Raw genomic sequence first — 576,716 nt, forward strand, 5'->3', positions numbered from 1 at the left:
CATTATTAATGGGTCCTCTGCAATTTATAAATGAATTAAGTATACTGGCACTTAACCATCTTCTTTTGTAAATACTGATTGAAACAACATAAAATCATTTTAGAATACATAGATACTTTTTAAGAGGTATTCATCAATTGAATAAAGAGTACTGATTTATAAATTTCATGCCTAAATATCATTTTTCTAGAAGAAAAGTACTCATTTCTGAGTTAGTATTCACATATATTTTTAAATCTGTGATTTTTTATTTTACCTCAAGCTAGATCCATCTCCCAAGAATCTCTTTATAGATGTTGTGTGACAGCTTTAAAGGTGTTATGGTGGCAATTAACTAACTCAGAAGTTAAAATAATACCAACCCTTTCCTAAATCCTTGTATTTGAATGTTAATTAAGCAATTAGATGCACAAGGGACAATTGCCAGATGATGCCTCCTGGTAGAGTTAAGTCAGCAGACAAAAATGATGAATTCTATTAATACTGTGTCCAAATTAAAAAAAAATCTCAAGCAGCCTAAAATAAAAACCAAAGCAACAACACAAAAGCAATCTGAGAAATAAGAGATTTTTAGTTTGTGGGAAGGGGTCTTTTTTGATTGTTATGGGAGTGTTGGTGAATGCTTGTAATGAAACATAAACAAGAGCTAGTCATGCAAGCTTTTCACTTGTGAATCAATTCAATTAACTGCTGATTTGAGCAAATCCTCCAAAATGGAGCATCAAATTAAAGCCAAAATCATGAATTACAGATGAAAAGTCTGTTTGGATTGTATGGATGAATAACTTATTCTGACATATTCCACCAATTAATGAGTTTCCCCACCTTTGTGTAATCCAGACTAGATTTTCCAGCCAAAATCTTCTTTAACTGCAATCGATCACCTTCTCCTTTGTCTACCCATCCCCTCAACATTGACCCATCAAGCCTAACCTCGGGAAGGGCTCTGGTGTAATAATTTTATCATGCAGGTCTCCAAATGTCCTACTTTCTAGGTTTATGGATAAAATCTTTGGTTGGAAGGGTGAGGTAGTAATACAGCTACACATAGAATACTTGTATTCAAATTTGTGAAAAGTACCATCTTTCATGATGTGGAGTTGCTATACTATGGACAAATGACTTGGAGAGTGGAACCCAAACTTGCCACTCTGGGAATAACCCACAAGACCGTATGTAGTGGCCCGAAGTGAAGAGATGAAAAATAAATATTGGACTGAAGCATTTTCTCTCTTCCCTGTTCTTTTGAAAAGGAGTGAGATGCCATAAATGCATCATTTACTTGGGAAGGGTCTTTTTGCCTACTTGCTCATGCCTGAGGTATACATCCCCTCCCTCAGTAATTCCAACTCTCTAACATGGGGTAGATGGGGTTGTGGGAAGAAGTGACGCTGACTACTTAACTTCGATTTTACCAACAGTTTAATTAACACTCAAGTTCATGATTTTAGAAAACTAATGACTCCCACCCACCCCACTTCCAAGATAATTTTGACACCATCTCCCAGGGACTGAGAATTTCTTAAACAGAGATGGTTGAGTTTCCACCAATAATTCATTTATCTCACCAGCGTTGAACATAAGATTTATGGTAGTACTCTTGTCATCAGAAGAACATGCCTCTGGTTTGGATTTTCTGTCTGTTCTACCTCTCAGGAATCCAAAGGCATTGGTAGACAAACAGAGCCAACAGAGTCAGAATGATGGAAACTGATACCAGGAAAACCTGGAAGGGTTCTTCTAGAATTACATGTTGGTCAAAGACAGTCATATTAAATAACTATAATTTGCTAGGCACTAGTCTAAGCCATGCAGGTAATACAGAGATGTTTATGACAGGACTGTGATATCAAGTAGTTTGCAATGCAGGCACTGCAAAAGGTACACAAATGAAAAAAGTTGCAAAGACTGGATAAAATAAAAATATCGGAACAACAATGGAATTAATCAAATACCCTCAAAATACCACGGAAAATGATACTGTTAAGGAATACCTTTAAAGTTCCCTCTCCATATACAATGTGCTTCATTTTACAGAGTTTGCCATAAGCTTTGGGGTAAGAATAGAGGCTAGATAGTAGCATTGATGGAGAAAATGATAAATGAGCAAACCAGAGCAATGAATCACAGCATTAAGTGAAATCTGAGAGGTTTTTGGGTAAGAAAACTATCAAAATCTGGGTCAGGGAAAGGCAGAGAGTGCATGACTACCATTTGTCTATCTTCATTAGACAGGTTGCAATAGACAATCACACTTAAAGTACAGCAGTTGGCACCAAAGTAAAAAAAAAAAAAAAAGAAAAGAAAAAAGAAATGTTAAAACAAAGAAGACCAAGTATATGTAATATCGATCCTCTAAAATCTAATTTTCAAAACTAATAAAAGAGATGCCAGCCGGGTGCACTGGCTCACGCCTGTAATCCCAGCACTTTGGGAGGCCGAGGCAGGCAGATCACCTGAGGTCAGGAGTTCGAGACCAGCCTGGCCAACATGGTGAAACCCCCGTCTCTACTGAAAATACAAAAATGAGCCGGGCATGGTGATCGGCACCTATAGTCCCGGCTACTTGGAAGGCTGAGGCAGGAGAATCACACTCCAGCCTGGGCAATAGAGTGAGACTCCATCTCAAAAAAAAAAAAAAAAAAAAAAAAGCAACTGCCTATTTTGAGGGAGCTTTCACTTGATGTATCCAGCCAGATAATTTTTGGAGGATACAAAGCCAATTAACTTCCCCTTCTTTACCTTCAAGTTCAGAAAGAAGTATAAGACATGTGGAGAATATTGCTTAGATATGTGGCTAATTGAGTTGCTGATATTTCACTGATGCATTAGTAAATAGATTACCCCACCCACTGTGACTCAACTGGATACCTGTATCTCATCTCCTTACTTGCTAAAGACAGACCCTGTCTAGTAACCTTACTGGATATTAGAAAGCAGACTAGAATGCCATCTATCTGCACAGACAGATTACAGAATGAGCAGAGAAAGAACTGAGCATGCTTGGTTTCATTATCCCTTCTAGCAATCAGATAAAGCACATCTTATTCTGGGAGGATTGGGTGATGGGCAGGAAACGGTCCATGAATGTTATTTTAGCTCAAGTTCTTCAGGACCACCTGATAGGTTAACTAAGCCTCACCTTACTGACTAATCAATTATAGGACTCATTGAATCGTATGAGAAAGTATATGGGGTTCTTGATGCATCTAAAGTGAGGATAAGAGAGTATTTTACTGACAATAAAGGAAAATAAAAGACCACACTCACAGAATACTTACTCTGTGCCCAACATTGTTCTATAAAATGTAAGTACATTGAATCAAAGTTCTCAAAAATCTCATGCATTTGAATTGCCCCCACTATATAGATAAGAAAAATGAGATTTAGAGAGGTGAAATAATATCCCCAAGGTCACATAACTAGTAACTGGCAGAGCCGAGATGAAGCCCAGCAAACCTGGATCCTCTTTTTCATCAAGATATCTCACCTCTCACCACGAGGGCCAGAGGAGAGAAAAAGGAGAAACAGTTTTCCAGTGTTCCTGCTCCTCTTCCACCTTCTCAAAGCTGAGCTGAGGCAGAAGTCCGTCCACTTTTATTTAGAGCAGTGAAACAGTGAATTTAGTTTTCTGATCACCAACATTCTCGATCCCCACAGGGCCTTACTATCAGCTCCATCTCATGAACAATAGTAAGGAAGAGTTGGAAGAAAGTCCTGAAAGCTTCCCTTATTCTCTGACATCCCCCGGGAAGATGCTAATAAACCTCATTTCTCACAGCTACTTTTTGTTGCCCATTGGCTCATTTTTCATCTGATTTCTGCATTCTTAGCATGTCACTGTTTTTGATGGTAATCTATGTGAAAGCTTTCAAAGGAAAAAAAAATCAGCCACTATCCATTTTGTGTGTTGTTTTCCTTCCCTGGAAACTTACTTTTGAGACCCAAATGTTTGGGGAAAAAAAGGTGATCAGAGAATAAAAAATCATAAACATTCTGAATATATAAACCAAGATAATAAAGTATGGGTTTGGGAGGACTGAGTGTTATGGCTTTGCAATGTTTCATTTTAATGGGTCCTGGGCTTCTACATCTAAGGGCTGATTGATCACGTCTTCTTTTTTTCTCTTTTTCCTTAACAGGTTTCCCTAAATATTTGACCTATAAATCAAATTGCTATAACATTAATTTTTTTTGACCTTTGGTGTTAATTGTCAAAAATATCTCCTGCTAAAAATTACTGCAACACTAACCCTTTCTGGTTGGTACTGGTACATGAGTAGGTGAATGGCAGTTTCTTACCTTCTATGGTTTTATGAAGGTTAGAAAGCCAACATCACAACCTGCACACACCTAAGCTAAAAAATATGGCTTCAAGCTGGAAGACCCAGTTTCCTCTGTCTCTACCAACACTGTTCTGGGTCTGCTGATGCCTCCTCTATCCTCCATTATTCAGGAGCAATCTTTCAATTTCTGAGCCAGTACTGGGGATGTTAGAGGAGAATGAAGGAAGGTAACTACTATGATTAACTTTGAGCATTAACAGTGTGTCAGGTAGTTTGTTAGGCATTATTCATAAGATAAACAGTATCAGCTCACTTTTTACAGATGATAAAAAAAAAACACAGGAAACAGTTAAACAGTGTCAGAGACTAATGAGACTAAGAATTATGCCATCACTAGGACAACCACAGAGCCTGGTTTTCCAAAGACAGTTCCAGGTTACATTTGACATTAATTATTATGTTAATTATTAATAACCTATCCTTTTACTCTCTAATGTGAGTTATAAGTTCACCTAATTATCCTTACTTGAACTGGAGTACGGTGGCACTAGCAATGCTTCTGGGTCCTCACGTCCTTGAACCTCTTTTTACCTCCTACCTAGAGTCTTATTTGCTTCCAGCCAGCCGGTAGGTCTCACACAAAACAGGATGGCACCTAGATGTTCTTGTAGACACTAAATTATGGTTTTTACTCATCCTGGATTGAGCTAACTTTTAAACCTGAGCATTGGCTAGTTTGTACCACAACAGTTTCTGTTAGTTATCCTGTCTGGTAGTCAAACCTTCTGTAAAACTAGGAACCTGTTTTACCCTGTTGGAGTTCAAGTAATCTTACTAAAGATCTGGACCAAAACCTTGACAAGGGACTAAAATTAATTCCCTATTGCCCTGGAAAAATTTGGGCAGCATTTTTCATATGCACAAGACCCTCCTGCTTTTAGTTGCAGTCTGACCCTTCTGCTTTTAGTTGCAGGTGTAAAGGTGAAGATCCTATACTACCACTGGAAGAAAAGTCTCTCTATATGTCAGCAGGGTGATACAAGGGGTTGTAAACACCAAAATGCTAATGAGATCTTGGGCTACTATGCGATCATTATATCTAAATACAGGATGTGACAGGCTCATTCTAATGCTACTGATCAAAAATATCCTAGGAAATTCTCTTTTAAGGAGAAGGGCCCCTTAGGATATTAGGATGATCAAACAACATATAAGGAATTCTTTCATTCATTCAACAACTATTGAGTGTCTATTATGTACTAGGCACTGTGCCAGTGCTGGAGATACAGAGTTCTCTGTTCTGTAGAGAAGAGTCTAGTAGGGGACTGTCATGGGCTGAATGTTTTGTGTACCTTCCTAAATTCATACTTGGAAGCCCTAACCTCCAATGTGATGGTATTAGGAGGTGGGCTTTTTGATAATTAATTAGGTTTAATTGAGCTCATGAAGATGGAGCTCCCATAAAGCGGCCTTATTATGAGCTTCCATGAGTGCCCTTATTATAAGAAGAAAAAAAATACACCAGATATTTCTCTCTTTGCCATGTGAGGACACAATGAGATGGTGGCTTTCTGCAAGCTAGGAAGTGGACTCTTACCAAATAGTGAATTTTCCTGACTTTGATCTTGGCCTTCCAACCTCCAGAACTGTGACAAATAAATATCTGTTGTTCTAGCTACCCAGTTATGATCTTCTGTTATAGCAGCTCAATTTGACAAACACATGGACACAAGCATTCATCTAGCAGTCACACAGATATAGAAGTACAGACCACAGGAATAATAAAAAATGTACACTGTGCTTTTAATAGAGTATATTGGGGGCCCCTTGGGCAGTACATGAGACTGCTTCTCTGAGGATATGACAAACTGAGCCCTGAGGGACTGGTAACAGTTAACCAAGTAAAGGATGAGGTAGCCTTTCAGGACGGGGAAAGTGAATGCACTGAGGTCTTAAACCAAGAGGGAGAAACCCATCAGCTGACTGAAAGAAAAGCTAAGCCAAGGAATTTGAATATGTAGTCTAGAGAAGAGCGGGGTATGGTGGTGGGATGGAGTGGGGTGAAGTTGACCAAGGTGAGAGTTCCAGATAACTTGTCCTATGGAAGAGGGACTAGACTGAGACAGTTCCATTGTGTGAAAGCTATAGAATGATATTTTAATTTAAAATAAGGAAAAGGTCCTGCTTCTTGAGTCAGTGTTTTGAAGGCAGTAAGCGTCTGTCTCTAGATCCATTTGCATGTAGGCTGTATCACAACTTGGTTAGAATTTTGTAGAGATGATTCAGAGTGTTGGAAATGCTGAATATTTAAGTCCATCTCATTTAGGAGATTTTGTGAATCACTTACTTTCAGTTAAAAAGAAAAAGCTAGTCCTCAGGGGTAAATATCTGATGAAGGTACATACTATTAAAAATTTCCCAAAGACATGAGAATCTTGGAAATTCTTTTCCAATAAGACAATTGCAAGCTTTTAAGAAACATCAGTCCTGCTATACTTATAGAGTCCTGAAAATACAGCATTTACATTTTTAAAAAGCCACCAGCACATTTAATTGTATTGTGCTTCACTTTACTGTGATTTGCAGATATTGCTTTTTTAAAAAAATTGAAGGTTTGAGGCCATCTTGCTTTGAGCAAGTCTATCTGCACCATTTTTCCAATAGCATGTGCTCACTGTGTGTCTCTGTGTCACATTTTGGTAATTCTTACAATATTTCAAATTTTCTCATTATATCTATTATGATGATCTCTGACCAGTGATTTTTGGTGTTACTGTTGTACTTGTTTGGGGACACCGCAAACCATGCCCATGTAAGACACAATGAGATGTTGGGGAACTTAATCCCTAAGTGTTGTGTGTGTTCTGACTGCTCCATGGGCTGGCTGTTCCCCCATCTCTCTCCCTTTCCTTGGGTGTCCTTATTTCCTGAGATACAACAATATTAAAACTAGCCCAATTAATAAACCTATAATGACCTCTAAATGTTCAAGTGAGATGAAGAGTTGCACATCTCTCACTTTAAACCAAAAGCTAGAAATTATTAAGCTTAATAAGAAAAGTATGTTGAAATCTGAGATAAGTGGAAAGCTAGGCCTGCAATAAATAATTAGTCAAGTTGTAAATGAAAAGGAAAAGTTGATGAAGAAATTAAAAAGGCTATTCCAGAGAACACAGAAATTGTAAGAAAGTGAAACAGCCATATTGCTGATATGGAGAAAGTTTTAGTGATCTGGATAGAAGATCAAACCAGCTACAATATTCCCTTAAACCAAAGCCTAATCTAGATCAAGGCCCTTGCTGTCTTTAATTCTATGAAAGTTGAGAGAGGTGAGGAAATTGTAGAAGACAAGTCTGAAGCTATCAGAGGTTGGTTCATGAGATTTAAAGAAAAAAGACATCTCCATAACACAAAAGTGCAAGATGAGGCAGCAAATGCTGATGGAGAAGTTGCAGCAAATTATCCAGAAGATGTAGTTAAGATCATTTACAAATGTGGCTACACTAAACCACAGATTTTTAATGCAGATGAAGCAGCTTTCTATTGAAAGGAAATGTCACCTAAGACTTGCATAGCTAGAGAGAAGAAATCAATGCCTGGCTTCAAAGCAGCCATCAACATAGAAGTGAAACTCTTCACCAGCACAAAGATGACTCAGTGACAGCTCAGATAATTGTTAGCACTTTTTAGCAGTAAAGTAATTTTTAATGAAAATATGTGCGTTGTCTTTTTAGACATAACGCTATTGTACACTTAATATACTATAGTATAACTTAAACATAACTTTCATACATACTGGGAAACCAAAAAATTCGTGACTCACTTTATTTCAATATTTGCCTTGTTGTGATATTCATTTTATTGCAGTAATCTGGAACCAAACCCATGATATCTCTGAGGTATATCTATCTCTTTTTCATTGCTGTTTCCCTCTAAAAGAGATGTCAAAACATGGAAAATCTTGCTGATTGTCTGTGATTGGTGTCAACAACATGGATGTATCTCAAGTGTGATGAGGAAACAAGAGTATGAGCGGATAGCATCAATCTGTCCCTACAAAATTGTAAGCGTTTATTCAACTGTTGAATACCCATGTTATCAAACTTAAAATTATGGATTGCCATAAGGACTTTGCAAGGTAGATCTGTTTTGATAAGCCTATTCTTTCTTTCTAATTCACATGCTTTTTGTTTGGTATTTTAAAATGATCTGGGATTTCTAGAATTTTCTTTGATCGTGAATGATAAGTGTACAGAGCCAGACTTGCTGGACTGCCCATTCAGTTATTGCCATATCAGGGAGCTCTTTCTCTTGGAAAAAAAAAAGCAAGGAAAACAAAAAAGTAATATTTTTATTATAAAGCACAACACTGCCTTATAATAAAATAGAATTGATATAAAATACATCTTAACCAGTTGTTACAGCCAATTTTAAAGAACTTCTCTTTTTATGCAAATGTGTTTCCGCTAACTCCATGCAAAAGCCCTATGTGCCTTTTATAGATTCCCATAAACATTTCTGCAAGCCAGACTTTGGTTTTTACAGAAACATGACACATTTTAAATGCCTCCTAGCCACACACGTGTGAAATACACACACACAAACACACACACACGGACTAGTCTGAGGCCATACCTAGTTTATATCATCCTTATTCATTGAGGGCCCAATCACCTGAAAATGGCTGAGATATTTTTTTCCCTGGCTCTTACATCATAGGAGACACAGGTTTAGATTCAGTTGAAAGAGAGGAAAAATCAAGTATTTTCCATGCAAATGTTTTGCTTCTATACATTTTGTTTTCCCTGTATCTCTTTTACTGGGAGAGCTTCTTTAAAAGTCTCTGATACCTTGAAATTCTCTAGAAGTTCTCAGTAAGTAAGCTAATGAATCAAAGCACCTTAAGATGACCTTCATTGCCTTTCTTATAACGTTTCCTGTAAGCCTATATCCACATCAAGCTCCATATAAAATGTAAAGTTTTATTTAATCAGAAAATCTCTTAAAATATTGTCTTAAATTTCTAGCTCAGAGGTAGTACTGAGGATGCAAAGATAAGTGTAATTTTGCTGTTTTGGGGCAGCTTCCTGTAAGGAAAGAATGGCAAACACACAATAGTTAAATGACACACAGTGGCAAATACTAATGGAAGTACAGTATGAATAATATGCATGCCAGAGATTCTTAATCCTTTTTGGGTCATGGACCCTTTTGAGAAAATGATGGTCTAAATTGTTTAGCTGTTGCTATGTAACAAATATTTGCCTGATTGCTTAGCAGCTCAAAACAATGAATATTTATTATCTCATAGAATTACTGGAGGTCAAGAATTTGAAAGTGGCTTAGCTGGATGTTCTGGCTCAGGGTCTCTCATGAGGTTGTAGTAAAGAGGTCAATTGGGGCTACTATGAGCTGAAAGCTTGACTGGGGCTGGAGAACATGTTTTCAAGATGGCTCACTTCACATGGCTATTGGAAGGAGGCCTCAGGGGGTTCTCTACAGGCTATCTCAGAAAAATTAATTTTTTAAACACATGGCTTCTTCATAGGACTGATCATGATAGGACAGTTGGCTCTCCTCAGAGCAAGTGATCCGTGAAGTAGACAAAGAAGAAAGCCAAAATGCTTTTTATGACCTAGCATTAGAAGTGACATACTACCCTTTATGCAGTATTCCATGTGACCCTACAAAATGTGGAAGACTACAAAAGAATATAAATACCAGGAGGCAGATATTATCAGAGAACATCTTTAGGGTTGACTACCACATTCTCCTGGACCTCTTCCCAGAAGAATGCCTCACAGACCCTGGGTTAAGAAACCCTGTAAGAAAAGAGGTCAAAATAAATGACAGTGCATGGAGTAGCTAGAAAGCTTTTGCAAGAGATTAATCAGTGGGTAGAGCAGGCAGGTGGACACTCTAAGAAGGTGAAACAGGAAAAGCACAAACACATGAAAAAAGTCACCCTGTATTTGGGAAACAACAAGCAGCCCAAATGATTAAAGTATAGGGAGAAGAAAAGATATGAGTGTGGATCAGATCACAGAAGATTTTAAAAGCCACACGGAGGACTGTGACTTTTATTGTTCATTGTGGAAACCCTGTGAAGTTATGCAAGGACCTGATTTACAAAACCCAATTTATATTTTATAAAGATCATTCTGGTCATATGTGGAGATAGAAAGCACAGAGATCAGTTGGGAAGCTATAACGCCAGTACAGAGACAGAAGATCATAATGATGTGATCTGGGGCATAAACAGTGGGAATGAAAAGAAGAGGTTGTTTCCAAGAAGTTGTTTGGAGGTAAAATGTATAAAAATCGGCAATTAATTTGATGTGGGAAATGAAAGAAAATAATACATGAGTGAAGCTTATGAGCTGTTGCTTTGGACAACTAAGGAAGTGAGTTAGGAGAGGCTTTAATTGCGAGATGAGAAAGTACAAATATGAGTTTAAGGTGTCTTTGGAATATGCAGGTAGCATACTTGGTAAGTATTTTCCAAAGCATATTCACTGAAAACTAGACATGTAAAAACTTCAAAAAAATAAGTTTCCATGATTAAAAAGGCTTAGGAAATAGTGTGAACATTATGCCCTAGAAAAAATTTACAATGCACACCAATCTATTAAAGATCAAAGGGGTTTTGATTGTTTTGTTTTCTCTAGTAGAAAGAACCATATATTTTTAAGGTAATGTTTCACAAATGTATTTGACAATGGAATCTTCCTTTTTGGCAACCTCTGTTAACATACTGTAAATCTAGCTTTCTGCATAGTAATTTAGTTTGTAACAATTTAGTTTGCCCAACTCATCACTAAATGTCCAGCAAAATTGCCAATAATGACACTCTAAAAATGCAGTTAACCTATTTTTTAGCTTCACATAAATCATAATGAAGTTTTTCAGAAACAATTTTAATTTGAAGTGACAAAGAAAACCAAACTGATTTTTATTCTTTTAGGTTTTTCAGTATTTTCAATTCCATCATTATAACTAATACACAGTCAGAGTTTTTAAACTATGTAACAATGTTGTAACTTCAGCTACAAAATATATAGTAGCTATAAAATTTACCAAGATTTAGTCTAATACAACAATTATCTATTGCTGTATAACAAAGGTTCGTCCCCAAAGCACTGTCTCATGTTGAGGTTTTGAAATGGAAAAGACATCACGGCCTTGATGATAAGTGACATTTCAGCCACCGTTTTTCAAGTGAGTGCTGTTTGCCAGAGTCTGACAACAGGTTGACATCGAGGGTCTTTTTGGGATTCCGAGACTCCGTGTGTAAGCCGAGGAGAATTTTTAGAAAGGCCAACTGCAAAGCTGGAAATCCAAGATGGTTCCTGAAGCAAAAGAGAAGGTGTTTCTTCACTCGTAAATAAATGCAGACACCAAAATTTACCCCAGGGAAAATAATTTGCTCCCAGCATATAGTGTTTTTTAGGCTTCAGGTTTCACATTATTACCTCAAGTAACTCAGTACATTATGTGGAAAAGCAACAGTGTTGTGGTTGAGAGCACAGCTCTGGAGGAAAGTATGATCTGGATGAATCCTAATCGTGCTCTTAATTGATATGGAACTCAGCAAGTAATGAAAACTTGTGCTTATTTTCTCATCTGTAAGATGGAGGTAATAATGCCCAGTACAGAGGATTTGTGAGAATTAAAAGGATAACTCTTGTATGCCTCAAATTAATATAAGCTATTTGTATCATAAGCAAAAACGCTAGTTCTCCCATAAAATGTAGATCAATCCAATACAAAAATATGTACATTTCAATGTGGTAGTGAAATAAGGACAATAGCTTAGACTCGAATAGTGTTTTCAAGTAATTAAGCACTTCCACATTTCTTAGCCCGTTGATAATGAAACACACTTCTCTATAGAGAATCATGTTAGTGAATCTGTGTCCAGCGGCTGGTGGGAAAAGGGTAAGCACAGCAACCCAGGAAAGCTTGGGACCGACAGCCATTAGTGAAAAATAGCAGATGGTGTCTCATTTTTTGCTATAGGCAAAGAGCCAAATGACATGACTAAATAGAAAGACAGCCTCAGAGGACTGCATTTGGGCTCCTACTAAGCATGGAGCCTGAAAGGCAGGGACATTTTTAATAACCTTTCTTTGACAAGCTTAAAGCCATTTAATGCCTAAACCTGTCATACACATCCAGCCAGGAGAACAGGCCTCCAGAGAAAACTCCACAGCACACGGTCTTACCTCCCTGTGAAAAAATAAAAATTGCACACACACATAAAAATAAAACATTATACATCAAGGTCACCAAATACGAAGTTTCCATTTAAATAAAAACAGCCATTCCCTCTCTCAATGGTAACCTTCTAGACCTGCTCCCCATTCTGCATTAGATTAAATGCCAGGTTTCCGATCATTCATTATTCAAATAAAACAATAGGGGGCTCATGCCTGCTTTAGCTGAAATTTCAGTTCAGTCTAATTAGAAGGAAATGCAGCATAAATTATTATGTGCTGAAAATCTACACCAAAAAAAGAAAGAAAATGAACTCATAATTCTTTATATATTGGGTTTCACTTTTTCATCAAGCCAAGTGAAACAGCAAGCAACTGTGTTTTTTTAACACAGCTTTTAAAGTAAATGGAAAAAAATCAGTAATCATTTTGATTAAAAATCTTTATTATTCCACTATTGTAATATTCAGCAGCAGTGAATGAGTGATTCTGCAAAAAACATTCACTACAGCAAAATTATCTAATAAATTGTATTTGTTTTCCAACAAGCCAGCTAGTAAGAGCATTAGTGTGGACATGAATTTAATTTTCCCATGAGTCCGTGGCTTCATCTTGTCCCAGCTGTTTCATTTTCTTCTCATCACCAAATCATTTTATTATAATAACTCTCCGTGCCTTACTTTTCTATAGCCCTGTATAAATGCAAGTACTTTGGAGACACTTTCATGCTGAGTAGTGGTTTGGAAGTTTACATTTAAATCTCACCTTAAATGTACATTTGTCAGAGGAAAGAAGATAGAAAAAAAATTTGAAAAATATCATTTTACTTTACTTAACTATATTATGTGACAAGTAATTTACAAGGGTTGCAATGGGGGAAAAATCATCTTTATAAAAGCAGTCATAATATCTGTTTAGTTCTACAGACTAATTGAATTAAATACATTAAATAGCTGCATTCATCACCATTTCTAGAAAGACCAAAAAAATGCATATTTTTTCTTTTGAAACTCTAATGCCAAAAAAATCACAAACTGAAAATATATGCTTACTTGTAAATTCAATAAGACTGTAAATACCATGAAGGAAGAGCTTTTTCTTGTTTACCACTGTAATTCCCATGATACGTATGCATGGAAGATGTTCAATGACTTTTTGCACATGTTACGACATTAGCAGCCAGAGTTGTAAAGAACTATATAAGCACGGTAAAACAATTGGAGCAAGTTGAAAGACACTTTATTCTGCCCATATCAGAATAAGTTTGCAGCTGAAAAATGTGAGTCCCGACGGTGGAAAGGAAAAATACTGAAGCTCATTCTCTGATAAGTAAAATTTTTTGAAACCCTACCATTCACCTTTTTCCTCCTATTTTTCCCTTTTCAATGATACCCAGGTTGTCTCTTCCACACTCCTACACTACCCAGGACACCCATGATTACACTTGTACCCCACCTCATGATGCCACTCTTACTGCTTTTATGAACTAGATACCCACTCTGTTGATACCACTTCTCTCTTCTGTAACCTCTCCAGATTGTTGTGTGAACATTGCTGATTCTGGTGCAAGCTATATAGTAAGTCTTCAGAAAATGAGTGTTCAATAAATGCATGGACTGCTTTTGTAGTCAGAAATACAAATTTTTTTTTAAATCATTCATTCACATTGTGAATCTTTTTTTTTTTTTTTTTGTGAGACAGAGTCTCTCTCTGTCACCCAGGCTGGAGTGCAGTGGCATGATCTCACCTCACTGCAAGCTGCGCCTCCCGGGTTCATGCCATTCTCCTGCCTCAGCCTCCCGGGTAGCTGGGACTACAGGCACCTGCCACCACACCCGGCTAATTTTTTTTTTTTTTTTGTATTTTTAGTAGAGACGGAGTTTCACCATGTTAGCTAGGATGGTCTCGATCTCTTGACCTCGTGATCCACCCGCCTCGGCCTCCTAAAGTACTGGGATTACAGGCATGAGCCACTGCGCCCAGCCCACATTGTGAATCTTGAAGAAAAAATTTTAAGGTTTTTAGGAGCTTGCAACCAAACTGGGTATATATGCCCAACTGATTTTTCTGTACACAAAATAAATATTCTAACATTAATTTCAAACATGCTATTCCAGTAAGATGCAATAACACATCCCATCCAAGGGGTGTCAAGACATGCCTGGCCTCTTAACGCTAAGAGCCTGGAAGGTAGCCCTCTCCATGTCTACTTTCTGTGTAAACTGCTCAGCATCAAGATTACTATATTAAAAATAACATAAGACAAAAAGTAAGTACAAAAATACATGTTCCTTTCTTGTCTCTTTTCTGACATTCAAAATCCTAGTTACCTTCTAGGCATCTCTCAATATTTTTATATCAAAATGTGCTTTCTCTTTTGGGCCCCATAGTATTTAAATGTATTGCTTATCTTAGTTCAATCTGATTTACAGTAATGTTTTCTCTCTTACTAGAGTTAAAGTGCCTGAAGCGCAGGCCAGACCTACGTGTATTTATCTTTGTGTCTCTTGGTTTAATACAATGCCCAGTCACAGTGCCTAAAAAAGTTGGGTTTATTGAGAGTCAAACAAGAACCAGAGTCCACTGCCTTTTCTAGGTTATAGAAGAACTCAAGGATTAGAACATGTTCAGCACACAGCTCTAGTATCTGCTTAAAATATATCAGGTTTATAGATAATTTTTTCATATTTACTCTTTACATACTGAATATAACAGCATCGCTCTGACAGGTGAAACATAACTGGTTTTATTCATGAAATATATATTTATCTTTGGACTCTATCCTAATGTTCCTCTGGGAAAGAGCCCAAATCCTTTTTATAGGCTTGCATTAAATCTGAAGGAATACCCAAATATACTAATGCAAATTATTAATTATAATAAAACCTTATGGATGTGTGTTGTTTTACCGTTACAAAGCTAGTCCCCATCAATTTTTCACCAGAACACTTTACAATAAGTTATTTAATTAGTAAACATTTATTGAAGCCTCACTCTGTGCCAGGTACTGTGCTAAGGGCTGAGGATATATGAATGAATCAGAAAGAGACATGTTCTGCCCTCACAGAGGTTATGATCCAATGAGACAGATGAGGTGGTTGTGGATTAATTAAATATTCATAAAAAAGCAAATTAAGTGCTACAATGTTAGAATTACAGAAAAATAAAGGATGTAATTTTGGGACTTTAATTTTTTTAAATACTTATATTCACTTTTTTAACGAAGAACTCTTTATGGAAAATGGTAATTTTCTGTTACCATTTGGGATAAGCATAGTTTTAAATAGTTCTGGAATTATAGAGGCACCTCCCCGTATGTCCCTTGGGGTATTATGTTAGAAAGTGGAGCATCCAAGCTTCTAATGATGATTAAATAAAATAATGTGTACATAGCACTTGGTACAGTGTCTTGAACACAGTGAATTTTGTTCTTCTTGGCCTTCCATGTGCCAAGCAGTCTCCTCGGTGCATTAACTTTGGCATTTTTCTTTAATCTTTATACCAAATGAGATGGATATTAATTGTCATAATCATCCCCATTTTATTTTTTATAATTTTTTATTTCGATTTTTATTTTAGGTTCGGGGGTACATGCGCAGGTTAGTTACATGAGTATATTGTGTGACACTGAGGTTTGGGGTACAAATGATCCCATCACCCAGATCATGAGTATAGTACCCAACAGGTAGTTTTTCAACCCTCACCTTCCGTCTCTCTTCACCCCTGATAGTTGCCAGTGTCTATTGCTCCCATCTTTATGTTCACATGTACCCAGTGTTTAGCTTCCCCTTATAAATGAGAAAATGTGGTATTTGGTTTTCTGCATTAATTTGCTTAAGATAATGGATTTTAGCTGCATCCATGTTGCTTCAAAGGACATAATTTCATTCCTTTTATGGCTGCATATTATTCCATGGTGTCTATGTACAACATTTTCTTTCTTTTTCTTTTTGACATTTATTTTAGGTTCAAGGATACATGTGCAGGTTGGTTATATAGGTAACTTGCATGTCATGGGGATTTGTTGTACAGATTATTTCATCACCCAGGCAATAAGCATAATATCTATAGGTAGTTTTCTGATCATCTCCTTCCTCCCACTCTCCAACTTCAACTAGACCCTGGTGTCTGTTGTTGTCTTCTTTGTGTCCATGTGTTCTCAATATTTAGCTCCCACTTGCAGGTGAGAACATGAAGTATTTGGTTTTCTGTTCTCATATTAATTCACTTAGGATAAAGGCCTCCAGCTGCATCCACATTTCTGCAAAGAACATAATCTTGTTCTTTTTTAGGGCTGCATGGTATTTCATCATGGAAATGTACCATATTTTCTTTATCCAGTCTACAGTTGATGGGCATTTATGTTGATTCCATGTCTTTGCTATTGTGAATAATGCTGCTATAAGCATACACGTGCATGTGTCTTTATGGAAGAATGATTTATATTTCTTTGAATGTATTTCCAATAATGAGATTGCTGGATCAAATGTTAATTCTGTTTTCAATTCTTTAGGAAATAGCCACATTGCTTTCCACAATGACTGAACAAATTTACATTCCCATCAGCAGTGCATAAGCATTCTCTTTTCTCTGAAACCTCGCCAGCACCTATTATTTTTTGACTTTTAGTAATAGCCATTCAGATTGGTGTGAGATGGTATTTCACTGTGGTTTTGATTTGTGTTTCTCTAATGATTAGTGATATTAAGCATTTTTTTCATATACTTGTTGGCCACATGTATGTCTTTTTTTGAGAAGTGTCTATTCATGTTCTTTGACCACATTTTAATGGGATTGTTTGGTTTTTGCTTGTAAGTTTCCCTAAGTTCCTTATAGATTCTGGATGTTAGACCTTTGTTGGATGTGTACTTGGCAAACATTTTCTCCCAATTTGTAAGTTTTCTGTTTACTCTGATTATAGTTTATTTTGCAGTACAGAAGCTCTTTAGTTGAATTAGGTCCTACTTGCCAACTTTTGTTTCTTTGGCAATTGCTTTTGACATTTTCATCATGAAGTCTTTGTCCATTCGTATGTCCAGAAAGGTATTTCTGTGATTATCTTCCAGAGTTTTTATAATTATGGGTCTTACACTTAAGTCTTTAATCCATTCTGAGTTGGTTTTTGTATATGGTGTAAGGAAGGGGTCCAGCTTCAATCTTCTGCGTATGGCTAGCCAATTATCCCAGCACCATTTGTTGCATAGGGAGTCCTTTCCCCGATGCCTTTTTGTTGTTGTTGACTTTGTCAAATATCAGATGGTTGTACGTGTGTGGCTTTATTTCTGGGCTCTCTATTCTATTTCATCGGTTTCTGTGTGTGCTTTTGCACCAGTACCATGCTGTTTTGGTTACTGTAGGCTTGTAGTATAGTTTCAAGTCAGATAACGTGATGCCTCCAGCTTTGTTCATTTGCTTAGGATTGCCTTGACCATTCACGCTCTTTTTTGGTTCCATATAATTTTTAAGATTTTTTTCTAATTCTGTGAAGAATGTCATTCTTAGTTTGCTAGGAATAGCATTGAGTCTGTAAATTGTTTGGCCAGTATGGCCATTTTAACAATATTAATTCATCCTATCCATGAGGATGGAATATTTCTTCATTTGTTTGTGTCATCTCTGATTTCTTGAGCAGGGTTTTGTAATTTTCATTGTAGAGATCTTTCACTTCTCTGGTTAGCTGTATTCCTAAATATTTTATTTATTTTGTGGCTATTTTGAATTGCATTGAGTTTTTGGTTTTGCTTTGGGCTTGGGTGTCATTGGTGTATAGGAATGCTACTGATTTTTGTACATCAACTTTCTATCCTGAAACTTTGCTGGAGTTGTTTACCAGATCAAGGAGCTTTCAGCCAGAGACTTTGGATTTTTCTGGGTATAGCATAATATAATCTGCAAACAAGGATATTTTGACTTCCTCTCTTCCTGTTTGGTTGCCTTTTTTTTTTTTTTTCTTTCTCTTGCCTGATTACTCTGGGTGGGACTTCCAGTATTATGTTGAATGGGAGTGGTAAGTGTGGACATCCTCGTCTTGTTCTTATTCTCCAGGGGAATGCTTCCCACTTTTGCCCATTCAGTGTGATGTTGGCTGTGGGTTTGACATATATGGCTTTTACTATTTTGAAATATATTCTTTCAATGACTAGTTTGTTGAGGATTTTTAACATGAAGCAATATTGAATTTTATTAAAAGGCTTGTCTGTATCTATTGGATGATCCTGTGGGTTTTGTTTTTAGTTCTGTTTATGTAACGGATCACATTTATTAATTAGTGTATGTTGAGCCAGATTTGCATGCCAGGGATGAACCCTACTTAATTGTGTTTGATTAGCTTTTTGATGTGCTGCTGGATTTAGTTTACTAGTATTTTGTTGAGAATGTTTGCATCTATATTCATCAATGATATTGGCCTCAAGTTTCCTTTTTATTTTGTCTCTGCCAGGTTTTGGTATCAGGAGGATGCTGTCCTAGAATGAGTTATTGAAAGATTCTCATCAGTTTTTTTTGGAATAGTTTCACTAGGAACCAGCTCTTCTTTATACATCTGGTAGAATTCGGCTGTGAATCATTTTGGTCCTGAGCTTTCTTTGGTTAGTAACATTTTATTACCGATTTGCTTTTGAACTCATTATTGGACTGTTTTGGGATTCAATTCCCTCTTAGCTCAATCTTGATAGGTTGAATGTTTCTAGGTATTTATCTATTTTTCTAGGGTTTCTAGCTTGTGTGCATAGAGGTTTTCATAGTAGTCTCTGAGGGTTGTTGTTGTTTTTCCCCTTGGGGTCAGTAGTAATGTCCCCTTTGTCATTTCTGATTGTGTTTATTAGGATCTTTTCTCTTTATTTATTACTTTAGCTAGCACTTTATCTATTTTTTTATTCATTCAAAAAATTAACTTCTGAATTCACTGATCTTTTGTACGGTTTTTCACGTCTCAATTTCCTTCAGTTCAACTCTGATTTTGATTATTTCTTGTGTTCTGCTAGCTTTGGGATGGGTTTGCTATTGTTTCTCTAATTCCTCTAAGTGTAATGTAGGTTGTTAATTTGAAATCTTTCGAATTTTCGATGTGGGCATTTAACACTATAAAGTTCCCTTTTAACATTACTTTACTTGTGTCCCAGAGGTTCTGATATGTTGGATTTTTTTTCTCATTAGTTTCAAAGAACTCCTTGATTTCTGTCTTAATTTCATTAATTACTCAATAGTCATTTAGGAGCACGTTAATTTCCATGTGAATGTATGCTTAGCACTGATTTCTAATTTTATTGTGCTGTTGTCTAAGAGTGTGGTTGGTATAATTTTGTTTTCTTTTTAATTTGCTGAGAATTTTTTATGGCCAATTGTGTGGTCCGTTTTACAGTATGTACCATATGCAGATGAGAAGAATGTATGTTCTGTTGGTTTGGGGTGGAGAGTTCTATAGATGTCTTTTAGGTTAATTTGGTCAAGCGTTGAGGCTTTATATTCCCTCCACAGTTGGGAGGCAGCAGGGGAAGGGACTTTGGCAGTGGTTGTGGCAAAGGGCTGTTACCTTGTCTCTTGGGGCTCCACCCCAAAGAGATGTGAAGCAGCTAACCATCAGTGTGATTGGCGTGGGGTGTGGGGGGAGGTTGCCTGGTGACAAGGAAAGGTGGCAGGGGCCTCACAAGGGTGATCAACTGGTTTCTGCTTCTTAGGGCAGTTACAGCTTGCTGGAGGTGTGATTAAAGAACTCAGGGTCTTTGCTCCTTTTCCAGTCTAAGGGCAGCAAGGGCAGTACCCTACAGTAGTGGTGGAGGGGCTTTCAGTTGCTTCTCGAAGTTCCACCTCAGAGAAACACAGAATGGCTGCTACTGGGAATGTTCAGATAGGAGTTGAGGAGGCTGCACTGCTGGCCCTGCTTGGTGAAGAGGGGTGGGGTCGAGGGTTCACAAGAATGAGAGACTGGGCTAATCTTATGGTAACCGAGTCATGCATGGGAAGAAAAGTCTTCAGGCTCTTTGTTTCTTCCCCCGACTGAGGGCAGCAGGGGTGGAACTGTTGCCATGGCAGTGGCAGAAGGGTTGTCCATTACTTCTGGGAAACCCTCCCTAAGAAATCACAGAGCCACTGACAGTGGCTATGCTCAACCAGGGGTGGGACAGCTGTTCTGTGGTACCTAGCCAGGGCACTGCCTAGTGAAGAGTGGGTGGTGGGGGTTCACAGAGAAGAGAGATGGGGCTCCTCTCTGTATGTCAGCTACAGTATTCTGCAGGTGCCAGCATAGCGTCCAGGTCCTTTGTTCTTTCCACAGCTGAGGGTAGTAAGGTTGGTAACACTGCAGCTGCAATGGCAGAGGGTTTGTGGGTTATCTTGGGAATTTCCTTCTCAGAGAAATGCAGAGCCACCACTGACTGAAGTGTTCAGGCAGGGGCAGGGTGGTTGTGCTGGGTGCCCAGGTTGACAGGCACTGCCCAGTGAAGAGTAGTGGGGGTGGGGACCCCGTGAGAAACAGTCTGGCAGCTTCTCCATAAGGCAGTTGTGCAGTGCTGAGGGTCCATGTCAGTTCCCAACCACTACACTTTCGGCTGAGGCTGAGGGCAACAGGAATGATGGCTGTAGAACAGTCAAAATGGCAGCCTGCTACCTCTGGGAGCTCCGTCCCAGGAAGTCCAGAGCTGTCATCAGCCCAAGAGCCCAGGTGGGGGATGGCTAGAGTCCCAGGTTGGGTGGCCCTGCCCAGTGAGAAGTAGTGGGAATGGGGCTTGCTTGCAAAGTAGTCTGGCCATTTTTCTGTAAGGTGGCTGCTCTGTGCTGGGGGATCCACGTTAGTTCCTAATCACTGTGCACCCTCCCAAGCCTGAGGGCAATAGGAGTGATGGCTGCAGAACAGCAAAAATGGCAGCTTGCCTCTCCTCCCGGAAGCTCTGTCCCAGGGTAATGCAGAGCTGCTCCTAGCCCAAGACCTCAGGAGGGGCTGGGTGGCCTTGCTAGGGTCCCTGGCTAGTAGACCTTACCCTGTGAAGTTCAGTGGAAATAAGGCCTACAATGCATAGCTGCTCAGCCCTGTGGATTGATCCCCTTTCCTGGGGCAAGCAAGGGAGCCTGGTCTCCCTCAAGGCTGGAGCTGCAGCTACTGGTGCTAGGCTGCTGGGAGATCCAAGGACCCCAGGACTCTGCATGTGCCTGAGCAGCAGCTTTGCCCAGACTCCACATAGCTCCCTGTGTCAGTCTGGAGGCCCCAGTTTGGGGACTCATGGGGGATCTCCTGAGCCCAGGGTTGCAAATGTCCATGGCAGAAGTGTGAGTACCCAAGGGCTCTCACTCACTCACCATTTTCCCATAGTGGGGGGGCCTCCCCTGGCTCTGTGCCACTCCCAGATGGGCAGTTGTCCTATCTCACTCTTCTCTGTTCTCCATGGGTCACATTGCTTCCTTGATGAATCCTATTGTGTCCACCTGGATATTCCAGTTGAAGAGCTAATGTTTACTCAACACTTTTCTTCTCTCTCAGTGACAGCGGCATACCCTAGCTGCTTCTATTTAGCCATCTGGCTGGCACAAACAACATTTTCCTTATACAATCTACCATTGACGGTCATCTAGGTTGATTCCATGATAGTGGAATCATGAATAGTGTTGTGATTAACATACGAGTGCATGTGTCTTTTTGATGGAGTGATTTTTTTTTTCTTTTGGATATATACCCAGTAATGGGATTTCTAGATAAAATGCTAGTTCTAAGTTATTTGGGGAATCTGTAAACTGCTTTCCACAGTGCCTGAACTCATTTGCATTCCAACCAATGGTGTATAAGCATTCCCTTTTCTCTGCAACCTCACCAACATCTTTCATTTTTTGACTTTTTAATAATAACAATTCTGACTGGTATTAGATGGTATCGAACTGAGGTTTTGATTTGCATTTCTCTAATGATTAGTGATGTTGAGCATGTTTTATATGTTTGTTGGGCACTTGTATGTCTTCTTTTGAGAACTGTCTATTCATGTCCTTAGCCCATTTTCTAATGGAGTTACTTGTTTTTAGTTTGTTGAATTCTTCAAGTCCCTTAAGCAATTGTCAGGTTCATAGTTTTGAGTATTTTCTCCCATTCCGCAGGTTGTCAGTTTACTCTGCTGATAGTTGCTTTTGCTGTGTAGAAGTTCTTTAGTTTAATTAGGTTCCACTTGTTAACTTTTGTTTTTGTTGCAATTGTTTTTGAGGACTTGAAATAAAACCACAAATGTACAACCATCTGACCTTTGACAAAGTCGCCCAAAAAAAGAACAATGGGGAAAAGACTCCCTATTCAATAAATGGTGCTGGCATAACTGGTTAGCCATATGCAAAGGAATGAAAATGGACTCTTAGCTTTGACCATATACAAAAGTAACTCAAGATGTTTTATTTGTTCACCCTCATGATTATTCTTCTGTTCCTTAGGGTCATGAGTTCTTAAGCATGGGCTAAACAAAACTCTGTGGATATTTATTAGTCTCACTTTTTAATTCTTTGCTTTATCATATTAATAATCTATTTAGGATAGATTATACAGAAGTTTTTAACATGCTTTCTGAACAGCTGGGATACTGAAGGCTGAAGGTGCCTGGAAAGTTCAAATAAGATGCCCTAGGAGTTCTTTACTAAATTTCACCAAGTTGATCATAAAATATCAGTATGATTCAGAGGAAAAACATAAGAGACAAATCATCACAGTTTTGTGTGAAATTGTGAGAGTTGTTTAACCTCTTTCATCTTCAATTCCTCATGAGTAAAAATATTATCAATAATACCTACCATGCAAGTTTGTCATGAGGACAAAACCTAGAGTTAGTCTCAGGTACACCAAGATGGTAGCAAAAAGGCCTTTTCTCATGACACAAGGTAGCGGACATTTTCCCCTTAATTTCTCATCCACATGCAACTGTTCTACCTTTTATTCTTTTTAGAGTGACCACATGTCTTTTAGAAAATATCAAGAATATAGTTTCAGTTTTAAGGTTGGGGATGCCAGGTAAGACAACTGCAGTAGTCCTAATTTGAGGTCAGCACAAATCACTAAATGTTATTTACAGGTTATACAAACGTTATTATGGATTATCACATATCTCAAAGGATTCCAAAAGTTGTGTAATATATAATATATCCCTCAGCTAAATGATCTAATTTGTTAAAATCAGCATTGCTTTTTCATTAACAGCATGAGGTTTGGAATTTGACCTCATAGTTTAAATTTCAAACCTTGTCTATGTACAATCTTCATGCTAAGTTACTTAATCTCTCTGAGCCTCAACTAACTTTCTTTCTCTCTCTCTCTCTTCCTCTGTGTGTGTGTGTGAGTGTGTGTGAAATAGAGATAATAGTTCCTACTTCACAGGATTTTTAAGGTAATTAAATATAATAACACATACCGATACTCAGTACATTTCCTGGCACAAAGAAAAACTCAGTAAATGCTAACCATTGATGCTCAAAGGCATACATTGCTGCTGAGGACACAGGGCTCTTTGTATCCCATTAACAGTTTACCTGGCTCGCTTTTTCATAAGTAAACAGCCCACATTTCCCCTTTTCCCTTTTCGTTAGATGGGTAACTCCCAAGCAGATCCCTGAGCATCATGGGATTTTGAAGTATATTTATGGTACAATTTAGAAAACGATATTGATTCTACTTGTAGCCCATATTGAAAGGTATCTCAAACAAAACAAATCTGTCTCTCACTCCATCTGACTATTCTTCTGGAAGAAGCTAAAACTATATTGTTAATTAGACATAATTCAAGTTTCTTCTCTATTGTAAATATGTTCCCTTCACATGCCTTAAAATGATATATTTCTTCACCTTTGGCGACATCGTGCTTTGGAAGTTTGTTCCAGATGGTCTCTGGAATTGATTTATTACAGTTTACATGTTAGGAAATATATTTCAAAGCATTTCTCTCCAAAGCTCCTATGTCAAATGAGTGGGGACTGGGCTGAGTCCCTGGGTGTCTTCTTAAGAATCAGCCACCATTACTGAGCAAGACTTCATCAGAAATACCCTGGCATGTTCAATCAATGCAACACAAAGCCTCCATGGGTAAGTTAGAAGTGTTCTTTGTGGAATGCTATTTATAATATTAGTCAGTTCTCGCTCATGCAAAACTGTAACTAGACTGTGTCCTCAAATCCATAGCAAATAAACAATCAGTTATGGTTATCATGAGCGTATATTTCATTATATAATTAGCATTGCTTATCTTCAATGTCATAAGCAGAACTTTGTTAAATTAATGAAGAAGTTGAGATAATAGGACACAAAAGTTTTCATGCTTTTCATTCTATAATTTATGACTAGGACTTATATGTGGGATCAGGAGAGAGAAACAGGATAGGTTAGGGCTAAACACTCAAGGACTCACCCCAGTCCCCACTCATTTAACATAGGCGCTTTGGATGGAACTGCTTTGAAATAATATTTTCTAATCTATGAACTGTAAAATACATATACATCTTAAAGCTTCTATTTCCCAAAACCAAGTACTTTTTCCTGAAAGTAACATTGTTCATACTAATAGCTTCTTACATATCTTTCCAAAAAATGCATATTTTAGCATATACATAGATGCCTTTAGTTGGAAAGAATCATATAGAATGTTAAGTCATGCTTTTTTTTACTAGTAAGTTATTAGAGAGATCACCTATATCAGCACAAACAGGTTGACCTCATTCTTTGTTAAGGTTTTGTATTCCCTACTCTGTTTTATTCTATTTTAGGGCTATATCAAGATATATTTAACACGTTCCATGTAGGAACCATGTGGTTTTATTATTTTAAGTTAAAAACAATGTGTTCCCAATAATTTCTTTTTTTCTTTTTTTTTTTTTTTTTTCCTGAGACGGAGTCTTGCTCTGTTGCACAGGCTGGAGTGCAGTGGCGAGATCTCGGCTCACTGCAAGCTCCACCTCCCAGGTTCACTCCATTCTCCTGCCTCAGCCTCCCGCATAGCTGGGACTACAGGCGCCCACCACCATGCCTGGCTAATTTTTTTTTGTATTTTTAGTAGAGATAGGGCTTCACCATGTTAGCTGGGATGGTCTCGATCTCCTGACCTCGTGATCTGCCCGCCTTGGCCTCCCAAAGTGCTGGGATTACAGGCGTGAGCTACCGCACCCGGCCGTGTTCCCAATAATTTCTTAACACTTAACTAACTCTTGGTGTATTTCCTTATTCTTCTGAAGTACATCTTTCAGTAGCATCCTAAGAAGGACAAAAAATTGTCTTCTCACTCGTTTGGAATATCTTCATCACACCATTAAATTTTGTTGATAATGTGGCTGGATACATTGGCAATATTAACAAGTACCCAAAATTTACTGGCTTAAAACAAAACCATTTATTACATGATTCTGTTATTCAGCAATTTGGGCTGGTATCAGCTGGGTGGTCCCTTTGGTCTAGGCAGGTCTAGGCTCTTTTACCGTAGTCAGCTAGAGGTCAGATGGTGGATAGAAGATTGAAATGGCCTTATTTATATGACCCAGACCTTGGTTGGGACAGCTGGCACAAGTGGACCTTCTTTCCATATTGTTCTCTAACCATGTGCAGTGAGTTACTTATGTAGTGGTGGTCACAGAGTTCCCAAATTCCACTCTTCTTACATTATAGTGGCTAATTTACTATCAGCTGAAGCAAGTCACATGGCTAAGCCCAGAGTCAGAGAGAGGACCCTCAAAGTTACATGGCAGGGGGGCATAAATTCAAGGAGGAAAAGAATGTATGGTTGTTTTCCCAGTCTATCACATGATACAGTCTGGCCACAAACATTCTATATTCTTTTATTGTATATAAAATATGTCAATCCCATTCAAGAATCCCCAAAATGCCATCCTACTGTGGCATCAGCCTTGACGTTCAAAGTCTCCTAACCTATACAATGTGTGGTGTAACTCCTTAGGAGTGGATCCTCTTGATGAACATGAACTAAAAATTACAATTTGTCTGATCCGCACAAACCTAAGTTACAATGGTAGAAAATGGAAATCAGTATTCCTATTCCAGTGGGAGGCACATAGTATTACTGCTTCATTATCATTCTGAAGTCTTGTAGAGCATAAGTTGACAGGTTGCCCTACAGGCAGGCCTGGAAATATTCTTTGACTAGGAGTCGCTTGGTTCCTACTGAGTGTCTCCTCAGTACATTGCCTCTTACCACTTCCTCTGAATGTTTCTCTAGTCCATTCTTCTCCACATCTCTTGACTCTGAACTGTGGGCTTTTTGTCCTCTGAGAAGTCCTTTCTTCTCCATAAAAAATAGATACCATTTGCATCTGTGTTACTTTCTTATTCTGTTTCCCTACAATTAAAATTTGAAGGTCTGAAGGCCTTTTGCAATTTAAGCAATCTCAGTTACTTTTAATTCAATATGGTGCTGATACACCTCTCTTTAAAACGTTGTGAACTTCCTATGTTTTCTACATCTGCTCTATGTCCCAAAGCCACATCTGTCCTTCTTTCTGTGACATGCTCTTTGTGCTTTTGGCATTTCAGGAGGCTGCAAGACAATACCCTTCATATTCTTAGAAGTCTTCTCATCTGGCTAAGAAGGTCTTTTGAACATAATCTTAAATATCTCAACGATAATAATAAATGACTTTATAGCCACATCTTATTTGATCTTTGTTGCCAGGCCTCATTTCATTTAGAGAATCTTTTTGTAACTAAGTGATTGGTGAAGATAAACATTTTTTTCCAATCCAGCAAGTCCTGTTCTCTATTTCCTGTAATAAATTCTGACTACAAACTAAGCAGTTTCTTCTTTAGTTCAGCTCCCTATTCTTGTACTTGATCATAAGCAATGAAAAGAAGCAATGACACTTTTAAATTTTTGCCTTTGCAAAGTCCAAACTTTTATTAAGTACATTTTCTACCTTTCAAATCAACGTTCTTTCAGTTTGTTATAAAAGACAACAGTAACGATTTCCTCACACATGTACAGCCTCTGGGATAGTCTGATCACTATTTTTCCATACTTTGCTGTGTCACTACACTGCATTTCCAGTCTCTACCCATCCACCCAATCAAAAAGTCAATGCAGTAGGTTTTAACTTTTCTTATGGCAACACTTCATTTCTAGTTTCCATTTCTGTGTGATTTATCTCTATTATGCAGAAAGCTACTTTAAACTATGGCATTAAACAACAACCATTGGGCCGGGCATGATAGCTCAATACTGGGATACCTGTAATCCTAGTACTTTGGGAGGCCAAGGCAGGTGGATCACTTGAGGCCAGGAGTTCGAGACCAGTCTGACTAACATGGTGAAACCCTGTCTCTACTGAAAATACAAAAATTAGCCAGGTGTGTTCGTGCATGCCTGTACTCTCAGCTACTTGGGTGACTGAGACAGGACAATCACTTAAACCCAGGAGGCAGAGTTTGCAGTGAGCCAAGATCTGCACCCCAGCCTGGGAAACAGAGGGAGACTCTGCCTCAAACAAAATCAAAAACACAACACAACAAAAAACAATCATAGTATAGCTCAAAATTCTTTGAGTCTGCTGCACAACTTAGTCTAGGGTATCCTAGTGGGTTTTCACATGCATTGCAGATTATGAGCTTCATGAAGAGGGAAATTATATCATTGAACATCCAGTTTACAATATGCTGTACTGAACATATCACATGCTCATTGAATGTTTTCTGAATGAAGAAATAAAAGACAATTTATTTTTCATAGTAGATAAGAGGGTAATTTTGAGTAGAAAGGTGTTTGTTCTTTTAAATAGCATATACCAGGGGATCAAAACTCAAAACTCAAATGCCTGAAGGAAACTGGTAGGTAATAAAAATGAGTGACTCAAAATAGGTCTAAGACAAACAAAACAAATCTGTAGGGAGAGATGGTTCACAGGTCACTAGTTTGAACTAACAGATAAACCTTAAGCTGCTAATGTTAGTCCATGGTTCAAATATTTAGCACCAATTCAAAGATCTTCTAGTACATCATAAAGATTTTCATTTTTGCATTTTCACAAAAGAGGATAATTTAGGAACAACTTTCTCTGGATACAAAGAATTATAAAACCAACAGCAACATCTAATATTAGAAATAATTTGCTTTGTTTCAGTTACCATGCTAATAGTCCCTCATTTAATCTTATGAAGTAGGTAATATAGTTTTTGGCACTTTCACATGAGGAAACTGAGTTAAATAACTTGGCCAAAATGTGGTTATCAGTACTGCAATTTAAAGCCAGATTTAGCCAAGTACAGAATTGAAGCTGTAAAAATAAGTAAATAAATAAATAAATAAATAAATAAATAAATAAATAATGATCCCAAATCTCAACTCCTAGTAGATATCTTTCCTACTTTCTAATCCAAACCTGCACAGGCAATATGTAATTTTTAGATAGAGGACTCAGACATGTCATGATTCTTATAGTCTCACAATATAAGGAGAATGATGGCCTGTTTTATAAGTAGATTTTTAAGGATGTTTTTGAATTATATAAAATGTTTTAATAATGTGAGTGATTTTGAGTGAATAAACACTAAGAATAGTTTTTTTTATTTATAAGTGAATCCAGATCTTTGAAATAATTCAGTAACATATAAAATGTCAATTGTTTTGAATACATAGTTACAGAATTTTTATTGATCGGATTTTTCTCCTGCTTTCTGTTTTTCTAAGAAATTAGCTGAACAACCTATCAGTTGCTCTTTTTCTAAGGTATAATAAAAAATTACTTTCATGGAAGTCTACAAAACATTTCCTTCTGCACCTATGGTACTTTAAATGGAAGTCAATGTTCAAATTGATGACTCTCGGCAATACAAAATTGCTATCATCAAAGATTCAATGACACCACCACACTTACCAAATCAACCTCCAATCAGAAAAAAAAAATCTAATAAAATACCTCATAACCTGAAAAATGCAAATACATTATTGGGCACTTAATAAAAGGATTACAAAAATAAGGGCAAACCCTGGAGATGGATAGAGAGCAAAGTCATGGATCTGGAACCCAAACTCAACAATGGAAAGTCAACACTGGGTATGGTGGAATGTTCATTGCCTTGGCCAGAAATATTGGCAGGAAAAATAATGACTGTTATGAGAAAAGTATAACCCTGGGAGAGAATTTTCCAAGGGCTTATGCCAAGGTCTATAATGTTGCTATTATTTTCTGTATAAATATATGTTCTGTAAAATGGACCTAGGGTGATTTGATATGAAGACCCGATTCATTAGCAATATCCAATAAATAACAGCTGTGACATGAACTCTCGCAGAGCATCTAATCATGAATCACATTTTACTTGTAACATTGGCTCTAACTAGAAGTGTCAAGTTATTAGTTTTAAGATTTTATAGACTAGTTTAAGTAGATTCAATAAGCTGAAGGATATACGGTGGTATTGAAACACCCTGATGGAATTTTCCATTGAGGCCTAACTGGAGATAATCCCAGGAACTACATATTATAATTCATGTACTGGGGCATATGTATACGTTTTGAGAGAGAAAGAGAGAGCATCTGGCTAAGGATTTATTTATTCATTCAGTTAAGGAATATTTATTGAATTACTAGTTTTAAGCCCTGGAGAGACAAATGGAGAACAAGAAAGACAAGCTGTCTCTGTTCTTGGGGAGATAACATCCTAGTGGAAGGAGTTAGGAGACATTCAACTAAAGCAATAAATGAATACTTGCTTATGTGTTAAGTGAAAAACAAAACAAAACAGAATAATGTGATAGAAAGGAACTGCTCAAGGGCTACGGGTATCTGATTTCCAGAAACGCCAGTTAAGGTGAAGACAGGGCTGAGACCAAATGTCAAGAAAGAGCCAGACAATGGGTACAAAAATGTAGTTACATAGAATTAATAACATCTAGTATTGGAAAGCACAACAGTGTGACTATAGTCAACATTAATTTATTGTGCACTTTAAAATAACTAAAACTATAATTGAATTGTTTGTAACATAAAGGATAAATGCTTGAGTTGATAGATATTCCATTTACCCTGATATGATAATTACACATTGTATGCCTGTAACATAATATCTTATGAACCCCATAAACATATACACCTACTATATACCCACAAATATTAAAAGTTACAAGTTATTAAAAAATATTTTGAAAGAAGAAAAGAAAGAGCTGGCCATGCCAAAAGCTGGCTGCATAAAGTATGCTTACTTCCTTTTGATCCACCCATGGTTTTGTGTTCGCCTTTTACATAGTTTTTTTCCATGTAACCAGTCTGATTCTCTAGGTCTGAATCTTGAAACCTCATACACAGTCCATGGGTAACTACCTGACTGTGTGAGTTGATAATATTTAAGTTACATTATTTTGGAAGTAAGATGCCTTGCCTTAGCATTGTATTAAGCGTATAATGAATATAAAGTTATAGAAAATATGGAATAGGTTCTCTAAGAGGTTGAGGAATGACAGATTGATTTGTATAGCTATAAGAGCACTTTAATTTTTCAAACAGAAAATTAATGTCATTTTATCCAAGGGGAACCAAATGAGTTGTAAATCCATTGTTTTACTTCCTTAAATAGCTTGTGTATGGTACAAAAAATTTTTAATCAAAAAAAAATCTTAATGGGAAAAATGAGAATATTAATACTTTTATTAATGCATTTGATTTTGTTATTCAGAGCTACATTATATATTACTGAATTGTAAAGTAAGGTTTTGATCAGCCTAATATTGTATCTTCTTAGTTGACAAAACAGATGCATGGTTCAGATTTGTGTTTCAAAATATTACTCTGAATTATCCAACCTTGCCAGTCATTAGTAAAATTGGAATTCCTGCCCAAATAGTTATTACAGAAATAATTAAATCAAGAAAAATTAGGATGTTCTAAAATTCCCAGAACTTATCATGGAAAGTATAATGAATAGAAGATACTTTTTTTAATTATTCATAAGTTTTTCCATAATGACTAAGGAAGCAGTATACTTAGAAATTGAAATATTTTCTATTCTTGGTTTCTATGACTTTGTCACCGACTTTTTCTGCAGCTTTCATTTTTGTACTGAAAGTTCTCCTCCTACTTATTTGCCAGGTATATGAAATTGAGCTTAATAATTTGACATCCTAACTTCCTTTATAATAAATAAGAAAATAAGAAACGTGAAATTTTGTAATCATTAAGCCATTCTTGGTTTTGTAGCAGGGTTCTTTGAAACTAGAGTGGAGTGTGTCCTATTCTCTATATTCACTCATTCCACATCTTTTTCAGCTTTCTTTTATAGTGCTTTCAGTAGACAGAGTTTGCAAAGGTAAAAATGAAATTTCTCAGACTTCCTTACAGCCAGAGTTCTAGATGTAATATTAGTTCTGCCAGTCAAGTGAACCCTGAAAGATAGTAAAGATCTGAGGCATTCATTTTACTGTTAAGACCCAGCCAGTGGATTACGGATCTGAAACCAACATTTCTTGCAGGTTCTTCTTGATTTCCATAATATTGATAAGCAGTAAATTTCCTGGAGACAATGATGTGGTACTCGTAACAGCTTTCCGATTGGATTATGAATAAGATAATATAATACTAGAGCCAGTAATTAGTATGTCATGTTCTGGTTCCTCAGCTTCCTGATTGTAGAAGACAGCCACCACTTCATAAGCTAGTTTTCCAGTTTATTCTTGGAGTCTTTCCTAGAGCACCAAGGCTGAAGTTTGGCTCCTCCAGCCTTTCTAGTGATTTTACAAGTACCCAACAGGCTGTATCAAATCTCTTTCTGTTCAAAGACCAGCTAGAGTTAAGTTTCTAATTTGGGCTAAGATGAAAGATGGAAGTGCTAATTTAACTTGTTACTTCCAACAAAATTCAATATTCCTGAACTTTTTATGGATGAAAGCAGAGATTAAATGCCCAAACTGGTAGATGTTTATTATTTTAAGTGTAGAAAAAATATTTTCATTAAATTATTTTTTCCTTTTCTGCTATTAAATTGTGAGAAAGATCACTTTATAAGTCTCTCAGTTAAATTCCTATTCAATATCTTCAACTCAGTCCTAAATTTTCATGGAGTTGTTCAAATTTCAGACTGACATGTCAAAAATTCTACTTGAAAAAATGTGTTGTAGACTTTGTGTAAGGAAGGCGCTCTCAGCTCTCCTCTCATAACAGAAAAAATTTGTCTTTCCAAAGGGAAATATATACACACAGATATTTGAATATCTAGACTACAGACACAAGTTGGGCCTTATTTACTACTTACTGGCACCCATGTGCATGCTATACTACTGTATGGATAAACTAAGTCTTCTTTCTTTAGAGCAGACCCAACCATCTCATTCTTTGCTTCTCATTTCTTCCCTGCATGCTATGGTACTGTCATTTTCTCCAGCTCAGAGAACAACTAAGGGTAAGTGTTCAATGTGAGCTAAAATGAAAGATGGGGACTTTATATAGATCTCAAATCTAAGCTGAGTTCCCAACAGAGCTTTATCAGAATACCACAATTATACCAGGCACTGGACAAGCTAATTAAAACAATACCTATGTTGCTATTGTTTGAATGTGCAGTTTTCTGTGGAACTTCTTAGAACATAGACAAGGAAATATTTAGTTGTTCTTGAGTTCTTGAGGATCATATCACCAAACACTTAACCTTGGGTCCTAGACTGAGGAGTGGGGAATAGAGGTTTTTTTCATTGCTCCATTAGTAATCTGGAAGTTATATGGATATCTGGCAGCTCAAAACTTGGACTACAAAATGGAAAGTAATGGTCTTGCTGTGCCAAGATATATATATTCCTGCTTAACATGATAATATTTGCATGAATCCTTGACCTAGTTTGTTAAAGATAGTTTTAGAAGTGTCAGGTATTCTATTTAAATCACAAGGGAGTTAGCAAAGCAAGTACAGAAATAACCAAGACTCCATCACTTCTTAAAAAAAAAAAAGAAATGTTCTATTGAATTCCTATTATTTTTAATACTATTTTCCATTTGAAATGGATATTGAGTTTTCATTTTAAGCTGGTATATCAAGGTGAAAACAAGCTTCCCCACTGCTTAATAAACTGTGGTGCATACCTGGTCAGCCAAGTACATTTTTATCAATTATAAACAAAATAAAACAGAATGCTCTTCTGTCTCACATTGTAAACAAATGCTAAAATGCTAAATTCTTCTGAAAAACATGAGTAATTTTGGTCTACAGTCCAAGGTCAGATGCTGTTTTAAAATATGTTATAAATATACATATATATATACACACATGCACAACAAGATTCAACTTTTCTAGATAGGAGACCTCTTCATCGACTATGTGACTGATTGCATACTTTACAATAGTTTGTACAATGACAATTGAGAATTTTGACCTATTTCATTTGGTTGACTCATTTGGATTCTAACTTAGCTATAAACACTTTAAAAGTGGGTATCAATTTTATTCCTCATACTTAATTCAAAGTTTGCCCAGAGTAAATTTCAGTAAAATTTTGTGGAATGAACTGTCAATTTAATTTCTATCTAGGTCAATGGCTTAATTGACCTAGTGCCTCTCAAACGAATGTAAATATGATTGCCTGAGGAGTTTGTTAAAATTCAGATTCTAATTCAGGAGATCTAGAGTGAAGTCCAAAATTCTGCAATTCTAATCAATTCCCAGAAGATTTAAATGCTACTAACACTGGGACCATATTTTCAGAAACAAAAGTCTCACTTGCTCCTAAGAGTCTTATTTCTGTGAGCCAATGCCACATAGTGGTTAAGACAATGAATTGGATGAATTAGGGTCAGAGAAACATTAGCTCAAATTCTATCTCCTATATTTGTTAGTTGATTAAACGCAGGAAAAAATAATCTTTCTGTGCTTTAATTTCTTTACATATAAAATGCTGACAATAGTAGCATATTTCATATAGGTGTCATGATATTTAAATGAAGTATTATAGAAAAATACTGGCAGAGTGCCTTGTATATGGCAAGCACTCAGTAAATGGTAGCTATGTATTCTCCTGTTTTTTCTTCTTCTAATGCCTGAGATTATACTTTCAAATAACTCTTTGTAGGCTAAGTGAGTTTAAACCTCAAGTCGAATCTTGCCATGTTGAATTCTCTCAGGCCCCTTCAGAAATTGACGGCAAATGCAGGAAGCCAAGAGTTGTAAGGTAGGACTGAGAAAGCAAAACTAATGAAAAACAAAGGGAGACACCAGATAGGAATGTGGGGGTTATTATTGAAAAAGGCAATTTTTACAGTAAGATAAAGAACTTAAAAAGGGCTAAAGAAAAGCACATAAAGAGCCAATGTATTTGATGGGGAAACTTGAAAACCTGCGGAAAATATAAAATGATATTCAAAATGCTTTTGTTTGCCATGTCTTAGGTCACCTTGCCTAGAAGACAGGCCTTGAGACAGAGATGCATAGTGGTTTAATAAGGAAGCGGTTTAATAATAAGTGGTTTAATAAGGAACTGCTCTTGAGGAAATCAGCAAGAGCATGTGAGCAGCTGAGTAGAGAAAGGGAGAAATCCCAGCCAGGGTGAGCTTTCAAGCAAAGTATCACAGAGGGAAACTTTAACAGAACATTCAGGGAATCCCTGGAGTGTAAGTTTTCCTTCAATTTGTCCTGATTTGAGGAAAGGGAGCTGAAGTTTTCTTCACTGGTTACAAGCACCCCAGAGAATTGGGGAAGACATAAATTGAAAACCCTACACACTTCTAGTTCTTCACAGGTGCTGGCAAAGCAGTTCTCAGTACCTGAAAACAATCTCGCAAAAAGAGTCACAGGTCTTCAAGGTTTAAACCAAACCCTACAGAAAGAAAGGAGACTTAACGACGTAAAAATGAAAGATGCTAGATTACTAAATATCACATTACAAGAGAAAATTTATTGTTTACATTTCCCAGGACAACTGTTAACAAAGAAAGTAATTATTTGTCTGTGACTCTTTCCATGCCTACAGCTTCTTATTGTGAGATACTGCATGGAAATGTCGATGTTTCTGGCAAGTCAGGCTTATTTTTCAACATGAGTTCTTTATTTGATTTTATTTCTGATTCTTTTTTTTTTTTTTTTAACTTACTCTTCAGCAGCAGAGCCAGGGAAAGCCAGCAAGATGACGGAAGTGTTAGTAAGCACTACCAGCATAAATAGAAATTGGAATGAAGGCCAGCTATAACCAAGTTGCTTAAAACTTAGTGTCATAGATGAGAGAGAAGAACGTCCAAAAACCATATGCCACAATAAACAAAGTATTATACTAAAAATATGGTTAACCCATATGACTTTAAAAAATTGTTTGCCCTTTTGTTTGCATTCCCACTTTCTGAAATGAATAAGCCATCATGAAAGATGTAGAACTAAATCAATACTATAATTAATGATGTCCAAAATAGCTATGCAAATTTGTGTTTCATAACTTGACTGCCAGAAATTTAGAGGCTGAACATGGGAAGAAGTGTCTTAGGGTAAAAATAAACTAAAATGCTCTGTTAATTCAAGAACTCAAATCTAGTTCCATATTTCACATTGCATACAAATTGAATCTAAAGAGAAAAACTAAAAATACTTGAATATATTTTCTGTGCTTGTTACTAAAAATACTGAAATTGGAAGAAAGGGGGGATTGCCTTTTCCAGGAATGAGAAATATAGAACATTTTCTTCTGAAATGTTAGAAGTTTAGTTATATGAGGCAAGATTTAAATTAACCCTTAAATAGCTGAAGCTTAATAAACCAGCACCAAAATATATGTGTATAATTAGTTTTCTCAAATAAAATACTTTATATACAGTAGGGCAAAATAATTAATTATAAATAATGACTGGCAGAAGTAACTGACTCTTTTTTAGGGCTCTTTAAGTACTTTAGAAACAAAAGGTACTTCAAAATAGCACCAAAATCTTAAAATAGCTGGGAAAAAATTTAACAAGAAATGTTCAGAAACTATAAGGAATAAATAACATAACATAAAGGACAAAATAAATGCACAACACAAAGAAGATAAAAATCTCTGAATAAAAGGAGAGAGAGAAAATTTTCCTAGATGGGAAGACTTACAAATTTTAAAAATGCCACAAACTCAGATAAAAATTCAACAACATCCAATGAGAAAGCCATTACAATTTTAGATGGAATTTCATATGCAAATTCTAAAGTCCACCTGGAGTCGAAAAATAGATAGAGTAACTAAAAAGTGTCTGGTAAAAAATAGTGCAAGGAATATTTTCTTACTAGATATCAAGTCACATTATAAGCATTCAAAAATGAAAACAGAATGGTTTTAGTGAAGAAATAGTCAAACAGAAGGAAGAGTCTAGAAACATTTGGATGTGAATTTTAGTATTTAAAAAGTTAGTCCTTAGCAAACAACCCAGGAACAGAAAACCAAATACCGTATGTTCTCACTTATAAGTGGAAACCAAATAATGTGAACCCATGGAGAGAAAGAGGGGAACAACAAAAACTGGGGCCTACTTGAGGGAGGAGGCAATGAGGAAGGAGAGAATCAAAAAAAAGAACCAAATAGTTAGGTAATATGCTTAGTACCTGGGTGACAAAATAATCTGTACACCAAATCCCTGAGTCACAAATTTACCTATATGACAAACTTGTACATGTACCCCTCAACCTAAAATAAAAGTTAAAATGTTAAAAAAAGAAGTTAGCTTTGCAATCCAGTGGAAAACTATTTAATATCTCCATTTGTACCCACTACAGCCAAAAATAAATCCCAGGTGGATTAAAGATAAGCTTAAATAAATTAAATATAAATTAAATATAAGATGAGTGGATAAAGAAAATGTGGTATGTATTCACCAAGGAATACTATTCAGCTTTTAAAATCAGGGCAATTTCATTATTTGCTATGACATGGATGAACTTGGAGGACATTGTGTTAAGTGAAATAACCCAGGAACAGAAAGACAAACACTGCATGACCTCCCTTATATATGGTACGTGAAAAAGTTGAAATAGTAGAAACAGATAGTAAAATGGTAGTTACCAGAGGCTGGGGCATGGGGGATTAAGGAAGTGTTGGTCAACAAACACAAAATTTCAGTTAGGACAAATCAGTTCAAGATATCTATTGTACATTATGCTAACTGTAGTAAAAAAAGATACATTGTATATTTGACAATTGCTAAGCAAGTAGATTGTTAAGTGTTCCCACCACAAAACAATGATAAGTATGTGAAGTAATGCATATATTAAGTAGCTTGATTTAGCCATTCCACAATGTATACCTGTGTCAAAACATCCCGTTGTACAGTGATATAGTTAGAATGTTTTGATCCACGCCCCCGCCCCGACCCCGCCAAATCTCTTGTAGAAATGTGACCTTGTGGTGGAGGTGGGGCCTAGAGGGAGGTGTTCGGGTCACGGGGGCAGATCCCTTATGAATGGCTTGGTGCAGTCCTTGCAGTAATGAGTGAGTTCTTGCTCTGAGTTCACACGAGATCTGGTTGTTTAAAAGAGCCTGGCAACTCCTGCCTCTTTCTCTTGCTCCCTCTCTCACCACGTGACCTGCTGGCTTCCCTTCGCCGTCCATCACGATTGTAAGCTTCCTTAGGCCCTCACCAGAAGCAGATGCCAACACTATGCTTTGTGTATAACACACAAAACTCTGAGCAAAATAAACCTCTTTTCTTTATAAATTACAAACCCTCGGGTATTCCTTTATAGCAATACAAATGGATGAACACGTATACTATCAATATATATGATTTTTAGTTGTCAAATAAAAATAATAAAATGATGTCTGAAAAAGAATGCATATAGCAGCATTTTAATATAAATAAACAGAAACCTAAATGCTCTTAAAATGAGCATGATCTATATATATTCTAAATATATATATTATGATTTGTGTAATAACATATATAGTATATATGATGATCTATCCACATAACAGAATAATATACAGCTATTAGAAAGACAAAGTTAGATATAGATTATCAAAGATTGAAATATTTTCAAGATATGTAATTAGATGAGTAAATAAATTACTGAACAATATGTATAATATAACTGAGAGTTTTTAACAATCTTTTCTTCTTAAAAGGATACATACCTAATTGTTATAAGTAATTACCTCTGAAAAATGAAAAGAAGCTGGTTATAGGTGATAGCGGCAGTATGAAGAGGAACTCCACTATTTTTGCTCTCTATATGGGTTTAAATTATTTTTGAAATTAAAAAAAAAGATATTAAGAACACCGCCTGAGTTGTGAAAGGCAGAGAGACATACATGAAGTCACGATGAAAGGTGCCAGCCTCTGAAATTCCTCGCACGGCCACACTCTAAGATCCCGAGTTGGAGACTACAAAATTCAGCAAGAGTGAGAAAGTGAGTCTACAGAGATGACAGTCAGCCAAGGCCAGCACAAGCAAAAATGTAAACTATCTTTGCTGGCACATATGGCATTCCCATTATAAGTGCTTTTTCAGCCAAAAGTAATAAATTTCATTTTAAACTAAAAAGCAAAGAAGAAAGGATAACCATAATCTTTGCAAAATGTACATGATAAAATGTGATCACTCTGGCATAATATATAGAGCGCATTTTATATAAAAAGGAAAATATGGAACTAATATAAATAAATCATGTTTTATAAGTTATTTTCAATTGACTGCTTCATATGGATCTACCATATGAGCCTATACTTATACCTTATAAACATGAAAAATAACCAAATCAGCAGGAGGGATTTCTTTCTTCAATAAAAGAACCATATGCCAGCTAAAAATTAAAATAATCACATCCACCTATGTTATTCTGAAACCCTGTCCCTGCCCAGTAACAGAACTGTAGCAGAACCATACCATCAACTAACATAATGGTGTAGAATAGTCTTTACTTATGATGTAAATCATAAAGACAGCTAAGTAGAGACATTTTCTATTACTGGTTTGACCAACTGACAATCTACACAGAGAAATAAATATTCCTAATGAAAAGTTAGAGGCAGCCTGTGGTAAATATATGCTGTACATGTCCCTAATCTTTCATCCCAGTGGAGCTGGCAGAAACTAATCAGCAATCGCTGAGTTCCAACATGGTCTCAGAATCTTTCTCAATTCAACAAGTCAGGTAGTCACTATCAATCAAATAGAATTCTTGCCAATCTAGGGGAAAGTAAAGAAATTCCATTTACCATTTGAATCTTTATCTCTATTACAACACTTTTTGTAGATCAAGAAATTTGGAATTGCTATTGATCTTGATAATTTTATAGTTTTAACAATCTTGATAGTTTAATTTTGATAGTGTATGAGAGTAATAAGAGAATTCAATTCAATAGAAGAGTATTTTCATTTTAATTCTCACATGATTATGGCATTATACTTACTGTACTATGAGTTAAACAGAATGTTAAGAATTCAATGTGTAACCCAGTATTGTTTTAGATGTCTATACTGGAAAAATAAACTTTTTAAAATTTTCTTTTAAAAAATAGTTTTGATTTATACTTTCAAAGATAGAATTATTAGTCTTTTTCTCACTGTATAATAACTAAGAATAACTGAATATTTGGCATGTAAGATTTTGTACTTTCCAAGGTTCTTGACAGATAAACATCATTTTCAAATACCTCAGGAAAAAAAGCAGTTTAATATGAGGTTTTTATCTCTTCTGGCTTTTATCATTTTAGTGGCAGCCTTTAAATTATTATCACAGCATTTGTACTTGCTTTCCCTTTATTTTAATACCTATAGATAGAAAAAGAGAACTTGATAAAGAATTTAGTATATTGTTTATGCAATAACAAGTTAATAAGCAGAATTTTGTGAAATGTAATAAATCAAATAAGTAAAATGTTACTTGATATAAAAATAAGCACTTAGAAAATGTATAACTTAAGGTGCTGGTTACATTTCCATTGTCAAAACTGATTATTTATTAAATTCTGCTAATCCACTTAGTTTTACGCCTCATAGTTATGATGGACAAAATTGCTTTTTATAGCTTTACAAAACAAACAACTAAAATTTTATAATTTTGTATTCCATTGTTGGAACCTGGAATAATTTGTTAACAGTTTTTGCAAGAGAACAAATCCTATAATAAAAGTGTTTATCTTACGCATTTGTTAATTTCTTATTGTAATCAGAGTCTTACACTGTAGAAGTTACAGTAAGTCACCAATTGAGTGAAGAATTAAATGCATGAATGACAAAATGATTAAGAAAAACGTAATTCATTTGATGAATATATCATATGTATTGAGGTAGACATTTGCAGTCTTTAATTGAAAGGATGAGTAAGTATAACACATTATACATTGATATATAAAATTTATTGTATTTATTATGCACATTTATAATGGTGTCATGCCTCTTTTTTCATTCTCTATTGCCCACATAGTCTCCCAGCAGTTTAGAGAATCTTGTTTTATTAGTGAAGTAAGACTAATAAAGTTAATTATAAACAAATTCTAGAAAATGCTAACTATATTTCCTCGATTTAAATTTACATATTTGCCATGTTTAATGTGGTAGTGAACCTTTAAATAAGTGGTTTCATGTAGTCCTGAAAGAGAGTAGGGTAGAACTTGTCTCTGATTTACAGTAGTTTAAATAGTCCTCTTTAGCTAGGTCTTTATTCTAGGAACATAAAGATGTAGCTAGAACTGTATGTAGACAACACTCACTCACACTCAACACTGAATCACAATGGTGAATCGTCTTCATGGCTTCACCAAAAACTACTTCACCAATTAAAATATGAAGAGATTTGACAAGTAACATACATAATTGGAAATTTGGGATCAAAAAGTTTACTTGCATTCTGCACTCTGTATTAGTCACACATACTCAGTAGAAGTATATTATTTCTCACATAATCATTTTGGTTTCCTGGAATAATATACATAATGATAAGATAATGACTCAAAAGCAAAATATATGTACCATAGGAAAATTAACTATACTTTTTTAAAATTAGAACACTATTGCTTGAAGATTTATGATATAGAAAAATAAATTAGGACACAAAGTCCAAATAATTTATTTTATTAGATATATTTTAATAGGCATTCATATTTCACTTTAAATGTTATTATTTATATTGCTGAACTGGCTTGGTAATTTCTTCCAGACTGACAGACACATTAGGAGTACAATTAAGCCAATGCAGTGAAAATTCACTGCCATTAATTTAACTAAAAAGCTTTACAAAAGTCTAAATTTGAAAAATACCCCAATCTACAAAAATGTGTTTTATATGTAAACTAGGCTATTTATGATATTAAAATAAGCTGAAACATAACAACTTCATTTTAATTAATAAATGTATATATTCACTAAAAAACTAGAGAGTCAGTAATTTCAACTCTTGCAAATGGCCCCAGGAAAATATGATTTAATATAATTCAGTTATCATTTATTATTGAATTAACATATTCTAACAAAATTACACAAATGCATTATATTTATTGCTGGAGGTCATCATAAATTTAGTAACATGCCATTGTATGATGACTAGAAACCAAAAAGTAAAAATACTTTTCATTTCGAAGTTCTTAGGTTTATTGTTACAATTATTTAATGGGAACCGTAGAATATGAGAGTAATCAGAACACAGAAATTACTGCCTCAAGCAAAAGGAAACATTTAAGAAGGTGTTACTTATTAGTTGCAAAAGCAAATATATCACATAAAGACAAATGACAAGGTTAGGAAATTCATAATCAAAATTTTCCCAAATCTGGCCCTAATAATACCAGTGCCCTGAGATGCTGTGAAAAAAATAGTGATGTAGCCTTATTGGTGAGAAATATCTTATCTTCTCTCTATGTGTCTTTTACTTCTACACATGTTTGTCTACTTTTACATATAGTTTGTGTGTTTATTTCATATCTGTCTTCCCCATTAGTCTATAAATCCATGATACTTAGGTCCCTATTTATTTTATTCATCCCAAAAAACAATAAGCCCTCAATAGTATCTTTTAAAATACCATTAAAATATTTCCCAAATAGAAATAAGTGGCGTATACTAACACATTAAAAGTTCTAACTAGTTCGTCAGTAAAAAAAAAAAAAAAGCTATTTAATTTTTAAATGCCCATTTTGCAAGTTGTCGAACATCCTTTGAAATTAGTGTTCGCATGATTCATTTGGGGAAATTAAAATGTTAAACTAGTTGCAGGCTTTCAAGTCTGGCAATTAATGTAGTCAGTATTAAATGTAAAGGTAAGAGAAGAAAAAATGGCTATGAGGACAATTATCCAAATCAAAATATGTGTTTAAGGCAGAATTTATTCTGTAATCTACTTTGGCATTAAGCAAGCTGTCTGAATATGGTTATTATATTCTATGGATACAACTTAATTTTTAGTTCTTTGAATCTCATACACATATTGCTAGCTATATATAAGCAAAATACTGCCTTTATACTATCTTAACTTGTATCTTTTCCCATGCATATGTTAATCTAAAGTATATCTAAATTCTACCACATAAGTCACGTTAAGTACTATATTTTCTCATGATATTAGTAGTTCCTACATGATAACTGATATATACATATGGTAATACTTTTCTTGCTTGAAGATAACACATCCATACAATTGACTAAAATGTACAATTTTATTTTTATGGAGATGCATCCCTGGGTTCAATCTTGTAGACTTTGAGATAAATCCACTAGATATTGTGTGTGTGTGTGTGTGTGTGTGTGTGTGTGTGTATTTGCATACCATTTTCCCATATGTGCACGTGCCTTTTATATCTTTTTCTGTTGTTATTGTAGCTAAACTTACCAACAGTAATAGATATACTTATTTGTAATTTAGGTTATAAACTCCAGTAGCAAAATACTTAGTAATAAAGCAAAATATTGTTTCAACACTTCATCAAAATTTATTCAGTGGATATGTCAGTCAAATCAGTAAATAGGAATTCAGTGGATATGTCAGTCAAATCGAAAAATAGGAATAAATCATTTCCTAAAAAACCATTAAGTGTAAATGAAGTAAAATTTAATTTAAGGTAATTATATCTTTAAGAAATAATCTCATAGTGTCCCCCACTTGTGTAAAAAATATTACATATGCAGAAAACATGTTTCCTATATCTTAATAAATATAATCTACTTCCCTCTGCATTGTGAAGTCTCTCATAAGAAATTACATCTTTTATTCTTTTCTTTTTGTATAATTCTTAGAAAAGGTAAGTTAATGGACAACCACTTCTTATGTAGTTTTTATACACAGAGCTCTTAATGGATACTAATTTTTATATTCCTACATTTTATAAACTTAGCATGATAATTCATTTAATATCTACATTGTCAGAAACATATCTTTCTGTCCACCTCCTAGAATTTCATCAGAACATCTCAATTTGAATTAATCACTTTCCTCTGCATTTTCACATGTGTTCTTTACTACTCTACCTAAAATTACTTATGATATCTTCCTCATTTGATTGGACCTTTCTGGCAGCAAGAAAATCTCAAAGGTAGCACTTGCATTGCTACCTATATGGACCAAGATAGAAATATCTGAATAATTTTTCTTTCCTATTCCCCACTGTCCCCAGTTCCCTAAAATTTTACACTGGAACTATTTCTTAAACATTGACATGTACTGCACACTTAAAAAAAATGTTACTTGATTTTTATAACAGTTTTGATAATAGTTTATTTGTAAATTAAGCTATAAACTCGAGGAGCAAAATTCTTAGTGATAAAGCAAAATATGTTCCAATGTTTCATCAAAATTTATTCAGTGGATATGTCACTCAAATCAGTAAATCGTCCAAAAATAGAAATGAGCCATTTCCTAAAAAAAATTAGGTGTAAATTAAGTAAAATGTAATTTAAGGTAATTCTTTTTATCTTTAAAAATAATCTCATATTCTTTCCCACTTGTGTGGAAAAATATTAATTTGGAATTTAGACATTGTGTTAGTCAGGGTTCTCTAAAGGGACAGGACTAATAGGATATAGGTATATATGAAAAGGAGTTTATTAGGAGTATTAACTCATACGATCACACGTGAAGTCTCACAATAGGCCAGCTGCAAACTGAAGAGCAGGAAGCCAGTCTGAGTCCCCAAACCTCAAAAGTAGGAAAGCTGACAATGCAGCCTTCAGTCTTTGGCTAAAGGCCCAAGAGCCCCTGGCACATCGCTGGTGTAATTCCAGGAGTCCAAAAGCTAAAGAACTTGGAGTCTGATGTTCTAGGGCAGGAAGCATCCAACACGGGAGAAAGATGAAGGTCGGAAGACGCAACAAGTCTCTTCATTCCCCTTTCTTCTGCCTGCTTTATGCTAGCCACACTGGCAGCTGATTAGATGGTGACCACCCAGATGCGGGTGGGTCTGCCTCTCCCAGTCCACTGACTCAAATATTTGTCTCTTTTGGCAATACCCTCAGAGACACACCCAGGAACAATACTTTGCATCCTTCAATCCAATCAAGTTGACACTCAATATTAACCACCACAAACACACTTTATTTTCTTTTAAAATTAAGCTGAAAATATATGAGAACACTAGCATATGTAATAAAAATTAGCATACTTTTTACAAACAAATTGAAACCATAATAAAATTCTAGCTATTTTATCAGTTCTTAGATTATTATCTATGCTTTCCATTTGAGCTATTCTTGGATATTGCATATACAATTTTCGAATACCACTAGATTAATAAGATATATGTGGTGCAGAGCTGTGCTATTCAATAGAGTAGCCTAGCCTCTGGGCACATGTGACAGTGCAGATTATATGTGTCAAATTATCTTTGTCATAAAACATTTCATCATCACCCAAGTTCTGTTGGTCAGTTATGGTGTAGAGAGTTGAGGTAAAACTAGCTGCAGGAACTAGAAGTTATTTTTTTTTTCTGAAGTCACAGTGTTGCATATAAATAATTCAAAGTTTTCCTTTTAGTCTTCGCAATATTTCAATGACAGAGGCAGCCATTAGGTACTAAATATTGTTTTGTGCATCTTTCTGACAGATGTGACAGGGATGTGACTGACCTATTTTCTGTGTTTCTTTGAGGCATGTTGTGCTTTGAATCCACTGTGGTACTATGCCATTAATTCCCAAGATTTTATCACACTTTGAGTCTCAAATATTTTACTCTGGTTGAAAATCCAATATTTCAACTTGCATTGTATAAACTAAATTACTTATCATTATGACTTGCTGCCAGAGAACAAGAACCTGGATTAGGCAAAACTTACTGATATTGAGTGGTTTTATCATGAGAAAAAATATTAGAATACTCAGTGCTCTCTCTCTTAAATTTAATATGAGGTTTTCTTGCCAATGTCTAAAAAACGCTTAGCTTTATGAGTTCTCTTTTTTCAGATGACCCTTCATGGTGGTTATTTTGTACCCTCTTTTTCTTTAAGATCCCACTTACTCCCTTTTATTCTCACTTAGAATGGATGATTGTGTAATATTTGTCTTTACTGAGATCAAGATTATCTACCTGTGCTTTCACATAGAAATCTTTTATAATACCATTTGCTTCCACATATTCTTGTTTATAATTCTGTTCTCTCCCCTCCCTGCTGTTGTAATCCTAGATGAATTGAAGGAAAGCCTACCTTCTGCTCTAGAAAGACTGCTCCACTCCTTGTTGTTTTAATTCTATTCACTCTTATTCTACACCCAGGTAGAATTATATGGTTGCAAACAACAGAGATTATCCCTGGTCAATCTATATAAAAGAATACTTATTAAAGGGATATGTATTCTTCACAGACTTATAAGAATAGCTGGAAAAAGTTAAAATAAAAATAGAAAAGGGCCGAAGATACAGGAAACATCTAAGGATCCAGACAATCAGCTCAAGCCTGTCAGAACACCAAGATCAGGGTGAACAGGGAGAACAGAGCACCTTAAGCAGAGCTCCAACTGTATACAGATAAAAAATACACTTTTCCTGAAGTAAAAATAGGGTTTTGTTACCTGGAGAGGAACTGCATGCTGGAAGACATAAGCTAAAAATTTCCACTATACTTCCCTTTCAAACATGCACAAAACCATTTTAAACACGCACATGCACACACACACACCCCAGAAAATATATCACTTGCTCTCTTCCTTCCTCCTCCTCCTCCTTCTTCTTCTTCTTCCTCTTCTTTTCTCATTATTATTAGCAGTAGTAGTAGTATCACGGTTCCATAACAATATGTAATATATATTATTCATTGAACATTTATCATATGCAAATACTGTCCTAAATATTTTACATATACTGTTTATCTTCACAGGGACTCTGAGTAGGTTGGTAGTATTATGATTCTCATTTTTTGTCAAATGAAAATTAATCTATTGCTCAACAGGTTTTCAGTTTGCTTTTGTCTGATTCTAAATACTGTGTTGGGCACAGTAGTTAACAGTAAAGTTGTTTGCTATGGTCTGAGTGTTTGTGTTCTCCTAAAATTCATATGTGGAAATCCTAACCCATAAGGTGATGGTATTAGGAGGTCATGAGGGCGCAGCCTTCACTAATGGAATTAGTTCCCATGTGCCTGGCCTCTTACCGTGTGAGGCCCCGTCTATGAGTAGTGACAGACTTTATTCAAGACTGCAATAGTGGTATTGCAATAGCCATAACCATAGTAAGAATCTCAGTGGGTGGAAAATTACTAACAGGAGACATCAAGGATAGGAATTCTTGCTAAACTGCCTAACAGGAATCTTGCTAAAGGCAGGTCAAGACATCAAAGGTGAATGATAATGAACTTCATCTGATATCATGAGTAGGGGTTGACTTAGCAGGACTATTTGCTCAGACTGGGCTGAGTAGGCCAAAAACAGATGGAGGTGGGAGTTGTCCAAGCCGAAAGAAGGCTCAGAGAAGCCTTACTAAAATTTGGTCAAAAGGTGAATCTTTGGACTTTGTCCAAGTCACACATTTTAAGTTGTCCTTTTCTTTCTGACATGGTATGTATTCAGAATTTGAAAAAAACAAGCCCAAAAGAAAAAAAAAAATCACTGGCTGTAAACCCAATGAATGACAGTATTGTCAGTGATTTCTAAAAAAAATCTTCCCCTTAGCAATTTCTGGACTCAGTTAAAACTTAGCAACATCTCTCCTTTGAAATAGTCTGAAGACAAGATTATGAAGACAAACTCTCAAATATTATCCTAGCTTCGAAACATTATAAATTCCCATTTATTGGAAGTTATTAGGACTGGGCAAGGTGGCTCTCGCCTGTAATTCCAGCACTTTGGGAGGCCAAGGCTGGTGGATCACCTGAGGTCAGGAGTTCGAGACCAGCCTGGCCAATATGGTGAAAGTTTGTCTCTACCAAAAATACAAAAATTAGACAGGTGTGGGGGCAGGCGCCTGTAATTCCAGCTACACGGGAAGCTGAGGCAGGAGAATCTCTTGAACCCAGGAGGTGGAGGCTGCAGTGAGCCAAGATCAAGCCATTGCACTCCAGCCTGGGCAGCAAGAGTGAGATTCCACCTAAAAAAAAAAAAAAAAATTCTATAATTGTGTTAATTATTTATTATATGTAATTATATCTCTGAGAAGCCATTGTAAAACAGTTATTTTCACTCACACCAGAGTTTCTGCATAGAATATTTAAAGCAGAGCAAACAGAGGTATATTTACCCAGTTTAGCATAAAATAGGATACTTGAATAATGATTATACTCTTATTTCTTTCTTTTAAACACAGCACTGTTGCATTTTTATGTATTTTTCCATAACTAGGACATCAAAAAGGTAGAGATTTATTTGATAACAATAGGCAATGTTAACTGACATGTTATATTTTAAGACATGACAGTAGTTCTTAATTTCTTGTTGCAGAAAGGTCACGATTATTTCTACCTTTCTATCAATCTTTCCTGACTCAAAAGAATGTTTAAAAGGAATCTGGTTTGGTATTTGTATGTCAGAGTTACAGACAACTTATTTTCAATTCGCACATCTAATTAGACAAAGTATGTTATTTTCCTAAATTTTTAAAAAGGAAAACAACTTCCGGCTACATAAATAAATTACATGTTCAAAAAGTTTGATTGTTAATTATATATAATTATATATAGTAACATACACACATGCACAAATAGTTTGTTATGTTTTAGCTAATTGCCTTTTTTCTCTAGCTTCTCTCATCTTTCTGTCTCCTCTTGTTATGATGTATAATAGTGGTCCATAGAGAAAAATTATCTGGTAACTGCACAATTGCTCTCATACAAGGCATAAATCAGTTTCATAACATCTGCAGGCTTACATTTAAAAATCACCAAATCAATGCCCTGCTAGTAAGTATGAAATTAATGTGTCTGGTCACCTTGGCAATGGTTATTAAATTAATTTGATGGTGGCTGAAATTGATATATTTTCTTAATTGCATTCAAAAAGATTATTTTTAAGACAAATGTATGGTATTTTATTATTTATAGAAAATTATATATGTTTACTTCTTTAATACAACAAAAGTTCAAAAAAGAAAGTGAAAACAAGATCATATCCTACTATCTAAAAATAATGATCATTAAGTTAAGCTAAGCTAGCAGATACTTTTCTATGCATAGTTATATGTATATCTATAGATGTGGCTATAGATCTTGATATCTCTAAGATACACAGATCTATAGCCACATCTATATAGATGTGTAGATAGGGAGTTAGATAATAAGTAAGTAGATAGTTAAAGATAGCATTATAAAAATTGAATTTAAGAAAAATACCAAAATACAACTTTAAAAATTGATAACACCTATCTGTTTGCTATAAGAGATATTAATGACTTAAAGTTCTCCTTACGGATAATATATAACTGTCAAGGTATAGTCAAGAAAACAAAATCTATTCCAAGTGGCCCATTAGATGGTTAAATAAGGGAAATTTAATGTGAGGAGTTAGTTATAATAATCGCAAAAAGTGGCACAATTTAATTATTACAAAGGTCAAGAAGCCACCACCATTCAGGGACAAAGAAGGAAGTGGTTTTTCAAAGCACGGGAGCCAGGGCTGCTTGGATGGAGGAAGCAGGTACTATGGAGGCAGTTCTTTGGGAGCTGGGATCAGATAAATACAGTTACTGCCAGAGATGTCACCCAAAGCAGAGAAAGAAAGGAATATCTTGGCTTTTCCCCGCCCATCAATCTGCCACCACTGATTCCCACTGGCCAAACTTAACCGAAAGTCCTGGGTAAAGAAGCCTAAGAAATATAGCTTATAGAAATTAGCTCCGACATACGGAGCAGACCAATGGCAGGGGTGAAAAATAGACCTGGAAGCCAACAACCAAATTACTAGATAAATAAATTTAAAAGATTATGACAATAAGAAGTGTTGGTGACTTTTGTTAATTCCATATTTCAACTTTGGACAGTATTGACTTTTTGTCACAAAAGATGAACAAATTATCACTTCCATTTTCTCCCTCTTCGTTTCCCTCTATCTCATGTTTTGTTTATTTTTATCAGTTATATGTTGACTACTGGGCCATAATTTATAATACACATTATGCCTTACACACACACACACACACACACACACACACACACACACACACACACGTTTTAATAGGTTCAATACTTAACACTAGGCTTCCTATGTATTTGTGCTCTTTAATGTGGTAATTCTCATAGTTGGATGAATTTTAAGTATTTCTTTAGAAATTATACTTACAGATGGCTGGGCGTGGTGGCTCACGCCTGTAGTCCTAGCACTTTGGGCAGCCAAGGAAGGTGGATCACGAGGTCAGGAGATTGAGACCATCCAGACTAACACGGTGGAACCCCGTCTCTACTAAAAAGTACAAAAAAAATTAGGCAGGCGTGGTGGAGGGTGCCTGTAGTCCCAGCTACTCGGGAGGCTAAGGCAGGAGAATGGCATGAACCCGGGAGGCAGAGGTTGCAGTGAGCCGAGATTGCGCCACTGCACTCCAGCCTGGGCGACAGAGCGAGACTCCATCTCAAAAAAAAAAAAAAGGAATTTTACTTACAGATAAGGTTTTTTGAGGTCCTGCTTGAGATCTTGCCTCCTTGAAAATGACTGTTGCCACAATACTTGAAAGGAAGTACGGCTGGGTATAAAATTCATGGCTCAAATTTATTTCCCCAGAATAGTGCCCATTGCTCAGTAAGAGGACAAAGCCTCCTCCATTTATCTTTTAGTTGGCTTTTTGGCTAGATTGCTTATATAAGTAGGTCATTTTAAATTTATTTCTAAATTTTCTAAGTTCTCTCATGATTAATATGTGCCCCTTATCTTGTTCTTGAAAAAGTAATCAAGGATAATACAATATTCCTGCAACACACACCCCACCAGCACCTACCATCAAATAATATTTATTTTACTTATTTTCTTGTGGCATTCAATCTTGCTGAGGGTAAATTTTAGGCCAAGTTGATCTTTTTCTTCGTATGTGACTCACTTTTTTCCACCTGGTTCTCCAAAACTTTTTCTTTGATCATTGAAGTGCAATGATTTAATCAGCATACGTTACTTGATATTTTTAAACATTTTGTTTCCAAGAATGTGGTATGCCTTTTCATTCCTTAGTTTCAGTTTTCTTCTTCTTTTCATTTTTTTCTACCATATCTTTGAATAGTTTTATTTGTTCCATTTTGGCAGGGGTTGGTTGTCTTCTTCAAGGACATCAAATACCCTTGTTTTTAACTATCTTTATCCATCACATTTTAATCTCCCTAATTTCATTAATACTTTAATCTCACATCTACCATTTAAAAATTACTGTGATTATCTCAAACCTTTCTCTAAGTCAGCACATTAAAATCTATTTATCATATATTCAGAAATGATTCACCATTTGTTTTAGTTTTGCAACCTCTCTTCACTGTTATGTTGTCATTGAGTTCATTTTTCAATGAATTCATTAACTTATGTTTTTTATAGTATGAAGAATCACTGAGGAATTTTATCCTTTTCCTTAAGTTATGTTTTCTTTAAGAATAGTTTCCTTTTTGTTTATGACACACTAAACTAACTTTCTTTCTTTTTTCCTTTCTCTTTCTTTCTTCCTTTCTTTTTCTCTTTTTTTCTTTATTTCTTTTCTTTTTTTTTTTGTGGTGGTGGTGTGCTTGCATGTTTTCCTTATCACTTCTTTTCTGTCCAAACATTCTACTTACTCTTATTGAGTAGCCTTATTGTTGGTATCTGTGAAATCAGAATATACATAAGCGGCCAGGCGCAGTGGCTCACACCTGTAATCCCAGCACTTTGGGAGGCTGAGGTGGGCAGATCATGAGGTCAGGAGATCAAGACCATCCTGTCTAACACGGTGAAACCCCGTATCTACAAAAAATATTTAAAACATTAGCCAGGTGTGGTGGCATGTGCCTGTAGTCCCAGCTACTCAGGAGGCTGAGGCAGGAGAATTGCTTGAACCCAGGAGGCAGAGGTTGCAGTGAGCCAAGATTGCACCACTGCACTCCAGCCTGGGTGACAGAGCGAGACCCTGTCAAAAAAATAAATATATAAGTAAAAGAATGCACATAAGCAAATGTGAATTCAAAAACTTTCAAAATGTTTTCCCATGAACCCTGTATCAATGGCCTGCATGTAGCAAATGATTCAAGTAGAGGAAAGGACAAAAGTTTGGAAATAATAGAGTTATAATCCTCTCTCCTTCACTTACTAACTGAATGACCTTGGACAAGTCATTTAACCTTTATAAACTTCTGTTTCTCCTTTACAACATGGAGACAATGCGATTTATGTTACCATGTTATTGTGGTGAGTTAATAAAATAATAAAGGAAAAAACCTAACAAAGCAAACAGTAGATGCTCAATAAATATTAAACTCTCTCCCTTTGGGCCCCAGGACTACCTGTGACCCCGATGTTTTGTTCATTTTAATAGAAACTAGTTGGTTCCAGTAGAAGTATCATCAATATGTTAAGAGAAAAGTGACTAGTGATTATATGAGGCCGAAGAAGTTGTATTATCATATTTAATCTTAGCTCCAAGAATAACCGTGGTTTCTTCTCTTTCCCTTTCCTAGTATTTAAAAAAAGTATAAATTTGCCCAAAATTAAAGCAAAAAAATTAAAGATGAAGGTTAAAAAAAGTATAAATTTACCTAAAATTAAAGGTAAATTTATACTAGTTTTTCCGTTGTTCCTGAAAGATACACGCCAAAATCTTTTTATTTGTTGACTTTTTGGATCTATTTCTATTCTACTATGACATTAAAATATTTTGACAGCCAACATTCCTGTAATATAATTTCTTACATTTTCCACTAAGTAAGAACAACTTATTTCTTTGGGGAAAGAGAACATATCACTTAGAACAAGGATATAAAATAGTATCCTAAACACATTTTCTAAACATCTATTGTGGTTGTTTGTCTGTTTTTGGATTTGCAAAACTCGGCTCTGCATGTTAAGAGTGCAAGTCTGGAGGACTGAGAACATAAAATTATACAATAAATCACATAACTAAGAAAGGTTCTATAACAATTTTAGACCAGTCTTTCCTTAGAAAACAGATTTAAATCATTTTCTGGAATGGAAATAGGAATTGGGAGAAGATTTGAAAGAGAGGGCGAGACAACTTAAATATGGATAAGGAAGTCTGTTTCTAGTTTTACTTTTCCTTAGAGTCAAAATCGTAAAAAGATTATAGGACATGCTCAATAGGTTAGACCATCCAAAAGCAGAAGGAACTTGAGAACTTTTATGTCACTTTCCATGTGGAACTTCGAGACGAGATAGTTACGAACAATAGTTCATGCTATTACGTAGGCAAGGCAAGTCTGAGATTAAGTGCTTCAGATTTTTTCATCTCTCTCCCTTTTGAGTTTTACTTCACTTCCACAGAGCATTGTCAAAATGTGACATGTGTTTTGCATACTTGAGAATTGAAGGCCTATATGCCTAATGAAGTGTGGAGGAAAGAGGGTGTATGTGAGGAACCACTAGCATCAGCCGGACGTTACACAGCCTAAAGTGCAGTCTGGATAAAGGACGTGGCTACTTATGGTATCAGTACCGCCACTGGCGCTAAGGTGTGGGCATATTCTTTAAGGAGTGACCGTCAAGATCTCCACACACTGCCTGATATGGTTTGGCTCTGTGTCCCCACCCAAATGTCATCTTGAATTGTACTCCCATAATTCCCACGTATTGTGGGAGGGACTCTATGGGAGATAATTAGAATCATGGGGGTGGTTTCCCCCATACTGTTCTCATGGTAGTGAACAAGTCTCACAAGATCTGATGGTTTTATCAGGGGTTTTCACTTTTGTATCTTCCACATTTTCTATTGCCGCCACCACGTAAGAAGTGTCTTTCACCTCCCGCCATGATTCTGAGGTCTCCCCAGCCATACGGAACTATAAGTCCGATTAAACCTCTTTTTCTCCCCAGTTTCAGGTATGTCTTTATCAGCAGCATGAAAACGGACTAATACACTGCCCATGCCAAAAACACAGATAGGTGACACCAATAGAAGAGTGCCACGGGGCTCTTGAGCTGAGACTTCCTATGGAATATGGAGATAGAATGAGGAGTCTTCACTCAAAAAGACTGTGATTAAACCACCAGGAATTTTCTTACCTTAATTTGGCAACATAATGTTTTCTGCAATAAATAGCAGTCAGAGTTTGAGACCTAAGATCAGTAGGAAAATAAAATTAGAACTCTACACATGTGATAATATAATCTGAAATTTTAAAATGGCTATGAAAATAAGGCATTTACTCAAAAAGGAAAAGATTTATAATTCCCAAATAAGCTCTTACTTGAAAAATGGAAAAATAATTGTAGCCCATCTCAGAGAGTTGTTATAATAATTCAGTATATTAGTATATGCAACAGAGATGACTAAATAAATATTAGCTATTTTGTTATAATTACTGATTATAACTAACATCATGTTGATTTCGATATATAATCTTGCTTTATACATCCAGGTACTGCATAGGGTAGCATGAATCAACACGACTTTTTGTATAGTTTGCCCATTTGAAAATCTGATGAAAGCTGAGGACTGCCCCCTATAAAAGAGAACACATGGACACCAAATTTTGCAGGTAAATTAAGGAGTTCAACAGTAACACAGGTTCTTTTTTGAGCCTCTAAAAATAATTGGGTCCCAGGTGGAAAGCCCGTGGTTTCAACATTGCAAATAACATCTACTGGGGCATTTAACCTTCAAGGAGCTATATTTTTTTTTATTTTTGATAGAATAAATAAACTTGTGTCATCAAAACATTTTCTTGGACAATGAGAAAAGACAACCAACAGCCACTAACACCAAAATGACAAAGATGTTGCAATTATCTGACAAGGACTTTAAGGCAATAATTATAAAAATGATTCAATAAGCAATTAAAAAACACTCTTGAAACAAATGAAAAAGAGTCTTAGCAAAAAAAAAAAGTATAAAGAAGAATCAAATGAAAATTTTAGAACTGAGGTAAGTACAAAAACTAAAAAACTCAACGGAGGAGCTTAACAACAAAATGAAGAGGACAGAAGAAACAGTGAACTTGAAGCTAGAACAGTAAAAATTACCCAACTTGAACAAAAGAGAAAAAATAGACTGGGAGAAGGGGTGGAATTCATGAATAGAAACTAAAGGACCTGTAGAACTAAAACGAAAGATTTAACCTCATGTCATTGGAAACTAGAAAGGAGAAAAGAAAGAGAGTGGAGCTAAAAAATATGCTAAGAAATAATTGCTGATATTTTCCAAAATTTGGCAAAAGATATATGCCTACAGATTCAAAACGATAAGCCAACTCTAAACAGAAAAAAAATGGATAGAAATCCAAACCAAAATACATAAAAATTACACTTCTGACACTGTGAAGAAAAACTCTTAAAGTAGCGAGAGAAAAACGACATTTTACCAATAGGGCAAAAATAATTTAAATGACAAATTTGTCAACAGAAATCATGGATGCCAGAAGGAAATGGTACAACATTTTCAAATGCTGAAAGAAAAGAAATGTCAGCCTCCAGTTCTATATATGGTTAAATTATCCTTCAAAAATCAAGACATTTCGCCGGGCGCAGTGGCTCACGCCTGTAATCCCAGCACCTTGGGAGGCCGAAGCGGGCGGATCATCTGAGGTCAGGAGTTTGAGAACAGCCTGACCAACATGGCGAAACCCCGTCTCTATTAAAAATACAAAAAAAAAAAAAAAAAAAAAAAAGCTGGGCGTGGTGGCAGGCGCCTGTAATCCCAGCTGCTCCGGAGGCTGAGCCAGGAGAATCCCTTGAACCCGGGAGGTGGAGGTTGCAGCGAGCCGAGATCGCACCATTGCACTCCAGCTTGGGCAACAAGAGTGAAACTCCATCTCAAATAAATAAATAAATTTAAAAAAAGACATTCTCAGATGAAAGAAAGCTAAGACAACGTGTCACCAACAGACCTACTCTAAAAAAAAAAAAAAAGACTCAAAGAATTTTTAAACAAAATATTCATGTTTTATTGAGAGAAGATATAGTTATTATTCTTATCTAAATAGTATAAATGAGAACACGAAAACTTAATGAAGAGTTTATCCAAGATTTTCAGAGATAATGTCACATTATAAAAATGTCATCAAAAAGCCCATTTAACAAGGTTTTACATTTATTCCCCCTTTTGTCTCCTTAGTTACTCTTTAGTTCCCACACCATAAAAAATATTGTTTTTTAAATTTTATTTTACTCTTAAATCAAATTATCAATGTCTTTTAATTATAATTTTGTAACAGTAAGTATAATATTCCATTTATAGAATTAGACTATAAATGTGATTATAATACCTTTAACAAATTGCAGAAACTATATTCTGCCAATATCCTGCCCTGGATAATACCTGTAATGACAAGCAGTGAAATTCTTTCTAATCTACAGGGGCCAATTTGCTGGTGCACTGCACAAGGTCCAGTGCTTTCCAGCTATAATTAGAAAATGGTGCCTGCTCTTGATTAGTTTTGGTTACTGTAGCAATTCCATATACAACCTATGTCTGCTGACTTTTGAACTGTATCACGTATCTTCTGTAAATTGCTTATTAGTCACTTGTAATTTGTTTTATGTTTTCAACAACAATTTCAAACTGGCAGTGTCAGAAACACGTGTTTTTACAATTATTGGAAAAACAGATGAGAGAATGTGCACCTTCAATCTCACCCCCACTCTTGGATGTTAAGGTTTATGTGAACTACTGGATATTTTTGTAAATCATCAAAAAATATAAACATAGTTTTATGTTTCTCTATTAAAAAATACAAAATAGAAAAAATACCCTTTCTACCAAGAGTATTTATTATAAAATTAATAAATCCCTTTATCTCTAGAGCAGATTATGAAATGATTTATAATCTGCATTGATTTTACTATTCTGATTTTGATAGCCAATTTGTTCATGAAAGATTGTTTGAAATTCAATTGTGCACTTAAATTCAGTTAACATTTTGAAGGTGCCTAATGTGCCTGAGATTAGCAAATAACTTCTATCCATTCTTTTCCATTGGTGCATGTATATACAATGAAAGCTAATGGCATGCTATTTTCTTATTCCATCTTGGCCTATTGTCAGTGCTTATAAATATATGCATAACCTCACACAGAATATCTTACAAAAAGAGTACTGATATTATGTCAGATGCTTGGTATAATAATGGATATTTTAACAGCTATTCTAAAGCTTTGAAAAATTGTGGAGGGTAAAAATCCAATATTGATCTGTACATATATGTGTCCTTTACATACCGCTTCCCAGATAGATTTTCATTTAAAAAAATGAGAAATTTGGTTAAGAAAATTAAAATATATAAACTATAGAAATTGGTGTGTAATCATTTTAATGCATTAAACCACACCCTGATATATAGTTGGTTACCAAATTCTTATTGAATAAATGAATGAGTAAAAACTTGTGACATTAATATAAAATTTAAAGATTATGTATAAAGTGAGAAAGCTTTGTTTGTAGTGATAAACAAATAAATTTGCCTTTAGAATAAATTAAACATTGAAGTATAAATCTGAATTTTAAATAAATGCCCAACATTCTGGGATTATCATATACCTCATTTAGAGATTGATACTATTTATATTACATATAAATATAAAATATAATTTGATTATTCACATTATATCCCTGCACTTATACTTTGAAATCATTGCATATAAAAAATTTTTAAGATTTAAGTCCTGATCATTCATGAGTTAAAAGAATAAAACCACAATGGTGCTTTAGAACACTGTAAGCTATTCTGAACTCAAATCTTAACCCCAATATTAAGAGTAATGAAGCTCCAAGAGACAGTTGTATACACGTTAATTATTGTAATGATTCAAGCTACTTTTCCCTAGGGACACCATATTTCTAAGCCAAAAGGGCATTCTTGGCCCACTATGACAATTAGCGTCTGATAAATGATGCTACTGCCACACTTCTAATATAGTGATTGATCATTTCCAATTTATTCCTGAGAGAAATCAATGGTTCCTTCCTGGAGCATTTACATTAATTAATTTATTTTAATAATGAATACCCTATATTCACAATTTCCTAGGGAAGATGGGCCATTCTATTTATAATTGGTTTCTACTTCAGAGCTTTGGTATATTGTTTCAGAGCTTTAAATATGTATAAAAGAGCTACAAAGATCAAGGAAAAAATGGAAATTTAACCACAGCAACTAAATCATGACATCGATAAATCCTGTTGATCCAACTCAAATGCAACAAAGAAGCTCTGGAAGATTTTTCAGATTGTTGGGTGGTAGCATGAATACGTTACCCTATATTGGGACCCCCACTCTTCTTGTGTGAGTTTACACTCTTTGTAGCCACTACCAAAATGACTTACGTTTCTTAGCGATATGACACAGAGGATGATGCTGTCATCAAATTTCTGCTTCATTACTATACATAAGCTACTTAATGTATGTCAGTCATAGTATAAGGGTCTTAGATGTTCAATAGTTAGCAAAAGAGAGGCATTCTTGCCCTCCCTCAGCTTATAGCCCAGTGAAAAAGGCAGATACAAATGAACAGGAAAACTGTAATTAATAGAAAATGGGCTGCCTGAAGAAAAATATCAGGATGAAATATATTTAGACAGAGATGTTATGGTGAGAAGATAAAATTAAGCTGAGAGGTGAATGACCTGAATGAGAACATTATTGACTGAAGGAATAATGTAAGCACAAGTGCTAGAACAGAAAAAAAACCTGTTTATTTCAAAAACTGAAAGAATTTCCATGTTTTTGGAGTATATGGAAAGGAGAATGACAAGAGATGAGCAAATAAACATGTATGGAGAAGCAGAGTATACTTTTAATCTTGTAAGGCAAGGAAAGAAAGGAAAATTGCCTTTATTTAAAGTGGAATGAGAAGCCACTAAAGGGTTTTTTTTTTTTTTTTTTGAGACGGAGTCTCGCTCTGTCGCCCAGGCTGGAGTGCAGTGGCGCGATCTCGGCTCACTGCAAGCTCCGCCTTCCGGGTTCACACCATTCTCCTGCCTCAGCCTCCTGAGTAGCTGGGACTACAGGCACACGCCGCCATGCCCGGCTAATTTTTAGTAGAGACGGGGTTTCACCGTGTTAGCCAGGATGGTCTCTATCTCCTGACCTCGTGATCTGCCCGCTTCGGCCTCCCAAAGTGCTGGGATTACAGGCGCCCGCCGCCACGCCCGGCTAATTTTTTGTATTTTTAGTAGAGGCGGGGTTTCACCCTGTTAGCCAGGATGGTCTCGATCTCCTGACCTCGTGATCCGCCCGCCTCGGCCTCCCAAAGTGCTGGGATTACAGGCATGAGCCACCGCGCCCGGCCCACTAAAGGGTTTTGAGTAAGTGACTGAAATCATAAAAATGACTCTATAAAAACTACTTCATTCTTTCATATATCTATTTAACAAACACTTTCTGAGCTTTCACTTTGTGCTAAAAACTGTTCTCTACTCTTTGGATATATGACCAAACAAAACAGACTAAGTACCCTCTTTTTGAGGAGTTTATATTCTATAGAGAGAAGGCAGTAAAAAAATAAATAAATAAACAAGGAAATAGTAAATTAGTACGAAATGATGAACATTTCTATGGAAACAAGAAAGAATGGAACAGTACAAGGAGGATCATTAATGGGGATGGGGCAAAAGTAGGCAGGGTCTCTGGTAGTGGGGAAAGTTGCTGTATTAAACAGAGTAGTCAGAATAAGACTCAACGAGGTGAAAGTTGAGCAAAGATTTGAAGTAGGCAAGAAAGTTAGCTAAACAGGTAATGGTAAAAAGTTTCACAGGCAGAGAGAACAGCAATAAGGCAGGGCCATGCCTGGCGTTTTCTAAGAGCAGCAAGGAGGGCAGTGTAGCTAGGGCAGAGGGAGTTGGGGGAAGAGTAAGAGAAAAGGCAGAGGGGTAAGAGAGAAAATGCTGATTATATAAAGCCTTGTAGGCCATTAGAAGGACTTGATAAAAGGAGATGTCAATGCAGTATTTTAAGAAGAGGAATAACATGATCTGTCTTATATTTTAAACTACTCTAACTGCATTGTTCAGAATGGATGGTAGACAGACCCCAATGCAGTCAGGAAGACCTGATTAAAAAGCTACTACCTACCACAAAATAAAACCATGAGATACCATTATATACCTATTAGAATGGCTGAAGTTCAGAACACTGACAACACCAAATGCTGGAAAGGATGTGAAGCAACAGAAACTCGCATTCATTGCTGGTAGGAATGCAAAATGGTACAGCCACTTTGGAAGACAGTTTAGCAGTGTCTTACAAAACTAAACATACTCTTACAGCACAATCCAGCACTCACTTTCCTTGGTATTTACCGAAAGGAGTTGAAAACATGTATTCACACAAACACTTACACATAGAGGTTTATGAAAACTTTATTTATGACTGACAAAACTTAGAAGCAACCAAGATGTCCCTCAGCAGGTGCATGGATAAACTATGGCACATCCAGACAATGGAATATTATTTAGCACTAAAAAGAAATGAGCTATCAAGCCATGAAAAGACATGGAGGACCCTTACATATATATTACTAAGTCAACGAGGCCAATTTGAAAAGGATACATACTGTAGGATTCCAACTATATGACAATCTGGAAAAGGGAAAACTACAGAGACAGTAAAAAGATCAGTGGTTTCAATGATAAATAGGGAGAGAGGAATGAATGGGCAGACAGTGGTTTCAATGGTAAATGGGGAGGAAGGAATGAATAGGCAGAACACAAATAATTTTTAGCACAGTGAAACTACTCTCTATGCTACTACAATGGTGGATATATAATATTATATATTAGTTAGTCTAAACCCATAGAATGTGTAACACCAAGAGTGAACCCCAATGTAAACTATGGTCTTTCAGTGACATGTCACTATAGGTTCATTAATTTTAATAAACATACAATTTGGGTGGGAATGTTGGTAATGGAGGAGTCTATGCATGTATGGGGAGAAGGGTTGAGGGAATCTCTACACCATATGCTCAGTTTTGCTGTGAATCTAAAACTTCTTAAAAAATAAAGCCTATTAAAAAAAGAGAAAAGCTATTGCAGGAATCCAGGTAAAAGATGATGGTGGCTCAGACAAGGGGTTTAGCAACAGAGATGATGCAGACACATTCTGAATATATTTGAACTAATAATTCTGGCAGTTTGGACATAGAGAGGATGATAAAGAGAGGAAACAAGAGCAACTCCAAGGTTTTTGTCCTGAGAAAACTGGAAAGATGGAACTGCCAATAACAAGGATGGGGAAGGCTGCAGATCAAGTAGGTTTGGCACATATTTAGTTTGAGGTATCCAACAGGAGGTATTTAGCATGAAGTTGAATATAGAAATCTGGAATTTGAGGAAGAAGTCTGGGCTGGAGAAAAATCTGAGTCACTGACACACGGATGATATTAAAGCCATGGAAATGACAAGATTATCGTATACAGAGAAGAGGATGAAGGAGTCAACTTTGGGGCACTCCAATATTAACAGTTTATAGAAAGGAGAAAGACTATCGAAAAGGAGTTATAATAAAGGTAGAGGAATATCAAGGGACTATATTATTCTGGAAGCCAAATGGAGAAATTGTAATAAGAACAGAAGCATCGATGATGTAAACTTTTCCTGATCAACTAAACAAGATGAAGTCTGAGAAGTTACCAATGGATTTAGCAAGGTAGAGGAAACTAGGTGTTCTTGAAAGGGCATGTTTGATGGAATGGCAAGGTCAGTGGGAGAATCCAGATTGGAAAAGTCTTAAGAGAAAATAGGGCTTTCAAGAAACCTGCTGCAATGGAGAGCAAATAAATGAAGCAGGTATTTGGTATGTAAAGTGGGAACAGATGTTTTGTGTGCTTCCACTCCTATTCAACATAGTGTTGGAAGTTCTGGCCAGGGCAATCAGGCAGGAGAAGGAAATAAAGGGCATTCAATTAGGAAAAGAGGAAGTCAAATTGTCCCTGTTTTCAGATGACATGATTGTATATCTAGAAAACCCCACTATCTCAGCCCAAAATCTCCTTAAGCTGATAAGCAACTTCAGCAAAGTCTCAGGATACAAAATAAATGTGCAAAAATCACAAGCATTCTTATATACCAATAACAGACAAACAGGGAGCCAAATCATGAGTGAACTCCCATTCACAATAGCTTCAAAGAGAATAAAATACCTAGGAATCCAACTTACAAGGGATGTGAAGGACCTCTTCAAGGAGAACTACAAACCACTGCTCAATGAAACAAAAGAGGACAAAAACGAATGGAAGAACATTCCATGCTCATGGATAGGAAACTCAGTATCATGAAAATGGCCATACTGCCCAAGGTAATTTATAGATTTAATGCCATCCTCATCAAGCTACCAATGACTTTCTTCACAGAATTGGAAAAAACTACTTTAAAGTTCATATGGAACTAAAAAAGAGCCTGCATTGCCAAGTCAATCCTAAGCCAAAAGAACAAAGCTGGAGGCATCATGCTACCTGACTTCAAACTATATTACAAGGCTACAGTAACCAAAACAGCATGGTACTGGCACCAAAACAGAGATATAGACCAAGGGAACAGAACAGAGCCCTCAGAAATAACGCCGCACATCTACAGCTATCTGATCTTTGACAAACCTGACAAAAACAAGCAATGCGGAAAGGATTCCCTATTTAATAAATGGTGCTGGGAAAACTGGCTAGGCATATGTAGAAAGCTGAAGCTGGATTCCTTCCTTACACTTTTTACAAAAACTATTTCAAGATGGATTAAAGACTTAAATGTTAGACCTAAAACCATAAAAACCCTAGAAGAAAACCTAGGCATTACCATTCAGGACATAGGCATGGGAAAGGACTTCATGTCTAAAACACCAAAAGCAATGGCAACAAAAGCCAAAATTGACAAATGGGATCTAATTAAACTAAAGAGCTTCTGCACAGCAAAAGAAACCACCATCAGAGTGAACAAGCAAACTACAGAATGGGAGAAAATTTTTACAACCTACTCATCTGACAAAGGGCTAATATCCAGAATCTACAATGAACTCAAACAAATTTACAAGAAAAAAACAAACAGTCCCATCAACAAGTGGGCGAAGGATATGAACAGACACTTCTCAAAAGAAGACATTTATGCAGCCAAAAGACCATGAAAAAATGTTCATCATCACTGGCCATTGGAGAAATGCAAATCAAAACCACAATGAGATACCATCTCACACCAGTTAGAATGGCAATCATTAAAAAGTCAGGAAACAACAGGTGCTGGAGAGGATGTGGAGAAATAGGAACACTTTTACACTGTTGGTGGGAATGTAAACTAGTTCAACCATTGTGGAAGTCAGTGTGGCGATTCCTCAGGGATCTAGAACTAGAAATAGCATTTGACTCAGCCATCCCATTACTGGGTATATACCCAAAGGTTTATAAATCATGCTGCTGTAAAGACACATGCGCACGTATGTTTATTGCAGTGCTATTCACAATAGCAAAGACTTGGAACCAACCTAAATGTCCAAAAATGATAGACTGGATTAAGAAAATGTGGCACATATACACCATGGAATACTATGCAGCCATAAAAAATGATGAGTTCATGTCCTTTGTAGGGACATGGATGAAGCTGGAAACCATCATTCTCAGCAAACTATCACAAGGACAAAAAAACCAAACACTGCATGTTCTCACTCGTAGGTGGGAATTGAACAATGAGAACACATGGACACAGGAAGGGGAACATCACACACTTGGGACTGTTGTGGGGTAGGGGGAGAGGGGAGGGATAGCATTAGGAGATATACCTAATGCTAAATGATGAATTAATGGGTGCAGCACACCAACATGGCACATGTATACATATGTAACAAACCTGCACGTTGTGCACATGTACCCTAAAACTTAAAGTAAAATAATAATAATAATAATAACAATAATAATAATAAAATAGTGGCATGTATGTAGGCTGGAGAGGTAAGAAAGAAAGAATTTCTGGATCCCTGATCTTGAGTGCGTGAAGAGGTATGAAATCTAGTGTGGAAGTAGAAAAAATTGGCTTAATATAGAATAACTTGTCACTGAAAACAAGCAGAAGATAAAGCATATGGGCATAGATGTTACTATAAATAGATATTATGGTGAAAGACTAAGTTCTCTTCCAGTTGCTACAGATTTCTCAATGAATGTCACTAAAAGATCACTACGTGGGCAGTAATGTGGATTATGGATTGTATTGGTGTAATTAAAAAAAAGCAGGAAAACAGCCAAGACACAGTTGCAATAATCTGGCAGAGATATGATGACTGGGACCAAAGTGATCATATAAATTATCAGTGAAACCATGACACCTTAGAGAATAAAAGGGACACTTGTAATAATTATGCTGGGACAATAGACATAACCCAAATCTTTCCCGAGCAAACAAAAATGCGTGGTTAATGTATCCAATATTAAGGTGATGAGTAGAAACAAAGAAAAGGTGAAATATATTGATGTAATGGATATGGTGCTTTGGAGAAAGAAATAATTTAAGGATAATTCCCAAGTTTCTGCATATTTACTGAGAAATACAAGAGGATAAGCAGGCTTTTATGGATATATGTAGAGTTGTTTTGTTTTTTTTTTTTGTTTTCTGTTTTTAATTTTTGTGGGTGCATTGTAGATATATATATTTATGGGGTACCATGAAATGTTTTTCTATAGGCATGCAATGTGAAATAAGCACATCACGGAGAATGGATTAACATTTATCATTTGAGTTATAAACAATTAAATTACAATCTTTAAGTTATTTTAAAATATACAATTAAATTATTATTGACTATAGTCACCCTATTATGCTATCAAATTGTAGGTCTCATTCATTCTTTCTAGATTTCTTTTTTTTTTTTTTTACCAATTAACCATCCACACTTTCCGCTCCCAACCTCCCACTTCCCTTCCCAGCCTCTGGTAACTATCCTTATGCTCTCTGTATACATGAGTTCAATTGATTTGATTTTTAGAGTCCACAAATAAGTGAGAACATGTGATGTTTGTCTTTTGGTGCCTAGCTTATTTCACTTAACATGATGATTTCCAGTTTCATCCACATTGTTGCAAATAACTGTATCTAACCCTTTTTATGGCTGAATATTGCTCCATTGTGTACATATACCACTTTTTTAATCCATTCACCTGCTAATTGACACTTAGGTTGCTTCCAAATTTTATAGTTACTGTAAACAATGCTGCAACAAATATATGAGGTCCCAGCCTACAAAACCCTTTTTTCCTCCTAGGCATCTGGGCCTGTGATGGGAGGGGCTGCCACAAAGGTCTGTTACATGCCCTGGAGATATTTTCTTTATTGTCTTGACAATTAACACTTGGCTTCTCATTACTTGTGCAAATTTCTGCAGCCTGCTTGAATTTCTCCTCAGAAAATGGGTTTTTCTTTTCTATTGCATCATCAGGCTACAAATTTTTCAGATTTCTATGCTGTTTCCCTTTTAAAACAGAATGCTTTTAACACCACCCAAATCACTTTTTGTATGCTTCGTTGCTTAGAAATTTCTTCTGCCAGATACCCTAAATCATTTCTCTTAAGTTCAAAGTTCCACATATCACTAGGGCAGGGGCAAAATGCCACCAGTTTCTTTCCTAAAACATAGCAAGAATCACCTTTACTCCAGTTCCCAACAAGTTCCTCATTTCCATCTGAGACCACCTCAGCCTGGATTTCATTGTCCATATCATTATCAGCATTTTGGTCAAAGCCATTCAATAAGTCTCTAGGAAGTCCCAAACTTTCTCACATTTTCCTGTCTTCTTCTGAGTGCTCCAAAGTGTTCCAACCTCTGCCTGTTATCCAGTTCCAAAGTCACTTCCACATTTTCAGGTATCTTTACAGCAGCGCTTCACTCTACCAGTACCAATTTACTGTATTAGCCTATTTTCACACTGCTGATAAAGACACACCCAAGACCAGGTATTTTATAAAGAAAAAGATGTTTAATGGACTCAGATCCACATGGCTGGGGAGGCCTCACAATCATGGTGGAAGGTAAAAGGTAATTCTTACATGGTGGTGGCAAGAGAGAATCAGATAAATCCAAGAGATTTATCTTGGATAAATCAGAGAATCCAAATAAAAGGAGTTTACCCTTATAAAACCATCAGAATTGGTGAGACTTATTCACTTCCATGAGAAGAGTATGGGGGAAACTGCCCCCCAAGATTCAATTATCTCCCACCAGATCCCTCCCACAACACATGGGAATTATTCAAAATGAGATTTGCATGGGGACACAGCCAAACCATATCAGTACTCAGCAGTTGAATTGCTGGGTTATATAGTAGCTCAATTTTTGTTTTTTTTTTTGAGGAATCTTCAAACCTCCGTAGTGGATATACTAATTTACATTCCCACCAACAGTGTACAAGGGTTCCCTTTTCTCTACATCCTCACTAACACCTGTTATTGCCTGTCTTTTCGATATAAGCGTTTTAACTAGGTTCAGATAATATCTCATTGTAATTTTGATGTGCATTTCTCTGATGAGCAATAATGTTGAGAACCTTTTCATATGCTTGTTTGTCATCTGTATTTTAAGAAATGTCTATTCAAATATTTTGCCCATTTTTGACTGGATTATTAGTTTTTTTTCTATAGAGCAGTTTGTCATCTGTATTTTAAGAAATGTCTATTCAAATATTTTGCCCATTTTTGACTGGATTATTAGTTTTTTTTCTATAGAGCAGTGAATAGAAGATAATTTTTCTATGGATGGGGTGGGTGGTGGGGGTATGGTTTCTTGGTCAACAGGCATTAGATTCTCATAAGGAGAGTACAACATAGATCCCTAACATCTACAGTTCACAATAGGATTTGTGCTCCTATGAGAATCTAATGCTGCCGCTAATCTGACAAGAGGCAGAGCTCAGGCAGTAATGCTTGCTCACCCATGGCTCAACTCCTGCTGTGCGGTTTGATTCCTAACAGGCCATGGACCAGGGGTGGGGGAAGGGCTGGTGGGTTTGGGACCCCTGCTATAGAGTTATTTGAGCTCCTTATATATTCTCATTGTTAATCCCTTGTCAGAGTGGTAATTTGCAAATATTTTTTCCCATTCTGTGGGTTGTCTCTTCACTTTATTGATTGTATCCTTTATTGTGCAGAAGCTTTTTTACTTGATGTGACCCCATTTGCCAATATTTGCATTGGTTGCCTATGCTTATGAGGTATTGCTCAAGAAGTCTTTTCCAAGGCCAATGTACTGGAGGTGTTCCCCAATTTTTTTGTAGTAGTTTATTAGTTTAAGATATTAGATTTAGGCCTTTAATTCATTTTGATTTGCTTTTTATATATCGTGAGAGATAGGGGTCTAGTTTCCTTCTTTTACATATAGGTATCCAGTTTTCCCAGCACCATTTATTTATTGAAGACACTGTCTTTTATCCAGTATATGTTCTTGGCATGCTTGTCAAAAATAAGTCCGCTGTAGGTGTGTGTATTTTTTTATGGGTTCTCTGTTCTGTTCCATTTGTCTCTATGTCTGTTTTTATACCAGTACCATGCTGTTTGTTTTGGTTACTATAGCTCTGTAATATAATTTGAAGTCAGGTAATGGGATTAATCAAGTTTTTTTCTTTTAACTTAAGATAGTTTTTGATATTCTGGGTCTTTTGTGGTTCCATATAAATTTTAGGATTTTTTTTCTATTTCTGTGAAGAATGTCATTGGCATATTGATAGGAATTTCATTGAATCTGTAGATTGCTATGGGTAATAGAGACATTTTAAAAATATTGATTCTTCCACTCCATGAACATGAAATACTTTTTCATTTTTTGGTGTCCTTTTCAATTTCTTTTATCAGTGTTCTATATTTTTCATTACAGAGATCTTTCATTTATTTGGTTAATTCCTAGATATTTAATTTTATTTGTGGCTATTGTAAAGGGAATACTTTTTTTATTTCTGTTTTATATTGTTTACTGTTGGAATATAAAAATGCTACTAATTTTTGCATGTTGATTTTTGTATGCTGCAACTTTACTGAATTAGTTTTAATAGTTTTTTCATGAAGTCTTTAGGCTTTTTTAAATATAAGATCATATCATCAGCAAACAAGGATAATTTGATTTTTTCCTTTACAACTTGGATACACTTTATATCATTCTCTTATCTGATTGCTCTAGCTAGGACTTTCAGTATTATGTTAAATAACAGTGTTGATGGTGGGCATCTTTGTCATGTTCCAGGTCTTAGAGGAAAGGCTTTCAGTTTTCCCCCATTCAGTATTATACTAGATGTGGGTCTGTCATATATGACTTTTACTATGTTGAGGTATGTTCCTTCTGTATCCCGTTTTTTGAGGGTTTTTATCATGAAGGGATATTGAATTTTATCAAATGCTTTTTCAGCATCAATTGAAATGATCCTGTGGTTTTTATCATTCTCTTGATATGATGCATCACATTGATCGATTTGTATATATTGAACCATCCTTGCATCACAGGAATAAATCCTACTTGGTCATGAGGAATGTTTTTTCTAATGTATTGTTTAATTTGTTTTGCTAGCATTTTGTTGAGGATTAATATTCATCAGAGATATTGGCCTGTAGTTTCTTTTTTCTTTTTCTTTTTCTTTTTTTTTCTTTTTTATTTTTTGATATGCCTGTCTGGTTTTGGTACCCGGGTAATACTGGTCTTGTAGAATGAGTTTGGAAGTATTCTCTCTTCCTCTATTTTTCAGGATATTTGAGTAGGATTGTTAGTTCTTCTTTAAATGTTTGTTAGAATTCAGCAATGAATTCATTGGGTCCCAGGCTTTTCTTTACTGGGAGAGTTTTTACTGCAGTTTCAATCTCATTACCTTTTATTGGTCTATTCAGGTTTTGGATTTCTTCCTGATTCAATCTTGGCAGCGTGTATGTATCTAGGAATTTTCCCATTTTTTCTAGATCTTCCAATTTATTGGAAAATAGTTGCTCATAGTAGACACTAATGATTCTTTGAATTTCTGCAGTATCAGTTTTAATGTCTCCTTTTACATTTCTGGTTTTATTTATTTGGATCTCTTTTTCTCTTAGTCTGGCTAAAGGTTTGTTAATTTTATTTAACTTTTCAAAAAAACAACTTTTTGTTTCATTGATATATATATTTTTAATTTCTATTTCATTTATTTTTGTTCTGATCTTTATTATTTCTTTACTTCTACTAATTTTGGGTTTGAGTTGCTCTTGCTTTTCTAGTTCTTTAAGATGTATTGCAATATTGTTTATTTGAAATTTTTCTTCTGATGTAGGCATTTATAAACATCCCACTGGGTACTGCTTTTGCTGTGTCCCATAGGTTTTTGTATGTCGTATTTCCATTATTTTTTTTTGAATTTTTTTTCAATTTCCTTCTCTGTTTCTTCATTGACCCACTGGTCATTCAGGAGCATATTATTAATTTTCATGTATTTGTATAGTTTCCAAAATTCGTTTCATTATTAATTTCTAGTTTTATTCCATTGTGGTCAGAGAAGATGCTTGATGTTACTTCAGTTTTTTTTTTTTTTTTAATATTTTAAGACTTGTTTTGTGATTAACATATAGTCCATCCTTGAGAATGATTCATGTGCTAAGGAAAAGAATTTACAGAAATCTAAAGAATCTATAAAGGTCTGTTAGATTCATTTGGTCTATAGTGCAGAATAAGTTTGATGTATCTTTACTGACGTTTTGTCTAGAAGATCTGTCCAATGCTGAAAGTGGGGCATTAAAATCTCCAGCTATTGTACTGTGGCCTATGTCTCTCATTGGCTCTAATATTTCCTTTTTGTATCTGAATGCTCCAGGGTTGGGTGCATATATATTTAAAACTGTTATATACTCTTGCTGAATTGACCCCTTTATCATTTTAGAATGACCTTCTTTGTCTCTCCTTACAGTTTTTGTCTTGGAATCTATTTTGTCTGATAAAAGGATTGCAACCGCTGCTCTGTTTTAGTTTCTGTTGGCACTCTTATTTTCAGTCTATGTGTATTTTTATAGGTGAAGCGTGTTTCTTGTAGGGGACAAATCAATGGGTCTTGTTTTTTCATCAATTCAGCCAGTCTATGTCTTTTGATTGGAGAGTTTTGCTCATTTACATTCAAGGTTATTATTGATAAGTGAGGATTTACACCTGACATTCTGCTTGCTTTGTAATCTCTTCCTTCTTTGTTTTCTTCCTGCCTTCAACTAGTGAAGGTGATTTTCTCTGGTTATATGATTTAGTTTCTTGCTTTTTATTTTTTGTGTATCCATTGTATTTTTGTTTGTTTGTTTGTTTGAGGTTACCATGAGGCTTGCATATACTATCATATAAGTCATTATTTTAACCTGATAATAACTTAACACTATTTGCATAAACAAACAAGCAAAAAGAAAACTAATCAAAGTCCTATGTTTCAACTTTATCCCCCCCTTTTTTAACTTTTTATTGTTTCTATTTATATCTTATTTTATTGATTATGTCCTGAAAAGTTGTTGTAGTTATTATTTTTGATTAGTTCATCAGTTAGTCTTTCTACTTAGGACAATAGTAATTTACACACCACAGTTACTGTGTTATAATATTCTGTGTTTTTCTGTGTACTTACTCGTACCAGTGAGTTTTTACCTTCAGGAGATTATTTACAGCTTATTAGTATCATTTTCTTTCTGATTGAAGTACTTTGGCATTTCTCGTAGGACAGGTCTGGTATTGATGAAATCCCTCATTTTTGTCTGTCTGGGAAAGTCTTATCTTCGTATTTGAAAGCTATATTCACCAGATTTACTATTCCAGGGTAAAAGCCTTTTTTTTTTTTTCTTCAGCACTTTAAATATTTCATGGCACTCTCTTTTGGCCTGTAAAGTTTCTAATGAAAAGTCTTCTGCCAGACATATTGGAGCTCCGTTGTATATTATTTGTTTTTATTTTGCTGCTTTTAGAACGCTTTATCTTTGACCTTTGAGAGTTTTATCATTAAATGCCTTGAGTCTTCTTTCGGTTAAATCTACTTGGTGTTCTATAACCTTCTTATAGCTGGATATTGATATCTTTCTCTAGGTTTGGGAAGTTTTTTGTTCTTATTCCTTTGAATAAACTTTCTCCTCCCATCTCCTTTCTCTACCTCCTTTTTAAGGCCAATAACTCTTAGATTTGCCCCTTGAGGCTATTTTCTAGATTCTGTAAGCATGCTTCATTACTTTTTATTCTTTTTTCTTTTGTCTCCTCTGACTGTGTATTTTCAATTAACCTGTCTTCAAGCTCACCAATTCTTTCCTGTGCTTGAATCATTCTGCTATTAAAGGACTCTGACACATTCTTTAGTACACTAATTGCATTTTTCAGCACTAGAATTTCTGCCTGATTCTTTTTAATTATTTCAATCTCTTTGTTAAATTTATCTGCTGGAATTCCGAATTCCTTCTCTGTGTTATCTTGAATTTCTTTGAGTTTCCTCAACACAGCTATTTTGAGTTCTCTGTCTGAAAGGTCACATATCTCTATTTCTCCAGAATTGATCCTTGGTGCCTTATTTAGTTCATTTAGTAAGATCATGTTTTCCTACATGCTGTTGAGGCTAGCCGATGTTCTTTGGTGTCCGGGCATTGATGAGTTAGGTATTTATTGTAGTCTTCACTGTCTGGGCTTATTTTTAGCTATCCTTCTTGGGAAGGCTATTCAGATATTTAAAAGGACTTGGGTTTGTGATCTAAACTATATCTGCGTTAGCGGGCACCTCAATCCCAGCAATGTTGTGATTCTTGTAGACTCATACAGGTGCTGCCTTGCTGGTTTTGGATGAGATCCAGGAGAGTTATCTGGATTACCAGGCAAAGGCTCTTGTTTCCTTCCCTTGCTTTCTCCTAAATATACAGGGTCTCTCTTTCTCTCTCTTTTCTGAGCCACCTAAACCTGGGGATAGAGTGACACAAACACCTCTGTGTCCACCACCACTATGACTGCAGAAGGTTAGACCTGAAGCCAGCACAGCACTAGGTCTCACCCAAGGCCTGCTAAAACCACTCCCTGTCTACTGCCTGTGTTTGCTCAATGCCCTGGGGTACTACATTCAGCAGATGGTAAAGCCAGCCAGGCCTGTGTCTGTCCCTTCAGTGCAGCAAGGTGTCCCAAGCGCTGGGTGGGTCCAGAAGTGCCATTTGGGAGTCAGGGACGAAAATCAAAAACTTTAGGAGCCTATTTAGTGTTCTAAAGTATTGCAGCTGAGCTGGCATTCAAGCCACACAAGGCAGTCCTTACCACTCTCCCCTCCCCTTTCTAAGGGCAGAGAAGCCTCATCTCACAGCCACTGCCACCCCAGGCCATGAGGAGTACTGGCAGACTACTCTCAATATTCCCTTAAGGCCCAAAGTCTCTTAAGTGTGTTGTGAATACTGCCTGGCCTGGGACTCATCCTTCAGAGCAGTGAGCTTCCCTCTGGCCCAGGGCAGGTCCAAAAATTCATCCAAGAGTCAAGTCCTAGAATCAAAGACCTCAGGATCACACTTAGTCCCTTCCTCCCCTTGCTGGTACCCAACATGTGGGAAAAAAAGTCCCCTTTACTTTTCCCTCAGCTTTTCTTAAGTAGAAGATTTTTGCCCCCTAGCCACCATTGCTGGTTATGTACAGAGTCTCACCTGAAGCCAGCAAATCTCAGAGGCTCACCAAGGCCCTTGATATAGTGCCTGGGTATCACTGCTGGTTATTCAGGGCCCAAGGGCTCTTCAGTTAGCAGGTGATAAATGCTGCCAGTAGTGGGTCCTTTCCTTCAAGGCAGCAGGTTCCATTCCCTTCTGGCCCAGGGTGTATCTAGAAATGTCACCTGGGAGGTAGTGTCTGGAACAGGGGCCTCACTACTCTGACCAGTCCCTTATTCTGTTGTGGCTGGGCTGGGATCCTACAGGCAAAACAAAGTCCTCCCCACTCTTCCCTCTCTTCTCCTCAAGTGAAAGGGAAGGGTCTCTTTTGGAGTCATGAGCTGTGCCACCTGAGGTTAGGGGAGGAGTGATGCCAGAACTCCCTTGGCTGCCCCAGCTGGTTTATCTGTATGCCGTGTGCCCTTCCAGTCCATTGTCTATGGGCCTAACTCAACACAAGGACTTGCCTAAGAGTTTATGGCCTAGATTGCCTTTCAAGTTTACTTGGAGACACAGAGTGCTGTAGCCTCTAGCCCATGGTGGTGAGAGTTGCAGGAATTCAGGTTCCCACTAGGGCTGGTTTAAATTCTCCCTCTGTGGGAAGGATGAGTGTGGTCCAGTTTTCCTTTCTGCTGTAACAGGACAGCACTGAGTTCACTGCTTTACAATTGCTGTGTTCTCCCTCCCCCAGTGCTCAGAGGCTGCTGCTGCCTGGGGTGAGGAAGGGGTGGCATTTGTGATTCAGGACTGTTTTTTAATCACTTTAGTACCTCTTTTGGCAATACGTAGTTAATACCAGATACTATGAGTTCTCACCTGATTTTTGGTTGCTATGAAGATGTTTTTTCTGTGTACATAGGTTAACTCAGTGTCCTTGCTGGGGAGGCAAGGGAATGATTGGTTTCTGTTCGGCCATCTTGCTCCACCCTCTTCCTGATATTTAGAGTTGGTTTGGATGTTTGGTTTGAGAGGCTTATGAGACATTCAAGTGGGGATATTGGTCCTGAAGCTATGATGAGACCTCCAGACTAAAGATATAAATTGTGCGATTCATAGCATATAGGTAGTATTTAACGCCACAGAAATGGATGAGATCACACAGGGTGAGAGCACTACACAAAAGAGGCAGCAGAGTTATTAAACACTGAGAAATCGTGAATATTTAAAGGATGATTAGGAGAAGAGGAGCCAGAAAAATAGACTCTGAAAATATTGCTGGAGAGGTAAGAGGAAACTAGAATAGAGTGGTGTCATATAAGTTATAAGAATAGAATTTCAAGCCCAGTTTCAAAAAAGAGGGGATAGGCCATGGTATTTAATGCTGCTGAGAGTCAAGTAACTGAATACCAGAAAAGTGTCTGATATGGTTTGGCTCTGTGTCCCCACCCAAATCTCATCTTGAATTGTAATCCCCACGTGTTGAGGGAGGGACCTGGTGGGAGGTGATCAGATTGTGGGGACAGTTTTCCCCATGCTGTTCTTGTGGTAGGGAGTTCTCATGATAGTGAGTTCTCGTGAGATCTGATGAGTTAAAAGTGTGGCACTTCCTCCTTCTCTCTCTCTCTCTCTCTGTCTCCTACAGCCTTGTAAGGAAGGTACTTGCTTCTTCTTCACCTTCCGCCATGATTGTAAATTTCCTGAGGCCTCCCAGGCCACGTGGAACTGTGAGTCAATTAAACCTCTTTCCTTTATAAATTACCCTGTCTTGGGAAGTTCTTTATAGCAGTGTAAAAATGGACTAATACAGTGTCCTTTGAATTTAGCATCATGCAGGTGATTGGTGAGCTTGACAAGACTTATTTCAGAGAAGTGTTGATGGCAGAAGTTAGGTTGGTATGGGTTAAAGGGAAAGAGGACTTCCACTTTTAGCAAATCAATAACTAGATATTCCACAGGGCCCAGCTGCTACAGAACAAATAGATTCTCAATATAACATTCTTTGAATGTTTTGTTGGGATTTCAGCAAATAAAGGAAATTTCCAAGCCACCCCTTCATATCTGTTTCTCCAAAACAGGGAGATCTGAGTAGTAAGCAAGTAAGATTCGGAAAATATGCTTTGAGCAAGCCACAAGGTAGAAAAACTCAAGCCAAAACTCTTACAATAAACCAAAGTAGTCCTAGGTTAGGGGGGTTCTCTATTTCTCCAGCAGAAGCATTTAAAAATGCCCTCATTGGGCAAAGAATACCCTATTTAGACTCCTAGGTTTACACAGACTATAACCAAACACATGTGAACACACAATAGGAAATTACAAAAGATGTAAAGAAATAAGCCGTCATGAGTGAGAATCAACAGAATAGGTTTAGATCCCCAATACTTCAGGTTGTGAAATAATTAATAGACGATAAAATAACAATGATAAAAAATGAAAACAGAATCACAAAAAGCATGCCATATGAGATTATTAAAAGGTAAACAGGCATATTAGGAGAAAAAAAGCCAAATAAGACTTTTTAAAAAATCACTGAAATTTAAAACCAATTGATAGCTTAAACCTCAGATCAGACAGAATTATAAGACTATACCAATACTACTTAGGGTTATAGGCAGTGTTGATGACATAAGACATCCCGAGCAGTGTTCATAAGAGAAAGGTGTATTCCTCTCCTATATTAACAGGACAAGCTAGGTAGGTGGGCTCTGTTTTGCCATTCTGTACATGTGACTTCATCTTTGGGTCTACAGCAATTGTCCCAGTCATCTTCAGCCATATGATTCAACGTAGCAGCAAACTAGCAGCAAATTAACTTTGTAGCCCATTAAAAGGGAGAAGCAGAGCATTAAGGGCAAATAACTTCAGATTTCTAGGGAATGAATATTAAGTTGTACATATCACTTCTGCTTATATAAAAGTAACCAAAACCTACCATTATGGCCACATGTAACTGTAGGAGAAATTGGGAAACTTACTCTCTATCTGGGTGGCCATTTTCAGCTAAAACCTGGTGGTAGGCTAAAATGAAGATGGGGAATATTGATCTTGGGATATAACAGCAATTTCCAAAGCAAAATAGAATGATATGGAGATAGAAACTGGGACAGAGAGGTTACATGATATGAGTAGTGTGAGAAGATCTAAGATCTAATATAGGCCGATCAAAGTGACAGGAATGATTTTTAAAAAGTGGAAGAAAGGAAATATTGGGGAAAAATGGCTGGAAATTTTTCAGAATGAAGAAAAACACATATCCACACATAAATGAAACACAACATAAAACAAGCAAGAAAAACAGAAATTTACAATTAGATATTCTGAAGTGACTATAGATACTGAAATCGGGACCACCTTAAAATAAACAGAAAGAAGAAATCACTCTACAAAAGAACCACAAGTAGACGAATAGCTTTCTTATCAACAATGGAAACCAGAAAAGAGTTAATATCTTTAACATGTTAACCTGAAATCAGGAACACAGCAAAACTACCTTCCAACAACATCAACAAGGAACGATCTTAGTAAATAAAAGCTGAGTTTACCACCAAGAGACCTTCTCCAAGGGAATTTGAGGTACAATCATGGGAAACAAAATTGTTAAACCAAAACACTGGATAATAACTTGAGAGTTTATAGATTAGAGATCAGGGTTAAAGTTTCCTAAGGTCCACAGTATCATTAAGAAGGAGGGTTAAGATACTAATATTAGATATTTTTAAGTTAAATATTGTAAGTTTTGAGAGTAAAAGCATGGGTATAGAATTAACATCCTAACTGGTAGAGGGGAAAATATCATGAAATAAGAAGACAAACAAATATTTAGTCAATTAAAGAACTGAGAAGTGAAACATACAGAAATCAAAGGAAGTGGAGAGTACAAAATAGGATAGCAGGAAAAAGTCCAATCATACAGTGTTAATATATGACAATGATAATAGAAAAAAATAGACTTTAAAGCAGAAAAGCAGTCACTACAAACAAAAGGTTCAATTCATTAAGATGATATAACGATTCTATATTTGTTTGCATGTCATAAAATTGCTCAAAATACGTAAGATGATAATTGATAAAATTTCCTGAAACAATGTTACAATGGGAGATTTCAATAGTGCTCCCTCATTTGATAGGACATAGGGAAAAAACACAAAATAAATATCTCCAGATTTTATAAAGAAGTTATCAAATATTCTATTTTTATAGTCTTCCTCTCACTTTTTTCTCTCTCAGTGTATGCGTAGATTTCTAATCTTTTCAAGTCCTTAAGAGAAAGTATATAAAGCTCTAATGCTGGTTTCATTTATTCAAACACTACAAGTATCTACCATATGCTGGACACTGTGCTAGGCTTCTGGAAATAAAATAAATAACAGATACGGCTTCCACTTTCATGTTGCTTTTGTTTATACCCTTGGGCATTTTACTTAATCTTTTAGCGTATATTCATAAGAATACAGTTTTGGTGTGAAGATTAAATAAGATTATGTATGTAATGAACATATGGAGACTAAAATAACAGAATAATAATTGGTAAGTATCAAATAGATTTTAAAATGTTATTTCTTAAGTCTATTGTCAATCTTTACAACTTTATTGTAAATCATAGTGTGAGATACAGCTGCAAATATAGGGAAGTAAGTTCACAAACTGTTATTTTCTAAAGCTAAAGCTAACATTAGGCCTTGCTATGGTAGAACTCTTCACTGGGTTGTTTCTTAAAAAAAAATTCATGCAACTGACAGGAGGAATTGTCTTTATTCTTGCATTAATGATAAATGTAATCTACAAGATGGCCTTCATGGATTAGAAAAAGGAATCAGACCACAAGGAAAAAGAAATTGCTGGTTTTCACTCAAGATTTATCTAGAAAAGTGTACTGACTACTGGAATAATAGTTTACCCCTGGGTTGTACCACAGAATGAGAAACTCTACAAGATTATACAACTCTTTTTCTACAAGATTACACTACTCATATTGTTTTTATTCCATTCCGGAATTAGAAATTAACTTTCTAAATATCATTTTTTTCCTCCAAAAAAATCCTCTTACCAGCTAACCTGGATATGGACAAAAATATCTTGATTGCTGTAAAGGTCTATCTCCCTAGTAAAAATGAATAAATTGCCCTTGAGTTTGGTTATTGGAAATCACTATCAGCTGTGGAACACCCAGGTAAACTAACACAACTAGGTTCCTACACACAAAACAAATATTCTAAACTGTTTCCACAGGGCAGCCACCAAGGGAAAAATAAGGAAATTTAACTATTTTATTCTAAACACTTCATTTACATATAAGGCAACTGTGGCCCCAAGGTTGTGATTTATTAAAGTAGTTAACGGCAGAAGCTGCACTAAAACCTGGATCTTCTACTTAAAATGTTGTTTTGGCCAGGCACGGTGGCTCACGCCTGTAATCCCAGCACTTTGGGAGGCCAAGGCGGACGGATCACAAGGTCAGGTGTTTGAGACCAGCCTGGCCAGCATGGTGAAACCCCGTCTCTACTAAAAATACAAAAAATTAGCCGGGCATGGTGGCCTGCGCCTGTAATCCCAGCTACTTGGGAGGCTGAGTCAGAATTGCTTGAACCTGGGAGGCAGAGGTTGCATTGAGCAGTGATCACACCACTGCACTCCAGTCTGGGTGACAGAGCGAGACTCCATCTCAAAAAAAAAAAAAAGTTTGATTCTTTTATCATCAAGCATTAATTTAATATCCAAAGGCATATATTTGTATTTACTGTGCTTTAAACATTTGTCTGTGCGTCAATGCTTTAAAGGGACATACTATGTGGTGATTCATTTTCAAAGTAAGAATTTGCAGAAAATGAGAAACAAACTTTCTGAACAATACAATTTTAATGCATACTAAGGCTGGTTAACTGGTTAGAATACTAGGTTAACAACGCCAAACTCCAGATAGGCCAATAGCTTTTCAAACCAATATTCCTGACGCTGCCAGGAATAAAGAAAACTCTTCACTACTGAGGGAGGGAAAGAAAACCTAGAAAAATAAACCATACTAAAAGAAAAAGGGTATTTTGTTTGTCACTTTAAAGCTGCTTTTTCTTTAAACGGTACACATATTTTCAACATTCTTACAAATGGGCCTTCTATTAAAAAGCAAACTATTGCTAATTCCATGGCTTTAAATGGAGTACTTCCAATCACTTCCTCTATCCAGAAAATCCGTGACACTACATGCCAGCTACTTTGCATATTTATAACTGTTTAATAAACTATTCAAAATTAGCATCTAAAATAATTATACTTTGGACACACGAAGGCATATATTTGGTGAGAACATTGTAATTTTCATTTTGTAAACTATATATTCTATATTCAAGTAATAACACAGCATTGCCTATACAGAACTGAGGCCTGCGCTGAGACCCAAAACTTGTCTTTTCCTAAATGCACCACTACGAAGAGCTAATAAGAGGTCTGTCCAGATGCTAAGACCAGGTACTTCAAAATCTCCATCCTGCGCTTTACAGGTCTCCAGGGCAGTTAGAACTTTATCTTTCAGAGGTGGAGGGGCCTGACAGAGGCTTTGGAACCTATTGTGCAACTCCTCCCAGGGCACATCTTGGGACTCAGTTCCAACCCAAATGCCTTTCTGAAGGTCATAGTGCAAACGTTGACCCCAGTCTGTTAGCAGACCCAGATAGAGAGGAGACAGCGCTGGGTGGCGGCTAGTCACTAAAGTCAAAAGCCCGGCTGGGAGGGCGCGACAAAAGGCAGCAAAGACTTCCGAATTCCCCAGAAGCCAGTGGACTAACACTTGGCTCCCCTCTCCAGGTGATTTGTGGATGCTGGTTTCCAACTCTTCTTGGGGCCGAGGAGACAAAGGCGGCTGCAACAGCGCCACCGCTATCACCTTCAGGAAGTTGTTCTGAGGCAAGCGCTCCCACAGGCTGCTGAGAAACCTGGCGGGACGCTCCGCTTCGGCCTTCCCCACCTCCTGCAGACGCTCCAGCAGCAGCTCCGCCTGGGTCTTCATCAGAGAGTCCTCCTGGAGATTTGGGTTCTCTCTATAGCCATTGAAGCGCAGCATGTGCACCGCGGACCGCCGGCGGGCAAGGCGGGCCAGGCTCTCTTGGAGTGTCTCCTCATCGGCGTCCCGGACGCCCGGGCCCGGAAAGAGTTGCTGCACCAGGTGGTAACGAGCTGCATCCCCGAGGGCCCGGTTCTCCAGCAGGCGCAGAGAGAGCAGGACGTCACAGTGACCGAGGGCCTGGAAGTTCGCTAATCCCGGAACTGGACCCCGCCCAAAGCCGCCCTCTTGCCTCCACTGGTTGTGCAGCCGCCGCTCCAGAGCCGTGCGAATGGGGCCATGCCGACCAAAGCGCCGATGGACGTGGCGCAGGTAGCGCGCCCACTGCAAGGCCCGGCGCACGGTGGCGGGGTCCCAGGCGCTGACGTGGGTTGTGCTTGAGACCGCCAGAAGCTCGGAAAAGCGATCCAGGTGCTGCAGAAGGGATTCCATGAGGTGCGCGAAGGCCCTATTTCCGCTTTCACCTTGGAGACGGCGACTCTCTGCGTACTGATTGGGACATCCGTGAAATGATACGCCTCTCTGCAATGCTATTGGTCGAAATGCATGTCAATCTCCCAGCGTCTTTCTCCGTGTTCCTTGACTCTGGGCAACTTAAAAGCCCCAATACTTTTACTTTCGCCACACAAAGAGGTTCTTCTTACTGGAGGGAGAGCAGATGTAGGGCATCCTACCGAGAATTTCCGGAACCACATGCGAGATGATGCCAGTCATGAACGTCTCCGCGCCTCCTTTCGCTTTGGAAATATCCTTAAGTAGAAATTTTCTGAGCTTTGCCTAAAACTAGAATCTGTGTTGAGGTTTTTCAAAATTAAGTAACGCCAGAGACATACTGTGACGTGAGGAAACGCTCTTAAATGAAATTTTAAGATCTATTTGAGAAACATGTACTAAAAATGTACTGACCTCCTATTAATGCCAGGCACTATGCTGAATTCTGGGCCTTCACATTGTCCTTCCATCATTAGAACTGAAGCCCAGATTATTTTAAACAAAAAATAAACTTCAATAATTTATTACAATTTGCAAAGGAACAAAATTTTACTTCACAATTGTACATTTCGTTTTCGTAATTTTTAGGACAAAATAGCTTAATTGACTCTTCTGTCATACAAATAATCAGCTGAAGGAAATGGCATTTAAGAGCATCGAACAATAATAAATATTTGATTAAATAAAAACCGTGAGAAGAGAGTAGGGAGAAGGTCCTATGTCGCTCATTGATGCACTTAACAAACATTTGTCAACTCCTAGGAGTTGCATTCTGTACAAAATGCACAACAATTCTTACTAAAGTTCATAATATAGTAATTCATTTGAGCTGAATTACCTTCCAGTCCTAAAGACACAGCCAAAACTATTCGAAAAGTGGGGGGAAGGTGTTTTGTTTTGTACTTTAACAAAAAGGGGAAGAGAAACAAATTTAAAAGAGGGGAAGAGTCATTGTTCATTTATTAAAATAAGCATTCCTACACCTTTTAGAAAGTAAAGCAGTCATGTGCATGCTGTTAATTCAGATTTATGCATTTATTTATTTATTTTGAAACGGAGTCTCATTCTGTCGCCCAGGTGCGGCCAATTTTTGTATTTTTAGTAGAGATGGGATTTCACCTTATTGGCCAGGCTGGTCTCGAACTTGTGACCTCAAGTGATCCTCCTGCCTCGGCCTCCCAAAGTGCTGGGATTAGAGGCGTGTGCCACCGCGCCCGGCTATTATTTGATTTTTATTAGTTATCTCAAACTCTTATTTGGTCCTGAAATCGTTATTTTATTTTAAGGATGCTATGAATCTTAAAATTCTTTTTCTTGGCTACTAGAAACTTAGAACCAAGTGTGCAGCCTGCCTTTAGCAAATGTACAGGCATCACTAATTCATTTATTTATTCTTATATTTAACACCTATTATGATACATATTATGAGGTGCTACAGATTTAGTAGTAAAATAAATGCAGTCCTAGCATGAGTGGAGAAGTTCATCTTGTACCATTTAAGAGAGACATTAAATGAATAACCTCAAATGTGATAGTAGGATGAAATTGAGTGGGGTCACCAAGTCTTAGGTGATAGGAAGGTCTCTTTAATTACTGACTTTTCAGGCCGGAGGCAGTGGCTTGTGCCTGTAATCCCAGCACTTTGTGGGGCTGAGGCCAGGCGGATGGAACACCTGGGGTCAGGAGTTCCAGACCAGCCTGGCCAATATGGCAGAACTCTGTCTCTACTAAACAACAACAACAAAAAATTAGCTGGGCATGGCGGGGCACACCTGTGATCCTAGCTAATCGGGAGGTTAAGGCAGGAGAATAGCTTGAACCCGGGAGGTGAAGGTTACGGTGAGCTGAGATCGGGCCACTGCACTCCTGCCTGGGTGACACAGCAAGACTCCATCTCAAAAAAAAAAAAAAAAAAAAAGGAAAATGGAAAAAAAAAAGGAAAAGAAACCAACTTTTCAGTTGAAAGTTCAAAGCTGAGTGTTCAGAGGAGCCTTCAAGGCTACAGGAATCCTTAATTTTTTTGCAGGTATCTGAGTTGAAAGAACCAGGCCTATTTAAGGAGGTGGAAAAAATCCAAAAAAGCTTTGATTCAGAATGGGGATGACAGTGTATGGCAAGAATTATGCAGATTAACTTTAGCTTCATACCTTTCTACTTACCTGTTTAAATCTTGATTTTAAATTCTTCCTTGAGCATAGTAATGTATAAACTCCTACATATTTCAGATTAGTCTATTTTCATTAAATAAAATGTCTATGAAGTTTCCCCCTCTAAAGAAAGAAAAGCCTAGCATTTCAACCTATATTCTTGAGGCAGGATGGGGAGGGATACAAAAACTTAATTATAATACAAAGCAGATTTTATATATTTTGAAAATTTTAAGAATTTTTCTATGAGAGACTAGATATAAACTGACAGGAGAGTTCTGGGAAGACTACAGAGGACTGATACTTGATTTAGGCCTCAAAGTGTTTGAACAATCATGGGACAGAAGAAAATCCAAGTGAGAGAAATAATATAAGGTAAAATATATGCGAACACAAATGTGTGTACTGTGTGCCATGAATACCAGGAACAATCTCCCTCCTCTTGGTTTTGATCCCCAAATTCCTGGGATACAGTAAATTGGGAAAGAAAAAGGCCAAATTTCAGCAGATTTTATTTTTATTTATTTATTTTGATTTTTTTCTCTTCTTTGGTGAAGTTTTCAAATATTGTAGCTCATAAAACTTTCTTGTCGTCTTTTCATTGCTTTAACAGAATTCTTTTTTTTTTTTTTTTTAATTTCAATAGCTTTAAGGGTACAAGTGGATTTTGGTTACTTGGATGAATTTCAGTGTGGTGAAGCCTGAGATTTTAGTTCACCCTTTAACTGAGTAGTGTACGTTGTACCCAACATGTAGATTTTTATCCCTCACCCCATCCCACCTCCCCTGCTTCCAAGTTTCCAGTGTCCATTGTACCACTCTGTCTGCCTTTGCATACCCATAGCTTAGCTCCCACTTCCAAGTGAGAACATGCAGTGTTAGGTTTTCCATTCCTGAGTTACTTCACTTAGAATAATGGCCTCCAGTTCCACCCAAGTGGCTGCAAAATATATTATTTCATTCTTTTTATGGCTGAGTAGTATTCCATGGTGTGTGTGTGTGTGTATGTATGTATGCGTGTGTATATGTATGTATGTATATATATATGTATGTGTATGTGTGTGTATATATATATATATATATAACTTTTTTATCCACTTTTCAATTGATGGGCCCTTATGTTGGTTCCGTATCTTTGCAATTGTGAATTGTGCTGTGATAAACATATACGTGCAAGTGTCTTTCTGATATAATGACTTCTTTTCTTTGGGGTAGATACTCAGTAGTGGGATTGCTGGATCAAATGTAGCTCTACATTTAGTTCTTTGAGACGTCTCCATACTGTTTTCCATAGAGGTTATACTGGTTTGCATTCCCACCAACAGCGTATAAGCATTGCCTTTTCACCACATCCATGCCAGCATCTATTGTTTTTTGACTTTTTAATAATGACCATTCTGGCCGGGGTAAGGTAGTATCCTTTTCCATAGAGGTTGTACTGGTTTGGATTCCCACCAACAGTTTATAAGCATTCCCTTTTCACTACATCCATGCCAGCATCTATTGTTCTTCGACTTTTTAATAATGACCATTCTGGCTGGGGTAAGGTGGTATCCCATTGTGGTTTTAATTTGCATTTCCCTGATAATTAGTGATGTTGAGTATTTTTTCATACATTTGTTGGCCATTTCTGTATCTTCTCTTGAGAAATGTGTGTTCATGTCATTTGCTCACTTCTTAATGGGATTATTGGTTTTTTTTTCTTGCTGGTTTCTGTGAGTTCCTTATAGATTCTAGATATTTGTCCTTTATCTGATGTATATTTTGCAAATATTTTCTCCCATTCTGTGAGTTGTCTGTTTGCTCTGATGAATGTTTCATTTGCTCTGCAGAAGCTTTTCAGTTTAATTAAATCTCACTTATTTATTTTTGTTTTTGTTGCATTTGCTTTTGGGGTCTTAGTCATGAATCTTTGCCTCGGTCAATGTCCAGAAGAGTTTTTCCTAAGTTTTCGTCTAGAATTTTTATGGTTTCAGGTCTTAAATTTATGTCTTTAATACATCTTGAGTTGATTTTTCTTAAATGATGAGAGATAGGGATCCAGTTTCATTCTTCTACATAGGGCTATCCAGTTTTCCTCATACGATTTTTTTTTTATTATACTGTAAGCTCTAGGGTACATGTGCACAACGTGCAGGTTTGTTACCTATGTATACATGTGCCATGTTGGTGTGCTGCACCCATTAACTCATCATTTACATTAGGTATATCTCCTAATGCTTTCCCTTGACCCTTCCCCCACCCCACAGGCCCTGGTGTGTGATGTTCCCCTTCCTGTGTCCAAGTGTTCTCATTGTTCAGTTCCCACCTATGAGTGAGAACATGCGATATTTGGTTTTTTTGTTCTTGCGCTAGTTTGCTGAGAATGATGGTTTCCAGCTTCATCCATGTCCCTACAAATACCATTCGGGACATAGGCATGGGCAAGAACTTCATGTCTAAAACACCAAAAACAATGGCAACAAAAGCCAAAATTGACAAATGGGATCTACTTAAACTAAGGAGCTTCTGCACAGCAAAAGAAACTACCATCCAGAGTGAACAGGCAACCTGTAGAAGGGGAGAAAATTTTTGCAGTCTACTTATCTGACAAAGGGCTAATATCCAGAATCTACAAAGAACTCCCCACACCATTAAATAAGGTGTCCTTTTCCCAATTTATGTTTGTGTAGGCTTTGTCAAAGATCAGTTGATTATAAGTATTTGGCTTTATTTCTGAATTCTCTATTCTCTTCCATTGGTCTGTATATCTACTTTTATACCAGTGTCATGCTGCTTTGCTTACTATAACCTTGTAGAATTTGATGTTGAGTAATGTGATGCCTCTAGATTTGTTCTTTTTGCTTAGGATTGCTTTGGCTGTTTTTTGGTTCCATATGAATTTTATGATTGCTTGTTCTAATTCTGTGAAAGATAATGTTAGTATTTTAATAGGAATTGCATTGAATCTGTGTATTGCTTTGGGCAGTATGGTCATTATCATAATATTGATTCTTCCAGGCCATGAGCATGAGGTGTATTTCCATTTGTTTGTGTCATCTATGATATCTTTCAGCAGTGTTTTGTAGTTCTCCTTGTAGAGATCTTTCCTCTTCTTTGTTAAGTAAATTCCTAGGTGATTTATTTTTCTGCAGCTACTGTAAAAGGGATTGAGTTCTTGATTTTATTCTCAGCTTGGACACTATTGGTGTAAAGCAGTGTACATTGTGTTTGTAACCTGAGACTTTACTAAATTCATTTATCAAATCTAGGAGTCTTTTGGAGAAGTCTTTGGGGTTTCCTAGGTATATTATCACATCATCAGCAAACAGAGATAGTTTGACTCCTTTTTTTCCAATTTGGGTACCTTTATTTATTTATTATTTCTCTTGCTTGAGTGCTCTGGCTAGGACTTCCGATGCTGTGTTGAATAGAAGTGATGAAAGTGGACATCTTTGTCTCGTTCCAATTCTTAGGGGGAATGCTTCAACATGAATGTTGGCTGTGGGTTTGTTATATATGGCTTTTATTATTTTGAGGTATGTTTCCTCTGTGCTTAGTTTGTTGAGGTTTATGTCATAAAGGGATGCTGGATTTTATTGATTGATTTATCTGCATCTATTGAGATAATCATATGGCTATTGCTTTAATTCTGTTTGTGTGATGAACCACATTTTTTGACTTGCATATGTTGAGCCATTGATTCATCCCTGGGATGAATACCACTTGATCATGATGAATTATCTTTTTGATGTGCTGTTGGATTCAGTTTGCTAGTATTTTGCTGAATATTTTTTTATCTATGTTCATCAGAGATATTGGTCTGTAATTTTCCTTTTTATTATGTCTTTTCCTGGCTTTGGTTTCAGGGTGATACTGTCTTCATATGATATAGGGAGGATTCCCTCTTTCTCAGTCTTTTGCAATAGTTCCAGTAGGATTGTTACCAGTTCTTTGAATGTCTTGTAAAATTTGGCTGTGAATCCATCTGGCCCTGGACTTTTTTTTTTTTTTTTTTGACAAATTTTGTATTACTGATTCAATCTCACTGCTTATGATTGGCTTATTCAGGATTTTTATGTCTTCATGATTCAATCTAGGAGGGTTGTGTGTTTCCAGAAATGTATTCATTTCTCTAGATTTTCTAGTTTGTTTGCAAAGAGGTGTTCTTGGTAGTCTTGAAGGATATTTTTTATTTCTTTGGGGTTGGTTGTAACATCTCCATTTTCATTTCTAATTTAGCTTATTTGGATCTTCTCTCTTCTTTTCTTGGTTAAACTAGCTAATAGTCAGACAGTGACATATTCCCTTAGCATTTGCTTGTCTGAGAAACAGTTTATTTTTCCTTCATTTATGAAACTTAGCTTTACTGGATACAAAATTGTTGGCTGATAGTTATTCTGTTTAAGGAGGCTAAAATAGGACCATAGCCCTTTCTGGCTTATAAGGCTTCTGCTGAGAAGTCTGCTGTTAGTCTAAAAGGTTTTACCTTGTAGGTTACCTGATGCTTTTTTCACACTGCTCTTGGAATTCTTTTCTTCACATTGATTTTAGATAGCCTGATGACTTTAGCTCTTGGTGTTGGCCTTTTTGCAATGCATTTCCCAGGAGTTGTTTGAGGTTTTTGTATTTGAATATCTAAATTGCTGGCAAAGCCAGGGAAGTTTTCCTTAATTATTCCCTCAAATAAATAAGTTTTCAAAACTTTTTGCTTTTTCTTCCCACTCAGGAGCATCAATAATTCTTAAGTTGGCCCTTTTACATAATCCCATGTTTCTTAGAGATTTTATTCATTTCTTTTCATTTTTTTTTGTTTTTGTGTGATTGGGTTAATTCAAAAACCTTATTTTCAAGTTCTGGAATTCTTTATTCTACATGGTCTAGTCTAATGTTAAAACTTTTCCCTGCATTTCGTAATTCCCTAAATGTGTCTCTTGTTTCCAGAGTTCTGATTTTTTTTTTCTTTAAAATATCAATCTGTTTAGGAAATCTTTCATTCATAACCTGATTTTCTTTTAAATTTTATTGTGTTGTTTTCACCTTTTTCTTGTATTTCCTTGAGGAACTTAATAATCAACCTCTTGAACTCTTTATCTGGTATTTTAAAGATTTCATCTTAATTTGGATCCATCGCTGGAGAGTCAGTGGAATCTTTGTGGTGTTATAGAATCATGTTTTTACATATTGCTAGAGTTATTTTTCTGATTTCTTCTCATTTGGGTAGACCATTTCTTCTAATTACTTCTTGAATTTATTTTTTATTCAAATGTGGTTTTTCAATTTCTGTTTTTCCCTCTTGAGGATATGACTGTAATGTTTATAGTTTATTTTAGCCTATTTCAGCTCTTGGTGTTTTCAGTGATGAAGAATCTGTATGAAAAATCTGTATGAACTCCTTGGTGTGATGGCCTTCTCAGATGCTGGTTATAGTAGCAATGTGCTCAGTGTGTGAGCAGGTTTACTGTCTCCTATGGGGCCAGAATGACAAAGATGTCACGAAGCTTATTTTGTTCCCCAGTGGTGTACATTAATTCATTAATTTATTTATTTTCCCAGTATTTTATTCACTGGGTTGAACAGTTCAGGCTTCAGGCCAGTAGGAGGTGTTCATGGGTAAAAACAGGCTGCAGCTAAAGCAGGTGTGTAATGCAATATCCAGTGATGGGCAGAGGTCCTAACCTTGACAGAGGCAGCTGGAGAAGCTTTCAGTGAAATGCACTAAGGTCTTTTCAGGGTGAAGGGAGGAGCCACTGTAGTTCCCCAACCAGGCCAGCAGGAAAGTGATCCAACTCCCAGTCACACTCCTGACCCAGTGTTTTAGCTATTCAGATGAGACAGGCATCCCTTTTCTTCTGTAGGAATGGTGATGTTACATGTAGAAAAGGACTATGACTCTATCCCTCATGTAAGTCTGCACCTGGAGGGCACTCCTCCTGTGGGGATGGAGTCACCCGAAAGTGTTCCAGGAAGCCTCTCTACATGTGTACCCATGCCAAGCTCTTGTGGGAGAAGCCACAGCTATGTTTGCAGTGATGGGCAAGAGGAAGTGTATTAGCCTGTTTTCAAACTGCTGAGGAAGACATACCCAAGACTGGGGAATTTATAAAGAAAAGAGGTTTAGTTGATTCACAGTTCCACGTGGCTGGGGAGGCCTCACATTCATGGCGGAAGATGAAGGAAGAGCAAAGGGATGTCTTACACAGTGGCCAGCAAAGAGAGAATGAGAGCCAAGTGAAAGGGGTTTCCCCTTATAAAACCATCAGATCTTGTGATACTTAGTCACTACCATGAGAACAGGATGGGGGAAACTGCTCCCATGATTCAGTTGTCTCCCACTGGGTTCCTCCCACAACATGTGGGAATTATGGGAGCTACAATTCAAGATAAGATTTGGGTGGGGACACAACCAAAACATATCAGGAAGAAAAAGTCTTCTTCCCCAGGATCCTTCATGAGCACCAGGGCTACCTGACAGTTGGAGTAGAGGTACAAACTTTCTCCACTGAGCCCCACACTGCACCTGTGCCTTTGCTGAAATAAACTCCCCACAAATAGACAGTTTTGGGACTCAAGGCCTGCAGTCTGGATTCTTTGGTCTCACAGGGTGCTCCCTTGATGTGGTATATTCCCACTTCCACTAGGAGGAGGGATCCCTGAGGGCCAAACTACTGTGAATCCTGCTGCTGCTCTTCTGATTCTAGCCACCCAGTGGGGCTGCCATTCTCCAGGATGGTGCTGGGGAATGTCTGGAAGGGATCTAGTGATAGGACCTGTTCTCTAATCTCCCAGTAGTGGGTAACAGCAGAAGTTCTGATGGGGGTGGCAAGGGAGTGATGTAGACTCTGTGAGATTTTCTTGGTTGTGAGATTTTCTTGGTTATAAATAGGCTTAATGTGTTGCTATTCTTAAATGCCAGCTGTAGTAGTAATATGCTGGTCATGTGAATAGACTCAAGACCTCCTGGTTAGCCAGAGTGATGCCCACAATGGTGCTAACTGAGGTCATCCAAAAGTTTTCTCCTTCAGGGCAGCTGTGTTTTTGTGCCAACAGATGCTGTAATGGACTGTGTCAGTTGGCCTCCAGCCAGGAGGCGGTGCTTGCAAAAGAGTGTCAGCTGCAGTGATAGTGATGGGATTTGTGCTCCTCTTACGTAACCCAGGGTAGGTACTCTGGTGTCTCAGGCAATGGGCAGGGTCATAGGACTCCCCAAAGTCCCTGCCCTTTGTGTTAAGATACTAGGGTAGATGGAGGTGCAAAGCCAGGTGGTGGCTGGATCAATCAAGTCCCACACTATGGCCTCCCACATGCCAGCATAAGCAGCAGCTCTAGTGGAGATCAAAGGGCAGTTCTGTGGCTTCTGAGGGAACATTCCAGGGAGGAGCACAGCTGCCTTTGTTGTGCAGAAGAATCCATATGGTGAGCAGGGGGTAGTACATAGCAGTAGGCCTCACCTGGCCCCTACACACTTGTTAAGGCACATCTCACACCTGCAGTGTTCCACTTGTAGCAGCTAAGTGGGTTCCAAATAGCCTGTGCTCAGCACTCAAAACTGCCCCAGGTCATAAGCCTTCCCTACCAAGACAGGAACGGTGGCTTTCAGGCCACACCCCTCCCTGTCGGCCTGCAGACCTGGAGTGCCCAGGTCCTGCACCTGTGGCTTATAGTACTTCCCACTTGTCTCAGTTCTCACCAAAGTGGTTCATCCCTGTTCAAGATTATATTGTGAATCTCCACTGGGAGCTTCTTTCAACCTGTGACTGCTGCCTAAGTTAACTGGCTGACTTCTGTGAGGTCCCCTGTGAGGTAGGATTTGGAATGGCTTTCCTCTGTCCCCGGTGGAGTCTGGGAGTGCATGCAAAGCATGTGCTGATGCTGCTCCTTCTCATATACTCTTTACCACTCACTAAATCAGCTCCAGTGCTAGATAGGGTTAATACCTTCCTCCATGGCCTGGGGCAGGTTCCCCAATGGGTGTATATATCATGGAGGCAGTCTCTCACCACTCACACTCTGGGGACTCACAGTTTTCTGCCTGGCTTATGGATATACCATGGAGGCAATCTCTCCCCACTCACACTCTGGGGACTCAGTTTTCCACCTGGCTTAGGGTGTAGGTTGCTGCCCACTGCTTCTTTCAAAGGGTGCTATGTTTTTGTTTGTTTGTTTTTTGTTTTTTTCAGTTTTCCTGTTAAATTCCTGTGTTGCTTCTTGGAGAAAAGTTCACAGCATGAATCTCTACACAGTATTTTGTCTTTCTAAGTGGGAGAGACATGCTAACAATGCCTCCAATCCACCATTCTGCAAAAACAGGAGGTTGTATTAAATTAAGATGTCATTCAAACCATGGGAGTTAGGCGACACAAACAACTAAGGACCAGGAAAAGACGCTTTCACAAACAACCTACCTCACGGGCCCTGGTAAGGATTAAATGGGGTAACAAATATAAAATGCCACAAATATAAAATTGTGGCTGTCTTTTAATATGAATTCTACCACTTTCCCTCCCACATTGCATAACAGCCATGCAATTTGGGATACTGATCACAGCTCAGCTCAACTGATGGATTTGATCATTTTGAGCCAATCATGTTAATTCAATTCCCTTCTAATTCAGTAATTAATTTAGGAACCCAGCCTTAAGCTTATCAATGTATAACATTCTCTAATGACAGAAATTTGTTCAGAAATATCTATATGAATTAATTTTAATCAATTAGGCCTAGAGGATCTAGTGAAAACTTTTATTACTTTCTTACTTCAGTGTCAATAGATGAACATTAATTAATTTTAAGTTAGCCATAAGAGAACGTTAGAGTGTACAGGCTTAATATCAAACATACTACTTTCTCTGTTCCTTTTTATATAAAGATATAGGTATATATATGTCTAGTAAGTATATACAAATATATAACATTATTTTAAATAAAAATTTATATTACCTATTTATATTATTTAAATATAATATAAAATATTTATATTAATAATATAAATAATAATAAATTGTTACTATTAATGATATTTATATCGATAATACATTTAACTATAATATAAATATTTATATTATTATGTATTATATATTCTGGTTATCTATTATAATTGATATAATATTATATTACATTATATTAATATAATAAGTAATATATTACATTAATATAATAAGTAATATTATATTACATTATATTAATATAATATTACTTATATTAATATTATCTTACTTATATTAATATAGTAATATAATATTACTTATATTAATATTATATTACTTATTATATTACTTATGTTAATATTATATTAATATATTACTTATTATGTTAATATTATATTAATATAATATTATTTATGTTAATATATTAATATAATATTATTTATGTTAATATATTAATATAATATTATTTATGTTAATATATTAATATAATATTATTTATGTTAATATATTAATATAATATTATTTATGTTAATATATTAATATAATATTATTTATGTTAATATATTAATATAATATTACTGATGTTAATATTATATTAATATAATATTACTTATTATATGACTTATATTAATATTATATTAATATTATATTTCTTATATTAATATTATATTACTTATGTTAATATATTAATATTATATTACTTATGTTAATATTATATTAATATATTACTTAATATATTACTTATTATGTTAATATTATATTAATATAATATTACTTATTATGTTAATATTATACTAATATAGTATTAATTATATTAATAGTATACTAATATGCTATTAATTATATTAATATTATACTTAATATACTATTAATGTTATTAATATTATACTTAATATAATATTAATTTTATTAATAGTATACTTATTATAATATTAATTTTATTAATATTTAATATAAATATTTATATTATATCAATAGTATTAATATAATATAAATATATAATCATGTATTTATAGTAATAATAATTATATTATTTATATTTAAATGTAAATTAATTTATATTTATTTATATATTATATATGTAAACTATATCTTTATGTATAAATTGTATATATTTTATATATATTTGAAGCCCAAAGCTGCCACAGATATCTCCTTCCCCAAACCAAGAAAATCTCAGAATCACAAAGAAAAATTGGATTAAGACAGACCTTAAACAAAACCTGTTTAGAATTATGTAACCTTACATATATTCCCAAACACTTTTTCTTTTTCCAGTTTCAGTTTTACTTTCTGTTGCTTTCATCTAAATGCACCCAACTAATATAAGCCCTTTGGAATACTGTGTGGTGCAAATACTCAGTGAACATTGGCTATTTTTATTAATATTATATAAGCCTCCAAAGTATACATCTTCCCATGTCTTCTCCCTATTCCACCACTTCCAAATATAAAAGGGCAACCACTAACATCTTTACGGGCTGTGGTGGAGGAAATGTTATAAAAGACACAACTTGCTGCTGCAACATGTACTCTTGGTCCTGAGAGGTTCCTAATAAAATCTTGTCCAATGGAATATTAAGACTTGAAAACTTAAGTTGATTTCATTCTCTACATTGGATCTAAGTTTTGTTGTTATTATTACAGTTTTTTTTTTTTTTTTTTTTTTTTGAGACAGACTCTCACTGTGTTGCCCAGGCTGGAGTGCAGTGGCGTGATCTCGGCTCACTGCAGACTTTGTCTCCCAGGTTCAAGCGATTCTCCTGCCTCAGCCTCCGAAGTAGCTAGGATTACAGGCACTTGGCACCACACCCAGCTAATTTTTGTATTTTTAGTGGAGACAGGGTTTTACCATGTTGGCCAGGTTGATCTGGAACTCTTGACCTCAAATGATCCTCCTGCCTCAGCCTCTCAAAGTGCTGGGATTACAGGCATGAGCCACCGCACCCGGCTTGCTACTATTTTAAGATATGCAAGAAATTATAGGACACTATGCAACTGATGGACCAATGAAAACAAGTTATTCTGATGTTTTATTTTTACTCTGAACAATATTATATTCAAGGACATGCACACCAATTACAGCTCTCTGTTTGATGAAATAATATTTCTTTATATGAACAAGTAGAATTGGACTCCACATATTCAGACAAGGCAGTCATAGAGGGTTTTTTTCCTCATCCAGAAATCTACTTATTGGGAAATTTTTTGATCTATTGGCAATCACTCTGAGGGCAAATATTATGGGTAGTGATTATACTGATCCCAACTCCACTCCACTACCTCAGTCAAGTCAGGGATAAGGGTAGGTCTTTTTATATACTTTAGTGGCAACTATAAAGAGCAAGCTGGAACAATTGTTTTATAGAGATGTCTAGTAGAAACTTTGCAAACATGTTTGTCATGTTTGTGGTATTGCAAACTATCTTTCTGGAAAAAAGCGTTCCATATTGCTATAGTTTGAATGTCTTCTCCAAAACTCATGTGAAATTTAATTGCCAATATAATAGTATTGGAAGGGAAGGCTGTTAACAGGTGATTAAGTCACACAGGCTTTGTCCTCATATGATATTGAGTAAATGGTTAGTTAGCCCAGGAGTAGGTTTCAGATAAAAATAAGCATAGATTGATTTCCTCTCTCTCTTGCCGTCTTTCACCACGTGTTGCCTTCTGCCATGTTTTGAAGCAGCAAGAAGGTCCTCACCTTGGACTCCCCAGCCTCCATGAGCCAAATAAATATCCTTTCTTTCTAAATTACCAGTCTGTGGTATTCTGTTATAGCAGCAGAAAATGGACTGAAACATAGATCTTAGTGGTATTTACTTGTAAAATCACGATTTCTTCATTTCATTGGTTTCCCTTACAAAAGGGGAAAATCGTCAAATGAATTGTAATGGATAGAAGACTTTATGCGTGTAAAATCTGATGATTAGGTTTTCAGTCTTGCATCCTATGATATTATAACTGTTCCCTGATCAAACTATAAATGCCATACTAAATCTTAAAAAATATTAAATTTATATTTTAATGGGGAAAACACACTAGGTTTACCTTTCCTACCATTAGAATTATTTTCAGTAGGCCATAATAGACTGTAACTAGATAAAATTTTTTCTGGGTCCTGAGCATTCTACTTAGTGTACAGCAGAAAGGGTTACAAGTGTATGCCTGAGATATCGATCTCCTTTGCCTTTGGGGCATATGAATGAGGTCTGGGAAGTGACTGTCATTACTGAGATGGAAAGAGGTCTGATAATCCATCCTGTGGTCTTCTTTAGATATTCATTACCACCTGGACATCTATACACTAGCTAGAATGGGCATACATTGTAATCCATCATAGACAAAGGGCCCATGAAGTTAGTGGAAGAATTTCAGATGTCCAAGAAGGACATAACAGAACCTAATGAATTCAGAGGAAGGTAGTGGAGGAGGAATTAAAAGATAGAGTTTCCTTGTGGGCACAGATCTAAATGTTGCCCACAAATCTGTTTTCACAAATTTGAGATATGTCTTTTTAGTTGCAGTGGGTGTGGCTTTAAGTGGCCTTAAAGCCAGCAGCAGGAAGACCGTAACATGTAATAATAGATGTAACAATGTATGTATATTCTACAAATTAGAGCTTCATCAACACTTTGAAATTTGTGATATGGAAAATGTTGTTTGAATTTAAAATTTATTTGCATCATCATAGTAATGTTTAACATTTTATTGCCTTAAGGATAGAAAAGAGCTTTTATTTAAATATAATTTCATTTCTTATAAACTTTGAATGGCTTTATTGACATTCACAAAATAACTTTACCTATTTTATCAACATTTCTCCATGAGAGTCAATGGAGATTCTCAAGAATATAAAGAGAACTTGTTTAAAAGTCTTGATCAGGAATTGCAACTGACCATTTCAAACATAAAAGCCAATGTGAAAAAATTACATTCATGAAGCAAGCTTAATTTCTCTCTTAAAGAATGAGAATTTTAAATGTTAGGAATTTTTATATAAATTGAATGTTTAATCACTTGTATTCATATTATCATACAAAGCAACTGCAAAAGAAATTTTTTCACCATGTATGTATATATATACCTTTTAAATGCTCTTTGGTTGACTGCCTATGCTTTTGGTCTGAAAAAGTTTGTGAATTACTGCTCTAACACAGGCATTCTAACACTATTAGCTAAGAAAAGGGGGTAAAAGAAAGGGCATTGTGATTCAAATTAGTGTGTCCTAAATTTGTGTAAATAGGACTGGGAGAAAGTAAGTTAGTTAGTTAATCTCCATTTGTTTTTCCCTCTTAACTTCATCTGTTTCTTCCATTTTTCCCCCTCCTCTGCACAGAGGAGTGAACTGAGCTTTACTGACTGTTTGAGGCCTTGTTCCCTTGCACTCCGGCTTTTTTTTGAATTGACCAAGGGGAGGCATTAGCAAGCAGTGGGAAGGACTGGAGGAGGGAGGTTAAGGATTTTTATTCCCCTGGTCTCTGCTAAGGTTCCAGGATTCTGGTTCTTTATATATATATTTATATATATATATCTTTATATATATTTATATATATATCTTTATATATCTTTATATATATATCTTTATATATATATCTTTATATATCTTTATATATATATCTTTATATATCTTTATATATATATCTTTATATATATTTATATATATATCTTTATATATATTTATATATATATCTTTATATATATCTTTATATATCTTTATATATATCTTTATATATCTTTATATATATTTATATATCTTTATATATATATTTATATATCTTTATATATCTTTATATATATTTATATATTTATATATCTTTATATATCTTTATGTATGTATATATATTTTATTATACTTTAAGTTCTAGGGTACATGTGCACAATGTGCATGTTTGTTACATACATATACATGTGCCATGTTGGTGTGCTGCACCCATTAACTTGTCATTTACATTAGGTACATCTCCTAATGCTATCCCTCCCCCCCCCACACCCCACGACAGGCCCTTCTAGAAGTCCTGTAAGATGTCCCCCAGATTGAGGTAACACATATTATTCCTTGCAACTGTAGGGGCCTCCTGACGTTGCTAATTCCTAGCTGCTGTAACACACCTTTTTGATTCCCTTAACCCTACCCATACTTCTGTAAATATTAGGCTATTAAATTGTCTTCCAAATCCCTGCTGAATGTGCTTTTGATTCCTGCTAGGAGTTTGACTGGCACAGTTGCCTGAAGTATCAGCCATTCTTATAATTAATATAAGTTAGTGAGTCATAATATTATCAATCAGTGTGTTTTCAGAAAATGATGAGCAGTCTAATACAGTGATCCCCAAATACCTGTCATTGCCATATACTGTTGCAGATCTATGACAAAGTCATCATTGTTACAGTAATAAATGAAAAATATATGACAGAACAATGTGAAGTGTTTTCATAAAAGTAATACATTGAAAGGGAAAAGCATTTCTTACGGTGTGGGAAATGGTGGAAATATTTGTAGATGGACTAAGATTGTGAAGACATTAGAATACCTTGCTAAGGAAGAGAGTGTGTGTTCAATTGAGATTCCAATTTTATTGAGAATTTTGAAGCACAAGAATGATAAGAGTATATCTGTTATAAAGCAATGTAGAGAATTGATTACCACTAGCTGGAACAACTGAATACAGATAGAGGATCACTGGAAAAATATTGCAGTAGTCCTCATGAGCAAAATGATGGCTCTCTACAGCAGTGGCAGAGGAAATATTAGGAAGTCTTGACAGGATGGTGTTCAGATTTGAAAATTTTGATGAAGAATCAACAAATTTTAATGGAGATAAGAATGAGAAAGACTATTCTGCATTTTCTCATTTACGTGATTGGGTGAAGCCTCTTTACCTCTGGAATTGAATTAGTATTAATTTAGACTGATGCCAGTAATTAGGAAAAAGAAAACAAAATTCATAGCAGAACATTGACTCAGTAGAAATTCTTATAAACTTTTTTTTAGTCACAGACTACTGTCATTCCTCACACTCTTTAAGAGCCCCTGGAAAAGAAAATTATAGAATGCAATAGATAATTAGTGGATAATAAGGTATGCACAAACTGTCCAGAAGACATCTGGATTATTTTAAATCAGCAATCGATACCAGCTGAAAGCTTATTTTATTTTGTCAGTATCTTGTAATTATGTTAAAAATGACGTATCTGAGAATTTACACGGAATGTAAAGAACAAGATAGTTCTATCCACTAAAAAAAATGATTTTATGTTCTGGCTAAATTATCAGTATGTTTTATAGGTATACGATAATGTGGAACCTTATCTATAAATTATTCTAGACCCATTGCCTGCTCTGTAGTTGGGTTCAAACTCAGGAAGGAAAAGGATGTTAAAACAGCGGCAAGACCAACATCTGCATAGCATTTTGTTCTCTGACTCTTGAGTTTGAGAGACTTTCACGACTTCTTATTGCTCAGTGCATAGAGTTCTAAGGTCCTATGTATGTTTCTATTTTTATATTTTGGCTCCACTTTATCTCTTTGGTTTTGCTTTCTAACTTTTTTTTTCTAAATAACTTTATATAATAAAGTTCAAATAAATGAATAATGGGAAAAGTATAAAAAGCCTCCAGCTTTGGGTTGGCTGGTTTTATTAATTCATGAGCTTTAAAGGCAGATAGACTTGGTTCAAAGTCTACCAGACAACATCTTGAATTCATGAGAGATGAGTTATTTAAAACATGGATTAAAATATAAAAAAGGAAGAATTTAAACAAGAAATTATCCTCTTCCTTAAATAATCATCAGTTCAATGCCCAGAATCTGAGCATTTAATTTGAAACCTCTTGGATTGCTAATATTCAGAAACTACTTAAATACTTGAGTTAGTCCCACTGGAAGGGGCTTCTATGACTTTTACCGTTTTTACATGTTTGCCACTGCTTGGACATCTGTTTTGAAAAAAAAAACGATATAGAAGGGACAACAATGGCAATCATATTAACAGAAATTATTTTGAAACTACCTATTAATACACAGATCACCCACATATCTTCTGTAGTATGTGTGTATTTGTGTAGTAATAAATGGGAAGAACTTACTAAGCAGATATTTGAACTAAATAAACTAAATTTATTTTTAAGACTTCATTTTTCTTTACAATTGATGATTTTTTTCTAATGTTCAAACCACAAAGAAAAAAAAAATATGGACCGGGTTCTGTTTTTACCTTTGAATAAGAAGTTGTATTTCATATAGAAGAGCTCTGTAATAATGTCTGGATGCCTTTATTTTTATCCAACAGTTATCAGTATATTGCTATATAAATACCTGCCAGGAAGGACATTTTTTTTTCCTGCTTCAATAACTGTTTAAGTGTCTGTTGTTCCCATTTTCAAATCTCCAAAACTTTTATGTGAATTCTTTTAGCATATTTTTTTCATTATTTCTCAACCTCCTTTTTTTCTGGATGGCTGAAGTTTCCAGACATACAACCCAAAATGTCTTAAGAGAATTAATATAAAAAAGCTAAGAAAATGGAAAGCAAAGAAAAATATGCATGTACATTACCTGCATGTAGATATGTAAACTCATTTTTAATTTCCTTTAAAGGATAATAGATGAATCTAATTTTTATTACTCTTTCACTAAGTAGCAATTATGATGTAAAAGGTATCAGGAAATTTCTTTTTTTAAAAATTACTTCCAGACGTAATCTGAGTTCTTAGATTGGGTTAGTCTGTTAATATCATTAATGTCAAGGAGCATTTTCCCCAGAGCTCCCTAGCATTCAAAATAAACTGGCTGAAATAAGCCAAATAAGTGATTTTTTTTTCATTGCAATATCACAGAGGCATTTTGTTAGAATGTAAAAATTCTTTCCAGTATTGTTTTTATCAGTTAATTACCAAGTATAAAGGGAGGCTTTACAGAGAATATTCTATCAGATTTGAGGGAACCACTCTAAGGGAACAGAGAGATATTTGAAGTCAAAACGACTATAGCTTACATTTCTGTTCCCTTTATTCTTTTAAATAGACTAATGCTATAATTTCTGAATTTGCATATATTATTTAAACAGATACGTTGAGTGAAAGCTCCTTCCTACTCGTTGATTTTGTTTGTTTTTCATTTTTGAGACAGAGTCTCGCTCTGTCACCCAGGCTGCAGTGCAGTGGCATGATCTCAGCTAACTGCAACCCTCCACCTCCCGGGTTCAAATGATTCTCATGCTTCATCCTCCCAAGTAGCTGGGACTATAGGCATGCACCACCACACCTGGATAAATTTTTGTATTTTCAGTAGAGATAGGGTTTTGCCACGTTGGCCAGGCTATTCTTGAACCCCTGGGTTCAAAGTGATCTGCCTGCCTAAGCCTCCCAAAGTGCTGGGATTACAGGCATGAGCCACCACTACCGGCTGCCTATTTCTTGTTATCTTAGAATGAAATGTGTCTTCACCTTCCCTCTTGTTGACATAATTAGAATTTTCTATCTTACTGATGCTGTACATAGAGGAGGAGAAGTACACAACGGAGCAATATCATTGTTACCAGGATGATGGTTGTACCTGGATCCATTCAAAGACGTTTTGTATTCCATAGCCAATTCTACATATCATAAAATGCCAAGAGTTTAGAACAAGTCTAAATTACTGAGAGAATTGTAGGGTAGAAGACGGAAAGCAGTGATAATAATAAAGGCAAGATTAAAAATATCTATATATGGCCGGGTGGGGTGGCTCACTCCTGTAATCCCAGCACTTTGGGAGGCCGAGATGGGCAGATCACGAGGTAAGGAGATTAAGACCATCCTGGTCAACATGGTGAAACCCTGTCTCTACTAAAAATACAAAAATTAACCAGGCGTGGTAGCATGCCCCTGTAGTCCCAGCTACTCAGGAGGCTGAGGCACTAGAATCGCTTGAACCCGGGAGGCAGAGGCTGCAGTGAGCTGAAATCATGCCACTGCACTCCAGCCCGGGTGACAGAGTGACTGTCTTAAAAAAAAAAATGTATACATATATATACACACATACATATAAAATATATTTATATCAGGCTAAATTTGTTTCTTTAGTGGGAAATATTGAGAAAATTTTCAGAGAGCTGTTGTTCTAAATAATATTCTTATTAAAATATTACAAAATTAGGGATCACAGTCAATGATATAATTCCAAATAAATAATGTCAAATTTTATAGTGAAAATTTTTGTTAGTCAAAATTGTAAATTTTGAATTGTGCCATTATACATTTTTTCTAATTCAGATAAAGTTTTCTGACTTGGTGTTCTTCGTTGCAAAAAGCAGTATTTGTTTTCTTTTCTTTTTCTTTTCTTTTTTTTTATTGAGATGGAGTTTTGCTCTTGTTGCCCAGGCTGGAGTGCAATGGCATGATCTCGGCTCACTACAACCTCCGCCTCCCGAGTTCAAGCCATTCTCCTGCCTCAGCCTCCCGAGTAGCTGGGATTACAGGTGTGCATCACCATGCCCGGCTAATTTTGTATTTTTAGTAGACACGGGGTTTCTCCATGTTGGTCAGGCTGGTCTCGAACTCCTGACCTCAGGTAATCCAACTGTCTCGGCCTCCTGAAGTGCTGAGATTACAGGCGTCTTTATTTACTGAGAAAAAACAATTTGGTTTTCCTGTCTTCTGCTCAACCAGGAGAATATCATGTAATATCTGTAATTCTGTATTATGAGAAATTATTAAGGGAAACGCTAAGTTCTTCTCTAGCTCTCTGATGTGATAATTTCAATTAGTTTGTTTATAGATTATAGTTAAAAATGAGGTTAATTTAATTTTAGCAAAATGACTTGATGTCTTTACAGTGTGCTTTAGGATCAATTTACCTTTTATTGCCTATACTGGCTGCCAAATTTTCCCTTTTTATGCTCTACAATTTAGAGTACACCAAATCTAGCACTTGAGTTCTAGCATTCCAAATATTTTCAACTTTAAATCTATCTATGTGTTTTTGAATTTTGTAATCTCATTTGGTATATAATCAAGGAACATAAACTATGATACCCAGATGACAGGGAGTTGTAAGAACTTCTGACAGCATTAAAGGAAATATGCAACTGAAACTTTTAAAACAAAAATCTATTTTGAGAAAGGCACGGTATTTTAGAAACAGAGAGCCATATGACATTTGCCTCTGTTAAATTGTATTTTTATGGCATTTCTTTTAAAACTTAATCCAGAAAGCAAAAACCTACTTCATACACCATCCACGGTAAATGGCTTAGTTAAGTGGTATTGACACACAGTTTGCTTTGCCATTCTTATAAACTTCTCTCCCTCCCTCCCTCCGTCTTCCTTCCTTCTTTCTTTTCTTCTCATTTGCACTTGCTTGCTTTCTTTCTCTTTCTTTCTTTTTCTTTCTTTCCTTCTTTCTTTCCTTTTTTTTCTTTTTTTTAAAATTTATTATTATTATACTTTTAGGGTACATGTGCACAATGTGCAGGTCAGTTACATATGTATACATGTGCCATGCTGGTGCGCTGCACCCACTAACTCGTCATCTAGCATTCTAGCTGGTGTGAGATAGTATCTCATTGTGGTTTTGATTTGCATTTTTCTGATGGCCAGTGATGGTGAGCATTTTTTCATGTGTTTTTTGGCTGCATAAATGTCTTCTTTTGAGAAGTGTCTGTTCATGTCCTTTGCCCACTTTTTGATGGGGTTGTTTGTTTTTTTCTTGTAAATTTGTTTGAGTTCATTGTAGATTCTGGATATTAGCCTTTTGTCAGATGAGTAGGTTGCAAAAATTTTCTCCCATTTTGTAGGTTGCCTGTTCACTCTGATGGTAGTTTCTTTTGCTGTGCAGAAGCTCTTTAGTTTAATTAGATCCCATTTGTCAATTTTGGCTTGGGTGCCATTGCTTTTGGTGTTTTAGACATGAAGTCCTTGCCCATGCCTATATCCTGAATGGTAATGCCTAGGTTTTCTTCTAGGGTTTTTATGGTTTTAGGTCTAACGTTTAAGTCTTTAATCCATCTTGAATTGATTTTTGTATAAGGTGTAAGGAAGGGATCCAGTTTCAGCTTTCTGCATATGGCTAGCCAGTTTTCCCAGCACCATTTATTGAATAGGGAATCCTTTCCCCATTGCTTGTTTTTCTCAGGTTTGTCAAAGATCAGATAGTTGTAGATATGCGGCGTTCTTTCTGAGGGCTCTGTTCTGTTCCATTGATCTATATCTCTGTTTTGGTACCAGTACCATGCTGTTTTGGTTACTGTAGCCTTGTAGTATAGTTTGAAGTCAGGTAGCGTGATGCCTCCAGCTTTGTTCTTTTGGCTTAGGATTGACTTGGCGATGCGGGCTCTTTTTTGGTTCCATAGGAACTTTAAAGTAGTTTTTTCCAATTCTATGAAGAAAGGCATTGGTAGCTTGATGGGGATGACATTGAATCTGTAAATTACCTTGGACAGTATGGCCATTTTCACAATATTGATTCTTCCTACCCATGAGCGTGGAATGTTCTTCCATTTGTTTGTATCCTCTTTTATGTCATTGAGCAGTGGTTTGTAGTTCTCCTTGAAGAGGTCCTTCACATCCCTTGTAAGTTGGATTTCTAGGTATTTTATTCTCTTTGAAGCAATTGTGAATGGGAGTTCACTCATGATTTGGCTCTCTGTTTGTCTGTTATTGGTGTATAAGAATGCTTGTGATTTTTGTACATTGATTTTGTATCCTGAGACTTTGCTGAAGTTGCTTATCAGCTTAAGGAGATTTTGGGCTGAGACAATGGGGTTTTCTAGATATACAATCATGTCATCTGCAAACAGGGACAATTTGACTTCCTCTTTTCCTAATTGAGTACCCTTTATTTCCTTCTCCTGCCTAATTGCCCTGGCCAGAACTTCCAACCCTATGTTGAATAGGAGTGGTGAGAGAGGGCATCCCTATCTTGTGCCAGTTTTCAAAGGGAATGCTTCCAGTTTTTGCCCATTCAGTATGATATTGGCTGTGGGTTTGTCATAGATAGCTCTTATTATTTTGAAATACGTCCCATCAATACCTAATTTATTGAGAGTTTTTAGCATGAAGGTTGTTGAATTTTGTCAAAGGCCTTTTCTGCATCTATTGAGATAATCATGTGGTTTTTGTCCTTGGCTCTGTTTATATGCTGGATTACATTTATTGATTTGCATATATTGAACCAGCCTTGCATCCCAGGGATGAAACCCACTTGATCATGGTGGATAAGCTTTTTGATGTGCTGCTGGATTCGGTTTGCCAGTATTTTATTCAGGATTTTTGCATCAATGTTCATCAAGGATATTGGTCTAAAATTCTCTTTTTTGGTTGTGTCTCTGCCCGGCTTTAGTATCAGTATGATGCTGGCCTCATAAAATGAGTTAGGGAGGATTCCCTCATTTTCTATTGATTGGAATAGTTTCAGAAGGAGTGGTACCAGTTCCTCCTTGTACCTCTGGTAGAATTCGGCTGTGACTCCATCTGGTCCTGACTCTTTTTGGTTGGTAAGCTATTGATTATTGCCACAATTTCAGCTCCTATTATTGGTCTATTCAGAGATTCAACTTCTTCCTGGTTTAGTCTTGGGAGAGTGTATGTGTTGAGGAATTTATCCATTTCTTCTAGATTTTCTAGTTTATTTGCATAGAGGTGTTTGTAGTATTCTCTGATGGTAGTTTGTATTTCTGTGGGATCGGTGGTGATATCCCCTTCATCATTTTTTATTGCGTCTATTTGATTCTTCTCTCTTTTTTTCTTTATTGGTCTTGCTAGTGGTCTATCAATTTTGTTGATCCTTTCAAAAAACCAGCTCCTGGATTCATTAATTTTTTGAAGGGCTTTTTGTGTCTCTATTTCCTTCAGTTCTGCTCTGATTTTAGTTATTTCTTGTCTTCTGCTAGCTTTTGAATGTGTTTGCTCTTGCTTTTCTAGTTCTTTTAATTGTAATGTTAGGGTGTCAATTTTGGATCTTTCCTGCTTTCTCTTGTGGGCATTTAGTGCTATAAATTTCCCTCTACACACTGCTTTGAATGTGTCCCAGAGATTCTGGTATGTTGTGTCTTTGTTCTCGTTGGTTTCAAAGAACATCTTTATTTCTGCCTTCATTTCGTTATGTACCCAGTAGTCATTCAGGAGCAGGTTGTTCAGTTTCCATGTAGTTGAGCGGTTTTGAGTGAGATTCTTAATCCTGAGTTCTAGTTTGATTGCACTGTGGTCTGAGAGATAGTTTGTTATAATTTCTGTTCTTTTACATTTGCTGAGGAGAGCTTTACTTCCAAGTATGTGGTCAATTTTGGAATAGGTGTGGTGTGGTGCTGAAAAAAATGTATATTCTGTTGATTTGGGGTGGAGAGTTCTGTAGATGTCTATGAGGTCCGCTTGGTGCAGAGCTGAGTTCAATTCCTGTGTATCCTTGTTGACTTTCTGCCTCGTTGATCTGTCTGATGTTGACAGTGGGGTGTTAACGTCTCCCATTATTAATGTGTGGGAGTCTAAGTCTCTTTGTAGGTCGCTCAGGACTTGCTTTATGAATCTGGGTGCTCCTGTATTGGGTGCATGTATATTTAGGATAGTTAGCTCTTCTTGTTGAATTGATCCCTTTACCATTATGTAATGGCCTTCTTTGTCTCTTTTGATCTTTGTTGGTTTAAAGTCTGTTTTATCAGAGACTAGGATTGCAACCCCTACCTTTTTTTGTTTTCCATTTGCTTGGTAGATCTTCCTCCATCCTTTTATTTTGAGCCTATGTGTGTCTCTGCCCATGAGTTGGGTTTCCTGAATACAGCACCCTGATGGGTCTTGACTCTTTATCCAATTTGCCAGTCTGTGTCTTTTAATTGGAGCATTTAGTCCATTTACATTTAAAGTTAATATTGTGATGTGTGAATTTGATCCTGTCATTATGATGTTAGCTGGTTATTTTTCTCGTTAGTTGATGCAGTTTCTTCCTAGTCTCGATGGTCTTTACATTTTGGCATGATTTTGCAGCAGCTGGTACTGGTTGTTCCTTTCCATGTTTAGCGCTTCCTTCAGGAGCTCTTTTAGTGCAGGCCTGGTGGTGACAAAATCTCTCAGCATTTGCTTGTCTCTAAAGTATTTTATTTCTCCTTCACTTATGAAGCTTAGTTTGGCTGGATATGAAATTCTGGGTTGAAAATTCTTTTCTTTAAGAATGTTGAATATTGGCCCCCACTCTCTTCCGGCTTGTAGAGTTTCAGCCAAGAGATCCGCTGTTAGTCTGATGGGCTTCCCTTTGTGGGTAACCCGAACTTTCTCTCTGGCTGCCCTTAACATTTTTTCCTTCATTTCAACTTTGGTGAATCTGACAATTATGTGTCTTGGAGTTGCTCTTCTCGAGGAGTATCTTTGTGGCGTTCTCTGTATTTCCTGAATCTGAATGTTGGCCTGCCTTGCTAGATTGGGGAAGTTCTCCTGGATAATATCCTGCAGAGTGTTTTCCAACTTGGTTCCATTCTCCCCATCACTTTCAGGTACACCAATGAGACGTAGATTTGGTCTTTTCACATAGTCCCATATTTCTTGGAGGCTTTGCTCGTGTCTTTTTATTCTTTTTTCTCTAAACTTCCCTTCTCGCTTCATTTCATTCACTTCATCTTCCATCGCTGATACCCTTTCTTCCAGTTGATCGCATCGGCTCCTGAGGCTACTGCATTCTTCACGTAGTTCTCGAGCCTTGGTTTTCAGCTCCATCAGCTCCTTTAAGCACTTTTCTGTATTGGTTTTTCTAGTTATACATTCTTCTACATTTTTTTCAAAGTTTTCAACTTCTTTGCCTTTGGTTTGAATTTCCTCCTGTAGCTCGGAGTAATTTGATCGTCTGAAGCCTTCTTTTCTCAGCTCATCAAAGTCATTCTCCGTCCAGCTTTGTTCTGTTGCTGGTGAGGAACTGCGATCCTTTGGAGGAGGAGAGGCACTCTGCTTTTTAGAGTTTCCAGTTTTTCTGCTCTGTTTTTTCCCCATCTTTGTGGTTGTATCTACTTTTGGTCTTTGATGGTGGTGATGTACAGATGGGTTTTTGGTGTGGATGTCCTTTCTGTTTGTTAGTTTTCCTTCTAAGAGACAGGACCCTCAGATAGACAGGTCTGTTGGAGTACCCGGCCATGTGAGGTGTCAGTCTGCCCCTGCTGGGGGGTGCCTCCCAGTTAGGCTGCTCGGGGGTCAGGGCGTCAGGGACCCACTTGAGGAGGCAGTCTGCCCGTTCTCAGATCTCCAGCTGCGTGCTGGGAGAACCACTGCTCTCTTCAAACCTGTCAGACGGGGACATTTAAGTCTGCAGAGGTTACTGCTGTCTTTTTGTTTGTCTGTGCCCTGCCCCCAGAGGTGGAGCCTACAGAGGCAGGCAGGCCTCCTTGAGCTGTGGTGGGCTCCAACCAGCTCGAGCTTCCCAGCTACTTTGTTTACCTAAGCAAGCCTGGGCAATGGCGGGTGCCCCTCCCCCAGCCTCGCTGCCACCTTGCAGTGTGATTTCAGACTGCTGTACTAGCAATCAGCGAGACTCCGTGGGCGTAGGACCCTCCCAGCCAGGTGTGGGGTATAATCTCCTGGTGCGCTGTTTTTTAAGCCCGTTGGAAAAGCGCAGTATTCGGGTGGGAGTGACCCAATTTTCCAGGTGCTGTCTGTCACCCCTTTCTTTGACTAGGAAAGGGAACTCCCTGACCCCTTGCGCTTCCTGAGTGAGGCAATGCCTCGCCCTGCTTCAGCTCGCGCACGGTGCTTGCACCCACTGACCTGCGCCCACTGTCTGGCAGTCCCTAGTGAGATGAACCCGGTACCTCAGATGGAAATGCAGAAATCACCCGTCTTCTGCGTCACTCACGCTGGGAGCTGTAGACTGGAGCTGTTCCTATTTGGCCATCTTGGCTCCTCCACAACCTCTTTCTTTCTTTCTCTTTCTTTCTTTCTTTCTTTCTTTCTTTCTTTCTTTCTTTCTTTCTTTCTTTCTTTCTTTTCTTTCTTTCTTTTTTGCTTTCTCTCTCTCTCCTTCCTTCCTTCCTTCTTTCCTCCCTTCCTTCCTCCCTCCTTTCTTTCCTCCTCTCCTCTCCTCTCCTCTCTTCCTGCTTTTTCTTCCCCTTATGTACACTCATTTGCTTCTATATATAGTCGGAATAAGACTCATCAACATTGCAGAATACAAATATTCTCACATATAAGTACTCAGAAAAAAAGAGAGCTGTTATCATTTAGTGTATAGGAAGAATTTAAACAAGAACTGTGCCTCAGGCAAGTTACTTAACTTTTTATTAGATAATTACATTTCATTGTGAGGACTCAATGAAATGTTTGCCAGGCACCTAGCGCAGTGACTGGTGCATTTTCTATGTACAGTTAACATTAGCAAGTAGCAAAATAGCGAAAATAGCAAATATGTTGAAAAAGGTATCAAGAAACTTTCTTGTTTTTAATCACTTCCAGATCTATATGAAGACTGGAAGATGAAAAAATAATGTGAGCAGGATCCATTTGGGAAATAATCCATTTATTCTTTCAATCAATACTTTTAAACCTGTACTATATGCTATACTGTGCTCTAGTGATATAATAATGAATAAAATAGAGTCTGCATTAGCAAGACCTAGTCTAAGAGAAAAGAAACTTCAAATGGTGAACAGTCACAGTTAGGATTGAGACAATAGGTGTGGCAGTTTTAAACATGGCTTCAGAATTATTTGACACTCCTTGTCTGGAGAGAATGGACTTGTGACTGATTTGATCAATAGAGCATAATAAAAGACATGTATTGTGGCTTCTGAGGCAAAAATCCCAAAAGGCCATGAAGCTTCCACCCTATTCTACTCACTCTTAGGGCCCTCCTTTAACGATGCTTTCTCTGGGAACCCAGCCTCTATAATGTAAGAAAATCAAGTCACATGGAGAAGGCTCAGTCATCCCACACCAGGCACCAGATATGTGAATGACAAAGCCCCCAAATTATTTTGATTCTTGAATGTTCAGGTTTTCCCACCTGATGCCCCAGGCACTGTGGACTAGATATAAGCAAAACCCACAATACAGTGCTTTGTCTGATTCATCTGATAGAATCCACGAGCAAAATAACTTTGTTGTTGTTTTACATCATTAATTCTGGGATGGTTTATTTTACAACAATAGTAACTGGAGCATTAGGTGATGCTTGAATAGGAGTGCTTAATTCAAAACTAGGCTAAAGACTGTGAGGTCATTATCACTTAATGGTCCAGGGATATTTTTAAACCCCTCTAGTTGAAATTATTTAAATAATTTTTTCCTTCCTTCCTTGCCTCCCTCCCTCCTTCCCTCCCTCCCTCCCTCGCTTCCTTCTTTCCTTCTTTTTTCTTTTTTTTTTTTTTTGTTTTGCTCCGTCACCTAGGCTGGACTGCAGTGGTGCAATCATGGCTCACTGCAGCCTTGACCTCCTTGGCTCAAGCAATCCTCCCACCTTAGCCTCCTGAGAGGTTGGGACTACAGGCATGTGCAACAATGACTGGCTAACTTTTTAAAGTTTTAGAGACACAGGGTCTTGCTATTTTGCCTGGGCTGATCTTGAACTCCCAGGCTAAAGTAATCCTCCCACTTTGGCCTCCCAAAGTGATAGAATTACAAATGTAAGCCATCATGCTTGAACTGTTTTAAGTAAGAATGAAATGACGTGCAAGAACTCATAGGTCCAAATGAGAATGAATAATGAATAATATAAAAGTTACTTATTATTTATCTGATAAAGGATATATTCCTTGCCCAGGTAGTATCTCCCTGAAATTTTATTATAAAACTAAAAGAGCATAAAGAGTTATGGTTAACTTGGAACTATATACTAGTCTTCATGATTAGAAAATGAAAATTTTCATCAAAGAAAAAAATATGTAGTGTGTGATGCTTAAACCTGAATTAATAACCAAATCTGTCAGAAAATTGAATGGCAACCTTAGTTTCCACCCTAAGTCCAAACGTCTTAAAATGGTGTTCAAAACCACCTTAAATCTGATCAGAGCCTCCTCTCTCTCTCCCTAGTGCCCTTCATCTTCTGAACTCCTAAGCTCTTCAGACTATTTGTCCTTTTCTGAAGACTGTACATTTTCAGGCCTCTGGGCTAGGGCTGAATCACTTACCTTATCCTGACAGGGCCACTGAACCTTGCCGCCTACGCTGATTCCCAGAGGCATACCTAACTTGCCTGTCTTTGCTCTCCCATGGAATGTCATCTCTATTTATATGTAGCAATTATTTGATTCTGCATTAGGTTAGTTCTTCAGATGTTTGTTTCCTTCACCAATAGAAAATTCTTCAAGGACAGTATTCTGTCTAACTCATCTTGTATTCCCACAATGCCCATTTTAGGTACTCAATAAAGAGTTCATAAATGTTTAAAAACAGTATAAAAAAAAGGAAGCATTCCAAAAACATTATCAGAATCTCCATCTACTCTTCACTGATTCAAAAATTTGATCCAAGTATTTGAAAAACAAGAACAAAAACAAAAATCACTGCACTTTGTTGAAGTCATAAACTTCATATTGTGGAAATTACCAATTTTCTTTGGAAAAAATTAGCATCTGTATTCATGAAGACATCTGTATAGTTCCTACACATAATTTGGTTTCACTTATAAAATCTGCCTCAATGAAAAAAATTAATGTATGATTTGGCAGGACTCACTAATATCTTGTCTCCTCATTCAGCAAACAAACCAAACCATAAGATGTAAATAATATTCTTCCTTCATACAGAGCCTACCTTTATTTCTTTACTTTCTATGTGTCTAGATGGGCCTGAAAATTAGCACAATATTTAAGGATTAGTACATGAGATTTTATCAATTATTAAATAGTTCTGAGGAAGAATGTTAAGCAAACATTTTGTCTATAGTATGTTTTTATACTTCCTGTTCCTAGTGGGTCATGCATTCTTCCACTGTTCCATAGAAATATTCTCATTTACTAAAAAATAAAAATATCTTTATAGGTGGTGTCATGTTGTCTGAGTAAAACTGTGGACCAAATTTATTCATGAACAAAGGACTAAAATGTTTTGAAACAAATTGAATTTTTAAATTTCAGTCATATCTATAATTTCCACAAATCTTAAAACCACAGCATATACTAGTTGCTGATGTCTCTTTTAATTCTTGGCTTATATTTTGGGGGTTTAAACTTGGCTATGTTTTCTGAAACCTGAAACTTTTCATCATCTCCTTCTGAGTTGCAGCAACATATGTCATTAATGAAGGGAGTTGGGTAACTTCCTTTGCTATTGTTCTTAAATCAACACATGACAGACACCAACACCAATTAGAGAGATCTGCCTAAGGCACAGAATGTTGAAAAAGATATCTGTTGAATGAAAGAGGGTTGACGTAAGAAAAGAAAAAATAGTACAAAATTGTGTGAAGGATAAACTGAATGACTATAAAAAGAATGTTCATATATTGAGGAAAACAAAGTACAATGCATAATCCAAGTAAACTATAAAGAATTACTGGAGCTTAAGAAAAACTTAAAAGCATCTAGAAGTAAACAGTATGCTTTCAGGAGTCCACAATCAAAAGGTAAAGCAGCATTAACACATAAAAATCATCCCCATACTTTATTAATAAACTATAAGATGTATGAGCTGGAGAAGACTGCTAAGAGTGGAAATAGTCAAAGGCAGGTCATATTACAGTGCACATCACACAGAGATATTGCTTATTACTTTCTCAGTGATAGTGTTTGTCATGATGTGTGTGTGTGTGTGTGTTTCGAGGAGGCGTACTTATAGCACTTACGTGCTTTCATACTCTATGCTGAATATTTTCATTTTTACTCTATTAAACTTCATATATTTTACACGTCATTTCTTTAGCTTTAACTTTTATGATGTATTTTGAGATAACATACAGAAATTTCTGATCCCAGTGAGTATGATCACTATATTTCCATAGAGAGAAGACAGTGGGAGTGAAAGAGCATTGTAAAAAGAGAAAGACAGTGAAGTAGAGTCTAGTAATCAAATAAGAGGAGGAATTCTGGAAGTGTGAATAAGATGAAGAAAGCTAAGTGGTCAGTCTAAAAACAGACTTCTTCATCTCTTACTGATTTGTAAAACTTAAAGATTCTGTTGATGGTGGGGTACAACACATTGACACCTGATAGTTAAAAGGTAGGACTCTTTGTTACCTCTCCAAATGAGAGGGCTGTCAGAGCCACACAGGGGTTGGGCCCTGGGACAGGGTAACAGCAAGCTGGAGCTGTAGAGAGCAGCTATGTATGGCAAACAAGGTGGGGTTAGCTGGTTTTCCCCTCCCTGTGGATTTGCTAATTTGAATAATTCTGAAGACTCTAGAGCAGAGGGTCTCTCCCTAGTTGTTTAATGTTTGGCCCCAGAGGAGATTAAGGTGAGTGCATAGTGGCTCAGAGAGTGAGAACTTACTAAGGGAAGTGGTTGGAGTGTGGGCTTCATTGGTTGTTCCTGCGTGTGTGTGTGTGCACCATTCCCTCACACACACTCATGTGCACACACACATACAGGAAGTAAAAAAGAGCTGAATAAACTCTAAATACAAACAAGGCAAGGAAAACAGAGAAAGTAATAGGGAAGAAAAAAATAATATGTTTGCTCCTGAACAGAAGATTGTTTACAAGATTATTTTCTTCTTTTAACCTGCAGGGTCATGACTACTGTACTTCCTCACACTCCTCTCCAGGTCTTTTGTTGTCAAAAGGGGCAGCTCACTTATGTGAGCATCAAATCTTGGCCCACAATCATATATTGCTTTTAATGCATTTTATTAGAATTTAAATTTACTTCACAATTTAGTAATGAACTGAGTCTCCCACACAGTTATGCAACAACTGGTAAACAATTAGAACTATTTATAATTTCTACTTTTGTTTAGGAATTCACCAATATTTGGTGTTAGAAATTTAAAACAATCCAGATGTATTGGTGGAATGTAGGCAACTGAACACAATTTGCTTTTTTTTGTTTTTTTCTTTTTTGAGATGGAGCTCACTCTGTCACCCAGCCTGGAGTGCAGTGACACGATCTCAGCTCACTGCAACCTCCACCTCCCAGGTTCAAGTGATTCTCCTGCCTCAGCCTCTCAAGTAGCTGGGATTACAGGTGCCCACCACCATGCTCAGCTAATTTTTAAAATATTTTTAGTAGAGATGGTGTTTCACCATGTTGGCCAGGCTGGTCTCGAATTCCTGACCTCAGATGATCTGCCCGCCTCGGCTTCCCAAAGTGTTGGGATTACAGGTGTGAGCCACTGTGCCTGGCCTTTGCTTTTAAAAGACTCAATTAACTTTGATTTACCCTCTTCCTGTGCCCACTGACCACACAATAGATCCCTCTAGATATGAGATAGGCATCTCAAAATTAACTTGTCTAGAACTAAAACCCTGATTTTCATTCCACTGAACATGAGACAAAACAAAACAAAGCAAAACAACTTCTTCCCATCTTTCCCACTTCATTAAATGGCAGCATAATTTTTGTAACTGCTTATCCAAAAAAAATCTAGGGGTTTTCCTTGTCTGTTTCTCACACCACATATCCATCTATCAGCAAGTCATAATAAAATCTAAATCATAATTTTAAATAATGAACATGGATGATGTAGTTTTGTAGAGTAGGATTGAGTGCTCACATAATTTACCTGCTTTTTTAGAACATGGGCATACTGAGAAGAAAGAGTGTGAAGAAAAGAGAAAAGAATAACCACTCAAAAGATCTCCCTGACTTTTTTCTCCTCTCCCCTCATTTATTGATTCTGCCATAGGAGTTTGGATCATAATCCTGAAAGATGCAATTCTAAATGCCATAAATCTGAATGTTGAAATTACGAAAGCCCAATTGTGGGGATGAGATTAGTGTGTTTTTGGTTGTATGCAGCATAGTTGCATCATGTTAGTAGTATCATGTTAGGTATAACTATGATTTTGTTATTGCCTCTTTTTGGAAATTGAGTGTAGTTTTAAGGAGATGCATATGGTTGCTAAATTGACAAGGAGTAGATGTGTGAACTTAATTTTACATGTGTCAATGTGACTGGATTAAGGAATACTTAGAAACCTGTTGAAGTTTTATTTTGGGTATGCCCATGATGGTGTTTCCAGAGGCGATTAATGTGTGAGACTAGGTGGTATAGGTAGGGAAGGTCTTTTGCTATTAGCTCTGATGATCTAATCCAACTCTGAATCTTGATTGGTATGTTCTTATTCTGCGTTTTATTTTGAAGTCAAATTTGTTTGACTCAATTCCTAGTCAGCTTATTATTAAAAATAAAAATGCAACCCCTCCCCTTTAAGAGGCACTTTCAGTCTCCTGGCTATTCAGCCTGCTTAGGCTTGGGAGCTAGTTAAAAAGACATCTTCCCTGACCCCCATCTATCTTCGACTGATACCAGATCCAAAAGAAAAGAGATTATTTCTGTGTAGGATTTGAAACCTTCTCTTGACTTTTCCTGGTTAAAAGTTTTTCCTCAAAAGCCTTCTTCGGTATTCTTTTCATGAGTTCCTCCTCATACTTCTGTGAGGTATTTGACTTAATTCTCTTTGATGTAGAATCTTCACCAAATGGGGCAGCTCATCTGGCTTGGAATTAGGATACCTGACAGAAACTTATTTCTTTTCAAAAATGATTTTTTTTCTCAAATAATTTTATTATCACATTTTAACTTTTAAATATAAAATCTTTCTAGTTTTTATCTAAGACATTTTTAAAATTGATATATAGACTCCTGACACCTCCTTATAAAGAAAGAATAAAGCAAGGATAGAAGGAAGAAAGGAAGGAAAAGAGAGAAGAGAGAAAGGAAGAAATGGAGGGAGGAAGGAAGGAAGGGAAGGAGGGAGGGAAGAAGGAGGGAAGGGAAGGAAAGGAAAGCTCTGTTGCTTCAAATAAGTTGCTTGAAGTTGCTTCCCATTTGTGTTGGGAAATGAGCATATTTTCAAATCAGTCAGACTCAGGCATGAGTTTAAATCTTACCTATGCTGCTTAATAGATGTGTGTCATTAGGTAAGCTTTTTAAAAACCATTTTTTGCTATTGGAATGAGCTCCCGGAACGCAGGGAATGTGACTTCATTTTGATACAAGTGCCTAACACAGAAGAGGTTGGAGAATAAATGAATGAGTGACCCAACAAACCATGAAGCCACTGGATGTCTAAAGAGAGTAAAATGGAATGTTAGGAAGCGAGGAGGGGAAGACTCAGAGAAAGGATGTATAAGATTCTCTGAACGTTTGTATTTTTAATGCTGCTAATATCTTTATCTTAGGGAATTGTTGTAATGAGTCAATAAGAATATTTGGGTGCTCACTTAACAATAACATACCTAACATTCATTTAAAACTTGCTATATGCCAAACAGTAAACTATTTTACATGTATTAACTTATATAACTCTCAAGACATGCCTATGAGAGAGTGGTATTTGTTAATCCCACTTTACAGATGTGAAAACTGATAGTTAAAAGGTAAAATAATTTGCCTATAACTTTTAGCAAACAAGCAAAGAAGCTGGAAGTGGACCCTGCCTGATTTCGTCTGTGACCAAATCTGGACTCCAGATTACTCTGCTAAATGTAGTGACTACGATATTACAATTTACTATGCCTATTCCTTGACAGCCTCTGTGGGGATGATGGCTGGCAAAACTTCTTTGCAAATGACTCTAGAGACAGTGACTACTGTGATCATAGCAGAATGGCAATATTCCTTTATGCTAAGAAAAGCCCCACTGACACTGACCCCATTCCCAGGCAGTTCTCTCACTTTGGGCTACTGCCCTTTTATAGGATGCTTCCTGATCCATTATTTAGAACTACAAAAATGCTTTAATGAGATCATTTTAAGTGTCATATCTTTAAGTGCTTTGTATAAATCAACAGTTGGAAAATATTCCGTATTTGTGAACTGTGTTATAGTTACAATAATGGAAGTTTCAGCAAACCTCTCATTCTTCAACAAAGTAATCCTAAATTTGAAATTATTAGTGTACTTAAAAATCAATGAATAACTGGAGCAATATCTAACTGCAAGAGAATCCCAAGAAATGTGATACTAAAATCTCACTTATAAGTAAATTGTGCTAGTAATAAAGATGCAAAATTAATAACTGGTATTGTCTCTACAGAGGGATCTCCATTTAATTTTCCTTTGATGAGCACAGTTCTTGCTGAATGCCGTCTATCACCCAATGGCACCCACTTTTTCCTCCCTTGGATATGCAGTGGTTTTATGATTTATTTATTTACTTATTTATTTATTTATTTACTCAATTATTTGGCAACCTTAGGCTTGGTATTGTGATAAAGATTTGAAATATAAGGATGAATAGTCTAGTCCCTACTCTCTAGGACTCACAATTTGGTAAGTGAGATAGATGCATAAACAAATAACTGTGATACTACATTATAAGTGAGGAATAAAAGAAATAGCAAAGTGCTCAGAGCACTGGACATAGAGTCACAAAAAATATCTCTACCAGAGAGATCAAGAGAACCACAAAGAAGGTGACAATTAAGCTTCCCCTAGAAGAGTGAATCAGATTTCTTCAGAGGGAGGCAGTGAAGGTAAAAGATCATTTTGGTTAGCATGAGGAAAGGCATGGAGGTGTGATGGTATAAGATGTTTGGGATGTTGTGACATTATATTGCATCAAGTCTACCAATAACAATATATAAACATATCTGTTTCATACTTTGTAATGAAACCATCTGTTAATTGAGACCTTACCTCCTTTTTATTGATTTTCCCCTTAGTTTAGTTTCTTTACAGTCAGATTTTTTTAAAACTGTAGGTCATAAAACAAATTTAGCAGTTCTCTAATAGCATTTCTTTAAAATTGAATAGCATAGAAGAGACTATAATAATGCCAAGTAGAAAAATATCAGAGTGCAATATAATATAGTAAAGTACGTAATGTTTTTGTGAAACATACTTAGTTTATTTGTGTCTAAGTGTGTTTCTGTGCGTCTGTTCCATAATGTATTTCATATTGTGGGTCACAATAAAAAAAATTTGAAAGCCACTGCAGTAGTAATATTTTCTATTGCTTTTCATTGCACTCTTGTTATATTGGTTATGATTAAAACTTGAGTCCAAATGAACCTAGGTTTTTAATGAAGTGACAAGTGACACAGACTGACCTCATTTATAAGCCTGGCACACAGGCAAGCATCTGTTTTAGTGAACTCTAGTTACATTTTACCAGATGAAATGCTGCTAGCTTGGGAGTGAAACTATCATTTGTAATGTTATTTTAACATTGCTTTTCTATTCTGGGTTCTAAACTATTAAATTAGAGACAATATATAAAGATATAACCAATTAGTTGTATATTTTCTAAGACACCAGCTTCTAAAATAATCATTCATTTCTTTCAACAATTATTGAGTGTCTACTATATGTCTAATGATATTCTACATGCCAGAGATATAGTGGTGGAAAAGACAAGAAAGGTTGTTGAAATAAACATATTTTACATTGAACATTTATATTATACTTGAGGTACTTGTGATTAAAGTGACATGACGTAGACTTTTTTAAGATTTAGAAGCAAACTACAAGATAAATAAATAAAGAAAACTTAAAAAAACACCTTCAACTTAGACAACAGACGTCACACCACAGAATGTACTGCATAGGATATTTAAAACTAGATGAGGCAGGGTGTGGTGGCTCATGCCTCTAACCCAGAAACTTTGGAGGGTTGGGGTAGGAGCATCATGTGAGGCCAGGAGTTTGAGACTAGCCTGGGCAACATAGTGGGACTGTGTCCCTGGGCAACATAGTAGTGGGACCGTGTCTCTGCAAAAAAAAAAAAAAAAAAAAAGATAAAAAATTAGCCAGAGTTGGTGGCTGTGTTAGTCTGTTTTCACTGTGCTATAAAGAACTACCTGAGACTGGGTCATTTATAAAGAAAAGAGGTTTAATCGACTCACAGTTCTGCATGGCTGGGGAGGCCTCAGGAAACTTACAATCATGGGGAAAGGCAAAGGGGCAGCACGGCATGTCTTACATGGCAGCAGGAGAGAGAGAAAGAGAGAGGGGAAGTGCCACCCTTTTAAAACCATTAGGTGTTGTGAGAACTCCCTCACTATCATGAGAACAGCATGCGGGAAACGGACCCCATGATCCAGTCACCTCCCACCAGGTCCCTCTCTCAACATTTGGGGATTACAATTCTAGATGAAATTTGAATGGGGACATAGAGCCAAACCATATCAGTGGTGCTCACTTGTGGTCCCAGCTACCGTGACACTGAGATGGGAGGATAGCTAGAGCCTGAAGGTCAAGGCTGCAGCAAGTCATGGCAACGCCACTGCACTAGCCCTTCTCAAAAAAATAAAAAATAAAAAATAAAAAATAAATGAATAGAAGTAGATAAGACAAATGGCATATTTCACAAAATGATTTTTAATCTATTGTGTAAAAATTAGAAAACATATGCTTATACATAACACAATTTGCCAGAAAAAATGAGTCTTGCACAGGAGGGAATTAATATTTATGCTACTGTTGTGTTGTACTTAAAAAGTTTAAAGTTCTCCACTGAGAGTAAAGTAATAGATTTTTTAAATTGCATATTAGATGGAGAGTAAACCTTGAACTTTACATATGAAATTTCTTTGATTTATCCTTGTAGTTTTATATATGAATGGTGGTGAAAAGTAATAGCATTTATCGTTTAAAATTTCAGAAACAGTCTGTTTTTATTTGTAACACTATTTGTAATGACTATGCTAGGATTTATAAAATTTATTCTCTTTGCCTTATGACATTAAAAAACTATAATTCAAAATATGTCAATTGAAGGCCTTATATTATAGACTAAGATGCTAGGTTGGGAAAAATAAACATATTTGACCTCACTGAGGAAGTGTTTCAACAAAATGTAAGTAAATGTTTTAAGTTATTATTAAATATATTTCTTCATGTATTTTTTAATACCATTGCATGTCTTCATACTGCTTTCTGTATCATTATTCTCACTTGCTTCCCAAGCTGTCTTTTGTCATTTTTAACTGCTCCTTTGAAGCTGTTTAGGAATATAAGTCTTTCTTGGTCACTTCTGGAAATTTATTTTACCAAATTTAACCCAGTAGCTATTTCTGTGTTATTTAATTTTTTCTCAAAGTGTCCTCTAACCTCAATCATTTATTGAAGGTTTGCTTCACTTTTCAGAGTGAGTACTACATATATTATTTTCATTTGGGGGAAGGGCTAAGAGAGAAAAGGAGAGTTATCTACATAGGAGGGAAAAAATAACGTATTTTATTGATCATTTTTAAACTCAAAAAAGTATTTCTTAGAGAAATGAGAAAATTCATGTTTGAGACAATGTTGAAAGTTTAGAATGTGGGACACACATAGTAACGCAGAAACTTCCCGTGTTAAAGTCCTCTAACTGTCATCACTTGAAAATAAAAACTAAACTGTTTAAATCTGGCTTGACTTCTTTTTAATGGTGTTAAGTTTCAAGGATGTATTTAAACATTTTTCATCTTATTGAAGTATTTGCTTCCTTTGCCTTCACATTAGAGAAGCTATAGTTGCTTCAGTTGGACTACATTTTCCTAAGGTGAACAGTTTGGGTTGAGTCCACACTAAACTAAGAAAATACTTAGACAAAAGATTATCTTTGGCAAATATATCAGTGAGTGATCAGAATATATAAATAGAAATATTGATTTTGAAAAACAAGATAAAAATCAAATGGGAATTTTTACATATGCTAAAAAAATTAAAATAAAAACACTGTATCCGTCTCTTCAGAAATCTTTTGTATTACTTCTCTTTTGTCACCAAAAAAAATATTCAGTACAACTCTTAGATGTTAATGAAAGAAAAAACACATTATTTATTTCTTCTCGTATTTTTCTTTTCGCTCTTTCTGAGAGACAGAGGATCTGACATAATGCAAAATTTAAGACAAAAAAAAATACCTGGAAGAAATGAGCATGGAGAGGGAGTAATTTTGAATGATTATGCTTTCCCAATTCCTCTGTAAGCCTCCTTTTTTTTCCCCAAACTGTATTTAGCATTGTTCCTGAATCAATAAAAACATTGCCTTACTCTTAGCTTTTTATAACACCAATAATGAACAATGTGACAAGAATATTCATATCTGGGGAGAAATAGGATGTAAGATTTTGAAAGTTCAAGGTGCTAAATTTTTTGAACTCATTACATATTTGAATAATTCTTAAATTAGCATTTATTGGCTGATGATGTTTTGATCAGGAAAAATTATCAAGAACATTTGATTTTTTACTAAATTGTATGTGTTCAGACACTCAAAATTCTTTGCTGGGGCTCTGGGAATACTCAGATCTGATCACATTTTAAGAAATTTTATCATTCAGATTCGTTTACTAAAACTCATCAGTAATGAGTTCTGTATGTTTTGTTGTTATTTATGTTTATCCAAGCTGTTATGTAGACCTTTTAAAAATGCTGTTTCTCCTTAAAATTAAGAATAACTATTTTTCCCTTCTTTTAGAAAGCTAAGGAGGAAATGTGGATCTGATAGCTGCAAAAGCAAATTGAACTAAAATAAAAAGTTCGGAGTTCAAGGACTCCAAACTTTTCAGTCGGTTTTCTCTTCTTCTTTATTAAATGTATTGCCACTAGAAGCAAATAACTGATGCAGTTTCTGCCAGATAATAGCAATAATAAAGGTGAAATGTGAATATTTTTTAAATTATATCTAAAATCATCCACATCATTTAACTTGTGGATGTACAGGTAGTTTCTATTTGGGAGTGGGGCTAGGTAACTCATCATAATAAAAATGGCATCCAAGCAAGGATCACAATACCTGTGCCACTGCCATTGTAAACATTGGATGGCAATATACATGAAACTGATGAACATGAGAACAAAACAAAATAAAAAGTGTAATACATTTTATTTATGCTCCATGGGAGGTGGTAACCTGTGGGGATCAGCACACTCAGCAAGCGGTCCCCGCGCATTAGAGGTGAATCAGACACTTGAACATCTGTCCACTTCATGGAAGACGTTTCATCTCAGAATACACGTACTAATAAACAACAGTTGGAGACAATTGTCTCTGACATTCAACATAATGCTGAGCTGAGGCTGAAAGAAGGAAGGGTGGAATTGTATTTCATTTGGTAAAGCAAAAACAGCCGTGAGTACAGCCTCTTCTAAAAATCTGATATTTAAAGAGAATTGTAAGACATCAAAATGTTCAATTTGGAATGAAGAGTGGCCGAAGTTACTGGAAAGCTCGTGCCTCCGTCTGCAAAATCACTGGCCAGGAAAGCAAAAACTTTTCCAACACCCAATTTTAATATTGTGCTAAAGCTATTGACTCTGTTAAACCTCTAGAGTTAAATATGATCCCCTCCCCAGCCCCCACCTTTTCTCTCTTAGGTTAGTGTCTGGGGGACAAGGAGGGGGCTGGAGCTTGGCCCCAACCTCGGAATTGCTGCCAAGGGCTTGTAATACAATCTCTCCCCGTTTGAAGGGTAAATCAGTGTCAACTGCATTTGCTGTCCACCAGAAAAAGTAAGCATTTTACTTCCGCTCGGTCTATGAGGACTGATGAAATGTAGGAAATCTGTTTCTGGCAGGGAGAAAAAATCGTTTTCCCAAACAGCACTAAAAGGAGCCATCAGAGAAGTATGAAGAGGGGTAGTGCGGCTGTAGCTGCTGCCGCTGCCGCCAGGCTGGTGGGGTGCGGGGAGCGACTGCTACAGGACCTGTGCCTGGAGGGGGCCGGCCCCGAGAAGCTGCAGAAGCCCAGCCCGGAGCCCAAGCGCCTCTGAGAGCCGCCAGCAGCCCAGCTCGGGAAGCGGGGGTGAGCACGACTGGCTGGCCCAGTTCTGCGCCAACGCCGCCGCAGCGTGCGCGCACTGCAGCTGGGGCTCACGGGAGCCCCTGCCTGTCTACTGCACCCGGGGCGGCGGGGGAGGGTAGAGGTCATTAAAAAATAACCTCAGGAACGAGGCGGGGAAGAGTGAAGAGCCGCGGACAGTTGGACAGGCTCTTTCTCTAAGAGTGGGTATTCACTGCAGGGGGTGACTTTCTGATTCTCTGGAAACAACCATGTGTTCCTTATCCCTATTGTGGAACACCCCAGACGACCGCAGCACGTAAGCCCGCTGGGGTGGCTCTGCCAACCAGGGACAGAGTGAGGATTTTTAATGAACACATCGATTATAAATGCACACATATGCATTCGTGCACAAGAGTATCTGTAATGCATGCTCAGCATTGTCTGTTATGGTGGGGTGGGATAGAGCCAGAATGGTCTTAAAGGGCTGATCCTGAATGTTTTACTTGAGTCGTTGAGGCCAGGATGGGAGGAAAGAGCGCCACATGTGTGATCTGGGGTGATACTGTGTCTGATGAGTTTGATGAAATTGAGTTTTATGTGAATAAACAAACGCTAGCCGATATATATCAACATACTTTGGGGAGATTTTGCATGGTTTCGTTCTTTTTGTTCAGTCCAAAGTTGAGACTGGAATCTGAAATTGTTTGGGGAACAAAGGAGGCAATTTTGCTTTGGAGACGTTATTTATACTGGCAAAATTAAATTCTGTCAACTCAGTATGGTAAATTACCATTAACTTAGCCCAGGTATCCGAAGTTTCCATTGTCTTGAATGAAGAGGGAACAAAAGCGAGGGTTAACAGATTCTGTTTCTACATTCTAAAAACAATTGAGGTTGGGGGAGGGTTGTTAATTCTTTTCCCAGTTAACCTTTTTGAAATCACAGTCTTTACCCTCTCCACCTTCTTCATCTTCATCCTCTCACTTCCGTGATCTTCTTACAGTGAAGAGTTTGCAAAACTTTATTCTTATAAATTTATCTCCTCCAACCCTCTCCAACAAAGTTAGATCAATTGTGTATGAGAGATCTTATGCCAAGGAAATAAGATCTGCTTATGCACAGGAACACCCATTTGACATCCTAGTATTAAAATAAAGGCTTAGACAGTTTGGATGTACCAGCCTGGCAGAGGAAGTCCACTTTTCCTCCCCACGTATCCCCTGAGATTCACAGAGGCAAGGCAGAGAACAAGACCTGTGCTTCTTTACTCCAAACTCTTAGCAGTGTGGACACTGATTAACTGCAGCTGGGGTCTGATTTGCCCAGCCTGTCTTTGATATTGATCAATGAACTCCTTCTCAAGAAATGCTTTCCTCTAACTGCGGTGAAGGTGGTGGCTCTGGTGGTCCTCTCCAACATGGGTGTCTGGGTTTTGACTGCCTAAGAGAAGGTAAGGGACAGATGGATGAGGCATGGGACGGTGTGCCTTTGCAAAGCACGTTGGAGACTTTGCACAGGGCTGCCTGAATGGTCCCTTACATAGAAAAGGTAGCTTGGATTTCAGCCTGAATGCTACTGAAGTTTGGGTTTATTTCATTACTTTATTGCTAAACACTATGCTGTGGTGTTATGGACTGTGCTTTACTGGGAAATAAGTTCACATGGCAAAAAAATATTTCACCAGGTGCAAAAGGTCATGGGATTGCCCTGGAATCTTTTAGCATCTTGGTTAGAAACTTCAGTTAAATCTCAAACTTTCTAGTATGGTGAAATACCTGGTCTTATATTAACCCTAAGTATGTTGTGTGTTACTTAGAAATCTTACTTCAAGACTGGAAGTCTGCATTGAAGACTCAGGGAAACTTTGGAAAACTAAGTTACCTTCGTTGAAAAGGCATGATGAGGCTGTAACTGTTTACAGAGAGACTTTTGCTTAAAACTGCAGGGCATGTTGTAAGGTTGGTTTGGTATCTTTGTGGTTTTGATATTAAGGTCCAAACAGGATCCAACTGCTTCTTTAAACCTGAGCAACTAGGAAGGTTTCCATTCAATGTTTTTTGACTAGAGAAATGAACTGGAGTAACAGTAGAAAATAATCTGTTGTCAAAATTAAGTAAGAGGCTTATGTAATTTTCTGTATTAAATGTTTTCAGCATCAATACAATTAAAACTTTGCTAATTTTACTCCCTTATGTGAGACCATGTCACATATGTGTATATATTTCCACAGAATGTAGAACCCTGCTGGTTCTTAACTACATTATAGTTAACTAAAACAGAAATCTTTATATTAAAACAACAGAAAAGAATTTTCTCAACTTAGATAAAATTTTGATGTAAATCCTTAAATATTCTAGTTGTTAATATTGTTAACAATAGTCATTAGACTGTCATTAGACTGTCAGATGGTTTTCTATTTTAATTATGTTCCAAGCTAATCTGGTAGGGGTTAAAAAAACCTATGCTAAATTGTTTGGAAGGATGTTTTAGTATGATTTTTTTAAAACTTTAAAATATCCCTAACAACATGAAAATATAGAAAATCAATTCCCATTCAGGTTTTTTTAAATCATGATTTGAGAAGAAATTGTTATTTGTAACTACACCATCATTTCACCCAAGACAAATCAAGATGGGACTGTGGGATAAGAAAGAGATCTCTAAAAGAGAGTCAGCACTACACTAAATTAAGGATCACAAGAGCTGAGTAGGATACTTTTAATAATTATGACTAAACAGTCTTGTTACTGTGGGCAAAATATCCTCTTAGGCTACCAACCCCTTATTAATAACGAGGAGTTTGAATATATCGTTATTGTAACGTTCCTTTCAATTTAAAGATTTTTATTATGGAATTAGATAAACTACCATTAAGTGTCATTTTGCTTTATGTTTGGTGCTTTTCAATTTGTGGATAAGTTGCTCTACTGAACCCAAGGTGGAGGTCCCATTACAAGGTCTGAAATTGCCTTTCTGTTGAAATTGTGGACTTTATTTTCTGATTAGACCTTTAGAGTAAGATTTTGTATCCATGACATTGGTTGAAAATGTATATTTTGTGGGATACTATTAATTAGCCAAAATGAATCACAAAAGAGTAAAGAACTCACAATGATGAAAGAGACATCTAGAACTTTCCTGGGTGGTTTATTCTTTGAGTTCAACTAGAAAAATGGCATTTTCTCTTTCCAGATTTTGGAAGGGTATTCGATTTGGAGCACTGTTTATTTTTAATTTTAAAAGGTAACGTGATTGACCAATAAACTATTTCCTCAGTGTTTGACACCTGTAACACATGAAACTGAATAGATGTGGGGAACAGTGCTGCAGATGAGAGCAAAGATTACCTTTAGGGAGGAGACCTTTGACTGTGGGTTGATTAGGATTCATTGTTTTCAATGTTCACAGTTGAGTCTGTGTGTGTAGATGGGGTGGTGGTAGTGATGTCCTCTCACACTTACTTTGAGAGGTATATAGCATTTCCCTATTAACTGATTAATCATCATCTTAGGGGCAGCATTCTTCTCCATATGAAGAAAACTTGGAATAATCCATTATCTACTGTATCATTAATACATTTATTTGTTCTCCCCCTTGTCCTTTGTCTTTTCTTAATGATTTAGAGTTCTATAAAATATTCCTATTTTGTCACAGAATTGCTTTCCTTTTTGGGATAGGTCAATAGAAGTTTTATTTTGGCACATTTCTGATGATGATCATTTCTATTTTGCTAATAAAAAATATATCGAATATTAAATATATGCCAAGCATTGGCACAAATATTTAATCCTCACAATTATCTTTAAGTTTTCGGCCTCCATTGTATATAGTAGAAAACACAGGTACAAAGAGGAAAATTCATATGACTAGAATAGAATAGCTACTAAATGGTTAGGTAGTGGACCTATTATTTGACCCTGGACTTCTGATTCCAGTTCCAATATTCTATCCATTATTCAGGCTTCTAAGTGAAATCTCATAGCCGACAGAAGTGTATATCATTTCTTTTTTTTTTTGTCTTTACAGTTGCTTTTCTATGTAATGTCGCAATGCATTTTCTCTAACATGTCAGCAAAGCCTAGAGATAAGCCAGAAATCATCTTGGTCATAGTCAAAGAACACCTCTAGGTGGCATGGAAGAATACTTTTTCTTCAGAGTCAAAACTATGATGTCTTCAGCTGGGATTCTGGGACCACAAACTAGACAGAGTCTTTAAACATGTGATATTTTACTTACAAAGTCATTATTTTTTTCTTTTTCTCCTGGGCTATTTCAAGTCTCATCATATTCATAATTGTTATTCCAGAATCACTTCTACTATGGAAAGAAAGAAAAAATATATACACACACAGTCTTTGAAGGATTTAGTATTAAGTTTCTGCATGTTTTTCTCTTTAAGTTTTATTTTTCTGGATTCCTAGACCTAAGGGTTGGTTATCCATTTTAGGTAGACCGAGAAAACTTGGAGGAGCCATAGAAGTACTTGAGTACTTACTCCCCTTTTAAAAGTGATTGGCTTTGTTTGATAGTTACTAAAGTTACTTATCAAGCTTTTACAATACTTGGACTATATACACTTTATTGGAAACATCATTCAGTGTTCAGGCACATTATACAAAAAAGTTTTTCTTTCTCCCTAACCTACTGCTTTCTTTAAGTCTAGTGGATCATCAGTCACTTTATTTCCCACCTTTTTAAAAAGTTACCCCTTGGCATCTCTTGTGGTTTTGAACACTTTTGAATGAATTCAAGAGAACTGAAATGATCTTTTTGTGTAGCTTGTTCTTTACGATGTAATTCATCTGATCCATATTGACTAAACATTTCTTTAAAAAGTTACAAGGAGGGTAAAATTCCATAGTGATCTTTTTATGGGAATAATATAAATTAATTTGACCTTTCTTCACCACAATATAATCATTTTAGTTGGAAACTACTTCACCATGGGGTAAATTCTCCATACTCCAAATTTTGATCATGCTAGCTGAATCCATTTTTCATGTTTCGTATTCATGGATTAGCCAAATCTAAATCCAAGACCTGCAGGTATTGACTTTCAGCCAAACCGTTGAGTCATTTAAGTTTGGCAGTGATTTGAAATGTGAAAAAAGGATCATGAGAAATTGGATTGAGAATCTGAATTCTTTTAAGAAGGGACTTAAACAGAAGAGTCCTTATCTATGACAGTGACTTTAGGTTTCTACATATTTGACATATGTCTAATTGTGTAACTTCTATTGCATGTCAATTACTCACTAAGCCTTCTTTCTCTCACCTCTGTCTCCTGGGAAAATGTAACTGTGTTTTTGCTTTTTTCTCACCACTAAAATTTTGACTGTATACAAAGTAACAAATAAAAATTGCTTAATTATTCTTATTGTTTTTACTTAATGTTCATCTCTAATTATTAGAAGGTAGTTTGAGTTACTTTTCTGGCAAAACACAGGACAGAGTACATGAGAAATAAATGTGCCACTGTCAAAGAAAATAAAAACTTCACTGTTTAGAGGTTTTGAGGGAAAGGATTGTGTCCTTCTGGCTCATTGAAATTGTTACATGCCATTAGGCTTACTGTAAACTATCCCTTGATAAATTATTTGCTGGACAATGAGCTTAAGAATCTGAGGTGTCTTCTTGCTTTTATAGAGCAAAATAGGACTCTGATGCTTAAATGGAAGTCGCAGAGCACATAATAGGGTGTAGCTAAAGTTACTGAACAGCCACGTCTCACTTTCAGGAAAGTAGTGGAAGAGATTGTGTCTTGAGAAGACAGGCATTTTAGAGGTAACCCTTTTAAGATTTCAATTAGTTATTTAAGTATATGAATCATGTGCTTATATGTATTACTTAAATGTTTCTGAGGCCAGCAGGCATACAGGAATCTTAACCAGCTACAGGGAGAAGTTTTGTTTTTCTAGGACTAGACATATTTTTTTTTTTAACTGGGGCAGAAAGTGCTTTGGGTTTTTCATGTTTAATCACAGAATTTGGAGAAAACTTTAGGACTTTATATGGATAACATCATTATTAACTATGAAATAATAAAAAGTGGTGTTCTGATTCCCATAATGACAATCTAATAACGTATGACAAGGTGTATTGAAAGCAGTTCACATTTGCAATGGTTGACTTTAGATAGATATATATAAGATGTTTTCAGAGAAAATTTATGGTATTTTTTTCAAAAATTACTCGACAGTAATTTAATTAGAAATGAAATTGTGCTTTTAAATACTGTATTTATGATACCTTTTAGGTACTTACTCGTACTCCCAACAGTCTTTTCTATTACTACAGCAAAATATTTGAGAGATGCTCCCACTTTCCATTTTTCTAAACACCAGTGTCTTATTTGTTCTTCAAAAGCAATATTTAAAATAAATTAACTTATGTTAAGTGAATTAGAGTTTGAGGTTAACTGAAAAGGAATACTGTGTAGAGTTTCAAATAATAAAACCAAAAGGAGAATATATTACTTATTGGTAACTTTAAAATGCCATAAATACTGGAATATCACTGAAAACCTCATGATATCATATAAACATTACCTCTTGCCTATTGCAAGTATTTTCATTTTCATTGTCATACAGTCATAATGCATCTGGTTATTTCAGCATATTTATATACAGAGTAGAATCCTGCATGTTATTAAACATGACTATTACATTAACTGCTTCGTTAGTTCTTCCGTAGTCTTACATCCTATAAATAATGCATACAAAAGTGCTATATTCTGTCTGGGCATGGTGGCTCAACGCCTGTAATCCCAGCATTTTGGGAGGCTGAGGCAGGTGGATCACTTGAGGTCAGGAGTTAAAGACCAGCCTGGCCAACATGGTGAAACCCCATCTCTACTAAAAAATACAAAACAAACAAACAAAAATGCTATATTCAAGGCCAAATATATATTCAAATACGTTTTCTACAACCCAAGTAGGGGATTGCACTACTCACAATATGATCAGGTTAATGAAAGCATCCTTGTTTTTATAGATGTAAGATATTTAAGTACTTCTACTCTAAAGATAATTTCAAACAAAACCCAGCATGTAAAACAAATAAAGTGGAAAGATAAAAAGCAAGAAAGAGAAAGAGATTGTTGTAGCGATAGCAGAGGACAAACAAACACCTCTGGCAGCATTTGTTAGAACTATGATGCAGTTCTTGGGTTATCATCAATATGGGTTCTTGGCTATTCCATTTTGTAAAAATGTGTCATTACATAAAGAGTAGTGGTCTTGGGAATATGAAGACTCAGGTTCAAGCCTAGTTCTGTCATGACCTAGCTGTATGATCTTGGTGAAGTCACTTATCCTCTATTTTTTAATTTTTTTTTATTTTTCTTTTTTTGGTTTCTTTGACTGCAAGAGAGAAGTGTGGTAGAGAGTCTTTGGGTGTACCTCTTCCCCTGCTTCTCACCCAGTTCTCTAAATTGTGAGTCCATGATTGCTTGGCCGTCTCCAAAAAAGAAGTACTTTGCTTAACCTTTTAGGCTATATTTTTAAGGGTAATGATCATGTGTTTACAGTGAGTTGTAAAAATGCTGTCATTGCTAGTGTTCAGTCATAAAATTTGGTGAAAATCTATTGTTTTAAATAGCCCAAACAATGGGAGTTAACAAACTGGGCACTAACATTTTAACTTTTTCTCGTGTTTCAATATGTGGAATTTCTTGCTTAGAAGCTGGCTCTTTCCAAGTATATTGTTTCATACAAACTTGGAGTTTCTTGTTTGATTTTCTATTTGACCTTTGATTGCTGCTGTTTTCCTACTAAGTGGTTGGCCAAAAGTGAGAGGGCCAGTACAGATAAAGCAAATGGTGTTTCATGGGGTTAATAATTAATAAACTGAACTGTCATCAGAAAACCCGCGGATCCAGTTCATTATGATGTCATGAGGACAACATTTTGTGAGAGAAGTCTGTATAAAAAGCAATTGCTCTTTTGTTTCCAAAACAGGTATTACAAGTGGATAAATAATGTGCACTGCTCTGAGCCCAAAGGTACGCAGTGGACCTGGCCTCTCTGATATGCATCAGTATAGCCAATGGCTAGCCAGCAGACATGAAGCTAATTTGCTACCAATGAAAGAAGATCTGGCCTTGTGGTTAACCAATCTATTAGGTAAGGTTATAAGATCTCATTTTGTGAGCAAAGACAACAGTTTTTGTTTTATTTTTCCTCCTGTAGTGTCCTTCACCTAAGCATGTGATAGCACCTTGGAAAGAAAGACTTTTATTATTTGACATTTGCATCTGGGAAACCTGAAGCAGGTGGAAAATTTAAGTGAATTTCCCAATGTCTGTCATATTAACTGTGCTTAGTAATTCCAATATGATGCACTCAAATGTGGAAATATGCAGTCAGATTGCTTATTTTGTCTATATGCTGGTCTGATTTATTTTTGGCTTTTCTTTCATGCAGCTGACCAATTTGACCTACTCTTTTGACATCGTACACAGGCCACAGTGTCTGTAAAATCTGGCTTCTAAATCTGGATTTCTTTGCCCTACTTTTACAGCACACCTTCTAAAACTGCTGAATACCCAAACTCAGGAACAAAATCATGTATTCTTTTTCCAAATGAGCTGACTAGAGTCATCCAACCCTGAACTAAAATTTTTCTTTTCCATTTGCTTTTGTTTTTAAGGTCTAGTCTAACAGTACTTTTGCTGACCTCATGCTACCTCCTGGTAAAGATTCCTCTCCTTTTGTTGCTGTTGTGCTTTCATATTCCCAGGATAAAATTTCAACTATGTGAAAAATAGAATCACATGTTTAAAGGATCATCATATATAGCAACACTATTTCCACTAAGTTTTTTATAGAGAATAAATTTAATTTAAATGTGAGAAAAAAGATCCCTGTAGACTTTATAAGATATAAGATTTGAGCATATCATTTGCAGGGGAGATTTCATCAACACTATTTTATTATTTAAATCATCTGTCAAGGTAAAAGTTGTTATCCTCATTTTCTAGCTAATGAAACTAAGAGCTTAGTAAGGTGCACCCTGTCCATCTGAAATTTTAGCAAGGTTTGGCAGAAGTTTAGCACATTTTATCAGGGTTTTGCTTGCTCTCCATGGCTCTGGATTTTTGCATGGCTTTTGTATTTATTTATTTTTTAGTCCTTATCCTAGGATTTCTTTATCCTATATTTCTTTTTTCTTCATGGTGTGCACACAATTTTGGCAACTCTGTAGTCTAACCAAGGCTACTGAATATGGGTATGTAAATTGTACCCTTCACCAACAGATAGATCAGAAAAAGAAGAAGACACTCCCTAGAAAGACCCTTCACAGTGCTATGGAAGTGTCTCCCCTAGAAGGAAGGGGCTACACCTTTCAGTAATTGATTCATTCAGAGGGCCTTTTATCTCCATCAAGGAGAGGGAGTTATTTAAGCCTAAACAGATGGATTTTTCTCTCTCTTCTGTCTTTTTCGGGTTCACTAATGATTGTCATATTAGTAGTTAATTATTAAATTTGAGCTATCAGTTTTCAGATATAGGCAATCACAAGTATGGTAGTATAGAATAAAAGTTAAGAGCACAGGCGCTGGAAATAGACTGTCTGTGTTTGAACCCCACCTCTGCCACTTGCTAGCAGTGTGATCTTGGGCAAATTACTTACCTCTCTTGTGCCTCATTTTCCTCATCTGTACAGTGGTAATAACAGTAGTAACTACTTTTTAGGGCTGCTGTGGCAGTGAATGATTAAAATATGTATAGTACTTTGAACAGTATCTGGCCCTAGTAAACACTATATTGTTGTTATTATTATTCTACTTACATAGTTCAGTGAAACTTAATTTGATTTTGTGCATAAATTTATTCTTTTTTTCAACAAACATTTGAGTGTGCAGCAGCATAAGCATTGGTAAAAAAAAAAAGTGGACTCTGGAATAAGAATGCTTTCAATTCAAATCTTGGTTTTACCACTTATTATGTGATACTGGGCAAATGTCTTATTGCACTGTGTCTTGGTTATATCATCTGTAAAATAAATACCATAATAAAACCAACCTTATGGAATTGTTGGGGGTTTGAATGAGATAATTGCCTTTAGAAGAAGGTATGGCACATAATCAAGCAGTAAATAATAACTATTGTCATTATTGTGTTCCAGACAGTCATCTAGGTACTGGAGGATAGTGATTAAGAATAAACATAGTACCTATTCTTGCAAAGCTTAGATTAGCAAAAAAAACACAGTAAATAAGTAATTGAATATATAATCTATTACTTGTTATAAACACTAAAAGATACAAGTTGCAATTAAAATGTAAATTGAGGTGGGAATAGGGCAAAGAATCAGAGGGCTTGGGAAATCTTCTTTATGGGAACATATATTTAAACTGAGAACTGAAGATTAATAGCTAGGCAGACCAAACATGGGGTAAGAGACTTTGCGAGGAGGGAAGGGCATGTGTTGAGGTAGGAAGGAGCTTGGTACATTGCAAGAAATGGAGCAAGTCTAGTTTCAACAGAAAAGAAAGAGGAAGAGAGTTTCATGAGACATGTTCGGGCTAGATCATGTATTATTTTGAAAATCATATTAAGGAGCTTATAATTTACAGTATGATCTATGAGAGGCCATTGAAATGTTCTAAACAGAGGAAGAGTGTGATTAATTAGAGTATAGTCTGCTTATACAGGTATGCTATAATGTCCTATGACTTGTCATCAAGGGCATTTTATTTAGTGAGTGTGGTCATTTACAAGGCAGCTTGATCAGTGTGAGCAGCCCAAGACAGCCTCAAAGAATAGAGAGTCAGTGTGTGTAATGGAAAGATCCTTGGATTAAAAATCAGGAGACCTGGCTCCTAACTGGGCGTCAGGAGACCTGGCCTCTGGTTCTGGCTCTGCTACTTGGTAGGAAACTTGCCCAAAGTCACTCAGCTATCTTTTCTGGGCTCAGTGTCCTCAACCATAAAATGAAGGGGTTGAAGTAGATGATCTCTAATGTCTTTTCCAGATCCAAAAGTCTGAGTTTTAGGAAATCCATCTCTTGAGACCCAGTTTGGGGTAGTTGAGACAGTCATTAATATATATAAATAAGGAGAAGATTTACATAAATGAATGACTTTTTTTTTCAAATTAAGACTTTTTTAATGGTCGTAGTTATAACACAAATGCAATTGATGGTTTATGAAATTTTCTCAGAAAAGGAATCCTAAAAGAATCTCAAGATACAGTAAAGTTTGACCTTTGAATTGACTTCAGTTCATACAAAGTAGATAGATAATAGACTTTAAGTCATTACTCTCATGGCAACTTGAGATTATTAAAAAGTGGTAAAACATTTGGAGGTAGAAAAATGCACTGTGTGCTAGAATGGTGATAAGGAGGGTAAGAATAAATTTATAGTTATGTTAGAAGATATTTTTCTTACACTTAGATACATTTAGTATTCACATACTTTGGAAATAGAGAAATTAAAGTGAATTTTAAAATAATTTATTATTGGCTGTTTTGTCACTTCAGAAATATTTGTAGATTTTTATTATGCAGCTCTTTTTCAAGTCTTGCTTTTTATCTACTTGAAAGAGATAAAAAGTAAAAAACATAAAAAGATAATAAGTCTTGAAAGTAGCTTCGGAATTGATATATCTCCTCTGAATTCCTAGGTGAGGTAGAAATTACATATTAAATTAAAGCTTTTAATTAGGTTTTGCTGTTGTGCAAATTTGCTGCTTATTTCTAGTATACTTGTCTAAAATGTAATTTTTTTCCTTTTATGTTTTTCAAAAGGAGTATTAATGATATTCTAAATTCAGATATTTCTGATCCTACATATAAACTGTCTATTAAAAATATGGTTCCTTAAATAATACTCCATTTATATTCTGATATTTTGATGGATAAAAATGATTCGATAGAGAAGAAAGTGATTTTGTTAGTTCATAAACCAATGTTCATATTCATATAACATATGCATGTATTATACTGTCATTTCCAGGAAATATACTTAATCATTAATAATAATAAATATCATTTTAAATTCCTAGGCATAGGATTAAAGCATCAACTGCAAAATTTTATGCTAGCTGAAATTTATATATTAGAATATAAAATACCAGCTATCTTGTGATGTTAACTAGTTAAAGTGAATAAGTGGTTAATAGTAGCTGGGATTTCTCTAGGGGGTAGCACACACTGATTAATGAGAACATTATCATGTAATATTCACTGACTATTTACATATCCTTGGATATATCTACTGATCTTATAGAAAATACTCTTTGCAGTCCTAGTAGGTTTTTGAATAATGGCTGGCACCATGGAGCAGTTTTGTGACCAACATTCAAAAAAGACAGCAAAACAGTCATGAAGATCTTATCGTCTTTCTTTACAAAAAGTTTCTTTAGCCATTGTTGCCTATTGTACATTAAATATACACATTTCATTTTTATTTTAGATCTTTTGTTATTTTTGCTCATGAACCAAATATTGCCAATTTGTTATTTAACTATGCCCTTAGGGTATATTAGAACATGAAATGCATATATAAATAAATCTTGGGGAAATTTTTAATTGTCATTATGAGCAAACAGCATGTTATTACATTAACAGTCCTGGATCATGGCAGCCACCCATTATTCAAATACATTAGGCATATTCTACTACTTTTATAATTATTGATGGACTTTTTTTTTTTTTTTTTTTTTTTTTTTTGAGACGGAGTCTCGCTCTGTCGCCCAGGCTGGAGTGCAGTGGCGCGATCTCGGCTCACTGCAAGCTCCGCCTCCTGGGTTCACGCCATTCTCCTGCCTCAGCCTCCCGAGTAGCTGGGACTACAGGCGCCCGCCACCACGCCCGGCTAATTTTTAATATTTTTAGTAGAGACGGGGTTTCACCGTGTTAGCCAGGATGGTCTCGATCTCCTGACCTCGTGATCCACCCGCCTCGGCCTCCCAAAGTGCTGGGATTACAGGCGTGAGCCACCGCGCCTGGCCTTGATGGACTTTTTAAGAATATTATTGGCTTGGCTTTGATTATATACTAAAATAAGTGTTCTCAAATTGTCTATTTCACATGTATTTTTAATTTAAAATGATGGCTTACCTTTATTTTCAATTAATATTTGTCTAATGCTATATAAATTACATGAGAGCATATTTTAAAGAAAGGATTATAGTTGTTAAACATGAAATAAAATTGTTCTTAAAGCTTATAGATCTTTAGGATATAGGCATATGTGTTTGGATAATGCAGGGACTTTGAATAAATCATCAGATATATTAAAAATCAAGTTGCGCTGAATTGATTTTACTTATATTTAGAAAATGCATTGACAGTTGATGTCATGGTGATTTTCCCTTTCTTTGAGCTTTGTACATGCATATAAAAGAAAATGCAGTTGTTTTCCACTTAATATGAGCAATATGTAACATTTCATTTTTTTCAGTTATTCTTAAAAAATAACATTTTCAGCATTAAAAATTTAAGCACCTATTTATTAGGGTTGCTGCTGTCAAATACAGCTACTATCTAATGAGTTTGGAACAGCTTGCTTTTCTTTTTTCTTGTGGCCCTTTTACCAGATACTTATTCTGCAGGGTTCTCACATTCTTGGTATGGCCAGTAAAAATTCCTTAGGACAGATGGTATCTTCTGTTAGTTCAAAAGTTTACAGAATCACCTTCATGTTCACAAGTTGACACCTTTCAGAGCAGTTATCCTAATTTTGTATGTGACTTGTGCAGCGGAACCAGCTTGATCTTTTTTGATATAAATGCAGGGTAGACACTTGAAAATCAGTGTGAAGCAGGTGCTGGTCTAGGGATTGTGCATATAATGAACTGTTTCCTATCTCACAAACTTGAAACTTTAGTCTCAAAATACTGAATAATTTTGGTTAAAGAGAGCATATGAACCACTTTGAATTCTCCAGTTAGAAAAATATATTTGTACTGAGAGGTACAGTGGGGATGAAAATAGAATTTGATAGTATCTGGATCATCTTTAGGGATTAAAAATATACCAACTTTCTTCTTCAGTGAATCATGCCAAATACCAGAACTTGCCTGAATGATATTGTTAGCCATTCTCCAGTCTACAAGGTGGATTGCTATTCATTTTTTAGCACCACAATCTTCAATCCCAAGCTTTTTTTTTCCACCAAAGAGGTTTCTGTGGTGTTTCTACATAGAAAAAGACAGCGGCATGAGGGAGAATGCACTGTCATGAAAATAGTCATTTGTGTATTCAGCAAACATTTAAGTAGTCAAGCATAGTGGCTAAAAGCATGGACTCTGAACCTAAATTGCCAAAGAGCCGAGTTCCTCTACCCTCGAATTAGGTGACCTGAGGCAAGTTACTTAATCTACACATCTGTTTCATTATCTGTAAAATGGATATAATAATAGCACCCACTTCACAGTTTTCTTGAGAAGACTCAATACATGAATACATGTAAAATGCTTAGAACAGTACTTGACATATAATAAGAACTCAACTGTTAAATATGATTATTAGAATTCTTTAGAAATTTGATACTGCTAATTTATCGGGAAGAGAACATTCTTTCTCAGCAACTTGGAAGATTAAAAGGATTATTTTTTCCAGGTGGCCCCAGTCTAAAACACTTATAGGCTGATATGTAAATCTTTATAAAAGTTATGGCAAACATATTTCTGGGAGGAATACACTGATGTGTATGTGTATGCATGTTGATTATAGTTGCCTGGCAAAAGATTTCAGGCAGATGTTTATATCCCACCATTGAGCTATAATGTTTTAACATAAAGCAACTAGTCACAATATTTAATCAAATTTCCTGATTTTGATCTACTGGCAAGTTGTCATTCTTGACTAAATTAATCATGCGAAGATCAAATATCGCAATTATAAATTTAGGAAGTGAAACTATTACTTCTAAACTAGGACACTCTAGATTAATGTTCAAACCAACGTCTTTACGGACCAGCACCGGTCAGGACTTTAACATGATTTAATTGTATTCATTTATTGTTCTTTCTTTCCCTACAAACACCAACCACAATGAAATGCTGAGGTTGGGGAAGAAATGATTCTCTGGTGCTAAAATCACACTTCTTCCAGTACATGTAGTCTGATGTGTTAAACCAGGTGCACAATTTAAACTAAAGAAGATCTGATTCTGTGTAACAGAGATATTTACCTTTGTATGACTTTTACTTGAGAAAGTGTAATTATTTCTACACAGCCTGTTCTTAAGAATTTGCCATGGATAAATTCAGCTACTTTTATATTGTATTTTTTTTGAAAAAAATACTGTTGATAATATTAATATTAATGTAATAATGAGATAATATATCATCCCCATATAAAGATTATAACTGATTTCTTACAATCATACATTGATTGTAATCATAAAGTACGTATTTAATAATTTTTAATCATTGGAAGGAAAATATGTTACACATGAAGTTATTTTAAAAAGTCTCAGACTTGTGTTTTTTCTTCATTTGAGGTAGTACATTTCAACTATAAAGTATGTAATAGTCTGTTTTTGCCAAAAAAACCTCACCTTTCAGAGCTATAAAATATACAGAATTGAAAGCTGACACCTAATATATTTTTCATTAGATACAGATGTTCAATGTAAAATTCTTTTTACAAGTATTCATGAAAAACAGGATAACTAAAAAGATATAATGTATAAAAAGTAAAAATCATACTTTTTGGTAAATTGTTAATGGCTTTTTAATGAAAGCCATTTTTTTCTTTTTATGATTTATGTGTTGTTTTAAGTATATTGTAACTATCTTATAACTTAAAATTATGAATGGAATCTTCAAATTGCCATAGAACTTAATGAAATAAGAATACATAAAGATCTATTACAAATGTAGAAAATCTTGCAAGTAATTTGTAAAGAAATAATTCAACAATTTAAAGTTTATCTTCTTTATCTTAAAATTTAAACTTATTTGAATAACATTATAATTAAGAGAATTATTTCTAATATTTACTTTCTGTAATTTTGTGAAATAATTTTCTTGTTAGAAAATGTGGCCTGGTGTGGTGGCTTATGCCTGTAATCCCAGCACTTCGGGAGGCTGAGGCGGGCAGATCACTAGGTCAAGAGATCGAGACCATCCAGGCCAACATGGTGAAACCCTGTCTCTACTAAAAATACCAAAATTAGCTGGGCATGGTAGTGCATGCCTGTAGTCCCAGCTACTTGGGAGGCAGAGGTTGCAGTGAGCTGAGATCGTGCCACTGCACTCCAGCCTGACGAGATCGCACCACTGCACTCCAGCCTGTGGTTAGTCACTTTCTGCTAAAAAAAAAAAAAAAAAAAAAGAAAAGAAAAAAAAAAGAGAAAGTGCAGGCCAATATGATGAATACACAATACAAATTCTGTTACACTGGCTTTTTTGTATTATGGGCATGCTACTTTCATTTCTGAACTGAGCTGCACACAATTTTGAAATAAAAGTTCTGTACAGGCTACCTGTGTGGTGAGTATTTAAAGCTACTGATGTTTTTCCACCTGCAGAAGTCATTATTTTAATTGGGGGCTAAAATATGAACTACTTAAAAAGTAATTTTTTTTCCCTAAGACTGCTCCCAAAAATGGAAAAAAAAAAAGTCATTTTAAGCAGATGTTTCTTGAAATCCAAATATATTAGATATTCTGAGTTTAACTTAAATGGTTCATCTGTTGTTCCAGTCGGATTTTATTTATTTATTTATTTATGAGACAGAGTGTCACTCTATCGCCCAGGCTGCAGTGCAGTGGTGTGATATCTGCTCACTGCAACCTCCGCCTCCCAGGTTCAAGCCACTCTCCTGCCTTATCCTCCCAAGTAGCTGGGATTACAGGCGTGTGCCACCATACCTGGCTAATTTTTGTATTTTTAGTAGAGGCAGGTTTCACCAAGTTAGCCAAGTTGGTCTTGAACTCCTGATCTCAGGTGATCTGCCTGTCTTGGCCTCCCAAAGTGCTGGGATTACAGTGAGCCACCGCACCCGGCCGGATTATATTTATTTTAAGGTTCATGGAATTGAGCTTCATGCCTGTTTCTTAAGATAAAAGATAAGCCTTGAGCATCTTGGTATAAAACTTTAAAATAATTTCTTCTTTTTTTTTTTTTGCTTTTGACTTAACTGTGTTTCACAAAAATAATATTAATGTTTTCTCAAAGTTTTCTAGCAGCTTATTTCTTCATTTGTTCATTCACATGCTCACTGAGCACATTTACTAGGTGCCTAGTATGTGAATAACATTATGCTTACCTCTGTAGGAGATACAAAAAAATAATAATAAAAAAAGATATACCTCAAGGTTTATAACATACTAAAGAAGACAAACACTGCATATAAAACATACTACTAACAATAGAATATGTTTGATCAGTGCCAGAGTAAGTGATATTCATGAGTATGACATACGGAAAACAGATCAATGTGCACTGGATGAATCTCCTTCTGGAACTCCGATTAAAGATAGAACTTGTCCAAGGAGGTAAAAGGTAGGACATTGAAGTTGGGGGCCATACCAGGAACAAAAGCATAGCAGCAGAAATAGAAAGGTCTGCAAGGGGAATCTGTGAAGGCAGCCTATAGATAGATCACGGAGCAGGGTATAGGGATGTTAGATGGGAAAGATGGGTTAGAGGAATACAGGGAGACCTTTGGATATTGGGTTAAAGTGCTTAGTTTTCATATTCCAGGTAAAGGAGAAAATTAGGGATTGTGCAATAAAGGTGTCTGGAGAATGCCTCAGTGAGGACGGTGTTTAGCCATCTTAATTTTAGCAGTGAGCATGGTATGTATTGGAGAGAGAAGTTGAGGACACAAAGAATAGCCATTGTTCTTGTTGCTAGAGGTTTAAGTATCACCTTATGAAGATTTTTATTAAGGTTATGGCCTGAGAAATAGAAGGAAGCTTGAATCTGTAGGACTTCTGACTAATAATTTACAGAAAAAATAAGGCAGGAAAATGGAATATTCTGAAACTTGGATTAACAGGAAACAAAAAAAGGAAGGGGCTTTGAGAAAGATACGTTTAGAAAGAGTATATAAGAAAGCAGTGCAGTGGCACGATCTCAGCTCACTGCAGCATCTGCCTCCCAGGCCCAAGCCATCCTCTCACCTCAGCCTCCCGTGTAGCTGGGACTGCATGCAGGCATGCACCACCATGCCTGGCTAATTTTTGTGTTTTTGTAGAAATGGGGTTTCACCATGTTGCCCCATGGCTGGTCTCTAACTCACGAGCTCAAGCAATCCACCTACCTCCGGCTTCCAAAATTCTGGGATTACAGGCCTGAGCTACTGTGCCCAGCCTTCCTGTATTATTTTAATCAGGAAAACCATTTCAATAGAATCTGGAGATATGGTTTTATACATTGGCCATGTTATTAAAGTTCCCAATGGTGGTTTTTAAAAAATACATACATGGTTCCATTTTAAATTAAAGAAAATCGATCTGGCTGGGTGCACCCTAGATTACATGACTGTAATCCCAGTACTTTTGGAGGCTGAGGCTGGAGGATTGCTTGAGCCCTGGGAGCTCAAAACTGCAGTGAGCTATGATCCTGCCACTGCACTCCAGATTGCGTGACAGAGTACAATCCTGTAGAGAGGGAGAGAGAGCGAGAGACCTACGGCGTTCTTGTAGTCAGACATACACCTAACAAAAAATACTTGTCCTGCATTGTGTCCTGCCTTGTGGGTCAAAGTAATTGAATGGGCCACTGGGGATGAGAATGGAATGATTAATGGAGGCCAAATTATGAAATCACTGGTAAAGCTGGTTCTTTGAGTTTTGTTGGCTAGTTTTCATTCCCCTTGATTACTAAATGATGGAACTCTTTCACCCAGGATATCATTTTGCCACCTTTTATTTGAAATAAAACTGTTATGCAGTTAGCACTATGTTATGAAAATATTAAATGTTGAGATTCTTGCAACCAAAGGAAGATAGAAAATTCCAAAGAAATGACTATTTCTGGTAAGCTCCTATCCCAGCTATGTAACTTAGCTAGAATAGCAATTTTAGTGATAAAACTGTGTCAAATATTTTATTTAGTGTGAATCTGACATTTGATTTTCCTTTTATAATGCTTCTTTTTGTTATTTCAGGGAAGGAGATTACAGCAGAAACTTTTATGGAGAAGTTGGACAATGGTGCCTTGCTCTGTCAACTTGCAGAAACTATGCAGGAGAAATTCAAGGAGAGCATGGATGCTAACAAGCCCACAAAGGTAAAAGATCCCAATGCAAAAATCACTCTTAGGTGGTAGATTACATTTATAATTGCTTATAAATTGGGTGTAATTAAAAAATTTATTGTGAACGGATGCATCAAGGTCTATACTAACAACAAAGTACAGAGTGTTCTTTTTAATTAGGTAACGTGTTATTTGCACTCTAATTACATAAATTGCATAATCCTTTTGGTGAATCTAATTAAATAAAAGCTTATGAAAAATGATGGTATTAAAAGAGTATTGTGTATAAACTCAATGAATCTGAAATATTGATTAAAAACTTAGCAGAGAAATAATTGTGTCATTAGGCAATGCACAAATCTAGCCAAGAAAGATTTACTGAATAGATCTTTGTTTTCAAAAATATTATGACAGAATACTAGAACAAAACTTCTGGACTGTAATTTTTGGTTTATTCTAAATAAGTAGTACCATTGAACTAAGTAAATTTGGACAAATTATTTTATTTCTAACTGCTCAGATTTCTTTTCTCCACATTAATTCTAATATTCTTTTCTAGTGATTATAAACAGTTGATGAAAGTATAGTGTTTGACTTTTTTTGAAGAAAACAAGAGAGATTGTACTTAATTTTTAATAGAGAATGAAAAGAGATATAAAAAATATTAAAATAATGTTGGCCAGGCATGGTGGCTCATGCCTGTAATCCCAGTACTTTGGGAGGCTGAGGCGGGCAGATCACTTGAGGTCAGGAGTTTGAGACTAGTCTGGCCAACATGGCCAAAACCCGTCTCTACTAAAAAAAAAAAAAAAAAAAAAAAATAGCCCGGCATCATGACGCATGTCTATAATCCCAGCTACTCAGGAGGCTGACGCGGGAGAATCGCTTGAACCCAGGAAGTAAAGGTTGCGGTGAGCAGAGATCACGCCATCGCACTCCAGCCTGGGTGACAGAGTAAGACTCTATCTAAAAAAATAATAAAATAAAAATGTTGAAGACAATTTAAGACAAAAAGCAACTGTTAAGCCTTTTCTGCAACTCTGACAGAAAAAATAAAAGGGGTGTATGTGTGTATTGCCACTGAATTTATTTTTTAAATATTTTATATTACTCCGTGAAGTATTGTATAATATACAAAACCTCCCTCTATTTTTTTATTTCTTAAAAGCAGCTCTGTGAAGGTATTAATTAGTTCAGTGGCTCCCAAACTTTGCTGCACATTGGAATTACCTGAGCATCTTTAAAAAAAATGCTGAGAGCTGGGCTGGATGTGGTGGCTCGTGACTGTAATCTCAGCACTTTGCGGGGGTCAAGGCAGGCAGATTGCTTGAGCTCGGGAGTCTAGATCAACCTGGGCAACATGACAAAGTACCATCTGTAAGAAAAACACAAAAAAGTTAGCAGGGAATGGTGGTGTGTTCCTGTAGCCCCAGGTATTTGGGAAACTGAGGCGGCAGGTTCAATTGAGCCCAGGAGGTTGAGGTTGCAGTGAACCAAGATCACAACACTGCACTCCAGCCTAGAAGACGGAATGAGACCATTTCTCAAAAGTAATAATAAAATAAAATAATACTGAGACCTCGATCCCATGCCTGAACATTCTGATTTAATCCCATAGGGTGAAACCTGGGTACTAGAATTTTTAAAAAGCTCCCCAGGTGATTCTAATGTGCAGCAAAGTTTGGTAACCATTAATTTCTTTTAATTTTCTCCTTAATTGGATGGTTGAAGACTCTAAGTAATTTGTACAAGATTGGCTAGTAAGTGACCAAGCAAGAATCTGACACAGACAACTTTGCAAGTTTAATGCTCTCTCATTTTTGTTCATTATGTCATTATGGGTAGCCCAGGTGTGAGGAGACTGTTTATGAAAATGCTTTGTGTCAAGCTTAATGTTAGGGCACGAATTTTTCTTCTGCTCTCATTTCTGTCGTGATGTAACTGGCCTCTACATCAGCTACTGATGAAAAAATATAATGCCAATAAGAGGACAATTTGTATAGAAGGTTTACTGTAAAGCAATGAACAGAGGGAAATAAGCTGTGGTGCCCAGACTCTTGAAAGCATTACCTTCACATTACGAAGTCCCTGAAACTTGTATTGCTTATTGCTGAGGATGGAGAGCCGAATGCCTCAGTGTAAAGAATCCTTGAATCCTCCAGAGTAGTAAAGATTAACCAACTCTATTAAGGCTGTTGTGCAGTTCTGGTTTTGCTTTGTTTATAAGCCTTTGCTTTTTTAAAACAGAAGCAAAGATTCCCAAATAGATTTGTAATTGTAAGACTCAATGTAAGATAACCCTAAAGCATTAGCCTATAGGTCAAAGGCTTTGACATTAAGTGCATTTTGCTTGGGTTCTAGTTTTATTTATTAATTGGACGTGTCTGAGCCGTACTTTCCTTATCTGTGAAATAGGATTAATAATTACATATGTATAGCTTCCATAGAGCATTGCACAAAATAGAGCTCTTGATAAAATCTCTTTTTGATAAAATCTCTTTTCCTTACGTGAAAGATAAGAGACCCTTGTAAGTATTTTCGATTAACTATAAGAAAATAAATACTTTATAGTCTACGGCCATACCACCCTGAACATGCCCAGTCTCGTCTGATCTTGGAAGCTAAGCAGGGTTGGGCCTGGTTAGGACTTGGAAGGGAGAAAATAAATGCCTTATAAATGTTTGTATTTAGCATGAGAGCTGCTATGTGCAAATATGTATACATTTGCCCCAATCTCCATGATAATACGGAATATTGAGAATATTTATTGATCAAAAGTTATGTAAGTACTTTCCTTTTAAACAGCCATTTCAATATTATAATTTTTATAATAAAACTATAAAACAAAAAGAAAAGAATTTTTTTCAGTTAGTAGAACTGCAGCAAGTTATTAAACTTGAAATAGTTCCGTGAACCTGAGCAAATTTTTAACTGAATATAAAGCTAAATTTTTTTCTGATTGTGATAAAGGTTTTAGTATAAAACCTTAAATGTGTTACTTGAACAAGTGGAGGTTTAAAAATACTTATTATTGTCTCACCAAAAAGTCACATGCACCTATATGTTCATAGCAGCACTATTCACTATAGCAAAGACATGAAATCAACCTATATACTCATCAACGGTGGACTGGCTAAAGAAAATATGGTCCCTATATACCATGGAATACCTTGCAGCCATAAGAAACCAAAATCATGTCCTTTGCAGAAACATGGGGGCAGCTGAAGGCCATTATCTTAAGCAAGTTAATGCAGGAACAGAACCAAATGGTCTCACATATAAGTGGGAGCTAAACACTGAGTACACATGGACACAAACAGGAGAACAAAAGACACTGGGGCCTACTTGAGCAGGAAGGGCGGGAAGAGGGTGAAGGTCAAAAAACTACCTATTGGGTTCTATGCTCACTATCTGGGTGATGAAATCATTTATATACGCAACCTCAAGAAGGTGCAATTTACCCATGTAACAATCCTGCACATGTCCCCTCCGAACCTAAAATAAAAGTTAAAAAAAAAATACCGATTATGACCTCACTTTCACTGCTCAATACATCAAATTTGATCTGAGGTAAAAGTTGACACAGTTGCTCTTGACCGAATTGCCTTCTCTGTTCGTGGCAGCATTTATATATTCACAACTGACTGCCAGTAATATGCAGCTTAAATCAATAATAACTTGTGCCTTACTGTATGAAAAGTGCAAAGATGACTACATTTTATTTTCTGCCTTTTATAGTAAAATTTTAAAAGATGAAAGGCCAGAAGGTTAGTATGTATATCTTCATGGCTACTATTGTTCATAAATATACTTCTGTTAAACTCAAGATTTTTCAGTCCATCTTTGGTCTAGAAACAAAAAAAACTTCTGAGATTGTAAGCGTGTTGATGTTGTTAAATCTAAATACAAATTTAAACAATAATGGATTCACTACAACCCAGGTAATTAGGATTACAGTGAGTATTTCCCATGGGAAAAAATGAGGCTTTCAAATTGAGTATAAATAGTCTGGAGGTTACAATATTAAGTCTGCTTTTACACGTGTGTACACTCATGTGTTCATGTATGTGTTTGTATAGAATTATTTCTCATTTTGGCATTTTGGAGTTCAGAAAAAATGGTGGCGAAAATAGATTAATTAGTCAATACATTCTTTGAATTAATGAAACTGTGCATAGGGAGATGTTGAAACAGAATTACTTTTAAAAAATTGAGAAACTTGATCCCATCCAAAGCCATGCCACAGGAAGCTCTCTGTATTTTTTTTCTAGCAGCTTTAATCTTATCTCCTCATTTTCATAGCAATATTTTTTACTATTCTTGGTTGATGGTTAATTTGGAGACTTTACAGCTGTGTAAACAAATTTGAATGAGTAAGTTATGCCTGGTATGTGTGAAGTATGTCTGTATTAAGGATGATTTAAATGCTCTTAAATCTTTAATAAATGTTAGTTCACATATTTAATATTTTAGATATTTAGATATTTCTAAATTTAATATTTTAGATATAAATCCATGACTCTTTTATATCCAGCTTTGGTTTGATAAAATACTCTGAATGGAAATAATTCTGTCCTATGATTCTTTCTTCCCAGACATCAATAGGTCAATTTAAAAATAGCTTCTTTACGTATGTGAGCTCTAAGTAGTTAATCTTAGCCTTTGTGTAGTGGCCCATTTTCTAACTCTGCATGGGAGCAATGCAGAGACTTCACAGACTAGGGCAGTAGATGGGTGGAAGCATTTGAGACCAGTGTGCAGCCATTTAATGTGTAATTTTATTTAATTCATTTATACATACTATAATATTATGAATTCACTGTAATTACAAATCTTAATATTTCTGGAGTTGAGGATGTTTAAAGGCAAAAATAAAAATCAAATGAATCTTTCAATATCGTTTTAGGATGAGAAAACCAAACGAAATGACAGGTTTAAGGTTAGGTTTTATGCCTTTTGACTCTCAGCTACCCGATCGAAATTGGCATCTCTAATCAAGATAGGGGAATTGTTACATTTATGCGTGAACTTTCTTTTCCCGGTCCAAATAGTGTTCCACAGTACAAACCCCTTCCTACTGTATATTTGCTCTCTTTCCCCCACCCCCACCAATCACAAGTTTGCTGATTTGTGCAAAAGACTCTCTCAACCACGGGGCATCAGCGTGGGGCAAGACATTCAAAAGGTTTAACCTCTCTTTTTCTACTAACTTTCCTTTGCATTTGTCTCATTTATTTTGAGTCTCTTCTTCAGACATCAGAGTTTCTCTGGGTTTAGAGCTTCCTCTGACTTCAAAGAGCGCTGGGTGGTTAGATCAAGTTTGAAGCAGATGAAGGAGGGGGGAAAAAAGAAGTTCTGTTACCTAGTAGAATGCTACATTATGCTCCAAGGAAGGAACTGAACATTAACCGTCTAAATGTAGAATCCAGTCCTTGTTCAGGAGAAAGAACATCCTGCAGATAGAATGCCTACAATACATTTGCCCATCAGGAGTACTTGGTTCCTTGAGCTGCAAGATAACAATACCTCAGGATGTTGTTTTGTGCCATGTGGGAATTAAATAAGACATAAAGATTAGAAATTTTCTTCTCAGAAAAATCAATAGCACTTTTTGTTTAGAGAACATCTTATCAAGATTTAATTCTGAGAAATCCAGATATTTGTGTTTATTGCTGATCTCTCTGCCAGAACAAGAAAGTATGGTAGGTGCAATAAAAGGTTTTGTATGAAAAAGAAAATAAAATCTCAGCTGTGATTAATCTGGAGTCATTCATTGCTGGCTATACAGCTAAATGATTTTATATCCCTTAAAATTTATTGTTCTAAATTGCAAACATAATGCTAGAATTAAACACAGAATGTATTATGATGAGATGGGAAGAATATAAGTGGCATGATGTAGAAAGAAATAATTTTTTTACAGGTATGTTGCTGCCTGAGACTAAAGGAAAAAGAAAAGTTAGTGGTAAAGTCCAGTTCCTCAGGATTTGTAAAATATAGGTAAAATATGTTTAAGCTTTAAATACACTAATTTTTTTAATTTACTTTGTAATTGCTTCCTGAGGTTGAATTATTTCTCAGTATAAAATTAAATCCCCCTGTCACTATTTTTTAAGTCTCTGACCAAATAGCCAAATTATTCACCTCCAAATCAGAGACAATGAAATGTCTTGCTTAATGTTTTTTGTTTTTTTTCCACTGAGAGTTTCTGTTCTATACCATCTTCCAGAGATATGCCTAAATGGGGCTTCAATGCCATAGCAATACATGTTGGTAAATCATATAGAATAAAAAGAATGGTATGTAAAGGAGCTTGACTTTTATTTTTCAAATAAAACTCATCACAGGAGACTTGATATGGGCTACATTTGCAGATGGGGGTGGGGGAGTGGAAAGCAGCAATGTGAAAAATTGGGCAAGATAGGGAGTGAGTGATGTGCCTATGGAACTTATCTAGATCTTCATGTCTAATTGAGCCCATCCCATATTGGCACTTGTACTTGTAAACCCAGAAAATCGGAGACAAGTCTCAGTTAATTTAGAAAGTTTATTTTGCCAAGACTGAGGATGTGCGCCCATGATACAGCCTCAGGCAGTCCTGATGACATGTGCCCAAGGTGGTAGGGGCACAGCTTAGTTTTATACATTTTATGGAGACATGAGACATCCATCAATATATGTAAGAAGTACATTGGTTTGGTCTGGAAAGGCAGGACAACTTGAGGCAAAGGCAGGAAGACACGAAGTAGGGAGGATGCTTCCAGGTCACTGACAGATGAGAGAAGAACAGTCGCATTCTTTTGAGTTTCTGATTAGCCTTTCCAAAGAAAGCAGTCAGAAATGCATTTATCTCAGCCATCAGAGGTATAACTTTGAATAGAGTGGGAGGCACATTTGTCCTAAGCACTTTCCAGCTTGAGTTTTCCTTTTAGCCTAGTGATTTTTGGGGGCCCAAGATATTTTCCTTTCACATACTCAATGGTAAAGTAGTGCTGGGCACAATAAAAAATATGGCCCAGTGGATCATATGGCACTAAGTTCATGATAAACATTTAATGTTTCATGATTACTGGTTCCCATGGTAGAAATTCAGTCTCCATCAGACAACAAGAACAAGTGAGGAACATTTGTGTCATGTCCTTTCCTAAAAGGGCAATGTTCCTACCTGGCCCCTACTACTAGACGTTGAAACTTTGTTTAGTTGGCAGAACCCCCTTTCTGCATTTTCATGAGATGTATTCTCTACCCTCCAGAATGTGTGTATTTTATGAAACCGTCTGGTTTCCTACTATTCCTGCTTTGCAGTATCAAATCTCCAATATCAAATATTGTAAAATAGAAGAGGAGCTTGATGACCTGTGATGCTGAAATATCCATGGTCCCTGTAGGTTATGTCACAGGGCTGGAGATGGTGTATAGGATAGTAAGAACTCTGTTGTTACTGTCAAACATATGCAAACTGATTCTGGAATTTTCTACTTATTAGAATAAAGAAAATTGCATTCTCCAAACCAAGAGATGAATGTTAAGTACCAGGATATTGAATGATAACACTTCATTGAAAAGACCACATCTGTAACAGCGATCTGATTAAATATGTTACTTCATTGTAATCTTCCCACTGTTTCCAAGTCATGTCAATCTTTTTTTACTGATTTTCATTGAGATGTGGTAGAAGTCACTTTTATTTTTTGCAATGTTCAGGTCATTAATAACAGCGTGAATCTCTGACTTTTTAAATAGGTGTGCTTTTTTTTATTTGGTACTTTTACCACAAAAGAACTTATTCCATGTGTCAAGGATAAAAATTATGACAGTTTTTGAGAATATCCATGCAAATTACACATTCAGGAAAAACTATAAAAATAACATCTAATGTTTGCAAAAGTGTACTAGTTATAGTGTAAAGTAGGTTTAGGTAAAAAATCTAACTGTCACCTGATTCCCCACAAAGCATTTCCCTTTTCTGAATGCATAGTAAACAGATCAGGTCCCTTTGGAGATTGGAAGGAAGCTTTATATAAAGACTTGAGATCATTACTGCCTTCATTCAGTGAGCTCTGGGTCTATAATTTGGCTCTAGTCTGGGAATTGGGCAATCAGAAAATTTGTTGCTCTTTTTGTTATACAAAGAAAACCAAATGCTGCATGTTCTCACTTATAAGTGGTATCTAAATGATGAGAACCCATGGACACATACAGGGGAACAACACACACTGGGGTCTTTCAGAGGGTAGCGGGAAGGAGGAGGGAGAGGATCAGGAAAAATAACTAATGGGTGCTAGGCTTAATACCTGGGTGATTAAATAATCTGTACAACAAACCCTCTGACACAAGTTTACCTATATAACAAACCTGCACTTGTACCCCTGAACTTAAAATAAAAGTTAAAAAAGTAAGAATTTAGGGAATTGACTTTCAATTTACTTCCCAGGGCCCCATGATTAATAAACCATAATCAGATTTCCTGTGCTTTAGGTCATTCTAGGAGATCTGATTGGCCTCTCAAGATTGTATTCTCTCCGCCATATCCACTTTGCCTCTGGAAATTAAGTGCCAACGTGTGTTCCTGCCACCCGGAGAATTTCCATTCACACTAAAATGAGGAAGCTCATTTCAATAACAGCTCCTGAGACTTTCTGAAGAATAATGTCACCTTAAAAATTTTTGGAGCTTTCTTCATCAACTTATTCTTCACCCGTTAGTGAAAAATAGAGCCACTTGGGTCCCACTGAGTGACATAGTGAAAAGTATGCTTATGTGAGGAATCAATTACAGGTCGAATAGAACATGGAATTTTTTCTTGAAGTTCTAATTCCTTTATCTATATCATACCAAGTGATTCCTGGCTTTTTGTGCCATTTAGTGTGAGCTATTGTTGAATATATCTTTGTATTAGCAAATCTAGCAAACTTTAATAGGGTCATTTTATGCTAGCCCATTGAATTTGGGACATCTTCTTAGTCCAGTACAAGTAAATTAATTTTGCTGAATCTAAAATTACATCCTACTCTCCTCAGACTAATACCCTCAAAATCTATTGCAAAGACAACAACAAACAAACAAACAAAAAACTTCTGCCATAATATATTTAGTGGCACTCAACATTGTAAATGTATATTGAGGCTTTGTAACTAGTTAGCCAGGAATTCCTGAGCCTTACTATGGGATGTATCTAAATTCATCCTCAGCCAGGCTGCAGTATTTTGATGCCTGATAGAGGTTGTCAGCAATGGCTTAAAAAAGTATGGGTTCGGCTGGGTGCGGTGGCTCACCCCTGTATTCCCAATACTTTGGGAGGCTGAGGCGGGTGGATCACTTGAGGTCAGGAGTTTGAGACCAGCCTGGCCAACATGGTAAAACGCTGTCTCTACCAAAAATAAAAAAAATTAGCTGGGTGTGGTGGCATGCACCTGTAATCCCAGCACTTCGGAGGCTGAGGCAGGAGAATCACTTGAACCTGGGAGGCGGAGGTTGCAGTTAGCCAAGATCACGCCACTGCACTCCAGCCTGGGTGACAGAGTGAGACTCCTTCTCAAAAAGAAAAAAAAAAGATTCTTTATTCTGTGGCTAGCTGAGATTTAAGGACAGAGCCATTGTTTCAGAACTGTCCAAATTAATTCATATACTTTTCTTAACCTGGTCCAGGAGCATACCGGGCGTAGAGGAATCCACCATGTACCCTCCCTGTTTCCTGGGAGGGTATGCTTGCTATTTTCTTTCCCAACCTGCTCATTCTTTTCATGGCTCTGCCTCTCTTCCCAAGATAAGAATGTTAATCCCTTCTCATCTGAGACCAGGATCTGGCAAGGGGAGAGGATTTTAGCAAAGGACAGGAGCCAATAGCAAATGCAAGTCATATTATTCTGTAAATTCCATATATCACAGCTATTCAGTGGAAAATTCTTCCATATTCAACAGCTCACAAATGAAAGAAACTTGCTAGATTTCTCTAAATTTGACAACAGAATATTTGTCAAACAAATTTGAAATAAAGAAAAAATTTCAAAATTTGTGATATTCACCAATAATGAGCTGTGAGGTTGAAAGTGATTTTCCTGAATTATTAGAAATTTTGTCCTGATTAATCATGCTAAAAGAAAGATTCCAATACGTTTCTATTCTTCCTATGCAAATATTTCTAAAACGTTGTTTTTTTAAATTTTATTATTATTATACTTTAAGTTTTAGGGTACATGTGCACAATGTGCAGGTTAGTTACATATGTATACATGTGCAATGCTGGTGTGCTGCACCCATTAACTCGTCATTTAGCATTAGGTATATCTCCTAATGCTATCCCTCCCACCTCCCCCAACTCCACAACAGTCCCCAGAGTGTGATGTTCCCCTTCCTGTGCCCGTGTGTTCTCATTGTTCAGTTCCCACCTATGAGTGAGAATATGCGGTGTTTGGTTTTTTGTCCTTGTGATAGTTTACTGAGAGTGATGATTTCCAATTTCATCCATGTCCCTACAAAGGACATGAACTCATCATTTTTATGGCTGCATAGTATTCCATGGTGTATTTGTGCCACATTTTCTTAATCCGGTATATCATTGTTGGACATTTGGATTGGTTCCAAGTCTTTGCTATTGTGAATAGTGCTGCAACAAACATACGTGTGCATGTGTCTTTATAGCAGCATGATTTATAGTCCTTTGGGTATATACCCAGTAATGAGATGGCTGGGTCAAATGGTATTTCTAGTTCTAGATCCCTGAGGAATCGCCACACTGACTTCCACAATGGTTGAACTAGTTTACAGTCCCACCAACAGTGTAAAAGTGTTCCTATTTCTCCACATCCTCTCCAGCACCTGTTGTTTCCTGACTTTTTAATGATTGCCATTCTAACTGGTGTGAGATGGTATCTCATTGTGGTTTTGATTTGCATTTCTCTGATGGCCACTGATGGTGAGCATTTTTTCATGTGTTTTTTGGCTGCATAAATGTCTTCTTTTGAGAAGTGTCTGTTCATGTCCTTCGCCCACTTTTTGATGTGGTTGTTTGTTTTTTTCTTGTAAATTTGTTTGAGTTCATTGTAGATTCTGGATATTAGCCCTTTGTCAGATGAGTAGGTTGCGAAAATTTTCTCCCATTTTGTAGGTTGCCTGTTCACTCTGATGGTAGTTTCTTTTGCTGTGCAGAAGCTCTTTAGTTTAATTAGATCCCATTTGTCAATTTTGGCTTTTGTTGCCATTGCTTTTGGTGTTTTAGACATGAAGTCCTTGCCCATACCTATGTCCTGAATGGTAATGCCTAGGTTTTCTTCTAGGGTTTTTATGGTTTTAGGTCTAAGGTTTAAGTCTTTAATCCATCTTGAAATAATTTTTGTATAAGGTGTAAGGAAGGAATCCAATTTCAGCTTTCTACATATGGCTAGCCAGTTTTCCCAGCACCATTTATTGAATAGGGAATCCTTTCCCCATTGCTTGTTTTTGTCAGGTTTGTCAAAGATCAGATAGTTGTAGATAAGTGGCATTATTTCTGAGGGCTCTGTTCTGTTCCATTGGTCTATATCTCTGTTTTGGTACCAGTACCATGCTGTTTTGGTTACTGTAGCCTTGTAGTATAATTTGAAGTCAGGTAGCATGATTCCTCCAGCTTTGTTCTTTTGGCTTAGGATTGACTTGGCGATGCGGGCTCTTTTTTGGTTGCATATGAACTTTAAAGTAGTTTTTTCCAATTCTGTGAAGAAAGTCATTGGTAGCTTGATGGGGTTGGCATTGAATCTATAAATTACCTTGGGCAGTATGACCATTTTCACGATACTGATTGTTCCTACCCATGAGCATGGAATGTTCTTCCATTTGTTTGTATCCTCTTTTATTTCATTGAGCAGTGGTTTGTAGTTCTCCTTGAAGAGGTCCTTCACATCCCTTGTAATTTGGATTCCTAGCTATTTTATTCTCTTTGAAGCAATTGTGAATGGGAATTCACTCATGATTTGGCTCTCTGTTTGTCTGTTGTTTGTGTATAAGAATGCTTGTGATTTTTGTACATTGATTTTGTATCCTGAGACTTTGCTGAAGTTGTTTATCAGCTTAAGGAGATTTTGGGCTGAGACAATGGGGTTTTCTAGATATACAATCATGTCATCTGCAAACAGGGACAATTTGACTTCCTCTTTTCCTAATTGAATACCCTTTATTTCCTTCTGCTGCCTAATTGCCCTGGCCAGAACTTCCAACACTGTGTTGAATAGGAGTGGTGAGAGAGGGCATCCCTGTCTTGTGCCAGTTTTCAAAGGCAATGCTTCTAGTTTTTACCCATTCACTATGATATTGGCTATGGAGCTGGGTTTTTGAAAGGATCAACAAAATTGATAGACCGCTAGCAAGACTAATAAAGAAGAAAAGAGAGAAGAATCAAATAGATGCAATAAAAAATGATAAAGGGGATATCACCACCCATCCCACAGAAATACAAACTACCATCAGAGAATACTACAAACACTTCTACGCAAATAAACTAGAAAATCTAGAAGAAATGGATAAATTCCTTGACACATACACTCTCCCAAGACTAAACCAGGAAGAAGTTGAATCTCTGAATAGACCAATAACAGGAGCTGAAATTGTGGCAATAATCAATAGCTTACCAACCAAAAAGAGTCCAGGACCAGATGGATTCACAGCAGAATTCTACCAGAGGTACAAGGAGGAACTGGTACCTTTCCTTCTGAAACTATTCCAATCAATAGAAAAAGAGGGAATCCTCCCTAACTCATTTTATGAGGCCAGCATCATCCTGACACCAAAACCGGGCAGAGACACAACCAAAAAAGAGAATTTTAGACCAATATCCTTGATGAACATTGATTCAAAAATCCTCAGTAAAATACTGGCAAACCGAATCCAGCAGCACATCCAAAAGCTTATCCACCATGATCAAGTGGGCTTCATCCCTGGGATGCAAGGCTGGTTCAATATACGCAAATCAATAAATGTAATCCAGCATATAAACAGAACCAAAGATAAAACATTGTTTTAAGAAGAGGTGACCAAACAGTATAAAACAAAAATATTTAAGAAAATGTGAAGTAGCATTCATTCATGCAGTTAATTAATAAGAAATATTATGTTGTTTTTCTGTGCTTTGTGATGGTTCTAGTGTTTACCATCTTTTAAAAGTTATTAATTTCTTGTGCTTTATTTTATTAGGCTAAAATATTTAATTTCATATCTTATTTTGTGTTTATAATTCTGTTCTTTTCTATAAGGAAGCACCCAAATAAAATAAGCTCAAGCCCCCACAAAATCTGTTTCTTTTCTAGCCCCTGTGTAAATAGCATAGGCTGCTAGTTTTCTATTCCACAGTTGTGTTCCATTATCGGTCTCAACAGCAATTCCAAATATAACATATTTTTCTGAGTCCTGACAACTTAACTCCATACTCTGGCACCAAAGAAATTTTTGAAAAAGATGAATTTATTGAGATAAATGTACAGAATGAAGGGAGAGTTCTAAATGAGGGGAGTAATGATCTCAAGTCTTTATTGTACTGCTTCCTTCAAATCTACAAAGGGACCCAAACTCTTTACTGTGCATTCAGGGAAGAGAAATGCCTTGTGGGGAATCAGGTGACAGGTAGATTTTTTAAATCTGAAATTATTGGAAAAGATGAATTTACTGCCAAAAGAATGTATTGGAAAGATATGGGGGTACTGCTTAGAGAAAAAAGACATGTGAAGGAAAGTGAAACTGGATTTGGAGGGCTTAAGAATTAGACTATTTGCAAGGATTATGCAGCATAGATACACAGTCATTTCACAGTACCACTGTTAGGGTGAATAATTTCAGACATTTTTAGAGAGGGCAGCTGAACAGAAATGGTTAATAGTGTAAACTCAGTAGTCATACTACCTGGGTTGAAATCATAACTCCTCCTCTGTGCCTTAGTTTTCTCATTTGTAAAATGTAGTAATAATTGTAGCTACCTCATTTGGTTATTATGGGGACTAAGTAAGTTAGTATACACAAGCACTGAGTGGTACCTAGTACATATGGGTGCTCATTAACATTTAGCTGTTAACTTTATTGTATCATTCCTCTCAAGATTAACATTTCAGCAAGAAAGAGTCTGATTGACAGCCAACTTTCTGACTAGATCATGGCTTCATACCTTGATTGCTCAGTCTGAATAAAATGAAAGAACGATAGTGTCCGTATGGAAAATTAATATGCTCTTACCTAAGAAGGGAAAAGGATACTGGAAGTGTAGAGATGCCCTTGCAGTCTCTACACTCTGTATCTGTAGATCTGGACTCTTTCTTATGGTTTGTCCATCTGCATGTTAACCCCTCTTTCTTGTACCATACTGTTGTACTTAGTTGTTTCCTAGTCTTTATCCCTTTGCTAGACTCTAAGATCCTTGAGTACGTAGTTTATGTTCTATTCATCTGTGAATCTAACATAATACCTAGCATATAGATGCTCAGTAGACATGGTGTTGGATGAATGAATAAATAAATGCCCCAAGATGGATATTTACCTTTAGATCCAGAATACTGTTATCCATGGGTTTTAGCCATCTTTGATTTTTAATCCTGAAGACTTTATTCTCATTAAGTTTGAAAGTCCCCCCTCTGCCTGTTTGCTTAGCTCAAAAGCCTTTGATGTGACAAAGCATGAGGAGCAAATCTGACTTTTCCAGTCGTAAAGACGGAAGATTTGAGAATTTTAGAATGGTCTAGGGAAACAATAAGGATCTGAGGATGTTAAAAGCACTGACAAGAGATTGGCTGAAGTAACAGACCATGGGGATTTAAACTAGTTAAGAAAAAGTGAATCTTGGAGGAGGATAATCATTTAGTTAATTGTAAATGTTATTATATAGTCACATGATGTATTATATGAGTTCAGAGCATTATATAAAGGCAAAAATTATGATAAAAATGAGCATATTTATATCCAATGGTTCATTCAGTTTGAGGATTTCTTTTCAAGGCCTGATTATACTGCTTGCAGTATAAAATAAGCATCAGATGAGCAATAGCTAATGGTTTCATGAATTTGCTCACCATTGAAAATTAGGAAGAAAAATTAAATTGTAGGGCTTTTAGGTAACAGGTTCTCAAAAGATGTTTTTGACCTGAAATGAAGTGCTGTGTCTTTCAATTACTAAAGGAGACATAAAGATGAAATCATTTTTTTTCTTTTGCATCTTTTTCCCAATAACTGCCTCTTTTGCTCAATAAAATAGTTGGTGAGGGAAATGAGAATATTAGAACCTTTATTTTCTATCAGAGCACCTAATTGCTGTCTGCCAAAGCACAAACCAATGTAAAAATACAATTTCTATAGAACTGCAGGAGAGAATCAGAATTCTAGTACTTAGGAAAACTGCACAGTAAATACTGCTATCGACTTTCTGAAAATGTGTTATTAAACAATAGGTAACTCAAAAGGAGTTACATATGATCATGGAGTATAGCAAGTTCCTTTTATCAATCTTTTATAATATTGAATATTACCAACAACAAATATTTTATAATAATTGAGTCCTACTTATATATGTTACTTTAAAATTGGATAGTTTGAGTATATGTTAGCAACAAGAGATGATGTTATTGGCTGTGGGTGTTAATGTGCATTTGTCTTCATGGTGAGAAAGATAGTTGTGATTTAAAGGGTGTGATTTAAATGAAGATAGAATACTCTCAAGGAGTTTACTCTCTATTAGGAAGAAGTGTGTTGTATGTGGTAATGTATAGCTTGTGAGATCAAGCTTAAAAAAAAAATAGTTCGGAAAGGGCTGGGCGCGGTGGCTCACGCCTGTAATCCCAGCACTTTGGGAGGCCAAGGCAGGTGGACCACCTGAGTTCAGGAGTTCAAGACCACCCTGGCCAATATAGTGAAACCCCGTCTCTACTAAAAATACAAAAAGTAGCCAGGTGTGGTGGCAGGTGCCTGTAGTCCCAGCTACTCTGGATGCTGAGGGAGGAAAATCAGTTGAACCTGGAAGGTGGAGGTTGCAGTGAGCCGAGATCACACCACTGCACTCCAGCCTGGACAATGGAGTGAGACTCTGTCTCAAACAAACAAACAAATAAAAGTTGGGGAAAAAAATTAGTTGCAAGAAGTCACAGGTCTTAAGTAAGAAAAAGGCATTATTTTATTATGGGGCTGAAATTAAAATAGAAGTTAAAAGATATAACAGTATATACTGAAATGTTTTCACACTTTTAAGATTATTTTAAATGTGTCCTGTCTTCTTAAATCAAAAATGATACTAATTAATAATAAAAATACCTGCCATATAATATAAATACAGGCGCTACACATGCATTGCAATGTCTAAAGTGCTTATGTATGGACCTATTACAATGCTTTTTAAGTGGGTGTAAACTGATTAGTTTGACCATTCTGACTACCCATACATTATCATTTTCTTTGCTCTTTTTATTATCACAAGGTCAAAATCCAAATTATTCTCATTTCCTTGTTTCAGTGAGTCATAGAAGGAATTGTCTCTCACACTTTTGATATATAACTCTTGAGGTGGGTGGCAGAAGAAGCCAGTGTCTAAGATATTGTGTTGAGATTCTTTAGGAATAATACTTAACAGAGGATGAAGTTTGTTGAACTGTCTGTAGATGGAATTGCAAATTGAACAAAATTACTTTATGGCCTTATGTATTTAAAAATCTTTGGACAAGAGTATAGGCCCTAGCAAAATGGAAAATGACCATATGCAAAGCATGGAAAACCTTTGTAAAAAGCACTCATGTTTGAGATAGCTTACTTTTTATGCCCTAATAAGCAAATGGCAAAAGTAAAAATTATTTTAGAATTCCCCTTAAATTATAAGAGGGTAAAATAAAATCTATCATTTTCATGTTTGTCTCCTTTCTTATTTGTTGTAGGCCAGTAGCTGCTAGCCTTCTCATATGAGCAAAAAGCCATTTCCCCAATCTTAATGTTCTCTACATATTGGGGTATGCTCCTAATAAGGACTTTGTGCTGAGATGTGGGGAAGAGTATGTCTAGCCCTATTCTGTACTCTGCTGAGAATCTACATAGTTCAGAGCAAGGAGAAGAGATGGGGAAAGACCAGGTGGCAGATTCTAACCTAGAAATTTGTCTAGATTCCAGAGGCTACTACATTTATTTGAATCTGCTTATAAAGAGCCCCTTCAAAATTGTTCTTTTTGTCTATGAGCTCAAACCATAATATATTGTTTGGTAGTGTAAATAACAGTTGCATTAAAGGCATATGAAACATGAGACTGAAAATAAAATATGTTAAATTGAAACTCCAAAAAGTATAAAAAGAAGGAGAGCAAATTCTGGATAGAAAAAGGGAGGTTCACACACACATGCACACATACACATTTTTCATCTATGTGATTTCCTAGCACCAGCGCAGTGTTGTCCCTTGAGCATGAAAGTAAACCTGACTGAATTTTTCCATGATGACATCACCCCTTCTACTTACAGTCTCACATCCTGCATTTAACAACATGCAGGCACATCAGCAAGACAAGATTGTAAAAGGAGTCTAACTGGGGAACTGTTTTCATGATATTTGATAGCACTAATTGCGGTCACTGCTTTCAAAGCACTGTGGATGTAGAATATTATGTCAGAAAAAGTCACTCTCACCCTATGGAAAATGGAGAATTAATTAGTTTAAAATGAGCTGTTACTAAATGTGTTGGAGAAACTCAAGTCGTTGGAACAAATCAATAATGAATATGTATGCTATTTCTTAAAGGGGAACATTCATAGATTTTATATTAAGAACCTTTTCCAAAAGGCTGAAATTTGGGGGAAAGAGTTGCTTTTTCATTTAAAAATGTCTGAGAATTGCTAGGTAATTTAAAATGTAAGCACTCACCATATTTATGTGTGTGTGGTCCAAGGTATGTGGTACTGGTACATTACAGAGTAATGGAATAATGCTTTTTAGATGAGGTAACTGAGTTTACAATATATAGAGCTCTTCAACTGTATCTTAAGCTCTTAGGGGCTGACGACATGAATGGCTTCTATTGTTTGACTTAGCAGTTTGAAAACACATTACATATCATGCATGAAGCCTTCTAGTATGTGTTTTGTGTTTATATTACTGTGCTAGTCATGTCTAATTTCACACCAGTGTAGGCTGCTTGTCTAACAGATGCCTCGCTAGCATTGCTGTTTCATATAAGAAATAAAAAATGTGGTAATTTGCATATCTTGAAGCCAAAAGAAGCAAACAAAAATCCCAGCTCAATCAAAAATTGTTAAAAAAGAATTAAATCTTTGAAGTGACAAGGAAGAAAAGAACCCTACAATGAAGGTGAAACAACTCAATAAATTCAGAAAGTCTTTTGAGACTCTGTTTTGTAGGTGTTATGGAGGATGTGAAGCAAATAAGTCATAGATTCTTTCTTCTAGATCAGGATCACTTAAGTGCTTTTGTGCCATGTTCTTTTAGGCACTTGGGTGAAGCCTGTGGATCATTTCTCCTCATGCTATTTTTAAATAAATGAAATAAATACAAAATAAAGAGAACCAATTTTATTAAAATACAGTTATTTCAATATTAAAAATCAACATTGAAACACAAATTTAAAATAATGTGCTTGTATTTTAAAAAGGTTAATCTGGCATTGCTTCTAATAAATCCTATAGTTATAAAGTAGAGAAGAGAGTAAACCCAGTGTTTCCAGATACCAGGAACAATTGTAATATGAAATAAAAGCTTCTACAATTTTTACCAATGAGAAAGCTACTGTGGTATTTTTGTCTACATTTATAATTGAAGGGATATTAAACTTCAATTAGAAGCCAGTGAAAATAAACATATATATATATATATATATATATTTTTTTTTTTTTTGCTCATCTCAAATTCATGATTCTCCCAGAAAAGAACCCTTTCTTGTAGTAAGGAATATTGTAGTAAGGAATATTCTAATAAACAAACAAAACTCAGAATAAATGGATTTTTACAGAATAAACAAAATGCAGTGGGCAGATTAACACAGGAGAGATTAATCTTTACTTATCTAATGAATGTGTATGCAAATATATATGTGTGGAACTAAACCATATGTTGTTCTATGTTGTTATATTTGCTACATTTAAAATTGTTCAAAGATTGAAAAGTAGATACACGATCCTCTATTTCCACAGACTTAATTAATGCCATGTGATATGATAATAAAGCAAACATTTACTAAGTATTTACTTCGTGTCATTCAGAGTAAGCTTTTTACATGTATTAAATCATCAAATAATTTAAAACTCAAGGTAGATTATGCCACTTCTTAGCTCAAATTTTTTCAAATGGCACCTCAACTTTCTTGGAGAAAAAGCCAAAATCTATATGACAGCCTACAAGGCTCTATATGCACTGTTCCTTTGTGACCTTTCTGATTTCATTTGTTGTAACTTTTCCCTTACCTGACTTTGTTGCAGCCACACTGGACTCCTTGCAATTCTTTGAACCTGACGAGTAGGTCCCATCCACCACAGGGCCTTCACAATTGTTCTCCTAGCTTCTTAGAGTATTATTTTCCCAGGGGTGTGTATGACTTGCTTCTCACTCTCTTCATGTCCCTGCTCAAATGTCATGTTTTATCTGAGGCCTTCCCTGACCAACCTATATAAAGTGCCTTTCAAGAATGCTTTTCCAGACTTTTCAACTGCTAAATATTTATTGAATGCTAACTGTGTACAAGATCTGATAAATAAAAGAAGACTAAAGCATTATTGGGTCCTCCCCAAGAACTTGCAGTCTAGTTAGGTACATAAAATATGAACATATAATAATATAGATATCAATGGCAAGTGCTAAATAAGTGATACCCACCAGTGGTTCTCAACTTTCATTTAACCATAACATACATTACAATGAAAACATTCAATTGATTATTCAACACATGTATACTGAACACCTAAAATATACAGGGCAAAATATTGGATGCTCACATGCTTCATGCCTTTGTGGATTAGCAAGGGATAATAACATTAAGCTGGTAATTAAAAAGTACGCAAACAGTGACTTTCAACCGCTGTGTATAAATACAAGGAAGTGTACATACATGACCTCCTTTAAGAGGAGGACCTAAATTAGTCATGTACAAAGGATATTTTAGATTATTCTGAAGCAGAATGGGAATAAGCAAGGCAGAGAGGGAATATGGAGTGTGCCAAATACAGTAAATTGCACACGTGAAAGCCCTCAGATGTAAAGGTGCATGATGACTTTGAGGAAGTAAAGGAAAGCAAGTATGTCTGGAGACTAGCACATAACTCAAGAGAATCAAGAGATGAGACCAAAGCTAAGTCTTGTTGGATGCTGGCATTTATCTTAAGTATAACAATATGCCATTGAACTATTAACATTTTAAACAGAAGCATGATAGACTCCTTTAAAATGACAACATTAGCAGTGTAGAGAATGGATTGGAAAGGAGAAGTGAAGGTGGAAATAACCACCCAAGTCAGGAGGCTATTGCCTAGCTCAGGTGACAGATAATGACCACTTATCCTAGGGTAGTGGCAGTGGAATGGGAAAGAAGTACATGTTGTTTTTTTTTTTTTCTTTTATTATTATACTTTAAGTTTTAGGGTACATGTGCACATTGTGCAGGTTAGTTACATATGTATACATGTGCCACGCTGGTGCACTGCACCCACTACCTCGTCATCTAGCATTAGGTATATCTCCCAATGCTATCCCTCCCTCCTCCCCCCACCCCACAACAGTCCCCAGAGTGTGATGTTCCCCTTCCTGTGTCCATGTGATCGCATTGTTCAATTCCCACCTATGAGTGAGAATATGCGGTGTTTGATTTTTTGTTCTTGCGATAGTTTACTGAGAATGATGATTTCCAATTTCATCCATGTCCCTACAGAGGACACGAACTCATCATTTTTTATGGCTGCATAGTATTCCATGGTGTATATGTGCCACATTTTCTTAATCCAGTCTATCATTGTTGGACATTTGGGTTGGTTCCAAGTCTTTGCTATTGTGAATAGTGCCACAATAAACATACGTGTGCATGTGTCTTTAGAGCAGCATGATTTATAGTCCTTTGGGTATATACCCAGTAATGGGATGGCTGGGTCAAATGGTATTTCTAGTTCTAGATCCCTGAGGAATCGCCACACTGACTTCCACAATAGTTGAACTAGTTTACAGTCCCACCAACAGTGTAAAAGTGTTCCTATGTCTCCACATCCTCTCCAGCACCTGTTGTTTCCTGACTTTTTAATGATTGCCATTCTAACTGGTGTGAGATGATATCTCATTGTGGTTTTGATTTGCATTTCTCTGATGGTTTTGAGATATATTGAGACCAGGTGGACTTGGCAGAGCTTGGTGATAAATTGTATAGAATGGGTAAGGCAGATTGGTCTGGAGTTTCCTACTTGAGGACATAGATGGATAGTAGTGCTTTGTTTTGCAAGTGGAAAGGCCACGGAAGAGTAGGATTGGGGAAACATTATTGTTTCTTACACACATGTGCATTCTACCTTCACGAGTACCTGAGGGTTATGAGCCTTTTTGTCTCCCTGTCATGCCGCACCTTTCATTTCTGCTCAAGGAAACATAAACAAATGAGTAAGGAGGTGCTTTAGAGGTAACCTTGAATTTTCTTTGACCTAGTCCTTAAAAAATATTTCAGTTTTAAGCTGTTAAGATCCATACTTTTAAAAGTCACAAATGTTTATAGACTTGACTCTCAGCTGATCTAGAAATACCATTGTTTAGACAGACCTCTGCTGATATACATAGTAGGTTCTTGTAAGGGTTCAGGAAACAGTTTGTCTAAGTGCTCGGGGAAGTTTGCATGTCAGCAGTGGAATTGAAATTGTCCAAACATGGTGCAAAAAAATGTACAGAGAAATTTGTGACAAATGCAATATAAATATGTAGTGAGTGAACCAAATATTAAAGCTGGAAAAATGCAAGCATGTACCAGGAATAGTGAATAGAAAGACATGGTTGATGTGGATCATATATGGAGAGAACGTTTGGCACATGGACTGGTGAAGCTCACATCTCATAACTACAAGACTTAAGTATTTGAACTTTGTTTTGTAAGCATTGAGCTGGAGAATGAGAACATTAAATTTAGGAAGATTAATCTGAGGTTGATGTGTATGCATATTAAGTTGGAGAAATTTGAGACAGGAAACAGGAGGATCGTTGGATAAAGTTTCTACATTTGTTTAGATCTGAGATGTTAAAGGGTCTGAGGTGAGTGTGTCAATATTTTATTAAAAGGTGCAGGGTAATTGAAGAGATATTCATTGGAAAACAACAATGAGCTAGATTGATGATTTACTGGGCACAAAAAGAAGGGATGAAGAAAGAATCAAAGCTACCATAATTTTTACAATTTGAGACAATATGATGATTAGGGGACAGAACAAAAGAAGGAAATTCTGTTTTTGTGGGAGACATATAATGACTTGATAGATGTACTGAATAGCAAGATATGTAGGTGGATATTATGGATATTTTTGAGATTGTGTTTATGTTTTTTAGTGATTATTAAAATCCCCAAATTTTCATTGGCACCCTGGACTAAATTTTATTTAAATTAGTTTAAATGTCCTTTTCTTCAGTTTTCTAACAAACATGCACTTAAATTTTACCATATGCCAGTCATTATTTCAAGAACTTCTGTTTAAACTTATATAACCCTCATAGCAACGTCATGATGTAGATGCTATTATTATGCCATTTCACAGATGAAGTTAATATGCCTCATGTCAACACAACTAGTAATTAAAAATCCAGTATTCAAACTCAGGCAGTCTGGTTCCAAATGTACTTATGACCACTCCATTCTGCTGCCCGTGACTATATATGGAATATATGCCTCAGCTACAATCATATTTGTATTTATTCAATAAGTGTTTCATAAGTAATATTTGATAGGTATTACACTAGGTGCTAGGAATAAGGTGGTGAACAAAACCAGTCACTGTTCCATTCCTCATAAAGCCTACAGCCTAAAAGGAGAGATAGTTATTAATCAGTTAATCATATGAAGGAACCTGATAGCAGGAGCACTTAAACAATGTGGATTTTACCCAGGTAAACTGATGTGTAAGGGGTGGGACTTGCAATTATTTGGGCAAAGAAATATGGGAAGAGCAGAGAGGACACTTAAAGTGCAAGAAACGTGTGGTGGGAGGCAGGATGGAGAACATGCAGGCATTGGAACAAATGCTAGCATGGCTACAGGAGACAGAGGGCCCATGGTACTAGAGTAGACGGTGTGCGGGCTAATACAAACCATGGAAGCCACATCATAGGGAGCTTTCTTTATCCTAAAAGCACTGGGAAGTCATTGAAGATTTTTAAGCAGGGAAAAACCCAATCAAATTTTCCATTTGAAAACCCTAATTTGATTAGACTGTAGAACTCAGAGGTGAATGCACAGCATGGTAATGAAAAAAAAAAAAACACTGAAGACATTGTAATTAAATCACCATAGAAAGTAAAGCATTTGTCTTAAATGTTTATTTTTTCCTGTGTATATGTTGGCTTACTACAGTAATTACAGATGTGGTGATACAACTAATAGTCAACTCTCCTCAGGGCATTCTTTGTAAATGTAATTGAAAGTAGACATGTATTTGAAAAAAAATTAAATTAATTGAAGATAAGCTATTATCTAGGATTGGTATTAGGTGCTTTCTAGGACATCTTATTTAATTCTCAAAACATGTTACAAATGTTAGGCCTTCAGTTCGAAAGGTTAATTAGATTAAATTACTGTTCTTGGTCATTATTAGTGCAGTGAAGTTAGCAGCAAAGTTCAACCATTGTGGGAGTCAGTGTGGCGATTCCTCAGGGATCTAGAATTAGAAATACCATTTGACCCAGCCATCCCATTACTGGGTATATACCCAAAGGACTATAAATCATGCTGCTCTAAAGACACATGCACACGTATGTTTATTGTGGCACTATTCACAATAGCAAAGACTTGGAACCAATCCAAATGTCCAACAACGATAGACTGGATTAAGAAAATGTGGCACATATACACCATGGAATACTATGCAGCCATAAAAAATGATGAGTTCGTGTCCTCTGTAGGGACATGGATGAAATTGGAAATCATCATTCTCAGTAAACTATCGCAAGGACAAAAAAACCAAACACTGCATGTTCTCACTCATACGTGGGAATTGAACAATGAGAACACACAGACACAGGAAGGGGAACATCACACTCTGGGGACTGTTGTGGGGTAGGGGGAGGAGGGAGGGATAGCATTAGGAGATATACCTAATGCTAAATGATGAGTTAATGGGTGCAGCACACCAGCATGGCACATGTATACATATGTAACTAACCTGCACATTGTGCACATGTACCCTAAAACTTAAAGTATAATAATAATTTAAAAAAGGAAAAAAACAAACAAACAAACAAAAACAACTTTTTTTCCCCTAAAATTGTTTGGTAATCTGTGAGCCACTAAAATAAATTCCTTTCTTGGAATCCATCTATTAAAAAATCTTTGAACTTTTGAAAATACTTATCTCATGCATAATTTACAGATGAGTACCCAAAAATAGTTTTGACTAAAATATTAAAGCCAGAGACTCTGAATTCACAATTTGCTGCCAATAATGATAAATTATGATGTCATGGAACATGCAGAATATTTGTTGGAAATGAAAAATTCAAGATATATATATATGTGTGTAGATATATGTGTGTGTGTGTGTGTCTGTGTGTATATATATATATATGTTTCTTACTCCCAAGGAAGTTCCTCAACTGTGGAAGAGACAGAAAAACTGATGCACATTGTTGAAAATATAACTATCATCAATTTGATTATCTATAATTAATAATAATTTCTATTAATTTTTTGGAGAATCTGAGGGTTGTCACACCTGCTATCTCAAGCTCCTTCCTCTTTCTGAGAAGTCTTTCATATTCCATTTTGTATGTCACTTTTTCTGTCTTATCACTCAGCTGTGACTTAAGGGTTTCCAAGATGGAAGTGTCAGGAGAAAAAGAAATCACTGTTTTTCCTTCTGCAGAAGTATCATTAATTTTTTTTCCTTTAGTCCATCCTTGACAGCAATGTCATAGGTATTTTTCCCAAAGTCTATGTTCATTCTTAGTTTAAAATGTTAAAATCTACAATTCAAGTAGGAAAAGTGGCAGATAAGAGACAGGACTAACAAGCAGCTCCCACTTAGATGGACAGAACAGTGTCTGGAGACTCACATTGTGAACTTTTGCTCCAAGAACATCACAGGAACAAATCAGGAAAACAGAAATAATTCACAGACCCTTTGAAACAAGCAACTTGCTTCTGCAAATGCCATTAGACAGCTGAAAAAACTATGAGTTCCCAAAGTGTGAGGGGGGAAAAGTCACCCTCTAAACACATATCCCCACTGTGAATGGAAAAATCCTGATCATGGGAGAAGGATTTAACTTTACTTAGAGCCAAAACAGATTTAGGAAGCCAAATGAAAGATAAAAGTTGAAGCAGCAGCCAGAAGAGCCCCATAGGCACTTCCAGTCTTCAGCTGAAGTCCAGGGAAGCCATTTCTGGCCTTATCTCACAGAGGTCCTTGGGGAAAGGAAAGCAGCCGGTGGAATTTGGGAGGTGCACAGGGTGAGGTAAGCTCCTAGCTGAACTTTGTAATAATTTCGTCTGAGCACAAACTTTCCTGAGCAGAATCAGGGGGAGACGGGGAAAACAGGTAGTGCAGATACAAGTGCAGAAGCCACAGATGGTGTGGGTAGGCAGGCCGAGGCCTGAGAGCCCTGCTTGCTTTCTCAATTGGGATGCTTATAGCCTGGGGCAAGATCTCAGCCATGCTCACAAGCTGCCTGGATATAAACTCAGTGCAGTTCTGGAGGCATGGTGGGAGTGAGATTGGCCTTGCTGGCTATGTGGCATCTGGGTGAGCCCTGTCACTGCCAGCTTTCCCCCACTTCCCTGGTGACCTGTAGAATGCAGCAGAGGCAGCCATAATCTCCCTGGAAACATAACTTCATTGGCCTGAAAGCCACCCCAAAAGCCCCCACAGTGGCTGCAGCAAGCCCTGCCCAAGGAGAGTCTCAGCTCAAACCCACCTAACCCTGCCCCTACCTGATGGTTTTTCTTTGCCCACCTTGGTAACCAAAGACAAAAGACATAATCTCTTGGGAGCTGTGTGACCCTGCCCATCACCTGAGAAACCTAAGCACTCATCTGGCCAATGTAGGGCAAAATTATATCCCTCTTCTACTGCTATCCTCCTTTCACTCTCTTTAAAGCACCACCTCCTGGCTGGAGGCCAACCAACTCAAGTCATTACAGCAACTCATAACAGAACAACCCTGCTTCGAAGAAGGAAAAAACAACAGCTAATTCTACCACCTGACACACCCTGGCTAGCCAGAGGTCCTGAATCTGTCCACATGACAGCTTCACTGCTAGCATAACCAACATTCAAGAAAACCAGTGCACTAAACAAAACTACAACCAAGGACTCCCACAGAGTCCACTTTACTCCCCTGCCATCTCCGCCAGAGCAGGTTCCGGCATCCACAGCTGGGAGACCTGAAGATAGATTGCAACACAGGACACTTTGCAGACATTCCTCAGCACCAGCCTAGAGCCCAGTTGCCCCACTGAGTGGCTAGATCCAGAAGGGTAATAACAGTCACAGGAGTCTGGCTCTCAGGAAGCTCTATTCCTAGAAGAAAGGGGAGAGCACCACATCAAGGGATTACCCTGTGGGACAAAACAATCTGAACAGCAGCCCTTGAGTTCCAGATATTTCCAATGAAACATTCTACCTAAATGAGAAGAAACTAGAAAAGTAATTCTGGTAATATGACAAAACAACATTCTATGACACCCACAAAAGATCATACTAGCTGTCCAGCAATGGTCTAAACCAAGAAATTTCTGAAATGCCAGAAAAAGAATTCAGAAAGTTGATTATTAAGCTTCTCAAGGTGGCACCAGAGAAGGATGAAAACCAACTTAAATAAATTAAAGGCCGGGGGCAGTGGCTCATGCCTGTAATTCCAGCACTTTGGGAGGCCAAGGCAGGTGGATCACTTGAAGTCAGGAGTTCAAGACCAGACTGGCCAACATGATGAAAACCCATATCTACTAAAAATACAAAAAAGTAGCCAGGCGTGGTGGCTCAAACCTGTGGTCCCAGCTACTTGGGAGGCTGAGGCATAAGAATTGCTTGTACCCCGGAGACAGAGCCGAGATTGTGCCACTGCATGCCAGCCTGGGCAGCAGGCTGAGACTGTGTCAAAAAAAAAAAAAAAAAAAAGAAAAGAAAAGAAAGGAAAAAAGAAATACAAAAAACATATAGGATACAGATGAAAAAGTCTCCAGGGAAATAGATATCATAAAGAAAGGACAATCACAACTTCTGGAAATGAATGTCACACTTAGAGAAATGCAAAATACACTGGAAAGTTTCAACAATAGAATCAAACAAGTAGAAGAAAAAATTCAGAGCTCAAGGAAGGCTTTTGAATTAACCCTATATGATGAAGACAAATAAAAATAATTTAAAAAATGAGCAAAGAATCCAAGAAATTTGGGATTATGTTAAATGACCAAACATAAGAATAATTGGTGTTCCCAAGGATGAAGAGAAATCTAAAAGTTTGGAAAATTCATTTGAGGGAAATCAATGAAAACTTCCCTGGTCTTGCTAGAGATCTAGATATCCAAATACAAGAAGCTCTAAAGAATACCTGGTAAATTAATCACGAACACATCATCACCTAGGAACTTACATAGTCATCAAGTTATCTAAAGTCAAGATGAAGGAAAGAATCTTAAGAGATGAGAGGCAAAAGCATCAGGTAGCCTGTAAAATAAAACCTATCAGATTAACAGGAGATTTCTCAGCAGAAACCCTGTAAACCAGAAGGGATTGGGGTCCTATCTATAGCCTCCTTAAAATAATTATCAGCAAAGAATCTTGTACACAGCAAACTAAGCTTCATACATGAGAGATAAAGTCTTTTTCAGACAAATAAATGCTAAGATAATTATTCACCACTACCAAGCCAGCATTTAAGAAATGCTAAAAGGAGTCCTAAATCTTGAAACAAAACCTTGAAATACACGAAAATAGAATGTCCTTGCAGCATAAATCTCTCAGGACCAATAACACAATGAGAAAACAATGAGAAACAATAACACAATGAGAAAAAAAAAACAGGGTATTCAGGTAACAACTAGCATGATGAATAGAACACTACTATGTCACATCTGAATACTAACATTGAATGTAAATGGCTCCACTTAAAAGGTACAGAATCTCAGAATGGATCAAAATCCAAAAACCAAGTGTTTGCCATCTTCAAGAGACTCATCTAACAAATAAGTACTCACCTAAACTTAAGGTAAAAGAGTAGAAAAAGATATTCCATGCAAATGGAAACCAAAAGTGAGCAGGGGTAGCTATTCTTATATCAGACAAAACAGACTTTAAAGGAAAAACAGTTAAAAAAGATAAAGAGGGACATTATATAATGTTAGAAGGATTAGTCCAACAGGAAAATATAACAATTCTAAATACATATGCACCTAACATGGGAGCTCCCAAATTTATAAAACAATTACCGCTACACATAGGAAATGAGATAGATGACAGCATAGTAATAGTGAGGAAACCCAATACTCCACTGACAGCACGAGATAGATCATCAAGACAGAAAGTCAACAAAGAAACAGTGGACTTAAACTATGCCCTAGAACAAATGGACTTCACAGATATTTACAGAACATTCTATCCAACAACTGCAGAATAAAGATTCTTTTCTTCAACACCTGGAACATTCTGTAAGATAGGCTACAAAACAAGTCTCAATAAATTTAAGAAAATTGAAATTATATCAAGTACTCTCTCAGCCCACAGTGGAATAAAATTGGAAATTAACTCCAAATAGAACCCTTAAAGCTATACAAATACATGGAAATTAAATAATCTGCTTCTGAATGATACTTGGGTCCACAATGAAATCAAGATGAAAATTAAATTCTTTGAACTGAATGATAATAATGATGCAACCAATTAAAACCTCTAGGATTCAGCAAAAGCAGTGCTAAGAGGAAAGTTCATAGCATTAAATGCCTACATCAAAAAGTCTGAAAGAACACAAATAGACAATCTATGCTCACACCTCAAGGAACTAGAGAAACAAGAATAAACCAAACTCAAACCCAGGAGAACAAAAGGAATGACAAAGATCAGAGCAGAACTAAATGAAATTGAAACAATGACAAAAAATACAAAATATAAATGAAACAAAAAGCTTGTTCTTTGAAAAGATAAACAAAATTGATAGACTATTAATGAGATTAACCAAGAAAAGAAGAGAGACGTTCCAAATAAGCTTAATTAGAAACAGGCCAGGTGCCACAGGTGTGGTGGCTTACACCTGTAATCCCAGCACTTTGGGGGGCCAAGGCAGGCGGATCACCAGGTGAGGAGTTCAAGACCACCATGAACAACATTTTGAAACCCTGTCTCTACTAAAAAATACAAAAATTAGCCAAGTGTGGTGGCACGTGCCTGTAGTCCCAGCTACTCAGAAGGCTGAGGCAGGAGAATCACTTGAACCCGGGAGGCGGAGGTTGCACTGAGCTGAGATCACGCCATTGCACTCCAGCCTGCGTGACAGAGCAAGACTCTGTCTCAAAAAAGAAAAGAAAAGAAAAGAAAAGAAACAAAACAAGAAATATTACAATCGATAACACAGAAATACAAAAGACCATTTAAGGCTACTATGAACAAGTTTATGCACACAAACTAGAAAACCTACAGGAGATGGATAAATTCCTGGAGATATACAACCCTTGTAGATTAAACCAGGAAGAAATAGAAACTCTGAAGAGACCAATAACAAGTAGCAAGATTGAAACGTAATTTTTAAAAATGCCAACAAAAAAAGTTCAGGACCTGGAAGATTTATAGCTGAATTTTATCAGACATTCAAAGAAGAATTGGTACCAATCCTGCTGAAACTATTCCAAAAGATAAAGGGCTAATCTTCCCTAAATCATTCTATTAATCAAGTATTACCCTAATACCAAAACCAGGAAAGGACATAACAAAAAAAAGAAAACTACAAACCAATATCCCTGATGAACATAGATGAAAAAATCCTTAACAAAGTACTAGCTAACTGAATTTGACAGCATATCCAAAAGATAATCCACCATGATCAAGTGGATTTCATACCAGGGATGCAGGGGTTGTTTAACAAATCAATAAATGTGACACACCACATAAACAGAAGTAAAAACAAAAAACATATGATCATCTCAGTAGATGCAGAAAAAGCATTTGGCAATAATCCAGCATCCCTTTATGATTAAACCAGTCAGCAAAATTGACATAGAAGGGACATACCTTAAGTTAATAAAAGCCATCTATGACAAACATACTGATCAGGGAAAAATTTAAAACATTTACCCTGAGAACTGGAACAAGACAAGGATGCCCACTTTCATCTCTTATATTCAACATAGTACTGGAAGTCCTAGCCAAAGCAATCAGACAAGAGAAAGAAAGAAAGGGTATTCAGGCCGGGCACAGTGGCTCACGACCATAATCCCACCACTTTGGAAGGCTGAGGCAGGCAGATCATTTGAGGCCAGGAGTTTGAGACCTGCCTGGCCAACATGGTGAAACATTGTCTCAACTAAAAATTCAAAATTTAGTCAGGCACGATGACACACACCTATAATCCCACCTACAAGGGAGGCTGATGCACGAGACTAGCTTGAACCCAGGAGGTGGAGGTTGCAGTGAGCCAAGCTCACGCCACTGCACTCCAGCCTGGGTAACACACACAGCAAGTCTCTGTCTCAAAAGAGAAAAAGAAATAAAGGACATTCAAATTATTAAAGAGGAAGTCAAACAGTTGCTGTTTACTGATGATATGATCATATACCTAGAGAACCCTAAAGACTCCTTAAAAAACTCCTAGATCTGATTAATGAATTCAGTAAAGTTTTAGCATACAAAATCAAGGTACACAAATCAGTAGCACTGCCATATACCAACAACGACCAAGCTGAGAATCAAATCAAGAACTCAACCCCTTTTACAGTAGCTGCAAAAAATAATAAAATACTTAGCAATATACCTATCCAAAGAAGTGAAAGACTTCTACAAGGAAAACTGCAAAACACTACGGAAAGAAATCATAGACAACGCAAGCAAATGGAAACACATCCCATGCTCATGGATGGGTAGAATTAACATTGTGAAGATGACCATACTTCCAAAAGCAATCTACAAATTCAATGCAATTCCCATCAAAATACAATCATCATTCTTCACATAACTAGGAAAAAAAATCCTAAAATTCATATGGGACTAAAAAAGAGCCTACATAGCCAAAGCAAGACTAAGCAAAAAGAACAAATCTGATGGCATCACATTACCCGATTTCAAACTATTCTGTAAGGATATAGTTACCAAAACAGTATGGTATGATATAAAAATAGGCACATAGACCAATGGAACAAAATATATAACCCAGAAATAAAGCCAAATACTTACAGCCAGCTGATCTTCCACAAAGCATACAAAAACATAAATTGGAGAATGGACACCCTATTTCATAAATAGTGCTGGGAAGACTGGCAAACCACATGTAGAAGAATGAAACTGGATCTCTGTCTCTCACCTTACATAAAAATCAACTCTAAGACGACCTGAAACTGTAAAAATTCTGGAAGATAACATCAGGAAAAACTCTTCTAGACATTATCCTAGACAAAGAGTTGATGACCAAGAACCCAAGAGCAAATGCAACAAAACAAAGATAAATAGATGGGACTTAACTAAAAAGCTCCTTCACAGCAAAATAAGCAATCACCAGAGTAAACAGACAACCCACAGTATGAGAGAAATATTCACAAACTATGCATTTGACAAAGGGCTAATATCCATAATCTACAAGGAACTCAAACAAATCAGCAAGAAAAAAAAGAATATCCCATCAAAAAAGTGGGCAAAGGACATGAATAGACAGTTCTCAAAAGAAAATATACAAATGGCCAACAAACATCTGAAAAATGCTCAACATCACTAATTATCAGGGAAATGCAAATCAAAACCACAATGTGATACCACCTTCTGCAAGAATGGCCATAATTTAAAAATCAAAAAATAATAGATGTTGGCATGGATATGGTAAAAAAAGGAACACTTTTATACTGCTGGTGGGAAATTAGACTAATACAACCACCATGGAAAACAGTATGGAGATTCCTTAAAGAACTAAAAGTACAAATACTATTTGATCCAGCATTCCCACTACTGAGTATCTACCCACAAGAAAATAAGTCATTATATGAAAGACACTTACACACGCATGTTTATAGCAGCACAATTTGCAATTGCGAAAATATGGAACCAGCCTAAATGTCCATCAACTAATAAGTAGATAAAGAAAATGTGTCATATATATATATATATATATATATATATATATATATATATATATGGTGTGTGTGTGTATGTGTATGTTTGTGTGTATATATGTATCATGGAATACTACTCAGTCATAAAATGGAATGAAATACTGGCATTCACAGCAACCTGAATAGAGTTCGAGACCATTATTCTAAGTGAAGTAACTCAGGAATGGAAAACCAAACATTGTGTGTTCTCAGTTATAAGTGGGAGCTAAGCTATGAAGATGAAAAGGCATAAGAATAATATAATGGACTATGGGGACTTTGGGGGAAGGGTGGGAGGGGGTTCAGGGATAAAAGACTGCACAATGGGTACATTGTACACTGCTCAAGTGATGGGTGCACCAAAATCTCAGAAATTATACCCAAAGAACTTAGCCATGTAATGAAACACCACCTGTTTCCCCAAAACTATTGAAATAATAATAATAATAAATGTTAAAATGTTTCTATTACTCCTCATTATGAACACTGAGATTTCTATTTAAATTTTTTAGATAGGCTCACCAATTGACTTAATTTTAAAATGTAGAACTAGATTTTTGGAGGTTTTAAGAAATTAATCTCAGTATGTTCATATGCAAACGATTAGTTGGGAGAACAGAAGCTTTTCGTAGTTGATGATGATTCCCATGTGGATGTATATATAAATTAGGCACACAGTATATAAAAATGGAAGGAATGCATTTGTTGTCAAACTTCCTATACTTTCTCCTTTGCGAAGCATTGGATACTTCTCAAACTATCAGTGACATAGTAATCTTTTTGTAGACACTATTTTAAAGTTTTGTTAAGGTATAATTAACATGTAACAAAAATTACATATATTTATGGTGTATTTGTGATGTTTTCATATATGCATACATCATGAAATGATTAAATCAAGGTAATTAAAATATTCATCACTCCACTTATTTTTTTCTGATGAGAACGTTTAAAATCTTCTCTCTTAGCAATTATTATGTGATACATTGTTATTAATAATAGTCACCAGGTTGTACAATAGATCTCCAGCACTTACTCATACTGGCTAACTGAAACTGTACCCTTGACTAACATCTCCCAAGCCCTCAACCCCTTTCTCCTACCCCTGGCAATCACCGTTCTAGTCCTTGAATTTATGAGTTCAACATTTTTAGATTTCACCTATTAGAGAAGCTTTCAGTTCACAGCAAAATTGAGTGGAAAGTACACCAGAGTGGTATATTTGTTAACAGTCATTGAACCTACATTAACACATTGTCACCCAAAGTCCATAGTTTTTAGGGTTCACTCTTAGTGTTAAACAGTCTGGGTTTTTACAGATGACGTGTATCCACCAATATAATTACATACAGAATAGTTTCACTGACCTAACAATTCTGTGTGCTCTACCTTTTCATCCGTCCCTCCCTGCTAACCCCTGATCTTTTTACTGTCTTCATGGTTTGACTTTTCCAGATTGTCATGTAGTTGGAATCATACAGTCTGTAGTATTTTTTTAGGTTGGCTTCTTTCACTTAGTAATATGCATTTAAACTTCCACCTTGTGTTTTCATGACTTGATAGCTCTTTATTTTTAGCACCGAATAATCCATTGTCTGACTTTACCATCATTTCTTTATTATTCATCTACTAAAGGACATCTTGGTTGTTTCCAACGAATAGAACTGCTATAAGCATCCATGGGCAGATTTTTAGTAGATATGTTTTCAACTTATTTACATAGTAACTTTTATTGTCCATCTTGTAAGCCTGAGGTTTGAGGACTAGGTTTGACCTTCATTTCAAACATTAGTTTATATTACGCCAGAGATGATTTCAGATAATTCAAAATGCTGTACTTATTTGCCAACTTTGTTAGTTAAGTGATTAATTTCATGATTTTAGAGGAAGAAAGGTGTACTAAAACTCTGCTCTGAGAAACTTGTTTTATATTTCCTTTTTGTGTATGTGAATATTCCTATGGCATTACGGCATGAATATTGCACTAAAATTTTGATCTAAGATCTGTTCTATATAAAGTGGAATTTATCTTGGAGAGGGAGAAAGGAGAAAGGGTCAATTTTGGATTCAAGCTTAGTGTGTTCAACTGTCCTAAATCATAGCTCACTGCTTGAGGCACAGGGTCTTACTGCAGAGTCCCCAGGAGAGGGTTAAGATACCACAAAGTTTTTTTTCCCTTTTTAAACATTTCTATAATTTTTATCTTAAAGACTATATTTTCATCATTTTTTCAAGCCACTTGGTTGTTATAGTTAGATACCTTGATACTATGAATGTTCAAGGAAATAATTTTATTGAAAGAGATTATTTTTTCTATTAAATATACAGTGAAACTAAAAGTAGCAAGGGGATACAGGCGGAAACATTAATTCCATCATGGAAAGAGCGAGTTTATTGCCTGCCTATTTGAACCGTACACTCTATATACCCTTTGGAGAAGAAAAAATATTAGTTCTTGGCAAGCCTCATGTCTTCATTTATGTATCTCTTCTGTTTTATATCTCAGATGTCTACTTGATGTAATCAAGGGGAGTAGTATGACTCAAACTTTTGTGAAGAATGAATTAAACTACCAGTATTAAATTTTCAGTTCGCACAGTGCAAGGGAACTAAAGATACCATTCTCTCAGTCTTTTTTTCTCTTCACTTAAATAGGTGAAAGAGAATATTTGATTATTTGTTTTAATGCTGCCTGGACAAACATTTGGGAAATAAATTAAATGTGAAATATATTACCTTCAAGGCATTGGTGGGCTATCATGGAACAGTTGAAAGTGTAGGAGCACAAGAGGCCAAATGATTTGGTTTGAACTGTGCATAAGCTCAGTTTCTTCTCTGGAAAATGAGGCTTCTCTTACCTACCCAATTCATTTGGTGGTGTTTTTTTGAGAATTAAATAAGACAATCCATATGAAAGTGAACGTTGTGTACCTAGAGCACTGAAGGCACTTACAACATGAGTACCCTCCTCCCCAACCCCACCATAACTTTCAGAAAACAGTAAGTCAGTACCTCCTGTGTGTAAAGCACCACATTTGGCACTGTGGCAGTATAATGCTAAATAAGATCCGGTTCTCCAGATGCAGATTATTACAACACTATAAATAGAATTAGTTATGAATGCGCTTCTTGACACCATAACTAGGACATACTGCAGCATATATGTACAATATTTGAAAATGACTTGCATGTTTGTATGTCTTAGTAACTACACACAGGGTAACTACTGGATTTGATGGGAGTTGAGAGACATGGAGATGATTTAGGAGGGAAGCTAGTCATGTAGTCAAACACCACACTTTATAAAACTCCAAATTATAGCTTCACTTCTCCCACTATGAATGTACTATCTAATATGATAGCCACTATCCACATGTGGCTATTTAAATTTAAGTTGATAAATGAAATAAATGCTTAAAAGTTCAACTATTCAATAGCCACATGTGGCTAATGGCTAGCTACCATATTGGTTAGCACAGATATAGGACATTTTTATCAATGTAGAAAGTTATATTAGAAAACTATTCAGAAGCTAGGGTTCAAATTTAGGGTAAAGATAGGAAGAAGTAAATTGTTTGGCAGTCTATTTCTGAATTCTTGTACCCATAACGGAAATAATGCAATGTTGGCAAGAAAATATGAGAGAAGGAAATCATAGATATTCAGTATGTTTTTACTTGCATTGATGACCTTTTTTGAATGCTTACTAATACACTTTAATTAATTTGCACCCCCATACACATAGTCAATGGGATGTACATCTTGTTTTATGAACATCGTATAGCAGAGGACACTGAAATACAGATTTTAAGTACATTTCCTAATCATAGCATGAAGGGAAATATAGCTGAATTTGAACTCAAGTAATTGGACTCCAGAGCCCTACCTAGAAACTAATCTGAAAGGCAGTGGGTTGAATTAGTAATAACAGCCTTTAGAAGAAAATTTAATTTTTTTCTGTTTATTGCCACCAATCTTGGTTGTTTCCTGATGGGAATTGGAAGGGCACTTTTGGAATGCATAACTGTTCTCTTATAGGGTCAATCAACCGATGTATAAGTATTTTAGAAGCTATAAGTATGTATGTTGGATTAATCTTGCTGAGAGATAAAATCAGTAGTCTTGATATTATAAATTTTACTATTTATCCTATTGACTGCTTGCACACAATCCCAATAGCTTATTGGTAGTAACTTCTCATTTTGCTAACACAAAATATTGAATCCTACACTATGGACACTGTTGTACAATATAGCATGACTCTTGCTAGTGAGTGAGTGAGCCTAAATTTCTATCCAATTTAGGTTCAGCTTGACTGTTTTCTATTCATTATTCATATTCAGTAACTTTCAGAAAAGTTTTGAAGGTATTAAATTTTTCAGTTTTGCTTTCCTGAATTTATTGAAGGCATTTTATGCATAGTTATGCCATTAACTTAGTGAATTTTGAAGGCCCTGGGAACATGTCCCTTGGGGATGTAAAAATTCTAATACAGAGTATTTGGTCCTGTTCTCAAGCCGATTATGATCTAGTTTGAGGAGGCAGTCTAACAATTCATTCATTCATTCATCTATTAGTTTTTGAGGACATAATATTGTCTAAAAAAGCTTTCATGAGTAAACAAAGATAATATACAATTTAAATGCTGTAATTCTTTGGAGAATTGAGCAGTTAATGGAAAACTACTATGGAAACATATCAGGTGAGCTATTGAAGGTTCTCTTTTAAATTCTTGATGAGCAGAGATCCTTATTTCTAGTTACATGTGATAGACTTGATAGGACTAATGAGTGTGACTTAAAAAAATCCTCAAATAAAATATTTTATCTGGATGAAAATTGGAAGCTTCTATTCACACTGTTCGCTATTTCCCAGTCTTCAGCTGGCATGGGAACACTCAATTTAACAGAAGCAAATAGCCCATAAATTACCTAAATGCCAAGTAGTTAGATCAGTGTTACTGCTAAATTCTTCTACACTGGGGATTCCCAAGTTTTGGAGTATCAATAGCCAGCTTTCATTTTATTTGTCTTAAAATGACTTACCTGTCTTCCAATATGATTGCACTGAATTTTAAGTAAATTCTGAGATTCTGGCATATGATAGGTACATGACTTTGTAAAGGGAAAATAAATGCTATTTTCATTTATACGCTCAGTGGTTGTCCTTGTAATTTCTTCAAGAGTGGGCTGAATGATATTTGAGGGCTTGTCACTTGTGCATATTCTTTCAAAATGTATCCCTTAGTGGATTAAGTGTCAAATCAATCTCTTGCTTCTTCAGTGCAAAATGGATATTTTGTTCCTTTTTGCCACGTAGATCATGTACCTCATGTCATTTAGCAAGGCTGTAGCAATGTGAATTATTTGATAGTTCCTAGATTAAGTTTTTACATGCAAACTCGTATATTGATTTGAAGTGGTAGTTTTTTCTGCCCGCCAGGGATATAGGTGGTAGATCTTAAAGTGGCTCATTGTTTGGATTTAATTTTGTTCTTTTCCTAAACATAGTTTTTACCTTATTCATGTCATAAAAAAGCTTTACCATCATCTCTTGGATATTTTATTCAGCAGATTATTTTTATAATATGTTTTGGCTGACATAACTTGCCTACTACTTTGATTTTTTTTTTAAGTTTGGTAGTATTGATAAAATATAAAAGTCACTAAAAATCCTATTACTTGTTTTGGAATTATATAAAATAAGTAAACGTTCCTTGATACATCAATCAATTCCCTTCTTCAAGGGCAATTACTATCAATTTATGCATGTCCTTGTTGAATTATTTCTAAATTTACATTCTATAATCATGTAAATATTTATATATGTATCACAACATATTTACATGCAATTTAACTTTATGGCCATCTATGTTGCATGTGTATACACACACTAATGTGTACACATGTACATACATCATAAAATGATACATCATAGGAAAAATATCTCTTTGCAAATTTGTTTCTGCTTAAGAGTATATTCTGAACATACTTCTGGTTCAATACATGGACATGTGTTTTTTATGATTGTATAGAGTTTCATTGTATTTATGTATTATATGTCATTCTACCAGCTCTCTTGATGTATTTTTGTTTTTTGCTATTCAATCAGTGTTGCAACAAATATACTTGTACATATATTTTAATCATGAGTGCTATTTTGTGTGTAGAATATATTCTTAGAAGTGAATTGCTAGATTTAAGGAATTTATATTTTAATTTTAATACATACTAATTAATGTTTATGAATACTTTACAAGGGAAACATTATACTACACTATTTCTGATTGTTTTTATAAGTCATCTAGGAAAGCATTCTTTTGAAAACCATTACTTGATATCTGGACAAAATCATTAAAGGAAATATTTCTGTATAGGGTAACCCTATATATGGTTTATATAGCTATAGTGCCTGAAGTATATATCTGTGTATTTATGCAGAAACTTTGATTATATCTATCATAAATCAAATTCGAGTTGCAACAAAGAGATTGATCTTTGAGATTAGACAGACACCCATTTTGAGTGATGTGGTAACTGAATGTTTTAAGTTATTATGTATAACCACAAAATCCCTGGAACTCTAGTAAGAACTCTAGTAAGAGTTGCATGTTGGCAGGACTTCACCAATCCACCTAAGCCACTATTTTATTTTTTTTTTATAACCATCCTTGTAAATGAGTTCAGCAATCAACAATATTTTGGTTGTATTTAAGGGTTCACTGTGAATATAAGAAAGATTTTATAAATTTAAATCACAAAGTGCTTCTCCCTTGATTTTTTTGCTTGTTGAGGCAAAGTCCTATGTAGCCCAGTTCACCCGAAGGCATGCTCATTCTTTCACATCACGAAGAATTACATTCTTTAGCTTCACGGAATGTCATGGAAATAATTTATTTCTATTAAAGAAAAAAGATAACACTTGGTATGGTTCCAAGGGAGATTTCCTGCTTAAAATTTTACGAGATGGTTAACAGAAAAGTCTATCCAGGTTCACCCCCACCCTTATCTTAAGCACATTCTTATCCCAGAATAGAAATGATGCAGAATGTAAACCATGCATTTCAAGGTCAGATAGCAGAGTTCAGACCAGAATTATGTTTGTATTATATTCTATTGCTATATCCTGTGGTTTAAAAGAAAATAGTCTGGAAAAAAGTCTGTAGAATGTTATATTTTTGATAGAATATCTCACTCTGTCACCTGAGTTGAAGTGCGGTGGCATGATCAAGGTTCACTGCAGCCTCAACTTCCTGGGCTCAGGCAATCCTCTTGCCTCAGCTCCCCAAGTAGCTGGGACCATAGGTGCACACAATACCTGGCTAATTTTTATTTTTATTTGTAGAGATAGGATATCATTATGTTGCCCAGGTTAGTCATGAACTCCTGGACTCCAATCCTCCTGCCTCGGCCTCCCAGAGTGCTGGGATTACAGGCATGAGCCACCACACACAGCAAATGTTATCATTACATTATTTTTTAACATTTCCCTTTCTTGGTATTGATGACTGAGACTTGTGATGTCAAATAATTCTGCTGCTCTCTTTTGACTTTATAATTCTTGTGTAATTTTTACAGTATGTGTTTATACCTCTAAGAATGCAGGTGTATATATGTTATTTGTATATCATATTCATATATTTGTATTTCTCCCATTCCTCTTTCACCAATGAGAAATACATTTATAAGTACTTTGTGAAAAATACTGATAGAATGCTTAGATGAAAGGGAAGGCCATAAAAATTATAGAAGAGAAAGAGAAGCAGCAGCCTGAGCCAAGAAAAGTACTTAACTATCTTAACTCCTAGGTACTAAAAAGAAAAGGATATGTGCTTGCAGGAACAGATTTTCAGTCCCTTACTGCCAGGTTAATTGCATAGCATTATATTTCCTTTCTAGGGTTCTTTGCAAACCTACTTATTGGCATGAGGTCATTCCAAAGCATTTTGTTGAAAACATGTTTTTAAAACATCATTGTGCTAACTTTGACAGATTTCTCCTAGAACGAATTTCTTTATTTTTCAGAATCTACCGTTGAAGAAGATCCCATGCAAAACCAGTGCACCCTCGGGCTCCTTTTTTGCCAGAGACAATACAGCAAATTTCTTATCCTGGTGCCGAGATTTAGGGGTGGATGAAACATGTCTATTTGAATCGGAAGGTTTGGGTATGTATTAACTTCAGAATTTTAGTTGATAAGATACTCAAATTATCTTTTGTCTTTGTCAGTATAGCCATCAAAAAGTTTTTTGTATGATGTCATTTTGCAGATTATTAGCTTAAAAAGTCTGAGTTTGTTGAAATCTTGCAGGTTTGCTGCTAACTTGATACTTTGAAAATAGAAAAATGAATATGCCCTCTTACTATTGGTTACCTCATGGATACAAGAATAGAAACAGAAGTAGCAGAATTTTTTCCAAGCTAAATATAAGGGCCATTAGTGCAAAATTGGTGCAAAATTGTGGATATTTGGAAAACAGAGGACCAAATTTTACCCCCAGGCTTTGATTGGATTAAAGGGTAGCTGTGCACGTTCTAGCCATAGAGAGCACTCTTGTCTTTTCACCTCTACAACAGTATGGAAACACTATTGCCCATAAGCTCTACCTTTATTGAACATACAGATTATTCATTCATTTATTTATTTTTTAGTGAGTTCAAAATCAGGCAAGATAACAAGAGATTAATATCATCAAAGATGTTGAATTAAAAGACAGATACCTTAGTGCCTACACCTACTGAGATAACTGCGTAGATTTCTGTAGTTGTTTCTGACTGAATTTAGGCAAAGTCACTTCCAAATCATAGAATGAGCTTATTTCTTTGGAAGAAGACATACATTGGAGCATTCAGTGTTTCAATACCACTCCATACCCTAGGATAACATGTTCAAACTTTCCATGTAGGCTCCACCACAGTACAACTCAAATATGTAAAATATTAGAACTAAAGGCTCATTTTTGCAAAATGCAACCAAATTGAGAAAGGAGACATCTAGAGAAAAAAACTTTGCTTTCTTCTTGCCTGAAGCCTTAAAAATCAATTTAATAGGTCATATAATAACAAATATTAATATCAAAGTAAGGTGAGCATCCTTCAGAGAGAACAAGTATACAAATTACCTTCCAAACAGCCAAAATGCCTATTGCCCCTAGGCCCCATTCCCATGCGTAACCTAGGAAATTTACAGAAACAGCTGAAATCTTACTCGTTTTATGTGCTTAAGGAAATCTGTATTTGTTCTCAGAGGAGTTGGTGTGTTATAGCAAAGAAATACCATCAAATTTCTGAAAATTCTCTTAGCAAAGATGGGAACAGCATAAATTTAGCCTGGGGGAATATGCTAGACCTGAATAAAAAAAAGGAAACAGAATAATCTCACAGTAGTCTGCTGTACACAATAGTGTGCTCATGAAATGCTCAGTAAATAAATCAGCTTTTGATTATTATTACAATTTCCTCATATCAAAGTAAAAAAATTTGGTGGAAGATGTGTGCGTACATGGATAATACCTGTTTTTCAGTCCTGTGGTTAATTTACAGATCAATTTTAACTTTCAGGTTTGTAGGAAACCATGTGAGTGGAGGATTATAGGAAGGGGGTGTAAAAGAATTATTTGCACAAACAATTAAATAAAATTGCTTACAAGATCTGGTAAATGTTAAGATCATGTAAAAATATATAGCCATAAAATCAAATCTTAGTAACAAGGAGTACACTCTGCATGTGTGGACAATTAACATCACGATTTAAAATTCTACAGTGCCTCTGAATTGCCAAAGAACAATCACATGGGGAAACTATCGTTAATTTGCTAGTTTGTTCATTGTACAATTTTTCATTAAAGAAGCATTTTCTCAGTGATTACTATAGGCTAAATTGGTTAATAAAAGCTATGAATGTAAATATGGTCTTGTCTCATTTTCTCATTGTCCACGACTTCTTTTGTTGTTTGAACTAATGAAATTTTCCTGTGGACACCAAGAAGAGTCCATCTAATATTAAATCCTCTCTGCTAGAAATAGCACTATAGGTGAAGGTTCTAATGTGTATTTACTTTGATGGCTTTTAAAAACCCCATCCAAATAATACTACATTTTACCCTAAAATTATAAAGTTTAAAGCAACTTATATAATGACCCTGGTATATAAATGCATACTCTATAACAAATAAAATTATGTCAGGAAGAACTTTTAGATGGCCTACTTCTTCAGCCTGTTTGAAAAAGTATATTCTGACATTATAAAAAGCCCATAAGTTATATATATATTATATATAAGTGTACAAAAATTTTTGTACAAATTTTAAAGGCTATAAAAATTTAAAAATCTTTTGTAAACTTCTCAGTACCAAGTTAAATTAATTAGTTAGGTTTTCCAGTTGCTGCTCAATGAAAAGATAAATTTGCAATTTCTCCTGCTCAGAATAGAACCCAAAGTGATATGTAATAGGCTCTAGGGATGTAATAGAAGGGGGTCAATATTATGGCATTGACTTTAGGATTAGTCAGAGAAAGGAAACAGCTGTGCTCATAAATGTTCATGATAATCAGGAGGAAGGACAATAAGAAGTTCCATTTCCACAAGTGGAACCCTTTCTCCCTGTTTTTTTTTTTTTTTTAATTATTCATTGTGGGTGAGGAAGAGATTGAGCCGCTGCTGATGGCTTTGGACTCTACTTGCAGAATTGACTTTCTTGCAACAATAACACTGTGTCCTCTGCTTGATGTCTTTTCACACTTCACTTTTGAAAGGAAATTTGGGGCAAGGCTATTTTTTTTTTAACCTCAAGATTTCATTTCAGTGGCACAGAAGATGAAGCACATCCTTTGTGTCCTAGTGTTTTGAACAGCAAATAAAATGAAAAGATGCTCTGATGAACGGGAAAAATGTGTTTGAATGATAAAGTAGATCACTGTACTGAGTGTGTATGAAGAGGCTTCTGTGTTTAGCTGTTCAAAGGTCTTTGCCTGCATAAAGCATCCTTATCTTTGTGGCAACTGATATGCTACCCTCTGTTGCAGTGCTTTTTTGTACAATTATTTGTCAGAGGATCTTGATTCACAACTCACTGTTCTCTTTTCACAACAGCTAATGGCAAGAAACCTCAGTGGGTGAGGGAAGGTGTGCAAGCGACGAACTGGGGAGAAGGGAGAGCAACTAATTCCATATGTTTATGTCATGCTTCTTGTCTTTTTTATGCTTGGCAGATAACTTCCTATGCCACATACAGGGTTTAACCTATTATTTATACTCTGTGACATTCTTTAGAGATAACTTTTCCGCTGTAAAATGTCAGTTCTTAGATCATGTGTTCGCTACATCCTGAAATGTTTCAGAAATAAACCCATAGAAAAGTGGAGATGAAGAACCTATTTGCAAAAGACTTATAAAAATCCAATTAAGATGTTAAAATGTTGGACACTTTAGTAATAAGGTAGATGTGAATAAAATCTACCTTATTACTAAAGGTAGATTTTAGCTATGAAAAAATAGCTAAATTAAGAAAATTATATAGTTAGTATTGATAAGTATATATTATATCAGAATCTTCCATACATTGCTGAAGAAAATTGGAAATTGGCATGCTTTCTTTGGAAGGCAATTTTATATCAAAGACCTCAGAAGTATTTATACACTTTGATTAAGTTGTTCTGCTTCCAAAAATGTATTAAAAGGCAATTAGTAGAGATAGGAACCAGAATGTCTACTGAAACATTAAAAAAAAATAGCTGGAACCTATGATATTTGGTAGCAGCTTAAACAAATTGTAGTCATCCATAGATGCCATCCAAAGACAATATTCTTGAAACTATTTAAGGATATGGGAAAATATCATATATGATTAACATGAGGTCACACGTTTGTATCTATATTTAACAATAAAATTTCACGTTCAGAATTTGAAGGAAAAATAAATAGTAATTAGGTTGTAAATTATATCATTTTCTTCAATTATCTATTAACAAACTTAAGATAGTGAAGAATTATGGCATGTAATCTGAAACATGAACAATTGATTTATATTATGATGCAATTGGACCAATTAGCCTAGAGATTTATTGACATAAAATTTTATACATCAGTATATTAAAAGGATTTTTCCCATTGTTGAAGTTAAACTGATACTTTAAGTGATTACAGAATTCTATGTTGTATCATAACAAAGGTTTCTGTGTGGTCTGCAGAGCATGTTGTAACCATAAAGGTCTACATATAATACTCACTCTGACCCCTGCTGTTCAAACCATGTTGACATATAAGTGACAAGAGAAACATTTATTTTCAATTCTTTGATATATTAAGATGAATAACAGTTTCATTAGATTCCTTTAAAATATTTAGGATTGTGCTTTAAGTTAAAAAGATGAACATAAGTATTTTCTTGAATTCAAAAGTATGTAGTTGATCAGTCTATAAACAAAATAGACCCCAATAATTATTTTATAAGAAATTAACTTTTAGTTGTAGAGTTAAAAATATATATAGCTATAGAAGGCTCTAGGTGTGAAAGTATTTATATTTTCAGTTTCACCAAAATGTAAAAGTTATTGGACTGTATTAATCAATAATCTTCCTAACAGTAAATTCAGTAATTTTTCAAATGTTCATTTAAATAAATAATTTAACCACGTTTTCTAAAATGATGTTGAGTGTTTTTATGGGGCTAAGTTTTACAATTTAAATTAAGATCAGAAATCTATACTTTGTTTTCAAGCTTAAAAAGAGTTTTCAATTATGAATCATGAAATTGATGCTTTTATGTCATTTTTTACTAAGATATTTTAAGTAACTAACCATTTTCTTAAATTACTGCTAGTCTTGCTGTACAGATAATTATTTGTAATTTGCATTGGCCTATCAATTTATAAATTGTCAAGTTAACTTTTTTTCCTAGAAATTTGTTTATTTTGTTTTATTTATACACATTCTGGTAAGCTGGGAGATGGCGAAAAAAGGGACGGGGAAGTATTTTAAAAATACACACTTTTTTTGCTTGCTATAATTGTGTCAATATCATTATGTTATTGGATAATTATAGGATTTGGAGGCCAGTGACTATGCTTCATCTATTTCTCTGAGAAAGAATCTACTCAACAAGAAAAGGGTTTGCTATCTGCGGTGTAGCATGCAAATGTGTGTGATTTGTTTGAGTATAACTTTTAAAAAAATTTATTTTCTGTGTTTGTGTTTGCTGTGTGGTACTGTCTTCTTTTGATGCATCATCCTGATGAGGAATTCTACAAATTTTTTTTTTGTTTTGTTGAACATTGGTGAGCATTTTGCTTCAGGGGCAAACATTGTCTACCTGAAGTAAAAAGGTTTGTGTGTGGATTTTTAAATATTAGCATTTTCCATTTCATTTCTTAAAGTCACGTGTTGCATCAGAAAAAGAATCTATGCCTGCCTTTAAGTGTTTGATAAATCATTCCTTATTCTTGTTTTTGTCTATATTGAAGACTATAAGAGTATTTTTGTGGGAAAAAAGCTATATTACTTTTATGAGTATTAATTTATGATAATAATTTCAGGATACTCATTCAGCCCTGGATTATTTATATTAATTTCTTTCCCAGGATCATTTTCTTTTAGACTTTTTGTTTTTTAACACATTTTTGTTTTATGAAGTACATACTTCATTAGCATTTCAATTCACTTTTACTCTGGAACTCAGAAAACCCTTTTCAAATCTGGCCCTCTCCCCTATGTCAGGGAAGATGCAGGAGGGAGCAATTAAATCCCTTACGCAATGTTACACAACTTTTAAATGGCCCAGCTACAGTTTGAATTCAGCTCCATTCACCTTCAAAAATCATGCCCCATCTGTTATAGAAACATATACTTTGTCTGCATTCATTTTAGATGTTATTAGAATTATTTCAAGCAAAAGGAAAAAATATATACCAACTTAGAAAAGACTCACCTCTGATTGCTATTCTGAGTGATAGTGGCTTAATCCATTATTTTAACCTGGGTGCTGGGTGCTAGAGGAAAAAAGAGCGCTCTTTTTTCTCAACTCTGGGGCAAAGGCAATGAAATTCATTCTATTCTGTAGGGCTTCCATTACTGATGAGATTATGAATGGACACTCCTTGTTCAAATGATTTATATGGATGCCATATTCTATTTTAAATCATTCTTACTGGTGATTCTGAGAAATGTGGATACTCACACACATCATTATTGAGCTTGTGAGATTCTTCTTTGTTTGCTTTTTCCTTCTTCTCAGCAGCCTCAGATCAGTTTTATAGCCCCTAAATTGCTATCCCTATTTATCACCTACATTTAACCTCACAGATTTTTGTGTGGGTCTTACTCAGAGTGACATGACACAGAGAGTAGTTTGTGACTGTCTTCACTTTCTTGGGAAGCATGAAAGTTTTTATGTATCTTATAGATTCCGGCAGGAGACAAATGCCTATAATATTTATTAAGGGCTAATCCAACATTCTCGTTATTTCCCCTCCATTTATCATCATCATCATCATCATCATCATCATCATCACCACCACCATTGCTATCCTTTACATTTGTAGAGCATGTTACATATATCAAAGCACACTTAAATATTTTCAGCAAAACATATGTAGGAATTATAACTACTATTTATTATTATAACATTGATTAATACAGTACTTATCAAACTTTAGTGTATATACACATCACCTGGAAAATTTGTTTAAATGTAGTTTCTGATTATTAGAGCTGGATAGGTCCCCAAATTTGCATTTTTAATAAGCTCCCATGCCATGCCAATACTGCTGGTCTGTGGGTCACATTTTAGTGCAAGAGAGTAACATTTATTGTTTACCAGGTACCATGTGTTCTTAACCATATGGTTACCTTATAAAGAAGAGCAAGTAGAAGACATGGCACTTGTTTTAGAGTTGAAGAAATTAGCCTTAAGTAGAACCCAATTCTTCTGACTTCTAGTTTACTATTTCTTCTACTATACCACTCTCCTTGGCATATTAGAACCGATTCTCTACTCTGGGAAAGTAGGCAGCCATTAATTTATAATATTTTTATAAGTGAACAACATTTATCCTAAAGTATATTTTTTCAAGTTTCCTTACTAAATAAAAGGCTAAAAAGCGATTTTCTTCGACATTACCATTAATGTTGTAACCTCTAGTTATATAGAAACCAAATGGACAACATAATTTTTCATGCTTTCATTTCTTTGCCCATCTGTTAAAACTTAATATATTTAACTAAACTATACATTCATGGTCTAATGCATTTTATCCTTGCAGATTCTGTGACATTGAAATTCTACCCTCTTGCTTTAGTGGAAGGCCTCATTTTCTATTCCTGGAGTTAACAGCATTCCATTTGACATTTGATGCCCATGAGATTTTTTTTAATAGAATCTAGGTTATGAGATTGAGTCTCTTGCCACATATTTTTGAATGGAAATCTGTGTTACTTTTCCCAGAGGTGTTTTACATTATGCTTTTCTTGAAATGGTTTTGATTATTTAAAAAGAAGCCGCCAATGATAAAACCATTTGTGTAATAATCACCATTGACTAGAGAGCTCTTTATTTGTTTTGAAGAGAATTTGTTCAGAAGAAAGCTACAGCAATCCTCTCTTCTACCCCAACTCAAAGCAAAAGACCTTGTTAATGTTACAATGATCAAGTGGGGAAAATGTCTCCTACTATAAATTTTAATGTAACTAGATGTTCTTTTGAAAAAGATAAATGATGACATGTGCTTAAAATGAGTAGTACATATGACTGCATGCAAGGGCTTTAGTACAAACACAGTACAATGAAAGTTGCCTGTCTAATTATCTTGACAAAGGTATACATTCAGTTATTTTATCTTCTAAAATAGATGATACATGATTACATAAATAATTATTAAGAGTGAACTCTACTAAATTATTTTAATCATAAAAGAAAATTAAAGGCAAGGTATTTGGTGTTTCAAAAACTGACATATGTCCTAATGCAATTGTTACTTGAACTTTGTACTTAGCATCAACTTGTAATTGCTGAAGGATGTCTGCTTTATATCTTTACATGTTGGCCAAATTGACTCATTTAACCTGAAGTTTGATTAAATTTAGAATTAACTATATCTGATATAATATAAAAGATAAACATTTAAAATATACTCATTATAATAGAACCAATCTAAATTATATCTCCTAACAGTAATCTTCTCTTCATTCCAGAGTTTCTCTCACTGTCTAGTAACTGACACATTATGATGCACAAAAAGTGCTTACAGGGAAAAAAGTGAATTAATATTAATCGACTAAACCAAATAAAATTATAATGAAAAGAAAAAAATATAAAACTAACATTGAGTTGTTATTTTCTATGTACCAAGTACTGTGCTAAGCATAACAGTAAATATTATTTTGTTGAATCATCACAAAAATATTATCAGGTGGGCACTATTGTTTTCCTGCAGAAAAATGTGATTTTGTAGAATAACCTCCCAAAATAATATGACCAGCAAGTATTAGTGCTCATACTCACACCCAGATCTTTGTGGCTTGAATTACGCAACCATTATATTCTTTTCATCTATTAACTTTAGTTTAGAACTTGCTCTAGTGCCACTACCAAAGTCACCTTTTTAGTATAATATAGATACTACATACAGACATTTGAATTTACATTTTATAGCAATAAGGTAAGAGTGCTTGCTTTTGCAATTAAACATTTGCATGATTTAAATTCTTGCCTTTTCTAAAGATGCTAGGTAAAACTTTAGCCTTCATTCAGTTTGCTCATCATCACAACCCCTATCACCACCACCACATAACCACATAACCATCATTTTCCTTGTCTTATAAGGCATAGTAGTCACTAAGGCCTTTCTCTGTTCTAAGTATTGCATTAAGTTATGCAACTCTACAGATTTATCTTAGTCATTGCTTACTGGTCACCAATCATTCTTTTTTTTTTTTTTTGGTCCATTAGTGGCCAGGCTTGGTATATTCGTTATTTGAAAAACTATTAACATATGAGGTAATATTACAGATGTGCTTTAAAGCAATTTTATTGCTTTATAAAAAGGCAATATTTACACAAAGCAGTGAAAGTAAAACGCCATTTTTCTGTTAGCATTTTCCTAAGAAATGATGCTGGGGAAGAGGTTTATCGGTCTTAAATTTTAACGGGCTGATTCTGTTAATGAAATAAAATGGAGAATCATGCAGTTTCTTCTCAGTTTGCCAAATTGCTTTTCTAATGAGTCTATGATAGAGTTGATATTGAGTTTTGGCATGCAAAAGCTGTTTTAAATTGGCAAATGAAGAAGCAAAGAAATACATAATATTGATGCATCCTACATGTGAAATTGTCTTTCTTATAGCACTCACATTATTATTTTTCTTCAGAATGAATTTCATTTTCCAAATTAGTACTCAGAATATGTACAGTAAGTTGGTTAAAGAACCATTATTATCAGGTATTATCTTTTATAGTTGGTTATTAGCTGCACATTGACACAATTTAGTCAGTTAACTAATAGCTTTTATATTTTGACACTCTTGTCATCAAGAAATGCATGACATTGTATCCAAAGCTCTTGATGCTATAGCCACTGCTTCACACAGCTTTTGCTTAGGATGAGGGCATTAGCTTTAAAAGTCCTCCTCTCCTCAGTTTTTACATACTTCTTTCTCCCACTCAAAACTCCTTTTTGTTATTTTGTACCATGGGTATGTTAAAAAGTCTGAATCAGAAAAAAATTGATGATCTATACAGGAAGATCCATTTTCACTTGTTTATTTCTGTTTCGTAATATGTGTTATTGTTCTCTATGAAATTGATGCCTGTGTGGTATTACAGCCCTTATGTTACTTTGTGCTGGAATTTATTTAATATACTAAACCTTATGAAGTTGATATCATTCTAGCCACAGTCAACTTGTAGTACATTTGAAACTGGAGGTAGTAAATATCTTCATTTTAAGCCCTTTTAATTAAAAGCAATTAAAAATTCCCTAACTAGGACTTTGTGACAATTTACTGATGGTCATCTGAATCTAAAATTTGTGTTATCAGTAATAGAAATATCCTGCAATTCAGATTTTCTATAGTTGGCTATGGGATTTAAAATTTAATGGTGGGATTAGAATTCTGGTAGGATTCAAATTTATTTTAAAAGCTTTAAAATGCCATTTTATAACCAAATAATAATACATTTGGATGTCTCCTTAAAACCAAATGAAATCACACACTTTTACAATCAGGTAAAAGTGTTTATTCTATTTACTACACACACCCAGCAAATTCCACTGTGCTGTCAGTGGATCAAATATTGCCACTATCATAATCTGTAGAAAGAAGAAACTAGAATATTTAAGTGAATAGAATAATACTGGAAAGTTAAATTATTATGGAATTCTGTGTTTAAGAATAAAAGCAATATTGCTCTTCTTCTTAAAGTCTATCAATAAACAATCAATAAGCTAATATTTTCCTTTTTTAGAATACTATGTGTCAGTGTAAGACTGTTCTCAGTGCAAATTTTTTCCAATCTCTCTTATCTTTATTCAGTGCTGAATAAAAGAACATTGTAAAAATCCCCACATTTTGCTTAAAAAAGAGAATAGTATGCTCTTTTACATGCTCTTCTTGTAGGCTTGACAAAAGCAAGTATGATTTGTCACATTACTGAATGTCTATCAGTAAAGCAAATGCACTAATTAATCACATTATATTATAATAGAAATATCAATTCAAAGTATAGCCTTCTAATTTGCTTCTGTGATGGGCAAAACTGGCTAATGGTGCATTGGTACATATTTCCAAAATTCAGTCAGTTGAAATTGTTTCTTTCTAAAATATTATTTAATCAGATTTGATTAGAAGGGCACATGAAGTGACAGGGTCTCACTTTGACATTCATCTTTGGAGGATAACAAAGGAATGTAGTATAAAATGTTTATCCTGATTTCATTTTTTTTCCTGCTAAAATCACTGTTGGAGGTAGGCCCATGATATTAAAATGGCTAGCCCTTGCTCCATAGTTGTGATTTGTGTTTTTAAATATCAATTATTGACAGGTATCATAATTACAGCTACATAGGCATCCAATATTGGTGTACCAGTATTAATTAATTGAATAAAACATTTTTAGGGTGAGATTTCCTGAGGGTTTCCTGAGATTTCCAGGGTGAGAGTTCCTGAGACGAATAGCTTTCAAGAGGAAGCATGGGCAGAGTTTTGAGAACTAATTTAAGCCTTTAGTAGAGCTAGATGTATTGAGGTATGGGAGGGTTCTATGACTGTCAGAATGAAGACTAGATCCTTTCCTGGGAGCACGAGGGATGAGGGTCATTGGCAAGCCTGTGCTGTTGAGCTGCTTATTCCTTCTATTGTAAAGGTGTTCACCTCTGTCTTGTCTTTCAGTCCTCCACAAGCAACCCAGAGAAGTGTGTCTCTGTCTGCTAGAGCTTGGCCGGATTGCAGCCAGGTAGGTCAAACCACTGCAACTATGTCAAGACATAGACGATTTCAGCATCCAAGCAACACAGAAGCTTGCTGGCTTTTCATTGCTAATGTTTAACCTGGATGTTGAGAAGCTACTCATTCACGATGATAATATGAACTTCTTGAGGGCAGCAGTTGACCAAATTAAAAGTGTGCCACCAATATTCCTAACCTCAAGATCTTGTTGTCAAAGCCACTATGTCTAAGCATTTGCTAATAAAATACATTTTCCCTCCAAAACTTTCCTGGGGAGGGGAGGACATTGTACATGCAGTTTTATATGACAGTTCTCCTTAGTGGAAAGTCTATTCCCATATTCTATCTTCCTCCTCCTTCACCTCCTTGCTTCCTTTTTACTTTTTAATAATTTTCAGCCTCCCTTTTTATTCCTTTTCTTCATTTCCCTCATTCAACACTTTGCTCTTTTAGTTTCCACTTCTGACTGGGATGATAGTTTTAAAATTATCTACATTTTTATTAGGAAAAGACATAGAATGTTATCCTTATGTAGAAGCATCTTTGAAACCTGTTTTTTTTCTGTAGGAAGGAAAAACAAGAATTAATTTCAGAAATCATAGCTAAATAAGCAGAGGAAGGAACTCTGTTAGCTAAAGCAACTTGCTTTGGTTACCTGTTTTCCCATTTATTATCTTGCATACCATCAGACAGGGCTTCTGGCCAGCCCATGAAGCCCAAAGAACAAGAAATGAAGATACAAATGTTTGAAGAAGTCTTGATGCAAATTAAAAATTCAAGATTAATTAGAAAATGGTTTCTTATCCACATCTGGGTATACTTTTAGGGTTGAGATCAGATGAATAAGTAAGATAAAGTGAGAACTAACACTGAATGAACATTCTCAAAGAATTTATTAATAAAATCAAGAAAAAAAAATAGGTGAACACACCAGCAATTTACAACATGGCTAGAAAACTTGCTGCCAATTAATAGACCTTTCTTTGATCCAATAGAAAATTAACCTGTAATCAGAATATGTAACCTCAAGTTCTTTAAATCATCATATCAATATAATCTTCATGAATTGTGCATTGGGTATAAATTTCATTTTTCCACAATAAGTGGGTGTGCAAAAGATTGCTTTAATGTTTTTCAATTCAAATTAAATATTTTTGAGCCTTACCTCAACATGGAGTAAAAAAACAATTTGAGACATGTGAAGATTTTTGTATTTACCCCACACTCTTCCCAGTTAATTGTGGGAAGGCCTCTGGGGGAGAACTCTCTAGTCTTGGTCCTTTCAGATGTCTACTGCTCAGGCATAGTTCAAACTTGTGGCATCTGGCTGTTTCTTAGGACTTCGTTCTCTATCATTGGTGCCACATACTTGGGTTCTGTGAAGGAGCAGGATAAAGATATACCTCTTGCTTCTAGCACCCGGCCACACCTACTCCCCCACCAACCTTGGGGCTTCTGGCCTGGAAGACAAATGGCCTTAAGTCAAGTGAAAACCAAGGACTCAGCATCTATTGCTTAAGAAAGCGGAAGTTGGCCGGGCACTGTGGCTCATGACTAATCCCAGCACTTTGGGAGACCGAGGCGGGTGGATCACGAGGTCAGGAGATCGAGACCATCCTGACTAACAGAATGAAACCCTGTCTATACTAAAAATACAAAAAATTAGCCGGGTGTGGTGGTGGGCGCCTGTTGTCCCAGCTATTCGGGAGGCTGAGGCAGGAAAATGGCGTGAACCTGGGAGGCGGAGCTCACAGTGAGCCTAGATTGCACCACTGCACCCCAGCCTGGGCGACAGAGCAAGATTCGCTCTCAAAAAAAAAAAAAAAGAAGAAAAGAAAAAAGAAAAAAAGAAAGGGGAAGTTAAAAATACAAGGAGTAGGAAATCAAACTAAATGAAATTTCAATAAATGAACTGCTGCCAAGGAAATGTTCAAGTAAAAGAAATATGGATTGTCTAGAGTTCCTACTTAAAGAGAGAATAGACAAAAAACTTTTTTTAGTTGACTATCACATTAGAATACTGTAAAATGCCAGATATAATTTTGTTACTTAAATATTCTAAATATTTCATCAGATAAGCCTCTTGCTTCTGAAAGTTGTGATACAGAAGTAAACAGACGGGATTATACTATCTCTAGAATTAGGTGGGATTTATAAATTTTCCTCCCATTTAAGTTTATAGCATTTGCCTTATTTCTGGATTTTATTTTATGTATTGCTATTATATATTAAATGAGCACGGTGATTAGGGAGCCCGCTGAATAAACATTTTAATTATAGCCAAGTCATCAAAGAAGACAAGCTGCCCAATTATAAAATGCCTTTAAGAATCACCTTTCCTCCAGCTCCGAGTCTGGCATAAATTGCCCCTTGTTACAGGATGTAAAACAAATTAAAATCTTGGTTAATGAAAGTGAATTATAATGGCCTTGTCATTTTCAAGGTAATACATTATGTGAAGAGTTCTTCCCACCCAAATATTTTAAAATTGTGATTTGGGTTTGTTCCATTTCTGACCATGCTTCATTTCCACGCAACCTGATAAAAGCAGTGATTATTCACATTACCAAAAAATAAATTATGGATTTTACAAAAGAAGTTCCATAAGGATTAAGATAACCCTTACATTAAAATATTTAATTTGTAAATTTGGCCTTTTATCTTCTTTACTCAACTTGGATGGTGTGAACTATGGTGTACCTTCAGCAATAAAAAAAAAATCCTAATAAATTATTCATGGTGCTACTATTATTCTAGTGTGTGACATGATGGTAAATAGTTGAATACCAGTAGGATAGATTGAATATTTAAGTAAGAATGTCTAAGTTTCTCTCTGGATACATTTAAAGTTTTTTTGATTTTGTTGCAAATTCAAACGTGTTTTACAAACGGCAACCCAATAAACTCAGATCTTACTCTTTTACCCCTGTGTTGAAGCATAATTAGTTGAAAGAAAAAAGGGAAATTTCTCTTAATCTAATTTTACTCCTAAATTTTGCCTTACATACATTAAACATATATCTAACTGCTTAAATTTGTGCTTCTCACAGACCCATAGAGGATTATACAAATTAATGACTTAAAACAGTTTTAAGCAGAAGTAGAAGTGGTTTTGGGAGAGCTCTCAATAATCACAACAGTAATTTGCACACAGAGCAGATGAGTTTAGACCTTAATGAAGTCTCCAGTACAATCTTGTGAGTTTTGTGTTTTTCATCATTGATAGATGATGTATTCTTATATTTGATTCTAAACACTTTTCCAGATTACATAAACATAATTTTAAAACCATAAGCATCACTTTGGAAGTGATTCCCAGAGAGTTTCTGATTCTCTGCCATGTTTTCCTCTCGGGACACTTAGGAAGCTCCTTTGCGATCTGTGGGCCTCTCTGAGTTCTGAGATGGCTGAATGAGACCACTTATTTTTGTTCTCATGGGTAAAACTTCCTTTTATTTTCAACTAAATAGAGCTATCATCACTGAAGAGTGAAATCCCTCTGCTAATATTTCAGAAAAATATCAGTTTCTGAATATAAAATATGTGTTTGACTTGTGAAAAGTAAAACTCTGTGTAAAAGCAAGTTAATAAAACCTCAAAGATATTTTTACTGACAGTGTTTTGATATTCATTGCTGAAAACAAAGTTAGTATAAATTCAGCATTTTTTGACTGTAGAATTAAGATGATCCTTATAATAGAAGTAAAAAAAAAACTTTTGATATTTTCGTTTAGGGTCATAATCAATAATCGGTATAGCGGAGTTTTTTATGAATTTTATTTTTTAGTATTTCCTTGATTTGGAGCAAAATTTATGATCATTTAAAAGAAATATACTTTCAGAACATTATCTTTAATCTGTGATTTTAATTCATTACCTTTTAAAAGGAAATGTTACTTAAAAGAAAAAAATATTCTTATACAAAGATGATTAACTGACCCATCCTATTTAAAGCACTTGAACTAACTGCTGAGAACATCATATACTTTCACATGGTTGAAATTTCCTTCCAAATCTAAATCAATCTTTAAATTGCTTTAAAACAGAAGATAAATGAGGAAAAAATTATCTTGCAGGAATCTATAAACTGTGTGTTATATGCCTTAAAAAGGACAGTTTCTCACACTAGGCTGTAAAATTTGTCCCTCTAACCCTAGTAAAATAGGATCCAGATGTCTTTTGTTTGAAAACTCTAGGCTACTAAATACTTTGAGTAAATTTTCTAGTTCAGGCCTCAGTTTGGGGTCTTAGTTATTTTACCTAGAGCTCAAAAACTGTGTCAAGTGCCAGAAAAATGAGAAATCCATTCCTAAAACCTCATCATAAAGTCATTAACCATAAGACCTGTTCCCTATCACTTTAAAAAAAATGAAACAAAAATATGTTGCCCTTTGAGTATTCACCCTACTTTCATTATCACTGGGGTATAAAGGTATGAGGATATGATTTTAGTGGATTCTACCTTCTTGGTCTCTTTAGTGTGACCCTTAATTAGTTTGAGAACAACAGCTACCCCATTCTAAAACTCTGAAATCTTGTAGTTGGAAGGGAGTGGAAAATACTATAAATGTGTGAAAACCTCATTGACAAAATAAAAATGTGGAGTGGTATAGAGTTCATGGAAACCAGAATGAAGCAGCCTTTTGGAGAACAGAAAAAAGATCTATTTGATGACTAAGTTGGCTTGCAGGTGCAAGCCCCCAACCCAAAGGGAATTTTGTGATTTACAATCTGTTGACATCTCCAGACAGACAGGAAGCCAGTGAATCGTATTTAAGTATGCATTTCAGGACTGGCTGACTGTACCTTAGGCAGTTTGAAGTATTCAAAAGCCAATATAAGCAGAGATTTGGGACTTAGTGTTGATTTTTTATGTTCAGTGGCATAACTAATTTTCAGCATTCCCAGATAAAGAAAAATCTCCAGAGAAAGGTTTTCCATGTGTGACTGTTACCAATTTTATTCAAACCTAGTCTACTTTGTTTATATTGGACATAGAGCCAAGTCTGTTGTTACTCGAACATATGTATTATTATTTCACTTTGTAAAAAAATTTAAAAATTATGCAATCTATTCCTGAAAGGTGGCATGAATCCACCTACAATTGCAAATGAAATCATATTTTCCAATTCACCTAATTTAAGTTTCAAATATGATATTTTTCACTTATGGATGACTTTTAATTGGCTGTGACTTCTCACATCTTAAGTTACTCTAGCCTCACTACCAAGTTTATGCTATTCTTTTAAGAACATTAAACATAACCAAATTTTATAGCTTCCTGGAACTAAGATGGCAGAAAAGTTTACAGAGTTTAAAAGGGATTGCTTGATGAATTTTACCCAGTGAGTTAGTAGCAAAGCTGAATTTATAACTTGATCTGCTAAACTCCAGTACAGAGATAGTTCTGACATTTCACTATTCTAGGGAAATTTATTTAAAGAATGACTACGGTAATTTTTTTGGTAAAGAATATAATAATATTACTTTGTATTTTAACACCTTAATTTTGAAGTTAACGTGATGTCATTCAGTGGTATAATATATTCTAAAAACCAAGAATTTTAGCAACAGAACCTTAGTGCTGCAGTTTCCAGATTGTACAACACTTAATTTGTCAATTAACTTATCAACAATCTCAGATGTTGTGCCATGTGTCAGAGACTATACTGGGCACATGAAGTACACTATTTAATTCCTTCTAATAATATTAAAACATAGAAATTAGAATTTCCATTTTATATTTAAATAAAACTGAGATTCAGAAATAATATATGTCAAGATATCCAACAATGTCAGATGCATTGAAGATGCTCAGTAGCAGTTGCTTTTCTAAGATTCTTCCTCTTGCCTCCCTCCATCCACTGCTACAACAGACCTTGAGAACAGGCCATTTTCATTTCTACTTTTCTGATAGAAAATAGACTCATCGAGGTTAAGTGATTTGTGAAATTTTAGAAGTAGGTTATAAAGGAAATAGAAGAATAAGAACAAACTAACCCAAAGCTAGCAGAAGAAAAGAAATAACTAAAATCAGAGCATAACTGAAGAAAATTGAGACCCCAAAATCCATACAAGGAATCAATGAAACCCAAAGTTGGTTCTTTGAAAGGATACTAAGATTGATGCACCACTAGTTAGACTAACAAAGAAAAAGAGAAGATCCAAAGAAGCTCAGTCAGGAATGACAAGGATGACACTGTGATTGATCCCAAAGAAATACAAAAGATCCTCAGAGACTATTATGAACACCCTATGTACACAAACTAGAAACTCTAGAGGAGTGGATAAAATCCTGGAAACATACAACCTCAAAAGATTGGATCAGGAAAAAGTTGAAACCCTGAACAGACCAATATTGAATTCTGAAATTGAATCAGTAATAAAAAGCCTACCAACAACAACAACAACAACAAAGCCCTGGGCCAGATGAGTTCACAGCTAAATTCTACCAGACATACAAAGAAGAGCTGGTACCTATTCTACTGAAACTATTCCAAAATTTAAGGAATAGGGACACCTCCCAAGTTCATTCTGTAAAACCAGCATCACCCTGATTCCAAAATCTGGCAAAGACACAATGAAAAAAGAAAACTACAGGCCAATATTTCTGTTGAACATAGGTGCAAAAATTCTTAACAAAATACTAGCAAACTGAATTTAACAGTACATCGAAAAGTTAATTCCCCATGATCCAGTAGGTTTTATTCCTAGAATACAAGATTGGTTCAACATATGCAAATCAATAAATGTAATTTACCACATAAACAGAATTAAAAACAAAAGCCATATGATCATCTGATAGATATGGAAAAAACTTTTGATAAAATGCAACATCCCTTCATGATAAAAAAAAAACCCTCAACTAACTAGACATTAAAGGAACCTGCCTGAAAAGAACAAGAACCATCTACAACAAAACCACAGCCAACATCATATTGAAGCAAAAGCTGGGCAAAAACTGGAAGCATTTGCCTTAAGAAGGGGAATGAGACAAGGATGCCTACTCTCTTCACTCCTATTCAACATATTAACATATTCTCTTCATTCCTATTCAACGTGGTACTGGAAATTCTAGCCAGAGCAATCAGGCAAAAGAAAGACATAAAATGCATCCAAATAGGAAAAGAAGAAGTCAAATTATCTCCCTACAAAAAAATAAAATAAAACACCTAGGAATACATCTAACTAGAGAAGTGAAAGATCTCTACAAGAAGAACCACAAAACACTGCTGAAAGAAATAATAGATGACACAAACAAATGGAAGAACCAATATCATTAAAATGGCCATACTGCCCAAAGCAATCTATAAATTCCACCATTTCTATCAAACTGCAGCTGTCATTTGTTATGGAAGTAGAAAAAAGTATTCTAAAATTCATTTGGAACCAAAAAAAAAAAAAAAAAAAAAGCCCAAATAGCAAAAGCAATTCTAAGCAAAAAGAACAAGCCAGAAACATCGCATTACCTGACTTCAAGCTATACCCTAAGGCTACAGTAACCAAGACAGCATGGTACTGGTACAAAAACAGACAGAACAATGAAACAGAATATAGAATCCAGAACCAAAGCTGCCTACCTACAGCCATCTGATCTTTGACAACATTACCAAAAATAAGCAATGGAGAAAGGACTCTCTTATTCAATAAATGGTGCTGGGATAATGAGTATCCATAAGCAGAAGAATGAAACTGGATCCATACCAATCACTATATAGAAAAATTAGCTCAAGATACATTAAAGATTTAAATGTAAGACTTCAAACTATAAGAATTCTAGAAAAAATCCTAGGAAATACTAGGATTTCTAAATACTAGAGTAAATCTGCAAAAGCAATTGCAACGAAAACAAAAATTGACAAGTGGGACCTAATTAAGCTAAAGAGCTTCTGCACAACAAAATAAATTCAATGGAGTAAGAAGCAACCTACAGAATGGGAGAAAATATTCACAAACTACACACCTGACAAAGGTCTAATACCCAGAATCCATAAGAAACTTAAACAATTCAATAAGCAAAACCAAATAACATCATTAAAATTTGGGCAAAAGACATGAACAGACACTTAAAAAAACATACAAGTGGCCCCAAAACATACAAAAATGTTCTCAGTATCACTAATCATCAGAGAAATGTGAATCAAAACCAAATGAAGCCAGGCACAATGGCTGACACCTGTAATGCCAGCACTTTGGGAGGCCAAGGCAGACAGATCACTGGACCCCAGTTTGAGACGAGCTCCACCTCTATAAAAAATTACAAAAACTCCACCTTTACAAAAAAATACACACAAAAAATTTAGCCAGGCATGGCGGCATCTGCCTGTAGTCCCAGCTACTCAGGGGGCTGAGGTTGGAGGATCACTGGAGCCCAGGTCAAGGCTGCAGTGAGCCATGATCACACCATTGCACATCAGCCTGGATGACAGAGCAAGATCATGTCTCAAAAACAAACAAACAAACAAACAAAAAAACCATCAGTTACTGGTGAAGCTGCTGAGACAAGGGAAGACTTATACACTGTTAGTGGGAATGTGAATTAGTTCAGCCACTGAGGAAAGCAGTGTGGAGATTTTTTGAAGAGCTGAGAACCACTATTCAACCCATCAATCGCGTTACTAGGTATATACCCAAAGGAAAATAAATCATTCTACCAAAAAGACACATGCACTCATGTGTTCATAGCAGCACTGTTCACAATAGCAAAGACGTGGAATCAATCTACTTGCCCATCAATGGTGGATTGGATAAAGAAAATGTAAGACATAGAATACTATGCAGTCATAGAAAATAATGAAATCATGTCATTTGCAGCACCATAGAGGCAGCTGAAGGCCATTATCTTAAGCAAATTAACACAGAAACAGAAAACCCAATACTGCATGTTCTCACTTATACATGAGAGCTAAACACTGGGTACTCATGGACATAAAGATGGGAACAAAAGACACTGGGAACTCTAGAGTGGAGAGCAAGGGAGGGAGGAAAGGCCAAACAAAAACTACTTATTTGGTACTATGATCACTACTTGGGTAATGGGATCATTTGTAACCCAAACCTCAACATTATGCAATATACCCATGTAACAATTCTGCACATGTACCCCTGAATCTAAAATACAATTTGAAATTGTTTAAAAAATAAAAAAATTAAGTAGGTCAATGGAACAGTTAGTTCAAAATAACTCAGAGAAGAATGAGAAACAAATCTTAATGTGAGTATTGTTGGTACTTGTCAAGAGCAAAGTAACCAGATGCTGTCTAGAATTCAGCATAATCAATGATTACTAGAAAACTAAAAAAAAATGTGTTCTGGTTTTGGACAAGGTTGAAGTCTTCTAGATTAACTTGTTTTGGTCAAGCATTTTTGTACATTTAATACTTAACATGTTTTATTAAAGCCTTATATGCAGTTAGGGATTCAAAACCATAAGACTGAATTTATATTAAGAACCTTATTTTTATATGAGAATAGAGAATTTTTTTACATTCAAATGGTAGCTGTTAGGTAATTGCCCTGTGCCAAGATCTTATGTGAGATGCTTGTGATTCTTGGAATGAGACAGACAATGATCTCTACCACTATTTGCAGTCTAGCAGTTTCCACCATTGTCCTGTCCCATAAACTGGTACCTATGTACAAAAGATTAGAAATATGTTCAATGGTGCCTACAGTCTTTTAGCAAGTGATATCTATGTAAGTAAACATTAATCTGTGAACTAGAGGCTGTTCTAAAAGCAGTAATTGTTCAGTAGAATTGGGCTCACTAGACTGTTTTGTTTAAATTTTCCATCTCTCAAAGGGCTCCTAACACATAGCACCCCTCTTTACTATTTGAATTCTGAAAAAAATAGAAAATAAAAGACTTGCATGTCACCTTTACAGCTAAAAATATCCAAGCCAATAGACATGCTTGGTGTCTTTAACAGAGCTCCAGAATTAGGCCAACTAACTATCTAGTCACAAGCAAAGTGGGGGGTCCATGTGGAGGGCTCCCGGTGGACAGCTTCTTCCCCAGAAGTAGGGTAAACTAAGTAAAGCATGCTCAGTTTATTCATAAATTTACTAATTTTATAAATCCCTTTATCTTGTAGTGGATGGGTAATGAAGCAGAAAAGCCAGGAATAAAACTACTTGAGCATCCACTGCAAAAACAAAACATCAAGAATAGGGAAATCGCTTTCCCCTCGGAGTATGTACTGAACATACGTGTAATGATATCAGTTAAAATAATAAGCAGTTAGAATAGGACAATTACTTAAGGTTAAATCTAACGATGTTTTCATATACTGTTCAATAAGAAGTATTAAAACATTGTCAACATATTCTCTACCTATAGATTATTTACTTTGTATATTTTTTAAATAGATAAAAAAGTAGATAATAGTAGATTTAAAAAAACATGTTTTTAAATCTCCAAGTGACTTTTCCCCTCCTTTTTAACACCCAATCACCTGATTAAAGTCAGAGAAACTGCATTTAAGTCTTTATCCTGCTCCTTGCTAGTTATATATTTTCTCTAGATCTCTATTATCTGTAAAAGTGAGAGGGTGTAAATTGATGATCCCCAAGACCCTTCACAACTCTCAAATTCTAGAATTATTGTTGGCCTCCCCCACCTAGGTACAGTTGATATGTACCTAAGAAACCAAATCTAATTTTTATATTTAGCTAAAGAAATATATGATTACAGGAGATAGTAACTATGTCTCTCCCTTTGAACTTTTCTGGCATTTATAATTTGCAAAACACATTTTTTATACATTGTTACTCTAAATTATGTCTCTGTTTCCTCTATGCTCAGTTGTTTCCCAAAACAATATATATGCTTTCATTATGCTATTCCTAGGAGCATAACCTATGACATTGTATAACCCATAGTACAATGTTCTGGACCCATAGGAAATATATTCAAAGTTAATTCTTTTCTGCTAAATCATTTAAAGATGTTTATTTCTGGGGATTGCTGTTTGCAAACTTGAGTCTGACCCTCTGTTTGTATTTCCATTTTTAACAAACTTAGGTTCAAAATAGTTTCATTACAGCACTAATATCAGTAAAGCTGGTAAATGTGAATGCTGAAGACCAAATTTACATGGTTATTCATGTTGCTGTTTCATTAATATATTGCATTGAGTGTTTTTATTTATTTTTAGTATACTATATGTGTCCATATATGTACACGTATGCATACACAGCAGGTATACATGTTTTCCCTCTGCTTAGAAGGATGCTAATTCAAGAGCTTACCATTTCAATGCCAGAAAAAAAAGTGAATGTTATATTTAAGTCAGCGATTTACTCCCATGGTGCTCATCATCACATGTAATATATGGTAATTTTATCATTATAAGTTATGCATATGTAATGATCCAGGGTCTTTTTAAAGGTATGGTGTGGAGCCTCCTGGTTTGATAAAGCTGGAAAAAGAGATTGAACAAGAAGAAACACTTTCTGCCCCTTCTCCTTCACCTTCTCCTTCATCAAAGTCTTCTGGAAAAAAGAGTACAGGAAACTTACTGGATGATGCAGTAAGTAAAATCAGTCAGACTTGTTACCAACGGTTAGTCTTTCTTGCACTACAAAACATATTCTGTGCAATCTCGTATCAGTCTAATCTTTATCTATATCAATTTTCTTGAAATTTATTTTAAGCCCATATGAAAAACTTTGCAGTCCTACAATTCATTTTGAGATTCAAAACTGAACTAGTTGTTCAAAATAAAGTATCATTTAATGCTGCAGACCAATATCTAAAACTTTAGAATAATAAGTCAACTCCCTGAAAATTGTATTTGAAAACATGAAAGTCTCTTTGTCACTGGATCACCATTCCCCCTTTCACAGATAAGAAGTCTGAAAACAAGATCTTGAGGATTGTTAAAGAAGGGAAAGTAAATATATGATAGAGAAGTTAAGTGCCTTTTATGGACTACCATTGTTTTTCAAGTGCTGTCATATATGAAAGGCAGGTTCCCTCTTGAGGAATGGAAACATAGAAATTGAGTAACCTGCTGAGGGGAGGAGAGGAGCTTAGATTCCAACAAAGTTTTGTCTAACTCTTCAAGGTCACTCTACTTAGCAGAGCCCTTGAGTCACAATTTTTGGTAGTTAGGAAATGTTTTAACAGAATCACAGTAAACCGTTTTTAGGTATAACAGCAAACATGGTGAATTAAAACTCTCAAGTGACCTTGGTTGTCTGTTAAGTAGTTTATTGGTTATGAAAAGTAGTGTGCTTGAGTATGTGTGTGCATATGCCCTCCACATATATTTTAAGTGCAAATGTAAAAAAAAATTAATAAAGGAGATAAATCATGAGTGACTGGGATGTTGTTTATGCAAAGTTTGTATTGTGGGAGTTGTAGTTGCTTATTAATTTTATAGAAAATGGCAATGCCAGAGGCATTAGAGTGACGTATGTCTCACATACATGGGGAGAGTCCTTAGAAACTAGCACCAACCACAATGCTAGCTGTAAAAATAGGCAGAACTGAAAAGGACTGGTGGTCCGTAGCTGTGAGTTTCTTCCTCCAGGATATGAGCAGAAAAGAGCTGGGAAAATGGTTGGACACTACAGGATGCAGAAAAAGAGATTTCTCTGACTTTTGCTTTTCTCCATGTGACACGATCAACTATATTGCAGATTTAGATGAGCCGAAATATAACAGTTTGTCTGATAGATTAAGAACCCTCATTTCTGTTAAGGGCAGCAAGCATGTTAGCTCTTAAAGGTATCTTAGCTAGTTTAATTTGGTTTCTTTTGGGTAACTGTTCAATCACTCAGGAACTAAAGAAGAACAGGCAAGACATTTTGATTTAATGCTACTGAAAAGGATTTTAAAATCACATAACTTTTTCGAAGAATTGGTCATATACCTTGCTTTTCATAGGATTTCACTTTTTATTTTGTAAGGAAATTGAGTAACATTATATTAATAGTAGATAATGATCTATTGTTTATATATTGATGAGAACATTTTTTCTTCTGTGTCAATTATACTTATTTTATTAGACTTACCTTAGGGTAAGATGTACCTCTAGTCTTTATGTTATAAATATATTTCCCTGGGGCAAATATACTTGCTTATAGTCCATTTCCTTTCAGCTATCACCTTCATTCATTTTTTTTAAATGCCTTATAGTCAGGGTTCCAGACCACTAAAGAGTATCTGGCTAATGTCCCTCTTATCCTCCTATTGAATGAATTACTGGATCTAATGAATTTTTTTAGTCCTGAAATTATGAGATTGCTTCCTGGTATTTGACACTGTTGACCACTCCATTCTTGAAATGCATCTCTACAACATTTCTGCTACCAGAAGGATAAAACTAAATGCACTTTGGATTTGATTAAAATTATATAGGGTGCTCTATAACATTTGGGTGAAATCCAAGCTCGTTCATATGTCATATAGTCCATAGCCCTCCATGTTCTGGCCTACTGTGTGTTTTCTGGCTATTTTGTCTGCTGCATTCGTCCCTGAATTTTGATGAAGCCACTGTTGCTTTCTCACTATACTTCTGCCTACTCACCTGTTACACTACTTTTAAACACCTTTCCATCTTTTAAAATTCAGGTTGCGCTACCCCCTATATAAAGATTTTTCTGGTATCTCTCATTCCAGGTATAACTGGCAAATCATTCCTTGGTGCTGCCAAGTATTTGTATCTGTTTAATGAAGCATTTACCTTTTTGGGTATAAATGTCCTTTCATCTCAAGGTGCAGACTTTGTACTCAAAGACAAAGACCATATTTTATCGATCTACATCCAGTACTGTGTTTTTTGGATAAATTATCAATGTAGCTAATTAAGGTTTAACCTTCTCCCTTATTCTGTTTATCCGTGTTGGCCACATGCTCTGGAAATGCATGCACCTTTCATTTCTACTGTAGATTTTTAGAAGGTGGAGATGCTGCCACTTGAAGCTATTTCTGTGAACCTAGAAGTAGCTAGGATGATTTTCTTTCTTCACTAGCTTGTCCCCTATCTGGCAATCCTTGAGATGGGGAGAAAAAGAAGAGAGGGCAAGAAGGTGATAGGAAAACTATGAAAAGGACTTCAGAAAAAGAGAGTGAAATAAAGATTTTCCATACAATAGTAAGCCAGTCAGTCAATACATGGTGGTTCTCCCCTACTCCCAAATTGTATGCTCTCAGTTGAGAACAATGGAATGGATTTCTCAGGAGCTTTAAACCTTCTTTAAAGTTTACCAGAATTTAGAACATAAACATCTGCTCAAAGTTTTAATCAAATGTAGGAAATATACAATGTGGATATTTCTGTAATTTTGTCAGCTAGAATATTATGTTTCACAAGTCTTTAAAATGGCATTTTTCAATCAATGTTTGATCAAACACACCACGGTTAAATTAGTTTGAGAAATACAACTTACTATATATAGATTAGGACTGTAGTCCTCATCCAGAGTCTGGTGATAAACTTTGGCATATCAAAGGCTCTAGTGAGTTCCATAATAAGATCTTGTTTAACCTGGAATCTTCTAAACTTATTTGACCACAGAAGTCTCTTATTCCTTCATTTTACACTGGGGAAAACTGCACTGAACTATTTGCATTCTGTTTGATAGGTTTTTTTTACTGAAGTGTTTTATTTCAGGAACAGTGGAGCAGAGAGAAAAGTAATTTCAGCTTCACTAATGTTTTAAATCAGAAATTAATACATCTAATATAAAAGGAAATTATTCCTATAGTAACTGCTTCACTGAATGTGAGGCACATATAGCAGTTTGGGGTTGAAAATGATGTACTCCAACATGGGTTTTAGAATAGAAATATAAAATAGAGATTGCTTGCAGAGTTTCTGTGTTTAGTTAATAATATTGGCTAATTTTACTCTGGGAAAGCTATTATCTGCCACCCCAAAAAAGAAAAGGAGGAGGAAAAAGAGAAAGAGGAGGAGTAAAAGAAGGGGAAAAAAACAAGAAGAAATGAAGAAAAAAGAGAGAAAGCAAAAGAAGCAGATCTGTGTTAAGATATTATATTCCAGTGAACAGTTTCAGCAATAACTGCCAGTTTTGAAACCTTCAATGTTTCTTCACATTTCTTTGTTTGATACTTAGGGGAATAGTGGGAAAAAATAGGTGACCCTTTATGTGGAAAATACATCACCTTCTTTAATCAAGATATCATGAAAGAAACACAGTGGTTTCCATTCAGATTAATTTATTCTCCAGATGTCCTGATAGAGTGATTCAGCTGTGATAAAACGGTGGAGTCAGGTTTAGCTCTCCTCTTCGCGAGCTAGTTCTCACACAATGAGTTGAATACAGTTCTCAGAAATCATTCTTACTTTCTTCCTCTTCTCCATCAACTTCCTCAGTCTGGGGATGAGAGATAGTATAATTCTGAGTAATCAGGCTCCTCTTGAAATCCCATTTCAGCAGAAAACTGGCTGGGTTCCTAGCCAAAAAAGAACTCCTGCCAGACTGACTTTTCCCTAGGTAATGTAAGAAGCACAGATGTCATCAGTCACTGTTTACTTAACAATATATTTCCAGTGGCCACAGTCTGGCCTTGTTTCTTCCATTTCTGCTTCCACCTCTCATACAACTACAAAAACAGCCCTTGACTTTTAAAATCAACTCCATTTTCAAAGCTAGAAAGGCATTTGAGAAGGGCAGGCCACTTGAGAAAATGTTTCTTGTATTTTATTTCATTTGATACCAAGAGTTTCTGTCTTTTGTCTAAGAAGACTGCAAAATGGAATTACTTTCCATACAGACTTGTGATTGTCATTTTTTAGTGGAGGAACCAGTTGAACATCAATTTACTCTTTGGTTAATTACCACATGGCAGCAAAATTGTGCCAAGCATGATCCTCCTAAAGTTCAGGCCTCAGGCCATGTGCTTTCTTGATGCTGTCAGTCTGATTTTCTTCTGGATGATCGACCCCTTCTCCCAATGCCCCTCCCTTTCTTCATCCTTGCTTTCCTCATGGAAGCCCTTATTTGTGGTGATAAGGAAAACGGTACCACTTCTAGCAATGGCATAAACATATTTTACATGTATATACACACATTTATATTTAAACATATTTTATAAACACATATAGAAAGAGATACACATAGAGAAATACTGAAAACAGGAACTATAGACAACATTCATTGGTCCTGTGACCCTACCCTCAGTCCTAGAATGTGGTTCTGCATTATTGGAAGGAAATGATGTGATCTTTATTCAACTTTTATATATCTTGTTTTATTATCATCGTCCCATTCAGAAATAACCTTTCAAAAAATCTCTTAGAACAGGTATCTATTAGTGTTGGGGTGAATGTATCTATAGACCAAGTATAATATGACAGAACAAACTCGGAACACAAAGTAATTGCCCTAATCACTAACTTAATGTTAAGTAGTTTTCTCATTTTTTGATGAAAGCTATTTCTAAGGTTCTTTGAATCCATGATTATTTTGTTCCTCTAATTTCCCCCTGTGGCCTGTATAGATTCATGTTCTTATATATCTATTTAGTCAATGTGTATTTAATGAATATTTATTTGCCATTAAGATGTGCTTTATATCAATGATTTTAAAATATAATGAAATACCATCTTAACTCCAAAGGAACTCAGTCTAGCAAGAAGACATTAAGGTTAACCACTAAATGAGATACAATATGCTGTGATAAAAATAAGTGCCAAAAGCCATAGGTTTATATGTCAGCAAAATTAAGGACGGCAAAAAGGACTAATGGCAATGTATATACTAAAGTTGGTTCTTTTGTTCTTTTCTCCCCAATATAGTGTTGGTTCTCTTTGTATACATCCTCATTGAGTCATAATTGTACATGCGATAAATTTATGAGATAAATTTAATTTCAGGGTTTTTTTCCCTTTTTTTGGTTATTCTTCTATTGTCTTATGCTTTCAAACTTTCTGGAACATTTCTTATTCTAGGAAAAACAAGTTGTTTAATTCCTTTACATTAACATTCAATTGAGTTCATGTTTAATCTCTGCACAGTTTTTGCTTAGAAGGCTGATTAAAGTCAAAAATTGAATTATTTGAAGGAATGATTGCATTTCTTTCATGACATAAATGTAGACCCCATGACATCTTTGTGGAGGAATTCGGGTGAGGAAAATCCAGGCCAATTTCTAAATTTGTTCTATCTAGCTTCTAAGTTCAAACTGCACATCATTTACGGCTTTCTGTTTCTTCCATGGAAACTTTTCCTCAAAACACAGGAGATTATTGTTTTGGGTTGTTTGGTTGGTTGGTTAGTTGAAGAGCAGACAGAGTGGGTGGTTCCCCATCAGGGAAAACATAAACATAAAATTGTTCCTAAAATCATGGACTATTATATTATCGTCTAGTAATCACAACTATTCGTAAGCTTTATGCACATATCATTTAGATTATGTATTTTTAAAAGACTGGGAGAATAGATATAACAGGGATAAAAATCTGATATTCAAGCATCAATTACATAGAACACACATAAGCTATAAAACATGGTCAAAGAAGTAGGGTTTGATAGGTAGGAATTACTGAGATGGAGTGAGTTGCAGGGTAAATCTGAGTATATGAGAGATTAATTCTTAGAGAAAATCTTAGAGTTCAAAATAAGATGAAACAATAGTCTCCTTAAAAAAACAACTTGTTAAATTCACTCTCATTTATTTTGAAACTGGGTAAAATTAATATAATTAAAATTATACTGAAGTAACATAAACTCTATGTTAACATACTTTCTATTCTGGTTTTCAATAGGTCGACCTTGACAACCCAAATGTGCATGGTCTTTTTAGTCTTCCAAAAGTAGGAACCCAGCTGATTATGTATAGTCTATAATTTCAGTTGGTTTCCTGCTCATTATCCTCCAGCATCATCACTGTCATTAGCTAGCTTATGCCTTAGTGCAGTCATTTGCCTTCAGATGTCTTTGGGGCCTGAACTTTACATGGTTATGATTTAATGTGATATTCCTATGCTCACATGATGTCCACAGATAAAGAACAAGTTTAAAGTCATTAAGGGTTCAGGGGCCGTGGAGTCCTTGGAGCAAATTAGCATAAATGCAACCTAATTAAGACAAATGAATGTGCCTGCTCTTCTATTTCAGGTGAAACGAATTTCTGAAGATCCTCCTTGCAAATGCCCAAACAAGTTCTGTGTGGAGCGGCTCTCCCAAGGAAGATACCGAGTGGGAGAAAAGATCCTCTTCATTAGGGTAAAGTTTTACTTTTCACTTATCTTGTTTTTATGGGAAGATTCAGAATTTGAGTTAGGGGAAATATGACAGATAAGAGCAGGAACTTCCATATGGTGCTTACGTTTAAAGATACATGGTATGAATTTTTTTAAAGTAACATACATTATAATGTACTACTGAAGGCTAAATACAACTGTTTTCTCTTGGTACATATACCAAAACGCATATACACCAAAGACACCATGGAGATCAAATAGATGAAGAAGGCTTTCCACTTGTGTTATGTTTTGCTAAGAATCAAGATAATTTAATCTCTCAAAGTAAGTTTGTGGCTTTTACTAAGACCAATAATTCTTTTTTTAAAAAAAAAAAAGTAAAGAAAAGAAAATGAAAAATAGAGATACATTCCTAGAAATCTGCAGTTGTAAATAAAAGTAATTTTCTGCTTTATGGTTTAGTCATTTCTAAAGGAACAGAGGTTGTGATGTTTTTTTAAAAAGCTGTATTCTTTCCTCAGTTGAAAAAGTTAAAAAATATCCTGCTGTTTTGTAGAATAGAATGATTTGAATATGTACATCTAGTACCAGCAATGTGTATTCTCACAATACTCAAATCTGCAATGACTCTGTTGAAATTTTGCCCTTGTAAAGTTTTCTTAATTTCTACTTTTGACCAAAACTTATTGGTATAACAGGTCTTTTTAAAGGCTCTGCAACATGTAGTTGAAAAAAGAAAGTTTAATCATAATTTTAGCCTTAAAATATAATGTTAATGATTTTGAATTTTAATCTAATTTTAGATTAGCATTTACTAATATATTTCTTAAATTTCCAGGAAATAATTGCTATTCTGCTTTGGAATAGCAGCAAAAGGCTATAACAATGTGTTATTATTGGAGTATGAGACAGATCTGCATAGATGGCCTCACTAGGAAAGGCAGTTGTCTGAGTTGCTTATTGTTCTTTTGTTCTTTATTGCAAGGATAGCATACGTATTTTGTTAAGTCAAACTGCCTGCTGTCACGTTAGTACATTAAGTAATAGTGATCTAGAATCTCCACAGATGTGTTTAAATGTTACCGGGTTGACCTTTCTCAATTGATAATCAGTCTCCTTTAGAATATTAGGCTCCAGAGCTTAGAATCAGAACAGAGAGAGTCATTTGTTTAAACAGTTATTCCTTTTTGTAATAAAAGTGTTAATAAAGCACATGATTAATAAATTATATACTTCTTCCTGCAATGTAACCTAATATCTTCAGTCAAAAATATATATTACATATGTTTATTTGCATCTGTGATTTCAGATGCAAATTTAGTCATTTATCAAGGATTTTAGTGTCCACATTTGTGAATAACATGTTTTTATAGTCCTTACTATATAAGGCAGGTTTTTTGATATTCCGGTTTTCTTTTCAAGAAATAGTTATCTTTTGATTAAATCTATTCATGCATTATTTATAGAGAAATTGAGATTTGCTGTACTGAAAAAATCGTATCAAATTTCTTAGGGATATTAATTTAATATCAACTAATACATAAGAACATATTGTGCACACTCAATTTCTTACTTCTAATGTTTCAGGTGAACCTGCAGTAAGAGAGTTAACTGTGATGTGGTTATTCACTGATTAGTCCAGCAAGAAATGGCATCATGCTACTATGACATGTTTTAGAATAGTGTCTTAATGAACGTTAATCATTTATTCTCTTCATTTTTATACTATCCACATACAATTTTACTATTTTTATAACATTTCCCTTTAAAATGAAACATTTTTTAAAAACTTAATTTTTAGCAAAGATAAATTTCTATCACTGCCTAAATTACAAACCAAAACTATTTGTCAAAAAAGGAAAACATTCTTGAACATATATTGATTGAAATACTTATCCTTTGGCTTGTCATGAGTTCATTTCCACCCTGAAGGAGTAACATGATTCTAAAAAAGGCTCCTGTCTATGTGTCTGGTTATCCGTGGAGGCTTAAAAATTAAAATTTCATAGGCAGGTCACATGTGCCTTGAATTGTATATTTTTCCCTATTTCCTCCTCTGTATTAACTAGAAAAACTAAACGTGTCTCCTTGATGTGCATATGCTTATGCTAGTACTTTCAATTTGTGGTAGGGACTATATTTAATTGATTGCCATTCTGCTCCTTACTCATGTAAGGAACTGGCAGTTACTACTCAAAAAATCTCATAGGTATTGAATTGGTTTTCAAATGATCATATGGTTGTCACTGCTAATGTTTTAACTGTATTTCCTTGAACACTTGGATTAAGTAGTAAGTGCCTATAGTCAAATTCTCACACATACTAGGTGAACAACTGCCTCATAGTGTCTTCATTGCAGTTCTTGCATTTCTTAAATTTGCATCTTTCACATGGGCGTATTTTAAACTTTGTCACATCTTTTTTGAGGCTGCCTAATATGGTCATATTTACTGACAGTATTTATGTATATTATTCTATAAAGTATACATACAAAGACACATACATTGTGTCTTAACATTTGTCCCCTAGTTAGTTGTTCACCCTGAGAGCAGCAGTGTATTCATATAGTCATAATGAACCTGTCCAATGCAAAGAACAATTCAGGGTCACTTAAGGCTAATGAGACTGTTTACCTTTACTTAAAGATAAAACAATTACCAGAACACTAACTCAGTAAGAATTGTTCCTTAGGAAGTCATAGATACGCCAGGCACAGTGGCTTACGCCTGTAATCCCAGCACTTTGGGAGGCCGAGGCGGGCAGATCACCTGAGGTTGGGAGTTCGAGACCAGCCTGACCAACATGGAGAAACCCCACCTCTATTAAAAATACAGAATTAGCTGGGCTTGGTGGCGCATGCCTGTATTTCCAGCTACTTGCAAGGCTGAGGCAGGAGAATTGCTTGAACCCGGGAGGCGGAGGTTGTGGTGAGCCAAGATCATGCCATTGCACCCAGCCTGGACAACAAGAGCAAAACTCTGTCTCAAAAAATAAAAATAAAAAAGAGAAAGTCATAGATACAAGATTCTTTTGATAAGCCTGTGCCTAACACCGTTAACTCTTGACTGATGCTTAACTAAGCCAGAGTTAACAATTCCATTGCTAACCACCTTACAAGGTTTGTTGACCACACCTAATCACTTTATGTGTCGACTTATGATTATGTGTATGTATATGAACATATCTTCCCTATACATTCAAACAGATACAGTAACAACAACTATGAATGAAAAAATAAGAATGCCTGCAAATTTCAAAGGAAGACCGGCAAGATATTTTCTGCAGAGAATATCTTTACTAAGCTTATGTCTTCTCTGTGGGTTTCTGGAAACCAATGTATGAATAGATACTTCCCATACATGGCTATCTAATGTGTACTTATGTATTAATAGAGGCATCTATGTACTTTTGTAGACAGGCTTGTTTATGTTCATATTTCTCCATTTACAGGTGAGGATTAATCCATGCCTAAATGTTAAGAATCCTTTAGTACAGAGAAAAACCTCTGAGGATTTAGGAAAACATCCTAATAATCCATTGCCAAATGGGAATTTTTTTTTGTTTCTAGCTTATGAAAAATAATTTGTCAAAGCCAAATTTTTGCCTGGTACTTTCCAAAGAGCAACATTGTTTTTTTGAACTATCAAATGCAGCTAATTTTTATCTATATTGTGCAGATGCAAATGTACTCTCCTCCAAGATATAAATATTTCAGTTATTTTTCAGTGACTTTGAATTTGGAGAGCGATGATAAAACCTGCTGATTTCTGCAGTAACAGAGATTTGGATTATTCCCATTCAACCATAATACGTATCTTTGAAATGTAAATAGGTGGATCTCAGGACTAATGTCTTGATTTCAGGGAGGAGAGAATTTTCTCTTGTTCATTTGTTTATTCAGCCAGTTGGTATCTACATAGGCTTCAAGTATCAAGAAGTCACTTGGCAATTGAAATCCGAATGAGCCTGTAAAAAGGGACTTCAGAAATATGTCTTAGATGCAATAATAATGTCTGTGGTATTTGACTTATCAATTCCAATTTGATGGCTATGTTCTACCTAAGTACTCCAAGTTGGAGTGCAGTGCTGCGGCTCACTGCATCCTCCATCTCCCAGGTTCAAGCGATTCTCGTGACTCAGCCTCCCAAGTAACTGGGATTACAGTGTGTGCCATCACACCCAACTAATTTTTAATTTTTAATTTTTTTTTTTTTTTTGTATTTTAAGTAGAGACAGGAATTCACCATGTTGGCCAGGCTGGCTTCAAACTCTTGGCCTCAGGTGATCCGCCTGCCTTGGCCTCCCAAAGTGCTGGGATTACAGGCATGAGCCACCGCACACAGTCTCTTCCAACAGTAATTTTTAAAATGGCCAAAGATTAGCAGCATCAGCATCATTTGGAAACTTGTTAGAAATGCAAATTCTTGGGGCTCCCCCAAGACTTACTAAATCAGAAACTCTGAGGGTAGGGCCCAGCCTCCTGTGTTTTAATAAGTCCTCCAGGTGTTTCATACGTGTCTTGAAGTTTGAAAATCACTTTAGAACAATATATAGGAAGGGATTCAGTGTACCAACAACACAATTCAAAATCATTTGCATGTCTGATCATGAAAGCATATTAGCAGTCAGGTGCTAAAAATGATCATTTTGAAGACTTCTATGTATTGTTGGAAGGAAATGCTTAAGACGTCATTGTAAGTGAAAAAAAGAGGCTTTTAAATTATATTTACATATAAAATAGCTCTGTGTAGAAATGATTAGGATAAAGACAAAGAAAATGGGAATAATAGAAAATAGTTTTTATTTGTCAAGGACACAGAATTATAAGTGTGTGTTTTTTTCTGTTCTGCAAATTTCTGATGATCATTTTAAAAATATGAACTCTTTAAGATAAACCAGCAAACAGATACAGTTAAAAATTTGAGAATAAATTAAAAGCCCCCTGAAAGTTGTCAGGTTAATTAGCAGACTGCTCATTTGAATCGTCCTTTTGCTGAGCTTCCTATCTTCCGGAAAATGGTGGGGAGGTTTTTTGGAGTCATGGTATTATTTAGACTACAGAGAATTTTTGCATATTGTTGTGAATTTATAGCATATTTTTCGTTAGATGAAGCTGTCTTCCTTTACTATTTTCTCTCTCCATTTTGGAAATTGATATTGTTTAGGATTAGCACCTGGAAATATGCAAATGTTTATCTACTGTCTGGATAATATGCCTTGTCTTTCCTTATCTTTGCAGACCCTATCAGTGATCTACGTACTCAGTTTTTTCTCTACTAATCATTACAGTTTTAACCATTTGGTGTTCCATTCCTTTAGGGCTCAGTTTTTAGTGACAGGAAAATAACCTAATATGATAAACTTATCTGTGCTAATTTATGAAATTGATGCAGACAGCCCCAGTGAATAGAACATCTATGTGATAAGGTCTTTACACTTAACTAAGCTGCTCTAATGTTCTGATAATAAAAATTTCTGACAAAGTAGCAGCCAGTGGGGTCACATGTTGTGAGGTAGATAACATTTTGTGCTACTTGGTTTGCTCACTAATGTAATGAATACTTTTTTACTTAATTGCAATTTATCACTACCCTAATATTGTACCTTAGGGTTGTTCAAAGTGTGTTCCCAAGAATAATAGTTCCAGAAGATGTTCAAAGATATTATTTGTAAAGAAAAGTTAACATGGTTAAGAGTTGAAACAGGTTTCTTTAATTGCTCTTATTTACTGATAATTGCCTTTGTTAGCCTGTATCAGAACACTTGATATATCTCATTATAACCTCCCAAACTCGTGTGGAAAATTTTGTTGCCATTTCCATTTTACAGATGGGGAAACTGAGACACTGAGGTTGAGTAACTTCTCAAAGTTCTAAGGTAATAAGCATTGGAAGTGGGCACTAAATCCTGGCAGCTTAACTCCTAAATTTACACTTTTTACCACTAAGCAGTATTGATCACTTTACCTGGAATTTCTTGGATGATTCAATATACTAATGTGATCTGTAAGCTCCTAGAGGGAAATATATTGTTCAGCATTTTCCAAATGTATTTAACCATAGAAATAGTCTCCCTCCCACCTTTTTATCCCCCAGAGCATCTTCCTGTGCTAGGAGGTCATAGAAACATAGTTTGAGAAAGACATTGTCAATTTTTCAATTGAAGCAAATGGAATAATTTGTAACGTAGAATTTATATTGAAAGTTGTCCACATCTTGCCACAATTAAAACTCATATATTTTTAAGGTATTAAGGAATATTTAATTTGTTCTCATTTTTACCTTCAAATTCCATTTGGAAATGATTTTCAAGGACATGACTGGAAAACCTTTAAAGAAAAGACAGCTACAATTTAATAAGGATCGTTAGTTCCAGGCATTTTACCAGCTGCTTTATGTTTATATTTATATCACAGGATTCTTTCTAAACCATACAAGTTGGAAATTGTTTTTATCTTTTTATTACAGGTGAAAAAATAAAGTCTTAGACAAGTTCTTAAGTAAGTAGTAAAATAAATAAAAGTCAAAGCCGTGACTTGCCAAACCTATAACACATTCCACTCCAAGCTGCCACCTGTGGCATGTCCATTAAATGCAAATATCTTATTCAAAAGGCTATTCCTCTATAATCCGTACCTTTTATAATATATTTCATGCTCAACCACAGTAAAGTATTTTTACACAATTTTTACTTTAAAAGTATTCAGAATACAAAGGGCATTCAATTGCATAATCAATAGTGCCTAATATAAAGATATATAATATATTTGCCTGACTATATTATGACAGGATAAAAAGTATGATAATATTTTTGTTACTGTATGATGGACACTGTATAAAATTCTTTATGTGGTCTATCTCCTTAATAGGCAAAATTAACTAGAATTCTATAATAAGACATATTGCTATCTGTCCTGATATCTTTTCAGTAGAAATCAGAAGATAATTCTCCCATATTGCCAGTATAGTCTTGTTGAGTCTTCTCTTGCTAATTGTAGTTATTTTTTAAGTAGACTGGTATTACGTCAAGACATTTTCATAGCAGAACTTCACAGTTGGATAAAATAATATGAAATTCCATACTGATGCTCCAGTGGCTTAAGGGTATTTTTCTAGTTTAAGAAATATGAGTACTTGAGGGGCCTAAAGAAAAGACAATGAATAATTTAATTGGAAGTCAGCAAAGGGATTTGAAATGTTATGGCGTTACCTCTTTTGTACTACTTTTAAATTAAATCATCACAGATCAATAGAAAGGTCACACACATTGTTATTGACTCTGTGTAATTTCTTCCTTAGCATAAAAATTCTTCAGGATTATGCCTGTGTGGTAAAAATCAACTCTCTGAAACAAACCAAGCAACAGAGGCACCAAAGCTCTGTTGCTATAGCAACTGAACTTGGCAATGTCTTCTGGGACTTGCTCTAAGGAAAGGTCCATGATAGTGGGTGATATTACGTTCTTTTTTGCTCTTATGACACATACTGATTTACTGTGAGTAAAAAGTAGCATGGTTGAAATTTCATATTTTTCCTAGTGATGAAAAATGGGCTGTTTTGTGAAAATGTAAAGGAGTTTTAAACAACTAGCAAAGAGGTTAAAACCTCCATTTATCCTTAGTGGAAATGCTGCAGAAGCAGCCATTACTCAGCAGCTGAAAGTCAACAATTCATTAAAAAATACACACACACACACACGTCATCTAATTTAGCAATGTATGAGAATAGTGAATGCCATTTTAAAATTATATTAATGCCTAGATTTGTTTCTAGAGGGAAAATATGGCCGTGTTTGCTTCTGATGTATATAAAATCTCAGACATTTATAGTGCTCTAAGCCATAGTAAGAGAAATATGAGTGCTATTAATACATGAATATTTCCAAACTCAGTTCTCCCAACTGCCTCAAAACTAAACACTAATTCAGGAAATGCAAGCAATAATGTTTAAAATGTGTTCAAATGCTTTTAGCTTTTAATTCTTTTATGTTTTTGCTTCACTAAAGACACTCTTATTTGTTTTGTCATCCATTGATGTAATTTACACTTTGGTAAAACGTATCTCAAAGGACTTTGCAGATATTGATAAATACTCTTAACCTACAGTCTCTAAGATAGGCATATGTTTTAGATAAATGCAATATAAGTAATAACTAACCATTGATGTAAATAATTCAGCTAATGTGTTTTTTTCTGAGAGTTATCCTTTCAGGTTGAAAACCCTTAAAAAAATCTTAAAAATTCAAAACAAACTGCCAAGAATTGCACCCTGAAACTACATCCATTTGACACCACTTTTTTTAAAAAAGCAAGAAAGATGGCCCGGCACAGTGGCTCATGCCTGTAATCCCAGCACTTTGGGAGGCCGAGGCGGGAGGATCACGAGGTCAGGAGATCGAGACCATCCTGGCTAACATGGTGAAACCCCGTCTCTACTAAAAATACAAAAATTTAGCCGGGCGTGGTGGCAGGCGCCTGTAGTCCCCGCTACTCGGGAGGCTGAGTCAGGAGAATGGCGTGAGGCTGGGAGGCGGAGCTTGCAGTGAGTGGAGATCGCGCCACTGCACTCCAGCCTGGATGACAGAGCAAGACTCCGTCTCAAAAAAAAAAAAAAAAAAACACACACACAAGAAAGACAATGAAATTTGGTATTTATTACAATAGTTAAAAGTAAAGACAAAATCCGCAAATACTTTTGCACCAACAGAATAATACATCTGGGCAGTTTTCTATTTTCTAATTTAAGTTAGAGAGCTCATTTCTTCTTCCACTGACATATTAAATGTGAAAAACAATAAATAAATAGAAGCTCAAAACCAAAAGTTATTCTTCATTAAAAACTTACCACTATTGGCCATTTAGCAATGAGTAGATTTTTCAATAGTGTCTGCCTTCACTTGACCTGATAAGCATTCTTACTCATCTCCAACTCAGTTAGCAAGGTTTACCATGGCTTTAAATTGTGCCATACACATGCCACCTTACTTCAGTTTGAATAATTTTCTTTTGCCATTATGCTGTATCTAGAATCAATGTACAATTGCTTTTTCATTGGCCACAAATCATATTAAGGAAGCATTGAAAAGTCAAATGACGCCATTGAAAAACTGCACAGCTTCTATAATCTGCATTCCCGATTTCTGCATTGCTATGACCTTCCTGCCATTAAGATAAATTTGTCCCATATATGTGTATTTTATATCTAGTGATGTTGTGTGTGTATATATGTATGTATATATAGTGTATGTGTATATTATACAGATAGACACACACCTCCATACACACACAAAAAATATATACAGAAATATATGTGTATATAGTGAAAAGCAACAATATAGTAGAGAGTTGAACCGGTCCACTGATTTGACATTTTAACTGATTTTAACAGGGACCTCATGTTGATTTTTCTACAACTGAAATTGAAATCCCAAGTCAAAAATTTTGTGGAAAAATACACCTTTTTATCCTATATTTCTATATACATATACTGCATTAGGCTGTTACTGCATTGCTATAAAGAAATACCTGAGATTGGCCGGGGGGCAGTGGCTCATGCCTGTAATCCCAGCACTTTGGGAGGCCAAGGCGGGCGGCTCATGAGATCAGGAGATTGAGACCATCCTGGCTAACACTGTGAAACCCTGTCTCTACTAAAATTACAAAAAATTAGCCTGGCGTGGTGGCAGGCACCTGTAGTCCCAGCTACTTGGGAGGCTGAGACAGGAGAATGGCATGAACCCAGGAGGCAGAGCTTGCAGTGAGCCGAGATCGCGCCACTGCACTCCAGCCTGGGCGACAGAGTGAGACTCTGTCAAAAAAAAAAAAAAAAAAAAAGAAAAGACAGACCTGAGATTGAGTAATTATAAAGAATATAGGTTTAATTGGCTCCTGGTTCTGCAGGCTGTACAGAAAGCAGCATCTGCTTCTCAGGAGGCCTCAGGAAGTTTCTACACATGGTGGAAGAAAAAGAGGGAGCAGGTACTTCACACGGTGAAAGTAGGAACAAGAGAGAGTGGGAGGGGAGGTGCCACACACTTTAAAATGACCAAATCTGTGAACTCAGTGCGAGAGCTCACTTATCACCAAAGGGATGGCCCAAGCCATTCATGAGGTATCTGCCCTCATCATCCAAACACCTCCCACCATGCCCCACCTTCAACATTGTGGATTACATTTCAATATGAGACATGGGTAGGAGACAAATATCTAAACTGTATCATATACTATTTAATACTCACCAAATGCTTTCTGTGTATCTGGTGTCTAAGTGCTTTCCTCGGATTCTTTTTTTTTTTTTCAACCCTCACAACTCTTTGAGGTAGGCACTGTTGTTATCCTCATAGTAACAATAAGGAAATTAAGTGTTAGAGAGCAAATTGCTTGTCAGAGATTACACAGTAAGTGTCAAAGCCTTTATTTGAATTTAATGTATCTGATTTCAGAGCCCACAGTTTTAATTATATGCTATTCATTCCATTTCAGACCATATAGACATTTGGCATGTCATTTTGTAAGTATTACTGTTCAACTTTTAAAATCCATTAGTAATTTACCTATACTCGATGCATAGCTCCTAGTTTGCTTATTCCTTTGCCTATGTGCTTTGGCAAAACAAGGAATTTAACAGCCAATTCCTATTCTAGAGTCAAAAAACAAAAAAGCACCCAGGAAACAGAATCTTACAAAACAGCCTCAATAACAACAACAACATAAACTAGAAAACCCAACAAAAATAGTTCAGTATAGTTATTGATTTTCTTTTCTTTGCTTGAAAAGTCTTCCAGAAACAAAAATTTATTCTAGGAATGAAGAAACTAAGGAACATTTACAATTTACTACAATTATAAACTTATATTTATGGCCTTTGGTCAGTTAAGATTAAATCCTCTTAATTTCAATAGGTATGGAAGGATTTTCTGAGCGTGCTATGGTATGGCAGAGAGATGAATTTGCATTTTGTATCATTTTTTACTTTTATTAAAGGGTCTAAACTAAACATATGACCAAGTGCAAACTGAAAACGTTGGCATAGCAACTAATGCTTTGAAAGCAAGTTTCCTAAAATTGTCAAGTAATTTTTACATAACATTTTTTCTTAACTGTTTTTGTCTTGTTTCTTGATAGCAGTACAGATATCTTTCTTTTATATTGTTTGTAAAGTACTTTCATTTTATACATTATCTCATTTTAGCTTAATTATTACTGTATGACAAAAATGAGTGTGATTGTTAATTTATAAAACTTACCGATGAAGAAACTGCAGCTAATAGAAATTTAGTAATTTTCCTAAAGTAATCCTGTTAGTGATTGATCCAGGTTAAATTATATTATGAAAATTTATATCTAAATTTTATATGATTTAAACTTCACACAGTAAAATTCCCTTTTGAAATTTTTTTAAAAAAACTTTATATAAATGAAAATAGTTCTTCACTGTGTTTTTGATTTTGGCATTGTTTTCCTTAAATTACAAAGCAAACAATACATAGTAATGTCTACTCGCAATGTTTGTAAGAATTTTCTTTTAACTTTCTGTAGACATCCTGACAAGGATATTTCTTTGTTTATATGTTCTATACTGATATGTGAATGATTTTTTTTGCAAAGGGGAAAGAAATGAAATAATTATGCATAATGTGTTGTGTTCTTGAATAACTGATGAGTCTTCTAGCTGCCAAAGAAAAAAAACTGTGAAATAACTGTCATATAAATTGTCTATAGTTCTCCCATGGGTTCAAGTTGCATAAATAGGATGTAGCTGGATTCAGTAAGAAATATGCTTTGCAAGTGTGGCCATTTTGAGTTTGTATTGAACATAGTCAAGCATGGTGGAAATGCTGCTGTTACAAGATTCACTATGATAAATTAGGACTTATTTATTTAGTGCTATCTTTTTCATAAACTTAGTGAGTTAAGTTTCTACATGACTGGTCATTTTAGAGCTTGTCTTGCATTTCCCTTTAATACTTGACATTTTGAATTTCACCACCTCAGTAAAAACACATAATCTTGGTCCTGGACCCAGCAGGCACCTCCTTCATCTAAACGGCCAGTCCTTCCATTGCAAGAGGTTTACTGATTCACATCAACTTTGAGTTCACTGAAATGGTGTATTAACATTTTCATTTGAAGGCTGGGTGTACAGTGTTTCATGATATAGTCTGCCATCTTGTTAGAAGCAGAATAAGATCTTAAGGAGCTCTTTATGTAGGTTTTGGGAGGAACGGTGTGTGAAAATTTGGGTTTACATGTTGTCCTAAGAATATATCATTCAATTTTCTTTATAAAGAAATTCCAGATGTTACTAAAACAACAACAACAAAGCAAAATGACAACAAAAGCCCTGGCAAGGTATTTAATGGCATTTTGTCTATTTCTTTAAACAAACACCAGCAATAAGAAATCACTACATCAAGGTGTTATTCATCTCCCAATTGTAGCTTTCTTTTACATCACTATCTCTTTTACACACCAGCTTTTCATGCCAACTTCTAACCTCCCAGCACTACACTCACAGCTTGCCCTTCAAACACTCTTGCCAATTATGGAAAACTGCCTTCTCTCTAGGCCAGAGTACTTGATGATCTAGTTTATGTTATAGGCAAGTTTTATGGGACCACAAACTCCGTGGGAACAAATTATTTGAGACATCACCTTGTAATGGGCTTTCTGACCTTTTGTTGTTGTTGCTAAACCAAACTATACAAAGTTTTATTATTTCCTTTTCTCAGAAACTGATAGCTTGGTTCACAGTCTCTAACTTTCACTCACAACATAGTTCATTTGTCATATTTTTCCTAAAGTCTGGCTTCATAGACTATGGGGGAATGCAGAGAAAATGAATAGTCTTTCTAAGATCTCATTTAAAGGCAGATAAAAGGCAGGCCTGATTTCAAATTTGTCTTCTAGCTTTTGCATTAGGCATAAGGTCTCTAAGAATTTCATTCCAGAACCGTAACATGCAGACAAAGTAACACATTAATTTGTTATCATCTACCAATGATAACATTCATGCTAATGTTACTCAGTCCTGGACTCTATTTTGATAATCATGCTAAGATCTTAAGGAACTCTTTATGTTCCTAATGAGGTCCAGGGTTAATAGAAAAAGTATGGAAACTCATATGGCAGACAGTTTTATTCACATCACATTGCCTGTCCACCTGGTAGGACTTAACCTAAGGTGGGCTTTAGCGTTGCCCAAGGAGGCACTTTGAACCACAGGATATGTGTCACAAAACTCCCCTCCCAGGGTGATGTTTACAAAACACCTTATACCTCCTACTATTTCTCTAACAACCTATAGCCAACATGACAGGCAGGTAGGGGCATGCATTCCAAGGAGCAGAGCAAGGAATAACATGTCCAACCTTGAAGATCTTATTTATCTCCTGTATTTCCCCAACATCTTGTAACAAAAATAAATCCACCAATAAGTACTGAAAGAATTCCAGGTGAACCTGAATGTTAATTGACATCTTGGCACCAGTGACATGAACAGGCTCTTCCCTCATGTACAGCACTCATAGATCTGATAGATAACATGTATACATATATCAACTAGAGGAAAAGTGAAGATGAAATATTCTAAAGATAAAAGAGAAAGTAGCCTTAAATAAATTTTAAAAATTACAGCTATAATAGTATCTAATCATGGGAGGGGAAACAGTTTTCCCAAAGATGACTTGACTTTGTCATCCTGATGCTTAGTCAGAGAATCTGAAACATATCCTTTGATTCCTATTGAAAGCCTTTCAACAAATTACCTTTCAGATAAACTGTCTCCTTGTGAGTTTGGAATCTCTAATTTTGAGTTAATCTCTCTAATTGTGAGCTTAAGATGCTACATAAATTACATTTTTAATTACAACTGAAGAAAGTGGTAGAGTAGAAAAGAGTGTCTCCTGTGTCATGTAACTTTCTGAGGGTAAATATTAGGTTGGTGCAAAAGTAATTGCGGTTTTTGCCATTGAAATGAATGGTAGGCATGGAATATTATGCAGCCAGAAAAAAGGAATGTGGTCATATCCTTTGCAGGGACATGGATGAAACTGGAAGCCATCATCCTCAGCAAACTAACACAGGAACAGAACACCAAACACCGCATGTTCTCACTCATAAGTAGGAGTTGAACAATGAAAACATATGGACAAGGGCAGGGGAACAACACACACTGGGGCCTGTGGGAGTAGGGGAGGTGAGGTGAGGAAGAGCATCAGAACAAATAGCTAATGCATGCAGGGCTTAAAACCTAGGTGACAGCTTGATAGGTGCAGCAAAATACCATGGCACACGTATACCTATGTAACAAACCTGCACTTTCTGCACAGCTACCCTGGAACTTACATAAAGTTTAAATAAACAAATAAATAAATAGCAATGGTAGGGCCATTACTTTCATAATACAGTGGTAGGGCCTAGACAGGAAGCAAGGGGCCAACACACGTGAGGTGAGAGGGAACTCAGAACAATATAGTAGGATATTCCCCCAAAGTAGAAAGTTTTACACTGAAATTAAACGTTTCATTTACTTAACAATTTTCTCTAGGACTTTATTACACATTCTCTGGAGTCTGATATGTTTCTCTTGTAGAATTGAGACACAGACTTGATATCTGTCATCTTCAGCAAAAAATATTTCCTTACAGGTATTTTTTATTCTGGAACAGGAGACTAAAACCCCAGAAGAGAGATAATTCTAACATACATATTTTAAACTGCCAACAGCCAACGTAGCCTGTGATTCTCAAAGTATATATGTCTCAAATATCATTTAATATGGATTACTATGCAATGAAACTTCACTATATGAAAATATGGAAATAGTTATTCTCATTGTCGTTCAAAAAGCTTTTCTTTAGTCTTGTCACAAAAGATCACAGTTTGCATTTTTAGGTGGCGTTCATGTACCTTTCTTCATTGAAGACGGAGAGCATTTTATGAACTTCATATCTTCTTGTTTCAGTAGGGTCTTCATGGTTGTGACTATATCTCCACAGCCAAAGCAAAGCAGACATTTAAGGTAATTACTTAGATAATTAGTGGGCAAATCTCCACTTTGCTTTCACTGTGGTGCCTTGGCCTTCAATCAGTTGAGGGAAGTTGGGCACTCAGAAGTTAATATTTTACTTTTTTTTTTTCATGAGGTACTAAAACACTGTTTCTTCTTTTGTTTTTCCCATGATACTTTTGAAAAATGGCAATCTCAGATCTATTGTGGGTGGCTAGAAGACAGTAACCTAGTAATATAATATTTGTTATTTTGGTAGTATAATTCTTGTGCTCCAGGAATGTTGAGCTTATTGTTAAAAATTGCTTGTATGAACCTGGGTTTTAGCTTCTGTATGCAATATCATCTTGGCCTTTGCTTTCAAATATTTGGAACAATACATTTATAGAATAAAAAATGAAACACCATATAATTTCAGAATGTCTCAATTCTACTCCCATTTGTAGTTTAATGCAAAAGGAACCTCATGGACCTCCACTACATTTTTTGCTCCTGACACCATACCAAACTTCCAGATGTATCAGTCATGTTTTAACACTTCAGTATGATGAAAGTTAGAGAGGATGGAAATGGAATGGGATTTGATTTTGAGGTACTGAGGTTGCATTGCACATAGGAAAACTGGCTCATTTTTAGTTTTAAAATATTAATAATTATATCTAGAAAGCACAGCTTACTTGAGAAAGTCTTGTCTGTTATACATAAATACAAAATAATTATAAGAGAAACCCCATATTATAAATTCTACTTAAAACTAGATGAACATATCTTGAAAGTACATTATGAGAATTTTTAGATTTCTAAAAGAGCACAGTTAAATGTATTTCCTTAACCGTCATTTATTCTATCATTCATTCACTACATAGAAGAGGGTGTGCTATTTGAAAGAACTGTTAGAAAGCTTGAGGATTTAATTTCTTTGTAGGTTCTGTTTCCTTGTAAAGATAATGCTTAATAATGTAAATATTGGTCATATACTATTAATTATTCTGACAGTTCAATATAATTTAATTTATTATCCCTATTAATAATTGACAGAGACAGGATGTGAGTTTCTGAAAATCTACTTCTAAAATTCCTTCAACAGACGTGCAAATATGTCATACAAGATACAAGTATAACTCAGTTGTGTGGCAGAAACACCAGACATAACTTTTCTTGGAGCTGTTGAAAGGCATTGTATAGACTTATGAAGCAAGTTACTTGTAAATGAACATGAAACCTAAGTCTGTGGAGCTAATCTGACTATGACAGCCCTGACCCCCATTCATCACCAAAGTCGATTGAACCCCTCTTCCTGGCTGGTGTTAAGTTTCCCCTTTCACTATCCAGGTGTCACTTGGTTCAAGAGGAAGATGTTGGCGGACAGGTTTTCTTCAAATAATATGAGTACCTCTGTTATTTTCACTACTTAAATTGCCACAATTCTCCTTGCGTCTTATAAAAGTATTGTTTTTTGGTTTTTGTTTTTTGTTTTACTTTTCATCAGTATCTTTTAAAGGGGTGTGTGTATTGGACTAGAGAGATGGGGTGGCATTTTCTAAAAACCCTAGGAATAATTCTTATTTTAGAATAAATTTTTTTTTTAAATCGCTGAAGTTAGTATGATTTCCATAGGCATCATGGATTTTATGTTGGAGGCTTGTAATGGAGTTTGTGTGATAGTTTTTTGAAGGCAGTTCAGGTCTCCATTTGGAGGGGCTAAAAATCATGCAGAGTTCTCTTCTTTCCTTCTCTCTGCCTTCCGTCTTTTCCCAGAGATGAGTAGAGAGAGAGGATAATTTGCTAAGTTTTGGCAGTGGTATCCCCATTTTGATTTGTTTTTCTTTCTAAATGCATATAGAGAATGACAGCATTGGCATTATCCTACTTAAAGTTTAAATGCAGTAAAATCAAGAGCAAAGCATGCTTCCTGCATTTCTCACACTCTGCAATGCCCAAAGAAATAATCTGGAGCTGAGCTACGCCAGTGGGCTCTTTTTCAGTCCTAGAATAAAGAGAGGGGCCTTTAGTGGGTATAGCCCTTTCTAGGGTCATCTCTCCTTCCACTCTTGAACTCAGGAAGTTCCAGTAGAGTGCTAAGAGGTTCAGGCTTTATCATACCTTGGCACCTAGGGCTGAAACACCTGGAGACCAGCAGAGGCTACATAGTGCCAACCTCATAATTCTTTCTCCTCCTAGAGGCTGCAGTCTTCTGTCTGTGGTCGCGGTTCATGTTCCCAGTATTCCCCAGAGTAACTTCAGTCCTCTGGCTCTTCTGACTTTTGGTAAGGAGGCTTGCCAAGCTATCTTCATTCCTGAATCTCATTACCTACATCTGGGCCCGGTTTTCCCTGCCTAATTTCAAGCACTTTTCCAAGGATGGGACTTATGCTCCAGTCATCTTTGCTCTTTATGTCCAATGTCACACCTCAATCTTTTTTTTTTTTTTTTTTTGAGACAGAGTCTCGCTGTGTTGCCCAGTCTGGAGTGCAGTGGTGTGATCTCGGCTCACTGCAAGCTCCGCCTCCCGGGTTCACGCCATTCTTTTGCCTCAGCCTCCCGAGTAGGTGGGACTGCAGGCGCCCGCCACCATGCCTGGCTAATATTTTGTATTTTTAGTAGAGACAGGGTTTCACCGTGTCACACCTCAGTCTTAATCTCTCCTCTTTAGAACACCGTCACGTCTTCCAAGATCTTTGCAGGGCTGGAATTGGCACTCTCCTTGAGGCTTATTTGTTATGAAATGTTTTCTCTCTGAAGCAAGATGGCCATTTCTACTTGTTTTTGTTTGCATTTCTCAGATCAGTTTCTTTCACTTGATCATCATTTCAACATGATCTCCTTCCTGACCTCGCTTCCACAGCAGGTTATAAAAAAGTTGGCAAACACCATTTTAAGCATTTAGATTCCAGCAATTTTCACATAGCCAGAGGCTAGTGAGGGAGGCATCGATATATGTAATGTGCTTCCCACCTGGCATGCACTTCCTAGACATTCCCAGTTAAATACATCAGAGCTCTGTTTTAATTTTATGTGCAATTTTATTTTATTTTGAAACAGAGTTTCGCTCTTGTTGCCCAGGCTGGAGTATAATGGCACAATGTCGGCTCACTGCAACCTCCGCCTCCCGGGTTCAAGCAATTCCTCTGTCTCAGCCTCCCAAGTAGCTGAGATTACAGGAGCATGCCACCACACCCGGCTAATTTTTGTATTTTTAGTGGAGATGGGGTTTCATCATGTTGGTCAGGCTGGTCTCGAACTCCTGACCTCAGGTGATCGGCCCGCCTCAGCCTCCCAAAGTCCTGGGATTACAGGCATGAGCCACTGCGCCCGGCCTTTTGTGCAATTTTATGTTCAATGATCTCCAAATTTATTTATTCTGTTGCAAGTATTTCTCTAAAATAACCCAGAGCTCTCTCAAATTACTAGGTGTTAGAGCTACTACAAATGACTTATCTTCAAACATGATCTCTTTCTGATTTTCTTAAAGTGAAGGGCTTTCCAAACAAGACCTATGTTTCATGAAAATGTGGTTAGTATGACATTTTAAACAAGGCATTTTCTTAAAGTAACAACTCCTAGATTTTTTTGGTAGCAAAGTGCTTGAAGATTGGGAGACCAAAACTGAATTGCCTGGGCAAGTACTAAAGGCAGTATTTGGTATGTTGACTTTAAGAACTGAGATTATGTTTGAGGAGATATCAACTTAACAGCAGAGTTAAGGTAGATATTTTCCTTTCATGAATCTTTCATGCAGTACATTTCTTCTGGTTAGATTTGGGGTTGAAGTTGCCAGTAGAGTTTACCTATGGTGATTTTTTTTTTCTGTTAATCTGGATTTCAAGAGTCAAGAAAGGGTATCTGCAGAAAGTCATGTCTGAGATGAGACTCAAAGAATAAGCACATGTTGGCTAAACAAAGCAGAAGTGAAAGTGTTTCAACCAGAATCAGAAAGAAAGGAAACAGCATACAAAAAGGCCCAGAAGTAACAGAGGAGGAGATGAGGGGAAGAGAGAGAAAGAGAGAGACCTCATCAGAACTGCAGAAGTGCAGCCTTGAGAGTTGAGGACAAAAGGAGGAGTGGGCAATGAGAGGCTGGTGTAGCAAGGGAGACATGATGCCAGGCAGACACACAGAGCCAGCTCATGGAGAGCTACCTTTATGATGAGAGCTTTGGCTTTCTCCTGAAGGCAATAAGAAGATTCTAAATAATTTTTAGACGAGGAGAAACATGAGAAGATTGCATTTTAAATCATTCAGGCTGTAGTGCAGATAATGAATTGAAAAGGTATAAAGTTGGAGGACTAGCATTCCACCGTTTTGGCTTGGAGAGTGTGGAGGTCAAGAGAGCGGCAGCTCATTCTGGGGACCTACCTCTTGAAATTCCAGGTATATATATTATTATCTACTGTGTGAGGCTTTCTATCTAGTGTTTTGGTTATTTAAAATTGAAACACCATTAAGTTCATCTTTGTCCTGCAAACGATAACAGAAAAGCAACATGTTGATTTTGGCTTATTCTGATACATCTGCCTGGCATGGAGGAATTGGTAGGGTTTCAAAATGTCAGAATTTCTGCTTGTTAATGAGTGGTTTCTTTGGTGAGAATTTTATGTAGAATAAAATTGTGGGCTACTCACAGAAACTAAAAGAGAATGATGGGAAATAGTCTTTTAACATTTTACCACTGTAATGAGTTTTTGTTTGTTTGTTTGTTATTTAAAAAAAAAACCTCCAGGTAATATCAATTGACAAGAGTCAAATAAATTAATAAAAAGCACAGACTAGTGCTCCTATCAACAAGTTTTTAGAAATTTGTTACCCTAAGCTCTTATTCTCCAGATGTTATTCAGATTCTCAGTTCCAAGTCTGCCTAGTAATTTAGTACATGGCTTGTTTAGCATAGAAGAACTGTAAAAAATATAGGGCTCTGCCCACAATAAGCCTTTCATAGAGACCAAGACATTATATTAAAACTGTTCCTTGGGCCAAGATCCTTCCAGAGCATTCTTTGGCCATTTACAAATTTCTTTACATGAGTTCATTACAAATATAACCAGAAAGCATTGATTCCAGATGTACGGCTGAGTTAAGAGTTTTGGGTACAAGTTAACACAATTTATTTACCTCATATTGTGCCTGTTGATTTTCAGTAGCAGGGAGTAAGTACCTACTATGTGCCTGGAACTGGTGTCATGAATTGAGCAGTGAACAAAATAGTCTCGTTTTTATGTTCTGGGAGTGGGAAGACAGGAATAAATACATAGACCAAGGGTGCCAGATATAACTGTTTTAGGCTTTGTGGGGTGTATGGTTTCTGTTACAACTACTCACTTCTATTGTTTTAGCAATGAATTTGCGCGGCTGTGTTCCAATAACACTGTACTTACAAAAATAGGTATGGGCCAGATTTGTTCTATAAACCATATAGTTTGCTGACCCCTGATATTGATCACTAAATAAGGAAGTTCATCTTATCTACTAATAAGAAAGAAAATAGAACAGGATAATATGGAAGGCAGTAGTTGTGGCAGCTTTGGCCAGAGTGATTGGGCAAGAGTTTTTTGTGATTGGGTTAAATCAGTGTCTGAGTGATTAAAGAGCAAGTTGTCAATATCATCTATTTATCATCTATTTACCTTTGTCTTAAAATTTTATATAAAGCTAAGAAAATTAAGTTACATATTATACATTTATAGGAGGTAGGAACCATATAGAACATGCTGACATGTACCTGGACTCAACAATTGTTGCCCTGTAGTTGAAGAGAGTTTCAGAAAATATCTTTCTCAAAAGTTCCAGCCTTCTTTAATTCATACTTTCCTCTGAATTTCTATGGCATTTATTAAATGATGAGATTCACTTAGCCTTGAGAAAATGTAACATTGGTTAGTGTATGTTTTGTGTATGCTGACCTGAAGTGTGTGGACAGTGTTATATGTTAGTTTCTAAACTGGCCTCTCAGCTTGGCATTCTTCTGTAGCTGGCATGTCATAACTATTGAATTACCATTTTGTGAGGATCAGGAAAGTTAAAAGAGAGTGCAGCTAGGAGTCCAACAAGAGGTGGCTCAGATTGATAATTTGCTTTCACAATGCATAAAAACTTCCTATATGGAAAACATTAGCTGAAGGAAAAGGAGAGGCATACTTGTGAATCTCAAGTGATCTCTCTAAGATTTGTAGGGTGAGTTGTTTTATGTGTACTGTAGTTGTTGTTAAATCCTAAGCCATACAACAAATTAAAGAGTACAAGTTTATCAACAATACTCTGTGCCATTTGGCTCCCTTGGTTGATGCATGTGGAATAATCTGTCAGACAATAGGCATTACCTCTTGTATATAAGGAACTGGATAGAAGCCATGGCTTCAGACCTCAACGATCAGTTTAAGAAAGACTCAAGAGTTAATTACACAAATAAAATAAGACAAAATGAAAAGTTCCATGAAGCAGCATTATTTAGAGTACATATTCATTCAACAAAATTTTGCTGAGTACTTATAATGAGCTGGCTATTTTTCTAGACACTGATGAACTGTGACACGTAGGATCAATATGATATAGATTTATCTGGAAAGCTTTCAAAGAGAAGGTAGAAATTCACCAGTGTCCTGAGAAGTATATGGGATTTTAATTTGAGAGCACCATTTTAAAGGGTAAGCATGGCAGAGGAATAGGAAGAACTCAAGGGCTCTTCAAACAATGAGTACAGTTAGTTTGATTGGAGATTATGTAGAGAATTCCAGCAGGAATAATGTAAGAAAGGTAGGTTGGGGGCAATTGTTGGAGGGTCTTGATAAAGCCAAAAACTTTGGCATTTTAACCTGAAGGCATTACACGGCAATTGGAGATACTGAGCAATAGCATGGTACATTGAAGTTTAAGCCAATTAATCTGGCAGAGGTTTGTATATACAATTGTAGGTGGAGCAGAAAGAAACCAAAGGCAATTCTGCCAATTAGGAGGCTATTTCAGTTGTTCATATGCTATGTGCATTCACAAAAATGGTAGAGAGAATGGGAAAATGATGGACAATGTTAGTGGTATTTTGAGGGTAGACTTGATTGGCTATTAATGGAATAGAGGGAAGAGGCGAAGAAGAAACTAGAATTTTGAAAATAGTGATTTCTTAAAACAAATTACTCCTCCCCTAGAAAAAAATTTAGTTGAAAAGTAATCTTTCCAGCTTAAAAGAGTTTTCTGAGGTCAAATGATTCTGCTGTCCACTTGCTATATAACCTTGATCAAGTTATTTAAAATCTCTGTGACTCATCTATAATGTGAATTATAATGCTACTCATTTTTAGAGGGCTGATTATTCATTCAGCCGATATTCCATAAATTATTGTCTAGCTCCTGGGAATAGAGTGGTGAATGAGACAAGGTCCCTGCTGTTAAGGAGTATATTTTCTGATGGAGACAGATTCTTTCTCAGTAAGCAAATATACAGGTAATTTTGAGTTCTAATAAATGTTAGAAGGAAACATTTGATTCAATGTAGAATAATAGGGTTCAGGAGGGGTTACTTTGGGTAAAGCTTGAAGAGATGGCCTCTCCAAGGAAGTGATATTTGAAGCGACATGTAAATGATGAGAAGGAGCCAGGCTTGCGAAGAGCAGGAAAAACAGTTCAGAGGTAACAGGAAGAGCAAGTGCAAAAGTTGGTTTATTTGAGGAGCAGTATAGCAGATTTTTTAGGTAATGCACACCTACAAATGTAATACTTAATTGTCAGTCTGTAGGTAGAAATAATAGCAGATTTAAAAGGGTCACATGCCCTCTAGTGTCCTCTATGCCTTATTTAATCCTGTTAATAGGCTTTTCCAAGTGCCATGAAGAATGTTGAAACTGTGTATGTGTGCATTTGTTCTGTGAAATGCATTACTATTTCTTTATGTAGGAAGCAGAATTCTGAGAAGGCAGCTTCTGTTGAAGAGGGATATATTTATTTATTTTTGTAAATGAGAAGGAATGGAAACAGAGGGGAACAAGAAGTGTTCTGTTGAAAGGGATGACTTGCATATTTTAGTTTGGTCTGTTCATTCTTATATAAACTAGGGCAAAACAATGATCCCATTAAGTTTTTTGTTTTTTTTTTTCACTTCAGTGTTTTTATTTTTTGGGTTTAAAATAAAGGAAAAAAATAGAATCAGGGAATACTTTGATTCTGTTGTGTGGGTTGAAATTCTATCTCTCCACCCACGAAAAAATTCTGAAAAATGGGTCTTGGAATTTTTTTCTTCATGAGTCCTAGTCATCGCCCTCATTTTGTGCCCATCTCCCTAGTTTTGGAGATGATGGAGAGACAATAGAGAATAGAGTGAAAATGTGGGGATGGTGCCCACCTCCACACCTATGTCTGAGTTCTTGTTTGTTCTGTAGCCATATTGGTCTTCCCTTCTTTCAACACAGTGTGTTGTTTCTTGTTCAAGGGCCTTTTGAAATACAATGCCTCAGCTGGGTGTGGTGGCTCACGCCTGTAATCCCAGCACTTTGGGAGGCCAAGGCAGGCACATCTCTTGAGGTCAGGAGATCCAGACCAGTCTGGCCAACATGGTGAAACCCCATCTCTACTAAAAATATAAAAATTGGTCAGGTGTGGTGGCATGCACCTGTAATCCCAGCTACTTGGAAGGCTGAGACAGGAAAATTGCTTGAACCTGGGAGGTGGAGGTTGCTGTAAGCCAAGATCGTGCCACTGCACTCCAGCCTGGTCAACAAAGAGTGAAACTCCGTGTCAAAAAACAAAAAAAGAAAAACAAAACAAACAAACAAACAAAAAGAAAGTATTACAGTAACTCTTTCTGGAATGTACCTCCTTTCTCTATCCATTTTCTAACATCTCATTTTAATTTTTTTTAGTGGTTACTCCCAATGTCCTGTCCTACAACCAACCAACCTTCCTCCCCAAATTAGGCCACTGTTAGATTAGGTCTCCCTTTTAAGGGATACTGATCCCAAGCACCCTGTAATTTTCTTTCATGACATTCATGATGTCATAATCTTTGCTGTGTTTTCTTCCATTCTTTACTGCTTTTGACCTTAAGAGTTGACTCGGAGTTGATTGTTGCTCTCTTCCCAGTGCGGTGTACTCTCTAGTACATTGCGTAGTATATACGAGTTGCTTAATATTTATTTATCAAATGAATTGAGCTAAAACAAACAGGTACTGTTTAGACATAATACAGGATTTGGGGAAGTTGGGGAACTCTGAAAAGTAGAAAAGTAATTTCACTAGCTAGGGTTGAGATTAGCTATGAGGGCCGGATGTGGCTCATGCCTGTAATCCCAGCACTTTGGAAGGCTGAGGCAGGTGGATCACGAGGTCAGGAGATCGAGACCATCCTGGCCAACATGGAGAAACCCCGTCTCTACTAAAAATACAAAAATCAGCCAGACGTGGCGGCATGCACTTGTAGTCCCAGCTACTCGGAAGCCTGAGGCAGGAGAATTGCTTGAACCTGGGAGGCAGAGGCTGCAGTGAGCCGAAATCATGCCACTGCACTCCAGCCTGGGCAACAGAGCAGAACCACCTTGGACCATATGTGTCTGAGACCTACCACTGTCTCTCTGTCTGGGCAACAGAGCAAGACTCTGTCTCAAAAAAAAAAAAAGATTGTAAGATTTTCTATTAGTAGCAGAAACCAATCAAGCAGTAGTTACTTAAAGAAGGTAAAAGATTGCTTCTTCATCATAAAATTCCAGGGTGGTTTGATGACTCTGCTCCTCGAAGTCCCCACAGACTCAGTTACTCCAGCTCAATACTTTGCTATCACTGGTGGTAGGTCTCAGACACATATGGTCCAAGGTGGTTCTGTGTCTCAGGCAAAAAGATGGAGAAAAAGATGGCTTTTATAAGGAATAGAATGTTTTTCTGATGAAATATATTGACTTGGAAACAGCTTAATTCTAGATTCAGGATTAAATTCAATCAGCCTTCTATGTCTGTAAATTTCAAAAAGTATGACAAAGTAAATGTGGTTCAGAAATTTTAAAAAGATAATCACAGCATCTTGACCATTTACAAAGCAAAGCATTCTGAATTAGGGCATTTGACCTCATAACATCCCCCCAGACTAGATAGATTAAGAGGTGAGAACCTGAGAAAAAAAGCAGATCAGAGTAGAGGCAGACAACTTGCTTAATTACTGCAGCAAAACCGGAAGTTGCAGAGTGGCAGAGTCTGCTGTCCTTTGGCAAACAAGGGACAGCCCACACACACTACAGACATCCTGTGGTCCACACTCTGTGGTCACTTAGCAACCAAGAGGAGATTGCTTTGTTTTCTGAGCTATTCACTGAGGTGGGGGTGGGGGGTCTCCTAGAAGGCCCTTCAGAACTAGGCCACGTGGAGAGTTAGATTAAATGAAACTCAAGGGTATTATGGCTTTTCTCACAGAATATCTATTTCCTGACATGTTCCCGCCTCTGCTACTGAAGCAGGTCATGTATGAGTGCAGCTGCCACTCAGCCTGATTCAGACTTTTCATTCACAGGTTTAATTAAAATTTCTAGCAAGCACCGTCTATCATTTCTCTTTTGTAATTTTTCTCTCTGAGAGAAACAAGTTCAGTGCTCATGATCTCTTGCATGGTTATGGTGCCTTTCTTTCTATAGGAAGAGATTAGTAACCCCTTTAACAACTTATAGATTTTCACTGGGAACCTTGATTGAAAGAAAATCATAATTGTTAGTCTGTGTTTGGAGCTAAAGATAATGTGGGTAAACTCCCTGAGGTTTATTATGGAACTCGGTATAACACATTATAAGGTCCAAAAAATATTATATTTTTTGGAATTGTTTTTTATGATACTGTAATGTAACAAAGCAGTTCCCCTCTAGGACTGTCTAGATCCCTGGGTCTTGTGCTTATAAAAATTGGGATTCATAGGCTAATTTCAATGTTTTAGAAAGGACAATGGAACTTGAACCTTTACCAATGGCTAGGTTGCATGGACTCACCAGATACCATGCTTTCGGCCAAATTAATATAAAAATTGTTTCTTTATACTAATCAGTTGATGGTCTGCATTTCATGTATATGTTTTTTATTAATTAAAATGGGGACCAAGTTATTTACTAATGAATAACATTTGCTGATAAAGTCTTTCAGCATGGTGTGTGTGAAAAATAATGCAAATATTGGAAGGAATTGTAAGATGGAACCCTGGTACTGACTGTTTTGTCACTTTGAGTAAGTTATGCAACTATTGTGGGAATGAATTCCCTCATCTATATAAAGGGGATTAATAATATTAATAGACAGATTTGTTGTGAGAGCTAGAGAGGACACCCAGCTCATAACTGGCACATAGTAGCCTAGCCTCTTAATGATGGAGAGTTATCATCAGCAACAGAAGCAGTAGTAGCATCATTATCATTATTTTTCTTTCAAAACCGGAAGTTTAAAAGAAAAATAAAGTTAAGGGGTTCCTTAGTTGTGAACCAATTGGAAAGCACTGTGTTTTGTCTTTCTTTTTCAACTTTTATTTTAGAATCAGAGAGTATATGTGTAGGTTTGTTACAAAGCTATATTGCCCAGTGCTGAGGTTGGGGTATGACTTGAACCCATGATCCAGGTAGTAAGCATAGTATCCAACAGGGAGTTTTTCAGCTCTTGCCCCCACATCCTTTTCCCCTCTAGTAGTCCCCATTGTCTATTGTTCTCATCTTTATGTCCACATGTACCCAGAATTTAGCTCTCCCTTATAAGTGAGAAAATATAGTACGTTGTTTTCTATTCCTGTGTTAGTTAGGTTAGGGTAATGGCCTCCAGCTGCATCCATGTTGCTGCAAAAGAAAATAATAATAATAATGTGATTTTGTTCTTTTTTTTTTTTTTGGCCGTATAGTGTATACGTACCATGGTATATATGTACCATATTTTCTTTATCCAATCTACAACTGATGGCCACCTAGGTTGATTCCACGTCTTTGCTCTTGTGAATAGTGCTGCAATGAACATACACATGCATGTGTTCCTTTGGTAGAATGATTTATTTCCCTTTAGGTACATACCCAGTCTTGGGATTGCTGGGTCAAATAGTGGTTCAATTCTTAGTTCATTGAGAAATCTCCAAACTGGTCTTTACAGAGGCTGGACTAATTTACATACCTCACCAACAGTGTGTAAATGTCCCCTTTTCTCTGCAGCCTTGCCAACATCCTTTTCTTTTTGACCTAACAAAGCCATTCTGACTGGTACAAGATAGCATCTCATTGTGGCTTTGATTTGCATTTCTCTGATGATTAGTGATGATGAGCATTTTTTCATGTTTCTTAGCCACTTGTTTGTCTTCTTTTGAGAGGTGTCTATTCATGTCTTTTGTTCACTTTTTAATGGGGCTATTTGTTTTTTGCCTGTTGAATTCTTTAAGTTCTTTATAGATTCTGGATATCACACTTTTATCGGAGGCATAACTTGTGAATGTTTTCTCCCATTCTGTAGCATGTCTGTTTACTTCCTTGATAGTTTCTCTTCTTTCGTAGAAGCTCTTTAGTTTAATTTGGTCCCACTTATCAATTTTCGCTTTTATTGCAAGGCTCTTGAGGACTTAGCCATAATTTCTTTGCAAAGGTTCCTTATGACTTGCCATATGCTTTTCGTTCCTGTTACCCCACTCCCCAGGCCAAGTTTTCCAGTGACTTTTGAAGTAGTTTGTACAACTGCATAGGGCCTCACTCTGGCCCTTTAAGGATCCCACTTACTTACTTTTTTTGAGTTAGCACCCCTTTGGGAGGAGGGGAAATTCTTCCTTTGCCATTTGTGAGTTTTTACTCCAATCCCCATGTCAAGAAGGATATTTCCTAGGTTTTCTTGTAGGATTTTTACAGTTTGAGACATATTTAAGTCTTTAATCCACCTTGGGTTATTTTTTGTATATGTGTAAGGAAGGAGTCCAGTTTTGTTCTTCTGCGTATGCTTAGCCAGCCATCCCAGCAGCGTTTATTGAATTAGCGTCTTTTCCCCATTGCTTACTTTTGGCAAGTTTGTCAAAGATCAGTTGATTGTGGGTGTGTGGCTTTATTTCTGGGTTCTCTCTTCTGTTCCATTGGTCTATAGTTCTGTTTCTGTACCAGGACCATGCTGTTTTGGTTACTGTAGCCTTGTAGTATAGCTTGAAGTTGGGTAATATGGTTCCTCTGGCATTGTTCTTTTTGCTTAGGATTGCTTTGGCTATTTGGACTCATTTTGGTTTCATATGAATTTCAGCTTTTTCTATGTCTGTGAAAAATGATTGGTAGTTTGATAGGAATGTTGAATCTGTAAATGGGAAGCAGTGCTGAATGAAGTCAAGATTCAACTGATTCTGTGTTTTTATTTTCTGTTATAAACTATCTTGGGAAAGTGATGATATCATTTAAGTGTTCTGTGTCTTCAACTATGAGAAGGAAAGCTTTGGATTGATGATAGTAAGTTACTAGTAAAGTTAACTAAAGTTCAAGGTACTTTCTAGGTCAGATAGTTCATATTCCTTACCATATACCAAACTCCCCAGGTCTGCTACACATAGTATTGTTTGGCAAGGCATGAATCTTCTGTGACTCTAAATTTCATTATCTGTAGAATGGATATAGAAATAACTGCCTTCCAGGTGATTATACGTTAAGAGCCTGGCATATAATAGTCATTGCTCACAATGTAAATGGTAGCTGCTCACTCAGCCTTTCCCCACAAGCAAGGTTTCATAGGTTTTTTACCATCCTATGCACATTTATTATATATGCTCCAAGATGACTATGTCGTTCCTCCAATATGAGCCTCAGAATCAAACCCAGTCCTACAAATATGTTCTCATAAGTAGCCTAAATCCTCTGTGTATCTTCCTCTTCTATTCCTATGTAGAGGCATTCACTTTCATTTCTGAGACATTTCTCCTGTCTCTTTTTCTACCTGGTTTCCCCAACTCATTGTTGCTTTTAACTATAAGATCTGAGGTCATGGTTTAGATTCATTTGAAGACCACTTTGCATCTTCTGGCATGGCTACAGAAGGTTCCAGTAAACCTGACACAGGCAATCCTGTGGTTAAATTGCAAGGACACCTTCAGTCTTAGAGGACAAAAAGAGGAAAAAGGATAGCAAAAATTCCAGTGTTCCTCCATCACACTCGACATATTCCAAATGTAGAGATTCTGAATGCCAAGAACAGCTTGTTTGGTCTGTGTGAGTCGTGGATGTTTTGTCATCTAAGCCCGATGTACTCTCCCACACTTTGCATCATTACTGAGGGATAAAAAACAAAAACAAAAATCCCCCCATAGCACTCAGAAAGTGCATCTTTATAGTCCGCATGGAAAAAGAAGGTCAGTGGCACAAAGCATTTGATGCCCTACCACCTCCTCTTTTTTCCATTCATCCTGGGTGAAGGAAGAGTGTATCTTTTCTCCCACCCCTACCTAGCCTGTCTGATTCACTCTGTTGCATTGTCCTCATTGGAAACTGCTTTCCTGGACTCTTGACACATTCTTACTGTATCAGAGCTGTGCTTAACCAGGAAGTGCCAGATGGTACTGAATCACTGGCTGCTTAATATTCAAGAACAATATTACATACAGAACAGAATAATGTATGTGTTGATTAAAGGACTTTGCTGATGTCTTGGGAATCAGGAAATGCCCTTGTCACCTCCACAGCTGTGCCTTGACAATTTATGCAGATTACAAGTTTTGTGGGGGACTCTTTGCTAAGCGTGTTTCTACCTTTTTTTTAAACTATATCTTCAGCACTTGGTTTTTTGCCCTAAGCTGCTTGCCATTCAAAGTCCTAGATATATGCTACTTTCGTTGAAAAGATTGTTTTCTAGTGTCCTCTTTCTTGTCTCTCTCTTCAGGATTATAAGTCTATAAGGGAGTGTAGGACAAAAACTGTAAACATAGATAGCTGTACTTTTTTCGGGGAGCTGGCATTATAATTCTGGAAGATGTCAACATATTAGCACATTCAGGAATTACCTTCATGATGCTATGGACTGTGAGTAATATGTAGTTATCTGAAACAGTTTCTGAACATGAAAGGATATAATAAATGCAAGGCATACTTCTTGGATAAATCCTTCTAAAGGACTTAGTTTTCTAAGGGGAGTTTTGGTTAAAATCCAAAGCAAACCAAGCAGAGAACTACCCTTTTATTGTTCTATCTGTCCACAAACAGATTCTGCTTCTGTGGTATCCACCTCAGAATAGCTTAAAATGTTCTTAATTATGTCCCTTAGTTCTGTTAAAACAATCACAAAGCTTACCAGGCTTTTATTTTTGAAAATAGATTTACATTTACATGAGTTGGATTTAAAAAATTGTGAAAATGAACTTCATCCGAGCTGTCACCATCAATCTTTATTATTTTTGAAAACAATTGGCCAGATAGAAATACTGGTAAAAATTACTGAGAATGTCTTGAAGTGGGTTTTTGAAGATTAACCAATAAGATCAGCTTCATATCTCATTATCTAACAAGTCGTCCTATGTCCATTCATCTACTTATGTATGGATAGATAAGCGTTTATCCACTTATTCCTGCAGAAAGAACTTATCACTGTCCACTATGCAAGGACTGGTTTTCAGTAATAGTAATATAGGATAGTATTAATAATAAGTCATATCTCAAGATGTGTCTTGAACAATTTGCTGAATTTCTAGAAGATAATCGGCAATGTAGTACAGAAATGATTGTAATTGTATCTACCGTTTACTTCTGTGAATGTTGGCCTTGTGTGGAAATAGACAAAAATAGATACCTGTCTCTGACAATGAAGTTACAAAATTGACCACAAAAGTAGATGCAAATGGGTAGGACATTGTCAGTGTTGGTGAGTGCAAACTTGTATCTCTTTCAGTGCTAAATATCACACTGTTAGGTATTTTCAGTTTTATTTTTGAGGACTTTTCAGAAAGAAGTGAGAAAGGCTTCTACTACTACTTAAAATCTCATTCTCATAGTCACTACCCTACAGATTCTGAACAATGCATATTAGAATCACATGGATAACTTTTAGAAAACTACCTCCATAAGAAATTCTGATTTCATTTGTCTGAAGTGAGGCCTGATAATCCACATCTTAACATGCATCCCAATAATCACTTTCATTTCCCCACATGAATTCTTTTTCTTCACCACCATGAAAATACACAATTATTCTTAAAACTGATATAATACATTTTTGAGCATTTGTCTATATTTGGTGAGAGAGAATAGATACTAATGAAACAAGATTCCTCCTCTCAAAAAGCTCCCAGACTTGGAGTTTTCTGAAATGTATGACGTAAATCCAGGCTCTGTAGCTATTTATGCTGTGTGACCCTGGACAGGTTGCTCAATCTCTCTGATCCTTGGCAATTAAACTGCAAAGGGAGAAAGCAAATATTTTTCTTCGTAAGGTTATTAGAAGCATTAAATGAGATAAAGTGCTCAGTAGAAAGTAATGTTGTTCCTATTATTCAGTATTTATTATCAATTTAATGTGTATAACATACAATTATATGTGATATATGCAGTGCATGTACATATACATAGTTATGTATACATAATTGTTGTGTGTATATATGTATACATACACACATACACATTAAATATTTGTTACTTTCACACAGAGAAACATATGTGCTGGAGTGACAAGTAGATTTATTCCGAAAAAAAAAAGAAAAAAGATCAGCTAAATAGTTTTTAGCCCAGTAAAATACATCGGAGTCACTGGTGAGAAGCGTTGGGGGAAAAACACGTTTGCTTCTTTAGTTCTGATAGAATTTAAACAATGCAGCACTGCATTTTTATTCGGGGACAAACCCACGCACTTAATGTGCTGCTGCCACCTAGTGCTTAGATTCAATAACTACTATTTTGCTAGGAGTTTTCTTTCAATGTCAGGTATTCAGGGTTGGAAAACAGCATGGTATCTTGTTAGTTCTTTTTAAGAGATCTTAAATATGGTTGAGATATGTTTGTGTTAGTTTATTGGTTCGCCTTTCTTTTTAAAGTATGTAATTTTGAATAGCTGCTGGCTTAAGTTGAATGGTTTATTGGCTTCTTGCTTGTCATGTAGCTCATCTTTTTGAAAGGTGTCGGAGTGCCTCTGCAACATGAAATGGTGTGCGTTTCCTTAAGTTTGTCTTTAAGCAAGATATGCTACTCTGCAAGTAAAAGGAATGTAGCACTACGTCTGCTCTATTTGCACTGTTATTATGTTATAGTAAAATGTTATATTGTGAGTCTTGCATGTTAATTAAGCTCATGGTAGTAAAAGTGACACCAAAAGAGAGCCCAAGAGACATGAGAAACAAGAAATTATCACTGAGATTTAGAATATGATGAAAATATGTTTTTATTCCTTTGACAGGAAAAGTTTCCATATGATTTGACTTCTTCATATGAACAATCATATGATATAGAATAGGATTTTTCAAACTCAGGCTCTTGATATTTTGAATGAGATGATTCCTTGTTTGGGGCCTGGGGCTATCCTGTGTATTGTAGGAGATTTCATTGGATTGCTGGCCTTTACCCATTAGATGCCAGTGTAAGCACTTGTATCCCTGCCCCTACTTGTGAGAACCAAAAAAGTCTGCAGAAATTGTCAAATGTCTCATGGGTTGAGAACCACTGATAGAAAAAGCACACTATGGTAATTACAGATCAAAAGTGATTTTTATATTTTTAATTAGTCTAGGGTTTGTACTAATTGGGGACAGAGCTTATGTGATGCCTCATGAATTGCCAGCAAATTCAAGCTATTTAATTACTTATTCCCTCATTTATATATTTGAGAGAGACAACATCGTATAATAGTAAGTAGTATAAGTTTGAACCTCAGTTCTGCCACTTACTAAATTTTGTGATTAAATAATTTACTATCTCTATTAATACTAAAATCTAAAATTCCATTTTCTTCAACCATAAACTGGAGATAATTATTGTATTTCCTTCACAAAATAAGTGTAAAAATTAAATGAGATATTGCATTTAAAGTCCATATCACAGTGTCTACCAATTAGGTAATTACTCAGTAATTATTAATTATCATTTAATAGATATTTTAAATCCCTCTATGTGCCAGGAATTGTGGCAGTCACTAGGGAAATACTGATGATTTACCCATAATTTCCCAAAGTAGATCAGTGTAGTGGGAAAAGAATTCAAATATAGTTATATATATAATTATCTTGATCATTACTGTAATAGAGAAGAGGTACAAGATCCTATGCCATGTCATTGTTATCAGGATTGACACTAATTTGATGGAGATACTTTTGGGAATCAATTGCTAGTCAGTAGTTAATCGGCTGAAGTAGAAAAAGTTCAATTTCCTGGGGCAGTATGCCTAGATTTCATATATATATACACACACACACACACACACACACACACACACAAACACACACACATACACAGGCATACATACATATATACACATATACATATATGTGTGTGTGTGTATGTGTGTGTATCTCATATGAGATATAGATATATATATAGATATATAGATATATAGATTCTTTTTTTTTTTTTTTTTTTGAGACAGAGTCTCGCTCTGTCGCCCAGGTTGAAATGCAGTGGCGTGATCTCGGCTCACTGCAAGCTCCGCCTACCGGGTTCATGCCATTCTCCTGCCTCAGCCTCCCGAGTAGCTGGGACTACAGGCGCCCGCCACCATACCCAGCTAATTTTTTTGTACTTTTTTTAGTAAAGACGGGGTTTCACCGCGTTAACCAGAATGGTCGCGATCTCCTGACCTCATGATCCGCCCGCCTTGGCCTCCCAAAGTCCCGGGATTAGAGGCGTGAGCCACCGTGCCCGGCCATGATATGTATTTTTAATTTAGTCTTTGAAACTAGCAGAAAAGAAATATATATCTCTCTATATAGAGAGATATACGGATATATATTTTACTTCAGAATGCTGACCGAGTTATAAAACAAGTAAATGTTTCCTTATAACACATTAACTATGAGAAAGTATGTTTATTTTTCTAACATGGTATGATACATAAACATGGCTCTCCGGGTCTGTTCTGGAAGTCATTAGAAAGAGACAACATATTTGGTAAGCACATTTTCCTTCTGTCTCCCTTTTCTCCTCTGTTAAATGGGTTATGTGTACCCCTACCTACTCTACCTACCTAACACATGTTACAGCCAATGGCATGATCTCCATCTGTGAATCAGCGGTGCATCCCGGAAAAAAGAGAGCCAAAATCTGGTGGGAAATTGGATGAGAGTGAGGTAATTGGAACACTGAGAGAAGGATTCTAACATCCACACCACCCCTGGTGCAGTCAACCCTCTTTAGCCTGGACCACTGCAATAGCGTTCAGACGGGCCTCTCCTATCTCTCTTGCAGTTGTGTATAACAAACCTGCACGTTGTGCACATGTACCCTAAAACTTAAAGTATAATAAAAAAAAATAGTGAACTACTCAGTGCTGTGTACAGAGCCATGCTGCTTTACATTTCTGTCCCTCTGCACCTGATTTCCCTCAGATGAAAAGCATTTTTATACTTTTTCATCCAACAATGTCCTACTTTTCTTTGATGCTCATATCATTTCCTCCAATGAGGACACTTTCACAAAACCTATTGCCCTCAAAGACTCGGCTGAAAGTATCCTCAATGTTTTCTTCTTCTCTTTTTTTTTTTTTTTTTTTTTTTTTTTTGACAGAGTCTCGCTCAGTCACCAGGTTATTTTTGGTAGAGACAGGGTTTCACCATGTTGGCCAGGCTGGTCTCGAAGTCCTGCCCTCAAGTGATCCGCCCATCTTGGCCTCCCAAAGTGCTGGGATTACAGGTGTGAGCCACCACACCCAGCTTTCAGTATGTTTTCTTAGCATCCTTTATTAGAATAAGCTTAACAAAGATATATTATTAAATATAGATAGATAATATAGATTATAAAAATTGCACTATAATAAGAAATTTGAAATGTAGTATATGCAGAGAAGACCTGTTTTTTGCTTCAGAGTGTCAAAGATAATTGGCAAATAGCTATATAAATGGACATCAGAGGAGAAATAAAAATAACACTGAGAGCATAGATAACAAAACCACAAAGGTGAAGAAATTCTAGCAAAAATAGCTGCTATCAGAGATCAAATAAACTCAAAATGAAAAAGAATAGATTAGGCAAGATTAAATCCCCTTCCTGAAGACCTGTTTGGGTAATGGATAGACAGAGAAGAAAAAAATGGTAAATTTGAGATTTGAGAATGAATTTATGGTGAAGATACTGAGAGACTGGATAATGGAATTTCTTGTGAAACTGAGTTAAAGATCTAGAAAAGGTGTAGAGGGGATGGGGGTGTCTCTAAATGGAGAAATAGGCAAAAATAAAATATAAAGGGAGAGGCAAGCCTTTTAGGTGCTGGCATCAGACATCAGAGATTACCACCAGGTCCATGGTATAGATGGATAGCACATCTCAGTTTGCAGGTCTCAGTGCTGAGGTCTTCAAGACCTGACAGACATGCTTTTCGCAAATACTTTTAGAAGCTAATGGGCCAAAGATGGAATATCCATTTCCATTAAAGTGTATGTGTTAATCATAATATACAGGAAAAGAAAGAGGAAGGATCTTAAAATCTGGAGGCCACTAATGTGACTTTAATATTAATTAATTTTCTTTTTCTGATCTCACTATAACAAGCTGGCTAGATACTAGGGAGAATGAATCACAAAATGGCAGAAAAGAGATATGGGTGAACTTAAAAGATGTTGGCACCAAGAAAAGAGGGCTTTTAAGACAAATGAAGGAATGAACAGAATCAGAATGAGTTACACTATTGCCAGCTTTGCCTCCCTACACATATACTATAGATAAGGCGATGACTTCATGAAACCAAAGTGTTGGCAACTTAGGAATGGTTCTGTATATGAGGCCCTTATACAAACAAGCACATCACTGGAGGCTGAGCTGAATTGAAAACAATTAGGAAATATAAGTTAGACTTATCAATGAGGAGTGAATATTGGTGTTCCTTCAACATCATTTTTTAGCTTAAAATACAAAAGGCACAGGAAGGTGTTTATCAGAAAACTCAGTTTCTCACTGACATGAAGTGATATGGATATGCAGGGAAGATTCTGAAATACAAAAGATATTTGTGCAAGCAGGAACATATCATTGCACACAGTGGGTTACTGGAGAAAGAAAAGGAAGTGGCTGAGGGATCCACATAGCTGAAGATTTGTGCCATAGTTTGTCATAAGAAAACACATATCATTTGAGAGAGGTGGACTAAACAAATAGAAAGTAGTTCTAGTATGCCAGCTGGGCCCTAATTAGATAAACAACATCCGTCTAACAACAGTTGAAGGAAAAAAGACATGGGAATGGGATGGATATATATTTTTTATATCAGATGGGAATAGTTTATACACATTTTTCTCTACTACCTGTGGGCATATAACAGACCTGTGCACACACATATGAAAGACTTTAGGAAATCATGAGAAAAATTATAGAAATGAGAGAATAGAAATATAAAATTGTGGAAATATAAAAATAGAAGATGAACTGGTGACAATTTTTAGTGTAAACTTTGAAAGGAATAAAGTTACTAGAATTTCTAGAGGCAAAAGTAAATTTAAGAGCAAAGAGTCAACATGGGAGCTTTGGGAGTTTATGTCTAAAAACTGGCTGAATTTTAGCAGGCAGTTTGTAATGATAAGTTCCTAGGGCATTCGTTATGTGTGGCTTTTATAAACAGCGTTTGTGTCATCCTCCCTACGGAGACCTCTGGGTGGCCCCATGGAACAATAGGCTTATTTATAAGTCAGCATGTGACCAGCTCTGAAGCAAGGGTGGATAGACATAGTCAGTGATGAATTGTTTAATTCTTCTGGACTTCATCTTTAAGAAGACTGAAAAATTTGGAAGTGAGCTCCAAGCTTCACCTACTCATATTGGAAAATGAGTGATGGGATCAGAATATACGGTAAAGGAAGACTTTGGAATTCAGAATAGGTCAAACAATTTAAAAGACATAACAAAGATCATATGTATGGAAGACAAAAACAGGGATTACAAAGAGGCCATGGCTGAGCGTGGTGGCTCAGCCTGTAATCCCAGCACTTTGAGAGGCCAAGGTGGGGGGATCACCTGAAGTCAGGAGTTCAACACCAGCCTGACCAACATGGTGAAACCCCATCTCTACTAAAAATATAAAAGTTAGTCAGGTGTGGTGCCACACACCAGTAATCCCAGCTACTAGAGAGCCTGAGGCAGGAGAATTGCTTGAACCCAGGAGGCAGAGATTGCAGTGAACTGAGATCGTGCCACTGCACTCCAGCCTGGATGACAAGAGTGAAACTCCATCTCCAAAAAAATAAATAAAATAAAAATTAAAAAAATTTTAAAAAGAACATAATTACAAAAGTGAGTTTTACATATAGATAGTGAAATTGGTTTATAATTTTCTTCTATGTTCATTAACTGTTCAGATAGTAGGAAAACTTTATGAACATTAAAGCTTTGAAAGAAGTCAACTAGTATAGTCTGGGCAAAAAATGATTGAGAAACACAGAGTTAGAGAAAGAAGAACACTTTGTGCCCCAGAGAAAATGTTTGGAGCCTATTAGATTTATAGAGAACACAATGATGAAGCTATGGAAAGTGTGAAGAGAAATAGGAAGAACAGGGAATGATGATCTTGGGGAGAAAGTTTCTGAGAGAGAAATATGAAGGCTTATAATTATTCAGAAGTATGTTATAGAAAGGGGAAGATAAAACAAAGGAAAAGCAATACAAATAGCAAAGCTTTGAGTCCTAATTCAGTCATGGCCTTGTCTGAGGATATTATGATGGTTGTGTTTTGTGATCAGAGGAGTTCAAATAATGTGTAATATGAAAATAGTTTAAAAAGTAACATTAAAGGATAAAGTGAAATGGTACAAGAGAGGATTTTGTAACCATAAAGTACAATTAAAATGTTAGGAAATGGATTTGAAATTCGGTGGCTAGATTGTGCCTAAGGTCAGAAGACTGTTCCATTATCTGCTACTCCTGAAGTATGGTGGGGGAGGGGAATAAGATCATTATTCATCCTTACTTTTGTAACGATTTCAGGTAAAATTACATCTTTATATAGTGAATTGTATGACAGCATGCCAGCTAGTCTACAAAACAAGAATAAGATCTTCATAGTAATAAAACAATTTTTTTTTTTTTAGTGAAGAAAACATTTTCTTATGTAGATATTTTGGAAATATTCCTGTCTTCTTGCTTTTTTTTAAGCAGCTGAGCTGGGCATTTTAAACCTAATTTTATTTTTATGAAGAAATACATATACATTGTTAATAAAATGGTGCTATAAGACTTACGCCCTCAAAACAGCAAACCTGCTCCTCCTTTCTTACCCCTTTCCACTCTTATTTTCCCTCACTAGTTCTCCCCAGAGGCAGCTGTTATGACTGTTTCTTCTTGTATTTATCTCCAAGCTTCTAAATTATTTAATTATGCTGCTTTATCTTAGTTTTAAGTTTTAGATATTTTCTATGGCATATTCATGAATTCAGTGTAGCAGGAGTAGGAAGATGACGATCTAGCCATCTTTTCTCTCCCCTTCCCTCACTCACCACACATACTACACTTCCTTTCTTTCTATTTGCTCAACATCATTAGCCATGCCATAACACTGGTCAAATCATTATTCAGCATTTATTTTATAATGATCATGTAAATATTATAGTGCACCATGATTACTTTTCCTTTTTGCAATAATTTCAATTTTTCTGGAAGTCAGTAATGCTTCATTGTGTTGTCCTAAGTATGATGAAAAGGCCCTTATCAGATCCCCTTAGAGAAGGGTAAAACCCTCACAGTAATGTCACAGGCAAACATGCCAGTGAATGTATCTGTTTGATTTCTGGCCCCCTACATTTCCCTAGCCAGGTCTGTCTCACAGTGTCACCCTGAAACTTCTCTACCTTGATCTGTTGGATCCACTATTTACTGGATCAGAGTCTTGTGTAGATTACTCCCTCAATTTCCAGAGCTCACCCTGAGAAAATCAGTAATTCATTCATCCAACATATATTTATTCAACATGTATTATGAAACAAAAAGGGTTCTAGGAAATAAGGATATATCAGGGAACAAAACAGGAGATCCATGACTCTCTAAAGGACTTCATATTTATGTGTGTAGTGTGTAGCCTAGCCATATACAATACAGAGCGCTCTATTCCATTTGAACTTCAGACAATGAATACTTTTCAGTAGGAATATTTTCTAAATATTGTAAAGGATATACTTATACTAAGAAAATGTTCATTGTTTATCTGGATTGCAATTTGACTGGGTGTCCTGGTATTTTTATAGGCTAAATATGACAACCCTAGCTGGGAGGGATTAGACTGTACCAGAAAACCTAGGTAAATAAATAGCATGGTAGAGAGTGGTAAATGCCATGCTGCGATGGGGAAAGAGAAGCAGAACAGGGTAAGGCAGATTGGGAGTACCAGGAGGAGGGATAGCAATTTTTACAGGGTGATTAGGATAAGCCTCATTGAGAAGATGAGATATTAGCAAGGGCATGAAGGAGGTGAGGTGTTTACTCTGAGGTTATCTGGGAGGAAAGATTCTAGACAGAAAGAACACCAAGTGAAGAATATCTAGAGTGGATCTGAGTGTTTGGGAAATAGGGACACCAGTGTGGCTGTCACAGAGCATTTGAAGGATGCAGTGGTAGGAGATGAAGTTAGAGAAGTAACAGGAGTCCAGATCCTCTAGGAAACTTAGGCTATTGGGATAACTCTGTAGTTTACTCCCAGGGAAATGGGGAGCCATGCAGGGTTTTGAAGAGTTATGGCATGAGGTGACTTCTCTTTTAACAAGATCTCCCTAGTTGCTCCATTGAGAAAACACTGGGTGGCAAAAGTGAAAGCTCAAAGACCAATTTGAAAACTGTTAAAATAATCTGGGTGAGATCAAAAAATTTTGGACTAAGGAGCTAGCAGTGAAGATGGTGAGAACAGATTGCATTTTAGATGTATTTTTCCTCTAATATTTTACTGTGAAAATTTTCATACACATAGAGATGGTAATACCTATGTAACTGCCAAATAGATTCTGCAATGAAATTTTCGCTTTATTTGCTTTATCATATATTTTTCCTTCTCTCCATCCTCTGGCTGAGTCATCTGCCAGTCAGACATTTCTGTTTCTGCAGAGACAAACCTTCAGTCTCCTGCTGTGATGACACAGTCACTGGCATTGGAAATCTGGGGTGGGGACATAGTAATTCTGGGTGCTAACCAATCCTTATACCAATTTTCAACCCATTCTCCTTTATTAAACTGCATTTTTCTCCTCACCTGATGGAGGTACCTGGTGATTCTAAAGCCCACATTTTCTATAGTTTCCAGGCATTGTTTGGCTTGCTTCTTTTTGACAGCTGCCATTTCAGGCTTTAGTTCCACCTCTGTCACTCTTAGTTACAACTCATTTGTTTTCCAACTTCTAAAAATGTATTGCTCTTTCTTCTCTATCATTTTATCCTCTCAACTTCCCTTATCCTTTGACTTTGTAACATTATTCTTTCCCTTTCATTTGAGTAGGGTTTTAAAAGGAAGGAGGCCCATATTTTCAAATATTTTACCAATAGACAGAACTGAATGTATTTAGTAATACTTATTTTTCCATTTTAATATCAATATACTAAAGATACATTAAAACCAGTAGCAAAGTAATAGTTTTTCAGAGTATCTAGGTTACTATTTTGTTGCCTTTTAAGACTCAAGGGGACATCAGTTTGGAAACCATTGTTGTGTATCATCATCATGGAGTGTTAAACTTTGGCTCTCCCAGTGCTTACTTATTCTAGCCTGTTTGTTGGATTTTGGTATTAGTGTTTAGACGAGATAATGGAATTCAGATTGAATCAGGCAAATGTGGCCCTGTCTGCTTAGTAGAGGGAATGGTTTTTCTTTGCTCCATGGAGCCCAGCTTCCCTTCCTAAATAGGTTATTATATCTGTGGAGTGGATAAATTCTAATTTCACTCCGGTATAGACCAGCTACAAATCCTTCCTCTAACACCAACATTTTCTATCTCATTGCTTTCACTATGCTGACTGTTCTATAAAATATTTATTATGACTTTGTCTTCTCTGTCTGAAATGGTGCCATACACTGGTAATTAGATGGAGACTAAGCCTTCTTAATTTCATTTGGTGCAGGGCTGGGAAAATGGAGCCCTTACATAACAAGGAGATGAGGACTGACCGGCAGTTGGCGTTAAGTGCTCCTACACATATTTCCAAGCAGATGCAAATGGAACTTTTCACCAGTCCATCATCATATGTCACTTGCTTGCTGCTTTTCCCATGCTTGCTTCCAGAAAGAGGCTACTTGACAGTCATTTGTCTCTACAATGAGCCTACTTTATGAAGCTGAATTCCCTCCCCCACCAGAGGGAAACAATTACAGCAGGCCAGGAACTTTTTTCTATTCAGTTCCAATAGTCAGAATATTTCTGACCCAAGGCCCTGTCCATGTTGGGAGATTGGTTCTCAACATCTAGGGCACTATAGTAGTTCACCCTTCAAATAAAGGTTTGAGGATTACATTCACCCTAATGTATGATTTATCACTGGAGACAATGTCTCACAACTGAGCATCAGAAGACTAGTGCACTGTGTGTCCTTGAGCTACCCACTTAACCACTATTTCTCTATCCAGATAATGGTAACATTAATACTTGCCTACTGAGCCACTGGGTAATTATGATAACAAAATTAAATAGGAGGAAGTACTATCAGGATTTTAATAAGATTTCATTTTTGAATGTGAGCTCAAGGGCTAAGCACGCTGGCTGCAGCTAACTTTCAGCATTTTTGTATGGCTAAAACAATGAGGCTCAGATTCATAAATTGTTCCAAGCATGTAAAGCACCTTCTTTATTGTGGTTTTGGGGTTCATTCCCAGTTGGGCAATATGATCATCAGCAAGGACTTCATAAAATGGCAATATGTATCCCTAAAGAAAAGAGGTGTTGCCCGTGGAAAGACCTTTAAAAACTCAGGTGACTGTAACCCTTGGCAAAGTCACTTTAGGATGTATAGTTGAGTGGTAATGAGTATTATCTGAATCCTAAGAGATTTTCAAATCTGAACTTCGTTGCTTCTTAGCTAGGTGACCTTGGGCAATTCACTTAACCTTGTCGAGCCACTGTTTTCTCATTTTTAAATATGAACATAATGCAAACCACTTAGAGTTGCTCCAAGGATTAAATGAAATAAAACCTGTAAGAACCTTATCATTATCAGTGGCAGCAGCAGCAGCACAACATTATTATTTAAAAATAACAATAGCAGGCTATTTATTATTGAGTGGACACCATGTTCCAGGCACTGTTTCTACATGCTTACACACATCAATATCTGTGTTTGAACAACTATGGGAGGAAGGAATTACTATAGTCATTATTTTGCAGATGAGAAACTGAGACACAGATTAAATAAATTTATTCTGGTCATACAGCAAGTTGGCAGCCTGATAAAGGGAAAACAAATAGGAGCTTCTGCTCTGTTTACTGTTATTTATCTCTCTGAAGTTTTATCTAAGAAAAGGATATAATAAGCTAAAGGACTATTGGGAAGTTAAAATGAGATAGTAAATAAGATAATAAATAAGAAAAAAATGCTTGTAAACAGTAAAACGGTAATTCCAGAAGCTTGTTATTTGGGCTGTGATTAACTATTTGTAATCGCACGTAACTAGAGAAGTTGAAATGAATTCCCCACCTTTGGCAAGGACGTCTTTAAGTGTCATTTGTTATTAGTGGTGCCTCAGTTTGCCCTGCTAACAGGTGATCTTATCAGTTATCTTGAAAGTGCTAGAATCAAGCTTTCAACATGGCAAACTATCCATGGAACACCTGCTGTCTCACTCCTCCATGTGTCAAGGTACCTCAGGGAGATAGCTGAATTCCCAATCACCCAATTTTGAGCATATGCCATTTCAGAATATTAGACAATGACAGAGTCTGTTGTCCTATAAATTAATTTGACACTCTTCCTCTGGAGAGCAGATGACTGCATTCTAAAAACAATATTTTCTCTCGAGTTATGATGGCTTGTAAAAACACACAGTGAATGGAGTTGACAAGAAGGTGTTGGGAAGCATATGATATCCCAGGGGGCTGAACACATCTAAATTTAGGTGGGTTGTCTCTACTAGGCAGTTGGTGTCAGATACCATAGTCTCTTAAAAGGATGACTTCAGTGAAGAGCAGTTAACAGATTGTGCGGAAACATGAGCCTCTGTGGTCCATTAAGTGGGGAATCATTTAATGAGACCCAGAGTTGCACTGAGGGAACCATGGCACTTAAGCATTAAAAGACAGAAAAGGAAGGGGTGAAAATTTTATGAAGCAATTTATTACTGCTGTAAACCATGTATTTTAAAAAATGCATTCCAGGTATAATAAGAACTTGTGAATGAAGATCATGAAGAGAATAATGTACTTAATTCACTATGGATTCTGTCATGATATTTGTTTCTTCTCGTTTTGCTTCCCTTTTCCCCATTTCTTCTTCTTCTATTTCTCTCTTGATTCTCAATACAATCTCCCACTTTCTTATGCAATTCCTGTTATAGCTTCAATTTTTGACCCAAATCTATCTTTCTCTCAAAGAAATTCTCTAAGCAAAAATTGGTCTGAGTTATCATTCACACACAGATTTTTTTCAGACTCCTCTTTCTAAATAAGGGCATAAACTATTTTACCTTTCTCTTTCTCCTATCTTTTCCTAAATAAGCAATGCAGATATAATTTATAAAGGTAGTGTTGCTTGGAATGGGGCATTAGTAAGTATTAGTTTTGTTCATCCAGTCGTTTAACTTGCATTTATTCATTTAATATTCATCTAATAAGCATTGTGTGCCTGGCACTGTGCTAGGCCCCCAGGGTATGAAATTTAGCAAGGAATAACCTTGCCTGCCACTCAACAAATATTTGTTGAATGATCAAAGGAAGGGATTCACTTTAATTCACCTAGTGAATGGGGAACAATTCTCTGCATGTATAAAGGCAGGAAACTTTCTTGGGATTTTAAGGAGTTCACAATATCTATGGAGTGAGTAATTTGTTGAGTGGGCCTGGGCTCAGAAGGTAGGACTACATGCAGTATAACACAGTTGTGCAGTGCACATCCTGAACAGTCATGCAGGATAACTCTGGCATAGTAAGAAAGAATGTGGGAAAAGAAAATACTAGCTGGGCTATAAAGTGCTTTGTGAGCCAGGTTACTTATTCTTATGGACGGATGAGGGTAGAAGTAAAAGAGAAGGTATCAGAATTGCTGTCAGATTTTCCACATTATGTATGCTTCTGACCACTATGGGGATGCTGATATCCTCCCCTTACCCCCACTGCTTTCCCAGGATCTTCGCCACATTGCTAATTTACTGTAAGTCATATTTCTCAGGTGAGCTGTAGCTAAGAATGTCTGAGAAACACTAGACAATGGAGAGCCCTCACAGGTTTTTAAGAAGGTGGTAGCATGTTCAGATTTTCCTTTGAGGAAGATTACTGTGGCTCTGGAGTAGATGGTGGATTAGTGAAGAGTGAGAGATGAGGGGACATCCTGCTGAAAAGCGTTCATGTCCTCAAGGTCTAATGACATCTGTGTTCAGAGCACTTGACAGATACTCCTGCTGCCCTCAGTTTTCAGGGCCACCAGCACAATATTAGAGACAGAATGAAACAGATTTGTCACTGTCATCCTGAGAGGGCGATGACACCTGACACATTTCATACGAATTACGATTTCAAACAGACAGGGACATTCAAGCAGATCTATGCTGGGGAATTAAATAAAGCTATAAAATATAAACATGAACCTTTTAATTTAAAATTCTCATCGAAAAGACATTTCCTGTTGGGTAGTTTTTATTTTTGTTAGTGGTTTTGCTTGTTTGTTGTTTATGTAATATAGCTAGGATATATACAGCTTGGTTATCTTAAAAAACAAGTACATTACCAATAAATGCATATTTTTTCTGGCTCTCCTATGTGGCCATTACTTTTTCATTTAGTAAAACATATGATTTTCTGTGATCTACATGAATGTAGGCTTTACCTTTTCAATGAAAAGCGAGTTGATATATTTCTGTTTCTAAACACAAATGTTCCCAAGAAAAAGGAAAAGACATTCTTCTTTTTTTATTGCTTTAAGTTCTTACCTCCATATAATGTGATTCCAGCCCGTCTTGCTAAACTACATAATTAAGAGACAGGGGAAAAAACTCCTTTCTGAAATCCTGTTATCATATATCATAGAAGCCAGAGCACTAGACCCCTTGATACTGCAGTGACCTCCCCAAGACCCACAGGAAGCTGCTGACTGATCATTTCTACAACTTACGAAATTTTCATTATGTTCTAAGTTAACATGGGAAAGTTAACTTATTTCATTTCAACTTATTTTTCCCCTTTGGATTAAGTATCTGGATGAGCTAAGAAACTTGATTGGGGTGGGGGCATGGGATAGTTTTTTTTTATTATTTAATGTTAGGAAAATAAAATTAAAAGGTCTCAAAAATGTGTATTCAATTCAGTAAAACATAGATAGTGACTTACCTGACATGATGTAATAAATCACTGCCGTATCAATATATTAAATGATACACCCACCATTAAATATTGCATTCATTATTAGGAAAATAATTTTTGAAATAACACAGCTCCTTAATTCTAAGGTCATATGCTAGATGGGGAATAAAGATGTGGTTTCTAGCCTGGCTCTGGTGAACCACCTATGTGACCTTCTCTCAGACTGCATCTGTGCAACATTGCCAGTGACCTCGATGTTTCTTTTTAATCCTCTTAATTTCAACAGGGCATATTCGTAGATTACTTGGCACATAGTAAGCACTCTACTATTGTATGACTCTATGTCATTCAAGGAAACGCTTTCCCTCTTACTGTCACATATGAAGAGGTTTTCTAATTAAAACACATAATTAAGCATCACAGTAAGACAAAGTCATGAAACAAAATGCTCTTGATTAAGAATGGGAGTGTTTCTTCTCATTACTGAGAGAAAATATAAAAAAAAAGCAAAAAGACAACTTTGAGGCATATTGATTCTTTCCTCTTGACAAGGAATGTGTATCATTAATAGAAACAAAGAAATGATTTACAGTGTTTGCAACAGCCTGATTATGCTTATAGAGCTTCATTAGGGACACTGGGATAAAAGCTGAGATAATTTCCAACCATCATTCTGAGCAAACTATCACAAGGACAGAAAACCAAACACTGCATGTTCTCACTCACAGGTGGGAATTGAACAATGAGAACACTTGGACACAGGGTGGGGAACATCACACATGGGGGCCTGTTGTGGGGTGGAGGGAGGAGGGAGGGATAGCATTAGGAGAGATACCTAATGTAAATGAGGAGTTAATGGGTGCAGCACACCAACATGGCACATGTATACATATGTAACAAACCTGCAGGTTGTGCACATGTACCCTAGAACTTAAAGTATTAAAAAAAAAAACCAAGCTGAGCTAAGATTTTGCTCACGGTCTTTTTTTCCCCGCTTCAGAATTGAGAAATGTTGCTTAAGTCAGTAATGGATTGCCTTGACTTTGCTATGATCAGAGGCACAGTAAGGAATGAAACCAATTGTTAAAAATGATGACAGCCATAATAAAACCTAACATGCAAAAACTACTGCTTTGCAACATATAGTGTTGGAGGCTATTTGTAGCAACTCTTTTATTTCTTATCAACAACAAAAATAAAGAAAAATAACAAACACCAACATAGGACTAAATACTCGATATTCAATATAGTCATGTACTCTATAACAATGTTTCAGTCAATAAGAATGGTTCTGTAAGATTTTAATACAGATTTTTACTGTACTTTTTCTATGTTTGGATATCTTCAGATACACAAATACTTACCATGTGTTATAATTGCCCATGTATTCAGTACAGTAATTTGCTGTACGGGTTTGTAGCCTGGAAGCAACAGGCTATCCTATGTAGCTTAGGTGTGTAGTAGGCTGTGCCATCTGGTTTTGTGTAAGTACACTCTATGATGTTCACACAGTGGTGAAATTGCCTAACACACATTTCTCAGAATGTGTTCTCATTGTTATGTGTTGCACAACCATTCCTCAATTGACATATGCATTGATGCTACTGGTCAAGAGCCGCTACCTTTTAGAATGAAGAACACAAAGTTCAACTCTGTGAAGCATTAAAATAAAAAACCAGTGAGATATACACTGACAGAAATCAAAGCCCCTTCTTACTTATGCCAACAGATAACTAGTGTATTCCGTCGTGTTACCTCACTAGACACGTTTTCTTCTGAAATAATTAGGGCTACTTGAGGATAATCTTCTGAAATTAAATTTAATATTTATTTAAGATTTATTAGGACATAAGCCTATGAATCATTTTAAATGAGCACAGTTAATCTGCTTACACTACTTACTACTTCTGATATTAGTGATATCTTGCCTGTGCTGAATTATCACAGATAAGTAACCAAGCATGGGTGAAAACCAAGATCTAGCACTTTGCAGAATATGTGGGTATGGTTTAATGGAATAAAGGATTCTTGTCCCAGTTCTGCTACTGATTTGTTGTGTGATCCTGCCTAAGTTGCTTAACTTCTCAGAGCATCAGTATTCCTATCTATAAAAGGAGTAATACTGATAATGACATTGTAGATTAGATAAAGTGGGTACAACCTGTGGAAGTATCAAATGAAAAGAAGTATTATATGATAACAGTATTGACCCTGTTCTGAGTTTGCATATATGAGATTCCAAAAATGAAGACTACATCATCCCTGTCTTCAGATAGCTCACATATTCTGAAAAGGGACATACAGGTAAATCAGCAATTGCAATATTGTGGGATGCATGTAACTGTGAAATCATGTATAAACTAAACAGTACACAGCAAGGAAGGGTTCACTTATCTGGGGAAGGAGATGAACATGGAAGATTTTCCATATTCTGAAAAGGGACATACAGGTAAATCAGCAATTGCAATATTGTGAGATGCATGTACCAGTGAAATCACCTGGAAACTAAACAGTACACAGAAAGGAAGGATTCACTTATCTGGGGAAGGAGATGACCATGGAAGATTTTCCAGCTGGGGGTGATGTTTTGAACATCAGGGAAGAAGCAAGGGCTAGAGTTATAATTTGGGAAACAAAAGTAGGTGGTAGTGAAAACCATGAGGTTACAAATAGAGAATGGTTAGAGTCAGAAAAGCAGTAGACAAAGGACAGAATATGTTAGAATGGCAAAACTTAACAATGTAGAAGAAATGTAACCTATCAAGGAGGCAGAGAAAGAACAATGAGATAGGTAGCAGACAATTCAGGAGACAGACTTGTCACAGGTAGTCAAGAAGTGGGGAGTTTCAAGGAAGGAGTGGTCAATATCATTAGATACCTTGCTTGACAAAGTTATCATGAAAAATAAAGTTTAAGGACCATATATTGTATTTGATACATTAGAAGCCATCTGGCTCCCTTTCTCTGTGCAGTCAGTTAAGAGGTAGAGGGCAGAAGCAAAGTGTACTGTAGCTTGTACCGTGATGAGCAAGTGAAGACACCAAGTGTGAATGTAACTATCAAGAAGGTCAGATGTAAGGAGAAAGTATGAAAGTAAGAGTGGAAATTAATGAGAGTTAGAACATAGTGGGAGGAATTGAACTTGGACAGCAGAACTTCTGAGATAAGAAAGGTGGAGTAAATGATAAATACAGATTCAGGTATATTGGCCGGTAGAGGTGTCAAGAGAGGATGCATGCTTGATAAAGGTGAAGTCATTGGTAGGCTGATGGAGGGTGGGGACAAGTAGTGTGTTTGAGAATAATAGATAAAAATGGGAAATGGAGCTGACCAAAACTAAAAGGATCAATTAATTGCAATTGGCCTAATGTCACTAATTTGTGAGATGGAAGAGTTCTTGGATGAAGTATATAATCTTCCTTCTAAACCAGCTCAGCATCTGTGCTGGAAAAGCTCATGGTAGTGCAAGCATTCTAGGGAAAGGTAGGGAAGAGTTTAAATAATAATAGCAGGCTGATTTGCTTTTAGGTTAAACTGTGGGAGTTTGGTTTATGGAGATGGAGGTGACTGTTCAATTTTTGTTTTTAGATCGGTCACATACCAGAAAAGCATGGAATTTTAATCTCTATAATCAGAGCTATAAATCTCTATGACAGTAATATCTTTTTTAAAAAAGAATTTATATATGGGTCCTCTTCTATTTACATATGTATTTATTTAAATTGACAGATAAAATTATATGTATTCATCATGTATAACATAAAGTTTTAAAGTACATATGCATTGTGGAATCACTAAATAGAGCTGATTAACAAATGTATTACCTACATAGTTATCATTTTTGTGGCAAGAACTCTTAACATCCACTCTTTTTGCATTTTTTTAATTAAGGAAGAATACAATATATCATTCTTAACTATAGTCACCATGCAGTACAACAAATCTTTTGAACTTATTCCTCCTATCTTACTGTAATTATATATCTTTTGACTAACACCTTCCTATCACCCTCACCCACCAACCACTTCTGCTTCTAGTAACCACCATTCTTTTCTCTACTTCTATGAGATCAACATCTTTAGATTCCACATATGAGTGAAATTGTTGCAGAAAAGGGGTCTGGATCCAGACACCAAGAGTGGATTCTTGGATAAGTCCACAGAGTAAAGTGAAAGCAAGTATGTTAAGAAAGTAAAGAAATAAAAGAATGGCTACTCCATAAACAAAACATCCCTGAGTGCTGTTGGTTGCCCATATTCTGATTATTTCTTGATGGAATGCTAAACAAGCGGTAGACTACTCATGCCTCCCCCTTTTGGACCATATACGGTAACTTCCTGATGTTGCCATGGCATCTGTAAACTGTCCTGGCACTGGTGGGAGTGTCCAGTGAGGATGACCAGAGGTCACTCTTATCGCCAGCTTGGTTTTGATGGGTTTTGGCTGGCTTCTTTACTGCAACCTGTTGTATCAGCAAGGTTTTTATGAGCTGTGTCTTGTGCTGACCTTACCCTATATCTGATCCTATGACTTATCCTGTGAAATATCTCATTCTATGACTTAGAATGCCTTAACCATCTGGGAATGCAGCCCAGTAGGTCTCAGCCTCATTTTACCAAGCCCCTATTCAAGATGGAGTTGCTCTCGTTCACATGCCTCCAACAAAATCATATGGTATTTTTATCTTTCTGTGCCTGGCTTCTTTCATGTACCACAATGTCCTCTGGGTTCATTCTCGTTGTTGCAAACAACAGGATTTTCTTCTGTATTATGGCTGAGTAGTATTCCATTATGTATATATACCACATTTTCTCTGCCCATTCATCCATTAACGGGCATGTAGGTTGACGCCGTATCTTGGCTATTGTGAATAGTGCTGCAGTAAACCTGGGAGTGTAGATATCTCTTTGATATACTGATTTCATTTCGCTTGTATATATACCTAGTGGTGGAATTGCTGGATCACATGGTACCTTTATTTTTAATATTTTGAGGAATCTTTATGCTGGCTGTTTTCCATAATGGCTATACTAACTTGCATTTCCACCAATAGTGTGTAAAGGTTCCCTTTTCTCCACATTCTTGCCAACACTTGTTATCTTTTGTATGACCCTAATATCTTAATCCCAAGCTTGAAACCTTCAAACAGCTTAGCCACTGGCTTTCTTAGCAAATTATAGGTTACTAATTAGCAAGGTCTAACTGAGATGTCAGCAAGAATAAGTCAGAATTGAAAATCTGTTTACTAGAGTATATCCCCAGACAGGGCCACCTATTTCATGGAGAGAGGTTGTAAGGTTTGCTGTGGAAACCTCATAATATTGACCTAAAACCCTTCCATCTCCCAAGAGTAGCCAAAATGAGGCATGAGGAAAGGTAATGGATTCCACAATTACTCCTCTTCAATATGAAATCAATATTCTTCTTCAAAGATGTAGAAAGTCCTTTCTGTTTTAAGTATTATGGGTAAGTACATGAATCATGGATGCTTACACCCTTGTCAAATACAGCATCAAGGAAGCATTCAGTGAAAGGCAATAGTGTATTTATGTATGTTTTCATTTTTTTCAGTGTAGCTTAGAAACAGAAAAGCAAAGAAAAAAGAAAAAATGACTCCTTCAAAGCAGGAGAGAAGCACTTTACAGTTCTGATAAATTTATAAGGACCCAAGCTGCAGAGCACTGACTAGGTCCATAGAGAAGATCAGGAAAAATATAAAACTGTCTTTGCAATAATTGGAAAATCCAAACAAACTACTAAGGCTGATACCTAGGAGAAATCTTCCAAGAGAAAGAAACCTCTGATATCTGATTTTACTATTAGTAATGTCCCATTCTTAAGGTGTCCATATAAGGCAGTGTCTCATGTAAGATGTTTTAAAGGAATTTGCATCTGTTTCTAAAAGGAAAACAATTCTCTAATTTTGTGGAACACGTTTTTAAAATGTAGGTATAAATTGTCTGTTCATTATTTCCTTGAAAAGCCTGGGAGTGGAAGGAGGTCAGCTCACGCCTTTGGAGAAAAACACCTCTCCAGTTACTGCCTACAGAACCACAGTCAAAGGGAAATTGTTACCAGTACACCAGCGGTTTGGTCTTTGTCCTGTTGCTCTCTGCGTGGAAAGTCAATCACTAGGCAATGAGTGTTGCCAGGAAAGAAGGCTTTTTCAGGTGCTGCAGCCTGTAATAGGAGATCAGTCCCAAATCCATCTCAACTCAACTGACTAAAATTAGGGGTTTATATAGCAGAGAAGAAATATAACTATGTGTAGGAAAACAGGAATTAGGGATGGGCAAGGAGGAGAAGTTGGTTACAAGAAGCAGGTGGTCCCTTAGGCAATCATGATGGGTGAGGGGTCTGGCTCCCATGGTCCAGATGTGATGATCTGGTAAGTTTCAGTTGCTTGACACTGTCTGGGAGGCCTGATGATTGATTTTCTGAGAAAAGAACTCAGATAAGACAGTTTTAACTTTCTCAAATTTTAAGACTGGGAGGGTCAATGTCTATGTTTATTCAAAAGAAATCATAAACATCAGTTCTATGGGACACTTGGGCAAGTTTCAAAAGGATGAGATAATCTCATGAAAAACCTAGGTTCGGGTTTCAAAATAAGAAAACAGCAAATAGATCCCTCCGCCTCACAATCACACAAAATCAATCAACAAAGCTGTATGCCTCCTCCCACTATAGTTCTTATTAAAGGAACATTCACAGGATGAAGCTAGACTTTGGAGATGGATGTTATTCACAAAAATACAATTATGTCCATTAGACTCCTCTTACAAAGGCAGGAAAGTAAACCTAGATACATTGTAAAAGTATTTCCTGCTAATCCTCCCCTATTGACTGTGGTAAGAATATTGGACTGAAACCAACATCTGCAGTAGAAAGGATGTGGAAGAGGAAGTGAGCAGAAATTTAATTCCTGTATTATTCATATTCGGTATGGGACTCTGTTTCATGCTGTATCCACTTTGCAAAGTGCTATGGATTCATTAAGAAATTAGCAAACTGAATATGTGCCTAAATGGCCAGCATACTCCAGGCTGAAAAGTGTTTCTGTCACTGCTTCCTAGAATTGTTTAAAAACTGTTGTGACTGGTGGTTCTTTCTGGTTGAAATGGCCTGCTCACAAACACTGAATTAGACTTGGGCATTTTGCCAGGGGCATTGATACCAAGAATGTTTGGAGGCAAGTCTTAAATGTAATTTGCAGAGCCAGGAGGTGCCAGAACTTCAAAATAGGCAAAGTTGCTCTCTCGAACAGTGGTAGAAAGAATCAAAGTGTTATTCTGACACTGGCCTTGGCAGTTTTTGTCCCAGTGACTTCAAATTTTGGAAGCTGGCAGTAAGACACATGCAGAAACTCATGGGAATATGAATATGTGGATGAAATTATAAAAGCCCTAGTTGATTTTATTTCTTTAGTAAAAGCTGTCATGAGTAAAGGACTAGACTGGAGTCAGGTGCTAAGCATCTGGCTCCAGTCCAACCTGACTCCAGTCAGGTTCTTGTTTTACAGATACGTACACTGAGAACCAGATCTTTGATTTGATTTGCTTGGGTCCTAAAATCTTGTTCTCAGTGTCTACATATGTAAAACAACATGGTACTGTGACCAAAACAACATGGTACTGTGACCGAAACACCATGGGTTAGATCCTCTTGCTTGCTACATAGAAAGCTAATCACTAAGACAATGAGTATTGCCAGGGAAGGAGGCTTTATTTGGGTGCTGCAACCAAGAAGAACAAATCAGTCTCAAATTCATTTCACCAATCAATTAAAATTCAGGGTTTCTATAATGGGGAAGGAATGTAGCTACATGTAGGAAAACAGGAATTTTAGGGAGGGGCAAGGAGTCTGGCATTTAATTGTCTGGTGTCATCTGTTCCTTGCCTAAAGGTCAGTTTGCTGAGGAAGAAACTCAGATAAGACCAATTTAAGTTTCAAGTTTAAGACAAGGGAGGGTCAATTTCTATATTTATTTATTATTATTATTATTATTATTTGAGATGGAGTCTCAGTCTGTCACCCAGGCTGGAGTGCAGTGGCACGATCTCAGCTCACTGCAACCTCTGCCTCCCAGGTTCAAGCAATTCTCCGGTCTCAGCCTCCTGAGTAGCTGAGACTACAGGTGCCTGCAACCACGGCCAGCTAATTTTTTTTTTTTTTTTTTCAGTAGAGATGGGGTTTCACCATATTGGTCAGGATGGTCTCAAACTCCTGGCCTCAGGTGATCCACCCGCCTCAGCCTCCCAAAGTGTTGAGATTACAGGCATGAGCCACCACGCCCGATCATATTTATTTTTAAAAGTAAATATTAGTTCTATGCGACACTTGAGCCAATTTCAGTACCACTGGGAGGGCCAGGAAAGGCAAAGTAGTTACAAGCTAAACCCTCTTTTTATCTGCTTTATATTTCAGGGGTTCTCATTGAGATTTTGTTTAATGAGTATGTTCTGATGCTAAAATAAGTTTGAAGACTTCCAGCTGGAAGATGTGTTCTAAGGTCCTTTTGTTACTGAAATGTCAGAGGTTCTGTCTAGGTCTTGCTGCTCACTGCATAGAACGCCAGTCACTGAAACAATGAGTATTTCCAGGGGAAAAAGCTTTATTCGGGTGCTGCAGCCAAGGAGCTAGGTGATCAGTCTCAAATCCATCTACCTAATAGACTAAAATTAAGGGTTTATATAGCAGGGAAGAAATGTAGCCATGAAAACAGGAATTAGCGAAGGGTAAGGAAGAGGAATTGGTCAACAGGAAGCACATGGTCTATTAGGCAATCACAACAGATGAGGGGTCTGATGTCTCATTGTCCAGATGCGGTGTTCTGGTAAGTTTCAGCTGCTTGATACTATCTGGGAGGCCTGATGGTTGGTTTCCTGAGAAGGGAACTCAAATAAGACAATTGCAATTTTCTCAAATTTTAAGACTGGGAGGGTCAATTTTTATATTTATTCAAAAGAAACCCCAAACATCATTTCTATGGGACAGTAGTGCTGGTTTCACTTTCTGTTCTAAATTTCTAATACTCTAAATGAGAATAACCAGTAGAAATACATTTAATTCTTATAAATCAAATAGCTTTAAGTACTATTTTTCATTAAATTTTTATTAGTTGGTACAATATTTGATTTTGAAAACTGCTTCATGTCAACCACATAAATGAAGTTCTGTGAAACCCCCAAATACACATGCAGAAATTTTAGATACAGGCATATAGAAAGCAGGTCCAAAATCTTTATCAAAACCTACATGAAAGTGGTAAGAACAAGTGGTAAGAATACAAGTCATCTCCCACTGGCTAGGAGTCAAAAAAAAAGTCTAGATCTCAAGCTGACGCCAAGTAAGAAGAATTGAAACAGATTTTATAGGCTCTATGATGTGACTTCCCAGACTTTCTCTCACAATCACATCCTCTTCCCAACATTACAGTGCCCATATGTATCCATAACATTTTGGGCAGGAGAGGGAGTCAGCAGGGTCTTTGATGATCATGCAACATTACCACTTAATATTAAATTTTCTGATATTTGCAAGAAGCTGATGACAAATTATTTGGTTTTCCATGTCAAACCTCCATGATATATTTTTACTAGATACAAAGAATCATGCATTCTTCACATTTAAATCAATAACCTTGTTAAGTTGGAGCTCTAGATGGCTCCTGGGCCTAGGGGTAAGTTGTTTGTTTTAAAAGACATATTCTACGATAATTAGGAAGAAAAAGAATAAAGAAAAACATAAATGTTTGCCTATTCAAAAACACCTTGCCTTCAAGGGCTCAGACAATGACAATTATTGGGAAAACTCCAATAATTTTTTTAGTGCACTTTCAATGTTATTTTGTATTGAGTATTTGTCTGACTCTTAGCATTGTAATTCAATAGCAGACATTTCCATGGTCCTTAAAATCCTGATTCAGAGGGGAATAACCCACTGGGAAAAATGGAGCACTAAGCTGAGTCAGTAGGCAGGAACCAGAGGCAGTAATAAGAACTGTAATAGAAGATCAGATGTCAGAGAGAAGCCTCCAGACACATTAAACCAAAGAATTATACGTAGGTGCTGGTTCCCATAGCACAGCAAAGCTGGGTTCTGGAGATGTTTATTCTTACCACTTCCACGGAAAAAAACAGGACTTCTTTCATAGACTATATGCTAACTCAGACATTTTGCACCAAGTAGAAAAACAATGGGTCATGAAATACAAACCAAAACACTAATTTCACTAGAACCAGGGGTTGATTCAAGGTACTGTAAAAATTCTCGAAATTTAACACTTTTGATATTTTTTCATTTCAGATGCTGCACAACAAACATGTCATGGTCCGTGTGGGAGGAGGCTGGGAAACTTTTGCAGGGTATTTGTTGAAACACGACCCCTGCCGAATGCTGCAGATCTCCCGTGTGGATGGCAAAACATCCCCTATCCAAAGCAAATCTCCAACTCTAAAGGACATGAATCCAGATAACTACTTGGTGGTCTCTGCCAGTTATAAGGCTAAGAAGGAAATTAAGTGAAACAAATTGGTCATGACAAGGGGACCCTCATAATGGCCTGTATCCACTTCTCCAGTATAGTCAGTTTAGTTCATATGTTCTGAAAACTGTTTTGGAGAAAGATAGACAGAAAAATGTCATCATATTGAAAAATGTTCAAAGAGTAGCACTATTTATTTTTAATGCTTCTGTAGAATATGACCTATTAAAAGAAAATCTAAACTCAAATTTAAATTAGCCAAATTTTAGGCAAATTATTATTTCTCAATGTGCGAACACAGTATTTAGAACACAATATTAGAAACACAATTCTAACTAAAGATAAATAAGGAGAAAACATTTAGGATTTGCAGATAAGTCAACAGAAAGTGCCTGCTTTACACTCATGAGTAAAAGCACTCCAGACATTTTTATAATTGCAAGATTTTTATGCTTTTTTTTTTTTTTTTTACAAAATGATGATTAGTGTGATAATGTGCTGCAAAAAATATCCAACAGCACTACAAATAAGTACAGAGTATTCACAATAGTAATATGTTACTGGAAAGGCCACTTCCGAAAAGTTTACATTCACTTGGAAGGATGCCTTAAAGTATATCTCTTATCTATGACCAAATATCTGGGGTACTTTTAGAAGTTTTCAGTACACTCCCTTAGAGAATAGCTTATGAGTTATTTCACACATTCCTTAGCACATGGCTGTGTTTAGAATGATCTAGTGTAATTCATACATGAGCTGACATACGTTGATATTTTGACGAGTAAATCGTACAGTCAAATGTTCACTGATTTCATGTTATTTCAAAGCATTTTCTTATTAAAAATATATCTTTAGTTAATCCTATTTTGCTATGCTTTCTAGTAAAGTAAATTCACTGTAGCTAATGATGTTACAGACTTACGTATACCCTTGTATACCTGGGACAGGGCTGTTTTATACCAATAAACAGCAAAATATTGTCCTTACTCTTTCAAGAATTAAAAGGATAAGTTTTAAAAATGTTATCTGTCTCTAAATCAATGCCTCATTCTGAAATCAAGTTAATTTTCAAATGGCAACTTTCTCCAACAGTTGTAAGAAGAATCAAATTAGGGCTCCCTGGCACTTCTTCACTTTGGGAGATGAGTGATGGTGGTGTTAGTTTTCCTTAGCAGAGAGTTCAGGTTTTATTATTGGTAGTAATGTTAAGTGCTGCTCTCAGTATAAAAAGGATAGAAAATTAATTTTTCATGTATTCATTTTTCAACATCAACAAAAGAATCCACCTTTCTTGCTCCAAAAAGTCAGGAAGGAAGAATGTTTGTCACATGACAAATTTAGTCAAAATATACATAATGTGTTAATTGAGAAGTTCTTAAATAACATGCATGGCATAATTTTGTAGTGCTGGAAGGGATGATAATCATTTGGGGGAGAGAAAGTCAGTGAAACCTAAAAAAAAAAAAATTGATTAAAAAAAAAAAACCCTGAGGTGTTGTAGGAGATAGTCACCTTGGTGCAGTGAATAATTCTAATATATTTTAAAATATAATGTCGAGTGATAAAGATTAAGATCTTTAAATTACCTAATACTGACACTGAATTTCTTTGTGTAGTTAATGACAATATTTCCATCAACATTTTCTCCTGTGCCTAAATTTGTTCCATAAGCGTATTTATATCCTTAATAATATAATTCCACTGCCTGTCTCTCAAACAAAAATTAAAAATAATAGTCAACTTCATTAAAGAAGTGTAGCTTAACAAAAGTAATATTAACCTCTTTATCTTTTGCATTAGTAGTTATCTATTGCTGCACTAAATTGCCACAAACTTGGTAGCTGAATAAGCATGTTTATTATCTCACATTTCTGCAGTCATTCAACGTGGTTTCAATAGGCTAAAATCAGAGTGTCACCAAGGCTGTTTTCCTTCCTGAAGAGTCTAGGGGAGCATCCATCTCCTTTCCTTTTCCATCTTCTAGAGGCCACCTGCATTCCTAAGCTCCATGATTTCCTTCCTCCATCTTCAAAATCAGCAATGTAGCATCTCTATGACCCGTCTTCTTTCTTCACATCTCTTTCTCTCATAGGTTGGAAAGGTTTTCTGCTTTTAACAATCACAAGATTAGCTTGGATCTACCTGGATAATCTATTTTAAGGTCACTAACTTGAGCACATCTAAAGAATCCACTTTGCCATGTAACAACATATTCACAGCTTCCAGGGATTAGGACATGAACATATTTGGTGGGGAGGGAAGGATTATGATACCCATACCACATCTAAGATGGTCTTTTAAGTGTCACTGAAAACATGGTCACAACTGGCACTGGAGTCTAGCTGCTAGTCAGTCGGCACCAACCAGGGATGTGAAAAAAACTGAGACTATATTCAGCCTCTTACTCCTCAACTCCTTATTGAAGACTGGCCAGGACATAGACCAAGTAGGTTAATGTCACCTTATTCTCAGCTAGATGTAAGATCCAAAGAAGGACATGGAGAGGTGGGTCCAATAGCCAATGAATAAAGGATTAAAAAGTCTAAATAGTCTAGAAATCTGATTGCAAACAGAGTGGAAACATCTCAAACCAGAAGTTCAAGTAAATAGTAAAAAGGCCACAGTGAGAAATAATATCAACACACTGAGCAGACTAGGCTGATTCTGAAATTAGGTGACTCAATGCTATCATATTCAGTGTCTCCTGATGTGGGTGGGGACAGAATAGTACCTACAGGATACCTGGTAAAAGTGCTTGAATCAGAGACATATAAGGAATGATTTCAGGAATGCTGGGAGGTGTTCATTTTTTACTGTTAAGAAATTACTTGGAGGAACTGTTAGCTGTCTTGTCTGCAGATTGTTTTGTACTAGCAAAAATAATAGAAGCAGGGAGAATGAGTAGAAAACTCTGGATCACCAAATGTAGCTCAAAGGAAAGAGGAACTTTGTTACAAAAATGATCCAAGACACAATGCCCACTTTATAAGGTACTTGACACTTTGTCACTGAAAAGACAATATCGACTAGAGTTGACTTCCTCAAAGATGTTACCAAAGGAACATTTAAGAACACTGGGTGAGTACACTAAATTTAAACTTGTTTGTGATTAAATTTTTTCTCAGATTCCTCTCTCTGGGTCATGTTGGGGCTATCTTTGTCCTTAGGGTTTCTGAAGACCATTGACTATCTCTCAGAAAAGTGCATGAAATGAGTTTTTCTAGACATATGAAGAAGGAAACCAACCAACTACATCTCTAAGGTGTAAAATATCTTCAGATTAACCATGAAGTTATGAAATCTTATAATCCTCTCATTTTGCATTTTAAGGGCCATAAGGCATCAGAAAGTTTAAATAATTTGCTAAGGTAAAACAGGTAATGGCTCTAATTCCAATGCTTTTCTTTTCTTAAAATTCTATTTCATGAATCTTAATCAGATTGGGGTAAAACGGGTCAAATCTCAATCCCAATTCATAGAAACTCAAAAGTGGAAAGATTAAAAATTATCTCAAGTCCTCTGATTTTAAAGTTGAGGAAATTTTCTAGCTAAATTTCCCCAAAGTTAAACATGCGTCTGAAACTCATGCCTTTAGATGCACAATTAAATGTTATTTCTATGATCTCTAGTGTCAAAATCTTTGTGCATAAAAGGATCTTAGTGGCTGAGTTGGAAGGAGTCTTGAAGTATTGAAGACTAATGGCCTGATAACTGCTGTTCACATTGCTATATCATGTGTTTATCTCCTATAAAAGTAATTCATATTATTTTGGGGGCCCTGTGGGAAATTTATTTTTACCATTTTGAGAAATATACAACTGTTTTCCAAAATGGGTGTACCAATTCCTCTTTACACCAGCAACGTATGATAGTTTGTTTTTCCATATCCTTGCCAACAATTGGTATTTCCACTTTTACGAATCATAGCCATTGGAGGAAAAAAGGGAGGGCATGTTTTTTACTTTAATTTCCTTTTTCCTAATGACTAATGAAGTTGAACATCTACATGGTAATGCTTGTTTTACAGTTTCTTTGGTGAAATGCTATTCAAATCTTTTGCACGTTTTTAATTGGATTATTTTATTGAGATGTAAGAGTTCTATGAATTCTGGATATAAGCTACTTATTTACAGTCTACAGTTTGCCCTTTTTCTTTTCTTCTGTTCTTCTCCTCTCTCTCTCCCCTCCTCCTCCCCGCCCACCTCCCCCCTCCCCCATCTCCCTGCCCCCACTTTTCTCTCCTCTCTCTCCCCTCTCTTCTTTTGAGATGGAATATCATCCAGACTGGAGTGCAGTACCACGAATCTCGGCTCACTGCAACCTCCACCTCCTAGGTTCAAACAATTCTCGTGCCTCAGCCTGCCGAGTAGCTGGGACTACAGGCACGCACCACCATGCCTGGCTAATTTTTGTATTTTTAGTAGAGACAGGGTTTCACAATGTTGGCCAGGCTGGTCTCAAACTCATGAATTCCAGTGATCCACCCGCCTTGGCCTCCCAAAGTGCTGGGATTGCAGGCGTGAGCCACTGCGCCCAGCTGCCTTTGAAATTTAATAGTGCTTTTGAAATTAACATTTTATGAAGTTCAATTTATTTTTTAAATTAATAATGCTTTTGGTGTCATATCCAAGAAATCTTTGCCTAACTCAAGGTCGTAAGGATTTTTTCGCATGTTTTCATCTAGAAGTTCCATGGTTTTAGTTACTGCGTTCAGCTCTATGATACATTTTAATTTTTGTGTGTGGTGTGAAGTAAAGGCTTGAGTTAATTTTATTGGCATATGGATTCAGTTTTCCCAGCACCATTTGTTGAAAATGTTATTTCCCCATTTCTCCACTGAAGTGCCCTGTAAACTTTCTATTCTGTTTCACTGATCTAGCAGCTATCCTTAGGCCAATACCACACTATCTTGACTATTGTGGCTTTATAGTACATTTTGATATCAGGCAGTATAAATTTTCCTACTTTTCTCAGAAACTGCAATTTTAAAAGACAATTTCAACTTTTACATTCAGTGGGTACGCATGAAGGTTACATGGATACATTGCATAATGCTGAGCTTTGGGGTGAAATTGATCTCATCACCCAGGTGACTATAGTACCCAATAGTTAGTTTTTCAAACATTGCCCTCCTCCCTCTCTCCCCACTCTAGAGTAGTGCCCAGTATCTATTGCTGCCATCTTTACATCCATGAGCATCTAATGCTTAGTTCTCACTTGTAAGTGAGAACATGTGGTCTTTGGTTTGGTTTCTGCATAAATTCATTTAGAATAATGGCCTTCAGCTGCATCCATATTGCTGCAAAGGACATAATTATGTTGTTGTTACGGCTGTGTAATATTCCATGGCATATATGTATCATATTTTCTTTATCCAGTTTACCATTGATGGGCACCTAGGTTGATTCCATGTCTTTGCTATTGTGAATAGTGCTGCAATGAACATACATGAATGCATGGCTTTTTTGGTAGAATGATTTATTTTCTTTCGGATATATACCCTGTAATGGGATTGCCAGGTCCAATACCAGTTCTAAGTTCTTTGAGAAGTCTCCAAACTGCTTTCCACAGTGGCTGAACTGAATGACTTACATTCCCACCAATAGTGTATTAGCATTCCCTTTTCACCACGGCCTCAGCAGCATCTGTTGTTTTCTTAAGTTTTTAATACTAGCCATTCTGACTGGCGTGAAATATATCTGACTGTAGTTTTGATTTGCTTATCTGATTAGTGATGATGAGCATGTTTTCACATTTGTTGGCCACTTGTATGTCTTCTTTTGAGACGTCTGTTCATGTATTTTACTCATTTTCAATGGGGTTATTTTTTACTTGTTGAACTAAGTTCCTTATAGATTCTGCGTATTAGACTTTTGTCAGGTGCATAGTTTGTGATTATTTTCTCCCATTCTGTGGACTGTCTGTTTACTCTGTTGATAGTTTGTTTTGCTTGCAGAAACTGTTTGTCTCACTTGTCAATTTTTGTTTTTGTTGCAATTGCTTTTGAGGACTTAGGCATAAATGTTTTCCCAAGGCTGATATCCAGAATAGTGTATTCTAGGTTTTCTTCTAGGATCCTTATAGTCTGAGATCTTACAATTAAATCTTTCTTTAATCCATCTTGAGTTTCATTCTTCTGCTTATGGCTAGCCAGCTATTCCAATACCACTTATTGACTAGTGACTGCTTTCTCCATTGCCAATTTTCATCAACTTTGTCAAAGACCCGATGGCTCTAGTTGTGCAGCTTTATTTCTGAATTCTCTATTCTGTTCCATTCTGTGAAAAAATGACATTGGTAGCTTGATAGGAACAGCAGTGAATTTATAGATTGCTTTGGGCAGTATGTCCATTTTAATGATACTGATTCTTCCAATCCATAAGCATGGAACATTTTTCCATTGGTTTCTTTCAGTGTGTATTGTAATTCACCTTTTAGAGATATTTCACCTCTTTGGTTACATGCATTCCTAGGTAGTTACTGTGTGTGTGGCTATTGTAAATTGGATTGCATTCTTGATTTGGCTCTCAACTTGAATATTATTGATGTATAGAAATGCTACTGATTTTTGCACATTTACTTTGTATCCTGAAACTTTACTGAAGTTGTTTATCCATTTTAAAGCCTTTTGGCAGAGTCATTAGGGTTGTCTAGGTATAGTATCATGTTGTCAGCGAAGAGAGACAGTTTGACAACTTTTTTCTATATGGATGCTTTGTATTTTTTTCTCTTGCCTGATTGCTCTGGCTAGTACTTCCCTACTTTGTTTTTTCAAAACTGTTTTGGCTTTTCCAAGTCTTGCATTTCCATATAAATTCAAGGATCATCTTATTAAGTTCTCTAGAAAAGTTTGCTGGGATTTTGCACTGAATTTACTGGCCCATTTGAGAATTACCATCTTCCAATCCAAAAACATACAATGTTTCTTCATTTAGATCTTAATTTATTGGCAATGTTTTGTCATTTTTAATGTCTACAGTTTTATTTTTCCTATTTTATTTGTTGATATTGTAATTAAAATTTTCCCACTTTCAATTATAGATTTTTCATTGCTTGCATATAAACATAGAATTGACTTTCATATACTTTTCATTCTGCAAGATTACTAAAGTCATTTATTAGTTCCAGAAGTTTTTGTGGAACCTATGAGAATTTTCTACCTGAGACACTTGGTATTAACCTACTTTAAATATATCTGTTATATTTATAATGTAACTATGTCTAAGAAATATAGACAGAGAAAAGGGCATTTTAGGAGTTAGACAGGAAAAGGAATTTAGCATAACTCCTTGACATCTGACTTAAGTAACAAGATAAATTTCAGGGAAATAGCCTAGAGAGCACCAATCTGTGTGAAAAACTAATTAGTTCCACTTGAGATAAGTTAGAGGTACTTGCAAAGAATGGATCAAACCTGTTTTGATAACTAGAAGACATTAACTCAAAACCCAACACAAATTTGGTACTATAAAAATAGCCAATGCAGGCGGGCGCGGTGGCTCATGCCTGTAATCCCAGCACTTTGGGAGGCCAAGGTGGGGGGATCACCTGAGGTCAGGAGTTCGAGACCAACCTGACCAACATGGAGAAACCCCATCTCTACTAAAAACACAAAATTAGCCAGGCGTGGTGGCACATGCCTGCAATCCCAGCTACTAGGGAGGCTGAGGCAGGAGAATCACTTGAACCTGGGAGGCAGAGGTTGCGGTGAGCTGAGATCGCGCCATTGCACTCCAGCCTGGGCAACAAGAGTGAAACTCCATCTCAAAAAACAAAACAAAACAAAACAAAAGCCGATGCAATTCAGGATATAATAACAAAAAAGTATGATATCCACAGGAATAATGTATGAATACTTAATTTGTAGGCAATAGTTATCACATTCAAAGTCAATATTTGCAAGGTGAAGCATAACTAGAAGAGGGAGACTAGGACAATAAAAAGCCATATCAAATGGGAAACTTAGTATTTTGAGTTACTGGAACCAAAACTTCATCAAAGTCTGTTATATATACAAATGCCTTGTGTCTGTAGCTTTTGAGAAAATTGAAGAAAAAAGCCACAATACTATATTTGAATTAGCTTAGAGCATGCTTAGTAGTTAAGAGAATTTGAAATGCTTGCTGGGAGATGTTAAAGAAATATACCTTATGTCTCAACACATATAGGCAGTCATGGCTACTTACCTCTTACTGGTCTATTCATGCAGAAATTATTCAAAACCGGCAAGAGTTGCTTTTGTCTTCTAAGAACATAGCATAATGCTCATCAGTGAAAATAAGAAGTCAAACATTTGGAGAAAGGGAAAATTCAAAGTTCATGTCCATTTTCCTGGGGTACAAAGGATAGACAGAATTTTTATGATAGTATTATTTCTTTAGGAAAAAACAGGATACTAATTACATCATTTTTCCTTTATAGAAAATCCACCTATAAATCCAGGGATTGTATGAACACACCAAACAACCTTTGGTTCTGTTGCTCTTCTGAATCCCAATGTGATAAAAATGTTCCTGAGGTTTCCCTAACCACCAATTCAGGTTCTAAGTATTTAGGATGCAGTAAAGATAAAATTTTGTTAAAGAGACAGCTAAAGCTAATTTTTACATAGAAAAAAATGTATATTTATATCCCTAAAAGGCAATACAGAATTTATAACCAAACCATGTGTGGGAACTGTTAAATTACATTCCAAATACTAGCAGTGGAACAAACAGAAACACAGAGATGTTTTAAAAAACATGCAGCACGTTACAAAGAGGCCGTGTAATAATTCACAACTTTTGTTAGCAGCCGTAAGTTTGATTAGTATTACGCAGCAATGGTTTAAGCAATTTTAAATCATGATATGATAGTTACATATATGCATTTTACTGTTCCAGTTATAGTTTAGTAATAGGTCAGGGGTTTGAGCAACATTTTAAGCATTATAATTTTCTCCTAAATTACTTACTATGGGAAATTGGCTTCCACTTAAGGTTTTCATAGGAACTGATGGTTATTTTATGAGGGAGATGTCCGGACGTATGTGTGTATGGGCGTGTGTGTGTGTGTGTGTATATACACACACATATATAAATTAGAATTTGCAGATATTATGTGTATGTATACACACATATATAATATATATTATATATATATATAATTTTTTAGTCATGTTTTTAGTCATTTGCTTTTTTTTTTAGTCATTTACCGGTTTCTCATAAGACATTCAGTCACTTCTTTTCCCTTGCCCTTTCCTAACACTGTTCCTAACATTTGGGTACCACTCCTTAGCTCCTGCGACCCATGTGGTTTTGGAGAAAGCTGATCACACTCATGGTGACAGGCCATGGTTGGAAGTAACATGTTCCACTTTTCCCGAAAAGTAATAGATCTGAATATCATTCATGGTTAACAATAGATAGCGTGACATTTGGGTATGACCTGCTGGTAGAAATAGGGCATGATTCCCTGGAAGTAAGTCACTTACACCAACCGAAGTTCTAATTCTTTAAGATGTAGTAAAGACAAAATTGTTCTTGCTATATTAAAATGGAAGAAAGGATTTGCAGAGTTCAAGGATGATATGCTCTACCTCTATATGCACTCCGCTATCAATCATTCCTTTTACTTTCTGCCTTGAAAAAATCATTTTAATAAAATCAAAAATTTTCATTCTAAAATATAGTTCAGTGACTTCACTACCCTTTATGAACAAAAACAGCACGAATCCTCTAAAGAAAATTGAGCCAAATTGTTATGTTTTGCCTAGATATTCACACAATATTTCACACCATAATAGAAAAAATAATTTTTCCATGAGAAGTCAAGAGACCTGTATTATATAATAGTTCAAACTTTTTAAAATTAACATGTACAATATACTGCAGTATAACATAATTTTTGTGGGAGGGGTAGATGAAGATAGTGGCTCAGTTTCCTTTGTGTAAAGCAAGTGAACTTGGTCGATTTAACTTAAAATTTCTATTAGCACTTAATATCTGCAAATTTTAATTTAGGGCTCAACATGTGGCCTTGCCATTTAAAAGAGCTATCAGCCTTAATAGCTAACACAAATTCTTTTATTTCAGTGTATTATATAGGAGAAACAAAAAATGCTATAAAATTCATGTTTCTAATGAACAAAAATGTTAAGGTTTATGACTATGCATTGTATAGAATTACCTAATATTTTTACATCTGAAGTAGACCTTTTGTAAGTACAGTACCTACATGTTTTTTTCATAAATTCATACTTGCCTTTGTTCGCAGTTTCACATCTGTATAAATCTTATGATCATTCTCTAATAAGTACACAAGATTAACACTACTTATGAAATATGGACAAATATATTACTACTCATTATAACCCATCCAGATTATTAGTTTAACTCATTCAATTACTACAAAGATCCTTACAGAGCTGAATTTAATATACAATAGAACATCACTGCCCTCTGATGGTATCACTAATATATAATTTTAAATTCAGCAAACAAAAAATCCTTTATCATAAAGTAAAACAGGGTATGTTAATTTTATAAGCTACATAAATAAAAATAAATTGGAAAAAATTTTACATCTGCCTAAGAATATCCATTACTAAGTTATAAAAATTTACAGTGCTCCTTCACATCAGCCCTTCAAATGATTTTTTCAAGATTCTCCCTGATGATCAGTTTAAAGGCACTAAGTCCATAAGTTTAATCAAACATCTTCATACATAGTGAAATAAAAACAGATGTAACGCGATGCAGCACAAATATAAGTAGTTAGATCATTTTATAAAGGATGAAAAGACAACTGCGAATTTTAATCTTAGAGGTATATGCAGAATGTTTACATGCAGTGTATGTATATTCACTACTTAGTTCCATTTTTTAACTACTAAGAAAAATAGCAAATCACCCACTAACTGCAGAAGAGCAAATGTAGGAAAATCAGTATTTAATGAAAAGTCTAGCCATTCTCTAAGCTTGAAAATCAACGTTTTTTTAGCATTGCACTTAAGGGCAATAATATTACAAAGTCTGAATCTTCATTTACTCAAAGAGAAGAAATTAAATTGATGAAGTCCACTTGATTGCAGATAATAAACAGTTATTGGCAGTAGATTCTTCTACTCATGTTATGCTTTATGAAACTGTCCACTAGAAAAGATAAAAAAGAGACAGAAAAGTAAATTTTACTTGAAGTTATATAACAGTATTTTAGTGAACAAACAGGCAAAAAGAGGAATATGGGACAAAGAAATACAAAATGATTTTTCTGAATAGCAGCTATTCATAAAATTTTACATTATAGTCCAAAGCCTGAAATAAGATGATAGTTTAAAAGCATAAAGAAGACAAAATATCTGGTCAGATTGGTGGGTAGTTGAAGGATAGCTCTGTCTCACTGTCTTGCCTGTAGTTTTCAAGAGTAACTGTAGAATGTGCTGGGAATGTAACATCCTGGGATAGCAAATGAACGGCCAAGGACAGCTCAAGTTCTGTTCCAGTCCCTCCCTAAAGACAGGATGTCCTTCAATGCTTTAGCCCAAGAAGTCATGTAGTACCTCCCCTTCTAACGCCCAGGTCATAAAACCCAGGGCACTCATCTGAGGTTCAAGTGGGGCACACACAGATGTCATCAACCCCGGGCAGTTTTCCTTGGGAGACAAGCTTATAATGAATCCTAGGCTTCTGTTGTCCCTTGTTGCCAATCTGTAAGTAATAAACTCACTCCACGTTAAATGTTTTTGGTTTTGTTTTGGGGTTTTCTTGAGACAGGGTCTCACTCTATCGCCCAGGCTGGGGTGAGGTGGGAATGGCTCACTGCAGCCTCAACCTCGCAGGCTCAAGTCATTCTCCCACCGCAGCCTCCCGAAAAGCTAGGACCACAGGCACATGCCACCACACCTAATTTATTTTTTATTTTTGTAGAGACAGGGTCTCGCTATGTTGCCCAGGCTGGTCTCTTAACTCCTGACCTCAAGTGATCATCCCATCTTCTCAGCCTCCCAAAGCTTTCCTCTCACAGCTGAGATTACACGTGTGAGTGACTGTGCTCAGCCTCTTCATGCAAATGTTACATGCATGAGTATTCTGTCCACTGGACTCTGAAGTTGGTAACCACTGCACAGTGAACCTGCTATTCAGTAGCAAGAGCCTAAATATCCAATAATCAGTAAAGGAACACAAAATAAAACACAACAAAACAAAAATTTAAAAATTCTTGTTTGAGCCAGGGAGTCAAGAAATGGCAGAAACCATTAAAAAATGGTTTGGCAAGGTCTTTTCCTTCTTAAGTTGAGAAAATATTTCATTTGCCCCTTTGTTTAATGAAGTCTATTAAATCTGTGATAGGTCCTGAAGAGCCATTAGGATAGAACCAGAGATATTTAGCAATCTCTTGATAGTGTTTTCCAAGTACATCCAAGGAATATTATTGGGTGTTTTTATACATATACATATATATAAAATCTATGTTTAAATACATTTTCAAAATTAAAGATTAATCCAAGTAAACTTGCTTTTCTTCATTGTACAATTTCTTAGAGGCCATAATTCTGTGCCTTTTTTAGTCTCTAAGAAGGGGATATAGTCTACAATATACAGTTTACCATTTTTAAATATTTATTCCCATGGGACTCTATCTTCCAAAACATCTCTCTTAGGACAAGTGTTATAAACGCTAGGATAGTGATTCTCAATCTGGGTTCACATTAGATTACCTTGGGAAGCTTAAAACAGTCCTGATGGCTAAACCCTACTCTCAGAGACTCTGACTGGTGTGAGGTGGAGCCCAATGAACAATCCTTTTTGAAAGCTGACTATGAAACTCCAACATGCAGCTAAGGTGGAAAGCCATTGTACTAGAGGTCTACCCTTACTCCCATGCTGCTATATCCTGTACTGATAGTACTTTGCATCCTGATGCCATCATCACATTGACTTCTTCAGGTAAGAAGTCAGAAGACAGTGGGCATTACCCATGCTAATTACCCTGGAAAGACGCAGCACTGGTCAGGAGATGAATAGGTGAAAGGCATGAATACAGGGAATGCAAACTAGACTCATATTCTAGGTAGAGTCAGGTCAGAAAGACTCTACCTAGGGAAGAGTCTTCCTAACCTTCCTACCTTAGGAAGACTCTACCGATACTTCAGGCCAGCCCATGAAACAAGCCAGACAGCAGCCATTAAAGGACCATAGGCCAAGCGTTTTGAGGGTTAAGTACTTCTGCCTTGTATTTTTCCCTTCTGTTATCCCTGAGCCTTCCAGAATTTTTTCACTTCATGCTCTTGACATGCTGTGCATGTGTCAAGCAGAATGGAGCATGCCACTTGAAGCTAGTGTGTTAGTGGTAGGTGATGAGGAATATTCCAAGGAAAAATTACTCACAGTGGACAACAGCAGTGGCTAATGACAGTGAGCCACTGGAGAAAATCCTCCTGCCACTATATAGTATCAAGGTCCTGAAGGTCATTTTTACTAAGTGAGTTTGAGAGATTTCTTACAAGAACAGTACACAAAGAAAAACAGAAACTAAATTTAACATTGGGTATGTTTTACATTTTGAGCACTTTTGAAGGGATTGTAAGTAATATAAGGCCTAATTTTTTTTTTAATCTATAGACTTCAGAGTGGGGAAGCTTCAAGTTTAAGAAAGCCTCTTTCTTTATTATACTTTAAAAGCTGATGTTAATTTCATTAGGTTAGAACTTGTGAAGTGTCTTCTTAATTATGATTAAGTGTTGATTAAATTATCCTTTTCCTATAACATTACGTATGACTTTAACTTAATACCTTCACCACTTCTACTGTGAAATAGTGGATCTCATTATTTCCAGTCCTACAATTTAATTTTTGTAATTTTGTGTTTGTTTTTGACAACCCTATATGAAGTAAACCTAGTGAAACAGCACTGTATCTCAACAGAATATTGAGATATGATAAAGAATTGACGTTGTTATCACCCAACTGTTTTACTTTACACTAGACCTATTCTGTTCTATTATGGAATTATAAAAAACATAAGCAAAATGGTCAGACTTATTTACCTTATATTGAAACTAATTATATATTGCTAAAAGTTCACCATAAAAAAACTTTATAAATAAATTTTCATTCATTAAATGATATTAGATGAAGTAACGTACAATAGTAAAATACACAGACACACATTCTTATTTCTGTGATATTCTTGAGCCAGAATCAACTGCTCAGGGTGTTCATAAGCTGCCTGCCCCACAAGTTAGGAGAGTATCTACATGTAGGCAAGTGTATGTGTATATGTACATGTATATGTATGTGCGTGTGTGCGTGTGTGTGTGTGTAGTTTTGAGAGAAAAACAATAAATCTGTTGAAAAGTACTCATAAATCATTGACAAGTTAAATATAAATGACTGAAATTAAAGACATTGTCCTTTTCGCAAATATACTAACTTCCATTTACTTTAAAAATGGACCAAGAATAAATTCTTAATATCTGAGCCATTATTTTCCTGAGCTTTAAGGGATTTTAAAAATAAATCCTTTAAAGTCCTGCTAGACTGTAAAGACTCCAGCATTCAGAGACTCTGCTTAACTTGTCCACCATTATATTCCCAGTGTCTAGCTCTGGGATCCATATCTAGGGAGGTATGTGTATGATACCCACACCTGTATACATTCTGTAATCCAAATTAACATTTACATAACTATAATAAAGAGGGGCAATGGAAAGATCAAAGATTCCAAATCAACGAGTAAAAGAGCTCAGGCCATAAAACAGAACTTATAGTGTAATCCAATTTAATAAGATATGTAAATGAAGGTTAGAAATTATGTCTGTCAAAATGATACTTAGTTTGGATGACTTTTACACTTCTTTATACTTTTCCATATTGCTTGAATTTTTGAATTATTTAAGATTAGTAGTAAGCATAAGAGTATTAAAATATATATAGTGTTAAAATAATAAATCTATTATTTCATTTTGGGGAAAAAAGCTAATTGATTCCAATAAATGTTAAAATAAATTGGTATTACTTCCAATATTTACTACTCATGCTTTTAAACTATTTCAAAATTTTCTGATAATACATTTCAGGAGAAAATTATGAATGGATTGCTACTTAAGTTTTTTTAAAATGCCAGTTAAGTTAATCACTAAGAAAATTTTAATACTTACCCTAAGTCCACCTTCTGGTGGGGGCCCAGATGTAGCAATTTGTTTTTCTATTTTTTCCTTTTTCTTTCTCTTTTCTTGCACAGATTGAACATCTAAAATTCCCCGAGATGCAGCCTTGAAGAAATTTGATAAGAAAAACAGAAAGACAACAAAAATCTGTCCAGTGTGCAAAACATTTTTTTGTCTATCTTTGCTTTCTAGGTTTTTCTTTGGGGGTAGGGAGTTGGTTTATTTTTGGTAACATAGAAGGAGTGTTTCTACAACAGCCTTACATAAAACATCATTTCTTCACTGGGTATTTTGTAACTATACAAATTTTCCCCTAAACTTGCTTCACATCTGTAAGTATTTTACAATGCACAGTCATTTTAAAAGGAAGGATGTTACTAAAAGAGTATCTGAATTTAGAGAAGATATGATAGTTTTCATATATTAATATAAATATATTAATGCAATTCATATAAATAAGGAAATCATTTTGAAAATAATTACTTTAAATGTAAATTTTTGGGATATCAAAGGCCATTTGCGTTACAAAATCTAGCTATGGACATCTATGAAGAATAAAGTCCAAACTCAATTATCTAAGTAGGCAAAACTTGATCTTTAATCTTACCTCTTTTCGTCTTCTCTCTGCAGCCTCTGCAAGCTTTGCTCTTTTCTCTTCCTAAATAAATGTGTAAAAATATGTATTAAAATAACAAACATTATTATTAATAAATTATTCACATTTATTTCATAGGCACTATAACAATTTACAAAAATATTCGGTACTGGCCCTAAATGTCCCACAAAGAATGCCACTACTCAACTTTCTGAATTTCATTCTCCTAATCAATATACCTTCAAATCAGCACATGCTAAAACAGATACAAGGTTTACCTATATAATCATTTATTTACTCTCTTTTTTAATAAAAAGGCCTACAAGCTAGTCAGGGCAATAATAAAACAAATAATGTTTACAAATACAAGAAGGAAAATACATGGTTTGATACTGCCAGTTAAAATGGAGTCTGAAGTAACCTGGTGTTTTTAGGAAAGGTTAATAAATGAAGTGGGCTAATCTCAGTGTGTAGGAGGGAAGGATTGGAGTAATTTCATGAGAGGTATTGTTCCATATCAGAAAACAGTGAATGCTATTTTTCTAGACCATGTACTACTTATTATAAAACCCTTTTTTAGGTGCTGGGATACAACAGTGTAAAAACATAGATAAATGTCTCCTCCCAAATGAAACAAATTCCAATTGCGGGCGCACAGACAAATATAATGAAGCAAGTAAACGTCTGTCAGATGGCATGGCAGATAAGTAATGGGAGAATGGGTGGGTGGTATTGTGGGGAATATATTTTGTTTAACGTGGTCAGGAAAAGCTTCACTGATAAAGTGACATCCAAGCAGTGAGCCGTGTGGTTATCAAGGGAAGAGGGTATAGTATGAGGATGGGGGGAGGGCTTAACAAATCTGACATGTTATATTTTATCGACAGCCAGAACAACAAAATCAACTTAATTTAAAACAACAGCAGCAACAAAGACAAGCTGAACTTTCCCACATCAAATTTATAAGTACTAAATTTTTAGTATCTATAATAGCTGAAGAGTTAATGTACTTCCCAAAAATACTTCATTTTCTTCAACTAATTTTTAGCTAGAGAAGAGAAACAGGTTTATGTCAACTCCCTGTAAGGAGTACTAATGTAAAGATACTGTTAACAGAAAGCTACAAAAAGTGTACATGTATTGTACCACACACCCACTAGCTACATTTGAATTTCAGATAAGCAATGAGTAATGTTTTTGTAGAACTAGATCCCTAATATTGCATGGCACAAAACGATATTATAAACGTATTCCTTGTATATCTGAAATTCGAATGTAACTGGGTGTCCAGTATTTTTATTAAATACGACAACATTATAAATTGGACACTCTGTACTACATATTCTTTTAAAGGGAGAACGTAAAAGAATGAGATAAATACTAAAAAGAAATCATTAAAAAAACATATCCGATAAAGCTCAGGCGTATAAGCGACTTTCCGAGCACCTTCTTTTAAAAGATGGTAGACACAGTTGAAAACGCACATCTCCTAGACGACTAAAGAGCTCCCGGGGAAAGCAATGTCTTTTCGCGCCGAATTCCACCTACCACATCCCCCGGAATGTCCCACGCGCAACGCCCTCTGCGTGCGCCGGCGCCCTATGAAGATCCGGTGCAGCTAAAGTCAGTGGAAGGTAGAAAGACGCCACAGCCGCCTTTCGACAACTTTTTGTTACAAAAGTGGAGATCTACACGGAGGCGACGGCCTAGGTCGCTCTGAGAGGACCCAACGACCCTCCTGACGTGTCCACCCGTCCTGCTAGCAGGGTCCCCCAGCGGGCTCTCGACCTGCGCCACCAGGTACAATGGCTCGGCCCGCCCCGCAACCCGAGGACAGGTGCTCAAGGCGCGGCCCGGCGGACGCAGGGACCTGCTCTACTCACCAGGTCCGGCGTGGGAGGCGCGGACTCCCCGGGACAAGGAAAACACAGCCCCATAGGGACGACAGCTTGGGAACCCTGACCGGGTTCGCCCCAGGCCAGGCGGCGCTAACTGCGCGGTCCGGAGCCGGTCCCTGGTCCTCCGCGCTTGCCCCGCCCCCACCGCCCTCCACTGGCTCGGCTCCGCCCCAGCGGCAACGCCCCGCCCCCACCCCGCGGCTCTGCCCCGCCTCGCCTCTCTGCGGCAACGCCCCCCTCTTCTCGCGACACCAACCAGTCCCACAGTTCAGCTGCGCCCCCTTAAGGCATTGCCCCTTCCTCACCCACAGCTCCGCCTACCCCCGCCCCGCGACCGCTGGGCTTGTGGCCAAAGCCTAGGTTCCAGGAAACACCTGCTGTGGGTAGCAATGCAGGGAAGGGATGGAAAAGCTTCGCTACGGTTCCAAAGCTCTTCCTGCTAACCTTGCCTTACCATTTATAAATGAGTGAGTGGTACAACTCTGGGTAGTTCATGCTACCTTTTTTTATGAGATGGGACTCTGGTGTCCTAGAAATTAAAGCCAAAATTCCAAGTAAACATCAGCACCCTTTTCTCCCTTCTTAGTGACAGTGCTATTCCAGAACAGAGGGCAGAATATAAAATCCATTATTATGACGATGAATCTAGCGTCATAAATGTGGCATTAGTTGAGATTTCCACTAGTTTCTGGTATTTAGAAGTCATTTATCCTTCTGAGAGAAATAATAAAGTTTCATCTACTGAGAAATATTTTAATGACATTCTCCTCAAATTTTAATAAGTATGAGAATCAGCTGGGCAACTAGTTAAAATTTACATGCTGATTTAGTAAGTATAAGGTGGGACCTGAGAGTCATTTCCGGTAAACCCACAGGTGATACTAAAGTTACTGATCTGGTCTCCACACAAATGCTTTTATTTTATTTTATTTTATTTTATTTTTGCATTCTATTAGTTATTTCTGCTTATTTAAAAATTTTCAAACATTACAAAAAGGTAGGATGTATAGTGACAGCGTCTCAGAAACCATTGTCGGCTTTTTGATATACTTGCTGGTTAATTTTTTATAGATGTATAATTTACATATAATATTATGCACTTATTTTGACTGTAGAGTTCACTGAGTTTTAAGAAACATGTGATCACCACATTCAAGATATGTAAGTTTTCCATCACCCAAAAACCTTCTATTGTACCCAATCCCATTCAATACTTTATCCTATACCTAGATCCAGGAAACTATTAATTTGTTTAATATCACTTTAGTCTTTAAGTTTTGCATAAATGTTAATATCACTATAGTCTTTAAGTTTTACATAAATGAAATATACAATATGTTTTGCAAAAGCCGTAATATTTTTTAAATTCTTGCATGGTATTGAATGAAACAGTAGTTTATTCCTTAAATAATAGGGGATGATGCTTTTTTAATACTATTATTCGATTGCATGGGCCCTTTCTAAGGGTAAATAAAAATATGTAAAGAAAAAGTGAAGGTTCTCTGTTGCAAAAAGAGAAAGATAACTACCCACCTCCTCTTTAGCACTGTGTTTAGAAAACGTGAAATTGTAAGCGCTATCTCTGTCTCACTGAAATGTATGGAAAAAAAAAAAAAAAAAAAAAGGCCAGGCGTGGTGGCTTACTCCTGTACTTTCGGAGGCCAAGGTGGGTGGATCACCTGAGGTCAGGAGTTCAAGACCAGCCTGACCAACGTGGGGAAACCCTTTCTCTATTAAAAATACAAAACTTCGCCAGGCATGGTGGTGGGCGCCTGTAATCCCAGCTACTCCGGAGGCTGAGCAGGGAGAATCGCTTGAACCCGGCGGAGGCTGCAGTGAGCCGAGCTCGCGCTACTGCACTCCAGCCTGCACAACAGAGCGAGATTCCGTCGAAAGAAAAGAAAGAGAGGAGGGGAGGGGAGGGGAGGGCAGGGGAGGCTAAATAAGCCTCTTGCCAGTTTTGCATCAGAAAGAAAGAACCTAAATAACTTTTGCATCCTCAGAATATCTTTGGAGGCCTATTGGCTTTCTCTTAGAAATGAAAACATCCCAGAGTGGCACCTGTCTCCCCGTCTTCATGGTAGTTTACTGTCTAGGCACTTGGCTTCAAGATGGAGCTTTCTGCTTGTCAAGAGATACAAGTGTTATTCTTTCCTTTAGATTTCCTTTAGATAAAAACAATTAACATGTGTGTAGTGGATTGTATCTGCCAGGCTATATAAAAATGGTGAAGAATTTTTTCATTGCAAACTCTTTAGTAGATTGCTTCTGATAGAAATCACAGTCGATTTAATGCTTATTCAATGATAAAACTGTTTCTTTTCTGCGTTTGTGGAGAAGTTTCCTGCATTGGCAGATTTTGTTTTTAATTATTATCAAAACACTTTCCATGACATAATTATTTCCCCAATACTTTCCATGGTTTATTGATTTTTATTTTTAATAAACATTATTGAGATATAAAATACAATTAACACATCTACTTTAGGTGTACAGTAGTGCCTTCCATTCCTGGTTTTGATAAAGTTTCAGTTTATTCAACATTAATATCACTATAATCTGTAAGTTTTACATAAATGAAATATACAATATATGTTTTGCACATGTATTGTCAACTGCATGGTCAACTGAGGTCCAAAAATATTAAATGGAAAATTCCAGAAATAATTTATAAATTATAAATTGCTTGCCTTCTAAGTATCTGATCAAATCTTAGGCTGTCCTAATCCATCACACACAGGATGTGAATGATGTGAATCATCCCTTTGTACAGCGTATCCACAGTGTCTAAGCCACCCGCCCATTAGTCACTTAGTAGCTATCTCAGTTGTCACATTAACTGTTGGTATTACAGTGCTGGTGTTCAAATAACCCTTATTTTACATATTAATGACCCAAAGTGCAAAATTAGTGATAATGGCATATTTTTATAATTGTTTTATTATTAGTTGTTGTTAATCTGTTACTGAACCTAATTTATAAATTAAACTTTATCATAGGTATTACGTATAGAAAAAAACAGTGCAGATACAGTCACTGACCAAGATGGCCTAATGTTTCCTGCTACCTGACTAACCTTTAGACAGGGTTCTTCCTGATTGTTGGCCTCTGACCTCCCTATTTTTAGACCATTCACTTTAAAAAAACTTGCAAAGTGTACATTTTCTCTGCTCCTTTAAGATGTAAATCTTCTGGCCTCTTATCAGTTCTACAATGCAGAACCATCTTTCTCAAAAACCTGGGTGTCATCTCTTTGAAATTCAATAATTAAGAAAGGTAGAACCTTTTCTTATCTCCTAATCTCTGTGGGAGAGTAGGAGCCTGACTTCCCTAAGCACCAATCAGCAAACACAGATGGTCTAACCCTATTGACCAACATACAGTACTTTTCCACTTAGGGACTTCTGTGCTTAAAATCTCTCCTGCTTTTTTTTTCAGTGGCATTGAGCCCTCTTTCTGTGCCTTATTACAGTGGTCTTAAATAAAGTCTTTTGTTGCTGTTTAACTCTGTCAGGTGCAAATTGTCTTGGATATTAGTTGAGTTTTTGACAATTATATGTGCTCTTGTAAACACCATAAGAAGGTATACAACATTTCCATTACTCTAAAAGTTTTCCTTGTGCCACTTTCCAAACAATCCCCCATTGACCTCTAGCCCACGACAAATATTGATTTGCTTTCTGTCTCTATTAATTAACTACACACTTTCTAAAATTTCATAGAAATGGAAATATATCATAAGTGCTTCTTTTGTCTGGCTCTGCTCCTTCTACATAAAGTTGCTGAAATTCATCAGTGTTATTGTGTTTGCTTCTTAATATTACATTGTTATAAGTATGCTACATTTAAAAAGTTAATTTACCAGGGGGCACAGTGGCTCTTGCCTGTAGTATCAGCTACTCAGGAGGCTGAAGAGGTAGGATCACTCAAGCCCAGGAGGTTGAGACCAGCCTGGGCAACATGGGGAGACCCCATCTCTACAAAACATAACAAAAAATAGCTGAGCACGGAGCACGGTGGTGTGTGCCTGTAGTCTCAGTGACTGGGGAGGCTGAGGTCAGAGAAACACATGAGCCCAAGGAAGTCGAATGGAGAGACCTCATCTCTACAAAAAATACAAAAAATAGCTGAGCATGGTGGTGTGTGCCTGTAGTCCCAGTGACTGGGGAGGCTGAGGGGGGAGAAACACATGAGCCCAAGGAAGTCGAGGCTGGAGTGAACCATGATTGCACCACTGCACTTCAGCCTGGGCAATGGAGTGAGACCCCATCTCAAAACAAACAAACAAACAATAACAACAACCCCCCAAAACCCCCAAAAAGTCAATTTACCTATTCATGGATGTATGGGCTCCTTTGAGTCTTTTCAGGCCATTATGAACAAAGCTCCGTGAATATTTGTGTGCAGTTATTTGTGTGAAGTTTTTTTTGTCTTGACTACCTAAAAATGGAATAACTTATTTATATTTTACATATATGGAAATGAGGACTGAACTCTTAATTTTTTTATCTTGCCCAAATCCCTATCTAAGGGGTCTGGGGAGTCATGCCCTACAAATCATAAATTCTCATCAGATGGATTTTATTTAACCCTGTATATCATGATTTACTTTCCAACGTAACTCTGGCATAACATTACAAGACAAAGAAGAAAATTAAAATATGTTAACCAAAAACATGTTTCTTTGCCATATCTTGAAGTGACCCTCCAAAGCGTTTCTTTGTGGGGGAAAATGTGCAGCTGTAAAGAATCTCTATTAACATACCTAGATTTTTTTCTTCCAGACCCTCCCAATCCTAAAGAGATTAACTAAGAGCTGAATAGGAAACATTGGTCACCTGTTGCCTCTAAGGGCAGCCACTATAAGACTTCAAAAGAACTTTGGTCTCCACAATCTTTATCTTAACCTGAACATTCCCTTTCTATCTATCCCAGGTCTTCAGACAAACTCAACCAATTGTCAACCAGAAAATGTTTAAATTTACCTATAGCCTGGAAGCTCCTGCTTTGAGTTGTTCTGCCTTTCTGGACCAAACCAATGTACTTCTTAAATGCATTTGATTGATGTCTCATGCTCTCTAAAATGTATAAAACCAAGCTGCGCCGAAGCACCTCGGGTTCTCAGGACTTCCTGAGGGCTGTGTCACGGGCCATGGTCACTCATATTTGGCTCAGAATAAATCTCTTCAAATATTTTACAGAGTTCCACTCTTTTTGTCGACAATAATATGGCGCCCAAACACGTGGGGCCTCAGAGAAGACTCTGGATCCGGAAGGAGTATACCAAAACCAGAGCTAAGGTACCAGCTGGAGCCCACTGAAGCCTCACCGAGTTTGGACTTCTCCTCCTGTGGAACTGGTAAGTCCTCCTGAGCCTCGGACCTCCTGTTTTGGTTGATAGTCCTTGATGTATTCTGAGCTGTTTTATTCTCCTAGGAATTTGTTGCTTTAGGATCCCAATTCGAGTTCAAAGATGCATTTCTAAAGGGTCTCCTCAATTGCTTTTCTCTCAGAATTAATCTCAATTTGGCTTGTTTGTGCATATTTGAGTGAGGAACTGAACTGACATTTTCATCCACGGCTCATCAGTTCCTCCTTTAAAAAAAAAAAAAAAAAAAAAAAGTAGGGGCCGGGCGCGGTGGCTCACGCCTGTAATCCCAGCTCTTTGGGAGGCCGAGGCTTGTGGATCACGAGGTCAGGAGATCGAGACCATCCTGGCTAACACGGTGAAACCCCGTCTCTACTAAAAATACAAAAAATTAGCCGGGCGTCATGGCGGGTGCCTGTAGTCCCAGCTAGCTGCGAGGCTGAGGCGGGAGAATGGCGTGAACCCAGGAGGCGGAGCTTGCAGTGAGCCGAGATCCTGCCACTGTGCTCCAGCCTGGGAGACAGAGCAAGACTCCGTCTCAAAAAAAAAAAGTAGGAAAGAAATTAACTAAGAATATGGAAAAAAAAAAAAAACAAGGAGAATGACCCCCTTTTGAGCACACCGTAGGTTTTGTGGCACCTCTACTTTCCAGAGTTTATGGAAAATGGAAGTAATATAGTCTTTGTGTACGTTTTACTTTAAGGAAAAAGGTCCCTAAGGTCGACCTGCAAACTATAGAGTTCCTAAATTCTCTTTCTCTATTTTCTGCCTGCTTTAAATCTGGTGTTACTTTCATACTGAGATAAAAAACCACTGTTTGGATCTAACCGTTTTTTTGCAAACCGGCGAATTTATATTCATCTCATAGCCAAAGTACTAAAGTAAATCTATAGGATCTTTGTGTGTGTACGTATATGTATGTATATATGTGTGTATGTATTTGAAGGCCTTTATAAATTCTATAATTTTATGTTTAATTGGCAGTTAAATTCATTTTAATTTTCCTTTAGCATACCAAACTTTTTCTTTTTGTACCTTATTACGTAAATTTTGCTATCTGATTGTCACCTGGGTTGTTTCCTTTAATATGCAAATTTATGTCTATTTAGCTGAAAACTGCTTAGGGTGGTGCAACATGTTATCGAAAATTTGAAAGTCTAAAATTGAAAAAAAAAAAGGAAAAGGAAGTCTTTATTAATCTATAAAATGTACCTCTATCGGCATGCCTAGATATGTCCATGTATTTATGTTATGCATTCAGTGTTTTTCTGCTAAAATATATATATGTAAAGAGTTCCAATTAATTGGCTAAAAAATAGGTAAAAGTGCTTAAATCAGAGACTTAAAAAAGAAAAGACTAGTCAAACATTTTTTCAAGTTCACATGACTTAAGGAAAATCTTTAATAAATAAGATGGCTTTAAAACTATTGGTAAAATAATATCAACAATGTTAGCATTTTGTTTGCATTTATTGATCAAGTAGTTTCATGTTTATTCCTGCCTAGTGGGCCAGATAATGCCATTGTAAGTTCTCTTTGCCCTGAGAAGGGGACTGCCCCACTGTTCCTATAAAATACCAAGTGAAGTACACCAGATGAAGCAGTTAATATGTTTCATATGCAAGCCATGTTGGACTAGCTTTATGATAACTGGGATATCCTCCTGCCGAATATGCCTATTACCTAGGTCATGGTAAATTTTGGGGTGAAGGGGACCCCCTTTACATGGGTGCTCCTCTGACAGAATGACAGGATTATTTAAGAAGACTTATCAAATCTGCGGTCCCTCATAGGTCTTATAGATGTAACTCCCTGCTGGGAAACCAAATCCTTTTCACCAGAAAAGGTAAAATGGTCTGGGGGTAAAAAAGGGTTCCTGAGACCTGAACATAAAAACATACAGTTTAATAGAATTATAAAATTTAAGATGTTTAAACAAGCTTTATGTAAGGTAGTTGTAACCCCCTTTTACCAAAAAGTCTTATGAAAATGGGTACTATATCTAACTGGGGGTTGTTTTTCTCTTTTCTAGTACTATAAAAACTGAAGACATATAAATCGGCTCTTTAGGAAATGTTATTTAAACATTTATTAAATTTATTTATTTAAAAATGTTATTTAAACACACTAAATAGGAACTAGTAAAAGCCCACAAAATATAGGGTAAAGCTTTCCTTTGCTGCATAGCCCTTTATGTGGAGCTTTTATTGGGGCTGATGGAAAAAACTGTGAGTACCTTTCAATGACAATGACCGAACTACAGAATTTCTACTTGATAGGGCATTTACTGCCTTGCTATGAGATATTAACTGAAGCTACCCCTATGCTAATGGAAATGATGTTTCCCAAAAGAGTTCTATGATAAAATAAAAATGGCTTACACAAAATCTTGCTACTTAATAAGCAGAGAGCCTCTTTTCTAGGACTAATTGTGAGGAGCTGCTAAATTCTACAGTGCCTGATAGTTCTCATGAGCTGTTTGGTTTGTAAATGGCATTTCCCAGGTAAACAAACACTTGTTTTAAAAGCTGCGGCTCTGGTTAAAGAAGGGTCAAAAAAAAATCTTTTAAGTTATTTGGATAAAGTACATTTTTGTAAGCAAACTTACCTTTCTGAGTCCTCCAAAATTCAGATTGAATTTTATGACAATATAGTTGTCTGCATAAGTTCAATTATAGTTTTTTTTTCTTCAAACAATTGGAGACACTGGTTATTTTACCAAGACTGAAACTAAAATATTCTATTTTTAGGTAAACTTTCAGCAAAACCAACTCGAAAGGAGTCTATATGGCCAATAAATTCTTGCTGCATTTTATGCAGCTATTCAGGCAAGCATAATAAGCCTAAAACTTACCTTGCACGCAAATTGGCCTTGCTATAACTTTTTGTTTAATAAAAAGGGCAGCTAAAAAAAATGTTTCAAGGGTAAAGCGTAACACTTAATACTAGATTTCAGCCCTAACTTTTTGAGTAAGATTAAATCGTTATTTCTTGGCTACAAGAATCCTCTAGAAAGCACCAAGTTATAATTTTTCTTCATATTTTTAGTTGGTACCCTAATGTAATAGGTTCCTTTTTCTATTCTGATATATGAATTACTCCTATAATTGTCAAACTATAAATGTTAATTATCTCTCCTTGTTTTACATCCAAGGAAACCAAAATCATGGTATTTTGAAAACCAGAGGTATGAATCTCCCTCGTTTGGCATCCCACTGGGCCTGGACCTGTTTCACTGCTAATGTTCTGCTGCCAAAACTATACAAGCTGCCTGGACTATTGCAGAAGAGGTGGGTGCATAAGATTGTAAGGACTGGCTTTCAGGGAAAAAATTAGCTTAAGGTCAAACCCTGCAAATCAAGAAAGGGGGTACAAAAATGCCTAAACAGCAGGTAAAACAAGTTTAGTTGCCTTCTAAGCTATTATGTGTCACTTTTGCATCCACCCCAACCATAAAACTTTTCTGCTTACTATAGAATTAAAGGAAATTCTTTACTAACAGGATAAAAATATTTTGTAACAAAGCCTCCTGGGTATAATACTACCAATCATGAGTTGTGAAGATCGATCGATCTATCTATCTATCTATCTATCTATCTATCTATCTATCTATCTATGTACCTATATTTTTCAGAACAATGCTTATGTTTGGTATATAAGGCTAACTGTTATAAGTCTGTAACAAAAACCAAGCTCACAGTAGCTCAACACATAGAAGTTAAAAATAAGTCCGTCTTTTAACTTTTGTTTTGTTTTGTTTTGTTGTTGGCTTTTTTACTTAAAATAATAATTTTACGAAGTAACAAGTGCCTGTCCACATCCATTCCTATATGGCTTAGAACAATTAATTAGCTATATGTCTTTTGTCTCTTAAGGCCTTTGGCCATAGGGAGTCCTGCCAAGGGACAAAAACAACAACAACAACAACAACAACAACAAAACAAAAAACCACTGTAGAATTATATGACTTCTCCTGTGACAAAACTTCCTCTTCTCTCCCAAATACCAGTATATGGTGCAATACAAAAATGGTAGGAAAAATAGATTTGTCTACTGTTAACAAGTTTATAACAATTTAGACACTGAGGACCAGGCATTCCTTGCATTTGGTTTATACCCTTCTCAGGATGTTATACCTATGGAGATAAATTGGCCAGAAGAGAGACTATTTATTAAAATCTTCAAATAAGATTTATCATAAGGTTCAAATGACCCTGGATAAGGAGGGTGAACACATTGTGAGTCTGATCAAAGCATATGAAGGTGCATGTAGTGACGTTTTTGGCTGCTTAGGTTGTTTACTGTCCTCTGACTCTACCTATAACATTTTTGGATGCCTACTTTCACTATCTTTATGATATTTTATGTTATGAAGGCAGCTCCTTTCCTTAAACCTCATGAATCATCCTCTACTACCTTTTAACTTTTCTTTTGCAGCTACCTCACCTCTCTTAGCTTTCTTAGAATTCATGAGTTAGGACCTTGCTCTGGATAGGCTTTGGTGTAAAGGAATATTGTTGCTTGTTTGATCTTCTATCCAGACCACTAAAACCTTTTCTGTATCAGCAATAAGACTGGTTCATTTTCTTATCATTTGTGTCTTCACCGAAGTAGCACTTTTAATTTCCTTTAAAACCTTTGCATTCACAACTTGGCTTATTCTTTGGTGCAAGAGGCATAGCTTTTGACCTTTGTAATCTTTCACAATGCCTTCCTCACTAAGATTAATAATTTTTTTATTTTTGATTTAAAGTGAGTCATTAGCTTTTTATTTCATGTGAATACTTAGAAACCATTGTAGGGATATTAATTGGTCTAATTTCAATATTGTTTTCTCTCAGTTAATAGGAAGGTTGTGAAAAGAGGGAGTGAGATTGAGGAATGGCTGGTCAGTAGGGCAGTCAACACATACATTTATTGATTAAATTCATCATCTTAAGTGGGTGTGGTTCATGGCACCTGAAAACATTTATAACAGTATTATGAAAGATCATTAATTGCAGGTCACCATAACTAATATAATGAAGAAGTTTGAAATATTGTGAGAATTATCAGAATGTGACACAGAGACAAGAGGTGAGCACATGCTCTTGGGAAAATGCTGTTGATAGACTTACTTGATGCAAGGTTCCCACAGACCTTCAATTTGTAACAAAAACAATATCTGCTAGGCACAATAAAGTGAAGCACAATAAATGAGGTATGCCTATATGAACAATTGTAGGTTAAAAATAAAAGGATTGAATAATAGTGTGCAAACATGAATCTTAAAAAAATGTGAAATGGGTATATTAATAGAACATATAATAGTCCAGAATAAATCATATTATCAGGTATACAGATGAACACTTATAATAAAAAGGTCAGTTTATCACAAAGGCATAATAATCATAAATATATACACCCAACAACAAAGCAAAATATATCCAGCAAAATCTTCCAGAACTCAAAGAGCAAATAGACAAATTTACATTATAGTTGGAAAATAAACATTCCTCTCTCGTAAGCTGACGCAACAAAAAGTAAAAGTAAAAATACAGAAGACTTAACATTATTATACAATTTGACCTAATTGACATTTATAAAATATTTCACTCAATGTCAACAGAACACATACTGTCTCAAGTGCACCTTGCAACACAAAAACAGACCATCTACTGAGCCATAAAGTAAGTTTTAGTAAATTTCACAGGATTAAAGTTATACAGAATACGTTCTTTGGCCAAAATGAAATTAATGAAAAAATCAATCGCACAGATATATCTGGAAAGTTGCTAACATTTGGAAATTAAACAAGGATGTGAGTAATGCATGGGTCAAAGAAGAACTCACAATGGAAATTAGAAAATACTTTGTAATAAATAAAAATTCAGTACAAAATGCACTTTATATTTGTGAATACAGCTAAAATGTGCTTAAAAGAACAGGTATAGCTCTTCTCAATGAGAAAAAAAGATATAAAATTGAACTTGTGTTGTATATTATGAAAATAGGAAAAGAAGAGTAAATTAAGCCAAATTAAGTAGAAGGAAGGAACTATGAAAATGTGACTAGAAATAATGAACTAGAAACAACAGAAGAAATAAATGAAACTCTAAATTATATACATATATATATATATATTTTTTTTTTTTTTGATGGAGTTTCACTCCATTGCCAGGCTAGAGTGCAGTGGCACAATCTCAGCTCGCTGCAACCTCTGACTCCCTGGTTCAAGTCATTTTCCTGCCTCAGCCTCCAGAGTAGCTGGGATTACAGGCACGTGCCACCATGCCCAGCTAATTTTTGTATTTTTAGTAGAGATGAGGTTTCACCATGTTGGCCAGGATGGTCTCGATCTCCTGACCTCGTGATGTGCCTGCCTCGGCCTCCCAAAGTGCTGGGATTACAGGCATGAGCCACCGTGCCCAGCTTTAAATTATATTTTTAAAGATCAATACAATTAATAAACTCTAGATGGAGTGATCAAAAAGAAAAGACACAGATAACCATTAGCAGAAATGTTGGAAGTGATCAAAATTGAAAATCTGAACAAATATATATTTGAAATATATATAATTGAAATATATATATTTGAAATATATATAATTGAAATATATATTTACATATATAATTTGAAATATATATATTATTTATATATGTATAAATGAATTTGTAATTAAAAATCTTTCTATAAGCAATTCTCCAGTCCCAGATGGGTACACTGGTGTTTTCTACCAAACATTTAAGAAATTACACCCCTCTCATACAAATATTTTCAGAAAACAGAGGCAGAAGGAATATGCCCCAATTCATCTTATGAAGCAGTTTTAAGATATACCTGGGATTTTGTTTAATCAGGTATGGTAAGACATACAGACATGAAAATGTTGGTCATGAAGGAAGATGCTTTTATGATAGTCACATCACAGTCGTGAAGAACTAATAGGCATGTCGTGCTGTTAAGGGCCACTCAGGGAAGCACAGAAACAGAATGAGCAGACAGAGAGAGGACTGGAGGGTGACTATTGTGGTTTTCCTGGGAAAAAAATGGGAGAAGAAAAGTAAGCAAGTTAAACAAGTTGAATATTAAATAGTTTGAATAACTTGTATAATTCAGTGAGGTCTCAGCTATAGGTTGGTCCCTCGTTGTTAGTCCCTGATCCTGGGGTGACTAAACCGGAGGGACAGTGTCACAGATTGCTCACAAGCAAATTGTTTACTGTCTCTAAGAAGTAACCCTGTAAAAAGCAGTCCCTCCCTGGCTCTACAAAGTCCTAGGTGCCACAGAATCAAGAATATAGAAAATACATATTTTGCACATGTATCAAAATACCACTCTGTATTCTATAAATATGTACAATTATGTGTCAGCTAGAAATAAAAGGAAAAAACAAAAAAATACTGGCCCTACCCATACTTCAGCTTCCTCACCTCCAATAAGACTCAAGTAGTTGCAGCTGCTGGTATGGTAACTCATGTTCTGTCCACCTGTAAGGCTGAGATCTATGAGACAGTAATGGACAGAGCTACATCAGTGTCTGCAGGGCACATCATGGAGTCCAGTCAACTTCCATGGACAAGCTCCCCAATCTGGAAGGACACTTCCTCTGAGGATGTCAGTGCAAAAGATATCAGCCATGATTCATGGGCAGCCAGAGAGGGATTCATATCTTACCACTTTGTTTCTTAGCATTTAAGGTGGCCCCTCCCCTGCTGCTTTCTTTTCTCTTTTCAATGTTTTTGAGAAATTTTATGACAAGGTAATTTGAGCAGGTTTATTCTTTGTTTTGCTTAGTGTTCTTTACAGCATTTTGGATCTGTGGGTTTCATTTTCATCAAATTTGGAAATGTTTTAGAAATGTGATATGTTTTGTCTGTGACTCCACCCAAATATCATCTTGAATTGTAGCTCTTATAATTCCCACGTGTCGTGGATGGAAGCTGGTGGGAGGTAATTGAGTCATGGGGGCGGGTCTTTCCCATGCTATTCTCGTGGTAGTGAATAAGTCTCAGGAGATCTGATGGTTTTACAAATGGGAGTTCCCCTGCACAAGCTATCTTTTGCCTGCCACCATGTAAGAAGTCCCTTTGTTGGGCCAGGCATGGTGGCTTACACTTGTAACCACCATGGGAGGTGGCTTACACTTGTAACCACTTGGGAGGCCAAGGTGGGTGGATTACTTGAGGTCAGGTGTTCGAGACCAGCCTGGCCAACATGGTGAAACCCCATCTCTACTAAAAAAAAAAAAAAATACAAAAATTAGACAGGCATGGTGGCACATGCCCATAGTCCCAGCTACTTGGAAGGCTGAGGCACGAGAATTACTTGAACCCAGAAGGCAGATTGCAGTTAGCTGAGATGGTGCTGTTGTACTCCAGCCTGGGCAATGCAGTGAGATTCCATCTCAAAAAAGAAAAAAAGAAGTACCTTTTCTCTTCCTTCGTCTCTGCCATGATTGTGAGGCCTTTCCGGCCATGTGAAACTGTGAATCCATTAAACCTCTTTTCTCTATAAATTACCCAGTCTCAGGTATGTCTTTATTAGCAATGTGAGAACAGACTAATACAGTAAATTGGTACTGGTTGAGTGGAGTACTACTGTATAGGTACCTGAAAATGTAAAAGCGACTTTGGAACTGGATAACAGGCAGAAGTTGGAACAGTTTGGAGGGCTCAGAAGAAGACAGGAAGATGTGGAAAGTTTGGAACTTCCTAGAGACTTGTGGAATGGCTTTGACCAAAATGCTGATGTTGATATGGACAATAAGGTCTAGGCTGAGGTGGTCTCAGATGGAAATGAGGAACTTGTTGAGAACTAGAGTAAAGCTCACTCTTGCTATGCAAAGAGACTTGTGACATTGTGCCCCTGTCCTAGAGATCTGTGGAAATTTGAATTTGAGAGAGATGATTTAGAGTATTGAGTAGAAGAAATTTCTTAGTGGCAAAGTGTTCAAGAAGAAGCAGAGCATAAGAGTTTGGAAAATTTGCAGCCTGACAATGAGATAGAAAAGAAAATACCATTTTCTGAGAGGAAATTCAAGCCACCTGGAGAAATTTACATAAGTAATGAGGAGCCAAATGTTAATTGCCAAGACAATGGGAAACATGTCTCCAGGATATGTTAGAGGTCTTCACAGCAGCCCTATCTATCACAAGCCAGGAGACCTAGGAGGAAAAAATGGTTTTGTGGGCCAGGTCCAGGGCCTTGCTGCTTCATGCAGTCTCAAGATTTGGTGCTCTGTGTTCCAGATGTGGCTTAAAGGGGCCAACATAGAGCTCAGGTCATTGCTTCAGAGAGTGCAAGCCCCAAGCCTTGGTGGGTTACATGTGGTATTGGGCCTGAGGGTGCACAGAAGTCAAGAATTCAGGTTTGGGAACCTCTGCCTAGATTTCAGAAAATGTATGGAAATACCTGGAGGTCCAGACAGAGGGGTGCTGCAGGGATGGAGCCCTCATGGAGAACCTCTGCTAGGGCAGTGAGGAAGGGAAATGTGGAGTACAAGCACCCACAGAGTCCCCACTGGGGTACTACCTAGTGGAGCTGTTAGAAGAGGGCTACCATCCTGCAGGCCCCAGAATGGTAGATCCATCGACAGCTTTCACCATGCAGCTGAAAAAGCTGCAGACAATGCCCCCTCGTGAAAGCAGCCAGGAGGGGGCTGTACCCTGCAAAGCCACAGGGGAGGAGCTGCCTAAGACCATTGGAACCCACCTCTTACATCAGCGTGACCTGGATGTGAGACATGGAGTCAATGAAGATCATTTTGGAGCTTTAAGATTTGACTTCCGCTCTGGATTTCAGACTTGCATTGTACGTTTAGCCCCTTTGTTTTGTCCAATTTCTTCTATTTGGAATGGGTGTACTTTCCCAATGCCTATACCCTCATTGTATCTAGAAAGTAACTAACTAAATTACTTTTGATTTTACAGGCTCCTAGGCAGAAGGGATTTGCCTTGTCTAAGATGGAACTTTGGACTGTGGACTTTTGGGTTAATAGTGAAATGAGTTAAGACTTTTGGGGACTGTTAGGAAGGTGTAATTGGTTTTGAAATGTGAGGACATAAGATTTGGGAGGGACCAGAGGCAGAATGATATAGTTTGTGACCCCACCCCAATCTCATCTTGAATCGTAGCTGCCGTAATTCCCACATATTATGGGAGGGCCCCAGTGGGAGATAATTGAACCATAGAGGGGAGTCTTTCCTGTGCTGTTCTCAGTGTGGTGAATAAGTCTTATGAGACCTGATGGTTTTATAAATGGGAGTTCCTCTGCACAAGCTCTCCCTTACCCGCCACCACATAAGAAGTCCCTTTATTCTTTCCTCATCTTCTGCCATGACTGTGAGGCCTCCCCAGCCATGTGGAACTGTGAGTCCATTAAAGCTCTTTTCTTTATAAATTACCCAGACTCAGCTATATCTTTATTGGCAGTGAACAGACTAATACAAAATGTTTTTAAAATTCTTATCCCAACTCATTCTGACATACCCAGTTATTCATATGTTAGACCAGTTGATACAGTCTCACAAGTCAGTGAAGCACTAATCATTTTCCCACTCTTTTATCTTTGCTTCAGCTTGGATTTTTCCAGCTATATTTATTATATCTTCAATTTTAGTGACTTCTTTATTTGTATTTAATATACTGTTAATTTAATTTAGTGAATTTTTGAATTTTTGGTATTTTTAAAAGTTCCATTTACTTCTTTTTAATATCTTTCATTCCTCTCTTTGTGTTCATGTTTTTTTTTCAATTAACTGAGCATAGTTAACATATTCGTAATATATGTTTAAGTTAATTTTTCCTAATTGTATTTTTTTTTCATTTCTGTGTCTGTTTCTATTGATTTTATCTTCTCCCAATCATGTATTTTGTTTTCCTGCTTTTTGGCGTGCCTAGAAATTTATTATTGGATACTAGACATCGTGTATGTTAAATACCTGGATTTTGTAGTCTTTGTTCTGGTGGGCAGTTACTTGCAGATAAGTCTGATTTTTTCAAACTAGCTTTTAAGCATCCTTAGGCTAGGCCTAGAGTCATCTTTATGCTACAGGTAATTTACCACTACTACTAAGACGTGACTCTTATGGTCTCTCTACTAAATGCCCTGTTTGAACAACAAGGACTCTCCATGCCTCTGGCCAAAATTCAAGCATCTACCTCTGGAAGTGTGAATGCTGAGGATTGTTTAGTTTATCGCTAACCAGTTCTTTACTACCTAGCATTGTGGAGAAAAGAAAGAATAAAAAGATGTGACCTTTTTCAGTTTCATTCTGTGCACACGCAGCTTATCAATGAGCAAAGACTCAACATGAGCAATATGCACGCCTACAAAGTTCTTTGCATAGTTCTTACTGTGGAACCCTTCCCTACAACTTCCAGCTTCCCCAGACTCCCTGAATTTTTATTTCTGTTCATCAACTCACCTTCAACTCAGGATAACTGCTGTGCTCTACTTATAATCCTTTTCCCTGGATGATGATTTGGAATGCTCCTCCAGGCAGTAAATGGATAATTATAGGATTCCTCTCATTTATTTATCTTGTCTCAGAAGTCACAGTCCTTCTCACTTTTGTTCCATTTCTGGGAAACCATGTTTTCAATATTTTGTCCTATCTTCTAATTGTTTATTGTGGAAGCATAATTATAGTGCTTCCATCATTTCCAATAGTAGAATTCCCTGTACCTCACTTTAAATTGCATATTAGAGATTGCAAATCGGTTACCAAATATAATGTTCATGTGAATCCAATAGTTTGTAATCTTTTAATTTATAAAATAATTGTGATAATTCAATCTATATATTAGAAATTACTTAAGTATTATAGTTAAGAAAGATTTTAGAGAGTCAGCAATAATTATAATTTATTTCATACCTAAAAGTAAAATTTTAATTCAGTATTCAAATTTTACCTTAAATGGAAATTTTAATTAAACTATGGCTTATCTGCAATAGCAACACAAAATACAGGAGTTAGTTATAATAACAGTCTCCTAGGACTGTTTAAAGTATTTAAACATTTTGTTTAAATGGAAGTCATTATAAATATACAGCAGAGGAAATCTGGTGTTCTATTATTAAAACGTACTTCTAAACATCTAAATATGTCATAAAACATTTGCAAAAATTTAAACGAGAATAATATTTTTCAAAAGCCTACCTATACATATTCATTATTATTTGTTGAAAAGCAGCAAATTTCAAGTTTACCACAGGAAAGAAAAATATGGTAATGAGAGATGGCATTTAATAAAATTCTAGAGCCTGTAGCTTGGATATTAAATACTTGCACTGTGTTTATTTTCCCGAAATGGTGGAGTATTGCATTTATTTTGTGGATGATCAATTCATGATATGTCACTTGATGTTCACAATCCACATATTTTGGTCTGGAGCATGGTTTCCTTCAAATAGACTCCTGCTTTATCAAGATGACCACTAGACAAGATTAAAATACACAAATAATAAGAAATTTAATTAAAATTTATATAAGGAAGGATTATATATACTATAAATTATTTGGAAATGGTCTCATGGAAAACCTATTTCATACAAGAAGTATTGTAAAAAATAATCATTAATAGCTAGGAATGCTATTTTAAACTAAAGTAAGGTCACATTCAGATAGAAGCCAGATACAAAAAAAATTATCATCAAATAAATCATATCTGAAGATGGATATGATATAAAACAATTCTCTATAAGTCATACAACAAATACTGCAAGCAGAAAGAATTTGTAGAAACCCTGGATATCAGTTTTGAGAAAGGTCAAAGTCATTTCTATACATAATAGATGTGATAGAGATGTTAAATAAGGCTTTTATTTTCCAAGTCTTATGCTCTGTGAGTGACTAACACAGCATATTTTAGGCATCTGTTGAGTGTGTTTATGTCTGAAAATGACCCAGAATAAAGTGAGCAACAAGGACAAATAAAAGACAAGAAAAATGAAAAAATTGTCTACATCAGTATTGGCAGAAATTTAACCTTAAAATAATATTTAAGGATAATTTTAACATTCATAAATACATATACTTAACAATATAATTTTTAAAAGGTTTTATTATATAAAAGTTGGCCAGGCATGGTGGCTTACGCCTGTAATTCCCACATTTTGGGAGGCCGAGACAGAAGGATTACCTGAGGCCAGGATTTTGAGATCAGCCTGGCCAACATGGTGAAACCCCATCTCTACTAAAAATACAAAAATTAGCCAGGCGTGGTGGCACATGCCTGTAATCCCAGCTACTTGGAAGGCTGAGGCAGGAGAATTGCTTGAGCCTGGGAGGCAGAGGTTGCAGTGAGCGGAGATTGTGCCACTGCACCCCAGCCTGGCCGACAGAGGGAGACTGTGTCTCAAAAGAAAAAAAAAAAGTTTACAGACAAAAATAAAAACAAAAATATTTTTTCAAACTTTTAACAACTGTGTTCTAACTTCATCGCACGTCCTCTGTTGTACTGGGCACAACTTATTTGTCAAATAAAGTACTTATTTGTAGGAATTCAGGCTTTTATTTTGTCCCAAAACATTTAAATTTTACAAAAACTGTTACTGCATTTTTTTCTTAAAGATTGATTTAAGCAGAAAAAAATGAGAAGAGGGCATTAGTAGGGATACTGCTTATAACAAAGCAAATTGCAAAATGTATAAGAGATGAAGAGGTAAAATGAGAAGAATCAACAAAGATTAAAGCAGTGTTACTCTGTGGTATGGTTTCTGGTGTGTCATATTCATTATCACTTTGAGACAAGATTAATAGAGAAATTGAGAGTAAACGTTTATATTCATTTGTAACAATTTGATACTGTGATGACATTATGAGCAATTGTCTATGTTAAAAATTATCAATCCACAATGATTTGAAAATTAAAATGAAATGAAACAAAACAAAATTAAAGTAACTGTTTTTGACCATATTTGGGAAGGACTGAATGCCTGAGCTTAAATGGGAGATACTATACATCTTGGTCAATATATAGAATAAAAACTAGAATACGGTTGTCACAGTAACTCTTTGTTATTGCTATTCTTTGAAAAGTGAAGAGAAATCTTTTAGTATAGTTTTTTGGAACTTTGAGCTCCTCAATGTGCTTTCTTGGAAGAAAGGTATACTTTCTCTTTTATGAGTTATCAGAGCCTTTATAATTGCCTAATACCATTAGTAAAAAGTATCTAGATGTTCTGAAGACAATTCCAGAATTTTTGTATTAATGCAAAAGAAAACATAAGTACCAGAATGAACTTAGGATTTTCATATTTAATATATCTTATTTTGCATATTCTTACTTATTTGTGAAACATTTCAGTTGTCTCTGCAACCTCAAACCAGTTGGTGGGATGAATGGTATAGAACAGTTTGTAGACATTTCTTTAAAAAACATCTGGGACTTCAAGAAAAAAAGGGGGAGCTTTTTTCAGTTTGTAGCAACTTATTTTATTTCAATTGTTTTTGGGGGAACAGGTGGTTTTGGTTATATTCATAAGTTTTTTAGTGGTGATTTCTGAGATTTTGCTGCACCCATTAACAGACCAATATACACTATACCCAACGTATAGTCTTTTAGCCCTCACTTTCCTCCCTTCCTTCCCCATGTGTCTCGAAAGTCCATTATATCATTTTTATGCCTTTGCGACCTCATGGCTTAGCTCCCACTTGTAGGTGAGAAGGAGGCAGCTACGTTGTCTGGGGTAGATATCCAGAGTTAGTTGTCCTGTACCAAGAAAATTTAGGACACAGACACACATGAGGAATTTAGGAGTGGAGGTTTAATAGGAGGAAGAAAGAGACTGGAAAACAGCTCTCTCTCTAGTGAGAGAGAGGAGATTCCTGAGAGGAAAGACGGGCCGGTGGTGGAGGCGACAGATTTTATAGTCAGGCTTGAGGAGGCGTCTGATTTACATAGGGCTCACAGATTGGTTCACTCAGGTATGATGTTTACATAGCATGCAGGGAAGGCTGGCCACTTCACTCTAATCTTCTTATGCAGATGAACTTACCCCTTGGCCATTGCCATCTTCTCTGCTTCTTACTATACACGTGGCTGGCAGAGAAGGGAAGATGGAGCTGTCCTTTTGAACATGATTGGCACAATGGCCAGCATCTATGTCTGCAGCTCGATTTTATAGGCTGCCCTTTGTTAGAAGGAAAATGATTTGGAGCTGCTTTTCATTAAAGGGAAAACCTTAACAAGGACTTCCATACCCTCACTATCTGCCTAAGTAATTTCTTCTTAACTCCTGTATCAAGAACACATGATATTTTATTTTCCATTTCTGAGTTTCTTCACTTAGAATAATGGTCTCCAACTTCATCCAGGTTGCTGCGAATGCCATTATTTTGTTCCATTTTATGGCTGTTCCATTTTATCCATATACCAGATTTTCTTTATCCACTGGTTGTTTGATGTGCATTTAGCCTCATTCAACATTTTTGCAATTGCAAACTTCACTTCTATAAACATGCATGTGTAAGTGTCTTTTTAATATAACAACTTATTTTCCTCTGGGTGGATACCCAGTAGTGGGATTGCTGGATCAAATGGTAGTTCTAATTTTAGTTAAAAAGGGGAGCTTTTGAAATTAAAAACCTTAGATGGTTTGTTAAGGGCCAAGTCATGGAAGAAAACAAGATTGATGGTACTAGATATTGAAATGACAAAGGGGTAGAAAGAGTAACCAAAATAACTGTGTGTAAATGAATCAAGAGGTACAGGGTTCAGAAATGGTGGCAATTGTCTTGCACTATAGAAAGGTAGACTCAGGAATAATTCTCTTTTCTTTCCTATATCTCAAATTATGATACTTTATACTAAGAGATAACTTGGAAGGGGAAAATATATGTTGCATAGGCTATATATATATATATATATATATATTTTTTTTTTTTTTTTTTTTCTGAGATGGAGTCTTGCTCTGTCACCCAGGCTGGAGTGCAGTGGTGCTATCTTGGCTCACTGCAAGCTCCACCTCCCGGGTTCACGCCATTCTCCTGTGCATAGGCATATTTTAATGCTTAAAAGAGAGACAAAGATTATGGGGTTGGGGTTATAAACACTGGTATATCAGCAAGGGAGGAGCTTTGTTGATAATTAAGGCAAAACAATAACTGTGTATAGTTGATGGTCCTGGGTTTCTGTATGGCAATGTGTAAGTTCCCTTCATTATGCAAAAACAAATGGTAAACAAAGCCAATGGGTTGAACTTTTACTCATAATATAAATTTACTCCAAAATCTCAGAAAGGAGGAAGTTACAGAAAGATAATCCTCACAGTGTGAAAAAGGAAGGAAAGTACTTTCTTCCATGCTAATGGTACCTCTATTCTCTTCAGGGCAGCAAGGAAGTCAGTTTAATTTTTCACATCTCTAAATTTATTTGCAGCTAGGGGTGGCCAGTGAAACAATTTTGATCAAAGAAATTTAAGTGGAGCTTTCCAGTCTGACATATAAAGAGCTTGCAAATTGTTCCTTCCATCCTTACAATAAGAAAAAAGCAGAACAAACTGAAAAGCAATTAATCTTGTTACATTCATCAGAGAAGTGAGGGCACAGGGCAAGCTGCTGCCCTGAAAACCAGAGAGACAGACAAGTGGATGTGGAGAATCAGAGCTTGCCAGGAACAAAAGCCTTCTGCTAAGGCCAGTACCAGTGGGAACATGTCAGCTTTATCTGATGAATGGCTGGAGGCTCAGTATGCATGAGCTTTAATTAAAAACTCTGGGTGTAGAGAGGACAGTCTTAGGGAAGCTTCCATAGTTTCCTAAATTTTACCTCTAGGAGCCTCACTAGATCTCACTGTAAAGATCAGAGAACAATCTTTTTTTTGCTTCTAGTAGTGAAAGGGGAGAAGTAATCATTTAAAAATATGTCAGAGCTCTCCGTTCTCTTTACCAGAGCATGCTCTCAAGAGAAACTATTTTAGCAGAGCCTAAATAAATTGGGTTTTACCAAATTCTAAGTGACTTAGGGGAAAGGAAATACACAACTCCTGTTCCCTGTAGCTTTCCTATCTCACCTAACAGGGATGATAGCAAAGAAGAAGTTGTGAAATTTACATCCCAGGGATAGGAAACTGCTCTTGCAGTGAAAAATTATGACAGTAAAGACTTCTGTTCTAACCAACTCCATCTTGCCTTTCACCTCCCAACTGCCCTTGGTTATTCCAGGGCATGGACAAAGCTAACTATAGGAGAAATTTAGTTTATAGTTTAATAATAGCCCTTCCCCAAAATTAAACCACCTTTGTAAAACTAATGAAAGGCCACAAGGTTAGGAGGATGAGAGTGGCCTGAATTCTGCTAAGATGCAGGCATAGTCAAGTGATTACCAGCCATTATTCTGGAGGTCACAAGATTTGCAACTTCCCCTATTCACTATTGTAGAAACTAGGATTGACCTTTTCACATATCTTTTCAGGCTTTTGCATTTCTGATGACCAGGCAGCCCCACATGGACCCAAGACTCTTAGCTCAACTAGTCCTGTGGTCCCCACCCAGAAGTGGACTCACCTCATGAGGAGGCATTTTCCATACCCCTGTGATTTCATTCCCAACCAACCAGCAGCCTGTTCCCGTAGGCCCCTGCCCACAAAACTATCCTTGAAAAAGCTTAGCCTCCAAATTTTCAGAGAGGCTGATTTGAGTAATAATAAAGCTCCAGTGTCCTGTTTAGCTGGCTCTATGTGTATTAAACTCTTTCTCTATTGCAGTTCCCCTGTCTTGATAAATTGGCTCTATCTGGGTAGTGTGCAAAATGAACCCACTGGGCAGTTATAGATACAGACTCACTTAAAGACTGAATCCTAACCATAGGCTATGGAACCCTTCTTCCCCTACAACTTACCAACACATCAATTAGTCTCCTGTATATATCAGAGGATTCCAGCTTTAAAAAATTGCAAGCTTCAGATATTATTTAAGAAAGAGTCCCTAGCAAGACCAAAAATAAGGAGGAAGACAAAACTGAATCAGGGGAAATTTTACCCTCTGATATCACAGCTACAAATAAACAGAAAATGCAGCCTAAATCTTAGTCAGATAAGCATAAAACCTACACTAAAAGCTTATCTTCCTTAGTTTCTGTTACCCAATACATCATATCCAGCTTTCAATAAAGAACGACAAGACACACTAAAAGGCAGAAACAATCTGAAGTGAAAAAGTAAGCACCAATCAGATCCAGACTCAGATAATAGCAGATATTTTAGAATTATCAGACTTCGAACTTACAATAATTATGACAAATATGCTAAGTTCTAATAGAAGAAGTGGACATGATGCAAGACAAGATGGGTAATATAAGGCAAAATGGAAAATCTAAGAAGAAATCAAACTAACACTAAAAGTCTAAAATATTTTAATGGAAATGAAGCATGACATTGATGGGCTCATTAATAGACTGAACTCAGAGGAAAAAAACTAATTAGCGTAAAGATATGTAAATAGAAACTTTCCAAACTAACGGTAAAGAGAAAAAAGTATAAAAATATGGAATACATTATTCAAGAACTGAGCAACAATTACAAAAAGTATAAATATGTATAATTGGAAAAAAAAAGAAGGAAGAAGGAGAGGAAGAGGAAGAGGACGAAGAGGAAGAGGAAGAAGAAGAAAGAAGAAGGAAGAAGAAAGAAAGGAAGGAAGAGAAGGAGGAGAAACAGAATAAATATTGACATAATAATAGATGAGAACCTTCTAAAGTTAATGATAGACAACAAACCGCAGATTCAGAAAATTCATAAGACACAAAGCAGGATAAACACCAGATAAATGTCTACATCTAGACTTATGAAATTTAAACTGCAAAAAAATCAGACAAAAATGAAATCTTGAAAGAAGCTGGGGGAGAGTGGTAGGATAGCTTACTTAAATAGGAACATGAATAACAACAATTACATAGGATTTCTTTACAGAAATCATGCAAGCAATAAGAGAATGGAGTAAAATATTTAAAGTGTTCAAAGAAAAAGAGCAGAAACCTAGGATTCTGTATCATGTGCAAGTATCCTTCCAAAGTGAAAGAGAACAAAAGACTTCTTCAGACAAACAAAAGCAGAAGGAATATTTGTTACTAGTAGGCTTGCCCACACAGCAATAGTTAAGAAGTTTTCAGAGAAAAGGAAAATGTTGTAAGTCAGAAACTTGGACGTACATAAAGGAAGAGCATTAGAAATGAAAAAAAAGAAGGTAAAATAAAATATTTTATCTGTCTTATTCTTAACTGATCTAAGAAATAATAATTTGTTCAAAATAATAATTGCAACAATGTATGTGTTGTTTATATTTTATGGAGAAGTGAATGACAATAATGTTATGAAGAATAAGAAAAGGGGAATGGGAATACTATGTCAAAAGGTAACTGCATTACCCATAAAGTAGTATAGTGTTATTTGAAAGTGAACTTGAACAAATTATAAATGTATAGTTCAAATGCAAAGGAAATCACTGAAAAAGTTAAAAAATAAAATAAAGCAAGTATAATTGACATGCTAAGACAGGAGAGAATATTGAATAATATGAATTGCTCAAAACTAGAGAATGCAGAAGAAGAATGGAAAAGTAAATGGCATAAATGCAAGTAAAAACAAGTCCACAACTAAAAGACAGTAACAGATAAGGCACATACGAATTCGACTATATCAATGATCACTTCAGATGCCAATGATCTTAAACTGTCAGAGTTAATACAAATACAGTACACAACTGTATGTTGTTTACAAGAAACTCACTTTATAAGGGCAGATAGTGTCAAAGGGATAGAGAAAGATATACATTGCTAACAGTAATCAACAGAAAGCTGAAGTTGCATTATTAATTTCAGACAAGCAAGACTTTAGAACAAGAAAAATTATCAATGATAAAGAGGGACATTACATAATAATAATGGGGTAAAATTACATAGTAATCCTTAATGTGTTTGTTCCTAACAACAGAACGTCAAAATATGTGAGGCAAAAACTGATAAAAGTGCAAGAAGAAATAGACAAATCTGCTATCATAGCTGGAAATGTCAATTCTTTCTAACAGTAATTGACAGATCTAGCAAGCAGAAAATCTGTAAGAATGTATTTGAACTGAACAGCACCATCAATCAGTTGGATTTAATTGACATTAATAGTTACTTTAATAACAGCAGAATACACATTTTTCTCAAGACACATGGAACATTCACCAAGACAGATCACATTCAATGTCATTAAAATATACTTTAACAAATTTAAGAGGATAGAAATCATGCAAAGTGTGTTCTCAGACCACAGTGGAGTTAAACTAGAAACCAATAACAAGAAAGATAACTGGAAATTCCTCAAATATTTGGAAATTAAGAACATACTTACAACTAACACATAGATCGATGAAGAGGTTTCAAAAGAAATTTAGAATATTCTGAACAAAATGAAAACAAAATATGATTTATTAAAATTTATGGGATATAGTGAAAGTGATGCTTAGAGAAATTTTATAGCATTAACTTAATATATTAGAAAAGAAGTAGCTCTGTACTCGATAGTCTAAGATTTCACCTTAGGAAACCAGAAAAAGAAGAGCAAATTAAACCCAAAGTAAGCAGTAGAAAAGACATAAAAACTAGAGCAGAAATCTGTGAAATTGAAAACAGAATGCAATAGAGAAAATTAATGAAACCAAAATATAATTCTTTGAAAATATTAGTAAAATTGATAAACTTTTGCCAGACTAACCAAAAAAGACACAAATTACTAACATCATAAATAAGAGACCATAACTGCCAATCCCATGAACATTAAAAGAATAATAAAAGAACATAACCAACAGCTCTATGCTCATAAACTTGAAAACTTAGATAAAACTGACTAAATCTAAAAAGGATTCAGTCTACTAAAATTCACACAAGACATAGATAATCTAAATAGGGTTATTATCTATTTAAAAAATTAATTAATAATTACCAATCTTCCAAAATAGAAAATACTAGACCCAGATGGTTTCACTGATTAATTCTACCAAACATTTAAAAAAGAAACTTTACTAATTCTTTACAATATCTTGCAGAAAATAGAAGCAGAGGGAATACTTCTTGACTCATTCTGTAAAGTGAGCATTACCCTAATACCAAAACCAGAAAAAGATATTAAAAGAAAGGAAAATGACAGACCAATATCTCTCATGAACATAGATGTAAAAATTCTCAACAAAATATTAGCAAATTGATCCAAACATGTGTAAAAATAATTATACACAATCTGAGACTTATCCCAAGAATGTAAGGCTGTTTCAACATCTTAAAATTATTTAATGAAATTCATCACGTCAAAAGGCTAAAGGAGAAAAATCATATGATCATATCAACAATGCATAATAAGAATTTGACAAAATCCAATACCCATTTATGATAAAAGTTCTCAGTACTAGGTGTAGAGAGGGATGTCTTTCACTTCATAAGGAACATCTCTAAAATACCTAAACCTCACATTATAGTCACTGGCAAGAAACCAGATTTTTTTCAATTAATATTAGGAAAAAGGCAAAAATGTACCTTCTCACTTCTGTTCAACATCATAAAGGAAGACATAGCTAATGCAGTAAGACAAGAAAAGAAAATAAATGTTACACAGTTTGAGAAGAAAGAAATAAATTGTTCTGTGTCTTCGTTCACAGACGACCTGACTAAGTAGAAAATCTCAAAGAATCAACAATAACAATAAAAAACAAACAAAAAACTCTTGGAAGTAATAAACAATTATAGTAAGATTAGAGGATGTAAGTTTAATACAGAAAATTCAATTGATTTCCTTTATGCCAGCAATGAACAATTTGAATGCAAAGTGAAAAACAGCCTCCCATTTATATTAGCAACAAAAAATAAAATACTTAGGCATAAATCCAAGAAAATATGTATAAAATCTGGATGAGGAAAATTATAAAACTCAGGTAAAAATGATGATCTAAATAAATAGGAGAAATTCTATGTTAATTTATAGGAAGACTCAATATTGTTAAGATATCAGTTATTTCCAAACTGATCCTTTGGATCCAGCACAATCCCAATAAAAATTCTAGCAAGTTACTTTGTAGATTTCAACAAACTGATTCTAAATTTTATATTGAAAGGGAAAAGTTCCAGAAAAGCCAACACAACATTGAGGGAGAAGAACAGAAGAGGACTGACACTACCTGATTTCTAGACTTATTGTAAATCTATAGTTTTCGAGACAGTGTGGTATTGGTGAAAAACAGGATTCAACGAGACAGAATAGGGAGCTCAGAAATAAACCCACACAAATATATAGTCAATAAATCTTTGATAAGGAAGCAAAGGCAATACAATAGAGAAAAGATAGTCTTTTCAGCAAATGGTACTAGAACTTGACATCTACATGAAAATGATAATAATCTGGACACTGACACCTTTCAGTAACATTAACTGGCTATGGATCATAGACCTAAATGTAACATACACAACTGCAAAACTTCTAGGAGATAATACATAAGAGAACTAATGTGACCTTAAATTTGGCAATCAATTTTCAGATATATAGCCAAAAGATTTAAGTGATTAACCTTATGTAGTCATCTAACATATGGCAAAACAAGAAGTGGAGTCCAGAACAACCTGGTTTCAAAGATAATCCTCTTTTCATTAAACCATATCACCTCCAGGAGAGGACAGCAGAGGATATTTAAATAATAGATGAGATACGACTTTTAAGACTGAAATTACAAATTTCTCAAAGAGAAAGGGAAAAAAAATTTATAGTGAATATTACATGAATTAAAATGACGATATCAGTTGCATTTAATGATCTGTTAATTTCAGTGAAACCTCTATACTTACTAGGAGTCCTGGTTCTGGAATAGGAGAAGGCCTTGCAAACCTTTTATTCAATCTCCTCTTCTCTTTCTTTAGGTTTTGCATATTCTGAATACGTTTATTTGCAAGCTTTAGAAAAATTAAAATGAAAGAAAAATCATACTTTTTTGTAACATATAAAGGTAACATTCTGATTATATTTTTGGTTTGTGTCAATAAAAAAGGTAAACACCACCACTGCAAGCGGTTCACATAACTACATAGAAATAGGGGGAAAAATCTCTTTCATTCAAATGTATGGTTCATAGGTGAAGAAAACCACACTGGAGCATCAGTAGGGTTTTCAAATAAGACTATTCTTGATTCTCATCTTACCACTGCATACATTTAAGTAGATCCAGACTCATGGATTAGTGTGCTTACTTTTGCTTTAAAAATAATGTTCATTAAAGACACCTAGGGAATTTTCTCTATAGAAATATGAAAACAATTATTCACTCCTTTGAAATGTTGCATGACACACATAGCTTTTTATGCCACCATTGTGTGGCGTCTACAAGTAGCAGAGACCTAGGAGATCAAACTAGAATGCTTTGAAGATAATGAAATACAGTAATAGAATAGAAAGGATATGAATAACAATAACTTTTTTTTATCCACTTCCAGTGAAGTATCAATTGGTACAATTGCTTTGAAAACCAACTTTTTAAAAAATCCACTGATAACAGAATATAAACTTGAACAATTGCTTTGAAAAGAATGTGGCACTACTTTCTAACAATAAAAAATTTGCTTTTCCTATGATTCAACCATTGCACTCCTGCCTAAATAATCAAATGGCATTCTTGTGCATGGGGCAAGAAGATGTGTACTAGAATGTTTGCAATAGTACTATTCATTTTAGGAAAATGTAAAAATAACACAATGTCCATAAACAAGAGAAAGGATTAATGAACTGTGATATGTTCCATGACAAAATATTGAACAGCAGTGAAAATAAAGAAACTATATACAGCAATGTAGATAAATCTTAGGAAATAATATTGAGAAAAAAGAGTAAATCATACACTAAATTTTGTGTGATCCTATGTTTATAAAGTTCAAAACCAAGCAAAAGCAAATAATGCACTTATAGAGACACCTATGTAACAAACTATTAAAGAAGAGGAAGAGATTGATGTAGCTAAAATCAAGATGGAGGTTACCTCTGGGAGAGACCTTAGGAGGTAGAATAGAGAAGCATTCCCTAGCTGGATTCAGAAATACCTAATATTTTAATCCTTAAATGGGAGGCATATTGTAATTTATAAATTATATCTGTCACATCTATTTTTGTATATGTGTCAAATGTTACATTAAAAAATAACATAAGCCATTTAGTTTACCCTAGTTAAGACCCATTCCAATAGTAGTCATTAGATCTCAGAGTCCCAAGAAATATACTGAAGTGTCTACTTAATACAAGTTCTGTTATGTTAGGGACCACTACATAAAGGAACAAGTTACAAGCACAATGTTTAAACGACCAGAACCTAGTTCTTTATTTAAACATTACCTGCCGCTCAGTGACCTCTGAAGGATGATGTTGTCTTGGTCCTTCCTATGTAATATACAAAATTAAAACACATTCACACAAAAAAAGTCATTAAAAACAGTAAATTAATTATTATAATAGGAAGCCTATGCTACTTTTAAATTTATATATTATATGAATCATTTCAACTATAAGAGGCAGGTTAAAAAAACAAAAAGAAAAAAGTCAAGTTCAGAATAAAAACATCTAAGATAAAAATTGTGGTGGAAGATGGAGACGGTATTATGATAAAAAAGAACCAGCTGTGAACCACCTTACAGATAAAAGGCAGAGTATAGAGATATATTCGGGAGGGAAAGAATGTACGAGAAATCGAAAAATGCATGTTTCTGCTTCTACAGGACTTCAGTGGTGCTATTGAGCAATCTAGTCTTCAATCTGGTTTCAAAGCCTAGGAGTAATTGGTGATGTGATTGAGGTCGTATGGTTTTCTGAAGCACAGGGAGCTTGGCTGTTAGTTTTTGAGATTCTCACCACTTCCTCTATTTGTTGATTGTACCTTAAATAACTCCTCCTTCACTCGTTTTGATCCAATCTTTTAACCAGAAGACCCAAGAGCAATCTGTTCCACATCTGGCAATTGAGAACTTTATCCTGCTCCCTACTTCTGTAATTTCCACTCCACCTCCTAGGGCAGACCAATGGGGCAGTCAACATACAGGTGATGTACCTGACCCCTAAGCACACAGTGGGTGGAGCTTTTTCTTGTTTCAGAGGGGTCCAGCAGTCAGGATGTAGTCTGTCTACATCATCTGGAATTTCCCAACCCCCAGCACCAAACCACATTTACAAGAGTTAGAAGCACCATGGCCAAGGCCACAGTGGCCTGGAGCTCAAGGCACAGGACAGAGTGGCAGAGTTGAGGTTGTAGGACCCAGCAGACTCACAGGGTTGACTTGGGAAGGCTCGATGTCCCAGCAGTACAGGCATATGCCGTGGAGCCTTAGGGCGCCCCCTGACGCCTACTGCCTGTCCTGGACCAAACGATTATGGGGCCCCACACTCACAGCCTTCAAGCCCTGCCCCACCCAGTTCCATCACTATTCTCTTTATTCTTCTCCCTGCTATGGGCCCCACCCTTTCCCCAGTTGTATTCCAGTCCAGTGCAGGGAAGGCAAGGCCTCAAGTTGTCTGCAGTGTCTTTGAGTTATGGAAGTCAGTTTACCATAATTCCTTATATCCTATCCTTCTTCCTCAGAAAATTGCAGAATACCAATTTCCCACCTTTTCTACCCTTCATCTCTCTACTCTCTCTCTTTATAAAGCCCCTTTCATTTGTTAACATATCTAGCTTAGTCTCCATGTTCTCTTACTTCAGACTGTCTATCTGTTGTTAGGGTTCTCAATTCCACCACCTCATTGTTGTTCCTTCACAGCTTCTAGTTGGGTTGACCCAACTGTCTGCCTTCTTCCCATCTATCTATACCCGGTGAAGCGAGGAGAAGCTTGAAGATGGCTGGAATACATATTTGTGACCCCAGATCTATTTATTTATTTATTTTCTTTTTTCTTTTGGCCAAGTCTCTCTCTGTCCCCCAGGCTGGAGTGCAGTGCTACAATCTTAGCTCACTGCTACCTCCACCTCGAGGGTTCAAGCAATTCTCCCATCTCAACCTCCTGAGTAGCTGGGACTGCAGGCGCATGCCACAATGCCTGGCTAATGATTTTGTATTTTTAGTAGATACAGGGTTTTACCATATTGGAGGCTGTTCTCAAACTCCTGACCTCAGGTGATGTGCCCGTCTTGCCCTCCCAAAGTGCTGAAATTACAGGCGTGAGCCACCAGGCCCGGCCATGACCCCCAATTTAAACTGGGTCCTCAAAGCTGCTTAAGACTTTTATGTTGCACCAGCTTTTTTTGTGCTCTGCAGTATTCCCTTCAAATTGTCTTCTATTAAAATCTCTGAATCCACCAACACTCAGGCACTTCCAGTAGAAGTGGGACAATCCGTGCTTCACACTCTGATGCTGGTGAATACGTATAGAGCTTACTATGCTCAGCACTGTTACATGAATTTATATGTGTTAACTGATCAATTCTTTAGACCACTCAAGGTGGGTAAGTGCATGATTATAATCACTGGGAAACAAGGCGCTAGCATGTTAAATTGCTTTCTCGAAGTTACGCTATTAGTAAGAGGGTGAGCTGGAATTTAAATCCAGGGTTGGCCCTTAGATCATGTGCTCCTAATTATGTGCTATGCTACCATTGCTTTTGAAGCCCTCACTGGGGCTACCTCAATACCACCTAAAAGTCTATAACCTTGTCAATATCCACATTATCCTTTTCCCTGTAACCCTGTCGAAATGGGGAAAAAAAAATGGTATCCCTTCTGTTGTCTCAAATAAATCTATCCATTTGCATTTCCATGCCATTTCCCTCCTAAGAGCCTCCTCAGATCTAGCTCTACAGATTGTTCCTCTCCTTGTTAACTTTTCTATATTGCCTCTTTCCTTTAAACATTTCATTACTGTAAGTTCAAATCTCCCCCTCTCCAAACTAATAAAGGAAACTCCTTAGAACAACAACCAATTGTATCTATTGCCCATCCCCTCTATATAAAGTAAATATTCATGAGAGTGGTCTGTACCTCTGCCTCTTCTTTATGTTCAGTGTAAGATTTGGCTTACTGAAACCTGTTTCAACTCCCACTGTTCCACTGGTGCTTTTCTCAGAATGGTTAATCAAATGATCTTTCTCCTGAATTCAATGGACAGTTTCTATCATATGATTTTTGTATCACGTTAGAAACTGCTGAAAAGTCTTTCTGATGAGTTAGGCTTAGAAAAAGTAAACAATTTTGCCCAACTGTAATGTTCAAAATCATTATCCATGCTCTTCTTGAAACTCCCCTCTGGGAGCAATAAGTTGTAGAAAAATCATATAAACTTCCCCATTATCACAAACCAGGAATTGACTTGACACACTATAGAAAATGTTTTGAATGCTACTGTCACATATCATGCCAAGTCCCATGCATACAAAATGAATAAATTATTGCCCTCAAAGGCAGTCAGATAGATTAGCAAAAACAAAAAGGTAGAAAATATATAGTGAGCTTCAATAATAACACATGTTGTGTTGTACAGACATTTGGGGGCCCCTAATGCTCTCTGAAGATAGGCCCAAATAGCCTTCTCAGTGGAGTGGAGTAGCCAGAGTTTACCAGGTAGCAAAAGAGAGTGCATTTATGACAGAGGTGCAGCATGTCCAAATGGCAGTGCATACAGATAAGTAACATGGGTTTGATGAATGTGTAACTGTTGTCATCAAGTTTTACTCATCACATCTCTTTGCTTTTCCTCCTACCATATTTTGTGTGGAAAAAAGTCAAAAGGGTTAGCAGGAATCAGGCACCATAAGACTGCATAAAAGAATATTTCAGAGTCACATGTCTGAGACTTATTAGGAAGTTGGTAGTGCAACCCATAAGAGCCCAAATCCTATTGTAACTACTTGAAAACTCTTGTGACCCTGGCCAATTAATTATCATGCGTGATCCTCAATTACTTTCTCTGTATCTATAAAATGAGAATGATAACATCCAACAATATAGGGTTGTTATAATCATTATAAATAATATAAATAAGGAATTGGATCCAGTATCTGTTAGGTAGTGGTTATCGATCATGGTAGTTATGATTATATTTTACTATGGATTACATTGTAAGATCCTCCAAATGAAAAGAACCTTAGATATCATTCAGCGCAGTCTCCCACTGAATTGCCACTAAATGATGATATTGCCAAGGGGGTTGCCACTAAATGAAGACACTGCCTTCCCTTGGCAATATCTTCATTTAATGGCAATTCAGCTTGTTTTGATTAAATCAATGATGGAAAATTCAATCCAACCCATTCAATTTTTTGACACCTCTAATTATTGAAACCTTCTCACCTACATTGATTTGAAATATGTTACTCTATTATCCTAGTTATATTCTCAAAATCCTCACTCAATAAATTCATTCTTTTCTACCTGATGACAGGGCTGGGGAAGAGGCTGGGATAGTCAGAGTTTGAAAGTTTGGAGGAGCAGCCCCATAAACTAGGAACCAGACCTCTGAGGAGGGGAACACTGCCCATCTGAGCTAGTGGATGGAGGGTAGTGGTGGAGGGAGGTGGCAGAGGGTAGTGGTGGAGGGAGGTGGGGGGTGGTCCTTCAGAGCTGGGGAATAGAGATTTCTTAGAAGGAGGCAGTATCTGGCAGGTGTTGGTATGATAAGGAAGAATGATAAAACCAATTCTGGGAATGTGGAAAGATCTTGGAAACTGGGAAGAACTGCTGCTAGAAACATTTGCTACTGCAAAGTCAAGTGTTATTGCTAGGATGGCAGCATAATAAACAAACAAACAAATAAACAAACAAACAAACATGATCCTAACCCCTCCACTTGCCTTCCAGTCTCCTTCCAGTGCCACTTATTGGATACACCTTCCAGGACTCCAGTTGGCTAAATTTTCAGCTCTTTATTTCTAAAGAGCAATAAAATATGAACAGTTCCAACCCTGCCTTCACAAAGTAGAATATGAAAGAATGGATTTACATTTGAAAGACAACAGCTTAGTAAGTGGCACCAACCATCAGGTCCTAAACCACAAGCATTCCTTCAATGATACCTGTGTGATATAGTTTGAATATTTGTCTTCTCCAAATCTAGTGTTGAAATGTGACCCTCAGTGTTGGAGGTGGGGCCTAGTGAGGCGTTTTTGAGCCATGGGAGTGAATTCCTCAGGAATGGTTTGGTGCCCTCCTTGTGGTAATGAGTGAATTCTCATTCTATTAGTTACGGCAAGATCTCATGGTTGAAAAGAGCCCTGCACATCCTCCTCCTCTTGCTTCCTCTTCCATGTGACACAGCTGCTCCTCTGTCCCTCCCCCCCCCCCTTTTTTTTTTTTTGAGACGGAGTCTCACTCTGTTGCCAAGGCTGGAGTGCAGTGGTGCAATCTTGGCTCACTGCAAACTCCACCTCCTGGATTCAAGTGATTCTCCTGCCTCAGCCTCCCGAGTAGCTGGGACACAGGTGCCCACCACCACACCAGACTAATTCTTTGTATTTTTAGTAGAGACAGGGTTTCACCGTGTTGGCCGGGATGTTCTCAGTCTCTTGACCTCGTGATCCACCTGCCTTGGCCTCCCAAAATGCTGGGATTACAGGCGTGAGCCACTGCGCCTGGCCCCCCTTTTGTTTTATGCCATGATTGTAACCTGAGGCCCTTGCCAGAAGCTGGCACATTGCTTCTTGAATATCCTGTAGAACTGTAACCTAAATAAACCTTTTTTCTTTATATATTACTCAGCCTCAGGTATTCCTCTATAGTATTGCAAAATGGATTAAGACATTCTTAGAATGGTTTCTATTCTCCCCACCTTCCGTTGATAACCTTTATTATACTATAGTCAGCCAGTGTCCCACACAGGACAGAAATCTCAAAATTTTGATCAGGCCAAGTGTGATAGTTAACTTTATGAGTCAACTTGCCTGGGCCACAGAGTGCCCAGATAGTTGGTCAAACATTATTTGGAGTGTGGCTGTGAGGATGCTTTAAAATGTGATTGATATTTGAATCTGTAGGTTAAAGCAGATTGTCCTCCATATTATGGGGCAGTTTTATCCAATCAGCTGAAGTCCTGAATAGAAAGAAAGGATGGCCCTCTTCCAATTAAGAGATAATTCTCCTGCTTGATGACTTTTGAACTGGAACACAAGCTCTTTCTGATTGTAAAGCAGCCTGCCTGCTTTCAGATTCAAACTGAAGCATAGGCTCTTTTGGACTTACCTCTGTCTCTGATTAGAGACATAAACAAATCCCTTAGGTAATAAATCCCTTTATATATAAAACAGGATACATATATATCTTTTAGTAGAATATATCCTATTGGTTCTATTTCTGTAGACAACTCTGACTAATACACAAAGTAAAAACTGTAAGGGTAAAGAGTATTAACTCCCTGATTCCATACAGTTTATTTGCATAAACATTACATTTTCAAAAAATGAGTACAGTTAAACTGTAAAATGAATTGTGAAAAGTTGTGACTATTAAATGTAAGCATAGGCAGAATTCTTGTTTGTGCATGTTTGATATAGAGTTGTGATTCAAAGTAAACTCCAGAAAAACCACCGTCTCAAAATGCTTATAATTTTATGTAAAAATAAACAGGTAAACAAGCCACCTAGTTCCCTATGTTAATTAGGTATCGAGTTTAAATAAGTTTGGGAAATTCTAGGTCAAACAAAGTTAAACAAATATTTTTGTGTAGAACTTTTCAGAACTTATAGTATGTTAAAGTGGTTATGAATTTTCAGAAGGGTATATATTATACAGTGTTTCCTCAGTTTACTTGCTTGTGTGACTCCCTGGCAGTATGCCTTATATAATCTCTAACTTATATGTGGAGGATTCTATATTAAAGATGGCAGTTATTATAGTGACAGGAGGCAGCCAAATGCCTAGGCAGATAGTGGTGGGTACCTGGTGAAGCACCTCCAAGCCAAAGACAGTTTAAAGCCCAAAAGCCAAGCTACAAGTTAAGTTCTTGGACCAGATTGAGAACTTGTCTTTAAGTTTGGAGTGCTTTCCTCGACTGATCCCTACCCTTCACCTATTTTACATATACCTACCCTTTCCTAATTGGTTTTCTTCACTGTCATGCTCACCTTTGAGTGGTGTCTTTGCTTTAACATTTTGCATACTCACAAACCAATCAGCAGGCACTCCCCATCCTGTGCCTATAAAGACTCCAGACTCAGTCAAGAGAAGGACACAGCCTGACTTCAGGGAAGAGATGGTCTGACTTTGGGGAAAAGAGACAGCATGACTTTGGGGAAGATGACCTACCCTTCCTATTCCCTCTCCAGCTCCCCTCACTGCTGAGAGCTTTCTTCATCTGTCAATAAAATTCTCCACCTTCACCATCCTTCAATCATCCATGTGACCTCATTCTTCCTGGATACTGGGCGAGAGCTTGGGACCCACTGAGTGTGGGAAACCAGAAAGGCCATCACACTGGCCCTTTGCCCTCACTAGCAGAGGGCAGCCATCCCATGCAAAAAGGCAAGGGGCCAACTGAGTTGCTAACACACAACCATCCGCGGACAGCAGAACTAAAGGAGTGCTCTACCACCCTCTCTGGAATTTCAGGGTCACAAGCACCCTCACCTGGGCACCACTGCATTCCCCTCATGGCAACATTCTTGATCTGGCCATGGGCCTCGCACGGAGCTTGCTCCTGTGTTGGTGCCTTGAGCCAGTCAGATCCCACTCACTTGCTCATGAGCTCCCTCCTGCAGGGAGTTGAGCATGGCAGGCCGAGTAGACAGGGTGCCCCTTCTGCGAGTCTGGCAAAGGGACCAAGAAAAATCCTGCATCAGTTATGTCTGAAAATTACATGGAATTTTATATTACTTTAAATATTGCCTTTTATGTCATTAACTACACCAATAATTTGGAATAGTAATATTTAAATCCGATTTTCTCACATCTGATTATTTTTCTCATTTTCTGTCTAAGCAATATTTGCTAATTTTTATTTTATATCTTAAGTGCTATTTCATAATTCAAGTAAGATTAGTTTATTAAGATGTTGCTGTACTTCAGCTGCTGTTTTTATTATTTTTCTCTGGGTGCTTGATACATATATACTGATGAAATTAGTTAAAGTAGCATTGCACTAGTAAATGCTATATCTATATCCTGTAAAACAAGAATTAGCCGAGTCTCCACACAATTTTTATTAGTTTAAATATTAACTTAATATTAATTTTTTTTATTTTTTTGTAGATGAAATAATTTGAAGTGTGTGTCTCTTCATTTTTCTTTTCTTTCACTCCCAATATTTTAAAACTTGGTTATTTGGCAACCAAATTTATAGAAACATCAAATATCTTATTTACATTTTAAGATAAAAAAGTTTGTCATGTTTGTTTGATGCTTCCATAATTAGATTGTACATTTGTAACTTTATACAAATACAGTGTAAGTTCTTAAAAAGTAATTTGTAAGGCTTTTCACATAAATGAAGCCACTTGAGCAGAAATACAAATGGAATATCAACACTGATCTATCTTGTACCATTCACTGATTTTCTGTTTTATTAGTTTGTTTTCTGGGTTTCCAGTGGGCCATGGAATCCATTTAGGAATATTAATAGAATTTCACTTATTTAGTTTGATTTCAATATAACTGTTTATCCTACAATCTGCAGCTGTTTTTCAAAGTAAATGAGAGAATTGTGGGTAATTCGGATCTGTAGTATTGTCCTGTGACTTTCTTCTTGAAAACAAAGTTTGAGGGGGGTTAATTTTTTTATGGTCCTATGATTCTCTAAACACTGGAAATTTTTCTTATAATTAAAGTCTATTATCTTTCCCTACAAAATGTTATTTGTCCTCTTAGTAGGATGTTGAGAGATACATGACTCTTTCTTTTTGGCCATCCTTTCATTCTGTAATATCTACTGAGTGTCCTATTATTCCAAGCTCTGTATTTTGTGCTAGAGTTTTAGTACTGAACAAGGCAGATATGGTTGCTTATGATTGCTATATGAATGGGTCTCCTGTAAAATAATACCAGTACAGGGCTGGCTTCATGGTATATGGCCTGTGCAGTCACACAAGGGTTTGTACAAAGAAGAGTTAATATGATTTTCCTGCAGTCTTTTGATAAAATTCTTAATTTTTGAACAAGTGGTTCTGCATTTTTATTTGGTGCTAGAACCTGCAAATTATGTAGGTGGTCTTAAATCTACACCACAAAGTTTGTGAGAAATCTATCATCTATCTGTCTGTCTGTCTGTCTATCTACCTATCTATCTGTCTATCTTCTATCTACCTGTCTATCTCCATCATCTCTTTATCACCTGGCACATTGTAACATTTAATGTTCTTTTTTACTATTGTTGCTATGTAAGGAATATATGGTGAATTTTTCCTTTTCCATACCTGTACAGTTAACTTGTGAAATCTTGGTTATAGGATTTTTAATTTGTCTATATTAAGTTGCATCGTTTTAGATATAACTTATCACTCTGTGTTGTCGAGAGTCATTTTTATTCATCTCTGCAACAAAATGCCTCCATATCAGTGAACTAGTTCAGCATGTCGTCATCCAGATTTGTGATGCAAACCTTGCATAGAACAGCAGTGAGAAGCATGCTCTGTAGCACAGCACAGAAAGCTTCCTTTCATGTTGATCATTATTGATTTGCCAATACCTTTTGATAGAATTGTTTACTTAGTTCCCATTCACCCAAATTTGCAATTAACTAGTTCTTACTATATCAATTTCATTTGAATCTGTATCATAAAATACTTTTTCAAATGTATTGCTAAAATATAGACACACTTTGGCTACTAGTCCCTGTTGAAGATTGTTCAGTAATTTCTCCCTAACTCTGAAAACAATTTAGGTGAAATTCTACAGACTTAATATTGAACAAAGAAATCAATGAAGGAGGCCAGGTGTGATGGCTCGTGCCTGTAATCCCAGCACTTTGGGAGGCTGAGGCGGGCAGATCACTTGAGGTCAGGAGTTCAAGACCAGCCTGGCTAACATGATGGAACCCTGTTTTTCAAAAAAAAAAAAAAAAATTAGCCAGGCATGGTGACATGCACCTTAAGTCCCAGCTACCTGGGAGGCTGAGGCAGGAGAATCGCTTGAACCCAGGAGGTGGAGGTTGCAGTGAGCGGATCATGCCACTGCACCCTAGCCTGGGTGACAGAGCGAGACTCTGTCTCAAAAGAGGAAATCAATGAAAACAAATGAAGGAGTCACACCAGGGTAGAGGGACAGCATTTTTGTCGGACTTCCCTAAATTTATGTTATGGGTTAGTGTATTCGTTTCCTATTGCCACTGTAACAAGTCACCACACTTGGTTACTAAAAACAACAGAAATGTATCATCTCACAGTTCTGGAGGTTGAAAGTCTGAGATTAATATACCAGCATGGCTTTGCTCCCTACAGACTCTAGGGATTTTTTGACTCGTCCAGTTTCTGGTGGCTGTCTTGGCTTGAGGCCATGTCACTCCAGTTGCTGTTTCTATCTTCACATGTCCCCTTCCTCTGTGTGTATCTAATCTCCCTCTTTGCTTCCTTCTTATAGAGACAGTTATGATAGCGTTTAGGGCCCACCCAGATAATCCCGGATAGTCTCCTCATCTCAAAACCCTTAATCACATCTGCAAATACCTATTTTCCAAATTAGGTAACTTTCATAGGTTCCAGGGATTAGAGATAGGAGATGGACACACATTTGGGAGCCATTATCAGCATATCAGATTTAGCATTGCATTTTAGTTTTGAATTCAATGCAGAAAGCATAGCACATTTTCCATCTTTAGGGCTATGATTTGTCTTAACCTGTTCCAGGATAGGGGCTAATTTCACCTGCTTCCCTTTTGTCCCAAAAAGACCTACTTATTCTTTCTACTGCCTGGAGCTATACCTTCTTACAGCTTTGGCACAAAGTTAAGGCCATGCTTAATGTGTCACTAGGTCATTGGGCTATTGCAAGGAAAACAGTTAACCAGGAGCTGCAGTTTGAATGTTAAAAATAACAATTGTTGTCGAGGCTGATCTCGAACTCCTGGACTCAAGTGATCTAGGAGTTCGAGATTGGCCTGGGCAACAAAGTAAGACCCTCTCATCTCAGCAAAAAGTTAACCAGGCATTGTGGTGTGGGCCGGTAGTCCACTACTTGGGAGATAGAACTGGGAGGATCACTGGACCCCCAGGAAAGTTGAGGTTGCAGTGAGCTGTGATCATGCCACTGAACTCCAGCCTGGGTAACAGAGAGATCTTCTGTCTCAAAAAAAAAAAAAAAAAAAGCAACAGATGGCCTCTTTTGCTGTTAAATGCCATATGGGAATTTGGGAATTTGTCTTTGACAATTTTTTAATGCACTTTTAATCACATATCCTTTTTGGTATGACTGTTATATGTCAACGTTTCTGGTCTCTGAATTCCTTTTAGACTAATGGATATGTAGAGGCTGGGTATAGGCACAAGCTGGCAGAGGTGAGCTGCTGGCGGATCATGGTGCCTCATAAATTATGGGTCTTGGTAGATGAACAGAAACTAAGGCCAAAAGTCCTAAGTTGGCTGCCAGAAAGGATAAGACAGAACAAGTATGTTCAGTAGAGACAGAAAGGGGCCTGGACTAGAGAGATTCCACAAAGTCCAGGAAATTAGAAGTGGGCATTTCCCTTTTCTTAAATTAGCATTATATTAATGTATGAGTTATGAATGTATGAGAGGAGGGGTAAAAGGGAAATCAGAGAGAGTTCACAAGAAATGGTTTTATAGGCCAGGAGGGACCATTTATGGGCCATCTTTGCATTAGCCTTCAGTCATGAGAGACTGATGGGTGAAATCTAGCAGTTGAAGAAGAAAAGGTTAAATGATTAAAAACGGAGCTAAGAGTTGAGATTAGAAAAGGGAAATAAATAGCTGAGAGATCCCAAACCTGTGGTGATTGCTGTTTTTCTCACTGCCTCTCTCCTTTCCTTCCTCTACCCATCTCTCCAACTTCGTGAGTTTAAGGAACTATTATGCCCACCCATTTAAATTTTCTCCTGTTATTTTGAACTTGATCTACATTTTGAGCTTCCTTACCTTTGCTGACTCCATGTCTGACCCAAGATAAGGTCGAGTTATTACTCTAAGTTATTTCACAGAAGAGAGTTGCTTCATGTCAGGTCCCTTATGAAGTCTCTATTTCAGGGCTCTTCCTCACTTATTTTATTTTGGAAAATAAAGTTTTTTTTTGTTTTTTTTTTTTTTTTTGTTTAGGAAAACACATTAGTTGGAAATGGAAGTAATGAATGCTAGCTTTTAGTATTTATTAGTGTCACCTAGCTGAATCAATAAAAACACAAGTCAAGAAAAAGTTACTAATTATCTCTTGGGATAAAACTTTACCTTTTAGAGTTCTGAAAGTAATTATAAGCAAGTCTTTTAAAGATCACTTTCAAAGCTAATAGAATAAATAAATGGCTACGCTTTGGAGATCCTAAATACACACCTAAAGGACAGATAAAAATGAACAACTATTCTAATGTAATGTGAAAGAATGTCGAGGCTTTGGATAAATTCCCTGTAACATGTAACAGCATCAAACTAGAACTTAAAAAGTGCTGTATTTGAAGACTCTGAGATGGGAGTGAAAGGATAAGGCTTTTAAAATCACTATATATGCAAAAACTTGTTGCAGTGATTATTATTATTATTATTGTTTAAGACAGAGTTTCACTCTGTGGCCCAGGCTGTAGTGTGTGGCAACATCTCGACTCACTGCCACCTCTGCCTCCTGGGTTCAAGGGATTCTTGTAATTGGGATTACAGGTGTGTGCCACCAGGCCTGGCTAATTTTTGTATTTTTAGTACAGATGGAGTTTCGCCATTTTGGCCAGGCTGGTCTTGAACTCCTGGCCTCAAGTGGTCTGCCTGCCTCAGCCTCCCAAAGTGCTGGGATTACAGGTGTGAGCCACTGTGCCCAGCCTCCAGCGACAATTATGACAGTAATGTTAAACACACATATGAAGAAGTTGAAAACAACTGTTTAAAGAAATGTGGGCATGAAAATAAGTAATGTTTCTAAACTTATGTAGGACATTTATAAATATTATTTATAAAACGTGGGTTTAAACATAGATGTGTAATAAATTAATAAATTATTACAAGTAGAAACTTAGCTATTTTAGCTACATCTCTGAAAGTTTAAAGAGTCAAACTGACAACAAACTTTTGTGATATTTGCACCCCAAATAGTTTATTTTTCTCATAGTTGGAATGTTTTAACTTTCTGTCATCCTGTATCAAAGTAAATAAAAATTTTTGGGAAAGACTGAAAACACAATTTCTTTCTAGAAAGGACCCAAGTGTACTATCACTCATCAAACAAGTACAAGAATCCAAAGGCTAATATAAAACATTTTCTCATGCTTTCCAATCTCTGCCCTAACTCACCTTCTCCTGCATGCAATCAGCCTAGAGAAACATATTGGAGCCTGCTCTTCCTGGTTTCTCATTTGTGTTCTGATTTATGGAAGTCAAGGTTACAGAATCCTTTGGTCCTGCTTCATACTGAAAGGCAGATCATCACACATAAAAGTATCAATAGAAAAATACTTTTTTTTTTTTTTTTTTTTTTTGCTAATGGTGATTAACTTTCACAGCAAAACAAATGATTCTCTCCCCATGAAGGGTGATCTTCAGAGCGATAGACAGATTTCTTCTTGCCTAATTTTGATCTGAAGAAATCTTTCAAAAGTGATGATAATGTCATATTTGCTCCTGGAAATGATATAAATCTAAAGAGGAAATACTGGTGATTATTTAGCTGGAGTGACAATTAACTCCCTACTGAGAAGAATAATCCTCAATTTTAGTACCTAATACTAATTTTTGGACAACCATCAGAGCAAAGGTGAAATGAATGATTAATAGTCGCACTTTATAATTGTTGAGTACTTAACTTTTAATCTAGATAAGGTGTGGCTAAAAGGATCATTATTGGATGCATCTTTATTAGATAGCATGCATTTTTAGGAATTGTATATTGAAAGTACCTTGATGTTAGGATCAGTAGTACTCAAGACTTAGAGTCTATATGGCAAGTCATAGCTTCCTGTTACTCTCCATTTTCCTCTAGGTTTATACTGTATGTGTATGAGTTTACAGGAGAATAAAGGGACTCATTTGAAGCCACTTTTTATTTTGCGGTCTTCAGTTTATTTAGCTAATTAGCTTATACTTATTAGAAAAAAACCACAATGCAATATATTTTTAGAACAAAAATTAATTTTCAGCTAAGTTTTAGTAATGAAGAGAGCTCCTCTTGCAGTACTTATAATTCTTAAAATCTCAAATCAAGGGAAAGCTGGGATGATAACAGGGTGAGTGTACTAAAACTGTCGTTGTGTATAATAGCAAATAATTGTATTCAAGTTCACAGAGATAACAAATCTCTTCCTTTATGTATTCTCTAGTTTTGATTGTCATATAATTTTCTACAGTAAGTTGCTATTTTGAGGACAAAAGTGAAAATAGATGATATAGAATGGAAGATTGGAAATTTATCCAAAGAACATACATAAATATTTATTAAGAAAAAAAGTAACCTTATTAAGATATGCTTATTTTTACTGAAGACATTTTTAAAGACATTTGATTTTGTCTTATCCTAGGTATTTAATTAAATCATCTTTGAAAACTGCATTACATATTTAATATCACAGAAGTAAATACAAATTGCTCTTCTGATACTTATACAATCACAGGAACACTAACAATTGGATTAGCATCCTAAATAAGATATTTTTCAGATAGCAAGAACTGAAAAACTTGTGTGAGAAATTATTTCCTCTTATATTGACAGAATGACTTCCTTTTTTTTACAAAAAGAAAAAATGTAAATGGAGTATTATTTCATACAAAGGATTTTCTTTCAAGCACCTATTATATGACAAATATGGATGTTAGCAATCATTATACTGATACTTCAACTTAACTTGCTTTGTCATAACAGTGAGTTACAGTTCTGTATGAAATTATAAAATCCTCGGAAAACTCTCCCTACCTGGTTTTGCGTGTTAGAACGGACACATGGAAACAGATTACTCTGGCAAACACGTTTACCTTTATTGAACATATAACATATTTAAGGAACACTTTCTGGGTGCATGGATTCATTTGTTGAACAATATGGCAGGTTAAATGTCATGATCTTTGATATTTGTATAGCACATTTATAAACCATATTAAATTTGAGAAAAGGTAAAGTGTGTATGATTACCTTAACTTTTATAATTGAGTAAAGAAATAAAGCTCAGAGAACTTAGGAGAATAAGGTCATTCCATTCAACATATATTAATTCAATAAATATTTTTGGAGTACTGTATTAGTCAGTAAGTACTATAGGTATTAGTACTATATTAATCAGTAAGTAATTTTGGAGAGCTATGTTAGCACTCCCTTAGTTGCAAGAGCAGAAACACTTATGAAAGCAACAAACTGGAAAGACTATTATTTTGTTTTGATAATGGGTTAAAAACAGAAGGAAATTTTGTTCAAATAATAACTATTCATCTTAGTATTAGCTTTATTCCCTCTGTATGCTGGCCTTATTTTGTCCTACTACTAATAGTTTTCTCTGCAGATGAGGGAGGCTTCTCATATCTACCTTCATTCTGCTAGGCTGCCATCCTTCTTCACAACTTAACCTAAAAGAGAGTCCTCCTTGCCAGCTGCAATGGAGCATCCTGACTGGCATTTATTAGTAGCTAAAATGTTATTGAAAATGCATTTAAAAGGCTCATATTAAGTTCTAGTATTCAATAGTACTGTAAATAAATTACACTTAACAATTATTTATTGTATAATTCAAAATAGTTAGAAGAGAAGAATTGTGATGTTGCCAACACAAAGACAAATGTTTGAGGTGATAGATATCCCAGTTACCCTGACTTGATAATTACACATCGTATAGCTATATCAAAATATCACAGATACCTCCAAATTATGCACAGCTATAATATAACAATGAAAACACAAAAAGGAAATCCTTTAAAAAGTTTAGATCAAATAAGATTAGTATTAGTGAATTAATGAAACATCTATTTTTAAGTTGATGGAAATTTTAGCATTTCTAATGTTTATGTAGAATCTAATCAAGATCTTAGAATAATTAACAAGTTATTATTCCTTCTTTTGTACCTTTCTGTCCAAATGTCAATAAGGGTGATTTGAATATTGAATATCATGATTGGTTTTAGAGATAGCTAGGCAGAAAAAAACCCCAGGCAACAAACAGAAAGTGTGGCATGAAGCCTGTGGAAAACTAATAAAGGAAATAAATTGATCTTGGCTAAGAGTAGTTGTTTACTTCTGACAAAGACCTACTATTAACAGAGATTAGCAAATCTTTTCAGACGCTTAAAAAATCATATTTAATTACAATCCACATTTTCTCAACCCCCCTTAATTAGCAATGAAAACAGGTAGAGCAGAAAAACCAAAAAATTCAGTGTAAAAATACCTTAATTCAAATTTTACTGTATTTTATTTTGGTATAAGATACTTTAGATGCAGCTAAACTGAATAAATCTCAATTTTCTAGTGAGTAAATGGGGGACTAATACTATCTACTTCTTACAATTATACAATTTAAGGAATAATCTATTTCAGTGTGCTCAAATATTAATTTTCCTCTTAAACTATTTCGGGATAGTTTCTTTTGTGGCTAAGGTTTGCATTGGGACAGCAAAAGAGGAAATAGAAAGTGAGTTGCTAAAGGGATATATAACTTTTTTCATAAGAATAAACATAATTCATAATAATTCTTTAGCATAATCTAGCTATTTTTCAAGTATTATATATATATTTTTTCCAGAGAAATTAGAAGTCATATTTCTGCAGTATAGCCATCTAATTTCCCATCTCTAGGGTATGTTTGTTTTTAGAAAAACATTCCAGCAGGTGGCGCCAACATCATAATATTTAACCTTCATGAAACTATGCCAGGAGTGGGTAAGGAAACAAAAGTTATTGTTTAGCCAGAAGGTGGAGCTAGGTGACCAGTCTTTAAAATCAGTGTCTGCATTTGAAATAGACAACTTCAATTTTACTGAATCACAGGATTTATAATCTGAGTATTGTGAAGAGCATTGTCTGAATCCTCTACCTTCCATACCTTCAAATTTCAACTTTAAGTGTATTATTTTTACAATTAAAGAATTCTGGTCCAGCTCATGAAAGCAAGAAATACTTTTACATTCTAATTTTTTATTATTCATAGTCTTTGCAAAAAAGAGAGCATATTTAAATATTGTTATTGTACTGTTTCTCTATATGTTTGAAGATTATACATTTTTATAAAGTATGTACTTATCATATACCATAAATCCTCTGCTCTTTTCTATTTCTCCACTGTGATTTTCTTAGGAAGATGAAACACTGAATTAGGAGATCTGGGAAACTGCAGACACACTTTCTGACATGTTCAAATCAGGAAAAAAAGGGTTTGAAATCTTTCTTCTATAATACTTCATGAATTTGTCTAAAATACTGTTTAATTTTAATGTATTTGTTTATTCTGTTGCCAATGTTTAAGTCTTTAATCACTTTAAACAATAGGAAGTAAAAATTAAACAGCTTCATAACTTTGTTTAAGCTTTCATATTAGCAGAAACTCTATTTTCTAAAAATTGTTGCCAGATCATTGAATTCTAAATACTTGCCTATTAAATGTCTGTGAAATGAATCAATTTCTCACATACCACATTACTTCCTTCTATCTCCTACCTTCAGCTAGTGGGGCAATCCAATAGCCTACTAGGAGTTGACTTACCTTCCTCTTGCCCCCTCTAATCTGTTTTCTTTCATGAGATCAAGAGCAATGTTTTATAAATGCAAATTTGATCATTTCATTCCTATTTTTATAAAAACCTTCAATAACTTTTTACTTCTCTAAGCAGTCAAACCTCAACGTGCCCAAAAGGCACCTCTTCAGGTCTGTCTCATACCATTCTTTCCAATCATTTTCTGTAGCGTTTTCTTTCTATACAAACTTTATCACACTACGCTCCCTCCATCTAAATCTGGCCCTACCTACCCCTAGTGTAAGTTCATGAGGACAGAAGCATGTTCATCACCTTTCCCACTGCTGTATTTGCAGTGAGTGAGTGTACCGTATCATATCATGACAGAATGAATGAACAAATAAAAAATCAGAGGTCTCTGGAAAGTAAAATTAAATTGAAGGATTCAGAATATTTTTCAATGGCAAGCTATTCCCCCTTAAGAGAATGTTGAGGATGCAGATGATAACTTTGGTATCTGCAAGGCTGCTCTAAGAGCAAAAGCTTACAGGAAGAATTTAAAAAAAAAACTAAAAACAAACCAAAAAACCTGAGTATCTAAAAATAGAACAAATTTCTATGGTAGGTAGTGTTGCCTGTAACTAGAGATATTCAAACATAAGTTACTGTTTCATTTGTATAAACTAGTAGTCTGGTAGAACAATTAGATGAACTTCAAACTCCCTTTGAGCTTTGAGATTCTATGGAGGTATGCTTTGTTAAGAAGATTGTCTCTGTATTTGCCATGCTGAATGCATTATGAAGCCAATGCTGAGTGCATGGAGGTTCCTCCTTAGAGTTCTTGGAATTAAGTTTTATTGAGTTTAGGACTTTAAAGGAAATGTGATTTCCTAACACCATCTATAACACTAATTTCAGCTTTAGCTCACATTGCCAGCCTCTTCTTGGGATACACTTGAAATAAAATAGATTCTTTTTTTCAGATGAGTTATTTTCTCGGTTAACTGAAATTATCTACTTTATTTTTTTTTTTGCTGGTGTAACTTTTACTGAATCACTGATAACACTGATATATTTTTGATAATACATTTGTATTTTAGAACAATAAAACATGTTTAATTTGCTTTTGGTGGTGGACTAAATTCTCTATTTCAAATATATAAATCTTCTCAAGTGTATCCATATACCACAGTGGCTAATAACCTCTTTGTTTCATGAATCTATTTTTGGTCTGCTGCAGGAGAAAGGGTGAAGAAGTTTACACTCAATATACTAATAGCTCCTGACTTTTACACCTCAACCCAGATTTTATAACTATAATAAAAACATAAATTCATTCTCAGGCTTCATACTGTATAAACTACATAGTTCTTTTTTGAGACATGGTCTCACTGTTGCACAGGCTGAAGTGTAGTGGTATAATTGTGTGGCTTACTGCACCCTCCAACTCCTGGGCTCAAGCAGTCCTGCCTTGGCCTACCAAATTGCTAGGATTACAGGTGTGAACCACTGTACCTGGCCAGTTCTTAACATTGTTTGCTAGGTGGCAGATGAAACCTGCACTTGAAGAGTTTTTTCAAATCAAATTAATTCACATGTAAGCAAAGCTATAGATTGCCTCACTGTTTTTAAGAGCCCAAATCAGGAAATGATTGCTAAGTTGATCAACAGAATACATGTTAAATAAGCTACATACATAAAGTGGGCCACAGTGCAGCCGTTAAAAAAAAGATAGATTCAACTGTATATTGACATGGAAATATTTTCATGATATATTGCTGAGAGAAAGTATTGAGTAGTAAACAGTATGTACAGTGTGTTTCCATTTTAAAAAGAAAGTAAGGTGATGCAAATGCATCAAAAAATGTCAGAAAGTCTTTATCCAAACTGGTGTCACTGGTTATCTCTGAGCAATAGAATTCTTTACTTGATGTCTACAGGGATGAGGATTGGAAACTCCCTTCTGACACATTTGATAGAGTCTAATATGAGTCAATTCCCATATGCATTTCCTTAAAAAAAACTAATAAAGACACAAAATAATACAATCTAATGTCAACTTTCTTCTATAGGAGTAAAGAAGAGGAAATTAATCACAGCCAAGCAAAGAGGTAGATGAGTTTAAAGTCCAATGGACACTATCAAAATTCAGAGTTCTTGTGGGCAAAAAATGATAATGAAAGCATACATAAAGATTAGATGATATAAATGTACAATTTTAAATCATTCTTGCTCTTGCTCTTACCATCCCAAAGAGAAATTCTAGACTTCTGCAAAACTTCTTTCTACCCCTGATTTTTCATGGGTTTAGAAGATTCTTCATATCTCCACTTCACTGTCTTTTTGTCCTGCCATATTGGACCCAACAGTTTTCCTGCGCAAACTGCTGTTGCTTTTTTGAGCACAGTGCACATGGTGGGGACAGTCGGAATTCTCTGCTACTGCACTATGTGCTGTGGTTTCTCCCAGTTAATCTGAGTAGACAGGAGGGAGACATAGACAATATAAATGCATACATTATGACCAGTTTAATTTAAATAAGGAATTTGTGTTGGAGAGGAATAAAATGACTTTTTAAGTATGTTTTATTACACGAGATATATATATATATGTACAATCACAATATAATAAAATATAGGCAAATCAGTAATGTTGAATGCAGAAAACAGAAATTGGTGCAAGTATTTTAAGTAGAAAGGAATTTAATACAAGATATTAGTTCCTTACAACTTAGCAACTATTATTGCTTATTGTTGGAAGGGCTGAAAGAACAGGTTCTGTTCCAGACTTTCTGGACTGATGTCCAAAAGAATACCAAGCTGATCCACAGAGGAGCTACTACTATCCCTGAAGCAGCTGCTAGTACTGCTGCCACAGCTGCCTCTCACAGTGACTGATTTTAGGAAGCCAGAGTAGGATGTCATTCTGCAGTTTCATACCCGGAAAAATGGTGCACAGACCTGGAATGCAGCTACAGGAAAGTCTCACATTTCTAAAATGCCAGCAGCAAGAGCCAAGAGTTGCAGGAACATGCTATCATCTTTTCTTCATTCTGCCTTGCAGACTTTCTCAATTTTCTCAATTTCTCTCAAGTACTGGAAATAGATAATTTGCATCCAGAATGTTAGCTTCAAGAATATTAGGGGGAGTTTAGATTGTAGCTTTCCAAACTCTCCAAATCAAAGAGTGGAAAAGAGACTGAGAGTCAGAGTATATCTCATAAACAGAGAAGCTCCAGGTAGGAAAAAATAATCACTCATAACATGACCATCCAGATAAAATAGCTGTTAACATGGTCACACATCTATTATATTTTTCTTTCCATGTCTGTCTACCTATCATCCATCTATCTATCTATCTATCTATCTATCTATCTATCTATCTATCTATCTAATCTATTCAATTTGAAGTAATTGTTTTTCTAGTTTAGTAGCCCTTCCTACCATTCTTTGGATAAAAACAGGATCCCTTTTTCATTTGGAAACTACCTCAATCCATATCTATGTTTTCCTGACCAACAAAACTTATCCCCTTCAATCCCATTATCCTCAAATCCTAATTATACATTATATGAGCCAAAAATTTCCTTTTTTTGGCCCTAATCATGTTTGACTATAGTTTCTGACAGTGTCATCTGAGAAATCCTAACGTATATATGTGTATATTAAAGGTGACTTATAGACTAGGAAATACTTTGCAGCCTGCTTTTTTCATGGATAAATATATCAAAATTTTTTCAGGTAATAAGTTAAATATCTGCCGTAATTATTAATGGCTACAAAACATTACAATGTTTGGATTTACCATAATTTGTTCAATTCATAATTTGTGTCTAAACTTTTTTACTTTCATCACATTGAAGTTGAAATGGGTGTGTAAATTTGGACTACTTTTGGTTGCAAGTGACAGAAGCCAAACTTGAAATGCTTGAACAAAAAGGGGTTTTGGAAAGATATTAGGATTTCTCACAAAATATGAAGAAAAAATACAGAATTTAGACCCCCATCAAGAACTACCAGGATTAGAACATGAAACTTGATGTCATTTGAATTTTCTTTATTGTCCACATGGAGAAGCTGGAGTGACCAACTTGTCCTGATCTTCCTGGGACTATCCAAGTTTTAAGACTGAAAGTCCCAGATCCTGGGAACTCCCCTTATCCCAAGAAAACTGGAACTTTGGTCATCCCAGCTCTGGAGTCTTATTTTGTCAGGCAATAGAAAGAAACATTCTTCTGGCAGTTCTAGTTGAAAGCTCCAATGAAGAAGTCATATTCATTCACAGATCAACTGCTTTTGTCAAAAGGAAGGGGATTTTTGCTAGAAGAAAGGAAGTTTAGGCTGGGTGTGGTGGCTCACGCCTGTAATCCCAGCACTTTGGGAGGTTGAGGTGGATGGATCACAAGGTCAGGAGTTCGAGACCAGCCTGTCTGATATGGTGAAACCCTGTCTCTACTAAAAATACGACAATTACCTGGGTGTGGTGCCAGGTGCCTGTAATCCCAGCTACTCAGGAGGCTGAGGCAGGAGAATCACTTGAACGTGGGAGGTGGAGGTTGCAGTGAGCCGAGATCATGCCTCTGCACTCTAGCCTGGGCAACAGAGTGAGACTCTGTCTCAAAAAAAAAAAAAAAAGAAAGAAGTTTAGACTAAGAAAACAACCTCTACTCCTAGCAAATAAAGGAACCACATTATAGTGGGCCTTGGTGGTCCTTGAGAAGCCAGACAGAAATATTCAGTTTTGACTAATTTAAATTAAAAATGTGGAAGATGGCAGAAGAGAATGAAAAAATGAAATAAGTATAAAGGGACAATTGATTTGTTGGAAATTATGCAGGGTCAACTGAAGACTAGGATTCAGAAGATACACTGGGAACACGTTAGCAGTAATTCAGGTATGAGTTTAGCGGTACAAGAACACATGATTTTGGAGCAGAAGAAATAAATGGAAGAGGAATTTAAATGCCAAAATCTCATAGCTCATTGGTAGGACAAATTAGTTTGCCTGTCATGTTGATATTTCAGCATCCCAAGAGTGCATAGCATTAGTACAGTTCTGGTCTGAAACCATAATCCTTGAGAATTCCATCTGTAAGTTTTGGGAGAACAAAGAATGAAGACTTCTAGGCCCAAGGAAACCCGGATAGGACAACAGTCCCTTAGATTTTGCCACACTGAAATGTAAATCAGTCACACAAGGTTAGGGATCATCTCTATCCTGTTCTTGACTGTTCACCCTCAGTCCTGAAACAGTGCCCCACATGTAGAAGACTCTGACAGTATCGAGAGTGTTGTGGAGTAGTTAGAAGGGGAAGAGAATGGGAATTTAAAGAGCATATTATCACAGAAAGATAAAAAAGAAAAGGTTTTCCTGATTAGTAATGCAAAAAGTTTCCTTTGAAATATTTAGATTCTTGAGGAAATCCTTATTTGGTTTGAATCTATTGAAAATAGCTTCAATTGTTTCTTTTATTTGTATGTATACACAGTCATGCATATGATAAAATAAACATTTTTCTAAATCTTGGAAGAAATAAAATCATCTACACAAATACTGTGGAAGTAACTTTAAAATGTCCATACTTGGACAACATCTTTAAAATCCTCTGTCTGAAGACTCCTTCCTTTTCTCTAGGGTGCATACATACAAACATGCAATTTTGTTTTGACTTCTAAGTCTTTGGAATTCCTTAGTATATATAAGTATATATAGACACGTAGCTATTACCTATACAGAAAGGCAAAAGAGTGATAAGGAGCCTACATTCAGAATATAGTTTCCTCATGAGTGTGGGAGAAGTGGGGAGATGAGATGAGAGGGAGGAAAAGAGCAATAGGAAGTTCATGGGTGTTGATAATAGTCTACATGCTAATTTATTTGGTAAGCCCACAAGTGTTCATTTCATCATTATACTTCCTAATCTATGTGTAAATTAAATTACGTGTTATATATATATATATATAACTTAGCATATAGCAAACATTCATAGTAAAATGTAAAAAAGTATATAAAATTAACATATATACATATGATCAAACCATTTATTCATATTAGTGTTATTGAGAGAACTCTTTAATGATGTATATTTTTGTTTAGAATGGTCACAGTCATGTATCTAAAGAAATTAAATCTAATTTAATCTCTTATTCATGTTAGCAATATTTTCTTGGTCTTAGTCTTAAATTGATGCTCAAATTCTAAATATAGAAGAGGTTTTTGGTCAGGCACGGTGGCTAACATCTGTAATCCCAGCACTTTGGGAGGCCGAGGTGAGCAGATCACCTGAGGTCAGGAGTTGGAGACCAGCTTGGTCAATATAATGAAACCCCATCTCTACTAAAAATGCAAAAAATAAATAAATAAATAAATTAGTCAGGTGTTGTGGTGCATGCCTGTAGTCTCAGCTGCTCAGGAGGCTGAGGCACAAGAATTGCTTGAACCCAGGAGGCAGAGGTTACAGTAAGCTGAGATTGCCACTGCACTCTAGCCTGGGCAAGAGTGAGACTCCATCTTAAAAAAAAAAAAAAAAAAAAAAAAAGGTTTTTTTTTTTGAAGTCTGGCAAGAAATCGTATAAAAAGGAAAACATCCCTATTTAGGAAAATGTATGCTTTATTTTTACACTCTTGTAATTTTTTTGTGTGTGTGATGGAGTCTTGTTCTGTTGCCCAGGCTGAAGTGCAGTGGCACGATCTCAGCTCACTGCAACCTCAGTCTCGTGGGTTCAAGCGATTCTCCTGCCTCAGCCTCCTGAGTAGCTGGGACTACAGGCATGAGCTACCATGCCTGGCTAATTTTTGTATTTTTAGTAGACACGGGGTTTCACCATGTTGGCCAGGTTGGTCTCAAACTCCTGACCTCAAGTGATCCACCTGACTTGGCCTCCCAAAGTGCTGGAATTACAACACTCTTGTAATTTATTTCTATTATTACTAACACTTTATCTTCACCTTTTTCTTGAAAAAAAAACTCTTTTTTTTAACATTAATAACAGATGAGAAAATTTAAAAAGCCCGTTAGACTTAAAAATAGGAGATGTGAATTTTATCTTCAATTCTGCCAGCATTTACTCTTAGTTCACTTAAGTTCTCTGAAATTCAGTTTTCATAAAGTAAGAAGACTGGACTGGATATAGAGAGCTATTGCTAAATTTCTTGATATTACATGTTGAAATATTTCCAAGTACAATTTTACATTCTCTCTCTATTTCTGTCTCCCCAACCTTTTCATTCTGACATGGTGTTTTATAGAGTAGTTATAAAAATTTGGAGCTTATTTTCTATAAAAATTGAAAGAATATAGAAAAAATGTTATCACTGGCCATCTTCTGAGGACACAGTGTTACATAAACATATCTCTTATTGATAAGAATGTCTTTCTAAAGTGTGTTAGCCAGACAAATGTTATACACAGCAAATGATGAAAAAAATGTCAAACATCTGGCTCATATTTGTGTTTACTCTCTTTACTTTGTTAAGCAAATATTTTCAAAGAATAATATTTCCTAAGAGTCTTGTAGTTATTTTTCCAAAAAAAGAATGTACTTAAAATCTGGTTTGCCTTTTGGATTCCTAGACATGTCTGCTTAGTGAGGGCAAGAAACCACTAGAGGAATGCCTGAGTAACTTTGCAATATTTAATTTCAGAACACATAATTTCATGTTATATTTCATCAGAAGTCGTGTCTGTATATAATGGGGGTGTTAAAGAGAAGTTGGCTAGATGCGATATTATTTTCATATTGTGTAAACAATTTGTGTGTCAAAGAAAAGAAATAAATAGATGCAAAATACAAGAAGAATTCTTTTCTAGCTTTAAGGTATCATGCTCTTCCCTTGTGTAAGTAAATAACAAAAGTAGGCCTTTGTTATTTTTGTTTACTTTGAATGTTTACTATCGATCCTGTGGACACTTTTACATACATGATCACATTTAATTGTGGAACAACTCTGGAGACTTCTGCTTTGGAGAAGAGGGAATAGATATAGTTTTTCCTATTCCTCCAGCTAAGTACAACTTAAAAACCTGGAAATTATATATGAAACACTTATAAGAAGACTCTGAAAGATGAAGAGAAGAAGGCAGACGTGCTAGGAACCCTTTAGACCCAAATAATGACACAGTGGTAACTTCTCTGTTCTCTTTTGTTTTTTGTTTCCCTCATATATCCCAAACTTGTAGCTGAAGAAGTCCACAACCTGGAAACACCAAGACAACCAGACAAAAAAAGCCCTGAAACAAAAGTTTGCTGTTTCTAGCCAAAGAATCAAGAAAGGAGCAGCCTAGCATGAAATAAACTTGTAAGCAATGGAAAAGAAAATTACCAAAAACAGAGAAGGATATTACATGATTAATAAAAGTGTCAATCCAACAAAGAGAGAACATTCCTAAACGTGCATGCGCCAAACAATGATGCTGCAAAAAAATGAGAATCAAAAACTGACAGAAGTGAAAGAAGAAGTCAACAAATCAGCAATTATAGTTTGATACTTCAACAACCTTCTCACAACAATGGATAGAAAAGCTAGATAAAAAATCAACAAGCATACAGAATTCCACAATGCTATTAACCAACAAGAAACAAGATCTGAAAACTTTTTTAGAGTACTACACCCCAGAACAGCAGAATACATATCATTTCAGGTACTAACAGACCATATACCAAGATAGAGTACAACTTGGGTCATAAAGCTAATTAACCTCAACAAATGTAAAATAATTAAAAACATACAAAGTGTGTTCTTTGATCACAATAAAATCAAACTAGAAACTTTTAACAGAAAGTGACTTTAACCATTCTGCCTGCTATAACAAAATACTATAAACAGAGTAATCTGTAAACAACAGATATTTATTTATCACGGTTTGAGCTGGAAAGTCCAAGGTCAAGGCTTCAGTAGATTTGGTGTCTGGAGAAGATCGATTTCTTGGCCCGTAGATAGTGCTTTCTTGTTGTGTCTCCACATAGTGGAAGCGTAAGAGGTCTTTCCAAGGCTTCTCTTATAAGAGTACTAATCAGATTCATAATGGCTCTACCTTCATGACCTAATTGCCTTCCAAAACCCCCCCACCTAATTCCATCACCTTGGAAGTTAGGATTTCAACATATGAATGGTGGGGAGGGGGTTATGATAATTCAGTCCATTGCAAAAATATAAAAGAAAAATCTCTAGACACTTGAAAACTAGGCAACACATGTGTGTAAATAACCTATAGATCAAAGAGAAAGTCTCAGGGAAAAAGATAATGCATTGCACTGAATGAAAGTGAAAATACAACACATTAACATTTATGAAAAATAGCTAAAGCGATGCTGAGAAGAAAATTTATAGCACCAAATGCATACATTAGAAAAGAAGAAAAGTCTCAAATTCATCATCTAAACTCTCACCTAAAGAAATTAAAAAAAAAAAATCAGGACAACATAAGCCCAAAGCAAGCAGATAAAAATAAAATAAAAAAGAGCAAAGATCAGTTAAATTGAAAATATAAAACGTAGAGGAAATCAGTAAAACAAAGTGTAGTTTACTCAAAAAGATAAAATTGATAAACTTTTAACAACACTGGCAAAAAATAAAGACACAGATTACAAATATAATACATGAAATAGGGCATATTACTATAGATCCTTCAGACAAAGGATGATGGGGAATAAGATGAACAACTTATATAAAAATTGACAATTAGGATAGAGTGGACTGCTAGTTACTTGAGAAACATAAGCTACCAAAACTTATCCAATATGAAATAGATAAATTGAATAGTTCTACAACTGTGAATAAAATTGAATTCATAAACTAAAATAGTTCTACAACTGTGAATAAAATTGAATTCATAAACTTCAGACAATTAAAGGATGCTGGGGAATAAGATGAACAACTTATATAAAAATTGACAAGATAGAGTGGACTGCTAGTTACTTGAGAAACATAAACTAGCAAAACTCATCCAATATGAAATAGATAAATTGAATAATTCTACAACTGTGAATAAAATTGAATTCATAAACTAAAAATTACCAAAAAAATCTCCAGGACCCTATAATTTTGCTGGAAAATCTAGCAAATGTTTAAGGAAGGATTGGCACTAAAACTGCACAATCTCTCCTAGAGAATAGAAAAGGAAGGAATGCTTCCTAATTTATTTTATAAAGTTAGTATTACCCTTATATTAAAACCAGACACAGACAGCACATAAAAGAAAACTAGACCAATGTACCTCAAGAATACATATTAAAAAATGGTTAACATTATATTAGCATACAATGCAGCAATATGTATAACTATACACTATGACAATGTGTGTAATGACAAAGTATGATTCATCATGGGAGGCAAACCTAGTTCAATATTCAAAAATCAATGTACTTTATTAAGAGGCTATGGATGAAAATTACATGATCATACCAATCAATGCAAAAAAGTTGGACAAAGTCAATACTCTAAGAAATATAGAAATAGAGGTGAACTTTCTTAACACAAAATAGTTACAGCTACCATTATAGTTAATGGGAAAAGTGTAAATACTTTTCCTTTCAGAATAGAAACAAGGCAAGGATGTGTACTCTCATCACTGGTATTCAACATAATGCTAGGAGTTCTAGCCAGTGCAATAAAACAAGCAAAGGAAATTCAAAAAATACATATGGAAAAGGAGTAAATAAAACTGACCTGTAAGGCATCTAAAAAACAAAAACTTCTAGAAATAATAAGTGAATTCAGCAAGTTTATAGGATACAGATAAACATACAAAAATCAGTTCTATTTTTATATTCTGGCAATGAACACCTGCAATTAAAAATATAATACTATCTACAAAAATAAAATTATAGTTGTAAATCTAACAAAATATGTACAGGATTTGTTTTCTGAAAGCCTCAAAATACTGATGAAAGAAATTAAATAATATCTATATAGTGATTTATACTATGTTGATGGATGTCTGTAATTCTTAAATTGATACACATATTTAGTACAATTACTATAACATCCCAGCAAGATTTTTGTAGATAAAGATATTCTAAAATTCATATGGGAATGCAAAGGCACCAGGATAGCCAAACCCATTTTGAAAAGAAAGAATAATGTGGGAGGAATCATTTTATCCAATTTCAAGACTTATGATATACAAAACTACTTGGTATTGGGAGAATAAACACATAGATCAATGGAACAAAACAAACTGAAAACAGACCTGCATAAACGTGTCATATTGATTTTTGATAAAGGTACAAAAACCATTTAATGGAGAAAAGATCGTGTTGGCAACATGGTCCTGGAGCATGGATATCCATACACCATAAAATCAACCTCTACTTAAATTTTATACCATATACAAAAATTAACTCAAAATGGACCATGGACTTTAAATGTAAAGTGCAAAACTATAAATCTTTTTCAACAAAATATCTGAGAAAGTTTTAGGGGTCTAATGGTAGACAAAGAGTTCTTAGATTTGATGCAAAAACCATTAACCATTAAAGTAAAAATGGATAAACTGAACTTAATCAAAATTAAAAACTTTTGCTTTGTGAAAGACCTGGTTAAGAGGATAAAATACCAATTACAGACTGGGTCACCTTTCTTAACATCACACAGCAGGCAACATAGCAGAACCGACTTCATATTGAATCCGCTGGGAAAGAGCCTGTTTATATTTTTGTTTAGTACGTATGTGTAATTCAGGTAAAAAATGTTTTCTGCAAATACATAATGACTAGAAGTATTTTTACTGAATATTATGGCAGTTTCCCCCTTTATTCTTTATGCATGTGCACTGCATTCCAGCATTACTCTTCAGAAAAGTTTTGTAAATATTTTTATTTGGCTAGGAAATTATCTGTGAATGGACATATTTGTTCTGCTGCAAACAGCAATGTTGAGTACAAATTCTTTTTTGATATATATATAGCTCCTCTTTATCATTGACCATAGAAACAATAAAGACTAAACAAAGGAGTAATAAATTTAATAGTTCCTAGCCTGACATTAGAGCTAACAGTATAAAGGAAGCTATAATCATTTTTTTTCATTTATACATTGTCTCCTCTCTCTAAATATGAGACTTTATTACATGTATTTCTTTATATAGCCATTCTGTTTTCCCTGCTCCACTCATTAAACTGTAAGACATTTCAGAACAGGGACTAAATAATTTTGTCTTCGTAAGCTCAGGCTTAGCAAATTGCCTGGCATAGGTTACATAGTAATAAATATTTAAGTGAATAATTCTTTGTGATAACTGCACTGAAAAAAAAACTAGACTATTCCATGGAATGATGAGAATTGCTTTATGATTGTTGCCAGTGTGAAGATTCAGCATAAAAAAAATAGGTGCTGTTTAAATTCTCTTACTTTTTCTGCTACTTAGAACAACATTTCTCAACTGTTAGTTGCCTTGTTATAAAGACAACTTTTTATCAGTCTTTTAGTCAGTCCTTTGTGTGCTCCTAATAGTACAAGATGGAATTCATGTCTTTTTTTCTGTTCATTTATTTATTTATTTTCAATAGGGTTTTTGGGGAACAGGTAGTGTTTGGTTACATGAATAAGTTTGTTATTGGCGATTTCTGAGATTCTGGTGCATCCATCACCTGAGTGGTGTACACTGTACCCAATGGAATTCATCTCTTTCTATAGTCCTTTTTTTCTTCTCTTATACCTGATGTTAGGCATTCTCAGATGACCGGAAGTATAATTGGTTTTACGGGCTACACTAGTATATAGCAAACAGCATATACAAGGTATCAAACACAAAGTCTTTAGAGTTAGATAAACCTGCATTTGAAGACCAACTCTATCTCTGACCAGTCCTGAGAAATTACTTTGAGCCACAGTTTAGTTATTCATAAGATAGAATTTTCATAACTGTTAGAGATATTTAATAGAAAGCAAGGTGTTTGGCATAGAGGAGATTAACATTCAAAGGACAAATAGTAAAAATTATCAGTCATTTTACTCAATCAGATGAATAACACATTAATGACTGTTTTTCCTGAATATTATTACTACCTCCATCATTGTCTATCTTTAAAAATCAATTGCTATTAATAGTGCTGTGGTCATTCTTTACATAGGGATTTATCAAATGTACTTATTTGAGATGAAATAAGCCTAATGACTCAGGTTAAAGATTATTTTCTGGAAGAAGTAATGCCAAGAAATGAAAAGTTCCTGAAGAAGTTTCTATCCTGTGGGGATTATTTCAGTTCAACCTATTCCATTTGCAAAGGCAATTGCAGAATGTGTTATATAGGCATGACTATTGATTGAAGACTTTCTGCACTGTGAAAAATTTGGTTTTAAATGTCTATCTTAAAACCTTCTGTTTTAGCAGATATGCCAGCAAGTCAGCAGCATTTTCTGTGGTGCAGTCAGAGTAGTTTTCAGTTGAATCTCTCTTTTTTCTTCTTTAGCATTTATCATCAGGGGCTACATCTCCATAAGGCATCTCAGGGTTACACCACCCATACAAAAAACGGTTTACATCTGCCTTTGGCTCATTTTTCTCCACATGCATGATTTACCCCATAATGTGCTGTGCTGTGCTCTGGGATCCTGCAGAAGAAAGCAGTGATGTGACTCAGCTCCATCATGTGGATGTCCTAGCTCTGCTGCTGCTGCTGCCACTCCCACCTTATTGCAGCACAAATATGATGAAGAGAAACAGGAACAGAGTTGTTGATGGTAGTGTCTAAGATGAGTTCTCATGGAACAGCTACCAAAGGGGTCCTTCTGCAAACAGGAGGTTCCAATTTTAGGCTGCATACTAGTATTAAATAGGCAGTATTAATAACAATAAATATGCCCTTTTGAATAAAATTTAGATTGTTTCCAAGCTTCTGACTTTGGAGGCTTGGTTATTTTTTGAGAAAAAGGTAGACAGAACAAGGATAGCACATACACTGCCATGTTTTTCTTTATTCCTGCTCAGTAGAGATTGGTGGGCATTTCTGGTTGCACATCCAAAACCATCTCTTCTTTTCTGGATAACAGAATTCCAAACTGTTTGGGAGATATGGTGCACAACCTCAGGTTATTTACTAGTGATCATTCTGAGACTGAGGGGAAATTAGATATATGGAGAGTCTGATGGGAGTATCTGGAAAAGGTTTCCCTTCCTTGTCAGAGAGCCATGTAAGAAGAAACCCATTTTGCCCAGGCCCTTTCTTTATGCCTTGTGTGGCAGCCATCTTGCAGCCATGCTGGGATTCATTGCCAGCAATCTGAGGATGGCTGAGAGAAAAGATGGGAGAAGTCTGGATCTTTGATAAAAATGCTTAACGGCTGCACCAACACCAGCACTTCTTACCTCTAGACTCCTGATTAGGTGAGATAGTAAGTGCTAGTGTTGCTTAAACTGGTTTTAGTTAGAGATTTCGTTCTTCCAGTGGCAGGCCTTCTCACTGATAGATGTGGTATTTGGTACCATCTTTGGTTTTTGGAGAAGACTGAGGTTTCATTTCAGTAGACTTATGTTGGATTGCAGCAAGATAGAACTGAGTCAGGAGGGTGTGGATATTCTGAAGCATTCAGATGGGGAAAAAGTCTGCAGGTGAGTGTAAGATAATCTCCAGGAAGCTCAGAGATTCAAAGTCAAAGGAAACCATACCATCCAAGTATACCTAAGGCTGAGTCTGAATGGTAAAACGCAAAGATCAGAAGTCCCCAGATGGGAGAGCAGAGCAAGTGTATGAGTCAAGTGTGATAATGAAGTGTATTTTCTTGAAAAGGATAGGGTGCCCAAGGCTGGTAGTTATTGGATGCTTTCCTACCCCCTAATGAATGTTTGATCTTGGCTTAATAGCACAACTTCAGAGAGATAAATGAGTCCATTTTTTTCCTAACATTTCAGTATCTTTTAAATTCTTAATTCCCTGAGCTCTGCACTACAGAAGGCCTCTCGTGTTAAGAAGTGGATTTGGACTGGGTGCGGTGGCTTATGCCTGTAATCCCAACACTTTGGGAGGCCGAGGCAGGTGGATCACAAGGTCAGGAGTTCGAGACTATCGTGGCCAACATAGTGAAACCCCGTCTCTACTAATAATACAAAAATTAGCTGGGCATGGTGGCACACGCCTGTAATCCCAGCTACTTGGGAGGCTGAGGCAGGAGAATCACTTGAACCCAGGAGGCAGAGGTTGTGGTGAGCCAAGATTGCACCACTGCACTCCAGCCTGGGCAACAGGGTGAGACTCTGCCTCAATTAAAAAAAAAAAAAAGAAGAAGAAGAAGAAGAAGAAGAAGTGGGTTTGTAGGTATGTGAATGAAAAGTTCTGCTATGTGATTTTCTACAGAGTAGCTCCTATTCTGAAATCACCAGCCAAAGCAACTTTCTGTTTAGAAAATGGAAAAATATGTTTAGGAAATGTTTATATGTTGTGCTGCAAGTAGCCAAGTTAAGAAGCCTTCCCTGAGACCCTTTTATGAGCCTGGTACTGGTCCAGTTACCATTGTTCAGAAATAACAGTGTCATATTGTATAGGGACCTTATAAAATTTACACAGAAAATCACAAAGGCACACTGTCTTTCTATCAAGCTAGCTTTTCTCTCTAGAAGCAATTTTTATTTATCAGATTTGGCACCTGTTCCTCTAATATATCATGAACTATCTATCCAGTTTCTCTTACAATGGGTAGACATCAAAAAGGGGCTGGCCAGACTTTCTAAAGACAAAGACAAGAAGATTGACTTAGAAAAAAAATTAAAAATATCTATCCAAATCATTTTCCAAAACCTCCTGAAAGATCTGATTTTATGCATTAGCTACTGTATCAGGCAGGGTTTTTAAGTGCATGCAACAGTAATCATTTTAGCTAATTTGAGCAGAGAATTTATTGAAAGATTGAGTAGCTCTTAGAATCTCTGAGAAGGGTATAAGTGTTAAAAACTAGGTAGCCCATAATAATACCCCAAATCACACTGAAGAACTGGTCTAGTCTAGACACCACTGTACTCGCTTGGTCATCGTCACCACAGTATACTCTGCAGATATCATCAGCACTGGTCCATAACACTACTTTTGAAATTGTGAGGTAGCTTATCACTTGTGTAGTCTTACTATAAATGACACTCTTTACAGAACAGACTCATTCCTTCTCTAGTTTTTGCGTTACTAACATATGACTCAAAATCCCAAATGGATGTGTGCAATTGGAGGAGAACGAATAATGTCCCTGAGCCTCAATTGCAAGAAAGGCCAGAAAAGTGAGAATCTGGAATTTTTCTTTCTTTAGTAGGAAATAAGATATCTCATTATATCGAGATTTCTCAAACTGGTGGCTTAGGGAAGCATTTGGCATTGGCTGTAGACATGTCTTTTTTTTTAAATTGCTATGCCTTGGCAGGCAATGGGGGATCAGGGGGCTTGCTACTGACATCTAGTAGGTAGAGGCCAAGGATGCTGCTCAACATCCTATAATATACATGACAACAAAGGATTATCTGGTCTGAAATATCAGTAGTGCCTCTGCTGGGAAACTCTGCTCTTAAAAGGATAGATAGAGCCCCAGATACATGTGGCCAATCACAAATATTGAAACAGTGGCCAAATTTTTCTTCTTTATTTGGTTTGTCTTTTCAGTTTCCATCCTTTGTTGTGATTCTATTTCTCTATCTTTTGTGAGAAAAGACATACAAAAAGAAGATGTAATAGATCCACTTTTGCATTTCTATAAAGGAAAACCTGAGGCTGGGTAATTTATAAAGAAAAGAAGTTTATTATGGATCATGGTTCTGCAGGTTGTACATGCATGACAGCAGCATTTGCTCAGCTTCTGGTGAGGCTTCAGGAAGCTTCCAATCATGGTGGAAGGCAAAAGGGGGCAGGTGCATCACATCGTGAGAGAGAGGTAGCAAGAGGGAGTGGTAGGGGAGGTCCTGGACTCTTTTTAACAACCTTATCTCATGTAAATTCAATGTGAGAACTCACTCATTACCACCAGGAGGACATCAGGCAATTCATGAGGAATCTGCCCCCATCACCCAAACACCTTCCCCCAGGCCCAACCTCTAACATTGGGAGCCACATTTCAACATGAGATTTGGAGGAAGCATGTATCCAAACCATATCAACTATCAACAAGGAAATTTGTTCACAGAAGTCAATAGTTTGCTTAAGAAACAAAAATAATAAATAACAGAATCATTACTAAAAACCCACAACCTACCTCAAGACTCATACTGTTTCCACTCTGCCATGTTGTTCTGTAGCTCTCTGGAACCACAGAAAATATGTTTACAACATTGTTGTTAGGATCTTTTTAGAAAGTCTAGATGTAGCACACAAGAAATGAGGAATGAGTCCACAATTATATTTTCATCGATCATCCTGAAACCAGCTGAATAGATAGTATAGTCAACCTGCATCTCACTCCTCCAGATGAATTAGGAATCTCTTAACCCCCTTCCAGGAGAACTGAAGCCAGTGTCTTACATGGAACCAAGAGTGAAATATGTTGAATTCACTGAATAGCATCTTACTGTCTCTTCAGTCCTGGTATGTAAAAGAGGAGGATGCTAAGGCTGCAGTAGCATTCCTTAATGGTGCTGTAGGGCTACTATTTCCTCTATTCTCCTTTCACTCACTATTATGCTGTATCCACTATCTACTGGGCCCCAAGGCAGCACTGTTTTCTGCTGGACACATCACTGGGGGTAGAGAGGTAAAGAATGTTCTTCCTCCTGCCTGAAAGATTCTCTGTGACTTAGAGAAAGCTCCTATATGTCAACAGTTGCAAGGTCCAGAACAGGGAATTCATTTATAATGACACATTTTAGACATGCCCACAGCAGCAAGCCTAGGATCATTTTGAAATGTGTCAGTGTCATGGTGTCATTCAGCCTTTGGCTTTGACACTAGCCATGGTGTATACATAGTATAGGGTATTGGTCTGTAGCAACCAAGTTTGGGTGGCAGAAGCAATTTTAAAATCTCCCAGCCTCCAGGGGGTATATCTGAGCACTGATTCAGAGACAAGGAGAGAGAAAAAATACATTTTAGACAAGAGTAAGACTTCATATATGGGGAAGGCTGCAGTGGATTAGAAACACTGGATCCTCTGATAAGCTGAGAATGTATGAATGCAAAGGTTGTGTTTCAGGAAATGTATTGCAGACTATTATTTATATCCTAAGTTATATAGTAGGTTATTTCAGTTCTCATATGTTGATGCATTTAATTATCTAAAAATCTGATGAGAAGATACTGCACTACTTCCATCTCCATTGTCCAGAAGACAAGGCTAAGGACTGGAGATGTTAAGTAATTATTACAAACTAAGTAGTAAATTTATACTCAGAACCATGTAAATTCAAGTCCTGGGCTCTTAAACATAACATTTTATGTTACTAATCAGCCCGTGTTTTTCTTATTCTGGTTGAGAGTATCATCAAGTTGCTCATTGTCTTTCCACCCTTAGTCATTCCACGTATGCATTTCAGAAGGGATTCATGGCACTAGCTTCACAATTTCTCCCTTGGACAACCACAAGAGGCATCCTTAAAACTCTGAGAGAAAACTTAATACAATTCATACAAAGAAAGAAAACCCAGCCTCCTCACCCCTCGACCTTCCTCACCCCTCAACAAAACCAATGTTTTGTTGTTTCTGGGCGGTTTTTTTGTAAGCTTAAAAGAAAAATAATTTATTGTTTCTTATTATCCTGTGGGTCCAATGGGCTCAGCTGGACCCTTTTGCTGCATACCATGAAGGCCAATTCATGCATAGGGCTGCACTCACTTGACTGTTCCATCAAAAATGTCCCCTCATGTTCCGGGGTCTTAGTATTTTAAAGTGGTAATCATGACCTTTAAATGGATCTTGAAATCAATTTAATGGGCCAATTGTATTAGTCTGTTCTCAGGTTGCTAATAAAGACATACCCGAGACTGGGTAATTTATAAAGGAAAGAGGTTTAATTGAGTCACAGTTCCACATGCCTGGGGAGGCTTCACAATCAAGGTAGAAGGAGAATGAGGAGCAAAGTCACATCTTACATGGCAGCAGACAAGAGAGCTTGTGCAGGGGAACTCCCATTTATATAACCATCGGATCTTGTGAGACTTATTCACTACCATGAGAACAGCATGGAGGAAACTGCCCCCATGATTCAATTATCTCCACCTGGCCCTGCTCTTGACATGTGGGGAATTATTACAATTCAAGGTGAGATTTGGGTGGGAACACAGCCAAACTATTTCAATCACGACCTGCCTTAACTACAATTTAAAAAGGATTGACTAAAACATAGATGTGAGAGCATGTCACATCCAGTAATGGTAGTATGATGTGAAAGTTTTTCCATTTCAGTGCTGTATAATGTGGATGCATCTAAATGTAAAATAGCCACTGGTAAAGTACTGTGAGACCCACTGTAGAACACCACAATTCACCATAATCTTGCCTGAGCTGAGGAGGGCAAGGAATAGAAGAATGGTCATCTTAGAAAAATAGGGTACAGAGGCTGGGTGCGGTGGCTCACGCCTGTAATCCCAGCACTTTGGGAGGCCGAGGCGGGCAGATCATGAGGTCAGGAGATCGAGACCATCCTGGCTAACATGGTGAAACCCCATCTCTACTAAAAAATAAAAAAAAATTAGCTGGGCGTGGTGGCGGGCGCTGGCAGTCCCAGCTGCGCAGGATGAGGCAGGCGAATGGCATGAATCCGGGAGGCGGAGCTTGCAGTGAGCCGAGATTGCACCGCTGCACTCCAGCCTGGGCGACAGAGTGAGACTCGATCTCAAAAAAAAAAAAAAGAAAAATAGGGTACAGAGAAGGAACTTTGTCATGAAGTCTAATACTGCAAAAATACATTAGTTTAGAAAAATAAAAGACCACACACACACACACACATTCATTCTTTGGTTCAGAGCCATCAGTAGCTTATTGGTGATCTCTGACTCGAGGCAAATATTCCCTCACATTCATTCTAATTCTGCACATTTCATATAACCTGCTGAGAAAAGATCTGCCTTTCTGGGTAACTTTCTACTCAGAAGAAGCACCTTGGTTCACAGACTCAGACCTTCTTATCATTAAGAATACTTCCCATAACAAATGGAAAAGTGTGGAATCCAGGTTTATCTTTGTCTCTCATTTGAGCTTTGTTTGTGAAAATTGGCTATCAGAAGAAAATGTTATTTCTTCTGATATTATAGCCTCTAAGTGAAGGAGGGGCTCTTTCAGCACTGTTTTCGCAGTGATCAGCAGAGATTTTGCTCCAGAAGCGGGCTTCACCTTCTTCCTCAGCCTCATTAGCTAGCTGCACCGGGTTGTAAGGCTCCTGAACTAAACGCTGCAAGACAGGGTACGTGACACAAGTTTAGTAGCATTTCCTAGGAAGAAGCTAACAGAGCAGGAGAAAAAATGCTTCCATAAAAATGTGCATTTCTCTATGAAATACAGAATAATAAATGTGAGGTGTAGCAATAGCACAACAAGCAATTTGTAGTACTTGGATATCTAGCAGCCCCAAGTCAGGGCAGAGTAAACCCACCAGATCCTGACATATACACTGTCAGATCAATACCTGCAGATGATGTTCAACAATGAAGTTGCCAAAATTAAACACTGCTTCCTGTATACATTTCTGTAAGTGACTATAGAACATTCTGAAAAGTTACATTATAAACAGTAAAATACTGATGATTCTGACACTATTTGGGTAAGTAACTGGAAAATATTACTTGACCTCTTTAACTCTAATTTACTTCATGTCTTTAACTCTTATTTTCTCTATCTAAAAAAGCAATAGCAGGAGAGAAGGGAAAAGTGAAGAAATACTACAAAATGCAGAAAATATTGGAAGAATTTAATGAGGTGGTACACGCAAAGTATTTAGACATTATGTCTTTATTAGTAACTTATTAATGAAGGATACATGCAATTATTTTGATTATGATTATGTATACCTTGTAAACAATGCAATGAAAACATAACCACAGCCATAAACTCCACACCCTCTCAACTCATTCATTCAATAATTTTATTAGACACATACCTTGTGAAAATTCTGGATTCTAAAAGTGCAGAGATGAATACAACATGCTTTCTGTATTTGAAGAGCTTGCATTTCATCAGAGGAGAAAGGCATGTAAATTAATAACTGTAATTAGTATGACGGAAACTATAATAGAGCAATTACAGAATTTTACTTTTTAGCAGGTGTACAGTAAAGCTTCAGAAAGAAGAGCAACTTTTTCTATTTCTACTTTCACCCTGGGTTGCGTAATATTTAGGACATGAGTCAAGAGAGGCACAGAGCAAGAGAGGCAAGCTCATTTCCCCTACAAAACACACACAGGCACATGTGAGTGCATGAATGCACACACACACCTTTTTATCTGGTCTTCCTGTTCTTTGTCAGCTGCTTCCCAAAACTTGGAGGAAGGGCTGTAGAACTTGAAGAGCCTCACAGTTATTTAGCATCTATCGTGTGCCAGTTGCTTTACATACATTACTCAACACAGTTATTATAAGCCAATGGGGAATGGAATTACCTCACTTTTCAGATAACAGCTTGAGTTTCTGTGGCAACTATGGTTTTGTTACTTGGTGATATTCTCATTATCGTCATTCTTCTGATGACAGCCCTCATCTGTCTGGAAACAGGAGATGGTCCAGCTGGGGCAATTGGAGTCACTACTTTGGATTTTGTGCTGGAGCTGGCAGTGAAAACTTCTTTATTTTTGACCACCAATGCTATGTATGTAATCCCACAGTTGAGGGCAGTCTTGTTGATGCTGCAGGAGCAGGTGAGAGAATGCAAGGAAATAATGTAAGGAGGAGATAAAAAGAAAGTTCTATTGGTACTGAGTCCTCTGCTCTAATTCTTGAGGTCCCTTGGGTTGACCCTTAGGTTTTCTGAAGCATCCAGTATCTTTTCAATCAATCCTGTAATCTCTATGTCAGTATAAAGTTCAGTTTTTGTCAATTCCCACCTTAAAATCCTAATATAGAATATGCAGCTACTGTGGACAGACCTTGAATTTGAACTAGGTCTGTGTGACTTAACAGTTTAGGACTTTTCACTGAACTAATTCATAGTATGTTAATGGACGTAGGCCCTGGAATTATTTTTAGCCACCATTGTTTGTTCATGTGTAGCTATCTTTTCAGTCCATATCCTGTTTTAGATAATGTGGAAGTGAATGATGTAATTGTTCCCTTCAAAATATTAGGGAAAAAGTGGCATTTGAAATCTATAGTTTTGTTTTTTTTTTAAATATTCCAAAAGTCAGTAGAGAAGAGAGGCTAAATATATGGGCTCAGGCACTAGTATTCCTGGGTTCAAATCCTGGCCCTTCATCTTATTAGCTGGGTAAACTACATCAAATTACCCAGCTTCTGTGTGCCTCATTTCATTCTTCTACAAAGTGTACATAATTATACCTACCACAGGATTTGCTGTGAAAATTAAATTAATGCACAGGAAGCACTTAGAAAATATAATGAATATTCAAAGAATGTTGGTTATTTTTATTTTTTAAGTTGTGGTTGTGATATATATATCACATATATATATTTCACTACATATATATATATATATATAGTGAAAACCTTCTTTAAATAAAATCTTACCTGAAAACTCAAAATGGAAACTAGATAATGGCAAAGCTGCTTTGGAAGATAGAATGGGGTTCCGGGATCTCACTCATTTAGTGTCAATTCCCCTTTTAAGGCATCCCTAATAGATAATAGGAAAATTTATTGAACTTTTACACTGTACTACTTCTACTGTGCTCAGTTTACCTGTATTTTAAAAAATGTTATCAGTGCAATGATCTTGCGGGGTAGGTATTATTATATTCATATACGGGTTTCTTTATTTTACAGATCAAGACACTGAGGCTTTTTTAGGGTCAGTAACTTGGCTAGAATCACACAGCCAGTAACCGGCAAAGTTAAGCCTGGAGCTCAGTTCTGTCCAAACGGCCCTAACCCAAAGCCTAACCATCTTACTACATTGCCTGCCCTCAGGTATCTTAAGTACCTCATTTATCTATTACCATTTTAGATGAATGGGGTCATTCTTGTATCTTGAAATGATGACAAACTGGCTTTGCCTCTGGACTTTTCCCAGGAATCAATTTGTAGAACACATGTTTTATGTGAGTTTGGGAATCCCTACGGTATCAAATTGTGTAAAATGTGAATCCAAAGAAGCTGGGTGCATTGGAATGAGTATAAATGTATAAATAGTAGGCTATAGAAAACAAGCAAACACAATGCATGGATATAAGACATTTAATTAACAAAGAAGCAACAAAATGCTTAGATTACTTTAAAAGAGTAAAATTTTACTGAATGCTTATTTTCTTTGGGTCAATGTTTAGCATCGTAATAAGCACATGAAGCTGTTGGAAACTCCTCTGTGGAAAGATTTCTACCTTCCCAAAAGCCAGACCATCCATGATATTTGATACTCGGCAACCAGTAGAATAGACAGTTTGCTTTCAGTCTTCTTGATAATCATTTATTCTCTTCTATAATGAATCCTTCAGCAGGAAGAAACTCTTCTGTTCTGCTGATCTCTGGTAGTCTTTTTCACACTGATATTTGGAAATGTCTCAGAATGTAGGCACTGTCTTCTTTTTTTCTTCCTTTTCACTGCTACTTAGTCTGAAAGAAACTTACAGACTTTGAGTGCATCTTAAAGATCACAACCTCTATGACTGTCTCCCATCTCCCTGAACCAGGTCTAGAAGCTTAATTGGAGGAAATTTTACAGGACCATGGGCAGAATCAACTAAGATGCTAATCTTGATAAGAGAAACGATCTCTGATCAAGAGACCAAATTACTTAAAATGAGGCATCTAATGGATTAAATACCATTATTTTACTCTCCTGCTTCTTTTGAGCAACTGCTGGGGCTGCTTATTGGGTAAATCTAAATGGAAGCCAGAGAGTGTTAAAGCTGGTTGATGTAGTCTGTACAAGTCAGCCTCTGAAAGCAGAGAGTAAGATGGAGATAGGTGGATAGTAGAGTGGATGAAGAAATGAAGGCTGCCTAGTGTAGATGGTGTGTGTGTGTTCACATATACTTAACTAAAGTATATGTACACAGATACACACATATACTTAATTAAAATCCACTCCTTGCTAGTCATTAGAGCAAACTTCACTCCTTGCCTGCAATAAAGGAATTTTCTATTATCAGTGGAGCTGGCCTGAGTGGAAGGGTTTCTTTTGTATTATTAATACTTTAGATTCATTATAGCAATTAGTTATAGCTGTAAATCAGCCAAGTAGAAAAACAGAAAACTAAGCTAATTTACTCCTAGAAGCTGGTAAGTAATTGCATCAGATGAGATCACAGAACAAAAATCCCAGTGGCTTTCCAGGATACAATTTCTGTAATGACACGATTAGCGCTGGCAGTCATAGGGGTTGAGGTACTGGGGAAAATAATCAGAAATACAAAATTCCTCTAGTCCTTCAGTCATGGATGATTTGCAGAGAAACCTGCACCTTTTTCATAGACTGGATCCATTTCTCTTCCACCTATTAACTTCAGGGATCTTTAGTGGGCCTCACTATATACTGAGCAACTGAATACTAATCATGAGAATTAGTCCAGCTAATTTATACTGCATATGCTTCCAAGGGAATTTGTAATTCCCAAGTCTAGGAGAGATGTGTCCCTTTCTGGATATCATATAGATATAGCTGCAGGTTTGCATTAGAGAAGGTATTTCAATGTTTTTCCTTAAGGAGACTAAGTTTCAAAATCGCATAGACTGAATTTGACTTCACTGTGACTGGAACTTTTAACATTTTAGAGCTTTGAAAATTGTCATGAACAGATATGCAAATAACTTGCCAAATGAATTATGTAAGAAATGAAATAGCTGACATTCCTCCTCTGTTTGAGGGTGTCAGAGACAACTTGGAAGCTTGTTTTTTTGAAGTAGTTGTAATACATAGGGTATCAGTATCCCTGAAAACATGCCCCAGGCTGCTCTTGGAGGGAGACCACCAAAGGGAAAATAACTCTTCAGCTCTGCCTCCCAGCCCAGACCCCCAGCTCCCAAGTAATATGGGAATCTCTCCTGACCTCAGTCGTTTCGGGACATAAGCCTGCTTACTGAAATCAATAGGACTATACCTGGTCAGAGGCAGGGAAAAAAATCCTTTGACCTCAAAGGGACTGATAAATAAGAGAAGTGCAGACAAGAGGCAGCAAAGGCTTTTGGAGAGAAGCTGCTGTTTGAACTCTCTCCTGGCTGTTGTGAACAAATGGCCAGATTCCATGCTCTTAAAAGTAATGTTCTCCTTACTAAATTTATTCAGTGACTTCCTATGTCACTGCTTTGGATTCTGCATCTCTGTGATTATCCTTCTATGAGACCCTGCTGTGAATCTAATCTCTACTTTGTGACTTGGTGATGACCTGGGCACCTCTGAATTGCACCGTAGTGACTCAGGGGGAGAATCTTAGATGGCATAATTTAATGCCTCTTAGACTTTCCCCTCTACAGTTCTCAATATGCTTGTATGGTTTTATTATATTGGGATTCCAGTAGTACTATTATTTAATTAATATTTTTTCTTTAAATTTACTGTTTTTGTTTCAAATATGCTTAGATATTCATAATTTAATGGTTTTGATTTGCTAGCTGTGATTCTATTCATACATATTAAAATTAACACATCATTATTAAAATAAAAATGTATTTTCATGTACCACTAGTTATATACATTCCATACTTTAGGAAACACTGGTTACTCATAGCCACCTAGTAACAACTTTTAGGAAAGACTCACTAAAAATAAGAGGACCCATTTTTCTACCTTCCAGATGATTTAAAGACATGGAACTTAATTTTTTAAATTATTTGATGTTCTTCATTTCTGTAAGAAGCCCATATGCCCCATTGAACAAATAATTCCTAACAATCAGTAAATTTATTATTTGAGCACTGGCATTTCTTGCTGAGAATATTGAAAACAAATGCAAATAAAGAAAATATTTTCTGGAAGTGGTATGAAAGCAAATAAAAATGGATTCTTGGTTATAAATTGTGATGGGAGGCAATTTCTTCATAATTTCTTGGCAGATAAAGAAAGCAGAAAAAAGAGAAGAAATAGAAGAAATAGCTGAGAACATAGTGGAATTGCTAATAAACTTTTATGAAAATAAATGTATAATAATTAATTTTAAAGAGTGTAGATTTCTGCATGGAAACCTTACAGCTTCTTTCCCAACCTATTAGTAAATTCTATGCAATAAAATGCCTGATGTGAGTGGTGTGTGTGTATGTATGTATGTATGTGTTTATGCACACATATGCCAATCAAGACAAAGGTTGGGATTTATATCTGGATTATGGTGGCCCACACAATAGATTTGTTACTCCCAAATTATTCACAATGCCTTTTCATGTTACCTTCACACATTATACAGGCACAGGGACAAGGCCTGCATGCTAAGGCTGACAGTATAAATGTAGGAAGAACATAAGGCCTCTAGGGAATCATGGAGGTGCCACACCAACCCTGAACTTCTGATTTTTGGACTTCTTACGAATTGGGATAAACAAACACAGATTATGTGAAACCATTATTTGTTGAGGTTTTACTTGCTAACAGCTAAATAAATTATTAACTGGGATAGAGAGTAAGATCATTCATCAGTGAACTGTTAAAATATGAGCCAGCCTTAACTCCGAGAATGTGGATTTTCAGAATTGGCATAAATTTTTTGGAGGTCACTGCATTTTATTTATTTGTAAGTTGACAAATAAAAATTGTATATATTTATGGTGTACCACATAAAGTTTTGATATATGTATATACTGTGGAATGGCTAAATCAAGCTAATTAACAAATGCATTACTTCAAATACTTAATTTTCATGGTGAGAACACAAAATCTACCTTCTTAGTAATTTGCAAGTATAAAATGTGTTGTTATTAACCATAGTCATCATGCTGTGACATGCATTACTTGAATTTATTCCTTCATCTAATTAAAATTTCGTATCCTTTGACCAACATTTTCTCACCTTCCCCCTACCTGCACAGCCCCTAGTAACCACCATTCCATTCTCAGTTTCTATGAGTTCAACATTTTTAGATTCCACATATAAGTCAGAGCAAGCAGTGTTCATCTTTCTATGTCTGGCTTATTTCATTTAACATGATGTCCTCCAAGTTCATCTATGTTGTCACAAATGGCAGGATTTTCTTTTTTTTTTAAGGCTGAATAAGATCCCATTGTGTATATATACCACATTTTCTTTACCCATTAATTCACTGATGGACACTTAGGTTGATTTCATATCTTGACTGTTGTGAATACTGCTACCAGGAACATGAGAGTGCAGAGATCTCTTAGATACACTGACTTCATATCCTTTGAATATATAGCCAGTGGTGGGATTGCTGTGGCTTCTGGTATTTATATTTTTAATTTTTTGAGAAACCTCTGTACTGTTTTCCATTCTGGCTGTACTAATTTATATTCCCACCAAAGTGTACAAGGGTTCCCTTTTCTTCGCATCCTCACAAATCCTTGTTATCTTTCATCTTTTTTATCATGGCCACTCTAATAGTTGTGAGGTGATATCTCATTATGATTTTAATTTGCATTTCTCTGATGATTAGTGATGTTAAACTTTTTTTCACATATATGTTGGTCATTTGTTTGCATTTCTTTGAAAGACTGTTTACTCAGAACCTTGGCCTAGCAGGTTACTGTATATTTTTAAGTCAAAAATGGGGCTAAAGTTAAAATCTGAAGTGTACCTTAAGATGCAGAGTAATACCAGCTACCATCTGCATTGCACAATTTTTCTGTTTATTTCAGTTTTTGGGGACCAAATAAAAAACAATTATTTACTTCACTGGAATAGTGTAGAGGAATAGCAGGAAAAGAGAACTAATATTTTTAGCACTATGTGCCTTAAGTTTTAAGAGATGTTTTATACGTCATGTTTCATTTACTCTTCTCAACAACTAACTCTGTATTGGAAGCATAATTATCTTGTTTCTCAGAGATAAGAACTGATAGGATAGAAAACTAGTACAAGATGATGTAATTTATAAGTAGTGGGTCTAACTGAATTCACCCTACTATAATTGTGGTTTTTGCAATTATTTTTAATTAAAAATTACTTTTCATTAAAAGTGATTACAAAAACCGCAATTACTTTTGCACCCACCTAATACATCTTTTATTCCCAACAAGCCACTGAAACTGTTGTCATCAAAGTCACCAGTGGTCAGCATATCACTAAGCCTAGTGCTCAGTTCTCAAGACTCTTTTTGGCCTGGCAGTGATATTTCTCACAGCTGATCACTCCACCTACCTTGACTTTCCATTGCACTTAATTGATTTTTCTCTTTTCTCATTTGTTGCATTTTTTAGTCTCTTTTTTTGATTTCTTGTTATTTTTATAACTTCAGAATAGTGAAATTGACCCAAAGCTTGGTCCTTGGACCTTTTCTTTATTTTACTCTCCCACTCCTGGGGATGTCCTCCTTCCATCTTCTGGTTTTAAAGGCCATGTATAAGTTGATTATTCACCAATTTATATCTCTATTCTAAACTCTCCCTGAAACTTAAGCTGAAATAGGCAACTGGCTATTTGACAAATACAGCTGGTGTCTAATAAGCATCTCTTTCTCCTGCCCCTCCCATATTTTTCTCCATCTCAATGAATGGTGATCCCTTCTTGCTAGTTCCTGAACTAATAAGAGGCATCGTTGACTCTTTTTTTGTTGTTGTGTATCTAATTTTCACTCCATTTATAAGACATAATAGTTCTTCTCTGAATGTACTTGTGTGAACTTAGGATTCAATCCACCACTTCTCCATCAGCAGTCTAGTCACCACCTCTTGAGTGGACAATTACCATTGCCTCCTAGCTTATCTCACTGTTTTTGCCTTGACTCTCTATAGTTTATTCATCCCGCTGCCTCCATGGTAATTACTTCAAAACGTACCACCACTTACATACCTCTGTAGCCTTATTGGCAACATCAACACAAGGCTGTTTACTGTTTACCCTTGAACATGCCAGTTACTCTCAAAGACTTTGCCTCAACTGTTTAACATTTCCACAATTCTCTTGCCACAGAGATACAGCTGGCTTAATTTCTATTTTCTTTTAGGTTTTTGCCCACCTTGGCAAAGTCTTCCCTGACTTTTAGTTAGTTTAAAAAAATGCATTTTCTTTCATGCCCAACACTGGCACTGCTTATTCTTCTCTTTCCATGTTTTTCTTCCTATAATTCATCATCATCTGACATACTATAAATGTTAGCTACTTATCTACTTAACCAATATCTCCATGCACTGCGATGTAGGCCCCATGTTTGTAGAGATTTTGTGTTTTGTTCAGTGTTTATTTCCAGAAGCATTTCTAACAGTGCCTGATGCATGGCAGGTGCTCATTTGTATTTGATGAGTTAATTTACAAACTGTCATGGCATTCTAATCGGCCTGACCTCAACACTAATGCTCTACAAAGTAGAAAGTGTGATTCATTATCAACCTGTGTTAGAATCACCTGGGGTGTGTGTAAAATAAAGATTGATGGCCCATACTCAAGACCTATGTAATTTTGAATTTCTTGAAATGTGGTACAGGAATCTGCATATTAAACTACAATTTTTAGTGATTCATATGCCTGCTGGGATGACAATCAGAATAACGTATTCAGAAATGGTTATAGGCAGGATTTTGGCAGCCGTGATCTTCACCCCATTGTGTTACACCTGTGGACATGTTACATTAGATGGTTAAGGGGGATTAAGGTGGCAGATAGAATTAAATTTGCTAATCAGCAGATTTTAACATAGTGAGTTTATCCTGGAGTATTTGGGTGGACCCATCATAAACGTGGTCCTTAAAATAGGAAGTAGAACACAGAATAGGTAGAGAGAGATGAGATAGAAGAATGAGAAGTGTTTCAAATCACAAGAAGAATTTGGCCCATTGTTGCTGGCCAAATGGGAAGGTGGGGTCATAAGCCAAAGGATGTGGGCTGCCTGTAGCAACTGGGAACAGCCATCACCTGGTTCTAGGAAATGGGATCTCAGTCCTACAACTGCACAGAATCAAATTCTAAGTAAGCAGGAAATGAAATGATTTTCTTTTAAAGGCTTCAGAAAGGAACAGTCTTGCTGAATCTTGATTTTAGACAAGTGAGATCTACTAATATTCTGACCTATAGAACTGAAAGGTAATAAATTTATATAATTTAAACTACTAAATTTGTGATGATTTGTTATAGCAGTGATTCAAAACTCATACATAAATTATGGAAAACATATTTCATAGTATTTTGTTGATCATTATGGCCTTAATCAGTTGTAGCCTCAGTTTTTAGGGGGATTCTTCTCTTTTTTGTTTCTCTGCTGAAAATCTAGTGTAGGATCCTCAGAAAGATTAAATAACATCTAACATGATCTAATAAGGTGATTGATCTAGTTTTCTTTAGCATTTACTGATTGGGTGGAGCAGGATGAGGTCAATCTGGAAATCAGCATCTTACCTTTGGTTTGTTTCATTAACAATGAAGAAATTTTAAATAGAAGAGTGAAATGATCAGATATTGACAACTGTGTGAATATTGGCTTACAGGAACCGAAACTGGGATTATTAATACAAATGTATTTAATATGTTATTCTTTTAATCTGTTGAAACTTTAAAAGCATATCCTCTAATGTGTATATTTATTAAGCTTCCATGGAGGACAAAAGACAAGAAATAGAGACCACACTTCAAAAAGTTGTATAGTTTGCATGGCTTGCAACTCTAGGGCATGTCATCACGCTGACTTCTTTTTAAATAAAGTTGTCTGTAGCCGTACAATACACTATGTGGCTGAACATGACAGCTCTGGAAGCACCATGTATGACTGTGGTGCTTCTATCTTTATTTATGACAGAAAGAAAAGGAGATAGCTTGTTGCTGTGGTTTGAATGTCTCCTTCAAAGCTCATGTTGAAATTTAATTGCCAACTTAACAGTATTAAGAGAAGGGCCCTGTAAGAAATGATTAGGTAATGAAAGCTACCCTCTCGTGAGTAAAATAATGCCATTATTGCATGCTCCCTTGTCCTTCTTCCATGGGATACTGCAGCAAGAAGGCCTTCACCAGATGCTGGTGCCATGCTCTCAGGCTTCCTAGCCTCCAGACCTGTGGAATAAATTTCTTTTCTTTGTCAGTTACCCAGTCTGTAGTATTCTTTTATAGCAGCAGAAAGCACACTAGACACTTGACAAGAAGAATGACCACTGGCCGGACGTGGTGGCTCAAGCCTGTAATCCCAGCACTTTGGGAGGCCGAGGCGGGCAGATAACGAGGTCAGGAGATCGAGACCATCTTGGCTAACATGGTGAAACCACGTCTCTACTAAAAATACAAAAAAAAAATTAGCCAGACGTGGTGGCGGGCACCTGTAGTCCTAGCTACTCGGGAGGCTGAGGCAGGAGAATGGCGTGAACCCAGGAGGCGGAACTTGCAGTGAGCCGAGATCGCGCCACTGCACTCCAGTCTGGGCAACAGAGGAAGACTCCGTCTCAAAAAAAAAAAAAAAAAAAAAAAAAAGAAGAAAGACCACTAAGGTGGGCCATTTGAGTGCTTTTTCAACACTAACTACATTTCTTATTGACTTTGGATAAATCACTTGGTTAGTCACAATCTTAGCCTTTATAAAGCGTATTATTGGGTTATATCATCACTAATATTCCTTCTAACTATAAAATTTAATGATAAATGAATGTATATTTTGAGACTTTCTAGTATTTCTTTTCACTGATAACCAATTCTTCATTCTTCCCACTCTGCACGTGTTTGTAGATTTCAATAAGTGTATGACTCTTAAATTCTGTTTAAAAAATTTTTCTTTGTGGATATACATATGACTAATAAAAAGTATATTGTGGAATAAGCAATTTTTAGTCACTTTAAATACCATGAAAAATTTATAAAAACTTGATGGCAAAGTCATTTTCTATTTTTAAAGTAATTACAGAACTTATAAAGATGTCATTGTCCCCAATTTTGTACATGAAATTATATACATGATGAATGTATGAATATTTATAAAATTTCAAGTGCAGTCATGTCTGGCTAGAATAACAAATTATTTTATTTTTCTTATTGTATTCTCTAATAAATTCATAATTATTTTACAGTCAGAAAAAAACACATAAGATTTTAATAAAAATATCCTTAAAAAGCATCATTATGTCATTATTAACTACCACTCAAAGAAAAATTGCATTTGCAATATTTCACATGGCAACATCTCACTAAGATGCTCAAAACAGTAGTAGAATGAAAACTTGCAAGTCTAATTATATACTGCAAACCAAGATATAAAAGGTAAATTTTACCAACAATTCAAAAAGGATGAATGCAGAATTGATAACAAACCTAACTTGCTCTAAGAAAGGTAAAGAAAAAACAGGTAGAAAATATAATAGTAATTAATATATTAGAAAGATTTATTTTGTGAAATATTATGACAATAGTTGTAGCAAACCTAAAGATGCTGTACAGCAGTAAAGATTGCTAACTATTGTCTCTAAATTGTTTTGTACTTAATTCATCAGAAAGTTATATAAATAAAAAACTATAAAATTAGTGGAATATAATTGTAAGAGCATTGTTAAAATATAATGTAGTCAAATTCAGAAGTTTTAAGTGTACAATTAATTCAATGAGTTTTGACAAATATTAATAGTTGTACAACCACTACCACAATCAAGATATATAACATTTCCATCACTTGAAATCACCCCTTTGCAACCTATCCCCTTCCACATTCCTCAGTCTAGTAGCCACCAATCTTCTTTCTGCCTCTATAATTTTACCATAATTAATCCATTATCTCTCATACCAACAGTTCGTTCCTTGTTTAAATCATTTTATGACGTTAAATTGGGTGAATAAAGAACACTTTCTATTTTCATTCAGCAGATTTTACTAAATAAATCTCATATGAACATTTGAGAACAATTCTTTACGTGGATGTGTTTTGCATGACCAAATGTCTAGGCACCCCATGATTCAGTCAAGTCGATACATAAAATTAATCATTACACCTATGTTAAGTATCAATTTACCATATATATGTTTGTATATTTCTAGACCCTATATTCTGTTCTATTGGATATGTCTATTCTTATACAAATACTACACTTGACCATTTTAGTTTTATAATTAATTTAAAAATCAGATAATGCAAGTCTTTTGACTTTGTTCTTTTTCAAAATTATTTTGGCTGACCTTGATCCTTGCATTTTCATATAAATTTTACATCAGCTTTTTAATTTCCACCAGAAGAAGGCCTTGTGAATGGGAATCCACTAAATTCACAGACAGACTTTGAAAATATTAACTGCTTAATTATATGGAGTCTTCCTTCCTATAGATGAAATGGTTTATCTCTCCATTTATTTTGTTCTTTCGTTCTACGGTGATTTATTGTTTCAAAGTACAGGTCTTAAACATATTTAGTTAAACTTATTTTAAGCACTTTACATTTTTGATGCTAATATGAAGTGTAGGTTTCTTAAAATGTCAATTTCCAATTGTTCGTTGCTACCATATAATATACATTTTAAACAGTTATTATTGTACCTAGGGGCATTGTGTCTTGCTAAACTCATTTATTAGTTTTAGTAGCTTTTATTTTAGTTTATTTTGGATAGTCTACAAATATGATTCCAAACATAGTTTATAAGTAAGAAATGACGTGAGAAATATTTAAAAATGGAGAGACAATTCTCTGAAAATGCTTTTCTGAAGTACCAAAAAAGAAGTTATTTTCTTCAAATTGGGTGGATATCCTATTGTGTGAGAGAAACCTTAGAATGACATTTATTGAGGCAAGACAGAAAAAGTGAAGTTCATCTTAGTGTTGTAGAAAGCAATGAATTTAATTTATGGTGTGTAAGAATTGAAGGTATAGACATTTTACAATAAATATCTTAGGGGTGGAAAATTCTAATTTTCCAAATGTTATTTTTTTCAAACAAAGTATTATTTGTAGATACCTATTTACCAAAATGTATACGTTCTTTCTTCTACAGATAGTTTGTATTTACCATAGCTTGATAAATATGTTTAAAGTTAGGTATTTCTAGTCAAAATCAAAATAATAACAGAGACTATTTTCATAACAGTTTCAGTAGAGGACCAAAGAAAATTTTATTTTCACAAATACTTTTTGCAATATTTATAGGTACATTGCCTATAGTCTCACTGTGCCTCCCTCCATTTTCTTAAATTCTTTGACAATCTGATATTTTTATTGATACTTATTGTTTTATTTTATTTATTCATCTATGTATTACTCAAACATTTATACTAGAATGAAAAACTTCAAAAATATGTTAAACAAATTGGCTAATTAAAATTTTAAAAGTTATATGAGGACAATTGTGCATCCAAAATGCTTATTTCTACTAATGGCAAGAAATATGTCATTGATAAATATAAATATAATTGACAATTTTTATTAAATTTTTTTTGGTGTTAAGGTCTATCTGAACTTCCCCCAACTGATAAAAGATGACTATAGTAAAATCTTTGTACAGGAATATTTTGACAATTCTGTTGATATATTCCACTGATGAATTAATAAGATGGTAATAAATATAACTGTGAGATTTACCCAGAGTAAAAAAATATCCAAGGAGTTCACAGGATCCTTAATGAGGGGGTAGAGCCATAATCCCTAGGGACTATAGAGATTGAGAGAGTAAATCTAAAAACAAAAATTAATATTAATAATGGATTTGAGGGTTGCCTCTTTGGGTACCCATGTATCATATTTCATTGCAGCTGGTCATTGTGATGTATGATAAGTTGAATTTTGACTCAATGTCTTTTACCAGGTTTTAGAGAGATATCAATTATCTTAAAACCACTGGAAAGATTGCTTTTTACATATAGACTCATGCTGAGTTCTACAATCCCAGAGAAGAGTAGAGTACACAGAGGTCTAAACATAGTTACAAGGGCAGTGCTAGTAGATAAGTTTTAATCTCTCCAAAACTTTGTGATTAAAGTGTTTGGGATTCTTTACCCTTGCCCTTGTCAACCTGAATAACAATGGAGAAAATTGCTTTATTAAAAAATGGAGTTTGTTTGGGAATGAATCACGGATTGTAATCAGAGAATATGTGTGCCATGGCAGCCCATGGAGGGGTATGAGTATACCCAGAAAAGTAAAGTTAGGGTTTTTAAAGGCAAAATAAAGAAAGCTATACAAAATAAGGGTTGTTTTGAAATAATTATTCATAGCTGCAAGGATAAATAACAAGGGTGGCATTGGTCCAAGGTTGAATAGGAAGTTGTTGGGCAGAAGTCCTCCTAGAAGTGTTCTTTGTTTAAAGTTCAGGTGGTCCTTCTGCAAGGTTGTGGTTTACAGTGAGTCTTTGTAATTGCATTTATCAAAGGTGCATGACAGTCCCTCTTTTCTGGTCCTGATTACTTTTGCTAGGATTTTGCATAAGTGACTCAATTTTTATTCTGACAACTTTCACACTACCGTGTGACAATTGTTAGGTTTAGTTTTACTGATCTCCTCTCTCATTTAGCACTCCCCTCATTATGATGTGTTTTTATTTTGTGTGTGTGTATGTGTGTGTGTGCACATGTGATTTTCCTGTTGGGGCAAGCAATACTCATGTGTCTCAGTTAGCTATTGCTAAAATGGTGTTGCTAACAAACCACCACAAGACACATTGGTTTAAAACAAAATTGATTTATCTTTATAAGCATGCAGGTCAGTTGGGGCAGCTCTGTTCAGCTCAGAGGAGCTCACTCAGGGTTTCTGCAGGTCAGCTGGTGCAGGGGTGGGATGGTGGGGTGAAGTGAATGGCTTTCTGATCTAGGTTAGTTTCAGCTGGGAGGCTTTGGTTCAAGCATCTGACCCGAAGGTGGTCCTCTTATGTCTCTAATACTCTTTTGCACCAGTGGCCAGTGGGGAAGGTTATTATCATGGTAATTGCGGAAGTATAAGACTGCAGGTGGAAGCATTCAAGGGTTTTCAACGCCTACATTCAGAACTAGCACCTTGTTATATGTGCCTCTTTGCACTGACCAACCCAAGGCACTGGCCAAGTCCAAAGCTACTAATCATGCAAGTACTCTTTGCCTTTGGTTAGACCTTGGCAAGGGTTTTACTCCGTAACTTCCTTCTCAAATCCACCCTGCTAGATCTCAGTTTTTGCCAGCTATAAAGTGGGAGAATTAAGCTGGGTGGACTGAAGAGTCATTTGATTGTTATGATTTTAATTAATCAGATATAAAAGAGCATAATTTAGTTATGCTATTTTACTGACCTGCACTAATATCAAAAGCACTATTTACCAAAGAGTAAATTAGGAAGAAAATAAATTATTAAAATATTTTGATCATCAGTTTATTTCAATCTACTGCTGCAATCTTTCTTTATATTTTTGTTTAATAATTAACAAGACATGACATACCTGTGCTGCACCTGCCACGGATGTCTCCATTGTGTGCAGCTGGAACATACTGTTCATTCAGCTGCTCTATGCAACTGCCAAGAATAAAAGGACATATAGGGACAGAAATGATTCTCTTTGACTCTAAGTATGGTTTATGCCTTTCATTTTGCCTTCTATCTCCAAACACGAGTATGTTGCACAGTTGGAATATGGTTTTTCTACAGAAAGAATATGTTGAAACCTCTATCCTATGGCTCCTGCCATCTGTACTTTATCCTTCTCTACCAAAGCGTTCATGTGAGGCTGCCTTTTTGGTTTTGTCCAGTTAGAAACTCTGGTGTGACATTCTGGTATTCATAAGTTTTCTTTTATTGTATTTTAAAAAATGGTTTTAGTTGTTGATATCTGCGAGTGTTATGAATCAGGAGAACAAAAACCAAAAATATATAGAGAGAGTGAGATAAAAGTGAAACAATTAGGAGGGAGAGAGCCAGTTTTATTCCCTTAGGAGCAAGTGAACCTGGAAAATGTAAGAAACTGATCGTCAATTTCCTTTTCCAAATAAAATAAAATAAAATAAAGAATATAATACCTACCTCAGAGAGTGGTTGTTCAGGAAAATTGATATGAAAGATGGAAAGGTCACAATGGATGCTCGATAATTATTCATTTCCTTTCTTTTGTGAGGGGTCATCACTAACACAACTGGACAATACTTGGCCCCATTTAGCTTTAGCTTCTGACCTAATGGGTCTCTAGACCAGTGACCTAAAGTAACCCAAGCTCAGACGTCTCACCAGGTAGTATAGAATCACATGCTAGACTAGGGCTGCTTCTATTTTAGACCTAAAATGGCTCTTAAAGCTTTATGATTTCTTGATTTGCCTAACAAGTACAAGCTCTGGGAATACAAATTACTAAAGCATAATAACTAGAGTCATAAAGATAAACTATTTTATCAGCTACAGGACTAATAGAGAGAGAGAGAGAAAAAAACATAATAACTGAGTGTAACTGGACATTTAGACAATGGACATTCAGACAGAATACTGGGTTCTCAGAGTCTTTATTCATGAATGTATGCATATATTTAATTGCAGTCTTCTGTTCTGGATTTTAGTCTTTTTATTTCACAAAGTTTGACTAATCTTTGTATATCGGTTATCACTTTCACATGTATATGACACTCTTCACAAAGCTCTGGGAATGAATTTTCTTCATTCTTTCTCTTAATTTATAGTATGTTGAGATAGAGCTCGAATAAAAGTAGCTAAAATTGTGTTTTATCCGTTCATTCATTTAGGCTACTTAGTGTTTCATGGCTTTATTTTGCTGTCAGATGTGCTATCGCATATATATTATCATGGGCAAATATTTCTTTAAGTCAATTTTGTATATAATAAATTGCACTATTTAAATCTATTTACTTTTTTACTAAAAATTTCTGTCTTGTCTGTGGGTCTCCTAAGACACTCTTTGTTAAAGATTTATTTAAAGGTAAACTGCTATAGTGATCATAATTATCTTAGTAGAGAATAACCTCCTGTGTGCAGGTTTATAAATTATTCACCTATATATATTCTAAATGGAAGCACTTTTCTTTTATGATTGAGGAAAGAAATATAGCAAATTGAAGACTACTGTAAAACAGAGAGAAACCCTTTCATAACTTTGCTATCCTGATGACATTAATTTTCACTCACAGATGAAAGTTGATTTCTAATCCACATGCCTATGCATTTGATAGTTGTAGTCATTATTTCCACACCATTTCTGATTTTGAAATCATATTTCTAATTTTGAAGCCATATTATAAGCAGCTCTACTATATCTTGAAAGAGTACATAATTATTCATGCTTATGTTGTATTTTTTGATATAGTTTAGCAAATGTTTTTTACTGAGCATATATATGACTTTCTAATTTTCTTTGTTTTTTAATATGGAGTCTTGCTCTGTCACTAGGCTGGAGTGCAGTGGCGCGATCTCGGCTCACTGCAACCTCTGTCTCCCTGGTTCAAGTAATTCTCCTGCCTCAGCCTCCTGAGTAGCTTGGACTACAGGCGCCCGCCACCATGCCTGGCTAATTTTGTATTTTTAGTAGAGACGGGGTTTCACCGTGTTGGCCAGGATGGTCTCGATCTCTTGACATCATGATCTGCCCACCTTGGCCTCCCAAAGTGCTGGGATTACAGGTGTGAGCCACCATGCCTCACCTAATTTTCTTCATTCATTCTTTCTTTTCTGTTTTTTTCTTTCTTCCTTCTTTTTCTCCTTCCTTCCTTTTATGTATTTACAGTTCTACTATTATAAGTGATTTGCAAATGAAATACTTTTACTTTTTTTGTTATACTTCTGTAAATTATTCCCATATGAAGAATTCTTGAGAGTGGAATTACAGCTTCAAAGAGTTTGCTAAGAGATTAGATCTGAAGTATTTTTACCACCAAATAAATAAATAAATGTAACTGTGAAAGATGAGGGATGTGCTAATTAGCTTAACTGTGGTAATCATTTCACTATATATATATATATGTATGTATGTATACACACACACATATATATGTATTTCTAATAATGACATAATATACCTTGTACACCTTACATAAATACATTTATTTTGCCAGTTACACCTCAATAAAGCTGGGAAGAATGAGTTTGAATGCCCGCATGATGGTTTCTTTATTCTGCCATATTGTTCTCTCACTTGACAATAGTGCTTTAAAAAGTTTTGAATTTGAAGAGGCCAATAAATATACAAAAATACTCTTGAAATTTTTATATAATGTGTAAATCCAACCCACATGTAAATATATGAGAAAGGTACAAAAATGCTTGCCTTTGTATCTGAATATTATTTCAATTTTTGTGTTATCATTTTGTATTATATTATTGTTTATATTAACAGCTGGAAAAATATTTAAGCCCTAGAGGCATTTGCAATGGTTATCTTTTATTTTTTGTGAACTGATTTACCAATTTGGAAAAAAAAATCCTTAGTCTAAAATTGTGCTTTCAATACTTTACTACCTACAAAGACTATATTCTCTTCAAAGATCTTTATTTTTATAGACTATGTTATAATGAAATTGACTCTTTTTTGTGTATAGTTCTGTAATGCCTAAGATTCTTGCCTGGCCATGCCAAAGAATTGGTGTGGCAGCTGATCATGATGAGTGATAGAGACATGGACAGAGTGCAAGAAAAAGTTGTAGGCTTTATTGAGCAGAGTGAAAGTACAAAGCTTCCACAGCATGGAAGGGGTCCGTCCTGAACGGGTAGCCACTGTTGGTTTTGGGTGATTGCCTTTTAAACTCTTTAAGGCGGGAAATACGTGTGGCGGGAAGATGTTACCAGAGCGAGAAACAAAGGCAGTAAATTGTTTTGTGACATGTCTTAGATTTTGAGGAAAACCGGAATTGCAACTTAGGTTTTATCTACTTTCTGACCTTGCAGCGGCATGGCAACGGAGACAGGATCTTACAGGACTTTACAAAGTATGTTTACAAGGAATTGGAATTGGGAGTATAGATAAGGTCCGCTGGTTACAGAAAGACAGGCAGTTAACATTTCTTTTACTTTAGTTTTGGGGAGGGGGAAGGGAGAGAGGGAGAGAGGACACAGGGAAACTTACAGTAAAATTTTTGCTGTTTATAGCTTTCTTGGGGAAGAAAACACATGCACGAATCCTGGTGTTAGGAATATTTTAAGCATATATCTTCAATATTATTCATCCAGGACTAAAGTAAGTCCTGAAGTAGGAAATGAGTGCGTTTCACGGCTTTCTGAGCCCCTGCAGGACCCAGGAGGCCCAGCTGGTACCTCCTCTCAGTTCTATGGCTTTCAACACATGTATAGATCTGAGTAGCCAACACCACAATTGAAACAGAGAAAAATTTCATCACCTCTCCAAATTCCCTTTTGCAATACCTGTCCAAGTACACCCTCCTTCCAATTTTAACTTCTGATAATGACTGAAGGGTTCTCTAGCACTATAGTTTTGTTATTGCCAAAAAAATATATATAAATGAAACCATCTATTATGTAATCTTTAAGACCGGCTTCTTTTCTTAAACAATATTTTCCTTCACTTTGTTTTCTTTTTATTTTATTTTAGAGACAGGGTCTTGCTCTGTTGCCCAGACTGGAATGCAGTAGCACAATCCTAACTCATCGTAACCTTGAACTCCTGGGTGCAAGCGATCCTCCTGCCTCAGCCTCCTCAGTATAGGACTACAGGCGTGCCCAGGTAAGGCTGGCTTCTTTTACTCTTATTACTTTTTTTTTTTTTTTTTTTTAGTTTCGTCTGCTCATCATTTGTCTGTTTCCCCTTTCTATTTTCCTTTGGGTTATTTGAACACCTTTAATATTTCATTTAATTTATTATTACTACGTTTGACATATATTTTTATATAATTTTACGGCACGTCTGTTGGCAACAAATTCTTCGTTTTCTTTCATTTAGCAATGTTTTTATTTCATCTTCATTCTTGTTGGATATTTTCACTGGATAAAGAATTCTGGACTGATAGCTTTTTTATTTCAGTGCTTTAAAAATGTTTTTCCACTTCACTCTGGTTTCTACAATCTCTGATGAGAAATTCTCAGTCATTTGAATAGTTGTTTTCCTACAAGCAGGGTTTTTCAGCCTTAGCAGCACTGATATTTGGGGCCAGAAATTCTTGTGGGAGGCTTTCTTGTACATTGCAGGAAACTTAGAGGCATTCATTGCTTCTCCCCACTAGATGTCAGTAGCACCTATCCCCGGCCATCACAATAAAACATGTCTCTAGACTGCCAGATGTCCCTGGGTTGTTTCAGAAGACAAAATCAGACCCGTTGAGAATCACTGCTACAGAGGTAATGTGTCAATTTTCTTTGGCTACTTTAAACATTATTTTTTCTCTTTAGTTTTTAGCAGTTTGATTGTGATGTGTCTGTATATAGATTCTTTTGGTTTCTCTTGTTTGGGGTTACTGAGCTTTTTAAAATTTTTCTTGTTTCCTGTCAAACTTAGAAAATATTCGCACATTATTTAAAAGAAAAATTTTTTGCACATCATATTTTCTTTTCTCATTCTGAGACCTCAATGCATGTTAAAAGTTTTGTTACTATCTCGCAAGTTCCTGAATCTCTTTTTATTCTCACTTTTTTTTTTCTGTTGTTCAGATTGGATAATTTCTATTCATCTGTCTTCAAGCTCATAGGTTTTTTGCTCTGAAATCTGCATTCTGCCTTCAAGGCCATTCAGTGAGTTTTTACATTTCAGTTATTGTATTTACTGTTTTAAAATTTTCATTTAGTTCTTTATATCTAAAATTTATTACTGATATTTTTAACGTATCCATTTATTTCAAGGGTTTGAAATCCTTAATTCCATTTATTTATTTATTTATTTAGAGATGGAATATCGCTCTGTCCCCCAGGCTGGAGTGCAGTGGTGCGATCTCGGCTCACCGCAACCTCCGCCTCCTGGGTTCAAGTGATTCTTCTGTCTCAGCCTCCCGAGTAGCTGGGACTACAGGCATGCACCACCAGGCCTGGCTAATTTTTGTTTTTTAAGTAGAGACGGGATTTCACTATGGTGACCAGGCTGGTCTCAAACTCCTCACCTCAAGTGATATGCCTCCGTCAGCCTCCCAAAGTGCTGGAATTATGGGCATGAGCCACTGCTCCTGGCCCTTGAAGTCCTTAATTCTTACAGCATTTTTCTAAAGCAAATTTGAAGTCTTTTTTCTAATAATTCTAACATTGGTGTCACCTAGACATTGGTTTCTGTTAATTACCTTTTTCATGTGAGTCGTGATTTTCCTGGCTGTGGGTATGCTAAGTGATCTTGGCTTGTTTCTTGGAAATTTTAAACATGATATGAAACTTGCTTTTTTGTGATTTGTATGTATTTTTTTTTCAATTTTTTCATAGAAATGGGATCTCCCTTTGTTGCCCAGGCTGCCCTCAAGCCCCTGGGCTCAAGGGATCCTCCTTTCTCAGCCTCTCAAAGTGCTAGTATTATATCCATGAGCCACTGTGCTTAGCTTGGTATTTTTGTTTTAGTATACAATTTACCCAGTTGTATTCAGGTCATACATTTTAACCTGCTTTTTGTGAGTTTTGGTTTCAGTGTCAGTTATGTTTTCAAAGCATTTGTAGTGCTACTCCTGCGTGTTCCATGTGTGCACCAGTAAATGGCTAGATGGGACTTTGGCACTTACCTATTCTTTAGTTTAGATCTTAATGTCTTTGATATGCTATTTAGTGTCAGATCTATACATGCACAGCTTACTACTTTATGAGGTTGCTTTCCTGAGGTCTTTCCTCTCTATGATCTCTCCAGCCCTTTCTGGTTCCCTTAGGTTTCTCTTATCTGTCCTCTGGCCAGAAAGCCAGGTTTTATTTATCTTCCTTTAGCTTCACACTTCCCATGAGTATGACCTCATTCAAGACCAAGCAACAGGAAGACAGAGAACAAAAGGAAATAGGAGCTTGACTCACCCTTTTGGGACCACTGCTCCTCTAATCAGAAGAGTTTATCTTTTCTCAGATATTTAGTCCTGTGAGCCCCATTGTTTCAGGATTGCCTGAGGACTGATACATGAGAAAACAGAAAAACAAACAAATACACAAGGGATTCCCTATCCTCCACCCCTCAGCATTGCATTATGAAACCCATTTCCAGCTCCTAGAGCCAGAATCAGAAGGTTCCTTGTGGAGCTCTCTCTATCCACATCACTATGCAGTTCCAAGTTTAAGGTTACATTGAATCCAGGCTGGGATTCCAAGCCTGGGGGGATTGGGTGGTATACCAAATAGAAACACACACACCACCACCCACCCCGCCAACACACAAGTAAACTCACCTATGATATGGCAGTACTTCAAATACTCATCTTCCTCCTGAGTCTGCCAACTATTGTTTGCTTTTCACTGTTGTCAAATGGCTGCATAATGCATTCTGTGCACATTTTATAGTTGCAATAAGTAGGAAAGATAGAGTGGGATGCATTTACTCCATCTTACTTGAAACAGGAGCATATGTTATCTCAGTAATTTTGATGTAAGCAAACTTTCTGAAAAGGGGTTTTAGAATAGGCTTGTTAACTGAATACATACCTCCCAGATAAACTGTAATCTCCTGCCAGAGAGTAAAGCCCCTCTGGTGCTTTATTGTTGTCCTTTATTTTTATTGTGGTGACTTCAGAATACCTAGACCTGTACTACCATTTTTTTGCAGAGATTTTTGAGATGTAACAAATGAACTTAACAATCTCCTTTATTTACACTACTACCTCATTAACAGCTTGTTCATCTTTATCTCAAAATCAATGGCAAACAAATTTCATCTGAAGTTCTTCCAAGGTCATCTAGTTTTGGGTACCTAGAATGTGGGTCTGGGAAGAATACAGAGGATCCATAATGTTTATCAGGAAGGTGTACCTGGATTGAATAGTATGACACATCTTCCATGTTTGATTAGTGTGACATGTCTTCCATGCAAAAAGGAAAGACATGTACATTCTACGTACCTGACTACTTAGAGCTACATGTTTTCAGAGTAGTAAAAGTAAGCTGGTAAGCAATAATTAATGAGTTACTGGTACTTTGTAATTCCACTGAAGATAAAGTTTTGCTTGGTTAACACAGAAACCATGTCATAACACTGATTAGCAACAGTTTCTTTGTTGTACAAAAGTCTTGATAACTGACTCCATCCTTCTTAAAGCTTTAACCCAAATTTAAGTCTCACCAGCTTTTGTTCAAATGAAGCCACATTAACATTAGTGTCTAAATTATTACAGTTCTTATTCTAATGATTATCTTTAGGTAGTATTTTCCAATGAGAATTTTATAACCTCCTGACAGTATTTAGAAAATCTGTGAGAACATTTGCCTAAATGATTGAAAGTGCCACAGGCATTATGTAGTTAGGGTTTAGGAATTCTAGAAGGCCAGCAGTGTGAGAGACAGACACAAACAAAAGAGAATATTATTTTGGCAGAATTCTAATACAAAGTTATAATATACAGATATTCTTAGATTAGGGCAAGAGGTGTTTATGTGTCAGAACTGTTGTAAATAATCTTGTCCAGGTCCCAGGGAAATACTTTTCTGTGTATGCTCTTGGAATAAAAGATGATGGCACATGTACAGTGAAGATACATGGCTTTTGCCACTGCTGATGTTAAGAACACATTGTTTTAGAGGGCAAAGATGATTTGAGAGGCAGAAATGCTTGCTTAAGAGAAAAGACAGATTAATTAAACTGTCAAATTAGTTCTCTAAGACAGTCTGAATGCAAACGATTCTTACATGCATAATTATGTCTTCACAATAATGCTGTGTTCATTACTTTTTTGCTTGTCTTTGTGTTCCAATTTATAATTACTCACAATCTAGCACACTATTTACATCCATTGTACATGGAAACTATGGGACATTTTATAACATTAAAGAATTCAGATTGCTCTTAAATTTGTATATATGTAGGTATACAAACAATGCTTATGCAGTAATGCATGTATTATTTACACTGGCAACAAGAAAATGAATAGAACTGTGAATGGTTTTATTTTTAAACAATCTTTTATAAGACGTAGTTTAAATTTAAAAAATTCACCTTTACTCAGATCATTTTTGTGTAAAATTTTGATTCTAGTAATTATAAATGGTATAGTTTTCTAATTTTAATAGTTAAAACATTTTAGAAAAAATAAATTTTTATTCCATTTAGGCTTCTGTCTTTGTGATTTTCTTCTAAATTACTGGCTTTTCAAGTAACTTATAAAAACATTATTATTATTATTGTATGTAATGTACCAGTAATTTATATTTGTGGTGGGTCCTTCCAAATAAACCGGGATTCTAAGCAGGAACAACATGCTAGTTGTGATCATGCAACTTCTCCTGTTTCCCCATCTCCCACCTCCAACTAGATTGACACCCGAAAGCCTCTCTAACAAAGAACTTCTGAATAGACCCTGAACTATTCTGGGTTCCTGTAGTTGCTTCGCAAAGTGACAAATTGCCAGTAAAATTCTCATTTGAAATAGCCGGTAAGAAAGGAAAACATTTACGTTTAAGATTTCTTTGTGAGCTTTTGTTTTGTGAAAAGTTTAGAAATGGGTTTATGTATTCTTTGGGGGTTTGGGACGTTTAAGGTGAGAGAATTGAGGAAAGTCCACTATAATAAACGTTTATTGAGTTCAGACACCCCATTGGTCATGGGAACACACAGAGGAATCAGATCAATTTCTTGCTTTTGAAGGTCATATAGTCTAAGATCATGTATCTTAAATTTTTTCTTCCTATTTTTTTTTCTGTAGAGAAAAGTAAATGTGCACACACAAGAGTTCTGGGAGCTGGTGGTTTAGGGAGGCTTAGGGAAACAGTATGGTTGGAGAAAGAGGCAAGAAGATTTTTTTTCCTTAGATTGTATGTTATAAAAAATAAATAAGAGTTTTCCAGTTATCTTTCGTCTATGATATCTCTTAAAGAGCAGCATTGATTATTTTCATTTTCTCTGGCTGGGGGTGGTGGAGAAAGGACATTATAAGAAGATCCCACATCCTGCTTAGGCATTCCTCAAGCCCACCATTTTCTGCAAATGTGATCTGACTTGCCTCATCAATGGCACCATAGGCCTTGAAGTCTAGAATGCTGACTGAATAGATCATGCAGATGTTTTAATCTACTCTAACACACACCTTGTTTTCCTAGAAGGTTAATTGCTCTGAAATCTTCCAGAAAAATATTATACTTCAGGTATGTTCCATAGTTATTCTGTTGACTCAAGCATAGTGTATTTTTTGCACTAGCTTGAGAAACTCAGCCATTGGATACCTGGTAATATGAAGGCTATTCAATAATATAAATAAATTTGAATTTACCTTTTCTTTCTTTATTAAACATATTGAAAAAGATACTTTTATTAAAGTCATTTTGATGTAAAAGTACCCCAGACTATAATTTTTATTTTATTAAAAATTGTGGGCCAGATGCAATGACTCATACCAGTAATCCCAGCACTTTGCAAGATTGAGAAGAGATGATTGCTCAAGCCCAGGAGGTTGAGACCAGCTTGGGCAACATATGGAGACCCCTGTCTCTACAAAAATAAATAAATAAATAAATAAATGAATAAATAAATAAGCAAGCTGGGTATGGTGGTGCACACCTGTTGTCCCAGCTACTTGGGAGGCTGAGGTGGGAGGATAATTAAGCCCAGGAGTTCAAGGTTATAGTGAGCTATGATAATGTCACTGAACTGCAGCCTGAGTGACAGAGAGGGACCATATCTCTCAATAATAATAATGATAATAATTTGATGTAAAGGTAGCACAGAAAGTAATTTTTCTTCAGTGATTTTTATAATTCATATTACACAAAATTTTGATAAAAAATTAACAGTACATTTTCACTGCAGAAAAATATAAATGACCTTACCTTATAGAATTTTATCCATTATGACAAAAATTTAACCATATTAGTTCATATTCTATCTAGACTAGTGATCTCAACTGTCTGCAACCCACATTTATTTTTAAAAACTAACTTCTAAGGTGCTTTGGAAAAAAACGGAAATGCTGCAAACCCACATGGACATCCACAAACATATCTATTGGCTCATGGATATTTCAAAGGATGGAGGCAAAATGTATGCCAAAAATAATTTTATATAAAAACAACTCATTAATTTTTAAATAAGAGAAGCTTTCCAATCCTATCAATGAATCCGAACTTTTTCCACTTAAAGCATAGTTACATTGATTTCTTTTTATTGTTGTCATCCCTTCTTGGAAGCTCATGGCTAAGTTTTGCACTTTATATTTTCTCAAAGAGAATAAATTAATATTGATTTTCTTCACATCTTGTCAACTCAAGTTTTATACACCTTATTTTGTTATGTCTATTATTTAGGTCTATTGTAATTGTGCTTTTATTTTGAGCATCAAGCTCATTTGGAATTGGGCCAGATAAAAATCATGCTATTGTTAATTAATTCAACTGTACATATTATGTTACATTTTATACTTATGAAATACGAGCTAGGTACATACAGAAAATCTGGAAGGACGGTAGGCAGCACTCATTTTAAAATTCTCCTTACCAAATCTGTCTACTCTGGCATTACAGGTTTAGCAGCAGAATTTAGAAGAATTCTATATGATCCAAGTAAATACAACATTTTTTTCAACTCAGGCTTTACTAATGATTGGCTCAACTCACAAGGTAGAATGAAGACACTATGCTGGTTACAAGAGAGTTAACTTAGAAATATTCATACATACAAAACTGTTACACAAAATAGGTTAATTAATTTTCAATCACTCTTCTTTCCTGAGAAACTGATGAAATCCATTCACAAAACTGGTTAAGGAAATGATTTCTCTATCAGTTTTCTAGATGTTCTTATCATCTCCATGTCCCTTGTTATTTTAATCCTATGCCCTTCTGTGTACTTGCTTAAGATTCCCTTTAGGAAGAGAAACAATCTTTATCAGTTGTATTGATAATGAGGCTTAAGTTCCTTCCCATGTGCAAATAGCTGTTTACTATTGGAGAATGACTTCATTTTCTGTTTACATGGCCTTGAGATTTCCTGTCTCTCTGAAGTGCTGTGTGTTTTACAGTCAGCTAGCTAGGTACTCGGTCTTAGAATCATACATTTCATAAACCCATAAAGTGGGTTTTTATCTCACAATAAGATTTATGATGAACTAGATAAGCATGGACAAAAAATAACATCTTTCGTATATGGCTGCTGAGCAGTAAGCTAGGCTCTTCTGCTAGCTAAGTAACTACCCCCTCCCAGCAGCTTTTTGATTAAAAGTTCCATCTCATCAAAATTACATTTTTTTACAGGTCAAAATGTTGCTTATAAATAATCAAAAATGCTGCTACACATCTTATTTTCCCTGGCTGGAATGCTATTCTGCTACATATGCACATGTGCATGCCTGTGAGTGCACATGAGCGCACACACACACACACACACAGTTGCACACACACTGTCACACACACATACTGTTGCTCACACAAACTTATTTCTCTAACTTTTACTTGATCTTTCTGAATTCAGCTGAGGTGTTCTTTATACCAAAAGTCTTTCAAGATCTTCCTGGTCTGGTTCAGATGCCCAATTTGTGGTTCTAAGGCATTCTTTGCACACATCTATTCGAACTCATCCTGTGGCTGTTGGTTTATTCGCCTTTCTCCCCTACTAGATCATCATACTGTCTGTGAAGAAAGAGAATGTGTATTTGCTATTGTTCTCTCAGTGCCCAGTGTAGTGCCCTCTACTGAGCAGGGACCAAAAGCATTTGTTGAATGAATACATAACTGAATTAAATATGGGGATACTGATAACTGGAGAAAAGAACAAAGAGCTTACTTTTTTAAATGAAGAATACTATTTATCTCATAGAGCTCTTACCATATTTAAATTATTTAAAATGTTTGAGTAGTACCTGGCACATAGTAAGCTTTATGTAAGTGTTAGCTATTATTATTAGTAGTAAATTTAGTGATTTGGGATATTAAGAAATATTATAGCACCCAAATTTTGATACGAGAATCAGGGAATTGGAGTTGAGGATGCCAGTAGGGGTCAGGGATTGAAATGAAAAAAAAAAAGTGTTAACAAAACCTTCTATTTCTGTGATCTTTGTGACAAGCTCAATCCAAGGTGGTTTTTTAATTCACCAGTAGTTCATTAATATATTATTATTAAAATTCATATTTTTCAAAAAGTTTTAAATGAATAAAAATAGATGTATATATGTTGGGGATACATGTGATAATTTAATGCATTCATATAAATTGCAAATGTCCAATCAATATAGTTGGAATATCTATCAGCATTAATGTTTGTCTTTTATTTATGTTAGAAACACTGGATTACTCCCTTCCAACTATTTTGAAATATAAAATAGATTATTATAAACTATATTCAACCTACTGATGTATCAAACAGTAGGTCTTATTTCTTCTATTGAACTGTGTATTTGTACCAATTAATCAACCACTCTTTATCCACCACCTCCCTTGCTGGCCCCTGGTAACTACCAATCTGGTCTGCATCTTTATGAGAATCACTTTTTTAGGTCCCACATATGAGTGAGAACATGCTATATTTATCTTTTTGTGCCTGGCTTTCCTCGCTTAACATAATGTCCACCAGTTCTATCCATGTTGCTGCAAATAACATGATTTTGTTCATTTCATCATTGAAAAATATATTATTGTATATATATACCACATTTTCTTTATGCCTTCATTCATATTGGGTACTTAGGTCAATTCCATATTTTGGCTGTTGTGAATAGTGCTGCAATAAATGTGGGGATGCAGATATTTATTTGATATATTGATTTATTTTATATATATACTCTATATGTATTTATATATACTATATATATAGTATGTGCATATATATAGTATATGTGTGTATATATATACATCTATATCTATATCTATCTAATAGGAGAATTGCTGGATTATAGAGTAGCTCTATTTTTAGTTTTTTGAGGAACCTCCATATAGTTTCCCACAGCAGCTGTACTAATTTACATTCCCAAAATGTACTAGGATTCCACTTTCTCTAAATTCTCACCAGCATTCATTATTCCATCTTTTGGATAAAAGCCATTTTAAATGGGGTGAGATTATATCTCATTGTGGTTTTCATTTGCATTTCTCTGATGATTAGTAATGTTGAGCATTTTTTCATATAACTGTTGTCCATTTTTATGTCTTCTTTTGAGAAATGTCTATCCAGATCCTTTGCCTATTTTTTAATCAAATTATTTAAATTTTTTTGCTACTGAGTTGTTTGTGCTTCTTTTATATTTTGGTTGTCAGATGAATAGTTTGCAAATATTTCTTCATTCTGTGGGTTATCTCTTCAGTTTGTTGATTATTTCCTTTGCTGTGCAGAAGCTTTTTCATTTCATATATTTCCATTTGTCCATTTTTGTTTTTGTTGCCCATGCAAAACATCTCTGCCCAGAGCAATGTCCTGTAACATGTCCCCAGTATCCTTATATTAGTTTCATAGTTTCAGGTCTTACATTTAAATCTTGAAGTCATTTTGATTTTGATATTTGTATTTGGTAAGAAATAAGGATCTGTTTTCATTCTTCTGCATATTGTCATCCAGTTTTTCCAGCACCATTTACTACACAGACTGTCTGACTGTCTTTCCCCATTGCAGGTTCTTGGCACCTTTGTCAAAAAATGAGTTAACTGTTAATGTGTGGATTTTTATCTGGGTTCTATATTCTGTTCCATTGGTTTATGTATCAGTTTTTATGCTAAGACCATAATGATTTGGTTACTATAGATTTGTAGTATATTTAGAAGTCAGGTAGTATGATGCCTCCAGCTTTATTCTTTTTGCTCAGGATTGCTTTGGCTGTTTGGGGTCCTTGGTGATTCTGCATAAATTTTAGGATTTTTAAAAAATATCTGTGAAAAATTTCATTGATGTTTTGATATGGATTATGTTGAATATGTAAATTGTTTTCGGCAGTATAGCAGTTTTCCCCTGCTCTTCTCGTGATAGTGAGTTCTCATGAGATCTGATAGTTTTAAAGCGTATGGTGGTTTCCTACTCACTCTCGCTCTCTCTTTCTCTCCCGCCGCCTTGTGAGGAAGGTGCTTGATTCTCCTTTGCCTTCTGCCATGATTGTAAGTTTCCTAAGGCCTTCCCAGCCATATGGAACTATGAGTCAATTCAACCTCTTTTCTTTATAAATTACCCAGTCTCAGGTAGTTCTTTATAGCAATATGAAAACAGACTAATACAGCACATGTTCCATTGAGTCACACTTGAGAGGTTGTCGCTACAGTATATCTGCACAGTTCATGTCAAGTGTGGGGGTCAGTGAGCAAGTCAAGTACATTATATCTAAATGTTTCAGAGGAAGGTGGTCACCAGGAGTTGATTGTATAAGGCAGATATCCGATCAGCCACATTGAGGACCTGGGGTGAGGCAGGGCACTTGAAACTGTGTCAAGGATGACTAAACTCTGCTTCTGATATGAGAAAGTGAAACCTGTATTCAAAATAGATGTGAAGGCAACATAAAATTATTGAAATTCACTGCACATATGTACCATCATCAGTATGAATTAACTTGATGAATTAACTTAATCCCAAAGAGAAGTCAATTGGCCACAGTTAAGGAGGAAAATTCAAAATGTCTTGAATTGTGTTGTTGGACACATTTATTTCCAAAAATAAGTTGTTTAGCTACTACATATCTTTTTAAAGCACATATGAATTTATTATTATTTCATTTCCTCCTTAAGAGTCTGACTCAGAAAATTCCTCTATATGCTCAAAAGTTTGCTTATATGATACTTTAACAAAGGAAAATGAAAGAAAAACAAAATACATGACATTTTTCAACTACTCTTTTCTCCCCAAGACTTCCCAAATGCATTTTAACTATAGCCATTCAAAAGTGCTTTTGTCATCCTAACCTGTCAAATCTCACACTAGAACACAGACTTTTCCAATGTTTCCTCAATTAGCATATATCCACTAACACTTTGAAGTTGTAATCAGCAATACTAACTAGTTCCCAACTTGGTTGATTTGGTAAGAAAATACAGTTAGTCAAACTCTTTAGAATTATATCTAAAAAAGCAACAGCTTTTTAGAATTTTTCATTTTTTGAATAGTAGGTCGTAAAACAATAGAAATAAGGACTTTGGAGAAAATGTGCTAAATTTGTTTTCATTTCCATATGTTTCTTTGGGTGTCAGAATGTAATTTTCTGTTTATACCACATATCATTTTCTTTGGCCTTGGTCACTGTTTACTAAAAGATATATAAAATCAGCTGGGCGCAGTAGCTCACGCCTGTAATCCCAGCACTTTGGGAGGCCGAGGCAGGAGGATCACGAGGCCAGGAGTTCAACACCAGCCTGACCAACATGTTGAAACCCGGTCTCAACTAAAAATACAAAAATTAGCTGGGCGTGGTTGTGCACACCTGTGATCCGTGCTACTCAGGAGGCTGAGGCAGGAGAATTGCTTGAACCCGGGAGGCGGAGGTTGCAGTGATCCGAGATCGTGCCACTGCACTCCAGCCTGGGGTGGCAGAACGAGACTACATCTCAAAAAAAGTGTGTACAATCTAACTTATACAAAGATGCAGATTCTGGGGATTGTATAGATAAGATATCAAAATGACTGATTGCACTCTCCTATATACATATTTTGTGTTGAGGAAGAGGCAACTTTGTTGATTATCTTCTCACCCTTCCTCCCTCTCTTTCCCTCCCTTCCTTCTTTCCTTCCTATTCCCCCTTCCTTCCTTTCTTCCCTCCTTCCTACCTTCTTTCCTTTCTTCCTTCCTTTCTTTTTTTTCCCTCATTATCAACTGTTGTTTATGTTCATGATCAGCTTTTTTTTTTAAAGAGAGAGTTGTTTCTAAAGGATGCATCATAAAATAAATATTATGTGACCCACTGCTAAAAGATGAGTGATGAGTCCTTATTGCAAAGACCAAGACTTAGGAAGACAGGTGTCGTTCAACATCAGTGCAACCATCTCTAACTAGACAGGTGAAGTGGACCATGTAATAGCAGAGTGTCCAGAAAAAAGACTACAAGGAGAGAAAAAGCTGAAATCCGATTTAGGTTTCTTGTTTGAGCTCTCCCTATATAATTTGGAGCATTTTTAAAGAACTAGATATGACCACACTTCCATTTTACCTTCATAATATAAAAATCTTCCAATAGAAAAGTTATTAAAAATGGTCAGATAGAAAACTTTTTGAATGGAATACAAAAAGTTTCTGAACTTTTTCAATAATAGTTTTTTCCTTTCACAAAGTGTATGGCTTTAATCTACTACTGGGTTTGCTATAAGCATCATTTTTTACTCATGTGTGACTAGGCTTTTCAAAGCCCATTTTTCAAAATGGATATATAATAACATAATAAAAAAGATTTTTTTCCTGGAAATTCTATCTCTAAGAAGAGAGGTTGGCCTTGTGTAATTGTCTTTTCTTCTTTTTTCTTTATGGCTAGTCTTAGTGTGGTTGACTGTTATTTTTCATATATTCTTGCTAAACTCTTAGCTGATATAACATTGATTTCTTCTGAAGTTATATGTTATTGCAAATTGGAAGCATTTTTCACATCAAATGATATACTGTTTCTTTACTGTTGCTAAAATTTTTAAAGAAGATGGATTGCTAACATGGTGGAATATCTATCAAAAGTTCTGGTGCCATCCACAAAAACAGGATCACAGAAATTTGTAAGAAGGGTATTTTAGTTGTCAGACTGCACAAATAATACTTTGTGAAGCAGTGTAGAAACTTCAACTTACTCTATTTTCTCAGCCTAAATAAATGGTTAGAAGAGGGGTGGTAGCTTCTGCTATGGCTTGAATGTATGTGTTCCCCAATATTCATATATTGGAACTTAAGACCCAATATGATAGTATTCAAAGGTGAGGCCTTTAGGAGGTCTTTAAGTCATGAAGATGGAACCCTCATGAATGATATTAGCAACCTTGTAAGGAAGCTGACGGGAATTAGCTAGACCCCTTTTGCCCTTCTGCCTTCTGCCATGTGAGGATGTAACAACAAGGTGTCATCCTGAAAGAAGAGACCAAGTCCTCTCCAGACACTGGGCCTGCAGATGCTTGATTTTTGACTTCTTAGCCTCCGTAACTGTGAGAAATAAATTTTTGTTCTTTATAAATTACTCAGTCTCAGGTATTTTGTTATAGCAGCACAAATGGACTAAGATAGCAACCAAAGGGCAATAAATCTAGAAATCCCTAAGGTGGAATCCAGGGCCAATTTTCAGAGCCAGGTTGAGGGTGAGATGCCTAGGGCACAACATTTGGGGAAGTGTCTTATCAAACTCCAGACCTTAGTTGCCCCTCAGGCTTTACCCTATTCCCAATCCTGCTATGGCTGTTCTCGGATCACCATTTTCAAAATTTCTCAGCACCTCATTATTGACTCTTCTGTACGTCTAAATAATAAAGTTCAATAAAAGATAGATAGGATACATTTCAGGGAAGAAAATTTTCATCTTTCCATGGAAATGCTAGAATCCTGTACTCAATCATTTTTATCTTCACATTTTATATCCACATACAACGATGCAAAATAGCATAAGGTTTAGTAATGAGTGTTTTCTAGAATAGATTAATCCAATCCTAACAATTGTAGGGCCTAGCTAAAGTTCAAATTGAGGTCACATGCCATATATCTAAATGGGGAAGTGTTGCAAACTAAGAAACTAATAAAATACAGGCAAGGCATGATGGCTCAAGCCTGTAATCCCAGCACTTTGGGAGGCCAAGGCAGGTGGATCACTTGAGGCCAGGAGTTTGAGACCGGCCTGGCCAATGTGTGAAACTCCATCTCTACTAAAAATAGCCCCTGCAAAAAAATTAGCTGGGCATGGTGGTGCACACCTGTAACCCCAACTGCTTGAGAGGCTGAGACACGAGAATCACCAGAACCCAGAAAGTGGCAGTTGCAGTGAACTGAGATCACGCCATTGCACTCCAGCCTGAGCAATAGAGTAAGACTCTCTGTTAAAAAAAAAAAAAAAGAATCTGCGCGCAGTGGTTCACACCTATAATCCCAGCACTTTGGGAGGCTGAGGTGGGTGGATCATGAGGTCAGGAGTTCGAGACCAGCCTGGCCAATATGGTAAAACCCTGTCTCTACTAAAAATAAAAGTTAGCCAGGCGTGGTGGCACGTGCCTGTAGTCCCAAGTGCTTGGAAGGCTGAGGCAGGAGAATCACTTGAACCCGGGAGGCGGAGGTTGCAGTGAGCCAAGATTGTGCCACTGCACTCCAGCCTGGGTGACAGAGCAAGACTCTGTCTCAAAAAAAAAAAAAAAAAAAAAATAAGAAGAAGAAGAAGAAGGAAAGAAACTAATAAATTACATCTTATCTTTTCACTTGATAAATATTCTTCACAATACCTGGATGTTCATATTTACCTTTAGAATGCTCAAACTCTTTGGAGTTCTGCACTGAAACATGGAAGCATGAAGAGATATGGCTGCTGGCCTCTGGACTATGACCCACCTCCATTCCTCCCCGACTCTGGATGTGTCTTGAACCATCAGAGTTTTTTTTATACATATGTATGGAAGCCCTTAGCATATATGTCCAAGCTTTGTCATACCTGGGGGTCATATCTGATGGTGCAGTCAGTTCTTTGGAGACATCAGTAAACCTCGAAGCAGGGGCAGGCATGCTTCAGCTGGCAGGGGCAATTCTGGGTGCTAGTTGCTAGCAGTATGGTTCCAAAAGGAAGGCATCAGGTACAAGTGCATAGAAAGAAGCTTGGTGAGAGGAGGACTAGAGAGAGACCCTCTAAAAACAGGACCAGGGCAGGGGACCCTTTTCCTTGAGTCTGATGGTTATGCTGCAGGTAGACCTTAGTTTAAATCTTACTCATCAGTTAAGAGCTGTGTTTTCTCAGACAATTAACTTTACCACTCGAAGTGTTGGTCTGGCGCCAGAATGTCCCAGTTTGAATTCCTGTTCCACCAAGTAGCAGTAAGACCTTGTGCAAAGTAGTTCATCTTTCTGCCCCTCAGTTTCCTCATCCGAAAATTGTATATAATCATGGTCCTTACCTCAGAGGGTTATTATGATGTTTAAGCAAGTTCATACTTCTAAAATGTTTAGCATGCTTTCCAGCCCTAATAAGCACAATATGTTTGTTTAGAAAAGTAAAATAAATAGTCTTAATTTGTAAAAATGAGGAAAACTGTGTACCTCATAGAGTTGTTTGCAACCATTAAATAAGGTAATGATTACAAACTACTTATGTAGTATTGTTACCTGATAATAGGAAGTGTACCAAAGTATTACTTATAAAAAAGTAATGAGAATATAACTCCAGAAATATATTTTTAAAATTGAAAATTATTTTTAAATTTTCATTGTTATGTATTATATGTGTATATATTGCCTTTTCTTTGAGGATCAACAGTACTTCTAGCAAATTTGTCTGGTTTTGCTTAAAAGTTCAAAAATATGAGTATTCTCCTTTTCAGGATTTATGTGGTTTTCCATGAATAATTCAAATAATTGTAAAGCCTTATTTTATTTTTGTTATTGGGAACTAATCCATTCACTTAGTCCATGGACACTTGTTGTATGTCCAGTATGCTGCAAAAGTGCCAGACATTTTGTTTCATGGTGAAATACAGTGGGCTTGTAAGTTATCATTAGCCAAATACATGAGCTCAAGCTTTTTCTCTCCAAAGCAGTCTTTTCTTCTCTCCATTTATTTTTCTTAAAAATGAAGAAGAAGAATTTAACATTGACTCAATGTCCAGAAATGACAGATAATGGCAGATGTAATTTCTGATTTTCGTTATTAGAAAATGTCAATCTGTCTTCCTAAAGTTTCCAGCATTGTCCTTATGCTTAACTTGGGTGCAGGCATACAATAATTTGTAAATATTCAGTCTTAAGAATACTGTTCGTATATTGTTGAAAATTTTAGATTACAATATCACCCAAAATTTATTAGATGAAGTTAAAAATATTGTCCAATCTTTTAAAAGCTATTTTTTGGGGAAAAGCCTAACTATGGAAATGAATTATACACTGTAGTATTTTTATTCATGCCTTCAGCCTTGTAAGTTATAAGTAAGGTTATTTTGAATTATTCATTGGAGATATATCTGTATCATCTGTATCTATATCCATCTTTAAGCACTTAAGTTTTCTAACTCTTCTGAATTTAATAGTCTTATTGGCAACTATTTTCTGAATACAATCACCTCTCTGTCCTCAAAACAGAAAATCTCTATATATTTCAAACTGAACTCCAGGTTCTATTATGTGTCATCAGTAAAAGGGCACAGGGCACATGTGCAGCACACCGAGATATAAAGGCCTATAAAATTGAGACAGATGCATTTGAGACAAAGCATATACTTCTCACACCAGGGGTCAACAGAAAACTGAATCCTAGAGTATATGAAAAGTTAATCTTTCAAAGATTCGTAAAACATTTGAACATATTTTCTCAGTGATAACTTTTTGACCAGCTTGAGGCTTAAACCAGTTCCCAAATTCCAGATTTGTGTTGCATAGCATTTCTGCCTAAAATGCAATCAATAAAGTCTGGCATTACCCTAGTAAAAAAAGTTGTTGCTCTCTATTTTAATGCTGTATTCCCCAGAAAATGTTTCCCATAAAATGAGGATTAAATATAACAGTTTTTGAGGTACGCATAATCCTATGCCCATCACTGCTTAAGATTCCTGTCTTATAGTCTAATTTTATGATGAAGACCATGTTTTAGTTAAACTAATGTTAGTTTCTGTAACTGGCAAATCCAAAAATGATAATAGCCCAAACATAATTGATGCTTATTTCATGTTCAAATAAAGTCTAAAAGAGGTTTTTCTGATAGGTAGGTAGCTATTCTCCAATTTGTGATTTGGGGAATTAGCATCCTTCTAACACATGTGTCTGTGATTGAAAAGTGGTCTCCATGATCACAGTGCTAGTCTGTGTCAATCTAACAAAAGGGAAAAGAATATCAAGTTTTCCGGATTGGGAGTATGTTATAGACCAGGCCTAGAAATGGCTTCCATCTCTTCCTTCAAATCCTATGGCTAGAACTCTGTCACATTACCACAACTAATTGCAAGGGAAAGTAAGAAATGTAATATAGCTGGATGCCCAGAAGGAGAGAAAATGTGTTTCATTTTGTATTAGATGAAACTGACACCTCCAGAAAGCTATAGAATGTTCTAAAAATAACAGTTAAACTTTTAAATTAAAATAATGTGTTATAATTTGGAAACTATTTCATATAAGCTAACAGTTGTTTTAATATAACACATATTCAACAATTATGTGATTAACACATAATTAATCATGGAAGTCATGGCCATGTATTAATATGACACTATAATAATTTGATTAAGTGAAAGAAAACATAGGAAAGCACAGATTTAGGTCAGAAAAATTCCTTGATAACTATTAGTATAATTAAAGGGAAGCAGACCTGTTATGCTGCATATCTTACAGTTTAATTTTTTTTTAAGAATAGGAATGAGGCACTGTAACATCAAAAGGGCCAACATGTGACCGTGTATAATTAGGGTATAGTCAGTAGATGCCGAGGGAGGGGCATTCAGTAGGAATAGAGGGGAAGAACCACTATGGTGGTTAGAAAAGAATTCCTGACATTCCACTGAAGACAAATCTACCATGGACAGAAAAACAAGCAAACCAATAGGTTGGTTGTACAAAATCTTGGGAAAACAGTATGAACTTGAGAATCTAACAAAGGAACCAACAATGAGTACACAGTCACCTTGGATAGGGGTGCATCTTGTGCATAGCATAAAAGCATCTTCTCAAAGGACAAACGGGAACTGAAATTTTGCCTGTGCTCTTCTGGCTTAACTTTTTGCTCAGAACAAGTATGGGCCAGAAAGGAGATGGGAATATTCTCCTTAACAGAGCCTTCCCTGTCATCTCCTGAACAACTAAGTTGATAGATGTGGCAGATATTCTTCTTATTCATCCATTTAAGAAGTGGGGACATTTTTCCAATCTACATAAAAGTTCATATGGGCTATTGAAGGCCCTGGATTGGAGTGGGTAAGACGGAAGAGAGTGGCCTTTTGAACTTCCACGTGGTTGTGATACCTTAGAGGAAGCTCAGGGAATCTCAACAGTTTTAAATATTTGTGCTCTCTAGTTTTCTCACTTGTAAAATGACAGTGGACAAGATAATTTTATAATCCTTAAATTTAGTAAAATATATTACGTATTTTCTCAATCTGGGGTCAACATTTGATGTGAGTTAATGTTTTAGATTAAAGTATTTGGTTAATTTATGGAGTTATTTATTTTCTAACATATCATGTTTAATTTTTAAAAGTAGCAATTCAGAACCAAATAAAATTTAATTATGCTGCCCAGAGGGATATTTTTTGTTTCTCGTTTGATTTTTCTAAAAGGTTAGGAGACTAATTTATGTATTTTATTTAAAATGACTTATTTAAAGTTTGAAATATTAGAAATGTTATTATGGATTTATTGTATTCTTTGAAAACTTGAAAATACTGGGTTAATACATGCATTAGTTAGGTCCTTCTACAGTCAAAAAAATATGAGTAGTTTGATTATATAATCTTTGTTCAAGTCCAGAGATCTCGAGTATTTTTTAACCTGAATGAATCTACTATTATTCATTGTCGTAACTTCAGGGACAAGAACATCACAGCTAGACTCAGTGTCCCATATGTCCATCTCTCAGTTATGAAAAACACTAACATAAGAGATATTTAATAATTTTGTCTGCTGTTCTTGAGCTGAAAACATTATTCATTGAAAATTGCCTGCCAGATTAAAAAGATTACAAATTTTTGAAAAAAAATTGGGACAAACCTATAACAATTTGCTTTGCTGTTTATCTGAAACTCAAATTTAACTGGATACCCTTTAATTTTATTTGCTAAATTTGACAACACTAGTAAAAACTAAACTCATGATTTTGAAATGAAAGAATGACCAATCTCTTTTAGTGGACTCAGATATTTAAAATTTAAGTATACAAATTAAGTCAATAATCGGTATTTACTTCCCCTTTACCACAATGCTCAAGGGAGAATATTAAGAAACAAAAGATCACTTTTTTTTAAGATTATTTAATAAGTGGGCAAATATTCAGAGGCCGCACAACATGAGCAAAGTAAAAAACAAGTTTTATAACATGTCTCTAAAATAAGAAAAGTACTGTTTTTTTTCCTCTGAACTTTATAATTTATGTACCTATGTTATTGAGAATCCATATCATGGCATCTTCTTTAATCTTTCTGTTATTTTGAAAGTATCACATGTGTTTACTTTATTTAAAGTATATCATTTCATTACTACCTTCCTTTCTTTTCTGATTGGTCTAATCATTAATAAGTTGTTTTTGTTTAGATTGGCTTCCCTTCCTACCTGTATGCCTTTACCAATCCCCCCACTTTTTTTTTCAAGGATATTGTTAACCCATTGTAGTTATCCCTTCCTTAAATCTTACACTTACCATTTTGTTTCCTTAACTTATGATTGTCAATAGTGTTCTATTTCTTTCTTAGCATCACTAACAAAGCATAGCATCTTCCAAACAATTTTTTACTTTTTAATACTTGGCCAATACTATTTCTAGTGCTCTAGAACACACATTATTCTCTTATTTCCTGCAATATTGATTCTACCTTCAATTCAGTCCTTTCTGTAAGGCAGGTATTATGGCTCAGGAACCCCTAACTGAAGGATTGCTTGAGGTGTTGGAGCATATGCTGAACAACATTAATGAACAACGGTAGGAGCCTAGGAAAGAAGATAAAATAATGTGTTTTTGCTCTTTTATAGTCTATTTATTACAAATTAGTAGACTTATCTTTTTGTATTTCACTTAGGCTTTTGTACATTTCTTCTGCAAACACTTTCCTCACTTTGGAGATTCTACCAATATTGTCGTAAAGTTCAACATTTCATTTTACCTTTTGTAGGATGCCTTTTTATGAATAAATTCTTAAAAACTTTCAGTCTGTACCACTCAACCCAGCATTGAACAATGTTGTTAGATACTTCCCTCTCTGCTGTTTTCATCTACTCAATCCCTTGATAGTTTCCTTCCTCCTTAGTTCTAGCTCTTATCACTTTTCCTGCTGCCCCCAAACAGACTGACCCTTTTATTTTCAGTTTGTTTAAAATCACTCTATAAAATTTAAAGTAACATACTACAGTTATATGACTTTCACAATATAGAGTTGCACTGTGATTCATGATGCATTGTTTAAAAATCTGACTGAGATAGTAACTGTATTAGTATATTTTCATGCTGACTTTCACAATATAGAGTTGCACTGTGATTCATGATGCATTGTTTAAAAATCTGACTGAGATAGTAACTGTATTAGTATATTTTCATGCTGCTGATAATGACATACCCAAGACTGGGAAACTTACCAAAGAAAGAGGTTTAATGGATTTACAGTTCCACATGGCTAGGGAGGCCTCACAATCATGGCAGATGGCAGGGAGGAGCAAGTCACGTCTTACATGGATGGCAGCAGGCAAAGAGAGAGAGAACTTGTGCAGGGGAACTCCTCTTTATAAAACCATCAGATCTTGTGGGACTTATTCACTGTCATGAGAACAGCATGGGAAAGACTTGCCCGCATGATTTAATTACCTCCTACTGGGTCCGTCCCACAACACGTAGGAAATCAAGATGAGATTTGGGTGGGGACACAGCCAGTCTATATTATTCTGCCCCTGGCCCCTCCCAAATCTCATGTCCTCATATTTAAAAACCAATCATGCTTTTTCAGTGTCCCCCAGATTCTTAACTCACTTTATCATTAACTCAAAAGTCCACAGTCCAAAGTCCCATCTGAGACAAGGCAGTCTCGTCTGAGACAAGGCAAGTCTCTTCTCCCTATGAGCCTGTAAAATCAAAAGCAAGTTAGTTACTTCCTACATACAATGGGGGTACAGGCATTGGGTAAATACAGCCATTCCAGATGGAAGAAATTGGCCAAAACAAAGGGGCTACATGCCCCATACAAGTCAAAAATTCAGCAGGGCAGTCAAATCTTAATGTTACAAAATCATCTCCTTTGACTCCATGTCTCATATCTGGGTCATGCTGATGCTAGAGATGGGTTCCCATGGTCTTGGCCAGTTCCACCCCTGTGGCTTTTCAGGGTACAGCCTCCCTCTGGGCTGCTTTCCAGGCCTTGGTGTCTGAGGCTTTTCCAGGCACACGGTGAAAGCTGTGGGTGGATCTACCAACCTGGGGTCTGGATGATTGTGGCTCTCTTCTCATATCTCCACTAGGCAGTGCCCCAGTGGGGACTCTGTGTGGGGGCTTCCACCCCACATTTCCCTTCCGCACTGTCCTAGTAGAAGTTCTCCATGAGTGCCCTGCCTCTGCATCAAAATTCTGCCTGGACCTCCAGGCGTTTATGTACATCATCTGATGCCTAGGCAGAGTTTCCCAAACCTCAATTCTTGACTTCTGTGCACCTATAGGCTCAATACCACATGGAAGCTGCCAAGGCTTGAGGCTTGCACCCTCTGAAGCCATGGCCTGAGCTGTACCTTGGCCCATTTTAGTCATGGCTGGAGTGGCTGGGGCATGAGGCACCAAGTCCCTAGACTGCATACAGCAGAGGTACCCCGTGCCTGGCCCATGAAACCATTTTTTTCCTCCTAGGTCTCTGGGCCTGTGTTGGGAAGGGCTGCTGCAAAGGTCTCTGATATGCCCTGGAGACATTGTCCCCATTGTCTTGGTGATTAACATTTGGCTCCTCGTTGCTTATGCAAATATCTGCAGCTAGCTTGAATTTCTCCTCAGAAAATGGGATTTTATTTTCTATGGCATTGTCAGGCTGCAAGTTTTCCGAACTTTTATGCTCTGTTTCCCTTATAAAACTGAATGCCTTTAACAGCACCCAAGTCACATCTTGAATGCTTTGCTGCTTAGAAATTTCTTCTGCCAGTTACGCTAAATCATCTCTCTCAAGTTCAAAGTTCCACAAATCTCTAGGTCAGGGGCAAAATGCTACCAGTCTCTTTGCTAAAACATAGCAAGAGTCAACTTTACTCCAGTTCCCAACAAGTTCCTCATCTCCATCTGAGACCACCTCAACCTGGAATTCGTTGTCCATATCGCTATCAGCATTTTGGGCAAAGCCATTCAACAAGTCTCTAGGAAGCTCCAAACTTTCTCACTTTTTTTTGTTTTCTTCTAATCCCTCCAAACTGTTCCAATCCCTGCCTGTTACCCGGTTCCAAAGTCTCTTCCACATTTTCAGGTATGTACAGCAGCTCCCCACTCTACTGGTACGAATTTACTGTATTTGTCTGCTTTCATACTGCTGATAAAGACATACCCAAGACTGGGCAGATTACAAAAAAATAAAAGAGTTTTAATGGACTTACAGTTCCATGTGGCTGGGGAGGCCTCACAATGATAGTGGAAGGCAAGGAGGAGCAAGTTGCTTCTTACATCTTACATGGAGGGCAGCAGGCAAAGAGAAAGAGAACTTGTGCAGGGGAACTCATCTTTACAAAACCATCAGATCTTGTGAGACTTATTCATTGTCATGAGAACAGCACAGGAAAGACTTGCCCCTATGATTCAATTACTTCCCTCTGGGTCTCTCCCACAACACATAGGAATTCAAGATGAGATTTGGGTGGGGACACAGCCAAACCATGTCAGTAACTAGGAAACTATATTGAACTTCTGGTCACATTTTAATTTGCTCTTTAAAAATATTTATTGATTATCTATGGTTTTCAGGCTTTTTTGGATTTTTCAGTTAAGAAGATGAACAAAGACGTCTGCCCTTTGGAGACTGAGGGTGGCATGGGTCAACAACCACCTGTGACTCTTGCTGGATTACTCATCTTCATAATAGTAATACTTCTTATTTGGTCAAAGAATACAATAGGTCTCTGTTGATGCAATTACCTTTGTGTTATCTGAAAGTCTTAAGAGGGGGTCAAACAAATTCACTGTCTTTCTGCCTGCACGTGGATGCTCGGTGGGTATTTCAAAATAGAGTCCAATAAGTTAAATAATAGTAACTGTATCTCCTTTGTATCAAATAGGAAACTATTCAGAGAGGTTGACTAGCCCAAGTTCACTCTGTCACTTCCATCAGGTATTTCAACCCAGCTGTCCTAACTCAAAATTGTCTATTGTTCTCAGAGTCCTTTGCAAATGACTATGTTTTGAGTTGTTCATTTTTTGATTTAGCTATTTAGTTTTATCATTCTAAATATATTATAAGCCTGCCAATGTCAGGGATCATGTCTCATATTTTTATGTTATTCATAGACACTTTACCAAAGGATGAGAATATAATAGCTGCTTATGAATGCACATGATTATATTTTTTCTCATTTTTTAAAAACAGAAGACTTTTAGAGCATGTGTATTAAGTATAAATAGGTAAATCTTCTAAAGACAGGTGTTAACATTTCTCCAGTATCTCCCTTTCCATTAACCAGCACATTGGATCTGCAAACAGATGTTCACTAGAACAAAATAGCTACTTACATGTACAATTACCAGTTCTGTATGCACCAATGAATGCACTAAATTTAGAAAAAGTTGCTAAATATGTTTCATTTTACTGAACTCTATCTTCCCTAAGGACTGGAAGTCTTGATCTTGCTAGCATGCATTAGGAAGATAAAGTGCTTCCAATTCGTCTCTTGGATTGTCCTGCTGCTGTATGTAGCCTATTTGCTGAAATGGGGGATGGATCTGCTGAAGACTCTTGCACATGTGTTCCCTACATTTCACAGTTAAAGACTCCAAATTTTCTCTCAATCCTAGGATCAGAGTACAATGGCAGCCAGGAATAATTACATTTGCATGTCTTATCTACTGTGATGTTTTCCTCAAGGAAAAGAGAACAGCTTTAGGATACTGAATGCAGAAAATGCAAAGCATTTAATTCACCTATACATTCTGAGTCTAATCTATCCAAAGATTCTTTGGAAACAAAACATTCTTTAGTAATCATTTCATAGCATCTGTGTAAGACCTAAGTTTCAATATAAATTATCATTTTTAAATTATGTATTTCAAAAAGTTGCTTATTAACAATTTAGAGAAAATGTGGTTACAATAATGTGCAACAGAGGCTTTAGGGAAGAACTGAGACTAAGGGCAATATTTTTAAATACATGGATTTGAAGACATGGATTTATATCTTTCAGCATTAAATTATCTTATAATTAGCAATTTGTTAGTATTTCTTCAGAGACGATCAGTTGTAGGCAGATACAAAATAAAGACTTTCAAAACATCTACACTGTGAACAGATTTCAATATAGATTTCTTTTGGAGTCCACTTTGATATTGACTTGCCATTTTGACCCAACTTACTTTAAAAAGTGTTCCAGAATATTTATAACCTTTCAGGAAGAAAAATAAGACATTTCTTCCACATTCACTCAATCAACTGTGAATTTTGCCAAAAGTAATAAAAGCAAATTTATCAGCTGAAAATAGCCAATTATTGTAAACTTTAAGCTCTCAGCAAATATTATGCTCTGGTTATTTTTTAGCTTGACACAAAACAATATCCAGTCAAGTTGGAAATCAGTAATATGTAGAAAAACATTTGGTGGAATGTTCTGAATAAGGAATTAGCTAGTAGCTGCCATTGCTGCTTTAAATCAAACCTCTGATAAATATGTCTTTTATCTTTAGACATGTTAATGTTAACAAAATTAGTCATTGCTTTTATTCAGAAATACAGATTCAAGTACCTCTTAATTTTTTTTTGTTTTTTAAAAGTTTTAGCTTTAGAGAAAAATTGCAAAGATAATATGGAAAGTTCTTGTATATACCATACCCAGTTTCTCTCATCATTTACACATTGTTTTAGTATGGTATATTTGTCATATACCATAATATTAATCATGATTAATATGACAATATTAATCATGTTATCAATAAATTATTAATGATAATCCATTTGATTCATATTTCTTTAGTTTTTGACTAATGAGCTTTTTTCCTTTTTTTAATCTCAAGATTTCATCCAATTTTCCTGATTACATTTTGTCTTCATGTCTCCTTAGGCTCGTCTTGGCTGTGACAATTTTTCAAAATTTCCTTGTTTTTGATGACCTTGATAGTTTTGGGTACTGGCCAGGTATATTTTAGAATTCCCCCTTTTGGGCTGGGCAGTTCATTTTCTCTTGCCCTTGTATGTCACAGTTTATGGTTCTCAGCCCTTCAGACTCTGGGACTTACTCCAGAATCCCCCACCGCCAGCCCTGTTTCTCTGTCCTTCATTGTTTTCCAACTTGTAGACAGCATACAGTGGAACTTCTGAGCATCCATAATTGCCTAAGCCAATTCTCATAATAAATTTACTTTTATCTATCTATGTCTCCAGTTGATTATGTTTCTCTGGAGAACCCTGACCAATATGCTATCACATAGCAAAGCAACTGACTTTTGTATGTTGACCTTGAATCCTGTGACCTTGATATATTCCATTATTATTTCCAAGAGGATTTTTATAGTTTTTTTGGTGATTTTCTACCTCGATAATCATGTTATCTGCAAACAAGACAGTTTTATTTGTTTCCAATATGTATGTATTTTATTGCATTGTTAGTTTTATTTAACTAGGTAGGACTTTAAGTACCAAATTAAATAAGTGTGAGTGGTAAGAAAAAGCATCCTTTCCTTGTTTCTAATCTTAAGGAGAAAGTGTCCAGTTCCTTACCATGAAGTATAATATTAATTATAGGCTTTTATAGATGTTCTTTATCCAGTTGAGAAAGTTCCTCTCTTGGCTTGCTGATAGTTTTTATTTTGAATATATGTTGAATTTTATTAAGTGTTTTTCTGCATCATTTGATATGGATCACATGACACTTTTCCAATGGGCGAAGGGCTTTGCAAAGTCATTTCCCTTAGAATTTAAGCTTTTGCATTATAAAAGACTCTGGGCATATTTCATTAAAGTCATTCTTCCCCTCCCCTTCCAGAACTCATAAAGGATCTTTCTTCAGGTCTGCACTATAAGAACTGGGTGCAGATATAGGAGGTAAAGGTCTGTGCTCCCCAGGAGATTATTACGTTAATGCCAGTTCGCACTCAGCTTCCAGAAGTTCTTCATTTAAGTGTTCCTTTTAGTTTATGGTTGCAGTAGCTTCTGTTCCATGTAAGTAGGTTTTGGTTGTCTCCTTGCAGATGAAACTGCCTCTCCATATATAGGGTGGCTGTTTGCCCCATAACCTCATGAGTGTGTCTCCCTCTCTTAGGTCATAATTTTTATTGTCTCCACCATTCATTTTATTTTGTACTTATACAGATGCTTTCTTCTATGTTGATTGCATTCATTGTTAATTACTATTTAAAGTTTAATACATTTACATCCTGGGTTCCCCTAGTCAAGTATGTTTTTTGAAAATACAATCATCCCTTGGTATCTGGGGAGATTGGTTCTAGGATGTCTCCCCATTCCCACTCCCTACTCAAGTAGGATGCTCAAAATCCACGGATGCTCAAGTCCTTTACATGAAATTGTGTAATATTTGCATGTAACATACATCCTCTTATATACCTCAAATCATCTTTAGATGACTTATAATAATATTACATAATACAATGTAAATGCTATGTAAATAGTTGTTATATTGAATTGCTTTTTTATTTGTATTGCATTGTATTTTTATTTTTTACTCTATTTATTAATTTGATTTTAAATAATTTTGAGCCATGGTTGTGAAACCCATGGATACAGAGAATGGCTGTGGTTACACGGTCTTCTATATTTTTCTATTACAGAGAGTAAAAAACCAAGTAATTGGAATTTACTTAAAGAGACTTGATGGTGGGGGTTGGGGAGATTAGATTTAAATGTTTTCCAATCTGTTCTCAATTTATTTACTTTCTTGAAGCTCAAATCGAGGTAAAACATTTGTTTTACAGTGAAAATCATTATATTATTTCACAGTAAGTAGGTATTAATGAGATTTTTCTCTTGACATAGAACAAATCCAAAGCAGCATATCAGAGATCTTCACCTCTTTTATATCATCTAGATTAATTAGAAAACAATTTCCTAAAGTAAAAAATGCCAAAAGAAAGTAACATTGCTAGTCACATTCTATAGTCCTTTCTTTTATGGAGAGATATTATATTCCTAACACATTATTTCATTTAAAAAACCCATCAATATTTATGCTTTATTAATGCTTTGTTTATGCTTTATTGTGTTTCTTTTAAGCTACTTATTACAGCATTGCTAATGTAACCTGTATTCTATTCATATTTATTTGGATTCCGAAAGCAAACACATTTATTTATTTAGTGTAAGTGGGGATTTCTTGATTTACAAAACAGGATTTTATGTTAATCTCTAGTAGTGATTTTTTTTTCATCAGAAGATGTGTCTCTTTCTAGAAAAGCTTTAGTGCCATAAGAATATCATCAAAATCCCCAAAGGCTCTGATATGAAAAATGAAATTAGAAGAGTTTGTACAAATAGGTGGTGATTAAATATTCAAGCCTGTCTGACATCTAATGTTTCCATGGAAGAAAGAACAAGAAGACTCATTACATTTACAGCTACTGTTATTTTGGAATGAAGAAATCTGTAAATATCAAGATAAACACAAACAGAACAAAGTAGCAGAATGTCCTTGCTCATAATCCACGGAGATACATCTAGCTCAAAACATGGTAATATATCTTTAAAATCCTCACAGTCAGTGGGGACTGATAGAATTAGATGTGTCAGTATAAGGAGAGGGAGAAGAGAATCAGAGCCTGTGATTACCCCCTAGACAAAAACTCACAAAAATAATGACAAATATGTGTTGAAAAAGCAAATGCTTACTGCCTCTTCATAAACATGTATTGTCATTAACTTATCTGGACTCATGTTTCTAATTATTTGTTGCCTCAGAATAGCTGTAAACAGCATCTTGAGAAAACAACACTGAGGAATATGGCCTGCCAATTTTAGTGGCTAACCCTGAAACAACAGTGGGGTGGAGTAACAATACACCTGTGGATTATTATACAATTATTGAGTCAGAGGGTAAAAGGGTTGATGTTAAATTCTCCTACCACTCTAGAACGTAGGTCTCATGACACATTCTTGATTTGTCAGTCTTCCTCGACTGCTCATCAATATCAAAGGAAAGACTCAAAAATTTTGTGTATATGCACTGTCCAAAAAGGACACAGAATGTGCAAAACAGTGTAGAAATTATTTTCCCAAAAGAGAATTACCTCTTAACAAAAAGAGACAAACATTCTTCCTATGAAAACATAGATCACTCCCCTGAATAATGTGCATTGTTTCACGATTTGCCATAGAAATATGCTTATCAAAACAACATGATTTGCAACAATTCACTCTAGGAAACACAAGCCTTAAATATATAAAGGGTTCCAGATTACATAATAATAACTACAATGTATGTAAATGAAATGCATACATCAAAGAAGGAGAGAGAAAGAGGACAGAGAAGGGGTGGAGGGGGTGATATTAGGAAAGTTTCTGATTGAATAGTGGAAGCAAAAGATGGTAAAGCTTTCTTGTCCTAAGAGTCCCAGGAATCTTAAAATAAACATTCAACTCAAGATTATGAAGCTTTGACACTTAACTCGTGATGTTTCCTGTTATTTGGGTAACAAAAATATTACCGTCATCTTAAATACTGCTTGCCAATTGAGATTAAGAGTTGTATGAGTATTAATATCTTTGTTTGATATGTGTTACCCTTGCAGAATGCAAGCAAGGGCACATGGCCAAAGGATAGACACATAAAGCCTAATGGAGCTATGTTCATTGGTGAAAACTCATATTGACATCATCAGTAGTGTGTGTGTGTATTGAGGGTCTGCATCACCCTTTTATTTTAGGGTAGTTCTCAAATATCCAGCAGGTCAAGATGTCATAAGCTAGAATGTAACCCTAAATCCTTGAGCTCCGTGGCTTTTTAACTATATGATTAGGCAAGGTCCACACTCTTCCCTGGTGGAAGCCCAGCCAGATTAAATAGCCATATTTACTGGCACAACATTTGTTACCAGTGGCTTGCCCTGGCTTCTTGTACTCTCCCAGAATAGAATTCAAGAGTGATGACCAGACACAGCAAAGAGAAAGTGAAAGTTTATGGAGCTTGTGCACACAGGAGCCAGCACAACGGAAGAAGGACTGGCTGCTCCCTGAGGGTAGTAGGTGGGCCTTTCTGTATGGGAGCATTTCGCCAGGGCATGTTTAAGAGGGGTTTCTCTAGTGCTTGCACAATGGCTTCCCATGCTTTCTCTCTCTTTTTTTTTTTCTTTTTTTTTGAGCAGAGTCTTGCTCTGTTGCCCAGGCTGGAGTACAGTGGCCCGATCTTGGCTCACTGCAAGTTCTGCCTCCCGGGTTCACGCCATTCTCCTGCCTCAGCCTCCCGAGTAGCTGGGACTACAAGCGCCCACCACCACGCCCGGCTAATTTTTTTGTATGTATTTTAGTAGAGACGGGGTTTCACCATGTTAGCCAGGATGGTCTCCATCTTCTGACTTCGTGATCCGCACACCTCGGCCTCCCAAAGTGCTGGGATTACAGGCATGAGCCACCGCGCCCCGCCCTCATGCTTTTTCATACATTGCACGTAACATTAGCAGTTTAAATTTCCACACCTGGGTGTGATTTTCAGCATTAAAATGAGGAAGAGGCCAGTATAAGGCGAAGTTTACTTCTAATTGCACATGCAGGGTCCCAGGGAAGTCTCCAGCCCCTCTCTAAGACAGGAACTAGTGGTTCATAGCTTCTTGGGTCTTTTGTTGCTGACTGGCTAGAAGTTAAGTAAGCTGCAGCTTGAGTAAGGAGCTTTTGTTCTTTTTCTCTATACCACATTAAAACAGGAGTCCAGCCTACCCACCAGTCTCACATTGACTTCAGTTTACATCATAAGCTCACATCTGTAGTTGATTTTAGCACTGGTTTTTCGTTTGGAATGAGAGCAGGGAGGCTGAGGTTCAAGCCTTATAAGTTGATCAAGATTGCAACTGCTAAGCACTATCTATTCCCGCAGAGCTCAGCAGAATGTAACTTCTGTTTCTGGGAGGCCAGATTTCAGGGAATCAGTCTCAATAAATTAAACTTACCTCTCCTGTGAATTTGTTAAAGGAGATAAATTTCTTTACGACATTTTTGAGGCACACAACATAGATTTAAGATTTTATTAACATAAAACAATATTTAGCAACACTGATTTAATGATTTCTAGATGAAACCAGAAAGACTCCTTCCATAGGTTAGCAAATTATCACCTTGCATATTAGTTACCTTCCTTGCTATTCTTGAAGATGACTCTCCATTTTTATTTCTTTGTCTTTGGGGACAGACCCTCCTTATAATTAGTGTTCCAACCACATACAGGGTCAAAATCATATTTATTATTCCCTCCCCTTCTTGACTGAATTGACTTTTTTTCACTTTCCTTTATTCTACCCATAACTCTCAATAGCATAAATAATATATACAGATTTTACAAATATGCCTACTAGGAAAGTTGGGGGCCTTATTTCCTTTCTCTTATTGGGACCATCTTCTTTCTTCTTTCTCAGGTGTTTTCTCTACTACAGCTTTTAGATAACTTCTTGCTTCCTTACAGCTTGGTTCCTTCTGTAAGTTCTTCACATGTCCTAAAACAACATAATTCATCCACGGATATGCAGGGCTATGTCTACACAAAAATTTGGTAGACGTGAACTTCGGGACAGAGCTAGATTGAAACTCTGAAATCTGTTTGCTATGTTACCTTGCACAAATCCATTCACTCTTTTATAGCATAATTTCCTAGCATACAAAATGGAGATCATACTATGTATTCCTTGGGATTTACCTGAGAATTATATGAGATTAATACTATATGGACTTTTCCTACTGCACTGCCTGGCCAGTAGTAGATACTAAGAAAATACTAATTCCTTCCTCATGTTTATATTTCAGAATTACCATAATGATTGTCTTCACAGTTTCTGCAGAGTACACATTAAAAATATAAAGAATTGGCTGGACACTGTAGCTCAGGCCTGTAATCCCAGCACTTTGAGAGGTCAAGGCAGGAGAATTGCTTGAACCCAGTAGTTGAAGACTAGCCTGGGCAACATCGTGAGACCCTGCCATACAAAAAAAATTTGAAAATTAAAATTAAACTCCTTTTGAGAATCGTGTAGATTCACAAACACTTTTAAGAAATAACACAGAGAAATCCCATGCATCCTTTAGTTGATTTCTCCCAATGGTAACACTTTGCAAAACAAGCCTACACTATTTCCAACATGTCCAATACTTAGACTGGACCAAAGTATAAAAATTCGGTGTTTTTAATAGTTGTTTCTGAAAAATTACTTACATAATGTATTGTATGTTATCAATTACTATGTGAGTTGCTTTAAAGATCATTTTATTAAAATGTTTTTCTCTCTGTCATAAACTCAATTCATCCTTTGAAGAATGGCATCTACATTTCTGTAAATTCCATAAAATGTAACAATTATCAAAGCTATCAGAAATATCCCCAAAAGACATAATTTTGCTTTTCTTATGCATTTATTATTTAAATGCAAAGTATATATTTTCAAAAGTAAAAAAAAAAATTATCATGCTTTGACAAGGTTGTTTTCAATTTAGCCTGTTAATAGTGAGCTAAAGTTAAATTTAAATATACAACACTAGAAATGATCAAAATTTATATATTAAATCATATTCACAGATTTTTATTTTTATTTTCACACACAGAAGTTCTGAGAGAAAAAAATCATAGATTTTTAATTTCCATAATACTCTTTCTATTGTACAAAATAGTACAAGTACTATCACACTTTCTGACATTCATCTTTAAATTTGTGATACTAGAAAATTGGGATCCTGGTCCAGAGAAAGGTGACTGTGATGGAAAATAAGGTAAAATAATTTATTCAACCTTGTCAAACTTTGAGCAGTTTTTTTCTTAGATAATTAAATGTCAGCCAGAATAACTGAAACTAAATTGTGTATTAATTTAAACTCAGATTATAAACCTAAAGTGTCTCAAAAAAAAGTTCTTCTTCTTTCAATATCATCTCCTTTCAAAATTATATCCACGCTTCTTTGTTTAAACCTGCTTTATATCATGGCCAATAATTTGCTTATAATAGTGCTCAACACAGGGCAGTGGCTGGGCCCTGATAATATTTATTTCCACTACATACTTCTCAATGTCCTCTATGTGTTATCTTCATAATAAATACCAAATTTGAATGACATTTTAAGGACAGAATATATTGCTAAGTTATCTTTAGAAAGTATTTTGATAGAGAATGATGTTCTTTATGGATCTCAAACTTTCCTGCTACTGGACAAAATGGCATAAGCCTAACTCAACCCATGATGACTCCATAACAACACTGAAAACAATAAAAGTTCACTCTTGACCTTCCCCACCAACTCCTCTTATATAAGTATTATTCCTTTCCACCCCAGTGCAAATTTATTTTCTTGAATTTATTCTAGCTTTTTGGAGGTATATTTCAAATATATATATATACTTGTGCTATGTCACTCCTTTCCTTTCTCACTTTTTCATCCCAGACTCCAGTGTCAACACTTCTCACTCTCAACACCTATCCAGCTCATATAATAGAATACAGGTCCTAAGGGGAAAATAAAAATCTAATAAATTGCCCAATTGAAAACTTGGTGTCATATGCAGACAATGAAAACATTCATCAAATAGTTTTTAAATCTTTATGCTAAAATTAATACATGAAGAAACCCACCTTTGTCTCACATATTAAAACAAATTTACTGAAATATACATGCTATTCTTCTTAATAAATCATATTTTTTTAGGTTTACTTTTAAATACAAATAGACCTGGGATAGTTCTTATTGCTAACCCCAGCTTTTAAGTAATATTTTAAAAGAAAGAAATATGACTTATCATCTATTATTATTATTATTTACTATAATAATTATTATCATTATAAAGAATTGACATTTTTAATCTATTAAATTGCAGATGGTCCTCAACATGTGATGGATTGATTTACTATTTTTAACTTTACAATGATGCAAACTTAATATGCATCCAGTACAGTAATCAATAAATTACATGAGATATCCAAGACTTCATTATACAACAGGCTTTGTGTCAGAGGTTTATGCCCCACTGTAGGTTACCGTAAGTGTTCTGAACACATTTGAGGTAGGCTAGGTTAAGCTATGATGATCAGTAGGTTGGGTGTATTAAATGCATTTTCGACTTAAAAATTTTCATTTTCTGATGCGTTTATTGGACTGCAACCCCATTGTAAGTCAAGGAGCATCTGTATAAAAGTTACTATGAATCATTTTTAAGCTCAAAAACTTTTGTCATATAATGTATTTTACATCCTATGAAAATCTGATTAAGTAGGTTATGCTTCTCTTTCATGTAATTTCTTTTAGTTCAATTTAGTATTGAAGAACTTTGTCCCTTCACTTTCTTTTTAAAAGAGAAAGAGGTTAAACCTAGAAAGACAAGACACTTAGCCACTTTTATATACTTCAACGCAAAAAGTACCTTTGCTACTTAATAGCCGATGAAAGTTGTTCTCTGAAGCAAAATAATCTCCATGATGGCTAATAAAATGAACTTAATAATGATCAGATGAGAGAAATGAATATTTCTCTCATATTAAAGTATATACTTAGAATTAAAATTACTCTAAACTGATAAAAATTTAATAAGGAAATGTTATTTTTAAAGTATCATTTCTCTTGTATCTTACATTTCTGCACTAGAGCATAGAAATATATGCAAAATTACAAAAGAAATTGTCATTGAAATCCCTTTCTATATCAAAGTTCTTAGGTATCAAGATCCATTTTATCTCATAAGCCTAAGAAGAAGATACCAATCCAAGTAAAAGGAAAAAAGTTGGATATACATTATTTAAAACAATATTCATTTACCAAATACATTATCTGCTTGCAAACTCTTTGTTCATACTATTAAAAAGATAAATATTTTTAAATGACTGAAAATTTTCAGTCATCACCAGACTATTCTTTATTTTTGAATTGTCAATTTCAGTAAGAACATATATATCAAACCAGAATTTCTTTCTTTTCTTTTCATTTCTACCTTGCCCACAGAATTCACATTTAAAAATATAGAAGGAATTCAGGTAGTTCTAAAAAATCCTTTCGGATCACTTTCAAGAACTACCTATTAAATCCTGTGAGGAAATAGGAACATGTAAAAATATGATTTTGAAAATTTTCTATTTATAAAAAAAGCAAAAAGGGAGAGTTTTCTAAGGTCATGCTGAAAATATGCAGCAGTATAGAGAAGGTTCTTTTCTCACTAAACTTTTTATGGTTTTACCACTAGGCTACTTTTCTCTGTGTGCCTGATAATATTCCAAAGAGAAAATTGTCTGTCTATCCCAAACATGGCAAAATTATCTATAATTAGGCAAACCTAATCCCCCACCCCAATAACATATGATGAAGAAATTTTTAAAATAAACATTTATTTCTGAAAATACTAATTTTTAGAAACAATGCAAAGTAAAACTATTTTTTATTTTGATGATAGTTATAATTTCCTGTCTTGAATTTACATATATATATATAGATAGATAGATAGATAGATTTTTTTTTTTTTTTTTGAGACGGAGTCTCCGTCTGTGGCCCAGACTGGAGTGCAGTCAGTGGCGTAATCTCAGCTCACTGCAACCTCTGCCTTTCGGGTTCAAGAGCTTCTCCAGCCTCAGCCTCTCAAGTAGCTGAGATTACAGGCACATGCCATCATGCCCAGCTAATTTTGTATTTTTTAGTAGAGTTGGGGTTTTGCCCTGTTGGCCAGGTTGGTCTCGAACTCCTGACCTCAGGTGATCTGCCCACCTCAGCCTCCCAGAGTGCGCTGATTATAGGTGTGAGCCACTGCACCCGACCAAATTAATACTGTTTTTTACTTGAGACCTTTTGATTTTGCATGAGCCATAATCCACATTGGAATAAATCCAGAGCTGTTAAATGGGAAAAGAAGAGTGCAAAAACTTGAATGGATAATATAGATACAGTGATTGCTGTTTTTTAAACATCATTTCTAATTGTGAAACAGGTAAAGTAGTGGTTGAGAAAGAGTAAGAACTTCCAATCAGTTGGACTTTATTTTAAATCCCAGCTACTACATTGACTTACATTTATGATCTTGGGAAAGTTATTCAATTTCTCTGTGCTTTGATTTCTTTGTCATGAAAAAAAGATCTAATAAAGCATACCAGACTGTTGGTTGTAAAGATTGAGAGACACATACACAAACAGAAAGTGGCCAGACCATATATTACAGTAAACTGACTTACAACCTCTGTAGCAACCATCCCTGGGAGCCAAGCCACAACTTCTGTAGCAATTGGCCCAGGATGAACAGGATTTAGTTCATGATCACCAATCTCTTTCTCTTTTTTTCTTTTCTTTTTTTCAGTTGTCCTTATTTCCAACTCAGGACCAATGATAAAAAGCCAAATATTCCCCTAAACTAGTCACATAAGACCCTCCACTTGTAGTTAGCATGCCTCCAGACTCCCCATTCTAAAAACTTGCAAACAGTATGCCTGAAGCCTTCTCCCTTTTTATTTTTTCACTGTAAATCTTTCCCATGCCTCTGCCTGCCTTTAAGTCTCTGCCAAATGTTGGTGATAGTGGCTTTCTACATAGCAAACTAAATAAATATCCTTTGTTCTCATTTGGGTGGTTTTCATTTATTTCCACAGCTCCAGTCAGAGAATAAATGTAAAGATTCAAGTCTCATGTTTGGTACATAAGAGTGCTCAATAAATGAACAGAAACACCTGTCAAATGGTTGAGTCTACATTCTCCTTAATCTTGCTGAAGGTGATGTTTCAAACATGGTTAATATTATGTATTGTGTTTGGAAGAGTTTAACACACAGATATAATTGATCTCTTCCAGCTTGCATATACAGTGACTGTAATTAGTAAAAGAAATGCTTACAGCGACTGCAACTGTAACTAGTAAAAAGTGCATTACTTTGAAGAATAGTGAGTCCCCTGCCATAGGAACCAAAAATGTGGTGGCAGATGACCTCTCAAGACATTCAGATTCATTAGTTTTTACCTGGGGCCAAGTCATCTGTATTCTTTAAATGCTCACCAGGTCAATTTGATGTACCTACTTTAGTTCAGCCTCCTAATGTGTAATCTGAATGTTTAGGGGATGGGATCCAAGATTAGGAACATTAAAAATCTTTCCAGGTAATGTCAAAGATACTAATCTATAAAGCATATTGAAGCACACCTAAATTACATAATTTTTCCTTTTTTAAAAAATTAGAAATACAAAAAAGTCTCAACATTATTAAAAAACTAAAAAATAAGACAAATTTTAGTTATATCATGTATTTACAGAATTCTCTATTATTAAGATTAACACCAAAATATAGGTTCTCTATGCCAACCTTATATCCTCTTGACCAAAGAGGAGATTTGAATTCCATTAGAATTCCAGCTTTTAGGGAAGACAAGCCTTTTATTTGAGCTCAGGTTGCGACTGTTTTCATTCCCACATACAGTAAGAATTATGGAGAGCCCACTAAAAGCCAGGCACTATTTTCTTCAACTTCCTGACATCCTAGTCATTGCTCTATAAATTCTGCCTCTTACTTTTAGAATCTCTTAAACTCTTGTCTTTCCCTGGCACTCAGCCTAGGAGGTAGTAGAGTACTTCAAAAACTCTTTTGACTCAAAAACTCAATTTCCCATGACAAGAAGAATATGAATGAGTGAGACAACCTAAATATGGGCAGGAGCCTTGGCTCTTTAAGGACATCTCTGAGCCTGACATGTGACTTGGGCTCTGTGTGAGTTACCACACAGCATACAGTGGCATGGAGACTGCAGGTGCTTTCAGCCGTGACTCAGAGCATCCACCTTCCTTTAATGTAGCTGTGAAAATTATTTCCAGATATTTTACTGTTAAAATTGTGAGGAAAATTCAGAAGCATGCCAGACTTACAGAGATGCTAAATGAGGTATAGAACATTGCCAATTGCTGGATACAGCTCCTGAGAGGAAAAATTAAAAAAAAAAATCTGAGGATGTGGGTAGTGTGACATAACATATGCCCCTCTAAATATACCAAGCAACTTCTCGTTGAGCCATCTGTACTTTAACTTGCTTAGTAGGAAACTAGCTTTCCTAAAAGGATTTACTCCATTAATAAGTGGCCTCAAGGTGCTTGCAATTCATACTGCTGCTATGTTTTTTAGGAACCCAATTGTTTGTTCAGTCAGCAAGATCAAAATCACTCGGTTTGAAGTAGGTTGCCTTGATAAGATCAGAGACAGGATCTATGCTTCCCCAACTCTCTTCATATTATAAGGAAGAAGCTCTTGTAAATTACATATAACCTCAGTGCACTAGCCAACTCCAAATGACCCAGACAAGCACCTTGGATCTCCATTCCATGTTGAGAAAGAGTGAGAGGCTCAGTCGTGATTCAGTGGAAAAGAGCTCCATGCAAGATTAGAGATATCATTTGTGGGCCTGGGGTCATCCTTGTCATATTTCATTATAATTATCTATTTACCTGCCTAACACTCCACAAGCATAAGCTTCTGTAACAGAGATAATTTCTTCATGTCAGTATCATCATTTACAAATAAGCCTGTCCCCCAGTAGTTAGTTTATACTTGGGGAATAACTGTTCTTACTACTTGATCGACTGCATCATATAGTAACAACTACAAGTGGTAATGAGAGTGTATTTCTGTTCCTTCGGAAGGTGAGGTCTATTGTGATAACTAAAACTCCACTCCCAGCCACTGCCATGTTCAACTGCATCCAACATTCTGCTTCTGAATGAAAACCAAGAGCTATTTCAGTTTCCCCTTCAACCTCCTATTTTTCTGAATGACCAGTTATAAATTCCTACTAAGAATGGATATACTGTCCAGGCATGGTGGCTCATGCTTGTAATCCCAGCACTTTGGGAGGCTGAGGCAGGCATATCACCTGAGGTCAGGAGTTCGAAACCAGCCTGGCCAATATGGTGAAACCCTGTCTCTACTAAAAATACAAAATTAGCCGGGCGTGGTAGCGCATGCCTATAATCCCAGCTACTAGGGAGGCTGAGGCAGGAGAATCGCTTGAACCCAGGAGGCAGAGGTTGCAGTGAGCTGAGATTCTGCCATTGCACTCCAGCCTAGGCTACAAGAGCGAAACTCCATCTCAAAAAAAAAAAAAAAAAAAAAGAAAGAAAGAAAAAATGGATATACTATATTTACATTCTTTTAGCTTATTTTGAAGTACTATAGAAAATAACTTTGGTTACTTTATTTTAAAAAATATTTTCTTCTCCAAGACTTAAATGTTTTAAATAATTTTGCAATTTAATCAGTGGTTTAAATATATACATGGGTATATGTACTTGTGTATTTTATATCTATATATGTATACATTTGTGTATATGAATTAGAACACCTTGGTAAACAGCTATTTGTAGTTTATTTATCATAAAATGTTAGTAAAAATATATAGTTTTTCTTTATATAAACTATTTCTTGGTTTTTCTCCTTCTTCCAATATCTACATACATTTTGAGCTTTTCTTTCCCAGTTTGCCTTTGCCACTATTAAGTTAAAGAAACAAAAGTAAAACATAGGTCAGTTATTTTTGGCATTTTAAGAACTTTAAGAGATGGGATTAAAATGACTAAAATAGAGTTGTTTTCATCTTTGGAGTTTTGTTAAAGTAATTTTATTCACTATGGGGGTCAATAAAGTCTTGGTATTGCTTAATGAGATTGAACTAATCAGCTCTTAGCAAGGAAAGTCTCTCATCCCTGGCACGCCTCACTTGCCTCCAAATTTCTTCTTCCCTACAAGCATTTACTCTTTCATCAAATATTTATTGAGTGCCTATTTTATATACAGAGTTGTTTGGTATATGTAAATAATTCTGTACCATAGTATATGAGCTAAAGAGATGTCCAATTCATTTGAGGGAAGTGGGCATCCACAGAAAAAGAGAAAATTTGAAAAATAAAATACTGTAAAATTAGAGCTGCCATCTAACAACTGGCTTGATCCATAAGCTTTGGGGTCTTCCTTTATACTGCCCTCTCCTTTACTTACCTCTATTCACTCAATTGGTAAGTTTTGTCAACTCAACCACCCATCCATTTCTCTTCATGAAAGTGTCCAATACCATGTCCTTCTGTTGTTCGAACTAAAAGTTTTGAGGATGCTGTCTCTTTATTTATTTATTTTTTCTTTTTTTAAAATTATACTTTAAGGTTTAAGGTACATGTGCATCATGTGTAGGTTTGTTACATAGGTATACATGTGCCATGTTTGTTTGCTGCACCCATCAACTTGTCATTTACATTAGGCATTTCTCCTAATGCTATCCATCCCCCAGCCGGCAACACCCTGACAGTTTCCAGTGTGTGATGTTCCCCGCCCTGTGTCCAAGTGTTCTCATTGTTCAATTCCCACCTATGAGTGAGAACATGCGATGTTTGGTTTTCTGTCCTTGTGATAGTTTGCTGAGAATGATGGTTTCCAGCTTCATCCATGTCATTGCAAAGGACATGAACTCTTCCTTTTTTATGGCTGCATAATATTCCATGGTGTATATGTGCCACATTTTCTTAATCCAGTCTATCATTGTTGGACATTTGGGTTGGGTCCAAGTCTTTGCTATTGTGAATAGTGCCACAATAAACATACGTGTGCATGTGTCTTTATAGCAGCATGATTTATAATCCTTTGGGTATATACCCAGTAATGGGATAGCTGGGTCAAATGGTATTTCTAGTTCTAGATCCTTGAGGAAATGGCATACTGTCTTCCACAATGGTTGAACTAATTTACACTCCCACCAACAATGTAAAAGCATTCCTATTTCTCCACATCCTCTCCAGCATCTGTTGTTTCCTGACTTTTTAATGATCGCCATTCTAACTGGTGTGAGATGGTATCTCATTGTGGTTTTGATTTGCATTTCTCTGATGATCAGTGATGATGAGCATTTTTTCTTATGTCTGTTGGCTGCATAAATGTCTAATTTTGAGAACTGTCTGTTCATATCCTTTGCCAACTTTTTGATGGGTTTGTTTTTTTCTTGTAAATTTGTTTAAGTTCTTTGTAGATTCTGGATATTAGCTCTTCTTCAGATGGGTAGATTGCAAACATTTTCTCCCATTCTGTAGGTTGCCTGTTCACTCTGACGATAGTTTCTTTTACCATGCAGAAGCTCTTTAGTTTAATTAGATCCCATTTGTCTACTCTGGCTTTTGTTATCATTGCTTTTAGTGTTTTAGTCATGAAGTCCTTGCCCATGCCTATGTCCTGAAAGGTATTGCCTAGGTTTTCTTGTAGGGTTTTTATAGTTTTAGGTCTAATGTTTAAGTCTTTAATCCATCTTGAATTAATTTTTGTATAAGGTGTAAGGAAGGGATCCAGTTTCAGTTTTCTACATATGGCCAGCCAGCACCATTTATTAAATAGGGAATCCTTTCCCAATTTCTTGTTTTTGTCAGGTTTGTCAAAGATCAGATGATTGTAGATGTGTGGTGTTATTTCTGAGGCCTCTGTTCAGTTCCATTGGTCTATATCTGTTTTGGTACCAGTACCATGCTGTTTTAGTTACTGTAGCCTTGTAGTATAGTTTGAAGTCAGGTAGCATGATGCCTCCAGCTTTGTTCTTTTGGCTTAGGATTGTCTTGGCAATGGGGCCTCTGTTTTGGTTCCATATGAACTTTAAAGTAGTTTTTTCCAATTCTGTGAAGAAAGTCATTGGTAGCTTGATGGGGATGGCATTGAATCTATAAATTACCTTGGGCAGTATGGCCATTTTCACGATATTAATTCTTCCTATCCATGAGGATGGAATGTTCTTCCATTTGTTTGTGTCTTCTTTTATTTCATGGAGCAGTGGTTTGTAGTTCTTCTTGAAGAGGTCCTTCACATCCCTTGAAAGTTGGATTCCTAGGTATTTTATTCTCTTTGTAGCAATTGTGAATGGGAGTTCACTCATGATTTGGCTCTCCGTTTGTCTGTTATTGATATATAAGAATGCTTGTGATTTTTGCACATTGATTTTGTATCCTGAGACTTTGCTGAAGTTGCTTATCAGCTTAAGGAGATTTTGGGCTGAGACAGTGGTGTTTCTAAATATACAATCATGTCATCTGCAAACAGGGACAATTTGACTTCCTCTTTTCCGAATTGAATACCCTTTATTTCTTTCTCTTGCCTGAGTGCCCTGGCCAGAACTTCCAACACTATGTTGAATAGAAGTGGTGAGAGAGGGCATCCCTGTCTTGTGCCAGTTTTCAAAGGAATGCTTCCAGTTTTTGCCCATTCAGTATGATATTGGCTGTGGGTTTGTCATAAATAACTCTTATTATTTTGAGATACGTTCCATCAATACCTAATTTATTGAGAATTTTTAGCATGAAGCGTTGTTAAATTTTGTCAAAGGCCTTTTCTGCATCTATTGAGATAACCATGTGATTTTTGTCTACACACTGCTTTAAATGTATCCCAGAGATTCTGGTACCTTGTGTCTTTGTTCTCATTGGTTTCAAAGAACATCTTTATTTCTGCCTTCATTTCATTATTTACCCAGTAGTCATTGAGGAGCAGGTTGTTCAGTTTCCACGTAGTTGTGCAGGTTTGAGTGAGTTTCTTAATCCTGAGTTCTAATTTGATTGCACTGTGGTTCTGAGAGACAGTTTGTTGTGATTTCTGTTCTTTTACATTTGATGATGAGTGCTTTACTTCTAATTATGTGGTCAATTTTAGAATAAGTGTGATGTGGTGCTGAGAAGAATGTATATTCTGTTGATTTGGGGTGGAGAGTTCTGTAGATGTCTATTAGGTCGGCTTAGTGGAGAGTTGAGTTCAAGTCCTGGATATCCTTGTTAACCTTCTGTCTCATTGATCTGTCTAATATTGACAGTGGGGTGTTAAAGTCTCCCATTATTATTGTATGGAAGTCTAAGTCTCTTTGTAGGTCTCTAAGGACTTGCTTTATGAATCTGGGTGCTCCTGTATTGGGTGCATATATATTTAGGATAGTTAGCTCTTCTTGTTGAATTGATCCCTTTACCATTATACAATGGCCTTCTTTGTCTCTTTTGTTCTTTGTTTGTTTAAAGTCTGTTTTATCAGAGGCTAGGATTGCAACCCCTGCTTTTTTTTGTTTTCCATTTGCTTGGTAGATCTTCCTCTATCCCTTTATTTTGATCCTATATGTCTGTCTACCTGTGAGATGAGTCTCCTGAATACAGCACACTGATGGGTCTTGACACTTTATCCAATTTGCCAGTCTGTATCTTTTAATTGGGGCATTTAGCCCATTTACATTTAAGGTTAATATTGTGATGTGTGAATTTGATCCTGTCATTATGATGTTAGCTGGTTTTTTTGCCCATTAATTGATGCAGTTTATTCATAGCATCAATGGTCTTTACCATTTGGCATGTTATTGCAGTGGCTAGTACCAGTTGTTCCTTTCCATGTTTAGTGCTTCCTTCAGGAGGTCTTGTAAGGCAGACCTGGTGGTGACAAAATCTCTCAGCATTTGCTTGTCTGTAAAGGATTTTATTTCTCCTTCACTTATGAAGTTTAGTTTGGCTGGATATGAAATTCTGGGTTGAAATCCTTTTCTTTAAGAATGTTCAATATTGGCCCCCACTCTCTTCTGGCTTGTAAGGTTTCTGCCAGGAGATCCACTGTTAGTCTGATGGGCTTCCTTTTGGGAGTAACCTGACCTTTCTCTCTGGCTGCCCTTAACATTTTTTCCTTCATTTCAACCTTGGTGAATCTGACAATTATGTGTCTTGGGGTTGCTCTTCTCAAGGAGTATCTTTGTGGTGTTCTCTGCATTTCCTGAATTTGAATATCGGCCTGCCTTGCTAGGTTGAGGAAGTTCTGGATAATATCCTGAAGTGCATTTTCCAACTTGCTTCCATTCTCCCCATCACTTTCAGGTACACCAATCAAACGTAGATTTGGTCTTTTCACCTAGTCCCATATTTATTGGAGGCTTCATTCATTTCTTTTTACTCTTTTTTCTCTAAACTTGTCTTCTCGCTGTATTTCATTAATTTAATCTTCAGTCACTGATACCCTTTCTTCCACTTGATCAAATCAACTATTGATTCTTTTGCATGTGTCATGAAGTTTTCGTACCATGGTTTTCAGCTCCATCAGGTAATTTAATGTCTTCTGTACACTGTTTATTCTAGTTAGCCATTCATCTAACGTTTTTTCAAGGTTTTTAGCTTCCTTGTGATGGGTGAGAACATGCTCCTTTAGCTTGGAGAAGTTTGTTATTTTCAACGTTCTGAAGCCTACTTCTGTCAACTCGTCAAAGTCATTCTTTGTCCAGCTTTGTTCCGTTGCTGGCAAGGAGCTGTGATCCTTTGGAGAAGAGGTACTTTGGTTTTTAGAATTTTCAGCTTTTCTTCTCTGGTTTCTTCCCATCTCTGTGGTTTTATCTATCTTTGGTCATTGATATTAGTGTCCTACAGGTGGGGTTTTGGTGTAGATGTCCTTTTTGTTGATGTTGATGCTATTCCTTTCTGTTTGTTAAATTATTCTAACAATCAGGTCCCTCAGCTGCAGGTCTGTTGGAGTTTGCTGGAGGTCCACTCCAGACCCTGTTTGCCTGGCTATCACCAGCAGAGGCTGCAGAACAGCAAATACTGCTGCCTGATTCTTCCTCTTGAAGCTTTGTCCCAGAGGGGCATCTGCCTGTATGAGGTGTCTGTCGGCCCCTACTTGGAGGTTTCTCCCAGTTAGGCTTCACGGGGGTCAGGGACCCACTTGAGGAGGCAGTCTGTCCATTCTCAGAGCTCAAACACCATGCTGGGAGAACCACTGCTGTCTTCAGAGCTATCACACAGGGACGTGTAAGTCTGCAGAAGTTTCTGCTGCCTTTTGTTCAGCTATGCCCTGCCCACAGAGGTGGAGTCTATAGATGCGGTAGGCCTTGCTGAGCTGTGGTGGGCTGTGCCCAGTTCAAGCTTCCTGGCTGCTTCGTTTACCTACTCAAGCCTCAGCAATGGCGAACACCCCTCCCCCTGCCAGGCTGCAGCCTCACAGGTTGATCTCAGACTGCTCTGCTAGCAGTGAGCAAGGCTCCATGGATGTGGGACCCACCAAGCCAGGCACAGCAGAGAATCTCCTGGCCTGCCTCTTGCTAAGACCATAGGAAAAGTGCAATACTTGGGCAGAAGTGTCTCATTTTTCAGGTACAGTCTGTCATGGCTTCCCTTGGCTAAGAAAGGGAAATCCCCCAATGCCTTGTGCTTCCCAGGTAGGTGACACCCCACCCTACTTTGGCTCACCCTCCATGGGTTGCACCTACTGTCCAACCAGTCCCAATGAAATGAATAGGTATCTCAGTTGGAAATGCAGAAATCACCTGTCTTCTGTGTTGATCACGCTGGGAGCTGCAGACTGGAGCTGTTCCTATTTGGCCATCATGCTGTCTCTTTCTTTTGTCCCTCACTGAAATTTGTAGTATATATACAGCATAGTAGGTGTTCAGGAAATATTTATTTTTAAAAAGAAAGTTGAGTCAAGATCATGGAAAAACTTGAATATGAGGCTAAGAAAATGCAGGAAATATAGATTTTACACGTATAGTTTCTCAGAAACTGTGCACTCATTAACTTAATTAACTTTCTCAGTATCTTTTAAAGGAGAGTCAAAATTAAAAGTTCATGTTTAGAAAGTTAAATTGAAATAATTTCTAAGAATTTTTTTTTTTGAGGCGGAGTCTTGCTTTGTCGCCCAGGCTGGAGTGCAGTGGCACAATCCTGGCTCACTGCAAGCTCCGCCTCCCAAGTTCACGCCATTCTCCTGCCTCAGCCTCCCAAATAGCTGGGACTACAGGTGCCCGCAACCATGCCCAGCTAATTTTTTTTTGTATTTTTAGTAGAAACGGGGTTTCACTGTGTTAGCCAGGATGGTCTCAATCTCCTGACCTTGTGATCCACCCACCTCGGCCTACCAAAGTGCTGGGATTACAGGTGTGAGCCACCATGCCTGGCCAATGTCTAAGCATTTTTAATCAAAAAAATAAAGTGACTTGCATAGATACACAATAATCTTCCAATTACAAAATTGCTAAGTAACAAAGTAGGAATTTAAACTCTTGTCTGTACAACTTACTCTCCTATTGAATAATGCCTAAGATACTTCTATTATGAAAAACTGGGGAGCTAGTAAAGATTTTTGAGCCAGAGAAAACATGGAAACAGCTGTATTTTAGAATTTTTTCATATGGTAAATCTGTGTCATGATTTTGAACAGAGATATTAAAATCAGGGAGTTAAAAGACTAATGCAATGACCAAGTACATTGTATTAAATAGTGTCCAGGTTAGGATAGAACCAGTGGAAATTAAAGGAAGGAATAACTTCTGTCATAAATTATATTGCAGCTTGTGGTATATTTATGAGAAACTACTGTGTTTTTTTCCACTGCAGAGAAAGAAAATATTTTTTAAAGAGAGGAATCACCTTGTGGAAAACATAGGTCAAATACAAACTCAAAGGTATTTCAAAAAACTGATGGTGTTGTTATTCTAGTTTAGGAAATGTGCTACAATGGCAAGACAATTTCTGACGGTGTTGTAGCTCTTCTATCTCCTGGAGTAATCCATCAAATTAACTGCATGCAAAAACCTTAAAGGTTTGGTGTTTCCTATTTCATCAGCTGAGAACAACCCTCACAGCAAACTATAAGGGAATGTAAGTTTGAGAATTGGGAGGAATGACTCTTTGGCAAGATTCTCCATAGGTATTCCTGAAGAACTAGTACGGTGTAGGACACAGCTATGAGGAAGTTGTTACAAGGCTTAAAAATCATGTTAAATAAAATGTTAACAAAACCTAATCTGATTCATTGTTTTACACATCTTAATAATTATTTGTAAGTCAGCAATCATCTCTTGAGTTCCAGCAGCCTTTAAAGGCCAGAGTGGTAACTGGTAGGCTATAGATGGTCTCAATAAGAATGAAAAACAAACAAACAAACAAAAAACTAAGAATGAGTTGATACAATTTGACAACTGTAATAATGCTTTAGGAACAAAAAATTCTGGAAAGAAGAGATATAGTTATCCATATCATCAAAGCGCCAGAAAAAAAAGAATAAGTTTCTTACATAATGTTGCATGGCTAGAGTAGAGTGAATGCTTTAATTTACCATTTTTTCTGTCTAATAATTGTTAAGAGGAAAGGATAAAATTGTATTTCTATTTTATATTACTGGAAATTTTTTGCTATAAAAGAAAAACTCTGTAAATATATATTTTAAAAAACATTGAAATGCACTTGCCCAGACCTGAGTGCAGTAAAGTGATCATAGCTGACTGCATTCTCAAATTCCTGGACTCAAGTCATCCTCCTGCCTCAGCCTCCCAAGTAGTTAGAACTGCAGGTGCACACTACAATGCCCAGCTAATATTAAAACTTTTTTGTAGAGATGGGGGTCTCACCATTTTGTCCAGGCTTATCTCAAACCCCCGGCCTCAAACGATCCTCCTGCCTTGACCACCCAAAGTTCTGAGATTGTAAGCATTAGCCACCATGCCCAACTGAAGTGCACATTTTAAATGCATGAACTTTATGGTGTGTAACTGATACTTTATTTTTGTTTATTTGTTTGTTTGTTTTTCAGCTTTTAAGTTCTGGGGTACATGTGCAGGATGTGAAGTTTGTACATAGTTAAACATGTGCCATGTTAGTTTTCTGCAGAGATCAAACCATCACCAGGTATTAAGCCCAGCATCCATTAGCTATTCTTCCTGATGCTTTCCCTTCTCCAGCCCCCCCCCAATTATAGGTGCCAGTATGTGTTGTTCCTCATCATGTGTCCATATGTTCTCCTCATTGGCTCCTACTTATAAGTGAGAGCATGCATTGTTTGGTTTTTCTGTTCCTGCTTTAGTTTGCTTAGGATAACGGCTCCTGTTTCATCCATGTCCCTGCAAAGGACATGATCTTGTTCATTTTTATGGCTGCATAGTATTCCATGGTGTATATGTACCAGATTTTCTTTAGCCAGTCTATTGTTGATGAATACTTGGATTGATTCCATGACTTTGTTATTGTGAACAGTGCTTCAATGAACATACATGTGAATATATTTTTATAATAGAATGATTTATATTATTTTGGGTATATAACCAGTAATGGGACTGTTGGGTCAAATGGTATTTCTGCTTCTAGATCTTTGAGAAATCACTATCCTGTCTTCCACAGTGGTTGAACTAATTTACATTCCCACCAACAGTGTAAAAGTGTTCCTTTTTCTTAGCAACCTCACCAGCATCTTTTGTTTCTTGACTTTTTAATAATTGACATTCTGACTGGCAAGAGATTGTATCTCATTGTGGTTTTGATTTGCATTTCTCTAATCAGTGATGTTGAGCATTTTTTTATAAGTTTGTTGGCTGCATATGTGTCTTCCTTTGAAAAGTGTGTGTTCCTGTCCTTTGCCTACTTTTTAATAGGGTGGTTTGGTTTTTTTCTTGTAAATTTGTTTAAGGCCCTTGTTGACTCTGGGTGGTAGTCCTTTTTCAGATGGGTAGACTGCAAAAATTTTATTTCATTCTATAGATTGTGTGTTCAGTCTGATGATAATTTATTTTGCTGTGCAGGAGCTCTTTTTTAGATACCTTTTGTCAATTTTTGCTTTTGCTGCAATTGCTTTTGGCATTTTTGTCATGAAATCTTTGCCTGTGCCTATGTCCTGAAAGGTATTGCCTAGATTTTCTTCTAGGGTTTTTATATTTTTGGGTTGTTCATTTAAGTCTTTAATCCATCTTGTGTTACTTTATGTATATAAGGTGTAAGGATGGGGTCCGGTTTTAATTTTCTTCATATGGCTAGCCAGTTCTCCCACCACCATTTAGTACTTTCCCCATTGTTTGTTTTTGTCAAGTTTGTCGAAGATCAGATGGTTGTAGGTGTGTGGTCTTATTTCTGAGTTCTCTATTCTGTTCCATTGGTCTATGTGTCTGTTTTTGTACCAGTACCATGCTGTTTTGGTTACTGTAGCCTGGTAGTATAGTTCGAAGTCAGGTAGTGTGATGCCTTCAGCTTTGTTCTTTTTGCTTTGGATTGTCCTAGATATTTGGGCTCTCTTTTGGTTCCATATGAATTTTAAAGTAGTTTCTTCTAATTCTGTGAAGAATGTCAACAGTGATTTAATAGCATTTAATCTATAAATTACTTTGGGCAGTGTGGCCATTTTCATGTTATTGATTCTTCCTATCCATGAGCATGGAATGTTTTTCCATTTGTTTATGTCCTCTATGATTTCCTTGGGCAGTGGTTTGTAGTTCGTCATGAAGAGATCCTTCACTTTCTTTGTTAACTGTATTTGTAGGTGTGCTATTATCTTTGTAGCAATTGTAAATTGGAGTTCATTCATGATTTGGCTCTCTGCTTGGTTTTTGTTGGTGTATAGAAATGCTAGCAATTTTTTCACATTGATTTTGTATCCTGAGACTTTGCTAAAGTTGCTTATCCGCTAAGAAGCTTTGGGCTGAGATGATGGGGTTTTCTAGATATAGGATCATGTCATCTGCAAACAAAGATAATTTGACTTCTTCTCTCCCTATTTCAATACCTTTTATTTATTTCTCTTGCCTGATTGCCACCACCAGAATTTCCTATACTATATTGAATAGAAGTGGTGAGAGAGGGCATCCTTGTTTTGTGCCAGTTTTCAAGGGGAATGCTTCCAGCTTTTGCCCATTTGGTACGATATTGGCTATGTGTTTATTATAGATAGCTCTTATTATTTTGAGGTATATTTCTTCAGTACCTAGCTTACTGAGAGTTTTTATCATAAAGGGATGCTGAATTTTATCAAAGGCCTTTTCTGCATCTATTAAATAATCATGTGGTTTTTGTCTTTAGTTCTGTTTATGTGATGAATTAAATTTATTGATTTGTGTATGTTGAACCAACTTTGCATCGCTCCTGGGATGAAGCCAACTTGATTGTGGTGGATAAGTTTTTTGATGTGCTGCTGGATTCAGTTTGCCAGTATTTTATTGAGGATTTTTGCATCGAAGTTGATCAGGGATATTGGCCTGAAGTTTTCTTTTTGTTGTTGTTGTTGTGTCCCTGCCAGGTTTTGGTATCAGGATGATGCTAGCCTCATAAAATGAGTTAGGGAGGAGTCCTTCCTTTTCAATGGTTTGAAATAGTTTCAGAAGAAATGGTACCAGCTCCTCTTTGTACCTCTGGTAGAATTCACCTGTAAATCCACCTGGTCCTGGGCTATTTATTACTACCTCAGTTTCAGAACTTGTATTGGTCTATTCAGGGATTCAATTTCCTCCTGGTTCAGTCTTGGGAGAGTGTATGTGTCCAGGAATTTGTTCATTTCTTCTAGATTTTCTAGTGTATGTTCATAGAGGTGTTTACAGTATTCTCTCATAGTTGTTTATATTTCTGTGTGGTCAGTGGTGATATCCTCCTTATCATTTCTGATTGTGTCTATTTGGTTCTTCTCTTTTTAGTTCTTTATTGGTCTAACTAGTGGTCTATTTTATTATTTTTTTCCAAAAACCAGCTCCTGGTTATGTTAATTTTTTGAAGGGCTTTTCGTGACTCTATCTACTTCAGTTCTGCCCTGATCTTGGTTTTGTTTCTTGTTTTCTGCTAGCTTTGAGGTTTTTTTGCTCTTGGTTCTCTGGTTATTTTACTTGTGATGTTAGGTTGTTTATTTGAGATCTTTCTAGCTTTTTGATGTGGGCATTTAGCACTATAAATTTTTCTCTTACACTGCTTTAGCTACATCCCAGAGATTCTGGTACATTGTCTCTTTTTTCCTTGTTAGTTTCAAAGAATTTTTCGATTTCTGTCTTAATTTCATTATTTACCCAGTAGTCATTCAGGAGCATGTTGTTTAATTTCCATGTAGTTGTGTGGTTTTAAGTTAGTTTTTAAATTTTGAGTTCTAATCTGATTGCACTGTAGTCTGAGAGACTGTTTGTTACGATTTCAGTTATTTTCCATTTGCTGAGGAGTGTTTTACTTCTGTTATGTGGTCAGTTTTAGAGTAGGTGTCTGAAGTTTAAGTTCTTTGTAGAATCTGGATGTTAGACCTTTGTGGCAATGAGAAGAATGTACATTCTGTTTTTTGGGGGGTGGAGAGTTCTGTAGATATCTATCAGGTCTACTTGATCCAGAGCTGAGTTCAAGTCTTTAATATCTTTGTTAATTTTCTGTCTCAATGATCTAATATAGTCAGCGGGGTGTTAAAGCCTCACAATATTATTGTGTGGGAGTCTAAGTCTCTAAGAACTTGCTTCACGAATCTGGGTGCTCCTGTATTAGGTGCATATATATTTAGGATAGTTAGCTCTTCTTGTTGGATTGAACCCTTTACCATTATGTAATGCCCTTCTTTGTCTTTTTTTACTTTGTTGGTTTAAAGTCAGTTTTGTCAGAAGCTAAAATTATGACCCCCTGCTTTCTTCTGTTTTCCATTTGCTTGGTAAATTTTACTCCAACCCTTTGTTTTGAGCCTATATGTGTCTTTGCACATGAGATGGGTCTCTTGAAGACAGCATTTCAATGGGGCTTGACTCCATCTAGCTCGCCACTCTGTGTCTTTTAATTGGGGCATTTAGCCCCTTTACATTTAAGGTGAATATTGTTATGTGTGAATCTGATCCTGTCATCATGATGGTAGCTGGTTATTTTGCAGACTTCTTTATGTGGTTGCTTCATAGTGTCACTGGTCTGTGGACTTTAGTGTGCTTTTGTAGTGGCTGGTAATGATTTTTCATTTCAATATTTAGTGCTTCTTTCAGGAGCTCTTGCAAGGCAAGTCTCGTGGTGACAAATTCTCTCAGCATTTGCTTGTCTGAAAGCAATCATATTTCTTATTTGCTTATGAAGCTTGGTTTGGGTGGATATGAAATTCTGGGTTGGAAATTCTTTTTTAGAAGAATGTTGAATATTGGCCTGCAATCTCTTCTGGCTTGTAGGGTTTCCACTGAGAGGTTTGCTGTTAGTCTTATGGGCTTCCCTTTGTAGGTGATCTGGCCTTCCTCTCTGGCCAATCTTCATATTTTTACTTTCATTTTAACCTTGGAGAATTTGATGATTATGTGTCTCGGGGTAATCTTCTGGTGGAATATCTTACTGGGGTTCTCTGGATTTCCTGAATTTGAATGTTGGCCTGTTTTTCTAGGTTTGGGAAGTTCTCCTGGCTGATATCCTAAAGTATGTTTTCCAACTTCATTCAGTTCTCCCAATCTTTTTCAGGTACCCCAATCAGTCATAGGTTTAGTCTTTTTACATAATTTCATAGTTCTCAGACATTTTGCTTGTTGCTTTTTATTCTTTTTTCTCTATTCTATATGTATGCCTGCTTCATTTCAGAAAGATAGTCTTCAAGCTCTTATTCTTTTTTCTGTTTGGTCTATTCAGCTATTAATACTTGTGATTGCATTGTGAAGTTCTTGTGCTATGTTTTTCAGCTCCATCAGGTCGGTTATGTTCCTCTCAAAACTGGCTATTCTGGTTATCAGCTCCTGTATTGTTTTATGATGATTCTCAGCTTCTTTGCATGCTCCATTTTCTCAGCAAAGTTCATTGTTACCCACCTTCTGAAGCCTGCTTCTGTCAATTCAGCCATCTCAGCCTCAGCTCAGTTCTGTGCCCTTGCTGTGGAGGTGTTGCAGTCACTTGGAGAAGAAGAGGCACTCTGGGTTTTTGAATTTTCAGCATCTTTGCATTGATTCTTTCTCATCTTTCTGGGCTTATTTACCTTTGATTTTTGAGGTTGCTAACCTTTGAATAGGATTTTTATGGGGTCTTTTCTGTTGATGTTGTTTTTGTTGTTGCTTTCTGTTTCTTTGATTTTCTTTTAACTGTAGGGTCATTCTTCTGTAGTGCTGCTGGTTTGCTGGGGTCCATTCCAGACCTTAGATGCCTTAGTTCCTCCCATACCTGGAGGTATCACCAGTGAAGGATGCAAAACAGCAAAGATGGCAGTCTGCTCCTTCCTCTGGGAGCTCTGTCCCAGGGAGCCACCAATCTGATGCTGACCGGAATGCTCTTGTAGGAGGTGTTTGGAGACCCCTGTTGGGAGGTGTCACCCATTCAGGAGGAATGGGATCAGGGACCCACTTAAAGAAGCAGCCTGGCTGCCCACAGAAGCCGGTGCACTGTGCTAACTGCCTGGATTCTTCAGAGCCATCAGGCTGGAAAGACTAAGTCAACTGAACCACCAAGACAGTGGCTGCCCCTCTCCTCTGGAACTCTGTATAACCCTGGCTGGAGTTGCTGAAATTCCTCACAGGGAGGCCCTACCTAGTGAGGATGGATGGATTGGGGTCCCACTAAACAAAGCAGTCTGGCCACAACCAAGCACAGCAGCTGTGCTGCACTGAGGGGAACTGCTCCCAGTCCCTGGTGCAGGCAGGCTAGAGCCACCAACTGGAACAGCAGAGATGGTGGCTGCCCCTTTCCCTGGGAACTCTGTCCATTTCAGGCTCTCTGTAGCCTGCTGCCACTGGCCAGCTGGAATTCCAAGCCAGTGGGTCTTACCTTGTGAGGTGCCATGGGAGTGAGGCCTGCAGAATAACATCACTTGGCTTTCTTGATTCAGCCCTCTTCCTAGGGGAATGCATAGATAGATATCCTGCCTTGCTGGACTTCCTGGGGCTGGAGTATGCAAAACTCCTGGGTCTTCTTGTATGCCTGAGTGAGCTAGTGAGTGTTTCTACCAAGACTTACACATTTCTGTGCTTTGGACCCAAGGCCATGATGGCATGGGCTCACAAGGGGATCTTCTGATATGTGGGTTGCAAGGATCCATAGGAAAATCGTGCTTTCCCGGGAAGGGTTGCACAATCACTCGTTGCCTTCCTTGGTTGAAGGTGGGGGCTCCCCTGACTCTGTGACACTCCCCAGTGAGCCAATGCCTCACCCTGTTTTTCCTCACTCTCTCTGGGTAAAGCCATCTGCCTAGTCAGCCCCAATGTGAGAACCTGGGTACCTCAGTTGAAGGTGCAGGATTCACTTGCTGTTTTTATTGCTCTTTGCAAGAGTTGCAGATCGAAGCTGCTTCTAAGAGGCCATCTTGGCCACAACCTCTAACTTATAATTTAATGAAGCTATTAGCCAAAAACATAACTGATTCAGATAAAAATTAAATAAATAACTACACATGACAGCTGATATGGTTTGGCTATGTCCCCACCCTAATCTCATCTTGAATTGTAACTCCCACAATTACCATGTGTTGTGGAAGGAACCCAGTGAGAGGTGACTGAATTATGGGGGTGGAATTGTTATGCACTATTCTTGTGATAGTGAGTGAGTCTCACAAGATCTGAGGGTTTAAAGGGGAGTTTCCCTGCAAAAGCTCTTTCTCTTTGCCTGCTGCCATCCATGTAAGATGTGATTGCTCCTCCTTGCCTTCCACCATGACTGTGAGACCTCCCCAGCCACATGGAACTGTAAGTTCATTAAACCTCTCTTTCTTTTGTAAATTGCCCAGTCTTGGGTATGTCTTTATCAACAGTGTGAAAACAAGTACAGTAAACTAGTACAGTAAATTGGTACTAGTAGAGTGGGGCATTGCTTAAGAGATACCTGAAAATGTGAAAGTGACTTTGGAACTGGGTAACAGGCAGAGGTTGGAACAGTTTGGAGAACTCAGAAGACAGAAAAATGTAGCAAAGTTTGGAACTTCCTAAAGACTTGTTGAATGGCTTTGACAAAAATGCCAACAGTGATAGGAACATTAAGTTCCGGGCTGAAGTGGTCTCAGATGGAGATGAGGAACTTGTTGGGTACTGGAGCAAATGTGACTCTTGTTATGTTTTAGCAGAGAGACTGGTGACATTTTGCCCCTGCCCTAGAGATCTGGGAAGATGAGTTAGGGTATCTAGCAGAAGAAATTTCTAAGCAGCAAAGTATTCATAAGGTGACTTGGGTGTCCTGTTAAAGGCATTCAGTTTTACAATGGAAGCAGAGCATAAAAATTCAGAAAATTTGCAGCCTGACAATGTGATAGAAAAGAAAATCCTGTTTCCTGAGGAGAAATTCAAGCTGGCTATAGACATTTGCATAGGTAACGAAGAGACAAATGTTATTCCCTAAGACAATGGGGAAAATGTCTCCAGGGCATGTCAAAGATATTCGCAGCAGGCCCTCCCATCACAGGCCTAGGAGGAAAAAGTGGTTTCGTGGGCCAAGCCCAGAGTCCCCATGCTGTGTGCAGCCTAGGGACTCGGTGCCCTGTGTCACAGTCACTCCAGCCATGGCTTAAAGCGGCCAAGGTAGAGTTTGGGCCGTGACTTCAGAGGATGCAAGACTCAAACCTTGGCAGCTTCCATGTGGTGTTGAGCCTACGAGTGCACAGAAGTCAAGAATTAAGGTTTAGGAACCTCTGCCTAGATTTCAGAGGATGTGTGCAAATGCCTGGATGTCCAGGTAGAAGCTTACTGCAGGGGTGGGGCTTTCATGGAGAACCTCTGCTGGGGCAGTATGGAAGGGAAATGTAGGGTTGGAACCCCCACACAGAGTCTCTACAGGGGCACTGCCTAGTGGAACATTAAGAAGAGAGCCACCATCCTCCAGACCCCAGAATGTTAGATCCACCCACAGCTTGCACGGTGTGCCTGGAAAAGCCACAGACACTCAACACCAGCCTGTGAAAGTAGCCGAGAGAGAGGCTGTACTCTGCAGAGCCACAGGGGCAGAGTTGCCCAAGACCGTGGGAAACTACCTCTTGCATCAGCATGATCTGATTGTGAGTAATGGTGTCAAAGGAGATCACTTTGGCTTTAAGACTTGACTGCCTTGCAGGAGTTCAGACTTGCATGGGTCCTGTAGCCCCTTTGTTTTTGACCCATTTCTCACATTTGGAATGGCTGTATTGACCCAATGCCTGTACTCTTATTGTATCTAGGAAGTAACTAACTTGTTGTTGATTTACAGGCTCATGGGCTGGAAAGACTTGCCTTGTCTCACATGAGATGTTGGACTATGGACTTTTGAGTTAATTCTGAAATGAGTTAAGAATTTGGGGTACTGTTAGGAAGGCATGATTGGTTTTGAAATGTAAAAAGGATGCTAGATTTGGGAGGGGCCAGGGACAGAATGATGTGGTTTGGCTGTGTCCCGATCCAAATCTCATCTTGAATTGTAACTCTCACAATTCCTGTGTGTCATGGGAGGAACTCAGTGGGAAGTGATTGAATTATGGGGGCAGATCTTTCCTGCATTGTTGTCAGGATAGTGAATAAGTGTCATGAAATTTGATTATTTTAAAATCAGGAGTTTTCCTGCAGAAGCTGTCCCTTTTTTCCTGCTGCCATTTACATAAGATGTAACTTGCTCCTGCTTGCCTTCTGCCGTGACTGTGAGGCCTCCCCAGCCACGTGGAATTGTGAGTCCAGTTAAACCTCTTTTTCTTTGTAATTTACCCAGTCTCAGGCATATCTTTATCATAAGCTTGAAAACTGACTAATATAACAACTGAAGCTAAGGAAAACAACTTCTAGTTTATGCAAAAACCTGATATTACAATTAGAAATATTTATTTGAGAATTAATTTCCTGGGAAATAAAAGAGATACATATTTATATCTAAGAGTCAAATGTTTATGGACTGAAATCTTCATTGTAGAATTACTCCTAAGAGTGGAAAATTAGAAACAACCTAAATGTCCCAAACAGAAAAATTAAATAAGTATGTGGTTTACTCTGAATGACTTCCCGAGTTAGCTAAATAGTGAGGTTTGAGGGTTGATTCTCCAAGAATATCTCCACTTCTGACACAAATTGAAAGTTCAGGAAATTCTCAAAATTACCCTTGGTTTTCATAATTCATTACACTGAATCACAGAACTTACTGAAAGCTGTTATAATCATGATTGCAGTTTATTACAAAGAAAGTTTACAGATCGAAATGAGCCAAAGGAAGAGATGCATAGGATAAGGTCTGTGAAGGTTACAAACATGAAGCCCTCAAAGTGTGTTACTCTCCTGTTATTGATCTGTGACAATAGGCATTGAGGATTGTCACCCAGGGAATCCCACCTGAACATCAGTATTCAGCCTTCAGGTTGACTAATACAGCATGACCCAAAGCCCAAACCCTAAATCACATGGTTGATTTTTTGAGATGTGAGCAATACTCACCCTATTATAATGGGTATAGGGTTAGCCTCACCTGAAGCAAAGACACTCCTATTATATGTGACATAGATTACCTCCCAGAAGCCAAGGCAAAGTGCAGACAGAGCTCTTTTTATGAAGGTCAAATTCCATACATTATATACAGTGACATATTAGGTAAGTAAGTAGCAAAAAGCTAAATATGGAATAATTTCTAAGCACTTGAAAAGGTCTAGTAGGAAAACATGGGAAAAAAAAGAAATGTGATTTTTTTTCCATGGTGGGCTTGAGAAATATCATTTTAATTTATATTTTATGATATTCTAATAGCAAATATTTTGCTTTATTTCAAAATAAAAATATGTGAGTAATATAAAATAATGAAAGTCCTTTACATAAGGTATTCATTTTTACTATTATTGGTTTAAATACAAGTTTTTACCACCCTACTATGAGCTCCTTGAGAGCAAGAGCAATGTCAAATTCATGTCAGTATTCCTGTTACCTGACATGCCCCCAAAACCAAAAGTTACTGAATAGCATTTTACCAGAAAGTGAAGGGGTTAAGAGCATGAACTTTGAATCTGGACTACCTGAATTTAATTCAGCTCTGCCAGTTACAAACTGTAACTTTGGTGCAAGTTTATTTATCTCTTTCTGCCTTGAGATTCTCATATATGAAACGTGTATAACAATATCCACCTCACAGGACTATTGTAAAAATTACATGTGCTGGTATATGTGAAGTATACAGAACAGTGCTGGAACATTGAAAGTGTCCAATAAATGCTTGCTACAAGTAATGGAGGAATGAAAGCTCTTTAATTCCTTTAAAAGTCTCCTTCTCACAAATATTCTATTTGTCTTCCTGATTTCCTAAAATTTCCATACTAATTTATCATGATAATAAAGTATTTCACTAGAACGATCCTCACCTGAGAATACTTTGTGCATCCAAGTTGTGGGGAAATGCTATATAACATGAGAAATTGTAATGACAGGAAAGGGAGTGCAATTTTCACACCTGAGAGCCTTCACTGGGAGCCTTTAAGTGAATATCACAGTGAAGGTGTTGGGTTCTGGAGGGCACTGGAAACAAAGCTACTGGGAGAATCCACCAAAGGGATTTAGTAATTGGAAAACAAATAAAAGGGAATCAAAATCAAAACTGACCCATTTTATGATATCACCTAAAATCAGCTCCTGGAATTAATTTTCTTTTTTTTTCCTTTTCTTTTCTTTCTTTCTTTTTTTTTTTTTTTTTTTTTTTTTTTTTGAGATGGAGTCTCACTCTGTCACTCAGGCTGGAGTGCAGTGGCACAATCTTGGCTTACTGCAACCTCCACATCCTGGGTTCAAGCAATTCTCCTGCCTCAGCCTCCCAGGTAGCTGGGACTACAGGTGCATGCCGCCACGCCCAGCTAATTTTTTTTGTATTTTAGTAGAGATGGATTTCACTGTGTTGCCCATGCTGGTCATGAACTCCTGAGCTCAGGCAATCTGCCTGCTTCGGCCTCCCAAAGTGCTGGGATGACAGGCGTGAGCCACCGTGCCCACCAGAATTAATTTTCAAACTAAAAATATTATGTGGGCTCTAACAAGCTGAACATCTTAATTTTAGATTTGCCACAAAACTCACTTTAATTATTCCTCTCATGTGCTTTGAAATATTGGAATTGCTGACATAAAGAACTCCTTATCTTCAAAACCCCAAATAATCTGACTTACACCTTAATTTGTCTCAATAAACATTTATTCACAAAGAAGTGAACTTAGTCTTTTGTGACATACTTGGATACATAAGTCATTATCTCTGTTCTGATTCTTACTTTAAAAACACAGCTGTATTCTATTTGAAGCTATATTATTTTAGATTGGTAAATTTCAGTTGCCACAGCAAAAACTGTAGCAATCTTTCGGTCTTCTTTAAAGGCCAGTAGATTCATAGTGGATGTATGTATGACAGCAGACATTCTTGACGTTGAGGTGCTGGTTTTAAAACAGGAAGGATTAGAAGGAAAGAGTATCCAAATATTCTCTCCCTCTTTCCCAAATCTAGAATATTATCCCCACTTTCAACACTTTTTAAACTTGCTGCATATAAAGATAGAAATCAGTATAAAGCATGGATGCTAAAAAGGCATACGAAATTCCTCAATTATTTTCAATGAAATGCACTAATGTTATGTTCCTTATGTCATTTCATTACATTAGTTCATCATTTTAGACTAGGGATTTTGGTTCAAATATTGATTTTAAACAAATGCTAAATCAATTTTATGCATGTATAATGAAGCATCTTTTGAGTGTCTTAAATGTGCAAAGCACATTAGCTTTTTTGCAAACAGCACTTTGATAGGACCAACAGATATGTATACCCATTGCTCAGTAACATACCAATACACTTAGACAGTTGTGTTTGCAGCAGAGAAAGAGTTTGATGATTACAGGACACCAAGTGAAGAGTTAGGAGGAGACCCTCAAATCCATCTCCCCGAAGAGTTCTGAGCTAGGGTTTTAAAGGGAATTGTGGAGGATAAGGGGCTAGAAAATTAGCGTCATTGCTTCATCATAGTAAGGAGTATTAGATCACCAGGATGTGGAAACTGAATTATTTGGTAAGTCAGCTTCTTGTGGGGTCTTTCAGACAGCTGCTGTCAGTAGTTTCATCGATATGCCGGACCTAGAAGAATGTCTCAAATAGAAAACTCGATGTTTCAAAACATTCAAGTTGTTATCTATAGAGCAGATGGGGCGGGGGGTGCTATAATCCTGTGAAAGAGTCTACATGATAGGCAGCAAACTTGAGAAGTAGGTCAGAGAGCAACTGACCTAATGATTAATGCTGAATATGCTGCCAGTTTGGTTTATTTTTCTCTCCATCTCCCTTTTTCCCTTTTTAATTTTATAAAGTTTATAGGGATAATTTTAGCACCAGACTTTAAGAACTACAAAAAGTAACGTGATTAAGATATAGTCATAACATCAAGATAACAATAGATTAGTAATTGACTGGCTGTATGACAAATATAGTTTGATAACAAAAGCATGCCATTGGTAGAGTTAAGAGGAGGCAATCATAAACTGTGGGCCCACCTGAAACCCACACAATTTTCCAGCAAGCTGGATGTCCACAGAATTGAAGCTTGAGAAACTTATACAGTAAGACATACCTGCTGCCTGTTGGTTAACCCCTTTTTCTTGCACTTCCTGTTTTCCTTCCCTGTTTTATAAACCCCTAACTTTAGTTGGGCACGGAGGAAGGTGAACAGATTTGAGGCTTGTCTCTTGTTTCTACAGCTGACATCACCCATAATAAAGCCTTCTTTCCTTGCGATACTTTTTGTCTCAGTAATTGGCTTTCTGTGCAGTGAACAACAGGACTAGATCAAATTCCTGGCATTTAGTAACAACACCAGCCTCCGCAACTGTACTTCTTTCACTCTGTTCCATGCTTTATATGTACAATTCATACTAAAATAATTACAGTGACATTAACAAGTAATGCTGTTGGAACTCCATGCCTTTGTAAAAGCTGCTCTTTCTTCTTGGAAGATCTATTTCCTTATACTTTCTTCACTTGCTTCAACTTTTATTAATTCTTTGAGACTTGGTTTTGGTTTTATGTCTTGGGGAAGTGTTTTCTGAGAATTCCAAACTGTGATAGCTGCTCCTTTGATGTGCTTCCAATATCTTTTGTTCTTTTCTCTACCCAGACAACATCAAACTTTTTTTAAGTGTCAACTTAACATTTCTTTCTCCTAAACTTGAAAGTAACCTGAAACTAGGTTCTGATCCTTAATGCAACACTATGTGTCCTCAGTAGCAGAATACCCTGTGCCTTATATCTAATCAAAGTTTGTTTATCAAATAAATGTACCAATGACTTGATTAAATAAGGAATAAAGTTTATAGGAAGTTCAGGAAGATTTTATTTAGCCATTTGATAATTAGTCTGTTCCTACCAACTATGAAGTTAAACCCTGTGCTAAATAATAAGATGCTAAACAGAGAAGACTTAATAGACTGTATTGTGTGTATATATATATATACCATTTAGAGAGACACTGAATAAATAGTTAGAAGCCAAAGTGTTTCATTCAGGGTAAAGAGTGAAGAGTGCTCTTTTAGACGAAGACACCAGGGGCTACTTCACCAGAAATGAAATAACTCAGCCTTTGAGTGAGATAGTCTGAGAATTCTCCTTGGAGGAATTTTCTTCCAATCTGCATCCTGTGGGTGAAGGTGGTGATGGTGAAGTCATGTAATTAGATAACAAACACAGAATGAGAAAAAGATTTATGGCTGAGAAAGCTGATTAGTTCATATTGAGTCTGAGATGAATCTGAGAAATGAAGATGGAGGGTTTGAGACAGCATGAGGTTCTGGTAGGTCATATCCAGGTTGGGACTCAAATCTTAAATCTTAAGCATCGTCTTTTTAAAAAGGAACACAAAATTAGCAATGAAAGGAAAGACTTATTTTTCTTAGAAAAAAATATCACAACAAAATGCACATTTTTAAAAAGTTCACAAACACCAAAAACATTACAAATTATTCTGGAAAAATAGTATCAATTTTGCTTTTTTTTGATTATCTACCAGCCATAGATCTGTAATATTTTTTCTTTTTTTTTTACTTCGTGTTCCTTGCTTGCCACTTCATAAGATAAACATTTTGTAATATCATTTTCTATAGAGAAAAAGAAAGATAAATCCATCTTGCTTCCATCATAGTTGATTTTTTAAAATAATAGGTTAGGTTAGGTTAGAAAAGCTACTTCCACCTTTACATGCTCTTACTGATAATGTCATGTCTTTAATTTTCTCTTTGGGTGTTTACACACAGGCACTGCTTCTTGGTTGGTGTATTAGTCTGTTCTTACATTGCTGATAAAGACTTACCCAAGACTGGGTAATTTACAAAGAAAAAGATGTTTAATGGACTCAAAATTCCACGTGGCTGAAGAAGCCTCACAATCATGGCAGAAGGCGAAAGACATGTCTTACGTGGCAGCAGGCAAGAGAGAGAATGAGGGCTAAGTAAAAGGGTTTCCTATTATGAAACCATCAGATCTCATGAGAGTTATTCACTACCATGACAACAGTAAGGGAGAAACTGCGCCAATGATTCAATTATCTTCCACTCACTGGGTCCCTCCCACAACATGTGGGGATTATGGGAGCTACAATTCAAGATGAGATTTCAGTAGGGACACAGCCAAACCGTATCAGTTGGGAACACTGGCCTTGGCATAGACCCTAGTCTGCCCAGCCATTTCCTCAACATTGTTTCTGTCTCTACCCCACTATCACCATACTCCAACCACATTTTTTTATGGTGAGCAAAGTGTTCCTGAAGCCTGGGTTTTAGTGCTGCCAAAGCAAGGAATGGAGAAATAGCTCATTCAATCCTTTCTGGAGACAAAAATGGGGTCCAGATGCACCAGGAGGTCATGAGAACATGTTGCTGTGTGGGGAGGGATGGGCGAGGAAGTCATTCTGCCAACCATAGTCTTCATCTGCAGCTCCAGGATTACTACCAAAACAAAGAAAATTTTCCCAGGCTGGGGTATCTCTCTCACTCTCTACCCATGATGGGATCCTCTTCTCTCTTATTTTTTGTCCCAGAGAACACTCAGAGCTTGAGAAGGAGGCATTTGTGACTGAGCTATTCTGCACCTTAAGCATCTTTAGCTACATAGTAAATATCCCTGTGGGTTCTGAAACATAGAAAATAAAGTACTTATTTCCTGTGATATACCCAATGATTCTGCCTTGGAAGAATTGACTATCTTATTCAGAGAATTCATTTACATGTCTATTTACACACAAAATACCCCATTATGATTTTGTCCAGGCAAGAAGTAATAAATATTGACTGTAATCAATGCTATAGAAAGAAAGAAGACATCATTTCAAATTTGGGTGGGCCCAAAAGTTTTGGAACTTTAATAAAGTCTAGATCCACAATTAGAATTTATGTAAATTTATGTAGGGGAAAAGCATTCCAAGTGTAATAAACAATGAGCAAAAACAATGAAAGTAGGAATCCAGAGTAAGATATCATTAATTTTAAATAACTACAACTAATTTCTGGAAGTTATAAAAGCAACACACAATACTGGCTTTGTGGGTGTTGCCAATATTTATGAAGAAGCAGTCTACTATCCTACAATCGTATGTGAAATAGAGGTCATTAAACTTTCATCTTCAGGTCAAATAAAAACACAAAGAGAATTACTCCCTCTTCCAGAGGGACAATCCAACAGACTGAATTTATAGAAGCAGAAGAAAAACAGAACAACATGGAGATCCTCTGTAGTAAATCTACCTTGACTATTTTGGCTGTGAAAAGTTATTACTGTTTGTGGAGGATAGGATTTGTAGCTGTTATCCCCAAGACATTATACAAAAGAAAGGCACATCCCTTTTGGGGCCTGCAATGGAAATGAAGTAGAAAAAAAAATGCTTTTGCTTTCTGGCTGCCTAGCTAAATTGCAAAATAAAAACTGGAACATTAACTCCTTATGTACAATTCACAAATAGTGGGCATAATGATATGAATTTTCACATTTAGTACAATTATACTAAAAGGGGAATAATAGCTATTAAAGTGTATAATGCTATGTTTTCACAAAACATAATTTTCCACCAGAAAACTAAAAATCTAAATAATTTTTTGGGCAAGGGGCTAGAAAGAGCAGAGAAAGTGTCAATATAGCTCTCTTTCCCAATCTCTTCCAAATTATTCAAATTCTATTAAATGATTTACAACCTTACCATCAAGACTCAGTTTTCGGTCAGGCATGGTGGCTCACACATGTAATCCCAGCACTTTGGTGGCCCGAGGTGGGTGGATCACCTGAGGTCAGGAGTTTGAGACCAGCCTGGCCAACATGATGAAATCCTGTCTCTACTAAAAATACAAAAAATTAGCTGGGCATGGTGGTGTGGTCCTGTAATCCCAGCTACTTGGGAGGCTGAAGCAGGAGAAGTGCTTGAACCCAGGAGGTGGAGGTTGCAGTGAGCCAAGATTAGTGCCACTACACTCCAGCCTGGGTAGCAAGAGTGAAACTCTGTCCAAAAAAAAAAAAAAAATTCACTTTTCATTCCCCATTCATCAGCTTGAACTCTATGAATGTTTAAGTAGAAACTTCAAAGGGAAAGAAACCTATCTGTGCCCTATTAAAACTTCTAAAGCTTTTTTTCCCTGTGTGAAAATTTCAAATATGGTTTGTTTCTCAGCTTAATTTTACTCACCTATGAGAATCAGACTACTATTACTTTTTTTCTTTTCTTTTGTATTTCCTATTCTTATACCTTGCCTAAGAGAAAACAGGTCTGTACATGTTTCTTATATACTTCAGTAACAGTTTTACTTTTCAAGTACAAATATTGTAACCAAACTCAGGTCTGGGACACTAGTCAGTGGAAAGCCAAAACACAAGAGAAAAGCTTTGGTGAAAAGGAAAGTTAGTATTGGCATTAGTCCATTTTCATACTGCTGTGAAGAAATACCCGAGACTGGGTAATAAATAAAGAAAAAGAGGTTTAATGGATTTACTCTTTCATATGGCTAGGGAGGCCTCACAATCATGGCAGAAGGCAAAGGAGGAAGAAAGCCACGTCTCACATGGTGGCAGACAAGAGAACATGTGCAGGGAAACTGCCCATTATAAAACCATTAGATCTCATGAGACTTATTTACTATCACAAGAACAGCACAGAAAAAAACCCACCCCCATGATTCAGTTACCTCCCACAAGGTCTCTCCCATGACACATGGAGATTATGGGAGCTATAATTCAAGGTAAGATTTGGGTGGGGACAGAGCCAAACCATATCATTTGACCCCTGGCCCCTCCCAAATCTCATGTCCTCACATTTCAAAATCAATCATGCCTTCCTAACAGTCCCCTGAAGTCTTAACTCATTTCAGCATTAACGCAAATGTCCATAGTCCACAGTCCACAGTCTTATCTGAGACAAGGCAAGTCCCTTCTGCCTAGAAGCCTGTAAAATCAAAAGCAGGGTAGCTACTTTCTAGATACAATGGGGGTACAAGCACTGGGTAAATACACTGTATTATTCAGGATTCTGTAGAGGGACAGAAATAATAAGATATATATATATATATATATATACACACACACACATATATATTTATATATATATATATACATAGCATACATACATACATATATATGTGTCCTATTATTCTTATTATAATAAGGCCATAATTACACCTAACATAATACAACTATCTTTTGTACAACTGGGAACACACCAATCCCAACCAAAATGCTCTCTCATATATATATGTGTGTGTGTGTGTGTATATATATATATATATAAGAATATACATAATAGAATATATATATTAGAATTTATGTCTTCTAAATATAATATATAAAGCATATATATATATTCTAATATATATATAGGAGTTTATTAAGGAGTATCAACTCACACGATCACAAGTTCCCACAATAGGCCATCTGCAAGCTGAGGAGCACAGAAGCCAGTCCGAGTTCCAATGCTGAAGAATTTGGAGTCCAATGTTTGAGGGCAGGAAGCATCCAGCATGGGAGAAAGATGTAGGCTGGAGGCTAAGCCAGTCTAGTCTTCTAACATTTTTCTGCCTGCTTTATATTCTGGCTGAGCTGGCAGCTGATTAGATGGTGCCCACCAAGATTAGGGGTGGGTCTACCTTTCCCAACCCACTGACTCAAATGTTAATCACCTTTGTCAACACCCTCACAGGCACACCCAGGATCAATACTTTGCATCCTTTGATCCAATCAATTTGGCACTCAGCATCAACCATCACAAGTCCACCCCTTGTCAGCATCAACCATCACAAGTCCACCCCTTGTCAGCTTGAACCCATACACATCTCCTGAGATCATACATAATCTTCAAATAAACACCTTCAAATAAGGTCTTATTTATGCCTAAGATGATACAACTATCCTTTGTACAACTGGAAATGCACCAATCCCAACCAAAATGCTATCACATAAACAATATATAACTGCTGATATGAAGTCAATAAATCTTATGTCACATGGTAAAAAAAGGAAACGAAATGAAGATATTTTCTTAGTACAAGTGTATACATGCACAAACATATTTTTAGCAAAAGAAGGAGGAAATACTCAATTACACTCCTTGTTTCTGCAACTGGTCACGTGGTCGTAGCTAGTAGAGATGACTACCGTTTTCTACTACCCATTCTGTATTCCCTTTGCCTTCAGCAAGAACCTCCACAGGTTGTGGGGTTTGTTTTCTGTTTTGTTTGTTTGTTTGTTTTTGTTTTTAATGAAAGAAAGAAGTTTTTTGGACAGTTCCATATGGCTGAGGAGGCCTCAAAATCATGGCAGAAGGTGAAACTCATGTCTAACATGGCAGCAGACAAGAGAAGAAAGCTTGTGCAGGGAGACTCCCATTTTTAAAACCATCAGATCTCATAAGACTTATTCACCATCACAAGTACAGCACAGAAAAGAAAGGCCTGCCCCCATGATTTAATTACCCCCACCAGGACCCTCCCACAACACATGGGAATTCAATATGAGATTTGGGTAGGAACACAGCCAAACCATATCATATACTCATTCCAAATAGGAGAAATTGGCCAAAATGAAGGGGCTACAGGCCCCGTGCAAGTCCAAAATCCAGTGGGACAGTCAAATCTTAAAGCCAAAGTGATCTCCTTTGACTCCATGTCTCACATCCAGGTCATGCTGATGCAAGAGGTGGGTTCTGATGGTCTTGGACAGTTCCACCCCCATGGTTTGCAGGGTACAGCCTCCCTCTCAGCTGCTTTCAAGGTCTGGTGTTGGGTGTCTGCAACATTTCCAGGCACACAGTACAAGCTGTGGGTGGATCTACCATTCTGGGTTCTGGAGGACAGTAGCCCTCTCCTCATGGCTCCACTAGGCAGTGCCTCAGTGGGGAGTGTGTGTGGGGCTCCCACACCACATTTCCCTTCCACACTGCACTAGCAGAGGTTTCCATGAGGGCCCTACCCCTGCAGAAAACTTCTGCCTGGACATCCAGGCATTTCCATATATTCTCTGAAATCTAAGTAGAGGTTTCCAAACTTCAATTCTTGGCTTCTGTGCATCTGCAGGCTCAACACCCCATGGAAACTGCCAAGGGTGGGGGCTTGCATCCTCTGAAGCCATCCTCTAAAGGGCCCAAAGTGTACCTTGGTCCCTTTTAACCAAGTATGGAGCAGCTGGGACACAGGGAGCCAAGTCCGTGGGCTGCACACAGCAGGGAGACCCTGTTCCAATCCTAAAACCATTTTTTCTTCCTAAGTCTCCAGGCCTGTGATGGTGGGGGCTGCCACAAAGGTCTCTGACAACCCCTGGAGACCTTTTCCCCATTGTCCTGATGATTAACATTTGGCTCCTCATTACTTATGCAAATTGCTGCAGCTGGCTTGAATTTCTTCCCAGATAATGGATTTTTCTTTGCTACTGCATGGTCAGGCTGCACATTTTTCAAACATTTATGCTCTACTTCCTCTTGAACACTTTGCTACTTAGAAATTTCTTTCACCAGATACCTGAAATCATCTCTCTCAAGTTCAAAGTTTCACAAATCCCTAGGGCAGCAGCAAAATGCCACCAGTCTCTTTGCATAGCAAGAGTGACCTTTACTCAAATTCCCAACAAGTTCCTCATCTCCATCTGACACTACCTCAGCCTGGACTTTATTGTCCATATCACTATCAGCATTTTGGGCAAATCCATTCAGCAAGCCTCTAGGAAGTTTCAAACTTTCCCACATTTTTCTGTCTTTTTCTGAGCCCTTCAAACTCTTTCAACCTCTACCTGTTATCCAGTTCCAAAGTTGACTCCACATTTTCAGGTATCCTTAACAGGAGTACCCAACTCTACCAGTACCAATTTACTGTATTAGTTTATTTTCATACTGCTATAAAGAAATACCTGAGGCTGGGTAATTTATAAAGAAAAAGGGGTTTAATGGATTCAGTTTCACATAGCTGAGGAGGCCTCACAATCATGGCAGAAGGCAAAGGAGGATCAAAGTCATGTCTTACTTGGCAGCAGGCAGGAGAGCGTGTGCAGGGAAACTTCCCTTTATAAAACCATCAGGATCTTATGAGACTTCTTCACTATCATGAGAACAGCACAGGAAAACCTGCCCCCTTAATTCTATTACCTCCCACCAAGTTCCTCCCATGATGTGGGGATTATAGGAGTCACAATTCAAGATAAGATTTGGGGGGGACACAGCCAAATCATATCAGTATTTTTTGGCAAACCAGCAACCCAGGGAAGGGCTAGGAATCTCTGTTCAGAGATTGCATCTCCAAATTGTGTCTCTGGGTAAGGAGTTTTTAAGGAAAACTAGGAGAGTACAAATGATGATCAAAGCATTCTTGTGAAACATGCACTGTCTCAAGTTGGCAGTTAATCATTGCTTTCTTGGTTATTGTTTTGTGGCCTTCTGCAGTCACCATCAGGCTATTCTTTATTCTTATCAGGCCAGTCAGCTCATTCTCAGAGTTGCTGGCTAGCATATTTTCTTTTATCTCTGTTGAAGGTCCTGTCTTCCTGAGGCTGTTTTTAATGAATAATTTACAAACTTAATCAAAGTAATAATTATATCCAAGCAAATAAGCTTTTCTCTAACAGAGTCAATACTGTTACAATATAAATATCAGTATTTTATATGTTAACTTTTCTAATGGTTGCTTTTTGCCAGAAGAATGCTTAAATAGTATTTCTTAAATATAAAATTTCATCTATGATCACTTATTGGGCCTTTGCTACATCAAATATTTACTAAATATAGTTCATAGATTATTTTGTTAATTCTCACAAAAAAATCCACAAAAAACAAATGAGCTAGATACTGCTATTATCTGCTTTTTATAAGGAACTGAGGAATAGAGAGATTTGTTATTTGAAGCCCAGGCAATCTGACTCCAGAGCTTGTGTTCTTAAATACTACATTACCCTCACCCGTATATTATGGTAGTATGCACAGACAGAGCTCTTAGTAAAAGCACAGTAAAGTTGAATTGAAATTCTAAGATGACTAAGGACCCTTTTCTTCTGGAAAGTTAGTTCTTTATAGGTAAACAAGAAAAAAAATACTTTGTAATTTAAATCACAGGCATCATTCACTTCTCTGAGTAACACCACCAGGATTTATCTAACCAATATTCACTGAATACCTACTGGATGCAAACCATACACTATTAAGGAATGTTTAATTCTTATGATAACTGAAAAAAAAAAGAGGCTGAGTTGTCTCAGAACTTTCCTTATTTTCATGCAAAAATTTGACCTTAAGTGGATATGTGTACTTTTCTGAGTGCTTTTCAAGGCTGGCATTAGAGTGTCCAAGAATGAATGACATCCTCCCCAAAATTAATAACTGCTGTCCTGGATACAAAAGACAAGAAAGACTGGTTTTGGACAAGGTCACTTAGTTCTAGATTAGAAGAGTCCTCTGAAAACACATGCCCAGATCCAGCTTATTCATATCCAGAGTTGAATCTGTGGTAGGAGACTCAAACTCTATAGTGTTGTGAAGTGTGACTTTGTCCAGAGTCCCCTTGCACAAATGAGGATTCCAAAGACTAAATGCAAGCACCTCTCTAACTCTTTCCACTATGAAGCTTCATCTAGCTTTACAGCTACATCCCCATGAATGATAAATTGATAGGAGAACCAGTGGTGTCAGCAGAGTTAGTATTGATAATAGCATTTTTTATTGTATATTTGTACTTGCAATAGAAATTTGTTCAAGATATTGTGGAAAAATTAAAAATAAAATTCCCTGTGAACTCAGAAAATCCTTTCCACAAATGTAGGAAAAAATATTTTATTATTGAATAAACATTAAATTAGACTGAGATATACATCACAGGTAATCTACTAATAAGATGATAAAGACAGAAAGAAATCTCATCCTTTTTATACTACCAACAATGTATAATCCATTATGTACAGGTTCTCAAGATTAATGATAATTTGTCTTCTTGGAAGAGGACATTACAACACCGCTTGTTATACATTTTTTCATAGTTCATGCCAAATTTGCCTGGTAATGGAGTAGCCAGCTAGGCTAGTTAATTGCTTTTCTCTGAAGAAATAGGAAAACTTCTGTATATTTCTGACAAGCAGATGGTTACAGCTTGGAGAAGGCCTTTAGGCTAAAATTCTGAGGATAGGTAGATAGGGACTCTAGCATCCATGACATTTACATTTCAAAGAGATAGCTCCTAGGCTCTTAAGAGAAACATTCCTGAGTTGTAATACTAGCTTATTCATCCTTTAAAAAGATTTACATACATATCCTAGGGATACAGAGGTTTTGTAGGCATTTTATAGCTCAAGAAAATACTCTAAGAAAGGAAGAAGAAAAGAGTTTTTTTGACTTTGGGCATCAGGGAAAATTCTTTAAAAAATTTAATTTACACTTACAAGGGTAAAATAAATCCTTCAAGAATTATAATATTAAGGAAAATATGAGGGTAGGAGCTTCACATATGAACTATAATATTTTTTCCCATCCCTTGAGATGACAAATTTAAGGGATAATGAGTTCAATATATGTTTCTGGTCCTGTTGTCCAAAAAGTATACTCAGAAATTTATGTAAAGGAGTTTAATGGGGAATCCTTAGGATCAATACTTCAGGGAGAGTAATGGAAGCAGGATTCACAAGGGAGAGGGTCATCCGCTTTGTTGCAGAGAAGGCCCCCTGCATACATGGAGGCAAAGTGGCTGGATCTTTATAAGGAGGGAAGGAGGTATAACCTTGGAAGAAGTGGTTCTCTTCAGAAAAGGGCAATTCCTAAAGAGGAACTTAGTCACCAAGCATTTGAGGAAATGAGTGCTTGAGTGCTTTTGTTCCAAAGATGGTGGGGATTGGCATACCACAACATGCACTATGGTGTGTGATATTTTCTGAGATTTAAATTCTACTATATGTCAGTATCATTCTTATATTTATATATTGTATGATTCATGTGGGTAAATCATGTTTAATAAGAGAATTATTGGAGGATTTGTAGATAGTCTCAATCTGTGTACTTAAGGAATACGTGTAGAACAATATGATTGGGCTATTAGAAAAGCAGGTGGCCTAGATTCAATTCTTAAGTCTCCATTTTTAAAAATTATGTCTCTTTCCCTTCTCCTGTCCCTTCTCAGGGAGTCTGTGAGGCTCAGCCTAGACATTTACAAATCTCCATTGAAGAAAATCTGTCATTCTCAGTGATCAGAGTGAACATTATCAGGATTAAATCTACAGCTTGTGTGGTTATTAAGGAATTTTGAAATAATAAAGCATTACACTTGATAAATAGTAACATATACCTTAATTATGTAGTTTGCTAATTCTATCTATTGTATTGCTTTGTAAAAGAAAATTAAAAAAAAAAAACCTCACGACTACCAAATTTCTTTTGCAGAAGGGAAGGTTAAGCCTGGAAGCTGAGTCATGCAATGCCCTCTTCCAAATGAATGTTGTTACTAGCATCGTGGATTAGCCACATCTCCATGGGAAGGTCAAAGGACACAGTGTTAGAAATAAGAGCTTAAAGTCATGAAGAAAATGAGCACTTGAACAAAAGATTTCTCAGCAAGACAAATTTACTTCTGCAGAAGGGTGCATCTTGTGCCAGTCACGAATGCAAGAGCACACCGAGTGGGTTAGGGCAGGGGATTTTATCCCTAACACAGTTCCTAGCACTTCTGTGTCCTTTCCCCATTGGTTGGGGTTGAACCTCACAATCTAAGCTAACTTGATTGGCTAAGGTTTAAAATTGAATAGGGTCTATTAGGCGGGAGGAGGAGGGACTGTCTGTTACTAGGCGGGAAGGCATATCTGGACTTGTCTGGGCGGGGCAAAGGTGAGAAGGTTGTTTACAGAGCAGGTAGCCAGAAGACAAGGAAGTCCAAGGAAGCTGGTCTTAAGAAACAAAGAACAGGGAACTAAAGCTTTTTGAGAGATATTTATCCTCTCTGACAATTTACCCCTCTTGATTTTATAGTTTTTCCTCTTCAAAATTCCTTAACATATCTAGGCTCTGTTGTTCTTCTTGGGTGTCAAGAAGGAAGAGTTTATCTGAGTAAGGCAGGGAAGAACTAAGGGAGGTTTTGGTGAGAGCTGTTTCTATAAGTCTTTGCACTAAACCACGAACACAGGGTATGATACAGCATCCTATAAGAATGAGCACAGCTATAACTATTATAAGGGAGGTGAATATTGAGGTGATAATTCCATTCCATTTCCTGAACCATTTCTACATGAGGCTTGTAAAGGGGTCATCTAGTCCAGAATTTTTAGCTAGCTCATTTGATAAGGAAGTAAAGCCTTGTAAGGCTTTTGTTATTGTTCTGTCAGGGGTTATGTTATTAGGAATAAAAGTACAATACTGGCCTCAAATTATGACACAAACCCCACCTTTTTCAGCTAATTTTATGTCAAGGGCTATTCTATTTTCCCAGGCCATTTGGCTGGTAGGGCCTAATTGTTCAGCTATTCCTTTAATTGCATCTCTAGTAAAATTAACAAAGCATTGTTGATTATAATAGATATAATTGATCTAAGCTGCATTCTTGTTTATAGTTGACCACCAGAACAATATAGACTTGAATCCTACAGCTATTTGATTTTGGGCTTTGAATTCATCTGGTACCCCTCGTGGTACTCCAGTAGCATCCATATAAACATGTGGATCAAAGGATCAATGAGAGACATCTCTCTTTTTACGATATTCTGTCTTCAACTTTCTTGGTTGATGAAATGCCAAGGTCAATGGGATAGCTAATTGAATTAGAGCACAAGTGCCACTCCGGTTACTTGGCAGAGTACCCATCAATAGTCCCCCGCAATACCACCACACACCTGCTTGGGAATGAACAAGGGCAGACTTATTGGTAAGCTCTTGAAAAGGCTTGGTTTCACTGCACCCTGTTAGGTCTCCAAGGACTGCTAACTTTTCCCCCTGCCATGAAAGGCACAAGGTGAAGTTAACATCAGGGACTGGAGGCTGGATAGCTGTTGGGGTCTGACCCACAGGGCTTTTAACTTTAGAGAACAGCAGTGAAAGTGTCTTGCATGACTCATTACCCCAGGCTGTGGGGTTCTGGAAGAGAGCTACCATACAGCTCATGCCTCGTTGGTCAGCTGACCATCTAAGTGGGAAGGGCACAATTTGAGTTTCTGGCCTATCTGTTGCACAAGTGCCACAGTCGCTTTTACTTAGTGGACAGACAGAATATTTAATCCATTCCAACCAGGCATTTGCAGCTCAATATCCTATTTTAGTAGCTAGAGTTTGCTTTAAATCTTTAACTTCTACAGTGGCTACTTTAGTTTTATCATTATTTATGAAGCGAGAAAAGGTTTGGTTAGAGGAGGGTTTAGGAGAGGGAGAAGTGGGTGAAGGAGGTGGAGGAGTGATGAAGGTGATAGGCTATTTTGAAATAGGCTATAGGGTCTGTCCCTGAGACTTCTGCTTCGGTACCTTAAAAATGGCTCAAGGAAGGATAAGAACCTTGGGAAGCTGGGATAGTAATGGAAATTTGTACAGGATTACCCTGGTTATATTGGCAATTGGGAGGAGTACTCCCTTTAGTAAAATAAATGTATGGTTTTAGGAATATACAACTACTCATTCGGGTGGTCCATCCTTGGTTTTTGGTGATCCATAGAACATTATTAGACCATCTACAGCAGAGATGCTGATGCTCTGCTTTAGTAGGACAAGATTCCCAATTAATGGAATCTCTGTTAAAATCTTCCCAGACTAATTGATCCCAGTAATGGATTTCCAGTCTGAAGAGAACCAGGAAAGACAAAGATACTTTTCTGAAGTAGAGAGTTGTCTTTGACCTTACAGATCTCCACAGAGTGTAACAAGACAAGCATCACAAGTGATAGTTCGGGGTGAGCTAGACTTAGTAACATTAATAATAAGATATGGGTAGCTGGGGAAAAGAGGAAAAGGAGGAAGAGGAAGAGGAAGATTAAGCTTTTCTCTTTAACCTTACTTTGGTGGGGTAAGTCCTGGAATGACAGTTCATGACTTTGGAGAGTGTAAAGCCTTTTTGACTTGGGTATAATGGTCCATCCTCTCTCAGTGGTCTGGATTGCTGTCTCAGTTATAAGGAGCACTAGGTAAGGCCCTTCCCAAGTGTATTTCCCTCTTTCCAACTTCTGATAAGGATGTCATCTCCATGCTGATGTTGATGAACTAGGAATTCAAGGTGTGGAGTTTGTGCTAGGAGGCCTTGAGTCCTGAGGGAGGAATGGGTAGAAGATAGACCTAATACATAGTTTCTAAGAAACTGATCTTTTGTTTCAAATGTAGGAAGATCGGTAGTAGAATGTAGATAAGGCAATCCATAAAGCATCTCATGAGGGAATAGGCCTATGTCTTTTCATGGAGCAGTTCAGACACTCAACAGGCAATAGGCCTTTCTACTTTCACTGATGTGGGAGGATGCCATGGTGTGTGGTATTCCCATTTTATTTATGGTTTGTTTGTTGTTTTTCTGCACACTATGCAACTATCTGCAACTTGTCTAGCAAGGGTATAAATTCCTATGCATCCACAAACTCTAAGGACTGCATCGCACATAACTTGGGGGCTCTAGTGAATTCCTTGATGTAGCTTTGACAGTATCTCTCACATGAGGGGCTTAGGCAGCATTTCTCTCTTGTCTCGTAGTACCTGTTTTCCCTTGAGGCTTTCTTTGGCTCGTATTTCTTTTAGCTTTCATTGCTCTCTGGGAGAGAAAATAGGGGCTGCAGCTGGAGGGGGAAGAAAAGGGGTTAGGTGGAAAATGGGTGCTGCTTGAGAAGAGGCAGCTTGTTTGGCTACCTGGTCAGCTAGATTATTCTCTCGGTTCTCAAAGGAAAGATTCTTCTAGTGACCTGGAATATGAACAACTGCTATCTCTTCTGGCAGCTGTAAGTTCTTTAGTATTTGGCTTGTTAAGTCTCTATGCACCAAGTTTTGGCCTTTACTGTTAATGAGGCCTCACTCTGCCCAAATTTTCCCAAAGGTGTGGACTACTCCAGAGGCATACTTAGAGTCAGTATAAATAGTTTCTTCCTGGTTTTGTGGAAATTTTTAAGGCTTGATTTAGTACTAATAATTCACATGTTTCTACAGACCAGTCATTAGGAAATCTTCCTGGTTCTATTTCTGTGAGAGTGTCTCCGTCTACTACTCCGTGAGTGCCTGTTATGCCTTTTCCCTTTTATTACTTGAGAAGAACCATCTACAAAAAGGTGTCTTCTGGTTTGAAAGGGAATTTTGTTTAAGTCTGGTCTAACTTTTGTCTGATAGGCAATGATATCTAAACATCTATGCCCAAGTTCTTCTGGTCTGGGGCATGGGTGTTTTGTTGTTGTTGTTGTTTGTTTGTTTTATTTTGTTTTCTGGGTTTGAATTTTCTGTTAAGAAGGCAGCAGGGTTAAGTGAATCATCAGTGGTTAGGGTTAAATCATCTTTTTCTAACAAGATAGCCTCATATTTTAAAATTCTTGAGTCAGTAAGCCACCTTTCTGCCTTCTGACATAGGATAGTTCTGACCTGGTGAGGTGTGGTCACAATGAGGTTTCCTCCAAAAGTTATTTTTCTACTTTCTTCTGTTAGCAAAGCAGTTGCCACTACAGATTGCATTTGGGCCATTCACAGGTTACTGGGTCAAGGATTTTTGATAGAAAGGCTGTGGGTTGCTGGTGGCCTTTGTCCTTTTGGGTAAGTACTCCTAAGGCTATGCCCTTGTTTGCACTGAAAAAAGATGGAATGGCTTCTATAAGGAGGGTAAAGCTAGGACAGGGGCAGTTACTAATAGATGTTTTAACTTTTCCACCTGTTGGATTTCTGGTAATTGCCAAATGAGGGAGTCTGGCTCCTCTTGGATGAGCTTTTTGTATAAGGGTTTTATTTCTAGGGCATAAGAGTCTATCCATAGATGAAAGTATCTGACTAATCCTGAAATTTTCTCAGTTCTTGTTTAGTCTCTAGCAGAGGCAAGGATATGATGCCTTCAATCCATTCAAGCCCAATTTTCTGTTTACCTTTGCTAATTAAATGGCCTAAATACTTTACTTCAGGTTCTACAAATTGGAGTTTGTTTTTCAAGACCCCTAGCCTTTTATCCCATAGAAAATGTAAGACATGGGTTGAGAAGACTGCTACTCCTTCTCTATCACCTCCTGAAATTAGAAGATTATCCATGCACTGGAGAAGGCATATGTGCAAGGGCAGGGAAAGTTTTTCTAGGACTTTTTCTAATATTTGGCTAAATACATTTGGAGACTCTGTAAACACTTGGGATAAGACTGTCCATTGTTAATGCTGTTTTCAACCAGAGTAAGGGTCTTCCCACTCAAAGGAAAATGGGTCCCAGCTACCCTCTGCTAATGGAAAAGGCTAGAAGGCATCTTCTAAATTTATTACTGTAAACCACTGGTGGCTGTATAGGACCCTACTGATAATAGTATAAGGATTGGGAACAACAGGGAGTGTAGTTTGGACTATCTGATTAATAGCTCTAAGGTCTTGCACTAACTGGTATGACCCATCTGGCTTCTTTACAGGCAGTATTGGAGTGTTATAGGGAGACATACAGGGTTCAAGAAGCCCATCACAAAGAAGACTTCAATTATAGGTTTTAAATTTACCCTGGCTTCTAAAGGAATAGGATATTGCTTTCTCTTTAATACCTTCCCAGGAGTTTTTAATTTGACATGAATTGGAGGAATCTGTAGCTTTCCTTAATTCCCATCTTTGGACCATACCTCAGGATGAATGTGTTCTTTGTCTGTGGTGGTGAGCAAGTTCAGGGAGAGGAGGAATTTTCCATGATTGATTTGGAGGCTTAAGCCTAATTTTAGAATTAAATTTCTTTCTCATAGATTTGTGCCTGCTTCTGGAATTAACAAAAATGTGATACCAGCTTATTGGTTTTTACATTTTACTTCTGTCTCCTCTAAGATTTTTGCTCTAAACCCTACTCCTTTTACCCTGGAGATAAAAAGTTCTTGTGAACAAGTTACACTGGATGGAAGATAACAGACTGGGGAGCGAGCTGCTCCTGAATTGATCAAAAAGGTAATAAGCTCAGGTTTAGGTCCCACTTCTAAATTTATCCAGGGCTCTTGGTTGGACTCAAGATAAAAAGATAGAGCCTCTGACTTCCCTAGTCTTCTTTAAAAGCCATAAATCGGATGACTTCTTCTTACTTTTCCTATTCGAGACATTGCCTTTTAAAGTGACCTATTTTTCCACATTTGAAACATTTGTTCTGTAATTTCTTAGTAATGTCTGGCCAGCTATTGGTGACAAAGTGGAGCTTTAACCTTCCTTGTCCAAGGGAGTTTTCTGATTCTAGGTCAGCATATTTTCTCATTTGCTCTTTAAGCCTTTCTAAAAGGCCTTGGTAAGATTTTGAGTGCAGGGCACTGATTCTCAAATTCCTTTTATTATCATCTCCCTAAGGTCTTTCATATTTCCTTGATGGCCTATATTGTTGTTACCCATTGAGGATCCTGGGCTGGGAATTTTGTTCAGCCGCTGGGATGTTCTGACCAGTAGGGTGTTCACGTTCCCAAATGGTCATAGTGGCCCTGTGTATCATGCTCCTTTCTTCTTCTGAGAATAAGATGCCTAAGATATACATTAACTCAGCCCAGGTATATAAGTATATAACTTCTATAAGCCAAGTATATAGCTGGGGTTCTAAAACTGATCAATTTGATCTGCCACTCCATAATGGTCATCCAAGAGTGGTTTAAGCTCATTTTTTAGGTTTTGGACTTTTGAGCTGGTTAAGGGAACATTCACAAAGCCAATGTCCCCTCCTGCAAGATGCACTTTTCTGGGGAAAGAGAGTTGGATCAGACACTTTGGAGGTACTGGGGAAGGGGAAATTTTGGATATCTTTCTTACATTGTTCTATCTGACGTCGAAGTCCTCTTGAGGGGTGACATTCAGGTTTATAGAGGGGAGGAATAACATGAGTAGGGAAAGGGTCTGGGTTGGCAGCTGCTTGTGGGAGAGGAAGGTTGGGGTGTTCAGCAGGGGAAGGTGGTCTAAAGGGTCCCATGTGTTAGCAGACTGTTTTGGTTTAATCTCTTTGGGGGAGGCAGTTTTTGGCTTACCTCCTGTAGCTTTGAGGGGGTATAGGAGGACAGGACCTTTCTGCCAGAATAAGGCATATTCTATTTCCTCCTGTGAGACAGGACTTTTATCATTAACATATTCCATTAAGAGTTGACAGATCCAATCCTCATTTGATCCAAATTTTGGCCAGAAAACTGAGGGTTTGAGTATAGGTTATTTAGTTCAAATAAAACATCAGCATTTTATTATTTGCTACTTTTTCTTGTGTTTGGTCCTTCCATTATCCCTCCAATATTCTAACATTAGGCCTAGGGGAATATCACAGGGGATATTATCATGATCATGACCTTTCCTATCTTTTGTCTTACTTGCTGTATTTCCTATCCTGGAGAAAGTGTTTTTCCCTGAGTCTGCAGGTCTCAATCTGTCTTACTAGAGATTTCTTGCACACTAGTGAGTCTGTGGGGCTCAGCCTCTCCTACTAGAGATTTCTTGCACCCTAGTGAGTATGTGGGGCTCAATTTCTCCTACTAGAGATTTCTTGCACCCTAGAGGCTCACCTCTCCTACTGGAGGTTTCCTGCATTCTTCAGCTTTTGCTTCATCCTTCTCTGTCTGCTTCCCTTATGGGAATTTTCAGGTCCCTCTTAGCATAGGCAAATAGGTATAAACTGCATGACAGGCAAGCTGCCTCTAAGCCATATGAGGTGACCACAGAACCACATCTGGACTCTGCACTCGCTCCACACTCAATTGTCCATCTCACTCACACACTTTCAACCTCCAAGATGTCCCGACCACCAGGGAAGTACTTCACTGCACCCATGGTTTTTCTTACCTTGGTCTGTGCACAGAGTAACCTGGTCGCTGTGGTATCTGTAGGCCTTTTCTTTCCATGTTGCTGAGAGTCTGGGTTTATTCGTCACCCTGGGTGGGTCTCAATCCCTTAGCCCTGAGGCCACCGCAGTGAGGCAGCAAAATGTGTCTCCTCATGAGAGATGATCAGAGACCCCTCCCCGGAGGAAAATGGGAATCCCAGGTGGGCCCCCAAATTGTTAGAAATAATAGCTCAGAGTCATAAAGAAAATGGGCACTCAAACAAAAGCTTTCTCAGCAAGGCAAATTTACTTCTGCAGAAGGTTGCAGCTTGCACCACTTACGATCACAAGAGCACACTGAGTGAGATAGGGCAGGGGTTTTTATCCCTAATGCAGTTCCTAGCACTTCTGTGTCTGTTCCCCATTGACTGGGGTTGGACCACACAATCTAAGCTAACTCAATTGGATAAGGTTTAAAATTGAATTGGGTCTATTAGGCGGGAGGAAGAGGGACTGTCCATTACTAGGTGGGAAGGCATATCTGGACTTGTCTGGGCACGGCAAAGATGGGAAGGTTGTTTACAGAAACAGGTAGCTAGGAGACGAGGAAGTACGAGGAAGTAGGTCTTAAGAAACAAAGAACAGGGAACCAAAGCTTTTTGAAGAGGGATTTATCATCTCTGACATCAGGCACATATGAAAGACTGCCCCACAGATCACTTATAAATAAATTATTTGCTGGCCTCCCCTAAACAAGGACATTGCAATTGTAATGTTAGGTCTACAATCTACGTTTAGCTAGTAAAACTAAAGTCTGATTTCCCAGTGATCATGTCAATTACAAACTTATGTTCCTAGGTGCAGAACAAGAACAAGACAAAGAGATCCGTCATTTTCCACCTACCCACAGATGTCTGTATAGTTGATTCTTTATTCCCTTTTTATCTTCACCTCATGTAAAATGTTGATTTACTGAACACTAACTAAAATCTCACAAGAATGTAACTATTTGCCTTAAGGGCTACCTGTCTCTCTTCCTACATGCCTTATCCCACTTTAAGGAAAGACATAAATACTAAACCTTCTGAAAATCTTTTTGAAAAACATCTGTGGCTCATGAGTTTTCCTGGACATGCCCTAAGGCTTGCTTAATAAACCTCAACTGATGATTGAGATTTTTTTCCTCAGTCACTCATTTCAGTGATCACTTTACCATTACCTCCCCACCACTGGTATCACAGGAATTAGTCCTTATGATGGCATGTTTTAATTTATATTTTTACTTGTGATAGAAATATGTGCAACACATTAATAAGTGAGGCCTTTCAAAGGAGGTTACAATATGTATACAGTGTTATTTTACCTTGAAAAGGAAATGTTCCTACCTGTGTTCTTCACTAATTTATAAATGTTTAAACAAGAATGTTATCTGAGATGTTTACTACTGGAAAGTTTTCTATGAAAACTTTAGGCTGAAAAAATATTCCAAACTTTCATGCTCAGCTTATAAATCTGTCAGTCTTAGATGCAGGCAAGGGGCTCCCTGCCCATGTTGCTGTGCTTTAGAGAACATCTTGTGGCCCTGTTCTGGTTACACTCACCCCTCTCCACAAGAAGGCAGTCTATGGGGTCAAGGGAATATGCCTATCTTGAATCTGTGCTTTTGCACCCCACAACTTTCAGACTGTGCTCTAGATTTTTTGTCCAATGGTGGTCTGTTTCCAGGACATAAGCAGGCCTAATCTTATCAGTTCTTTTTTTTAAATTTTTTAATTTTAGTTTTCCTTTTTTACAAAGCTCAGCTTTCTGATCTATCATCAATTCTTAATAGTAGACAGCACCAAGGGGAATGTACCCACAGACCTCATGAGTGGCCAAGAGGCAGTTGGTTCTGACCATACTCTGCAGAGCTGGGACTCTATAATTCCCTGTGTGTCACCCCTGCACCCTTTGAATGGTGAGAGATGAGCCATTTGGAGAAGATGAGGGTAGAGCTTGGATGTTTATGCTGGGGTTTCTTTACCTTTGTGAGTGTGAAACTGCCTTTGTGAAAATTATAAAAGTGAGAAAATTATGAGTGACAGTGATCTGATCTAAATAACCCCCATCTTTCCTTTAACCTCCAAACTGCTCTAAATGATTCCTGTGTTTGGGCCAACCTAACTTTGGGAGAAATTTAGTTTATAGTTTAAATGGTAATAACCCTTCCTCCAAACTCAAGTACCATTTTAAAGCTAGTGAGAGACCATCAGGTTAGGAGGATGAGGAGCCCAGATTCTGCTAAGGTATAGATGAAATGATTATCAGTCATTATTCCACAGGTCAGAAGATTTGCAACTTCCCCAATTATTTCTGCAGATAACATCATTATTATAGAAACATTAGTCTTTTGAGATGTCTTTTCAGGGTTTTGTTGCATTTCTGATGAGTGATGGCTCCACCTGGACACACAACTGGTCCTGTGGCCCCAACTAGAAGTGACTCAATGCGCAGAAGGACCATTTTCCACATCCCTATAATTACACCCCTGACCAATCAGCAGCACTCTTTGCCTAACCACTCCCTTCACCCAAACTATCTTTGTAAAACCCTCACCTCCACATTCTCAAGAAGGCTGTTTTGAATAGCAATAAAACTCTAGTCTTCCCTTTAGCCATCTCTATAAGACCCTTTCTCTATAACAATTCTCCTGTCTTGGTAAATTGGCTGTATCTGGGCAGCAGGCAAGAAACACCCACTGAGGAGTTACAAGGGTGAAGCTCTCAAGGTAAAGGGTAGATCATGTGTTAATATTAACTTTGAATGTAAATAGCCTAAATGTTCCAATTAAAAGACATAGAGTGGTGTATTAGTCCATCTTCACACTGCTGATAAAGACATACCTGAGACTGAGCAATTTACAAAAGAAAGAAGTTTAATTGGATTTACAGTTACACATGGGTGGGGAGGTCTCAGAATGATGGCAGGAGGTGAAAGGCACTCCTTACATGGCAACATCAAGAGAAAATGAGGAAGATGCAAAAGCAGAAACTCCTGATGAAATCATCAGATCTTGTGAGACTTATTCACTACCACAAGAACAGTATGGGGGAAACTGCCCCATCATTTAAATTATCTCCCACCAGGTTCTTCCCACAAAATGTGGGAATTATAGGAGAAAAATTCAGAATGGGATTTGGGTGGGGATACAGCCAAACCATATCATTCCACCCCTGGCACCTCCAAATCTCATGTCTTCACATTTCAAAAGCAGTCATGCCTTCCCAACAGTCCCCCAAAGTCTTAACTCATTTCAGCATTAACCCAAAAGTCCACAGTCCAAAGTCTCATCTTAGACAAGGCAAGTCCCTTCTGCCTATGAGCCTGTAAAATCAGAAGCAAGTTAGTTACTGCCTAGATACAATGGGGGTACAGATATTTGGTAAATACAGCCATTCCAAATGGGAGGAATTGGCACAAAAAAGCAGGGGTTACTGGGCCCATGCATGTCCAAAATCCAGTGGGACAGTCAAATTTTAAAGCTCCAAAATGATCTCCTCTGACTCCAGGTCTGACTCCAGGTCATGCTGATGAAAGAGGTGGGTTCCCATGGTCTTGGGCAGCTCTGTCTCTCTGGCTTTGCAGGGTACAGACTCCCTCCCAGCTGTTTTCATGGGCAGGCATTGAGTGTCTGTAGTTTTTCCAGGTGAACTGTACAAGCTATCAGTAGATCTACCATTCTGGGGTCTGGAGGATGGTTGCCCTCTTCTCACAGCTCCAGCGGGGATTCTTTGCGGGGGCTCCTTCCCCACATTTTCCTTCCTCACTGTCCTAGCAGAAGTTCTCTATAAGTGCCTTGCCTCTACAGCAAACTTCTGCCTGGGCATCCAGGCATTTCCATACATCTTCTGAAATCTAGGCAAAGGTTTCCAAACCCTAATTCTTGACTTCTGTGCACTTGCAGGCTCAATGCCATGTGGAAGCTGCCAAGGCTTGTGGCTTGCACCCTCTCAAGCCGTGGCCTGAACTCTACATTGGCTCCTTTAAGCCACAGCCAGAGCAGTTGGGATGCAGGGCACCAAGTCCCTAGGCTGCAAACAGCACGGGGACCCGGGGCCTGGTCCGCAGAGCCATTTTCTCCTAGGTCTCTGGACCTGAGATGGGAGGGGCTGCTGTGAAGACCTCTGATATGCTCTGGAGACATTTTCCTTGTTGTCTTGGGGATTAACAATAAATAGTGCTGGGATAACTGGTTAGCCATATGCATAAGAATTAAACTCAGCCCCTGGCTTTTACCATGACAAAAATTAATCCAAGATGGATTAAAAACTTTAATGTAAGACATGAAATTATAAAAATCCTCAAACAAAACCTAGGGGAAACTCTTTTTGGCATTGACTTAGGCAAAAAATTAATTACTAACACCTCAAAAGCAAATGCAACAAAAACAAAGATGGACAAATAGGAATTAATTAAGTTAAAGAGTTTCTGCATAGAAAAGAAACAACGAGCAGAGTAAACAGACAACCTAGAGAATAGGATAAAATATTTGCAAATAATTCATCCTACAAAGGAATAATATCCAGAATCTATAAGGAATTTAAACAAATCAACAAGAATAAACAAATAACTTCATTAAAAAGCAGGCAAAGGACATAAACAGACACTTCTTAAAATAAGACGTACACATGGCCAACAAACAGATAAAAAATATTCAATATTACTAATCATCAAAAAAATGCAAATAAAAGCCACAATGAGCTACCATCTCAAACCAGCCAGAATGGCTATTATTAAAAAGTTGAAAAATAACAGATGTTGGGCCAGGCATGGTGGCTCATACCTGTAATCCCAGCACTTTGGGAGGCCGAGGCGGGTGGATCATGAGGTCAGGAGATTGAGACCATCCTGGCTAACATGGTGAAACCCCGTCTCTACTAAAAATACAAAAAATTAGCCGGCTGTGGTGGCAGGCACCTGTAGTCCCAGCTACTCGGGGGGCTGAGGCAAGAGAATGGCGTGATCCCGGGAGGTGGAGCTTGCAGTGAGCCGAGATCGTGCCACTGCACTCCAGCCTGGGCTACTGAGCGAGGCTTCGTTTCAAAAAAAGAGAAAGAAAAAGAAAAAGGAAAAATGTTGGCAATGGAACGCATAGAAAGGGAATACTTATACACTATTGGTGGGAATGTAAATTAGTTCAACCTCTATAAAAAACAGTATGGAGATTTCTCAAAGAACTAAAGAACTAAAAATACAACTCCATTGTGACCCAGCAATCTTTCTACTGGTTATCTACCGAAAGGTAGTCATTTTATCAAAAAGACACCTACGCTGGTATGCTTATCGCAGCACTATTCACAATAGCAAAATTATGAAATCAGCCTAAGTATTCATCAGTGGTGGATTGGATAAAGCAAATGTGGTACATATACATCATGGAATACTACACAGTCATAAAAAGAATAAAATTCTGTCCTTTGCAGCAATATGGATACAGCTGTAGGCCATTATCTAAAGTGAAATAACGCAGAAGCAGAAAATCAAATGCTGCGTGTTGTCACTTACAAGTGAAAGTGAAACAATAGGTACACATGGACGTATAGATGGCAATAATAAACACTGGGGACTCTAAAAGGAAAGGTAAGGGGTGCAGATGGGTAGGAAAAGAGGCATTGCAGACTGCAGGCCAGAGGATCAGAAACAGCCTTCTCTCTTACTGTCACATTCTGATATAGATTCCCAAGATGACCTAGAATTTTAAATTAAAAACTGGCCTTCTAAGTTATACAAGGTTTGTAAGTCACAGTAAAAAGATAGAACTTATTTAAACTTCATTTATAAGTTCTGAAATTTTTGATGCACGGTATGTACATTTTGTTTGTACTCTTCGCTCATGCTTCACGAACATTTAAGGCAGGCCTACTTCGTGAGCTGGCCCCTAATTTTCTCCTCAAAACTATCTTTTTTAAACCCTGTCTCTTTTCTTGCAATGTGCACTGCACTTGGAACATATTTAACTACTAACAATTTCTTAAATACATCATTGTGTTTTTAATCTTTCTATGTTTATAGCTGCCAGTGGGAGTGATTTATTTCTCTATAGACAGACTGTCCCATGCCTCACACCCTTTCGCCTTGTCCTCCAGGTCTGCATTAAAGAGGCAGTTTCAACATTTCCTCCTTGGTGACTCTTTCCTTTATGTCCCTATCCTCTGCCTCCCAATCACCCAGATGCCCTTATTTACTTATTCCTCTCTATTCTCAATTAGAAATACGGCATCAATTAAACTATATTCCAGTTGTTAGTCACTTGAGGACAGTTACTATTTTTTAGGCATCTAATAACAGAGTCTGTCATAGTATCTTATGATGAGTAAATAATTTAAAAACATTTGATCAAACAAATCTATAAACTATTCATTAATGTGATGTTAGCACTTTTGGAATTAGAAAAATGGACCAAATAAATACTATCATATGTATTTGAATGTTAAATATAGTGTCTCTCTTGTTTTAGTATTCCCAGGTTGAGAAATATTTAGATTTTATATATATAACTCTTACGCATCAGTAACTGTGGAGACATAGATAATAAAATTACTAAATCCAGAGAGAGAAAATATATAGCAATGAATCAAAGGAAAGCTTTGTATTAATTCATTCTGTAAAAAGAGCCCAGTGACTAAGAGCTATTTTTATTTTTAAAATTTACTTCAGGATTATTGATGAAGTTAAAAATATATGTTCTTCATTCCTTTTATGATAGTTTGAAAGATAAAGTACTGAGAGAATGTTGAAAAATGGAGGTTGGGGATAAACAATCCAAGTGGAATTGAGTAGTGTTTATTTCATGGCTGCCAAAGATAATGCTTAAAACTACATAAATTTAGAGAGTGTTGTCCACATTTATTCTACAACCTTATATCATTTCCTTAGAGAAATTGCAGTTATCACCTTATATTTAGCTAGCACAAAGTAAATACACAGAGTTCCATTAACAGAGACAATTTACATGCTTAGATATTTTACATTCCTGAAAAATGTGCTGCAATAAAAAAGGGTGTCATTTTCCTTGAAGAGGGCCTTCACGTCCCTTGTAAGTTGGATTCCTAGGTATTTTATTCTCTTTGAAGTAATTGTGAATGGGAGTTCACTCATGATTTGGCTCTCTGTTTGTCTGTTGTTGGTGTATAAGAATGCTTGTGATTTTTGTACATTGATTTTGTATCCTGAGACTTTGCTGAAGTTGCTTATCAGCTTAAGGAGATTTTGGGCTGAGACAATGGGGTTTTCTAGAGATACAATCATGTCATCTGCAAAGAGGGACAATTTGACTTCCTCTTTTCCTAATTGAATACCCTTTGTTTCCTTCTCCTGCCTAATTGCCCTGGCCAGAACTTCTAACACTATGTTGAATAGGAGTGGTGAGAGAGGGCATCCCTGTCTTGTGCCAGTTTTCAAAGGGAATGCTTCCAGTTTTTGCCCATTCAGTATGACATTGGCTGTGGGTTTGTCATAGATAGCTCTTATTATTTTGAGATACGTCCCATCAATACCTAATTTATTGAGAGTTTTTAGCATGAAGGCTTGTTGAAATTTGTCAAAGGCCTTTTCTGCATCTATTGAGATAATCATGTGGTTTTTGTCTTCGGTTCTGTTTATATGCTGGATTACATTTATTGATTTGCATATATTGAACCAGCCTTGCATCCCAGGGATGAAGCCCACTTGCTCATGGTGGATAAACTTTTTGATGTGCTGCTGGATTCGGTTTGCCAGTATTTTATTGAGGATTTTTGCATCAATGTTCATCAGGGATATTGGTCTAAAATTCTCTTTATTGGTTGTGTCTCTGCCCGGCTTTGGTATCAGGTTGATGCTGGCCTCATAAAATGAGTTAGGGAAGATTCCTTCTTTTTCAATTGATTGGAATAGTTTCAGAAGGAATGGTACAAGGAGTTCCTGCTTGTACCTCTGGTAGAATTCAGCTGTGAATCCATCTGGTCCTGGACTCTTTTTATTTGGTAAGCTATTGATTATTGCCACAATTTCAGAGCCTGTAAACAGGGCTCTGTTTACAGAATGAATTAATACAAAGCTTTCCTTTGATTCATTGCTATATATTTTCTCTCTCTGGATTTAGTAATTTTATTATCTATGTCTCCACAGTTACTGATGCATAAGAGTTTTATATATATAAAATCTAAATATTTCTCAACCTGGGAATATTAAAACAAGAGAGACACTATATTTAACATTCAAATACATATTGGTCTATTCAGAGATTCAACTTCTTCCTGGTTTAGTCTTGGGAGGGTGTATGTGTTGAGGAATTTATCCATTTCTTCTAGATTTTCTAGTTTATCTGCGTAGAGGTGTTTGTAGTATTCTCTGATGGTAGTTTGTACTTCTGTGGGATCGGTGGTGATATCCCCTTTATCATTTTTTATTGCGTCTATTTGATTCTTCTCTCTTTTCTTCTTTATTAGTCTTGCTAGTGGTCTATCAATTTTGTTGATCCTTTCAAAAAACCAGCTCCTGGATTCATTAATTTTTTGAAGGGTTTTTTGTGTCTCTATTTCCTTCAGTTCTGCTCTGATTTTAGTTATTTCTTGCCTCTGCTAGCTATTGAATGTGTTTGCTCTTGCTTTTCTAGTTCTTTTAATTGTGATGTTAGGGTGTCAATTTTGGATCTTTCCTGCTTTCTCTTATGGGCATTTAGTGCTATAAATTTCCATCTACACCCTGCTTTAAATGTGTCCCAGAGATTCTGGTATGTTGTCTTTGTTCTCGTTGGTTTCAAATAACATCTTTATTTCTGCCTTCATTTCGTTATGTACCCAGTAGTCATTCAGGAGCAGGTTGTTCAGTTTCCATGTAGTTCAGCGGTTTTGAGTGAGTTTCTTAGCAAACCACTGCTCAATGAAATAAAGGAGGATAAAAACAAATGGAAGAACATTCCATGCTCATGGGTAGGAAGAATCAATATCGTGAAAATGGCCATATTGCCCAAGGTAATTTATAGCTTCAGTGCCATCCCCATCAAGCTACCAATGACTTTCTTCACAGAATTGGAAAAAACTACTTTAAATTTCATATGGCATCAAAAAAGAGCCTGCATTGCCGAGTCAATCCTAAGCCAAAAGAACAAAGCTGGAGGCATCATGCTACCTGACTTCAAACTATACTACAAGGCTACAGTAACCAAAACAGCATGGTACTGGTACCAAAACAGAGATATAGATCAAGGGAACAGAACAGAGCTCTCAGAAATAACGCCGCATATCTACAACTATCTCATCTTTGACAAACCTGAGAAAAACAAGCAATGGGGAAAGGATTCCCTATTTAATAAATGGTACTGGGAAAACTGGCTAGCCATATGTAGAAACTGAAACTGGATCCCTTCCTTACACCTTATACAAAAATTAATTCAAGATGGATTAAAGACTTAAACGTTAGACCTAAAACCATAAAAACCCTAGAAGAAAACCTAGGCATTAACATTCAGGACATAGGCATGGGCAAGGACTACATGTCTAAAACACCAAAAGCAATGGCAACAAAAGCCAAAATTGACAAATGAGATCTAATTAAACTAAAGAGCTTCTGCACAGCGAAAGAAACTACCATCAGAGTGAACAGGCAACCTACAAAATGGGAGAAAATTTTCGCAACCTACTCATCTGACAAAGGGCTAATATCCAGAATCTACAATGAACTCAAACAAATTTACAAGAAAAAAACAACCCCATCAAAAAGTGGGCAAAGGACATGAACAGACACTTCTCAAAAGAAGATATTTATGCAGCCAAAAAACACATGAAAAAATGCTCATCATCACTGACCATCAGAGAAATGCAAATCAAAACCACAATGAGATACCATTTCACACCAGTTAGAATGGCAATCATTAAAAAGTCAGGAAAGAACAGGTGCTGGAGAGGATGCAGAGAAATAGGAACACTTTTACACTGTTGGTGGGACTGTAAACTAGTTCAACCATTATGGAAGTCAGTATGGCGATTCCTCAGGGATCTAGAACTAGAAATACCATTTGACCCAGCCATCCCATTACTGGGTATATACCCAAAGGACTATAAATCATGCTGCTATGAAGACGCATGCACACCTGTGTTTATTGCGGCACCATTCACAATAGCAAAGACTTGGAACCAACCCAGATGTCCAACAATGATAGACTGGATTAAGAAAATGTGGCACATATACACCATGGAATACTATGCAGCCATAAAAAATGATGAGTTCATGTCCTTTGTAGGGACATGGATGAAACTGGAGATCATCATTCTCAGTAAACTATCGCAAGAACAAAAAGCCACACACCGCATATTCTCACTCATAGGTGGGAATTGAACAGTGAGAACACATGGACACAGGAAGGGGAACATCACACTCTGGGTACTGTTGTGGGTTGGGGGAAGGGGGGGGATAGCATTAGGAGATATACCTAATGCTAAATGATGAGTTAATGGGTGCAGCATGCCAGCATGGTACATGTATACATATGTAACTAACCTGCACATTGTGCACATGTACCCTGAAACTTAAAGAATAATAATAATAAAATAAAATAAAGAAAAAGGTTGTCAATCTGTTTCTTAGAAAAAAATAACTAATGTGAGTAAAATGCCAAAGATTGCATCCACATATAATTTAATATCCTCTAAATCACAAATTATATAAAGTTCTTCTCAATTATCTTTAAATTTAAGAAATAGTGCAACACAGTAACAATCACTAAGCACAGACACCCCTTTTCTATGTATCTATTGATTGATCTGTTGATTTATCAGCTATCTGCAGATACTAATATCACAATGGTATCCTTTTAATGATTCCTATTTTTATTTCACCATACAAAATGTAAAGTCAAAAAAAATTGAAATTATGAATTTCAAGAGACTTTCTAAAAATAGTTTCACTGGCGTCTTTGAAAAATCATCCTTTGGTGAAACTTTGGGATGCATATATGGCAATTTTTGAAATAGCTGAAAGACTGTTTTGCTGCCTTCCTTTAATTTCTATTATTCTGCTTTATAGATTGAAAAAAAAAATCTGTGATTTGAGATTTGGAACTTGCTCAAATTCACAGCTAGGAAGTGTTATATCCATGATTTGAACCTAGCAGGCTGGCTCCAGCCCTTGCACTATGAACTGGTGAGAAATCCACACACTGCAGAGTTAATAATTAAAGTCACTGATAATATGATAAAGCTGCTCAATAATAATGGTTAACCAATATTATAAAGTACACTTCAGCACATGCATTGGAGGTGCAAAGATGTCTCGCTCTAAGGTTGAAGATTAAACAAGTTTCAGGATCCTTAAGTTTGATTCCTATTTAAGTCAAAGTCTTGGAGAAAGATCAAAGCACAAGAAGTCAAAACACACCAGAGCTTGCCTTGCACACTTTGCACCTAACTTTTCCCATGTGTAAAACAGAGATTATAACTGCATCTACTTCAAGTGTGGGTGTGAGTATAAAACTAGTTTAATGAATTTAACGTCCTTACAATAGTGACAGCCTCATGAAGGGCACCTAGTAAATGAAAATGTTGCAGTTGTAATTATTATTTCTAATATTATGTGCTGATGCTGATTTTTAGAGGCAGTAAAGTGAGAAAAAAACACAGAAAACTTGACTTTGTTTCTAAGTTCCATTCCTACTTGTGGAATTTTGTGTAAATAAAGAACAAATAAGGATACTAAAAAGATAAAAAGAAATATGTGATGTTAATTTTTGTAATATACTTTATTCAAATCATATCATTATAAGATAAAAATAATGTAAACTATGTAGAAAAGTATTAATGAATTTTTTTTTTTTTTTTTTTTTTTGAGACAGAGTCTCGCTTTGTCTCCCAGGCTGGAGTGCAGTGGCGTGATCTCAGCTCACTGCATGCTCCGCCTCCCAGGTTCACACTATTCTGCTGCCTCAGCCTCCTGAGTAGCTGGGACTACAGGTGCCCGCCACCACGCCTGGCTAATTTTTTTATTTTTAGTGGAGATGGGGTTTCACCATGTTAGGCAGAATGGTCTCGATCTCCTGACCTTGTGATCTGCCCACCTTGGCCTCCCAAAGTGCTGGGATTACAGGTGTGAGCCACTGCGCCCATCGCTAATGCAATATTTGACATTCTTTTGTTTCATACCAAGTCTTCAAAATCCAGTATGTATTTATAATTACACCACACCTGAATTCAGGTGGGCTACGTTTCGAATGTTTCAAAGTGGCTAGTGGCTACCATATCGGACAGTGAAGCCCTATTATATCTTGTAATCCTTACGATAATTTATGAGGTAGATATTATTGTTATTCCTATTTGCAAATGAAGATAGTAAGGCTTACAGAGGTAAAGTAACTTTATTGTAGTCATGCACAAGTACATGGCATCACCAGGACTTCAGACAAGGTTTTTCTGGCTCCAAAGACCGTAATCAACCGGCTACACATTTTGCCTCTTGGAACTTTTTCTTCTATTTCCAATTTACCTATCTTTCGTCTTTTCATCTTTAACTTCACAGGAAATTTTGCTGCCGTTGGGGATGATGCACTTCAGAGGGCAAATGAAGGCAGAAGTATGTAGCCCCGTGAAGCACATCACAAATATTGTCATGTATAATCTTATACTCTTCCTCTGAAATCACAATTTCAAATATATTCACTGAAGTCACCATAATGACAGAAGAGGAAATTAGTACTCATGAGCAACTGAGAGCAAAGCCAAATAGCTTGCTGCAAACAGAGAGTGAAATTTCTTAGAAGTTTCATGCTTTTTTCCTTTTCCTTCCTTTTTTAAGGGTGAAATGATGCTAATTGTGCATACTACCCCATGAAAGACTTGTTTCTTTTAAATTAAAATTAATCTTTAAAATGATTCAACTTTGAATAAAATATGACTTTGATATCCCTGCACACTTCCACATAGATTTGGGTGTGTTCTTTATACAATTTGAGAACACGTCCTTTAGATAGTCTACATTTTATCTATGAAGCATTCAGATATTCAAAAACCTGCCCACTTAAATGCACTATTTTGATACTTCCTAAAACTGCATTAGTGGAATTGTGCTTCCAAAAGAAAGATATAGCTATGAGAATATCATCAATGTATTTGTTTTATTGTAGTCCAGTATAGAATGTAATGCCTTTTTTTATTAAGAGCAAAAGGGAAATCTTTCTCAGGCCTTGTTATTTGGAAAACTTGCCCTGATCTTATTAAATACTAAGGTATTGATATTTATTCCCCTGCAATTGTCAAAAGCCACATTCTTAGTCCACGCCTAGAAACTGCGGTTTCTAGGATGTATTTAATGAGTGTACAGGCATATCTTGGAGATACTGCCAGTTCCATACCCAACCACCACAATAAATTAAGTATTGAAATAAAGCAAATATAATGAAATGAGTCACACAAATTTGTTAGTTTACTGGAGCATAGGAAAGTTGTGTTGATACTATATTTTAGTCTATTAAGTGTGCAATAGCATTTTGTCAACAAAAGTACGTACTTTAATTAAAAAGTTCCTTGTTTTTAAAAATGCAGGTAAAATGAGCACATGCTGTTGGAAAAATACCACCAATAGACTTGGTCAATACAGAGTTGCCACAAACTTTCAATCTGTCAAAAATACATGCAATATCCACAAAGGGTGATGAAGTGAAGAACAATAAAATGAGGCATGCCTGTACTTGAAATATTATTTAGTTTATCTCTAAAAAAATTTAAATAGACTTCATATTTTACAGCAGTTTTACTTTTGCAGCAAAACTGAGCAAAAGGTAGAGAGATCTGCCATGTCTCCTGGTCTCCCATAGGCACAGCCTCTCCACTATCAAGATACTGCACCAGAGTGGTGTATTTGTTACAGTCAGTGAACCTACAATGACACATTATTATCACCCAAAGTCCATAGTTTCCAATAGGGGTCGCTTTTAGTGCTGTACTTTCTGTGGATTTGGACAAATGTGCGATGACATATATCCGCCATTATTGTATCGCACAGAGTAGTTTTACTACCCTGAAAGCCCTTTGTGTTCCTCATCTTTTCTACAATAAAAATTCCTTTATTTTCTTTTGAGTCATGTTGTATCATACACATTATACTTCAAGTCATCAAGTCGTAGAATATAAATAAGAAAGAAGAAATTATTTTCAGTTTGCTCTACAAATTAATGAGTCATCTCTCCTTTATATATCTTTTCGTATCTTAATCTCTTTGGTGCCAATACCCATGCAATTTTCACTTTGACATTCAGCCTGTGCTTTTCATAGAGTCACTGCATGTAGTTGGTGCTCAATGGATACTTTCAAAATGGTTGTAATTTTTCACTAACCACCAAAGCCAGTAACTGTGCAATTTCCTGCTTGTGGCCCTCACTGTGCCACACATATAGTAAACACTCCTTAACATAATTAAATTAAATCTGGAAACTTAAATTAGCAATACATTCATTAGTTTTATTACATAATTTTTTGTCTGTCAACCAAGATGTTAAACATATCACTATTTAAAAGTTCTTGGGTATATGTACTACAATCAGATTTGCCAATTCATGTTTTAATTGAATTATAATAATTCCCATTTTTGGAATTACTAGTATAAGTCAAAAACTAAGCAGAAAGCAACTAAAATTGTACTCTGTGTTATTAATAATTTTTACAGTAAGGAGACTTTTCTGTTTTTACTGAATGTTGAAAACCAAGATTAGGCTGCCAAAACACACCTGTCTAAAATTTTCAAAAGCTTACATAAACACTTCTCTAAAAAGTTGTTAAAAATTTGTTATATATTTTCAAAAGGTTTTTAAATGTGGAAGTGATTATGATGCTTTTTAAGCTCCTGAAAAATGTCTTTGAGCCTTCAAAACAAATTTTTTCTTCTCTAGAAGCAAAGAATTATTAGTTTTCTTTCTAAATTTTATTTTTTAATAGGTAAAGGCTAAACATGGTACTATAAACTATCAGCCTACTTACATATTCTTATCCTATATGTAAAGTTTAAAATCTTATTAAGATTTGATACCAAGAACTGAAACAAACCTACATGGTAAATACCAAAATCAATAATAAATTTATGCTCCTTAAACATCTCTCTGACTTCTACTCTTTATAAAAGATAAATAACTTGTTAGTGGAAAATATTTTATGGGCTATCATTCAGTAGAGATTATTCTCATTTCTCTTTGTCAGTTCTTTTGAATAACAGCTTTAAGGAGAAATTCAGGAGCAAATACACCTATATATCTATTTATATATTATACATGTATGATATAGTAATGTATACATCACTTATATGTTATATATGATATACATTTATGATAAATTTATATATCTATATGTAAATGTACATATCTCTTATAACATATTTATAAATAATAATGGCAAATCTTTTACAGAGAAAGAAATTACCTAATGTTATGAGGCTCAATAATGAGATTCCTTGAAGCTTTTAAATATTTCTTCCTAGGTAAATCCTAAGCAGATCCCTCATGTCTAAACTTGGTGCTCCCTATTGTACCTTTTCAAAGTCACCTGTACTGTTTTTTTTTTTTGATAGAAATAACCACAAATGAGCCTTAAAGGCCCATACTGATAGTAATTATGTACTTATTTGCTTGATTATTAATTAATAGCTGTAATTCTCACTAGATTATAAATTCCAAGAGAGGCAAAGTCTTATATTTTTCCCTACTGAATCTGTTACCCACACAACAGGTGGGTTCCATCCCTTGACAGGTGACAGTCCAATGACCACAACCAAGGAGGATTTAACAAGGGGACTTTATTATTTGCAACAAGCAAGGAGGACAGCAGCAAAAGTTCCCCAAGCAGTGCCTCCATGAACAGTGGTGAAAGCAGGGCTTTTATTGGGCTGCTTAACTGAGTCATTGCACGTAGAGGTGGAGTAAAGGCAGCACAGGTGCAGCTGTTGTGCTGAACCCTCATCATTAACCTCAGTAGGGAAGGCACCATGTTCAAGGGGCCAAAGCACAGACCCAGAGCCAGCAAACAAGACATAGGGTTTCATTAGGGGCTTATATACAGGGTAGAGAGTCCAGTGGTGGCGGGCTGGGCAGGAGACCTATAACTTCTTGCAAATATCATGCAGTTTATATACCTCTTTTACATAATACCCTCCCCTTAGCAATCTTCACCTGGCAACCTTTATTTAATCCCAAACTCAGGGCCTCAATCCCCTGCATGGCCCATGTTCCATGGGATGGGCCAGGAGCTCAGATGTTCCTCACAGACAAGGAACACATTTCCAGGGTCTCCACTCCTGGGTTTTCTAGCTCAAAACACACATGCAGGTGCATCTGCCATACAGGGACATTCTAAGGGTATGCTTCAGTTATTGCTATCAGGTACATTTATCCTAAAGTTGCTAATCATGCTTCTACACATGTGGCATGTATAGAAAAATGGTGAATAAGTTCCTCTGTGGGTGGAGATTTTAGGATGGTAATGAGGGGAGTTTGGCAAAGTTCATCTCCAACTCAGGCATCTCTGGATCCAACCAGTTTTTGATTTTCTGGGGCTGAGCTTCTTCCTGAAAGTTTTTGGGAACAAGAACCCCAAGGTACAGCAGTTACAAGTGGTTATTTTCACAGTGTGTATCCCAAAACTCGGGGATTCTGGCTTACAAATCACCCCTGAGACATTCCACTCCTCATTCTTGAGGGGTTACTGACAGAGGTCTTTCTTCTGTGTCTACTTCATGCTGACCAGGGACATCGATTCTCTTAAATTTAGAGGAGTAAACTCTCTGGCTGAGTTTAAGTAAGTTTTTGGGTCCCCTGGAGTTGTTTCAAGGGGCCAATATTGTTGTAATACAACTGAAGATGGAACTTTTGGAGGCTGGAGGACACAAAGTTTACTATCAATTTAAATATACAGAACTGAAAAGTAACAGAACAGTGGCCACTCAGGGCCCCAACAGAGGAAAAAGGCTTTGTTTATTGCTTGCCAAATTTTACATTGATGGTAATAATTGGCATTACAGTCTTTTGGGCCCTGATAGCTCTCTGTGATGGGACACAAATGGGTAGTGTTTGGAGTGCATGGGTGAGTGAGGTTAAAGCTAAAGAGGTAGATATCAGACTTGCCTTCGTTATCTTCTTGATCTGAACATGCTTGACACTTTTTCTATTCTTTTGGGCAATTTAAACAAATGAGGCTGATTCTCTTGGTGACACTGCTCTTATGGGTGAGGTCCACACAAACCATAGAACATGAAGGGCCCATTTGGACAGCTATAGGCTTGGGCGAGATTTTGGATCTCCATCCCACCACTGTGATGTTAATGTCTCCCCACAAAGGAAAGGCAGCAGCCACCGTCTCCAGGTCTAGGGATGCCTGTGGCATATCCAGCATTTGGACAGATTGTTCCCACTGGAAGTTTACTATTGCCTTGGCCTCTCAGAGACCACTGGCCATGGGAACTAAAAGGGCTAAATAGCATAAAGGAAAGAGAGTTCATTTTTACTTATCTGGACCTTTTCTTCTGAAAACCAATTTGAGGTCCATTATAGCTTCACAAGTATATTGGAGGGAGGGTAACCTGGGGGCTTCTTGACTTTCTTCACTCTTGAATCATGATGGACCCAACAGGTTACTCCCTGGAGTTTAAGGGGAGAATGAGTGCTTAGAAGCTTTAGGTAGGTCCCTGTCCATACAGGGTAAAGCTGGTCCTGGTGGGGCTTGGTCTTGTATATCTTAAGGTATACCCTGTCTCCTGGGTTGTATGGGTGAAGGTTTACCCCAGGGGGGACTGGGAGGCTGTGATTGCCATAATGATTTATAGAGGGTACTGCTGACTCTAGATGAGTGATATGCTTTATTGTCCTTTCTATCTCTGTATCTGGGCAAAAAAAGGGGCTTGCCTTGCCTGGATGAGGCCTTCCATATAATATTTCAAAGGGGCTAAACCCCACTTTACCTCCGAGTACTGCCCATATGTGGGCCAGGGCTATGGTAAATATATTTAACCAATTCTCTTGGGCCTCCTGGCATAAATTGCCTAGGATACCCTTGAGAGTTCTATTGGCTCTTGCAGTTTTCCCTGAAGACTGTGGTCCCAGGCTGCATGGAACTTCCACTGTATGCCCAAGGCATGGGAAGTTTTTGTCACTATGTTAAAAACAAATGCAAGTGCATTGTCAGTCTGGACTGAACAGGGAGACTGAATCAAGGGATAATTTCATTTAATCAAGCCTTTATGACTTCTCCTGCCTTCATAGTCCAGCATGGAAAAACCTCTGTCCAACAGATAAAGATATCTATAAGTACCAGGAAGTGTTTAAATCCTCCAGGAGCCATAGGCATAACAATGAACTCAATTGGCCAGTCTTCCCCTGGCATGGTTCCCCTGAATTGTACCATCTTGGCCAAAGTAGATATGGGAGGTCTGGTTTGAGCATGTTTTTCTGAAAAAAGACACACTGGTCAGCCACTTTATAATTTTCTTTACCCTTGAAGTCCTTATTATCCTAAGGAGCCAGGTGTGCATAGCCTCCTTGCTATAGTGTGAGGAAATATGGCTATGCTTTACAATAGCTCAACTTAGATTTTTGGGCACCCATATCTTACCTCTTTAAATTTGAGTCCACCCCACTGAGAGGGAACTCTGTTATCCCTCTTGCTTGGTTTCCTATAATTCTCCAGGGTAGCACCTTGGCTTATATTCATAAAAAGTTACCAAAGGAAGCAAGAACATTTGGCGGACTTCCCCTCCCCACCAGCACAGCCCTTTTGGCCATGGTATCTGCCAGGTTGTTCTCCTGTATTATTTCATAGACCCTCCTGGTCACCTTGGCAAAGGACTACAGCAATCATTCTGGGCATTTCCACGGCCCAAAGCAGTGCCAGTATTTCTGTTCCATATTAGATTTCCTTGTTTTTGGCATTTAGAAGAAGTCCCTTTTCCTTCCAGGTTGCTCCACAGGCATGGAGAACAGAGAACACATATCTCACGTGTCTATAAAGTGTCAATGCCTTTTTCTTTCCTAACATTAAGGCTCAGGTTAATGCTATTATCTCAGCCTTTTTGGTGGAGGTTCCTATGGGGAGGCTGTAGTCTTTGATGGTTTCCCATGGGGAGACAACCACGTAACCTGCCTTTCTTTTGCCTCTTTCCATGAAGCCACTGCCATCTACAAACATACATTTTTCAAATTAGGAAGAGGTTCACTCTACAGATCATTTCTTCCAGAGTATAGTTCTTCTATGGTGGTAGAGCAGTAATGGATCAGGGAATCCTGGATAATGGGCATTGGGATGGCAGGGATAAGGATTGGCATGTACACATGCAGTTGTTGGAGGTGTCTACCAACAAGGCCTGATATATTGCAGCATTCTGCAGCTTGTTAACCAATAACTCCCTTAGACTCCAGTACACTTGTCACGTGGTGGGGGATCTGAATAGTCAATTCTTGACTCTCTAATCTTCTCAGCTTCCTGGATAAGCATACAAATGGCAGCCACTGCCCCATGCAAGGGGAGACAACCTCTTGCCACACTATCACATTATTTAGTAAGTTGTGCAGCACCCTTTTCATGGGTCCTAGCATCTGGGTCAGCATTCCAAGAGCTATTCTCTGTCGTTCATGGATGTAAATGTCAAAAGGCTCAGTTATGTTGGGGAGCTGTAGGGCCAGAGTCTCCAGTAACAGCTTTTGAAGCTTCTGGAAAGCCTGATCAAATTTCCCATCCCATTCAAAAAGGTGGGTGTGGCCAGGCGCAGTGGCTCATGTCTGTAATCCCAGCACTTTGGGAGGCCGAGGTGGGCAGGTCGCATGAGGCCAGGAGTTTGAGACCAGCTTGGGCAATGCAGTGAAACCGTCTCTACTAAAATTACAAAAGTTAACCAGGCATGGTCATGCCTGCAATCCCAGTTACTTGGAGGCTGAGGCAGGAGAATCTCTTGAACCCAGGAGATAGAGGTTGCAGTGAGATTATGCCACTGTACTCCAGCATGGGTGACAGAGCGAGACTGTCTCAAAAAAAAAAAAAAAAAAAAAAAAGAGGTAGTTGTTGGCCCTTGTCATAAAGTAGCTTTGCTATAAGCCAAAAATTTGGGGTCCAGATGTGACAGAATTCCACTGTACCCAAGAATCCATGCAATTCTATATGGTTCCTAGGAAGGACCAGGTGGTAAACAGCATTTTCTCGTCATAGGGAAGTTTGCATTGGCCCTGAGGGATAACATACTCTAAATACTGGACAGTCTCCTTTGAAATCTGGACTTTTCTTCTGACACTTTACAGTCCCTTTCTGCTAGAAAGTTCAGGACTGGATGGATAGTTTTACCAGAATCTTCTTTAATGGGGCTGGCTGTGAGGATATCATCCACATATTGCAAGACGATGCCCCACTATATCTTCAAGTCTCATAGAGCTCAGCTTAGGGCCCCCCAAAATGTTTGGGGAGTTCCTGAAGTCTGGAGAAGTACCATCCAGCATTACTTCTCTGAAACATTTTAGGATCCTCTCATTCAAAGGCAAATAATTCCTGAGAGTCATGGCTTAGAGGCACATAAAAGAAGGCATCTTTGAGAGCTAGCACACTAAAGTATTTGCTGTCCCCTGAGAGACTGGCTAGCAGTATATAAGTGTTAGGCTCTATGGGGTAAATGTCCTGAGCAGCACTGTTAACCATCTCTCTTTTTTCTGGGTTCTTAACAGTGAGGGTGGGGTATTACATGGGGAGTGACCAGGCCTGATAAGCCCTTGGAGTAAGAGACTCTCTAACACAGGCTGTATTCCCTGCAGTGCTTCAGGTTTTAGAGGATATTTTCCTACTCTTGGTGTCGGGCTGTTTGGTTTTAACTGTATCCTTCTAAGTTCTACTGTGACAGTCCTTCTTATTTGGCCCTGTGACCGTACTTCAGGGTTGACTTGTGCTAGAATATCACCTAGGGTTTCTCCTGGAAGATCAAGGTCTTCATGAAGAAGGGCCAGGAAGGCAGCTCTTTGAGCTCTTGGCACCTCTACTTCTAACTGGACTTGGTTGAGGCAGACAATGGCTTCAAGTTTTGTCAGTATGTCCTTCCCTAGGGGATGAGCCACTGAGGGGCATACAGGGAAGAGGGGTCAGGGTCTTTGAATCACAGTCAGAGCCTCCAGAAACTGCTCACTGTCTCCCTTTCCTGACATCCCCTTAATATTACACACTCTGAGTACCCTTTCTGCTAGCCAGTGTAGAGAATGTGGCTCACGTATTGAGCAGAAACTCAAATCGGCTGTCCCCCTACTTCTAAGGAGATAGAGATCTTATATTGAGGAGCCAGTTGGGGAGGTCCTGGGTCCGGCCAGTCTTCTTTTGTTGTTGAGAGCTTGTCCCTAGCCTTCTCTCTGTGGAGACAGCTGGGTCCTTCCCCCAGTGTCCCACTAATTTGAAATAGGCACACTGATTAGGTCCTAGTTTCTTGGTGGCCCAAGACTGATCCCACGTTAGGGCCTGGGATCAGTCACCCAAGCTGGCTCCCTTCTTCCTTCTGGGTTGTCTGGAATGGACTGAGGTGCAACTACCAGAAAGCTGCTTGTTTCTTCGTCTTCTTTTCTGCCTTCTCCAACCACATCTCTGTTATTGAAACCTTGAAGGTCATCTCTACTAACTGGGGAGGGGATAATGTCAGGGCCTATGGCCAATTTCTGGATCTTTCTGTGGGTATCTGGAGCACTCTGAGATATAAACAGGTGCTAAGGACCACCTGACTTCCCTGTGCCTCAGGGTCCCAGGAGGTATAGTCCTGCAGGCACTCTCCCAGCCATTCTAGAAATGCTGAGGGGTTCAAGGTCCCTGATGAACATCCCTAAGCTTACTCCAATTAACAGGAGGTTCGCTAACTTCTTTCATTCCTTTCAATAATATGTTCAGTTCATTTTCCAAGTTCTCCCTCCCTATTCTGGTACTGGGGTCCCAATGTGGTTCTCCATTCGGAACCAATTGCTCTTCTGGTCACTAGATGGGGCTATTGGGCTGGTTATTATGCTGCCTGCCAGCTTTTGCCCCAGCCTCAGCTAAAACTGTGGATGTTTCCTCAATAGTTAAAAAGGTGGTCACCAAGGTCTGAGCATCAGCCCAGGTCAGGTTGTGAGTGGAAAAGATGCCTCCTATAAGGGAAATAAATTCCTCAGGTTAGCCTGAAAGCCTTTCGTATGTATTTCACAATTACAGTTCTCAGAGGTGGTAAAAGGCACATGTACTTGGATTAAATGCACATCCCCATCCAAAACCTGCCTGAGGGGAAACATCCCACCTCCCAGTTTGTAAAAGCTCCCACTCTGGGATTGTGCTATCTGGAAGAGGAGCCCCTGACACATTAGTTGGGGAGGCCCCTGATGTTTTAGTTGGAGTTTATCTGCCAAGTCAGGTGGTTACGTGGGAGGAGACATCCCCGATAATCTGTTGGAATGACAACCTCCCTCTCTCCGTTCTCTTCTTTCCTGGCTTTCATGGGGTGGAGGGAGGTTTTCTCATCCACAGGGCTCTCTAGGATTGGTAGCACCTTCTCCAGTGACTTAGCTGGAGATCCAGGTTGTCCGACCTTGAGAGTACAAAGTCCTCACTTTATCTATAGGTTCCTGTTCTGGTAAAGGGCCATAAAACATTGGACACAGGGTATCTCGTCCCATTTCTCTTGCCTCTTACGGAAAATATCCAGCTGAAGAATGCTATGGTAATTAAGTGACCTGTCCCTCTGCCATTGTTCCTGGCTACCTAGGACACGTTGTGGCCAGGCTGTGTTAGAAAAGAAAATCATCTTCTTTTTAGTTATTGGAGAATACCCAAAAATCTTCTAGTGTTGGATAATGCATCCTAATAGGCTTTATCTGAATACCCCAAAATCTTCTAGTGTTTAGAGAATAAACCCTAATGGGCTTTGTTCTGATACGGAGGTCAGGTTCCCCATACCCTAAAGTTCTTATTTAGGGTTCGATTCTAGCTTCTCAAAGTTTACATAACAGGTTAGCAGTTATACAGATGTGCAATGACTGATTTTTCCTCTCAAAATATGACAGGCCCCTCTAACACACATAATAAAAGTAAGTCAATGTGTGAGGGTGACCTGGCAGATCCCAAGCACAGCCCCGTGTGCTTCCTGCAAAATCCCACCATGCCGCCCAGTGACCCTCCTGGGCATCAGGCACAGTAGCTTCTCCTTCTTTTAAAAGCTGATACCTGAAGAGAACATACCCAGGTGAATCAGGAATGTATCAGTGTGAGCCCCTTCTCCTAAGCTGAAGTTTTCCCAGTCTAGCTGTCAAAGTCGAGGGCTTCCAGCCTCCACAGGTCCCTTTCTACTTTGGGAGATGCATCCCCTCTGATGACCTTAAACCTATCTCTGGAAAAATTGATATCACAGTTCATTTCACTGTTGGCTAGCCAGGTCTAGATTGCTGTTTACTGTGATGGGAGTTTCTTTTAATCCCCCAGGGCACAAACCAGAAAAAGAAAGAAAGTCAAACAGAGGTACACTGCCCTTACTCTAGAGATCCCATTGCTAGATCCAAAGAATTCACACTTTTAGTCAGCCCATGGTGTGAAGTCCACTTACTGCCCTGAAGGATCACAGAACAAAAAGGGTCAGGCAGCCACTTGCACTCTTTTGGGGTAGGCCCAAGTGACAGCCTGGTGGGCTTGTCACCATGTGAAAGATCCTCCTGTATCATACCCACCCCTCTCAGGCAATGTGAGCGAGTTAGCCTCGGTGAGCTGCTGCTACCCACTGCTTCACTTATTGGGAGGCTTTGAGGAGTTAGGATCACAACCACGGTCTTGAGCCTATCTGAGTCACCAGGATTGTTACTCACACAATAGGTGGGCTTTATCACTTGAGGGTTGACAGTCCAATGATGAAGGTGGATTTAACTAGGGGATTTTATTACTTGCAACAAGTAAAGAGAACACTGAGGATAGTTCCCAAGGCAGTGGCTCCCAAACATCATTGAAAACAGCTTTTATTGAGTTGTTTAGCTGAGTCATTTTATGTAGAGAGGGGGTAAAGACAGTGCAGGCTCAGTCGCTGATCATGCAGAAGCATGTATACAAAATGACAAATGAGCTCCTCCTGGGGTGGGGATTTTAGTATGGTAATGAGGGGAGTTCAGCAAAATTCACCTCCAACTCAGGCATCTCTGGACCCAAACAGTTTTTGTTTTTCTGGGGCAGAGCTTCTTCCCGGAACTTTTTTGAAATAAGAGCTCAAGGTACAATAGGTGTAAGTGGGTCCTTTTTCACAGTGCATACCCAAAAATCTGGAGACCCTGGGTTACAAATCCCTGGTACTTGGGAGAATGTGTCCAGTAGAAGCAACACCAACAGAATAATAAATCACTCTGATCCAAATGATGCATCCACAGATCGCTGTGGAATTCAGCCACTCAGATGTTCCTTTCTCCTAAATTTTTCAGTAAGAGCCTAGTCAATATATGTTTGTGTACTATTTGAAATTTAATAAATTAGGGCAGATTATGGTTGAAAGTTTGAAACCTCTTCCTGTTTCCTCTCTCATTGGCAATCGGCCCATTATACATGTGCAAATTCGGAGGCAAAGACATATCAATTCTTTCCATGACCTGAAGTAAAAAGACCAATTGACACATCCAGCAGGATTGGTTATGTTATAGAAAGAATAAAAAATTATACATTTGTTCATGTAATCTCTTTATAAAGTCATTAGAATGAAATATTAAAATGAAAATACTTATTACTAAAAATAAGTTTATCTACCTATCTATGCATAGCTATATATGTCAGCTGAATGATAACTTGAGGCTTTGAATTATTGGGTTGGTGCAAAAGTAATTTCAGTTTTCACCATTAAAAGTAATTACTTTTAATGTACTTTGCACATTTGGGAGGCATAAATGTGCCTCTAAATTTGCACATTTATAATGGGCTGATGTCCATGAGAGGGGAAACAGGAAGATGTTTCAAACTTTCAGCCATAATCTGCCCTAATTTATTAAATTTTAAATACTACACAAACATATATTGACTAGGCTTTTACTGAAAAATTTAGGAGAAAGGAACATCTGAGTGGCTGAATTAAAAATAATTACTTTTAATGGCAAAAGCTGCAGTTGCTTTTGCACCAACCTAATATTACTGCAATTTAAACAAACCTTGGAAGATGCTCTTTGCTAATTAACCAGCCTGCAAATTTATGGCCTGACAAACCACATTTCACTATTGGCTAATTTTATTTACTCATTCAATCTGTTTAAAAAAAGAGCAATTTTTATAAAGCACTATTTTTTAATAAAAATTATTAAGTCCTAATCTAATTCTTTGAGAAAATAATTGAATGAGAGAATTAAGTTTGATGTAGGTGCTCAAGTTAAGGGTTTAATGATTGCCTATTGACTGAAAAAAGTCAGCAAATACTAAGAAACTATACATAACCGAGAAATAGTCACAAAAATATGGTAAAATAACTAGATAGACTAGATAATAAATTACAACCTACATTTCCTACACACGTTCTTTCATTTTACAATGTAGCCACATTAAACATATACAAACTCCCAAATTGCCTTACTGTAGGATCAGTTTATACATGTCTGTAATCCAAAATAACAAAAATAACAATACAGCACACTATGTCCCCCTCTTGAAAATTCACAGTACACACTGGTACATTAAATCTACTAAAAAATCTCTGTAAATATTGTAAAATATTTACTGAGTATTGGCTGATTTCAATGAGCTCATCACATCATTTTTGTGTATCATTAACATTCGACTATTTCATGAAATATGCTTTGGGAAATACTCCTCTAAGTAACGATATTTATTCAGTTAGATAACATGTTTATCGAGCATCAATATGTGCAAGAATGAGAGACTCATGGCCTCTGCCTTTCTAAACTTTTTTTAGGGGAGCGGGGAGACAGAGAATAAATAAATTATTAGGTGAAAGAATTAAGTTTGATGTAGCTGCTCTGAAGAAATTTAACAGGGAAATATATCAACAAATACTGAGAAGGGAAAGAGCTCTCTGAGGACAGCGACATTGGAGTATTAGCTGTTAAAGAGATAGGGTACAGTCCATGCAGAGCCTTACAGCCCCATAGTGAATGTTTTGTTTATTTTGTTGGAATGGAACAAAGGGTTTTAAGCATCACAATAATGAAATCTGGTTTATATTTGTGAAGCATGTTCTGACTGCTTGCTATGGGGAGAATTGAAGGAAGAGAAACAAGAATAGAAAAAGGGAAGCTGAACATTATTGAAATTGTTGATTGAGATATGAGAATGGTACAAGCCAGAGTGGTGACTGTAGAGAGGGATAAGAATGAACAAATCAAAATGCATTTTGGAGGTAAAGCTGCTAACAGGATTTGCTAGGGGATTTCATGTGGGGACTGATGGAATAAGGAGAATCAAGTATGACTCCTTAAATTTCTGGATTTGAATCGTTGGATGAATAGTGATATCATTTACTGTATTAATGAAAAGTGGAAGAGGAATAGATTCGGTGAGAAAAAGTCAATTCTTTTTAATGTTACATTCAAGATGTTTTTTAGACAGCCAAGTGGAGATGTCAAGTAAATAGTAGATGATTCAAAATACAGAGAAAATGTTTGACTTGGGATATACATTTCTAAGTTATTAGCACATAACATATAACACCGATGATCTAAGAAACTCATGTAGTGTCAGACATCTTTCTGGGTTATTTGATGCTATAGGATTTGTGCCTTTCAATGTCTTTGAGCTATTTTACAACTACGAATGTAATAGATAACTAATAGCAATAAAAATAATTCTTGTCTAGAGATATGCAAATTAATTTTGTCAGATGGAAAGACAATTGAGTCTCTTATGCTCCAAATCAGTTTTGTATAAATTTCTACATATTGATCCTCCTATTACCAAATAGTCTTTTATCTTTTTCATCGTCTTTGAAATAATCTTGCTTATTTAATGGTTTGATAATGTACTTCCTGCTTCATCTCACTAGAAAGTGAGGTCTAGAAAGTCAGAGTCATTACTTGTCTTTAGTTCACTATTACAAACCAAGCAGATAAAAATGCCTGATATTAAAATAAAGTCTCAATAAACCTTTTTAAATATAATCTAATGATGGCATTTTTATTGCCTCTTGGAAAACAATCTTCAAAGAAAAAGAAGAGAACAAGAACATAGTGTGGTTGTTATGCACATGGACCTGGCTCTGCCTCTGACAATACATGTGACTTTCTGCAAGATACTTAACATTTCTGTACCTTAGTTTTCTCATTCATACAATAAGGATAATAATTATACTCACCTCATAAGATTGTTATGAGTATTAAAAATTGCAGTTTTTAAGTGCCTAGAAAAGTTCTTTTTATCTAGTAAGTACTATATGTGTTTGTTGGATAAATAACAAGAGTGGAAAACTCAAATTATGTTTCAATGTTTTATGTATCTTTCCTTTCCAGTTTCAGTTCTTCCCTACTTGACAAGTTCTTTCAATGAAGAAGTATACAGTTGGGTCAAAGTACTTAGTCAATTTCTTTTATTTTAAATTTCCTGTTTCTTTATGCTCACACCTGTCATTACTCAAGGCAATTTTTAGGTGCAGTGTCTGGAGAGAGAGGAATGCATCCTTCATTTTGTAAGATATGTATGGTTTCAATTATTTATAATGTTTATTAATCAGCCAACATTCCTTAGGTAGCTAGAACTCACATTTAATGTGTTGTAGATGGAGTATTTTACTTATTTATTTATTTATTTTAACTGAGGGAAGTTTTATTTTCAGGATTTTATTACCTCTTGTCATTCTCTGAAGAGTAGTTTAAATTCTTTCTCTGCACATGACATTTTTCTAAAGAATTTTGCACTGGAGGAACTTAGGTTTTCTACTATTGTGAATATCCTTGTCAAATCCTTTTTCATGACATTTCAGGTCTTGGAAAGCAGTGTTCAAAAACATATCAAACATTTGAGAAGATGTTGACATCCTTAAGTGATTCAAAACAACTTCCTCCTGTTTTTCCATAGTTACGTTATCTCTTCTAGGTTTAAAAAAAAAAAATAGCCTACAGCGGGCTTTGGGCAAAAGAGTTAAGTTCAAAACCTCAGCCTTCCTTTTAAAACTCTTCAAATTTTGTCCCTTCTCTATCTGTTAAAAATCATCTTGATTACATTTTTCATGCAACTGGTTTTTTTTTTTTTTCAATTTTATTGACTTACCAAGGTTTTTTTTTTTTACAATACTGATTTTTTTTTCTTGCCTCTGGCTTTTTGCTCAAGCTGTTTCCTCTGCCTAGAATGTTCTTTTCCCCCATATAAACCCAATACAAATATTTCTGAATCCCACTCAAATTTCACACTCTCCAAGATGCCTGCCGAGATACAACCAAGAATTTTATATGCCTCTCTTTCTTCTCTATATCATGTTTGTAAGTCTATCAAGGTTTCACCATTTGCCTTAAACCAAAATTTCTCCATTTATTTCTCTGTGATTATTTATTTAATTGAGTGCTCCTGGCCTCAATTTATTTTTTTAGTTATTCTGGACTACAGGCTGCTGTAGAATGTGTTCCCAAGGTGAGTTTTTGATACATGCCTGCTAAACATAATCATTCTTTTATTATTATTATTATTATACTTTAAGTTTTAGGGTACATGTGCACAATGTGCAGGTTAGTTACATATGTATACATGTGCCATGCTGGTGTGCTGCACCCACTAACTCGTCATCTAGCATTAGGTATATCTCCCAATGCTATCCCTCCCCCCTCCCCCCACCCCACAACAGTCCCCAGAGTGTGATGTTTCCCTTCCTGTGTCCTGTGTTCTCGTTGTTCAATTCCCACCTATGAGTGAGAATATGCGGTGTTTGGTTTTTTCTTCTTGCGATAGTTTACTGAGAATGATGATCTCCAGTTTCATCCATGTCCCTACAAAGGACATGAACTCATCATTTTTTTGGCTGCATAGTATTCCATTGTGTATATGTGCCACATTTTCTTAATCCAGTCTATCATTGTTGGACATTTGGGTTGGTTCCAAGTCTTTGCTATTGTGAATAATGCCACAATAAACATATGTGTGCGTGTGTCTTTATAGCAGCATGATTTATAGTCCTTTGGGTATATACCCAGTAATGGGATGGCTGGGTCAAATGGTATTTCTAGTTCTAGATCCCTGCGGAATCGCCACACTGACTTCCACAATGGTTGAACTAGTTTACAGTCCCACCAACAGTGTAAAAGTGTTCCTATTTCTCCACATCCTCTCCAGCACCTGTTCTTTCCTGACTTTTTAATGATTGCCATTCTAACTGGTGTGAAATGGTATCTCATTGTGGTTTTGATTTGCATTTCTCTGATGGCCAGTGATGGTGAGCATTTTTTCATGTGGTTTTTGGCTGCATAAATGTCTTCTTTTGAGAAGTGTCTGTTCATGTCCTTCACCCACTTTTTGATGGGGTTGTTTGTTTTTTTCTTGTAAATTTGTTTGAGTTCATTGTAGATTCTGGATATTAGCCCTTTGTCAGATGAGTAGGTTGCGAAAATTTTCTCCCATTTTGTAGGTTGCCTGTTCACTCTGATGGTAGTTTCTTTTGCTGTGCAGAAGCTCTTTAGTTTAATTAGATCCCATTTGTCAATTTTGGCTTTTGTTGCCATTGCTTTTGGTGTTTTAGACATGAAGTCCTTGCCCATGCCTATGTCCTGAATGTTAATGCCTAGGTTTTCTTCTAGGGTTTTTATGGTTTTAGGTCTAACGTTTAAGTCTTTAATCCATCTTGAATTAATTTTTGTATAAGGTGTAAGGAAGGGATCCAGTTTCAGCTTTCTGCATATGGCTAGCCAGTTTTCCCAGCACCATTTATTAAATAGGGAATCCTTTCCTAATTTCTTGTTTTTCTCAGGTTTGTTAAAGATCAGATAGTTGTAGATATGCGGCGTTATTTCTGAGGGCTCTGTTCTATTCCCTTGATCTATACCTCTGTTTTGGTACCAGTACCATGCTGTTTTGGTTACTGTAGCCTTGTAGTATAGTTTGAAGTCAGGTAGTGTGATGCCTCCAGCTTTGTTCTTTTGGCTTAGGATTGACTTGGTGATGCGGGCTCTTTTTTAGTTCCATATGAACTTTAAAGTAGTTTTTTCCAATTCTGTGAAGAAAGTCATTGGTAGCTTGATGGGGATGGCATTGAATCTATAAATTACCTTGGGCAGTGTGGCCATTTTCATGATATTGACTCTTCCTACCCATGAGCATGGAATGTTCTTCCATTTGTTTGTATCCTCTTTTATTTCCTTGAGCAGTGGTTTGTAGTTCTCCTTGAAGAGGTCCTTCACATCCCTTGTAAGTTGGATTCCTAGGTATTTTATTCTCTTTGAAGCAATTGTGAATGGGAGTTTACTCATGATTTGGCTCTGTTTGTCTGTTGTTGGTGTATAAGAATGCTTGTGATTTTTGTACATTGTTTTTGTATCCTGAGACTTTGCTGAAGTTGCTTATCAGCTTAAGGAGATTTTGGGCTGAGACAATGGGGTTTTCTAGATATACCATCATGTCGTCTGCAAACAGGGACAATTTGACTTCCTCTTTTCTGAATTGAATACCTTTTATTTCCTTCTCCTGCCTAATTGCCCTGGCCAGAACTTCCAACACTATGTTGAATAGGAGTGGTGAGAGAGGGCATCCCTGTCTTGTGCCAGTTTTCAAAGGGAATGCTTCCAGTTTTTGCCCATTCCGTATGATATTGGCTGTGGGTTTGTCATAGATAGATAGCTCTTATTATTTTGAGATACGTCCCATCAATACCTAATTTATTGAGAGTTTTTAGCATGAAGGCTTGTTGAAATTTGTCAAAGGCCTTTTCTGCATCTATTGAGATAATCATGTGGTTTTTGTCTTTGGTTCTGTTTATATGCTGGATTACATTTATTGATTTGCATATATTGAACCAGCCTTACATCCCAGGGATGAAGCCCACTTGATCATGGTGGATAAGCTTTTTGATGTGCTGCTGGATTCAGTTTGCCAATATTTTATTAAGGATTTTTGCGTCAATGTTCATCAAGGATATTGTTCTAAAATTCTCTTTTTTGGTTGTGTCTCTGCCCGGCTTTGGTATCAGGATGATGCTGGCCTCAGAAAATGAGTTAGGGAGGATTCCCTCTTTTTCTATTGATTGGAATAGTTTCAGAAGGAATGGTACCAGTTCCTCCTTGTACCTCTGGTAGAATTCGGCTGTGAATCCATCTGATCCTGGACTCTTTTTGGTTGGTAAGCTATTGATTATTGCCACAATTTCGGAGCCTGTTATTGGTCTATTCAGAGATTCAACTTCTTCCTGCTTTAGTCTTGGGAGAGTGTATGTGTTGAGGAATTTATCCATTTCTTCTAGATTTTCTAGTTTATTTGCGTAGAAGTGTTTGTAGTATTCTCTGATGGTAGTTTGTATTTCTGTGGGATGGGTGGTGATATCCCCTTTATCATTTTTTATTGCATATATTTGATTCCTCTCTCTTTTTTTCTTTATTAGTCTTGCTAGTGGTCTATCAATTTTGTTGATCCTTTCAAAAAACCAGCTCCTGGATTCGTTAATTTTTTGAAGGGTTTTTTGTGTCTCTATTTCCTTCAGTTCTGCTCTGATTTTAGTTATTTCTTGCCTTCTGCTAGCTGTTGGATGTGTTTGCTCTTGCTTTTCTAGTTCTTTTAATTGTGATGTTAGGGTGTCAATTTTGGATCTTTCCTGCTTTCTCTTATGGGCATTTAGTGCTATAAATTTCCCTCTACACACTGCTTTGAATGCGTCCCAGAGATTCTGGTATGTTGTGTCTTTGTTCTCGTTGGTTTCAAAGAACATCTTTATTTCTGCCTTCATTTTGTTATGTACCCAGTAGTCATTCAGGAGCAGGTTGTTCAGTTTCCATGTAGTTGAGCAGTTTTGAGTGAGATTCTTAATCCTGAGTTCTCATATTATTGCACTGTGGTCTGAGAGATAGTTTGTTATAATTTCTGTTCTTTTACATTTGCTGAGGAGAGCTTTACTTCCAAGTATGTGGTCAATTTTGGAATAGGTGTGGTGTGGTGTTGAAAAAAATGTATATTCTGTTGATTTGGGGTGGAGAGTTCTGTAGATGTCTATGAGGTCCGCTTGGTGCAGAGCTGAGTTCAATTCCTGGGTATCCTTGTTGACTTTCTGTCTCGTTGATCTGTCTAATGTTGACAGTGGGGTGTTAAAGTCTCCCATTATTAATGTGTGGTAGTCTAAGTCTCTTGGTAAGTCACTCAGGACTTGCTTTATGAATCTGGGTTCTCCTGTATTGGGTGCACTTATATTTAGGATAGTTAGCTCTTCTTGTTGAATTGATCCCTTTACCATTAAGTAATGGCTTTCTTTGTCTCTTTTTATCTTTGTTGGTTTAAAGTCTGTTTTATCAGAGACTGGGATGGCAACCCCTGCCTTTTTTTGTTTTCCATTTGCTTGGTAGATCTTCCTCCATCCTTTTATTTTGAGCCTATGTGTGTCTCTGCCCATGAGATGGGTTTCCTGAATACAGCACACTGATGGGTCTTGACTCTTTATCCAATTTGCCGGTCTGTGTCTTTTAATTGGAGCATTTAGTCCATTTACATTTAAAGTTAATAGTGTTATGTGTGAATTTGATCCTGTCATTATGATGTTAGCTGGTTATTTTGCTCGTTAGTTGATGCAGTTTCTTCCTAGTCTGGATGGTCTTTACATTTTGGCATGATTTTGCAGCGGCTGGTACCGGTTGTTCCTTTCCATGGTTAGCACTTCCTTCAGGAGCTCTTTTAGGGAAGGCCTGGTGGAGACAAAATCTCTCAGCATTTGCTTGTCTGTAAAGGATTTTATTTCTCCTTCACTTATGAAGCTTAGTTTGGCTGGATATGAAATTCTGGGTTGAAAATTCTTTTCTTTAAGAATGTTGAATATTGGCCCCCACTCTCTTCTGGCTTGTAGAGTTTCTGCCAAGAGATTCGCTGTTAGTCTGATGGGCTTCCCTTGGAGGGTAACCCTACCTTTTTCTCTGGCTGCCCTTAACATTTTTGCTTCATTTCAACTTTGGTGAGTCTGACAATTATGTGTCTTTGTGTTGCTCTTCTCGAGGAGTATCTTTGTGGCGTTCTCTGTATTTCCTGAATCTGAATGTTGGCCTGTCTTGCTAGATTGGGGAAGTTCTCCTGGATAATATCCTGCAGAGCGTTTTCCAACTTTGTTCCATTCTCCCTGTCACTTTCAGGTACACCAATCAGACGTAGATTTGGTCTTTTCACATAGTCCCATATTTCTTGGAGGCTTTGCTCGTTTCTTTTTATTCTTTTTTCTCTAAACTTCCCTTCTCGCTTCATTTCATTCATTTCATCTTCCATCGCTGATACCCTTTCTTCCAGTTGATCGCATTGGCTCCTGAGGCTTCTGCATTCTTCATGTAGTTCTCGAGCTTTGGTTTTCCGCTCCATCAGCTCCTTTAAGCACTTCTCTGTATTGGTTATTCTAGTTTTACATTCTTCTAAATTTTTTTCAAAGTTATCAACTTCTTTGCCTTTGGTTTGAATGTCCTCCCATAGCTCAGAGTAATTTGATCATCTGAAGCCTTCTTCTCTCAGCTTGTCAAAGTCATTCTCCATCCAGCTTTGTTCCATTGCTGGTGAGGAACTGCGTTCCTTTGGAGGAGGAGAGGCGCTCTGCTTTTTAGAGTTTCCAGTTTTTCTGCTCTGTTTTTTCCCCATCTTTGTGGTTGTATCTACTTTTGGTCTTTGATGATGGTGATGTACAGATGGGTTTTTGGTGTGGATGTCCTTTCTGTTTGTTAGTTTTCCTTCTAACAGACAGGACCCTCAGCTGCAGGTCTGTTGGAGTACCTGGCCATGTGAGGCGTCAGTCTGCCCCTGCTGGGGGGTGCCTCCCAGTTAGGCTGCTCGGGGGTGAGGGGTCAGGGACCCACTTGAGGAGGCAGTCTGCCCATTCTCAGATCTCCAGCTGCATGCTGGGAGAACCACTGCTCTCTTCAAAGCTGTCAGACAGGGACATTTAAGTCTGCAGAGGTTACTGCTGTCTTTTTGTTTGTCTGTGCCCTGCCCCCAGAGGTGGAGCCTACAGAGGCAGGCAGGCCTCCTTGAGCTGTGGTGGGCTCCACCCAGTTCGAGCTTCCCGGCTGCTTTGTTTACCTAAGCAAGCCTGGGCAATGGTGGGCGCCCCTCCCCCAGCCTCGCTGCCACCTTGCAGTTTGATCTCAGACTGCTGTGCTAGCAATCAGCGAGACTCCGTGGGCATAGGACCCTCCGAGCCATGTGCGGGATATAATCTCCTGGTGTGCCATTTTTTAAGCCCGTCGGAGAAGCGCAGTAGTTGGGTGGGAGTGACCTGATTTTCCAGGTGCCGTCTGTCACCACTTTCTTTGACTAGGAAAGGGAGCTCCCTGACCCCTCGCACTTCCGAAGTGAGGCAATGCCTCACCCTGCTTCGGCTCACGCACGGTGCGTGCACCCACTGACCTGCACCCCCTGTCTGGCACTCCCTAGTGAGATGAACCCAGTACCTCAGATGGAAATGCAGAAATCACCCATCTTCTGCATCGCTCACACTGGGAGCTGTAGACCGGAGCTGTTCCTAATCGGCCATCTTGGCTCCTCCCTCCTAAATGTAATCATTCTGCATTGACCATGGAATCAGTCTGCATTGAAGCTGAGTTCAGATATTGCCTATACTCCTATCGTTGGTAAGCTAACCTCTAGTGTTCATTATATTCATCTGTAAAGTGAGAATAAAAGCAGCTACTTATAAAACTGTTCTGGGGATTAAATGAAATAATATTGCGAAAGTGGTATTTAATCTGATTGCTGTAATTTATCTTCTACATTTTCCTAGGTATTTTGTCTCCTTTCTGATGTCTTCTCGGTAGCATTTGCCATGCTGAACTTTTTCTTCCTTTCATATCGAGTTTCTTATTTTCCATTGAGTAAATTGCTTTGTGTATTTCTTAATTTGGTAATACATGTCTTCATTTCTAATTTAAATGTTTTATTTAAAATTTAGAAATTCAATGATACTACCAATCATATTTGCTTATTTTAATCAATATGTAACACCATTGTAATGATTAGGGGAGTTGGGTGATAGTTACATATGATGGTGATCAGAACAGCAGACCACAGGTATCTGCTGGTGATAGCTACAGATGTGCTTTTTTGCTAGTCTGGATTATAAAGAGATGGGTTGTGATTTTCAGAGAAGACTCTTAAGAATACATAAACATTGGTACATTATTGCATTTTTTCTTTTACTGTTTTGTTCCAAAAAGAAATGAGTAGATGAACAAAAATGAAAGAAAATAATAAAATGTAGACCAGTCTCTTCAACTGCTTGTTACATAATTTAGTATAATATATTTGGGCAGTGAGGAGTTTGGAAATAGATTATTAAACCTTTGAAGAATTTTTCAACTGTAATAACTGTTTTCTTTACTAATACCAATGATTGTTTTGATTCCATTAGATGACAAGAAAAATAGATACTACACTGCCACTTTTTAGCTGTACACTCTTGGTTGGCAAGTTACTTAAATTCTCTATGCTTCTATTTAGTCCTTGTTAAAATAAGGGGTAATAATTGCACCTACCTGATAGACCTTTGTTCTGAAGAATAATGAAATAATGGAGTGTTTGAAAAGTACCTGGCATACAGTAGGTGCTGAAATGGACAGGAGACGGGGAAATTCTGGGTAGAAGAGGGTGGTGGCCTGGCCAAGGCCCCACCTTAAGCCTGGAAACCTGTGGCACTAAATGGGAACAGACATTTCTGTTTTTGCAAATGTTGCCTTTTTTCCTGCCACACTCCCCTATCCTGTAATCATATAAACCCCAAACCCAAGGCTCCACGAGCAGATAAGCAAAGGAACAGGAGAGCAAAAGAGTGGCAGAATGGTGTGGCAGAGAAGGAAGGAAGAGAAAGAGCACCTGAACGTTGAGAGGGGTTCAGTTGGGGATGATTGGAGAGGAGATTGGCCACTGGATGGCAAAACTCTAGGGGAAGATCCTCTTCACACTCCATCCTCTTTCCACCTCCCCATCCATCCTGCTGAGAGCCACCTCCATCACCCAGTAAAACCCCCACATTCACTATCCTTCAAGTCCGTGTGTGAACTGATTTTTCTTGAATGTTGGACAAGAGCTCAGGATACAGAAAGCTGTCATGCTGGCCCTCTGCCCTTGTGAAAAAGCAGAGGGTCCACTGAGCTGTTTAACACTTAAGCCGTTCATGGACGGCAAAGCTAAAAGAGTGCGCTGTAACACACGCCCACTTGGGCTTCAGGAGACGGAGGCATCCACCCTTAGATGCTACCGTGGGGCCAGAGCCCCCAGAAAGCACTTGCTCTGGCTTCTGCACCTGCCCATCTGCATGCTACCCCTCCTGTAAGGGGTTTGAGCTTACAAGGTGGTGGCCTAACAGACAAGCCACACCCCTGTCACTCATCCTGCAAGGGGTGGTCAGGGAACTCTCCTGTTTCAGTGCTGTACAAGTTTCACTATAATAATTATAATGATAACAACTATTATTATACTCAAATTAAGCTAGTCCCAAAATTCAAGACTGCTGAGAAAAGTTTCAGGAAAATTATGATCCTATACAAAGCCCCAGGTGAATACAGTCTTTTAGATTTAAGTGCAAGGGAAGACAGTGTTGCTTTCTCTGAAGAATGTCTGTGTTTTCTTCCATGTTTCCCTTTTTTTTTCTTTGCCATCAGTAAGTGTCAAAATAAAATTCACGTTTAGCTGTAGCAAAGTGTTGAATCTTAAGCCTACATATTTTAATTTTATTCTTACAGCCCTATTACAAATTTTAATTTACTTTTAAAATAATTTTATTTGATATGTTATTTATATTTTAGTCTTTTTACTATGTTTATTGTAATTTATATCAATTTGTCTCTTTATTTTTTCACCAAATATATGTTGAATACATTTATATACTTATACTCTGATAGATGTCAGGGGTTCAAATAGTAGTAAGAAATGTAAAACAAAAAAGCTAGGGAAAAAAGAGCCCTGCATCAATTGAAATTGTGGTCTAGTTAAAGGGACTGTTATTAACATTTAATCACAGAAATGAATTTGAAAATTTAATAACTATAAGGGGTGGATGCATGAAAGTATGGGAGCTTTTTGCTGAATAAATGACCTACTTAGAAAATCCAAGGAAAATGTATCTAGGGAATTGATATCTTAGTTAGATCTGATAGAAGACATAAGATTAATAAAAACAAATTTGAGTGTTGTGTGTGTATATATGCATGATGCATTTCAGGCATTGGGAAAACATTTACCTAGTTCTGGTGGTGAGAAGGGAATGGTGTAGTTCACAAGACTACAAGATGGACTGTGACTGAAAGCACACAATAAAAAGGAGTGCGATTGACAGTCAAGGGGAATGGAGAGGGAGGTTGGGGCAGGAGGACACAGGGCCTTGTGGCTACTAAAGTGTTTTTGTGGAAGATGGGTATAAGTGTTGCCATGATTAAATGAGGGAAAGGAATGAAAATCCATCAATAGAGGAATGATTGGATATATTATGGCACTTCCAATTAAATATTACACATCCACAAAACATAAAGAAATAGTGATACCCTTTGGTAGGCAAAATTCTAAAAATTGCTCTGTGAATATGATAAAATATTACTCCCATGATTACATTTTTTATATAGCTCTGTTGACCTTAAAATGGGGTGATTCCATATAAACAGAATTAAAAACAAAAACAATATGATAATCTCAATAGATGTGGGAAAAGCTCTCTATAAAATCCAATATCCCTTCATGATAAAAGCCCTCAACAAACTAGGCAGTAAAGGAACATATCTCAAAATAATAAGAGTCATATATGACAAACCCACAGCCAATATCATTATAATGAGCAAAAGCTGGAAGCATTCCCCTTGAGTACTAGAACAAGACAAGGACGTTTGCCTTCACCACTTCTATTCAACATAGTTCTGGAAGTCCTTGCCAGAGCAATGAGGCAACAGAAAGAAACAAAATGAATCCAAATAGAAAAGGGGGAAGCCAAACTCTCTGTCTTCACTGACAATATGATTCTATACCTAGAAAAACCTATAGATTCCACCAAAAAGCTCCTGGAACTGATAAATGATGAATGATAAATAAACTGGTAAAAGTTTCAGGATATAAAAATCAATGTATAAAAATCAGTAGCATTTCTATAAACCAATAATATTCAAGCTGAGAGTCAAATCAGAAATGCAATTCCATTCACAGTGGCCACACACACACACACACACAAATAAAATATCTAGGAATACACCCAACAAAGGAGGTGAAAGATCTCTACAAAAAAACCCACAAAACACTACTGAGAGAAATCAGAAATAACACAACCCAATGAAAAAACATTCCATGCTCATGGATTCGAGGAATCAATACTGTTAAAATGGCTATACTGCCCAAAGCAACTTACAGATTTATTATTCCTATCAAGCTGCCAATGCCATTTTTCACAGAATTAGAAAAAACTATTCTAAAACTCATATGGAATCAAAAAAGAGCCCATAGCCAAAGCAATCCTAAGCAAAAATAACAAAACTGGAGGCATCACATTATTCAGTTTCAAACTGTACTATAAAGCGACAGTAACCAAGACAGCATCTACTGGTACACAAACAGAAACACAGACAAATGGAACAGAATAGAGAGTCCAGAAATAAAGCTGTACACCTACATTCATAGGACCTTTGACAAAGTTTACAAAAGTAAGCAATGGGGAAAGGACTCCCTGTTCAACAAATGGTGCTGGGATAGCTGGCTAGGCATATACAGAAGAATGAAACTGGACCTCTATTTTTTATCATATACAAAAATTAACTTTAATTTAAATTAAAGATTTAAATGGAAGACCTCAAGCAATAAGAGTCCTAGAAGAAAATCTAGGCTACACCATTCTGGGCATTGGCTGTGGAAAAAGAATTTATGACTAAGTCATCAAAAGCAATTGCAACAAAAACAAAAATTGACAAGTAGAACATAATTAAACTAAAGAGCTTCTGCACAGCAAAAGACACTATCAACAGAGTGAAAAGACAGGCTATAGAATGGAAGCTATCGACAGAGTAAACAGACAACTTACAAAATAAGAGAAAATATTTGCAAACTACACATCAGAAAAATGTCTAATATAAAGAACTTAAATAATTGAACAAGCAAACCAAATAACCCCATTAAGAAATGGCCAAAAGATATAAACAGACACTTCTCAAAAGAAGACATCCAAGTGGCCAATAACCATATGATAAAATGTTCAAAATCATGAATCACCAGAGAAATGCAAATCAAAACCACAATGAGATAGCATCTCACATCAGTCAGAATGGCTATCATTAAAAAGTCATAACACAATAGATGCTGGCAAGGCTGCACCTGTGTAAGGGAACACTTACACACAATTGGTGGGAATGTAAATTAGTTCAGCCATTGTGGAAAACAGCTTAGACATTTCTCAAAGAACTTAAAACAGAACTACCATATGACCCAGCAATTTCATTACAGGGTATAGATCCAAAAGAAAATAAATCATCCTACCCAAAAGACACATACACTCATATGTTCATCACAGCACTATTCACAATAGCAAAGACATGGAATCAGCCTAGCTGCATAACAACGGTGAATTGGATAAAGAAAATGTGGTCTATATACACCATGGAATACTACATAGCTATGAAAAAGGACAAAATCATGTCTGTCAAAGTGGCATGAATGCAGTGGGAGGCAATTATCCTAAGCGAATTAATGCAGGAACAGAAAACCTCCTATCACATTTTCTTACTTATAAGTGGGAGCTAAACAATGGGTACTCATGGACATAAACATGACAACAATAGACACTGGGGGCTACTAGAAGATGGAGGGAGTGGGGCAAGAGTTGAAATATTACCTATTTGGTACTATGCTCAGTACTGAGTGAAGGGATCAATCATGTCCCAAACCTCAGCATCATCGTCAATATGCCCATGTAAGAAACCTGCACATGTAACCCCTGAATCTTTGAATCTAAAATACAAGTTGAAATTACTTTTTACAAAAGTGATCCCTTTTGGAAGAAAAAAATTAGGGTGATTATCTGGGTAGGTCTCATGTAATCTATGATTTGTAAAAAAATAGGGAGCTTTTTCTGGCTGATGGCAAAAGAGGAAGTCAGAGAGGTTCTAAGCACAAGAAGGACTTCACGTGCTATAGCTGGTTTGAAGATGGAGGTGGCCATGTGAGAAGGAACACAGAATTACCCTGCGAACAGAGACTAGTTCTCAGCCCACAGCTAGCAAGAAAATGAAGAACTCTGTCCTACACGGAAATACATTCAGCCAGCAACTGAATGAGCTAGGAAACTTTCACAGAGCCTCCAGCTAAAAGTTGACCCCTTGACTTTGACCCTGTGAGACCTTGAGAGTCAAGCCTGTGCAGACCTCTGACCTATAAGACTTTAAGCTAATACATGGATGTTGTTTTAAGTTGCCAAGTTTGTGGTGATTTGTTATACAGCAATAGAAAACTAGTATGTAACATCAAACATTACCAATGTATATCCAAAAGTATGCCAAAGAGAAATGTACACAAGTTTTTAGTGAGAAAAATATTTATAAGAGGATCATAACTTAGAAAACAATGACAACAAAACTTACATATGCCTATGTGTATATATAATATGTGTCTGTACATGTTTGTATATATGGTCATATGAATCTAGAGACTAATATGAAGTGATGCATACAAGTTTGCTAACATGAGCTATCTGGGGACATAAGTGCTTGATATATATATGGAGAGGGCATAAGACTGAAAAAGAAAAATTGAGCAAAACCAGCAAAGGAAAATAAAGGTTCCACTACAAAACAAAAGCACCTTTAATACTATATTTATGCATTTAAGTAAAATTGCATATATGTACACATGTATAAAGAGACTAGTAATGATTTAAGGTAAGAAAGAAGAAAGGGTAACTCTGGAAACGGTGAAAACATATTTGAGAATATTAGAGTCATATTTAATAGGTAATTATAATGGTCCCTGGTAAGGGTAGTCATGATGGTTCAGCTGGAGAGAAGTGGACAGGCTGGATTGGTGTTTATGTCATAAAAGCAATGTGACTGTAATAGATAGGAAATAGGCTGTATCAAATCTTATTCCTTCAGTAATAGAGAATATACTGGAAAGAACTAGGTTCTTTCTCTCAATGATATAGTGGAGTCAAAGGGAAGAATACATGGGGGTGGAGATTCAATCTAAATAATGTCTAATTTATTATTCTTTTGAGATACCAAATGGAGCTTTCATGATATATAAGGAGGTTGTAGAAAAAAAAAGAGAAGAGTAAAGCAAGAAACATAAATAATTACTCTTGTTTGAACTAAAAATTAAAGAATCTATGTCTTCACATTTATGCATCCAAGTAACATTCTATGTTTACTTGCGGAAAGAAGGTAAGGTTAAAGGAAAGAGAAAAGGAAAGGTCCCAATGAAAACAATATGGAAAACATATTTGAGAAAGTCAGAGTCATGTAGGGGGAGAATGATCAAGAGAAGATTCCAGTGCTACATGCTAGGGCTGTTTTCTTTCAAGTGCTCTTAGTTTTCATAGAGATCAAAGGCATTGAGCTCTGCTGAATCCCACTGAGTGCTTGTGGTGTTTCACAGACGGAGCTCTTATATGATTTTTCACTACTCCATTTTTTCTTGGAAGCCATAAATCTCATATTGCCCTGCTATAAACTCACTTTGAGGGAACTTGGTCGTGATCCTCAGATGCTATAAACTTCTAGGCTCCTGTCCAGACCTGCCTCCAAGCCCCACTTCCTCATCCTCATTCTAGGTGCCAGTTCTTTTCTACTCGTTGCCGTAGCTTGCTCACAAATCATCCTGCTTAACATCTAAGTACAACTATATTTTCATGTACAATGTGCTGTTATTTCAATATCTCCCTGTAATCATTGCCAAAATCTCAATTACATATAAGCAAATATCTAGAAAGAATATGAGTGTCCATGATTCAATAGGATCTAATCTGTGAGTCAGTTGATTTCTCCTGCTGTGGAAGGCATGCATTGGGATTCAGGATCTGCATTTTCAGTAGATATTACAAATTAAATAAATTCTCCTTTTTTTTTTTTTTTTTTTTGAGGTGGAGTCTGGCTCTGTCACTCAGGCTGGAGTGCAATCGTGCAATCTTGGCTCACTGCAACCTCCACCTCCTGGGTTCAAGCGATTCTCCTGCCTCAGCGTCCCAAGTACCTGGGATTACAGATGTGTGCCACTACACCCAGCTAATTTTTGTAGAGACAGTGTTTTGCCATGTTGGCCAGGCTGGTCTTGAACTGCTGACCTCAAGCGATCCATCTGTCTTGGTCTCCCAAAGTGCTGGGATTACAGACATGAGCTACCACGCCAGGCCAATTCTCCCTTTTTAATATCCTCATACTTCCATTGTCATAGCTTGGTTCCTATGTAGTTTATGAATATTCAATGTATTGTCTCAATAAACTGGCTATTTGCAGAATGAAGTTAAGATTATTTTGCTGAGGCAATAAGGCATAGCAATAAAGGAGCCCCAGGGGTTTACTTTAGGACCAGCCAAGTGCTGTTAAAGCAGTGGCCTCTAGCAGCATTTATATGTTTTCCTAAAGTAACACTCGCCGAACCATCAAAGAATTTGCTATGCAGGAGATTTTTTTATGAAAAAGCTTACTTCAGCCCATGTATTCTTCCCTTTGACTCCACTATATCATTGAGAGAAAAGAGGACAAACAAGCTTTTCACTGTTTTCATTTTGGAATTGTTAAAAACTGGATCAAAAATCAGATATGGAAGCAATTATCAAGTGTTTTGTGCTCAAGGGGACAGGTCATTAGAGACTGATTGAATTCAAGAGGTAAATTAATAAAAGCAAAATCTAACTAAATTCATTAATTCATACTTAGATCAAAGAGAATTTAAACTATCACTTTGCATCACATGATACTGCTACAAAGGTTTGGTAGGGGTACATAGAATGAATCAAGACGTAAAATACTCCTGGAGAAGAAATGTCAATCAAGTGAGAAAAAAATTATATTGTCAGGCAATATTAAACTACATTGGTCTGTGTTGTCTGAGACAACATTATCCCGGAATTTTGTCTATTATATTATCTAAGATATTTGTCACAACACAGGAAGGTGCCAAGTATAATTATGGGAAATTCCCAGTGAAATACATTGTTTTGCAAAGCCACTGAATGTTCTTTGATAACCTGCAAAAACTTAGGCTTTATAAATCTTATACAAAATGATGGGATATCTTAGAGATGTTACAGAATTAAATCACAGAAGAAAATCTGCCTGATTTCTTTTTGTTGTTGTTGTTTTTGAGGCAGTCTTTGCTCTTGAAGCCCAGGCTGGAGTGCAGTGGCGCAATCTCAGCTCACTGAAACCTCTGCCTCCTAGGTTTAAGCGATTCTCTTGCCTGAGCCTCCTGAGTAGCTGGGATTACACCACCACGCTGGCAAATTTTTGTATTTTTAGCAGATACGGGGTTTCACCATGTTGGCCAGGCTAGTCTTGAAACCCTGACCTCAGGAAATCCGCTCGCCTCGCCTCCCAAAGTGCTGAGATTACCAGTGTGAGACACTGCCTCCAGCCCAGCCTGATTTTTTTTAAGTCATGTGTTTTGTGGGTGAGAAAGAAGACCTGGATTTGGTTAACTCATTTTTATAAATGATGCCTGCTATTGAGTTAGAACTAACGTGACCACCTAAAAATGAGAGTAAAAGGCAAAAGAAACATATTTTTCAGAATTAAATATCATGTTATTTTTTTTTCATTTCCCCAAAATTTGCTCATATTCTTCTGTGGAAAATATTTACTGAAAATGTTTTGATAATATATTCTGCAGTCAGAAGAAACTGATAAAATATTTTCTCTGAGACAGAGGTATTTACACAAATTTTATTCTATTGCTTTATTTATAGCAAATGGTATAGCATGCATTTTATTTTAGCCTAAAATGTTCCTTTATACAAAGAGATCATTACATATCTTTTTAAAAGCAGTGTTGCTGTTTTTGTTTTCTAGATATATTGTATTTTTTAATCGAACAGTAAAACTTGTATATATTTTAAGTACAACATGATGTTTTGAAATACGTACATATTGTGGAATGGCTAAATAAGGTAAAGAAAATATGCATTACCTCACACACTCATAATTTTTTTTTGTTTTGAAAACACTTAAAATCTACGCTCTTAGCAGTTTTCAACTTTAGCCATGCATTGCTTAATGATGTGGATACCATCTAAGAAATGAGTCCTTAGGCAACTTTTAATTCTGCAAACATCATAGAATGCACTTACACAAACCTAGATAGTATAGCCTACTATACCCTTACGCAGTATGGTATAGCCTATTGCTCCTAGACTACAAATGTAGACAGTATATATTGTACCAAATACAATAGCTGGCAAGGCACGGTGTCTCATGCCTGTAATCTCAACACTGGGAGGCTGAGGCAGGAGGACTGCTGGAGTTCAGAAGTTCAAGACAGCCTGGGCAACATAGTGAGACCCTGTCTCGACTAAAAAAAATCAGCTGAGCATGGTGGCATGTTTCTATAGTGCGAGCTACTTGGGTGACTGAGGTGGAAGGATCACTTCACTCCAAGAGGTCCAGGCTGCAGTGAGCCATGATCGTCTTACTACACTCCAGCCAGAGCAACAGAATGAGACCCTGTCTCAAAAACAAACAGTTCCATCCATGTTGTTGCAAATGTGTGGATCTCATTCTTTTTTATGGCTGAATATTACTCCATTGGGTATATGTACCACATTATCTTTATCCACTCATCTGTTAATGAGTAAATCAAGTCTTTCTGGAGAGATAAGGATTGTTTAAAACCATTCGTTAATGAGGAAAGAGGTTAACTATGCTCTTCAAATGCTCAAGTTTCCTGAAATAAAGAAAAGCTGTACTGAAAAGTGTGAAACTTCTTTGTCACCCCCAAAGTTACAAAGATGTGATATAAAGTATAACCAACCACCCAAGGTAGCCTGGTTTTCTTTTCACTCAACCAAGAATCAAGTGAAAAAAAAATAGTATCTAAAATGAATATAAATGCTAGTGACTACTGGAAATGCTGATGACTGTTTCTACAAGCTTATTCTGAAAAAAAAGGCACTTTATGATGTAAAAGAAGTACACAAACTGACCATGCCAGCATAACTTGGGGAATATAATTCAAATACAGATTCCTAGACCCTTTTCCAGACCTACAGAATCAGAATTTCTATAGAGTGACCCAATAATGCATTTTTTGGTTTTTATGATTTTATTTGTGTGTGCATGTGTGTGTATTGTGTGATTAACATGGCAAGTAGGTGATACTGATGTTCTTTAAAGCTGGCAAATTAATATTGCTGGTGATACTAAGATAGATGAAGAGCAGCTTCTATATAAAATTATTGTTTAGCATCTAGCATGTAAGATGAAACATGTTAAGATATATTAAAACAAAATATACAAATTTGGAAATTAGGAGATAATATAAAATAATATGTATTTATGTATCTCCCTATCATTTATATATCTCCCAGAAATTAGAGAGAACATAAGATATATTGTATATCTTAGCTTAGGCTGAGTATTGAAATTGAAGTTTTAGCTTCTAATTTGAAACACTGGTGTTACGGTATTATTTATTTTTAAAGTTCTTTTTATTGCTCTCCCATTGAAAATTGAAATAAACTATCTGAACAGGATATATATATATATATCTATCTATAGCTCCTCTTGTTTACACACACACACACACACACACACATTCACTTACTCTCTTTCTCTCATAAATATTTAACATAGAGTTACCATATGACTCAACAATTCCACATGTAGGTATATACCCCAAATAAATGAAAACATACAACACAAAAATTGTACCTCAATGTCCATAGCAGCATTATTCATAATAGCCTCAAAGCAGAAACAAACAAAATGTTCATCCATTGATAAATGCATAAATACATTGTAGTATATGCATACAGTGGAGTGTTATTTGGCAGTAAAACAGAATGAAGAACTGATACAGGTATCAATATTGAGGAAATTTGAAAATACTATGCAAGTTACAGAATCAAGTCACAAAAAATATATATTGTGTGTTTCATTTCTATGAAATTTTTATGATAGACAAATCTTATAGAGACAGAAAGTAAATTAGCAGTTTCTTAGGGCTGAAGAGGGTATAAGTGGTTTGGGGATGGGGACATGATCATGAATATAGGGCTTTTTGTTAGATAATAAAAATATTATAAAATTAATTGTGATTTCACAACTATGTGAACATGCTAAATACTTTTGAATTACACACTTAAATGTGAGACGTGTATGGTAGGTGAATTATATGTCAATAAAGCTGTTAAAAAGATAAATAAATGTGTGTGTACACATATATAATTATACATTCAAAAAGCATTTTTTGTAAATATGTATGAATAGTCATGTTTAAGAAGAAAATTTAAATTTATCATTTGAATAATCTTTAGTCTTTGCATCTTAATTAGCCTGTGATTATATATATATATATATTTTTTTTTTTTTTTTTTTTTTGAGACGCGGTCTTGCTCTGTCGCCCAGGCTGGAGTGCAGTGGCATGATTTCGGCTCACTGCAAGCTCCGCCTCCCGGGTTCACGCCATTCTCCTGCCTCAGCTTCAGGAGTAACTGGGACTACAGCCGCCCACCACCAAGCCCGGGCTAATTTTTTGTATTTTTAGTAGAGACAGGGTTTCACCGTGTTAGGCAGGATGGTCTCTATCTCCTGACCTTGTGATGTGCCCGCCTCGCCCTCCCAATGTGCTGGGATGACAGGCGTGAGCCGTCGCGCCGGGCCTGTGATTACCTTTCATCCTTCCGCAGAGGTCTCTTAGAAACACCATCGAGGATGGTAGTAGTATGTAGCTACATGTTCTATTGCTATAGTATTACATAGCCATAGTCATTATAGCTATGTATACAAAACACGCATATATAAATATAGATGTATATAGAACATGCATGTATAAATATATTTCATATTATTAATGAATACTGAGTTAACCATGTTCATTGGAAGTGACATTCATCCTATTCATACATGACCTACAAGATGAAACAATGTAAAACTTTTTTAAAAATATGTTTTTCCTATTCTTCTTCAGATGGAATTGTCAAACAGAAAGGTCTAAAGAAAAAAACTAATCTAAATTCCTTAGTGAGATTACAGTTATTCTAAATGTCATTTTTTCACATTTAGATTAGTAAAACTTCATTTCACAAAGAGGTTTGCTCAACCTGGATACAAATTTTTACACTTAAAGTGAATCACAAATTTTGTGATTTTAGTTAGTTTGTCACTAAAAGGTTTGCCTGTTATGGGCATGCCATATAAATGAATCATGCAATATGTAGTCTTTTTGCATAGAACATATAGGTTAATAAACACTAAGAACAGTACTTCATGAATGCTAATACTTAATTTTACCTTTTACAGTTCTACCTATGGTTTCACAAAAAGCCACAGAAAGCTTTGCAAACAATGAAAGAACACATTAAAAATACTGAAAAATATTAATGGTGGTTACATTACTCCAATTTTGTCAGAAAGAGCTGTTACTGAATTGAGTGGCTGTTTGGGTGAAACATGCTTCCAAGCATTCTATTTTCAGATACAAACGCACACACATTCTATACATGTATATGTGCATACACGCACACATACGTACATACATACTTATGTATGTGTGTACATTGTCATTTGAAAACTTCTCTAATAGACATTTTACTTTTTACAACATTATTACATCAGGAAAATATTACTGTAACATAGAACAAGGGTTTCTAGGTTTCATATCCTTCACATATCAGTGGAGTATTTTCTTCATACTCCTGGTATACATGGAAAGCAGCTCTGCTCTCCAGCAGAGATTTATGGGCAGTCTAGGTGGCTTTGTTGGCATTCCTAGGGAAGTATTTTAACCATCTTTATGATGTTCAACTCAGAGCTCATTGCACAGTGATGTCCAAGTAAGAAGTAGTTTATTTTCAAACTACTATGCTAGTTCCAAGTGTTGATTGGCTCTTGGGCCAATCCATTTGGGGCTCATATTTGGCACCACTGCTTCTTACTGTATCCATGGTATAAAGATTTATATATTTCCCAATCAGTAATCTCATGGGCCTTTCTTTTCGTACTTCCCTCAGGTTCACTCAGAATGATTGCAGTCCATTTCTTTGAGATGCTCCTAAAGCCCTGGGGCTGCTCTGAGAACCACTAGCTCTGCTACCAATTCCTGTGGAGGCCGTGTGGAAATTCTCCCCCAGAGCCTAAGTGATTTTCTGCTCTTTCATTAAGTCCATATCTTAAACCAGACCATTATCAACATACTCAGATTTGAAGAAAATCTACTTAGCCCTATTCACTTGCTGTCTTAATGAAAAAATTGAAACATTAATTATAGAGATGGACAGAAACTTTACTTAAATAACTTGAGTTGTCACACAAAGTTCTCTTATATAAAACATTTTATTCAAAGATATTTTAATTTACTTTTATGCTTTGTGTCTAAATAATAGTATGATTTTCTAAAGTCTATTTTTGTAAAAATTAATAAAACACATTTTCAATATTCAGTATTCAAATTATAATACCAATTTCACATTTAGACTGACAATGTAGAAAAACTAGCAGCTAAATAAAGATGAAAGAGCCATCCCCATGCTAAATATTTTAACTTTCATACATTCATTGGCTTCCTTTCTCCTCTTGCTGTTTTTGAACACCCTTCCCTCATCCTTACGCACACCCAAGTACAGTTGTCCTCCTATTATGCACCTGCTTTGTCTGGGGATGATTTGCATAATTAAGTTTTGGTTTGAGACTAAGTATGGTATACAAACGTTGTTGGCTCAGAAATACTGTGTGTACATTTAAGTCACATTTGATCTGATTTTTAAAACTGAGACTATTTAGAATTTCTCCTTTAGGGAAGTATTTTACTGGGAGAAGATTTATATTATATGGAAAGGAATACTAGTTCAAAGCATTGTCAGCTGAGTGTCTATGTCAGAAATGAAAAAGGTATGAATTTTTTACACGAGTCCTCCTTTTCATTTCAAATACTTGAATACAATTCTAAAAAGATGTGGTTTCTTCATTTTATTTTTAATTCAGAATAAAACTGCTGAGGTAAAACTCTAACTTACACAGTCTGTCACTTAACATATGCTTTGTGAAATGTTTTGAAGTCATTGGTAACCATTTTGCATGCATATTCCATATTAATGCAACAGAAATTATTTGAATAGAATTAATTCTGGGAATATTATGCATCCTAAAAGTTATATACTCTCAAAGTGTTGTCCTGATTATTAAAAAAAATGTATACGGAACAAATGAAATAAAACAGTGGAAGACAGTGGGCAATTAAAACAAGGATTAGAATGCAAGACTCTCTAGGTTCAAATCCTTGTTCCACCGGTTTTAGAGTTGTAACTGTGGGCAGGTTATACAGTCAATATATCTCTGTTTCTTCATCTGTAAAATGGCAATAATAAGCATTTCAGAGTTTCTGAATAGTAAGTTAGTTACTAGAAATTAAGCCTTTAGAAAAATGCCTAACTCATTGTAAGGACCAGGATCACCAGTTTGAACAATTCCCGGGGCGTCATTCATAATCATTTCTATGTGACTGGTGCTGGCTGGAGCACAGTGTGATACGGGCATGGTGTTTCTTGAAGTTGTGCTCCACAGCAGTGCTGGTAAGCTCAAGGACAGTATAGCCTTTATATTATTATGATTCATGCCAGAATGACCATATTCCCTAGTCTACTAAGAACATTATTGTTTTATACCTGTTATCCTTGCATTATTGATGCCACTTTTCTCCCTCAGAAGTGTCTCTATTTGGACAATGAATTACATGGTAAAGACATTCATGGCTATTTAGGTGTAACTTAGTGGTATATCTCTTGAGCTTAAATGAAGGGCATTTTTAATCTATTCAAATCTCAAAGTCCAACATACCAGACTCCATTAAATAATCCTTAGGACCTATTTATCAATATAATTTTTCAAATACGAGGGCATTGGTTTGATTCAGAAGAAACTCAGTCTTGGTTTCACTATTGTTTCTTCAATGATTTATTTTGTCCAACTCTGTAAAATAGTATTTTGCTGTGGCTTTTATAGCTATTGTAAATGGGATTACTTTCTTGGTTTCTTTCTCAGGTTGTTTGCTATTGACATATGGAAATGCTACTGATTATTGTACATTAATTTGTATCCTGAAACTTTACTGAATTTATCAGTTGTAATACTTTTGGTTGAGTCTTTAGTGTTTTTCTGAATATAATCTGCAAACATCTGCAAATGAGAATAATTTGACTTCTTTCTTTTCAATATGTATGCCTTTGATTTCATTTCCTTACCTAGAGCTCTGGATAGGACTTGCAATACTATGTTGAATAAAAGTGGTCAAAGTGGGTATTCTTGCCTTGTCCCAGATCTTAGAGGAAAGGCTTTCAGTTTTTCCCTGTTCAGTATGGTACTAGCTGTGGGTTCATCATATATAGTCTTTATCGTGTTGAGGAATGTTTCTTCTGTACCCAGTTTGTTGAGAGTTTTTAAAAATTATTAAGGGATGTTGAATTTTATCAAGTGCTTTTTGGCATCTATCAAAATGATCATATAACATTTATTATTCATTCTGTTGGTGTGATGTATCACATTTATTGATTTGTGTATGTTGAACCATATTAGCATCTGGAGAATGAATTCTACTGGATCGTGATAAACAATCTTTTTAATGTGTTGTGGAATTCAGTTTCCTAGTATTTTGTTGAGTTCTTTTTTGCATCTGTGTTCATCAGAGATGTTGGCCTGTGTTTTATTCACATGCTATGTCTTTGTTTTTGGTGTCAGGGTAATGCCAGCCTCAAAAAATGAGTGTGGAAGAGTTATCTCCTCCTTGACTTTTTGGAAAATTTTGAGTAAGATTTGTATTAGTTCTTTAAAGATTTGGTAGAATTTGGCTGTGAAGGCTAGGAATAAGCTTAACCAAAGAAGTAAAAGAATCTACAGTGAAAACTATAAAAAATTAATGAAAGAAATTGGAGAGGATTTAAAAAATGGAAAGATATCCCATGTGCATATATTGGAAGAATCAATATTGTTGAAATATCCATACTACCCACAGCGATATACTGATTCAATGCATTACTATAAAAGTATCAATGACATTCTTCATAGAAATAGAAAAATAAAAGTCTTAAAATTTCTATGAAACACTAAAGACCCTGAATAGCCAAAGCCATCCTGAGCAAAAAGAACAAATCTAGAGGCATTACATTACCTGACTTCAAATTATACTGCAAAGCTATAGTAACCAAAACATTGTGGTACTGACATAAAAGTAGACACATAGACCAATGGAACGGAATAAAGAACCCAGAAATAAATTCGTCCATTTACAGCCAACTCATTTCAAAAAAGGTGCCAAGAACATACAATGGGGAAAAGACACCCTTTTCAACAAATGCTGTGGGGAATAATAGATATTTATATGCAGAAGAATGAAAATAGACCCCTATTTTTTACCATATACAATAACCAAATCAAACTGAATTAAATACTTAAATGTAAAATCTGAAATTTTGAAACCATTAGAAGAAAACAGGTGAAATGCTTCAAGACATTGGCTTGGGCAAAGATTTCTTGAATAAGACCTTAAAGCACAGGCAACCAAAGCAAAAATGGATAAATGAAAACACATCAAACTTAAAAGCTCCTGCACAGAAAAGAAAATAATCAAGTGAAGAGACAACCTGCATAATGAAAGAAAATATTTTCAAACTATTCAACTGATCAGTGATTAATAACCAGAATATATAAGGAACTCAACCAAATCAATAGTAAAAATCGCAAATGATTTAATTTGAAAAATGGGCAAGAGGTCTGAATTGACATCCCTCAAATGAAGACATACAAATGACCAAGTGTATGAAAAAATGTTCAACGTCACTAATCATCAAGAAATGCAAATCAATATCACTATGAGATATTACCTCGATTCAGCTAAATGGCTCTTATAAAAAAATAACAGATGCTAGTGAGGATTTGGAGAAGGGAGTACACTCATACACTGTTGGTGGGAACGTAAAGTAGTATAGCCTCTATGGAAAACAGTGTGAAGGTTCCAACAACAACAAAAACTAGATATAGAACTACCATATGATCCAGCAATCCCACTGCTGGGCATATACATGAAAAAGGAAATTAGTACATTGAAGATATATTTGTACTACCATGTGTATTGCAGTACTATTTACAATAGCTTACATTAGTGTCTAGATATTCATCAACTTAAGTGTCCATCAGCAGATGAATTGGTAAAATAAATGTGGTGCAGATATTCAATGAAATATTATTCAGCTATAAAAAGTATGAAATACTGTCATTTGTTACAACATGGATGCAGCTGGAGGACATTACGTCAAGCTAAACAAGCCAGGCACAGAAAGACAAATATCACATGTTCTCACTCATATGTGGGAGCTAAAAAAATGACCTCAAAGAATTAGAGAGTAGCATGATGGTTACTTGAGGGGTAGTGGAGAATGGGGGATAAAGAAGTGTTGGTTAGTGAATACAAAAATGCAATTAAATAGAAATTATAAGGTCTAGTGTTCTGTAGCACAATAGGGTGATTATAGTTAACAATAAATTATTGCGCGTTTCAAAATAACTAGTAGAGCGAATTTGGAATGTTCCCAGCAAAAGGAAATGATATGTATTCAAGTTAATGGATATTCCAATTACCCTGTTTTGATCATTATACATTGTATTCTTGTATCAAAATATCTCAATATTGTATCTCAATAATATGTACAACTATTTTATACCCATAAAAATTAAGAAATGGGCTGGGCATGGTGGATCATGCCTGTAATCCTAGCACTTTGGGAGGCCAAGGTGGGTGGATTACTTGAAGTCAGGAGTTCGAAACCAGTCTGGACATCATGGTGAAACTCTGTCTCTTCTAAAAATCCACAAATAAGCTGGGCTTGATGGCGGGTGCCTGTAATCCCAGCTACTCGGGAGGCTAAGGCAGGAGAATAGCTTGAACCCAGGAGGCGGAGGTTGCAGTGAGCCAAGATTGCACCACTGCACTCCAGCCTGGGCAACGGAGTGAGACTCCGTCTCAAAAAATAAAAATAAAAATAAAAATAAATAAATAAGGCTGGGCATGGTGGCTCACACCTGTAATCCCAGCACTTTGGGAGGCCGAGGCGGGCGGATCACAAGGTCAGGAGATCGAGACCATCCTGGCTAACACGGTGAAACCCTGTCTCTACTAAAAATAGAAAAATTAGCCAGGCGTGGTGGCGGGCTCCTGTAGTCCCAGCTACTGGGGAGGCTGAGGCAGGAGAATGGCATGAACCCGGGAGGCGGAGCTTGCAGTGAGCCAAGATCACGCCACTACACTCCAGCCTGGGTGACAGAGCCAGACTCTGTCTCAAAATAAATAAATAAATAAATAAAAATAAGTAAATAATGACAAATATTTTGAAATTGTTTTATAAACTAATCAAATTGGACTTTTTGGTACGCAAATCAAATTGTATTTGGTATATAAATCAAATTGGACTTTCTGATATACAAATTATTTAAAGTATTGATGAGAACTTCCCTCAAATATGCATTGCTGCTGCTCAAATAGCCCAATTTTGGTAACTTTATTTTAAAAAATATTTATTTATCTCAACATTCTTCACAACATGTTCTACTAGGTCCACTGTGTCCTCAAGATTTTGGCAGTTGAATCATAAACTCTTTGTATAACTGAAATTTCACATGGATTTTGTGTGTGGCTGTATGTTATCTATAAAATAAAGTCTTGGTGATCACTATCATCTTTCAAGCTGACAATACCACTTTTGTTCCTCTTCAGTATTCATCTCTCTTTACCACACACTACAGCTATTTATTTATGCACCTAAAAACTATTATTAAAAATGAACTGAGAATGAAAACATCAAATCCATCATCTTTCTCTGATACTATAAGAGCCCCTTAAAGTAGAATGAGATAGGTTTTGAGAGCTATTCAATAAATGTAGTTCATAGATTCTCTTTTGTATTAATAATGGTATTTACCAAATACTGTTTTCTTGAAAATTTTAAATTATTTTCTTTTGAAATTATACTCTGATGTTTAAGAGAGATCTGCAAAGTAGGTGAAAAAGGAATATATATGTTTAAGGACAGAAAACACTACATCAAGTATTAAATAGTTGAAGTGTGTTCAACCATTAATGAATAATGATGAAGAAACCTGAAATATGGGCCAACAAGCAGAAATGTAGGCATCATATATGGGTTTCCAATAATTTCATTAGCTTCATCAACTCCCCTTATGTAGATGGCGTTAACTTCTGGGATGGATTTCCATTTTATGGATGATACTCATGATTTAACATAATGGATAAAAAAATCTCAACTATGAGAACTTGAGATTTTAATTAAAATGTGAGCTTGTAAAATGAAGTTCATGTTCACTAGGCAAGAAATTGGACATAACATTAAAGAGATTAGGCACAACAAACTGTACTGAATAGAAAATGAAAGTCTTTCATTCAGGTGAAATCATAGGAAATAAAGTGTGCATTTCTGATTTATGCATAAAATATAGAGAAATCACTTTTGGGGACAAAGGCCATATGAATTGGGCTCAACTGAATCTAAAGACCCTCAAAGACTTGGATTACACTTGTGATAAAGAACAGAGGCATAAACTGTTCTTTTTGGGCTGCTTCTTTAGGGCTGTATAAGTGAGACCAGCAAGAAAAATAGAGTCCTCATTTTAGTTCTATCCAAAGATGGGACAGATTAATCTGTCCAAAGAGCGGACATTTGGAGGTGGGTTTAATCATTCATATAACAAATTTTGCAGTCACATTTTTGCTCACATGCTCCCAGATAATACAATTCCAACATAAGATAATGCTGATTTCTGGTAATATTTGTGATAGTTTTCTATCTTGAACTACCTGGAGTACTTTTTATCCTGAAATTAAATCTGATCTGTACAGTAAAATGTTAATATATCTTTATCCAATATTTAAATGACCATAGAATATTTTTATTAGTTAATTGTTAGGAAAAACTTTAGAAATGTAACTACCTCAAATTTTGTAGATGAAAAATAAAGGAGCAGGGGTGATGAATGATTTGCTGAAGGTCATGTGATTAGGGGCAGAGCTGGAATTAGAACTCCCAGCTGCTAATTCCGGTTTAAGTACTCTTACTTTGTGTGGAACCACACTACTAGAAATTTTAACTTAAAACATTTTTTAAACTTTATTTCAAGTTAAGGGGTACATGTGCAGATGTTATATAGGTAAATGTGGTCATGGGGGTTCATTGTGCAGATTATTTCATCACTGAGGTATTAAGCCTAGTACGCATTAGTTATTTTTCCTGATCCTTTCCTTCCTCCCACTCTTCACCATCCAGTAGGCCCCAGTGTGTGCTGTTCCCCTCTATATGTCCATGTGTTATCGTCATTTAGCTCCTAGTTACCAGTGAGAACATGCAGTGTTTAGTTTTCTGTTTCTGTGTTAGTTTGCTAAGGGTAATGGTCTCCCGCTCCATCCATGTCCCTGCAAAGGACATGATCTTGTTCTTTTTTTATGGATGCATTAAACTTAAATATTTTGTTCATCTTTAAGGAAGTAAGAAAAAGCATGAAATATAAATTACTTCAGGGAACAAAAAGCTTTTGAAAAGTGTTCAGAACAGCTTTTGCTTATTCTGTAATTAAATGTTCCAAATGATGCATTTTCTTACTGTGTCTAATCTGCCTGGAATGTCCTCTCCGGTCTTTTAAGTGGTTTATTCTCCTCATCTAAAAACTAAATCAGACGTTACCTTCACTTTGAAGAGTTTCCTTATTCATGTAATAAATACATCATTACTGTTAATATATTTCTGGCCTCATTTTAATTTTGAAGTAATATCTGAGATATTGATTCTCCTTTATTGCAGTTATTGCACTGATCTTTGAGCTTTGTGACTGAAGCTAACAGAATTGCTTTAATAGATACAAATGCCTGGTACCCTTTTTATGGTCTGTTAGGAAATTTGACTCCATAGTTGTGTTCATTATGTTTTCTTCAAATTGACTATCCACAAAAAGCCAAGAGCTTCTTGAAGTCTTCACTTTAAACTATATTGCATGGATGGTAAACTCAGCAATTTCATAAACATTAACACCCAGCTAAGTCCATACAGAGGCACAAAATATCCAATATTTGCTATCTAAGCTCTGTTAGTGTAAGCATCTCAAAAGATGAAAATTTGAGACTAATACTTTTAAACTGAAATATTGTGTTATATGCAGAGGAGTTTCATTAAGCATGTTAGAGCTACATCAAATAAAATAGCTGAACATTCTAGACATTGTAAATACTTATTTGAAGTTTCTGTTTTCACTTCTAAATTTAGAACTGAATAGATACTTTCGCAGTGTTATTTGAGGAATATCCCCTTTTTCTCTATCTTTTTTTTTAAAATAAGGATTTTTAAAAATTAATGAAAGAAAAATCTGAATTAACAGGAAGGGTTAGTCTGTATGGTTAGGGTGTCAGATGTATATATGAATTTTCTAACAGCCAGGGAAAAAAGAAAAATAGTACATTGCCTGGTATTTTTAAGAGAAACTGGAATCATACTATCTCCTTAGGAAAATGTAATATTTACTATTGAGATATTTTTCAAAATATAATTCATATTAAAATATAATGTGGTATCATTCCCTCTTTTGCAAGCATAATGAAAAATACTAAAGAAATTAAGTTTGTGATTTATAGATTAAGAAATTAGAAATGAAGTATTAAAAAACTTCCTCAAACTATAAACTGTGGTTTACTCAGAGGATGGGAGCTGTGGAAAATTTTATTTTGTTCTGTTTAATAAATTAAGATTATAAAATATTATTGCATTTTAAATGGAATGGTAGCTGAGGTTACAATTTTTAAAGTATAACCATAGAAGAAAGCATGCCATTTTTATTCTTCAGTGTATTTATTCAGTGTATTTCCCTGACTTAAAAAATTATTGAATTTAGTTCTTCCTAGCAATTCAATAAGCATTATGAAAAACAGAATTAAAGTGAATCATTCCTCTTTGAGTCTATAATTAGAAATGCAGATAATTATAGAAGATTCGTTTTGCAGTAACTGTTATTTGATGGTCTTTTTTCACTGTTAACCTGACTCATGTGGGAAAAGAAGAGTAGGTACAATAATAAAGTACAATGTCTCGCCTTAAGCCTGGTATTCAAGAGCATCTGTTCATCATTAAATGTTTTTTATTCATTTATTCATTCAACAGGGATTTATGATATATGATTATCTGATAGACACTCAATCAGATGCCAAGTTTAAAAAAGAATAATAACTCACAGTTTCTATCCTTCAAGGAGCTCATAGTTTATTGAAAAATATCTGTATACTCACAAATTAAAATGATCTATTGGTGTTAGAAATGTGATCAGAGCCTGAATGCAGAATAGATGATGCATTCTACTTCCAGCTCCCCATTCCTTGCTCATATTTTTAACTTCCCTTTCAAATGATTCTAGACATTTCCAAAATAAATCAATGCTTTAATTTTTTATATTACTTTAAATTTATTTTTGACACATAATAACCATACATATTTGTGAGGTACAGTGATGTTTTGATACATATATATACAATGTGTAATAATCAAATTAGTGTAATTAGCATTAAAAGAATGAAATACTGTCATTTGCCATGACATGGATGAGATTGGAGGAAATTAAGTAAAATAAACCAGGCACAGAATAACAAATACTGCATAATTTCACTTATATGTGAATATCTAAAAAATTTGATCTCATACAGGTAGAGAACAGGATAGTAGTTACTAGAGGCTGGGAAGAGTAGGGGAGTAGGGAGGCGAGGAGGAGACATTTGTCAGTTAGTACAAAGTTACAGTTACATAGGGGAAATAAGTTGTAGTGTTCACTTGCACAGTAAGATGTCTAGAGTTAACAATAATACATTGTATATTTCAAAACAAGTAAAAGAAAGAATTGTAATGTTCTTACCACAGAGAAATCATAAGTGTCCCAGGTGATGAAAATCAATGCTGGTGTTCCTGCTCTTGTTTTCAATTGGCATGCTTTTCCACTCCTTCTTGTCAAATCCCATAGCATTCTTTACATTCTTTAATTCCAATGCCAATTTCTTCATGAAAACATCTCTAGATACTATTTTTTTCATTCAAACCAGCATTTTTCTACTTTTCTAATTCCAAATAGCATCTCCTGCTTCTAAGTTGCCACTGCATCTTGTCTGTATGACATTTGGGGCTCTTATCACCTTACACTGTATTTGGGTTTTAAGTACAATTTTCCTTGCTACTATATGAAATGAAACACCATACTTGGTAAATTTTAGGAGCCTAATAATTGCATGTAGGATAAATAACTCTGGAAAACCAAGAAGTTAAAATATCTGTCCTTAGATAATTTGTTGTGACATAAAGAGTGGTAAACCCCAATTATAAAAAATGAAGTGATTAATTAAACTAGTATCAAATCCAACAACCTAAACTTCCTATAAGAAACCGAGGTAGGAGATCAATAGGACTTGTTTTCTGAGCTTGGTCATGACCCTGCTGATGAGAACGGTATATGGCAAAAAAAAAAAAAAAAAAAAAAAAACACCCAAACCAGCTTGACTAGGAATTATAATGCATTTGCTTAAGACGCTCCCATCAGCACCATGGCAGTTTACAAATGCCATGACAACAACCCGGAAGTTGCCTTCTATGGTTTCAACAATTCCTGCTCCTTTTCCGAAGTTCATGAATAACCTGCCCCTTAATTAACATGTAAGGAGTAGTCCATATAAATCCGCTAGTGCTGCTCTATAGGATGGGCCTGTTCAGTCTACAGAGCAACCATTGTGCTGTACAAAGTTGCTCCAACAAAATTGCTTTCTTGCACTGTCTGCTTTTTCTTGAATTCTTTCCTGAGTGAAGCCAAGAACCCTTTTGGGATGAGCCCCACTTTTAGGATTCACCTGCATCAAAGCTAAGAATTTCTTTATACATTGTTAGAGTGTGCAGAAAATAATTAATACTATTTAAGCAGAATTTAGAAGTAAAGCATTTGCTTTCTTCTAAGAAAACTTCCATGTGTTAGATTACTAATAGAAAGAATGCATAGTACATGCTATTATATGGATGGAGACCAATGTGATGTCAAAGATAACAAGATGTTTTTGGCAATTAAACATCTGTAGAGATCTTTCCTCATCTGTGGCTCTAAAAATTTATTAGCCTGTGTCTCCTTTACACAGATGGTTTTTGAAAAGCAAAGAACATTAATTAATAGTGAAATGACAATCTTTAATGCTACAGGAAATTTTCTGGCATAAATACAGATTACTGTCAGAAGAATGTATAAAACTATCTTCAGCAATTAAAATGTATTTATTAGCTTTGGTGATCTTGGTGCACATACTTATTAAGATATGTGTTAATTAAGATTGCAGCAAATTGAATTATAATATTTTGGAGCAACACTAAATCTGCGTAGTATCTTTTCTGGTATCAGGTTTATAATTTCCAGTATTTGACATATTTTTGTATGTTTTCTTTTTAGAAATATAATAAATGTGAGTTATTGGTACTTTGAATTCATTTTACAGGAAATATAAGGCATACATCGAAAATATGTTAGTCCTATTGATCCACACAATAATCCAGGTGGCATATAGAATTCCACCTATTTTTGACTTGAAGAAATTGAGGCTCTGAGCTTAATTGATGAAAGAAGTTTATCTACCCAACAAGCCACAAATCTTGGATTTACACCTTATCCTTTACACCCCAAGTATTGTATTGATTTTGCTGTGTCAGAGCTTTTACATTCTATATGACATTAGTTTAGGCTGGTATATATGTGTTTATAATATATATATATATTCCTAACATTACTACTATTGCATCACTATCTGTAATCTATGTATATATCCATCGACTATCTACCTATCATCTATTTATCTTATTTATCCATCCATCATATACACATTCATATCATTCTATATAGGCACTACTAAGCCAAAATATTGCACTTTTTTCTGAGAGGAAAGTTCCCCTTATAGATGACTTCCAGACTGGAGGCATCATATATCCTATTATTGTGACAGAACCCAATATTATGACAAGTGATTACCATCTAACATCTGATCTTATGATTTCAAAGTAGAAACTCACAGCAAACCTATGGTATGAGAAGAAAAGATTATGCATATTCAAAGTAAAAGTACTACTGACTAAGAACTGAATGACCTGAGTTTTAAAATCTATTTTTTATTTATTGATTTTAATTAATTTTTTTTGAGATGAAGTCTCACTCTGTCACCCAGGCTGGAGTGCAATGGCACGATCTCTGCTCACCACAGCCTCCACCTCCCAGGTTCAAGTGATTCTTCTGCCTCAGCCTCCTGAGCAGCTGGGACTACAGGCATGCACCACCACGCCCGGCTAATTTTTGTATTTTTAGTAGAGACAAGATTTCGCCATGTTGGCCAGGCTGGTCTCAAACTTCTAATTTGACCTCTTCATCCTCATTCTCTCTCTCTCTCTCTCTTCTCTTTCTCTTTCTCTCTCTGTCTCTTACTCTGTCACTCTCATCATGAAATCCATTTATCCTGTCTGTCATCTTGACTTTAATATTTTAGTCATTTACTACTCTAAATAAGTAATAATTAGACATGGTATTTAAATTACTGATTAGACTTTTTTTAATATTTCTTCATCCAAGCTCTTCAGAGGATAAAGCATATGGATAGGGAATTAAAAATTTGAAAATGCAAGGTGAATGGCTGTTAAAAGTATCAATAAGTTATTGTTAACTGATAATCAGTTAGGTACCTATCTACACTTTTTTCAGTTTTCTTGTCCTTCTAGGGCATTCTTTGGTAGGCCAAAGACTATGACTGTTTTAAGAAGTAAAAATGACAATCTGTGCCACGGAAGACTTACATACTAAATGCCCACAATGGAAGATGCAATACCCTCATTTTAAGGTTCCATTCCCATCATTATCATCCTTGGCTGTTTGGGCTCTGTTTTGGTTCCATATGAATTTTAAAATAGTTTTCTCTAATTCTGTGGAGGATGTCATTGGCACTTTGGCAGGAATAGCACTGAATTTGTAAATTGCTTTGGGTAATATGGCCATTTTAACAATACTGATTATTCCTATCCACGAGCATGGAATGATTTCCATTTGTTTGTGTCATCTCTGCTTTCTTCGAGCAGTGCTTTTTAATTCTCATTCTAGAGATCTTTCACCTCCCTGGATAGCTGTATTTCTAGGTATTTTATTCTTTTTGTGGCAGTTGTGAATGGGATTGCATTCTTGATTTGGCTCTCAGCTTGGATGTTGTTGGTGTATAGAAATGCTACTGTTTTTTGCACATTGATTTTCTATTCTAAAACTTTGCTGAAGTTGTTTATCAGATTAAGGAGACTTTTGGAAGAGACTGTGGGATTTTCTAGATATAGAATCATATTGTTTATGTGTGTGTGCACTTTTGGTCTGTTTTGTTGTTTATTATTTCATATAGAATACAAAATTGTAACCAATACCCTATCACTGCTAGAAAAATTCTAGATGCGTACCAATAAATCTGCAATAGAACAAAGAAAAGTGAAAGTTAATTGTTCACAATATGAAATTACTCTGAATTTTTTCTTTTTCTTTCTGCTCTGACAGTGTTATTCATATAATGAATATTTTTATATAAAACTATCAGTAGAAACATACATAATACGCTATAGTAGATCTCCACTTTCTATAGCCTGTGTATTATGAGATTGAACTAGGCTTTGAGGAGATAATTAAATGCTAAGAGCATTTCATGTCATCAGTAAATATTTTTGAGCTGTTGCTCATTGGCCTAGGCACATTAGAAATTATAAGTTAATAATGATATGTTTTCCTTAACAGAAGTCAGCTGCATTAGAAATAGCAGACTCAATAATTTAAAAGCCATTATGCAGTTCCTTTGCAAATATTTATGATTAATCTACTCTTGCAGTATTTTGCTTTAAAATTAGAATACACAGAAATATACCAACTTTCTAGACTTTAACATAGTCTCTCAAAAAACTTGATTTTCAAATCCATACATTGAATAGTAAGTTATTAATTTATTGGTTTTGAATATAAACCATTCTACCATAGTTCCTGTCATTGGCTGCTGTTTGAAGCAATATCTGGAGGTTTTTTTAAATATATAATTTATGTAGTCTGATTTTTTTGTACAGTAATATGCTATTTCAGCAAGTTTAGTTACAAATCTTAGAAAACATTAAAAGCAAATAAAGCAAGGTAATTATGTTATCAATAATGATAAAAAAACTGTGATTTCCAGAAAGATCACATTTATTTTCTTGTAACACCCTTGCAAACATAGCATATTGTTACTTTATACTCAGTCTCTAATAAAGAGAATCATTCACTGATTATTTGTTTTTTAACTTGTTACCATAAAATATCATATGAGTTTAGTATATTACTGACATAACATTTGACTCTATTTTATGTTTCGTCATGCTATGCCATTTTAAAAATAATATATCTGCCATGAAAAAAATGTCAAATAGTATAAAGCTATAAAATGAAATAAAAATCTTAACCCTTGACCTCAAGCTCTACATAGTACCTCCTTTTATAAACTTATTATTAATAATCAAAGCATTATACACCTTGCCATTTCTACCCATATAGCAGTATATCATAGACATCCATTTCTACCAGCACAAATAGGTCTAAGTTATTCTTTTTGGCTGCTTCATATTATTTCATTGTATTGATATACATTATTAAACCAGTTTTATAACTAAGGAAAATTGTAATTTTACCTACAGTTTGACACATTTATCCTCTATTGGTCTGTTTTGCATTGCTGTGAAGAAATACCTGAGGCTGGGTAATTTATAAAGAAAAGAAGTTCACTTTGGCTTATGGTTCTACAGACTGCACAAGAAGCTAGGTGACAGCATCTGCTTCTGGTGAGGGCTCAGGAAGCTTACAGTCATGGCAGAAGGCAAAGGGGGAGCTAGCATGTCACATAATGAGAGAAGAAGCAAGAGAAGGAGACAGCATGAGTGAGGTGTGTAGGTGCCCAGGCTCTTTAAACAATCAGCTCTCAAGCGAAGTAATAGAATGAGAGCTCACTAATTTCCACCGTGAGCGTACCAAGCCATTCATGAGGTATTCACCCCCTGACCCAGACACTTCCCACTAGGCCCTTCCTTTAACACTGGGGTGATCACATTTCAACATGAGATTTGGAGGGGGACAAATAGCCAAAGTATATCATATGAGCTCTTAGAGAAATGGACTTGATGGGTTGAGTTTATGTGTGTTATCAAATTAGATATATTTACATGTACTCTAAAAGATAACAATATTTTGCTGAATGTAGTTTACCAACCTTTCATTGACACAAGTATATCCATCTTCTAATTTATTTTTAAAGTTTATTTAAAATTTATATTTATTTTATTTGCCATAATGTATATGATTGTATACCATGAATCATATATGTTGTATGTTATAAATTCATTATTGATTTAGTCAGTATTGTTCAATTTTAGCCAAAGATCTCATAAACAAGTTTTCCTTCACTATAAAGTCTCATGTAGAAAAATTGTATCAGTACTTTGATGTTTTCCTAGTGATCTTATAAACACTGCACATGACTTCCTTAATAAAAAGCCTACAAGAACTATACTATATTTGTAGTGTCTCTAAAATTTCTTGGCAAGAAATCAGTAGTGCACACTTTAATAAGATCCTCAGCCAAGTCAAGGGAATGTTTACAATATGGGCAAATCATACATGCTTTCTAATATAAAATAAAATTACACATATAAATAATTTGGAAACATTTAAATAATGTTACATAAGGGAGAATGTAGATTTTTTTTGGACATGAAGAGGCTTCTCAAGGATTATCAAGCAAGGAGATTTTATTTTAAAGTTCAACAGTTGAAGACTGGTCCAGGCAAGGAGAAATAGAACTGAATTTAAATCCCTGCCTCACTTCCTCCTACCCCCAGCTAGCCTGGAGAGATAGAGTAGGCTTTCAGTGACTTCCTATCTAATATAGTATAAGCCTTGATATTTATCTGTCTGTGAAAGAAAGAGGCCTTTTACTTTTGAACATTCATGTAATGACTGAGATGAATTTCATGTCTCCGTGGTATTCCCCTATCTCCATTGTGACTGTTATAACCTAGGGAAGATTGTCTTTGAGTAATGCCATCTGTGTTAACCATTTCACTCATTTTTTAGATCACTTGTTTAAAATTAAACTTTTAATTTTGAGATAATTATAATTTAAATGCAGTTTTAAGAAATATTCAAAGAGATCTCCTCAGTCGCTTCTAAGGTGACATTTTACAAAAGGATAATACAATGTTGCAATCAGGATATTGACTCAAATACATTCAAGATCCAGAATATGTCTGTCACTACAAGGATCCTTCATGTTGTACTTCTAAAGCCACATCTGCTTCCCTCCCACTCTACTCCTACCCCTTCCTTAATCCCTAGTAACCATTAATTGTTTGGCCATCTCTATAATTTTGTAATTTTACACCTGTAATCTCAGCACTTTGGGAGGCTGAGGTGGAAAGATTCGTTGAAGCCAGGAGTTCGAAATCAGCCTGGGCAACAAAGTGAGACTCTTTCTCTAAAATGAATAACATTCAGCATAATTTTCTGGATATTTATTCGAGTTGTTTCATTATCTATAGTAGATTCTTTTTATTGCTGAGTAGTGCTCCATGGTATGAATGTGTCACAGTTTGTTTAATTATTCAGCTATTGAGAGATAACTGTATTATTTCCAGTTGGGGCTATTGCCAATAAAATTGCTGTATATATATATATATGTTTATAAGGTTTGTGTGAATATAAGTTTTCATTTTTCTGGAATAAATGTCCAGGTGTGAACATTATCTGTTTGTATGGTAGTTACATGCTCTATTTTTAAGAAATTGCCAAACTTTTCCATAGTGGCTATACCATTTTACCTTCTCACCAACAACGCATGATTGCTCTAGTTCCTATACGTCTTCACCTGCAGTTGGTGTTGTCGCTATTTTTATTTTAGCCACTCTGATGAGTGTGTAGTGATCTCTTTGTGGTTTTAATTTTTATTTTCCTAATGGCTAACTGATTTTGAACTTCTTTTCATGTGCTTTCTTGCCATCTCCATATATATCTTTTGATGAAATGTGTGTTTGAAAACAAACAAAAGCACAATCCATGAAAGGAAAAATCGATAAACTGGACTTCATGAAACTGGACTGGATTAAGAATGAAAGAAAACATTATTTTTGCATGTGTCTGTGAGGTTGTTTTCAGAACTGATTATTGTGTGAACCAATGTGGACTAGATGGGGAAGATCATCCCTCAATGTTGTCCTCCACCTCCCATCAGCCAGGGTTGTCTCCTAGAGAGAACATATACAGAAGGCAAACTGACTCTCTTTGAGAGCTGAGCCATTCTGCTACCGCCTTGGACATCAGAAATTTAACTCCACGAAAGTGCAGTCTCCAAATGGATTTTTTTTAAATGTGAGTTTCGGTGATTCTTTATACAGTCTTTATATAAAACCTCTGCCAGATGCATCTGTGGTTTGCATGTATCTTCTCCCAGTCTACAGCTTGTCTTTTCATCTTCTTAACAGTGTCATTGACAGAGTAAAGGTTTTTAATTTGATGAAGTACAGTTTATCGATTTTTCCTTTTATGGGTTGGGCTTTTGTTGTCAAGCCCAGTAACTCTTAGTCTTGCCTTGGATCCAGAAGAGTTTTGTCTTTTTTTCTTCTGAGAGTTTTATTGTGTTACATTTAAGTCTATGAAATGTTTTGATTTAATTATTATATGTTGTATATGAGGATAAGGTTAGGGTTCTTTTTGGCCTATAGATGGTTGATTTCTTCGGTATCATTTGTTGAATAGGGTATCTTTCATCTATTGAATTGCTTTTCACCTTTGTCAAAAATCACTTGAGCATATGTGCATGGATCTATTTCTGGGTTCTCTATTTCATTCTGTTACCTATGGGTTTATAGCTCCATTTTATTACTGCATCTATATAATGAGTCCTGAAATTAGGTAAATTAACTCTGCCCACTTTATTCTTCATTTAAAAATTGTTTCAGTTATTCTCATTCTTTGTCTTTTCATATAAATTTTAAGAGAATCTCTATTAGCCTGTTCTCATGCTGCTAATAAAGACGTACCTGCGACTGGGTAATTTATAAAGGAAAGAGGTTTAATTGATTTACAGTTCCACATGGCTGGGCTTGCCTCACAATCATGGTGGAAGAGGAAGGAAGAGTTCAGGGATGTCTTACATGGCGGCAGGCAAGAGAGTGAGTGTGCAGAAGAACTCTCCTTTATAAAACCATCAGATCTCATGAGACTTACTCATTACCATGAGAACAGTATGGGGAAAACCACCTCCATGATTCAATTATCTCCACCTGGCACTGCACTTGACACATGGGGATTAGAACAATTCAAGGTGAGATTTGGGTGGGGACACAGCCAAAGCATATCAGAATTTTGTCTAAATATATAAAACATTTTTCTGTTATTTTTATATGAATTAAACTTGTATATCACTTTGGGGAGAATTAACAACTTTACAATGTGTGTCTTCAAATCCATGAAAACAATGTGGCTTTTGATTTATTTAGCTTCATTTCTTTCATCAATGTTTTATAGTTTTTAGTATACAAGTCACATACATGTTTTGTTAGAGTTACAATTAAGATTTCATTTTTTGAACAATTATAAGTGACATTGTGCTTTTCACATTAGTGTTTATATTTATTACTCTTGTATTAGCCGTATGCTTAATTTTGTATACTTTTTTGTATCATGTAAATATGCTAAACTAATATTAATTCAATAAGTTTTGAGTTTGTTTTTTAGTTTTCTGGGAATTTTCTGTGTAGATTTCACATCATCATCATCAAATGGGGACAGTTTTACTTCTCCCTTTGATGTTTTTAAATTTCCTTTTATTGCTATTATATTGGCTAGAATAAGAGTCAATATATTGAATAAGAGTGATGAGAGAAGACATCCTCATGTTGTTCTCAATCTTGGAGAAATACATTTAGCCTTTCACCATTAGGTATAAAGTTAGTGGTAGGATTGTCTTGCAGATGTTCTTTATCAAATTTAGAAAGTTTCTCATCTATTTCTATTTATATGAGAGTTTTTATTATGAATGGGTGTTAAATTTTGTCAAATGCTCCTTCTATATCAGTTGATATGATCATGTAATTTTTCTTCTTTAGTCTTCTAATATTGTGGATTACTTTGATATACGAATGTTGAACCAGACTTGCATCACTATGTTTCACTCATTTATAATTCTACAAATAGTTATCAATTTTAACATAGCAAGATTACGGCTTTGCTTAAGTTTTCCTCTGTCTGTTTTATTCAAAAGTTACATAATTTTAGAAAACGAAAACATGAAGTGCCTATTCAGAGTGTGATCTTCTTAAACTGGGTTGTTAAGTTTCTTATTGTTGTATTTTGTGTTAAAAAATTATTTATATATCCTGCATATACCCATATTTCTTAATGTGGGATAACATATATTATGTATTTTTTTTTATTATCATACTTTAAGTTATAGGGTACATGTACACAACGTGTAGGTTTGTTACATAGGTATACATGTGCCATGTTGGTTTGCTGCACCCATCAACTCGTCATTTACGTTAGGTATTTCTCCTAATGCTATCCCTCCCCCAGTCCCCCACCTGCCGACAGCCCCCAGTATGTGATGTTCCCCTTCCTGTGTCCAAGTGTTCTCATTGTTCAATTCCCACCTATGAGTGAGAACATGCGGTGTTTGGTTTTCTGTCCTTGTGATAGTTTACTGAGAATGATGGTATCCAGCTTAATCCATCTCCCTGCAAAGGACATGAACTCATCCTTTTTTAATGCCTGCATAGTATTCTGTGGGCATACACCCATGTTTTTTCTGGATATGTAATTTTCAAATAGTTTACTCCAGTCTATGGTTTGCTATTTCATTCTTTTTGCAGTGTATTTTGCAAAAAAACCAAAAAGTTTTAATTTTTGAAAAGTCCAAATTAGTCAGTTTTTCCTTTCATGCATCTTGCTTTTCATGTTTTACAACTCATGAATATATAACGTAAGCTTTATTTTGTAGAATGTGTAGATAACTCATACATGTATTTGTATTTTTATTCATGTCTCTGTATCTATATCTACATATATATATATGTTTATCTATCTGTATCTATATTGGGTTTGTATCATAATCTTGTAAAACACATTTCTGCACACTATAATCCTGAATATTTAAATCCCAAATGATCAAAATCTCTAAGGATCAATACCCGTAAAGTCTAAATGACTGAAGTCTAAAATACATAACAAAAAAATCCCAAGAATCACAATCACCAAAGATTAAAATTTTGAATGTTGAAATCCTGAAAGCAAATTATGAGAAAGGAATTAGTGTGGTTTTGGTTGTATGTAGAATAGTGGCATCTTGTTTGTTTTATTGTGTTTGGTAGAACTATCATCTTGTTATTTTTATTATTTTGAAATTAGGTCAGGTTTAAGGAGATGTGTATGGATGCCGAGTTGACCAAAGATGAACTTGACTCAATTTTAGGTGTCAGCTTGACTGGATTAAGAATGATCTAGAAACCTTGGAAACATTATTTTTTTCATGTGTCTGTGAGATTGTTTTCAGAGTGATTAGTGTTTGAACCCACGTGGACTAGGTGGGGAAGATGATCCCTCAATGTTGGCCTCCACATCCAGTCATCCAGGGTTCTCTCCTGGAGAGAACATATACAGAAGGCAAACTAGACTCTCTCTGAGAGCAAATACAGACTTTGTTTTACTGCCTTGAATATCAGAAATTTAACTCCACCAAAGTGCATTATCACAAAGCTGACTTTGTGTGTAAGCATTGCACATGTATGTAAAAATGCTGGCACTTCCTCAGTAAGTGAAGAGATATCCTTTTGTACATCTGCAATTGTGAAAGGTACAATTTCTCAAGATCTTGGCTCTTTGGATGAATGTATACGCTATGGTGGCCTATCACAGCTTTTGATCGATCTCTTCAAAAGACTTAGATTGTTTTTCATGGTATTTCAGGCAACTGCAGTATAAAACTGAGTGCACACAATTACCAACCACAGAGGTATTCATTTATATATTTCCTTTTATACTATTTCTTTATGAACGTGGTTAATCTGGTCATAACTGTTACATGTATATTTAACTGTCATTAGTATATTTGAGTGTTTATGCTTGCAAAAATACATATGTTGTTATTGCTTATTTTATTGTGTAAAGTTGCCTATGAAATATTCTGTCATATTTATATGTTCCTCAAATAAATCTTTTAAAATTGTAAATAGGTATATTTTAGAGAACTGGAAAATTTTTTTAGAGTTATATTTTTGGGATTTTGATCTTTTGGGATTACAATTTTTAGAATTTTAGACTTTTGAGGTTTTGTTCTTTTGGGATTTCAACATTCAGGATTATGGTGTTTGAGATTATGTCTTTTGGGATTATGATTGGCTGTCATATATATCTATATCTAATCATCTATTCTGATTTCTTTTGTCCAGAGTGGACCTAGAAAAAGCAATAACACACTAGTAACAGTGAGTCTATAATCAAGGTCTTAGTTTCTAATTCCCCTTCTCCACTAAGAAGACCAGGGGTTCCTGGGAGAAATACTAAATTGAGAGCGGCAGCCTCATACTAGAAGAGCCAAGAACACATTGTTGTAGTAGAATGTAAGAAAGCTCAAAAAGATAAGATACATCAAATAACACAAGAACAAGTTTGAAAGAATTATCCTTCAAATTTAATCAAAATATGGGGCACTTTGAGCATAAAATAAATAGCAAAAGGAGTGAATTATCACTCACTGAATAAAATATTATCTTCCAATGATACAAAATTCAAGATGAATAAAATCTAGAGGAGAGGAAAATGCTCTCCTTATAAGGGAATACCAAATAAAATATAAAGAAATGGTAGAACTGGAAAATTAGCACTTGTAGCCATTATACTAGTAATTGATTTAGGTAAGAAGGTTCGATGTTTCCTACAACCAGTTTGTAAAATTTTAATAAGAAATAGGTGTTTTAATATTCCTAATATATCTCCCCACATATCATTGATTAATTATATAAGGAAAATTTTAGTGAATAAACCTGTAGAATCCTACTTTATTGATGTGATGAAAGTTAACCTGACCAAAATTAGGAAAAATTGACCTCAATTTCCTAAAAAAAAAAAAAAAAAAAAAAAGCCACTCATAATCATAATCTAACATGACAAAAAAATCAGCAAACTAAAACTGAAGAACATCCAAACTGTGTTAAATGCAATCCTTTATAAAACCATCAGATCTGATGAGACTTACTCACTACCACAAGAACAGTATGGGGAAAACCGCCTCCATGATTCAATTATCTCCACCTGGCCCTGCGCTTGACACATGGGGATTATAACAATTCAAGGTGAGATTTGAATTCAAAATTAACCATTTTGAAATGAACTCTAACAAAGTCTATTGTTTTGGTGAACATCTTTCTCATTTAGAATCATTATAACTTATCTTGTTAGCAAATATGTAAAATGATTTTGTTCTCATTGCTTTTGTGTATTGTTTTGCCTTCCCCTGGTGACTCAGTAAATAAGCTGTTCACAATAAATACCCAGGGAGGACAACAGTTCTTCCTCTTTCATTTAATTAGATAATCCTGTTCTATTTTACTTCCACCTCTATAATGATTTTACTATCAACAACATTTATGCTATGTTCTTTTAAAGCATTTTAGTTTGATTATATCATTCTGGTATTCACTTTTCATAGTTTAGAAGACTTAAGGAAAGGTCTATAAGTAATTTTTCCTCAACTTTACATGCTTACAGCCTTACTCAGGAAATAACAAAAAGAATAAATAAAGCTTTAGTGGATTTCCATGACTGAAAAAAATTATTTTGCAGCACAAAAACAGAAAATGTTTTAAAGGATAAACTAAACACTAAATTTTGCTCATATTTACTTGACCAAATTAGTTCCTTGACCATGATTGGATATGAAATGGAAAGGTTGTGTGGGTACGTGTGTGTATATATCACACTGGGGATAATTTGGGTTTCAATTTCCAGTGTAAAATTATTCTCACAGTCAACTTCTTTCATTACACGGGAATGCATTTTTGCTTAACATAAAAGGATTTGGTATTCTGAAACTGCTATTTTTGCATAAAGATAAACAAGTTGAACTTCTAATATTAATAGCTTGTCCCTAGTTTTCATAAACACAAAATGTATTTAGAGTTCATGCCTTTTTGCAATTTCATGATAATATTTAATATTGTTTAACCTTTGAGCTAATGTTTTAAATGTTAGAGAAAATGAGAAAAATTCTTAATTCTATTTTGGGAAATATTGCCTTTCTTAAACAATACTAAATAATGAAAATGAAGTCTTTAAAAGCTAATGTATCTAAATAATATACGTAGATACAACCAAGATGTAACTTAGTCCCCATCCCTGTTTTTGTATGGGTTAGACTTAGTAGCTGACTCCTCAAAATAGAATATAATAAATAGGGAAATAGATTAACTTTATAGTGGAGAAACCTGATAAACACTATTTAATCCAATGATTGTGGTTAATATCACCAGTGTTATCATGTGGAAGTCATGTAACCTGACAGGATGTTACAAGAAGAGAAGTTCACTTCTGATAATCTTTCCAAAAACAAATAATCCTTGTGTAATCATTATTTTTTAAACATCAGACAATTCAAATTTGAAGGGCATTTTGCAAAATTCTTGACTAGTCTTCCTCAAAACTGTCAAGGTCATGAAAAACAAGGAAACACTAAGAAACAGTCACAGACTAGAGAAGGCTAAGGAGACATGAGTAAATGCTTTATGATATCTTTAATTGAATCTTAGTACAGAAATAGGGTATCAACAAAAAGCTGGTGAAATCCAAATAAAGTCTGCAGTTTAGTTTATAAGAATGTACCAATGTTGGTTTCCTAGTATTGACACATATATCATACTAATGTAAGGTGTTAACAGGAGGAAATGAAAGTAGGTGAGGAAAATATGTAAACTGTCTGCATATCTTTGCAACATTTCTATAAATATAAAAATATTCCAAAATAAATAAAAATGTAATAAAAATAATAAAATATATCAATGGAGGAGACTCGATGGCTACCATGAAACTCCTTACATATAAACATGTTTTATTAATTTCAGGAAAGATTTTAGATGTGGGTTAATAATATCTTCCATTTGAAGTCAGGGCCTTAAATTTCTACTGCCTGAATACATCACTGATATATTAAATATGCACTGATTAGGATCCAAACAAATCTGTTTCAACACCAAGCCAAGTTATCAACTTAAACTTAGTCCTCATTCAGCTTATAGAATCGTTATTTTTTAGAAATGTTACATTTCCACATTAGAAAAATAAACTTTAAAGGTCATCTAGTCCAAATGTCTATTCACTATTTGCTTTCTCTTGTGTCCGTTTCTCCAAAGTGGCTGTCTAATTTAGTTAAACTTCTGCACAGATGACCTTCCCATTCATGCAGTATAGCACATTAACTGACTGGATAGCTGTAATTACTAAACCACTTCCTATATTAAACACAAAGTCAATTTTCTTGTAGCTCCCATATTGGTCTTAGCACTGCCCTCTGGTTCTATTTAACACAAGTCTCATTTCTTTTCCACTGGGCATGTTTTCCAGTTTTGGAAGACAACGATCATTTCCACTCAAAGGTCTTTTTTTTTTTTGCAGACAGAATGTATAGAATGATCATTAAGGAGATTTCTAAGTTAAAAAGTCGATGAGAGTCACTAAAAAGGAAAAGCACACCTTTTCCTGAAAGAAGGGAAATGTTAAAAGAAAGCATTTTTAATTTATCCACTAAAGGTTGAAATAATTTCTAGCTTAAAGAGTAAAATGAAATTCTAAATGGGATACTCATATTCACGTTTACTCCCTCAATCTTGTTTTTGTAGCAGCTCCATATATTGGCCCACTTTATTTCACACTAGATAAACCTGGCTCTTCTGAGGCACAACATCATTTCTCTCTTTTTTTTTTTTTTTGCCACACTGTTAATGTCCGTTTCTCCCCAGCCCTAAAACTATACCCATCCTTCAGTACTCTAGGTCTGTCTTTTTAGTTCATATCCTGTGATATCCTCCTTGGGCATTACTCCTCTCTCTACTTTCCTACAACCCACACACTGCAGTAAATCATTAAGATTTATCTGGGCAAACTCTGTTGGAGAAGATAAAATTGTGTACAGTAGAATATACTTATGTGTTACTTGTTAAAGTGAGAAGGCATATACATGGTGAAAAATGAGCAGCACCAATAATATTTCCTTAAAATATTTTTAATTTGCTCCCATTGTATTTACATTTCCACACATGCTCTCATTATATATACATTTACATTTATATTTGCTCCAATTATGTTTACATCCCATTCCCTCTTTTTGATCATTTGTAAGCAAATACAACATATTTGAAGGGCAATAAATGAAATGATGATGAAAATGTATATTATAAAGAGCACTGGAAGAGACCTATAATATTATTTGAAAAAAATGCCATGTGGAGGAAATAGGTTTTTTTCCTTTTTACTATACTATTACAGTAAAGGGCAGAACAAGAATCAATTAAGTAAAAATGGCAGAGATAGATTTCATCTGCTAAGTCTCCCAGGCTTATTCTACCCAAATATAACCCTTGATTCCCTCCTCAATCTAATCTATTCCTCCCAAGTCATCCCAGTCAGTAAATGGCTTCACACTTTGATCAAATGAAATCCTAAAATTACTTCTTGATTGTTTTTCTTCCTTCCCTCTGAATACCTCATCTACAGCTGCGTCTTTCAGAGTTAACCTACAAATGCATCCATCAACTTGTTTTTAATCCCCACTGGCATGACCCTAGTCTAAGCCACCACCATTTCTCACTGGGTCTAACTGGTTTTCCTATTTCTATTATGGTCCTTGTACAACAGATTCTATTAAAAACATCATACTTCTTTTTAGGATACAGTGTAAGATTTTAATTGACTCTGTCAGGTCATATGTTTCTCTTCCTTGTTTGCATCTCCAAAATTTCTTGATGATTTCCCATTCATCACATTGCTCCAGACATGCAGGCATATTTCTTTTCCTAAAACATGTCAATTTAATTGTATGCCTTAGAAAATTTAGGGGGTTGTTGAGTGTTTTTTTACCCTTATCTTCATGTGGTTGGCTTTTTCTTGACATAACTGTTTCAATGTATATGGCCTTAAAGAGACCTCTGGCCTCCAATCTAAAATAGCTCCCAATCTCTATCAAAAAACCTTGTTGCCTTTGTCTCTTTTATTAGAAAGTTAAGTTCCACTGGAACAGTAACCATATCTATTGTCTTATTATTAAATGTTTAGGACTTGGATGAATATCTGGCACATTGTTGAGTAGTATTCAATAACATTGAAGGTCAGAGAAAAACTGCCTAAGGATAAAACAACAAATAATAAGCAACACAAGAAGTGGTGGATGTGGCTGTGTTAGAATAGAATTCAGTCAACTGAATGGAGGGTTGTATTCGATAACCATTAAAACTTTATTAAACGTGAGATTATATGGGTTTATGATTTTGGATATTTATCTAGAAAAACTTTTTGAAAAATAGTACATCCTGATGGTACTTATGGGATTTGGAAGTAGACTGAATAGGGTTCTCACATTTGCTAATCATATGATCCTGGGCTATTTACTTACTTTCTCTTTTCTCAAGATTCTGATCAGTAAAAAGAGATCAATGTTTGTGTCTCTATAATGTACGCTGTTTGCTGTATCTATAATAGCTGTTGATTTTATTAAATAAAAGACTAAAAATAATGCAGATAAAATGCTTAGCCTAGTGCCTTCCAGATAAGATGTGACCAACACATGTAACTTTCATTTTTAAATTTATTATTTTATATTGAACTGCATAAAAAGTTCAAGTTTGCTTTGCTAAACCATTCTCAGCAATGCCACTATGTTTTCATCAACATCATTCCAGTGCCACATTTTCATGTCTGGTCTTCTTTGCTTCTTCTCAGTTCTCATGAGCATTCTGTCTGTACAGTGTATAATATATGTGTAGCATGTGGAAAATATCACATAATATACCATGGGGCTCTTTCACTTTTATATTATCTTTCAATGGCATAATATTTTCTGTATAATTATGAAGCTAAGCAGCCTTACTGAGATTATATTTATGCGTTTAAATATAGATGAAAAAGTGTTTAACAGACAACAGCTCTGGGGCTGTTGGACGGCTAATGGTCTTTCCAATATTTTTACTAAGTTGCAAAGAATTTGGCCTTAAAGATGCTTAAGGCCAAGCATTTAAGGAGGAGATAGAAACCTCACATGAATGGGTAGTTGCTTTTAAGAAACACTACTTTTCCCTCTACTATTACCATGGTTTTCTAAATGTACTAATGGGAAGTTTTATGGAATAAATTATTTGATATTTCTGAATGGTACAAATTTCAGGAAATGTTAGTAATGAGAAAGACTTTTTATGAAGAGGAACATAATTAAGTATATTTCTCAATATGCATGTGATGATTAATACTGAGTGTCAACTTGATTGGATTGAGGGATCCAAAGTATTAATCCAGAGTGCGTCTGTGTGGGTATTACGAAAAGAGATTAACATTTGAGTCTGTGGGCTGAGGAAGGCAGATATGCCTTTAATCTGGTGGGTACAATCTAATCAGCTGCCAGCAAATATAAAGCAGGCAGAAAAATGTGAAAAGGAGAGACGGGCCTAGCCTCTGAGCCTACCTCTTTCTCCTGTGCTGGATGCTTCCTGCCCTTGAACATCAGACTCTTAAGTTCTTCTGTTGCGGGACTCGGACTGGTTCTCCTTGCTCCTCAGCTTGCAGCCTATTGTGGGGCCTTGTGATCATGTAAGTTAATACTTAATAAACTCCCCTTTATATATATATATGTGTGTGTGTGTTGTGTATATTTATATATAATATGTATATATACAGATATATACACTATATACGTATACATATATATATCCTACTCGTTCTGCCCCTCTAAGAGAACTCTGACTAATAGAATGCATTAAATTTAGACACCTTTGTGCTTGGCCATCCAAAAGTACATTATTTTGGAGAAACTAAAGGAATATAAATAAAAATATGCAGTTGAATTTTACTCTTAAATAGCTGAGTGATCAACCTTCAAGAATACATGGAATCAATTTTTAAAAATTCATAATTATGTATTTAATATTGCTAGAATATGTTACTAAACATTTGAATATACTTGACTGATCAGGAGGAAGATTCCTGTATGACTGTATAATTAAAGTCATTTGGGTTTTCTGTTGAACATTAAAAACTAAAGTATTTTCACATGGTTCACATGTTTTCCTTTGCATAAAGGAAAAAATAAGAGGTTTTGTTAAATGATGTTGAAAATTAGCTCATTTAAGTGATGACAAAATGTTCAATTAATAAAGCTTAAAATATAAAAGTAAAAGCAAAAATAAAATCTCTACATATTTAAATGCAATGCTTTGTTGTAATGAGCCAATTGAAATATAAATGGAAGATATTTTAAAATATAAAATATTACAATGATGAATTTCAGAGGGTCAAGTTGGCCAAAATACTTAGCTGTTCCCCATGCATTTTTACCTATTTAAAAAAAAAAAAAAAACTAAAAACATCTCAGGGTCATTTTGGCTCTGAGAATGTATGTCAATATCAGGAAAAAGGAATTCTTCAGCCTAAATGCCCATCAACAGTAGACTGCATAAGGAGAATGTGGTGCATATACATCATTGAATACCATGCAGCCATAAAAAAAACAATGAGATCATGTCCTCTGCAGCAACAAAGATGGGGCGTATCCTAAGTGAACTAATGCAGGAACAGAAAACCAAATGCTGCATGTTCTCACTTTTTAGTGAGAGCTAAATATTGAGTACATATGGACACAAAGATGGAACAATAGGCAATGGGGTCTACTTGAGGGTGGAGGATAGAAGAAGAGTGAAGATTGAAAAACTACCTATCAGATAATATGCTTATTACCTGGGTGACAATTTGTACACCAATCCTCTGTGACAGACTTTGCCTACATAACAAACTTACACATGTACCTCTGAACCTAAAATACCAATTGTAGAAAAAATTTTGACATAGATATGAAACATCTGTACACTGAATAGTATAAAACAAGATATGAAACATCTGTACACTGAATACTATAAAACATTGCCGAGTGAAATTAAAGATCACTAAATAAATGGAGAGGTATGCCTTGGAGAAAAAAAAATGGGATTTTTAGTAATAACCCTTATTCTCTAAATGTTAAAATTCCACCCAGACTTAGCCTATTTTTTTGGACAGGACTGATGGCCTATTTAGTGAATAGTTTCAGGATAAGAATAAACAAAAAGATCGAGGACAGAGATATGCCACAATCTTCACATAAACACAGAATACCTATAAACATGAGTATTGGTTTATTAGGCCATTCATTATATTGTGCTAAGTATGTGAAGGCACAGGAGGGAAGTGATTTAAAAGAGTTTTAATTTCCTCAAAATGTTGATATAAGAGTCTCTTCCCCTGGATTCTCATGTAGCCATTATGCTAAACATCTTTCATTTAAAATGACCTTGTATACTATTCAAGTTCCACAAAATTAAACTGCTAAATATTATTTCTGTCAAATTATTCCAGTATATCATTACTCCATTTTTTTAAAAAAGAGCTGAGCTATTTTGTAATTAAATAAGAAAACCATTTTTTTTATTTTCTGAGAAGTTAAAGAACTTCTAACAAAGTTTTATTTTATGATTCTTTTTTTTCAATACTGAGAATGTCACCAAAATGTAAATCTTGTGTGACTTTAATTAAATGAAAATAATAATCCAAGATGTAATTGTTAACTTATGAACTAAAATAATTCTCTGCAGCAACTATGTCTAATTATGCAAAGGAAATCTCAAGAAACATACTTATTTTGTATAGATTCCTTTAGAAATTGCCTGAGCTCATTAATTAAAGAAAAACTGAACTATGTAAACACAAACAAATTAACATTATATACTTCAGCTTCTTCTGGGGATATCAAACTTAATTGAAATTTAGAACATTCTGTGGTGAGAATGCTGCTGAAATAAACTAATACTACCTATAAGTACAGGTGTGACAGCTATGAACGATGAGTAAATTAAATAGTATTCAATGATTCTTGCAAATCTCAATGCTTATTTGGTAGTTTCTTATTATATTAACAATAAATAGCAGATTCATCATACAAATGAATCCCAATACAAAGGAACCCCATCTGTAATTGATTATTTGGTTATCAGTCATTTAAAAACCATTTGGTCTAATCTAAAGTTGCTTCAGTGAATATACAGTTATTGAAAGTAAAAATGGAGAAAGGCAAATGAAATAGTAAAATTGCAGTGCTTTAAAGAGATGAATAAACATAAAATTTGTTTGTGCAAATATCTTAGAATTGTATTTTATCATAAAAAGAACTTTCAGAGTTGGAAGTGACTTTTGAAATCATGTATTCTTTTCTAACAGTGTCAATTCCTCCCAGCACCTAGCAACTTAATGGCAAAGGTAGACAAACATGGCGCCCACAGCTCCATTCCTGTGAATTTTCCACTGACTACACCATGTAGACTTTCTATCTGAAAAATATTTAATAATTCATGAATGCAATTAAAATACTGTTCTACTTTAGTAGAATTTTATGGTACATAATATTCTTTTTCCTTCTGATCCCCTGAGTTGGTTCTAATTAGAAAGAAAAGCAGTTTAAGAACTTTATTGACATCCAATGCAATATCACAAGGTTTCCACATTCTAATTTTTTTCACTAAAACGTAGAAACCTCTGTGTAAATGACTAACCCAGCAGATTAAAAAATACATACATTTAGAGAATATGACTCACCCTATTGTAATGATTAACAGATGTCTAAAAATACGATGCAAGGGAAATGTGAATGTGGTGAGGTGCAAAGAGTATTGAATAGGCTGAAATTATTGCACTTCTTCAAGCCTTCGTTTCTTGATATTTAGAACAAGTTGGATTAAAATGCTTCCATTTGACACTCAGCTGACTCTCAACTGACTCTCACTCACCTGACTGTCAACTGACTCTCACTCAACTGACAAATTTGGACAATTTGTCCAAATGAATTAGAAAGTTAACAAGACTAACATTATTCAGAATTTTCCAATGATACCTAGTAAATCATACTGATTGTATTACAATAAAGCCAATGATATCTATGATTAATATTTCAGAAGGAAATCATAGCAGCAAAAATATTATCTATCATTTTAAGGACATACATACTAACAAGAACAATGATAGCAGATGGTAAATTAGATTTTTTAGAATTTTTAGGTGCCAGAGAAAAGGGACCGTGACATTCACACTTCTATAATGGGATCATTATGTTTTTGAAGATGAATAAATGAGCTTGGAAGTGTAACTCTTTTGATTAGAAACAGCAAATCCTAAGCAACTGGCATAGGAATTTATTGCAAGGTTTTAAGTATACAACGTATTTCAGAAAGTCCAAGAGTAAGAAATGAGTCAGTCTCGCAAAAGAGTTGAAAGCCGACCTGAAAGTATTTCAGTCATTTATTTAGTCTCCTCTTGCTTTTGCATGTCTCTTTTCATTCTGCATTGTCTGTTTGCATTTCTCCATTTCTATAAACTGTTTTATTTTCAGTGAGAGCCAGAAAATATCTCAGACATGGCTCAAAAGATTCATCTATTTTTCCTACTGAGACTAAATAATCATCTCTTGAGAGAGACATTTCTTTGTTAGTAGGATCAGATGTCCACCCTGTTAATCTCCTGTGACAATTAGAGGTGGAGTCATGTGATAAGAATCTGACTGCTTAAAGGCTCATCTGTGTCTTTATAGAGCAAGTAATTCTCTGAAAAGGGGTAATGGTTTCTGCATTGAATGAAAAAAATACACACAACATTTATTATTAGTATTTTTAAATTCCATCCCAAGGACAATGTTCCATACAAAGGAGATGCTAAATAAATAATTTTGAATAAATATCTTTTTTGGAATAACAATTTTCAACTACCATTCTTTATTTCTGGAAGAATAATTTGCCTAACCACACTAGCTTATGGTGGAAAAATAAATAATAATAACTGAATTTAATTAACTTTTATTACAAGCCAGAAACTATGTTAAATACTTCACATATAATCAATAGAACAAAGCATATAATTGTTTTATTATATGTCTAATTTTTCAGATACTATTCTGAGGACCAGAGATTCAGATACATGAAACATTTAACTGCAATTGTGGTTAGTATTCCTAAAGGGAAGCAAAGGATGCTATGGAAAAGTAGAGTCAGGAAATCTAACTTATTTCATGCTCACAGGAACCCTACTACATAGAGTTACAGATGAATTGCCTGACATTTAGCACTATTAAATTACTTCCCAAGTGTTACAGAAGAGTGGGACAGAGCCTACATTAGAACTCAAGCTTTTCTGATACAGAAGTCCTTGTTCTGTTATACTGAGGGGATACTTGTCCTAGTCCATTTCCTGTTGCTGTATCAGAATACCATAGACTGAATAATTTGTAATGAACAGAAATGTATTTAGCTCATGGTTTTGGCAGCTGAGAGGTCCAAGAGCATGGTGCTGGCATCTCATGAGGGCCTTCTTTCTGTACTAGTACATGGCAGAGGGCAAAAGGGCATCACATGGCAAAAAGGCAAGAGTGTTTATGTCAGCTCAGGCCCCTCTTTCTCTTCTTATAGAACCACCAGTCCCATCATGAAGGCCTCATCCTGATGATCTCATCTAATCTTAATTACCTCCCCAAAGCCCCATCTTCAATCAGTGTATGGATTTTGGGACTATGTTTTCAGTACATGAAATTTGAAGGAGACGTTCAAACCACAGTAATACTAAAACTTGTAATTTGTGATGGATACAAAGTCAAACACATGGTAATTCCTGGCATAAATGAAGGCTAGAACCAAGGTTTGCTGACTTTAAGTCACACTCCTTCTCCTGCCAATAATTTTTCTTTACAGAAATAAATAAGTAAAGAAAGAATGGGCTCAGCTTTCTCATGAACTAAATTACAAAAAGTGTCAAATCCATTTAGCATTGTTGCTAGCAGTGACATAAAAACCTCAAATCCACACTTTTCATTAGATTTACCTTTTGAAGAGAAAATCAATTTCTTGTAAAAGAGGTGCTGGCACAAATAGAATCTTTTGAATTTTACTATTACAAAGGTATTTATTGGAAATACAGTTTTATGTTTTGTATTTTTTAAATGAGATTTATTTTAGTTCCACTGCACAAATAAAATTGGAAGAGTCGGCTTTCATAATCCATCAGTTTGGATGTCTTTTACAGCAACAAATTGTTGCCCCAACCGCTGCAATTTTTTTTATGGCTGAGTATACTCTAAAAATCAAATGATTTTCTATCATTGAAGTATGAATCTTATTTTCAATGAATTGATTACTGGTTAACTAAATGACATACTTTTTATGTAATTTTTGAATTGTGCATATTTTTCCTCCTGTTCAATTTGTAGAGAAAATTTCTGCTATAAATTCTTAAGATTATTTACCTTAGTAAATCACTTTATAGCGTTATATAATAGCTAATGGTAGTTGCTAAAATATATTCAGATTTTACCATTTGCTTAATATGCATTAGTCAGGAGTTGGAGACCAGTCTGGCCAACATGAAGAAACTACATCTCTACTAAAAATACAAAAAATTAGCCTGGTGTGGTGAAGGACACCTGTAATCCCCGCTACTCAGGAGGCTGAGGCAGGAGAATTGCTTGAACCCGGGAGGCGGAGGTTGCCGTAAGCCGAGATCACGCCACTGCACTCCAGCCTGGGCAACAAGAACGAAACTCTGTCTCAGAAAAAAAAAAAAAAAAAAGAAAGAAAAAAAAAAGCCTCAGTTAGTAAAGCAACAGTTAACAGTGCCATTAAGGGCTAACATTCTAACATGACATATTTCAATTTCAAAATATTACCAAATCTATCTATTCAAAATAACTTTACGTTGGGCTAATAAGAAAGGGCAAAATAGAGAGAGAGTTTCTTTCTCAGTGTCTCCTTGTTTCTTAATGCATTTTACTTTCTATCTGGCTTTGTCCTCTGAAGATGATAACGTATTTTACATTTCCTAAGTTTTTTTATGAGGGGTTAATAAATACTTCCAGTATTTCCAAGAAAAATAATAAAAAACAATAAACTATATATAAGGCTCTTACAAATTTTTTCATTATTTTAACTTGAGTATTATGATTCTCTTTTGTGTTTTTCTTTTAAATTGGGAGTATTTTAATGCTGAATGAAATCTGAATATGGCAAATTGAAAAAGTCATGCACTTTCAATTGTTTCAAGATTAAATAGATTAATCAAGTTTGTCATATGTTATGCTTTCCTATGGTGTTCCAGAAAGATTATTGTTATATAGACACATTAAAAAATAATCAGGCCAGGAATGCTGGCTTATGCCTATAATACCAGCACTTCAAGAGGTATAGGTAGAAGGATTGTTTGAGCCCAGGAGTTCAAGACCATCTTGGACACCATAGTGAGACCCTGTCTCTACAGATTTTTTTTTAAAAATTATTATTATACTTTAAGTTTTAGGGTACATGTGCACAATGTGCAGGTTAGTTACATATGTATACATGTGCCATGCTGGTGTGCTGCACCCATTAACTCATCATTTAGCATTAGGTATATCTCCTAATGCTATCCCTCCCCCTCACCCCACCCCACAACAGTCCCCAGAGTGTGATGTTCCCCTTACTGTGTCCATGTGTTCTCATTGTTCAATTCCCATCTATGAGTGAGAATATGTGGTGTTTGGTTTTTTGTCCTTGCGATAGTTTACTGAGAATGATGATTTCCAATTTCATCCATGTCCCTACAAAGGACATGAACTCATCATTTTTTATGGCTGCATAGTATTCCATGGTGTATATGTGCCACATTTTCTTAATCCAGTCTATCATTGTTGGACATTTGGATTGGTTCCAAGTCTTTGCTATTGTGAATACTGCCACAATAAACATACGTGTGCATGTGTCTTTATAGCAGCATGATTTATAGTCCTTTGGGTATATACCCAGTAATGGGATGGCTGGGTCAAATGGTATTTCTAGTTCTAGATCCCTGAGGAATCGCCACACTGACTTCCACAATGGTTGAACTAGTTTACAGTCCCACCAACAGTGTAAAAGTGTTCCTGTTTCTCCACATCCTCTCCAGCACCTGTTGTTTCCTGACTTTTTAATGATTGCCATTCTAACTGGTGTGAGATGGTATCTCATTGTGGTTTTGATTTGCATTTCTCTAATGGCCAGTGATGATGAGCATTTTTTCATGTGTCTTTTGGCTGCATAAATGTCTTCTTTTGAGAAGTGTCTGTTCATATCCTTTGCCCACTTTTTGATGGGGTTGTTTGTTTTTTTCTTGTAAATTTGTTTGAGTTCACTGTAGATTCTGGATATTAGCCCTTTGTCAGATGAGTAGGTTGCGAAAATTTTCTCCCATTTTGTAGGTTGCCTGTTCACTCTGATGGTAGTTTCTTTTGCTGTGCAGAAGCTCTTTAGTTTAATGAGATCCCATTTGTCAATTTTGGCTTTTGTTGCCATTGCTTTTGGTGTTTTAGACGTGAAGTCCTTGCCCATGCCTATGTCCTGAATGGTAATGCCTAGGTTTTCTTCTAGGGTTTTTTATGGTTTTAGGTCTAACGTTGAAGTCTTTAATCCATCTCGAATTAATTTTTGTATAAGGTGTAAAGAAGGGATCCGGTTTCAGCTTTCTACATATGGCTAGCCAGTTTTCCCAGCACCATTTATTAAATAGGGAATGCTTTCGCCATTGCTTGTTTTTCTCAGGTGTGTCAAAGATGAGATAGTTGTAGATATGCGGCATTATTTCTGAGGACTCTGTTCTGTTCCATTGATCTATATCTCTGTTTTGGTACCAGTACCATGCTGTTTTGGTTACTGTAGCCTTGTAGTATAGTTTGAAGTCAGGTAGCGTGATGCCTCCAGTTTTGTTCTTTTGGCTTAGGATTGACTTGGTGATGCGGGCTCTTTTTTAGTTCCATATGAACTTTAAAGTAGTTTTTTCCAATTCTGTGAAGAAAGTCATTGGTAGCTTGATGGGGATGGCATTGAATCTATAAATTACCTTGGGCAGTATGGCCATTTTCACGATATTGATTCTTCCTACACATGAGCATGGAATGTTCTTCCATTTGTTTGTATCCTCTTTTATTTCATTGAGCAGTGGTTTGTAGTTCTCCTTGAAGGGGTCCTATGCCCACGGAGTCTCGCTGATTGCTAGCACAGCAGTCTGAGATCAAACTGCAAGGTGGCACTGAGGCTGGGGGAGGGGTGCCCACCATTGCCCAGGCTCGCTTAGGTAAACAAAGCAGCCTTGAAGATTGAACTGTGTGGAGCCCACCACAGCTCAAGGAGGCCTGCCTGCCTCTGTAGGCTCCACCTCTGGGGGCAGGGCACAGACAAACAAAAAGACAGCAGTAACCTCTGCAGACTTAAATGTCCCTGTCTGACAGCTTTGAAGAGAGCAGTGGTTCTCCCAGATTTTTTTTTTAATTAGGCTGGGCATGGTGGCTCACGTCTGTAATACCAGCCCTTTGGGAGCTTGAGGTGAGAGGATCATTTGAGCCCAGGAGTTTGAGACCCATGTAGGCAACATAGTGAGACCCCGTCCCTACAAAAATAAAAAATAAAATAATAATAATAATAATAATAAATAAATAAATAGCCAGGTGTGGTGTTGTGCACCTGTAGTCACAGCTACTTGGGAGGCTGAGGCCAGAGATTTGCTTATGCTCAGGAAGTCAATGCTTCAGTGAACTGTAATCGTGCCACTGTACTCCAGCCTGGGCAACAACCTTGTCTCAAAAAAAGAAAGAAAGAAAAAAAAAGGACATTAAAAGCAAACAAAAAAGTACCCAAGCCTTTTCTTGTATGAGTTTATGAAATTATTTTCTTCAAATAGCACTCACTGGTGTGTCTGACTGAATTCTTAATTAAATGATATGAAATATTAAGCTTTTGAAGATCGTTAATTGAATCTATTATTATTTTCGTCTATGGTTTTGAACTGCATGCACTGTGAAACACATATGTAAAAGTTGCTAAGCCAAAGAAGTGAGTTGTATTGGGAATGGAAGAGAGTTGGTAATTAAGAGTGCAGCAGGCCAGGCACAGTGGCTCACATCTATAATCCCAGCACTTTGGGAGGCCAAGGATGGAGGATTGCTTGCTTGAGCCCAGGAGTTCAAGACCAGCCTGAGCAGCATAGCTAGATCCCACAGCTACAAAAAAATAAAAAAATTAGCCAGGAGAGGTGGCACATGCCTGTAGTCCCAGCTACTCAGGAGACTGAGGTGGGAGGGTCACTTGAACCCAGGAGGTCAAGGCTGCAGTGAGCCATGATTGTGCAATTCCACACCAGCCTAGGCAATGGAGTGAGACCCTGTCTCAAAAATAAATAAAATAAAAACTAATAGAAATAAAAAAGTCCAGCAAACACAATTGCTTGGGCTAAGAAAAATCCAGGCTTTACATTTACTAGCTATATAAATTTTGGCAAGTTAGTAAACCTCTCTGTAGTTATTTCCTTATCTATAATAATAATAAAATTAGTTCGCCATGGTGTTGTAGGGATTCATGTAATAATATCTGATAATGCTTCATAAATTTCATATGGTGTCATAATTATTTATCCCCCAGCATATCAATACCTTTTTTCTATACTTATCATTGCTTATTTTTGAACTGTTGTAAAAAATGAAAACTATGGCACTTTATGGAAACTCTTCAAAAATAGAAGGCAACTTGTAGAGGTAGCAATAGATGCAGATAAAATATAAAAATCTCCGATTTCTGTGACTTGACTAGTTGCCCTAGTATACTTTCTCTTACTTCTTTTTATATAAATTGTGTCAGTTTTAGTTTTACATACTTTAATGAGATTTTAACTAACCGCTGTGCCAAATTTGAAATAGATAAGTAACAGTAATAACAAAAGTAATAGTAACAGGAATTATAATAATTGTTTATTGTGAGTCAAGCTATGTGCTACTTCTTTATATTTGTGTAAATTACCTCATTAATTGAATTAAATATAATCTATAGTTATCCCTATTTTGTAAAAGAGAAAACTGAGGTTTAATTAGCCATGAGTATGACAGTGAAGAAAAGTTTTGCAGCTATTGACTATCTGCTAAGAAGTCGAATAACTTTCTTCCTTGCCTCGTTTGTGTATGCATATTTCTTAAGTTAGACTTTCGTAAGTTACAAAATTCAATTTTTGTTTGTTTTATACAGAAGTTATGTTTTTTATTGTTTTTGTTTTCCAAAATGAATTCAGTATCAGAACTTACAACTGCCTTGAAAAAAAAAAAGAGGAAGAACTGCAGGCAAAACACAGAATCCTCATACTAAAATTCTAAATATATTAGAGCTAGATAGAAGAAATAAGTTCTAGTGTTCTTTACCATTGTTGGACGACTATAGTTAACAATAGCATGTAGTTCCAATAGCTAGAAGGAAGATATTGAATGTTCCCAATACAAATAAATTATATGTGATCGAGATGATGGATATGCTCATTATATCTATATCTGTATCTATATCTGTATCTATAGAATGTATCCATTGAGTATAAGGGCAGACTACTGTATCTATTTAGTTTTGTTGTTACCTTTTTATACAGATGGGTACATTTTCAGAGTTCTCTTTAGCATATTTCATAGTGATCTGATCGCTATGCATTATATCTATCAAACCATCACTACGTACCCCATAAATATGTACAATTATTAAGTCAATTAAAAATAAAATAAATTTAAAAAATAAAAACACCTTCAAAAACAATAAAATAAGATGCTAATTATTTATTTTCTCCTTTTGTTTAAAAACATTACCTGTACTTGTGAAATATTAATTGTACTGTTCAATTCTTTAATAACAGTGGAGTTTTTATAAAATGATGGTCACATAAAAAGTTTATTTCTGAATTATGTTCTCTAGAAATCTACATCTTAGGAGCATAAAATAGTGCATAAACAAAATAATTCATTGATAAAGGATTCTTATTTTATTTATTTGAAAAAGGTATCAAATATTTATAAAGCTAGATTTTTGTGCAAAGTTTGCATTTTGTGTTTTACTTCGAACTTACACAGATACATGAAGCTGCTTTTGGGACTTTATTTTCACACAAATTCAAAAATGTTTTCTACAGGATTATGGAGATAGATTTTCAAATTAACTCAAAGCTCCTGAATTGTATTGAAATGGAAATGTGCTAGTGTACTTTAGTATTGTAGAAATAAATATTATTTTGGAATTATAATTTCTGAACCTTTGCATTCTTAAAAGTTATGAATTGGTATTTTCCCTATAGATGCTTCAGTTTGGCAGAGTAATATGATTTGACAATAAGAATTATATAAATACAGTAGTACCCTCATTTGCAGTTTTGCTTTCTGTGGGTTCAATTATCCCTGGTTAACCAGGGTCTGAACATACTAAAGGGAAAGTTTCAGAAACAAATAATTCATAAATTTTAAATTGTGTGTTGTTCTGAGTAACATGATGAAATCTTCTGCCATCTCTCTCTTTCCTGCCTGGGACATGAACCACCTTTTGACCCGGCATAGCCACACTGTATATGCTACCTGCCCATTAGTCACTTAGTAGCCCTTTCAGTTATCAGATTGACATGGTTTTACAGTGCGTGTATTCAAGGAATCCTTATTTTACTTAATAATGGCTCCAAAGCACAATCGGAGTGATGCTGGCAATTTGGATATTCCAAAGAGAAGCGGTAAAGTGCTTTCTTTAAGTAAAAAGGTGAAAGTGAAAAGGTGAAAGCTCTCAATGTAAGGGAAGGGAAAAAGTCATAAGCTGAAGTTACTAAGATCTATGGTAAGAATAAATCTGCTATTTATGAAATTGTGAAGGAAGAAAGAGATTCATGCTTAGTATATAGTTTCAGACATTTATTAAGGGTCTTAGAATGTATCCCTTGAGGATAAGGGCTGACTACTGTATCTATTTAATTTTGTTGTAGTCTTTTTATATAGATGGACACATTTCCAGTGTTCTCTTTGGCATTTTTCATACTATGTAATTTAGTTTTCTTCAAAAGAGAATAGAATAATTTATCAGAAATAAAAATTTTCAATTCACAATTTTTTAGAGAGTAGGATGGACCAAATAGTGTCAGACTATTATTCCCACCAAAAACAGCAGGAAAAAAAATGGAAAAAATAGAGAATTATTTATATGAATGCAGTGGTTAGGTGCTGATGAAATAAAAACTTAAGGAACAATTCATGGAAGTGGCAAGAATCTCAGGGAGGTATGCTTAATTCAGTAGCCATTTATTTTCCCCTTGGGGTGAATCTGCCAATGCTGCCAGCACGCAAGGGCTGAGATCCAGGGTTTGCAATTTTATAGGTCTGTTGAATAGGATACAAACAAATACAAAAAATAAAAAAAAAACACCTGCAACAGAAAACAGAATTTTGAAGATATACGCCTTGTCTTAAAAACATGCCTGAATTAACCCTCAGGACATTTGTTGAAATCTGGGGCTTTTCTGTGGAGATTAAAAATTAAACATAATTCTACTAATATACAGAATGAAATGTTAATAATCTTAAGAGACAACAATTAAAGGTTGGGATCTATCATAGGGAGAAGCCCTGTAGAGGACACTGAACTATCACTTAATATTACAAATGGCTAGGAATAAATAAGCAATAACTAAACCTTACAGTGCTATGAACAGTCCTTGACTTATCACATTCCCAAACTGACTGTGACAAAATTTTTCCACTCTGTTAGCCAGCAGAGGAAAGAGTAAACCCTCTCTGAAAGCATATAACATCTGGAGCCCTTCTAATTGTTTTATATACAATCAAGAATTTCTGCCAATTAAGAATTAGAGTACATAACAAAATATGAGTACTTAAATAAAAACTAATATTAAAAACAGACAAAAACAACAAATGAAATGATGTAATTTTATTAGCAGATGGCCATGAATTGGAAATATACTTGACCATAGGAACAAATAGAAGTAAACAATAAAAGATGAACAATTGGAATGTCAAACAAGAAATAAAATGAAAATTCTAAAATTAAAAGACATATTATCTGAAATGAAGAGAAGTTATATTTTGGATCTGACAGGAGATCAAATGCAGCAGAAAACAGAATAATTAAAATACATTAATACAGAATATTATACTGAAGCATGGAGGTGAAAAAGAAAATATAAAAATAAGTTTGAGAGATATGTAGTTAAAAGTGTAAAAGTCTAACAAATGTCTAAATGGAGTTCCCTCATAAGAGAGAAAGTGAGCAGAAATAATATTTGAAGGGATAATAACCAAACATTTTTTCCCTCTTTTTAAAACTCAAACTTAACAAATACGAATAATATAACACATCGGTGCATCATAGAAGACTGTTGAGAAACAAAGACAAACACAATCTTAAATGATCTGGGGGTGGGGGAACACACCATGTTTAAGGAATGGCAATAAGAGCTACCGCTGATTCCACCAACAGAAATTATGGGAACAGGAAGACAGGTGGATTACATATGGAAAGTTTAAAAGAAAATAACTGTCAATGTAAATTTCATACCAAGAAAATATAATCTTTAAAAATAAAGGCAAAATAATTGTTTCAGATGTACAAAAACTGATTTTTTTTTTTTTTTTTTTTTGAGATGGAGTCTTGCTCTGTCTTGTTGCCCAGGCTGGAGTGCAATAATGGCGTGATCTTGTCTCACTGCAACATCTGCCTCCCAGGTTCAAATGATTCTCCTGCCTCAGCCTCCTGAATAGGTGGGATTACAGCCACCATGTCCAGCTAATTTTTGTATTTTTTAGTAGAGATGGGGTTTCATCATGTTGGTTAGGCTGGTCTCTAACTCCTGACCTCAGGTGATCCACCTACCTCAGCCTCCCAAAGTGCTGGGATTACAGGCGGGAGCCACCACACCTGGCCCAAAAACTGATAACTTATTGCTAGGAAACAAACACTGAAAGACATATGAAAGGGAGCTCTTGAGACCGAAAGACTATGATCCCCAAGGAGAAACACAGATTGAAGGAAAAAAGTAGGAATAGGGTAGTGCAAACAAACATGTGGGCAAAAATAAATACCTAAATCAGATATTGAATGTATAAAAACGATAGCAATATCTTGTGTGTTGTGTGGTTTAAAATTTATGTACAGTTATTAAGTTTGGCAACAATAATTAAAGTGCAGGAGAAATAAATGAAACCAAAGGCTTATAATTTTTTAGCATTAGCAAGGCAAAGTAAGAGTTGTTACTGGTTTTATAAGTCAAAGATTTATGTTATAATCTTTAAGGCTACTAATAAAAATAGAAACTGATTTTATACTTAAGAAATTAATAGAAGTGAAAACATTTGATTATTCAAAAGAAGGCAAAAAGGGAAAATTAACATAAAGCAGGTTTGCTGGTGTAAAACAAGCAAAAAGATGGTAGTTATGAACCCAACTTTAGCTGTAATTACATTACATATAATATAGGAAATTATTTTGTGTTTCCTGAATTTTATTATAAAGCTTTAATTTTTTAACCTTTCATATTTAAATTAAAAATACTTCAGATAATACTTTTGTGTATAGTACAAGATAGAGGTCAAGATATAACAATATCCAATTGCTCAGCATTACTTACTGAAAATCCGTCTTTTCCCTTCTGCATTGCTGCAACATCTTTGTTGTCAGAAACCAATATGTGTTTATGTGTCTATGTCTGGTCTCTCTTCTTTGTTAGTCTAATTTTAAAATAATTTTATAGTATGTATTGACACTTAGACTGACATAACTTTTACTTAGGCCGTTACTTCTAAAGTTAGTACCCACTTTGCCTTTGTAACTATTAATAACTGAAACTCTTTTGGGCACCTACTTATGTCCTATCTTCTCCTTGAAAGAACATCTTGACTACATAAGCTTGTGTGTGCATAGGAAAATTATGGAAGATGAAAGATCTTACAAAGTAAAACAATATTGTAGGTTTGAGAAAGTTATTTACTTTACTTCAGTTTTTTTTCATAATATTGAAATTATAACTAGTTTGTCAATAAAAATGTTACAGGGTTAAACTTGATAAGAATATACAGTAATTTGCACAGTATCTGGCACATGGTTATCCTTCAATAAATGTTCTAAATTCAGGTTACTTTATTTTTTTACTATTTTATTATAGATGAGAGTAGGCACACTGTATATAAAGACTCAAGAGGAATTCAAGTTGGCTCTATTAGGAATTCATAATAATAAGCAGAGAGAAATCAGTTAAGAGAACAGATTATTCTCTTCACTAAGTGTTCTCTTAACTAAGTAGGTACTAGTTTTAGAAATAGGGGTTGTAAATCAAAATGATGTTAATCCAAACAGATTTCAAATAGAAAGTGATATAGTACATTCTTGACAAGGGTATAATCCTCTCCCATGATTATATGTATCTACTTAAATCAATAATAAATGAGACATATGTGCTGTGAAAAGTTTCAAGCTTTCCAAAACATATTTCAGCCAATAAACCAAGGTGACAACAATCACATATAATCCCGCTTAAATGATGTATTGCTATATATAGCAAGCTAATAAAAAAACTGTGTTTTATCCTTACAGCAACATGTTAGAAGGTAAAGAGTCACTTTCGTTATGGTCAGGAAATGTTGAAATTGTATCGCGCTTACAACATGTTTAGCACTGTTCAATATGCTATATATATGTGTATATATATGTGTGTGTGTATATATATAATATATTATATATTATAATATATATTATATATAATATATATATATAATATAATATATATACACACACATAATATATACACACACATATATATACACGTGTATATATATGTATATACACGTATATATATACACACACACACACACACACAGACATATTATATATATATATACACACACACACATATATTTACCAATTTCCTCCCCAGGAAAACGTTCATTGCATAGTCACTGCCAGTTTACAGATGTCAAAATCGAAACACAGATAATTTAGATAACTTGCCCAAGGTCACCCACCTAGTAAATAGAGGAGCTGAGATTCAAGCCTGGCCCCTTAGCTTTGAAGTCAATACAATATAAAAAATCAATGTAATGTTTATGAAAACTTGAATACAATATAAAATTAGTAATGTCCACCAGAATGCTTTCAATGTATTATAAACACTTTTATTTATTTATTTATTTACATTTATTGTGTACTTTATTTCTATTATTATTACATTGTAATACACAATGAAGTAATTACACAACTCATCATAATGTAGAATCAGTGGGATTCCTGAGCTTGCTTTCCTGCAACTACACAGTCCCATCTGGGGTAACGAGAGATAGTGACAGATCATCAGGTATTAGAATCTCATAAGGAGCCAAAACCTAGATCCCTTGCATGCGCAGTTCACAATAGGATGTGTGCTCCTATGAGAACCTAAAGTCTCCACCGCTGATCTGACAGGAGGCTGAACTCAGGCAGTAATGAGACAGATGGAGAGTGGCTGTAAATACAGATGAAACTTTGCTTGCTTGCCTGCTGGCCACTCACCTCTTACTGTGCAGCATGATTCCTGAAGGCGTGGCCTGCCCCTCCACGCCTGTGGGTATTTCTTGTCAGGTGGGATGAGAGACTGAGAAAAGAAATAAGATACAGAGACAAAGTATAGAGAAACAACAGTGAGCCCAGGGGACCGGCGCTCAGCATACCAAGGACCTGCACCGGCACTGGTCTCTGAGTTCTCTCAGTTTTTATTGATTATTATCTTCATTATTTCAGCAAACAGGAATGTAGTAGGAGGGCAGGGTGATAATAAGGAGAAGGTCAGCAACAAACATGTGAGCAATAGAATCTATGTCATAATTAAGTTCAAGGGAAGGTACTATGACTGGATGTGCACGTAAGCCAGATTTATGTTTCTCTCCACCCAAACATCTTAGTGGAGTAAAGAATAACAAGGCAGCATTGCTGCAAACATGTCTCACCTCCCACCATAGGGCGGTTTTTCTCTCATCTCAGAATTGAACAAATGTACAATCGGGTTCTATACCGAGACATTCAGTTCCCAGGGGCAGGCAGGAGACAGTGGCCTTCCTCTATCTCAACTGCAAGAGGCTTTCCTCTTTTACTAATCCACCTCAGCACAGACCCTTTACGGGTGTCGGGCTGGGGGACGGTCAGGTCTTTCTCATCCCACGAGGCCATATTTCAGACTATCACATGGGGAGAAACCTTAGACAATACCCAGCTTTCAAGGGCAGAGGTCCCTGCAGCTTTCCGCAGTGCATTGTGCCCCTGGTTTATTGAGACTAGAGAATGGCAATGACTTTTAGCAAGTATGCTGCTTGTAAACATTTTGTTAACAAGGCACGTCCTGCACAGCCCTAGATCCCTTAAACCTTGATTTCATACAACACATATTTTTGTGAGCTCCAGGTGGGGTCAAAGTGGCTGGGGCAAAGTGGCTGGGGCAAAGCTACAAATTAACAACATCTCAGCAAAGCAATTATTTAAAGTACAGGTCTTTTTCAAAATGGAGTCTCTTATGTCTTTCCTTTCTACACAGACACAGTGACAGTCTGATCTCTCTTTCTTTTCCCTACAATTCCATGGCCCTATAGAATGTTTGTTGTTATAATCACTCAGACACCCTTCAGGATGACTGACGTTATTCTTACAGAACAGGGATCCTCGACTGTTTGGGGGGATGCATCACTTACTCTTTCGGGAATCTGGTGATAGCACAGGAAATTTTACAAGATTGATGTGTGATTTCAGGGGATTCATGGATCCCAGCCAAGATCCCATGTTAAGAGTTTCTCTTACAGAGGAAACTGGAAGGGTCTTAAAGCTCAGTGATGGGTGACATATCTCCAGATAATTGTTTTCTGACCCTCCACTCCCAGCACTTGGTAGAAAATGAATTCTGACTGGAGAGTCAATGCTAGTTGATGATATAATCGGTTACTATTTTTTTTTTTTTACTTTAAGTTTTAGGGTACATGTGCACAACGTGCAGTTTTGTTACATATGTATACATATGCCATGTTGGTGTGCTGCACCCATTAACTCGTCATTTAACATTAGGTATATCTCCTAATGCTATCCCTCCCCCTCACCCCACCCCACAACAGTCCCCAGAGTGTGATGTTCCCCTTCCTGTGTCCATGTGTTCTCATTGTTCAATTCCCACCTATGAGTGAGAACATGCGGTGTTTGGTTTTTTGTCCTTGCGATAGTTTACTGAGAATGATGATTTCCAATTTCATCCATGTCCCTACAAAGGACATGAACTCATCATTTTTTATGGTTGCATAGTATTCTATGGTGTATATGTGCCACATTTTCTTAATCCAGTCTATCATTGTTGGACATTTGGGTGGGTTCCAAGTCTTTGCTATTGTGAATAATGCCACAATAAACATACGTGTGCATGTGTCTTTATAGCAGCATGATTTATAGTCCTTTGGGTATATACCCAGTAATGGGATTGCTGGGTCAAATGGTATTTCTAGTTCTAGATCCCTTAATATTGATCAATATAAAGCATTATGAGATTTGGAGGATTGAAGAGTTCTCTGACTTCCCAGGTTGAAATATGTTTAGTGTGACATACTAGGATTTTCATGACATAGACACTGCCTCTCTGTCTTCTCCACCCACCATTTCCTTAAACATCATTTGCAGTTGTGTTTCAATATCACAACATATCTGAAAATTGCCAATTATACCAGGCTCTCTCCTTGATTCTGAATCTGTTCCTTCCATCTGACTATAATGTCTCCCCCATCTAACCCTGCCAATGTCACCTTCTTCATCAAAGTTTTTCTCACAAATAAAATCAATATCTCCTTTATAAGCCATTTTGCCTTTTACATAATTTTTAGCAATATTTTTACTTGATATAGATTTGTTTGTTTCTATATCAATTTATACTAACTGATATTAAGTAAAAGATTAGGTCTTATTCATCTTTATATTGCCATTGTTTAATTCAATGCCAATCACATGGTTTGTATTCAAAAGTTATTCATCATATGAATAAAAAAATATGAATGAGGCCAGGTGCAATGACTCATGCCTGTAATCCCAGCACTTTGGGAGGCCGAGGTGGGAGGATCACCTGAGGTCAGGAGTTAGAGACCAGCCTGGCTAACATGGAAAAAACCTGTGTCTACTAAAAATAAAAAAATTAGCCAGGGGTGGTGGCTCATGCCTATGATCCCAGCTACACGGGAGGCTAAGGCAGGAGAATCACTTGAATCCAGGCGGTGGAGGTTGCTGTGAGCTGAGATTGTGCCATTGCACTCCAGCCTGGGCAACAAGAACGAAACTCTGTCCCACCCCCCACAAAAAAAAAAAAGTGAATGAATGAATATGCCAAAAGTTTATGAAATTTGACCACTAAGATTCTAGGTTTTGAATAATTTTTTTTTTCTGAATTAAGGATAATAAAGCATAGAAACATACACTAATTTATAGAATGGATATATATATATTTTTTTGAGACAGAGTCTTGTTCTGTTAACCAGGCTGGAGTGCAGTGGCATGATCTCAGCTCACTACAACCTCCGCTTCCTTGGTTCAAGCCATTCTCCTGCCTCAGCCTCCCCAGTAACTGGGATTATGGGTGCGCACTACCACGCCCAGCTAATTTTTGTATTTTTAGTAGAGACAGGGTTTCCCCATGTTGGCCAGGCTGGTCTCGAACTCCTGAACTCTTGACCCACCTGCCTCGGACTACCAAAGTGCTGGGATTACAGGCGTGAGCCACTGGGCCTGGCCTTAAAATGGATAAATTTCTATACCATATGTGCGTCTCTGTACTAGAAGTCCATAGAATAGCTAGAAAGGTTCATAAAAGACACTAACAATTATAAGGCACAGTAGAAGATAATAAAGGCTATAAGACATGCTCTGATAAAGTGCTATAGAATTTTAAAAGAATTTCTAGTCATGTGAAAATAAATTTTAAAAATTCTGTTACTCATCTGTTATTTTAAAAAATGTCTTCGATGTCTTGTTCAGTGCTGGGCACATAGTAGATTCTCAATTTTTATGCCATGACTAAATAATTTAGGCATGTAAATAAGTGTAAGAAGGACATTTTATTTAGGGAAAGAAATCGATAAAACAATCTCAGAAGCCACAAACAGATGGGGCAGGTGTGGGGGAAAAGTGTCTATTTGTTTTAAGTGGGGAGCTGAAGGGTTTGGGGGTGTGGTATGAAGACCCAGCGAGAATAACATTGCACTAGAATATTTATGGATTCTCTGTCCTGCAGAGGTAGAAAAGGAAGAATAAGTCTGACTGATTTTATAACAGTTTTATTGAGATATAATTTACATACATACAATTCATTCAAATAAATTGCACAATAATTATTTTTATTATATTCACAGGGTTTTGTAATGATCACCAATTCCTTTATTTAATCATAATTCTAATGGCTCAAGGTTATGATAATTAAACACCATCAATACAAGTCACTCAATATAACATCTAGTTCCTATTAAACCTTGTTTAATAAACTTCAGCCACATCTCATTCTAGTAAATTATAAGTGACAGAGAGAAATTCTATGAAATGTCTGCAGTTATCTGAACCTCTGACTGCCACAGTTATTAAATATGAGCAAATTGTTGACCTACCTCAAAGAGTGTTCAGGAAACATCTAAACAGCAAGTCAAGTTTTTTTTTTCATTCAGTTGCACAGCATGGTGAATATAGTTAATAGTAGAGTGTCGTACATTTAGAAATTGCTGTGAGAGTGAATATCAGATGTTCTCACCACAAAAAAGGTTACACATTTGAGGTGATGGATGTGTTAACCAGCTTGATTTTAACAATCACTGAAAAGTGGATCTATAAGAGTCAGTAAGTCAGCAAATCTAAGAAGCTAGCTAAATTGACAGCATACCCACAGAGGAAGGGGCAAGCTAATGCTCACTACCAAGAATCATTCCATTAGCAAAGGTCATGGATGAGGCAGCCTCTCAGGGCCTCCCATGGGTTCTGGGTGCAACAAGTTCCTCTCTGACCTGTGACTTAAACATGCTAGAAAAACACAATTCCCCTATGCTTTTTATTAGCAAAGCTCTGTGGTCTTTGAATGTCAAATGTAAAAAGAGACAAGTGCAGCTGTCCACATGCAGTGGCTTATGACTTAAAATGGTTTTGAAAGAAACCCTGTAATATTACAGATCCTTCTTATCAATCCTTTTATAAGTAGAAAATGTCATATTCTCTTCCATCCAAAAAAGTAAAATGAAAAATAAATACCCTGAAAAGGAAAGTTTTTGAAGTCTTGGTTAGAGCATCAACTAGTGTAAAATTTCTGTGAAATGGGAGATAGAAGGTGCAGTAGCTCAAGCCTGTAATCCCAGCACTTTGGAAGGCCGAGGCTGGTGGATTACTTGAGGTCAGGAGTCCAAGACCAGCCTGGCCAACATGGGGAAAACCTGTCTCTACTAAAAATACTAAAATTAACCAGGTGTGGTGGCACGTGCTTTAGTCCCAGCTACTCAGGAGGCTGAGGCAGGAGAATTGCTTGGACCTGGGAGGTGGAGGTTGCAGTGAGCTGAGATCATGCCACTGCACTCCAGCTTGGGGGACAGAGCGAGACTCCATCTCAGCAACAAAAGATTTTAAATTACCTTCTTATTGTTTTCATAGTAAAGAAATACATACCTGTCAGTTCAGTTAGAGCTGGGTGCATATGTATGTTTGCGTGCTTGCCTGTGCATCCCTCAGGGAGTGGATCTGTGTTCTCCTTATGGCTGCTAAGGATTCACCGTCCTCCCAATGGGGAACACTAGCAACATGCAGTGTCTGATCATTTAGCGATCACCTGGTCTAACTCCACTGTTCAATGTGACTTTCCAATAGTTGCACAAAAAGCTATAGGAAGAACAAAGTTTAAAAATAAATTTAAGATAGACTTTTGGAATTGTGACATGAGGCATTTCATAAACTATCTCCCCAGTGAAACTAGAATAACTGGTGAAGATTATTAAGGAACAACCATTCTATGTCTCTGGAAGTTGTCCCAAGGACAGAGAAAAGACACATATTGAGACACAGATCACAAATGTGATTCATTGAAGAGATAAGTGGATTTTCTTACAGAGTTGAGTAGAAAAAAACAATTGGCATTAACTGAACACTCACAATATTTCTGTCAGTGTGCCAGACATTTGTAATACATTTTATTTAATTGAAATCCCACAAAAGTTCCAAAAGGTTCCTACACTTTTACTTGAAGTGAAAGATTGATTCATTCATTGGATAATATATTTATTTACTGAGCATCTTCTATATGCCAGACATTGGGTTAGGTCTTGAGGATACAGTGACCAACAAGGATGAATCTTTCTGTATAGTGCAGGATAAACATTGAACAACTGATGCTAAGTTTACAATGTAGTAACTACATTAGCACAAATACAACTATCTATCTATCTATCTATCTATCTATCTATCTATCTATCTATCTAATCTATCTATCTGTTATTGACCACTTAATGTGTACCAGGTACTGAGCTACATTCTTACCTATAATACAATAATGAACATTTATGTGTCAGGTGCTGTTTTGATACACAAAAGAAACTATAAGTTCGGTGCTATTAATATCTCTGTTTTACAATTGCTGAAACCAAGGCCCACAGATATTGGTAACTTAAGATCTTACAGAGCCTGTTAATGGAATTTTGAGGTCTCGATCCTAACTATATTGACTCTAGAAGCTTTCTCTTAAATACTATGCTACTTACCTTCTCAATTAATTGTTCCTGTCACCTTTTCATAACTTACAAGTAAACACACTGAAACTCAAACTGTGTTTCAGCTTTAGAAACTACACTCTGAACCTCTCTGCCATGCCGTCAGCACGTGAAAAAGTGCAGGACAAACTATTTAGTGCTGAAAGAAATATAATGAGGAGATTCATCCAGATAAGGTGTCAGTCAGGGAGGAATGCTGAGGTTGAGGTGGGTGAGCTGTGTAGTGGTGACTTCGTAGAAGGGGGAAGAAGAGGAACAATGTGCTGAGCAGAGGAGACAGGTTGAGAAAGTACCAGAAATGTCAGTGAACTTAAAGTGTTAAAGGAAGGTCAGTGTAGCTAGTGCATGTTCAGTGAAAAGGGAAGTAGAGCTATATGTGTCTGGAGAAATAGTCAGTGATCAGCTCATTCACTGAAGATTAAAACACATACACACACAAAAGGAAAGTTAATTATCAGTTTTAAATGGAGTGAGGTAAGAATCACACCTCAATTTCTGATTTCCACACAGTTGCATTTTTCCATTAATTCTTGGGTTTAATTTCAGTTCTTGTTTTTAAAAATAGTTTTTCAGGTGTTCTTTCAAAAGTGTGAGAAAAATTAGGAATCTGATCTGAAAGACTTCTATTTCTATCCAGTAGCTATAAGGAATTTGCATATCAGATTTGTGGATTTAGAAGTTTCAGTGGAAAGCCTTCACCAATATTAATTAATAAATTTAAAAAATGACATTTTATCATCTAACAAGAACACTTGGTAAGAAATCAAATATATTCCACACAAAGACAGATTGCTGGATCTGAAATTGAAATTTTATTGCAACTTTAGATAATGAATATATTATTTTATGACATGTCAACTGTTTAGCCATAGTTATAATTCCTTCATACAGAACGCTCGTTTTGTCCCTCCAAAACTGCATCATTTTTTTGGACAAATTTCAGAAGAACTCTAATTAATAAGTGGAGCTATTTTCTTGTTGGCCTTTATAAAATTCCCTTAAAAGTCAGCCCTCCTGGGAATAAAATAGTTTATAATTAGCAATTCAAAGCAGCCATTATGCACTATTTCCATTTTTTTTTTTTAAACTCTTGCAAGTAGACATGGTCAGGCAGAAAAACAATTAGAGATGTGCTGAAATATTTATAATTTTTTGCACCAGCTATTTTCTGAAGATTTTTGGGGGTTCATGTCTCAATAGTATTTTAAAACAATCTATAAAGATAAAAATTTCGGTATTATACATGTTGTAAATGACAGTTGAAATAACAGAGATGAAAAATAACTACTGCCTTGATAAGATGGCACAACTCTGACATATAACTTCATTTTTATTCATGCACTATTCATTCAACCCGTTTCTATTGAATTTTTATTGAAGTTTTACTCTCAGCCAGATATGGCATTAATATTGGACATACAAACTGAAATAAGCCAAGATCTCTCTTTTCTAGGACTTCATCATCCTAGTGGAAAAGGCAGAAATTTAAAGAAATGCAATGACAAGGACAAGTACTCTAACAGATGTGTCTAAAGACTGCTATGGGCTAAAAGAGAAGAAAGACTGATGAAGTACTTGCAAGAATGCGCTTTTTAAACTACATCTTGACACACTTGGAATGCGGAGCTGAATCTGCATACCATTCACTCTGCCTCTGTTTCTGCACATTCATCTTTTAGTGTAGACTTGCCAGATTGCCCCATTTCCTGCTGTCCTTCACCTCCATGCTTGTGCACACATGGTTTCCTCTGCCTAGAGTGCCCTTTCCAAGCTCCACTTTTCCTCACAGTGTCTCTTTTTTTTTGGGTGGGGGGACAGAGGCTCTGTTGCCAGGTTGGAGTGTAGTGGTGCTAACTCGGCTCAGTGCAAACTCTGCCTCCTGGGTTCAAGTGATTCTCCTGCCTCAGCCTCCCGACAAGCTGGGACTACAGGCGTGTGCCACCACACCCAGCTAATTTTTGTATTTTTAATGGAGACAGGGTTTCACCACGTTGGCCAGGTGGTCTTGATCTGTTGACCTCGTGATCCACCTGCCTCAGCCTCCCAAAGTGCTGGGATTACAGGCGTGAGCCACGGCACCTGGTCGTGCCTCTTATATTATTAGGTTGGTGCAAAAGTAATTGCTGTTTTTTTTTTGCCATTAACAGTAATGGCGAAGACGGCAATTACTTTTGCACCAACCTAATATGTTAAATTTTGGCTCAAAGTTGGTTTCCTCTGAACTTTCCATTATTCTTTTTCTACTTATATATCATTTCATCTTATTTGTTATATTAATGTTTTCTACAAAGTTATGATTATTTATTTGACTATTTTCCCCAGTGCTACCCTTGAATATAGGAAATACCTAATCTCCTTTGTATCATTTATAGCACAGTAATTAAGACATAGTTGGTGTTTAATAAATGTTCACAGAATGAAGTTGAGTTGAGGAAATGTTTCCAAGGCAGATGAGATACGGCATAGAGAGTTCCAGTCAAGGGAGGAGTGTATGCGCAGGAAAAGGAATGCAAGACAGCACAGTGGGTTCTAGCAATGGCAACCAATCCAATGTGGATGCAGAAAGTTTAGAACAAGGCTGTAGAAGGACAGAGATTTAAGAAAGAAACTGAAACTCTAGCTTGCAGAGGGCCTGGTTTACTTTGCCAAGGGGTTTGGGCCACCTCCTGCAGAAGAATTGCAGAGAAGATTTGGAAGAACTTAAGCAGAAAAATGAGGTGATCCTATTTGTGTTTTGGAGAGATAGCCAGTTGGTGGTATGAATGATGAACTTCATATATGAAGCTCTGGAATTAAAACAACCAAATCGGAGTGAAATTTTTATTTAAAAAAGAGCAAATTAATTAGAAAGATGCTTTAAAGTTGGGAATCGTAGGCTCTGAAGAAAATAGGGACTTAGACATTATTTTTAATGTGCTTTTTCTAATGCAGTATGATGGCATGTTGTACTGTACAAAGCAATGTTAACTGTGAATTTTGGTCAAATGTCGTGCAAACCGTTGTTTGATAGTGCTGGAGCAGCACAGTTCAAAAGGAAATACTGTAGTAATTGTCCTCCACCACTAGCCAACCATTCTCCAACACATGGATCATATCTTTTTGGAGGAAGAGGTGAGGAAAATTCAGTCTGACTCTAATGCTTTCCAGTGCACTCAGCTGTCTTTGATTACAAATTTAGGGCGCAATTAAGATGCCATTACTATGTGTAAGATTTTGCCTTGAAATAGTTTCAATAGACCTTTTTTGTATGTAAGCAAACTCAACAAATTATTTTTAGTCAAAAAAAATTATTTCTTGGGAAAAAAGCCATCCTTTTATTTTTCTAGTTCTAGTAACTAGCACACAGTTATCACTTAATAGATGCTTAAGTGAATGAATGACTGAAAGGAAGATAGAAAGTTGAATGAAGAGTGAAGAAAGAATGGCATGTAACTGCTTCATGATTCCAGCAGAAACATGTAAAGAAGAACCATTTACTTGATTCTCAGCAATAAATACTTTTCGCAAATGTTTGCATGTAAGAGGTTTTACAATACTGTTTTTTTTTAATTTGCATGCAACATTTGTTTTTGTCAATTAAAAAAATAAAATAAGCATACTCCAAAACATATAATAACTTTCAAATTTTAATGGCTATACTATTCCCAAACTAATATTTATTTAATATATTTGTCACTTAAAGTATTTATTGCATTACAATATAAATGTTCTTTTCCTTTTACCATCAACTTAACATATGTTTATTGAGGAACTAGTGTGTCCCCACATGCTGCCACAATGACGAGACATAGTCACTATTTCCAAATAGTTTATGGCCTTGAGAGGAGGAAAAAAAAACCATGCACATAAACAACTTCAATACCAGTTATGTAGTGTATTAGTCTACAAGGGCTGCCATAACAAAACAGGCTGGGTGGCTTAAACAACATAAATCTACTTTCTCACAGTTCTAGAGGCTACAAGTATAACAGCAAAGTGTGGGCAGGTTCAGTTTCTTATGAGGCATCTCACCTCGTCTTACAGATTGCCACCTTCTTGCTGAGTCCTCACATGGTTGAACCCATGCATTATACATTTGTCTCTTATCTCTGTGTATATCCAAAAGTCTTCTTATTATAAGGACAACAGTCATACTGAATTCGGTCTCACCCAAAATATCTCATTTTTACTTAGTTATATATTTAAATAACTGTTTCCAAATATGATTACATTCTGATGTACTAGAGGTTAGGACTTCAATATATGAATTCTGGGGAAACACAGTTTATCCTGCAACAAGTAGAATATAAGATATGGTCCATTTAAAGGGAGCAAGTGTCTCATATTCTCAAGTTAAACTTGAAAATAGATTTTTTTTTAAAGAAACAATTATATATACAATTCTGTGCTGATGAAGATATTTATATAATAATATAAAATTTTTACAGCTCTATTACTGTGTTGGCTGCCTGCTTTAATATGTCATAATTATTTCCACAACCCCAATGGGTATGTCATGAACAAAAAGTTTAGGTTTTTCTACAGAATAGGAGAAAATTTTTGCAATCTATTCATCTGACAAAGGTCTAATATTCAGAATTGACAATACTTAAAAAAATTTACAAAAAAAAGAACCCTATTAAAAGTGGGCAAAGGACGTGAACAGACACTTCTCAAAGAAGACATTTATGCAACCAACAAACATGAAATAAAGCTCAACATCACTTGTCATTAGAGAAATGCAAATTAAAACAACAATGAGATATCATCTAACACTGGTCAGATGGGCCATTATTATAAAGTCAAAAAACGAAAGATGTTTGTGAGGCTGTGGAGAAATAGGAATGCTTTTACACTGTTGGTGAGAATGTAAATTCGTTCAACCATTGTGGAAGACAATGTTGTGATTCCTCAAAGACCTAGAAGCAGAAATACCATTTGACCCAGCAATCTCCATACTGGGTATATGCCCAAAGAAATATAAATCATTCTATTATAAAGATACACATACGTGTATGTTCACTGAAGCACTGTTCACAATAGCAAAGACATGGAATCGATCCAAATGTCCATCAACGATAGACTGGATAAAGAAAATGTGGTACATATACACCATGGAATACTACGCAGTCATAAAAAGGAATGAGATCATATCTTTTGCAGGGACATGCATGGATCTGGAAGCCATTATCCTTAGCAAACTAACACAGGAACAAAACCAAACACCATGTGTCTCACTTGTAAGCAGGAGCTGAACAGGTAGAACACATGGACACAGGGAGAGGAACAACACACAATAGGGTCTGTCACTAGTTTGGAGGAAGGGAGAGCATCAGGATAAATAGCTAATGCACATAAGGCTTAATACCTAAGAGATGGGTTGACAGGTGTAGCAAACCACCATGGCACATGTTTACCTATGTAACAAACCTACACATCCTGCACATGTATCCCGGAACTTAAATTAAATTAAATTTTAAAACAAAGTTTATGTTTTTAGAAAGGTATCAATGCCTGCAGCAGATACATGGCATGAACAATACATTAGATGACTATTTTAATGCAAATTTATTTGCAGGAAGAATGAGGACAATAGACCAATGGATACAGGATGGTGCCTGTGAAGTACATCTACAGAGAAATCCTCTCTAGCAAGGCTCATCCAGGACACCTACCTGCATTTTTCCATCAAGGTTGAAACAAACACTGCTTGTTCGCAAAGGAGTAGACATTTACTCCAAAAATATATTTGCCTTCCTTGCCTGAAATGCTTCTGCCAAACCCACCATCTGTGAACTTGAGGAATGCCTTACTCATGATCATGTTATTACATACTCCTGACCAAGGAATTCATTTTACCAAACATAAAGTGCAGAGATACTCATGAAATGTATTGCTCTTATCATGATCTTCATCACTCTAAAGCAACTGGCCTGAAACAAAGGTGAAATGAGCTTTTGAAGTGTCAACTGAGTGACTAAATTTTGTGAAGCTAGGATAACATTCTCCACAATGTGGCATATGGCCTCCATCAGCAACCAATCTATGACCCTGTTTCTCTCACAGTCGAGATTCATAAATCCAGAAAACAAAGGATAAACAGGAGTGACTCTTCTTACTATTACTCCTAAAGATATAGTAACATGCTATTACTGCCCATTCTCAACACCTTTGGACTCTGCTGGCCTAGAAGTCTTAGTTTTCAAGGGATAAATGTTTCTACAAAGGTCTATAGCAATAGTTTCATTAAACCCAAAGCCAAGACTCTTAGCTGGCTTCTTTGGGCTCCTCATATTCAACAGACAAAAAGAGCACTGGTGTTTGGCCTGAGGTGATGGATTCTGATTATCTAGAATAAATCGGGCTGCTAACACACAATGGGAATAAAGAAAAATATGTCCGGAAAGCAGGTGGTCCTCTGGGTTACCTCTTAATATTCCCATTCCCAGTGAGTAAAGCCACTGGAAAATGAAAACAATCTAATACATGGGGGACTCTCATGGCTTAGACCTGTGGTCCCCAACCTTTTTGGCACCAGGGACCAGATTGGTGGAAGACACTGTTTCAGTGGACTTATGGGGTGGGAGATGGTTTTGGGATGAAACTGTTCCACCTCATATCATCAGGCATTAGAGTGTCACAAGGAGTATGCAACCTGGATCCCTCGCATGTGCAGTTCACAATAGGGTTTGCAATCCTATGAGAATCTAATGCCGCCACTGATCTGACAGGAGGCAGAGCTCAAGCGGTAGTGCTTGCCTGCCACTCACCTCCTGCTGTGTGTCCCAGTTCCTAACAGGCCATGGACCAGGGGTTGAGGACCCCGGCCTACACCAAATTATAACAAGCCAAAGTGCTTGCTTAAGACAAAGGGTAGTAGAAAAAGGTAATTATAAATACTATGCATGACCATGTGACCAGTGGCAGAAATGAGCACTGTGATACTTATGAGTGTTTTCCTTATTTTAATATGCAAATATTTGTGTGTATATTAATTTTTTTCTCTTTTCCTTTTACATTTGCCTAACATCTAACATAAAAAGTATTAAAAGTAATTAATCTTGTATGATAGCGTTTAATTTGTAAGATATCAAAGAAAGAATGTGACTCAGGTAGAAGGGTAATAAAAGTCACTCAAGAGGCCTGGCGCGGTGGCTCACACCTGTAATCCCACCACTTTGGTCAAGGCTGGTGAGGCGGGTGGATCACGAAGTCAGGAGACAGAAACCATCCTGGCTAACACGGTGAAACCCCGTCTCTACTAAAAATACAAAAAAGCTGGGCGTCATGGCGGGCGCCTGTCGTCCCAGCTACTCGGGAGAGTGAGGCAGGAGAATGGCGTGAACCCGGGAGGCACAGCTTGCAGGGAGCCAAGATCGCGCCACTGCACTCCAGCCTGGGCCGCAAAGCAAGACTCCGTCTCAAAAAAAAAAAAAAAAGTCTAGAATGAATAAGTAGATTTTGTGTCTTATTTGAGGAGAAAGTTGTACAAAGGACAATTTCATTATGTTATAGGGAAGCATGACTTTGCTATTGTCTTAAGGTAGAAGTTATGTTAAGTGCAGTTAACAGAGGTGTACATAAATATGACATTGACAGGGAGAATTATAGTGGGATTGTATTGTGCCAGTTTAACAAAGACAGAAGTACATTTCCCAGAAATCCCTTCCCTTTATCATTCTGGTTTAGTGTGAACCAGATGTTTTTGGTAAATATTAGAGGCTAGTAGTGAAATAACAGTTGTCTTTTTACATTCAAGAGGCCAAATGAGGTCACCAGGCATGAGGAAGTTTTTGTGTTCTTTTGTAAAAACCTGGAAATCTGAAGTTAAATATGCGTATCAGATTATTATTCTCATACACTGTACAATTCAAAGAAATGATATTTTATCAATTTTAAGAAAACAAAATACTGTGAATTTTGTCATTATTAAGCCAAATATGATGCCTGTACAGCTGTAGAAAACACATTTTAGTGGGTACTGACAAAAGCCTATTACTTCATTTCGTTAAAAAACCATATACCTTTTCTTACCATTTAAAAAAAATGCAAGAATGATCATTTTATAAATATTCTATGAATCATCAATCCTGCCATTTTAAAGTAGTTTGTAATTTAGAAAGTTAGTTTAGTGTTTAAGTATTTCTTAAATTTTAAGCCCTATTTCCATTATCATTATTAGTTTTTGCATCCTACTTTGGAAAAACTAATATGTTTTAAAAAATTCTATCCTTACACTGGCCATTCAAACAACAAAATTTTTTCAACATTTTGATTTATTTTTTCCTCTCTAAGTATGTCACCCTGGATAAAAATGCTATTAATGTCCAGATTAAGGCATAAAAGTATGGACTTGGCACCGGATAGCAGTTATCTTTTCCAGTTCAAAATTATATTCCTTTCTAAATTTGCATTATAGTGCGAACAAATGGACAGTCAGCCAATAAATGGTTTGTTATTGCATTTATAATCTTAGAAAGCACAATGAACCCATAAATTTAAATTTGACATTCTTGGGCAACAGCTGAAATCGGTTCACTTGTCAATAATGTTATCATTATATGGAAGCTATACAATTCAGATAAGACAAAGATGGTATAACACAGAGAAAAGCCTGGAAGACAATTATAGTGACACACTTTTTAAAATCAGAAAACAAAAAATAAGTTGTTTGATGAAACAGTCAAATAAGACATTGTGACTTATTGTCACAATATTTAAAAACCATCTTTAAATATCAAATGAAATTTTACTTTGGGGAACATGCCTTTATATCTTTTTAAAATTATATTTTGCCACTTGCTTTAGCAGGTAACAATAGAAGTTGTAATTATACATAGCAAATTAAAAATTTGAGAAAATAAGACTTGAACTTAAGATTCTAATCTGTGTTAGTACATTCATTTATTGAAAATTATGTTCGATTTCTCTTTCAGTTGGCAAAAGTATGTGGTGAAGCGATGAGAATACAGTCATCAAGTGATTCTTTATTAGAGCTATATAACATCTTAAAAGACATTAAAATAATCTTCAAATTGACAACCATTCTGCAATTAATTACACTTGGAAATATATCACGTTTAGATCCAAGTGCAAAGTATTATGTGCCATGTATTATGTATTGACTCAATTACATCACATACTAAATGCAATCATTGGATTTATTTTTGTAAAATTATCCTTTAGAAAATGGGTCCCCAAACCCCAGGCCATGGACTAGTACCTGTTCATGGCCTTTTAGGAACTGGGCTGCACAGCAGGAGGTGAAGGGGAGGCAAGCAAACATTACCACCTGAGCTCTGCCTCCTGTCAGACCAGTAGCAGCATTATTGTGAACTCCGCATGCGAGGGATCAGTTGCGCGCTTCTTATGGGAATCTAATTAATGTCTCATGATCTCAGGTGGAACAGTTTCATCCTGAAACCAGCCTCTACCATCATCTGTGGAAAAAATATCTTTCATGAAACCAGTCTCTGGTGCCAAAATGGTTGGGAACTGCTGCTTTAGAATACATATAGACTACAGAATTTATAAGAATGACTAGAATGTTTAGGGAATGAATAACAATGTAATTTGTAGCCCCTTATAGTTGAAATTATTTTAAAATAAATTATCCTTATTAGTTTCTTGAACTAGTAACTGTGTATGATAGTTTCCTCACATGCATATCAAAAAATCTCAACCATGTGTTGTACATGAAAGACACTGCAGTTAAGAGAGATGGATTCAATTGTATTATTTTTACTAAATTTATAAGCCCTTCCATGGCACTTTGATTTCCAGTACCTCTTAGTAGAAGGGATGTACTTTCCGTTCCTTTGAAACCAGGCTTTACACAGGAGTTGCTTTGGTAAAGGGAATGTAAGCATCCATCACTCAATGGAATGTCCAACAGAAGCTTTATGAACTATCTCATAGTTTTACGAAGATTCTTCTTTTCCATTTGCCATGATAACAAGTTATAGATAAAGATTACTCCATTAGCCTGGATCTACAAAAGAAGAAGATATGTAAAACAAAATTGAGCAGGGACAAGCAAAGCCAAAGCTATGTCCTGAGTAAAGGTAATGAGAAAGAAATAGCTTTTTTTGTTGTTGTTGTATGACACAGTTACTAAATCATTTGCTTCCAAACATTCCTATTTTATTTATATTTTTATTAAACTCCATAGTAGATTTTATCTATTTTCATCTGTTTATATAATTATATATTTTCCCCTTTTTAATGCATTGATTGAGTGGGTTATGCTGCTACAATTCCTTAGTTATAACAATATTCTTGGAATAAATACTACTTAGTTATAGTGTGCTATTCTTTTGAGATTTAATCATTTTAAAATGATTAAAAGCTGAATTTACATGATTGTATTTTCACTGGGATTCTATATTATAGTAATAAGCTAAATTAGGCTTGTGGTATTAAATATGGTGAAAATAATTTTGTAATATTGTATACCCTGAATAATTGTAATGTTATAGTTATTAGCTTTCCAAAGGTTGCTGGGAACTTCACTTTACAACTTTCTGTACTAAATTCCTTTTTAAGATGGCAGCCTGAGAAGAGGCTGCAATCCTCTTCGTCTTCTCCATATTTGCAACAATTATGAGAAAAAATAGAAAACTAAAAGATAGGCAGAAAGAGAACACTTCCACAGTTCTAATACCATGAAAGAGTGATAAATATCTAAAAGATGAGCAGTATGAGATAATACAGGAAAATCACCGAATATAGGGCAAAGGCAAACAGGCAAAAACAGCACCAAGGCTGTTTTTTACATGGAGATGGTGGGTAGTAGGAGCTGATAGAACCAGAGGGACCGAAACAGGAGTAGCTAAGAAAGTGCATTTCCAGTGTTTGTTTCCAAACAGGAGCAATGGGTGAGTGAACTCAGGCAGAAGAGACAGTGCAGTGTTGTTGATGGCAGAAGTTGGGTGGTATAAGGAGGACCCACATATAAAAGTATAGCACTGAACATACGATCAAGCTACTACCTTCTTACTTTCTCTGAAGGTAGGCCAGGATTCAAGACATATTTTACTCACTCTCTCTAAGCAGTCTGTATAAACAGAAACAGAAAATAGTCTAAATGGAAACATAACAGCAAAGAATATGGAAGAATCTAAACATCAGCAAAGTGTTAACTGATGGGGCAGATTTAGACTTTCAAATAAGAATATTAATCATAGTAGCTAACATTGATTATTTTCTTTGTGGATAGAACCTTTCTAAGTCTTTGTATTCTACCCTTGATTGGGTTATATAAAGGAATAAGCCACCATTATAATACAAGAACTGGAGAAGTGGAGAAAAAAAGGGAGGTATCTCAGAAATAAAAACTGTTGTTCAAATTAAAAATAAAAGGACAGAATGGACTGTGAGGAAATGTAGATTTGGTCTTAGAAGATCTTGTTAAAGAGTGAAACCAGAAGGCACCAAAGATAGAGAAGGAGGTTGGAGATGGAAGTTTGTGAACCAATGAGGATGCATCCAATAGTTCCAACATCAAACTAGGAGGAGATTCAGAGGAGCATATGTGACATATAAGTGGTCAATACAATGAGTAATCTAGAAGTGAAGAATGAATTTTTTTAATGAAAATAATCCACTCTTCCTTAGGGAAGATATACTAAAAGACAAACTAGGAAATTTAGATACAGTGGCAAAGAGTAATTTTACCAAAAATAAAAACAATCTAGAAAATTTAGATGTAGTGGCAAACACTAACTGTACCAAAAATAAAAACAAAATCAAAGAATTTTCTAGGAAAACATAAAAATAGGGTACTGGAGTAAGATGGCAATGAGACGACATCTTCAAGCAGAAGTAATGCAAACAGGTAGGGAAAATATTTATAGTCTTAAATTCATTTGTTAATAAAAAAAGATTAAAAAATCAGTAAACTATGCTGTCAAGTTAGGAAATAAACCTATTCAAGGTATAAGAAGGGATTAATAGAGAAAAAGTAGAAACTAATGTAATAAAAATGAAAGAATAGAGTTAACAAAAGAAGAAACCTTAAAAATAATAAAATAATAATAAATAAACTTTGTTGTATGACAAAGAAGAGATATGGAACAAATAATGTTAGAAAAAATGTTAGATACCAAAAAGACTAATTGTAAGAAAATAATGTGGACAACTTACCCTATTTTGTTTCTGGGAAATACACGACAAAAAAAAAAAAAATAGCTCTAGAATCAAATAAGTGGAATAAAAGTGGAACCAAATTGTAATGTCCTGAGACATTGAAATATTAGATGAAGACCTGCCAGGCCAGAACACTTTCCTTCCGATAATCCAGATTTCAAATTAAGCATTATTTCCTTTGAGACTTTCTTGACCATCCTAAGGAAATAAGTTGCCCAGTCTTAGTTCATTACCTACTTAATTTTCTCATAGCTTTTATCAGTGCTTGGTAATTTGTTACATTGTTATGTTATGTTTTGACCTGATAGTAGCTACTAAGTTGTCTAATTAACTGACTGATTTATTAATTGCCTTTTATTTTCTGATTTCTTTATTATTCTTTTTGTTGTTTTCCTCTTTCTCACTTCTTACCATTTGTTTGATTAATTTTTTTACTTTGCTCTTTTTTTTCCTACTGAATTCCAAGTTAATCAGATATGACATTTCACCCAGTCACAATTTTAAGGGATGAATTTTAACAAACTTTCAAGAAACAGAGCTTCCATCTTATACTTACTCTTTCAGCATTGGAAAAAGAAGAGATGAGTTTCCCTTCTCATCTGGCATGATGTTTTCTTTATCTTGATTGAATGGAGCTCAGAATCATCCCATAATGTAAAGCTCAGTAAAGCTCAGTAAAATCAGTAAAATTTCAAATGGGCATCACATGAGGTTGTTATAAATAGATGAATCCCGCTCTAAATAACAGCATCTGCACATACACAAAAAGGAGTAAGTTCTGGTGAATGCCAGTGTGGAACACAAGATCAGATAGTTGTGAATTAACAGAAAAACTGTAAAATGTTCAAAGAAAAGTATTGTTAGAGACCAGAAGCCACAGTAAGATGCAGCCATAGGCAGCAGGAAGGCAAGTCATCCAGAGCTGGATTGGTGAGGTATATTTAAAGTTCAGGGCTGAAAGGAACACCTAAGTGGTGGACGAGGCCACCACGGTTGAAACAACAACAAAACACTGACCTAGGTTGGCAAATAGTGAAATGGCATCAGTTTTCTGCCTTGAGACGCTGGAACTCAGGCCGTTTGCCCTGAGACTGCCACGTGGTTCAAGGTGTTATTTTATTAATCATTAATTAATGAATTTTCTGAAAGCACAAGTCAATTAGGTCAGTACTGAAAAAGAATTCCATAAATCATGAATGCTGCAATCCTTCAAAGCCCTTTTCTTATATAGCCAGGGCAGTCACTATACCACTTAAAAATGAAATTTTTATCGTCAGATTATTTATTCACATTCTTTTCCCTTTTCTAAAGTTAGTGATTTTCATAGCCAACTTGATTCCTAGGCATAGTTCAATATATCTAGCTTCTTAAACCAAAGGCACATTTTTAATGTACAGAAGAATGGAGTGGCTCTCAGTCTTGTTGCAGACATAAGCATACTCTAAGTAGGTTTTTTTGCATTTAATTTTGGAGTTTTGCATAAAAGAAGGACGATATGCTGTAACTTTGAGATAGGTAACTTAGTATGCTTTCTTGACTTTGGATAAGTGGCAGCTGTGAAAATGAGCTGTCTAACTGCTGGGAGAGTAATTGACTTAGGGTCCCAGAGGCTGTACTCTGAATCTACCAACACCCAGTTCATGTCAAGATCATACTTCCAACAGGCTGCTCCCAGGCAGTGGCTGAGTGTAGGCAGGAGACTGCAGCAGGACTGTTTCTGGGGGGTTATTTTCACTGAAGGACTCAGTGATATACTTGATGAAATTTCTTAGAACCGCACTGCAGGGTAAGATGTTTCTACACAACCTCCCTTCCCTCCCTCTCTCTCCCACATGGATCAAATATGCATTGATTGCTTCCTGTGGCTCCCTTCTCATTTACACTCACAGGCAGTGCCCTAATAAATCTCTTGCCCATGTAATTATGTCCTGGTATCTGCCTCTCAGAGGACCCAGAATAACAACAGATTCTAAAATTGCTTTAAAAATATCTTTCAACCTTGTCTTTGGTAATATTTCTGGAAAAGTTTCATCTTGCTTTTTCTTCTTGTAATAAATTGTGAGGTACAATCACCTTAGTGTTTGAAAACCTCAAAAATAAAACTTGGTACAATAATTCCTTTGATGTACTACACATATCAGTATGTTCTGCTTTTCTGGGCTAGAGCTGAACTAGTACTTCTTTTTACTGATTCGGGAAACCAATATCAGAAACCAACAAACACCTTAAAAAGTGTATGTAAGAACTGTAATTCCTTTTTAAAGTTGTGATGGATCCATTTCAGTATCACATGGCTTCCCATATATACGGAGAAAACATACATATTGGAAACCTTGGCATGTACGTATTTTTAAAAAATATAAAAATATTCCCTGAGAACTGTGTGAGTTCATTTAGATCACTGAATTAAGGGCTGAGTTTAAAACATTGTTTCAGATGTTAGAAATACACATCACTCCCTAAAAGCATCTAGGTGCCCAGCGTGTTTGTTCCTGCTTTGCAGATATTTACCGTACTTTAACAGAGTTGAGGGTACTTTGCTTTAGTTGGGTCCCTCAGGAGAAACCACTTGAACAAAAATCAGAGTGTTTTCGGCTTCTCAGCTTGACTCTGCCACAGCAGCATGTATGGTTTTTCACTAGCTGTTGATTCTCCATGCCTCCTTTTGGGCTTCTGCATTTCCCCTGCTTCATTTACATAGAAGGAGTAGAAGAGAAAGGACTCTAATAGCAAATGCCTGAGAAATTCTTGAGAGTTCTGTGTTCCCAGAGGAGCATGGTCCAGCTTTTACTCCAGTTTCCTCACATTTCTCTTTGAAAATTCTACAAAACACAACAAAAAAGGTTTTAAATATTTCAACAGGACTAACACAAATAATAAAACAATCTATACCTTCAGGCAGAGAAAACCCACAAATTCACCCTATTCCCAATTAAAAAACAAAAAAAGTGCCTAAGTGGGAGGTAGGGGTAGGAGATCCTTCACAGCCCCAGCATTAGAGTGGAAGTCACAACTGTGGAGCAGATCACTAGCGGATCAGAAGGACTGCTATACTGAGCAGTGAAAGAAATACAGACACAGCATGAGCAGCGACAGAACTCAGAAACCCCAGCAAATAGAATGTGCTGCAAGAGGGGAGAGCACCATTGTAAGGGACATGGATGTGCTTTGGTCAAGAATTAGGCCTAGGCAGACATCCAGGCCTGCGTGACTCAGCGGGTTTAGGGTGCAGGTGCATACTCCACTTGTTATATAACCTGTTTGTGTATGCTCAAACTTGGCTCTGAGCCACTATTGTCTGTAGAAGGTGTAACTGCCCTGCTGAAACTACGGGCTGTTAGGTATGGCTTGACATGGCGCTGGCGCCCAGAGAAAGAGAGAGAGAACCAGAGCTGTCTGTCTTGCAGAAGGATATATAGGGGAGCCACAGCACAGCTCATGCTGGTGCCCAGAAAGGGAAAGAATTAAGCTGCTGACCCTGAACGCAAGGGAGAGCCAGATGTGCAGCTGCAGGTGTGGGGTGGCAGGAGCCACAGAGCTGGAGCAGACAGCCAAGACAAAGGAGGACAGTGTTAGAGGGCTAGTGTGAGTAAGCCGCTGATGAGAAAGCTGCTGCATAAAACTACATTTCACCTGCCTACAGCTCCCCTGGAGTGTTCTTTCAGCTATCCATCCACTCCCCTTGGACCTCAGCTAGGGCTGGACCCTAAACCTGGGTGTGGCATTTGGCGTAATCGTGGACCTGGACCTAACAACCACGAGTGGAAAACTGCTATGGCGAAGTTTGAGAATGAAATGATCAGGACAGGAGAACTGGGAAAGCAAAAGGAAATGACAGGGAAATTTGGACTAAAGCACAAACTTTAATTAAATAAACTGCCTGAGACGTAACAGAAGAGGGAGCCCTTGAGCTGAGAAACCCAGACAGCTTCTGTAAACTCTTCCTCTCCTGTGCTGGTAGCTCTCACTTCTCACCTGCCAGGTGAGATAGCTGGTCCAGGAGAAATTTACTAATAAGGAATGGAAGTAGAGGCAGAGTGGAGAGGTCAGGGATGAAAACAAAGAAACGAAACATCTTCGTATGCCTGTCTATATCATTTTGACTCAAAGATCCCATAAGTGTATTTTGCATAAAACCAACATTTCTTGAAATTAAATACAAAGGGAAACAAAGTAAACCCAATCATACATCAGTTTGTAAAGTAACTACACAAGGAATGGGACTTCACAGAATAGACTTTTTACTGTACATCCTTACTTAACAGCATTAAAAGCACAAAAACAAAACAACTAAAAAGAAGTATCAATTTTATGTAGTAATTAATAGTGGTATGATTCATAATTATTTTATTTTATTTTATTTATTTTATTTTTTTGTGATAGGGTCTCACTCTGTTGTTGCCCAGGCTGGAGTGCAGTGGTGAGAACACGACTCACTGTAGCCTCGACCTTCTCAGGCTCAGGTGATTATCCAACCTCAGCCTCCTGAGTAGCTGGTAATACAGGTGCACACCACCATGCACAAATGATTTTTGTATTTTTTGTAGAGACAGGGTTTTTTCACGTTAATCAGGCTAGTCTCAAACTCCTGGGCTCAAGTGATCCACCCACTTCAGCCTCCCAAATTTCTGGGATTATAGGTATGAGCTACCATGCTGGCCATAAATGTTATCTTGAGACTATGTCCTTCATATATTGAGGGTTAACACAAGATCTTAAGGTCTGTGGAAGAAAAACAAAAGGGCACTTTATTTTCTAAAAAAATAACAGTCTACAGATCAGGGAGATGTGTAGCCTCCAATGTAAAGGGAAAGCATGTTCTGGAGAAAAAGAGCAGGTCTGACTTAAATAAAGGAAGTTCATGACCCAACCCTCAAACAGGTCAGTTTATGCAAATGAAGAAATCAGGCCAAGTGCAGTGGCTGATGTCAGGGATCTAAGCACTTTAGGAGGCTGAGGCAGGAGAATTGCTTAAGGTCAGGAGTTTGAGAGCAGCCTGAGCAACATAGCAAGATCCCTCTCTGCAAAAAATAACAAAAATTAGCAGGGCATGTTAGTGTGCACCTGTGGTCCCAGCTACCCTGGAGGCTGAAGTGGGAGAATCATTGAGCTCAAGAGTTAGAGGTTATAGTGAGCTATGATCATGCCACTGCCTTCCAGTCTGGAGGACAGAGTATATGCCCTGTCTGTTTAAAAAAAAAAAAATCAAATTTGGTCCTAATTGGGTGGTTTCCAAGCCCAAACTAGAAGTCTCTGTTGGATGACCCTTTTAGGCTACTGCTAGGAGAAGTTTTCCAACTACAGTGTCTCTATTTTAGCTCAGAAGTACAAACAGAATGTTAGGTAAGAATCGTATATTTTAATACAGTTCATCTAAAAGCTATACATGTTCACCTTGTGCCCTTCTGCCAGATCTAGTCATTTCGAGCTATTCAACTGTAAATAGGATTGGGAAAAGTAATAGTCTGTGCTTCCAGGAAAAAGAGAAGAAAAGTATTGATGATCACTAATGTCTACTACACTGATATCAAAGTTTCTTATTAATAAAAATGTAGGTATAAGCATTTAATTGGGCACTCTTTGATGTATTTGGTAGGTTACATGATAAAATATGGGGGTGTGGTCCAGGCATAGATATATATTCTAAAGCTATCCAGGTGAGTATAATGTATAGCTATGTTTAAGAACCACAGAGAGTAAAGCCTGTTACAGTTTCTAACGAAGATATTCAATATGCCCAAATTAAATCTGCGGACAAGTAATTTCATATACTATTATTTAAAGTAATAAATTTAGAAAACTAATAATAAAACAAAAAAGCAGAAATGTTAAATAATAATAATAAAGTAATTTTATGTGTAGCCAGTATTTATGAATGAAAGAGCCAAATAAGCTTAGAAAGAGAGGAGAAACAAACAAACAAAAAAAACTATTTTAGACTAACAACACTCTTTTTTTTGTTTTCAAGGATCTTTTAAAATTCTTGCAAAGGATTAAGAGTTTTGGTAAGCCTTTATTTATTTATATGGGTTATTTCTATCTATATTTACTACATTAGAAATAAAAACTGTTAAATATTAAAATGTGTATTTGCTAATTCATTTGAAAAGAATAGTAAACCAAGTACCTATTAACATAAGCAACATATTTTTATGAAAATTACTAAAATTTCCAAAACCAAAGAAAACATTAATGAGAAGAGTGACAATGTTTTACAGTTTTGCAAATACTTTCAATGTCTGATTTTATAGGCTGGATTCTTGTACCTTTTCCTGCATTCGTCTTTTCAATATTACATACCCTTTCCATAGCTTCTGAAAAATGCCACCATACACTTGAAAGACTATGAGAGCAGAAAAGGACAAATAATATATTAGCATTACTTTGAAAATGCTTTTGGCATTATGAGTCTGCAGAAAATATTGCAGAAACCCCTAGGAGTCTCCAGACCATCCACTGAGAAATATTTGTGAGTTGTTGTACACATATTTCAGCTTCTGAGTTCAAATGATTATATCCTGCACCTAGTTGTGATAATGCTAGGAAATGGTAATATCAAGATTATGTTCTTTATATTCTCTGACAAATCTCTGGAGAACACATAGTCTCTCTTACAGGTTATGTACAGTTAGCAGTAAGTAATATTGTTAGACCACTCCAAAGGCCATTTTCACTGGCAATATTTACTAGACAAAATGGCCACTCCGGCCTGTGTATCATGGCTAATTAAGATGACTGAGAGCACTGGCTGTTCTGTCTTGATTAGACCCTGAGGAAGATACAGTCTTTGAGGGATTTTATTATCCCACAATGTAAGAAAGCTCTCCAGAGATTTTACCTCTGTCTCCCGGGAAAGAAACAAACAAGCATTATGAGGCTGGACAGGACATCCAAGAGTCTGGGCTTAGATGCTTATCAGGGGAACCAGCCCCCAATATTTCAAGGTAGGTTCTTTCTATTTTCCCTAAGTGTCAGCCGGTCTGAGAAGTAAAGAGAAAGAGAACAAAGAGAGGAATTTTACAGCTGGGCCTCCGGGGGCGACATCACATATTGGTAGGTCTGTGATGTCCCCTGAGCCACAAAACCAGCAAGTTTTTATTAGGGATTTCAAAAGGGGAAGGGGTGTATGAACAGGGAGTAGGTCACAAAGATCACATGCTTCAAAGGGCAAAGCAAGATCACAAGGCAAGGGCAAAATTGCCATTACTGATGAGGGTCTATGTTCCGCTGTGCACATATTGTCTTGATAAACATCTTAACAGAAAATAGAGTTCGAGAGCAGAGAACTGGTCTCACCTCAAATTTACCAGGGTGGGATCTTTTCCCCACCCTAATAAGCCTGAGGGTACTGCAGGAGACCAGGGTGTATTTCAGTTCTTATCTCAACTGCATAAGATAGACACTCCCAGAGCGGCCATTTATAGACCTCCCTCCAGGAATGCAATTCTTTTCCTAGGGTCTTAATATTTAATATTCCTTACTAGGAGAAGAATTTAGCAATATCTCTCCTACTTGCACATCTGTTTATAGACTGTCTGCAAGAAGAAAAATATAGCACTATTCTGCCCGACCCTGCAGGCAGTCAGACCTTATGGTTGTCTTCCCTTGTTCCCTAAGATCACTGTTATTCTGTTCGTTTTCAAGGTGCACTGATTTCATATTGTTCAAATACAAGTGTTTTACAATCAATTTGTACAACAGTGGTCCTGAGGTGATGCACATTCTCAGCTTACGACGATAACAGGATTAAGAGATTAAAGTAAGACAGGCTTAAGAAATTATAAGAGTATTATTAGGGAAGTGATAAATGTCCACATTAAAATGAAATCTTCACAATTTATGTTCAAAGATTGCAGTAAAGACAGACGTAAGAAATTATAAAAGTATTAATTTTGAGAACTGATAAATGCCCATGAAATCTTCACAATTTATGTTCCTCTGCTGCAGCTCCAGCCAGTCCCTCTGTTCGGGATCTCTGATTTCCCAGGACAGATGCTCAAGAGCGAGGGAAGAATTGCTCAGTGGCTGGAAGTGGGGACACTCAAAGATGGGCCTGGGCAGTCCAGATACAAGTTCACAAAACTGAGGAGTCAGGATTAGTGCAATACAGTGTCAGAGCCGCAGAGACCCAGAACAAAATCCTCATCAGCAGGGAATAGATAAATAATCTTAGAGCCATGCAATGGAATGTTAAAAACCAGCAAAATCAATGGCCTATAGTATAGGAAACACTGTGGATAAATCTCAGTAACATAATATTGAGCGAAAAAAGCAAATCTTAGATTACTTCATGCAGTGCAATACCCAATAATAAAACACTAAGCCAAAAAAATTGTTTCGGATTAAATATATACGTAACAAAACTGATGAATAACAAAGCAAGGGAGTGATAAACACATGCAGTTACTCTGTAGGGAAGGCAGAGGGATGAGAAGAGGAAGAAAAGGTCGATTTAAATAATTGGGAATGATGTAGTATCAAGTTGTGTTTATTTATTAAACAAAATAAGACACGGTCATGCAAGAACCAAAAAATCAAGGATAACAATCCAATTCTATGCACCTGAAGTTCAAAAGATTAAGTTATCTCTCATATATGAAGTGCTTATTGAATAATTTGTTTCCAAATATTAAAAAATAAATATTATTTTTCTAAGTATTAATTCTTGTGATATTCTTACAGCCCAATAAAATGTTAATATGCAAACAAATTTTTAAATTGAAAGGTAAGACTAAGGGAATTTTCAAAACCTTAGATCTCTATTGAAACAAACCATGAGAAAGAAATGTCATTTCTACTTGCCTTTTATTTCCTGTTTCAGTGAAAAATGACTTCATAGAAATAAACAATATATATTTTAAAGTATGTTTTTCATTTCTGTTTGAATTAAATTGGTATTACTTTTCCTCTAAAGAGTAACTATAGGTTAGTTTGTTATTTTTCTTTTTTCCCTCATGTTGGCTACATTTCCAACCTCTAAGTTAATACATGTGTATTATATATATATATATATATATATATATATATATATATATATACACGTATATATATATATATATATATATATACACGTATATATATATATATATATACACGTATATATATATATATATACACGTATATATATATGTATATACATGCATATAATATATATAATATATACATATATATGGAGAGAGATGTGTGTGTGTGTGTGTGTATATATATAGTTAGTAGAAATTTTGTACTTCTCATAATATAATATTCAGTTAAAAATAACTATTTTCTGGTTAGGCAACTGATCAAATGATTGACCATTTAGAATAATAAACAACAGAATTTTTCAATTCAGGAAAGAAGTTGTTGTCCAGGTGAAAGAGTTGTTACAAAGAACAGATGTGAGTTAAGATGGAAATTAAATATTTACATCAGGACTGGGTGTGGTGGCTCACACTTGTAATCCCAGTGCTTTGGGAGGCCTAAGTGGGAGAATCACTTGAGCCCTGAGTTCGACGCTGCAGTGAGCCATGTTTGTGCCAGTGCACTCTAGCCTTGGTGTCAGAGCAAGACTCTGTCTTTAAAAAACATAAACATCCAATAAATATCTATATCTACTTTTGGTCTCTCTCAATAAACTAACTAAAATGGCAGCTAAGTAATTTTTAAGACATAAACCTATAAAGAACAGGAAGAAAGAGAGGAGAAAATAGAAGCAAAATTTTGGAAGCTGAAAAGAAGAATCGTAATGAGATAACAAACTTGAGAAAAATAAAGCCCAGTCAGCAGTTGGGAAAACTGAATATCATACACATTGGTTCCATAGCATGTCCAAGAAAGTTAGAAGCATGTGACCTCAAGTTCATTTAGAGGTAGGGATAATAGGAAAGGAGTACTAGTTGAAAGCCTATTTTAGCCTCAAACTCCTCTTTAATGTGGGCAGCTCTTTCTTAACTGCTCTTTCTCCACCCTAGCAGAAATTCTGTAGGGTTCACTATCTGGGCAGGGTTAAATATGAGAATTTTGAACCTGAAGATGTCAGACACAGTTAAGAATAGGCACATTCCTGTACTCAAAGCTTTTCATCTCATTTTGTTTCTAACCACTGAAAAGGCTATATAATCAATGACTGTTAGATACCTGAAAAGTGCCTATGATTTTTTTTTTTTTTTTTTTTTTTTTTTGAGATGGAGTCTTGCTCTGTCGCCCAGGCTGGGGTGCAGTGGCGTGATCTCGGCTCACTGCAAGCTCCATCTCCCGGGTTCATGCCATTCTCCTGCCTCAGCCTCCTAGGTAGCTGGGACTACAGGTGCCCACCACCACACCCGGCTAATTTTTTGTATTTTTAGTAGAGACAGGGTTTCATCATGTTAGCCAGGATGGTCTCAATCTCCTCGTGATGCACCCACCTCGGCCGCCCAAAGTGCTGGGATTACAGGCATGAGCCACCGCGCCCAGCCTATGATTTTTAAAAAGATAAAAATCAAGACAAACACACAAGGAAAAACACTTGAAAGAAAGAGAGACTACCTGGTTCTAAGAAACTTTCAGAAAATTATAATAAATATTCTCAGTGAGCCAGGAGAAATTTATGAGAAATGAACATTCTGAATTTCTAAGTGAAAAGGATCTACTATGAAAATAAAGTTGGCTGGGCATGGTGGCTCACACCTGTAATCCTAGCACTTTGGGAGGCCGAGGCTGGTGGATTACCTGAGGTCAGGAGTTCAAGGCCAGCCTGGCCAACAGGGTAAAACCCTGTCTCTACTAAAAATATAAAAATTAGCCAGGCATGGTGGCGTGTGCCTGTAATTCCAGCTACCCGGGAGAGTGAGGCAGGAGAATCACTGGAACCCTGGAGGTGGAGGCTGCAGTGAGCCGAGATTGTGTCACTGGCACTGCAGCCTGGGTGACAGAGAAAGACTTCATCTCTAAAAAAAAAAGAAAGAAAAAAAAAGAAAATAAACTTAAATTTTCACAATCTGAAAACCAGAGGAAAATCCTAGATGCTTAAAGAGATGAAAAAATGACTTGTTGGGGATAGGCAACGCACTAAAGATGAGAAATCAGATTGGCTTCAAACTTCTCATCTCAAGCAATGGAAAGCAAAAAAAAAAATGTGCTGTGTCTTCAAAATTCTGAAATTCTGATTTAATGTAATTTCCAAAATAGAATCTGATATATGAAGAAACCATCAATGATGTATTGGATTGAAATAGGATCAACATGCTGTATTTTACAAATTGTATCTGTCCTGCTCCCTCTTTCTGGAAAATATTTCACTGAAGTGAAGTAGAAAGCAAAAAAAAAAAAAAAAAAAAAAAAAGAGGAAGGAAAGACATGGGATTTAGGACACAAGGGCTCCAGTGCCAAAGAATGGTAAAGAAAATACCTGGCACAAGAATGAAGAAATTCTTCTTCATGGAGAACCACCTGGCCTTCAGATGTCTCTGCCAGAAACACGTCTTAAATCTAGGTGGTGATCCATGTCCTGAAGTCTTAGGAATGATGAAATAGATACAATGCCTATGTCTTTAGAGGTGATTTAAATAGTGGCAAAGCATTTGCAGCTGAAGTATAGTTCAGAGGAAAATGAACCAGGGAACAAATAAACAAAAAATCCAAGGCGAAGGAAACACTCATGAGAAAAGTAATCACAGTTTACTACATGACTATTTGTGAGCACTGTTTACATATAACTAAGGACTGAATACCACCCCTCCAACCCCTCCAAATGTGTATGTTGAAGCTCTAACCTCCAATATGACTGTATTTGGAGATGGAGCCTTTAGGAGAGAATTAAGTTTAAATGAGACCATAAGGGTTGTGCTCTGATTTAGTTTGGATATTTGTCACCCCAAACTCTCATGTTGAAATGTGATCCCCAGTGTTGGAGGTGGGGCCTAGTGAAAGGTTTTTGGGTCATGGGGGTGGATCCCTCAGGAATGGCTTTGTGCTCTCTCTGTGGTAATGAGTGAGCTCTCACTGTATTAATTCATACAAAAGTTGGATGCTTAAAAGAGGTGGCACCCCTCCCTTCATTCTCTCTTGCTCCCCCTCTCACCATAAGACACGTCTGCTCCCTGTATTCCTTCTGCCGTGATTGAAAGCTTCCTGAGGTCCTCAGCAGAAGCAGATGCTGACACTATGCTTCTTGTGCAGCCTGCAGAACAGTAAGCCAAATAAACCTCTTTTCTTTATGAATTACCCAGCCTCAGATATTCCTTTATAGCAACACAAAACAGATTAACACAGACTCTAATCTAATAAGGATAGTGCCCTTATAAAGAGAGGACAAGACACCGGACACACTCGCTCTCTGTCGCTCTTTCTTAAGGCAGTCTGAGCCAACACACATATTCAAAAATAATCTAAAGGTTGCACATTTATTTAACTGAGATTAGGATATAAAAGATGGGAAAGAAAGTGCTTTTTGTAGCAATGGAAACAGGAAAAATAGCAAAATAGTTACTTAATTATAGTAATAAATCAATAGCCATTACTTATTGGTGTAAAATCAAGAAGTAACAATACAATGTAATTATTTAGAGACATGAAATTAAATTGTAAACCAAAATTCAGAGAAGAAAGCTGAAAATGTTGCATCGGGAGAGATGGAAATAAGTGAGAAAATGGGAATGGAGAGAGGTACAGGACTTTAAGTTTTAAAATAAAACATGTATTATTTATTTAAATCTTTTTAAAATTATGTACGTTATATTTTAAAGATAATAAAAATAATGAAATTTGTGTGCACTCATGAGAGAGAGAAAGAAATCAGTTTGTCCTCTCAAAAGAAAACTGTGTCTGAATTTCAGTTGCTTATTTTGTAGGTGTGTCTAAAATGGATCTTAGAAAGTAAATAGAAACACATTTTTCCTGTAATTTAACTTATGAAAATATGAAATTCATAAAGCTGGGTCTAGAATCGCTGTGACTGCCTTCTTAAAGTCTAAAATCTAGTGGGAAAAGTGAATCTGCTTCTCAATGAACTCCACTTGGCCTCTCATCCCTGTGGCAAGAGGATGGAAAGTACTAATTCCCTCAAATGAGCCTTGATTTTAGAGCTGTGTATGGCATCATTCTCACTAGAAACTAATCACTAAGAGTGGGGAAGAAATATAGAAATGTGTTCCTGAAAGAAAACCATGTGAATAGATATTCACCCAGTGAGTGGCCAAAACACACATACACACACACACACACACACACACAATGTCAATTAGAAAGGCTAAACCCTGTAGGTTCACAATCAAATGTCAGTTGGCTCTTTCTCACAACATCTTTCACTGTAATAATGTTATCACTCGACATGAAGGCCTAGCACTTCCAAATTGTCTTCAGCTTATTTCTGCTTTTGACTCTCCATATTTAAACATTTGCTAAGTTCAATAAAGTCTACTGCTTCAGTGACTAATTTATTTCAGCATGATTATAGTTCTGTATCTCATTGCTGCTTGCTTAGATTATTGAAGTGCCTCATCACTGGTTTGAGTTTTCTGGGTTTTTTTTTTTTCACCCCACTCTCACAATCACACAGTTCTAATCATTTTCTATTTTTTCTTAAGTATTTCAAATGTTTTTCCAAAACTATAATAGCTTAAAACTAAAAACAAGCTTATTATTTATATTTAATAAACTTTAGTTCTTTAACAGGATGTAATATTATACAACTCTTAGAATTACAATTCTCAAGAATGTAGGGGTTATATGCATATTATGGTGTAATATTAAAGAAATAAAAAAGCAGATTGTGACAATACTAGTTATGCATGGTGCACCATGAGCACCTGAATGAAGAAAGAAATTAATTCACAAACACCTTGGTGTGGTATTAGAATTAAGTGTTTTCTTTATATTTTTCTTTAACATCCATGATAAGACATCTGTGGTAAAGACTTCCAGTGCTCAAACATTTTGATGGTCTGTCTGAGCCTATGGACATTTGAGAGGTTTGTGCTTCTCAGTCCTTTTGCAGCCAGGTGAGATCATTTGACTGGTTTTGTCCAATGGCCTGTGATAGAAGCGACATAGGACATTTTCATGCTGAAGCATTTGTTTCCTGGGGTGAGCCTTTCCAGCTCTCTTTCTTCCCTTTGCACAGTGATCAGAGAGTAATTTTCATGTGGAGACAGGGGAGCCACAGGATGTAAGCATCTTGGGTCACATAGTTACTTTACAGAGGACGATTGCCCTACTGAGTCATCCAGGCCACTGTGCACTAGACATGCATGATAAATAAACCTTTGTTGTGTTAACATAATGATTTATGTGTTTATTTGTTTAAGCAAGATAAGTTAGCTTATCCTGATTAGCACATCTTTTAAATGATAAAAGTAATAAAGCAAAAATATTCAGTAATCAAATGAAGAAAAATTCTTTTACATGCTTAAATAAATAGAAATCACAATTACAATTGTCCTGAGGTTTTAAATCCATTTAGAAATAAAGTAGATTAATTTTAAAATATATTTTAAAATGAATTAATTTTCTGCTGAAAAATATTAATTTGCATTTATTTTACACTTTCTTTATGTCTGGCTTGATTATTTCCTAGTACATTCTAAATTTGTACCAGCCCTTCTATGACTAATAGAATTGTCATAAAAGATAGCCATGCTTTTATTTAATTCCAACAGTAATTCAGTTTGATGTATTTGTTCATTCATTTATTCTTTCATTAATTTATGTAATATATCTTAACTGAAAACCTACCATGTGTCAGACACTGTTCTAAGTACTCAGGATACAAATAACAGTAACCAAAATAACTACATTTAATAACTCTCTTTTTTTCTGTTCTATAAATTATTTGAAGCATTTTATCTCATTTGATTCTTGTATTTATGATGAGCCTGGTTATTATTCTAATCTTGGGTAACGAATCTGAGTCCTAGAGAATTCAAGTAATGTTCATAAAGTACCACAGCTGATAAATGAAAAACCTAGGATTCAAATCCATGTCTGAAACCAACATGTAACCTCTTTTCTTCACGTTGTGTTACCATAAACCCCAGTTTTCAGTTTACACTTATTGCCCTATTTTATGGAAATATAATACCCTATTACTCTTCAAAGTATCCTGGTGTGGAAGATAAAATATATGGCCATTTTACTCATGCTTTGTAGCTTCACATGGTCACTGCTCACAGGATAGGGAAAGTTCAACCATGTCCAGAGGTATTTTCAAGGGTAATCAAACATAAAGGTAACATTGAAAGAGCAGTAAATCTTCCTTGTTCATTGTTATCCTATGTAGTAGAGGAGTCTCAACAGAAAAGGGCACTCTAGGAAAAACAAAAAACAAGCAGGAAGTTGGAGTAGTGATACATAAAGAAATTCAGTAAAAGCCAAGAAATGTCAACAAAGAACCCAATTGTGCTAATTTGCTGCCAAGAAGACACACAACTGTACTTCATAATGTTAAATTATGTATGACTTTACCAAGCTTATTTATTTACTGGATTATGCAAGAG

The 576,716-nt window shown here is 36.3% G+C and overlaps 3 protein-coding genes across 15 annotated transcripts; 1 reads left to right on the top strand and 2 right to left on the bottom strand.

Annotated features, from left to right (window-relative positions):
- Positions 1-77,154: 77,154 nt before the first annotated feature.
- On the bottom strand, positions 77,155-81,908 carry FANCF (FA complementation group F). The gene has a single exon (XM_019020134.4). The coding sequence runs from the start codon at positions 79,905-79,907 to the stop codon at positions 78,783-78,785; it is 1,125 nt and encodes a 374-aa protein (XP_018875679.4). The 5' UTR covers positions 79,908-81,908; the 3' UTR covers positions 77,155-78,782.
- Positions 80,044-341,569, top strand: GAS2 (growth arrest specific 2). Of its 8 annotated transcripts, none has more exons than XR_008669940.2 (10): positions 80,044-82,489; positions 128,743-128,907; positions 139,861-139,982; positions 180,412-180,553; positions 191,768-191,831; positions 203,214-203,355; positions 209,915-210,022; positions 288,860-289,017; positions 292,181-292,316; positions 338,899-341,569. XR_008669940.2 is itself a non-coding variant. In XM_031016006.3 (8 exons), exons 2-8 carry the CDS (start codon positions 128,763-128,765, stop codon positions 266,056-266,058), a joined length of 942 nt encoding a protein of 313 aa, XP_030871866.1. In that variant the 5' UTR covers positions 80,044-82,489; positions 128,743-128,762; the 3' UTR covers positions 266,059-267,040. The 8 variants fall into 8 exon arrangements, 6 of the variants coding, with proteins under 6 accessions (XP_030871866.1, XP_055212488.1, XP_004050878.1 ...); XR_008669941.2 differs by lacking the exon at positions 338,899-341,569 and adding an exon at positions 330,343-330,513; XM_031016006.3 differs by lacking the exons at positions 288,860-289,017; positions 292,181-292,316; positions 338,899-341,569 and adding an exon at positions 265,840-267,040.
- SVIP (small VCP interacting protein) lies at positions 264,626-283,839 on the bottom strand. Of its 6 annotated transcripts, none has more exons than XM_063711048.1 (6): positions 283,644-283,818; positions 281,773-281,823; positions 281,157-281,270; positions 277,046-277,149; positions 274,204-274,348; positions 264,626-266,144 (listed from the first exon to the last, which is right to left on the bottom strand). In XM_063711048.1, the coding sequence occupies exons 1-4, from the start codon at positions 283,695-283,697 to the stop codon at positions 277,135-277,137; spliced, it is 234 nt and encodes a 77-aa protein (XP_063567118.1). In that variant the 5' UTR covers positions 283,698-283,818; the 3' UTR covers positions 264,626-266,144; positions 274,204-274,348; positions 277,046-277,134. The 6 variants fall into 6 exon arrangements, with proteins under 6 accessions (XP_063567118.1, XP_063567115.1, XP_063567116.1 ...); XM_063711045.1 differs by having other exon boundaries at positions 264,626-268,123; XM_063711046.1 differs by having other exon boundaries at positions 264,626-268,126.
- Positions 341,570-576,716: the final 235,147 nt, after the last annotated feature.

This window comes from Gorilla gorilla, chromosome 9 (genome assembly GCF_029281585.2).
Source record: "Gorilla gorilla gorilla isolate KB3781 chromosome 9, NHGRI_mGorGor1-v2.1_pri, whole genome shotgun sequence".
In the NCBI taxonomy this organism is placed as follows: domain Eukaryota; kingdom Metazoa; phylum Chordata; class Mammalia; order Primates; family Hominidae; genus Gorilla; species Gorilla gorilla.

What these genes read in the sequence shown, in the direction of transcription:
- FANCF (XM_019020134.4), bottom strand. Translation starts at nt 79,907, where the DNA reads ATGGAATCCCTTCTGCAGCACCTGGATCGCTTTTCCGAGCTTCTGGCG.
- GAS2 (XM_031016006.3), top strand. Translation starts at nt 128,763, where the DNA reads ATGTGCACTGCTCTGAGCCCAAAGGTACGCAGTGGACCTGGCCTCTCT. An exon ending in ATGCTAACAAGCCCACAAAG is followed by an intron (nt 139,983 to 180,411) that starts GTAAAAGATCCC and finishes TTTATTTTTCAG; the next exon opens with AATCTACCGTTGAAGAAGAT. An exon ending in GAAACTTACTGGATGATGCA is followed by an intron (nt 203,356 to 209,914) that starts GTAAGTAAAATC and finishes CTTCTATTTCAG; the next exon opens with GTGAAACGAATTTCTGAAGA.
- SVIP (XM_063711049.1), bottom strand. Translation starts at nt 283,697, where the DNA reads ATGGGGCTGTGTTTTCCTTGTCCCGGGGAGTCCGCGCCTCCCACGCCG. An exon ending in CGCCTCCCACGCCGGACCTG is followed by an intron (nt 281,824 to 283,643) that starts GTGAGTAGAGCA and finishes ACATTTATTTAG; the next exon opens with GAAGAGAAAAGAGCAAAGCT. An exon ending in CAGAGAGAAGACGAAAAGAG is followed by an intron (nt 281,271 to 281,772) that starts GTAAGATTAAAG and finishes AATTTCTTCAAG; the next exon opens with GCTGCATCTCGGGGAATTTT.